Here is a 576,716-nt window from a genome sequence, read left to right on the forward strand (position 1 = left end):
AGAATGCATCTCATGTAATGACATTAATTCCTACCTAATGGGTATCCTTCTGCTGCAGAGGAGTTTTCAGTTAGACTGAGCTAAGTCAGTCAATGCAACTGATAATTGTAATTACCTCATCTATTTACCACTGGTTTGATGTGTTTGTCTTGGCAGCAGAGCAAAAATCACTTCCTGGGATTCCTCACTTCCATCCATACTTAAGAGGACTTAGAAGTGATTCGAAGTAACGATTAGTGTCTCCCATGTCAAAAACTCCAATTAGCATCCTGGAAACCCTGCAGGGATTCTACACTTCTGCGAGGACCTTTGCAGTGTGCATTAAAGTAACCATAGAGCAGTGCGTGCATAGAGTATTCTATAAAACTGTTAGGGGCTACAGAAACAGCAAAGGATCCTTTGCAATTTTTTACCAACGGTCAACAAGAGGCCAGCAGCACTGCTACATTCAGTCAAGTTCAGACCGTCGCTCATTTTCATCTTGTTCTTTTTACCATACTCCAAAGTTAGGAAATTAATTCACTATACCTGTTCCAAACTTGGGATACACGCCTGACACAAAGGCAGGCAATCGAGCCCTCCTCTAGCCAAAGGGAGAGAATATTCACCCGTCTCTGAAAGGGCTGTGTGTACTTCCCAAACACTGTTTGGCCAAAGGAGACAAGAAACTGTAACACCCGTCTTGCTTGCTGGGGCAATGTGTTCTGAGAATCAATACAAACAATGCCAAATACCTGGAAGAAAATTTAAGTAAGTAAAAATTAAGTACAATAAGTGAAAAAGATTTGTTCAGATCATAGTGTGTTTTCCTGCTTGTTCAGGGTTCCTTTCTACAATATGACTGTCAGGGACAATTAAAATTACTAATAGATGCAGTTTACCAGTTTGTAACTAATAACATACTGGATCCATTCCACTTTTCTTCCTGCTTAACATGTCCATCAGCAAAAGAACAATTGCCTTTAGAGGCTTAACGTTGTGGTGAGTGCTAGGTCTGTGCTGTGAAGGATTCTGGACAACCACTCAATACCTGAACGGCATGGGTTCGATGTGATTAACATTGCTTTTGCTGTATGGTAAAATGACTATGTGTAATCAAAACTTGTAACCTTGTAATATAGTTACATTATACATGGTATTTAAAAAATTATTCGTTTTTATAATTATTAATTATGTTGTTGTTATTTGAAGTACTTTTGGTTTTTTTACAAGTAGCCTGTGAAAGAAACGAAATTTCAAGAAACAGATTTTTTTCAAGTTTGTATCCTTGCTGTGCATTAATCAGCAATTTGTCAAGCTGACTACTAGCATATAAAAATATGTTCCCCCTTATGAAAGTCTTTCATCTAGAAAAACATGCAAAAATAATCATGGAGAAAAATAGTTGAAAGAGCTCATCTTACCCCTATCTGCATTAAGAGAGGAACAGCAATGGCTGCAGGTGCAATACCTGAAACACTCTGTAATCCATGGGTAATTGGCTATGTTTTGAGTTGATTAGAGTCCTTTGAACTAACCTAGCAATTTGGCATGGGGAATCCAGTGCGATAAAGCCAGCAATGCCAAGCCTATTGACGGTAAGAGCTTTCTCCCCAGACTTCTCCATTTCTGTGTAATGATGATTCAGAACAGAGAAATCTGGGAAAAGCAGAAGCACTAGGAGAAAGTAGTTCACAGAGCCCGAACATTTTTCTTCTGAGTATCAGCGCTTGAAATAAATACACGCCTGGACACTGAGAGCTGTGCAGGTGAGGTCTTCTACAGTACAAACATATAAAAGTGATGATCCCTGTCCCCACATTGCAGATTAAGAGTCTTTGCTTATTCTGTCCTTGTCATGTATCTCTCTGAATGAGAGCAAAGATGATTTTTAAGGCTGCAAATGCCACCACAGAGGTTTGAAATGTGGAATGACATTTCTTTTTACTATGCTTCAGCTCGTGAAGCAAACTTTGGTTTAGAAAGTAAGAGATTATTCATGCTGGGGAAAATGATGTGCACTAACCTGGCATTTTTTGGTGCAGGATGATTAGCAACAGATTAGTCAAACAATGTCTACAACAGCATAACTTCTCGATAGTATCAGGCAGTGGAGAGCTCATCTGGTGTACGCACTCGGAGTTGAATACCAAGCCAAGTCCTAGTTTATCAGTTGTTGCAGAAGTTGGGATGTGGAAATATAAAGCAGAGGGCTGTGGGAAAAGAAGGGGTAGTCTGCCAGCTGAGGAAAGAAACGGCGGGTGCAAGAGCTAGAAACTCTCCCTGCCTCCGTCATGTTCCTTGGTCATTTCTAGATGAGGTACCTGCATGTCTGCGTTTGGCTGATGGTTTCTTATTTCAGGGCACCTGGTAGGAGACATCTACGTTATAGATTTATAGGAGCATCAGACACTCAGGACAGCAAATGAAGTCTGCTGGAGCAGTTCATTAAAATACAGAGTGTTCTGAACAAATGTCAGGGCTAACATAGTATGCAAAAAGGTGTAGCGAATCATAAGAAGAAGTTCCCAGTTCCCTGGAAATAGTATCTCCTCACCTTTAATGCACACTGTGATGATAATCATGTTTGCAAAACATTCCAAGACTGCAGGAAAGCTACCCCAGAAAACCTCACAAAACGGCTGGCAGCTCTGAATTCAGTGCACTGTCTGGGCTGTATGGTGATAAATGGGGCTCGTAGTCACACACACAGTCCAGGAAATGTAGAGACCGGCTTCATTCCCAGACACTGTCCTGCTTTTACACTAAACGAGACCCTAGTCCCATGGGAAAAATAGTATGCAGTCAAACGATTAAATCATGACACATAATACACATTGGGGGGGGGGGGGGGGAGGGAGGAAGAGGGGGCTGAACTCTGCTTCCGAAGGCAGCGTTAACATCTGGATTTGTCCAGCTTTTGAGAGTTTAACCTTGTAAACCTAATGGTGTCCTTTCAGCTTTTCTTATGATGCAGCTTCGTCTTCCTCATTGTTTTGTTAATTTTTGTTCTCTCTGTCTCTCTCTGACTCACTTGGTGCATTCGGCACGTACCTCGGGTGAGTCAGGAGAGAGGGCTAGCCAGGGGAGGACATCGGGGTGAACAACCCTCTGGATGGAGACATGAGGCAGAAAGAGCAGGATGGGAAAACTGCCCAGCTGAGCAGTGATATGAAAACCACCAGCTGTAGCCCAGCCTAGGGAGAAAGAGGGAAAAATGCTTTTTCATGGGAAGAGGGAGAGTGAGAGCAGGAGCACAGCTGTGGGAGGTGAGCATGGAGGGACAGGGAGGTCAGAAAGCCAGAGTTGCTTCATGAGCATCACCTCCTGCGACCCTTTTCCCTTGGCTCTCCTGCAGCATGGCAGGTAATGTCCTCCTGCTCGCCATACAGAGCAGGGGCACACGGCTGTTGTGTCAGTCTTCATCCCATGGGACACCAGCGCCTGAAGAGCTCTGGTGCAAAACAGCTCCCCCCGTACACGCATTATAGAATCATAGAATCATGAAGGTTGGAAAAGACCTCTAAGATCATGAAGTCCAACCATCAAACCGCCATTTATCACACACATGAAAGAGAAAGATCACTAATAAGGAAGGAGCCCATCCAAGCGTCACAGAAATCTCTGTGCCCAGGCACAATATTCCCTGGAGACAAACGCTTTCCCCTCGGTCACTGTCCTCCCAACCAGCTCTCACAGGCATGGTGGCGTGTCCTACCTCACGGGGAACTGGACCCTTCAGTCCCTTGCCTGGCTGTCACTTACCAAAGCTTTGCCCTCCCAAAGCACCTGAATTTACAGCACGCCCGCCCCAGATCCTTGCCATCAACCCAAAACTCTTCTCACAAACCCACCCTCCCCGAAGGCGGCTCTGGGCTCTTTCCATCACACTCCTCCCCAGGGACATCCTAATCAAGTGGCCCAAAAACCCAGCCAGAGCTTCTCATCCCTGGCCTTGCCGACCCTGCTCCCAACCAGCGGCCGAGCCAGAGCTGCGGCGGTGCTTTGGCATTAACCCGCTTGGGTCTTCCTCCCCTTTGCCTTAACCCAGCAGCAAGGCAGGCAGGCCCACTTCCACAGCGCTGGCTCCCCTCCAGTTCCGCTTCTCCGGCAGGTTTCCCACAGCATCAGAATTTCCACCGGCTCGTGAGGCAGTACGTATTGGCACAGAAACCTTGTAAACACAGGCACGCTTGAACGTGAGTCTGGACTCGCAGGGCGATGTTGGATGTAACGGGATCGCAGGCAGTCAGCTAAGCAGCTTTTTAGGAAAAGGTCGTGGTAGGGATGCAGGGAGGTGACAGGGAGAAGCCTGTTTCGGGACAAGAAAGTTAAGGGAAAGCAGAGAAATGTGGGGACAGCTCGAAAAATAATAGTTTGTGCCCAGGTAGGGGGGAGTGGTGAACAGAAACCCATGGTACGGCACAATACAATATAGTAAAAACATCTAAATGTAGGTATATATAATATACATTTATTAGTATAACATATTGCATACATAATATAGGCTGTGTATATATGTAATATATATGCTAATATATGTTAGTATATGATATATATAAAATATATGCTGCATACATATACACATATGCACACTATATACACAGTACATATATTTTATATATACAGAGATTATATATATATAACGTTATTTGGTACCTTAGTGAACAGGGATGATAAAAATGAAATGACCAAGTAATTTAGCAAGCCAGTGATTGGTGTAAAAGGGAAAGAGGGTGATTTCTCATCCTGGGCCTCCTGCTGAAGTTCCCAGCCAGAACATTCCCTTTCAATTGAAAAAGAAAGGAAAAAAGAAATCTGTTATCAGCTTTGTTCTGACGTTCCTGTGACTCGCTTTGACCGTTTTAAGAAATCCAGTTGGTTTACCTCTTTTTTGTTTCTGAGAAAATGTGCCTCTTTGTTTGACAGAACGTAGGAACTGATCCCACCAGCACATCCATTTGTGCTTCACTTCGCAACCATGAGTAATCCCCCACAATTGCCATATTGGTAAGTATTTGAAGAATGAAGTTCAGTGTGGCTTTATGTCTCCAGATTTCCTCTGAAATCCTAGTGGGAGGCTGCGCGCACATTAACTGTGCAAACCAGCCGAGTGGTTTAAGACTCCTGCTGCTCCCCAGCCACTTGCTTCTGTCCCGCTGCCAGACATACCCTCCGACCAAAGATGACTGACAGGACTACCTCCCTGCCTGTCACTCTTGCAATCTGCAGCCCAGAGAAGCAGTCCAAACCTCCCCACGTGGGTCAGACTCTGAATCGGACCGGCCAAAATGCGGATGGCAGATATTTCAGGACGCTTTCCATAGAATGCAGGAGCTCTCAGTCCCCAGGTGTAAGAAGTCAGGCAAGGAAGGGAAGAGGCCAGCATGGCTGAGTCAACACCTGCTGGTCAAAGTAAAGAGCAAGGGGGAACTGCACAGGCAGGGACAGGTAACCTGGAAAGAGTGCAGGGACGCTGCCCGGTTGTGCAGGGATGGGGTCAGGTGGGCCAAGGTGCAAATGGAGCTGCATTTGGCAAGGGATGCAAACACTAAAAGAAGGGCTTCTACAGGTACGTCAGCCAGAATAGGAAGGTTAAAGAGAGCGTACCCCGCCGATGAACAAGAATGGCAACCTCCTGTCAACAGATGAGGAGAAGGCTGAGGTACTCGACAACATTTTTGCCCCGGTCTTCACTGACAACTTAACTCCTCACCCCTCCCGAGTCAATGGACCACAGGATGGGGACCAGAGGGGTAAAGCCCCTCCCACTGTAAGGGAAGATCAGGTTCAGGACCACCTGAGGAACCTGAACATGCATAAGTCTATGGGACCTGACGAGATGCATCCCAGAGTCCTGAGGGAATTGGCTGATGTAATTGCCAAGCCACTCTCCATGGTATTTGAAAGGTCATGGCAGTCAGGCGAAGCACCTGGTGACTGGAAAAAGGGAAACATTGTGCCCATTTTTAAAAAGGGTAGAAAGGAGGACCCTGGGAACTACCGACCTGTCAGCCTCACCTCTGTGCCTGGGAAGATCATGGAACAGGTCCTCCTAGAAGCTACGCTAAGGCACATGGAGGAGAGGGAGGTGATTTGAGACAGCCAGCATGGCTTTACCAAGGGCGAGTCCTGCCTGACCAACCTTGTGGCTTTCTATGATGGAGTGACTGCATCAGTGGACAAGGGAAAAGCAAGGGATGTGATCTATCTGGACTTCTGTAAAGCCTTTGACACGGTCCCCCACAACATCCTTCTTTCTAAATTGAAGAGATAGGGATTCAATAGGTGGACTGTTCAGTGGATAAGGAATTGGTTGGAAGGTGGCAGCCAGAGTGTAGTGGTCAACGGCTTCATGTCCAAATGGACGCCAGTGACAAGTGGTGTCCCTCAGGGGTCCGTAATGGGACCAGTGCCGTTTAACATTTTCATCAATGACTTAGCAAGATCAAGTGCACCCTCAGAAAGTTTGCAGATGACACCAAGCTGAGTGGTGCAGTTGACACACCAGAAGGATGGGATGCCGTCCAGAGGACAAGCTCGAGAAGTGGGTCCATGTGAAACTCACGAGGTTCAACAAAGCCAAGTGCAAGGCCCTGCATCTGGGTTGGGGCAACCCCTGGTATTAATACAGGCTGGGGGATGAAGTGATTGAGAGCAGCCCTGACGAGAAGGACTTGGGGGTACTGGTGGATGAAAAGCTGGACATGAGCCACCAATGTGTGCTCGCAGCCAGAAGGCCAGCTGTATCCTGGGCTGCATCAAAAGCAGCATGGCCAGCAGGTCGAAGGAGGTGATTTTGCCCCTCTGCTCTGCTCTGGTGAGATCCCACCTGGAGTCCTGTGTCCAGCTCTGGAGCCCTCAGCACAAAAGGAACATGGAGCTGTTGGAGCAGGTCCAGAGGAGGGGCACAAAGACGATCCGAGGGCTGGAGCACCTCTCCTATGAGGAAAGGCTGAGAGAGTTGGGGCTGTTCAGCCTGGAGAAGAGAGGGCTCTGGGGAGACCTTATAGCAGCCTTCCAGTACCTGAAGGGGACCTATAGGAAAGATAGGGAAAATATTTTCAGCAGGGCTTGTTACGATAGGACAAGGAGCAATGGCTTTAACCTCAGGGAGGGTAGATTTAGACTAGATATAAGGAAGAAATTTTTACCATGAGGGTGGTGAAACACCAGAACCGGCTGCCCAGAGAGGCAGTGGAGGCCCCATCCCTGGAATATTTAAAGCCAGGTTGGACTGGGCTCTGAGCAACCTGGCCTAGTTGAAGATGTCCCTGCTCCCTGCAGGGGGGTTGTGTTAGATGACCTCTAACGGACCCTTCCAACCCAAAGCATTCTATGATTCTATGATTCTATGTGCCACTCGGCTCACTTTGCTACAAACTGTTGTAGAGCCGAGGCTGCATTTCATGAACAAAAATGTTTTGAAATGTATTTTAAAATACAGCTTATTTTCAGCTAAGCTGCATATGAAAAGTGCTTGTGATGTTTATTATTTCCTGCATGACATAGGACAACATGAGGAGGAACTGAGATTTTTTTGCTAGTTACGGCAGTGTGAGCTCTGGGTTTGGAAAGTCGATCTGCACACCTGTCAAGTAAAGAGTAGTCACAAAACTATTAATGCAAACCTGCATAGACCTGCTAAATGTAACTTGCACACTCTGCAAGGAAAATGTTCATTTTAAAAAAAAATGTTGTTGTTAAAAGCAAAGGCCTTGATTAATCTTTCTCCATTTACATCTATAGAATAGCATGTGCTGCTTTATAAGAAAAAAATGCTATTGCTTTTTCTCGCTGAGAAACTTCTGGCATCCCATAGAATTATTCTGTCAGAATACACCTGGGGCAAGAATTGTGTTATCTTCCCTATAGTAAAGGTTAGGGGAGAGCTTCCCAATAGCTTTCTTGAATTCAACATAGAAAATGCGGAAAGCAAGACCAAGCACTGGGAGCAGCAGAACCCTCAGTGATGACAGGGACATGTTGCCCTACAGGAGCAGGTCACCAGCTATAGGTGAATATCTGAGGCAGATTTCAGAGAAGCATGGACAGACAACCCACCTTGGTTTCTCAATGTGGGGTGGAAGCTGCTGAACCCTAGGGCTGCCGTAGAAGCAAAGAGAAGCTCAGCTGTTTACAAGAGGAGCAGACCCTTGGGCAGGAGCTGGGTGGGTTGTCTCTGACATTGGTCACCCACTGACCCCAAGATAAAGCAGCAGACATGAGGACCTCCGTGCCTCCACAGGGGTTGCTCCTCCTCATCCCTTCCCTCCAGCCTGGGCATCCAGTGCGCATGTGGGTGCGGGCACCCAGGGCTACACCAGCAGCTCTGCAACCGGTCAGAGGAGAGGAGCGTGGGCTGCGTACTGGAAATGGAGGGCAGAGGAAGAGGACAGTTGGGGAAATGCCTGCAGTGAGGAACTTCCAACTAGTGATTCAGCAATATAGGATGTCCAGATCCAGATCAAGGTCTTCTGCTGACTGTGAGGTAAATTCTGCAGTCCCTAATACCAGACTAAACTCTGCCATGGGTTTCAGTGTATATTGATTTCCTTCACATCAACAAAAGTCATACATGAACAACAGGGCAAAATTTGACCATACAGTCTCATGCTCTTTGTTACGGTCTTTCTTTGCTGTAGTCTCCTGCTGGCACTGTAATTAGTTTTAATCTCAAACTCATGCTTGCAGCAGACTACAGCGCGTGTCCTCACTCGGCATAACCAGACTCCCTCTGCTGGAAAATGTCTGTATAGGTTATCTAGCCATTTAAAGGCAGTAAGTGAAATAACTTGTAAACAATGTCTTTTGTAGCAAATGTGTGTTCATTTACACTGTCCATTAGAACTGCAAAAATATTTTGACCTCTTCCCTAAACACTGGTATGTTTCTATGACACACACAGGCAGAAGGAGTTAGGAGCTAGTTTTTATCTTCAAAGTTGGACTCTGAACTGCATAAAAAGCTAAAACACTTATGGTAACCTTGTAATGCATTAATCCACCTAGTAAAGTTTCTTTCTTTCTTCTTCTGTAACTGGAATCAAGTGTTGAATATTTTCCCTCTGTGGTCCTAACGGACCATCTCTTCTTGCCTTCTTTATCATGGATGACAGGACTCTGAGACTGACTTTACAGAAGCACCTGGACACGAAGTGTTGGGCACGTTGGTTTCTTTAGCAGCCACTTTTGAATACACTGTTAGAAACAAATGGAAAAGAGCACTAGCAAACAGAATTTTAACGCAGGAATTGCTGTTATTTCCCAGGAATTTCAAGGGGTGTAGCTAATACTTTCCCATAAGAAATTAAGATCCCTGGTCCAAAACATTTACTGAATCAATGATATAAAGCAAATGGGGATACTATTATTAGAAGAAGTCCTGTTATAATCAGAATAACTTCAGCAGGATCCAAACCAGACACAACTTTATTTTTTTTCCAGTAGAATGCAATATCCAGTGCTTTCTCTTTTTTCTTGATACTAGACCAAAAAGTCTTGAGACAAGGTTCCGAGTTTGAAAGTACAGCTAGTGTAGCAGTTATGCCTGCTTCTCTCACTCCACTCCACCAATGCATCTCAGATGCCACCTCCTGAAACCACCTCCAAAGAGAGGAGTACCCAGTCCTCTGTCTCTTTCCTGGGGTTATCAATATAGGCACCAACTATACCGCGTAATTTATCTCTATGGAGAGGAGCAAGCTGGACTGACTCAAACATCGATTAGCTGGGAATTAGGAGAACTGTTTGCTCCTTCTCTGCAGTGCCAGCTCTGAACTGCAGACATTGAAACACCCAGCTGCTTGCAGCTCCTTCAGAGCACTGGTGTTCCCCTTTTCCAGTAATACAATGCTTTAAAAAATGACACACACTGGCTCCAGCAGCTCCAGTGTCACCTAGCATCTTCACCTTTGGTCTTTCCAGGAGTGCAAAATCTTACTAAAAACCATTAAAGATGATACTGGGGATTCTCCAACCTTCTAGGTAGTATCTGGTAAAGTAGGATTTCTGCAGCAGCTTCAACACACAGATGTAGCCCTTTCAGTCACCAGCATTCAAGGTTTAGTCAAGGTCTGGAGAATGGGATCTATAACCCCCTTCCTCTACTCCCTACATTGCAAGTGGCAGAACATAAGGCCCTGGGAGTTTGTCACAATATCTCTGTGAAATCTGTGCATGCAGTCAAGTTCTAGGCTGCTGCCAGTCCCCGGGTCATCATGACAAATAACACATGGATCCAAATGTTTCTCCTTCGAGTGAAAGGAAATTTTTATCAGTCTTAAACAACCTCAACTCAGAATTTCTTTTGACTGGGTAATGAAATTGGAATGAGTGCCCTGAATGAATGATGAACATTATGGTTGATGTTTGTTGACCTTATAATTGAGACCTGAATTAGGCTACTATGGGACTATATTTGTCCCATGCAAAAGGGGTCAAAGGAAAGGAAATCTGTTGTTTGAAGTAGCCTCATCTCCACTGTGAGTAGGTGGAACTTGGCACAAATGAGGAGTAAATGAAATTTTTTTTGCATCCCAAATTCTGGGCTAACCTGTGAGTGCCACTCCTGCACAGGTGAGAGCAGCCCAAAGTTGCTTTGTTCTCCCTGAGGACCTTTTACTGCTGCTGAGACCATCAGCACAAAGGAATGCCCTAACTATTCCTCTCTCCCAGGCATAATCCTGTGCTAGCTCTGGGAAGGTTAACCTAAAATCACTCTAGCTGCTTTGTGACAGCCAAAATTCTCTGTAGAGGAGTCCTCAGGGATTAGACCCACTAGATTTAAAATGCTTATGAGAGACATGTAAGATGTGTTTTGTGCATACAGGAAGAGGAGAATATCAACTGAGATCCATTGCATAAAGGTCCAGGAAGGGCTGCTTTCCAAAGGGCCAAAATCTTAGCATCCACCTCATATAATGGGATATGGTTGCAGGGAAGGCCAGGGGAATGGTGTCCATCCTCAAGCTTTGGAGCAAAAAGACAGCTCCTTTTTGATACTTCAGGATTAGGAATAGCACTAATTCACCAGGCTGAGGACTCTCTGTAAGGACTCCATTGGCTTTTTGATGAAAATTCATATACAACCGCCACAAGTTTTGGTGGGTCTTCTCAATACAGCAAAACTCTGTCAATCGGTTTAGAAATTGTATGGACTGAAGCATTTTGACAAACATACAAGAAGGACAATAATGCATCAAATATGACAGAATATTAATATTTGATGTTCCTTGTGTCACTTCTTTCTCCTATTTTCTGTCTGGCCTCAGAGACAAGACATAGCTGAGAGAAGGTACCTTTTCCCACAGTGCAGTAGAGACTGCGTTACGATTCAGAGGGGTCTTCTTAATAGGAAGAATATCATCTGCCAATCCCATCTAAAACAACAGAGTAAGTGGAAATCAACAGCCTACAAGCAAAATTTTCTATGATGGGTGGGTTTCTTTCAGCATTTGTTCATACACATTTACCGAAAGCTCTGTCACAACAGCTGCAGGCAGGGCATTATCTATGAAGCTTGCTGGATTTCAAGATTCACTTCTCTCATTGAATGACTACATTTTGGCTGCAATATCCTTCTGGACCTATTTCAAAACCTGTTTGTTTTCAATGGTTTTGGCAGATGGCTGTATAAACTGAAGGTCCCATGATTATGATTCATTTCTGTGCAAATAATTTTTGCTATCAGGTTTGAGTATATCTTTATGTGATTTTATACTATTCATATGTACACTGAATATGTTCAGAGCCAGGACTGTGCTTACCCAAATACCATCTTTTGTGCTGAAGAACAAAAAACTATAGGTGAACATTTTAATTTTTTCATATTTAATATTAAGTTTCTTTTTTGATGGGTATTATATTCCTGTTCAGTTATGCATCGCGGTTGTTTCATTTTATTTATGCATTTAAATATTTCTCACATTTTCCTAGGAAGAGTTGTTGCGATCATGTACAGAAATTATAGCTATTGCTTCATTTTGTGTTTGTGGGGTCTGGCACTTTATATGTGATATGTTAACAAGTACACAAAGTTTAATCCAACCTCAAAACCATGCTGCAATTAATCAATACCTCTGAAGCACTCAAGCATAAATATTTTACTTTGGGAATGCCCACCTAAAAGATGAGGTAACCACACTGGACGTTCTCTTCTTAGTTCTCTCATAAAACACAGGGGTATAACTGGATCTTGCTCTTTAAATGCTTGTATGTACCCATGACCTAACTTCGCACAGGAGCATTTTCTAGTTAGCCTGAAGCGATAGGAAGGATCCACAGAGAAGAGCGTTTTACCAGAGCATTGTCTCCCACCTGTGAGACACAGCAAGTTTAAAATGTCCTTCACGGGCCTCTGAGTCACGTCAGCTTTTGGTAGCCAGCTCACACTGGGAGCACTAGCCTACTGCTGCTGCCCAGTGGTTCCCCTCTCTTGTGAAGTTGTTCCAGGTTTTCAATATTACCTGTTAATGAGCATTTTGGAAAAGATATTTTTTGGTCCCTTTGTCTTTGCGTACCACTAACTGACTTCTTTGGTGTCCAAGGTTTGAACTCTGATGTAACTTGTAGCCATCCCACTCTTGGAAAGAGCAGAAAAAGCAAACAGTGTTTGCCTAGGAATGGGTATGTGTGCAGAAAACACCCACAGCGAGCTCCTCTGCTCTGGGAATTGGGGATGGTAATCAAGGCAGTGACTATTTTTTGTCAGTCACAACTGAACTAGTGACCTGCTGTGAAAATGAAAACCCTCTGGAGTCTTGCTGACTACTTGTATATCCCAGTTCCACTTCCTGTGGAAACAGAAATATCAGCCATGCCATTGCAATCCGATTCCTCTTCAGATGATTACCTTCCTTCCCAAATGCCTGATTCATAGAATCATAGAATCATTAAGGTTGGAAAAGACCTCTAAGGTCATCAAGTCCAACCATCAACCCAACACCACCATGTCTGCTAAACCATGTCCTGAAGTGCCACATCTACACAATTTTTGAAACCTCCAGGGATGGTGACTCAACCACCTCCCTGGGCAGCCTATTCCAGAGCCTGACCACTTTTTCAGCAAAGAAATTTTTCGTAATATCCAGTCTAAACCTCCCCTGATGCAACTTGAGGCCATTCCCTCTTGTCCTATTGCTAGTTACTTGGGAGAAGAGATCAACACCCACCTTGCTACAACCGCCTTTCAGATAGTGGTAGAGACAAATAAGGTCCCCCGTCAGCCTCCTCTTCTCCAGACTGAACAACCCCAATTCCCTCAGCTGCTCCTCAAAAGACTTGTGCTCTAGACACTTCACCAGCTTTGCTGCCCTTCTCTGGACTTGCTCCATCATCTCAATGTCCTTCTTGTAGTGATGGGCCCAAAACTGAACATTCAAGGTGTGGCCTCACTAGCGCTGAAACTCATTATGAAATATTTGTTAATTTCTGTGGAGAATGATTTCATTCTATCATGCAAGTTTCAGTCTTTCAAAGTAATGCTATTGTATCAGACTACATGGGACTAAACTGGGAAGGGTTGTTGGTCCAGCCTGGCATGATATGAAGCAAGAGGAAACACTTCTGAGTAAATATTTTTCAGTGATTTAAGGAGGACAGTGTTGGGGACATTATTTGAAAGCTTCTGTTTCTGGAGTCACACCACGGGGCTGATGGGCCAGCCCAGAAAGGACGTGAGCGCTTACAGACTCTCCCATTTGAGAGCTGGGGTTCAGTGACAACCCTGGGGCCTGTTTGCAGGCAGATCTGTGTGGCCACCTCGGTGGCCGTGCGGCTCACCTGTGCTTCGGAGGAGGTACCAAACAGTGAGTTGGAGCCAGGCATGCATAGGTTTCTGTTTTAGCTCTTTTTGGTGTTTTCTTTTCACCAAGTGTGGGGTACAACCAGAACGTTAGTTTTGCATCTCTTGATCATCAGAGTCTCACGAATGCAAGCTTTGTGCAAATTCTGCTGGGATACAGCTGGGGTTGTTGAGTTCACCTGGCTGAAAAACAGGAGGAAGAGCAAAATCCCGGCAAAGCTGGTGCAGCCCCGGCACATAGCTCTCATGAGATGTGAGGGCCGGTTGCTGCATGAAAAGATGTATGTGAGAGGTTTTATCTGAGGAACTCAGGCATAGCTGGCCGTGTCCCTTTCTATCCAGGTCTATTGTAAGGTGGTCTTCAGATTAAGGCTATGAAAGGAGTCATCTGCATGGAAGTTTTGGCTGACAGAAGAACTTCATTAAAATCCAGTCTGGATTGAGGAGGACAGGAACTATGCATAGTAACAACATTTTTCAGTCAGATTTATTAGTTTATAGTATATGCTACCAGGCAAGAAGCAATTTACAGGCATTGGCAAGGGCACAATTGCTTTCTTATCTATCCCCCAAAGCCCCACTTAAAAAGAAAAACAATCCTTTAATGGAGATAAGTGTTACAAAGTTTAAGGATGCCTTAAGCTTTGAAAAGGTTGAACATTCAAAATTAAGGCTCTAAAGTAAAATAATAAGATCTTTATTAATTACAGAAAATCACAGGAAGGATACCCAGCAGACTTTGACTTTTGCTCATGACTTCATTAGTCTTCACTCCTCTCTAACTGTACTATCCAAAGAAGGCTTTCGCTATACTAGGCCTGGGAAAATTATTCCCAAAGAGGGCAGGGTTCTTATCTGCAGGGAAGACTTAGATGTTGAAGAAGTGGGGCATGGGGGGTTGGGGGTGTGTATGTTTTTACTAGCATGTGGAGGTGGATTTCCTCTGCATAGAGGGAGATCTTACTCATACTTAGTGAGATTTACACCTGAGTTCAGGAGATCTTCAGCCAGAGGAAACAGAGATTTCCCTAAGCCCTGCTTACCATAGATAGAGCCAGTTCCCATTCCCTTGGTTTGGCCCTAGCTCTAGAAAACGGAAAAAGTGGAAAGGGTTGCAATCCATCACCTGTGGCAAACACCTTGAAGAGATTATATAGAAGTGTGAGAAGCAGAACATCTCTGTTTTTACGGGAGAACTTTCAGCAAGGCTCAAATTCTGATGGGGCAAAACTGGAGATGCAGCAAAAGAGGCTGGTAGCTGTGAGTCAGGGCTATAAAGCAGTAAATGGAGAGGGGGATTCCACAAAAGAGACAAGGTGATGAGGTTAATGTCGGGAGAAAGAACTAGTTGTGCAACTGGGGAAACAGAACTGGGGACATGGGAGAGAACTGAGGGACGCCAGAGAAATGAGAGTCATATTGTCAGTGACTGAGGGAAAGCAGAGAGAAATGAGACATCAGGAAGGTGTAGAAAAGAACTCAGGGCTTCTCTTTTACTATTCCTGTAAATGTGGTGTTGAGACAATGTAAAAGAAAAAAGATACCTGTTTCCAAGCCAAATCTAAGCAAATGTCAGGGCCAGAAAGCAGGTGGCAGTTTATGTGTATTTTTTCCTTCCCAAACCTACCAATAAGCCCGTTTTCAATTAAAGAAGAAGCATAAGGCTTTGTATGACTTTGCTCATCTCTGTAACACATGCACACTCTGCTTTTAAATGTACACATCAACCACTGTCCTGCTGCAATGCTAAATCTGCCTGAAACCCTCTTACGGCAGTCCATTTCTAACTTGGATCTTGCTCCAGATACACTCCTCCTATGACAAGGGTCATATTCCTAATGGAAAAAGTACGGACAGGAAGGTAGTAACATGGTGTCAATGATGCAGTTGAATTTTACATTTATTTTACAGGTCAGGGTTTATTCTAGCTAACAGGCCTCTTCTAGTCAAAACAAAACAAGAATGCTCCCTCTGCTCTTTAGAGCGAGTGTTAAAATTCATTATCCCAATGCATTCTAGCTGCCTGTGCATAAATATCCTTTCTCAATGCTTGCTTGTGATGGAAACTGTTCATTGCGGTTTGCAGGTACAACTGCTGAATCTTCATCTTCTTGCTTCTCTCTCCTTGGCTCTGATTTCTCTCCATTTCTCTTGTGAGACTTGGTTTTTCTCAAATGCAATCTCTCTCTTTCTCTTCTCTCCTTCATGCCTTCAGGTTGCTAAAAGGCAGGAGAAAAACAGCAGGGAATTAAAAGCAACTCCCACGTGAACAATGAAATCTCATTATTTTGTTTCACTAGTATAATAAAATATTCCAGTTACCTACCTCAGCCAGATCAGCTTTAACATCGTGGGCTCAAATTGAAGGCCCTAGCCAGTCACTCTAAAACTCAGCAAGAGGCAACATGCTTCTGATTATACTCTATGTATGATAGGAAGGTCACCTGTCCGCAGGGCTTGAGGGGGGAAAGGAGAAAGCAGGGGAGAAGGGAAGGACTCTCAGATTTCAGCCCAGACTCCATGCTTCTGTCCTTTCATGTGATCCATCTCTACGTGCCTGAAGGCTGTTCAGTACTAGCTGCAAAGACCTCACTGAAAACAAGTGCTGAAGGTCATGAAGTGTCCTCCAAGCCACTTTTATAAGAGAAAAGCAATATGCAGGGAAGGAGATGAAATGGAATTAACTTTTTCTCACTTTTCTTTTAACCCGTGTAGTCATGTAAAAGGTGGTTTGAATTGCACCCAGAGAGGTCCGAATGCAAAAAAATGCTCCTACTCCCAAATTTCCTTTCAGATCTCTAACACCTATCACTCAGTTCTTTGAGATTCTCAAGCCCTTCATGTCTCCCAAATTTCAATGGTGACTGAGGGAATGACAACAATCTAGTCTTCTTGAAAGGTAAATTAAAATGCAGCCCAGCACGAGGTTTGTAATCTGTGGATTACAGAAGGGTATCAGAATCCATGTTTTTAACTGGAACTGAAGCTGTATTTAGTGCATTGTGCTCACTTTACCTATCGTACAACTGTTACCCACTTACAGACTTCCTAGCCATAGGGACTTTTGAGAAATGATAAATGATAAACCAGATAACCACTGGTGAGGGTTGGCAAATGAGACAATGTGAAGTTCCAAATGAAATAAATTCAGTAGTTCTTAAAGGGGAAACAGAAGATTAGAAAATGCACTTAAAACCTTAACAATTGCATAAGAGTTGTCATCACCATAATTCTGCATATTCTTAGAGGACTGGGCATGCAAAAACGATAACTGTGGGGCTGATCATGTAATGACGAAGCTTATTGAAAAGAGATTTCTTTTTCCTCTGTTGTTGCAGCATAGAAGGTCTGCAAAGGGAGCTGAAAATTACTTGCCCTTACAAAACTGTCAGTGTCAACAAACTGAAAAAAAAGATACTTCCCTTTGTTGTTATTTGACGCTAATGTCAAGTGTTACTCAAGCACAGCTTCTTTCCATAGGGTGACTTAAGTTGACAGTGTTCTTTTGATACTTAGAAACGAGTTAGGGTTTATCACCCTTCCTTCCATTGTATGATACACCAGCTATAATAAAATCATAATAAAAACCAATGTGTTAAATTGTTACAGACAAAAGGTTGTTATTGGCTTCTTCATCAACATGAACCATACAGAAAATGCTCATGCTTCAGGAAGGAGTGATGGGGAGAAGGTTGAAATGGGGGGAGAATTCCTGTCTGGCTGCATGCCCTTACAGAGAAAATATGTTCAGCCACTTATAGCGATGGCTGCTGCTGCAGCTGTGTGGTGACATTGAAGGAAGCAGATGGACGGAGTCCCAAGGGGTAAATGAGAAGCCTCTCAAGCGCCATGATGTCTGGCAGTCTCACAGATAACACTGTACATGGTTAAACCAGGTCATCAGCAGCACGAGGCCTGGGTCTTACGGCAAAAGTAAAGCAAACCTAGTTTTATATTGCCATTTTTTGTTGGCACAGATGTAGAAACCTCTGAAAACATTGCCACAGCCAGTGCGGTGTCTCATTTTGAAGATACACATTTTTTAATATGCCTAGATGGTAACAGTACATCAAGAATTCTCCTACTAAAGATTACTAACACTTTAGCGCTATTTGCACTACTGTAAGGACCACATCATTTGAGAAATTTTATTTCAAGTTTATTTCTGCTCTTCCCCGGCAAAGCCAAAGAAATTACACCAGGGATAAAGCTGCCCTGCTTGTTGGTTGATTGGTTGGTTGTTTTTTTTCTTCTGAAGTGATCTTAAGATGGGTGTTACCTACCAAAGAAACTGAGCGTTTGCTTTTGAGATGCAACTGCTTTTCAAAGGACTCTGCAAACTCCTGGATGGAGTTTGATCTTGTCTCTGGGCATGAGCTGTCTGCTGAAGGTGTTCTGCTTCCCTTCCTGTGGCAGTGGCATTTGACATCTTGGTCTTCTTGAAATTCCTTGGAGCCCTTGAGATGGCCTGAAGATGAGCCTTTGGTAGAAGCATGAAGTCGTGTTGTATGGAGGGAGGAAAGCCTGGCCTGAAAAACAAGAGGTCTTTGTTGAGTATTGAATATTAAAGAAGAGCACCCAGCATAAATACTGTCTGCCACAGAGTGCTCTCTGAACAATGGTGCAGAATGAAGGACCTTGCCCAGACTCTTGTATCTTTCCTTCTATGTGCAGGAGAATCACACTGCCAAGAGCTTCCTTTCCAGAGGCAGCAGCAGAATTTGCTTTTATTCCTGGTTTTGCTATCTAAGTTTTGGCCCTCAAATGAGCGTTTAAAATGTAAAGTATCCTGGGTCCTCTTAGTGCCCACTGACACTAAAAGGAACTTCATAACCTCAAAAATTCAAGCCTCGCATCTGGTGGCAGGTTCTAGGCAAGACTCTCAAAAGGCAAAGACCAAGCCTTTTGTGGCCAGATGAGCCACATACTGGGTTTGACCTGCAGCTGCTCCAGGTCTTATCAGATGTTTGAGTTCATTTGAGAGTGACAGGGACCATTTCTAGCCCAGTTGTGTCAAATTTGCAGCATGGCCTACATCCAAACAAGATGCTCTATTTTCCAGGTCTGAATTTTCTGCTGGTTTCTTGGGCACGTTTGTCCTGAAGGGAGCACTTTGAGGGCACTGAGGGACACATCCCTACTACCAAAATGGTAGGAAACCGGCTTCCTACAACTATATTCGTAGGCTGTAGTGGACAGGGAGTAGATAGCTGTTTAGTTTCCATGTGGTTCAATTTTCCCAGGCCTGACATGCAGATAAAAGCTATCAATCTGCATCAGCTGTGTTTCACTGAAGGTCTGTAAAGTAGGATAAATTGATGCAGAGCTGCTGTGTCCTGTGGAGTCATGTACTGGTGGTTTTAGAAACAGACAGAACTGTAGAAGAGATGGGTGAGAAGGCCACCCCACAGAGCCAGGCACGCCCCAAACCCTGCCAGCTTTTGACGATTTTCCAGGGCGAGTAGCTGAACACTGGTAAGATGCAGATAGTGAAAATGGTGGGAGAGAGATGGGAGGTACTGAAACTGAGACCACCACAGGTGTCACGTTAGGGCACTCCAGGCACCCAGCTGCTGCATAAGTGTATGAGCCTGGTGCTGAGCCTTCAGCTGCTGAGTAAACCTGAGAAGCTCTGCTGGCTTCAAGGGAGCTGTGATTGTTTATAACAACTGGAGGTCTATCCCACAGATCCTGAAATGCTTTCTGAGAAAATTCAGGAGAAAATCCTACACTCAGAGAGGGTTTGGTGGTGTGTGTGTGTGCATGTGTTCTCCTTCCCCTCTACACTGCCCTGGTGAGGCCTCATCTGGAGTACTCTGTCCAGTTCTGGGCTCCGCAGTTCAAGAAAGATGAAGAGCTACTGGAGAGAGTCCAGCGGAGGGCTACAAGGATGGTGAGGGGACTGGAACATCTCCCCTATGAGGAGAGGCTGAGGGAGCTGGGCTTGTTCAGCCTGAAGAAGAGAAGGCTGCAAGGGGACCTAATAAATGCTTATAAATACCTGAAGGGTGGGTGTCAGGAGGATGGGGCCAAGCTCTTTTCAGTGGTGCCCAGTGACAGGACAAGGGGCGATGGGCACAAACTGAAGCACAGGAAGTTCCGTCTGAATATGAGGAAGAACTTCTTCCCTCTGAGGGTGACGGAGCACTGGAACAGGCTGCCCAGGGAGGTTGTGGAGTCTCCTTCTCTGGAGATATTCAAGACCCTCCTGGACAAGGTCCTCTGCAGCCTGCTGTAGGTGACCCTGCTTCGGCAGAAGGGCTGGACTAGATGACCCACAGAGGTCCCTTCCAACCCCTACTATTCTGTGATTCTGTGTGATTCTGTGATTCTGTAACAGTGGAAAGCTAAACTAACTTGGTACTGTGGCCACATGAATCTACAAACCTTGGACTGCAAGAGACCTGAAACCTCTCCTGTGTGTATTTGCATTTACACTGGCCCAGATGCTATTATAAATGCATCAGCACAACAGGGACCTGTGTAGCCTTTCTCTGAACAGTGAGGCTGTGTATCCATGTGGTTGTGACTACATCACATTAGACAGGCTTGATGAGAGGTGCTAAAAATAAAAAAATCTTACACCAGACAGCAGCACCTAATACCAAAGGGTTTTCAGATCACATGGTACTGGTTCAATTTCTTTTCCAGACATAAGCTTACTTTGGTAACTAGTAGTATGGACTGCCTCTGAGAGTAGTGGTAATGATTTCTGCCATACTCTTTTTACTTTGGTTTCAAACCAATCAATACAGCTGTAATTTCTGTAAGGTCAAATTGTATTGTTACTTTAAAAAGCATCAAAGCAATCACATTGTGCTTGAGGGACAGTACTACACATGCTATGTCAAGTTCAAAAAGCTGAATGTCTTCTGTGTCATTTTAATGGCATCAACATATATTGTTTCCTGGAAATAAAAATTGTCTCACACTAAAAATCACTGATATTTGTTCTTAGAGGGTTTGGGAAAAAAAACAGGATGACAACTGAATTTGGGCATGGTATTCTATCGATCCTGTTTTGCAATGTTTGTAAATGTTTTATTTTACTAAGACATTGCTTTTTAATTTCCCTTCGCAGATAGAATTATAGTTTGGCCCTTAACAAAAAGACTGCAGTTCACATACTGACATGGCAGCAATGGCCCAGAAAAGGGACAGGCCTTCCACTGAAATGCCAGTCTGCCTCAGTGGACTAAGGGTAAAGCTACACATACGTATCTGTGCAATCACATTACTGTGACTGTGCCTCCTTTCACAGTGCCTTTGCATAATACATACCACCGTGGCTAGGAGGACAGCATGCTCGTGCATGTTAGCATGTCGCTGTCTCATGGGCACAGCCCTACAGAGGACAGGAGCCTTAACACTACTGCGCAAGCATGAACATTTCACGGCTTATAAGTAGCACAGTACATCCATCTTATTTAAGATTGACTCTGTGGAGAACTGAGAGAGTCATAAAACGAAGCTCAGCGATGAAGCAGATCCGGCACTAACTTCATATAAAATCCACGTGGCTTTCTCCCTGTTTCGTAAATTCAACACATGCATTTAATACACGTGTTTGGTGCCAAACTGATTGCTTGGTAACATTGTAAATAAGAATGACTGAAGACTGCTTTAATTTATGCTTCCCCTCCTGAAGTCTCAGCAGCTGCTTGCAACAGAGATCACCTCTGTATCTGCACAATCTGTTGTCCACCCACCGCTGCTTTCTTCCCTTGCCAAAGGTCTCTGAGCACAGCCCCAGTACCTGCTCCTGTCCTTGCCCCAGCAGCTGCCTCGTGACTGCATCTGGTGCCTCTTTAGCAAACTCCCCTTGGTCTCTGGCTGCTAGGGTCTGCCCTCACGTACTTCTTAAACCAGAGAAAGCAGGAGGAGGTGAAACAAGGGAAAAGGCATGGGAAGGAGGAAACATCAATGCTCCCCTGTATCAAAATGGGGAATTCTTGCTAATACTGGGAAAGCCAGAAGCACCAAGCATGTTCTCAGGGGTTTAGTACTCCTTTTTTCTGCTTGAGCCCTTATGTAAAGGCCAGTCATGCTCAGGGTATCTATTTATACAACAGCTAATCTTTTGCTAATTGCCCAGCTAAAACACACAAAAAAAGTATACAAACAAAATACCTCAAGAAATAGATGTCAATATAATATGCCTATTCTCTTTCTCAGTTTCTCATGGAGACAAGATAATTGCTTCCATCTTTTGGGCTTGATCTCAGGGCTTGCACAGCTGTTGGTAAGAAAATGAATCTTCAGGGTGTCAGCACAAGCATTCATTGTTTGCTGAAGTTCAGACAATGACCCCAGTACTTTAGGGATATTTCGGAACATCTGACATACAGATGCTGTCCCAGAGCTTGCTTTCCTTCTGAGCAGCTTATAGTCAAGCGTATATTCCTTAAAAATGTTTTGGCCTAGGCTCCAGCTGATCTGTAGTAACAATGTTGTGGTAGATGTTTGGTCTGACTTTAGTTTAGATTAAATGTAAGTAACTTCAACAGCAGTCAGTTGCTCTGCTCCCACTCTCAGCTGCTTCTTATTAGATTTTTTGCTGTGAGCAGCAATGTATACTGGAAGGTGGATACATTTATAGGGTTTCAAAACTCTTCTCAGTGCTCCTTTGCCTCCTGTCTTTTCCCCATAACAAAATGTCTGGGAGGTAAGAAACTGTCCTGAACCAAAATGATGGAGGATAACCAGAATGTGCCAAGGAAAGTTGCAGCTGAAGGCTTCAAAAAGGGTATTGCCGCTAATGTGTCTAAAGTTTGCCAGGGGAACAAGTTAACTAAAGGAGATGAAGAGAGATGACTTGGTTCTGCCCAGGCAGTTTTCACATTCAGTGTTGGCCCACAGCAGTGTACACAACTCAGACACTTTTCAGGGGAGTGGAGCTGCAAGTTTTAGCTTGTCTTGCCAATGACCCAGTGAAGGATGAATATCGTTTTGTGTTCCCCTTGGCAAAATGGGAATGAAAATAGCAAAAGCATTTTGCAAAGCTCATCTCAGTAATGTTTGTGAGGTATGCTAAGATATTGGGGGGGGGGAGGGGGGAAACGAAAATTATTGTTAATTTGGGAGTTGTCCTACAAAGTTTTATCCATATTTGGGGGGGCTCTACCATGGTAGGACGCCGCATGAGTTTACCATTGTGTTTGAGGTGAGAGCAGTTGCTTGAACATCTGTCTACAGCACAGGAAAGACTACAAAGGCCAGCATACCAATTTGGAGCTGAAAGTGATCTCCAGTGTTATGCAAAACCACCTTTTGAGCTATACTGCGAGCATTTTGCTATGTAATGGCAAAACGGTCCTGGTGCAGATGCAGTTCACGTGGGCAGGACTGCACGATTGCTGATGCATTGTACACCAGCCCTGGGTACGAGACAAAGCGCGCTGGCAGTGCTGTTTTGGCAGTATCACTGTATCTGCACAAGGAACTTCTGCCAACAGCTGTGTCAGAACCTGCTGACTTGATTTTCACCAAGACAGCAGTGTTATCTCCGTTTATGATGTTGACACAGAAGGAGCACACTGTGGTCTGCTGTGGAGGTATTAACTTACATAAGAGATGCAATCTGATCTCAGTTATTAATCCTCCTGATTAATAGCACTGTTCTGATAAGATGAAGACCATATTTAACTAACACTAATAAGTGTTTCGAATCTTACAGTAGTTATAATTTGTAAAAATGAATTTTACAGTAGTTATAATTTATAATATCTGTGTGAAAAGCACACATCCAGTTGCTGCTCTCAAGATGTTCTTCTTGGAGGTCCTTCTAAGAAATTACTAGTGCCCATTTGTTTAACTTCTAGATTGCTTGAAGACAACATGTTTTAGTGCTCTTCACCACCAACTCATCAGAGATTTCCAAATAAAAAATATCATGTCAAAATTTATCCCTGAATCATAAAATCCCCAAACAAATCTTCCCTTCTCATTCCTCCAGTCAAACTCTGGCACTGAGAAGTAAAGCAGTTGAAACTTATGTCTCTTGTATAATACTACTGGAGCAAGACAAATTTGTGTGGAGCATTAATGTAAAGGCCAGGCATAATTAAGAGTACAGGACAACTTGGGCTCATTGAACAGTAATGGCAGAAGTCACAGTCTTCTCTTTCTGCCAGCTAACTTAATCCAAGTCCCAGGTGTTGATTCAGGGATGCAACTATAGCAAAGTATTTGAATAGCCATTAGCTAAGTATTTAAACAGCTTTTGAACAAATAGAGTATAAGAACATGCTTCAAATGAAATATATGTGTACACACAAATATATATGAATATGTATTTAGCAGCTTGCTGAATAGACAGTGATTTAAAGTACATTCTTACACTTCAGTCTGTATTGGGGCCTGAAGAAGTCACATATGCGTAGAAATCACATATGTCTCTGAAGGACAAAATTAAAATACAGTAAAATTAGTGTTTTTTTAAAAATTAAGAAACATTCTGTTTTCAGGCATTCTGATAGAATCCATTGGCACAGCTCTAGCTCAGAGTCTGTCTTGCACTCTGTGACCAGGGTAAAATATAACAGTAAATAACAAATGTGGGTGATCAACTCAAAACTAATGAATGAAGGTTATCTCTCCAACCTGTCCAGGAATTCAAAGAGGGGGGAGGTGGTTTTGGTCTGTTTTGTTTTTCTTAGCCAAATTTTTTTGAAAACGAAAAATCCCACAGCTTAGAACATTGTAGGTCCGGTGGAGAAGAACTTGCAAGATGAAAATATAGCATGGCAGAAGAAAAAAAGTCTGGACAATATTAGCTGTTTCTCCCCAGTAGAATAGCACTTGCTTTGTTGCAGCCGTAATGATCCAAGGATGTAAGTGAAAAATGGTTTGTAAGGAAACATAATGTCTTTGGTAAGCCCGTTGATGTAGTTGGAAAAAAAGAGACAGTTCTGGACCACCTAAACATGTTTTTAACGCTGAAATAAAAGCAACAGCCTTCAAGTAGAGAGCAGACTGGGAACAGCTGCTTTCAGTTTAACTTCATTTTGATAATTGGTTAGACAGTTGTGAGCTGCCTTAAAAAAGTGCCTCAGCTTGTGAACCCTGACCCTTTGCCAACTATTTTGTTGGTTTAAGAATAAAAAACATTCTTCTCCCTTAAAATCTTACTTCACAGTATAATGTTGTCGCATCCTTACTTGCTGAGTCATATATTTTAAACTAGGAGGGACTGCATCCTCTGGCTTAAATTAGAACTTGCACCTGCAAACAGCTAAAGCCTGGGGAGTAAAGCATACAACTTACTGGAGATGGTATCATTGCAGAATTAGGTCCAAATCCTGTGAATATATACAGGCTTACATAGTTTTGCACATGAGAACAGATCCATTGAACCCAGCTGAGCCAATCTGTTTGTATGCCAGTTTCCAAAATGTTTTGATCTCTGCCCAGTCATGCTTAGCAGACAGAACAACATTGTAATACACAGTTAGGCAGCTACTACACCCTTCTCCTAACATTTCTGGTCATATCGTTGCTTGTCTTGAAGTCTGCCAGTATTCTTGTATGCCAAAGGCACTGGAGGCCTGACTCTGGCAGGCAGCTGAGTTCAAGCAGCAAGTAGATTCTGGCAGTAGGAGCTGAACTTACTCGGCAAGGTGTACCATACTCATCCTCACAGATGTCTAGGGATACGCCCCTGGGGATGGCACTTACGCTTACACATACACACACACGGAGAAAACTGCACGCAGCTCTTACCGGCAGGGAGGCTCTCCTTTCACTAAAGGGTAGTGTCTGACGTCTCTTGTGGCCTCTACCCTCATTCTCGTTCTCATCAATCAAATTGTGGCCCCAGAAGCTGCTCATCCATTTTGCAAAGGAAATATCATCATCCTCTTCATATTCCATGTACAGGCACTCCAAACTTGGTGGGGTCTCCCAACCAGACAAGAAAAAGCAAGGTCGAATGCCACCGCCAAGCCAACAGCCTCACCCTGTTCTGCCAACAAGGGGAAGAGGAGACGCAGTTTCAACCACTCCTGCTGCTCTCCATCCCCCCAAACCCAACCCCCTGCAGCCCCAGGCGCTGTCTAAACATGAAGTCAATCCTTTCTCATCTCTTTTCAGCAATGTTTCTTTTAACCTTTCCATTACGGCAATGTCCAATATGACACCGCTGCAGGGAGCTGGTGGGAAGGGAAATGGGTTGGCTGCTGCCCGTGTGTCGCTGCTGAGTGCACCAGCTGTCAATACCAATGGAGAATCGCCCTAGGTTACGTGCCTGGGAGGTGTGTACACAAATCCAACGTAGGCTTGTGATTTTGGGAAGCAGAATTGACGTATTGACAGTGGTCAGAAACTGGCACAGCTGCTTGCAGAGGCCTAACTGGCTCTGTGGGAGGGAGGACAAGTGGCCCGCTCTTCCCATGCCGCCCTCCCTCCCCACTTCTGTTGTTTTCGCTCGTCCTTCGGTATTTAGGAAATGTGGTCTGTCCAGGTAGAAGAACACCCCCTGAAGAAACTGCTTGTTTGTTTTTGGGGTATGGCATCTAGCGTGAACTTGCATGAGCTGCTTTTCACCAGAGTCATTTCATCTGTCACATCTGGGTTAGGGGACGCCCTGCCTCACTCAAAGGCACACAGAGCAAGAATGGGTCCAGTTCCTCCCCACCAGCCCTGTCTGTATCGCAAAATACAACAGGGCTGGGAACTATTTTCTGGCCCTGAGACCAAGCGGCTACACTAGCCACATCCACCCTACACGGTGCTTGTGCTGTGGGTCTCCTCGAGGCTGTAACACTTTGTTGTAATTTTTGTGTCTTTTTTATGTCAAAATATCTGATATGACAGGAAAACTCTGTTATGGTCCATAAAGCTGCCGTTTGTACAGTATGAAACTGGAAGATGTGTTACATGCCTTGGGACATGGCAGAAGGACATGGAGGAGTGCTTTGAGGCAGTACAGCCTGTTGGGATACATGGGAGGAAGAGATCCAAATCTAACTTCTTATTGGAAGCAGTCCTTGGTGTCTTCAAGGTAGCTAGGTCTTCTCCTGGGGCCTAGGCATTGCTGTGGAGCTGCTAGTTGGCCTTGGCCAGAAGTATGCCAAAAAGCTTGCTGACAATTTAGCATTACAGAGAATCAGCGGTCCAGCATTAAACCTTGTTCCTTGTCCCCAAACTATTTAGCGATGCAGATGTAGTAACAAAACTCCAGTTTCATCCATGTGGGTATGGGTATGAGGTTTAAGTACAATACTCTGATGTAGGACTCTTCATTCTGAATAACAGGAGTGAAGGGATCAATTGGATATGGCTCCCTATGTGCCAGAGTTTTACCCTGGCCAGGGCAGGCAAGACTGTGATTAGCACAAGGACCTGGAGTCCATGGGTGTGCAGAGAACATAGCCTCAGATGCTGAGTATCAGAGATTGGAGACACATCCAAACCTGCTGCTTTCTTGGCAGATGAACAGGAGCGAGAGGAATACCTGCGAAACAGTGCAGTAAAAAGACACCCGAAGCAACAAAAAGGATGTGTAGGCTGATTCTGCAGGTGAGAAAGAACACTCCTGGCCGTATTCTGACAGCGTAAATTTGATGGGTGTCCTTGAGGCTAACAAGCTGTACAGGCAAGGTACATCTGAAGACCTGTGCTAGCTCATAGGAAGCATCACGTGGGTGGAATTCAGGCTGTCCCAGTTGGAAGCTGTCAGCCTGTTGATACGTATTTTCTGTTGTATGGTTCAAGTTTCTTCTTTTCTGACAAGAGAGGGAACTACAGCCTGTCACGTGGAGTAGGGAACACTTCTGCCATGCTGAGACAGGTGACAGGGAAATGTAGGAGAGAGGCTGTCCCACAGCTTTGGCAGAATATGCTTACGTGAACAGCAATAATCCATAAATTCAGGGAGACACAGCTGAAGCTGTTTACTACCAGGCACCAAGATGCAGTGACTCAGAATCCAGCAGGGCAAAACCACATGAAGAGGCAAGACAGCAGGTTAGATTGGTCAAATTGTCAGGTCTCCGTAAGAAACGGAGAGCGGGAAGCAGAAGCAGTGGCTGTTGCAGTTTAGCAAAACCTGTAGAGGTTAGGAGGTCACGCACCTTGTTACACCAAGGTGCAAGCATCATCAGCACTCAGGGCAAACCTAAATTCACCTTGGCAAATTTTAGTTGGGCTTCCAAGGTGCTTGCTCCACTGTCTTACTGTTGTTTTTATTTTCAGCTCTTTTTTTCTTGAGTGCAATACGTGTCTTCGCACATACTCTTTCCTTTTCCCTCCTGCCCACAAGGACACTTCTAGGCATGAGATGACTCGTGCTAAAGAAAGATGACTCCTCTTCATCCTCAGCTGAGGGGTCCGGGGCAGTAAGGGGAGACAGAAACACAAAACTTCCTCTTCCTACAGGTAAGGATGCTAAGGAGGCATAGACACACATACATGTAATGCATATGTCTATACAACATAATTCCAGTATTTCATATTAAATTATTTTTATGACAGATTCAATTAATAGCTAAAAAAAAAGTGGAAATTGGCATTTATCACAAGGATAATTCTGCTTCAAAATGTTCTGGAACAAAGTCCTAGAAACTTCTCATCGGTCCTGCGTGTCAGCAGCCCAGAAACTCTTCCGCACAGAATTAATCCAGGCCTAAAGATACACTCGGTCTTATTTAGGCCTGGGCTGACAACTCACCTGCACCCAGCGCGACCCCGTGCCTTGTCGCGCCCCTCCCGCCCCCCCCCGAGGGCGTCGCTGGGGGGTAGGGGGCTGCAGGTACACCGCCGCTCCAGCAGGGGGCGCTGCGCGCCGGCAGGTGGAGGGCCGGGCCGGGCCGGGCGGGGCCGTGCGGCGGGCGGAAGTGCTTGCGCGACCCGTGCCCTCCCGGCGTGCTGCGGGTGTCTGCTGACCCCTTCCCTCCCGTCCCGTCCCGCGGGCGGCGGTGTGAGCGCGTCATGGCCGCCTCGAAGCCCGTGGAGGCGGTGGCGGGCGGCGGCGGCGGCGGCGGCAGCGGAGGCGGCGGCGGCGCGGGGCTGTCCCGCTGGCAGCTGGCGCTGGTGTTGGGGGCGCCGATTCTGCTGGGCGCCGGCGCGCTCTACCTGTGGGGGAGGCGGGCGGCCCGCCGCGGCGGCAAGGGCGCGAGCGAGCGGAAGACCCCCGAGGGGCGCGCGAGCCCCGGGCCCTGCGGCGGCGGGCAGCCCGATGGGCCCGGCCACGAGGAGACGGTGAGCGCGCGCGCCCCCGCCCCTCCGCGCGCGGCGGCCGTCGGTCCCCCGCCGCTGTGGGAGGGCCGAGGGGAGAAGCGCCGCTTTGGACGGCGGGGGGGGGCGGGGAGCGGAGTGTTCCGCTGCCTGGAGCCGGGCCGCCGGGAGCGGGGCGGGAGGACCCCCGGTCTGCGGCAGGCAGGGCCCGACAGGCCGCTGGCCCGGGCCGAAACGCGGTTGTCAAAGTCCCGGCCCCGGCGGACGGCCGTGAGGGCCTGGCTGCGGCAGGTGGGCTCGGCTGGGGGCCTGGCCGTGCTGAGCCCAGCGCAGCTGGGAGCTCGGCCCGTGTCAGCGCGGAGAGCTCGTAAGCGGGCAGCAGCGCTCACGGCTTTCTCCTCGTCTCGCCGCGGTTGGTAGGACTTTGTTCGGAGCGTGGGTGTGTTTGTTCCGGTCGTGGTACTTGGAAAAGCGAGTTAGTGAGCGCGTCTTGTGGTGAAGTAGGCATTAACCAGGTGAGTACGCATCTGACAGCGTGCTGCTGCTGTCTGAATGTATTTCTGCTTCTGAGGTGTAGAATAGCTACGAGTAAGTTGCTTCCAGGAATAGTATTTTGAGAAGGAGATCTGTGATCTGCTATGTGTTAGTCTGAGATGCTGGATACAGCAGGGTGGAAAGAAAACACGGTCAAAATATTTTTAAAATAAAATATTTTCCGTGAAAATTCAAAGGCCGTGCAGTTCAAGCGATAGAGACTGCAACGTAGAGTTTGCCTAATAGCTATGCTTTCAAAACTTACATTTATCCTGGTGTAAATTACTGGTGTGAGAATTTTCAGGTTAAACAGTCTGTACAAAAATTGAAGGACAGCATGGAAGTTCAGAGTCCAGATCAGATTTGTGATCAGACCCATGATATGTGCATGTAGAAAAACGGCTCTAAGATGCACTTTCTGCACACTTGCAGTCACAGATGTACCATGATGGTCATGTCATATTTCTAAGGTCAGGTTACAATTGACAAGCATGGTTGAAGTGGTGGATTTGGCAAATTGATTTGCTTTGATAAGAAAATCCCATTACAATATTCCTGCACTTTCATCTCCCATTCTTGTGTACCACCTGAAATGCTCTGAACTGTCAGACCACGGTTTAACCTTCCTGTCTGAAATGATCAGGAGAGAAAAAAATCATCTTCGGGAGACTGGAAAAGGTCCGTTTTAACCTTGATCATTTCAGTGATGAGGATTAGTGTGGGCAGGCAGTGGCAGGAACTCTCGGGAGTGGTGAGGGCGGCAGCTTCCGTAGCTAGTGAATCATAGGTACCCTCAGCCATTCCTGGAACCATAGTGGGCTGCAAAAGCTATGCTGGACCTGGAGGCAGTTACTTGAATGCAGTGATTTGTTCCTTCATGGGCAGCAGTACTGAACGAGTAGTGCACAGAGGGCAAATTCAGACTTTGTGGTAACTTTGGCTTGCGGCTGCAAACAGCGTCTGGCATATTTATGGCAGCGTGCTTGCTACGTGTGAGCTCTGATTTGCAGGCTACTCGTGACCTTTGTGTAGCTGCAGTGACTTTGGTGTTAGTATGTGAACTCTGGGTTTGTTGATAGTAGTTCTGAATTGCAGTATATACTATCAAGTGGTTTCTAGTCATTCTGTAGTTGTACTTGAAGCAAGCACTTAAAACATTTAAAATGCTTACGTAGCACTTGATTTCAAATAGTGTGTGTCTAGCTCTTTCAGATTGCTCCACAAATTAAATTACTGGAAGACTCTGCATCTAAGGATAAGCATATGGTTGAGTGGTATGATCCAGAGTTCCTGGAAGAGTGTCATTGCTTATACTTTTAAGAAATGAGAGATATTACTTAGGGAAGCTGTAGAATGTATCGGATTTGCCTGATTACATGAGATGGTTGCCTAGCTGGTCAAAATATGCCTGCAGCAGGAAAATTAATGTGGCTGCAGGTTTCCGTGACTTTTTTATGTGTATGGGGAGGATTGCCTTCCTGTTCCTCATATCCAAAGCAGTGATGCCATGTAGATTTCATGTTTCCACACATTTTATTAATTATTGATATTATTGGTAAGACCCTCAATTGAAAATACAACCATTGCAGGTGCTTTACTTGTTAACTACCTGCAGTGTTTTGGTCTGCCTTTCTAGTGTGGTGGGATATTTTGTTGAACTCAGTTGGATTGCAGATATAAATCTGTACAGTGGATAAGAGCTGGTAATTCATTTCACAGTCTGAACACAAGAGGGAAGTCTTTTAGAAAACACGTAGGTCAGTAATGCATGCGTAACCAGTAGCTCTGTGTGTGTATCAGTTAACTATTCTTTTACTCATCAGTGTAATTTAGGGCTTGGACCTTTTTGTGCATTTAATTAAGTCAGCTTTTGTATCCATTTGATGCTCTGATCACTGTTTCTGAAGACATGGCCTTGAATTTTTTTGTTTGTTCTTTGAAAATATGTAGGGTATAGAATATTCATTGTTCTTTACTCGGACTTCTTACTGTTTTGCATGAAGTTCAAGCTTTTACCTGCTGCAGAGGCCTCTCGTTTTTTCCCCAGGCTGTGTCTGCACTAGAGAATTCTCTTGGCATGGATATACTGGCCAAGTGTGTGAGCTGTGACTGACGTGTTGGCAGAAGCCCTTAGCATAGGTGCTATATCGGGAAAAGCTGAACTAGTTTTGAGATTCCTGCTCCTGTAAGCACAGCTCCTCAACAATACAGTAAACTGGTATTACTGGACCAGTTAAGTGCCAATGATAAAACTGCATCTATGGATGACTCAAAGGTCAGGAAGTCAAATTGCAACTGTTAATTACAGAAATTGTCCTTGTTTCTTATAATTTAGATGGAATGTGTTTTAGTTACTCAGTAACAGCAGTTGCTTGTTACGTGGTCTCAGTTTGTAGCGAATGTTGCATAACTTAAACATGTTGCAGAAGTAAACTGCTGTGCATTTACTGCATTAATTGGTATCCAGTTGATCCATGTTTTTTTTACTTATTCCATGATAACTTCTTAGCAAGTTTATACCCTCCTTGTCTGACAGGGGCAAGCACTGGTTACTCACTGAGGTAACTTGTTCCTTCTTTCAGTGTTTTTTTTCTCCTTAAGTTGAAGTCACTTCCTTTTGCAAGTCTGTGATAGTCCAAATCTCACCCCTTAACTCTTCCAGCAAGTTCATAGGCTAACCTGGTGGTTTTGGTATGCGAGGAAGCGTAGAGCAGAGATTCTTGAATTGTTTAGTCAGCCATGTGGCATTGTGTACTGCTGACAAAGCTGTTTGGGTCCACAGCAGTTCGTCTTCGCACATTTTCCTCCTAGCTGGATATAGTCCTTGAGTGCAGTGGTGGGTGAACATGGCCAAACTCCTTGGCTTGTGTGGTGCCTCGTATCAGGATCAACAGCCAGCTAGTATGGCTTCTTTTCAGTACCTATTTTAATAGCAATTGCTGAGTGTTGCCTGTCTCACTGCTGTGGCATTAGATCAGTATATGAACAAATTAAACCCCTTTGTTTAGATATACTTATGTTGATACTTATTCTGAATTGATCTAAGCAAAGTATGTAAAAAGTAATTTCTGTTGTGCTGTGCACCTGTTGCCTAATAAATCTTACTATCGACATACTGTAAGTCTTCTATGTTTCATGCCAGCTGCAGTGGACAGGTGTAGAAAGCTCTTAAATGTGTAGAAAAGCACTAGAACAATTGCTAGACTCTTGGCAGCTCATCTGCAGCTCGCTTACTCATGGTAAGCATGAATGGCAAATTCGTTTAAAAGGAAAGTGACTGATGGAGAACATTGACAAAGTGTACTGTAAACTTGAGCTTAATTATTTCTAACTATAGTGTGTCCTTGCTTGTGCTCTGAATTTACATGTTAAGCTCATGTGGACCTACTTTTTCTCATAGTGGTTTTAGTGATAAGGAGAATCTTAAAACCATTTATACTCAGTTAATGCCTTTCAGTATAGGTCTGAGATAAGACTCAAGATGAACATTAGTCAAAAAAAGGGGAGGAAAGATAGGTATTCAGTAGCAGCCGGTGTCCAGAAAATAACACTTTGGTTTTTTTGGTACCTGATCTCATCAAGAGGGTCCTCTCTCTTGGAGAGCAAAAAAGAGGTCTAGACCAGGGCTTTTTATTTTCCTCCCCCCCCCCCCCCCCCCCATGCCGATGAATTAAGGTGGCTGAAACAGTAGTCCCACTCCATGTCAACTGTCAGACAAGGGCTCATGCAAATCCTTTTCAACCAAAAGAAAATGCTTAAACTAGCTGCTTGTGCTTCTGCTGTGAATTGCTGTCATCATTGGCTGGCAGCAAATTTCTTGTTCTGCTTTACAAAACAATCTCCCTCAAATATATAAAGGTATGAACCGCTACTGTAACCATATTGGCATTGCTGGGGGTTACTAAGCTTTATTCTCACAACTGGCAGTCTGTTGCTGTTAAGTTGCTGTTGTTTGCATGCAATTTCTGAGCATTTTATGAGAAAAGCACATTTGCTGAGGTTAAAGTAACAGTTAAGAAATTTTTGTCAGTGCTGTCTAGTCTGAGGTGGTTAGCAATCTGCTTATTTAGTTACCTAGATAACTGAGAGCTTCTCAAATACATGAGTGTCCTTTGGCTTAAACTCTTAACGCTTTTTAGTGAACAGTTGCTGAAAGCAGTTCTGACTACTGAGATTTTATTTTTTATGTAACTGCAGATAACTTCTGAGTATTTATACTGCCTTGGCAGATAATTGATTATGAACTTGCATTCATTTTATCGAGCTGGTTTGCTTGTTGCACAGATTCTGTGACCAGAAGATGACAAACTGTGAGAGTTTTTCATGTTCTATATGGGCCTTCACTTCAGGGACAAAAAATGTCCAGTGCACCACATAGAATGGCAATAGGTCAGGTGAGGAGAAGCAGTGAAATTGGAAAAAAAAATGTCTAGAATTACTACATTTGCAAGAAAATGGAAGAAGAAGGTGTGAGGTTTTTTGGTTACTTGTGCATGAGGTACATGAAGTTTGCCTGCATAATCAGCTCGTTATTTGTGTACGTCTTCAATGTAGCCATTGAGAAGGACTGGAGGGCTGAGAAGCAGCAGCTTAAAAATTTTGTCAGGGTTGAGTCTAAAGCTTGACAAACTCTTTCAAAAACTAATCTTACGTTAAGAATTCATTTTTGTATTCTTATTTGTGCTTTATGAAAAAGTATTGCAGCATATAATGTGACATGAGTTCTTTAATATCTTTTAAAAAAACCCACAAAAAAAAAAAACACAGGAAAAAAATCCCCAACAATAAACAATAAAAACATAGCCAAAGCGAAGAGACTTGTGAGATTTAGCTTTTTAGTGTTTTTGGCTTCATCAGGTTGTACTGCAGTTAAGTTGAATATGTAACTTAGAAATTATTAAGCTTCTTTGGAAAAAAAAAGTTATGCATATTCTTAGAAATGTTACAGAAATAAAATAAAAGCTGTATTTTTTGTTTATTTTGTTCCATAAGTTGATCAGTTCTATACCAAAGCTGTAAATTAATCCACTATTTTCTGCTATCTTTCCTGTGGTTTCATGATTGCTAAGAAAATAAATCTCATCAGGATCATTATTTGAAAAAAGAGTTGAGTTTAAAACTTGGCATTGTGTTTTATCACCATTTGGTCTTCAACAGGTAAATACAACACTTTGTTATTTTTAATGCATAATTTCTATACAGTCTATATGAGGTCCATTTTTCATGGGTATGAGATGCTAAATGACTCTGGTTTTTCATCGAAGCCCTTATCAGATGGGCTTATTGATGATGATATAGGGCTGTACCAGCCTTTGCGTTAAAATGTTGGCCACTTCAATTCCGCAGTGTATTGCATGCATACTGAGGACTGTAGCAGAGCAGTGTGATGAAGGTTGCAGAGATAAACTGTCTAAGAGCTAGGAGTCTAGTTTAAAGCAGTATAAACAAACAAAAAAAGTTGATTTCTTTCTTGCCATGAGCATTACTGCTGACTTTATTACATGATAGTGTGTTGTGCTCTAACTTCTGACTCCCTGCCCGCAAATTTCTTCCTTCATGCAATGCGTGGGGCAGAGAGTAACCATGGAGTTAGCACCTATTTGGTGATTCATTTCTGTATAGTTGGTTGTGTGGTCTGTGGTCCTATGACTGTTATTCAAAGCTTACTCTGACAACAGAGTTACTATTTTTAATGGGTTTTCCTGTGGCATCATGCCCATACTCTTTAAAGTTTTTGATCCCTGTTGCATGCGGTTAGGCTTGTCTGAAGACTTCATGCTTCCCAAGAACCAGCAGAGCACCACTGACAGCCCCAGAATGATAGATTTCTTGCTTCCAGTTACAATTCCTATCCCGCACCTGACACTGGAGCAGCCATTGCATTTTGATATTATCCAGTAGTCCTCAGCTGTAGTGTGTGTCTTTATGCAGGGACTATGGTGTAGGGCTGTCAAAGTGCGTAGCATGGAGCAGAGGGACTGGTCAGTTTGAGGCATGTATTGGGTAAGAGATCCCTGGGCTAACAGAATTAGCAGTGATCATAAAGTAGTAATCTAACTGTAGCGTAGGCTTAATCTCTGCAGTATTAAATAATTTTCATACTGGGAACACGTGTACGAATGTTACAATGTGGCCCACATCTTGTGGTTTTCTTTTTGGTATCAACTAAATTGGAACAGCAGTGGAGATCTTTGTGGAGATCACAGACATTTCTAGTGTGGTTTGCTGTAGAAATCAGAAGGAGAAATTCAAGCTGACTTTCGTGCTGTTAAGTTTGTCTGCTGCATGTGCATAACTCTTCCCTTAGTTAAATGGGAAGCATTGTTGTATTGGGAGCTAAATTTAGGACATACTTGAAGTAAATGTAACCTTTTCAGACTTGGGTTAAGTTTTAAAGAAACGACTTGCCAAATACACAGTTACTTGGCTCTCAGTAAAAATAGTTGCACTCTGATTCTGGTTTGTGTATCCATAGAGTTACACACAGTGTATGAAAAGGGATTAAGTTAATAATCTTTTATCAATTTGAATTTAAATCATTAAAAACCAAAAATCTAAAAGCCATGCATCTTATCTTGTTCTGTGAACAATGGAGATGGTGCAAATAGGTAAGCCCAGTGACTGGTGACCCAAGAGAGAAGAGCTTTTCTGGTATTAGGGATATTTAAGAAATTCCCTGCCTTATATGGTTTCACTTGTAAGTGTCTCCTCAGAAGAGTGTCTGTTCTATTTTGGTGCCTATTTTTATGTAGGAACTAAGACTGGTACCCATTATCTGATTCTCTCATGCCGTTATTGGAAACGAGGCCTTAAAAGAGGGGTTGTACAGCAAGTCCTGAGTTCCCTTCAGGTTTTCAGTTTTAAAAATCATTTAGATGCTAGAAGTGATCAGACTGGCGTGAAACGAGCAGACATTAAGGGAAACAGGCTGATGAAACACAAAGATGCTTTCAAGTTTATCTTACAGCAATCTGAGTGTAGTTTGGCGGTGGATGAGGGGGGAAGAGGAGGAAGAAGTATGGTCAGAGGCAGCATTGATGGTTGCTGGCAAATCCTAGATCTTTTCAGTGCATGTGATTCAGCAGATGAGATGTAGTGAATCCTGCAGCTATTGTTTAAGGCATTACTGCCCCCAGTTTGTACTTTTTCCCTCCTCAGAGGGGTTGGTAGGATGGCATGTGTGCTCATACCTTGTTCATTTTGGTCTGGCAGGTTAGCCTGAACTGTCCCAAAACGTTGATCCTTGAAGCTAGGCTGTGAAAGAGGAGCAGAAATCCAGAAGATGAATATTAGGATCTTTTGCAGCTCTGTATTTCTTGAATGTGGGTCGTACCTCTTTGACAGAGAGAAGCTTTTTATGTCTGCTTCGTTATCAACCACAACATTTGATAACTGATCTGTAAATCTAGGGGTTCTGGGTAGCAATGTTGGCTTCTGCAGAAGTGCAGATGGTCAACAGGTGGTGCAGAATGTAAAGATTTGTTCAGCAGGGTCACTGGCCAGTTAGCAAAGTTTTCCATCCTCTGCTAAGAATGACAGCCTGTGATGGTCCAGCACTTTGTATTAGCAGTTGGATGAAGCAGGTTGTGTGAAGCTGGAGAGGACTTAGCTGTAAAGTTGGTTAATTTGTCCAGAGTAGGGAAGACAAAGCTGTTTTGCTTTCCATACAGGTTTTATTCATCTTGCTCAGTAGGTCTTTCCACAAAGTGTTTTCCATATTTAATTCATAGTCTGCCGAGTCAGCTCTGCTCTTACAGGCTGTCTGTATTTCAGTAGGAAACTTTTCCCATTTGAATTGCTTTGAGGGCTTTCTTGTCTTCGCATATTTAGTCTCTGGAGAAATAACTCATCTCATTGGTTCTTCTAGTCACCAGTCATGTAAGAGTAAAACTTATTTAGCTTTCCAAAGAGAAATCACTGCATTGTTTAATACTATTGTAGTGAACCTTTTGAAAAGTTTGCCTCCTATCTGATATACTTGCAAAAGAAAATCTGTCGTGCTTTTCCAGGAAATGGAAGGAGTGAGATTTTCAGAAGTCTAGGCTAAAGTTTACCACAAAGATCCATTTTATGTCTTTGGAGATCAGCTCTTGAGTGCATAACTTGCGTGCAGTGATGCTTTTCTTATTTGAACTGACTATCGCTTTCTTTTTCAGAGCCCTCTTGACAGAGCCCAAGCAGCCAAGAACAAAGGAAACAAATTTTTTAAAGCAGGGAAATATGAGCAAGCTATTCAGTGTTATACTGAGGCTATCAGCCTGTGCCCTCCTGAGAAAAACCTTGATCTTTCTACCTTCTATCAAAATAGAGCTGCTGCCTATGAACAACTGGTAAGAAATTAAAGATAATTATGTGTTTATTCTAAAAAATTGCATTATAAATTGTGTATTTTATCACTTTTGTCCACTGAAAAATCCCAGGTGGTGAAATCTGCTGCCTTCACAAAAAGATGCGGTTGCTTGCGGCTGTTTTTTCACTAGCTCATTGTACTTCTTCACATATAAATGAAATATATTTCCTGTTAACTGTTCTCAGTCTATATTATGTAATTAAGTGTCCCTTTCTTGTAAGACAAGGTTTTAATTTCCTATTTTCTGGATCAGTTTTATTGTATATAAGTTAGTGTCGCTTGTCTCTCCTACAGTGTTTCTTTAACTGTTAGGTGAAAAGCCAAATATTTTGGAAGGATGCTACTTCAAATATTAAACAAAAAACCTCACACTTGATAGCTGAGTATACTTGGTATTAGTTTTAAAAGTCAATCAGTGTTGTTAATTATAGTATCAATAGATTTTCATATGAGGTCAAGTTGGTGAGCTGTATAAAGGAGTGGAAAAATTGGCATACAGTCTGAAGTATCAAGTGAGACTGTGATTAGAGAAATCTAGTCTTGGAAGGTAGAGGAGAGATAAAACAGTTCTTGTCTAATCAAATACTACTTACAAGAGTAACTCATGCCATAATCCCAAATGTATGTGGTTCCTCTTTTTCAGTTATTTGAAAAGCCTGTTTTGATAATCAATTTTGCACATAAATGGATTTTTAGTCCTTAATACCCTTGACCAGCTGTACTCTTATATATTAATTTATCATCCCTTGTAGTAACATAGTGTAGTGAAATGAAATAACAAATTTTAAAAAAAAAAGTGGTTTAGCACTTTGTTAAACTTGTTTGTTGGTTTTCATTATGTTTTCATCTTTTTTTCTTCCATTTGTTTTGTACCAGTCATTGAGTCCCAATGTTACCTCCTGCAAGCATCTTCGCACCAACTCATTATCTTCTCCCGTATACTTTGTACAACTGTCTGGTTTCGTTTTTCTGTAGGAATTCCTTTTCTGTTTTGTGGCTCTTCTGGTGCAGGTGGCTTCCAGTGGTGCCTGGCAGTTTCTTACTGAGAAACTTGCAGAAATAGAAGCAAGCAGGTAGAACCAGAGCCCTGGGAACTGCAGCTGCTGTTAGGTGGGCATGACCCTGGAGTTGGTAGTGGAAAGCTAATATAATGCAGCTGAGTAGGGCCTCTCTCATTGGGTTGTTTTTCTTCCCACAGCAAAAATGGACAGAAGTGGCACAAGACTGCACAAAGGCTGTTGAGCTTAATCCTAAATATGTAAAAGCTCTCTTCAGACGCGCAAAGGCTCATGAGAAGCTAGACAATAAGAAGGAATGTTTAGAAGGTGAGTGTCTCTTGATGTGTATACTTAAAAGTGGAATTAGCTCATCTGCTTTGGGGATGATAACTTCTGGGATTGTTTTGTTTTTACTTCTTGGAACTACAGGAATACATAATTATGTATTTAAAACCATTCATAGCTACTACACATACATTTTCTTCTCTTGTGAGAAGAAACGTTTTCCCATATTTCAAGCTGTTGTCCGCTTACATCTGAAATAGCTGCTGAGAAATTGATGTTACTGTAGCCACTCAAGGTTTTTTTTTTTTCCAGAAAATGCCCTAAATTTTAAAATTGAATTCATCTAACGTGCTGAGTGGATAACCCAGACAACAGTTGTTCTACTTCCATACAGCAGACAGACTTTCTTCTTAATTTGTTTTAGAGACATGGTACTACTACGGAAATCAAGGTGGTTGTGCAGGTGGAGATACATGGTCAGAAACAAGAGTCATTTAACTGCATTTGGTGGGCATTAAAGGGAGAACAGCTTCAACAGCATTTCATTCTGATGTATAAATTATAAAAATTGGAACAGATTTAACTTTTTTTAATATTAACACTGTATATTTGGCAGAAACTACTGTGTCAGATCCTTCCAAATGCTATTCCTAACAGAATATATTTTGAATAGGAAGATGTGACTGAGAAGCCCTGAAAATTAAGGAGGTGTGTTGTCTGAGGGCACTTTTGAACTAAGGGACACTGATTGAAAGGATGTATTTAAATTTCATCAAGTGAAATCATTCCTGCTGATGTAAGGTTAAAAGGCAAATTTTCAGCTGTGCTCATTATCAAAGAGGGACAGAAAATAAGGCAGTGCTCTGACTGGCAAATCTAGCTGTTAAATTAATTTTATTATGTGTAATAGCTAAGAATTAGGTCTGATAAATTAGAAGGTAAATAAGATGTGGAAATTTTGTTTATCTATTTATTTATATACTGGCAGAGTGGCTTTCTGCCCTGTAAGACCATAGCGACTAGAAAAGGACTACTTAGGTCATTTAGTGTAGTCTTTTGCAATCACTAATTGACTAACAGCTGTGCTTCCAGAGTGCTATAATAAAATCTAAACCTTATGTAGCAGCAATAAACTGACATGATAAAAGCCCCAAGAAAGATCAGGTGTCGCTGCCATAGTAGCATAGCTTTTAAATGTAACTCATTTTAATGTTAGTGGTGCTTATAGCAATTATTTTCAGCCTTGATTTGTGTTTGATTTTTAGCTTGCAGTTTTTTCAGATCTGAAAATTACTTGCTTTTTCTGCACTACACTGATTTTCTAACACAATACTGCTTTTACCTGCTAACCACATATGGCCAGTAAAATCCCAGGAAGCAGGGTATGTCCATGTAGTGGAGGAAAGCAAAACCAAACCAACCCATCCCCCAGCAAAACCCCCCTCCAGTGATACCTGGCAGTATAATTTGGGAAGACATTGCTGCTTCACCCAAGTCCAGGCATTAGTTTACAGTTACCTGCTTTGGGCAGAGCGTGTCTGCTAAGGTCATACAGCATGGTACTACTGCACACCATCTTTCACGCTCTTTCTGGGTGTAGCATGTTTTCCCAGGGACTACGATGTGCTTCTTGACCGTGCCAGGGTCGTGGGGAGTTTCTGTATACATGATGGCATAATAGTACCTATAGCAGTGTAGAATTACAGAAACTATACTAAAACTCCAGGGTAAGACACTTGCTTTTCAAGTGTATTCAAACAATACACTGCTTGAATTTCAAGTGCAAACTCTGTTCACTGATGTTTAAGTGAAAATTAAGTAAGAGAAATCAGTGGTAGTATTACATTAATTAGAGGATCCAGAGAAATAATGTACCGTAAGATCGCATTTCTCACTGCAAAGCATGGTTCAGGCAGCAATGAGTTAACATTTGCAGAAGCTTCTGTGGGTGAAACAAAGTGATGTGATATGGCCTAGCACTATAAATAGGCCAACAAAGTATTTCTCTTAAACTAGCTCTATTCCAAAGTCATGGAGGTGAGCAGAAAAATATAAGGTATCACGTGGGAATATTTCTTAAACTGAGGAAGAATCGAGATGTGATGGGACTGAATGTGAATTTTAAAAGTACAAAATTAGGACCAGTCCCAGAAGAAAAGCTGTGTCAGCACTTTTAATGCAAACATAATATGAACATAATTAATGTCCTCAAAGTTTCAAAATGGTGAAAGCCCCTGCTGGAGGTATACATTTTCATTGTTCATCTAAGCGTGTTCGTCTCTAGTTAAAAACATGACAATAAAAATAAATGTAATTTCTTTCATTTACTGTCATGAAGTCCTTTTATCACAAGGAGATCATTTTGGATACAAATTTGTATCTTGGAAAACACGGTAAATACAGCAAACTGGAAACAGAGGCTTTTACCGTGGAACAGGATGTGTATTAGTTTGGCAGCGACTCATTGTAACAGTGGCACATTTTAGTGTCCTCCAGTGACTATCAGAATTTGTCTTTAATCTGACTCTTGTATGTTGTTTCCTAGATGTCACTGCAGTCTGCATTTTAGAAGCCTTCCAAAACCAGCAAAGTATGTTATTAGCTGATAAAGTTCTTAAACTCCTTGGAAAAGAGAAGGCCAAGGAGAAGTACAAGGTAGGAGTTGCGATATTGCTGATAAATTCTGATTTCACCTGACTGGTTGTTGAAATGTTGATTGTTGTCATTCTGTCAATTGTTGTGAGTCACTGTCCTCATCTGCTGAAGTGTAAGAATCAACACGAATGGTTTTGTACAAAGCTACTGTTGTGACAATGTTGTTTTCCTTTGGAGCTGTCGAAAGTTTTTGAAACCTCAGTAGGGAAGAGAGGTCTGGTTCTAACAATTGTTTCCCTTTAATGATCAAATTTATTATGATATTCAGAAGACACCCAAAGTTGGTGTGCTGCCCTACATGGGGCTTTTCTGGACTTGCAACCTAATGGAAACAGGATATGTTGGAACAACAGTAGCCAAATGTTCAGTTGTACATCAGCTGGTTGAGATAAGGTTTGTAAATAATAATTGAGAATGCATAAACATGTTGGTTCCATATGTAATGAATAGCTTAAAATGAGAAGAATTATGATTGAGGGCTCTTTCCCCCAGGTTATTCTTGGTTTTATAAACAGAAATTTCATGTAGGAAAGACTAAGTTGACAGCAGAATTCTTACATTTTAGAAAGTGGAAAAATAATACTGTTTTAAGGTTTGTGGGTGGTTTTGTTTTTGTTTGTTTTTCAATAAGAAGAAAAGCCAAAGAGCATTGCTTAAGAAAAAATGATGCAGTGCAAAGTCACATCTTTTTATTAGTGGTCAGACTTCCCGAACCTGTCTTGAAAAATACACCTTCATCTCCTAAGTACCACAGATTACTTGTGACGTTCAGTTGCAGGCTGTTTCTATTCCGTTTCTGTAAACGGGTGCTCAGACTTGTGCTTTTCTGTATTGGCAGTCAGACACCTTTGCATTAAAGTTTGGAAACTGCAGAAGACAGAACAGTGGAAGTTTAGGGGTGGCCAGGAGCAGTCATTTTAAGTGGCTGTAGGTTTACAAAAAAGTTGAGAGAGGTATTAAAACCTTTTTGCTTGTTATTAAAACGTTCTTGCTTACCTTTTGTGACGGTGGTTGAAGTAGTGAAATCCGTGTTGGTTTTGAGATGTTGAGTTTCTTTCTGATAGAAACTCACATAAATGTGTGGTGTTGAGGTAGCAAAAAATGAATTGTGCTATTAGTGTGGTTGTAGTAGCATCATAAAATAGGTGTGCTTCAATAGGCAGTATTGTGATAGAACTTAAGAGAGATTCAGAAGAGTGCATTCAGACTTTCCTTGCAGGAGAGATTGAATTGTAGTTCTTGTGTGCGGTTTTCATTTTGAGCAAGAAGTATTTTTCAGCTGTACAAAGAATTTTGTATCTGAGAAGTGTTACTTCTGGGATTTCAAGTAAGATGTGTGGGATCTGGGCCAAACTCCACTTAGAATTAGGATATTGCGTCATTAGTCTTCATTGTAATGACAGACAGCAGCTTCTCTTGGACAAGCTGGAGAAAAGGGCAAATTGCCATTCAGAATCTGCTCGAATTTAAGCTTATGCTTAAACTGCCAGCTAGCATTTTTCACCTAATTTATGTGCACGCATACTGCTTTAGTACATCTACCCAATGTCCTAAGATACCCTGAGTCCTCATTTCTAGCCACACATGCAGAAAGATACTATCTCCCTCCTCTCTTGATTATCTTCGCTTTATTTCTCCTGGTGATGGGTATTACGTTGTGATCTGAAGCTTAAATAAGCTCTAAATGTCAAACTGTCGAATCAAAAATATCAGACTATCAAATGAGAGAGTGGAAAGTCATACACTGGTTCTTTCATTATGAATTTTTTTATAATTGCATCAGTTTTTCCATTTCCATATTTACCATCTGATCTTACTGTCTAATGACTTGCAATTACATTTCTCTGTTTCAGAATCGTGAGCCTCTGATGCCCTCACCACAGTTCATTAAATCCTACTTCAGTTCTTTCACAGATGATATAATCTCCCAACCTTTGCTTAAGGGTGAGAAATCAGATGAAGATAAGGATAAGGAGGGAGAGGCTTCTGAAGTAAAAGAAAAGTGAGTGTACAGTACAGTTGGGAATTGTTTAGTATTGAAATTAAGTTTTCAGTGCTTTTGACATTCTGCTCAGTGTAACTTGCTGTTGTTTTTATAGTATTTGGTATGGGAAATCCTGTGGTAATAAAGTGTGCCTATGAAATGAGATCAGTATTAAAACTAAAACTTTTATGCAAGCTGACTGGCTAGTTGCAAACTGTAGGTGGCTTCGACCCACTAAACAGGGGAAGGACAATGAGATTGGGAAGATATGTTGAATATTTACTACAGTATCATAGTAAATCTTAGCAGATGGGAGGACTGGAGCATGCTGAATGATGCTTCTGGAGAAAGGAATGTTTTACACTGAAGGAGAGTTTCCAAGGATGAGAGCAAGTTCGTCTTTAGATAGGAGGGGAGAAGATGAGCTAGGAAAAGGGTCTTTGTTAATTAAAACTATGAATTTACAGCAACGGAGGCTGAAAGGGTGTTTTATCTTTCTGGAATCAAGTTGCACATAAACGAGAGGTTTGTTCTGAGGAAGAAAAGCTTGAGGTTTTTTTGAGTGGAGATTGAGCACCACGTGAATGGTGCTTTAACTTACTATGCTGCTTTCCAGTTTATTTTTGGAAGATATCACTGCTGTCAGTACAGAAACCATTGCAAACAGTTTTATGCTTTTTTCTTTTTTTTCCTCCAAAAAGTAAGATAGAATGTCCTGATCTACAGACAGATTCACTGAATACAGGACACTTAACTGCAGACAAGTCAGTGCTTACTGTAATTTTTGCTGTGAAATCCTTTCTTCCACATATAAACTGCACATTGCTAGGTTTAATATTTCACTTTTCCAACCTGGAGTTCCATCCCAGCCCTCTTGTTTTAAGGCAGAGATTATTGCTTTCCTAAGTGTGAAAAAAAATTTCAAGGGACAAATGAAGCTCAAGTTCAAGAGCTTTAAAACATTTTTTTTATATATTTTCAATGTAATTTGACCATTCTTGGTCTGAATTATTTTCGGTCTGTGATGGCTCCAACCAGGAATATTTGTAACTTCACTTACTATGCTGCTGTTGTAACTGAGTAGAACAAAAGTTAGTATTTGTTATGATTTAATGGAAAATCTGAATTGAAAGGTCAATGTTCAGTGAATACGTGTGTGTATATATACAACTATTCTTGCATCATTTACAGCTCTGGCTATTTGCGAGCAAAACAATATATGGAAGAAGAGAACTATGACAAAATTATCAGTGAAAGCACGAAAGAAATTGAAGGAAAGGGAAAATACATGGCAGAGGCTTTGCTTCTGCGAGCTACTTTCTACTTACTTATTGGCAATGCGAATGCTGCCAAACCAGACCTAGATCAGGTCATCAGCATGGAAGATGCAAATGTGAAGGTAAGAATCTGTCACAGCTGGATTGTAGTTTGGCTTGAGACAATGTAGAAGTTAGATGGTAAACTTGCAGTACAGTTCAAGAAGTTGTTTTTCTGTGTTTTCAGATACTTAAATGGAAGTGTGCAGTTTATTTACTGTTTTGTCTTTTTATTCGTGACAAATTGTTTTTTCAAGGGCTTGTTGATTTTTGAGACAGCTGTGCTTGATACAAACTAAAGAACAGAGCAATTGAATGAATTGGAGGTTTATCCAGTCTGAAAAATCAGTTCATAGATAAGAGAAAAACATTAATTGTACTTGCATATTGCTTCAAAAAATGTTGATGTATGTGTAAGCACAGGGAACGTGGCTTATAAAGGATTGTTGAGGGGTTGAAAATCCACTGAGATGGAAGCAAGGGAGTTGATTCACTTAGAGTCCATATGAAATTTATTCCTTATTAGAATGAATGAAATCCGTCAGTGGCAGAATCTAGTCAAATGAAAAATCTACTGCATTTTTAACAAAGCCTTAAATCTGGAGGAATGTTGGAGTGGCTAATGCTTCTTTGAACTTTTTTTACAGCTTCGAGCTAATGCTCTGATCAAACGAGGAAGTATGTATATGCAGCAGCAGCAACCTGTGCTGTCCACTCAAGACTTTAACATGGCTGCTGATATTGATCCTCAGAATGCAGATGTTTACCACCATCGAGGACAAGTAAGAAACATCAGAGATTTTGTCCCAGGACTTGAATATTTCAATATATACTAAAAGAAAAATAACACTTTATACTGTTCATGGCAAAAAAACCCATGAACTCCTATTTAGAATAAACACACAATCTCATTTGCATGTTCAGGTCGGGCAGAAGCAGTTGATTTCTGTAGCTATAGGAAGGAGCGCAGAGCAGCAGAGGCTCAGCCCTCCATCGATACGAACTCTGATTTGAAAGTACTGGGGCTTACACACATTTACAGCAGATACGAGCTGCTCTCTGAAGGGACCTGATACAGCAGAGCAGCATCTGCAGAGAAGGAAGCTGTGTTACAGCGGATGTAGCCTGTGTTCCTGATAACTCAGCATCTGCAGCACTGCAGCCCAGGATTGCATCTGCTCAGCTCATCCCTCTCCGGCTTGTCATGCTGCTGTGTCCTTGACCAATTTCTAGACCTAGAGAGGCCTGCTTCCACAGAGTAATGTAAAAGGTGCTGGAAGAAAAAAGGAAACACTACCATTGCAGTGATGCTAATCGTATTCATAAGGAAGACTTCCATGGATCAAGTACCTCTGTCCATGAATTCATTAGATCTCTCTAGTGCTCAGAAATAAGAATGGTGTTACGTGGTGATTGAAGGTAATGAAAGTTTTCTGCAGACTGAAAATTAGTGTTTTACAGTAACTTCACAGTAAAGTAAGAGAATGATGAAGTGAGCAGCACTCTTGTGGAGGAATGAGAATATAAAAAAAAAAAAAAGTTGAAATGCAAGCTGGGAAAGCCAAAATGTTTTGACATCCAAATAGTCCACCGGCATTAACTACAGGGAGGCAAAGCCCGTTGAGAAAATACAGCATAGTTTTGGAGACTGGACATAACACTAGAGCAGTAATGGCAACAGTCTAAAATGCAAGTGTTCTCAATCCCTACACATGGACATTGCCTTTTTGTGCATGAAGCCAAAGTTTCACTAGTGGCTTTGTTGTTTTATGTTTTATTTTTTAGTCGTGAGGTTTGTAGGTTTCTACGCACTTCTAAAACTGAACTGGAGACAATATGAGTAGCTGATGCTAACTGAATTATCACTTTAGTGTCTGAAGCACAGATTAAATACAGAAATAGGATTTTCTTTCATTCTGGCTAGCTGAAAATCCTGCTTGACCAAATTGAAGAGGCTGTGGAAGACTTTGATGAATGTATCCGATTGCGACCCGATTCTGCCTTGGCTCAAGCACAGAAATGTTTTGCTCTGGTAGGTGACATGCTGGTGTTTAGCTGGGTGCTTTTTCTTTTTAAAGAATTCTGGAAAACATATTGTGTTTCTTTGTTTTATTCCAATTTAACGGAAAAGCAGGGCAACAAACATCTCAATATCTTCTGATAATAAGATAGAGAAACAATGTAACACTTCTTCAGTTGGAGTAAGGGTTTGCTGCTTTCTTTCTGAAATGTTCCTCGTTTAAACAGTAGATCATCTTTTCTGTTTTGTGGTAGAGGAACACAAATCTTCACTCTCATATCACATAAAATTGATTTAAATAAAGATCCGATGTTGTGGAAAACGGTCATCTTCAAGAAATTGGAAACAAACTATTTCAAGCTAGTACAATGCCTCTGCATGCAGGAATCTTCTGAGGACAGCTTTGTGTGATGTGAACAAGGAGGAATTCTAGGCTTGGAATTTCTAGGCTTTTGAAATAGAGGGAGGCTACTGGCAACTATTAGGCCTTATGGCTTCCTTCTTTCACCCTTTCTCCTCTCCCAGTCCACCCTATCAGAGAGCTGGACGCATGGTAGTCCCTAAAAACAGATTTCGTAGGATGTACTGGCGCATCACCTTCTGTAACTCGTAATTGTTACGATGCATGCATCTCTTAGGAAAGTAGGTAGAGGTCTGATGAGTCTGTTTTGGTTTTTTTGGTGGTGTTTGATTTTTTCCTTTTTTCCTTTCCCCCCTCCTTTTTTTTTTCCTTTCTTGAATAGTATCGCCAAGCTTATACAGGAAATAATCCTTTGCCTGTGCAAGTAGCCATGAAAGGCTTTGAAGATGTCATTAAAAAATTTCCAAAGTGTGCTGAAGGCTATGCGCTCTATGCTCAGGTACATTTTTCTCTTTCTTAAAGAAAATGCTGTGTTCTCTTGCACCTGTTCTCTTGGATAACATACATTTCTTCAAATAATATATGAAGGTCTTTGAGAATAAGTTCTGAGGTAACACGTGCCGTCTTTAATAAGCTACCTGAATTTATGGGTATGGGTGGAGCAGAATATAAGTGATAAGAATCAGGGGTGGTTATTAGGAGACAGAGGTCTGGCATACACTTCCCCTTGAATTCCTGCACATGTGTGGCATCTCACGTGAGGGACATCAGGGATTCTGTAAGGAAATTGGGATTTCAGTGTGTAGAACCAGGGTAACAGTTTTGTTTTGCTACAAATTACATGTGCTGGTCAAGCAGTGTTTAGTACAGATGTTCAGCGTACACTTGTAACAGAGACTGTCCTTTCTTCTCTCGGAAAATGTGCTGCTGGTTGTAGAACGGAGCATGAGATGTTCTGATTTTAAGTAGTTAGGCAGCATATGGATGCGTTTCTCTTTGAAAGAAGTGTATTATAAAAATGAAGAAGTTGAGACTTGGGGGAAACAGACTTCTGGAATGGTTTTTACTTGCCATACACTTAGCATGTTGCCTTTGGATCTCCTGTTACAGATGGTACTGTGATCAGTAAGTTTGCACTTAAAGCCTAGCAGCTTTAGTCTAAAAAGCCTCAGTTCTGAAACTTAACTCTGGTAACTGGTGTGTCTGGCCTGTTCTATGATAAGAGAGCTATATCCAATCTCACATCATCAATATGGTTTTAATTAGAATTAGCCTAGTACTAATTAGCCTGTGTGTTTTGGTTGCATATTGACGTATAGGTTTCTCTTTTGATGCAGGCACTAACTGATCAACAGCAGTTTGGCAAGGCTGATGAAATGTATGATAAATGCATTGACCTTGAGCCGGACAATGCCACTACATATGTTCATAAAGGGTATGTTTTGGTTTGCGATCTTTTTGGTCAAGAGCAGTTGGCATGTTTAGATGAATAAACCCTAATTGAATGTTTGTGTTTAGAAGCTTAGCCATGAGAAATAACTATGTGAAAACAGCTTAGTGCTGTTAAATGTATTTCTGTAGTTTCTCTTGACTAAACTGTAAATAAGTTTCAGTGTGTTCATTCCTAATTAAGTATCTACTTGAAGTATGTGACTCTTACTTTAGCCCCATTTAATTTAAGCTTGATGGTGTTGTTTCCTCTTTCATAAAACAACGTGTAACAAGTTGTCTTGAGAGAAGTATAGAGTCATTAAACTGGTAACATGGCTTACTGAAAGTGAATTTTACATACCCGTATTTAAAAGTGGTGAAGTTACTATCTGCCTTGCATTAGCAATTACAGACATTTGGGATCTCTTTTTGGCTGCATGACCTTGGTTATGGGAGGAGTATATGCAGTTTGTTCCAAATTTTCTCCTTCTCTTCCAGTTTACTTCAGCTCCAGTGGAAGCAAGATTTAGACAAAGGGTTAGAACTCATAAGCAAGGCCATTGAAATTGATAACAAATGTGATTTTGCATATGAAACCATGGGAACGATTGAAGTGCAAAGGTAATGTTGAATTGCAGTGTTAAGAGTTCTTGGTTACTTTTGAAATTATAGCAGTCCTTTACATTTCCCCATGGATCTTAAGCTTTTCTTAGGCTTATGCCCCAGCACTGTGTGAGGTCAGCTCTTGCCCGAGGTCCTGATTTCTGTTCTGTGACTCTTAGGGAAGGCCTTCCTTTATGGCATAATTTTGCTTTATGATCTGATAAGTTCCCATGTTCACCAGTCTCATACTTACTGGACAACATGCAGATGAGTCTGTGTGTGTTTAAATCCATCCCTTCTGCATTTAAAGTGACTTCCTTAATCATTATGAGGCTTCCTGTGTATCTAATGTAAATCCTTAAACATATCGTACTGGACCTTTTGTACTGAGGATCCTGAGCTGTACTCTCAAGCCTGACCATTTGGGTTGAATTCCAACAGGACTGCAGTTTGCAAGGGCGAAGAGGAAAGACTATAATGCACTGTGCTGTAACAGCATGTTGTATTACAATTGTGCAAAAGTTTGGGGTGTAGCTGAGAGCAGAGTATGTCCAGCCATCAAAAGGGCAGATGATTAAGCTGTTGCCAGGAGAAATTTTGCAAACATTTCCTATTTAAATAACGTGAGCTCTTGTCTTTGCTAGTTTTCCTCTTTAAGAATGCAAACTCTTTTCAAGGGAAATGAGAGTTCATTTAGTTGTCCCAGCATTATCTTTGTAGTAAACTTGGTGTCCTGTGGAGAACACTTTGTTCCCCACTACCACCCATGGTGGCTCTCAAGAGGAAGGCTGTTTAACAGCTGCCCTAGTTGCTTAGGCTTGGTAACAGCTGCTCAGTGTGCTCGTAGTCATCTCAAGTACTTGTGGTGGTTCCTCCAAAGTCCTTTTAAGCTGTTAGCAGTGGAGACTAAGTCCTGAAGGACAGAAGATGCTGTAGAGATGAGGAGATTGCTTTGCCAGTCTTAACTGGACTAAATTTTGGTTTCTTTCAGAGGCAATCTGGATAAAGCCATTGAAATGTTCAACAAAGCTATCAACCTGGCCAAATCTGAAATGGAGATGGCCCACCTCTACTCACTCTGTGATGCTGCCTATGCCCAGACAGAAGTTGCAAAGAAGTATGGATTGAAACCACCAACACTGTAAAGAAACGAGGAAGAAATGACCTTCTAAAGTGAAGTTGCCCACTTCAGCTGGCCCTAAAGACGTTGTTGCAGACCATGTTGAATGGTGGAACTTAGTTTTTTTCCGTTCGTGGTGTTGTCATTTGCTACATCTGTTAAATGTTTAGGTGTTGTGGGAGTGGTTGTTCAAGGAAGTATACAGTGTTGCATCTTGTTCCTTCTGCAGCAAAACCCTTGAAGCCTATTAAGGGAAATAAAGTTGCAGGGGAACAACAGGAAGGTATTTTGGCCATGCAAATAAAAACTTCACATTAGTTCATGTTGGGTGATTGTTGTGGGCGATTTTTGCTTTATCAAACAATATTACAGCATGTGGGTTTTTTCCTGTTGATTTTAAAGGTAATGCTAGTCAGTGCTGTAAAATAGGTTTCTTTTTTATATGGAATTAATCCTTGAGGGTTAATTTTAATTTTGCAAAAAGGAAAAAAATTAATTTTCAAACTGTTTAATAATAGAGGGTTTTTTTAAGTCAGCAGATGTGGAGAGAATCCCTGTAAATATATGCAAGCATGCACAATCTTCCCTTAAAGCCCCTCCCACCCTCTGCATAACTTACTTAGAAATAGTCCTGTGGCAGCTATTAGGGAATTAATTTAATAGTCCTTACCCTCACCCCAGAAAGCCCTAGCGTACTGTGTAGGAGAGCTAGTGCCAAGGTTGGCTGGGGAAAGAGGCCAGGTAACACTGCTTCAGCGTAGGCTTTACTGGAAGGAAGGTCCTGTTCCTGTGCAGCAGTCCTTACCTGGATGTCACAGGAAAATGTTCTGGAGGGTTCAGAGGGACTTTCAAGATCAGAAAGCACTGCTGGGAGTAGAGCTGCCAAGGTAGGGTCATGCTTGCATATAATCTTTGTGATCTCTGACACTCTTGATTAAAAGTAACTGCTAGTAGACTGTCTGAATTCTCTTCAGTCTCTAGAGACTGCTGTGTTCTGATCTGCTCCTTGTAATAGCCCCTTTGCAGGATTAAGTGAGATAAGGAGCAAAGCGTAGGCTAAAACTTCAAATAATGGATTTAGAATCTGTACTGGTTTCCTTGTTGTTTAGGCCCTGTCTTGTTGAGGATTACAAGTACTGTAGGAAGGAAGCAACTGTTCTGCAGACAGCAGATTGGCAAGTTACTAGATACCAATACAAACAGTCTTCCTCTAGCTAGGAGCTTCACAGAGGGCTCTCTTGCTTTAGTCAGTCCATCTTGCCTCTCCCTGGATTGATGTGGCTGGATAAACCTCATGCAAATACTTAATTGATGTAGCTTAATTTACCACACACTAATTTGGGCTTCTTTCCATCCTGAAATCCTAGATTTGCTTGTGCTGAATTGTCTAGTGTATTTCATCTCTGAAAGAAATGAACCATGCTGTTGTCAAACTGTCTTGTTCTCTAGCTGTGCCACCCTGGAGCAGCAGCTTGTATTTTCAACATGACCTTCCTTTCTCCCAGCAACTGCAGTTGGAAATTCAGATGGTGGAGAGTAGATATAAAGACTTAATCATTCTATTTTAGCTAGCTCTTTAGGTGATCTGAAATCATAGCGTTGGTGTAGAATTGAAGGGATTGGAAGGTACTGGCAGCTTCTAAGGGCACTGCACGTAACAAGTGTCAAATGTCTTCTGGAACTTCCAATCTCTGCATCAGTTACCTGAGAACAAACACATGCCAGACTGACCGATGTGTCCTGTCCTCCCGAGGAGTTCTTATTCGCATGGCCTTACTTACATTGGCATTTTCTCCTCTTCACCCTACCTGTACCCCATTCCTTACCCCACCCAATCAACTAAGGGAAAAAAGCATGTGCTGTCGAATACTGCATTCCAAATCATCACAGACTTTTGCCTGTTCTTGAACTAGTTTGAAACTGCACTGAAAGGATGCATTGTCTGTAATTTTCTTTTGTAAATGACGTATCACCTGTAAACTGAAAAAATAAATATTACCTTCAAGTATCTCTCCCTGACATGTATAAGAACAGGTTTTGATGAAAGTGTTCTCTGCAGTGGTGCACGCTCTGCTGCTTTGATGTTGCTCTGAGTCTAGGAAGAACTAATAATGACTGACTCCCTGTCATCTTCTCTGACTTCAACCTGTAAGCAAAAATGAGGACAAGATATGGAATTAACAAGTCTTATCTCTGATTGCTCCCATCACCCACAGAGGTATGATCTTCAGAGCTGAAGATTACAGGGGAAAGGAAATCCAGCCAGGAAAGCTGGGACTCTGAGTAGCTGACACCCTGTTAACGTGTGTGTGCAGGTGGATCCCTTTAGTGAAAGGGATTTTTTTTTTTTTTTTTTTTTAATGGCTGATACAGTTGAGGTTTCGTTTTAAGCTAGGTGTGCATGTGAAAAGTTTTCTTTAGCAGGGATGGAGAGCTGAAGTGAAACAAGTACTACTGCTATTTTAAAAACCCCGAATCTGTTGAAATAATGTAGGAAGCTAGTAGTACTGAAGACTTGGCTAAACCTGGTGTAGCCTAGAGACTCTGGGAGGTTCCTTCTACGCCATTGTCTTGCATCTTAATTCTGATCATTGTAAAATCCCTGTTGTTCATGTTAGAGACAAGTTTGCCAAAATGGAGGTTAGAAGTTGTGACTTGAACTGCAAGGATCTAACTGCAGATCGAAAGCAGAGGGAACTCGCCTGTGCTAAGGAGCTGTACTGCAACTTCTTCTGCAGCTGTTAAGGGCAGCTTAGATCCAACTTTAACCAGGCTTCCCAGCTGCAGTGGTGATAACACTACCTGATGCAACAGCCATTGTGGTGTTCGCTGCCATTTCTTTACAAATAATTTAAACTCTCGCAGGCTGAAATTCTGGAGCTATTTCAGGGCTGTTACTGGCTGTTTTTCTATACCTGCAGAATATTGGTGTATATGTGTAATACGGATACTTAAAGTGCCTGTTTTCTACTAATGCAGAGATTGAGTATTGACTGATTTAAGCATTTAGGTGAGAACTGACTGTGTACTTTTTTCATTGAAATACCCCCAAATTCAGTCCCATTTGTATCAATTCTGAGTGGATTGCACTGGAGACCCCTAAAGTACTCTAGAACAAGCTGCTTAGAAGTTGTCCTGACAGGCAGAAGAGGACTGAGCTCATCGCGTCTTCAGCCGAGTTCACCCAAGGAGCTCGCTACGGATTGTCATCCGTTCTCTCTATGTGGGATTCCAGGGGAGGAGCGTCCGGGCCACGGATTCTGTTGTCTGTTTCAGACTGCACTTTGCGTTTTAAAACTAAGCGGTCAGCCCCTGAGAATCCTGCGCTACTTTAATCCTCCAGAGGTAGCAGTTAGTTCCTGCGCTGCTGCATGCTGAGCTAGTGTAGAGAGGGGAGGGAAAGACAGACGGAGTAGTTTAGAAAAATGGATGTATAGTAGTTGCTATGATTTACAAGTTGGAGCCCGGTGATGGCCATCATGGATGCTGATTCTTGAGTATGTGGGAGGCGCTAATTAATGCAGGAGATCTGACTCAAACAGTAAATTGTTAAATTTTTTTTATATTTATTTTTCAACAAATAAATCTTCATTTCACCTTATGCTCTGTGGCCTGTTTCTTAACAGTTCCAGTACAGTATGTACACCAAAATGCAGTGAAAAGTACAGACCAGAAATGCCTGCTGGAATAGATAGTGCCACTGCGTGGAATGGTGCCACCTGTCTTTTGAGCAGAAAGATGCCTCAGGGTTTGGTTTAATTTAACCATTAATTTTCCTCTATAAAACACACACCTAGCTCGTTCCAGAGAAGCCAAGAGAACACTAAAAAAAAAAGAAAAGCAGCTTTGGGAAGAAGAGGCTGGCCAAACATGAATAAAAAGGTAAGGTCGTTTTGGGGGAAACTAGCAGTTAGCTACAGCAAGACAAAATCTTCTCTCCCTCTTCCCATTTTTGTATTTCGAAATCTCCCTGAGCCTCATTATTACTTTTTGCTGCTGGAAGACTAAAATTCTAGTGGTAAAGGCTGGATATTTATAGTTGCTTCTTTTTTTCATCCCAAGGAGGAAAAAAAAAAAGTGCCATTGGCACATTCTTATCTTTTTACATTAGAAGGACCAGGGTGTCTTCCTTCTAAGAAAAAAACCCCAAACACAACAGAACTACAAAATGCTAAGCTAGTTTTAAGTGTTTTAAAGCCATCTTTAATAATCAGTTTGTTAGGCTCTTCAGCAAGAGCAACAAAGTAAGGAGTGTCTCCTTGCAGCTGAGGAGGGTTGGCCTGTGGTAGCAATAATGCATTTAAACATTGAGCATTTCTAGTACCTGTCTCCGGGGGGATGGTGGGCAGAAAGACCTGATCAGTGCAGTAAGTTTTCCAGCCCTTTGGGACTGACTCCCCTGAGCCTTTTCAGGTGCAGACAGCCAGGCAGCAGAACTAAAGCCCGTTCAGACATTGTATGAAGGAAGCAGTGTGTAGCAAAGGTGTGGTGGCATGTGAATGGCTTTAACAAGACGGTAACTTGCACCACTTCAGCAGTAACAGGAACTGCAAGCAGGAGAATTTAATGCATCTGTTCCATGAACTGAAACGTGTTACAGCTGCTTCTATAGTAGCAGTTCTGTCTGGCAGTTTCCTGCAATGTCCCTGATAGTACAGGACAGAATTTGGCTTGTTTTGCTTAGTGTGTTAAAATTTTAAGCTTTCCAAGTTAGAAGTTGGGCATTCAAAGAACTTTGTTAAGGCACACAGAACTAAGATGGACAAAGGTGGAAGAATCGTGCTTCTAGATTATCTGATAATTCACTGAAAAATTCCTAATACCAAAGTTGACTTCAGAGGATTTCCAGAGAGAACAAGGTTCCCATTTCTATGTTCTACAAAAAAGTCCCCAAAAGGTAACTAAAACATTGTGATGCATAAAAGGCAATGTTAACTGTTACTGTGTTGAACTCATTTCACTTCCATCTTTATCGTAGCTGTGAAATACTGAAGTATGAGAAGAGATATAAAAAGTTGTATTTGAATCAATTTTACAATTACACCGCCAAGTTGGGGTTTTTTTTAATTAACTGGCACGTTTAGCAGTAGATTGTGGAACAACTAGTAAGGGAATCCTTCTGAAGACGAAAGCAGCAGCTGTTGTGCCCACTGAACCTTCCCTATTCACCCAGCTTCACTTTTTCATCTCCACGCTATAGAGATCACAACGCTTCTGGCTCAAAATAGGAATTTGTTGACGTATTTCTGCAAGTTTCTTCAGATCTGCAGTGGGGGAAGGAAGAGCTATTAGAACAGCAGTCAAAAACGAAAGCTCCCACCTTGTTCTGAGGTAAGGAAGGGACAAGAGCAGCTTTCGTGGAGAACGGGTCTGTGGGGCACCGCAACTTGGTAGCCAGGGCTGAAGAAAGCCTCAGCTTTGCTCCTTCCTAAGGTGGCGGCTTCCTCACACGTGTGGAAACTGGGAGAGTGTAGTCAAGGGCTGCGTGTTCTTGCTTTAATCCAGCAAAGGTGGAGAAGGGATGGGAATGCTACATAATCTGCAATGGCATGTGCAAGGCCACAGTCTTTTAAGACTGTCTCTCCTTAGTCTCATGACCTGTACTGGAAAAAAACCAACTTTACCCTTACCTATATCTGTGTATACAACTGTTTCCTCAGCCCCGGCTTTGGCTATGACTTCACCCCTGCAAAATTAAGCACATTTGTTCACAGCATTAACACAGAGGTCTCAAGGCATCAGTCCAGTTGCTGCTGTTTGTACAAAAGGAAGTTCCTACCCTTGATCTCTATAGCTGCAAAGGCAGGGCTGTCCTAAAAATAGCATCATCGTTCATACCTCTGGCATGATAGAAATCACTTCCAGGCTCTGTATGTGGCACATTTTATCTGTGACATATACATATGTAATGTAAATTGTTTCTGAAGATCAAGAATCATGGTAAGAGGAACTCTGAGAGCTGATGCATGTGAGCATGCAACATACCTCAAGGGGAGAGAAACAACTTCACCAGGGACAGCCACCATACATGGCAGACTGACACTTCCTCCTTTCAGAGCCTACTGGCTTTTAATAGGAGCACAATTCTACTCTGCATGAGCTACTGAACTTTATCATGTCTCCCATTAGGTGTTCTGCCACTGCTTTCATCATATAAAGTTAAAATCTCAAGACTTAAGTAAAGCTTTTCTCACTTTGCAATCATCTGGAAGAGAACTATCAGTGGATTTACCTGGAAGAAAAACAACTGCCTGAAGATCTGGTCACTTCTACCTCCCATGTACCTGTGTGACTTCTGCGTAAGTCAGAATGTGTCTCTTACAGCTGAAGATACTGTTCTGGTTCTGTCTTGTGTCAAAGCAGTGTTGTTCTTTGAGGAAATGAGAGAGTTTTGTGTCAGCTGTTTGAGAGGGTTCAGTTCTGCACAGAGAATTGCCATAATGCAGAGTATGCAGTGGACTGAATCTCAGGGACAAGTGGAAAAGGTCAACAGCTTAACTAGTGCTAAATACTAGTACTAAGTGGCTTCTTTGCTACCAAAAAGAATACACACTGTTAAACTAGTTTTAGTTTCTTTCTTGTTTTTCAGTCAGACAGTTATAGAGGATGATTCTGAGAATGTAGATTTGTCTCAGGTGCTTTTTATCAAGAACTTACGAAATTTTTAAGAGTAAATGCAAATCTGAAACTGAAATGTGACATCAAGTAAAACATTTTTTACCAAGAAAAGGGGGTGGGGTGGGGTTTTCTTCTGAACTCACCATGGATTTACTACAGTGCTGTGTCCCCAGGCAACGTAGGATGCTTTTTCATCTCTAGCAGGAGATACGGTAGCTACGTAGACTTGATTATCAACAGCTCTGTGTGTACAGAAAGACGAGGGAAGGGGGGAAAAGTGAGTAGAATTTTTTTTATACCACCAATTAACTAAGCAGCAGTGAAAGAATTCACTCTGAAGGGCAAGCTATACATCTTCCTAACAACTAGCCAAAATGGTAAATGATACAAAGGTCAGAGAAAGCAGAGCCTGGAAAGAGTTAGCGGGCAGAATGAATTACATGTTCGTTCAGTATGTAGCAAAGTTGATTGAAGCTGACCAAATGAATAAATAATACTGCATTCAGGAATCTCAGGGTCTACCTCTGTCTGTAATTCGAGCAGTTCTAGAAGTTTGTGTGAAGGGTGCTTACAGAGCCATGAGGAAAAGGTCCTTAAAAGCACCTAACTGTGGAGGGGCTGGCAGCAGTGAAGGGTTAAGCGTTTCCCACTTCCCTCCTTGACAGAAAAATCATTTTGGTGTCCCATGCAAGGCTTGAGGAATGGTACAGCTCCAGTAGAGGAGTGGTCTTGCAGCACCACCTCTGATGCACAGTGTCACTGGGAACACAAGGGCAGTTCCCTGTGCTAAAACTCCCTCTGGAGCAGGACATAAGCTGTTTGTTCTTACCGTCCCCTTTGCAGCAGTTCCCAATGAGCTGGTCCTGTTGTCAGGTTAAAAGCCCCTGGATATATCAGCAGCTGGCAACCTTTGTTAGAAGAAAAGTAGAACCCAACCATCATTAAGGAGAAGATGGTTTACCCTAGAGCAGCCCTTCACACTGAGACTCAAGGCAAGGTTTCTCTCAGTACTTCCCAACCTCTGCACAAAATGGAACCAAATAGAGACTGTCCATGCATGACACAGGTGATGACTTCTGTCAGCAAAGCCCCGTGATACCTTACCAAGTGTGGGGATACACCCATCTCCACGACTCCAGCAGCAAATGTGTATCAGGAAGCCATTGTTACTTTACTCCAGGAGAACAGACACTCATTTGAATAACAAAATCAACAAGATGCATTTTGTGTTACTGGGCGAGGATGAGAGTGCCTGATCACACAGCTCGCCCAGTACGAAACATCCTGAAACAGCTCTGCACGGTTCAGGCCTTAGGGCTAACCAGGCTCCATTAGGTGACCCAGCCTCACCTTTCTGTCCGTAGATTTGAGCCATCTCCGCAAATCTGATATCGTAGCAGATGCCCAGGCCCACTTTACAGTATGCTGTTCTCAAAACACAAGAGACAACCGTCATATTGCTGTCACAAGTACACAAAAGCAGTCACAAGAGCCCCTTTAGCCATTCTGCCAGCTGTTCTTTTACATCTCTCAGAGTAACAAGAGGAGCTATATTTGTAACAAGCTTTGGCTATTTGTGGGGGAGAATTCACGCTTCAGGACGAGAGGAAGGCTGTGACAAGCAGTCTCACCTACCCTTTAAAAATAGCCATTTTGACAACATCATGTTATATCAGGTCTCTGTCTATATTCCTCTCTGATTTAGCTGCAGGGTTTTCAATCTAGTTGAAGATGTCCCTGCTCACTGCAGGGGGCTTGGGCTAGATGACCTCTAAAGCTCCCTTCCAACCCACAGCATTCTACAATTCTATGCATTATTTTCTTTCCAAGAGAAGAAAGCACTCACTGCTCTTCATGGACTAAAGAAACTACAGTCATGTACTTCTTTACAGCATGCACATTGCAAGGAGGAAAAGTGACCATGGGAGATGAGACTCGTGGGAGAGCTCAGTAAACAGGACGTGTTAATTTCTGAACGCTGTCGGGGTGGGAGAGTAGGCATCCTGCTTTTTTATCTGCTGTGGTTGATTCAAGAATGGCATTTACAGTTAATTGTCTCCATTATTATACTATCCTGGCATGAAACAATGTGCCAGTGTAGTTGTTTGCCACATATATTCTTTTCCAAGCCATGCTGTCTAAGAACCATTTTGAAGATGTAACTGCTATTAAAAAAAATACAGTAACTTCTCTTTAACAAATCAGTAGGACCACTATTCATTAAGGGAAGTGCCATGATGTATACTTCAGCCCTTTCTCCTCTTCTACCCTTTTGCAATCACATTGCCCTTTTTAAAAGTTCCAGAACTGACCCACGCACTTGGAGCAAACTTAAAACTATCTTGCCTAACATAAAGCCGACAGTCTGAAAATCCATTGCTGGGGAGGGGGAGGGGGAAGAGAACTCCAGAATGACTGCAGCGTTATGGAGGTAGAGCTCCTTAAACAGAGGGCTTGTCTTCTACTCACGAGTATCAAACATGGAGAAACTGTGCCCTGGACTCAGTGTTTCAGACTCTTTGAACTGTATCTTCCCAGGAACATTAATGTCAAACAAATGAACCTGTAATTATAGTATGAATAATAACAATTAATAACAATTTCTCTGCTCGGTATTTGAGGCTCTTTCTATTAGGCACATGTTTTCTAGTTACCATTGATCTAGACTGCTCTTCTGTCAGGATCCCAACTGAGCATTGCTAAGATTACGAGATCTCTTAAAGATGATTTAAAGCAGTATTGTTTTTTTACAGAAATACACGTCTTCGGTTATTTGGGGGAAGAAAAACAAATAAAGACTGGCCATTGTAAACAACACATATAATCCCTGTGACCCAAGTGATGCACACATCAAATGTTTTTATTGCTTACTAAATAGAATGCCCTGTCCTTCTCCCATGCGGTAATAGAGAGTAGTTGAAAATAGCTAAAAATATAACAATTAATTTGTAGTATGGCTCTGTATCTTCTTCATGGAAAGAATCTCTGCAAAATAGCTAGATATTTTGATCTAACGAGTAATTTTGCAAAAGGATACATATAAAACACCTCGAATTTTTCAGGATGATTTATTTTAAATATGTTAAAGTAGGTGATATTTTCCTCTCCAAGACCTGAGTCCCATTCCTGCAAAACTTCTCCAGAAAATACCTTCACCAAGTCAAAGTTCCCATGACTTCACCTATGCAGATGCCTCTCAGCACCTGTAGACCGTCTTTATCCCTCCCTTGCAATGGAAGATTTTGTTCCTGGCTGGAGCTTCTTAATAATACAGCTGTTTTTGTACTATTATTGATTCACATTTACACAGTACAAGCCTGCACTCATTCTGCAAACAACTACCAGGCTTGCAGACTGGTGTGGTATGATAGACGGAAAGCAACACAATACTTCAGAAAGTAATCTAATAGTGTAGCTAAGTGCAGAATCAGTTAACAGAATAAATTTATACCTGCACCCCAGAGGTATTTTGCACCACCTCATTTGTTCCAAGTAACCTTGCATTCTCTTTTTGTTTTTCCTTGAAAGAAATAAGCTGCTGTTCACCTAAGGAACGATACCTGTATGCACAGTGAGAATAACAGCAACTGCACTCTACAGGTATGAACAGGAGGCAGTTTCTCAGAAGGCACAAAGCAATGTCCAGGTGGAAGATGACAGTACGCAAGCATCTATCACAAACAGCAGACACAGCTTAACTATGGAACTTGGACTTGGGTTGTTTTCACTAATCATACATATAGCACACAAAATATGTAAAGAACAGTATTTATGATAACGGACTAAATCCATTGGGAACCTGAGGGAAAATCCTGATCCAACTTAAGAGACACTATAGTTTTAGACCTAGACCAAGGAAGCCAGATGAGTTGGATCAGAATTTACTCTTTACCACAGTTTTCCCAGCACCTGGGAAAAACCAATTATGCCTTCTGCATTCTGTCATCCTTATCTAGAGCAAATTTACAACCACCTTTGGATGGGATGTTTACACATCCCAAATAAAAATTACATGCAATTTCATTGACAGTACATAGCTTATTATTAATTTAAGATTCTTCAAATTCGCATCACCTTTAGATACAGATTAAATCATTTGTGCAATGCTGCTGAAAAACTTTTTAATAGGTTTGTAGATGAGAAACTACTGGAGAGAGTCCAGTGGAAGACTACAACGATGATGAGCGGATTGGAGCATCTCTCCTATGAGGAGAGGCTGAGGGAGCTGGGCTTGTTCAGCCTGGAGAAGAGAAGGCTGCGAGGGGACCTTATAAATGCCTACAAATATCTTAAGGGTGCATGTCAAGAGGACAGGGCCAAACTCTTTTCAGTGGTGCCCAGCGACAGGACAAGCGGCAATGGGCACAAACTGAAGCACAGGAAGTTCCGTCTGAACATGAGGAAGAACTTCTTCCCTCTGAGGGTGATGGAGCACTGGAACAGGCTGCCCAGGGAGGTTGTGGAGTCTCCTTCTCTGGAGATATTCAAGACCCGCCTGGACAAGGTCCTGTGCAGCCTGCTGTAGGTGACCCTGCTTCAGCAGGGGGGCTGGACTAGATGATCCACAGCGCTCCCTTCCAACCCCCACCATTCTGTGATTCCATGTAATAACAATATTCTGCCATCTTACCTTCCTATGCTTTGCCAGCATAGCACCATCCGGCCCAAAGACAGTACACGTATTATACAGCTTTCCACCATCCTCTTCTGGAATGGATCCTTTGTAAAGGTGAGAACAAAGATTTCCCCCACTGTATTATATGGAATTTTGACCTAATAGCACTAATAGACATTGCCCATTTTTCCCTCAATGAGATGGTCACTAGGAGTAAACTACCTCCGATGAGATATATGCTGCACTCCTTTGCAACTTCTGAGAGCTTTTGTGTTGATTCCCCAGGGATCTTCTCTGCATACTCCTTAAAGTATTGGGTTCCATATGGAGAATTAAAGCACTCCTAGAATTAGGGAAAAAAAAAAAAAAAAAAAAGTTAAAATCCAGTAATATTCCTGCAAGGAGATGTACTTGACCTTTCAAACTCCTCTCTTCTCAATGTTCGCATACAATCTTTAGTTACAGGAGCTCAATAAGCAAATCAGCAAATATCAGGAGGCCAGAGAGATCTTAACAATTAGAGAAAATACAATGGGTGTGTTGGTGTGAACGTGTGCCAAACAGAACATGAGCTAGGAGTATCATGCAAGCTGCAAGTAGCAAGGCTAGCACAGCTATCAGTCTTGACTTAGCAAGATCACAAGGGATGTTCTCATCAGAACAAAGAACCAAGCTCCACCCAGCTCATTTGACAAGTTACAAGCTAAACAGATCCTCTCAAAACTGTAAAATGCTTGTGCTCATCCACAGCCTGTGATTTCTTGATTTTTAAACGGACCTTTGCAAAAGCAAGCATTTCTCAAAATTACTTATTCTTTTGCTAAAACAATCCTTTAAACACCATTTCCTCACAACTGAACAGCGTCTTCTGTCCTAGGCTCTAGTTAAAGATTTGCTATCCCTCGGAACCAGGCATGTAATCTTTAGACAGTGAGACTAACAGAGCAGTTTGGATGCCTAAGCCAGGTGGCTAGTGGTATTTGAGATGCTCAAGATATCCAGAACTTCTACTCTGCATTATATTTGCCAGGTCTGTGAGCACGTGAGACACAATCCCCTTCCAACACTTCTTTGCTCCCTGAAGGAGTACAGCTGAAGGCCACAAATGCTATCAAACAATACCAGCACCTACTCTTCGGCAAGCGATTCCCAGCCCAAGCATCTGCCTCGATTGTTATCTTTGCTCACTGCAAGTTGTAACAGGACCCCACCCCAAAAAAAGAAAAAAAAAAAAATCAAGCTGTGAATTGGACAATAAACATTTCTGCCTTAACCACTCAAGCAAACTTCTCAACAACTGCAGTAGATTCTGCTGAATATGGAAAACTGAACCAAAACTGGATGGATGTTTTTGCACCATATACAGACACTGGGCCAGCAGGTGCCAGCTAACCCACAGCAGAATTTGTGGATGGAAGAGGCAGGAAGGGAAGTCTCCGCAGGCTGTCAGATGAGCTCCCCAGGCTTCTGAAAGTTGGACTGAACTTCAAGGAAATTAAAGCAATGCCAGCTGTCTCTGCCTCCATCTTGCCACTTGCAGCGTCAAAGCGGGTGGTACTGAAACCATGGGCTCAAGAGAACAGGCAGAGCTCTGTGCAAGCTTGCGGCAGCAGTGCATGAGGCTGTTCATAAGCTGACACTGGAACAAAACTGCAGACTGTCTGCACAGATCACCTAGTCCTGTGCTCTCCAAAGCGGTAAGCCTACAGGGACAGATCTTTGAATTGCTTTCTATCAGTTTCTAGATTAAAATGGATTCGTTTTTACTTCTTTATCCATAAACATTACAAATTGTTTTTCTCTCATAAATTTTTCCTGGTTCAGAATTGAAAAAAAATTAACACACCAAGGCTAACATGTCAAAGGAAAATTGCCATATTCCTCTGCAGACGTGCAGATTACACAGTCAGCGCAAGTTACTTCTGTTTGTTATGTAGCATGACTTAAAAAGTGGAGGGAAGAGAATATTTCATGCCCATGTCCTAATACCAGTACAAAATTTACCTCCCAAAAGTCTATGAAAAACTTTGCCCTTGTTTGACAAGTTTTACTCTAAAAGCATAAGTTATCACTGGCAAAGCGAGTATCTCAACTGAAGAGAGGTCTGCTAAACTCAGTGTTTGTACCCATGATGAAACTAACAAATAACTGATAATCTCAATGCAGGGGGCCCAGCCAGAATAACCAAAGGTCACATTTGCAACAGAAGAGCTGTGTTTGCACAGAGGAGCTGGGAAGGTTACTTAATACTTCGCCTGGGACAGCAGGAGGGAAAACATTCTGTGTGTAAAACACTCAGACCAAAAGTTCACCCAGAGAAGAACTTTGCACTCCTGAGTCAGATGCTGCAAGGCACAGGGGTAACACACGTTCCCTCAGCGAGAGAGGAAAAAAGCACAGAGCTGCACTGGAAAGATCACCTTGTTGCCAGCACACTCATCCATGTGAAAATTCAGGAACATAATCATGGCTGAAGTCCAAAAAGTAAATCAGAAATCATCAGTAATTGTAAGTGGCTATTTATGTTCCCACACAAGGAAGTCACAAGAGAAGTGTGTTTTAATTGTAATTCAGCCACAAATGACCTGCTAGAAATGTCCTATTTTGTTTCTCACGTACTGACTAATCTGGAATGATTATGGTAAAGAGAATCACTGTACACCTGTTTCCTTTCATCCTCATATCAACATTCTTTAGCCAAAAATCACCTTTTCCTACACTTTCAGCATGGGAGGCTTCTGCAAAGATTCAAACTACAGTGTCACTTTCGTGAATTCAGAACATGCCAGGGATGGTATTGCCTGGGATTTAAACCAGCAAAAATCAAACCAGACAAAGATAACCTATTTGTTTTTTTTTTCAACTTCTTGTTTCCCCCCCTCTTAAGTGTGCTGCTAGACAGGACCCTGTTTTTTTTCCTATTTTGGAGCCTCACACAGCATCTAAGCTATCCAGAGAGAAACAGGAATATACAATGCATTAGTAACACCAGAAAGAGGTTTCCAAGGATGTGAGGTACAGCTGCTAAGCAGACCGTGATCTTTACTCACAGGTAGAACCACAACTTTTGCTCCTTTAGCTGATGCTTCTCTCACCAGTCCACAGGCTCGTTGAAGGTTTTCTGATTTAACAGCAGATACATGAAGCTGAATAAGAGCCAGGCGGAAGTCTAACGGCAGAAAAGAAAAAAAATAGTCAGCAGAATTCCCCCCAGAAAAACTCTTCAAAGTTTGAATTCAAGCATTTCTTAAAATAAATTTGCTTACATATTAACATCTACACCAACCACTTCCAACCCATTTTGTGGTCTGTCTATGACTCTGGAAACAGTCTCTTAACACAGGGAGAACATTCAAACGTAGGCTTGTTAATGGGAACCATACACCACCATCACTCTGCTCAGGTCGAAGATCACAGAGTTCACACGCCAGTAACACTTCCCCTAGGCAGTGCCCAGCCCAAGTTCTAATGTAAGATACTATGTGACAGAAAGGAAGACCGCCAGTCACCTGGACCTGCTTCTTCTTTCCCAGTTGGCTACACGCTTCGTGAGCCTGTCTTTCTGTTGCCCCCGCTGCCTGATGAGCACTGGATGTCCTAAAATGCCACCAGCAAACTAAAGGATTGGACAATCCCAAAAGCACCAAATACGGGAACAGTTTGCTTTTGTCCCTCAAATCATATCTAGACTGGGAAATAGCTATAAAAGAAATTAAAGATAACATCTTTCCTGATTCTTTCTTTGCAGTTTGGTTTCCAGCCAAGAGACGGTTGCAAGTGTTATCAACACTGTCTCTACTGCAGCTAAGCAAGATTTGTAAGTGCAGGCTCTTGAAGTACACAAGTGGAAAAGATCAAATGAAGTTTTGAGCACTCTCCTTGGACTTCCTTCCATGAATCTCCTGATACTTCAGGCTGTACGAAAACACGTAAACACATCCTAATCAGGTAGAGCTGTCTCCTTAAAAATGCTCTGGTTTCATAAAACAAAAGTTACCCAGTTTCAAAGCACCTCTCTTCTCTTCAACACTCCCCTATCATATAGCCGGTATCACTACAGGATAAAGCAAAAGCTGCAAACAACACAGCCTCAGTGGTCAGGGAAACAGGAAAAACTGATTCAAGCGAAGGTGAGACTGGGTCAGGAACAGTCAGGCAGAATATGTTTCCTCCTAGTTTAGTTAGTAGATAAGCAGCTAATTTCTAGAGGTTGAACAAATTACTTGCTGCTCACTTTGGCACTCTTCACATGAGAGACTCTTAATATTTGGCTATTGAGCAAGCAAAGCTTCACTGAGATTTTCAACAGAAGTATCCATAGCTAGCTTCCAGACCCACCTAGATAACCATACCAGGAGTCTGCCTAAAGCTTTCCCGTATTTGTGGAATACGTTCTACCTCAGAGAAATTGGACACTTTAAGATTTACCTTTCAGCATAAATCCACTTTTGCAGAAAAACTAGAAGAGCAGCACTAGGAAAAATTTCAAACTAACTTCCTTCCCGTAATATGTAAAACACTAGGAAACCACTAGTCTTATTTTCCCTATGCCTCAGGCTTGGAGTTTGTCAACGGACAAAATCAAAGCTCAGTCACAACAGAATACATGTACTTGTGCCCACAGTTTTGTTTAAAAACGTTGAGAGGCAGAAGTAAGATAAATACAGGGAAATGTGCAACAGTGCTGTAGAGGCCCAAGATCCCTTCCTCCCACCTTGCAAAGCTGCCTTAAAAACTTCTTTAAAACCAATTCTTAGTAGTCTATAGCGATGTGCACCACAGCCAGGTAAAAGTGTATCAGAGTGGGATGTGGTTTGTATCACCATGTAGCACGGTTTTTTTGGAAAACATTGGAAGCTGAGCACGCCTGGTCGGCTCAGACCACATTTCTGGAGCTGACCATGGCGGCGGGGGCAGCAGCGGCTCCCGGCTCCCACCGGCCCGCAGCAAAGCGGTGCCCAGGGCTGCTCCCTCCGGCACCGCCGTTATCCCGCACCCCTTCCAAGGCTCAGAGCCAGCACCCGGGGCCGAGGCCTTCCCAGCCCCGACGACGGACGGGGACCGCGGAGGACGCCGGCCGGGGGCAGCGGGCAGCCTCCACGCCGGGCAGGAGGGCGAGCACCCAGCGGGGACGGGGAGGGGCCGGTGGCGCCTCAGGGCAACCCCTGCGGAGGGGGAGACTCCGCCGAGAGCCCCCCGCAGCCGGCACTACGCGGCGGTCCCTCTCACGGCGGAGGCCGGAGCTCGACCCCACGCCCCCGGCCGGAGGAGGGGAGGGAGGCAGGGGGAGGGGGGGGAGGAGGAGGGGCAGTAACCGTCCCCCCGCGCGCGCCGCCACTCACTGGCCATGGCTCCGCGCGCCGCCTGCATCCCCGCGCGGCCCCGGCTCTCCCTCACACAGCGCATGCGCGCGGGCGCCGCCCCGAGGGCTGCCGGGAAGCGTAGTCCGGCCCCGGCCCCGGCCCCGGCCCCGGGCGGGCGGGCGGCTTCCCCGCCAAAGCGGCGGCTGCAGCGGGGCCTGTCACCGAAAACCGGGATAAAACCTCGTCACGCCAAGGCAGTGTTAGAAGGCAGGCGCTCTTCATTGCAGCGCCGGATGCACGGGGGATAATTCCACCGAACGTGCATACCTCATACTTTTCCACACGGTTTATACAGATCAAAAATATACTTGTTTATTTTATTTATGCATAGTCAGTATTATTCGCTCCGGCAATTGGTGCAAACTTTCTCGCTTCTCATGTAGGTTACTGCGCAGACTCAGTCACCCTCTTCCATCGTTCCCTTCCGAGCAGGCGGTATCGCCTGGGTGGGGGTCGGTCAGTCGGGGGTCGCCCAGTCGGGGGTCGCCATCTCCCCGTGCCGGAGGCACCTTCTGGCCGCTCGGCTCGCCATCCTGGCAGTCCTGCTCAGTTTCCTCAGGCCGCTCCACAAACCCACACTCCTCATTCTCTCCTGACAGAAACGCATTACCTGCTCTTTGTTAACGTTAATGATTGCCTGGAGACCAGACTCTCTGTCCCCAGACCCAGGTGGGTAGGGCTGCACAAGGGACACAGCAGCCTCGTTCACCATCACGGTTAGCCGATTCCATCACCCTGGTTACAGGCCTGCCCGCGCCCCGGCGGGAGCGGGCGACGACTCCCCGGCAGGGCCTGCGGCGGGGTTCCTTTAAAAAAAAACAAAAAAACAAAAAAACAAAACAAAACAAAAAAAACAACTCAGATACTGCTGCTTAAAAACCCTGCCCCGTCCCGCGACCCGGCTTCGCAGCGCTACCCCGCGCCGTTTTGCCGACGCAGCCTGAGGGGACGGCGCGCCCGGAGGCCCCAGCCCTGCTGCGCCTTCCCTGCGCACTGCCCGCGGAGGGCAGGCAGCCGGCAGCACCGCTCCGGCGCCGGCTCAGCGCCGGGCCGCAGCCCCACCGCCGCCGGCCGGCACCTCTCGGTGTGCCGCAGCGTCCCGGCCCCCGCCCCGGGCCATCCCTGACAGCCTGGTACCTGCTCGGGGCCCCTCCCAAGGGATCCCAGGCAACTTGGGCACCTGGGACGTTGCCATCTTCCTTTACAAGAGCACCTCCATGCTGGTTTTAGTACTAGCTTTGAACACCGAGTACTCCTCTTAACACAGAACACTGCTGCCTCACGTACGTGTTGTACAAGCTGGGGATTTTAAACGCATCTTTGTAGAACTGTAGCTCCACGTTGTGCAGAGACAACTGTTTCCATGCAAGAGTTATCTCCACAAGCTGAAAGCACCTGACACCAGCAGGGGCAAAGATAAGCCGAAACGGGTAAGCCAGAGTCATGAAGCTCTCGCATGTTCACTTTCAGGAAATGTGTGCAGAGAGATGAAGGATGGGAAACGCACAACCACCACTGCCTGCAGCAGTTATAAACCTTCCTTCGACAGAGAACCTGTTCTGTCTGCCCAGTACAGGGAACACCTCATCCCACACTGACCAAGCCAAAGGATGGCAGAATTACCAACAGTGGACAACTGTGGATGAGGAGCAGATGCAGGCGCTCCTTGGCAGGCCTCCCACCCTTTTACACATGCCCAGGGTAGTAGAAGCAGCACATATGAAGTTTTTGGGTTTGTGGTAGGTTTTTTTTTTTTTTTTTTTAATTGAACAGTGCACCTTGCAGGGCTCCTGGTACAAACAGCTGCTGTCTCCCAAGTTCACACGAGCTTTGGGGCAGAGCACAAAAAAGAACGAGAATAAGTAGTAAGGCAGTATCACCCCTTCAGGTGAAAAGCATGGGCTAAAAATCCAGTGTTTCCCATGGTTCAGAAAGACACAGTGTATTTTTCAAGTTTCAAACCAAAAATATCTGAAGGCACTAAATACAGCCAAAAGAACAAGTTACACGCTTCCACCCCCTCCTTCCCCAAAAGGGGAAACTTCTCAGCCATGCAGTAGGCTACACCTATATTGAGAACAGTTAACCGACAGTACCAAAAGTTCTGAAGATACAACCAAAATGCAGTTAGAAGGAACAGCTACAAACCGTGCTAAGCCCCATGTGCAAGGCCCAATAGCAACTGAAAGAATGGCAAGTAATCTTTACGTACATCTGGAGACGGCAACGTAAATAAAATTGCATCTCCACGGCCGGAGTATTTTTGGTGGCTAATACGTATAAAGTTCTGTACAAATTCTCATACAGATCAGAATCTAAACGAATTTGTGAGACAGCTGGAGAGCCATCAATGAGTACAGAAGCACTGACCCTGGCTATAAAACACAAAAGGTAAGAGCTTCCATTTGGCAGGAAAGCTTACTCCAAGAAGAATGTTTCTTTCCTGCTACAGACCTCATTTCTATCACCAAAATAAATACAAACAAAAATTAAAACCCCAGCAACATAGCAGCTGTCATCTTATATTCAACAATATAGACAGCAGTGCATGCAAAATAAAACAGCAGCCTGCAAATCTCTGGCCAGTAATTTAAAGAAAATTCCTTGAAGATGAAAGGGATGGGATACTGACTATTTTGATGTTTCTTTTCAAAAACTGTCACTCCAGTACTATAACTGGAATTTCTGATTAGCAATACAAGTTTTGTAACAAACATACTAACTACAGATACCTACACTATGAGGCCATAGTAGCCTTTAAATTGTGGATAGAGATGCACAGAACACCACTGAAATTATTCATAGTTTGGACTGAGCTTTGTAAGATAAGGAGTCTGTTGACAACTTGCACATTGCCTTCAAAATTACAAATAACTAGCCTCTTAATGGCTTGGATCATACATTTCTACACAGAAGGGATTTAAGACCTAACTTCCTGTAGCTCTACTTACTGTAGATCTAAAAGGTCTGTATTTGTTGTCCTCAGAGAAGTGTCCACGCTACCCACTTGCCATATTTAATACCCAAATACACCTGTTTAACAACTGAGTGTATTTTTCACAATCCCCCCACCCCCAATGACGAAGAGAAATGTGTTGTACCATTTTGTCAACATTTTCATAATATAAAACTATGATGCTGACAAGTCTGGAATTTATGCAGAGACCCCTTCTATAATTTGACCATTTGTTAACTCATTTTGGCCTTTCTATGAATGCTTACTATGGCTCACCTGAAAGTATTTAATCACATTAGTCTAACTCTAAATTCCAAAATACTTACACTAAGATGTCACGGAAAGTAGGTCCCTATGATCCATAATCAGCTTCTTCCACTCCAAAGATTAAATTCACTTACATTTACAAAATACCTTTAGGAAAAACTGTTAATTGATTCAGAGAATGTACACAGTATGCAACTAAATGCTTTCTGACAGAACAAGTTATGTTCAAATTGTACTGATTTATTTACAACTGTAGTTTATAAACAGTAACACAAACATCTTTACATGAAAAAATCTCATTGCTGAAGTAGGCACAGAGTCAAAGACTCTTCAGGATATTTTCAGAAGGGAGTAGGAAGAGAAAAATGTAATACAACAGCTGCTGGGCAAAAATATAAATACATGAGCATTGGCCCAGGTGCAATTTCATGCAAATATCTTTAACAGTTCAAGTTCTATTGGTGTTTACTCAGATATTAAGAAGAAAAAAAAAAAAAAAAAGGGAATTAGTTCCAGAATTAAGGTGCCCTAGCTTGATTCCTAGTAAAATAACTTAGAATAAGTGTTTTTTATAAAGGTCAGTTTAATTTCTTTTACCTCCTGATGATGTACCAGCTGACAGGTTTTGATTCAAATACTCAGAAGACTTCACATAGCAAAGCTAATCCCTATTATCTTTATTTCACAGTTTTTGGTAATTTCCACATCAGTCTACAAAGATGCTATACCTCAGCCAGAAGGACATTCCTGTTCTGAGCTTTTTAACAAGAGAACCTTTCTTGGAATAGGTGGCAAAGCTGCTGATAAACAATCACATAGTTGCCATCTCTCAAACCTGAACTAATTTAGATGTTAGTTAAAAGAATCTAAACAAATGCTTGAATCAATGAAGGCAACAGGTAATGAATACATTTATCACAGGTATATAGCATGTGAATCTCTTGATTTGTGTGCACTATTTTGCTTGCCGAACACACCTTTGATCAGCACAGACTCACGTCTGTGCTGATCTGAAGGTTTTTAAAGGTCTAATCATTATCTCAGATATTTTGTTTCTGAGGAGCAAGGTAACTTGTTTTCAACTGTCATATTCTGTCATAAGCATTATTTCAATGTACACACTCATCTTTACAAGAGAAACAGTGTCAACCTATGAAATGTAAAATTCTACGTAATTAAAAATATCACAGCCCAGTAGTAGAAGCTTAATGTGCACAGTTCATTTTGGTATTTAAAAATAACCTTACCACCAATTCCAATTATTTAACCTAGTAGTGGATAAAACTTTTAAAAAAGTTAATTTAACAAATTGCTTGCATTTTTTCCATTTATCTGCAGCCCAAGATAGACTAACCATTTTTCATGAGAAGGAACCGGTATTTCTAAGATTTTTATCTGCTCTGCTCATAAACCTAAGTTTTTAATCAGTCCTTGATACTACCCAGCAGGCAAAATCACATTTATAGATGGCAGGCAATGGAGACACTTTACTTTCAAGGGACAGTAATTTAAAAACCATTCTATTTTCATCTGCTTCTCCATACTTGGCAGTGCTTCATTCCTTTAATACACTTAATGCAAACCCAGCTGCATCTTCTCTCGCAAAGATGTAGATCACTCACATTAAGGCTGCATCAAAAATCAAACAAACTGACCTTTATAATAAACATTTCTTCAAAACAAAAAACCCCCATAATTAAAAAAAATTTAAAAACCTGCTCAGAAATCGATAATAATTTACCCTATCACAAGCCTGCTAGTCAGGCACTCCCATCAGCAAACAGAAAAATTCTCTTAAGTTAGTATTCAGTTGGGAAACAGTCAGCTTTGTGTCCATATACAGTATCTTGGTTGCTTCTTCTTTATAAATTGTTCTCTACAAAGTCTTTAGTTATTAACTCTCCAAGGCATCCAATACTTTCATGATCTGTTGTTTTATGGCTTTGGTAGCATCACCTGCATTTGGAATCAAATACCTTAAAAAAAGATTAGAAAAAGCCATCATTAATTCACTATAAAATTTTTGGGTATCAGTTCCATAATTCTTGTTTTGATTTTTCCTCTCGTACAAACTAGGAGGAAGGAGGAATGGAATACATTAAAATGAAAAACTACTGAGAAAGTAACAGTTTTTTCCTGTTTATACTATGAAACACTTTCCCTTTGTGAACTCAGAACTGTTGAGGAGTACTTCACAGGCCATCCTGTAAAGTTTTTCATTAATTGACAATGGTATAGATCATGCAATTCCAGATTTCTACAGATAGCATTGTTCGACTGAAGCATGGCAGTCCTTGTTTTCTGATTCTCCCCCCAACTCCTATAGATAGCTCTAGTCCATTTATCTACAATTCTTCCTCTTCTGGATTTCTTCCAGTCCACAAGGTGGTGATGAAGTAATTCAACAAGCAACAAACTTCTCTGCAACATTTTAATTTATCTTTGTCTGACCTACTACCAACCTAATTTCATTCTAAGCAGCCAATAGGCACAGAACAAGTTCCCTAGTTAGCTAGGAAACTCATTTCCCACTTCTTGTGGAAACAGAGCACCCATTGCACACAGTTCTCCTCAACAAAGAGGATCAAAAAATGTCCAACTGATGTCAGAAACAGTGCCAAGAAACAGCAAGCTACACCAGTAGAAAAAAGCCCAACACACCCATCCCTCTGACTTCCCCCCAGTCTTAAGTATGCAAATGTTGAGCTTGGCAAAACCTAACTTTCAGGAACCAGGTTTCAGGAGTTCAGAGTTTTCAGGTTAGGCTTCTGGACTCCTTGTACAATGCATAGGAAGATCTAGATATCTCAAAAACATACCACAAAAGAACGATCACTTTCTTAAATCCCGCTCTTCACAAATCTGTACTTTAGTCTGCAGATTGTTGCTCACTTCACTCTCATTTAAGATGTATTACAAAAATAAAACACTTGCACACATCCCATCCCAAACAACTGTTGTTACAGACCACAGAGTTCCTCTCTTCTGGGTCTTGCAGATACGCCTTATCCTGATGGCACGTTTTTTTGTAGTTCACATTTGAATTATTTATTCCTAGAAAAGTAACCACTGTTACTTTCGAACTCTATGCTGGGAATTAGGGCATGCCCTTGATTTCCAGTTGACAGCATTCTGTATATCATTACTACGTATGTCTCTGCTACTGAGATGGCTTACCTTTCAACTGCCAAAACTTCTATGCCTGAAGTATTGCTATTTCCATACTTAAAGGTGATCAGTTCCGGGTGTTTCTTCTTGGATGTGATTTTGACTACTGAGTTGAGTGCTTGTCGAGACTGTATGTAAGCCAGTCCCTTTCGTGATGGAATCTCTCTCAAACAGTACATATGAGTTGCTGTTACTAGGAGATGACTTGAAGGAAAAGAAAAACACAAATTAAATTTGCTAATGAACTAAATATCATCAATATCAAAAGCTAAATTCTACAAATCAGCTACAAGGAGAGATCTAAGTAAAGCAGTTCCCAAATCTAAGAAACAGTATTAATACTTTTAAAATCTGTGATTTAGAAAGGTCTATAAAATACCTCAGATTTTCCTTGAGTACTGTATCGTAGCCATTTTTGAAAACAAGCGCGGCATCCTCAACAGCATACAAAATCAGAGTGAGCAGTTAACACCATCACCTCAACACAACAGCCATGAGTGCTACCAACAAAGATCCTAATCACCAGTAATGCATCAGGCCATGCTCAGAGTAAGGAAAATGCCTCCAGCCTCTCTCATCCTTCAGTCATATCCCAACCCCACCCCTCCATCTACAGAGCGACAACTCTACACGTGGAGTATCAGACCCAAGTTAAAAGGACGAGCTGGCACTCCATGATTGTTAATCACTGTACAAGCACTAGTGTGGAGACTGACGAACAGAGGGACTGGTTGAGGATGTGAAGGCTGGGGGCAGCCTCGGCTGCAGTGACCATGAAATGGTGAACTTCAGGATCCTACGTGGAGGAAGCAGGGCAATAAGTAGGATCAAAACCTTGGACTTAAGGAGAGCTAACTTTGGCTTCTTCAAGGACCTACTTGGAGGAATCCTATGGGTCAGGGCTCTAGAAGGTAGGGGGGTCCAAGAGAGCCAGTCGCTGTTTAAACATCACTTCCTCCATGCTCAGAATCAGTGCATCCCCCCTGAGCAAGAAATCTAGCAAAGGAGGCAGGAGACCCACATGGATGAGCAAGGAGCTTCTAGCGGAACTCAGATGGAAAAGAAAGGTCTATGGAATGTGGAAAGAGGGACAGGCCACTTGAGTATAGGAATGCTGTCAGAGCATGCAGGGATGCAATGAGGAAGGCTAAGGCCCACTTGGAATTGAATCTGCAACGGATGTCAAGGACACAAGAAAAGCTTCTTCAAGTACTTCAGCAGCAAATGGAAGACTAGGGAAAACACGGGCCACTGATGAACGAGGTCGGTGTTCTGGTGGTGGAGGATATAGAGAAGGCAGAGTTACCGAATGCCTTCTTTGCTTCGGTCTTTAGTGCTAAGGCCGGCCCTCAGGCATCCCAGTTCCTGGAGGTAAGAGTAAGCCTGTAGAAAGGATCACCTTCCCTTGGTCGAGGAGGATTGTGTGAGGGATCATTTAAACAGTCTGCAAGCCCACAAATCCATGGGCCCCGATGGAATGCACCCACGAGTACTGAGGGAGCTGGCAGATGTCATTGCTGAGCCACTCTCCATCATCTCTGAAAGGTCCTGGAGGACAGGAGAGGTGCCCATGAGTACTGGAGAAAAGCCAGTGTCACTCCAGTCTTCAAAAAGGGCAGGAAGGAGGACCCAGAGAACTACAGGATGGTCAGCCTTACCACCTCCATCCCTGGAAAGATAACGGAGCAGCTCATTCTGGAGGTCATCAACAAGCAAGTGGAGGAAAAGAAAGTTATCAGGAGTAGTCAACATGGATTCACCAAGGGGAAAATCATGCTTGACCAATCTGATAGGTTTCTATGATGGCATGACTGGCTGGGTAGATCAAGGGAGAGCAGTAGATGTTGTCTACCTCGACTTCAGCAAGGCTTTCGACACTGTCTCCCGTAACATCCTCATAGGGAAGCTCAGGAAGTATGGGCTGGAGGAGTGGCCAGTGAGGTGGATTGGGAACTGGCTGAATGGCAGAACTCAGAGGGTTGTCATCAGCAGCGCTGAGTCTAGCTGGAGGCCTGTAACTAGTGGTGTCCCCCAGTGGTCAGTACTGGGCTCAGTCTTATTCAACTTCTTCATCAATGACCTGGATGAAGAGATAGAGTGTACCCTCAGCAAGTTTGCTAATGACACAAAACTGGGAGGAGTGGCGGATACACCAGAGGGCTGTGCTGCCATTCAGTGAGACCTGGACAGGCTGGAAAGTTGGGCAGAGAGGAATCTGATGACATTCAACAAGGGCAAGTGCAGGGTCCTGCACCTGGGGAGGAACAACCCCATGCACCAGTAAAGGCTTGGGGTGGACCTGCTGGAGAGCAGCTCTGTGGAGAGGTACCTGGGTGTCCTGGTGGATGACAAGTTGCCCATGAGCAAGCAGTGTGCCCTGGGGGCCAAGAAGGCCAATGGCATCCTGGGGTGTATTAAGAAGAGTGTGGCCAGCAGGTCGAGGGAGGTTCTCCTCCTCCTCTACTCTGCCCTGGTGAGGCCACGTCTGGAGTTCTGTGTCCAGTTCTGGGCTCGCCAGTTCAAGAAAGATGAGGAGCTACTGGAGAGAGTTCAGCGGAGGGCTACGAGGATGATGAGGGGACAGGAGCATCTGTCCTATGAGGAAAGGCTGAGGGAGCTGGGCTTGTTCGGCCTGAAGAGGGGGGTGCTGTGAGGGGACCTTATAAATGCCTACAAATATCTTAAGGGTGCGTGTCAACAGGATGGGGCCGGACTCTTTTCAGTGGTGCCCACAGCAACAGTACAAGGGGCAATGGGCACAAACTGAAGCACAGGAAGTTCCGTCTGAACATGAGAAAGAACTTCTTCACTCTCAGGGTGACGGAGCACTGGAACAGGTTGCCCAGAGAGGCTGTGGATTCTCCTTCTCTGGAGATATTCAAAACCCGTGTGGACGAGGTCCTGTGTGGACCTGCTGTAGGTGACCCTGCTTTGGCAGGGGGGCTGGACTAGCTGATCCACAGAGGTCCCTTCCAACCCCTAACATTCTGTGAGACGTTGACCTGCCAGCTCAGTTCAAGACCCACTTTTGCCATCTTCGTAGGAGGAATGCATGTTCAACTAGTGGTGGGAACACACTAGTGGAGCTCCAACTATGACATATGAAATCATACTATGACAGATTAATATTAATATACCATATAAATCTAATGGGAAAATAGAATTAATAATAAAAGGTAAGACAGACAATGATGCAAGAGAAAGACCATCATAAGTTGCTGTTATCCACACTCAACAGGATTTGTACTTTTTGGAGAAGCCAAAATACAACAAACATCATGCTCTGCTCTTGCAGGATTAACAAGGTCACTGAATCTTAGGTGCAAGATGGGTGCATAGTACAAGGCATGGAGGCAAGCAGACAATAAAAACTGGAGACACAGGTACTTGGGTCTACCTGGTCTTGAAAAACAAGCCTATGTATACTGAGAATACTTTTCTTCCTAACTTGTTTTGCAAAACAAAACTTCATACTAGGTTTTGTACATAATTACCATTCTAGCACACTGCAAATATAAGAATGTAAATATAGTGGTAACATTTTGGTCTAGGCTGTTTTGCGCCTTCATTTCCTAGTTTAATATAAAAAATAACTTAATTGCCCAATATTTTTTTTAAATGTGTATCAAGACAGACATTTTCATTAAGCTTAGGACTAATTCTAGTACCTGGGAAACATATGTCCACTTTCTTTCATTTCATTACAGGGGAAGTTATACTTCACATCAGGTTTATTTATCCATGTTTGGATGTTGACAACCTCTTTTCGATCATCATCTGACATTGAGGAGCTATCAATTTCATCTATTTTGAAAGGAGAGTGCAAAAAATAAATAAAAAAATATTTTCACACATCTGACAACTTTTCAACTCACTTAAACCCATAGTAGCTACACTGGTTCAAATCAAAGTCCACCTAGCCATAAACAATTGTTTAGAGGGAAGAAACAAAAAGGCATGCATATCTGATATTTATGTTTTAATTCTCTCTCAGCAGACAACTATTTTCAGCTCAGAGGATTTATTAGGCTGGTCTGATTTGTTCACTCCGTAAAGTTTAATAGAGCTCTTTTACATGGACTTGTCCAGACTTTCCTTGAAGCCATGTAAACTTCTTGCATCTACAACACCAATATCTTTTGGCAAGGAGTACCAAAAACATGTCAGCTACATTCCAGGAAAGCCTCTCATGGCTTCTAGCTTCTTGCACAAGAAGAAATAAACATCTCCTGATCCCTTTCCAGGCTAAGCATTCTTTTTGTGGGCCACTTTTCCTCCCTTCAATTGCCTATTTCACATGAAAAAAGTTTTAATATTCAGTTAAGCCTATGATGAAAACCACTTCACATCTTTCCTCACTCTTCTTATCCTTCTCTGAACCCTTCTCCTGTTCAAACATACTGTTTCTGATGTAAAGAATCGACACACAGTATTCCATGTGTGGGTGAACCACAGGTTTATACAGTCACATAATGACCTCAGTTTTATTCTCTCTTCCCTTCCTTATAACTCCTAGCATTTGATTTGCTTTTCTGACTGCTAATGAGCACTTACTTACTATACACCTACTGCTCCTGGACACAGTCAAATCACTCTACCATTCTGAATCTGAAACCAGAACTGTCTTTCTCACCTCACGCTTCTTCATACTTAATTTCATGTGCCATTTTATTGCTCAGTCACTCAGACTAGCAAAAGACTCTCTCAATTCCTCAGTCTGTCCTTAGTACCTTGAATAATCTTGGATCATTAGCAAAAATTTTTGTCTTTGGGTTCACCTCCTTTTCTTAGGACATTTAAGAAATACTCAAACCCAGAATTTTCAGCACAGACCTCCGTGAAACACCCGAAACTCCTGCAACGCTATCATTTAGTTGCAAAATAACTGGTTTTATGTCTAAATACAGTGATTATGTCTACATATTAATTTTGGTGCTACATTAGAAGAATTTAAGCCATGTTGTTATCTAAAATAATGAACTACATTAAATCCATAAAAATTACTCCCAGATTTACTAACTTCAAAGGACATCTCTAAAGTGTCTTCATCAAAGTCAGTTTTCTACACTTTGTTGAACTACTTATTTCAAAGCAATTCAGAATTATATGGTTGAGGATGGAACGGACCTCTGGAGGTCATCTGATCCACCTCTCCTACTCAAGCAGGGCCACCTAGAGGAGGCTGCAATTACTATAGCTGATTGCAATTACTTACTACAGAAAACCCACTAAAATTAAAAAAAAAAAAATTATACAGAAACAGGTTCACTTTTTGCATTCTTCTGTACTGAAATAACATATAATTCACTTCATATGTGTTGGCTTTGCTTATTCAAATCATTGCAGCGATTCTGCTTACTTACTAAGTCTAATAGTGCTTTTAAAAGCAAATGTAAATAGAAATTAACGAACAACCATTACTGAAAACATGTTCTAGATAATTTGTCTTTGAGGACCTGATTTTCTGAAACCACACAGACTTTGCCAAGCACTATTATGGATGCTCAAAGAACTGTGCAAACTTAATTTCATGGCATTTGGAGAAATATCTTGTTAGTGTTAAAGCTTCCGACTGATAGTTTAATTTTGCTCCTTCCTAATTTTTATAGCACAGAAACAATGAGCCTATGAATCTCTTTTATTAAGCTTCCCAAATTATTTCTTTTGCAGGTGAAAGATTCTTAGTCTAGTTATTTGTTTCTCACATGGAAGCTGATTATGCCTTTTGGTCACAGAACAGTTGCTTGTGAGATGATGATGACTGGGAGTGAGCTAACACGACCAGAACAAAACCAGTCTGCACCATTCTAACATTAGCACTGGTCTCAAAAAGACCCCCAAACTTATTGAAAACTGTGGTGTTCCAGTTTTGCCCGTAATTTTTCAACTAGATAAAAAAATTAAATAAAAATTGTACTTTTTTTCTACAGCATTCTGCATGCCTATCAAGAGATAAATCTGTTAATAGATTCAATGCTAAAAAGCAAAGTCCAAAACACTGGAGAGGTGTGCACACATTAGCCATCTTAAGTCTACTTCGAACTGTATTTTCAGAAGTTCAGATTTTTACACTGCCAATACCAGAGATTCAACCTGAGATCCATCAGCGAAACTAGGTCCTTTTAATTTTGCTTAGTGTCTTGAGTAATAGAGGTACAATTGCAGGTTTGCATGTACAAGACCAGTGTAGAAAAACAGATCTTTACTACAGAAATTACAAGTGAACATGACCAATCCACTAAACCCATCTATTTCCATTTCCTCCTGCTGGCTGTTTGGTGCCTACTACAAATTTTTTTTTTATTTAGTCTGCTACTGTGTATTTGAAGAGGGTGTTTTGCTCTTGGTTGCTCCTAGGCACCACCATAACATACATGATCAATGATAATAGTTGGGAAAATGTCGTGTTGTAAGACAAAGATATAAAACAGACTCTTATGATTTAGTTAAACTTAGTGTTTTTGTCTAAATAATCTCTAATCTTGGTAAGAGGAAAATCTTCTACTGTACCAGTATCGTATTCTTCTTCATCTCCGATGCTGAACACTGGTTTCACACCACGGTAGGGTTTTCCTACTCTGTCACTGCTGCTGACATGTCTGTTGACAATGAAAGGGGCAGGAGAGGACATGTGATAGAAGAAAAGTAACTTTCAAACTGATTGTATGACTTCTACAATAACATATTAGCAAAATGTAAACACAACTGTGCAACTGAGAAGGACAAGAGAATTTCATGAAGCTGCCTGCAAGGTAGCTGTGACTGACCCATCAAGCAATTTGGTTAGTGAGAGCATGTATTTCAGTTACTTGGCAAGGCTATCTGTTGTTAACATATAAAGTCAATAGAACTACTTCTTCGTTTTAAAAAGTACTTCTGGTCACCTTCTCAAATGACAAAATACATTAGAGAACTGAAAACTGACACCATGCTATGAAGCTTCTAGCATTAAACTGAAATGTTTCTGGACAGTCAGGGCAGCTTTACAAGGATGCCAAATTGGGATGGAGGAAAAAATTCAGACTATTAACCAACATGTCTGGAAGCTGATTTTTCCAGTTATTTCTTGAAAAGATAACAAAATACCTTAAGCACTTCAATGTGGGATTATTATAAACCATCCACTATAGTGCGAACTCTGACTTCTCGTCCATTGCTTTCTCCAGCGTGAGCCAAATCCTGAAAATCTCTGGCCAAGCAATTCCTACTGCTAAAATCCCAGCATCACTGGGATTTCTGCATAGATATTGACCTCAAAAATCAGATTTAAATCTATTTCCACAGATCAGTAAATGACACAAACACAACTGAGTCTTCATGTTTGACAGTAACACTTGGAAATCCTGAGATATTTTCAAGCTCCAGCTCAGAGTGCTGTGATTACATAGTCACTGCTGTCATGTTAAAAGGTCTGGCCCTCAACTGCTGAGAATACATGAAAAATATGAAAAAACCTAAAGGTTCAGAAAGCCACAAAATAGGTAAGTGCTGAAAAAAATAAACAGTTCATTATTTCAACCTTTAGAACTGGCAACATGTAGTAGTTTATAAAAAGAAAAGAAAACCAAAACACGCCTGTCCCTTTCCCCCGTTTCAGTTTCTATAGCCTTCCTCCCTGTCATACGTATTCATGTTTCCTATAAACTATAAGCCCTGGTTCCTCTTTTAAGGACATTCACAAACTCCAGTTTACACGCTACTGCAGAACTGTAGAACCAAGCTGGAGAGGTAACCTCTTCATAATATAAAAATGAATTCTAGCGCTTATGTGTACCTGAAAGCATATTTGCAAGTTATAAAAGAAACCTACATTTTCTATGGCTAAAATTTAATAGTGTAGCCAAAATAATGAAATGTTTAATAGGAAAAATAACAGAAATACATTCTACAATGAAACAAAAACCAAACATACAAAAACATGCTCATTAGTGTTTAACACAATAAGCATCAATGACACTGACAATTCAAGAGGGTGGTGCTTCTATATAGAGGCTTTTGTAAATATGCTTTAGTAATACATCACCAATCAAGTAGGAAGCACATTTAAATAGCGTCAAATTGAAATACACAGAGAGGACTTAAGCGAAGATCTCATTGGTGTTTATAGAGCAAAAGTTAGTCAAGACAACATAAAGTAAAAAGCTACTGTATAAAAACTTGGTAACAACTTAAACTACAAATGGATTTCCTTTAATCTGTTTGCCCTGAAGGACAACATTACATTGTTTCAAATTGAATGCAATTCCCTTTAGTACCAAACCTGTGAGATGTAATATACTGGTGATAAACACAAAGTGGATCTAATTGAACGGATGGGAAAAGAATGCCGTTCCAGGTTTTTAAGCACTGCAGTTTTAAGAGAATAGTCTAGTGATACACAGTGTGAGCAAATTCATTATTGCATCTTCTCAATGAAAGAAGATAAGCAATCTGAATAAAAGACGCGAGTAAAATAGCCGAAATACAATACAGATTCAAGCGTCTTTCAGTTCTTGAACACAAGTCACCAAGCGTTTTAAGTTGGAATTCTTAACGCTTTCTTACCATATTCCAGAACCTGCTCAGCAAAATGTGGGGAGAAATCTCCATAATCTTTAGGATTTATAAATTAACAAAATATATGATGTGCTATTGGGATATTCCCACTTTTTTTTTTTTTTTTTAAAGAAAGAATACTGGTTAACATTACTATTGGTTTTGCTCACACAACACCATTCTGTAATGCTTATGGGTAAATCCTATCTCAAATTATGTGCAAATTAGTTGAGAGAAGAATTGGTCCAAAATCCTTGAAACCCCCAACAGCATTTTAAATCTTCATTAATTCTTCCAGAACCAATCTTCATGCTTTTCAGTCTGTGCGGGTCAAAAGCTACAACACACAGTTCCTAAAGTATAACCAACGTTCCAAAGCGATTAAGCATGAGCTGTCCTTCATTTATCACAAGTAATTTTATATAACCTCAATTCACAATTTTTATTTCTGAAATAATTATAAGGCAATAAATCTGAGACAAATGTGAAGCGACTCCACATCTGTGTGAAATGTAGTTGTTATGTGAACAAGATGAGGGAGAGTTGCAAGGCCTGTCTACTTACTAACTCAGTATTTTTCTTTTCCCACTAATGGATGAGAAGTATAAAAATTCCAGATTTCCAAACAGAATTTCTGTGTGGGTTCTGTGTTATATCTAAGCTCTGATGATGCTTTTATAACAAGTCTTTTTCTAGTTGTAGTCGCTCTTGTTAAAACCTTAAGCCATAACCTGTTCAAGTAATTGCTCCTGGTGTCTTCACTAGTACAAGTCACTAATAAAATGTATATAGGAAACGTAAAAAGAAAAAAAAAAAAAAAAAAAAAAAAATCCATAAGTAAGGAAGAGAACAGAAATAACAAAAGGAAGGGAACAGAAATAACAAAGCAGAAACTAAGAGAAGAAAGCACTGCCAACACATTGTGTTTCTTCCTCTAGTCCCCCTGACTAGTACTTGTAAAAACCAATAGCTTTAATATAGTCAAATCCCCCAAATTAATATAAAAACATGTGAGCAATTTTGTCAGTGTAACCAATGCTTACAAAAAGTTGAGATGCCATGCTAAATACAACAAAGGTGGTTTTAGTCAGACTGCTTTATTATCAAGCTTACCGCTCCAGGCTTGCTCTGTCTGGCCAAGGAATATTGAAAGGTATTCTATAGTACAGTGGGGCAGAGGACAGAACAAAAGAATTAAAAAAAAAAAGTTTAAAAGAAAAAGCTAGATAAATAATTGAAATGCTCTATAATGGCAATGTGTCTTCTTCAAGGAGAATGCTTATAAATAAAAGGAATGCTTCAAGACAGGTAGCTATGAGGTAGAGAAATATTTGTAAAAATTCTACTAAAAGATGCATTTTTAATGCTATGTATGGCTTACATATAAGCCTTACTTGACTTCTTCACACAACAAAAGCTACTATACCAAGTACTATTTAAGAATTTTTTGCCTCTGATTGTGAAATAATAATTAAAAATAATCCTTTTCCAGCATAAAAAGAAGCAACAATATGTACCTTTTAATTAGGTGCAAGACTACTGAAAACTACTGCTCATTTGGCACATACTTTAAACCCTGCTATCAAACAAACACTGGCTCTGTAAGATTCTTGAATACCAATGTCTTAGCAACATACAACTCCAAAGGCTGCATTTTCAAGAACTCTAAAACAGGCTATTCAATTAAAGCTGTGACAGCTGAAAGCTGTTATTCTTTCATCTGTCTAAGATAAGTATTTGGAATACGACTTCCGACATGTTTGCACATTCTCATTCCCAGCTCTACTTGAAGATACAAAAAAGGAACAAGACTGGATTCTGGGTTTGAAAAGCAGCTTTACATCAGGACTTGGAAAAAACCAAAATCTTCAAAAAAAGTCAACCTCAACTTGGCAAGATGGGGCAGTAAAAGAACCAAACCAGAACAAAACCAACCAGAAAAAAACAAAACAAAAACAAAACAAAAAAAATCCAGAATCCTCTGTCATTCACCCATTCTATTAGACTCAGAATAGAGAGGAAGTGAAATACAAGTGAAATAATTCTTGACTTCTAGACTGCATACAGAACTGACACATTACAAGAAGTCAAACTAACCATGCAGTGACAAATTCTAGATAAACATTCGAGAGAAAAGGCTGCTCACATTGGCCTTGCAACACTAAAGCAGCACAGTAGGCTTACTGTGTCATTATAAAATTGTGAAGAGAGTAGGGGTAGGAAATCTAAAAGCTGAAACTGGAAGACAATGTTTTTACCCAATCAGTACACCCTTCACACATAAAAAATAACCACCTGAAATGGGAAGTCATTCCTTACCGCTAATTCACAGTGAGATATAAATGACACACCTGTCCACTGGAGTAGATGTATTTTCAATGAAACTAATCACTTTTTCTTTCACATTCACAGATTTAGTCTTCAAAGCAACCGTCATTTTATTCACCAGGGACTTTACTCCTTTTCCATCACTCGAACCATTCGGAGAATCACCCTGTAAAAGTAACTCCTCTCAGGATTAATCACATAAAAATAATATCTGGTTTGTTAAGAAAGGAAACAGACTACAAAACAGCAAGCTACTTTTTGGTACTCAGTAGAACATCAATTACAGCATTAACTATTCTTTTAGAGTTCTATCACATGACAGCAACGATGTGTGTAAAGATGATCCAATAAAGCAAGTTTAACAGACCTTGGTACTGACCACTCTGCTACGAAAATCTGGAGAGGAAGTTCTATTAATGATAAACTGCATCCAAATTAAAACCAAATTCTACATACAACATATCAGCAGTAGAAAAGAGACAATTTTGAGCCTTCCCATGAAACTGTATGCTAGTTTTATAGTAATTTATTCCCAGAGTGAAGAAGAGCCAGAAAAAGAATTGTCCATTACATATATTCTGCTGGAGAATGACTACAAGTTCTCCTCTACAAGCTCTTCCTCTCAAGAGGATAAAAATGTTTCAGTTTCCTCTACCAACACAGTGAATATAGTTTAAAATTCAACACATAACTGAAAAAAATCGTGACTTGGAGTAACACATTGTACAGAACAGAATGAGAAATATGAAGAAAAAATTCAGTACACCTGGGGCTCCCGTCCCATTATACCACTTGAGCTTAAAATTCACTTACATCAACAGAGGAGTTTATGCTACTTCTTGAGCCTGAGGTACTAGCAATCCAGTGGCCATATCCATTTTCTGGTCCTTCCACATTGATATCTGCTAAGTGCTGCTGGAGGGCTATTAAAAAGGCCATTACAAAATGTTCAGAACTACACTGGAATTAGTCTGTTGATGAAAATACTGTACATCGAAGACTAATCAGTAACAATTTTTGCTCCACATGATTTAACAAAACAGATAAATTCAGATACCACTATAATCATCCCAGGCTTTTCTTTCAGTAGTACAAAGGCATTAGGATAATCTTTATGGCAGCAAAGGAAACAGTTAAAATACAGCAGCAACTAAAAGTCAGTCACTGCTTTGATCCTAAAGATAGCCGTTATGACACTGCACATATCGACTAGTGCCTCTATATTCAGATTGTAGCACAGACGTCTCCACTGTTGTAAAGCCTGATTGATTCCAGCAACATCAACTGCAGAATTATGAGCTGATGATTTAAGAAAACACAACGATTAACAGTAATTATGAAATAGCATCTTCATACGGATCTGCAATCTATAGAGGCTAAATATCAAGAATGATAAGCTAGAAGAGGGAATTTCCCCACTTCCTGTATTAATTTTCCACCATTCAGGAATGTAGGTAAGCCATAACAGTTCACAACAAATGTGCAAGTGCACAGTGCTGACTTACACAAAACAAAAACCTGACCAATGAGAACTACCTGCTATTCATTTAGCTGATTTCTAGCCAAAGCCTAATAACATCTTAACTCTGTTGATATTTTTAAGTTTTCTCAAGCAAAGCTCATTATTAAGAAGCTTACCCATAAATCCTCCTTTGGCAATGCTCACATACTCCTTATTTTTCTGCAACAGAAAAGACATTTTTGGTTGAAGCAAAAATCTGTGGCATGAGTTTTGCAAGCATGGTGATGAAGCATGGGTTAATTTAATAAAAACTGTAAACTTGACCAATGCGAAAAACGGTTAATATTTTAAGGGGAAAATATTTTGCTATTTAGTATCAACGACATGTGCAGACACACTTTATTTCCGCTATTAAAATCAACAGCAATTTAGTTGTACCTGTAAGAAGTGTGCTAGTACCATATTCATATACATATCTTCTTCTTCCCTGCCACTTCCCATGAAGCAGAGATGTTCCCCACCAGCTATGGAGCCAGACTCAATAGACTGTTTTTGTGCTTCTAATAGGGATTTTACAGACTGTGCAAATTCTGATGGGTTTTGAAGCATCTGTGGAATGAACAAATAAAAACTGCTGTTTGACACCAACATACTGTAAGACAACTTCTGAAAAGATAACAAACTTTGAAAATAATTTGCTGAGCACAAAGAAGGTAACATCAGCACTGTACAAGACATGCACACACACAAAAGACAGCCTGGCACAGACCTCACGTTATGTAAGGAACATTGAGAATGGTCCTTTTCTTCCTCACTCCATCTTGCTCTCTCCAGGAAAGAAATGCAACTAACATTTGTTAGCTTATTTTTGCAGACACCAAATCACAGTGGAAAAAGTCTTTGCAACTCCCACGTTGCATTAAGTTGGCAATATGGCAGAGGAATTGATTTCCATATTTACATATGCCCGAGCACAACACATTCAAACTTCGCAGTTTTGAAACCCTTTAAAATACCCAGAAGTGCCAGTAAGGTCCTCCTCTTGTAGTCTCCCTGCTAAGCTTTCTCTCATTTACTTACGGAGATTTGGAAAAAAACATTATAATCAGGAGTACAAGGAGATACCTGGGATTCTTAATACTCTAAGAAAGTTAAGGCTGTGGTCTCCTGAAGGTCTATTATGCACACAAAAGCAATGAGCTGCTATATGAAAGAAATGGAGAAACAAAGACTTTCTAAATACAGCTGAAATTTTAACCTGCTGTTGTGGGGAATAAGGAAATATTGACCTGTAACTGGGTTTGGGATTGGGGGGCCTTTATACTGGATTAAATGATGAAGTACGAAGTAACAAGTACACAACCTAGCCATCAGTATGGCAACTTGAATTTTAACTGAGTTTTTCCTAGAGCAAAATGCTGCTGCTTTATTACATAGGTCCTAAATCTCACTACTTCCTCTATTTAAGACTACCTATAAATAAGATGGATTCCAAAGTGCTTTCCCCATTGCCTCCTCTTAGAAGTAAATTGTGTGTACTTTGCACATACAAGTGTATAAAAGGCCCTGAAGTTCCATTAACGGCTTTTTGCTTCAAAGATTATTCCCTACAATGTTTTCCTGACATTAAACTTCTAAAACCAGAGATGAAACTGGTGACATTTATCCAGCATGGTTCATGAAGGATCCTAATCACACCAACTGACACACCCTGCAGAATTCCCATATGTAATTTAAATACATGTGAACTAATCACATTCAATTTAAGAATTGTCTTCCTGAACCTTTTTCATATATTACTAGGTTTTAAAAATATCTAATAATTTATAATGCTTATTTCTACTTTATCGAATATGATGTTCATTTAAGACTAGCAGAAGGACACCCACATACCATGGGGAAAGTTTTTTCCTAAATAATTTTCAATCTGGGTTAAAACCCAGAACACTGTATCAGAATCACTCAGGCTGGAAAAGACCCTTAAGATCATCAAGTCCAACTGTAAACCTAACACTGACAATTCTCCACCACTAAGCTATGTCCCTAAGCACCACATCTACACATCTTTTAAATACCTCCAGGGATGGTGACTCCACCACTTCCCTGGGCAGACTGTTCCAGTGCTTGACAACTCTTTCAGTGAAGAAATGTTTCCTAATATCCAATCTAAACCCCCTCTGGCGCAACTTGAGGCTGTTTTCTCTCATCCTAGCACTTGCTACTCAGAAGAAGGGACCGACATCCATCTTGCTCCAACCTCCTTTCAGGTAGTTATATAGAGCAACAAGGTCCCCCCTCAGCCTCCTTTTTTCCTCCAATATAATTATACTTGTGCAAATAATACTGAATAAAACTTAATTTTAATTAAAGAGATAACAGATGTAAGACTGAGTTGCTTAACTAAGAAAGGTAAAAAAAGCCTTTTATGGGGTATATACATAGCAATCAATCTATGCAACACCCATAGAACGCTTGAAGTATAATAGTAGAGGGTTAATCTAGAAGTGAAGAACAGACGGTAAGCCAGCTGAAGCATAAGAGATTTGGGGAAAAAAAGACAGAGGAAAATATAACTGAACATTCAGTTAGGAATTCATGACCAGATGGAAACTACAGCAAAATCTTTAATGAAGTAATTAGTCTGTAGCACACCTCAGTCGCAAAATTAGTCCACTTCCTCTCTCATATTGTACAACAAAAATTTTAAAGGAGCAACCAGATCCTTTTCAAGACACATGCTCCTTACAAGCAGGCTGTAGTAAGACTGGCTGGTGAAAAAAAAAAAAAAAAAGAAAAAAGCTACTTGTTAAAATTAATGACACCTTTCATTAGAAAATATGATGCTAAAACAAGATTTCTCCTCCAAGCAATATCTAGTCTTTAGCCTGTATGGGTTTCCAGTTCTAAGCAAAGAACAGGAAGTCTGGAGTCCCAAATTCTAATGTCATTAAGGACTAAACTTCTCAGTAAAATGATGGTTCCACCAATCTCCTTTAGGGAAGCCAACTTTTGAAACCTCAACACATAGCTAGATGCTGCAGTCCACAAACTAGAGTCTAAACAAAGGATAGTTTATTTTTCAAGACAAACATTTCTCTCTCCTTCTATTAAACTTTGGATTCAAAAAAATCAGTAAAGAAACAAGAAGTATACGAACCAGATCAGAGTCTAAATGAAATGCTGTTGATAAATGTCCAGCATTGTATTGCTCCGCAGGACGACAATCCACTACGAAGAACCTTACTCCTTCCTGAAAGAGGAAGATTTTGCCCATTACAAAATTTTAAAATTGTGTAATTATTGATGGGAAAGTACATAATTGAATTATATTTTAATACTAATTCCAATACTACAGTAACCCTTCAAATGGGCTAACAGCTATCAGAAAATGTTATTTCGTTTGATTAATCTGAACCTCTACAGTTACCAGACCACCAGCAGTATTCTAACAGTGATTTTCCATTAATATATCAGTTGGTGCATCAGAAAGGATCACCCAAGTGCAATACACACAGTGCAACTGTTTCCCCTCTGCTGAGAAGAATTATAGTGAGTATGAGGGCACAAATCCACAAGACATCAGCAGGGACAACTCTGAAGTCCCAATCCAACAGTCCATTACTACTCTGCACAGCACATAAGGACAGTTTTATATCCCACCAACTTAAACAGGATATAAAGAAATGCTTAACTTTAATTGGACTAGGAAAAATTTTTTTTTTTACAAAATTATGCATGATGACACTGAGGCCGGGAAACTGCCACAAAAAAACAGTAGTCAATAAGAAACACTGTCATCTAGCTACACCATTACCCTTATATTGGTCTTAAATATGTTAAGTGAAGTCCCTTCATCTAAGTGCATCTGCAATTACTACAGAAATAGCTTGAATCAATTTTTTTTTTTTGTTTAAACCTTTCATTGACAAAGGACAGATATTTCATAATGGCATTCTTCTCAAAAGTACAGACTCATGGTTTTTCATTTTTACTCTACAATAGCTCCATTTTGAAAGGAATTCAACTTAGTGAGATATTACCTTAAACTCCCACTCCTCTGATTCAAATCATCTATATTCAGCTCCCCTGTGCTGTAGCTGTAGTTGCTGCAGCACAAATGCATTGCACTCAGCAGATCATTTACAAGTGAGACTTCAAGACAAGACTACTTTTTCCTGAAATAGCAAATATTCATCTGTGTTGATAACACTTATTATTATCAAACTTATTATCAAAATATTCGTCATACACAAAGTAGTAAGTGATCCTTTCCCTTTTCTACAAAGTTGGGGAAAAAAAATAAAGAGTAACTCAATACACTGACTCCTTGTTGCTGATTTGCTTGAAGAATCTCAGACACAGATACTGCTAGACAGAGAGCCTGGCTCAAGTCTGTGTCATCATCTTTGAGGCCCAGCAAGCTGCTGCCAAAAAGACTGTGGTTGTCCTAATAAGGCAAGAGGAAATAAAAAAGTTAACCAAAGCCACTGTCTTTAGATGTGAAGGCTTCAAGTAAAACTATATCCACCATGTCACAAACATTAAGTCTGATATACACGTATCTTGTCCAAATTTTTGATCAACTGAAATTCTTCCTGGAAATCATGGCAAGGCCTGAACTTCCATTACAAACACGCTTGTTCACCACCATGCCAACATGATGAAATACCTCTGGTTTTTGTTTTCTCGTTGTCTGGGGGCTTTTTCCTCCCACCAAAAAATCTCACACACCTACCTACACACATCAGAGAAAGTACATACAAGCCAGAGTCAATGACTACCAAATACTTTTATTTCATGAATTCAGTGAAGTCATATAGCTTATGTAAGGAAGAACTGCAGGCGAGGACAGCTTTATCTCTAGTAAGTGACTTTTTCCTGTTTGCTGTTGCAAGTACAGCCAGGACTGCTGTGCAGTCCACTACAACACAATTGTGTTAGTATGGCATTTTTGCCTCATCAGTTCTTACAAGAATCTGGTTTTCAAAACAAGGTCATCAGTCAAGAAATGAGAATATTGCAGAGCAACTTCTAACATGTTTAACACTTAGCCTTCTTATTTTTCAAAGATCCTAACAGTAAATACCACCAGAGTAACACAAAAAATTGTTTAAAAAAACATCACAATGAAATATTCGACATTACTGTCAGCACAAACTTAAACAGTCACCAGAAACAAGAGAATTTCAAAATTACTTTGTTGTTACCTTTCTGAAAGAAGCTGGAGTTTTGCTACAGTAATACTGTCCCAAAGAGAAGAGATCCTCTATATCCTCTAAATCGAGATTGGCTGGTGAAGTTTCTAAGAATTCTGAAATATACAAACAACATCAGTGCACCATTATTTCAGACATAGAAAGAAAGCACCATACATCTTTTCACATCATAAAACAGCTTATTTTTAATAAGGCATAACACAAATGAGCTTACTGATTAAACATGAATGTCGATTCACTCTCCAGGTGGAAAGAGAAGATACAGGAAACACTCCTTATCCATAGGACACATTTGCTATTTGCTAGAAGTTCAAACCTTCTATGCAAATTATTTTTTACCATGCTCTTACTTCCGTATAGTTTTAGCTTTCAGTTACAATACTAAGTCAGCGCCCTTTCTGAAGAGGGCTGATCAAGAGAATCCTCTAAAACACAGTACTTCACCAGTACATCCAGCATGGTACAAGGGTGTAACTCTGCAGTATATGGCAAAGACACCAAATTCCAAGAACCCTAATTTTTAACTCCTAGGAGATCATTAATTATACCGTATTATGCCACGAAAAAGCAGGTGAAACAGGTTCACAACAAATTTAGTGTAATTTCTATAAAAACAGAAGAGTGTCAGACAAGAACAACGATTTAGGCTCAAATCAAGTGCATGCAAACATAATAATCTGGGAAATGCAACAAGTGCAGCAGATTTAAAGGAGGATTCGAAAGCTGCTGCTTTGGACTGAGAAACATGGTGATCATTTCAAGTACTTCAAACTGAAGCATAAAACTAGGTGTAGGAGTGCTAAAAGGAAACACAAGAAAAGAATGTTAAGGACAGGACAAACATGATGCAGCAAAAGAATAGTAAGCAGTGAATTAGTGGGTCAGGGGATTCATTAATGAGAAAAATCACAGGGAAATAAGTAATTCAGCTACTTAGTAATTAAAAATAATAATCAGTTGGGATTACACTATATGGTAAATATTTCACTAGTAGTTATATAAGGTAAGTACTTACTTATCATTTCTTCTTTATCTGATTCTTGTGCTAAGATAACGTCTCTGAAAACAGTAAAGTCACAGGCACAGATTAATTCAGTAAAACAAAAATGAAACAAAAGTGAATTAAAACTGTCAGCAAAGAATGACCCAAAGAATTAATTATACACTTACTTTGCATTGACAAGGATGATTAACATTAAGAAATAAATAAAGAATGGATCTGCTTGTTGTAGATATCCATCCCATATTGCCTGAGTGACTTCAGCTGAACAGTAATATGAGAAGAGGCTTCCAAGCTAAAAATTTGGAAAATAATGTGAGAAAAAGCAATAACCAGGATCAATCTTATCAGGATAAGATTTTTAACAGAGATACAAGATATCTAGAAGAAAATAAAAACAAAAAAATTATGTTACAGCATACATTTGCACCGTGTACTGAAGATGGTTCTATCCCCAAAACCAATTTTTATGGAAACAGTACAGAAATGCTACAGATTATCTGTGAATAGATATGCCCAGTATGAAGGCAAACTCAGCCGTACATTGCCAGCCTTGTAAATTCAACCAAAGATAATATAATCAGGCTGAAATACTGTTTAGCTCATAGCCACTGCTAAATACCAATTATACCAACAAGACAACAATAAGAGAATAGATTTACTCAACTACCTTAGCAAATAGGACTTTGAAAGGATCCTGTAAACAACAATCTTATTTTTCACAGCAGAACCATGCTAATTGAACACGGCTGCACATTAGTTTGACTTACTTAGCATCACATTATGGTGGTTTATGGCTGAGTAATTAAACATTTGCAAGCAACAGAAAATTTTCATTACCATTTAACAAATTGTTTGCCTGTTCCCACGCTCCCATTTAAAATCATTTAAAATCTTCTCCAATATGCAAAGTTCAAAGCAGATAAAAGAAAAGGTAGAAACTTCTTTTCATACATGTCAGATAATATTTGCAATCATACCTAACTCCAATGCATACCAGCTGGCTTCACTGGGGTCTTATTGAACTTGCTAATGCATACAAATTCTGTATTAACAGAGCTACAGCTTTCAAAAGCTCAGTATCTATTTCTAAACACTATCATGCAATATTTCAATACTTCCTAGTATACTTTTATAACATAAGGTAAGAAGATCTATCCAATTCTGAGTCAAATGCAACTGAAGACAAAATGTCCTCAAACGAGGCAATGACAGGCCTCTCAATGTTGCTTATGTATGTCTACACATTAGAAATACATCTATACAGTTTTTTGACAGATGAAACAAGGAATTTTAATGTAATCTCATAATATAAAATGAAGTGTAAGATTTTTTCCTAAGATTGTACACCAGAAAGCATGATATTAAGGACTGGCAGCTACACTAGCTCATTTCCTTACCTCCTTTCAAAGGGAAGATTTTTTTTCTAATGAATCATTATACTTTTAATAAAGAACTTCAAAGAAGTTTGTATTTACTAAGGCAAATTGTATAAAAAAACAGTGAGATTCAGTAGTGAAAAGAGACCCCATTCCTCATTTGAAGGCTGATGATTAGCAAAACGCTGATTTTGAGAACATGGCAATTCTTCCTGGACACATGTTAATACTACAGTTTGTAGCAGCCTAAAAAAAAAATCATCTTAAAACCCCAAACAAATACAGACCTCGCAGTTTAATAATTAATTTCAGTCTTATTTAAGTGAAAGTAATGGAGTTACAAAAAGTTTTACAAAGCCAATGGGTATCAAAGAAGAGTCTACAAGAGTTTATGGGTCATAAAGCCTTCTTTATTAATTTACAGACTGCCTCTGCAAGCACTGTATCATGATTTTGTATTGCATATACTAAGTAGCATTGAAACATGAGAATTTTGCTGCTTTATGTGGTAGTCCTGCTACCCAAACTTTATGATGACTGAGATAAGCGCCTTTATAACTACCCTACTCCAAGCAGTTTTGAAGTTAAGGTGAGGAGGAAATGACCAATTTTTGAAGAGATGCAAAATACATGTGCCTAAATTCTAAAAGACATAGCACCATATGAGGCAGTCAAATATATCCATAAGCATGGAGCTGTTTTTTTTAAATGATTAGTAATTTGACTTTAAAAGACCCATTAGGCTGATGTTTATCCATATCTACAATCATACAGCTGCCCACTACAAAAACTAACATCACAGCTTCTTACTTTTCGAGTATGTCAGTTGCTCTCATTTTTACTTATTCCAAGCACTTCCTAACACCAGTGGCTCAATTAACATCCAGTGCAATAAAAATGAGAGGTTAACAAAATCTCATACCTTATGTTAAACAACTGAAGACAAAAAGCCCACACTATATTAAAACATGTAATTTATTTCAAGATATGCAGTTTTAATCTCTTGTGCTACTCTTCCACAAACTAGCAATACGTACTTCAATTTTAACAGAAATTTATTTTTCATTATGTTTCCCTACTTTCACTTTATTACCCAGTTGAGTGCATATGAGTCTGGAGTCATCTTCTTTGTATCAAGAAAGGAGCAGAGTTCAGGCTCATGGTACTGAAGAAGTAGTCTAAACAGATGAAATGGTCTTCCTTTCATAAAACAATCCCTAAAAAGTAGCAGTGAAATACTCATGAACTCTCTTGTAATATTTCAGTTGTCAGACTTACAATAGCAACTCTTTATTAATTGTGATTACATAATTTTCTATATTGTTCTTTTAATTCACAGGGACTGATCATGAACTCAATGTGCCTCAAGAGTTTAAAAAAACCCAAATCAACAAAAACACTCACAAACACTGAAAACCCCACTATATTAATAAAGCAGGAGAAAGAACAAAATACTGCCAATGCGTGATAGAGACTATACAATACAGAAGTATTTAAAATAGGTTTAAATATCAAAGTAAGGCTAGCATGGTATCAGTGTTCTTAACTAAAAAACAGAATCAAAAAAATATAAATCATTCTAATATGGCAGCCAAAGAAAATGTAAATGATGCTTATTTCATACATTAATAACAATTACATGTCAATTCATCAAGCAAGAAATAAAAGAGTATATTTAAAATGAAGACACATTTGTTTAAAGACATTAGGAACAAATCTCAAATGTTCAAAAACTTAAATATAGTAATGTGAAACTTGACACACATCTCCAAACACAATTATCAGCCTAATTTTCTTAAATAAAGGTATGTCTATGGTGGTGAAATGGAAACATTCACAGCCAATTATATGTGGGGATTCTTCTTCAAAATTACCACAAGCCCTCTGACTTTCCATTAAGTTAACAGGACAAAAAGTGCGAGTAGCAGAAAAATATTCTATTAATGAATTTATCATAAGAATCTAGACTTGAAAATTACTTTCTGTTTGAATGGTTAGTATGGTCATTATTCCAGTCAGTCAGACATTCCTTACCACATTTTAACATTAAGAATGGACATATAGCCAAAAATAAAAAGAATCTTTCCACATTTCTACTGACAGTGGAACAACCTTGTTTAGACGAGGGGTAATGGTTTTAAACTAAAACAGGGTAGGTTTAGGCTGGATATAAGGAAGAAATTCTTTACAAGGAGCGTGCTGAAACACTGGAACGGGTTGCCCAGAGAGGTAGTGGAGGCCCCATCCCTGGAAACATTCAAGACCAGGTTGGACAGGGCTCTGAGCAACCTGATATTGTTAGTGGTGTCCCTGGTCGCTGCAGGGGGGTTGGACTAGATGACCTCTAGGGGTCCCTTCCGACCCAAAACTTTCTATGATTCTATGATTTTTCCTAACTGTTTTGCTCAGTAATTTTTTACTTCTGGTACCTATTGTAGTAATAAACCTTTAATAAATACCCAGTTAAAAAGAAAAAAAAAAGAAACAAAACAAAACAAAAAACCACAAAGACACCCCAAAACCCCAAACAAAACCAATCCCCCCAAAACCCAGCTAAAAACCTGCTTCTCAAGAATTGTGAATTCCTGTACCTATCCATTACTTCCGAGGCTGGAAGCCCCATGGAGGCAGTGGGCTCAGCCATTGGAAGGACTGGCAAAAAAAAAAAAGCAAAGCAAAAACAATTAAAAAAAGGTTTAGCTAAATAGAAATAAATTGCTCTTGGAAATAACCTACATTTTACTTTAGGAGAGGGTGGTTTGCTGTTGTTGTGGTTTTTGGTGAGTTTGTGGCTTTTTTTTGTAATAAGAAACCAAAAAAAAAAAAAAAAGAAATTGTCTTCTACCCTCTGTTAGAGGTAACATTGATGTAGTGGAAACAGATGTAATGCATTTTCCTCACATGGTCCCTGGGATGAGACACTTCCATTACACATTTGCAGCTTTTTAACTAGTTTACTACCTTGCAAGCTCTCACACAAATCATTGTCTACTCCACTGCATATCTGAGATGTTTTCTTCTACTTATGGCCCAAACAAAGAATAGTAATGACCTAGGACTTCCGTATCAACCATTTGTTAATTTTGTATAGTTCAGAAAACTCACCATTCTAGAGGAAAGGCAGGAGGAAAAGTAAGATAGGTACCCACAGGATACTTTATACCAAAAGCCTTGAGAGGAAAAGTGTTTCCAAGGAAAAGTAGCAAAACCTCCCTCATCTAAAATAGCCTATTAGGGTTCCCCCCCTCCCTTCTTCCTAGAGATGCTCTTTTAAAAAAAAAAATTTTAAAAAAATCCAGGCTGTAATATGGTCCAGATTATGCCGTATCTTCCCTCAGCTGTTGTCAATATTTTGTTAGAATAAATTCCTAGTAAGTTTCACAGTAGTTACAAAACATGAGAAAATTTGAATAAAAAGTGTATGATTTAAAAACCAAAAATAGCAAAAAGTTAATTTATCAAACCGTAATGATTGTCCAGCAGCCAAACATCAAATCAAGAACAAAGCAATCTAAGCAGAGATTTGCAAGTCTACTACAAATTGCCTTTCTATGCCTTTCATTCTCCCACTTTAAAAAAAAAAAAAAAAGAGAGAGAGAGAGAGAGAGAAAACAGTCTACGTCTCATTGCAACACCACCTCAGTTCTTACAGAGAAACTCAAACACTAGACACTCTGAAAGCCTTATCTGGCTGCAAGTACATGAGTTACATGACCATAATGCCACTATCCCCAAACAGTTCACAGAGTCCAACAGTATTTTAAATCAGAAATGGACACAAGCCGAGTTAAGTGACAGGACTGTTTCCTGCCACAACACCAAACGTGCACTTTGCATACTATGGGCACGCATCCAGTAGCTGGGCCAGAATCTCCCCTCCAGGGAATCAGACTAAGATCTTTAATTACAGACTACTCATATATTGTTTCACAAGGTCTTAATCAGAAGACTCTGTAGCCTCACTGGAGTGTCATGGTGCTACTCTAACATAAATAAAAAATTATTTTAGTGAAAAGCCCTATATGGCAGCATAAAAAGCCCAACTTCATAGTTTTTATTAAAAAAAAAAATCTAACTACTTAAAATAATTTTAGTCCCAACTCAGTAGAGTACAGGGAAAACATGAACTACTACTGCTAAAGAGACTCTGAGACTTTATTTGTACTTATGAAGTACTTTGAAGTGACAGGGATAGAAGCATTTTAGATATCAAAAATTCTAGGAAACGAAAGAAAAAAAAATGCTTTCACATAACATATGTAAATTAGATAGTTCCTAAACATATATTTTTGATACTGCATGAATGACAATTGTTCTTTAAAGGCACACCAAGTCTACATCAGTTATATGCTTACTCTTTACATCTTAAACCAACTCAATCATCTCCTGAAATTCAAACTAACCGGTCGTGAAAGATGGTTCAATTTATATCATATGAAGGAATCTGATAACTTTGCTACAAACAGTGCTACTCTAGCTGAAACCAAGATGTACATCCCTTTGAGAAAATATTTTTAATGCAATAAAAATAGTACACAGGCAAAAAAAAGTTTTACCTTGGAATGAACTTATTCATGATAGCATAAAAGCAGTTGTACAAATCACTGCGTGGCAAACGAAGGTGCACCAGAGGTTTGAGTAGATGTATCCAGCCAAGGCAAGAACTGTATTTAACATTGCGTGACTTACAATAAAAAGTAATAACAGACTCAATATCCAGAAGTAATACTGACTTCTCCTCTTCTGGCACGGACAACTGGTCTGAAATAGGCACAGCAATATAAACTGTATTAATGGCCTTTCAAAGAAATTGAATGACATTATTTCATAGCACAATTGCATCCATAGCGACTGCTTAGGAAAAAAAAAAGTAACAAAACTGACAAACAAAAAACTAGCAGCTTGGATTAAATGCATACAGAAAGACATTCAAAAAGGCATCAAAATACAAGTGATTTTACAACCCCAGTAGGATGAGGCATTTACATATCATTTTAATATCACAATAACAGGATGAAAGAAGTTTGGGTTTTCCAGGATCTGTATGAAACAAAGAGGTAGATTCTTCTAAGGCACAGAACACCCTTCTTTCTGTTCCTATTTGATGTGCTCAGCACATAACTTATGCTCAACTCTACAACAAATTCATCTGAATTTCAACACAGATCAACCCACAATGCATACCTCCAACTCCTCAAAAGCCCACTGACATTTATGAAAATCAGTAGTTTGAGATCAGCTAGGCTTACAGACTTAAATTTATTGACTAATAAATCACATTTTTAATCTCCACTTCAAAGTAATTTTCCTAATAATAGTTTAAATTTGGGGTTGCTAGCGTAACTATAAAAAGACAAATTATTTGTTTACTTGCAACTACACCTGGCTTTTAAATTCAATTTGGTACTGTTGCTAATCAGAAGATACACTAACCATGAACATATAATCTTTTCTATAATGTAGTACATTGTTTCAAATTCTTACAAATGTTGTAAGGTACTAAAAAGTAAAGATGTCCCCTACTTAATGACAGACTAATTCTGAATCCATAATTTATATTGTTGCATGCAGATGAAAACTGGCACAAAAAATTTGGTGCCAAACCACTTCTGTAATTAAGGTAGCAAGCTAAACACTTTTTAAACACTGCCATTACTGAGTTTGATACATACACAAAGCTTAGGTTTTCATTAGCTCCAAAGCATCTTTCTGCATAGACTCTTACTCACAAGGCTGACAACATTTCAGAAAAAGGACTGGCATCCACCTCACCTGAGGCACTGAATCTAAGACATATTGAAATCTGTCAACACCATATCCCAGATTATGACTTCCTCCATGTGATTAAATAACTACTTAGCTTACGTTCAGTATAAAAGTATTTATTATACAGACTGTAGTGAAACCAGACTTTTGTGTAAGTTTACACAATTTTCAGTTTAATATTAAACACATCTTTAGATATTGTAATGAAAAAAATTTAGTATTAAATACACTTGTGAATCACATATTTTAGAAATAAATTTGTTTCATTCCACTTAGATTACATCAATTTTACTACAGCTAAGCTAATTTACAGTTCAAGAAGGAATAACCATGCTATGGCCCGGATGGGGGAAAGAGATGCCTACACACCACATCAATGCAGTGGCATGAAATTTCTAGCGAACATTTTTTCCCCCTCAATTACAAGAAGCCCATGAGTCTCATTACTGTTAATGAAAGTTTTCATTACTGAAGTCTTTAATACTTTCCCATCAAAGCCAGTCAATATTTGGCATTTCCTTTCCTCTACCTCTCAGGAAAATAAAGTAGTACCAAAAACTCAAATGCCGTCTGAAGATTTACTTTAAATTTGGACACTACTTGCTTTGCTAAAACATTGAAATAGAGAGATATAATCCAAACTAAAACTGAAATCTCTATATACCCTTCGTTCTGAACTAGTTTCACATTTATTAGTTTACTCAGTTTAATATTGTTACATATTAAAAAATATTTGCAATAAAGACAAAAGGAGAACTAACAGACATTAAAGTGCTTAATTTTATATGTTATGAATACTAATCGGGATGTTTTGGCATCTTCCAGAAAAGACACTGTGATTAATTGACACAGTGGAATTTTTTCTACCCCTTTCCTTTATAGGATAGAGAGAGAAGGAAAACAAGCCCTACTAGATTCCAACTCTAGAAGACATAGAACTGTATCTTAAAAGCAGCAGGCGTGTGTATATGCGTGCTTGCATGCAGTAACTCCATTCTCTGCCTTAACTTACAAATGTGTAAGAATAAATAAAGCATAACAGGATAGAAGATTCTTTTATTGATTCTTTTACTAGAGAGTGCCACCAGCTCGCACTGGAAATGGATGGCAGCAGAGGAAACAGCTGTGTAAGGTGTGATCAGGTGGACGACCTTGTTGGGCTGGTGGCAGAGGTAAGAAAAGAAGCAGACAGGCAAAGGAGCATCAGGGAGTCTGAGCAAGAGATAGACTGGTGGAGCCATGCTCTGACCTCCCTGAAACCTGGACAGGGACAGCCACCAGAAAACGCCCGGGATCAAAGGGATCCGATATCCTCCCGCCACCAGGATGTAGGCAGGGTCTTAAAGGGAAGCGGCGAGTGGAAACAAGTCCACAATCGGGGCAGCAAGCAAACCCTCTCCTTGCCCACTACGCCTCCCCAGATGCCTCTGCACAATAGGTGTGAGGCTCTAGCGGTGGAGTCGGTGGACGATGCAGGTGTTGATCCATCTACACCACAGGAGTTGCCAAGACCAGAAGGACCCACCCCCCCATATTACTACCACCTCCACAAGGAATAAAAGATGGATCATGGTTGTAGAAGACTCTCTTCTGAAGGGAACAGAGGATCCAGTATGCCCAGCAGACCCTCCTCACAGCGAAGTCTGGTGCCTCCCAGGAGCCTGGGTGACAGATATCACCAGGAAGCTTCCTCGCCTGGCACAGCCCTCGGACTACTACCCGTTACTGCTCTTCCACGTGGGTGGGGACGAAGCAGGTCGAAAGCTTATGGGTAAGAATCAGACACCGAGGCAACAAAGGGAATCTTGTGGTTGGTGTCTACTACAGGCTGCCTGATCAAGGGGAGCCTACTGATGAAGCCTTCTTCCTCCAGTTCCAGGAGGCTTCGTGCTTGCAGGTTCTCATCTTGCTGGGGGACTTCAGCCACCCCGGTATCTGCTGGAAAAGTAACACGGCAAGGGCAATCCAGGAGACTCCTGGAATGCACTGAAGATAAATTCTTCAGCCAGGTAATAGACAGCCCTACCCAAGGGGATGCAACACTGGACCTGATGGTCACCAATGCAAATGAGCTCATCACTGACATCAAGACTGAAGGCAGCCTGGGCTGCAGTGATTATGCATTGGTGGAGTTCACACTCCTGAGGGATATGGGAAAGGCGAGGAGTATGGTCAGGACCCTAAGTTTTAGGAAAGCAAACTTCCAGCTCTTCAAGGAGTTAGTCAGGAGGACCCCCGGGAAATGGTCCTCAGGGACAGGGGAGCAGAATAGAGCTGGCAGGTCTTTAAGGATGCTTTCCATAGAGTGCAGGAGCTCTCAGTCCCCAGGTGTAAGAAGTCAGGCAAGGAAGGGAAGAGGCCAGCATGGCTGAGTCAAGACCTGCTGGTCAAACTAAAGAGCAAGGGGGAACTGTACAGGCAGGGACAGGTAACCTGGAAAGAGTGCAGGGATGCTGCCCGGTTGTGCAGGGATGGGGTCAGGTGGGCCAAGGTGCAAATGGAGCTGCATTTGGCAAGGGATGCAAACACTAAAAGAAGGGATTCTACAGGTACGTCAGCCAGAATAGGAAGGTTAAAGAGAGCGTACCCCGCCGATGAACAAGAATGGCAACCTCCTATCAACAGATGAGGAGAAGGCTGAGGTACTCAACTTTTTTGCCTCAATCTTCACTGACAACCTCTCTCCTCATCCCTCTCAAGTCAACGGACCACAGAATGGGGACCAGAGGGGTAAAGCCCCTCCCACTGTAAGGGAAGATCAGGTTCAGGACCACCTGAGGAACCTGAACATGCATAAGTCTATGGGACCTGACGAGATGCATCCCAGAGTCCTGAGGGAATTGGCTGATGTAATTGCCAAGCCACTCTCCATGATATTTGAAAGGTCATGGCAGTCAGGTGAAGCGCCTGGTGACTGGAAAAAGGGAAACATTGTACCCATTTTTAAAAAGGGTAGGAAGGAGGACCCTGGGAACTACCGACCTGTCAGCCTCACCTCTGTGCCTGGGAAGATCATGGAACAGGTCCTCCTAGAAGCTACGCTAAGGCATATGGAGGAGAGGGAGGTGATTTGAGACAGCCAGCATGGCTTCACCAAGGGCGAGTCCTGCCTGACCAACCTTGTGGCTTTCTATGATGGAGTGACTACATCAGTGGACAAGGGAAAAGCAAGGGATGTGATCTATCTGGACTTCTGTAAAGCCTTTGACACAGTCCCCCACAACATCATTCTTTCTAAATTGAAGAGATATGGATTCAATATGTGGACTGTTCAGTGGATAAGGAATTGGTTGGAAGGTGGCAGCCAGAGTGTAGTGGTCAATGGCTTCATGTCCAAAGGGACGCCACTGACAAGTGGTGTCCCTCAGGGGTCCGTAATGGGACCAGTGCTGTTTGATATTTTCATCAATGACATAGACAGTGAGATCAAGTGCATCCTCAGTAAGTTTGCAGATGACACCAAGCCGAGTGGTGCATCTGACATGCCAGAAGAATGGGATGCCATCCAGAGGGACCTGGACAAGCTTGAAAAGTGGGCCTGTGAACCTCATGAGGTTCAACAAGGCCAAGTGCAAGGTCCTACACATGGGTCGGGGCAACCCCCAGCACCAATACAGGCTGGGGGATGAAGTGATTGAGAGCAGCCCTGCCAAGAAGCACTTGGGGTACTGGTAAATGAAAAGTTGGATATGACCCAGCAAAGTGCACTCGCAGCCCAGAAGGCCAACCATATCCTGGGCTGTATCAAAAGCAGTGTGGCCAGCAGGTCAAGAGCGGTGATTCTGCCCCTCTGCTCTGCTGAGACCCCACCTGGAGTCCTGTGTCCAGCTCTGGAGCACAAGTACATGGAGCTGTTAGAGCCGGTCTAGAGGAGGGGCACAAAGATGATCCAAGGGCTGGAGCGCCTCTCCTATGAGGAAAGGCTGAGGGAGTTGGGGCTGTTCAGCTTGGAGAAGAGAGGGCTCTGAGGAGACCTCATAGCAGCCTTCCAGTACCTGAAGGAGGCCTATAGAAAAGTTGGGACAATCTTTTTAGCAAGGCCTGGTGTGACAGGACAAGGAGTAATGGCTTTAAACTAAGGGAGGGTAGATTTAGACTAGATGTAAGGAAGAATTTTTTTTATAGTGAGGGTGGTGAAGCACTGGAACGGGTTGCCCAGAGAGGCAGTAGATGCCTCATCTCTAGAAACACTCAAGGCCAGGTTGAAGTGGGCTCTGAGCAACCTGGTCTAGTTGAAGATGTCCCTGCTCACTGCAGGGGTGTTGGACTAGACCTCTAAAGGTCCCTTCCAACCCAAAGCATTCTATGATTCTATGCCATAAGAGTTAGTATTCTAATTTATGAGTCATCATTGACTCCACCACCTGATGATTTATACTAACACTGTTGCATTGTGTCAGAGCTTTGCCCATTTTTGCGACGAGTTGCCAACCAGATCTTATGGCAGCTCCTTACAGACATACTGGAATGTTGTTTCCAATGTCCTGGCAGCATCTTGCTTTCACAAACACAGCCTTACATTTTTGCTGAAAACACTATTAAAAAAAAACTTTAAAAAAAACAGTCTTTAAAGTCCAAAGTCTTAAATGTATTTCTTCCCTTAGAGGTTATATGCATTTTAGTGTTGCACCAGCTTTTCAGGTTAAGCACCAGTCATTAGACAATTAAAAACCTTAATGACACTATAAAAAGAGCATCTGATCAAAAAGATGCAGCTTGGAAAAAAAACTGATTTTTTTTAACTCCTGGAGCTTTCTTCCCATCCAGCTCTGACCACGCAAACTATCACTTACAAGCTAATAGTTTAAACTTCCATGACATCACCCATGTCAGGGTGCAGATAAGATACTACCATTCCCTTACAAGTTCTTTCTGATTTTCTCTGCCGTCTCATCTTCCTCCAAAATGTAAACATCATTCGGGTTATTTAATTCAAATAGCAAAGCCCTGAGATAAATGAAACTACAGAAGCTTTCACATACGTGATCTAAACGTAACTGAACTTACCAATTAGCTCTTGGCAATCCTTACGAATTATACTCTGTTCTGGTAGGTCTAGAGAGCCATCCCAGGATGCGAGGCTGTCCCCCTTTCCTACAACATTAAGTGCAATCTGAAAACAAAAACAGAAAACCCTCTAAACATTTTAGTATCCTTTTGTAGTTATCCAATTATTGAATTCAAAGAAGAGGAATATCCTAAAACCTAATCAACATACACGCATATTAAAATTCCAGTACTACATCTCTTCTGTATAGATGCCTGGTAATTAAATAATTTACCTCAAATCAAACACAACTTCAAGTATTTCCTGCTTCTTGATTTAAGCTTGTATTTACCTTCCAGACTTTGGCCCTCAGATCAGCAGGCAATTGCCTTCCTTGAATGATGTTTCTCACAGTTTCAAGATCACAGCCTCCTTCTTCTAGAGCGTCTGCAAGATCTTTTTCCCTATGATAACAATACATAATGTGTTTATTAAAAATTAATTATACAATATTTTTCAATGTTTATCTATTAAATAGGTGCAGACTGGAGGCTACTATCAGGCAAACCCCACACATATGTAAAGATATATTACAAGACAATTGCCAATTACTGAAAATAAATATTTGCAAAATAGTATTTATCCTTTAATTTTCAAAGCTGCTTGTTCAACTTCTAATTCCATTCAATTTACATATGAGAAAAAAATAGGTCCAGAGCATTTTTTGTTTGCATTCCTGAAGTGGCAATGTTGCAAAATGTATCATAAAAATGCAAATTTAGTTGTAGTTTACAACTTAAGAGATACACAGCAAATTTTCACACACACACACAATGCATTCAAAGCAAATGCTACACCTAAATTAGATGGAAGAATTCTCTTAAATAAAATAACACATGACCTAGACAACAGAAAACTTATTTCAAAGGTTTAGAACAGTTAGCTTTTTACCCCGTCGTTCCCCGAAATGCGAAAGGACCTTTCAGTCAAACTCAGGTTTACTTAACTATAAAGTTCTAGTACCGTAAGTGTAGACATGTGCAAGACTGAATTAAAACATACAAAAACGTTAATAATAGTGTAGAAAGTAGCAAAATACACAAATTCACAAGACAGTCAAACAGCAATGGTACTTTAAGTTGCCACAGTAAGGCAACAAAAGTTCATAAGCATTATAGGTAAGAAGGTACACATTCAGAAACTATTACTTTATAATCTCTCTGGTAACTTCTGCAGACTGTTTCAATGGTTCCATGCCGTCAACAATGAGAATCACATGTGATGATTTCAGGAATTTCAATATTGTGTAGCACAGCAGTGGCAAAACCCCAGGTTCACTGGAAAAATAGCAGTGGCAGTGATACATAGGTCCCATAGGCAAAACTGCTCCCTTGCAGTATCCTCTTAACTGTTCTCTACTAGCTCTGATGTACGCCTTAAGAAAAGCTTTGCTTCATATACCTGAGGAGTTAAACACACAGCCAGGAGGCTTATAGCCTGAGCAAAACATAGAATGGGATTGTTCATTCAGGACAGATACTAAAGTATGAAGATGAATTCCTTGTGAACAACACATCTATTTATACATGCGTAATAACAGATGTTAAGGTGTTATCAGCACAATTCTCAATCCATGTTACGTACTATGTAGTCAATTTCAAATACCCATGGAAAAAGAATGTCAGCTGTTGAGCTCTGTCTGCTGCTTTAATTTGCATATATCCATAAATAACTCCTTGATATACAGCTTTCTCAAGTTTGGTCTTCTGAAAAGCTTAACACACAAATATCCGATTTTCTAAATTTCACCCTTTTTGAGAAACAGATTCAAATCTCAATCCTGTAAGAATGCATGCACATATTTAACAATAAGCAACTAGCTAGCCTTACTTAGGGCTTCTCAAAGTATTTACAAGATTGCAGAGTGAGCATTTTCATTGCATTGTATCAGCCAGTTTCTTTGTCAGTAGTTATTGGTAACACTTTAAATCATATTTCAAATATACACTGGGGCACAACTAAGAGTCTGTTCTCTTCAAATAATTTTGCAAATTTGGATGAAATTAAGTAGTTTACAAAGAGATTGACTTGGCTTGCTTTCTTATATATTTAGTATGAAAAAAAAATAAATCACAAAGCCCACTCATTATAGAATTACAGGCTGCATGGGTGAATAACCCTTTCCTGAGATAGAAATGGGGGTGAAAAACAACCTAAGCACACTTGCGTATCCACAACCTATCCTGTTGTCCAACTGTGTACTTAACAATCGATGCTGGAAAAATCAAATCACCAAACCGGTTCACTCTGAATAAAAAAATCAAGTATTTCCAGGACACTTACACAGAGACCTAGCACTTAGCAGAACTGCATGAACTCTGGGATGATCTAACTTCAACAGAAGTCACCATCAAACACCAGCTGAAGAGAGCTAGATGCTTTTAGGTATACTACAGGTTTCTGTGCACACTGTGTATGACAGACCAGAGAGCAACAGCTATGCCTTGCATTATAGCACACAAAATATGATCAGTTGCTACGAATACTATCCAAGTATGAAACAGGTGTGTGGAAATGAATGCAACAGCTGCACGCATGTTGTATTTCAGGTGGAAAGGTCTTAAATCACAATACTTAAATTTGGGTTCTATGTCCTCCAAAGACAATTATTGGGGGGGGAAAAGTAATTTCATATACATGAAAAACACGTAAACATCTACACAAATTACAAAAACATATCTGGCAAAGAATATCTCACAGATCCATAAGTACTAATTCTACCAGTTACTTGTACCTAATATTCGTAGCTTAAAAAGCTATGCGTGGGTTAATGTTAATATCAACTTCAACATGTTATCTGCAAATACCTGCGTCCTCTGTGCGTTTCATAATATATTACTATTTGCAAAACCTTCTTCTTAAGTATTGTCATCCGCACTTTGTACACTGTGAAGATGACAGGCAAATACTATCTTTACTACTTCACTTTCAAAAAAAAGAATCCGATACGCCCATCTCCCACATGAAGAGATGTGATGCATTAACACATTGAGTTAAATGAAATAACAGCAGGGAGGAAAAAAATCCATTCTTCTATTTATGATTTAATTAGCTATTCTTTTCCACCATCAACTCCCAAGACTCTTCCCATGCTAGAAGTGAGGAGTTCTCAAAAATAAGAAAAATATTTTTCTAATAAATACTTTATTCACACTAACTTGCAATGTACCATGAAAATGATTTTGATACTTTAACTTACGTCCACTGGCTGTGTTGTACCTTATTTCAGCCTGTGCTATAAATGTTCCAGCAAACTGCTAGCAATCTGGATCCTTGTCTTCCACAAGTGAAGATCAGCTAGGAAGTTTTCTGTTCATATGGACAACAATTATTACACTTACTTTGGAAAGAATGTAGAACTTCTCTTTATAGGCAAACTCCTCCAGACCTGAACATCCTTCTTTCTGCTCCACTGCCTAATTCTAGATGCTATTCTGAATTTTGGTTAGATGTGTACAATTCCAGCCTATACCCAAGCCATGGCCTGAAAGGTTAATTCCCAAAAGACATACTGTTCTAAATGTGATAATGCACAACATTGCTATTAGTATATCTGTAGCAAATTTCCATACTTACAGAAGGATCTCTGAAATTCATGCCAGACCAGCAACATAATACGATCAATAAGTAACTACCTCCGCAGATACTCAACATGATTTTTCTTTTTTTTAAGCCCAGACAAATAAGATGTGAGAGCAAGTTGGAGGTAATTAAAAAATCGATCAACTGTTGGGACTTCAGCTTCACTTTTTTTTTTTTGAAGTGCTATTTATTTTATTGCTATTGGACTGAGGTAGTTGGTAATAACTGCTTCTAAATACTAATGAAGAGATTACGAAATTGTGCAGATGTGAACAGCAGGGAAAAGACAGCAGGAAGTGTTTTGATAAACTACAAATACATGGGAAAAGATGTATAATATTAAGAAAACTATAACACTTCAGTAGACTACAATGCCTGGAATGTATCTGTTTAAGTCGTTATGTCTGCTCATTTGTTGCTAGGAAAGACAGATCACTTTGAACTGCTTCTTCCAAGTCAAAGTGGACTTTTGGAATAAAAATGTTTCAAAAGTTTAAAGCTTTAATTTGTGATGGGCACATGCCTCATACTAATTTATTACTTTCACAGCCCAACAAATTCATTACCTAAAAAGCAGTTATCAGTCCAAAAAAGGATGATCACTCTTTTCCATACACACTGAATTTACTGCTACACACACCTGCCTGCTAAATATATTCCTCAGTGACCTAAATGAGGGTTAAAACGCTTTAGATTATACTGCCTAGCAAAGCGATTCCCATATTTTGACCACTGACCTGATGTTGGCATAACATTTAAAAAGCTTCTTTGATTGTTTTCTCCCCTACTCCTCAAGTGACACATTCATGGTAGCTGCTCATGATGCACTCTAGCAGGCCATCATCACTTTCAGTGCAGGAAGTAGTATTTCTCAAACATCTCCACACATCATTCTTGTTTTCCCTACATCAGCAGCAAGGCTGCTACCAGTTCAGCCCTCACCAAGAGTATCATCGGTTTTAGTTTCTACAAAGTCACTGTCTCCTAGGTCATCTAACACATTCAGTCTGCAAGTTTTCCTGTATTTCTGATAATTGTAGTACACAAAGAGAAAGACAGGCACATATATCACAACACTGCATCACAATCTTGAGGGGCGCCTGTACATATCCATGTTAGTGCCAGATTGGACTAATTTATTCTAATATATTTTTGTTACTAAGAAGATAAAACTAAACTGCATTTTAAGCAAAGTACTTGAAAGAGCTCGCAACAGCATACAAGTTTATAACACACAGGAATCGCAAACAAGCTTCACTTCAAAGAAAACTGGGCAAGTGAATAGTGCTGATAAATATTTCTGAAGTCAACGGCTAATATCAATTTATTTTTCTCGTCATCATTCTACCTTCCCACAGCAAAGAACACAGCTTCCCACCACAAAAAACTATCTATATAAAAGTTTCTTTTTTTCCACCTCAGAAATACACTTCTGTATAATCTAGTTACTCTGGTTCCTACATTTAATGCAGGATTAACCACAGAATCACAGAATGGTAGGGGTTGGAAGGGACCTCTGTGGGTCATCTAGTCCAACCCTCCTGCCGAAGCAGGGTCACCTACAGAAGGCTGCACAGGACCTTGTCCAGGCGGGGCTTGAATATCTCCAGAGAAGGAGACTCCACAACCTCCTTGGGCAGCCTGTTCCAGTGCTCCGTCACCCTCAGAGGGAAGAAATTCTTCCTCATGTTCAGACGGAACTTCCTGTGCCTCAGTTTGTGCCCATTGCCCCTTGTCCCGTCGCTGGACACCACTGAAAAGAGCTTGGCCCCATCCTCTGGTCACCCACCTTTCAGGTATTTATAAGCATTTATAAGGTCCCCTCTCAGCCTTCTCTTCTTCAGGCTGAACAAGCCCAGCTCCCTCAGCCTTTCCTCATAGGACAGATGTTCCAGTCCCCTCACCAACCTTGTAGCCCTCCGCTGGACTCTCTCCAGTAGCTCTTCATCTTTCTTGAACTGGGGAGCCCAGAATTGGACAGAGTACTCCAGATGGGGCCTCACTTGGGCAGTGTAGAGGGGAAGGAGAACCTCCCTCGTCCTGTTGGCCACACTCCTCCTAATGCACCCCAGAATGCCATTGGCCTTCTTGGCAGCCAGGGCACACTGCTGGCTCATGGTTAACCTGTCGTCCACCAGTACACCCAGGTCGCTCTCTGCACAGCTGCTCTCCAGCAAGTCTGCCCCAAGCCTGTACTGGTGCATGGGGTTGTTCCTCTCCACGTGCAGGACCCTGCTATAAATGTTCCAGCAAACTGCTAGCAATCTGGATCCTAAAGAGATTTAGGACTACCAGAAAAAAGCCTCAACAAAAGCTATATTAAATCAAAAGTAACAAGGAGTATTTGATCTCCACTGAAAACAAATAAACAAAAATCAATCCCTCACATTTACTTCAAAATATCCATTGTACTCAGAACACCATTGAATATCCTTTTTTTTCCCCAATGGAATTTTGGTGAAAAACATTAATTCCCTGACATTTTTACCTCTATTTTTTCCTCAAGTGTGTTAATAATACATTTAACTGCAAAGGATTTTTTTTGTTTGTATGCTTTCAGGAAGAGTATCACGGCTCCAAGCACTAATAAGCCAGATTCTGAGCACAGAAAAAAAAAAAAAAAAAATATATATATATATATATATGCACTAGTTTTGCCACTCCGTTGTCTGAAACGGTTGGAGTGTATTTTGGGACCCAGAAAACGAATGATTCCAATGCAGAGTTAAATGTACAGGAACAATCCATCTGTGGTTAGAGCTATATTTATTTAGTTCAGGTCTTAACTTTCAAAGTATAGATCTTCAAATAAAAATACTACTTGATCAAGTTTTCCGAAGCTTGAGTATTAAACAAACATCTGCAAAAATGTTTCAGAAATTAATTCGTAACTGTTTGTATCTTTATCTGTTTGAGCACCTGAACATGAAAAATGAAGTCACAATCATTTTTGTTGATACATGAGAGAAAAAAAGTAAAACTTCCAACTACAAACTCTTTAACTAAGAATAGTCCATCTTGATTGTGTCTATACACTCTACTGACTAGAAGTATTGTATTGACTGAAATTTTGGTTAAAATAATCACAAATAACTAGACAAAAAAAATTTAATATTTTACAACACAGCTTGAAATCAGCCTGTTTCCTTTGTGCTTCACAGTATTCTTAGCTTCAGACACAGATATGTCTTCTAGCATCAAATATAACACGGCCAGCAATTTCTCAAACTATTTTTTAAGAATATGCCAAATAGCTAAGAAGAAATATTTAATAAAAAAGACAATTTTTTATCATTTTTAAATCAAATCTGTTGATAAACTTGCTGTATTTACTGAAGAAAAAGCTGACAATCTCATCTTTCAATAACTCCATACAATAAGTTTAAGGGGATGGGGGGCAGGGGTTATTTCTTGTTGTTTTTTTTTAAATTGTATTTTACAGTGGCAAATTTCCCTGAGTTTTGTTAAAAAAAAAAAAACCAAAACAAAAACACCGAGCAGTCAGTACAGATATTGAAAGTTTCAACTCATCATTAGTTTGTTCCTCCTCAAATCCCTTACACCAGCAATGCAAGTAAAGTTGACACAGGAAAAATAAAAAGGGCATTTTATTTTAACAAGCTTGTCCAGATTCTACATACCCCAGGTGCTGTCACAGTCTCTGAACACAAAATTAAACCTACCTTTGAATTTCCCTATGGAACTGAATAGAGGACAAAGAATCAGCACTGCTGATTTTGTTCCCAACACATTTCAGGTGTACATATGAACCATTTCATGTTTCCACTGAGTATTTTTAGAACACGAAATGTTACTGCACAATCCTCTATACTTGAAAACTATGATAATGTAGTCATTTACACCAAAATACCCACTCAAACGATACGCGTTATACTTAGAAAAACAACTGTTCAACAGCATTCAGAGAAGTAGACAACAGTTTAAATCAATAAATGAAAAAGAAAATATTTCACTGAAATTTGCTTTAAAAAAAAAAACCTAAACACAACAACAAAACCAAAAAGCCACGTGAAATTTCTGAACAACCTATAAGGAATGTCACTTTATGTTATCCACACGGTACAGCTTTAGTAACATGATGTATTCTGGCATATTAATACAGCATTAAAGCATAAACCTCTTGAACTGTTCCCATAAAGACTTACAAAATGTCTCCTAAAGAATGCCTTCAAGTTTGCCTTTTCTAGTAGTACCAGCATATCAAATTTACCAGTGTTACATTCTGAAGCTGTCAGTCAGAATGGCAACAATGCAGGCTGTGCCTTGAAATATGTCTGAAGATTGTACTTGTGCCTCGTTCTTAATCAGGAATTTTAGCAGTTTGTTGTGATCTGGGAGACTGTAATACTATTTCAACGTTAGCAATGAAAGAGGCTTTAAGTATTTTTTCAGAGGTATTTCACCATGGGTCTTATTCAATGTCCAGGGTTATATTTCAAAGTTTCAAGACTGTGCCGCCAACGAGTCTGTCCTTAACTTCTTAATTATACGTCCCAAAAGTCAGGTCTGTATTTACAAATAATGCTTGTACAACACTGTACCTATAGAAAATGCTTCAGAGGTTCTGAAGCTGTAACTAAAAGCAAAAAAAAAAAGGCTAAAAAACTACACCGATTTATCTTCATTTGCTAGTAAATAATACTTGGTTGTGTTATCCAAGAGCTGTATTTGTAGAACCAACCTAGACAGAGAGCAGACACCAGCTACACCTACACGTGTGTCAATTCTGGCTTCTTTACAGTGAGATAACTAAGCACAAAGAAGTTTGAGCATAGTTAGCAGAAAACTTTGAATCCGCCACATGAAATAAAGCCTAGCAGCAAAAATATCAGATTGGAAGTGATCATAAAAAGCAAGTCTGTAAAGTAATTGCTTGAAAAGCGTGTACGTGGAAAGGACAAAGAGCAACACCGTGGCACAGAACCACAGAAAGAAATCACACGCAGTGCAGAAGCGCAAGAGGAAAAACAAAGTGCAGAGGCATAGGAATGGAGATGAGGGGTGCAGTGAGAACAGCTTCAGTGTTTAAACACAATGTTTATTTAAGCCCCAGCAATCTTAAGTGAATATGCAGGCAACAAATACTAAAACCACATCACTGTTACCGTCAAAATGATCCTACATGCGCTCCAGAAATACGTCTCTATTCGCGTCCCAGAGCTTCAACGTAAAACCCATTATAAGCAATAGCTGCACTAGAGGAGGGCGGCCAGCAGAGCCACTCCGAAGCCCAGCCAGGACCGACCCGCTGCCCTCCGTTGCTGCGTAGGCACCGGCCGGCGGGGGAAGTCGAACCGAAGGCAGCGGCCCCGCTCCAGGCAGCCCGGGCGCACGCACCGAGCCGCCCCCACAGCACGCTGAAGCTGACACCGGAGCAACCGCCTCGCCAAGGCAGGGCACGGCCGGGGGCCGCCCCGTCTCGCCCACGGTTTGGCGGCGACGGCGCTTCCTCTTTCGGGACCGGCGTCTGCTCCGGGGGCTCCCACCGCGCCGGGGCCTTGCCGGGGCCTGAGGGGGGGCCGCCCCCGGCCCGGGGAGCTCCCCCGGCCACCCCGAGCCCTCCCGAGGCGCGAGGGGCAGCCTCAGCCCCGCACCCGACCGCGGCGGGGGTTCAGCCCCCCTCGCCCACCGACCCTCCCCTCTAGCCCCTCCTCCCCCTCGGCCCCGTTGCGGCGGGGAGGGAAGGGAGCGGGAGAAAGGGCTCCGACCGCTCTCGGCTACTCACCAGCTGCTGGACGGCGGCAGCGCCTCTTCCCCTTCCGCCATAGCTGTTGACGTGACTCCTCGCTCGGCCGTAAAGCGCGGTCGGGTGGTGCTTTTTTTTTTTTTCTCTCCCCGACACCCCTCCTCACCACGCGCAGCCTCCCGTCCCCGTCAACCCCGCGCTGTCGTGAAGCGAGGGCGCCCGCCGCAAAGCGCGGAAGCCTGGCAAGGGAGAAGGGCGGTGCCTGTGTGAGGGGAAGAGGCGGGAGCCGGTGTGGCTCTTCGTATGGATGAACGGCTCTGCTGGCGTGGAGGTTTGCTTGTTAAATGCCGTCCTCTCCAGTCAGCGTTTTGCCAGGCTGTACCCCACAAGTCGCGGATAAAATTCGCGGTTTATTACACAGAGCCCTGTTTCCAAGGGCCTAAAAGTCACCTGGCAGCGTTCACGAACAGCCGCGGGCAGAGCGACGGCACAGCTCTCCATCGTGCGCGGTCCTTACCCGTCCGCACCCCCAAAGGGAAAAAAAAAATAAACAGTACTGTGGAAGTTAAGAAAAAAAATCCGTGCAAGTAGTTCCTACGTGGAGTAGCAGTGCCACCCCGTGACGAAGGCGTGCCCGTACAGCTCCGTTTGGCGCCCGCCGTGTGCCGGCGCCCGGGCCCCGGTGCGCGGAGCCGCAGCCGCAGGGGCCGCGCGCGCCTGCGGGGGTAACCTTAATCAAGAAAGTTAAGATTCAGGCAATTAAAAAAAATAATATCCTGAAGGACAGGGTAATTTTTAAATTCCTTTCCTCTTTTTCCCTCTTCGTCTATGTTTTTCACTAAAAAAGCGAAAAAAACAACCAACAACAAAACAGTCCCATGCGTTTTGAAAGCCTGCTTTTCTCACTTAGGAAAAAAATTTTGTGGAAGGTTCACCCGGCATCGTTTTCCCGCCGGGCGCCTGGAAGCGGCAACTGCGGGCTGCGGCCGGCGCACGGACCCGCGCAGCGTCCCCGCCTCCCGGGCGGGCGGCGCCAGTGCGCAGGCGCGGCCCCGGGGACGGAGCCAGGCGCGCACCGCCCTTCCCGCGTGGCGGCGGCGGTAGCAGCAGCGGGGTCAACATCACTATCACCAGTACCATCATGGGGGACACGCTGGAGGAGCCGTGGTGGGAGTCTCCGTCCGGGGCAGGCAGCAGTCCAGGTACTCGTCTCCTGGAGCTCGCTCCTCACTCTGCGCTGGTAGCGGTCGTCCTGAGGGCCAGCCCCACCCCGCCCCGGCCCTCCTGCTTCTTTCCCCCCTCCCGCCACCCCCCGCTTTGCCCTTCTCCGCTTTTAATTTACTTCTCCTGTTTTTCCGTTCTCACTCGTTTTGTCTTCCTGTGCCTGATTTTCCCTGCTTGCTGCCGATGGCGGGTTTTGCTTGTAAACAAAATCTCCGCAGCCGGGTGAGGTCTAGTCTCTGACTCTTCAGACCCGGGATAGTTAGAGGATGAAGCGGCGGGCGAAAAGATCAGTACTGAGGTAATAACAGGAGCTCGCTCAACAGAAACACATTTAAGCGATTTTTAAAAAGCGGGACGGGAAGAGGAAGAAAACCGCTTGCTTTGAGCTGTCTCCAGCATTCGTTAAAGGTTCTAAATTGTGTGTTCTTCCAAACCGAGTTTCTTTGATGGTAGGATGTTGCAGAATATGTGTTGGTTGCCGTTACCGACGTGAAGTTACTTACAGTGCTGAAAGGCCTTGGAAACAATAAATCCATAGCAGAGCCTTTGGAAGGAAAAAGATCTGTGGTACTTGAAAAGCATCGCCCATGTGCTCACCGGGGTGTCTCGCATCACCCTTGCCATGTGTTACTGTAAAAGCGCAGGGTTTGAGCAGCTTTTCTCCAGCCATTGCTCTGTGGAGAGTGGTACTAGGGCTGTTTTGTCTCTTTTCCCTGGTGATTATAATATCTGGCTCCTATACATAGATTTTTTCAAGGTGTCTGAAAGTACTTTACAGCCTGTAGTTGTATCTGTAATGTGGAGGTTTAATATGGAAATTTAGGTAGATCTGGGCAACTGAAATGACTTTATAGTGCCCTATTTTATTGATTTTTTTTTTAATTGATTTTTTAAAATTGATTTTTTTTTTAATACAGTATTGGTAAGAGTTGGGAGTTATTTGGAGTTATCTACACCTCTGCGAAGACTCCAGATCTTTCAGTGTCTTGACACTGGTTGTTTATTTCTTGTGAAAAGGTACTTGGAGGATAGTTTGAGAGGGAGCAATATAAAAATTGTGTGTAATAAAGAGGGGTCACAAGCCCTAATAAGGCTCCTGAGCATTCAATTTTTATTTTTAGTCTCACGTATGTTCCTTAAGCAGTTCCAGCTCCCATAGTAATGCTCTTCATTAGGAATTTTTCATTCAGGACTCTTAAATATCTCAAGAGCCTACCTGCACATTCTACCAACCAGAGGTTTCATTTGGGGTGGGTGCTAAGCTGATTTTTATAATGTTGGCAGTTTTCCTTTAGAAACTGGATACAAAGCAGGACTTGGATGATAAACTTTTGACATGATGGATAAACCATCTGCCTTTGAGGTGAGCCTGTGAATCACGACTCTTCCAGTTATGTAAAACTCCTTGGGATTTCTGCAGTTGCATTGTTGAGCTACTAAAATAATTCAAGTGGGAAGGAATCTCTGGAGGTGTCTAATCCAGCCCTGTGCTAAAAGCACTGTATGCACTTTACTCCAAGAGCATTCTTTGAGTGTATTACGAGTAACGATTACAGGTGAGTATTGTGCAAACCGTGTACTCTGCTGTCCATATCCCACCTTTGTAAACTTGTTGACAGGTTCTTTAGATGGAGCCTGTTGTTGTATTAAGTTGACACAAGCCGTCAGTGGAGTAAGAACATCATCTGTTACCTTTATTTTGTGTAGCTGTTTTTCACGTACGACAGTTGTAAAATCAAAGATTACTTTGTACTGCATCTTACGGATACTGTAAAATGGTTTAAAATCAGTTGGCAAGAAGTAAGAAATCAGGGTCTACAATGTAAGCAGCAATACAAGAAAATAATTGCCCATCAATGAGCACTTTTGACAGACTTGTTCATGTTTATTTCTGTGAAGCATCAAATTTCATTAAAAAAATGTCTACTATCCAACTTCATTTGCTGTCCTATTTTAAAAGAGCATCTCTGCCACAACTGTAGGTACTTTTAAAATACTGATCTTTTGCCAAGTCCTTTAAGACTAGCCCTAGAATAAGTCCTGACGACTGGAATATTCTTCCTTAATAACTCAGTCCTCAAAAGTGTCTTAGATTTTAGCAGCTTGTAGTTAGAAGAGGCTACTTTTAAGGTGAGGTTGATGAAAAACGTCCAGACTCACTTAAAGGGCATGAAAATACAAAATATATATCCTAGCATATGGATATGTAAGTAATTCTGAATTTGCTTTTGGCCACATCATTGGAAATCATTGTTTTAGAATACATGCTAAAGATTAAAGGTAGTTACTCTCACTTTGAGACATGAATGTTTACCCTACTGCAGGTGGTTCACAGATGGTAAAGAAAACCAAGCAAAACACAACAAAAAAACCCCTGAAGGGATTAGCCAACTATTTACCTTGTCACATGATACCAGCGAAAGAATCTTGCCCAATAACTTCTTCAGCACACCTTTAACTTGGAGAGGTGATTTGTGGAGAGAGTGGTTAGGGATTGTTGGCTATTTATCAGTGTTGTTTAGTGTTATACAAGTCCCAAGTCTTTTGACTGCTGGGCTTCCTTCCTTCCCTTTTTCCAGTTCATATCACAACTACATCCAGTCTTGAATATGATTTTTTATATTGCGTTCAGAACTATAAGGGAAAGGATAAGGAATACCAAGGAGTTCGTTTAGAACTGGTGAAAGACACCAACTTTTTCCTCTTCTCTCCATGAACAGAAAGAACACTTCTCACAGCATTATAAATGTCCGTATCTTGCCTGTGTCCAGCATGCCACATCTCCCGAGTAGTTTGAGGGAGAGGGATAGACTTCTATTTTTCAGAAATTCTTCCAGTTTCCTCCTTTTATGTTACCACTCCTTGTCTTTCATTCTCCATGCTTTCTTCATCTCCCTTAATCCCGTAAGAGTGTAGTATTCCCGTTTGTCAGTTTGTTTAGATTCTTAGGTAAGAGCCTATGTGGGCCATGTCCCTTATAGGTAGAAATAAATTGTGTCATCCCAAGGTGCGAGGAAAAGACAGGGAAACTCTTCTATGTCAGCAGTAGAAATAGATGAGAAGTGTAATATGGTATAGGGAGGGTGATTTGACTGTACTTGTGGGGTCCTCTGTGGGCTCTAAAGCCAAGGGTGCTATTGCAGGAATTAATTTCTTTTGCCAGAGGTTTTCGTTCTGTAGATTGGCAATAAAGGGTGCCAGATAGTCTCAATTTGTAATATGTGATTTGCAACTACCGAGAAGGACACTGTTTGTTCATTCTAGCACATTCAGTGGGACCTTTGTTGCTTGATTGGAGCTGAGATCTGCTGGCAGACCTGAGCGTGCAGAGGTTTGTATCTTTTTGATTTTTGGCTCATCCATGAGCTGCTGTCATTTCTGGTGAAGCTTGTTCTTGTACTGAAGATCTCTCTGGTAAGCGTGCCAAGTTGACAGCTGCTTTTTGAAGTTTGTGTTTCTTTGCATTTACATAGACTCATTCTGCAAGTTGCAGAACATATAATGGTGTGCTTCTGTGAACTTTAGTTGGATCTGAGCGTACATGACATGCAGTCTCAGAACTTTATAGTTACAAGCAGATTTAGTGAATAAGGTTTGAAACCTTATATTTTTAATGTAGAAGGGTCGTTCTTTGTTTTTGGCGTTTTGACACAAGTGTGTCTTGTAGGACACAAGCTGAAATAATTTTTCAGTAGACCAATCTTTGTAAACTTTTGCTTTTTTTAAGTACTTCTAGAAAATTTCTTGTGGAACTGTTGAGGGAGCATAGGTTTCTGTTGTGAGTTTGCAAAAATCGTCACGCAGCAGTGCTAATGTGTTGTACTGTCTCAGTGGTTAAGTTAAACTTTTAGCTGTGAAATAAAAGGGAAAAGATCAGGTAACTGAGTGCATCAAAATCTCTCCTTGCTTCAGCAAAAGGATCATGATTCTCGCTATGGCACTGTGATCACAACCAGCTTTTGCTTTATTTAGGAATTAGGATTTGGCAGTTCTTAAAGGCCTATGTGAAAGGATTTTTCCCATAAATTATCAGTTGAGCCATTTTAACTGTTCGAATGCACTCTGTTAGGGGAAGAAGAATGAGGGAGACATTAATACCAGGGAAATAAATGAATTTTTGTATTCTAAAACAGTAATTCATGTTAGTTGGTATTACAGGATTCCCGTGGGGCGTCCCTTGCAGGAATAGTATCTTATTAGTTTTAACTTTCTAAAGTGGAACAGTGAGAATATTTTTTGCCACAGCAAATTTTTCAGAAAATTGAAAAAAATGGAAGTGGAGTATCTTCTAATGTTTCGATTTTTCTGTGTGTGTGTGTGCGCGTGGGCTGAAAGGAAACTGAGTGAATTTTAAAATTAAAAAGCAAAAAGGCAAATTCTCTCATGGATGAACTAGAACGACTTGTGCAAAGAGTTTGGTTAAAAACCTTCACTGAGAGTTATGAATGCAGTTACTTATTTTACTTGAATGTGAGCAGTGGAAAGGAAGGGCAAAATTGTGGAGGAATGCAAGAACAAAATTGCACTTCTGTGTAAGTCAAAACTTACTGTTAAGATTGACACAAATTTGATCAGTTCCAAAATACTGTTTAAGTGAACTGAAATCCAAGTACTATAGTCCAAATAAAATGGTAAAAGTTTAGACAGCTAATACAAACAATATCCATCTCAATTCTTGCATCTAATTTCCTGAGATAACATCTGCACGAATGCGAGTGGGGATAATGACACTAGTTAACTCATTGAGGAGAGAATCGTTCCTCTTCAAATCATGCTTTTAAAGTGATGCTTGGCACAACAAGGAGCTCTGTGTTTCTTGAAGTTCTATGCATTATTAAAGAGTGGATTTCTCTATACCTCTCTTCATTTTGTCTTTACTACTGAACAGAAGATTTCCATACGGAAACACTGCTTGCCTAGACCAACTTTGAAAACAAAACGTCACCTCCTTCAACCCCTCTTCATTTGATTGATCGTATGTTTTTATAAATCTACTCAGACAACATTAGTATTGTTATTTGTGGAACATGTCAAAACAGAATTTGTAGCAGAAACTTATTTGCATCTTACGTGCTTCTCTAGTGTGAGGGCCAGATTCTGGAATTACAGCAGAAAAATGGGAGCAGAGCGTGGTCCCTGCAGACTTGCAGTTACCTTTGGCTTCTAGGAATTTGTCTGTCTCTTGATGTCCTGTGGTTGATGACAGTTGATGTACTGACCACGTGGAAGGTTTCAGACTTTTCCCAAATGTAAACAACTACTGTTGAGATTCAGATTGTGTAAATCCATTTTAATGTCATAGATCATAGAAAATTACTTACCTTCTCCCTCCACTTTGAAGGCAGGTGTTAGACACAGTCCTTACGATGCGTAGCTTTCCAGAACTGCTGTCTTGAAGTGGTTTGTTGAGATGTCCAGCAGGAGTTTTGACAGGTAGTTTGGTTGTGCTTGTAAGCTTTGGTTTGGGGATCCGAGTTGGAATTGGACGACGGAACGCATCAGTGATCTCGAAATAAACCAAGAAAATAAGTCAGAGAAGGTAAGTCTCATAAAAGATTGTATATTTAGCTCGTTGGTATCTTTTCCACTTTGTAAAACTAAATGCATTGCTCTTGGGACTGTTTGCCTGAACTTCCTTTCTCTCCCTGGTAATGACAGCGTAGCGTACTATTTAACTTCTCTACTTGATTGGTGAATATCAAAGAATCTGAATGGATTGAAATCCAGAGTATAAATAAGAGGGATTTTCTGTCAGCCCTCTGACTAGGGCAGCAGCCCTAGGGCCTGAGTGAGTGATGCAGTGCAAAAGCTGTGAGCTGTGTGGCTTCTGTGGGTAAATAATTGGAGAACTTCCACATGCAGAAGCAAGTCTTGATTCAGTCCTGAGTAGCAGGCAGTACTTAGCTCATACTTTACTGTGAGGGATCATTCTTTGAAAGTGACCACAGTATACGCAAAATGAATGTATCTGTAAGAGAACTCTCCCTCCAGAATCCATTGTAGTCATATTTAATTGCAAAGAAATAACTAGACAAAAAAAAAAAAAGTTAGAATGAGCACTGAAAAGGGGTGAAGACCTGTAAAGGCAAGGAGATTGTTTGAAAGGTACCATGTCTGAAACTAGGGTTAAACTCATCAGAAAAGCTTTTTACATCACAATCCTTTTCATATACCTTTTAGAGTTGAAAAACACAGTAAAAGAAGTTTACTGAGGTGTTTTTTTTTTTGAAAAGCATAAAATGGAAATGGTGTTCAAATGAGGACAATAGAAAACAGCATAGAAACTCTGGTGAATTAAGTATGAATAAGAATGAGCTAGCTCCCAAGAAGTTTTGAGAAACGACTTCCTAGTGGCCATAAAAGCCTGCCTGGAATAAGTATTTATTTAAAAAAAAGGAAAAAGTATCACAGTTCAAAAGCCTGCCATTTGGCTGTAGATTATTGTATATGGCAGGAGTTCTCAAAAGGATAAAGCTGAGTCAACTTCAGATTGCTGCATGTGCTCAGTATGGAGGAATTTTGGGAAAGTTTGCACATCACAAACGTGCTTAAGGGATTGTGAGTAAGGGAAAAAAAAGCTACCTGGGCTAACTGAAGTTTGAGAACAAAGAGATAGAAAGAATAGTAATGATCTCCCAGAACAATGTGGCATTTTTCCAAGAGTTCTGAAGGAGATAAGTTTTTAAATTGCTGAATCCTTATTAGTGGTCTGCAGTCTGCCACTGAAATTGCTGGTGATGCTAGAGGGATGTGGTGCCACTTTGAGTAAAGCTTCACAGAAGATTTGTAACTGCTGAACTGATCAAACTGTACAAGTGACAATAATAAATAGCATGCTCACCCACGAGGTTACTACTTTTGTGATGGGAAAACATCCACAGTCCTTGTCGAGGATAATACTTAAGTACGTGTTAGATATTGTCATATAAGTATATGGTATCAGATTGTCTAATAATGAGCTAGGCAGTGTCTGTGAATGTTCCCTGGCACTGAAACTGAAATTGTTGACAGTGTTGAATTGTTTGAATGGTTGATGACCTGGATCTAACTCTGGAACAATTCTGAGGCATAGCTGGGGAGTTAGCCCGCAGGAGGATTCATTTTAAGTAGGTAATTTGTATCTGGCTGGGCAGCATGAAGTTTCTTGTAGTTTGGGTTGACCTGTGTCTCAGTGTCTGAGGGACAGGCGTAGGTGCCTTTAACACAGTGACATCTACATTAGTAAGTTATACTATGATTTTTCAAAAAACATGACAGTGTTCTCTAACAAAAGAATTTGTAAGAGCAAATTTTCTGTAGAAAAAGAAGGAGAATTCTCACTGTTGAAAGGTGGCAAGTGAATAGGAAGCAGAGCATGTAGCCAGTTTACACAGTATAGTGGAGATACCATCTGAGCCTCACAGGCACCTGTGATATTCAACATATTCATAAACTGCAGGGGAAGAGAGTTTGTACTGAAATGACGACGTTTGCATATGGCATAAAAGGGAGGGTATTAGAAGCAAGAGCTGACACTGATTCCTGGTATTGAGTAACAAGGTGATAAAAATGTGTCAGTTCAGTGTTAACAAATGAAAAATAATATATGTAGGGATAACTAGTTGACATACAGTAGTAAATATGACATCTATTGTCACTCAGAACACAGATCCTGGAAATGGATCCTGTAAATGGTCCTTATTGCTGAGCAACTGGTAATTGTCAAACTTGTAACAGGCAGGTTGGGAATTACTAGTAAAAGAACAGAGGAAAACAAACCCCATCGTTTTTAGTGTGTAAATCCAAACCATACTTACATTGTGAATGTTTTGCAGAGTTTTGCCGAAACAGCTCAGAAAAGGGTATGGCAAAATGCAGAAAAAGGTGTCAAAGATGATCAGTTATGAAATGGCTTCTGCATGAAGATGAACAATGCACACTAAACTTTCTTGAGTTTGGAAAATAGATTGCGGAGAGAAAAAACAATAGAAGAAATCTGGCATTATAGTTAATAGGGGATTTTTCTCTAATAACATGCTTGAGAGGGCATCTGTTGAAGGTGGATTAAAGATAAGTAAGAAGTATTTTCCCTTGCCAGTGAGCTACGAAACTTATCGGGACAGGCAGTTTTTGAGGTGATGATATAAATTGGTTTGGAGAGAATTTAGACTGATTCATGGCATCCATCAAGGACTGCTAAACACAAAGGTGTGATGTAGATTTCAACTGTGGGTAGCCGTAAGTTATAGACTGCTAGAGGCTGGGTTTATTACTGTTTGCCTGGTACTTAAGATCATAAGCGTTTACCGCTGCTCACTACCAAAGATGAGATACGTAGGTCCTGGATCTGAATGTGTATAACTCGTTTCACGTTGTTATTTTCAAAATCAGAAAGTTTCAATTTGTAGATTTTTTTTTTTTTTTTCTTTTTAGTACATGAGAAAGGAAAGAGTTTGGCTTTGAAAGTGGGAAGGAAAAAGGAGATAGACGCGTTTTTCTTCGCTGTGTGTTCCTGGAAGATTTTGCCTATAGGTGGCAGCAAAGTTTTTCTTTTGTACTGTATCCCACTATTTTCACTGAAACCAGACTGAAACTTGTCGTTAAACGCTGAATAATAATAATAATAAATTAATATGCATTTTCATGTTAGTCTTGAATTTTAACACTCATATTAGTATGCGGGGGGGAGAGAACAACCAAAACCCAAACCAAAAACCATTTTACTTCAATTACAAAAGGTGCCATGTTAAGAAAAAATAGGTTGATGGTAGAGGGAATAATTGTGTAACTGCTCTATGGCTTTCCTTGAGTACTGAGTTGGAACAGTTTGCTTTCTGACTATGTGGTGTGACGTGATAGATGAGGCACAGTATTGAGAATAAAACATTTGGGTGAGCTATTCCTAGCAGTGCTGCTGTCTGATGTAAATTTAGAGATGGTATAAAACATGCCTCAGTTTCTTAACTAGAAGAAGAATTAAATTAGCCATCATTTGCTAAGCATATTGAGATGAACAGATAAAAATATGTGAAGTCTTGCTTGCTGAAGTGCAATTATATCTCTAAGAAAGAGTTGTGAGGTTACTTTTTTTGAGAAGCGTTCCCGTTCAGAGGTTCCATAGGGTACGAAGTGGTTGGAGGATTCTGTTTGTAGTGGATTGAACAGCAGTGTTAGTACTTCGAGCAGGTATTTGTAGGCCCAGTTTTTGAGAAGTTTTGTGCATCTAACTAGTATTCAGGCTCTTAAGTGGGAAGTTAGGTGTGAAAATACCTCTATGCTCTGGCCTATAGCTTGCGCCAGCTTCCAGCTCATTGAAACCACCATTTACAATGTTGCCTCCTGAGCTGTCAGATTTTGTTTCAAGCAAAAGTTTTTTGGAGATTCAAAATTATATTGTACTTTGCAGTTCTGAATGGCAGTGTTGAATACATCTAAATTATTATCACTTATTGGTGAGAGCTGCATTATATATAAACTGATGACTTTGTCAAGGTTTGTTCTGCTTACAGGGTTTGTATTCCTCTCTTTTGTGTGTTACATTTACTTATAGCCACAGTAACTGAATGGATGCAACTCTTGGCATAGGCTCAAACTTGAGGATAGCAGCTGTATTACAGGGTTTTTCCCCTGTACAAATAAACTATACCAGTATTAAGGTTCAGAGCCAGGACAACTAAATTTGCTCTTTAGTGATTGTGCCAATCTAACTGTATAGCTGTAACTTCTGTTGTAGGCAGGGATTTAAAAAACTGTCTGTCTTGTTCTCATCCTCCTCATTCAGCACTTAAAAATTGGTTTCTTTTTCATCATCCCTGATACAAATTCTAGAGAGGAAAGGCTGAATAACTTAAATTTAAGTAAAACGCTTGTTGACGCTTAAGTTTTTGAGTTTAGTTAGATGCGTAGCTAGATCAAGGACTAAACTTTGTTTATGTTTTAAAACTTGGTTCTTGACAAAATATGAATCTCAGATGTGAGTTATAAAAAGAACATTTAGGGTCAGTTGACTAGATCAGTGCTTAAGGTGCTGTAAGATGTGCCTGCAAAGAGGGAATGGTATTATGTGGGAATTGTCTGGAAAGCACTTGGAAGTAATTGTATATCCAGTCTGCATTCGTTTAGTTGTATGTGTACTGAAAATTCTTGGGCAATTCTCTTAGTTCCTTCCCTACTGCTTAGTGCAGAGGCATGTAGGCAGATTCATAGGTTATGGCACGCTTGTGTGTTGGGATGTCCATTTTGATTTTGGGCAGACCTGAATGACTAAAAAGCCCTCCTATATATAGATTTTTGGTGGGCCTTTTCAATTTGATTTTTAACTCGTATCGATGTATGGGAAGTGTGTGTTCACATCAAAAATCTCTTTGAATGTATGCATCCTTTCACCCTTTCTACCAATTTTTCTTCTTCAGGATGAATAGTTTTCAGCCTCACCCGTTCTTTTTTTTGACACTCGCTTGTATTCTGAGTTTGCTGGATCTGTATTAACCATTGCTGTTTAGTTATGCTTCCTTCAGTTCCCACCTGTAGGCTACTTTTTGTATTTACTATCTTTCCAAGTGATAGAAGAGGAAATAAGATACATTTATCCTTCAAAAACCAAGCTGTGCTGCCTTTCATGTTCTGGAGAGCCCTTGTGAGTTCCCATCAGTGCTCTCAAAACACCCCTAGAAATGAAATGTTACACAGGAGCTGCCTATCTGAGTAGTTGTGTGGTTTTTCTTAATGTGTCTAAACACAGTTAAGTAAATGTCAGCAAATAATTACTGCAACAACAAAGACAACCAACCCCAAATATGTGAAACTAGCCACATTTTTAAAATAAGTTTAGGTGGTATGTCTGTAAGTACAGCAGCATCATATTAGTTTAAGGTGTTGGACTCAGAAAACACCAAAGTTTTTGTCAGTAGTGCTTGTGGAGGTAGAAATAAGCAGTTAAAGCTCATTTTCAAGGCAAGCAATGATCAAGAAAACTGCAGTTTCATAAGGATCTTTTAACTTCTTTAGTTTTAAATTGACTTCTGAAGTAGATGTCAATCACTTGTAATAGGAATTGGCAGGAGAAAGGGTGTTAGAGTGAGAACTTGTACACAGTGGCTGTGTTTGCTATTTCAAATTAGTGAATGACAGCAGATACTTCAGGGATGAGAACAATCACTCCACAGGTGACAGTTGTGGAATTTTCACATGTGACTGTGAAAATGGCCCTTCTTAATTTCAGGAAGTCAGCTGTGAAAGCATGCTCAGAAGTATAAGGTTATATATTCCATGCACACTTTGGTGTTTTTTCTTTTTTTCCCCCATGGACAGAGAGATGTTTTTTCTGTTATTTATATGGGCCCTCAGGTACTTTACCACCATACAATGCTTGCTTCCTGGGGAGCAGGCTAAGGCAAGTGGGGGGGGATGTGTGTCAAGGAGACAATATATGTCTGTTTCTGTGCTGTTAAAGTAAGTTCTCATACCTTTGGTCCTAATCTTTTTTTTTTTTTTTTTTTCCCTCTGGAAGTATGGTGTATGCTTTGCTTCCTGTTTGAACTGTATTTATTTAAATAGGGGGGAGCATGCAATACTTCTGCTGTAAGTTCTCTTATTTACCTTTCTACAGTCATTGTAGAACCTGATCTAGGAGAAATAACTTTAGACAAGGTTCTTTCTCACTGCTTAAATTTTTAGTTTAAGAAATTTGAGCAACAGAGTTATGATTTTCAACTTCAGTGAGAGTGGCCAGAGGATGGTGCTGAAGATCCTTTACACACAAGTCCGTGTATCTGTATGTGCATGAGTGTGTCTCTTGCCAGACTGAAGTTTGTGCCTGGGTGATTGAATGCAGTCAGAACGTAAGCCAGGTCTGCAAGTGTGAATGAGTTAAGATTAAGCGGTAAAACTGAACATTCCCTTTGGCCTCTAAACAAAACAGCTTTGGCTGAAATTTCTGGTTAGGCCTTCTCAGCTGTGCAGGGCATTCAGATATTTCCTTTTTTTTCACTAGGTCCTGCACCTGTCTTCTAGGAATCCAGAGGAAAAATTCTCAGTTGCTCTACATTTCCTTTTATGCAGCCCACTTGTGTGCATGACTATACTGAGTTGTGTAAGCAGGAACAATATAAATAATCCTTACACTTACTAATGTTGATAAGACCTTAGCCCAGAGTATTGTCTGGATCAGGGCACTGAATTCTCACACCATTATGAACAGCTCTGAAGAGGGAAAATTACTAGTAATCTGTACAGTAGTACTACCTGAGCTATTAAATGAGGGAGCAATTGGGTTTGTTTAATCTGGAGAAAACAAATGTGAGGAAAGACATGATAATTGTCTTCTAGCATGTGAAAGTCTCTTGCAGAGAAAATAGTCCAGTGAAGGGATAGGAAGGTGAATACGAGATTACAATTTCAGCAAAAGAAATTTAGCATGGAAACTGGCAAGATTGTTAATGGCAAGAATATTTCAGCCTTGTTACAGATTCCTGGGTTAACTGTGCAGTGGTTGTTGCAGAAGTTTTTTAAAACAGGGTGAATGAAGCATTTGTTTGGAACGGGTTAAATCAAGTTGTAGTAAGGGTATAGGCTGGAAAATGTCCTGAGGTCCCTTCTAAGCTCTGTTTTCTGCAGTTTCTACTCTTCTGCTGATATTTGGCTTTTTACAGGAATCTTGATTTCAATAACATGATCTATTTGACAGAAAAATCTATATTAACCTTAGAAATATTTTCCATAGATGTGATGTGATTTGCACTTAGGTACCCAAATGTGTCACTGTGGTCTTATTTCCGGAACACCAAGTTTAAATCCGCTTTCTGGTGGTGGAGAAAAGAAGCACAGCTGGACAGAGTTGGAGGCAGAAGTTGTATTCCTAATTACTAAAATTCTAGTTTGTGGCTTGCTGTTCTTGGGACATGTCCACTCTGGGAAATGTGATCATCTTTTAAACATAAGATAATTTAAAGATTCATTTTTAGTGGATAATTGACAAGATGCAGGGAAAGGTAAGGTTATGCTGTGGCTCGAGTCCCCTAAGACAAGATTTACCTGTGAATGATTGATCAAAATCGCCATGCAGCTGTCTGTTCTCTGAAATGAATAGTTGCTTGTTGTTAGCTCTCTTCCCTTTGCCCCTTGAAACAAGGAGGAATCTTAGGCACCTAGGGTCCTGAAGAAGAGGACTAGTGCAGCCTTGTTTAAGGAATACTAAGCACACTGCGATATTAATTGTGTCCAGGAGAGGGTAGTGCTGGCACTTAAATGTTTCTGCTGATGCCTAACTTAGTGGTTTTATATAATAAGTTATTTTACAAATCTGGGTGGCATCATCAGTTCACTTGGTTTAAAGATGTGCTGCCATTTGTTGAGTGAGGTGCTTGGCAGTGGGTCTTATTCTGTACAGACTGTGGGCAGGCAGGGATGTACGTGGGTATTTTTAAGTATGCGGTTTTTAAAGATGCGTTGAACTGCGCTCATACCTACACACACCTTTCAACATGAAAACGCCTACAGTATCAATATTATCTGTTCAAGAGTTTTGGATATATTTTTCCCATATTAGTTAATATGTGTTGAAGAAACATACAGGATAATCAGGTTGGGCCTAAATGTGTTCTGCATGGAGAAGGGAAAAGAACCCTCTGGTTTTACTTTTACCATCATGGCTTTTTTTCTGTCTAGGAGCAGGCAGTTTTTCTCTGTGAAGGCCATATTTGAAGGTGTGTTAATCAGAGTGCTATTTTAAATATATATGTATAATTTATATATATATATATATATATAAGTTTATATTTTAAAAAACCCTCTGCCTTTTGTCCAGCCAAGATTGGTGTTTCTCTGGGATAAAACATGACCTATAATGGATGAGACAATCGAGGATAAGAAATTCTAGATTTTAATCATGATTGAAGCTTCCTTGTTGTGATTTTGCACAAGACAATTAACTTCTTTCCTAAAGGAGGAGTAATTTCTTCTTACTACTCCAGAAGGATGTTAATGGGACTGATTAATGTTTTTGTGCACTTGGACTGCCTTGTGGCATATTTGAATGCTAGATTGTATCTCTTCAGACAATAATGGTAGCATCTAAAGTGATGGGACCAGGACTTTGGCAGTGATTCCAGTGTAAAGCGCTCATCCGTTTTTTTGCTTGCCCCTTCAGTTATGCTGGTATAGCTCTTTTTGGAGAGCTATGCTCTGAAATGGATCCTGTTGGGTTTTTTTAATAAAGATTTCTGGGCTGTGTTGTTTTTGTTTTTGTTTTTTTTAAATCCAGGTTAGTTTCTTGACGTGGTTCACAGTGCTGCCTTCCTGAACAGTGACAACAGCATGAATGAAAGGGCAGTGTTTTGTGATATGGGATGTGGCAAGGGTAAGAGATGGGAGGGAGCTTATTTTGCCCATCCCTATATATGAAGACCCTGTGATGTCAGGGTAGTCCTTGGCAAGCGGAGAGTCATTGATTAAAACAAGTCTTTCCTCTTGTACTCAAAATCTGTTTCCCAAGAGTACTTTGCTTACTGGTCAGGGAAGAATCATGTTCAGTTTGCAGCTCTGATATTTGAGGCTTGCTGGGTGCCCACAGTATGGTGGGTCATTGGTTAATGTGCTAATAGAGAAAATTCAGCTACATCTTGGGGCCACTGACTGCAGGTTTGGGAAAACACTTCATACTTCTTAAAATTTTAAGGTTAGTCTTTGGGGTGGTTTTTTTTTTTTATCAATTTCCCACTTACAGTACTTGGTGTTAATTTTAAAGTGTCTTTATATACCTACTCGTGCTGTACTTGAACTTTAAGATCTTTTTCTCTTCTGTGCCTTGGTAACGTAATGTTTTGGTAGTCTTTGCTTAAGCCTGGAATTAGGCAGTTGTCAGTTTTTGTTTTGCCTGTCTCAATATCTGTTTCCTAGGGACAAAGTCATCTTGCAGATGATTGCTCCATTTCCATCACCTAACCCTGCATCATCCATTCAGTCTTAACCAGAAAGCAGTGCTGTACAATTCTGTTTCTGATTATTCTTTCCCCAGTGTGGGGAGCACGCCTGCTTAAGCCTTGCATGAGAAGTTTACGTACAGATATTTGTTCTCATTACAGCCTTATATTCTGTCCCCAGACACCATACTGTGCTTTGGATCAGGAAGATTAGATGGCTACTGCTGTAATTTTTGTCAATTCTATTTCTTGATTAGCTACTTGAGGGAGGTTCTTAAATAACTTGAAATACTACCTCAGATGATGGATGGGCGCTTTGCTCTCAGAATACTATTATTGCTTCTTATTATAATTTTTTTTTTCCTTCTTTTCCCTCCCTCCCCTTATCCATCCTACCTGTAAGGACAAAAATTATAAATATTTTTTTGGAAATATTTAATCTCATAAAAAGAATGACTTTAAAATGCCGAGCACCAAACTGTTTGTTTTCCTTTGCTCACTCACTGACATAAAACTGAAAACGTGAATGAAAGTGGGCTGATAACTCCTGCCATTTTTTCTATCAGTTATTTCTCCCTTTCTGGTCCTGGGGACTTAACATCCAGGGGAAAGGGTAGATTTTTACACTTCAGAGGAAATGCTTTCTAAGAGTTTTGGAAAAGAGAAAGGTTGATGATATGATCTGCTGAAAACTGCTTTTATGCTCTCTTTCACAGTTTAATCCCTCTGATGTATGCTACTTATTTTGTGACCATATTTCCCTTTAACATTTAATTGAATCATTACATACCTGTCAGATTTCAGGCTTTTAGGCAAATGCTGAAAACACAAGTGTCTCAGCCTCCAAATTGACAGCAATACTTACCGTTTATGGAATACTTAAAATTCCTAGAAAAGCTGCCTTACCTGGTTGAATTTCAATATGATTATGCATGTTGTTTTTGTTCAGAGTGTTTAAATCAATTTGCAGAGATCTCATTTAATTTTCTTTCTCTGCTATTTTCTCTTTGTCTGCCAAGGAAGTAGGTGAATATTTCCACTCAGCAAAATGAAAATATTCTGAAGTATGGAGTGGTGATCTGAACAACTTGAGGTTAACTTGTAAATAGGTAATTTGCTTATTATTATTAAGCTATGCTTCCTATTTCCTATTGTATCATAAAATTACAGCTAACTTATTTCTGTTCAAACACTTAAGTAAGTTTTAGATCTCATCTAGGTGTTTATTTTCTCTGCTGTGTGCTTTAAAATAGATCTTGGGAATTTGAACAGGATGAACAGGTTTTATTCTGCAAACCTTATCTTTAGTTAAATAATTACTTAATTTTTCATCTGCTAGAAATGAATGATAAAAATTCCACTGTGAAATGAGTTAAGATCTACACATAGATTGTTTCATCAGCAGGGGAGCGTAAGCATCCCTTAATCAAGGTATGTTTTTAGGAAACAGCAAGTTCACTTACAGGCAATGGTAATGCTTCTTATTTAGGAGTTATTGGTCATGAGTGGCTGCTCCCTTCGTCTTTTGTTAATTGGACAGTTATTGGTAAACCATCACCAATGTAAGAATTAAAACAGGAACAGAAGTACTGTCCTGTTAATTACTAAACTTATAAGTGGTGTGAACTCTCACCTAGGTTTTGTATTTATGATAGCTTGGGAATTGTCCAAAGGACTGTGTTATTGCTATATCCTGATTTGTGCTTTTCTTTTGCAAGACATTGTAATAGATGGCCAGGTGGTTAATGAGCAACACATTTCTGTGTATTTTGGAATGCGGTTATGAAATGAAATGTTTTTTTCTACAAGATTAAGTCCAACTGAAGAAAATTTTAGTAATTCTGGAGGACAACTGTTAATCCTTTATTTTTCGGAGACTCTGGTGTCTGTTAGTACACTGGCAAGTGTGTACTTCAGACACAGTTATTCAGTACCATGTTTCTAATGTGTCCCTGCGGAGATCTTGGATAGGGATCAGCAGGATATGCAGTAGAAGTGCAGAGAACATGTTTCGAATGGACTGCTTTTTAATTTTGAATGAGCCCTGCGGTTAAGAATGTGTAACTTGAATGTAGTTAAGTAACTTCTATAATTAGCACACTCTAAAATTATTATAATCTTGACTTGCCTGGGTACTGGCTGTTGTCTTGATCAGCAACTTTTGATGAAGTTGGTGGGAGCCAAAGTTTGCTTTGCAGGGTAAGACTGTGTGCTTGTTCTGACCCAGATCTTGGTCAGATCTCACTTTTGCAGTCAGTGGAGATAGACTGAGACAAAACAAGTGGGAAGGACCTTGTATGAAGCCCGGTAACTTCAGGACATGTTGTATCAGCATGACATTAAGCTAGACTTGTGCAGTCTATTGATCCACATTTTGTCTTTTTGAAATTGCCACTGCTCAGCTGTAATACATTTGTTGTGTCCGTTTCTATCACATATCTTATAAGTTAATATTTTTTCTTCCCATTGTTAATTTTACTGAGAAAAGTGTGTGCGGGTGGTGGGCTTTGCTTTTCAATAGAAACTGTTCCTTCTAAAATCAGTTATTACCTACAGTTGTAATGATTTAGATTCCTGTCCGTCAAAAGGACTTAAAATGATAAAAGTCCCCTTGTTATGTGAAAGCATGTGCCAAAGTCCTTTGATGAATCAGTTGTGAAGTAATACTGCAGAAGTCTTTTTTTTTTTCCTCTAGATAATGTAAACAGAATAAAGATAAGGGTTTAGTGAATAGGGACTTTCTGCTTACTTGCAAACTTCCTTGTTTATAAGGAGGTTGGATTTTTTAAAAAATAATTCCCCCCCGCCTGTGCATAAGATACATATGCATGCCATTTTTTAGAATAAGAAGCAGCTGCTCCAATTTACATTTGCGGTTTAGAGCCTCTGAAAATTAAACATTTGAAAGCGTGTTTTGGGGCTTTTGGGCTGATTTATGTTCTGCATGAAGTTGGTCCACTACTAGCAACATTTTCTGGGAGGTCAGGATTGACTGCTTGGCACACATGTAAAGGGCAAAATTGTTTATGTTTCTGTTGTTTTCTTAGGCACTGATACTGTACCCATCATTGAAATATCTTAATATGTGTTGTTCATTCTGTGTGGTACTCCTATTTACCATAATTCTAGAGGTGTACATGTCTGGAGAGTTGGTCTAGTACTACTTCTTAATCCTTCTGTCAAGCTTTCTCTGCCTGTTATATGAAAAACATGAAGATATGCCATGGTTTGCTAATCCTGTTTATTCTTCAGTGTACCTGTGTGATGTATGTTGAACTGATGGCTAGGAACTTAGATGAAATTTGGGTACTATGCATGAATCCATTCTTCTGAGTTATCCTTTACGAATGTAGGTGTTGCTTTTTGTTGTTTTACAGTGTACTGAAATGGTAGCAGTTTTTCTGTTGTATTGGAAAAAAACACTTGCCTTGATTGGGGACGACAATTTTGTGATAAAAGTTTCTGAACTCAGCTCGCTTACAAGCAAGTTTTACAGGAAGGTTTCAAAAGAGTGTTAACCAAACAGTGGAGGAGAAAAAAAAAATGGGGAGGAAAAGTGGTGGTTGTGTTCTGGAACATATCATGTATGCATCATAAATTTGTAGTGAGATACAATAAATAATATTCTGAGTGTTTGTGTGTGATGTACTGGTAATTATTTGAAATGAGAGGGCTAGGAGGAGTTGGGAAATAGCAGGGAAGATAATCAAGTCTTATCTGAAGTTAGCAGGCAATATTACAGCTTAATTCAAGTTCTACCATACATGCAAAAAAATCCAAAACACACACAACGAACAAAAATATTCTGCAAGCAATGATAAAAATAATCAATTATTTACTGTTTTTGTAATGTTAAAATATTTTACCAAGGCAAGTTGCAGTCAAAAGTAATGTGTGTTATTTTGAAAATGGAAATACATAAAGATGCATTTATACAAGTGCAAGACTAAATATTTTACATAACTGTATTTCAATGAGAAGATATACAGTAAGTGCACACTTGATAACACTAAGCAGGCAAAACTTAACGTTAGTTCCATATACGGTTGTATAGTTCATGCACAGGTCTCTCCCAAAGTAAAGGGGCTGTTCCAAATAATTCTTGCTGGGATGAAAAACAGGATGGGTTGCTGGTAAGGGTGTCAGCATGGATGAGGGTCAGTTATAGACATTACTTACTGTAATTTGTGATTGCCGTGGGAGAGGAGTGGCTGTTGGTGTGATAGTAATACTGCTGGTGATTTTATTGGTGGGCTTACTGGGTAGGCCATTAGCTAGTGTTGGAGTTCTGTTGTCTTGTACCGGATTACAAGGGCTGATAGGCTTGGAATTCGTGAGAGCTTGGATGTACGGACTTCCTAGATGAATGTGGATTTTGTTATCCTCAGTAGTTATTACACTTGATCCTGTACTGTTGGATCTCTGAAACTGCCATGACGACTGCCTGTCTGGGGATACTCTAAAAATGGTGTGCTTGGCTCCCATTTCCAAAGGCTCCGAGGAAAGTATTTGTTCCTGAGAACCTGAGCCTGGTAAAGCCAAAGGGGACATTGTTCTTTCAGGAGTTAAAGAACCACAGGATTCAGGAGTCTGAGATCTTGCAAAAGTAGCCATAGTAATAGGAGAAATTACTTGCTCTGGGCTCATGTAACCTTCTGCTGCTTTTGATTTTACGGGTGTTAAGGAGGCGTTTTGAATAATGGTTATTCTTTGCTTTGGAGTGCCACAGTTGGGTATAACTGCTGTGCTTGTGTAGGAGTGAGGACTTTCAGTGGTAGGACTTGTTATTTCAAGTGTTGCTGTGTTCTGTCCGTGGTCTGGAGTTACTTTTATGTGAAGAGGTTGGCCGGGTGTATGGCTTAGCACTAGGTCTCCAGTCTGTGCACAGTTTCCGTTTTGCTTTGTATGAATCTTTCCGTTTTGAGGATGGCTTTCTTTGGACTTCATCCAAGGGATCCATAGTTTTTTATTCACAGCATTTGCAATGGGTGAGTTGCTTTTGAAAGACACTATTTGTTCCTCCTCGTTGTTGTCTTTGTCCTCATTATCGCTGTCTTCATACAGCTGCCCATTTATGACTGTTCGCTCTAAAGGCATGAGAGTTTTGTAATCGGGTGGTTCATTGTCTGCTGGATCTGTCTGGACTTCTTTAGAAAAAACTTGCAAATCAGAAATTCTCCTTCCATTGAGACCGGGCCTGAAGTTCTTGCTGAAGCGTCTGTACCTTTCCAGTTCTTTCATGAGACTTTCCATTTCTCTTGCTAACTCCCTGTTCTTGTTCTCTTGCTGGAGGAGTTTCTTCTGTAAGACTGTATGATCACCTCGGAGGTGGCAGATTAGGTCTTCTGTTGCCATGTATTCGTGAATTTTCTCTTTCAGTGCATCTACTTCTCTGGAAAGATGACTTGATTTAGCTTCCTCTTCTTTGAGCTTCTTAAAAAGACGCTGCTCTTGATTAGACTCTGCCTTTTCTGTTAATTTATACCTAGCCACTTCCATTTTCACAGCCTCCAGCTCCTCTGATAGGAGCTTGGCTCTGTCCCGTTCATTGACATATCTTCGTTCTAGAGACTCAAATTCGTCTTCAGTTTTCATGAGATCATCTTCGATAGCCTTCATTTCTTTCAGCTTCTGCTTAAGCCTCTCAACTTCTTGAGAAAGCTCTTTGATTTTGTTGTTCTCCTGCTGCAGGGAGGTGCTGGATTTAGTACTCTCCTTAAGTTTATTTTTAAGAAACTCTTTTTCAACAGCTTCCAGTGACTGGAGTCTTTTTCTTAGAATATTCACTTTGGAAACAAGATCACTTCCTTTCTCCTCTTCTGCTTTGAGTTTGTTTTTCAGTTCATCTCTTTCTTTTGTAACACTGGACACTTTTTCCTCTGCATCAGATTTTGATTTCAGTGCCTTTTTACTTTCCTCAATTAATTTTTCTGTAACAGACATCACTTTATTTTGTTCCACCTGAAGCTGAGAAGTTGCAGCTTGCAGCTTTTCTTCTGTTTGCTTTATTTTTTCACCCATAGTTTTTCTTTCATCCACAAGCATCACTGTTAGACTCTTCAGCTTTGTCAAATCTTCTTTAAGTGTAAACTCAGTTTTTTCTAACTTACTTTCAATTGCTTCAAGCTCACCAATTCTAGCTTTTAAACCATCCAGCTCATGGGACAACTGCTTTGTTAACATTTTTTCTCTTTCTAGGTTGCATTTCAGCGAGTAGCATTCCTGTTTGCTCTTGTTGAAAGCATCTTCTAGTTTCTCCAGCTCCATGATTCTTTTGTTGAGTTTGTCAACTTCCCCTTTAAGGTTCCTGCTCTGTGATGCTTCTTTTTCTAGCTTTCTATTGAGTTCTCTGCACTGATCTTCCATTTTTATGAGCTCTTCATCTTTTCCTTCCATCTCCAGCAGTCGTTTCCGTAGTTCTTCAACTTCGGTCATGAGCGTGGAGTTCCCACACTCTCCCTTGTTTATCTTATCCCTTAGGTCTTGCAGTTCTTCTTCAGCTTTTCGTAAAGATTTATTTGTCTCTTCCAGCTCATCAATTTGTCGGCTGAGAGCAGTCAGTTTTAACCGGAGCTGACGATTCTGACTGTCTTCATTGGTTAGTTTGGCCATCATTGCTTCTTGGTCTTGGGAAATCTTACTGCTTTGGGCTTGAAGTTCAGCCTCCAATCTGCTGGCTCTCTGCTCCTCTTCTTGAACTTTTGCTTCAGCAAAAGCCAGCTTCTCATGTGCTTGTTCTGCAGAAGTGGTTAATTCTTGAATTTTTTGACTTTGTTGATTCAACTGCTCAGTGAGTCTTTGCTGTTCATCCACCACCATTAAAGCAAAGGATTTCAGTTTAGTCAATTCTTCTTTCAATTTAGCTATTTTCTTGTTGCTTTCCTTCTCTTTTTTTGCCTGATATGCTGTTTCTTGTTCAAGAAGCTTTTTCAATCTGTGGGAGGAAATAATATTGTATTTCGTAGCCATTTTAATGGGCATTTAAAAACACACCTGAAATATCCTGACATCTGTGCCAGATCTGCATGAACATCCGCTTGTACGTGTAACTACAAGCAGACCTCTCCCTGTAGTGTCACCGGGCTCACAGGCCCGATTCCCTGCTCAGAAGTTCTTTTCTAATGGACACTTCAATGTGATCATTTAGACTTAACTTCAGTAATTATGCATCTTAGATTACATTTTCAGCTTTTGGCAGGTATCAGTGCAACACAACCATTTGATATTCTGCACTGGAACAACACTGTTCTTGGCTGTTTGCTGAGGCTAGCTATGTGCAGGCAGGTTTTTTTTTAAGAAATGTGATTATCGTAGTGGTTGAGAAATTCAATCGATGAAGCCCTCAAGGGCAGGTATAATTTACGGCATCATAAACCTCCTAATACCTTCAAGTTACTTATAAACCATCCTGATGTTTTATGATTAAACCTTACGGATGTTAAAGTATGTGAAGGAAATGTGGCCACGCTAGGCAGTTAGTCAGGGTGCCTAACGCCAAAGTCTAAGCAGCACATCAGGGCAAACTAAACGTTGTAGGCAATTCAATCCTCAGTGAAAATGCAGGCCTTTTGACCTTGTATCATACGGACACAAAACAAAGCAGTCAGCAGATAAACAGGTATTCAGGTTGTGCCTTTTGAACTTAAGCAAGTCCAAACGTCTTGCTCTCTGTTAGGCTTGGATTCGGTCTTATATCCAAAACTTGGAGATACACTTAAGTGCAGCCCTGCGTTTACATGATTCTTGAAGATTTTCATAGGGGTTTTCCAAAACCAGTTTTACAAGTTTATGTCAGTACTCGGTCTTTACCAAGATGCAACATACTTAATTTGTTAGAGACTTGGGATAAGATTGTGCATTTGTTTTGTGTAAGATCCTAAGAAACCTCCAAATACCTCAAATAATTAGGTTCTTTTGCAGACTTTTCTTTGTCGGGGAGATGTCTGTGGAGTTGGTCTGAGGTATGATTAGGTTTGGCTAGCACATCTGCCTACGTTCAATTAGATTTTTCCCACAGCCAACCTATAATTGTATTCTAGTATTAAAGATAAGTCTGAAAAGCCTACATTGAATTAATGAAGTACTAGAATGTGTATGTTTCACTGTTGTTCATATATATGGTACGTATCCAGCTTATGCAAGGGAAATGAATTGTGTATCAGGACGGTACTTGCAGAAAATGACCGCTTCAGCACTCATTGGCTGAGGCCCTTTGCTTTTTTAATTTTTTCCCCCCCTCTGAAATACAATGGTGACTCTCTAGAAGTTGCTGCTGAAACATAAGATTCCTGTTCCACGTTTGTCTCTGGTCAGTATTGTGATGCCCTTGTCCAAGTGGTGAGTCTTTACAGCTTCCCACTGACAAGCTCCTGTTGCAGCCATCCTTTCAGTTCAGGAAGAGCTTAGATAACGGCCTCCTTTGCACAGCTCTTTATTAGCTGTTGACTGACTGGAGGCATATATTTCTGGGTGTTTAATAGGCTGTCTCAGCAACGTCCCCTTTGGTAGCATTGCAGTTTTCCTGCACAGAGGGAGGAAGTCCCTGCCATTCTACAACTGTCCTCAGACTTGTCAGATTTAATGGTGATATTGTGTAGAAGTCTGTGACTATGAAATTTCTTATACCACCTTCCCCATCCCCACTGTTTTTATTTTAGTGCACAAGTTGCACTATATTGAATGTAATGAAATGCGTTACATGAAAAATTGATGAAATGGGAAGTGGCAATAGAGAGAGTTGATATCAAAGACTTAAAGTAGCCCCACATTCTTTACAACTGTTAATTAACATAATGGGGAAAACAGACATGAAAAGGTATAAGTGGAGAGGGAGAGGTTTGAAATGAGCTTGAAGGAATGCTGCTGGCTGACAGAACAAGTAAATGGGGAGGAGACTGCCGTCTTCAAAGGCAGCTTTTTACTCTGTTGTTGGTGTATAAACTTTTGTCCACTTTTCAGTGCTACTTTCAGTTTGAGTTCTTTTTAGTGTAAAAATCTCTTTTCCCTCTCCACCCTTGTCTCTGAATGCTTTTGTAGTGAAGTTCAATTGATGATTGACCGTTGCCATAGATATAAAACCATAACAGAAGCATAACTAACAATTTCATTTGGAATGAACTCAGTTTTTGTGTGTGCATGAAGTTAAGACATCTTATATTAATACTGTTACAATAGACTTGGGCTTACTAGCATTTCATTTATTTTACCTTGCTTCACTGTCATTTATTTTTGTAAGGCAAATTCAGCTGAAGTGATTAATACCTAAATTAATCAGTGTTTTACCTGACACTTCTGTATTAACAAGATGATATCTCGCTGGCCAAATGAAACTAGTGCTTTAGGGACTGAAGTCCCTTAAATTGCTTTAGAAAGAAAACTCTTAGACCAAATAGTAACCAACAATCGTAATTTTCATAGGGATGCTATCTAATTTTTTATGATGCAAATAAGATAATTGTGCATAAATAATAAATAAAATGAGTTGACAAACATTTGAGTGAATAATCCCAGCAGTCCTTCCAGTAAGTATCAGTCTATGTACGATTTGTATTTTGTTTTCTGTTGTCTTCTCCTCTTTTTTTTGTAACTTATTTTCTAAAGCTATCTGGAATGCTTAAGACTTGTTTCAGTAAAGCACCTGAGGTTCCAGCCCAAACTGAGTACTTGAGTGAGGTAGTCTATCCCAATCTCTGATCAAGTCTGTGTTGCAAGGGTTGTTTGAACAAAAGTGCCTAAATTATTGGTACCTGACTTGGATCACTGTATAAACTGAGAAGGATTGTCAAGAGATTCTGTTTCTCTGGTCATGCCAAAAGACTTTAGGGTATTTTAAAGTGTTTCCTCCATTCGAAAGATGAAGTGTAGTTTTAAAATTCAAACAGAAATACAAGCAAATATTTCTAACCCCTGAGATCTATTTCTTTTTGAAAAAAATACTTCTATAAAATTACTCCACTGAAGTTAAGTTACGGAGTGTAGTGCAGAAGCTGTGAGTTAAAAGATTTTGATGTGTTTCTAGAAAGAAAAAAGGGACGTATTAAGCATGTTATTTTTTTGTGTAGTTAAGATTTTGCACTTGTGTTTGGTAACTGTATGCTTATTCATGTATTTCTATACAGAAAATACCCTCCACAGTGCTGAATAGATAATGATTTCTTGGACAGAGTTGAGATGATATTCTAAGAAGTCAACTGGGAGTCCCTTAATATTTGCAGAAGAATTCTTCCTTGGCTGCTGAATTCCCATTTCATGGTTCAGTAGGTCAAAGCAACTGTGTCTGCACACATGCACTTAGGAATGGAAGAGGACCCTAAAATGTTTGGGGCTTTTGTTTTTAGTGTTTTTTTTGTTTTGTTTTTGTGGTTTTTTTTGTTTTGTTTAGTTTTTTTTTTAATTCATCGCTTGTTTTTGATCAGATTTTTGGGGAACTTGACTTCTGCAGGTCAGGGCTTGATATTATATATCGTTTGAATTAAGGCAAATTGAAGAAGTGCTGTAACTGATGATAGCACTTTGTGATATTTTGCATATTTTTGTGACAGAATAAAAATACTTTGTTAACTTCATCCAAAATACTATCTTCCTGAATAGGTGTATGCAGAGTATTTGAGAGAACAATTTTACCAAAAATATGCAAAGGTTAAAAAAAGTTGGCTTAAAAACCCCAATAATTAAAACAAAAACAGGCGCTCCCCTACCCAATCAAATATTTTTCTTTGTTTTCATTTCCATTTTCAGTTGAATTTCATGATCATGTAATTTCATATTAGGCAAAGGTAGGTATATCATATAGGCAAAGCTTTCACAGGTAATTCCAAGCAGTTGACTTCATAGGACTACAAGAACCCTTTCTGAGTCCAGGCCAGCAAAAACAGGCATTAGAAATTGTTTTTATGAACATGAATGTTACATAGCTAAACAGCGCAGTGTCTTACTACTTTTTCTTCAGAGCTTCTGTTATAAATGACTACTTTATTGTGGCTTACTATCATACTTGTTTTCAGTACCAGTTGCCTGCTTTTATATTTCCTTAAAGAAATTGTAGTTGTTAGCTGTCCTCTGTTCATTGTAATCGCTTTCCTCAGTATACATACTATAGCATTTTGATGTTAATACCATCCCATGAACCGTGTTGTCTTGTTTTCTATTTTTTGTTTCAAGTGCATATAGCTTTGGTTACACTAACATTATATTTAGCAACATAATGACTGTGTTCTCTACAAGATGTGGGGACTCCCAAAAGAGTTCATTGTCTTCTTGATGTCATGTGATATCATTTTTGTTTTTAAGTGGGGTTTTCCGTTGTCATGGGGGAACCACACAGACATTCTTTATGTTTTTACAGGATTCTAATGGGTTGCTTTTCCTTTGAGTTTCAGGGAAACTAAAGAAAGCACGGGAGACTGAGATTGCAAGACCCTTATTTTTTATTTTTTGAGTTTGTTCTAGAATGAATCATTATTCTTGGAATAATAAGAATAAAAATATAGAATTTTTTTTTTCTTTAAGCAATCTTGTAATGATAACTTCAGAAAAGGCTGCATTCTTAAAGATGCCGGTGAAATAGGTGTTGGTTTGTAAAGCTGTACTTCTGTCATTCCTTCCACCGAATTATTGAGGAGATTTTAATATACACCTTATCAAATCTTGATTTTTCTCAGATTATTCTGCAGAAATGACTGAGATTTTGAATATCTGTGGCTTTTTTTTTTTTTTAAATCATTGAGATAGATATTTTTGTCTAGTTCATGTGCTCTTCACTCTTCCCCGGGTAAAACACGTGGCTTACTAGAGGTTCTGCAGGTTATAACATGAGGGAGACTAGCTTCTAAAGTTTTTGGACATGTGCTTGAATTTCCCCTAGTACAGTGCAAATAAAAACAATAAGCTGAAAGCTTTTTAAACGTAGATGAAATCATGCTTTGTCATCTGAGGCATTCTTCCCAGTTACCAATAAGTAATGGTCTGGCCTTTAATAAAAGAAGAAACATGCTTCATCATTTCTGGTAAATCTTACAAGTTGTTGTAATTTTTGACACCAGTGCATTTAAATATTTATATTTGGAAAAAAGCCAGTCTGTATGTGCCTTCCACAGTTTATGGGAACAAAATTTGGGTTTGTTAAAATGAGCCTCTGGTCTTGGGGTGGTTCTGCTTGCCTCCCCACCGTTGCCTACAGTTCTACTTTTTGATGTGTAGTTTTTATGAAGACGTATGTTATAGCTACTTTTATGGCGCTCTCTATTATCTTCATTAATGCTTCTTTTTTCCCCCTGTCATAAAGAAAGTCAAAATCCTTTGAAATTACAGCAGCAACAACATACCATAGCTGTTGCATAATCTTTTGGCTTCATCTGAATCAGTCAGGACTTCCCAATGAAATGCGAACACTTATTTTAAAATATTATTTATATATGTATATTTAAAATAATTATTTTATACTAGGATGCAAAGCTCTGCCAAGGGTGTCTCAACTGCAAGAGACTGTGTGTAAGACAGATTTTCTGATAAGGAAATTTATTTTATAAAATTAGAACTTTTAATGAGGGGGGTGTGAGTTCTGCTTATTACTCCACAAACTACTACAGAGTAATCGTTGTTTTATCTGATGCCTAAAATGCTGACTTGCTTTACAAGTCTTAATAAAAGTCATATATGATGAATGGTGTTGCCAGTTCTGGGTTAACTTGGGCAAAATTTCAGATGGGTAACCAGATGTATTTAGCTGTGATGCTGAACAAACATACACAGATAATATATTCTTTTATGAATTAATTAATCTGGAACGGTAACATTGTTTGTGCCATGATTTTACAACTACAAAGCTGTTGAAAATTCTTCCTAGTGATATAGGGATATTTGCGCTCATAAATGTTATGAAATACTGTGTAAATTTGGTGGCAGTAAATGGCATGAGAAATTTTTAACAAATTTATGTTGGTTAATTTATGATTTAAGACTGGATTAGCATTCACTTCTAGTTGGAGTAATTTTAATTCAACACTAAAATTAAGTTTTCTTTTATGAAACCTCAGTTTAAGAAAATAATTTTCTGTCTTGAATTATATTCTTTCCATATCTAGATGTTCTTGGAAATCGCCTATGAAAACATGAGTCATGTAAAAAGTATTAGTGCTTTCTGTGGCAGTAACTGTTCGAACGTGAAAGGTGATAGTTATTAATTCTGTCCATTCATTTCTAATCTTGTAATGGTAGCCGTCTGCAGTGCCCGAGATTGTGACAGGAGGGCGCAGAACTTGCAGGTGGGAGTGAAGAAGTTGCTATCCTGTTAAATTGTTGGCAGGTTTTTGGGTTGTTTTTTTTCCTTCCCCTTGGCTGGATATCGTGAAAACAATTGTAAATGAGAGCTGACCTGACAAGACCACGATATTAATGAGCTTTATTTCAAAGCAGCCTTAAAAACTCTTGAGTCCCAGAGTTCAGCTGCTAGAAAACATAGCAAAATGAATTGTGACCTGGACTCTGATGTGTCACTGTTTTTCAGATGCACTCTTCTTTCTTCTTCTCTCTTTCTAGTTAACAGCTATTTGAGTTATTCTTTGAAGTCAGTATCTATTACCATTGGCATTTCAATGGCGGATAATTGTGCATGTAGAGTGACTGTTAATCCTCTTCTGTTCTGAATCTAAATGCATCAATAACTTAACCAGCTCATGGGGATATGACTTGGGTTTTGTTGGTTAGTAGTTTGGGATTTTTTTCATATTACCATAGTGCATATTTATTCCCTTTCTCCACACCCCCCTGTCTCTCTCACCCTCTTTCCACACTGCCTGTAAAGTCGGAAATAAAGCAAGTAATTTCAAATGCAACACCAGAATTTGGAACTCTTCAAATTTACGTCAGCCAGGAAATTATAGTTTTGCAGATGGAAAGCTTTCAGAAGGAAATGGAAAGATGAACCACAAGAGATGTGGTATAGGGGTCAAAACAACACCACTGAGGCAGAACTTCTCAGTTACTAATCCAGGTCCTGCTTTTGTCTTTTCTTCATCTTTAACAAGTAAAATTTTGGCAGATTTATTAAAATGGAAAAGCAATGTTGACTTAATGTAATGGATTATTTGGAGAATTAATATTAAGCCAGAGAGGGTTTGAATAGTATGGTAACTACACAAAATAAAACAACTACTGCTTTTTATAATTAGTGATTTTTTAAATGACAGTGTTATTGAAATGATTGCATTTGATGATTTGATATTTGATACTGCATGATAACAAGTTAAATTGATGGGAGAGATCCTGTGTCTTTAGGAACCTGAGTTTTGTTTTAAATGTATACTAGAAGCATTACTGCTAGAATATTATTGCTTGACCACAGTTATTGAGCTGTTTTTAAAATGTTGTAAAACACTTAGTACTACAGAGATAAACAGGACAACGTTAAACAGGACAGTGTTCCCTGCCTCCCGCCCCCCCCCCCCCCCCCCCCTTTCATCTCCATGGGCATTTGGATGTGTTTGCATTGTCTGTTCGGGGTGGCAGTAGCAGTAATCATTACCATTACAGCCTACTACTAGGATTTAGCAAGTGAAAAATTGTAGCAGGAGTTAACGGAACTCCTGAAAACTGTCTTTTAGAGCCCTGCCTACCTTCCCTCCCTTGCCCGTGGGAAGATCAGGGACAAACAAGGGAGTGCAGCTTGCACAAGTTCCGGAGATTTCTGGTGAGGCTGCTACTAGCACTGATTAGCCCAGCCACCTGTGTTTAGTTTGTACAAGGCAAATGCTGCTTGGTCATCACTGCCATGCTGTGTTTACTGTTAATGCAAGTGCAGTAGTTGGAGGGCTGAGTTTTTGTCTTGGCTATTTAATCTGCGTCCTTCAAGTGAGTGAGGAGTTTGCAGAAGTTCTGCTTCCCTGAATGAGTCAGTTGCTTCAGCTTTGTATAAGTCTGTAACCCTTAAGTCGTCTGTTTACACTTTTTGTTTTAATGAATCATACTTGTTTTAGATAAAGAGAACAACCTGAGTTTTATTTAAGTGATTTCAATAAATAAATCCTGTCTGTAATTTGGTGGTGGGTTTTTTTATTCTGTATATAACGTCATTGTGTGTAAGTTCAAGGTGGACCTCTGTTTTATAGATGATTTTTCTGGGGGGCAGTTGGGGAAATAGGTGCTTTTCTGGTATACGATTCACCTGGGGCAGTGCTAGTGCTGCTGTCTTGACCAGAACTGGGCATAACTGTGCAAGGATCCAATTCATACAAACTTTTTTTAACTTCAATTAGTTAATATTTTTGGTATGACAGAAAATGGCACTCAGCCAACAATAACACTTCAAGTTGCTCAGAGGAGACTGGTTAGTTGAAAATGTCATTTTCCCATAACACTTACAGGAACTGGATGTTCTCTAAAACAATTTTAACACACATTTTATACAGAAATAAACATCTGGGGCCACATTTTCATCCATGGGCAGAACAGGCACTGTGCCTATCTCTTATGCTAACCGTGGCCTTATTTGTATATTATCAGTCATCGGCAGTGGTAAAACTTAGAACTTTCCATACTCCACACGCACTTCCTCTGTTGAACTGATGGCATCCTCCTCATCGCTGCCAGTCCTGGGTAAGCTGCTCAGTCATACTGTGGCCACTTGCTTTTAGACAGGTGGAAGCTGGCTGCAAACCTTAGTGTGTTCCTCACATGCTCAATGCATCTGACAAGAATTTATGTGCTGAAACTGTGATTAGAACCACTTAGATTAAATATTGTAAGTTAAATAAAGGTATGTCAGTACTGAATGGAACTGTCTGGGAAGACTGTGAGTTTGCCATTTTTTGGAGAAATGAGGCTAGTTAAAATCAATTAATAAACATTCCTCAGGAATGATGTAGGTGGTGTCATTCCTGTGCAGGAGGATAAAATTCTATGACTTCTTGAGGGTCTTGTTCGTACCCATAAAATATAACATACATACATCTTAAGATACAAGTAAGCCCTTTCTGGTGTGCTTACTTCCTGAAGTAGCTCTGCATGTGTATAATAAATTCTGAGCATTTGAAGACTGGGCTTGGGTGGCACCCCATTGCTTTTTTTGGAAGAAAACATGAACCTTGATTGTTACTGTAAATTAGCTTGAGATATTTAAATACTCCTTGATGCAGGGTTGCATGAAGCAGTGTAGTTGAGGATTTCCAAACAGGCAAGACATTAATCGGATTTGCTGATACAATTGCAACTTTCTCTAGTAGCCAAGACTGGAAGTAATAAGAGCAGTGATAACACTGATGTCAAACAGAGGTTTCACTTTGAAGCTAAATATACATCTTTGTCCCATAGACCTGATAATGTCAGGGTGCTCATTTTCTCTAAGACAGACTTGCCCAGCACTTCATCTTGGAGGATGCAGGTGAAAGAGGGGTTGTAGCAATGCATTACAGCATGGTTAACTACCTAAAGATGGCTTTGAAGCAATGACTGATGAAGAATGATGCTAGTTTCCTGTTTTGCAGTATGTGAACTTCAGAAATTGTATTAAAACTATTTCGGATGGATTACAAATTACTTCTGGGTACAGTTCTAGGTCGTGAAGCCCTGTAGTTCTGGGGACTTCGCTACCTGGGAGACAACTCACTTTCATACTATCTGTCCTAATCCTGCTAAATGTCTTGGGGTATGTCTCCTATATCTGAATGTGCTGGGACTTAGCGTGGGATGTTTGGAAGTTACATTTTGTCTTGTCTCAGTAGAACCTTGGGCCGCATTGGCCTGGGACCACTTGGTAAATCATCTAAAGGTGCAAATTCAATGCGTGTTTGTTTAAAGCCTGTTAATCCTTAGTATACGTGCTCGTGTGGGATTTAAGTTTAGATGGTTTCTGCAAACTGATCCTCTTCAAAGAGGACTAACACATTGTTTTTGACTACAGCATAGGAATCTACAATGGAGAGCTAAAGATGATAATCTGAGAATTTTTTTAGTGGTTATAGTTCTAATCAAGGTTTACGTCATAGATTTAATTGACATATTTAATAACAAATAATAATTTAAGTAGTCTCGATGTGCAATGAATTGTTTAACCAAAGAACATCTTTTACTCTCAGAACTGTTGATTATGATGTGTTGAAGTAAGATTTTCCATTCTTCTGCAGCCTTGGTAGTTCACTGTGTCAAAGATCAAATACCCTGCTTAAGCATAAAAGAAAATCAGCTCCTTTAGTCATATGTCCACTCAAAGTGCCAATAACAGTTTTTACCTAGAAGCAGCTTTTTTTTTCTTTTTTTCTTTTGGGTAGCTACTTGCATGTGTGTTCAGCAGCTGGAGTAATTGTTACTTGCTTTGGAAATTCTCTATTTCTTGGGGAAAAAAAATCCCTAAGTTGTAGGACGAAAAAGTGGATTTAACTAGTTCTAGCTATTCTATTATCAATGGTTTCTTAAGCTCTTTTAAAATTGGTCTGAACAGTCTTCGTAAAGCCAACTTTCTCCATCTTTAGTTGTTTTCCAGTTCTCTGCCTTTCAAAAACTGTCAAAGAAAAAAGGCTTTTTCAGGAAAGAGGAGGGTCATGTGCAGGTATGCTTTCCTTGCCCCTTCATGTGAAGACTTTTAGAGTCCAAGTGTTCCCTGTTCTTCAAACAACTGTTAATTCAGTTGAACATTCTCTGCCTTGTTATTGTACCCCAAATTGATTTATAACTCAGTATCATTATGTGACTGAAGGGCATCTGGCTACATGCCCTATTTGATCTCTTTTCTTGCCCCTTGGCTGATGGTCTGTGATGTGTAGGTTATATTTTCCTATTTTCAGGTGTCACTCTGAAAATGAGGGAGCTGTAGCATGCTTTCATGTACAGTATGTTTCTGATGTCATACATTTTAGCTTTTGTCATAAATTTTTAACGTGGTTTCAAATGCTGAAAATAAAAAAAACCCACCATTATCTATAGGCAGAACTTGCTAGTTGTTTGGTTAACTGCATTAGCCTTAGCCTAGCTATATGAGAGGGTCATTTACAGGTCATAAAATGTTACCTTGTCAGATTCTGATTCCCCCCACCAGGTTACTCCTGATAGAATTAGGGGAATTTTGCTATTTGGAAAGATGGCAGTAATCATCTGGAGTTTTGAGCAGAGGATGGGAACAATACAGGGGCAAGCAGACACTTTCCAAAGTGGGTGCTCCTTTGTATACCATGTTACATTTTCTTCCCTCTTCCTTTGTAGGGGTTAGCAAAATATGTAAGCTTGAAGATTCATGTCAGCTGTTGTCTGCTGCTTTCCCAAAAGGGAACTAATGTGTGCACCTCCTAGCACAAGCCTAAACATTCTCCACTGGTTGGTGTCATGCCTGCACCGCCTTTATAGGCAGTCTATTATATCTATCTTGAACTGACCTGGATTGAAGCTGCACTTGCTGGCTTTGCTTCAGAGGCTTTTTATCTCCCTGCTCTGCTTATGCATATGCAAGCAAATGCACATACCCATTTATATATTAGATATGTTTGTAGAAACATGTGTTTTAGGAGAAATTTTAAGCCTGCCAAGGTTTGTGGTGGCCTTTTTGTTGGAGCCAGATCAGTATTTAAATTGGGAATGATACAAGCGGCTAGCGAAAAGACTTTTCTCTTTACATGAAAGAGTATATGGTGCTATTTTGCAAATTGACAAAATGTTTCAGTTTTGAGTGTTAACAAATTGCATTTTTTATTTCCACCTTCCTACATCTAAGTTAGTATGTTCAGCGTTGGATTTCAGATATTTAGGTCAGGGGTTGGCTGCCCCAAATGCGGAGCTGTTGTACCCCCAGATTCAAGTGAACAAAACTTAAAAATTAAATTAGGCTCATATAATTCACTTTCCTTGTTTCTAGGTAGGGATCTGAAACAGAATGGCTCTATTGAGGTTGAGAAAATGCTTGACCGGGGGGAGCATTCTGAAGTTGAAAACAAAAAACAGCTGTGGCATTTATTAGGCATCTTCTGAGAAACCTCTGCGTAGCTAAGTAGAATGGAATCGTGTTTGGGAGTGTGGTGGGTGACATTAGTTTTAGCTAAACCAAGCTTAGCGGTGATAAAATCTACTAATTTTCTTCATAATTTGACTTAATGACTGAATGTTATGTACATTTTGCTAGAATATTGATTAAATCCATAAAAAGTTGATGGAATTCAGTAATCTTACACTTTTTCTATGATGGTTTTGTCCATGTGCTGAAATCCAATATGTAATAAAAATGTGAGTTTTATGAGAGCATTACTTTCCATTTTTAAATAGCCCATTTTGTGTGTTTTTTCTCATGGTAGTAGCAACATGCTGCTCATTTCAGTTTTTAAAATTTTTACTCTTCCTCTTATGCTTTCATTGCAGTAGTAGCTATGCAAACACTAGATAAGCTTTGTGTCTCCAATAAAAAGGGACAAAATTTTAAATCCATTCTCTGCAATGAATTTGAAAGAAATTGCTTTGAATATTAGGTTTAATGCAGATCTTTAAGAACTCTAACGTGTTATTTCTTTCAAGTGTAATTGTTGTGTTCCTTCCCAGGTGTTTGGAAGCCTATGAAGGACAACGAAATCTGGTTGATGTGTTGTTTCAGATCCCTGAAATGTATGCAAGATTAATGTTTTTCTTGTCAGGACTATTTCATTTTTTCCATGTACATTGTCAGTCATGTTCACTGGAGCTTTGTGTACCCTACCTGAAATATGTAGAGGTTTGTTGAAGCTTGAGCACAAGCAGTTAGGTGGTTGTGGGGTCTGGTTGCTAGGCTTTAATGACCATGCAGTATGAAGCAAAATGGCTCAAGTTCTGCTTATTTACCTTAGCAGCCACTGTCTGGTGGTCATCCATAGGTCCCCTGCCCAGCTCAAGGCTGAAATCAAGCAGTTGTGTTACATCACAGTGATATGCACGATGAGCTGTAGCAGAAAGGGCGACTTCTGCAACAGGCAAGAAGTATATGCGTTTATCAACATGAATGACCAAGGTTATAGGACTTTGAGTTGTGTTGAAATGTTGTTTAGCAAGGTTGGTTTGAACTTTCACACCCCCCCAGCTTTTCATTTTGTTATTAAAGGAGGGGTTATACAACGATGTTGCTGGGTGTTTGCTCAGCTAGCATTAATTTATTGCATGAACATTCGCATCTTCACTGTCACCTCAGTTCTGTTGTTCTGGTGAGGAGGCAGTGCTTTGGGAGGTGTTGTTTTTGAGCTGTTTTTAATTGGAGGCTACAGACTGCCACAGAAGATCTTCAGATGTATTTTCCTGGAAATTTAGAACGCTTTCCTCAAGTAAGCTGTGAATGCCTGAGTATGCTCCGTTGGTCCCTCAGCATGAGCGCTGTTACTGACCTTCCAGAAACAACATGGTGCCCTGGACGTGCAATCAAAGTGATTTTTGTCTTGCTGACAGAAAACACAGCAAACCTCAAAATCAGCATAACATACTGAGAGGTGTTAAGACTCAAAATGTCTGTTACTTCACTTAAATCACAAGACTGGGCACTATATTTAGAACTTTTCAGCAATGCCTCTTACCCTCTTGGAACAGCGTTAATAGAGTTTAGTGAATGGCTGAACTAACCAAGCTTTCAACCACTTCAAAAAAGGTCAGCATAAACCTCAAGGATGCCATGGCAGAATCCATTCAATATGAGAAAAACAAACCTAAGCAATTAAAAATAATTTATTGGTAAGGCGTAGTTTTTAAGCTCCAATTAACTTGATGACAGGCTAAAGTATTAGGGGGAACTATTAATGAGTCAGAACTAAAATTTTATAGTATGGTTTTTAAAGATCTGTCTTCCTACATTGTAAACTCCTTAAGATTCTCTGACTTAGATATTTTAATTGCTTCTCTGACTTAGGTATCTTAATTGCTTCTTTAATGAACAGTATTCAGGTAATACCACACCCAGGATTTGAAAAAAACTCTTTGTAGGAGAGGTCCAGAGGAGCAGTGGCTAGCAAACTACACCTGGTAGATAATTTTTCCTGAAGAGAAGTGCCAGCCTTTTAAGAGCTGCCACCGAGGGGAAACTAGCTGGGAGTAAAACCAGGCTGGTTTTTTATCCAATGACAATGGCAAATGTGATAATTCATCACAGTGTTAGGTAAATAATATGAAAGCGCTGTTACTCAGCAAAAAAATCAAGCAATAACTTGCTTTTACTAGTCCTGATGGGGAAAATAAGTGTAAGTTATATCCCTTGGTTTTCTGGGTCAAATCTCTAAAAATTCTCCTGTCAGCAGTTATGCAGCGTTTGTCAGTGGAGGAAAGGGAGGTGACGGGGAAGGAACAGTGGGTCAATGCAGTTTGATAGGAAGTTGACTTTCATTTCTGGAGGATATACTTGTTCTTAAAATGCTTTTTCTTTACATTGGATGTTGTAAAAAGTTACTATAAAAAGAAATTTAAGTGAAGAAATACAATTGTTGAAGGCTGAATTATGTGACAATTATTTTCCTTTACTGTCTCCTTTTATTGTTCAGTGATGCAAGCTAACATTTTAATTGCTTAAAATTAGGTAGTTTCAATACATATTAAGAAATCTGATAAAACAAAGGAGTGTAATGCTGGGGGGGGAGCAACAATGAGACATTTAAATCATTATACCTCAGTCTAATTATTTTGGACTTTTACCAATATAAATGAGAGCAAACTTGGTCCTGTAAGTGTTAAGTGAAGAAGTTTTCCCTTTCAATCTAAGGAAGACAAACTGTGGGAAATAGAGTTCTTCTGGCTTTTGATAGATGTTGAGATTTGTGTCAGGCTAGCAGCATTCACAGTACAGATGGTACTTTGCGTATTGCTAAAGCAGTAATTGATGATAAATGTTACCCTCCTCTGTTGGATTTGGAGGAGCTGAAATAGTCTTTTATGTATGGGTAGGCTTTTTTTCTTTTTCTAGTTACTGCCTTTATCAAATATATAACTTTATTCCATGTGTAGCATTTCTATGAATATTTTTTCTTCATCATATTGTAGTCCTTTGACTTCAGCTTATCCTTTCTACTCAGACACATTTTTGAGGTCTGTACTTAACTTTGGTTTGTAACATATCTTTTCATAATGTAGCTAACTTTTCCACTGTATAACTTGGGAATGTATTTATTATTACATCCACTGGATATAGGATATATAGGAAACCAAATAATCATTTATCAGGAAAGAGAACTAAAAGTGCCAGGACATAGGTTTTAAGTCTGCAGATACGACAGAATAGCGAACAGAAGACATTGTAAGAGACTTAGGATACTGATCCGGGGTATTGGTTTTCTACTATAAACTTACATTTGTTCTGGTTGCTAGGATTCTTTTCATTCTATATATACTGTACAGTACCCTCTTCCTTGATTCTGTAGCCAAGCAGAATCAAGGCATCAACAGGGGTGTAAACTTTGCTCGTTATAAGAAAGATTATCTTGGAAACATGATGTGACCTTTATCTAAATGTCAAGGTTAATAATACATGAATACCTGAATTATATTTGAAATGAAAGGTCTCTCTCTATATTTATGTTTTTAGAAGCATGTGGAAAATAACTGCTTAATATTTTCTTGTTGTACAAAGCAAAAAAAAAAGTCACGAAAATGTTCACACATGATATTTTGACTCAGTCTCTTGATAATACAGCAATATGTATAATTGTATCAGCTTTGATTTTTTTAAAATATATACTTAAATAAGGATTTTGCAGGATTTAAAACATCGAATGGAGGGGAGGAGAACCCCTTTCTGCTGTCCTAACATTTAATGCAGATTTTATTTTTTAAGGAAAATGAAAACATACAACAAAAGCTTGTTTTACTTTTAAGAAGAGTTTGAGTTTAAAGATCTTAAGGAGTCTAACTTTTCTAACATTTTAAATTACATGTAAGACTCTGGAGAGGAATGCTTACTAGTCTGAATTTGCAAGTAGGACAGTACAATTGACTTAATTGCAGTTGCTCCTATAAGCTAGGACTTGACAGTGTTTGGCCCTCAATCAAGGGAGAGGACAGTGTAGTTTTGTATACTATGCAGATGTGAATTATAAACACTCTAAGGTCTAATCTTGCAAGGTGCTTAGTGCCTCCTCAGAACTGCTTTGCGTTCTCTGGTTTTTGGAGTTAATAACTGCAGTGCTGTTCAGCATCTTGCAGAATAAGCCTCGATGAGACAGTGGGTTTTCCGATTTTGAAAGCCTCATCATTTGTTTGCTGACCAGGATATAAAGTTTTTTCATCAAAATCTGACAGTTCTGTCCTCTTGTGATTTGACACTTGCACACAAGACACAGAAGAGGGAAGCAGTGTGTAGGAGTTGAAAAGTTTGTTAGTAATTAAACTAGTTACAATTGTTTCTTTCAGACATAGCACAATCTTACTGCAAAGTAATGTTTGCAGCATTTCATACATCTCTCTGTCAACTACAGTAAAAGTTGTTTGAAAGTATAGCAAATGCTTAGAGACATGTGTGCATACATGTCTACTAATATATAGCATATGCGTATAAATGCAGCATAAAGAGAGGCAGTAGCTCTACCTAATATATTACAATACAGTTGGACTCTTTCCACAGCTTTAAATGCAGTCGTGATTTTATCTGACCATTTGGAAAGTGTGTGTAATTCATAACTACATCCTCCTTTAACATTAAATTAATTCCTCATCTGTTGGCTCTGTAGGAATTATTTAAAACACAGTTTTTAACGCTTGAAATAGTTATCCTACTTCCGAGTAACCAGACATCTTCTAGATCTCCTGGTGCTGTTTTGGGGTATTTCATTGTTTCTCAGTCCTCACCCCTTTTTTTGGAAGCGGCTTTTTTTTAGAAAGTATCTCAATAGGAAAAAGCAAGAAGCACCAGTGCTTGCCAGAAGAAGTTTGCTTCCCACCCTCTCCCTTACCTTGCGCTCCCGGACTATAGAAATCCTGGGTCAGCTATTGCTCCATGGTGTGAGGCGTTCAGCTGTAGCATCAGAGCCGTGCGCATTCCAGCAGTCCCACTAAACAATGAGAGATAGGCTCTTTGCATGCCCCAAGCCTATGGAGCATTACGTCATTGCCTTGCCATATAAGGCACTCGGTGTTGTGCAGACTCGTCGTGTCTGACTGGTGTGCTTCAGTGATAGCCAGAACTTAGAAAGCTTATTAATGTGTTCTGGCTCTAGCTGACGCTCAGGACTGTGTGAAATGTTTCGTTTGTCTACTAGTTCATGGCCAAGAAGAATGTGCGGAAGGTTTGGGTTAGGGCAGTTCCCTTCTCCTATTGATAATGAAGTCGTTAGAAGTTGTTAGCTGATTAGTTGCAATGTTTTCCACTTAGTCTCACAGCCTAGAATTTGAGAAGGGAAAGATTAAATTCAAGGTCGTCATCTTTTAATTAGTTGTTCTAAGAGAGTTTGGTGGTTTTTTTCTTTCTTTTTTTTTTTAATAAGAAAAAAAATATGAATTTAGCTGAAGTCCTCAGAGGGTGATATGAACTTCGAGCCCTCTTTTTTTTTTTTTTTCCTCCTGTAAAGAGTCGGGGTCCTCAGAGGACAGTATTTTATTTCCTGATGATGTAACTACAAAACAATTCTCTAAGTGATGATGGGAAGGCCAGATGAAATCTGATTTTTTTTTTCTCTCCTCAATGTTTTTCCTACAAAACTCTTGCCTTTTTGTATGTTTGTGTTTCAGCTAACACAATTAAGCAGTCCAACCAACTATTTTTAGTAAGGAGGTCTTAAAGAAATGAGTCGTTTGTTTTAATATTTAGGAAAGAGGCGGGAAGCCAAAAAGTAGGATTTAGATTGAAGAGCTTAAAATATATCTCTTGTATTCCCTGTCCTTCAGTGTACACCCTGAATAAACATTGAGAACACAAGGAAAAAATACTTGAAATAGGAACAAAACTTGTTGTTGAAATTCCACTAAGGGTTAACAGGAGTTTATTTCATTAACTCCTTTTGTGTTGATGGGTGTAAATTAGACCATTGAAAGGCGTTCCACACTATTTTGTGTGGCTCTGTTAAGCTGGTGCATTCACAATTCATTTACTTGCAGCATTTGAATTTTAGTCTTCAGATAAACTTCGATATAGCTTAAGCTGTCCTACTGCCTGCTTTTTGTCTGTTTGATCATACTTGAACCTAATGGCAATGTAAGCTAATTCACTTATTTGGGGGTGTTGTCTGTAGGTATGAAGACAAATGGTGATTAAAATGTTCGCATTTCATTAAAAAGACAGACATCTCTTAGCTACCTTGCGCATATTTGCCCTGAGTGTAGCGTGAAAAAGACTTTAGTTGGAAAATTTCAGCCAGCCCTTTGCACTGTGGCTGGGTAAAGACTTCCTCAGAAGCATGGTACCTGTGTGTATGGATGATCCTGCTGTGTCCCACCTGTGAGTTCTGAGGAAGTTCAGATTTGGGTGCTTGATCAGAAAACTTCCAAATCTTTCTAATAATGCAATACCTGTATACTGACCCTTCCAAAATGGCTTCAGAGATAATGAAATGTCTATTCATCTAAATGATAATTTATTTGAATAATTTACGGGCACAAATTGAAGCATAGGAAGTTCCAGCTGAACATGAGGAAGAACTTCACTCTGAGGGTGACGGAGAACTGGAACAGGTTGCCCAGAGGGGCTGTGGAGTCTCCTTCTCTGGAGATACTCAGACCCGCCTGGATGAGGTCCTGTGCAACCTGCTCTGGGTGACCCTGCTTCGGCAGGGGGGTTGGACTAGATGATCCCCAGAGATCCCTGCACCACGGCAGGTGCAAGGTACTGTCTCAGAGCAGACTGTGGAGAATGCTGTATCCAGTTAAGGTTTGCTGGTAGAGTCAGGTAAGTCGATCTGTGAAAAGTAGCTAGGAGTTAAATGTGCATGCTTTCTTTTTTACATATATGTATGTGTGTGCAAGCGTACAAATGCTTAGAGTGAAAGCTACTGTTTCTATATTTTACTTTGTTAATTTTTTCCCTTTCCTTCCCTTTGCAAATGTAGGTTTTTTTCCCCTGCATCTTTGCCTTCACCCCCCATTTCTCTCTAGTCTATCTCTATATGAAAATTGCTTGTATTTTTTTCCTGCCACATGAAACAGTTGTTGTAGACCATACACAGCTTTGACTAAGAGGACTTCTCAAAGGCTGGTAATCAAAAATCCGTCCTTACAGTCCACTTTTCTGGAGTTGCTAGGAACATAGCTCAGATAGTGCTGGTGATAAGTTTACTGGCAGTCTGGGGGCAGGCTAGAGCAGGGAATAGGGAATGCAAATCCTGTTTATAAGTCTGTGTTTACATGTGGGGATGGCCAAAGTATGAACTTTTAGTTTCTTAATTAATTCTCCTTTGTGATACAAAAGTACACATCTGTGACCTTCTGCAAAACAGCTTTATCAAAGAGCATCAACTGAGTGTGTAATGACCTGACTTCCTTCTCATGTATTGTTACAGCTTAATAAAGGACAGAATACAGTACTGTTCCAAGCCCTGTTAAGGAACTATATAGTTAAAAATTCCAAGGTTTGGATTACTGTAGCATGAAAGCTTATTTATATCTGAGGCAATGAATAGGGTTGCTGAGAATCCTTTCTTTCCTGCTTTTTTGCAGTGTCTTCCAGTATCTGTAGGTGGAATCCTGGTGCTGGTGAACTTCACCAAAGGGAAAAAAAGCCTTTGGGCAGGCAGATATGCCTGTCTGATTCTCCATTGCTCCCTGAAAATTAATTAGGTGACCTTAGTTACTGGACGTAGCTGTTCAGAATTGGTGCATTTGCAAGTATTATGACAGCAAAAGAAATAGTGGATTTGCAGAAATTAGAGACCAAATGCAAACCTGATTAGGTCATTTTGTGCATTCCTTGACAATGTGGGGCTGCTCCCTGCAGCCTGCTTGCAGTGACTTTCATCTAGTCTCTGCTTATTGTTTTGTATCGTTATTTGTGCCCCCATTCTCTCAGGATTTTGCTTGAAAAAAGTACATGCTGGAAAGATGGAAGATAGTAGCAGGCAGAGAAAAGACAGGACAAATAAGCTGAAAGACTTTGAGGCTGTTGTTTAGACTTTATCTTAAACTATCTGAATTCCTCCCATTACTTCCATCCTTAAACTACTTCTCTTTCCTTTTTCTTCCCATGGCAATTCATAGCAGGAGCTCCAGTGTCCTAAAACCCATAACCTATCTATTGCAGCATTTGACCCTTTCCTTTAGCCATTCTGTATCTAAGATAAATAAAGGAAATTAGAACTTGGGCCTCAGTTCAACAAAGCACTTAAAACATAGTCCTGTGTATTTTTGTTGAAAAAGGAAAGGACTTCAGCATAAGCCTGATTTTAATGATATATTGAAATGCTTGGCTAAATCAGGCTCTTGGTCACATTTACTTCATGTAGATATTGTTGAAGCTCAGGCTTTTGAAATTCTCTGTGGGGTCTTAATCTTTAGATTACTTTCACATTCAAAAAATAGACATCTACAGAAGTACAAATAATGTCAAAGCTTTTATTAGCATTTTACATTGCTTAAAACCGTTTGCTTTTTTAGAGGTGGCCTGCTTAAGCTTTGCAAATGATACTGGAGAACTGAAACACATGCAAGATTGACAAGTTGAATTTTAATGACTTGCATAAATGGGATCTGATGTTTAATGTTTTAATAAGTCATGTGACCTCAAGGATTTTTCTCCAATGTATGCTCAGCCTTGTCTCTGAAGTCTGTGGGAGTTTTGACATTAACTTGGTTGAGGAAGGCTCATTCTGTAATTATTTCATGGATTGATAGCATCCTTCAAAAATTTTCTATCCAATTTGTCTTTATTACTTCTATCATTGTGATTGATGCACTCTTATGTTTCATCAGTAAAGAGGGCTTTGGTGTTTTACATCATAATGCATAGGTTAATTTCTGAACACTATGAAGGGAAATATAGAGGCTGTTATGGGTAAATGACAGTCTGAACTACACTAACAACTGATAAATTGCATGTGGAAGGCAAGGAGGAGAAGCAGGGGAAAGTTCTAAAGATAACATTCTTCAGATTCGTGTGTCTCTTACTATGGACCATGGACGGAAAGAGATTCATATCTTCATTACCGTGTGTTTTTAATTTTTTTGGCAGCAGGAAGAAATATTTTCCCAAACTCTCCTATTGTTTGCAGATTCCATTATTCTCACTTTTTTGGCAGACGTAAATAAAATTCCTAGCCAAATATCAGGGATAATTAGATCCCTTTTTGTTGGGCGCCGCCTTGAGAAGTTGATGACTGCATCTCTTAACTACTAATGACTTCTCTCCTACGGAGAACTGGCAAGTGCTCCATATCTGCTTGCGAGATGGTTTCCTCACTTATATGGGACCAAGGTAATTTTTTATCAGAAAGACATTTTTTGCCCAGCAGAGCTGACCATGATCAAAGTTTAATAGAATTTAATTTGTATGCCTTCCCCTAGTCTGTATAAGCCATATATAGCCAAGTAATCTTTTCTTCATAGTGAAATGAGATAACATTCTTGAGTCTATGAAAACTCTGCACAATAGTGTATTTTAAGAAGCAGTTTGGGCTTAGGGGTTTGTTTTGTTTGTGGTGTTCTGCAGTGAGATTTTTTTATCCCCATCCTGGCAAGTATGCCTGTCTATTTGGGCTATTTCTGGAAGCATGACAGCCATTTCAGTATTAATGCAATAGCACAAGTGAGTTTTAATCATCTGAAGACTGCTGTGGTGAGGTACCGTGGAAGGTACTAAGTTCCACGTCTGTGAACATGTTTGGAGGTAGAACATATTTTAAATGTCTGTCTTTAGTCACTAGACCTCAGAAAAAATGTGACGCTGTGTAATTAGTTGCTGACTTTTCCTCATCCATCTCCTTTGAAATTCAGTCAAAGCAAGATTCTTCTTGTAGAACTTCAGGGAAATTGTGTGACTGAAACATTTTGAGCTTCAAATCTGACTCCACATGAATCCCTGTCTCAGATCTTTTGTACGTGTTAACCTAAGCTGTGAATTCAGTCATTCTGTTCAAAGTGATCAAACCTCTTTCTGAGCAGCATAATTTGTTTGAATAATAAACACACAGGTTTGAGTGAAGTTGACTCAACTTTTTGCATAGACATGAATTGAACGTTGTGTCTGTGGAGGATGCTCCTTTCAAAGCTTTGATGCAGATGAGGTGAAGAAGTACATCAAGTTGTTGCAGGTTCCTTCAGTTCCTCCGTATCACTGACCATCTATTCCCTTCTGCTTTTCCTCTCACATCTGTTGTTTCTTCACTTGTTGCTGGGTGATGCTGTTCCACCAGTGCCTTGGAGTGCAAAGCCCAGCACACAGATAGAAGGGATTTGGCATTCAATGCGTTTCTTAGCAAGCTTTACCAGAGTCGCTTGAGGCCGTGGTGTGCTTTGAGAGCAGAAGCTTGTGAGACCCACACTTAGGTGAACGTGGACTTGAATGCAGCTTAGGAACTGTAAGAAGGCTTGTTGGAGTCATTGATATTATATGTATAGGAGTACAAAGTTGTCATACTTTTTTAGTGGTTAAGTAGAGGGAATACAGGATCAAATGCACTGTGAGTCTTCCTGGAGTAAGCTTGGCTTGCCTTTTACAGATTAACCCAGTGAAAATGTAACTGTTAAAGAGAGCTTATCTGAAAGGTAGTAAGGTTGTAAAAGAATGACTATGGATGCTAAGGAAGGCAAACTTTGCAAGGAGAGAAAATACTTTTTGTTGAGCTAGCTGCAATAGCCGAATAAAATGCAAACATGCTCTTGGGCCTGCAGGCCCTTCTTTCTAGATACTGGCATTTATGTTATGAAACCTACATAATGAGACATTTTCTCTGCCTCAGTGATTCCCCCCCTTTGGGTTCCTGCTAAAAAATTCATTTTAAAAGGCTTTCTCTACAATTCAGTAGCCATGCACTAGTCCCTGTTTAAAGCACAGTAAGTTATTGGGGATTTCGATGCCTGTTCAAGGAATCTGTATTGAAACAATGCAGAGGCAAATGTATGCCATACAGGCCATTTTAGATTGTGGATTCCTAGGGATTTAATGTAACTTGTAAAACTTTGTTCCCTTTGGGATTCAGAATTGCTGAGCTATCTGATAAATTAATAGTTCAGAAATGTGACTTAGTTGTGTGGTTCAATTCTCTAGTCTGGAAAAGCATTTACAGAATTTCTTGATCTCCTAGTGTGTAGTCCCATGTAGTTCTTTGTGTTAGTATTGCCCACAGCAGGTACTGTTCAAGGAGTCTCTTGGGCTTGGGGAAATGTATTTAGCAGACTCAGACTCTCTGTAGCTGCAGACTCTGCAACAAAAATTTCACAAAACCCTTGAGTGAGGAAGGGGAATAAATACAAAAGGGTATTAATTTGGCTTTTTTATGGCAGCCTGCATGAGACATGTCAGCATTAAGAACTGTTACCTTAAACTCGGCAATATTAGGGTTGTGTCATTATCTGGGAACACCTTTATTGATCTCATGTCTCTCGATGTTATGTCAACAGGATGGCCTATTACTAAGAAAGTCTTTCAGGAGATTAACTAAATGCTTGAATAACCTGCAGACTGCTTCATGCTTGAAAATTGTACTCAAGCACAAAAAAAGGATTTAAGGAAATTCTCTTCCAGCACCTAAAGGAAAGACAAAAATTCCTTTTTAGTCCCTAAAATCCTATGCCCATTAAACAGTCTTCCCTGCAACCCTCCCCAATGCTCTATGGTCTGCTTTATTTTGGGGGCAGTTTTTAGTTGTTGAGTACTTTATTTTTAATCTGTTTTGTTCAGTTACCTATTTTTAGTTGCATGGATGAAGTTTCTGTTTCTTTTAACGTTGTTTGCCCTTGATAACTTAGTTAAAAGCATTCTGGCAGAGCATCATTTCTGGCTTCTATTTGATCTGGCCAGTGAACTCAGAAGCTCATACTAGGAAGATTAATATTAATTAGATGAAAGCTAGTTACAGTCCGTAAAAAGTTGTGTGTATATTTAGTGTCTGATCATGCTGAACTGTGTAGAATTGATTAAATGTAGAGATGTATTGGATTCTTTTGTGTAATGATACAATTTCATATAAGAGAAATGTGAAGTGAAATGGCTTCTTTTGCTACAAAATCTCATGGTACATTTGATGATTGTTAATAATTTGTCTTATAAACAGACTGTGTTATTGCTGAAGAAAAAATTAAACAAGCTGGTTTATTAAAATGGACATAAAATTTGAAGTTATTCTTTTGCATATCTTTTTAACATACCTGTGTTTTCCTAGCAAGGACAGTACAATAAAATAGGATAGACCTTAGTACTCTTAGCTGACTCTATAGAACAGAGATTCAAGCATGGTAAATTTGTTAATCTCTGTGTTGTTGCACATGTGTATTGCCCCACCATCTGTGTCATGTGGTGTGTGTGTTTTCCCCCCACCTCCCAGTAAATGCATAAGTGCATCTGTAAGTAAATATTTGTGTATAAATGTAGCCAGTAGCAAAGGCAGAGGGAGAAAAGCAATTCTAGGGATTGTAATATGGTACTTAGGATACTGCTTGCAGCCTTTTTGTGGAAAATGGCAATGCTTATTATTTACTTTAACTTTTAAAGTGATACCTAAGGAAGTGTCTGGATTGCATGTATGATGAACAGAGGCCTAGAATTGGAAGTTGCGAAAGAGTAAGTATTTTGTGAATTCCTAAGGTGTGTTGTGTTGGTTAAATGACCCTGGTTGTATGTGACCTCTTAGAATTTGATTGAAGTTGATGTTTCCTACTCTAAGATGCCTGTGTTTTGGGACACATGAAGTTTATTTGTTCTTTGATGCATTTTTGTTTTACCCTATTTTTCTGGTTTTATTTGTTTTTATTTCAGAATCCCCCTAGTAGATGAGCAAAGGCTAATCACATATAAAACAAATCAGTCCTCCTTGATATTGCTGCTGAGTCAAGAGGGGCATACATAGATCCAACTCTACCAAAATAGGAGGAGTTATTTTGCTAGGAGCCTAAAGTGTGTCCAGAGTGACGTAAGGTTGTGCGGAGCTTGACAAGAATAAACACTTTATTTGAGAGTTATAAAATGCCTTTGACCTTGGGGCTTGGGAATGTAAGTAGAGCCTTAACTTGTAGCTATCCGTGTATATCTAAATCAATGCAAGTCATGCCAGAAAGATGTTGCTATGTATAGTTTGCTCAGTGGTCAGTGTGGTGGGTGGTTAGAGTTCTTGGAGCCGTTCTGGTGGGGATAGGTATCCATAGAGCAGAAACACTCATACCTCAGAGGCTGGTGGAAACCTGTATTGATGGCTTTGCTTGGGGAGAGCAGGGTCTGAGCAAAGGTGAATTCTGAAATGCCTCCAGACCTTTTGGGAATTCCTCTGAAAAGTTTGCATATGCAAATGTACACAAAGGAGTTGTGGATACTTCTGAGCTTTTATGGACGATGGTGCCAAAGGATGTTGATTTCATCCAGCTAGTTATTCTTTACAAGAAGTGACTGAGGGCTGTTTGTGATCCCTTAGCTTTAAATGCCATACCAGTATGTGTACCACATGTACTGATGTCACAGAATTTGGGTTGTTTAACCAAACTTGGCCTCATTACTTTTGCTTCAGTATTGTGGAAAATGCTTTTTTTGGAAGCATCTTCTCTATTTTAGGTATCTCTCAAAAGCAGGGAAGCTGCCCATTTTTGATAGTGAATTCCTACAGGCTTTATGGAATAGCATTAGTATCTTAAGTAATACAAAATGAAGATGGGAAATTATGTTATGGAGCCTTCTGCAAGTATAATAATTTATTTCTTTTCAGAACTGCAGGGAAACAGGTAGACCCAATCACCCTGTGAACTGTTTTTTGGGGTTTTTTTTCTCTTCTTGTGCTATTCTGTGCTCATCTTTGATATTTACGTGCATCCAGGAGCCAAAAGCGATAAAAGAGGCTAACGTTTTTCAGGTGAGGTTCCAGTTTGCCTTTGTCATCTTGAAAGAAGATGATCTATGAGTGGATTATTGGAAGGTGGAGGGAGGACCATGTGAAGATGCCAGTGTCCGATGGAGTGACTGGGAAGAAATGATTAAGAGGCATTTGTAGCATTTGTACTGGAACGCAGGGAGGCTTATGATTGCACTTTCATTCCCTAAGGGAGGTAAATGGGAAGGGGAAGAGGTCCAGAATCAGAAAGTAGTCCGCACAGAGTCTCAAATGCATACTTTTCAATTGCATGGCATTGAGGATAGTGAAAATGGTCACCTCTTTTGCAATGAAGAAAAGTGTTCACTTTCTTTTCCAGTAGAGCTTTGGGCTTGATTTGTTTGCCTGTCTTCATTCTTCTGACAGTGACGTTGTTCTCTCTCTTACTGTTCATAGTAACCTCTTCAGTGAGAGTGATTTTAGTGAGCTGATAATAAATTCTATTGTTTTGTTGTGTGATTCTTCTAGTGAATACTTGAATGTTTTACTTTTGGTAAGCTTTTTTTTCTGTTTTAGAAAGCACTGCTTCATTGACCTGAAATAAGAAAGCTGCTATGTATAAAGCCCCATGAGGTGACAGTCCTTTTAAAGCTCTGTGTGTGTGTGCATGTGTGGTCCTATGATATTCATAGGCTATTACTCTTTCTACTTTGACGAGCAATGAATGTACTAGGTATGTGTTCACTTGCTACATTTGAATGTAAATCCCATGTTAAACTCCTTCATTACTCTTAAAAATTGCACAAATCCTGCATGAGTTGTTTTGACTGCTGCCTTTTGGGCCTATGCATTGCTTAAAGTTACCTAGAAAACATTTTTCACATTCTTACTCATAGATACAAGTTGGGAGATGAAGTTAACATTTCTCATTTTTTGAGAACCTGTTAACTTCAAACGAAGGTGGGTGGTTGTGGGTGTTTTTTGTGTGACTATTTTTGAAGAAAATAGTGATTCTGTCTTTTTGGTATCAAAGTTTGTAAGAGCTGCAGAGCAAACGAACCAGAAAGGGAGACACATCTCTCCAGCAACTGAATGGCTCAGACTTGAAATGTGCTTGGGCTTTTGGACTGTGTTGTTCACAGTGGGCATGCTCAGATGCTTTGTTACTTCCTAAGTAACATTACATCATCTTATTCGCAAAGTCACTATGCTATAGTTGTATTTACATCCAAAAGAGCTCTCAAGTGGGATATCAAATATAAGCATTACATAATCAGAACAAAGTCTTTATTGGTTGATTGTACCCTTAGGGTGAGATGCTGAATAGTAGTTGCATATGGAAGATGTAATCTTGCAAAATTAACCATTTCCTATCCATCCTATCAATAACTATGTAGTGGAAATAATAGACGGGGGATAAGATTCACTTGGGAAGGGTGTAGCTAAGGAAAGTAAGATTTTTAAAATGATTAAGAGTTCACCTTCTTTCTGTAATTGTACTTAAATGTATTGAAGCAAACAAAAAGAATCAGAAGGGTTTTACATATATGTTTATAGACTGACTTGCTGAAGTTTCATGTGGTCTAATTCGTGTTGTTAATGAATTCTGAGGAGGCAGACCAATTTCCACTCAGTCTGAGGTTTTAATTTATTGGAAAATGATTCATTTAAAAATACTGGAAATAGACTTTTTTTGGTTATAGAATGTTTAATTTGTCTTTCTCAGCTAATTTAAGCACTTCTAGAGTTTTTCACTTGTTAAGGGGCATATGTGAAAAATTATTGTTATGTGTCTGGCAACTTTAATCGGCCCAGTTCAGAACTAATCTGGTTTTCAGTAAGACCTTTTTTTGTGAAAGGTATGATATGGAGTTTATAGTTCTCAAGCTATATGAAACTGATACCAAAGTTTGGTCTTTTATTGATTGTCGTGGTATTTTGTGTGATCTCAGTCTAGTTTTAATGAACCTGGATTTCATGAACCTCATCTTAAATAAAATAAGTAAGTCAGTCCCTACTCTGTGGGAAATGAGACCACATTAAAAAAACCCACAACCCTAAACATTTAAAAGTATGAGCTTTATGTTATGGTGATCTACAGGTGATTTCCTGCGTTGTCTTAACGTAGTTTTTATGCATGGCTTCAGGGTAAAATTGCACCAAATTTTCAAATTAAAACTGCTAGTCAGACTTTGGGTGTGTGTACCTTTTAGACTGGAACGTGTGTTTCAGTGAAAAAACTGACTGAACCCATAGCCATGGATTTTGCTCCTCTCTTCCCTTTTGCCCTGCTCCCAGACTAAATTAGGCATCAGTATGAGCCATCCATCAATATTGACTTTGCTTTTGAGATGTATTTGCTGAAGAGTGGGAACTTGTTGGCAACTTTTTTGTTAATGTGCCTGTCCCAATGTATCCTCAGAAACAATAAATTTTGTCGTTTCACAGAATCCCCCAGTTCTTCTCCTGACCAATTCCAGATGGTCAGTGCTCCCATAAAATCTTGAAACAAGATACAGATTTTTGAAAGTGTTGGCCTCAAATATTCGTCTTGCTGCTTTTTGGGCTCCCCGACCTGAGTGTGGATATTCCTGCAAAAGGACCAAAGAATTTTTGCATCCTCTCACCAACAGTGTGTCATTTGAAACTTTCTGGGACCCAGTATTTGCTGCTTTACCCTGCTGACTGTTTCTTTTCTTTATATGCTTTTTGAAGAAATTTAGAATTGAAAACAACTTGAAGTGTGTTGTGGAGCCCTTTTTGTTCATTTTAGTAATGGAAATAGTAGAGGATTTCTTAAGTTTTCACTGCTGAATCAGCATAAATACGAGGGTTTGAGGTGTGTTCTACTGCATTTTTGTTTGTCAAAAAATACGATAACTGCTTGTTAACTTCCAGAAAAGATGAGGTTGATATCAGAAATTTGTGGCGCTGAAGAGGAATATGAACAACATAACATCATTTCACTTTGGGGCCACTGCTCTGAGAATTAAGGAAAAGCATTATTCTGCATGAATTGCAGTTGGTTTCATAGGATACCTTGGAAATAACAAACATAAAACCGCGAGATGACATTTATGTTTAAAAAACAGGTAAAAATAACCAAGGATATCCAGGAAGAGCCACTCAATAACAAAACACAGTGTAAAAGTAGGATGTGTTGGATAGTTTCCATGCTTAACATGAACCCTTGTCTTTAAGTAATTAACAGTCTCCTTACAAAATGAAAGAAATACCAGGTTTCAGGCTGTGCATCTTTATTGGTTTCATTATGCTCTTGAGAGTTTAAATGGAAGCAAAAGGTTATTCTTTGACCTGTGATTATACAATTCAATTTAAGTAATTTTCTGGCGTTGAATATATTGTTTCTTTTTTTTTTCGCCTTTGAAAACTTTTCTATATCTCCTCACATTAAAAAAAAAACCCAAACCAACCAAAAAAACTTCAAAAAACCCCAAACAAAAAAAAAGGGAGAAAAAAACCCCCTAGTGTTACCATGTGGCAATTTTGATCCTGATAATCAACACAAGAGCATCAGAAGATAAAATAGTGAAGGTATTATTTTTATTTAATTGATTTTAGTTTAGTAACACTGTTTATTTCATTAAAGGGTTTTTTTTTTGTAACTTCTATGCAACACATCTACTTTTGCACTGTGTTTGTCTTTGAGTGACTCTTCTGGAAATGCTTGGTTATTTTTAACCTGTTTAAAAAAATATTTCTTGATGGACTAACTTCCTTGCCCCTGTTTAATGTTAGCAAGTTTGAACAGTAGCTGCTGGCGTCTGTGTCAGTGGATAGCTTTTTTTCTACTGAGCTATTAGAGTGCTGATGATATTGATGATGGGCTGTCACTCAGCTGGATTTTTCGGGTGCTGGAAGAACCACCCTCAGGAGCATGGATGCCTTGGCATTGTGGGCATTTAAGTCACAAAATGACTTGCTTTTTAGTTGTTTGTACATCCTGTTTTATCCCTCCATTCATCTTTTACTGATTTCCCCCACCTCCCCCTCTGAAGAATTATGTGCATGACTTTATCTTTTCGTAGTCTTCTCTTGAGGAGAAAAAGAAGCGCATGGGTAGAGCTATAGATGTTTTTTGAGATCCACTCCTCTGGGACTGTGAAGTGTGCACCCGGGCTGACCCTGGGAATCGGGAGTTGCAGGGAGAGAGGCTGCAAACCACTGGTAAACTGAGCAGTGAGTTTACAAGAAAAGAATGTTGGATCACTAGTGTTGATGCTTGGGTAAGCGATTCACAAAAGAATCCTCCATCTGGAAACTGAAAGGAGAAAAAGTTTATTTAAGGTGGCCTTTAAAGAAAAAAAATTAAATATTGCTTCTCTGGTACATGGCTGCAGCTGTATATTTCGCAGCATGAGTCATGGATGGCTTTATAGTTCTACATCCCCTTGCATAAGAGGAATAAACTTCGGAGAAGAGGAAGTTAAGAGAAAACAGAAGTGTGAATAACTGCTAATGGTGCTCTCTCTGGCTCCATTCAGTCTGCCATTTCATCATACATGAAGGGGGTAATTCAGAGATTCCTTTCTTGGCATATAAATGGCAACATATGTTTGAAACAGTGAGTGGAAACTCGGAAAAAAATGACAGGCATATGGCAATAGGAAGGCAAGGGAAAATTTGTTGCCCTGAAGTTAGCCACATAATTGGTACACTTAACTTCTGAGGGTCTGATTTATTTAAAGACAAAAATGTGTGCTCCATTTATTCAGGTTTTCTGTATGTAGCCCATATCTTGTAGTTCCTTCATAACGTCTGGTCAAAGAGCTCTCTGAGGGAGTGGAAGGTGATGTGCAAGGTTTAGAGCCTCTCTGCCAAGGAATAGAGGGGAAAAAACACAAACCTGCCTTCGTTCATATTCTTATTTTAAAAGAGGAAAAATTGAAAACCTCCTATATTTTAATACTGAGTTTTGTGGATTTTTTTTTTTTACCATGTTAAGTTAGCAATAATGTTTATGTCTTAATGCAAGTTAAGATTTACTGCTTAGTGAAAAGAGGAGCTGTCCTGGAAACAGGCATCATCCAAATGATATTTCCAGTGTGAAGTACACGCTGAGGTAACCTGCTAACTTTAGTCAAAGAAACATTTCTACCCCGCGCGCACATTTGTGCACAACTGTAAGCAAAATGCAGTCTTTTGAACTGTGTGTATTGTGGAGAAAGCATGGGTAGCTCTTTCTGTTTCTTCAGTTAATTTTGTGCCTTGAGTTAAATAATCAATTTCAAGTGATAGCATTGTTGGGAAGGTCAGAATCAAACCTGGTCCTCTAGGACTTCTGTTGACATGCAAAATGTGCGTTCAGGAACTTTACTTTGGCCTGCATCAGAAAACTCTTCAGTTTGGGGAATATGTTCTCAAAAATGCTTAGGATGACAGCAGTCTGTTTTCTTTATATTGAAAAATGATTGATCAAAACCTGGGAGAATGTCTCCCACCATATTTGCCTTCAGAAGTATGGCCTCTTCTGAAGAGTAGTGGGGCCCTTGGAGAACTGTAAGTCAGCAATTAGTTGGTCATGTTGTAGCCCATAGTGCAAGAAGATCTTAATCGTTGCATGGAAAAGGAAAATTGACTAAATGATGTTTTAATTTTGTTCACTCTTCTGACTCTGGGATTTTATGGTCTAGCGATTTAATTTTGAGATGGTAAGTCCTATGTGAGATTATAAAGAAATGCTCATTTATAAATTGGTTGCGTTATGCCAGCAAATGTAGCTTTTGGGGAGAAGGACAGATGCTTTACCAATCTTACTTAAATTTGGAAAGTGTGCAGTGTTAAACTTCTAAAAATAGAGAAAAAGTCAGCTTTAGCTTTTTTTCTTTAAAAAAAAACTAACTCCATAATTAGTACTCTGTGTTAACAACTAACGTCCTGAATACTTGAGAAACCTGAGCTAGTTTCTTTACCAGCGTAACTGTCATCACAAATACTGTCAGCAAAAGGAATGAAAACAAATGTTGTTAAAGGAAACCGATTGATGTTATTTTGGTTGTCACCCATGTTAGCAAAAAGCCAGGAAAATGCATCTGGAATTTACTGAAAGGTGTGGAACTGGTTAGGGTTCCCCCCCCCTCCCCCCCGCTTCCTTCTTATAAACAGGGGGGATGGATGGACCTGTTTTTTTCCCTTTTTGTTTTTAAACAACAAAAATCAATAATGTTGGAGGAAAGATGAGACATTTTTAAAGAAGTTTCAGGAAAATTATTAAATATACTCTGTTTATTAGTTTCTGTATGTCTTATTTTACTTAAGTATAAATGCATTTAGTTGTCCCATAGTGGTTTTTTTTTTTTAGTAAGTTGACTTTGGTGGAATCACTTCCATGCACACAGAATCCTGTAACTAATTAGTGTGGACTAGAGTGAGCAGGTTAGAAGGAACAAGGACTTGCATCCTTGTTGTGGGACCCTGCCTCCTAATGAAATGCACTCTAAAAAAATTCATAAAGAAATTTGGTCCTTCTGCTGTTCTGTTCCAGTTTCAGTTTCTGAGCAAGTAACCGCTAAGGCGATGACTACATTTTTTGTATTAGAAACCCTTCAGCCAATTTGAGTTGTTTTCATGAATTGGCCGTGACACCAGCATAAAAAACTGTGAGGACTTGTCCCGTTTGAGGTAGAGCTTTTCGCTTCAGTATGTTGGTTAAAACATATCAACTAATATCCACTGTCAGGTGGCAGAAGAGAGTCAATGCATGGCTCTTACGTCATTCTGTTCCACCACCATGAAACTGTAGTCCCAAGATGTGACATTTTTATGGTGTGAGAAACTCCAAATGTTTCGTACAACCTTTTTAAGCAGCAGGGTTGCAGCATGTGTGTGTGTGCCATGACTGGCAACCGTCCCGCAGAAGAGCAAATTTCAGACAGACGTGCGGGCTGCCAGCTGGGCATGGAGTGCACGTGCAGGGGTAGTTACTTCATAAGTAATGCTAGCAATGTTTTCAGCATGAGTGAACTCATCTTTTTTTCCCCTGCCTTTTCTCGTGTCCAACAGTAACTCTACTGCTCCATGTTACTTCGATCCCCATATAGCAAAGGCTGGAGGAGAGCCAGCTGCTGTTGCCATCCTTCCCTGATTGAAGGATGAAATCTGTGCTTTTATGCTACTAGGAGTCTTGCTTTTTCCTCGTAAAGTGACATATCCTTTTTTAGATCAGCTGAGCTTTAGGAACTTCTTCTTACCATGAGATCTGGCAATTAGTTGCCCTATAAACAGTTCCTCTTCTTTATGAGCTATTGGCCGCTTAAAATGTGTCTTCAGAGTTTTGAAAAAAGCTGCATGAAGATGTGTAGCTCTGGTTTCTGAAAACATACCCAATTTCTGCCTACTTTATAGAGAATTCAGATAGATAATTGTTCAAGTGTCAGTGGGATGATGCTGATCTTTAAGTTTGTGGATATGTTGGTTTTGAGAAAATCTTGGCTTAATATGCCCCTTAGAACTAATTCAGGAGCTGGTTTGGGTACTTGTTGCAGGATTTGGGTTGGGGGGGAAGGCACTTGTTACTTTCCATGCTCTGAATTGAGATCCATCTGATTGTCAGTTTTCAGCAGACTGCTTTAGTTGTAGACTCAGCTAGTGGTACTGACAAAATTAGTATCTTCTTCATGTATTTGTTTGGTTTGCTGTCAGGACATTGGGAGAAACCCTTTTCTGTCTTGGTCTACCTTTGACTTCTCAGCACAAGAATTGTGGAGTGTTGATCAGAAGTGTAGCTCTTTGCTTCACTTACAGATCTGCTGATCTGAAACCCCTTTAAATTTACCACCCTGAATTTGAAATGGAGCATGCATCTCATCATGCACATCTCCATACCTTCTTTAACAAATCCTTGCTCTTAGTTCACTTGATGCGTCTTTCTACAGGATATAGGAAGATGTCTAAAGATCTAACATATCGTAAGGATGACTGCCAACTGTTTAGCTGATTCTAAGAAACAGTGTCATGATTAATCAGTGCTGACTTGCCTGGTGTGTGTCATACCTGTCGGTATGAGTTATTTTGGGGAGAGTCATAAATTGACTTTGCTTTGGAAATCAGAGTCATGCTTGGGTTCAGCCTGCCTTTTCTAATGCTGAGGAGATGAGATGTTCTCTCAGCTGAGACTTCTAAAAGGAGTAGATTTTGAGCTTCTTCAAAATGTAGAATTCTTGAAATCCTTTTGTATAGTGTCATTGGAGTTGTTTTTTCAGGATTTAATATAGGCTGTTTTGGTTTGCTCTACTGACATGGGTTTCTTCTCTGGGTCTTGGGGTTCAGTTTTATTGTTTACGATCCCATCCTGCCTGGATTGCTGCTGCTGTTGTAGATTGTTTTCAATGTTGAAATTTTGCCTAGGGATGATTAACAATTGCATACTCTGAAGAGCTCTCTGGATAAACTAAAGAGACAACAAATCTAATGCTTTTGGGGCTTTATTGCAAATGATAATTTGAACTTTGTAAATATTATGAGGAGGATGCAACATGATTGGAGTAGAGACCCTATGTATATGTTTGTTTTTTGTAGTCTCCAATGTCCTGTGATGCCATTTTATACCATTTCCTTTTAAGCAGACTGTGTATTTTTAAAATAAGTAAACTCCTGGGATGCTAGCTAATGAATGTGGAGGAATTAAAGTGTATTAAAATACATGTAGACTAATGAATTAAATATTTCAACAATATAAATAGAAGACAGTAGTTGAAACCTAATCTCACCTTTTGAGATTATGGTCACCAATTCAGGATTTTGGCGTTTATGGCTGATTTCCTTGCGCCCCCAGAACAGGCAGACTCCTTTCCCTTTCTTCCCTTGCCCTTCCAGAAATCCAAAACATCCTAATTTCATTTTTTCATATTTGTTATGTGTATTTACGACACCAACAGCAGCCATGGCCATTCCGGAGTGTCTTGGTAGCACAGAATAAAAAGATTGCCTACATTAATTTTAGTAAAATTCACTTTAATATTTCCTACTGGTTTTTTTTGCTAATTACAGCTAGAGATTTTGTGGCCTTTTCAGAATGTTACTAAGGAAAATTAAAAAGGAGGTGTGAAATATACTTTTGTTTTTAAGAGACAAATGCAACATGTTGCTGTGTGCAACTCATTCTATAGAGGCTGCAGCTTTTCTTATTTGATGGATATCCTTGGAGATTCATTTTTATTTTTAGCTGTTGCGCTTGCAGTAAGAACTCCTTCTTATCAAACAGTCAAAGTGTAAAGGTTTCAAGCTGTGCCATTTTTGACTCACTTCAATAACCTGCAGTGGTTCAAAGTGTTGTAGCACAAAAAAGACAGCGGTGGGGAGTGTAGCATAACCTTTTTTGCATGTGATCCTGTGTGAGTTTTGTTGACACTGCCAAATAGAAGACAATCTATAAGCATAAAGCTTAGCCAAATCTAATCTTGTTTGATTGGAAAAGAAGAAAAATGGCAAAATCAAATTACAGGTTCCTAAATGGTATTTTTGACAAGAAACAACAGGTCAAACTTTCTTGTGTTCTTTATGAGAGGGATAAGCAGCATATGGTGCAGGTACCAAAGCAGGCGTCGGAACGTGTTCTGGAACAGCGTGCGGCAGCACCAGGGAATCCTCCTTGCCTCGTGACTCTCACAGCTTCAGTCGTTTCTTCCTCCCAGGCAAGGTATTGCCAGTACAGATTATAAGAACAACAGATAAACTACGAGCTTGCAGGTGTGTGTTTTGTACGGCACAGTCTATAAGCAGTTCTGTGCCAGACCTCATCCCAAGTTTGTGCATTTAAGGATGACTTGAGGCTTTTGGTTGATAAATATCTCTTCCCAATTTCTTTCTCCAAAACCTCATTTCAGATCAGGAGAGCCAGTCTGTGACCATCGGGGTTGGGCATGGCCTGCCAGAACACTTCACCGGGCTTTTTTACTATCATTCCTTAAGGCAAGTAGTGCTGTGTGAGCTTTGCGAACTGTCCTTCTGGCCTGTAGCCCCTTCCCTGCTGTCCTCCTCCGTGAAATGGGCACATCTCTCAGGCTGGAGGGCATATGTGCATTATAGGGAACAGAAGCATTTTGGTCATGTGATGGACTCGCACAACCTTTCATGTGATGTTACAGAGACACTGGGGTTTGGACCCTAAGCAGCCTCTTAGTACACTTTGTTGGTGTACTCTGAGAGAAAGGTTAGGCACTTCTGCTCCAATTTAGTCGAATGGTTTCTTCTGTTGTTCTGGTTTTAATTTGTTTCTTTGCTCTGTCATTAAGCCTTCCTGATTCCTTTTCACAACTTGCTTTCTCCTAGATGTGGTTCAAAGGCATTTACAGTTATTTAGAAGAAGTTACTGGATACCTAGGAAGTGCCTTTCATCATGTATTAGCAAATATTCTAACTGGGTTCAGTACTCTTTACAGCTTGCTGATATGATGCTATCAGTAACACATAAGTTGGCTGCATGAAAGTGTGTGTCAACACGTGTGTATACAGATACAGTCCCCCTTTAGTCCTGATGCTGACTTCTTGGTAAGATCGCAACTTCAGTCAGGCACGAAGTAAAACTTGCCTTCCCAGGAGAGGTGTGGTATTGATACCGTCTGTGAAGAGGCTGACTAGAGGCTACAGGGTGGCTCTGACTCGAATTCCAGACCATGAAGAGAAGCTGTAGTTGGAGGCCATGAGTCCTGTCATGCCCTCTGTTGCGCTGGCGGCTGAGATAGGGGTAGAGCTGCAGCTGAGCAGGTGCCGTTTCAAAGAATCGCATGTTGCCTGTGTGACATATGTATGTCCACCTTTGGAGTGGGACAAGCCTGAATGGCACATCTCCAAGGGAGACGACAGCTGTGCAGTAAGAAATCATGCCTTATGGCAAACCCTTCAGGCTGTGCATCTTTCCTCTGCACAACTGATGAAATACTGTATTTTGAGAAGCGTCAGTATTGTCCGCTCCTTAGAGCTTGTGTGGTGTCTGGAATTTCTCAAGGTGCACAATTAAAGAAACCACATTCAGTGAACGGCCACAGTATATTCTGAAGGGCATTTATATGAAATAGCTCAACCTCCTTTTTGGTCCTAAATCAAACTTAAAAGTAATGATACATGTTGAAATCAGAGCCTGCATACTGCTATGTTAGGACACATTTCAGCATAATATCAGGACCCTTGACGATGACTGATGCAGGATGCCTAACAAAAGCATAGGAGCCAAAATGTAGGGTAAGCAGAATAATTAGTTCTATGATGATGCCAAATCATTTTGATTTCTAAGAGGAGATCTCAAGATAATAATTTCCCTGCTTTTTCCTGCTTGCCACTGAATACTCAGAAACAAATGCTAACAATTTCAATGTCTTTGTTTTGCATCTAAAGGCTCAGCAGAATTTCCTAAATTCTTGGGCTCATAAAGTTCTGGTGAGTGTCATAACCTGGTTATCGATGAAACAAACACAAACTTTTTGATGTACTTTTAGTTTTGGAGTTACCATGTTTTTAGGTTAATAGAGGCTCTCTTTCTCCGTAATGTGACATAAACTAAAGAACAGTTCATGAACAACCTTCATGCTCCATTCATGGTGCATTCTGTATGATGCATTTGATTACGTCCTTTCTTAATATATAAAACAAAAATCCTGCAGAGAGAGTAGATGTACAAGTGAGTGTATAAATGTGTATAGAAATTTTACTGAATTGTGGACATTTCAGTTCAAAGATGGAATGCAGTAAAGAATATCAGATGTGCAAAACTGTCAAATAAAATGTATCTCAATACATATATGTGCAAAAATATGAGCATGTACATATGGATGTGTATGTGTATATATGGACCTATGTTCGTCTAATGCATTAATGTCAAATTCCCAAAAATGTGGTGACAAGAGAGGACCATTTTAGTTCATGTCAAGACAATGTGCTTTAGAAATTTCTCCATCCCTGGAGAGCTTATTAAATACTAAACAAAATGTCTTGGAATGTAATTGAGTTTTAAATTACTCACTTTCATTTGGCTCTTGGCCAGCTTCTCATTGCAGAGGACTATGGCAAACAAAACCTATCATTTACACTGGCAATGATAATATACAGTTTATTCTGCTAGCTTCTCAACTCAGAGTTTTTATAAAGTAAACATTCAAACAAAGCTCAGGTTCTTAATGTAAACACATTTTGTAACTCTAAACTTAGCCAAACAGTTAGAAATCAGATAGTGATTGTAATTTTTTTCCGCTTCCCACGAAAATGTCATTATATATATTTTTCCTTTCCTTTGCTGATAAAGAGGGATATCCCAACCTGGATAATGAGAAAAGACAGCAGTAATCTATGAACTTTTTTCTTCTTTCTCACACTTCTTTTTTTTTAACCATGTCGGTTTAGCACCAATTTCCTAACCATTTTATCTTTTACTGCCAAGTGTATCCCTGTGAGAATTGACACAACTTCCACCATACATTGCATATCTGCTCGTCACGTTCCACTTGCTCTGAACTGAGAGAGCAGAATGGAAGTTAGTGGGCTTCTATAAAATCTGTAATTTCCAGACATTTCTGGGATTTTGCTTTTTGGGGTTTTTTTCGGTGGTGTGTTTTGGTGTTTGTTTTTTTTTTGTCCCCATTTGCTTAATTCATTTTCTTTCAAAAGGGTGTTCCTCCTTAAGATGTGAAACGTGAAATCTGATTGTGTAAACAGAAGTAGAATGGTAAGAAATCTGAATGGGCAGATGCAGTAAATGTGAAATGGTTCAGCTGAGTCGGAGTCAGTGGGCAATCCTGGCATGTGAGGGAGAGGTACAAGAAACCATGCTGTAAATGGTTGTGTTGTAGATGTCATAAACAGCCCATTAAAGATTTATCTTTCAAATTATGTATTCAAAGAGAGGTTACAGAAAGAAGTAGTGACCCTAGCTGAGTTATCTACAAGTTACCGCTTCTGGAGTGGGATTTTTCGTCCATGTGAAGACGCCTATCTTCAGTCAGTTGATTAGCGCTGTCATGAGTATGTTTTCATGGACAGCTCTGGGAGCTTAGGTGCCTGCCTCACATCAGAGGCATCTTCTATGACACAAGCACCGAAGTGACAAAGTCACTTCAGATGTTTTCCTCTGTAAGCTGAATCACTCCTTTAATGTCAAACATGGAACAAAGCTTATATTTTGTTTCTGAACATTATTTACACCTACAGTTGAAAGCAGAGAGGGGAACATGAGCGCTGGGAGGGCAAAATTTGCTCTGTGTTAAGTAAGCTTACTAAAAGGTAAGGTAATATACCTATTATAAGATAATCTGGAGAACTTGTATAAAAATGGAAGAACAGAAACATTACTGAAGAGGAAGTGAAGGTTAGGATTCTTTCTGGGCTGCAACCAAAAATACATGTTTTGCCATAGTGACTGCAAGAATAAGTACTCTTTATAGAGCTGACAGTAAGAACTGAAAAGGAAATTAAATTGAATGGTTTTAGTACTAAGGACTGGAGTATCTGAGGATAGATCAAATAGAATAAACTTATTTACAAAAAACCAAACAGTGCACAGTGCAGTAACGATAGGCAGCTATTTCCATAAGGTTTGTAAAAACAGCGTTATTTGCTGTAGGAAAAAAAGCTGTTTGTATAGTGAAACAAAATTAGTTATGGAAGTTTGTTTCATGGCTGGATTGTTTCAGTGACCAATAATGTGCAAGCTACTAGGCTTTTCCCTCCTTTTGGGATGAACAAAAAGTTTTTCAGCAATGTACTTTTACTGGGGTCAGACTGGGCTCTTGCTTAATATCCTGGACACTGAAAGATACCCGTTTTTAAGAACCCTGTAGGCATTTCATAGTTTAGAGGTCTTTGCTTCTTTCTTGCATTTGATTTGAAATTAGCTGAGGGATGAGAAAATGGGATGATGATGGATAGGCACACAGCCATAGAAACTCAATTAAAAAATTGCCTTTGTAAAACATCTGTTTCAAACAATTGTAAGTAACTAGTCAGACCCTTGAGTTTTGTTTTCATGCATGTCAAAGTGCATGAAAAACATACTTATGCCGGGAAAGGGGTAAATGAACTGCTGGGACCTCATTTAGTCTTGCTTCAGTGCAAATACCAGGATTAACAGGAGGCTAGAAGGGCAAAGCATTACTCAATTTAAGGGCAGATGGGGAAGAAGAGCAGTCTTGGCACATTATTCTGCTGTCCTCTCAACTGGCTGGCGTGTTTTGTGCTTGCCTGATATCTGTCAGTTTTTTACTATAGTTTCTTCTAATTAGTTGGTAAATCAGATGATTTAGTCTTGAATTCTGCTTGAGTTATTCCTAGAAACTGTTGTTAAAAACTAGTGCTGCCTCCCAATTATCTGGCTTTTTCTAAGGGAGGAATTGCCCACTGGCTGGTAGTTCCATCCGTTTCTCATCCATGTTCTTTTAGAACACTTAAATACCATTTAATCTTGGTAAGGCGCTAATAAGCTTGTTGCTTTGTGTTGAACAAATTTGATCTAAAGCTTTTTCTGTTATCAGTTCAGCTTCAAATGACTTCACAGACTCTTTCTCCATAAAGAGAGTCTAATGTCAAAACCTCCTTGACTTCCCACACTGTGGAATCCAATGCTGTCAGGGAAAAATACAAATGAAAACCAACTAAGGTTGTCGCAAATGAACCAAACTAATTTTATGCCTCAGTGTTCAGAGGAGAAGGATGTCCAGAGTAATTCAGTGTTCTTCCCCTTGATATTGATGCAGATTTCCCGCTTTCGATGGATGGATTTTAACATGCCAGCATTTCTATTTCTTGTATGTTATCTTTGTTTGCACTTATTTTCCCTTTTACGATGCCTGTATACTTAATTTATTTTAGTCTGTTGTTAAGTTACTTAGTTGGCTTTGGGGAGAATATTTTAGTTGCTTTTGATTTGCTGATAGACACTTACATGGAATCTTCTTTGTCAATGTTGTTAAATAGTTTCTGTGGTGCTTACTCTTTCGGATGCTCTATTTATAATTAGTTTCCATTAGTGTTACATGTTTATCCCACTTAAAGCTAGATGTGATAGTTGTTTTTTGTTTTCTTCCCTCTTACCTCAAATGATTTGAATTTGAGAATTTATTAATCTCTGACTTTTCAGTATTTGCCATGTGGACTAGTCCATGCCTCTAGTAGGAACAAAAACCGTAACTTGCTCCTACTATTGAAATTTATGGTGAGATGCTTTACAAAAAGTTCGAGAATTTAAATAGCTGTTCTCTGTTATATTCTAGTGTGACGTTTATGCAGCATGTAAAAATAACTTCAGATTCCCCTTATTTCTGCCCTTCCTACCTCTCATTACTATGTGGTAAGTGTCATTATTTTGAATTGATGGTCAGTAGTCTGGTATTTATATGATGATCTCTTTATATAAGAGCTTCGGCTAACAGAAGGTCTGGATAAGCTTTTACAGAGTTAAATACATTTCTCTTGTTTCACTCTCTCCACTTTCCTGCTTTCCTTTTTTGCTGCAATTGTACAGCTCCTACATCAGCATAATGTATTCTCTCATCCTGATTTAAATACTTTATTAATAGTACAATCATATTCCTCTGAATGTTTTCTTCTCGCACGCTTTGAGAAGCACATTCTATCCTAGTCCACATTTACAACTAGATAGTCTAGTTTTTATGTTGGATTCTTGGACTTGCATTTGTACAGGAGCCCCTGCACCCTTGTTCTTTGGCTGTCTTTTTTTTTTTAAACTCTGCTTGGTTGAAATGTTGTTTGGTTAGACAGAGCTTTGCTATTTCCTGTCAAACTTCGTTGACTACTTTAATGCTTTATTTCCAAGAATACAGAGTTTTAATGATTGCATCCCTAATTGATGTGTCATCCTGAACTGTGCATGCCTTTGCACCTGCCAACTTTCTGCTAAGTTTAAACAGTCTTCATCTTAATTTTAAACTTAAATACCAGCAGCCTATTTTTGTTTTATTTTGGGTAGTTTGTGCATCCTATTCCAAAAGTTATTCTACAGTATAATAAAACCGAACCCTTTCTTCCTGCATCATTTTCTCAACTACTTACTGAAATGCTACTTTACTGCCTAAATCTGCACTTTGATACTAGGACCATTTCAAAGATGTAGCCGTGGAGACAGTCTTGTAGTCAGGTGGCTAAAAAGCTATTTTTGTCTCCATGCACTTTGCAAATTCCTTTATATGTTGTTATTTTTATCGTGAACGGCTCCTTCTCAGTTTTCTCCAAGAAATGCTCTGGATGCCTCCTGAATAACATAGATTTATGCATGTGGTGCTGTATTACAATGGTGAAGCTTTGGTGAGCATGTTTACAAGGTCCTTTGAGTTTAAATACAGAGGTTTTCATTAAGTTTATTGATAATCTATAGTTTTTACTGCCTATACTTAAATCTAGTTTATAAGGATATTGAAGGTTTATAGAAAACTTAAAGTTACTTAACTTTTTAGATCTCTGTCCAGTGAGTATGTTTATCCAAATATGTCATCAAACTTCTCAATTTCCTTTTTAGAAGGCCAGTTAGGGACAGACTGACTCATTCTCCTGTCTGACAGAATGCAAAGACATCCAGAGTTTAGCTGGCAAGACTAGTGAAGTAAAGGGGGAACTTGAGGATTTCAGGGAGTGTGTCTGTCTTCTCGGTTCCCCAGTTGGATGTAAGATAAAATTTTCAAATGAGAAACATCTGAAATCTTGTCTAAACATCTGAATAAATGATGTCCCAGTTTCTTGATGACTTATATGCAAATTGTAGGATCTGAACGTTCCTAAAAGTCATCTTAGTAGTCATAAATTTATGTGTCAGAAGAATGTTTACAGTACTAAGATTTTTCTGATAACCCTAAAATTCTTTGCATACAAATCAAATTGAAGGGAGAGGAGGGTGCACGATCTCCATTTCTGCTAGGTTTTATTTCCTTTACCACAGGATTGTCTGGTTTTGTTCAGCTTTTGTCCCAGGTTATGAGGAGGAAGGAGGCTACCATATCGTGTAAGGAAGTACAAGTGAGATGGTTACAATTATGATTGACTGAAATTGAAGGATAGTTCAAGAAAACCACTGTTTTGTTACCTATACCCTGATAATGTCTGTGTCATGTCTTTCCCCAGTGACTTAAAGATACTGTGAACCAAAGTGCTGAGGCGAAGGAATTTGCTGGTTGTGTAGAAGAGGCAAGACTGACTGATCTTAAAAGTGAAGAGCTGTTTAAGTTGCAGGTTTTTAATCAGCTCTCATGATTTCAAGCAAAATCTGTAACTTCAAAGGTATTGGCAAAGCAGTAAATAAGGCATTGTTCCAAAGAGCAGTTTTGGTGGTTTTCTTTTGCAGTGCCAGAACCTGATGCTGTCTCTGCTGAAGCTGCTAGGAGTATCTTGGGCAGAGAATGATAGTACACCTGTGCAAGGTGTATCTCATCAAGCTCATATGCACATTTGAAAACAACCATGTTTATGGATTCAGTAAGTTTCTCTTCTTCAACACTTTTGGCAAAAGTAGAGTTTGGGAGAAGATGGATGATGCTAGGCGAAATTTGGCAGACATAAATCGGTTAGCTGTCTGGGTGTGTTCAGTGTTATTGGCACTTTTAATTTCCTATTTTTGGGGGGAATAAAACTTTTCTATGGCAAAATACTTCCCCTCTCCCCTGTCAGCAGCCTAATCACAATGACCCCATCACAACTGTTGGTTTTGGGTTTTTTTTCTGCTTGGAAGTTAATGTTATCAATGATCAAATGATTGATTGAGAGAGCCTTCAGTGCTGGAGCCTTCTACTGTCAGTTTGTTGGTACAAGCTGTAGCTTTACCGGTCATGTTCCCCAGCACAAACTTTTCTGTGGGAGAGTGGAGGGACTGGTTAAGTCTCTCTGCCTGCTCAGTCTTTGGGGAGTTCCTTCACATCGTGCCTCGCAAGGGCTGTTGTATCACATTTTTATCCCAAGGGGTATGCAGTTGAGAACTACTGCAGAAGGGGAGTGGACAGTTTTCCCTTCAGAATCGTCCTTAAGCAGCAGACCTTGGCTGCAGCCCACTCAAACTCTCATCTTAGGGTTTTATCTGGTATGGATCTCGGCTGCGTATGTGTCCGTGACCCAAAATGGTCACGGGTTCTTTTTGAGTCTTGGCCAAGTATCTAGAGAGCTTTCAATAGAGTAACAATCCTGTCAGAAAGGAGTGTATTGAGTTGTTAAAGAGAATGAATTATTGAATGAATAGAAAAGCATAATTTTATTTCTGGCAATGCAACTTTTATAGAACAGTTCTACAGGGATTGAGACCTTTCTGTATTTTGGACATTTGAGATGAGAAGCAAAATTGTCGACAGTGTGTTTGGAGAAAAACCCTCTGTTGCCAGGGGTGAGACTAGATGATCTAATGGTTTTTCTGGTATCTACTTCCTATTACTCCCATTTCCTCCTCCGAGCCATCCACCCGTCCTGTCCCCCTCATACAGAAGTCTGAAACAGAAATTTTAAAAATGAAAGTTCATATGTCCCTCCTGACCTTTTAGTTTATTAATGAATTTATATATTCTGTGGCTTTTTGCTAATCTTCTTAGCAGAAACGTTCAAATATTGAAGACACTTTTTCAATGTGTTAACATTTCAGATCTTCAGACACTAAATAGGTTATGTGTTACCTTGTCCAAGTGTGTGGTGTTTTCCTGAAAGGTTATGCAGTGTGTGTTTCAGGCTCAAGAAACAAAAAAATAATGTACTTATGTGAAAATAAAAATTACCATGTAATAAGATTTTTGTGTGTATTTTTAACAGTTTTTTCCCAGTAATCTCTGTTCTCAGCAGATTTAGCACTACAAATTTTCTTGTTTCTTCTCTGTTTAAAATTAGTCTTTTGGTACAGGGACTGAGGCTGTGACATTTTTCTTAAACTGCTTCAGTCTCCCATGCATGTTTCTTTCACACATGTATATAATGCTCAGAGATTTTGTAGCTGGGCATAAATGCGTTGAAGTTCCTAGTATGCCATGGGAAACTTGGTTATGAGTTTAGACTGCAAGTCTTGGTAACTGATGTGTGACCTGCAATCCAAGCTCTCATGGCCATTTTTCTCTTGCCTGTTCTTAAGAGATGAAACTGATTATAGCACATATAAGTCACTTAAATTTTTCTGCCACGAGAAAGATCTTAACTTCGTTGAGACTTCTCCCCCTCCACACTGGAACAGGAGTAAAAATTTTCCCATAGCAATGATTTGTTCTGGAAACTTACAATAGTGTCAAACTTCCTGTCTCAGAGAATGATTTATAGATTATTTTTTTTTCTCACTCTCTGTCTGGTGTTGTGTGTTTTCTTTTCAAACTCCAGTTACAAAATCCTGTGCTAATTCCTCCCTCTCTCACAGCCCCACCCTACAATGAATCAGAAGCGCACCGTGTCTTTTTTTGGTCACAGGTCTTGGTGCAGTCATCCACTTCTATTGTTGCTTATGATTCGACTAGTTATGCTGTGCTGCACATGAAGCTTATTTGGAAATGTAAATTGGTGACTAGAGTGAGTGCCCCATTACTGAGGGCAGTGCCTCACCATGAGCATATTTGGCCAGGGCTTCAGCGTCTGTGCTAGTCACTGGTTAGGTTCCAAGCAGAATATATGGAGTTGGTGTAGATTTACAAGAGCCGTAAATATTCTGAGACTTGCCAGCTTAGGAAGATCATCTTTCCCTTTGAGCTCTGACACTACGGTTAGAAGTGCTGACCAGAGCTACCACCAGGATGGTTTTCCATGATCATCCCTTTCAGGAGAATTTAGGCCCTTTTTTTTGCAGGGGGGGCATATGGCAATGACCATCACTTTCCCCACTCATGAGGGGAGAGAGGGTAGCAGTGTAGGAGAGCGTTACTTGACTAAGGTTTTTCGTTGTGTCCTCCCCGGCCTCAAAGTACGGAATGATATTATCAGTTGGTAGTCACGACAGTGTGCCTGAAGCGGTGAACAGACGTCTTATGTGCTCAGAATTCAGAGAAATTAAATATGAGCCTCACTTCTCGCTGTCATTCCACCAGTGTCAGTGGAGTTGCATGAGAAGTGGTTATCACCTAGATCTTTCATCTGTTTGCTGATTACAGTAGGTGGAATAATTTAGAATTGCACCATGTATCTGGAGAATTTCTCAGTGGTGTTAACATTAAGTTGAAAGCCCTATTTCTATTTGCATTTATTCTTAATCTTTGCTTTGAATAAACATAATGCGACCTTATTTAACAGTTTGGGGTTTTTTAATACCTTTGTTGACCTGGACTTTATTAATTTATTTGCTTTAAGATAAAGTATTTTAACCTTCCATCATGCACAGAAACTGTTGTGGAAATCTTTGCATCCTTGAATTTTGACAAGGGTTTGATTTTGCAACATCTGTTGAAAGTTACGCAGTGCAATGGTGCATAGCTTTTCACGTAGGAGCATGAGGTAATGGATCTGTGTACATCACTTCCTTGAGCCTGTCTTTGTGCCCCGGTGGAATTATTAGTGCGGCTGTCCCACTGGGGCGTAATGCAGAGTAGGACGCTGATGTTTTGCTTGTAGTGGGTCTCTGTTACTCACCTACAGAACGCTAGATACCTATGAAAAAGGTCAAATGTACAGAGATCTGGCATCCATTTCACAACTTGCAAGACATAGTCTCAGGCATATGTAATATATATAACTCATTGCCAGAAAGCTAAAAGGAAATGATTGCATTTGAGTACAATGCAATCCACAACAATAGTTCAATGTGCATGAAATTAAAAACTGCTGGTAACACATGTAGAATAAATAAGTCGACAGAGTTTATTTTTACTGTAGCTTTCTATAGTGATAAGATCCTGCTTCTTATAATGTGTAATTGGCTTCATTAAGAAAAACAGCAAATATTAATTATGCCCACTGTTGTAGAACATTGAATTTTCCAGAGCTGGGCGCACAATATATTGTTATTCCGATGTGTGAAAGTGTCAGAATTAAAGTACAGCAATGTTACACTGACAACACACTAACACACTTCACCTTTTAGCTGAGATGGTTTCTCCTCTTCCTGATGCCCTGTCCTGGTTTTCAAGCATTACTAACTTGACCTACTCTGTGTAGCAATTACTTTCATCTGACACGTAAAAAAAAAACATAAACCACTTAACTTAGAGTGCTCAGTTTTAGGAAATCACATTTATCACCTACTCAGTACCTGAGCAGTATTACAACATAATACAGTTTTATTTTGGTACGTTTTTAGTGTGATGTTTAGTCCATGTATTAACATTGCACAAGAAGGTAAGAGTGTACAGTAAAGGTACACAAGAGGAAACATCTAGTCTTAATGCAGTAACGAGAGTACATCCAGTGAAGAGACATAGAGGGGTGAAATAGCTAATGTGGAAATGATGAAAAAATATTTTTCAAGTGAGGGCCTGGAAAAGGATTTAGTTATTTTGATAGACAGAAATACATGTTTGATTTATTTTTGGGGGGGTTTCTTTCAGGTTTTGTGTTGGGTTTTTAAATTGTTTTAATTTTATTTTTTGTTTTCTTGGAGGTGCTATGAAGAAGGATTTGAGACTTAAATGTAGAAAGGCTTAGGTAGAAAATGTGCCTAGGTATGACAGGCTGAGTGACAAGCGCTATGACTTTGTTACCCCAGTTTTAAGAACTGAGGTATTAGAGAATCTTAAGGATGAAGCCAAGGGCAGGGGGATAAAAGACTGAGTTCCCTTCTGGTCTCATGGAGTTGGGGATGATGGCAGGTTGCTCACAAATGGTGAGTTTTGTTGTGGTGGTTGGAGTAGACTTGAGTCATCAGCATAGAGATGATGGCTGGCTTTGTGTTTTCGTGAGGAGAAGCACAGAGAGCGAACGGATAAAGAGAAGATCTAAAGAATAAGACCTGTGGGGTCCTATGGACAGAGTAGAGGTGGACAATGAGAAGTTTCCAACTCAGAGTACACTGTGGAAATGCAGAAAGGAGTCCAGCTGGAGTCGCATAAACTCTGTGTGGTTAAGGTGGCAAGGAAATGCTGAAAGCTCATTTGTGTTCAAGGCAGCTGAAAGATCAGGGACAGTGAAGATGGATTAGGTTCAGGGGTTTGCCCAGAAGGCAAGTTACTGAGCCTTTAATGAGAACAGTTGCAGTGGAACATGGGGCAGAAGCCAGACCAGACTGATGCCTACAATGAAATTGAGGGAAAGGGTCTGCTGGTGAGGATGGCATCCTCCTGATGAAGACTGCATCAGGAGCCCAGGCAGCTAGCAGAATCACTGTCCCTTGGAGATCTTCAGAAGTCATCTGGACAGGGGTCTGCGCAACCTGATCTGACTACTGTGAAGTTAGCCCTGCACTCAGCAGGTTGTGCTGGAGATCTGCAGAGATCCCTTCTAGCCTGTGTTGCTCAACAGGACATCACATTAACTGGCTGACCTTGAGAGGGGCAGCAGTTGGAGCACCAAGCACAGTGTTTTATGGTGTTTTGTTAGATGAGAAAGACTACAGTTGTGAGACGTTCGCAGATTGGGTTCCATTTTTTATGCTTGGTGAATGCTGACTCCTCAGATGGGCATAATAGCTTTTATCTTAAAACTGAAAATGCCCTTTATTTGATGTGGTAAGAAGAAATGTCTGATACAGTGGAATAGAGTTTGGTTGGCTGGCTTAGGTTTTTTCACTTGCTTAGAGCATAAGGAGTAAGTTTCCTTTTAGGAAATGTTAGGATTATTTTATATGTAAACGATTGTGTTTTCTTCTGTGGAATAGGTTCTGTATATGACCTTTATGAGTGTGAATTCAGAGCTAAAACAAAAACTTAGGATGGCTTTCCTCCCTGTAGGAAAAAACCCTCATCTTAGTAGATGATCCTTAAACATAAGATCTTACTCATTGCTGCTATATCAGTGTGCAGAGTTTTGTGCTAGTATTTGAATTCCTGTGAGCAACATTTATCTTAACTGCCTCTAAAAAATCTATTCACATTGCTTATTAGCAAACTGCTATTTTTTCCTGTCCTGTTGAACCGTATTCACTTATTTAACCAGTGTAGTTGAGAGTCTATACAGTATATAGTAAATCTGAAGAAGGGACACACCTATACATTGGGAGATTTATTGCTTTCCTCCAGTTTAACCCTTGCACCCAAAGGTACCTGTGACTGGTATCTTCCAGTCATACCTTCATTTGCTTTCAGTATTCAGAACATGGGGAATAACTGTGCTTATGTAGTGATTAAAACTCCTTGAGATTTGCAGCAGAAAAGGGCTGTGTAAGTGCTAATCATTTTACTATTTTACTCTTTTGTTTCTTTTTTTTTTTGTGTAGGGTGGAGAGTAATATGTAAATGCATAAATACTTCCATGCATATGTCATGTGCTTTCAAACTGGGAACATGCATATCTGGAAAACCTTCCAGTTTCATATTTCAGCTTTGTAAAATGTTTTCTAAAATAGCAGCTTTTATTGTTTAATTATACTGCAAAAAATATGGAATGTGGATAAATGTATTTGGAGAGATAGGGACATCCTCAGGGAAGACAGTGGCATCTGAATTTGAATCTAAAGTAAGTATTCTTCCTAGTCCTTAATCCTGCCCTCCATCCCCCAACCGCATGAAATGCAAAAGCTTCTGAACAAGCTCAATGGCTTTTATGCTTCGGTTCTTCAGGTGCACCTAGTAGTCTCTGTATCTAGCTTCTGGAGTTTTTTTACGTTCCTGTGAGTTTGGGTGCAGCTATTTCTGTAGGCTCCAGCAATATGACAAATTTTTCCCTGCTGGACTCTAGTAGACTTAGTCTAGTACACTACCATGCGCGTGTAGTTTGTCCTTGTGTTCCTGTCTGATCTCCACGCATACAGAGTAAAATTTGTTGAAGTGCGGGAAAGACCTATCCAGTCATTGACCTCCTTTTCTCCACAGAAGTTTCCTTATCTGATAGGGGTTTGTCAGTGGCTCCATGCTTTAAAGGTACTTACGGCTGAAGATGGATAAATACAATGATAGTATCATGATTTTATCATTCTTTTGCTGGTAAATATCTGTTGCTAAGTGTTGAGACTCTTCAGTTTGGAAGACCAATCTTTGTCTCTTAGCTACAGCAAGACTATGGAGGATTAGTTTTGGCTGGCAACAAGAAAAATTCCTAGAGGGTGAACATTATATGCTAATCCTGTTCTCATATCTAGAAAGCTGTCACTAGTCCTGTCATAAGCTTAAACTGCCAAATCTGGCAATGTACAGTTGCTGAGGCCAAACTTAGTCTTGTTGCCTTGCTGTGAAGTCAAAGGGGTTCTCGAATGACTAAGGTGAAGGATTTTTACTGACTCAGTGAAGACTGCTAATATTTTGCATGATCCAAACATGTTTTTTGATTCTTTTAATGAGAAATGTCATGTATGGAGGAAGTAAGGTGGCAGAACGGCCTTAGAGATGGAGGCTTGCCTAGTTATTGTAAAACCTGATCATCTGATATATTAGTTCATCATTAAAATTTTCGTATAAGAATTCTCCAGTTCTGTACTTCTTGAGCGTGTGCGTAAGAAAGAGCAAATGCTTTCCCGCCTCCTTATTTGAAAATATATTCACTCATATGTAAAGAGTTGGATCTGACTGATAGTTTCTTTATTCTTGCTGTCAAGAGTAGTTTTCAGTGCTTCAGCATCACTGTCCCATAACTTCGAAGTTTTTTTTCGTTTTGATCACATAATCACGTACTATTCATGTACCTTGTTTGCCTTGCATGCATTCTGTACTCTTCAGGGGTATCTTTAGCTAATGGAATGGAAGTTCAGGATTTTGCTTTGAAATGGAAATACTGTTGAAAGTGTTATATACCCTTTCACACTGAGAAGAGAATGCGGGTTCTGGCTGAAAAAAGAAGAAAGTTCATCAATGAATACTTAATGCTTTTCTGATTTTTTTTTTTTTAATTGAATGGGGGGAAACACAAAAATTCGTTTGTCATTGCTGTATTCGTGAATTTTTTTGTAGAGTTCTATTTGTTCTTGATCCAAGTGCAAAATTCACATCCTGAGAAGACTGAAATTGGACTACGGTATTTTGAAATGGAACCGAAGGTCACTTTGCTCTGTATGGGTGTGTGTTCTGAGTGTCAAGTCAGGCAGGCTAATGTAGAAGGAGCTGTGCCTTAACTTGCTGAGCGTTTTTTGGTTGTAGGGGTTTAGGTTGGTTTTGAGGTTTTGGTGTTTGTTTTTTTTTTTGTTATGGCAGGCAATTGCGTGGAGATCTTGATGGCGACATTACTTGGCAAACGTTTTGGAATCAGCTCAACATGTGACATCACACCCCCTTAAGGTTTTCCACATAAAATACGTCCTCCAAAGAAAATACAAAAATTGAGACTTAATCTGAAATCTATTATTACATACTCTAAGGCCTCATTAGACACCTCAGTATTCCCCTTCCCCCCGCCTTCCCAGGCAGATAGACTAAATGTTGCGGATAATAGTGGTAAATGTTTTATAGTCTTCTTGGGGGGAGTATGGAGGAGGGGCAGGGAAGAGAGTTTTAATCGCATGTCTACCCTGTTTTCACACACAAAAAAAATACAAGGACTCTGATGCTTGGTCTTTCCTTCTGTGCAGCTTTTCCCACTGTGTGAGCACGTGTCTGATGTAACGTTTTGCCACTTCTAGCAACTGTAATTGTTTAGCTCTGTCTCTGAGATGAGTGTCTCATAGTTTTTGAGAAGAAGACAGCAGAGATGAAAACTTCTTTTCATCTCAGGTTTTTGTTCCCGATATAGTGATGTTTCACAAAAACAGTTCTTAAAGAAAAAAGTCAGTTCTGTGCCTTGTGAAGGGACTTTGTATGTGCTTTTCGGTGTGTGTCTGTGCTTGCCTGCATCTGTATACATTTGTCTGAGAAGTAAAGGGTTTTTTCCCCAGGTGCTTTAATTGCAATGCGTAAATATGATTGTGTACTCAATAGGAAGCATTTGTACTATCTTTGATAGACCTGCAGGAGAGAGGTGTAATGTGAAGGGTAAACACTGCCAAAATACGTGGAACATGATGTTACACAGGTGAAGCAGAGGAAGAATTATCTATGCATAATATGAGTTTATAGTAGGCTTGACGTTCTCACACCCAAACATTTCCATCTGGAAGCTGTTCCTAAGAGAAAGGAAACGGAGACAATATTCTCCTATCTTCTGGAGTAGCTATCCAGGGAATAGGAAATGTTCTTCGATTCCGCCGCCGCCCCCCTCCCCTCCCCCTTAGGGTGTGTTCAGTTTTACTGCAGATTCAGAGAAGGCACAGTTTCAAGTGGCTTTTTTAAAGACAATAAATGACATAAAACTCTTCTTAATTGTTCTTTTGAGAATTGGTATTGAAACCCTCACACTGTGCTTAAGCTGTGGCGCTTTTAAGTTACATTTAAAAATAAAGCTGAATTTATGTTTTTTTATGCCAATCCTGATATGAGAACTTTGTCATTCTTATTTTCAAAGCCTTATGTAAATTATCCTCTGCCTTTTCTTCCTCTCTCTGCATTTCTGTGGTCTGCCCAAACACCTGCTACTTCTCCTCATGTCTTTTTTGTTCCACCATCAAAAGCTGCATGCCTGATTTAATATTCTGTTACATACTGTAGCGTACACTGAGCACCTTAAACATGCTGAAAATCAGTTCACCGGCTTCATGTTGGTTGTAACTTTACACATTTGCGTATCTCCCTGTGTTCTCTGTAGTGTAACAGACCTGTCATCCTGCCACAGTGCTGAAGAATCTGCTAATCGTTTGACCTACCTCACCTGCTGATGGAGATGTAGGCACTACTGTTGTTTAGGAGTAATTAGGCATATTTTCACAGTTGAATTCTGAAAATACAACTCTGCAAATATTTCTTATTTTTAGTGGATGCAGAATAAGAAGGCGGACAGATCCTTAGATGTAATGTTAAATTTTAGGTATTTCTTAGCACTATGACAAGAGTTAACCTTACCTTTCACGTTCTTGTTCCAGTAAGTTTGTGAACTCATCACTTTTTTCCATGTATTTGCTGTGCTTCCTCTTCTCTTCTTCTAGTTCGTACAGTGTCTGTCTGTGTGATTTTTCTACCATTAGAAGTTGCTCCAGCATTCGTCTGTGAGTTTCTTTCTGTTTCTCTACAACTTTATCAAGCTACAAAAAAAGCAAAAATTCCTGAAGTCTTTTGAAACTCGTACTTGCTCAGGCTTTCATTAATGAAAGATTTTAAGAGAGGCTTGATAATGTAAAATGCATTGAATAGCCTAATGCCAGGTCCTTTGATATCTGTTTGGACAGGATTATTTAGTTCTGTCAGTTTAATTCTGACAAATTAGAAAAATAAGGTACTGTTTTGCAGGACTCTGTCACCTTCTGTTCCTCCTCCTGCCATGACTGATCCTCAACAGCTACTAATTAACGGTTACTGTTCCCAGGGCTGTGCTTTTCTCATTGATCTTTGTGGTAGAGAAACAGATGTCTTGGCAGAAGGCGGCATTGCTTCACACAGAAGTAGGCTGACTTTTGGTTGAATAGAAATAGCTGCCTCACTAGTAGCTGCACGGAAAATGAGAGCATTGAATTGTCTTTGTAGGGTAGATGGGTACATCAAAAAGCAGGTTTTCGCTGGTTTCACAGTAAATATGTGATAGAACCAAGAGCGGAAAACAGTCCTGTCCCCTGTGCAGTATGTCTCTGGGTTTCTGGTATACGTAAATGCTAAATTTTTTTAATGGAAGTACTTTTATTTAATGGTGGCAATTCCTGTTTTGTTCCTCAAATTTTACACATTGTAAAGGGCTTTGCCTTGCAGATGGCACCTTTATAGCACACTTTGAACATCAAATTCCCACCTCTTCCCCAAGGGTTTGTGCTGAGCTTCTAAATTTTATTATATAGTGATATGTGAATTTAAATAATCTATTTTAGGTTTTGGTAATAATTTTTAGTTTTTCTAAACCACAGAGGTATTGGCATAACTGTTCACTGGAGTTATGCTGTTAAACAAAATGATTTCCACAAACTGAGAGAAAATTATTATTATGAGGATTCTCTTGTAATTTTGAATTCAGTATGTGAACGAGTTATGCATGTGTGTGTGCATGAAACCAGAAGGGGTTTTCCTCCTTAGGCATTAGTGATCTAGCTGAAGTTTGGGGAGTGCTCACTGGAGGCCATCTAAAGACCTGGGAAGAGTCTGTATTGATGAGAATCTTTGTTCCATGCTCGTTCTCCTTCCCCTGTGGAGACTGCCTCCCTCATCAGGTCAACACAGGAATTCTTGTACCCTTTTTGTAAAAGAGAAATTTGGAGCTCAAAGCCCAGTGCCTCCTTTTAACCATGGTCTATTCTAGTAGATCAAGCTGCTTTGCAGTGCTTCACTCTATTAATAGGAAACATTTCACAAATGCGTAGTATGGGAAGCAAGGCTGCTTCTGGTTCTCCAACATTTCCCTCATAAGGAGTTTCATGTGCCACAAGAAACACTGGTGCTTAAGATTCTTAGGGCCCTTGCTTATTTTGGACAATTTAATTCTGAGGAGTATGATGAATTATCTTTTCTTCATGTTTGTTCACAGTTTGGCCAATAGAAGCAATGACAGGAAGAGCTGGAATGCCTAAACATGAGTTTCTTGAAAGACTGAGAATATCCTCAGTTTCTACATGGGCTTCTGAGTCTCCCCTTGCTTACCACGGCTTCTTTTTAAGCTTTATATATTCTCCTATGTTTTTCCTAAATCATTGTTAACTTTTTATGGTGACACTGTTATGAAAAAGGAAAAAGGAACTACTAACAAGACTTTGAAGATGGTTTGAGTCCAAAATTGTCCAACAGAAATGTGGACCATTTTGAAAATCACCCATTCTTTCTGCTTGTGACATCAGAGTGTGTCTTTTCTGATGCGACATAGCTGAGCTCGTTTCATGCACGATCAAAAAATGCAAAGAAACCTATGACTGTCCTTTTTGGCTGCTTGATGGTGCTCTTTCAGCAGGTTGTTTTTTCATCTTGTTCATTCATAATTTGCACACTTTTACACCAGCATGGACAGTGCTTTCTAGAATCATGATCCTGAAGTATGGCCTCTCTTGGGAAAACATTTCTTACCTAAACCCTTGCTTGTGCAAGCTTTCTCAGTAAGCAAGTGCCACCTTATACAATAATCTCTTGGCTGTGTTTTCTATCTCTTTGACAGAGGTTGAAAACTGAAGTGTCTTTAAAGTCGGGTTGAAGAAAACTGGCCATTATTAATTTCTCCACACTCTACTTCTTCCACTAGAAGTGGGAAAATTTCAAATCTTTTGTCCGGGTACCAGCTTACAAGAATGAGAGTGTGTTTTATCAACCTTCCTCCCCCTCCAAGATTTTGGAGGGTTTTTTGGAACAGGTATTGCACAGATGCATGAAGCATCATCACCTGAGCCTCTGATCCTTGCCTTTTTAAAGGTCATGCTGTCAGATGATTGTATGCTGTTCTCAGAAAGCAACCTGCCTCCTGTTTTTTTATAAAGTTCTGACGCGGTACTGTTTGCGGCCCTGTCTTAAACTGATATGAACTGGGTGCTTGCTGGTCTCCACCCTCAGTGCAAGGTCAGGGGAAGAAAGCAAAGGTGTGAACTTCTGATTTCTTTCGACAGGCAGTCTACTTTCTTAACCCCGTCGTGTAAAGTGATGCATATATGGATTGGACCACTGCTTCGAAAGTAGATGTAAGAACCTGAGGGGATGTGTAAATTGCTATCATAAGAAAACACGGAAATTTCTGGCTACAAGCTGATCATAAATCAAATGACTCCTGTTTCCAAACATATAAATACCTGATGGAGAAGAGGGTTAGTCATCAACACAATATTAACCAAACGGAAAATAGTCCTGCTTCTGCACTGCTGGGTGTGAAGGGCATGGGACCTGTCAGCAGTGGTTTATGGGTTCAGTATATTTTGTTTGCTCTAGAATATTTTTTGAATGGCTAGGAGAGATTAATTCAAGCGGTAATCCAAGCAGCAAGTATGCAAGAAGAAAGGTGGGAAGGTTTTGGTTTGCAGTTCTCAGTGAGCAATACCAGTGCCTTTCACTTCGCCGTTGTGCTTCTGTCAGTGTTGAGATTAGCAGTTTGGATTACAGACTGGTATTTGGAATGGGAGAGGTTTGTATTCAAGGCAGGGAGGGGGAACGAGGAATTTGAAAGTGAGTAAAAGAACAGTAGTGTCCTGGGGGACTTGTTTACATGAAAGGGTAAGAGAGACAAGTAAATAAGCTGCTGCATAATGGCTGTTTTCATGTCACAGTTTTCTCCTGTTGCTGAGACTAGAAGATGCAGTTAGGTTTTCTTTTCAAGAATGCTGTCAAATCAGTTCTACCATGAGCATTTGCAGCTGGCACGTGGTGGTTGTGGCTGGGGAACAGGGTGGAGGACAAGAGCTTGGGATTTCACTCGGGAGAGAAGGGAAGATGTGCTGGGCCTGTCTCCTGGTGCAGATGGGTGATAAGAGAAGTGAATTGGGGAGGCAGCAGGTCCTACATCACAATCAGTGCACACGCTTGAGATCTGCATGTAAGCTGCATAATGGGTATGGGCACACTTGTGTGTGTTACTGTGCAGCATGTCTCTCCCTCCCTGCAGGACCAAGCAGAGCAGAGTCTGGTACTGGGTTGCTGCACTTCTGTGTGTTTGGTTTGGAAGCTCTGCTCTGTCCCTCTGCAAGATAAGGCCACTTCCCTGGGGAGCAAATTTGACTCTCTCATTTTCGCTCTGAGATCTTGTGACTGACTCCCACATATCCAACAGAGAAGAGAGAGAAGTTGTGTGAACCCCTCCTAGTGTGAGGTCCTCTCACATGAGTGGTCTCCAGCAGCCTAAATTACTCTGTCCAAATGCTAAATCTGCACATGCAGAAGTGCCCATTTATATGTACACACACACGTTTACTCAGCATATACAGTTCTCGGCTAAAAACCACAGAGGGCTAATAAGCAGCAGTATAAATGTCTTCTGTTGAAAATTAAAGTGATAAAATCTTAATTAAGTGATTTGTTGTTTTGTTCTTGCTAACCATATGGGCATTTGCTAGAATTAATACTAGAACATACTGTACAATACAGTGGAAAATAAGAGGCATGGTCTTACGTAACTGTGAATAGTTCAGCAAGCTAAAAATTCACAAGACTTTAATTGTTTAAATACATTTTGCCACCAACTCTTGTCCAAAGTCAAACTAGGATGGTGTGTCTCACATCCATTACATTGGAACTGAATTTTTCATCTTTCTCTTTTTAGACGTTGTTTTTTTTTTTTGGTGGTGTGCCAGAATGAAATCCAGGTTAGTTACATTTCTTTATCCAAAGTTCAGTGAAATATTATTCCTGCTAATAATATCCTCATGGGTCATTGTTTATAAGTGTATAATCTTGAGTTTAGGATTACTGGAGATTATGGGAGCAGTTCCTCCCTTGTCTTTTTCAACCCTAGCTGAGCCAAATTTCAATGTGGATAGGTTTATTTGCTTGTCCTGCATGCACGTTGTCAACGTGATTGTTTCAGTCTCTTCCTATGTCGGTAACTTAGTGGTGCCCTACAGCTGTCGTCACTTGAGAGTTGTGACCAACACTTGTAAGATGTTGTGAGGATGCAATCAGATATACTTTGTTAAAAGGCTGATGAGGTTGCATCTTTCCCTGGGTTGACTGGCACTAGGATTTTAAAAAATGATTCAATTTTTGATTTATCCTTGATGGATATAGGTTTTCCTCTAGCTTTGCTGCTTTCAGAGGAGTTCTCAAAGTGGTAGGAGGTATTGTTCATGAAATTTCAAACAGTGAGGCATCACATTTTTTTATCTTTGACTGTGTTATTGGAAGCTGGGGAGATTTAGAAACCAGAATTGGCTTCCTAATTCCATGAAGGTTTGAAACATAAGAAAAAGACACGAAAAATTGTGCAGTATCTTCCTCCTTACCTCTCTTTTCCTAATCACCTTCTCTGATGTTTTTTTGATCCTTTTAAAAAAGCCTATTTATTTTTGAATCTGTGAAAGTGGTTCTTATGCTATTATTCTGTATTTACTAGAATGTTGAATACTGTTCATTTCCTATTCAAGAGAAGAGCAATTGATCTGAAGCCAGATTTTTTTATGAATAACTGACTCGATCTAAATTTATAAACCGTGCAAAGATGGAAAACCTTTTCAGGCCTTTGTGTCAGACAGAAGTAAAACCAAAATAAAAGTCTATTTTCTTTTCTTTTAAGCTACTTTAAACATAAAACAACTTATTGTATTCTCTAGTGTGAGGAATAAGAGTAAATTTTTCTGGCATTTGTTAGGTTGAAGAAAGAAGTAGCTGTGGAGCAAATTTTGCTGAAAAAACGCTCTGCTTTCAAAAAAATAGAAAAATCTCCTCATAGACAAGGAAGACATGATTTTGGTTTGTCACACTCCTCATAGGTTTTGCAAAGGAAGATGTATTACTACTGTTTTCTATTTTGCTACATTTCTTCACCTATTAATTCTGTTCCTACTGAGTAAAGCTGTCCAGTCACCAAATGTTCCCTCTACATTCTCAATCAAATTTGCCAAGAAACTTCATATATTTTTTAGGATAGATAAGTGAGTTGTGAGAGAACGTTAAAGGACCAGTAATCTTACAGATGCCTTCTGAAATTCATGGTATTTTCAAATGAGTTTTGGGAAGATCTTCTGTGTTCAGGGCTACAAGGCTAAATTGTCAAGGGTGACACACACATGCTCTAGAGGAACTGGATCAGCAGAGATTTGGTAGGCAGATACAAAGGTACGTTGTCATAGTGGCAAAGGGGAAATTTAAATGGTTGGTCCCCATACTTTGTGGCTGCTTCCACCTCTCACTTGCTTTTTATAAACATTTAAATCATCCAAACAAAACCTAAATGGATGTCTGACTTAATTTGGGGGGATTTTGAAACTGAAATTATGGAATGCCTGCCGATTACAGCATCCTTTGGATTACCAAGATAGACAAAGTGCCAGTGGTCCTCCTAGAGCCTTTCATTTGCTCTGAGGGTGTTTACCTCTGCCTTTTGGAATTGCCAAATCCAGTGGTGTTAGAAATCCTTTCTCTGCCATTAAGTGTAAGAAGGAAAAAGTGTGTATAAACTTATGTAAAGTAACAGACTGAACTTATGTTTTCAAACTTTTTTGGACTTCAAATCATTTCCATTTGTGCTCAAAGTTTCTGTGACGTAATGCCACAATGTTCTAAAATAAATTAACCTCCCCAGTTGAACTTTATCTGTTTCAGATTATAACCAGAGATTTTAACCTTTGAGCCTTTGAAATGACTGTTGACCTTTTGCCTGACATAATTTTCTCTGAAATGAACTCTGTATTCTTAGGTGCATTTCTGTTCAGAAAGCATGGAAAACACTTGGTAGAATAATTTTATTCATAATTTCTGCTTTTTTGATTATTATCTATACTGAGCAGCATATTAAAAATGTTATCTGAATTCAAGAGGGTACACTTGGGGAAAAACCCCACATATTCTGATATGAAGTGATTTTAATATCCAGAGATTTGCATTGCATGGCAGAAGTGAAACTCAGATAACATTGTTCAGAAAGTATGGCTGCTGCTGCACTGTAATTAAAATAAAGTTACTTAGGTACAATGCGAGAATGTTAGATTCTGCCTTGATGAAGTTTCTGATGACAGCTCATTACAGTAACTACTCAGATCAAGCAGTATACCTGTGACTCCCCCAGAATTAGTGGGAGCTGATATATATGTAGGTGGACAGCTGTGCCATTACTGCTGAGTGGGCCCTTACCAGCCATTGGTAAGATGGCCTCAATGAGACAAATGTGGAGGCATCTGTTTGTATGGGTTGTGAATTTGCATAATAGAAAGGAAAAAAACATGGTGTTGAAAATAGAAGGCTGATTATCAGAGTTTGGGTTAGACAAAATCATGGCTGTCTATGTTTAAAGCCCCCAATGCGCTGTATAAATGAGGATCATTAGATACCTGTTTTTATTACCAACTCTGCTGGACCACGGAGCTTGTTCTACTGTCACTTATACTTGGGTTACATTCTAGATTTGGAGCTCATTTGCTTTCTTTCCCTGAAGTCAGTGAGATATTTTCTGTTGAATTTGGTGGGAACTATGGTAAAATATCAATTATAGATTTATACCTCTCCCATAGGCTTTTCGTAAATATCTTCTTGCCATTGCTCAGCTTTTGTTTGAATAGCATCTCGCTGGAGGGCCTCTAACACCTTCTTGGGAGTAACAAAGCCGTATTGTGCTTCAAGCAAAGCCAAGTCAATTTTTTCAGCCTTAAGTACGCCTATAACTTCATCTTGAGCCTGCAGAAACACAAAGTAAGGTTTTATTTTGATAAACTGTGTGTTTACAGGTTAGCTTCCTACCTTTGATTTTAAGAAAACTAAAAAACTCTGCTGAAGAATGCTGTGTATGTGAAGTGCCCCAAAATAGCCAGTAACATGAAGACAGTTAAAAAACATGAGGGAACTGTCAGTCTTTGTATTTTATTAGTTCTGCATGAACTCCAACATCTTCAGAACTCTCATCAATGCTTAAGTACTTTGTTAGTGATTAGATCGTGTTGCTGTTTCTGGATCAGTGTGTAGACTTCATAACACAGAATTCAGGGCAAAGTGTGATATGTGGTATTAGAAGCTGATTTTGAATTGTTAATGAAAATGTTAGGATGGTTCTTGAAGCCTGGAAGTATGCATTCTGCATATTCTGGGTGCAGAGGTGGTTTCTGTAGTTTAAACTGGCCTGGGGGTCATCTGCTGCTGCTGTTACACTGAGCCCATTTGAGTGGTGAATGTAGCAAGGTGTGCAGTGCGGGGGATGTGACCCTTTGCAACATGCATTCCAAAGCCATGCAATAATGGCAATTCTTTAAAACGAGATTAATTGCCTTCGAAGCTGGCAGTGGGGTCCTGTGTTCATGTATATGTGCATGTGCATGCATGTGTAAGACCATGCCTAAGCTATTTACAGACACGTAGATGTGCACACACTCGTGTACATGCCCTCAGGTAATAAGCAGCCTCGCAGCATCAAGGTTTTTGGAAGTAACTGTTGTAAGGGTATTCTCAATTTGTGAGGGCATGTTTAAAAAAAACCTAAAAGATAATGATTAAGAGAAGGTAATGTTATCTGGTTTCCCAAAATTGTGTACTTTCAAAAAGTATAGCCTGAAAATATTCATTATACTCTTCCTTTTTTTCATGTCACTGCGTTTGTTTCCTTAATCTTGTAAAATATCTGATGACATCCTTTTACCAAAGAGTAGATACAATGTGTTCTCAGGTATATTACCAAGATGTTCTTCTATGTATGTATTTCAGAAATTCTTGCGCAAGCTGGCAGGTGCGCACGTCTTCTTCCTATCGTACAGCATTGCTCTCTAAGCCCATGGTCCATGCTGGAGAAACATGCTGTATGTATCTGCAGTATTTGAAGTGATCTGTATATTCTCTTTGCTCTGTAAAAAAAAATAAACCCAAAACCAAAATCCCCCAAAAAACCAAGAACACTACTTTGCTATAAAGTCACTTCTTTGCTATAAAGTTACTAGCTCTTAGACGTTAAGTTGGAGGGGACAGAGTAGCTGCTGCGAGTATTGTGCTAATTGTCTCGAAGTCCCACTTCTAATGGTAATGCTCTTTCATGAGAATATCTGATTATGGGAATGTTTCCACTGTGAGGGAAACGTTTAGGTCACCACCTCCCATGGGCTGTGTCCATCTCCCCCCCCCCCCCCCCAATTACGGTGACTTAACTGCATGAACTGTCTCAAACATCCATTGTCTGCAATGGTCTCAGTTAAAACCAAAACGGAGTACGTGCTCAGCCTGGAAGGGTGGAATAGTAAGGGAGGAAATCAGAAAGAAGGATGTTATCGGGAGAGGGTAACGCTTTCAGTCTGACTGCTCTTGGCTGGAGCACTTCTGTATCCCTATTTGTAACTGTGTTTAAAAAAAAATGTAAAAGGATGTATTTCTAATACTTATCATTGGGGAAAAAAACATGGAAGAGTGATCCTTGTGCATCTTGAATGTTTTGGAATTGTAGAGTAATGGCATGTAACTTTGAAACTTAATTGTGGTTGGATTGACAGCTGATCTTCAGAGATTTTACTTGGCATTACAGGAGGTGGAAAATTAGGAATAAAAAATGACTTCTCACTTTTTTCAGTATAATGCTTCCTTTGGAATGTCAGATATGATTGAAAATGTTCATGTCAGGCTCATTGTTTTCCAGTTTCTCATTTCAGTCTGTTCTAGTTTTAAATCTTAAGAAATGAAGTGTGTATGTTTATGTGTAAGTATATATATTTATATTAAACAAGTGTAATGAACTGTGTGTGTAATATAAACATATAAAATATATACACACGCATCTCTTGAGAGGAAAAGAGGACTGTTTTGGAGGAGTGTGTGACATCTGAATTTTAATCTAAATTAAGAACGGGCAAGTGAGCAGGGAAGAAATGTTTCGCAAACGTGGAAACCATTCTGTTTGAATAGTGAAATGTTCTGTAGGAGTTTGCCTTGGATCTGCCCTCAGAGATTGGTACATCTATCAAATATTCATATTGCATGTGTGTTCTGTTAAGCATGTATGTATTGTTATGTAACTATATATGCATATATTAAGGATGGAACTACCCAGGTACTGTCTAGGTAATAAACTCTGAAAGCATGTGATACACCCATTTATGGCACTTTGGCCAGTTTGCTCTGCCCTCTGCCTGTAAGCAGTTTCAAGCGGCTGTCACTACTGTGCAGTCAGCCTGCCACAGCAGTGTTCTCCCTGCTCACTGGAAATCTGGTTCCCATTCACTGAAGTTACTTTCAACCAGGGTAGGCATCATTTGCCGCATGGCAGCTGGTTCCTTTTCTAGATAGAAAAATGCTCACTCCTCAAAATCCAGTATCTTGCGGGCTAAGTGGCATGCAGCACTTATGCTCCATATTATGAGAAATAAAATGGCTATTCTGATTTTTATAGCAAACAATGTTAGAGTACTGTTGAGTGAGTTACTTCTTGTGATCTGGCGCATAGGGATTCGTAGGGAGTAAAGCTCATGACTTCATAGGAGAGGGGGAGATAAAAAATAATTAAGTAACAGAGCTTAAAGGTCTATAGTGTGCTCTCCATATAGGTTTTACAGTGACAAATACTTTGTATTCAGAGTACTTAGAATGGGACAGCACAGTAGGAAAGTTTTATGAGTTCTCTGTTTTGAGAGTTCAATGAGTGTTTTTAGTGTGATGCACGCACATTGTTTGTAAATGTTATTTGTATTTTGGGGTGGTGTAAAAATCACCTCTTCTGGCTGGTAGCTGTACTAAGAGCTATAATTTGCTGTTTTATGTACTTTGCAGTTTATGTTTGTCCTTCTGTGTCAAATCAGGGTTTTTCCTTAAGAGGACAGCAGCATGTGTTTGTGGTGAGTGTAGGGGGGGAGTGTGTTTTAATCTGGGATGTAAAATAAAACAATAAATCACCTGTAATTCACCCTCGAGGATACTAAGAAGAAATAGCAAGTCATCACGAGAGAGATCCTCTCTTTTCTTGAAAGAACTTCTTTGTTTTTTCTCTGCCTTAGGGCTTCTTAGGATGGTACTGGTTTGGGCTACATCGTCCTTCTCCTTCTGCCGTCTTTGCATGCTTCCTCTCCCACTGTAACCAACCTCTTCTTTATGGTGGTCTTTTGGCCTTTGCTGGCTCAGCGTTGGTCTGGTTGGGTTTTCTGTGCTGTTACTTCTGGAACGCATGGTTTATATCTCAGAAGCTGAAGGAAGGTGGGGAAAAAAGTAATTGTTGTAACTAGCAGAGACTAAAACTATTACCATAATTTGTGGTAGGTATTATTCCCTCCAGACTGGTAGTTTTCCCTCCCACACCAGGCTATTTATCAGTTGACAAAAGCTGACAACCTCACGTAAGGCAGCAGGACTGGGCTGTGATCCTTGCTGGATGTCTGTAGTGAAGTGAGTCTAACTGGTCTTACGCAGTTGTAACGACTCCCTGCGCCGTGTCTGCAAAGGCAGCAGCTTTAGCAGCAGTACTGTGTGCACCACTGCAGACCACTTTTCCCATTTGAGAGACAGCACCTACCTCACCTTTCAGGTAGATACTTACTGTGACGAGGTAAATTTAGGTTTAGAAGGCTTTCCCTTGGAAGAGCTTTCTCTTCCAATTTCATAACGTCCCAGCCCTCATTACTCTGTGGCCAGGTTTTTGTTTTCCTTTGTCTCTTCAAAGGAGAGCACAAAAGTACTTGCATTCCCCATGTTTGGCAAAATGTAGGGGTTAGCACTTCCAGACTGCAAGGGGTAAGCCTGATCATAAACACCCACTCCCCAGCACAACCACCATCACCCCTAAAACCAAAGCACCTTGCTGATCCTGGTGTGTCTTCTCCCACTCACTGAACCATGTAATATGAAACCTTACTACTTCTCTAGCGCTAGACTCCAGAGGTGTTAGCACCTGGCCAAAGGGAAACCTGTCCTAACTAGGCCCCTTTGAAGTGCCACTGTTGAGTAAACATACTTTAATGCTTTTGCAGATAAATGACTAACACTGTATAAATATTGATTAACCTCAGGAACTCTGTTTTGCTTATCGCCTCTCAGATTAAGGTATGAATGGATTATAGTCCACCTCTACAGGAAAACTGTGGTCATGGATACCATCTAGCAGACAAAAGCCTGGTCATGTGATTCAAAGGTGAAATTAAACACGTGCAAAATACAAATAAGGCACAATTTTTCTTATTAAACAGCAAAGCTAATTGCTGAAAGGTCCAGAAAAATTGTTACAGCCTGTGTTAGGCAGGACATGATTGAGCTACTGCTTTTTGGCCTCACAAATCTGTAGCTGATTTCAGAGCTCCTCCTTCCCCCAGGTTCTGACTCTAAATCCTAAACTCTGTGACTGCACTCCTTAACTATGGTAATTTTCCACTGAACACTGCAAATACTTCCTTTTGTTGTTTTTCTGCAAGAACAGAGGAGGTGGAAGAAGTGTTTGGTTTGTAATGGATGATGGCTGAGAGTGGGGACATTTTATCAAAAACATTACAGGAAAAGCGAGTGAGATTTTCTATCATGCTGAAGTCTCTTCTAGTCTAATTTAAAGCACTCGTAGTAGCTTGTATTTTGTAAGAAAAACTTGTTTCTCTAGGTCTCCAAAAACCAAGGTGTGTCAGATTTGCTTGGCAGTGTGCACTGGAACCTGTTTTGTGAAGTTGTGCATCAACAGTGCCAGGTTAGGATGGGAGCTTGTTACAGTGCAGGCAGGAAACCGAGAGTTGTTGGTAGCAGGCCGGCAGTGATGTTAGCTGATGGTGATTATTTTAAGTTGGTACTCATCCTGTCCTTTCAGTTGAATGTAGTTTCTGTTTGTTCACTATGGTCTGGTTATTAGGCTTACTCATCTTTTGCATCTTGCTTACAGAGTACTGCTACTTTGGAAGAAGACCGTTGGTTTCCTTGGAGTGTAAAATGCTGAGAAGCCTGCTTGGCTTTTGCCTACCGTTAATGGCTAATGTTTATAAAATCAAATGCAGGAATTGAGTTAAATCAGGTAACCTGAACGCACTCTGAGCTTGTCCATGTGCTTTGATGTCGCAAGCACAGGGTGCTATGAAATGCATAAATAGTCCACAAAGTCCTGGCACTTTACCCCTCATGTATGCCAGGTACAGCAGCAGTCTCAGCTGGACATCAGGCTACTGTCAAACTTGTTGACAGCAAGTGTCAATATGGCCTTCCTTGTAGAAGGGAAGAGGAACAGTGCATAGGGAAGAGATTCGTGCCTGTTCAAGCTTTTTAAGTTGGCTGCACCTGGAAACAGAACCCTGAACTTGAAAGGACAGTAGTCTCAGCGATCCTACCAAGAAGGATGCCCTCCCACATGTTTTCTCCTACACTGTGCAGATGCTGTTGGCGTCCAGGCTGCGTGCCACACGCAGTTTTCACAGCTGCAGAGGGCTAGCTGTGACTCCCTTTTAATCTTGTCATGCCCACTTCTTAATCAGGTAGATCAGTCCTTATTGCACTAGCAAAAGGTACTTGGTCCCTGAGGCCAGCTGACCTGCCAAAGAGGTCACCCTCCTATGGAGATGGCACCTTTGCAGGGTCCCAGACTGGAATTTGCTTTTTTGCTTGTTGAGCAGAGTTGTTATATATGTTTTACCTGCATTCTGTTCTGGCATTGCTGAATACCAGTGCCTGCTATTGAATCTGCTAATGCAAATATTTATCAGATTTAGCAATTAGCATGAATGATTAGAGATTGAAGTGGCATACTAAATGTATGCTTTAAGCACTTTTTTTATTGGTACTTGAATGTAGCTGAAGAGAGGCACAAACACTCCGGTATTAGTAGGCTGCTTTATTAATGTGTTCTTTCTCTCTTGATTTATTTAACCCTTCTTATTACCTATGCATTGACTGACATTATTTGTAGTGTTTTCTATTCGCATACAGGTGCTAGTGCTAATGTGGTCATCAAAGGATGCAGGTATGAGTAACAAAAGGGCCTTTCAAAGCTTCAAATGACTGCAGACAGTGTAGCTGGTGGTGCAGCAAGCAAATCAGGACCTCAGAAATGCACAAAAATAAACTTCCCCTCCACCTATCTTGAAACTCCTCACCACCTTCAAATTGTCAGACCCACTAGATGTGGCAGCTTTTAAGGGACTAACCCTGGAAGTGCACCTGACGTTTTGGACAGAAGATCAGCTGCCGTGTCATGCACTTGCACCATGACAGAAAGATGATCTGTTCCAGTCCAGAGGATGGGGCTTTTCTGCGATGTTATTAAGCCCTTGAATGGCCCTAGCCTAACATTCAAGATAGAAGCTGTGTTGGCTGAAATTTTGCAGCTGTGTGTTTCGGTGCGTTAGGTTATTTTTTACTTTGAACAACTCTTTCCATGTTCTTGACACTTAATGAAGAGCAACTTTTTTTTTTCTCCTTCAAGGTAAAAATGTTAATAGTCTCGTAAAATTTGTGGATATCAGTTGTCCGATGGCACTCAAAAAGGTGTCTCATCCCTCCTGAGCCCAGGGTCTCGGGATTAGACTAGGGAGTAGAAAATTTGCCTTTTTGCCTATCCATGTCTTAGCCAGTTTTCACTTTGAATTACATATTGATGGGGTCTGGGTACAAGAAAACTGTCTTGCAAAAAAGAGGTAGGCAAGAAGTGTCCCTTCATGTAACAGGGATCGTGGTTTCTATGGTTTCTCCTGGAGGACTGACTCTTGCATCTTGTGGCAAACTTCTGTGTAGAAGCTAATTTAAGCCCTGTTTCTCTGTACCACCAAGAAGGATGACAATATAACATACCTTAGAAAACAGTAAACAACAACTGCTAAGAAAGAAGAAACGAGGTGAGAAGATTTGGTTGGGTGAGTGTGCCTTGCGCTTGTGATCTTTCTTCTGTTTCCGATCTATTACTGTACCGCAGGAACTGTAGCTACATGAACAGAAGAAACAAGGATACTTGTCAGCATTCTCATATGATACAATCTATGCAATATCTGCTTGCATCAAAAATAAAAGAAGATTGAAAGGGATCATCCAGATCATGAAGTCACATTTCCTTAAATCACAGCCCACCATACAGTGGGTACTTAATAAAGATTAGTTTACTGTGAGTCTGCTAATTGAAGAACACAAGGCCTGTGTTCTGCACTGTTGTGCTTTCCTTCACATGATGCAGTGTCTGTTTTACTGAAGATTTTGCAGTGGTGTCTTGTTTGAAGTCACAATTTGATGGTTCGCAAGCTCATCAGATTCAGTGCTGCTTGGTAGACTAGTTCCAGGTTTGAAATTGAGTAAGGGTAGGTTACATTGAAACATTCTAGTAAATCAAATTATTGCAAATAACATACTCAGCAAAGTTTGAATCTGCTCTCAGTGTTCGTGTTCTTGTTCTTTTTATAGTTAGTTTTCTGTTCTGCTTTTTAAAGAGCTTGCTTATTGCTGAACCTGTATGCTGTCCTTCTGCATATAAAGGAGAAATTTTCCTCTCCTTGGTGATGAGCAAGTAATCTGAGGGATCAAAAGATACTTCCCTGAAGAGCCAGATGAATAACTGACCAAATGTTTCTATGATGTTAACTTGGTCTCCACCCTCTCAATCATATTCTGAAAGAGATGAAACTGCATTTGTCTCTTTGGCAGCAGTGAACAAGCAGGTGGTTCAGAAATCCCTGCACTTTTGTGGGAAAGACTGAAATATCCTTCAGAGATGACTTCACCACAGACACCGTAGGGTTTTAAGAGACATCAATTTTTTTTTCCCGTCTATTTTTCCCTTTAGTGTTTTCTCTTTAGTCAGTGGCTGACTTATGAGCTAACAAAATCCCTCGCAGGACCAAATCTTCCGTTAATCTCAGGGTAAGGATCCCGAATAGTTGAGAACTTGCCGTTTCTTCCAAAAATCCGTGACTAAGCAAGGAATTACGTCTTTCTGTTTTTTAACATTCCCTTAAAGGGATATGGCAATGCTTTTGATTTGCTGAAATTGATAGGACTTCTACCAACAGACAGACTTTTAAAAGGAGTTGAGATGTGATTGCTCAGCATGCCAGTGTAATGGGATAGCGCAAAGCACATCATGTCTTTTGGAAAGAGATCTGCAACCCTCTGCCCAGCACGATGAATGTAGTTTGGGGCAAGAAAAAAGGTGGTCTCACCTGAATTGCTATGGGGCTACAGGACATTTCTTCCTTTCTTGTGCAGCAAAAGCTTATCTAAAGCATCACGTTCAGCTTAGTGCCACACATACATGCCTAAGGAGAAATTAATCTGCTGTCCCTGTTCTTCTGCTTTCTTGTGTGGATGCATGCCAGGTAGTTTCTCGGCATGGGAAGGGGCTTTTGGCTAGGCCGCATCATGTCCTCCACTAGAGAAAGCAGCAGGTTTGTCTTGTTCTCCTTCTGTAGTCCTGGTGTGGCCTGTGGGCCAGCAATTGAGCAGTGCTGAAGCACGGGAGAAGATGAATAGTCCTCTTATTAACGGAAATCCTAGGATCTGGCCATTTCACAGCATCAATGAGCCTTTTCTGGAACTGGTGCCTTCTGACAGAATGTGTTGAGGACTTGCATCCTTCTCTTGAGTGGGAATACATTGCTTTGTGGTAGATTTGGACCACTTCCAAAGATACAGCCCTTCCTTTTGGGTAGACTGCTTTAGTGTTTTCCTGGAAACTGTTTGCAGTGGCTTCTATCCAGAGTGATGGTCTGTTGTACCATGGCCAACTATCTCATTCAGGCTGTGCTTTTATTCACAGTAGACTCTTGTGCTGTTTGGTGCATAGGCTGGGCGATAAGTGAAAAGAGGCTTCTTTCCTTTAGTGGGTTCTTCACCCAGGGACTCTGGGATAAGTAAGTGTTTCTATCCTGGCAAGGAAACTGCAAGATTAAGCTGTTTATCTGGGAAAGCTGATGCAGTAGTGCTTACCTGTGTAGCCTGATGCATCTGTTGGCATGCTGAGTTGCAGGGAGTCAAGCAGGGGAAAGACAGTAGATTAGATGTTTGTTTCCCCTCTCGTGGGATCTTGTCAAATTTTGGTCTTTGAAGCCCTTGGGGATCCTGCAAGAACAGCAGTGACTCAAATGGGAAGAAAATCTGGATTCAACAGAGGCTGTAAATGCTCCCAGACAGGAAAAGTACATGGTTGAGAATCGGATGTCATTTTTCTGCTGGTCATGGTTTATGATCACCTCACCAGAACTCAGTTTTCTCATCTGCTGGAGACAGGGAACCTCTTCTGAGACAGTAAGATGCCTTTTGGACTGTGGTAAGAGAGTTGTCATGTTACTCTGCTGACAGTAAAGGTACTGTGAAATTTCCACGATCTGTTGTGTCCTCCTCCGCCTTCCAGTCCTGTAGTGTTTTCTACATATGCAGTGACTGTAGTTAGGCAAGATCTTCCCAAGTCCGTTTTGCATATGAGGTCTGTACAGGCTTACAGTCATCTTAAGAAGGCTGTGTCTGTGGGAGGTTTCCACTAGGTCCTTTTGAAGAATGTATCTGTGTCAGTTGTCTGTTGTTTCAGTGTTGGTGTGTGAATTTGTGATCCGGTCTTCACTCTTGTAACGTCTCTAACTACACATATATATGTATGTATGTGTGTGAATATATGCACACACCCCACACAATTTAGTGCCTGGAAGTAGAGAAAAGACCCTGTACTGTGTGGCCAGTTGCCGGTTTTGTGGCTCTGAGCTCAAGGGCCCTTCCTGTAGATTAACCGATCTCAGCTCATCTCCTGCTGAGGCTCAGGTGGTGGTTGCCCATCTATTTGAGTTCATACTGTGGTGGTTGAAAGCACGCCTATTCACAGTGCTCTGCGTGAAAGCATAAGCTGCTTGCTTGGAACATACTTGAAATTTTCATATTGGGAAAATATGGTTAGGAATGTATCCTCCGGTTAGGAGATGTCAAACCTTGTTCTAAGCAGGGTTTTTCAGATGTTGCATAAAACCAAGTGGTCTGGGCACTAGACCATATCATGAGGATCCATGAGAAAATCAAGAGTTTGGGCTCCCTGCTGTATCATGTAACAGTTCTCTGGCAAAACTGGGTAGCTGTTCTGAAATCTGAAATGAAGACCTGGATTCCACAGAGGTTCCAACTTCGAAATCAGTACTTTGAGTGTTTTCTGACATGGGCTGATTTTCCCTTGACTCTGGGCATATCCTGGAACAGCTTCTGACTGTAGTTAACACTCAAAGGCACTCGCATCACTTTTTCCTCCTGCTAAACCCTTCTTCTCTCTCCTCCGCAGGAATTCAGCTCTCTTCCTTTGTGGTCCAGCATTTTGCTAAGTTGATGGTAGTCTTAGAAAATTACAGTATATTTACTACATTGTATGTATATAGTTTATGTAGCAGATAGGTTAGCATAGATTAGTTTGAGGTGAGGTACTTCGCATGCCACAAGGCCCCAGTGTGCAGCTGAGGTTTTATTTTTAGCGGGAGAATGACTCTGAAGTCGTGTGTGCCCCATAGCTTCAATGTGCTGCTGCAGGGCAACAACACTAGTATAATCCCGTGTTTTAATAGGTTCAAAAGGTTAAAGAGGAATCAAAATAGCTAGAACTTCTTTAACTTTCGACTTCTGGGAATTGAGGGCTCTGGGGAATGTTAGGCAATTATGCTGAATCGCCTCGGAGAGATTAGTACAGGGAACTCTCTGTCTATCTGCTTCCTTGGGTTTAGGGTTTCTTTTTCTTTTTAAAGTAAAATGTTTCACACTCATTTAGTAATTAGACACAAGAAGTGGATTATTTAGAAGGATTAGTGCAAGAGATATTTTTGATGCATGTGAAAAAATGTGACTGTACCGTCAGACAGATCTAAGTGTTTGAAAAGGTAAACTCTGCAATAACGTATCATCTGTTTCTCTTTCTAAATAAAAAAGTGAATCTTGCAGTTGTCTGTATGACAGATTTTTATTGCTGAAGTATACCGAAATAAAACTCAGCTGCTCCAATATAAATTACATGAATTTGCTTTCCAAGTATAGATTTTTCTCTTTTTTATGAGCATAAGAAACAGTTAACGTTATTTAATACAGTGCTTGTGGTTTAATACTTATTATTCAGCTGCTGTAATTTTGGCTCCAATATATAATTACTCTATAATAACAGCATTATGCAAAGTGAAAATTGGAAATAGTGCTACATGAAAAGAAAATGTTCTGCTTAGGAATTGTGCATCTAAACTCATCCTTTTTCCTGAGTATCTTGAAATTAACTGGACTGTAGACATTTACATAGCAGGATAATTCAGCACCAATTTAAGCTAAGTACTGTAGTATGTACAACCAAGTATATATTTAAAAATAAAAAAAAAAAGGCATGAAGAAGGTGTATAGAAAGAAGTACTAATGGAGCCTGGTTTTCTGTAGATCTATGCCTGTAGAAAGGCAAAGGCAGCAGGTACTATGGCTGAGTTTGAATCCCACATTTCAGTTTTTCCCCATGGTGACTATCTCTCAGCTGTTTCTGCAGGTACCAGTTTCCCTGAAATCTGTAGAAATGTCAGTATCTTGACCTCTCACTCTGGCTTCTTTGAAACTGGCAGTGGTTCAGGACGGGACCCCTGGGTAGGCAAAGCGCACAGCCTCGGGGCCACAGGGAAACAAGCTCAGGCTGTCTTTGGGAAGAATACACTGGAAAATTTGGTTGGCCTTTTCGCAGAATAATCTGTTATGGGGGTACTCATGAAGCTGAAGCGTGGTGTATTCAGACTTGTGAAACAAATAGGTTTTTGCATGCTGTGTAACATGTTTCTGTAAATCCCACAGGTGATAGCTGAAGTAGGGTATGTGAGGACTTGAGAAGGGGCTAGCTGTGTGTTTGTAATGTAACAATATGCAAGACTGAAAACAGGAAGAAAAAAACCCAAACCAGAAGCTTTTAGGTTTTGGGTTTCAGGGTAGGCTAAAGTTTTCTGTATAAGTCACACATCTTCTGTCTACTGAAGGATAGGTTTGTTGTTGGGTTTTTTTTTTCATGGGAACTTTACTGAAGATTTTTACTGTCTTTTACGTTTTGCAGGTTATTGATCTGATCTAGTTCGTACATTCATAATCTCATTTCTGATTCCTTCACATGAGAGCCATGCACCTCTCGAGTCAATACCTACGTTTCTGGCTTTTGCTTTCCCCCATCCTTCTAGAGACTTACTAAATGAAATCTTACAGAGGCCCTGGTCAAGATTGGTATCTCCTTCTGCCAAACATGGTACAAGCATACCTGAAGGTGTTGTCCCAGCAGTGGAATTAATGCTGGGCAAGTAAATGACAGTTTTGGCAGGGTTTAAAATCCAGGGGAAGTTTCTCAGTGCTCAAGACTCTCTAAATGCTCTGTGTGTTTGCTTGTCTCCCAGCTGGCAGGTACACGCCCTTTTTTTTTTTCCCCAGGTTGAACATGCTTTTTGGTAAATGGGGAACCCGCAAAAAGCAGCTGTTTGTGACTTCCTGACAATATACATTATTGCCCATGCTTCTTTTGCTGTCCTCAGCAGATCTGATGTAGCCAAAATGCCGTCATTGTGTGGTAATCTTATAAATATTTCAAGGTCGAGTTTTGTGATATGAGGTTTTTAAAAAAATCCCATTGTTATAGCGTTCCCTCTCACTTCCCAAAACTTCCTGTCACCCCCAAAATGGGAACATTTAATGGTCTATTTTAATAATCTAAATAGAATTAAAATACTGTCAATTTTTCTTCTGATGTTTTTAGTAGCATGACAGATCTCTTAATTTTAAAACTCTTTTTCAAAGTAATAAGAAGTAAAAGACAAATAGAATGAAGAGAAGTCTAAGAATAAAAGACAAAAGATGTTCACACAGTCCAGTGCAGTTTTTGCATCTCTGATTTCAGTGATTAACTTTTCCTACACATATGCCCAGGAGTGTGCAAACATGACTTCTCTGGCCAGTGTGTCTTCTGGAACATGGTCCTTCCTTTCTGATGGAAGGTAAACTGACCCTGAAAAAGAAGTGCTTGTGACAAACTGTCTTGTTGTGTGCCCTTAAACTCTCTGGTAATGTGTTATAAGGCCATTTTGAAACACAGCCTATAATCACAACTCTGCAAAAAGAATCTAATTGAAGAAAGAAAATATTATTGTATTATTAGCTGTAATAGCTGTGGGCAGAAGAGAAGCAAGAAACCAGTGGTATTTCTTGTATTTCAGTGTGTGCCTGTGTGTGTTTCTAGATACGCACACAGAACATTTTAAAGAATATGTTTGTGTACCAAGCCTGTGTCTGTGTAATTCTTTTGTGCTTGGCGCCGGTGGCAAATACAAAATATTTGTCTTTTATAAGCTTTCAGCAGAAGAGCAGTAGTATACAGAGTTGAAGTACCTTGCTTTTGTTTTCAATGAAAAATGTGTGGTTAGTAAGCAAGAATTATCTAGTGTATGTTATCTAGCGTAAGTTGTTACCCCACGGTAGTTGGTCTGGGTATCCAAGACCTAAACTTCTTAACCAACTTCTTAACCCTTGCCGTCATCCCCATTTCCATTTTATTAATTTTTTTTTTATCTGCTTGGTATTTGCATAGAGTACCATACATCCATGAGTCGTGAAATAGACAGCAGAGACCACAGTGAGGACTACAGAATAAAAATGTACACCTTCAAAGTGAATATATATTAATTTTCTTCAAGGGTATTTTTGACAAGCATAGCTTTGTTGAGACATTTCTTTGTGTGGGAGTGTTCGCCTCAGCATTGCTTTTCCCCACACATGAAAATAAACCACAGACTGTTAAATATCCTGAGAAAAGTCTTCAAAGGAAGATCAAAAGTCTTTACTAATGTCTGAGGAAGCTGCATGGCTGCCTCTCTTGTGAACTCACGTCTACGGAGAGCTGGCTAAGACAATCAACATCATTATTCCACTGATTTGATCATTTGCAACCTACTCTGAAAGGAGATGCCTTCCTTGGAGAGGGAGGAGGTGGGGGAATCCACAGATGCCCCCTATTTTTACCAAGACAGACAGGAATAAAACAACTTTTCAAAAACAACTCTGTTGTTTTTCCCACTATATCGTGTGGGATGCTCTAGTTGAAACAATTGTCTTTGGCAGTACATGTTCAGGAGTTCTGTGAGTTGACTGACATTTTTAAATACAGAATTTTATCTGCTTTTGTGGCTATTGAAGTTACATGAAATGTTCAGATATGGCTTTGAGGACTTCGCAAAATATTGTATGTCTGATTTTTTTGTTTGTTTGCTTGATTGGTTGGTTTTGGTTTGATTTGTCCAAAAATCTCTCTTCATCTGGTTTTGTGTCTAAGCAACACAGAACACATACTACCCAAGCTTTGAGAGTTTGTGATCTTTTGCCTAATCTGGAATTCTTCACCTGTAGACAGCTTTCAGGAAAACGGATTAATTTTTGTTCTTCCTAAGCACTGCGTTTCCTTTCTTACGTTTTTCTTAATGTCTGCTTGCCTTCATGAACTTCATCTTCTATGCTTCAGACCAAATCCTTACATGCTGTCTGATAGCAGAAAGTACTTAACTCATAGAAGCTGTTGAGAATAGCATTTCTCTTTTAAAGCAGTTTACTGGTTTTGTCACGCTGGCACTAAGCATCTGTGAACAACAGGTAGGTCTTAAGGCTTATGTCTGAACCTAGGATTTCAGAGTTGTTGGTATGGCATTTTTGTGTTTGCTTGTTTGGATTTTTGTTTGGTGTTGTTTTAAACCAAATTTCTTCATACCATCCCCATCTATGACTATATTCTGCTGCTGTCTAGGAATTGGACAGTAATCTTTCATTGGTTTATCTGATCAGAAATTGAATCACTCAGGTTGCTTTTTTCCTTGGATTTCAGGGTTTCCTTTTAGCTGTGGACTGGATTTTCTATATAGTTCAGATCTTCATTGCATTCCATGTGTGGTACTTTGTGTTCCTATAGCTGGGGAAATACTGAGTTTTGCTTTGTGTTCTGTAATACAAAACCAGTGTGAGCATGTTGTTATTCTCTTTGCTTTTTTTCCCTCATTAATGGCAATACCAAAGTATGTAACAGCAGGCTAACATATTTTTTTTCTGACTGAAACAATCTTTAGTTGTGCAAGAAATCTGCTCTGGCATTTTCCTCTTCCAACGGCAGCTACAAAACAGCAACATGCAGTCGACAGTGGAAGATTCCTCGCCCCACTGCCCATGCCCATGTTCTCCATTCTCCATCTTCTATATCCAAGAGAAGAATTTGGATAAATTAGTTAAATACTCTAAATCATTTGTTCCAAGGAGTTCAGTGTAAACAAAATCCCTCTCAGATCTCCAGGCCTTTCACTGTAACCTTTCTATGCAGATTAGACCTTATTTCCTATGGAACAGAGGTTTTGGATTTGGGGTTTTAGTGAAGGGAAGGGATACCACCGTTGGGGCGAATGGCGCGAGTTCCCTCCTCGCCTCTGAGCCAGGAGTACTGACTGGCAGTGCCCTGTATCCCCCTCATCCAACCCCTCAAATGCTGCCTGTGGCCTCTCACACAATGACAAGTTGCATGGGTTTCACAAGACTGCCCTAGGGTCACAAGATGCTCCGAAGAAATTTTGAAAACTGGAGTTTCTAGACTTGGGTGGAAGTGGAAGTCAGTATTGCGTTCATGTTTTGAATCAAAATCTCTTTTTTGCAACAGGAATGTGGATTTCTGCTTTTTGTTGTTTTGGAGGCTTTCTCATTTGTTTTCTTTGGCTTTTATTATTCTTTTGTTTTGTTCTTATTTATATTGGTTCTATCTGTTAATTTTGTGGCAGCAGGATTTTTTTAGTTATCTGATGCATGTACACCTCTGCACAAATGAACACAAAGGAAACATGGGCTTCCAGGAGGATTCTCAAGTCAGGGTTGTAGTTCGTTTTTAGTTTTTGAAGAATTTTTTTTTGTAAAGATTGATTGTTGCCTTAAATAAGCCAAAGTAAAATTACAACTTTGAGTGGTGGCTTATATTTTTTATATTGTTCATATTAATTGGTGATTGTGGCTATATGCGTCTGCCAGGAAAATATGAAAAGCACGATATTTGAAAAGTTACTGTACGCAGTGAAATTAATTTTTGTATGTGTTCAGATTACAGGTTTTACTAGCCATGACATTCGTTATTATTTATTATAATGGCTTACAGTTTTGGACCTTCAGCTCCCGTAGGAGTATGCCCTGCTCTGATGATGCAACTTTGGAAAATGCAATAAAAATGCAGTGGAAACCGCAGATTTCTAATGGGAGGTTTTAAAGCAGTGAAGTTAAATTGCCACTTTGCAGGAAAAAGGAAGGGGAGTGGATGTCAGTGAGTCAGGTAGATGTACCTCCTCTGTGCCCCTGGCTATGCTTTCCTTTTTCCCCCCTTGTTTGAAATTTGGTCTTGAGGCCATCATCTGTGCTTTGGCATAGGGCAAGCGGAGAAAACTTGTATTTTCCTTGCATTGCTACATAAGGACCCTGCAGTTTTGCTACATGAGGTTCATGCGTAAAGGCAAATGTCGATTTGTGGCTGCAGCTGTGACTTCACCCTGGGTTTGATTATACTGTAGCTGAGTCCCTGGGGGAGAGGGCAGGGCACGCTGGAGAGGTGGCTTGGGGCACAGACTGCTGTTTGTTCCTCTCTTTTCAAGTTTTTCACATGTTCAAATACAATATGGCTGTTGCCAGCTGCTAGCCCAGTGGCTAGTGGGTGCTAAGGAAAGGGATTTTGCAGATGTAAATGGATGCATCTGTACGAATATTTTACAAAATTCTCATGTTCAGATTGGTCTTAAGGGAACAGGAAAATCTGAATGTCTTCTTCCCCATCCCCACCCCTCCCCTCTAAAGGTCTCTCTGAAAAGCTTGTTTAAAACACCTCTTTATCCTTTTGGAAGAATGGTAATTAAAACCAAAGCAAAATCTTCGTGTTACCCTGCTTAGCTGCTTGGCACCAGTTGTCCTGTGTTTTGCTGGAGCTCTGTTAGGTGTGTGTTGGTGCTGGAGAGCCTTGCAGAAAGCCTGTCCTCCTGCTTCTGTGGTGGGCAGTGTCAAACAGCATGGAATGAGGCAGAGGCAAGGTGGGACCTGAGGGATGCAGTAGGTACCCTTCTGCTGCTGGTGTCCAATGCTGCAGTTACCAGTGGAAGATCTGGGAAGGAACCGCTCCCTGAGCAGCAGGAGTCATAAATGGGTTGATCTGCCAGGAGAGTCCTGTTGGAGTTGCTTTTTTCGGTCTCAGTGGCAATTATATGGTGTTCCTACTGGTGTTTTCCTGGCAGCTGAGGACAGGTCTGCAGTTTTTTTGGTGTGTTAAGGAGGGCATGGACAGGTGACTATGAATGTTTGCATTTAACATGCAAGTCCTTCCTAGCGAAGCATGGAGTTGTATCCTGCAGCCACAGAGGGCCTCCTTAGAGCTGCTGCTTAGTAAGACTTCACTGAAATTATTTCATTTGAAGCTAATATTTAGCTCCTGAGAGCACCATACCTCTTCTGCACATAAATAGTGCTCATTTGTAGTACATTAAGTCAGCGGATTAATGCTGCTTCTCAAAGTCCCTGTGCACCTCATCGTCTGAGCGTATCCTCCTAATTCTGTGTTATATAGGTACAGACATCTCTCCTAGACATACATGAAAAAGACACTTCCTGGACAAATTTCTGACAAGTAAGTTTGTTTGTGAACAATTGCTTAGCATTAAAACACAAAAAAATTCCAAAGGAGCCCCGCATTTGATTTTGGAGTAGTTGTAAAGGAGTGATTTTAACACAGGGCAGGTGTGTGTGTAGTGATCGTATGTTCCCACGCATTAGTAGTGTTTACCTTCTTTCTCCAAAAGGAGAATTTTTCTTAATGCTCTGTTCCGATCAATGCTGTTTTGAGTGAGTGAATAAATATTTTATAAATGTTAACAGTAGAGTGGATTTACCTTGATTAAGATGATACACAGCCCTGGACAGCTAGTTGTTCCTGTATGTGCAAGCAATTCTATCTGAGGAGCAATCACATATCCTAACACTCCCCTGACACCAAAATGTTAATTTTGCAGCTCAAATAAATTTCAGGAGATAAAGGAAGGGAAAGGCTTCTAAATGAAAGGCTAGAGAATCTGTCCTGCCTCATTTAATACCAAAAATCCAGTAAACAGCAGAGTGCATGTGGTGGGGTTCTGTGAGCTTTCCTTGTGCAGGCAGGCCCATTAAAGTCTGCGGAGCTGCTTGTGTGAGATTGGATTGCAGGGCTGGGCACTGTATTTTGTGATTGCTATTGGTAGTACAACTCTGAGTCCATGCATTTTCTTCTAAGTTCAGTCTGCCCAGTCTCAAAATGTAGCATTTTTAAAAGTCTGTTGTTATCACAAACTTATTCATTAATAAAGGAAATAAATCTAGAGACAGTAACATGTTTTCTTCTTACTTTAAAGTTTAGTAATTTTCTTGCCGTATAGCCCTAAAAAAGAAAAAAAAGGGGGGAAAAAAACCCCCACAAAACAAAACTTAAAATTCACTTGGATAGGAGAGGGAAAGGTATATTGATGATACGTGAAAAGTAAAACTGACTGTCCAGTTTGGCTTTTACGGTTAGAACTGAAGGATAAATAAGGACGAAATGCCTGTGTATGGTAACAAGGAGGTAGGTTGTGGCTCATAACACTGATATTAATAATGACACCAATGCTATTTTATAGTGCACGTTCATCACTATTTTCTTACCTTGCATAAGCCTAAGACATACTGTGTAGATTTATCCTCAGAGTATTCGCATAGTGAGATTGGTTTTATCAGAATTTCAGCTTCATGCAAATTAGAGCTGCAGAGCTGAAACTTACCCGTCTCTGAGGTTAGTTGGTGATTTCTTTAGAATGCAAATGGTTATGGGCAACTGCTTCAGTGGTAAATAGTGCTTAAGCATCAGGATATGTTTCAGGAAAGTGAATCAAACTGGAATCGTTTTGACTTGTCTTTCTACGATTTCTAAAATTTCTAAGAAATTTTTTTTGCTGCCCATCAAGAGAGTTAAGTAAAGTCTGGTTTTGAAAGCAACCTTTTGCAAATAATATGTTCTAGTTTAGTGTTACTTTGTTTGAAAGATGATACTTACAACTTCTTAATGTCCTATTTAGGTCCTAGACAAGGTTCTTAAATGCCACTGAAAAAAATACCCAAGAGTGGTCATTCAGAAACCTGGTCATCTTTACTGTACTGCATCTGCATCGTGCATTTCAAAATGAAGTTGTTGCAAAGAAGGTGTTACAATGCCCTGCATTTTTTCATGGTCTGAACTATGAGAAAAACCTTGTGGCAAATTCTTGTTCTTGTGGTGTTCTTCATATATCTCTTAAACCAACATTATCCCAGTTGATATCCTTTATGTTCTGTGATCAACAGCATTTGTCAGAGATGTATGATTTCGAAAGATTTGGATGAGATATAATTCAGTTTAGCAGGCTGAACTTGATCATAAATGATTACTATTGTTCAGGGCCCGTAAAAATAGTTTGGAGGCTTAGTCAGAACTACAGTAATAAATGTAGTGAGCAAGCTTTGAAAAAAAATATTAAGAACAGGATCCTGTGAAGTTATACAGGCCACCTGTGCAAGACGTAACCCTGTGGAGATTTAAGGCCGCCTTCCCAAAGGGCTTGTACAATGCTTGTGAGAAATAGCTTTGTCAAATTTGCAGCTGCCTTGTTAAGCCTGGACCCTGGTCATCTGCTCCCCGGCTCGGCAGGTACCGCAAAGGCAGCGTTTCAGCCATCATCTAACCCCTGAGCAGTGGTACTTGCCAGCGCTGCTTCGGGGGGTACGACGGGCCCTTGCCGTGCCCCCAGCCCCGGGGCAGGCAGCCCTGCCTGGCTGCAAGCAGAGCTCAGAGCACCTTCCTCCGCACCTGCCACACCACTGCCCTGGGATGGAGGGACCGGAGTATCTGTCCGGAGATGCCCTTGGCAAAATGTGTGTACAACAGTTTCGGGGAAGTGGCCGCCAGTGTTGGCGTTTCATCTTTGTTTTACGGAAGCTACATGTGCAGGTTGAACTGGACAGAGCATCTGGAAGCCTGTGAATAACACTTTGCCTTACTGTGGGACATGAATAAGGCTCCTGTGTATTTACATATACATTTTAAAACATATATGTATTTTATGTAAGTACTACATACATATGCAGACTTACTCAAATGTGAGGGAAATTGTAAGGGATGAGACCGTGATACCTTGTAGAAAAATGATGATGGGATTTTTGTCCAGAATCGGGTATCTTAAGATAGGTGATTGCTTTCAGATACACAGGGGTAGGTTTTCACACTAGCTGTCCGTACGTCCTTAGCCTAGCTGGCTTTAGGCAGTGCAGAGGGAGGGCACTCCCACAAATCCAGGGCTGGATTCCTGCTCAGGAGAAGCCCTACTTTCTCTGTGAGGTGTAGCAGGAGGCTGAAGAGACTGGTTGGTTAAGTACCTAGGCACTGAGGTCTGACCACTCCTTGCTTCCCTGTTTTGCGCTGTTCCTTCCGAAAGCAATCGGTGTTGATTCTCAAAGATGTTGAACTGCTGGTTCATTGCAACATACCAGAATTTGTTTTGCTGAAGCCCTGCAGAAGTGGTGTCAGAGTTGTAGCAGGAAATTTATTAAAACAGATGGCTTATCAGCCTATTTAATTAGGTGCTTCTTATGATATCTTTAAGAAAAAGTCTTGAGGTAGTTATTAGCAACTGTTACCCAGCAAAGAGGCTTGTAGGAGATCCTTCTTCATTGTTCTAGGAATACTTCAGCTCAGTCTCTAGCACTGGTCAGAAACCAGAAAGCTTTAACAAAGTAAGCAAGCTAAACCAGAAAATGTCATTATGCCTGTGTGCAAATATATTTTAGTATTAGGTACAGTTGATTCCCTATCTCCATAAAATGTAAGGTAGCACCAGATTACCTGTGCTTTATCTCCTAGGATTACTAGGCCATTACTGTTCAAATGGGAAAGAAAATGCGTAAAAGGCATCTGATTTAGGACTCGGATATCCTGAGCAGCGTGGATGAAGTAAATGGAAATAATTATTTTCTTGTAGCATGATAATCAGGGGACACTCAGTGAATCGGTTTGCCACAAAATTGAAACTAAGGAAGGTACCTCCTTGCACAGCACATAGCCAGACCGTAGAGGTCAGTGCCACAGGAGACCACTGAGGCCAGAGGTGTTAGTGCACTCAGCAAGGAGATTCACAGAGGATCAGTTTGGTTGTGGTAGTTTAGCAGGATGTTCTGGAGGCAGCTTAAATCCTTCAGTGTCGTTTGAGGGCATGCTAGGAGAAGGATCGCTCTGTTGATGCTGCCATTGGTCTCTTTGTCCAAGCATCTGCTTTTGACCCCTGTCAGAAAGGTTGTGGAACTAGTTCAGCCTCTGGCTTTTCCCGTGCATTTATCCTGTAGCACAGGTGAGACTCTAGACTAGTAATTCTCTAGTACCATTTAAAGCTAGGTAGTGCAGTACTTTTTGTTGCAATCCACTAATTATTTACAGCAGGGAGTCAGGCTGACTTTGCGCATGTGGTACCTTATATATCAGCAGTTACAGCTGTCACAAGTCATTATTTCCATTGAGAACAGTGATTCATCTTTCCATGAGTCGTCAAGAGATCTCACAGTGGGAATGAAATTTTAGCGCATGTCACCATTCTGTGAGAGGAAATCCATATGTAGACAGGACATTATGTTTGGATACATGTGTTTTCAGTTGAACTGGCTTGCCTTTAAGAACTTTTGTCTCTGAAGTGTTTTGAGTGAATTTAGTATTTATTTGTCCATAGCTAGCCTCAGCATGGTAGTTGTGGAGGAAGAAGGCTTGCTCTTATGGAAAAGGTATACTTCAGCTTAGCCTCTCAAATGTGGCTCTCTCCTGATCATGAAAACCAGCTTTCAGTTTGATAGAAGAGTCTCCAGCAGATTTCAGTCTTTTTCTCCATGCTGTAACTACTGCTGGTGATGCTAGTCCAATCAGTGTTTTAACTGATGACGCTTTTCTGCTGTATTCTTTTTGTCTGTCTAGTAGAAATTTGCCTTGCTTTTCTCTAATCGCTTGTCAGAGTGGTATATTAGAGATGCTACTTACGTTGGAAGGCCTCTTGGGCAAGAGCTAACCACACCAGCTCTGCCTTCTGTGTTACTATAACAACATGTGAAATTCTGGAAAGAACAATCAGTTGGAGGAGACAATTTCAGGATCTATAAATCCAATGTATCACAAGTTACTTTGCACTGGGGTTGTGTCCTTGTGTTGAATTTCTTGTTTTTATTTTTCACTTTGGTTGTCTTTTTAATGCTCAGTATACAAACTCAGTAGGGGAGTTGGAATGGGATTTGGAAAAATCTGAAGTCCAAATGTCACAGTTTTATAAAGAGAATAAATATGCTAATGAACAGCATCTGTATAAACTTGGGGTAGCATTGTGCATATTTTCAAGTATTGTATTTCTCGTGAAGAGTTGTCTTTTATAAGAATGACACTATGAAAGTTGAATCAAAGGACAACATTTTGAGAGGGCTTTGAAGCTGTGTACCGTGACAGGATGCAAGACTTTGACCTTTCCTTTAAGAACTTAATTTTGGTGCAGTATTTGTCCCAAATTCTAGTCTTCAGGAGTCAGGACGTTGGCATCCTTAAAATGATTCTCACAACATCAGCCCGGTTGCTGGAGAATCACTTTTCCAAGTGAAGAGTCCTTGGCTTTGTGCAACCGCGGAAGCGATGACAGTCAGAGGAGCGCCGTGAGAAATATTTTCAATTCCCTTTATCTTTCGGTGCTTCCTGCAGCACGCTACAGCTTAGGCAATGGTTGTGGTAAGAGACAATTAAATTGATGTAAAGACCAAGTTGATTTGACGTGTTTTTTAACCAAGTGTTTATTAGTTGAAATAATCTTGGGTGTTTTTTGGCAGAAGTTATCTTTGAGTGGGAACTTGACTCATTGTCAGAAGTCTGTGTGTATTTGAGCATGTTAAGCTGGCGTTACCAAATGGAACCGTGGGAGGCTTTTGGCTTGTGTTTATGGAGTATAAACCAAAGTTCCTACCTTGCTGCCTCGAGAGCCACAAAAATGTTAATAGAAGTCAGAGATGCAAGAAAAAATGTATTCCATATAGCCTGTCGACTTGCCAGTACTAGCTTTTTCCCTGGGCTACTTTCCACTATTTTGTTCCATCTAGTTTTAGGTATCGCGAAGGATGAGACTTCCTCCTCTGCATTCCTTTGGGAATTATTTTGCAGTCCTCCTAAGACTCTGTGAAGTTTCTCCCTCGTTTATATTTCCTGGTCCTTAGATGTCCACAGCAGAACCTGCACCCAAACTGTCAGGGGCTGCCTTCCTGTTAGCTTTGGCAAGACAGTTCAGGCTTCCTTCTTGCTGCTGTCTGCTTTTGTTCAACTGAATGAGCCAGTGAAGATTTGAACACCTCAGACTACAAGTGTTTTAGGATAGGTATTGTGATACTCCCTGCTGAAGGGTGCTGTGAACATTTTAAATGTTTAATTTAACATTTTTACTACACCTTCATCTATCAGGTGAAGTAGCTGTAGCTGTGAAGAGTTTCTTTTATTGTATTTTATTCTGTTTCTCTTAGACTGGATTTTCTGCACAACATTTGGTGTCTCTTAGGTCTTCCTAACCAGTTTCCCTTGTTCTCCTCTCGCTGGCCCCTTCCCCTTTAACAACTAAGGTACTTCTGAACAAGCCTTACAACTGGCACATGAAAAGGCCAATTATGTGTACTTAAATGTAGATTAAGATGAGGTCAATGATTCATCAGTAAGTAAAAGCTAAAATTAATCATTTAAACTGCTTGTGAGATCGGATAATTTGTTGCCACTTCATCAAAGATAATCTGCCCCTAAAGAACATGTTGCTTGTATCTCAGCAGCTAGGTGCCAGTGTGTACAGAATGCAAGACAAACTAATCCGAGTTGTTTGAGCGTGCAGGAACACAGTAGCTTTTGCAATTGTTTCAAAACCCAAAATGTTTCTGGTCTGTCATAATTAGTTCCCTCTATTTTTTATATATATATATATAAACAATAAATATATATTTACTCTAATCATTATAGCTATGGAAAAAGAAGGAAATTAAGGGCAACTGAAAACCAAATGTAAACAATAGTATACATATTTTAATTTTTGGCTTTGGGAACTATTTGGTTGATACCTAAGATTTAGTAAGTTTTGTTTGCCCTATAAAATGGAGTATGTAAGCTAACAGAAACTGCAAGGCATTAACTTCGTGGATGCAACCTTATGTTAAAACAACAAAGACAGAATTATTTGTAAATATATAATTCTCAGAAGTTCATTCTCTTAGATTTCTGGAGCTGGAAAGGCAGGAAGTTTACCCTTGCACAAGGTTTCTGGAACAATTTCTTGCTAAATGAATTTTTAATACCTGTTCAGAAACTCAGGCTAGAGGAAGGCATCTATCACTTACAAATGCTGGGTAGAAGCTCTGGAAGGCTTGTGCTGTACATTCCGTGTTACCTGTGTGCTCTGCCAGCCTACCTGTAGATCTTGATCCTTCATCATCTCATTTGCAGAAATATATTCTCTTCAGCTTAGAAGAGAAGGGAGGGGAAAAGTCCATGAAAATGGGCAATTTTGCCCGCTTAGCTAGAGATAATATTTTTGCCTAGTTCTTAGCTGAGCTTCGTCCACTCACGTACCTTCTTGTGGTAGCGATACTGGTTGTGGTCAGATGCCAGTAATAGCTGTATACAGCATGACTCCTTACTTTCTCTTTTGCTTTCCACAAAACTTAATTGATTTTTGACACAAAATTGTTCTATCCATTAAAATGTTGACTTAAAATATATGTAATGATGAATTAATTTGAAAATTCTTTGTTTGGAACAGCAGTTTTTCCTTACTCATTTCCATCTGTCTCTTCCCTGTACTAAATGACATATTTTAAAATCTAGCCAAAAATAAACAAAATAAAAACCCAGTCCTATTAATGTGGTGCTGCATAATGATATCAGCTGAAAGGAAGCCTGCCCTAACTACCTTGCTAATTGTCTATGACCTGTTAGGCCTTTAAATATACTATCCTAACATGCTGCATGCATCCAATGTTTTTGTTTATGGCTTGGGGGGGAAAACCCCAGCTTGTTTCATCTCACCTATGTTACACCAAGTTCAGATTTTCAGACCTTTTCCATTGGTTGTCCATCACTACAGAATTATGGGATTTTATAAAGGAGCTACTTGTTTGGTATCGCTGGTTATCAGGCTTCAACTCCTCTGAAAAGCCAGACTGTCCTTTGCCAGGTGCAAACAGAACTTCGAGGCAAGCTGTAGTTCGGCACCAAGACCCGGCTAGTTTCAAAGAAAGGGGCAGAAAGAGGTGTTCTACTGACAATGATGATGACAGGTTGTCGTTAACAATTTCTTTACTTTCAAGCAGTATAATACTTATTGCGGCACATCTGGGTGCAGTGTTATGAGGCTAGAATTTGTTTCTTGAGCCGAGTGAAGTGGTTGGAAATTGCTTACTTTCGCATTTGTGTTTCGCTTGGTTTTTACTGTAGGCAAAATACAGCTGATTTCTTGTGTGTTGACTCACTGTCTCAGCCTTTAGCTTGAGTTATTGTACACAATAAGGTACACAGTGGCAACTGCTTTTGGAAAAGTTGGAAGGAAGCGCAGAGGGTTGCCCCTCAGACCTGCAGGCACACGCATCATATGCTACACATGGATATGCCCCATCTCAGGTGGGGAGAAAAGCAGCCAAAGGCATACAGAGATTTTTTTGCAAGACAGAATCAGTTTCGTGGAACATTGTATCCCCCCGCGTTGAGTTTGTGAATGCTTTGTTAGGTCTGGTATGCACTCTGAAGTGTTGCAGTATGATGGCAGATGAGCTAAGTTGCTTGCTGCCAAAACCCTGCAAAGTGTTACCGATACGCAGCCTAAGGAGGAATGCCGTTCTTTGAAAACTATGCCATCCTTAATATTGTAACTAAATCATGGTTTGAATTACGAAATCATCACAGTATCCTTGAAACAAGATGTAAACTAAGTTCACTGTACAAAAAGGGGGAGGATGTGTGCAATGCCTGCAAACACATAGTGAAAAAGAAAAGTAGGAAGCCGTGGAAATCACGTCGTATCAGGACATTTGTACCGCATGATCCCAGTCTCTTTGTCTGTCATCAGTCTCATAACTGAGCCTTTTGAAAACATGCTCTGCACTCCCAGTTGCTGTTCTCTCACGGCCTCTTCTGATGCCTGAGTTGGAGAAACTGTGGTGTAGCGCAGAGCTGTTCTCATGCCCTCGACAGTGTGTAAAAAAGCAAGGAAGAAACTTTGGTGTAGTGATGCAGTAAGTCTGTATCATCTTAAAGCTTCTCAAATGGAAACAGTGGCCGTGCAGTTCAGTGAAATGATCCAGAGTAAATTTACACCATGAGTGGAATTCTATTTAAAAAAGGTTTAATATATTAAACTTTTATAGAAGTAAAGCTGGTATGCCAGATATCATCAGTCTGCATCATTATGGCTATGTCTGTCCTCCCACAGCCAATACAACATGGGTGCAAATTTTGGCTTGTTTAATGGAAATATGGGCATAATTGATACAGATCAAATTTTTGCTACTGAAAGATTCATTCATACACAGAGCTCATGTTAGTGATTGTGCGAATACATCTTCATAAATAAATTCAAAAGGTTTCTGACGGTCAACCTGACTTGAGACAGCTAGTTTTGAAACGTTAGGAAGTTTTGTGAGGGTGTTGGGGATGGAAGTTTGTTGTGTCGCATTAGAAGTAAGTTCTGTTCAAATTCAGAGTACTGTCTGCCGCTTATACAGGTTCAGTTAGCTTATTGGTGCTGCTGAGCAACTGGACAGTTTTATTTGCTGAGAGTCAGCGAAGTATGTCTGTGGGAGAATGCTGATAAACCTTACTATTTTAAACCTGCCTGTCTGTCTCTGCTGTTTTTCAAGCAAAATGTCTCTCTCTCTTCTTCATAAATGATGTTGTCTTGCCTCCCCAGCTCTTTTTGGGCCTGGCTGCTGCAAAGGTGGTAACATTTCTCAGTCACATGGCACATCATTTTCTTTCTCATTTTTGCTCATTTGAAAAGCTTAGTCTTTTATTTCCCTCAGTTAAGCACTTTGAGACTGCTCAGTGGACGGCATCCTGCGCACCCTGAAAAGTCATTATTCTTCCAGTGTTCCTGCATGACTACAGTTTCTGTTTTGGTGAGGCAGTTAAGGAGTTAAAGGCTTGTGGAGTTTCAAAGAAATATCCAACAGCTGCTGTAAAGTATCCCTACAATCCTAGCTGACCTCATTCTTGTCAGACAACAGTGATAATATCCAAAAACGGGTGCAAGACAGGAAGTGTTTCAGGAAGGTATGTATTGCATGCAAAGACATCAGAAATGCGCTCTCTCCCAAGGCCACTTACCGCAAGATCCATATTAATTTAAATGGAATGGTGACATGTTTACAGAAACATTATTTCCGTCTGAAAAAAACCCCCTTGTTTGTTGTTCTAGTGTGCAAATGGCAAAAGCAGATGAGTTAAGCAGTGTATGTATTTAATATAGTGAAATTGCTGGCTATATGAACCTACTTTTTAAACATCTGGAGGATTCACATACTTTTTTGATAATTTTGTTAACTATTTTTTAATGGGGGCTTTGACTTGAAAGTGGTACAGGAGAAATATAAATCTACTTAAAATATGTTTTCACACTTACTTTACATTCAAAGACTGATTTGATATCTAACAAGCTTTTAATCAATTAAGAGACTTCTGTAGTACAAAGTCCCTTTTCTTTCCCCACTTCATTCTGTGACTTAGAATTTAAAAGAATTGGATAAATAGACCAATACCCACTATGTGTAGGAGGTGTGAGAAAGTCTTCCAAATTTTTGCCAGGAAAGTAGGAATAGTTTGTTTTTTAAAACACTTAACATTTTTTACTAGTCATTCTGACAAATTATCTGCGAAAAGTGACCTATATGTACAGGTTCCTATTATTTTAATCTTATTGAAAAACTCATACATGAGAAATGAGCTTATATTTTATTTGTATTTTTCAATAGCACCCACCTAAAAACATGCAAATGAAAATAATTCCTACCAGTTCAGAGCTCTTCTGGTGGTAGTTAGGGATATTTTCCCTGAATTTCCTCTTAGTTGTGTCCAGAATTGTCTCTCTTGTAGCATGAATCTGCAATAAAGTTCAAAAGCCCGTTATGATTTTTTTGACAAGCATAAGTAAATATTGCTTGAGAGATTTCTTTTGAATTCAGAAGCTCTTATTTCAGCATTAACTTGATGACAAATTTGTATAGAATAATTTATTAAGGGTTAGACTAGATCCAGTAAAGATTCTGCCATTCAAAAAGTTGCACATGAATAATATGCTCTTCTGATTAACTGTTATGAAGTCTAGCAGATGCCTGTAAGAATATTAAAAGAAAGCACTGCTGTTTAATCTCTGATTTTTGTTTCATTTAAAGACTTGTTTCTTCTTCACTTTTTTCTGTATTCTCCTTTAGTTTCAAAAATACTCATTTGCATTGGTAGGGAGTGATCAAATTCTGGCTGCGAGAACTTGCATACAGAATTTCATCTTTGGGAATTCACTGGTTCGTAAAGGTAGGTCACTGATCTGGAAGGACCCTTTGAAAAGTGTAGCCCACAGCCAGGCAGCTGCGTGAGGGGGAAGAATGCCATGGTATTGATGCTGAATGGCATACTAGTAACGGTTTGTCTTTTTTACGGAGATGTGACCAAGGAGCTCAGGTGAGGTGCAAGAGCAGATGAAGGCAGGCTGCTGGGAGGAAGACCTGAGTGCAACTGAACTCAGCCCTGCCACATGCTGGGGAACGAAATGAGTATGATCTGTGTTTTTAGAAGATATTCCAAGCATGTAACAGAAGAGAAAGAGAAGAAAAATGGGATTATTTGGACACAGGAAGGCATTTTTTTGTTACTGGCTGGTAGTAACTCATTTAATGTACATACAGAGTTGTTTCAAACTGAATTGTATTTTATATTTGCCTGCTGTTCCTGGAAGTTATTGCCAAGAGTGAAAACCACATAATATATTTCTAGTATTAAACCATCTATTGCTGATAGATAATGACAGAGTAGAGGGAGAAGGCACCAGTTAGTCTGGGTTAGCTCATGTGTTCTGGATAACTCTTTCTTGAACTCTTAGAAATCTAAACTTCTACCAGGCTATGTTGATTTCCCACTGCTTTTTGGATGTGATACATTGTCTCCTTTCCCATGTCAATGTCAGGTAATCTCAAGTACTCCCATGATTGTCTTCCTCATATTTTTTGAGGTAATGTGCCATTTGATCGCTTTTCTCTTAGGTATTATAATAAGAGAAAAAAATACCATTATGGCTGTAATAACGCCTCTTAAAAAAAGAAACAGTTTGGAGTTTTTGAAACTACAGATGCCTTATGCTCTCACTGACATTTTATGTCTTTTTGCTTTTTAACGTTACAGGTGCTAGTTCTTGGATCTGTAGTGGCTTTCTGGTTTACGCACCAAATTTGTTACAGTGAAGCATGGAATTTAGGCGCTGAAGTCAAAAAGGGCTAACCTCTTGAGAAATTTCCTGTACTTACTGGACAGTTACTGATGAAGTCACCTGAGAGAGATAAAAGCAGAATCCTGTTTTACTAATTGTTGGTTAAAACAATTTGACTCTATTAGGAAAGTTTCTGTGAAGTGCTGTGTAAATATGCACCTTACAAAATCATCTGACGTTGTAAGATGTGGGAAAGGATGTTGATCCATCACTCTGTCTCTTTGACTTCTCAAGGTGATTTATCACAAAACATTTAATTAACTTGTTTTTTTGTGACAATTAAGTTAAATGTGTTATTTAAGGATTTTTGTTTGTTTTTCTTCAAAGTAATTTGGGTTAGTTTTAACTAATAATAAGATGTATATAAAGAAATTCTGGTTTGCTGCATCAAAGATGAGAAAAAAAATCTTGTCCTTGTTTTCAGTATGGAACAGCTAGATGCTTTAAGGTCCTTTTGGTCTTTAAACAGAGTGGGGGTTATTAAGACAATAGTAGATGTCAGTTGGTGTGCTTGCTGAGACCAGTGACTTGTCCAATATGCTAAATCCCCAAGGAAATGATTGCAGGATCTCAGGGATTTCTTGCTAGAATGCAGCCCTCCAAGCAGGGAGAAAGGAAACTTTTACATAGCTTTCACAATACTTAAGTCATACTATGATAATGTAATGCTTCTTGACACATTGTCGTAGTATTTTATTTAAGCACCAAATAGCTCTTTACTATTTTGAGTCACTCTTTGAGTAATCGTTTGCAGCAAGTTTAATATTTGACTTTCTGTTGCTTTTCTAGCAACTGTAGAGAGGTCTGTTCCATGTCTCACCCCTGTCCAAAATGTGGTGGGTTTCTTTCCTGTTCAGCTCAGAATTTCTGCCAGGTCTGTGACTGTCTGTTTTTTGATCTCAGTGTATTCTGATCTTTCTCCTTCATATTTAGGCATCCACCTGAAGCGCTTGTGTAGGCATTTACTTCCCCATCAAATACAGAGAAGAATTTGGCACCTGAATTGGTAATCTGAAAGAAGCTAAAACCTAACTGTTGCGACTGTCCCCTTCAAAGGCTGTTCCATGGTGCACATGGGACATCAAGGAAGACAATGTCTTGCTGCTTAGAAAGCTCTGTGTGGAAAGAATGGGACTTCTTCATTGATTTTTTTTTTTTTTTAAACCATTGTAACTAAGGAATTGAGATTTTTGTTGAATTCAGGTTCTAACCTGTGTGTTACTGAGCTGTTTGAGGTGGATAATTGAGAGAAGGCCTGGCACAGATGGGTTGAAGGCATCAGTTTTGTGAGTAGTTACATGTGAGTGCAAAATGCTCAAAATCACAACACACTGCTGTCTCTTGCGTACTTGGAATGACAGCTACATATGCATTAATAAACAAACTGAAATACTGAAGTATATAGGGTGCATGAAAGTACTGCTTCCTAATAGTAGCAAAGTTAGGTCATGTTTTGAAGGAGCGAGGCTGTATTTTAGATGGTTAGACATGCCTTCCCTTGAATGAATGGGATAAAATGCCGAAGTTGTCACCTCTCTCCACACCTATAATCTGTTTATGTGCTCTTTTAGTAGTAGTACAAACTTCTATCAGCCAGCATTTTCTTATCATAGTTTTACAATCAATTTAAGAAAACTATTTGCATTGCACCAGTGGCGGTTCAGTAGGAATTGTCTGTGCTCTGCGCTGACCCACTGCCTTGCGTTAAGAGGGTGCAGCTTGATGCGTCTGAGCCTGTTTCGGCTCTTCCAGAAGGGGATAGCAATGCTGCCCTGCTTTGGTAGGGCGCCCTTCTGATCGAGAGGCGAAAGAGCAGCTAGAGCCTTCTTTTTAATGGTCCCTTCCAAGACAACTTGAATACAAACTGCACGAAGGCCTGCAAGCTCTGAAGGAGATTTAAGGCAATCCTGCTGGAAGTTGATTCTGTGGCTGAGTCATTTCAGCCTGTTTTTTGACCCATTAATAAACCCTGGTAGCACTACTGCTATTGCCTTTTGTTATAATCATTACATTCCTCTGGAGTCTCCATAGCCATTGTCTGTTTTGTTTCTTTGTTTTTGTTTTTCCTCACTAGGGATAGATTTTTAAGTTGGCAGCAGTATCAAATTCGGTTCCCACCACCAGAAAACTCTTGGGCGTTTGCACAGGGCACAGAACAGCCGTGCAGGCTCCGCTGCCTGCTCCTTTGGGGCAGAGGTTGACGCTGCGTGCTCCCAGCCCAGCAGCCTCGCTGCAGGAGGTGTGCAGCCTGGCAGGGCTGTGCATGTTCCTCCTCCTTGCCTTCCTGTAGCCTGTGCAGGCAAAGTGAACGTGCATGTTAACTTCCAAGTTGTAAGTAAATGTTTGAGACCCTTTTTAGACGTGGACATGGAAGGAAGCAGTGCCACAGAGCAAGGAATAGGGACAGGCTTCTAAGGCCCAGGTGTGTGTTGTGGTGTATTCAAGACAGTGGAAAACTCTTTTCGCGCTCTTGTGCTTGTAGAGGTGCACACAGTCTCACCCCATGGGACAGATGCATTACATATTTTAAGGAGTTTCCGGGAGCTTTGGCTTTCTGCAGAGTGTGTGTGGGTTATTTGGAACAAACTGATGGCTTTCTCGGAGAGGACAAAGGTCAGTTTAAAGTTCTTAGGTGTACTATGTAATGCAAGCTATTGGCAGATTTGGAGGATGTCCTTGAAGTCTTCATCGGGGAAGAAGGCCTTTTTTTCAAGAGAAAGCTTTGGATGCAGACTGGGAAGAGGAGTATTTGGTAGATATGTCTGAAATGTATTTGTTTTGAAAGCCACCATTAGATTAGGTGTAAACTGTGAGCCTGGATTATACTACTCAGGGCAGGGGGAGACGGAATCTGTTGTTTATCAGAGTGCTGGTTTCCCCCAGGAGTGGTCATATACCCAGCAGAATATACATTAAGCTGTCTTCATTGTATCTCCAAATCTTTTCTTTTGTGTCAGATGGTCTTAAATTAGAAAAGAACAAACCTGACATCCCCACTCCTCCCAAAATAAACCAAAGTTGTGAAACTGTCCTGAACACTTTTGCTGAATGAAGCACAAACAGATCTCTCTTACCAACCAACCATTTTCTGGCAAACCCTGTTTATCTGTACAGAGACTCTTCTGAGAGGTTTTTCTCTGTTGCCCACATAGTCTTTAGCTGACCTTCAAAAAATTGATGAGAAAGGGAATAGTTGTAAGGCAAATTACTGCCTGTCTCAGATTTGGGATTACTAGTGTTTTTCTGCATATGACGTAGAACAACTACCAGGGAGAAAACAGTTTTTCACTTCTCTCAAGTCAATGTTGGCCTTAAAGCAAGAAGCCCGGAAAGGGATATGCCCGTTTACATAAGTTGAGAAAACCTTCAAAACATCTTGATTTAGATTTCATTGAGAGATTTAGGCCTACTGTCATGGCACAACAGAGAAGCTTTCCAAATCAGTGTTGAAAGATAAATGTTACTTTTTATTTATTTATTTATTTTGCATTCCACTAGTATTTGGATGTATTGTCTAACATTTTAGCTATAAAATTAGTAATATTTTGTATGCTGCTTTTAATATTGAGAAAGCGATGCTATGAATAATCAGTAAGAACGAAACAATTTGCTGTTTTTAACTGAGGTGACACATTTAGGTATCAGTAGCTCATGTGCAGCCATTGCAGTGGGTGAAAGACCAAGGAGAAAAGGAAGAGATAAAATAGTTTTTTCTGACTTTGTTTTTCAATTTCTAGAGCTTTGCTTTATGATGGAAAGTAGAGCTGCAGCCCTGTGGTTTGAAATCACGAAGCTAAGAAATCAGTTTGGCAGTTCATAGGATTGATGCTAAGATAAAATGAGAGGAAAGTGAGGGAAAAGGGAGTGTTCTGTGGGAAGGAAACATGAAGAAAATAGGCATCCTAGTTAGGAAGACTTAGAAGCAGATGGAATCATGAGAACCAGAATAAAACCTCGTAGGCAGTGGGGTTTCCATATGCTTAGAGAGACTTCAGCACATGTTTGCTGTGGATGCTCTTCTGAGGGTTTCTACTGTGAAATGGCTCTTTTGGAGTTTTTTAATGCAGCTGCTACCTGCAGCCATTGCATATTTTGGGTGACAATTTTCTTTGCTTCAGGAAACTTAAGGATCATTTCATTCTACTTTTGAAGTTTTTTTATTTGCTTCCAAGTGAACGGAAGTGATCTGCCCTTCCTTTAAATGACCATTACTTTTTTGAGATGTTTAAGGTGAAATAGCCATACACAATATTTTGAACTGTAGCCACATTTATTAAAGTGACTGCTATCAATCCAGAGTGAGTAGTAATTTTAAAAAGAAATTCTGAAATTTTACATTTTTCTCTTGCCCCAGTAGTTCCCCTTGTCCTTCTTAATTTGGTGGAGTAACCAAGATACCTGGCTGGGACACAAATGTTTCCTAACAGTACACTTTGTACTCACTGTACAATTGATTCACAACTGTATGCTATAAAGGACATTTAAAAACATCTAGACTAATGTGGAAATTACGTAACTGTGATGAAAACTTCAAAAGAAAGCTTGGGGGTTTTTTCCCTCTTTGCTTTGTTTAGGTACGTGTTCGGGCTGGTTCTTTATCCGTGTGCTCTTGCATATCCTGCGTATTTGTACTCTCAGTAACTGGTTCATCAGGAACTTTTAACAAAGTACGCAATTGCATGGTGGGAAGATACCTTTTTTGGTTTTGTTCTTTCTTTTTCCTAGTTTTCTTGTTCTTCTAGGATTTGGTTTGAACTAAAATGAAATTTAGGTTGGTCTTTCCTTTTTCGACCTGCCAAAGTGTTTGTTCTGTTAGCATTGCTCTGCTCCCTGTAAATCAGACATTCTTCTTGGGCTGCGTCAGGTTACTAATGACATGATTAATGCAGGAAGGGTAGAGAAGGATGACGTAGTGGCTCATGCAAAGTTTACCTGAGAATTATCTCTAGCTCTCTACTGTTTAGTGTCTGTGTGAGTCATGGCCTGAAGCCCTGCCATTCCCTGTTCTTCAGCTGGGCAAGATCACACTTACCTCATTCTATGTATGCATTTCTCCTTTTCCTGCCAGATCTGATTAGAAGCACTTTTGTTTTAAACTCTGTGTTTATGAAACATTAAATATGCTTTTTACAGATAGCTGACCATAATGCTAAATGAAAAGCACCATTAGATATCTGTGGTCCACGCAGCTTTAGAAACTTTCGCTGTCCTTATGTGAATTCTGATTTTTATCAACTGCAGTCTTTTTCGCATTCATGGATTTAGCAATGATATGGTTGTGACATTCTAAGCTTTGCAACAGGACCATGAGTCAGTTGCTGTCTGTCAGTAAAGCCTTCTGTTTCTTCTTGTGTATTTGCACAGATATAAGCTTACAAAATACAAATGGCAAGTTGGTGATGATGTCTCCAGCTTTTTAAACTTCCGTGGGCTGCAGGTACAACTGTTGGTTCCTTAATGGAGTAGCTGGTAAATTGATCTTACTGACCAAGAAAACATGTGAGCATGTTCTCTCATATACTTTGAAGTCTTGGTCGTGCCCTTATTATGGGCGGACAGGCTGAACCTCTTTTGTACACAAGGGTTTGTTCTGCTGTTTGTGTATGTGTTTTCTTTAACTACAGGTTCCTTGTAGAGTGTCTGTATTGACGTTCCGCTAAACTTGCTAGAAGGTATGCTGTCAAATGCGTTCAAGACAGACCAGAATGAAGACAATGTAGAATTTGCAAGAAACACAAATTATTTTTTAAATATTCCTTTGTTTTTTCTGTAAAACACTCACAATGTCTTTGGCATCTTTCAGGACTTCAGCTTTCCTCAAGTAAAGGGTCTACTTTTCCGTGTCTGTGCTGCTCAGCCTGAATTATCTTGTGCAAGAAGGGCTTCGTTTTTAACAGTAGAAGGTTATGCTGAAAACAAGCTATCATTTTCCAGCCAGCTCATATCTCACAACCTGCCAAAGCCTGTATCGGGAACATGATGTGTGGGGAAAAAGTTCTAAAATGATAGACAGAGAAGTGTCTTGTGGGGAATCTAAAATGCCATGAGACTCATTCTGTAAATAAAGAATGTTTTTACAAGTGCAGCATCATCCAGCTTACTTTTTGACATTTTCAAAAATGAAAGCTTGAGAGCGTAACATTTGTGTAGAATGTAAACAACCTTAATACTTAGATAAGTGACATTTCTTGGAAATTACATTCCCTTAAGAGAAAAGAATGGTCAAAGTGAATAATTATCCAGAAAAAAAGCCCAACTTATTTCTGTAAGGCATACCTCTCAACTACTTCTTATAAAGGCTATACTGATGCCTGAGATAAAATGTTATATGCGCTTTCTGATTACATTTTGCAAACATATCTTAAAGGAAAACAAACTCTTCCTATGATGCTAGTCTCAAAAGGTGCACCAGATGAGTAAATTATTAATGAAACACATCACTAAAATAATCTTAAAAAAAGAAAGTTCTCTAATGCAACATGCAGCACATTGTGTATACTTTGCAGTGTATTCTACTGGAGTTAATGATTGTAATTACACAGATGCCTGAATGGGGATGGCAAAAGTTCATGTCCAGCTTAATGTAGTCTGTATTTCATTTTGCTGCTTTTAAAGGAACTGTTTACATAAAAGGATAACATAGCTTTTATTCAGTGAGTCAGTGTTTATGCACAAATCGAGCATATTGTTTGACACGTGCCTTTATGTAAGCTGCATATCTAGAATATGTCTTTCACCTTGAGCAGTGAAATGGTATTTCTGGCTTTTGTTTTATTCTGGCTAAATAGCCAGTGCCTCAGCTGTAGAACTGATTTTTTGCGTTTCGTCTAAACCCCTCTTCTTTTGTGCTTTCAACTAGAAGATGAATCAAAGCTTTAAAGTTTCTTTTTCAAAACCGAAAGGCACTGAAAGAAGAAGCAGAAGTGAAAAAAAGAAACTGTCTTTAAACTACTTATGTAAAGCCTGTACCTTCACTTCTCCTGCAGGTTTATGAGGCGGGACGTTGCTCACCCTCCAGTTCATGTCAGATTGTAGTTCCCTCTTGCTGCTCAAAGCAGCAAGCAGTCTGCGGAGAGTGAGCGAGCGAGCTCCGTCCGGCTCCTTGGCTCGATCAGACTCCCGAGTCCAGTGGAAGCTCTGATTGAGGAAGGGCCCAAGAGGCAGGAAACAGATGTTACCAGCAGTGTCCTGGCTCAGGTGGCCTGAGAACAAGTGTACCGAGCCAAAACAGCAAGCTGGGTTAAATGCCCAGATCTATAGTTCATAGGCTTATTTACTGGACGACTTAAATCTAGATTTACCTGAGGATGAATGTGACTTTTGCACATGCTTTTCTTTGGTTGGCGTTTGTGGTGCGTTGTCAAGCTTCAGACGGCTTGTCTGGTAACACTGCAGGTCACCGTTTGTTTCTGCGCGCAGCTAGGTAGCTTTCTCTGAATGCTTTGTGTGGTCTTTTGGTACTGCAGTAGCTTTTATCTTGTATTTGGCCAAAGATGAACATGCATAGCGGGATGCAAAAGGCCGACATTAGAGTCCTGCATATTCAGAAAAAGCCCTGTGAAGTCTCCAAAACAGTGAAGATTCAGCATTTTATTTTTGCTGTATATGCCTTTCTTCGTGTCACCTTTTCTGGTGTAAAAGATGCCTGGGTACATCAGTCATACCAGGACCACAGGAAGCCCACAGCAAACTCTTTAAATTGGGTGTTGGGACCTTATCTTCCAGGGAGAGTGCACAGAAATGCTTCTTCGAATCCGCTTTCAGATTTTGCATGTTCTTGTTATGCATTCGTCAGTTGAGCAATCTCTCATTACAAGATACCAGAACAATATGGGGAATCTCAGGCGTTTGGTTTGGTTGTTAAAAAAAAGGGGGAGAATAGAATAAGTGTAATTGAAGAAAATGACAATTTCAGGGGTAGGCTTGATGCTCAAAGGTTGTGCTGTGAAGGCATCGCGTGTTGAGGAGGGATGTGTCATGCAGGTGACACAGTGGAACAGCAGCTCTGTGCCCGGGGCCTTTCTTCTGGCTCCCTCTGGCTTTTCAGAAGGGCCCAGACACCGCCTCTGCCCTGGGATTTCTTGCGGTTCTCTAGAGACTCCACCGCTGTCAGGTCTTTTGCAGAAGCGAAGCCTCTGTTCCTGGTTTGTTGGTGGTCTGCCTGCATCTGAAAACACCCCCTTGCAGGGCTGCCGCTGACGGTCTGAGCTTTCTGGCTTGCTGCTTCGCTGCCTGGGAGCCCTTGGGGAGCTCAAGCAGGTAGATAGCTACAGGGTCACGCAGAGGGTTTCTGAATGAACTGTTGCTCTTTGGCTTAACAGCGTGAGAGAAGTGCATAATTTAACCATCAGCTATCTGTCTTGATTCTTGCTCCGAGTTTCCTCCTGGGAACTGTTGGGGTCGTCTTGTTTTTATGTAGGCCTGACTTTCCCTCAGCTCTCATGATTGCTCCTGCCACCATTTTTCCATTTGAGAAGGTGTTTCCAGAGATAATCTCTTAAACTTCCTGAGTGCAACTCTGTGATTCTTAATTTGTACATGTTATTTTCTGCCATTTCTCTAGCTTTGGAAATTTCCATTTCCCAAATCCCTTTAGGAGACATAGGAAAAAACTCACTTTGTGAGGGTGATGAGGCACAGGTGGTGTATTTGTGTTTCAGATCCCCATAACAAATATTTTCCATTTCTGACTTTAGTAAAATCTCCTTGTTAGGTAAGTATTGGAATTTGCTGACCATGAATCTATTTTAGCACCATATAGAGGTTTTTCTCTTGTAGTAAGCCTCTTAAACTTGTGTAAAAGACAACAAGAAGTCACAAAACTGAATGCTGTTACAATGTTAAGAAGCTGATTTGGAGAGCAAGAAAGTCCCTTTTCCTTGTTAAATGCCACTTTGTAAAAATTGGCTGACTCTGTGTTAAAGTACTGGATCTGGTGCTTCTCTCATTGGCTTGTTCTTCTAGGAAAGAAGGACTTTAATCTGTCTGCCAGTCATTCCCAGTGATGAGGACTGACCAGATGGGGAAACAGAGATTTTGATGATAATGAGTTTCAATAAATTTCATGAGAAGGGCTTCCAGGGTGGAAGAGGGAGATCTTAGCTTGAGCTTGTGGACCTACTGAAGGTTTTGCAGATCACCATAGTATACAAATTCATAGGAGGCCAAATCACGTTGGTTCCACTGCTCGTAGAGCTGCTTGCTCTATTCAGTGTTGTTTTTTTAAATCAAATTATGGTTGCCTTTGCTAAACTTTTGTTGTGTTGCTAGCTTTACTGTGTATGTTCAGTTGCCAAAATACTGCTAACCACAAAGGGCACCAGTGTAATAAACAAGAACAAATAGGGACAGTCTGAAATGCTGTTAGTTGTAGATAGTTGACTTAACATCTGAAATCAAAATTGTTTCTGTTTTTAGTGTTTATTTTAGTTACAGCTTTCTTACACCCCTATGAACTTCTTTTTTCCCACTGGAATATCAGTAAATACAAGGGGACTGCTGTTCACTTGCAACTATTGAAGAGTTGCAAGCAGTAAAAGGAAGCAAAAATTAACACTTCAGATTTGAATATGAGTTTTTATGTAAAAACTAATGATTTTAAATTCTAAAAATTAGACCTGTTTTTGATTTTGTATGCATGTTTCTCATGAAAAATTTTGAAACTGTCATCTTCTGATGAAAAAGGTTCAAGTTTCTCATTTTTCATCTTTTCCCATTTCTGACTCACATTTGAGATAATAAAATAATCACCAAGATACCTACTGTAACTGTAGTTATTTATAAATGACGAGGATTTGGCATGAAAAGCTATGATTATAAAATCAATTTAGCCTGCTAGATATCCTTCAGACTTCTCCTGATTATGTGTAAGAGCTAGGAGGATAAGATTACATAAAGTTTAAAAGTTACAAGATTTCTGGTGGTCCAGCCTCCTCTTTGAAACCTTGTGAGTGACCTATTGGAAGCCTGAGTGTGCACGATCCTTACTACAGAATTGCTCCAATTTTCTTTAGAGACCCATCACTTCTGGCAAACTCTTTTTATATTCCCTTGTTCCGCTGCTTTAACACAGGTTTCCCTGTGGCAAAACTGTTTCCTTTATTGCTTGTTTGTTTATATTAGTAGTGGTTTCCTTCTTAAGGTTAATTATTGTTTCAAAGAAATTGCAATTTCCTGTTCTGGTGCAGCTTGTTTTCTTTAGATTTGTTCCACGCTGTCAAGATGTCTGTAAAATACTGTTTGGGAATTCTTTGTGTTTTGAAGGTGCAATGCTCTGAGGGATGGTTCTTAATCTGATTTACTTAACCCTCTCTCTTTTCTTTCAATTTTAGGTAAGAACAACTTTTGCAGTGAGGGGTTTTTTTTTGCTTTTGAGGAATTTCTTCTTTGGTAAAGTATTAATCTTTTTTTCTGTATTCCTTAAATAATGGTGGTCTTTTGTCTGTATTTAAGATGGGAGGAGGAATCCTCTGCCAAGGCTAGTGGTGTGCCCTTTTAAATACTCTGATATGGTAGCTGGAAGACAATTTGAGGTGTTTTGTTTTTTTCTCAATACTTTTGTATATGCAGGGTGACAGTACAAATGCACAAGCAAGTTATTAACTGTCACCTGCAGTAGTCTGAAGACGTTTGAAATAGGTTTTCCTTTAATGAAGCAGAGTGCACTGCTTCAGATTTCCTGTGGAAGATCTGCATGCTCAAAGGCCCTGCCCAAGTATATACCGAAGCTTATGTGGTAGTAAGTTCTTAATCTGTCTGTACCCAAGAAGAATTTAAAGCTAGATAGTAAGAAGTAGGCAAGTTAAACACATATTGTAAATTAAGTGAGGACTCAACAGGGCAATTAACACAAGTTGCAGTACCAGGATTACAGAGTTGTTTTTTATTAATAAAAACAATGTCTGATATGTCTTTGCTGTCTAATAATGATGTGGGGCTGTACTGTGCTGTGTTTTCCTCTCCACAGCCATTACTAACTGTAGATTTAGAAGCTTCCTGTTAAAAGGCTGCAATCCCAAGGAAAAAAAGGTCTTTCATTTAGCAGGCCTAGAGACAACTTCTGATTACAAGAGAATTGGCATATTGTGGAGAGTAATGCGACTATAAATATGACTTCCTGTGCATTAGACGTGTTTGCCAGTTGCTGGAAGCTTGAAAAAGGAGATCTTGTCTGGTTACAATTCACAATCAACCTATGGAAAGGAGCTGGGAACAGCAGTCCGTTTCTTTTATCGGGAACTCTCTTGGTGTTGCAGTTCTGTTTCTTTGTTCTGTTTCCTATACGTATACAGTTTTAATTAATCAGTGAGAGGCCTGGGCATGAGGTAATGCTGGAAATCAATGATTTGAATCCTGTGATTCTTAATGAAGAATTAATGGAAACAGAGGTATTGCTATCTCCCCAGTCAAAGCAGTGTCATTTGGACAGTAACTAAAGGCAGGCTCTGGGCTGCTGTGTGCAGAATATTCTTTTGGGTTTTGTCTGTTTTTGGAAGACCAAAGCTAAAACAAGAAATAGTGTAATTCATACTGGGAAATAATCCTGATCTTTAAACTTCTCTGGCATCTGTATTGTCACAACTTAGTCAGAAGGACCCTCTGTAGCCATCTAGTCTGATCCTTTGGGTTATGTAAGGCAAAAATGCCTCGTTTATTATTCAAACAGATTTTACGTGGGTTTCAGCCTCTAATAAAGTCAGTGCAAGTTGTGTGAATTATAATTTTTTCAAGTCTTAAATATGCTTCTTCCTTGCCCTTCCATCTGAAAAGTAGTTAGTGATGTTCTTAAATGAACTCTGGAGTTTGAGATGCTTCATTCTAAGAGACAAAGTTCGTAGTTGCCCAGAAGTGGGTGCATGGTGTTTGTCCTCATCTTGACCGCCCCACCACCCACCTACACTGGTTCCCAGGTGGCAGTGAAGGAGAGATGGGAGGCAGTGTGACAAGGAAGGGAGGGTGGAGAGGCAGTGACACTGGTGGCATGAAAAGGAGTAAGGAAAAGGTACAAAAAAGCTGGCATTAGTGAGTCCCTGGTTCAGAGAATTAAGAAAACATTGACCTAGGATTTAAAGGGTAGGATTCCTCCAGTTGTTGTCTACATACTGGCCTTGGCCATGTTGTTATTTTTAGGGTAGCCAGCTTTTGAAGAGATTCGAGCCCTTAGGTAGTGGCTCTCAGTTGAGAGGAGAAACCTGAGAGGAGGAGAAGGGGAAGCACACGTCTTCCATCTCCTGTGCCTGCTCTTGCTCGTGCGCTCTTTCTCTCACTCACTGTTGTCCTTTCCTGGCTGTCTCTCTTGTGGGTTAAAGACTGATCGCATTTGAGAGTTTGAGGCTGAGTAAAGCTTTAATTACCAGTCAAGAACATTGCATTAGTTTCCCTCTGTCAGCTACCCTCCTCCGCAGGCTCTTCCTCCTCCTGTCCAAACTGCCATCCAGTGTCAAGTGTAATCCACAAAGGATCAGACATATGGACATTGTGGCATCTGCTTTGGGCCTCAACAGCAGTAGAGGGAACGTTGCATCCACACTGCACACACAGCATAAGCCTATGCCGTATGGATGGCCTTGCTACATTGCAATTTCTTTTCTTTTTTTTTTTTTCCTTAATAGACATTAGCTTGGGGGCAGGGAGGAAAGAAGAATCCACTGTAAAAAAGAATTGTAGATTTCACTTCCTTGAGATCAGTTTTTGTCCTGATTTTACAGAGTCACTTTGTGTCATTCAGTTAAGAAAACAGCTTATAGTTTTACATCTTGAACACAGGTAGAAACACTACAATCTTTCATCTGAGTTCTGTCCTGTGACTTAAAAGACCCATGTTCCTACAAATAATCTATCTCTTCTGAAGGTTTTCATTATCACAAGGCTCATATCTGGGAAAAAAATTGATGTATGGAGTCCAGATTATTTATTTTTTAAATATATATGTAACTACAAATGTTCTGGGCTGTTTTTTTTACCTGTCTTCAATTTTCATATCCTTTCCTGAGTTTTCCTTTTTTTAAAAAAAAAAAAGTTAAATATAGATGTAGATTACATCACTTGGTCTGTAGTACTTATATTTTCTACAAGGATACCAGTTTACTGCCAAAATGTGACTCAAAAGATCAATAGCAAACAATCTGCACAAGTTTACACAAGAGAACTGAAGTATTTCATTTCGTAAGCATCGTGCTTTAAAAGCACATATTGCAAAAATAGATACTTCTTTGGGAAGGCTGCTTTCTTAATTTTCACTGTTGCTTTCAGAAGTATGTCCAAATAGTTACAGGGTTTTTTTTCCTGAGAAATCTGTTGCTGCACATTGAGAATGTAAGGGAATTGGAATGGCTATGGCTCCAAATGCTTGCACTTAACAGAGGTCAGTTGTAATACTTCTGTCCACAAAGACAGTCTTAAAAAAAAAAAAAATTCTTAGTTTACAAGTCTGATGCAATTTTATTGTAACAAAGAATTCAAGTGGAGGTCTGAAAGGTGCATTCCTGTTTAAGGGTATGCTGGTCATGGTGGCTGGGGTTGAGGGAGGTGCATTTACCATGTCTATATAAACACTGTTGTGCAATGCATATAATATTTAGTATGCTTTGATTCCTTTAAAACCCTCTGGATGATTTTATCTGAAATCTGTGTATTAAGAAGTGAATGATACTTTCTCCATGTCTGTGCTTGGTTAACATTCTTTAGAATAAAATTATTTGGACAACATCATACTCTACTAATAGACATAACTCTCTTTTTTGTATAGTCCTTTTTGTTGACAGTGTCAAACATTTCGCTCCTCAGTCATTGTCTGTACAGTTCTTCTAATCCTCTGTATGTTGGTCCATTTAGCAAGTCAAATGTCAAAAGGGAGGAGGAAGGAGAGCTGCCCACTGTCCCCTCTTTTTTAATTTGAGATTAAAAAATTACATACAAATTTCTCAAGCTCTAGGAGGAAAAATGTGCAGTTTAGGAATGAGTCCTGTCCCTTTTGTTCAGCTCATGCTTTTTATTAAACTCTCTGGCTCTTGATTTAACATTATCTACACAGTAACTGATAGTTGAAGTCTCCACTTTAGTGTTAAAGTCTCCAGTCTGCATTTCCAGCGATTCCAGAGGCGTCCTAGCCATCCAAAGATAGTAATGTTTGATAGCACTGGGGTTGTTTTAGGCTTTAAATGTTTGAGCGTGTCATAGCTTTTAGACTTGAGAAAAAGCATCAACTGAAAAAAGAAAAGGAGAAATTGGAAAATTAAAAATTGGGGTAGGTAGGAAAGAAGGGCAACTTGCATAGTTGAGGTTTTCAGCTCTGGGTTTATTGCTGAGTGTTCCTTAAATCTGGCACTTGTCTGTTGAAGTTGTGAGAACAACCTTCGTGAGTCTTAGCAGTTTACCCACCACAAAGCTTTTTCTCCATTTTCAGAGGATTTGTCAAAATACTATGACAACTAGGCTGGTTTTAGACAAACAGACCCTGGATCTAAAAAGGCAGTAAGTCTGCAAGTCAAACATGGAGGGCAGCCATTGGCACTGGAAGAAGGAAGAAACCACAGATTGTTTTCTCGTTGCATGAAGAGCTTAAAGCAATGTAAAGTTAATTGAAGAATTCCTTGAAAGTGAAGTCAGCCTAAAATAAAAGCTTAGGGGTCTATAATTTACTAAATGTGAAAGCTTTGTAAGGAGTAGTGAACCTAGAAGTTTGAAAAGAACATATTTTAGTAAACATATCTGGCTTGCGTTACAGACTGTCCTGTTTTAATTATTTGTCCAAATAATGTAGATTTGCAGTAGGATCTCTAATTAGGCACAGTTTGATTTATTGAGCTGGCCCCATATAAACCATGATGTCATGCTGTACTGCTCGAAATTACAGCTCTGCTCTTGCAGTTTAAAGACGATTATTTTTAACTTTGGAATGTTTCAGTTTTGTGCATCTTGGCTTTTGGCTCTGTGAACTTAAGATGTTCTCTGCTCACCTCCTCCTCCCTCCCCCAGATCAAAGCAATCTGCCGTAATCTAACCAGAACAAAAACCATGGAAATGGATTTCTGAATGCTCTTGGCTTTAAATGTTGTTGGTAAAGAAGAAGAAAGGCTTGCTGTCAGGGGGGGTTGAGAAATAGGTACGGTAGGTATTGGACTATGTTTTGCCAGTTGTCCAGATGCTGATGCCATTCCAGAGCAGGAATGCTTCATTTATGTCTCTAAAAGGTCTTAGTTTTCTTTTGATGCTGTAAATGGAAAAAAAAAAGAAAAAAGGGGAAAACAACAAGGGAAAAAAAAGAGGAGGAGGAGGGGAGAGAGAGAGAGGATCTGCACTGCCTGTCACTGCAGGTAATGGTTATTTACTAGGAACAGGAACCCTCACGCACAGGAGTTTTTACTCATGTGTATTGCATTTTCTGCTCGTTTCCCATTTGAGTAGGAAAATTTGCCTTTAGTTAAAACCAGGTCTGTTCCAAATGCGAAGGGGAGGCTTTTCACAGGAGGGTTTCTGCATTTCCATACAGAGGAGGTCTCACTGCTGCAGAAGTGAGCAGCATCCCTTCCTGCCAGCATCATCGATCTGGACTTGCGGGCAAAGGGACAACACATAGCAGGGTGCGGAGGAAGGGAGGACTGAAAGTTAGGTCAGAGTATAGTGTCTCTTGCCAACGTCTTCTCTCATGTTAAGAAGAGACCAAACATTTCAGGGCAGGGGGAGTCTTTCTGTGGAGGTGTCGACACTACTTTAGACTAGGACGGAGCCTGACAGCAAGCTGGGAGGGGAACAAAAATAAAGGCATGGAGGTGTCACGCTTACACTGGAAGCACTTAATTACACCATAGATGTCAAAAGATGGGAGTTGTGTTTGGGAGGCAGTAGCTGTGGCAGAGAAAGGCAGACTCCATTTTCTAACAGAGCAATAATGATAATTTCTGAGTGGGAGGGAAAGGAGAAAATGTCTTCCTGTGGATTTTAGAGGGAAGATTCTGTGAGCTGCCCTTGGTAATGATTGCAGTGTTTCAGGCTCGCGTAGGTTGAGAACAATGTGTGTTGAGTCATTGCAAAGCTATACTTCTCATGAGGAGCCTTGATCACATAGCAGCTGACTCGGTTTCTATGCTATAAATTGTGTATATAAACTAGATTACAGTTTAAAACTCATAAAAAGCCATGGGATTTCATGGGGTTTTTCATGAGATATTCTCAAAAGAGTATCACATTTTTAATGTAATCAGTTGTTGACTAACGTATTGTTTTTGGATGTGTAGCTGCTTTTAGTCGTCTTATAACTAGTTTTGGTTTAGCTAATGAAGGTTGGAGAGAATGCTGCTTGTGGGGGAAAGGGGTTCATACTCTCTCTGTGCCAGTGGATGTAAATGGATGGAAAGTATGTGCAAGTTTGCTAATAGTATCTATAGTGGAAAGATTTGATGTCAGAGTTCAGTTTAAAGAAATGCATATTAATTTGCTTGTTTTGACTTGGCAAAGTTGCCAACTGAAAACAAATTTAACCATTTAGAAAACGAGGAAAGCCTTAATCCTTTGAGTATTCAGGTCTCCAGTTTGCAGTCAGTAACAGGGGGCCTGTAATGTGTTGATTGTAACATAATATCAATAGAAATTTAATAAAGTCGAACATTCAGTGAGTTTCCATCTCTTGTTGACTGTAACCCTCTGAGAAGCTTTTCACAGTGGCTGAAATCTCTGAGAACAGCCAGCTTTTGGTGATGAGCAGACCACCTGTCTTGTTTTGATGAAATGAAAATGGCAGATTTCAGATAATTCTGTGATGAGATGCTCATATTTTATCTTGCATTAATGACACATATGTCTTTTTTTTTATATCAGCCACAAAATCTGAATATTATCTCTTTTCTAGGATGGTAGTTAGCAGATAGTTGAAATGGATCTTGCCATGAGATTTGAGTGGAGTGACTGTCATCCACTGTGTGTGTTTCTGAGTATGTGCATGCACACGCATTGGTTTTGTCCTCGTTTTCTTTAATGGATCTGGCAATATACTGTGTACTGAAACAGAATCAGACCCTCAGGAACTTATGACTGACAGCAGTTTAATTCTTTTCTGTAATAAATAACTGATGTAGGTTTGATTTTTTTTTTTTTTTGGGGGGGGGGGGGGGCGGCAGCTCTTTTCCTGACATTTACTTACTGAAACTAGTCTTGGAACGTAGAGGAACAGCTTGCCTCTGAGAAGCATCACAGCTTCTACATCACTTTATGTCTTGTCATTAAAACTGGACGTTTACTCACAAGCTGTCTCAGAACTCTGAAGTTACAGATTTTAAATTGCTCAGTGAGGATATTTAGCCTGCAGCATATGACAAAGAGATCCTAATGGCCAGACAAGATAAGAGGGTGGTGATGATGACTGTCGTGAGAAACTAAACAACGAGGTGGGACAGGAACGTGCCTGCTGTGATACCTCTGGAATTGCCAGGAGGTCAGGAGGTCACCAGATAGAAAGTAACGGCCCTTTCCAGTTACAGTACTACCAGCTTCCTTTTCCTTTTGCTCTACAATGTAAAGCTGTTTAGTGTCACATGAAAAAACAGTCTCTTCAATAACACGTGCCTGATATTATTTTCTTGATACTGATGCCAAAAACCAACTGGGATCACAGCTTATGAAAGTACTTGAACAGAGAGACAGAGGTGATCGAATCTGGTGCACAGGGTGTCCCATGAATGTGAAGTCACATGATTGACATGAAGGCCCAGGGAGGAACACATCTGGCAGCCGTGTGATTGAACAAGTCCCTTGGCATTGATTAATGGTGTGATGGTCACATACAAGAACTTACCACAAGTCTCTTGCGATATTCCTCTACCCCCTCATTCCCACTTTCTCAGCTCCAGTTGTTCTCTGGCCTTTTTCTGTCGGAACGAGCAGGCTCAACCAAAAATGCTGAAGGAGCCCATCTGTACTAACCTGTCTTGGGTGGAAACAATTAGGGAGTGATCATGCAGGCAGCTCAGCTACCTTTAGGAGCGTTGACCTGTTCTGTGCTGATGGGTGGGAAAGGGGAGACACATCCTCTGAGGAGAGGTGACTCCTGGTAGAGTGAGCATGCTCACAATCAGTGATGGTGTCTGCTCTGCATCTGGGGGTTGAGTAGGCAGGTACACACAGATTATCATCTGACTCCTGCACCTTAACCTTGCTAACTTGAGCGTAGTTAGCAGAGAGGCTAATCCACGGGTCAGAGTACTGGCTGTGTGAAAGCTTCACAGCGTAAGTGGCTGCACACTTAAAGGCAGGCTACTGCACTTGCTGGCAGAGATTAAAAATAGCAGAGCTTTGGTTTTGGTGTTTTGTAAGACATTTCTGACTGGCATAGTGGAAGGTGTGCTTTTTCTCAAATGCAGCTACAGTTTTGCCTAAGTGAAACTTTGGCTCATTGTTGGTTATATCTGGAATTCAGGAGGCAGTGGTAAGATGGTTCACGTTCGTTAGTTAAACCTCTAGCACCATCCTGGGAGGCAAGTTTAGAGAGGAGGAAATGGAGATGAGTAGCTTAAAGGTACAGAGGGAATCTGCTTCAGAGCTGAAATTAAACTTTGGCTTCAGGCATCGTGCCTCTGGAAATTCCTAAACTGCTTGAGTTCCATGTCAGCACTGTCCAATTACAGCACCGTAATTTAAAGTAATTTATAAATCTGTATCTGTAGTGTAGTGGATAAGATTTGCATAAACCACATCTATTAACAATAAAAGAACTTCTATTAAATAATTAAGTAATAAAAAGGTCACGCCATCAGTAACATGATTAAACTGTCTAAGAAAGGCTATCGGGTCTCCTATTTTTTTTTGTGCCACATCTTGCTGTTTTCGGCAATTGTGCTCAAATTCTATTCTGAAATCTATTTTCAGCTTTGAATTGTGGAAATTATGCATCATTGTGGCAGCATACCCATAGTAATCTGTCTTTTCTTGTGAACAGTATGACTAAGGACACCCAAGCTGCCCTCATACACATTTTATAATCACCATCTGCTAGTGGTGTGCTGTAGGTACTTGCATTTAAGAAGTTTCTTTTACAGCAGTGTCCACCATAGCCTAGAAAACTCCAGAAATGTGGTGAGTCCAGTTACTATGTTTGTTCTTTTATGCATTTTATAGAACAATTAGTGGTTATGGAAACCACCGAAAGACCCCTTCCTGTAGGAATTTGAAGGGAGATAAGGAAGGCCCTTATTAAATGTGGAAGAAGTCACTGTCCTTTGTGTTTTCTTCCTGGAGCTCTGTAGCTATCTCCTTGCCACAGGTAGACCTGTCATTTATGTTAGCATCATGACATGCTTGCGGTGAATGGCTTTTGCATTGATCAGAGGCCATCTGATCTGCTTAGTCATCTTTGAGAAAAGCCTTTTATGGCTTTGTCTGAAGTTCTTCTGTGAGCATTGTTCTTTAAGAACATCATAAAATGGCTTTATTAAAAATAACAGAAGTGGGTAATTAATTTAAAAAAAATGGATTTGCAAGATTCTAACAGAAGTTGGGTTTTTTTAGTAGTTACGCTTTAGTATGTATGGCTGCTTTTAAATGTTGATGGAACAAGGGAAATCAGAAAAACAAATTTCCCCTGGTTTTCATTGTGGGGCACAGGGGTCAAACAGGCAGCATGTTGTTCTCGGAAGAAACAGTTTCATTTTTCCTAATGTGGACATGCAGTACTAAAGCTTTCAGTTTTATGACAGAGTAGTACTAAAATGCTGTTTATTGTCACCCTTTTTACATCTGAATCATGTTATTTAATCCAGATTTTCTTTGAAACCACTGCCAGACTTTCAGTATGGGTGAATGCTTAGAGAAGCCAATGGGTGTTAGGCACTCTAATGCTTTTAATTGTTTAGACTAATCAGAAGTTTCACACATGGAGAGAAAATGCTTATTTCCATTCTGTGACTATTTAGGTTTACAGGTTGAGTGAAAGGTACAGCTTATATATATATTTTTTTGTTAAAGAAAATGATAGTTATTGGATATACAGCAGGCTTTTGCTTTGCTTAAGCTATGCATTTGGAAACAATGTGTGTTGACTTCATTTTATGCAGTGCCTTTGTAATCAAGGAATATATTTCTCTCTTTGTTCAGTGTGATTCTTTCCTGCAGAGGCAGGTGAGAAGAAGGGAATAAACAAGGACAACAAAGTGCCTATACCCTTCTTTTACACTTCATAATCCCATTTTCTTAGTTTTTATTGGTTTATTTGCTTGGTTTAAAGGATAAAAATCAAAATACAAAGTGACCCTGTAAAAGTATAAATATTCTGAGGTAGTTCTGTTCCTTTAGTAGACTCTAAAAAAACTCAGTACCTCTACTTTATGCCGATGTTAAAGACAAAATTGTGACTTCCATGTTTGCCTTTATTTCCTACAGAGTGACAACCATATTGCTGCTTTTTTCCACCATGTGCTTGTCTTAGCTAGCATGGTTCATAGCCATAATTAATTGCTGGCAGTTAACAGTGGCCAGTATATACTGTAAAACAGGATTTGCTTTTATCAGTGAATTGTCATATGCTTACAGCTTGAGCCTCCATCTGCATTAAAGTTCTTGTTGTTGCTACTTCTGAATCTTCACACTCGGAGTTGGTATGTTACAGCAAACTCTGTTGCTGCCTTCTCCATGGGGAACAGCCATTTGGATAGAACAAGCATTTTGCTGGGACACAGAGTGGCATTTGGTTTCTTTATGCCTTCAGTTAAATCTTACCAACCAGCCCAAGCAGGAGAAGGAAAATATTTGTTGGGTTCTGTTCACATGGAGACACCCCTTCTTCCTGCAAATACACACCAACATATCTGGAGTTCTTGTATGCAAAAGGCAAGGGCTTCTCATTCCCATCTGTCAGGGTTTGCATGTGCTTCGTAGCATCCTGACCTGACACAGGTTGGTTTTTCCCTTCTGCATCTCTCCCTTATATGAAAAGTGCTTCTTTTCCTTATATCATTGACTTTACAAAGGTGGCTGAAACCTGAAGAAGGGCTTCGGTACCTGGAAATTTGTCTTTTAGCTATAGGTTTTAAATCTGGTAATAGATATTGCCTCTTTCAGAGAACCTTGTTGTGCCTGCAGTTTGTGAAGTATTTCGACAGCTTTCGTATGATCCCGTATGTATAAACTTCTGTTTTATTTTTCTTGTTTCTAGATCTAGTCTTTATCAAGTATGAGTAATGAAAAATCCAAGAGTGATACTCAAGAAACAAGAGCTTAATTTCTGTTTGGAACATATGTGCCTAGTCATGATTGCAAAGGTTCTCTTTTCTGTTGTTTTCTTTTTTAAAAAACTCATAGCTAGAACACAGCATATGCTCTAATACTTTCCATTTGCAGAGCCCTCTGTTTGATGATTGCAAGCTGCTCTGTAAACATTTTTGGTCTGACAGTCATTTTTCAGAGTCTGGAGCCTTCTCCATTTTTGGTGGGAATGTAGCTAAGTGATTTGCTCAGGATGACCCAGTGTATCAGCTGGAACATAGTGGTAACTTGGACCTGTACATTTTTTGCTTTTTTGATGTCTTGATTCTGTTTTTCTCTGCATTACCCAGAATAGTTTAGTCCAACATACATAGAAAACAACTAGAAAAATTCCTTGGGCTGAAAGTAAAAAGTCTGGAGAATAACTTAAGAGAGTTTGGAATAATGAATTATTACTTCCCTATACATTTTTAAAATACCAATCATTGAGAGTAATAGATGAACTGGACTGCACTAGCGGTCTTACAAAGATACATCCTTTTGGACTTTTTTAGATCATACACAGATACTATATATTGCTTATGTGTAAACTAAAGCTTAGGATCATTTCTAAAATTCCGGAATAGAAAACATTAGGATAAGAAGTTTTGATTTGTGTGGGTTTTGTTTGTTTTTTTTTCTAATGGATACAAGTGTAATACTTTCACTTACTAAGTGTAATCAAATCCTGCATACAATGGTGATAGGCAGAGGGGATTTTCAGTAGCTGAACAACGGAAGATCATTTCAGTGCTAGGTATGTAAGGAAGGCCGTGTGGAAGGATGTTAGTCTCCCTAATAAAAAGGTGCATTTAATAATGATAGGTTTTCTTCCCTTTTCCCTCTTTAATTCTGGTAATATGGTAATATATATGGACCATTATTTCTGTTGCTACTTCAGTCTTTGTGTTTTTGAAAAATGCCTTCACTTCCAATAATACTTTTGGATATATGATTGTGCTCCCTATATATTAAATGACTTGAGAATTTCAGGTTATTCAATCATGTAATTACAGGGTTTTTTCACATTACTTTCTGTGGGTATCAGCTCCTTGAAAAGGAGTGCTTCTAGGGTGTTGAGAATGTTTTACGAAGATGAGTTAAATCAAACATTAGTTCAGAAGCAGTTTCTTGCGTGAGAGGAAGGAACAGTTTTCAGACAGCAACTGTTAAGAAATTTAGTGTTTGGGTTTTTTAAACTATAGGCATTTGAGGCTGATCTCTCAAAAAAGACACAATTGGTGTGCTTCACTGAGCAGTGACCATCGACCATGGTCTCTCTTTAGTGTTCTGTGCAAGTTGAAAACTGAGGTTGAAATGAAAACATTTGAGGTTAAGATACAGTTTGACAACTCAGGCCTTCCCTGTTTATTTATCTTTCTTGATAATACCAGTAGTGTCTTAGTAGAAACATGCTCCTCTTCCTTCTGTTGCCCAAACCCTTCTCCGTGCCAGTGTCAGGCCATCCTCTGGCCCAGCTACTCTTCTCTTCCAGCTGGGTCCCACTCAGGGTCCGGGGCTGTCTGTTCCCCTTGCCTCCCCAGGGAGAGAAATACCCTTCCTCTCCCACTCATCCATGAACTTCTACTGTTAGTGGCTTTGCTATGGAGGAGGGTTGATGAGGATGAAAAAGAAGTCTACATAAATTTGTTTTACAGACATTAGTGTGCTTTCTGACGTGTTTCTGCTACCATGTTTCTTCTGTGGGTTTCTGATAGTTTCAGCTATCATGTTTTCGTGGATTGTTACCCAAGTTAAACCAGGTACACTTACATGTAACATAATCATATCACTGGGAAGAGGAACGCATTTCTCTCTCTCCTCTTCCTGTGCCCAAACCCTTCTCATTGTCAGTGTCAGGATCCTCTAGCCCAGCTTCTTTTCTGCTTTTCTGTGTAATTGCGGACATCGGGTATTTTAGCGATTGTGTTCATAGTAGGGTATTCCCCTAGACATGCAACATTGTTTGTGAGGTAGGTGGAAGTATTTAAAACTTTACTTCACACAATCAATTGGAGAGTGCTACTAGTGTGTTAAAAATGAGGCTGTTCTTATATTTGCTGAATTTTCACCTGACCAAGAGGAGGTTGAGAAGAGCATTTATTTCCTGTTCCATTGGCATAACCTGTTACTGAGTTTAGCACGTTACATTTATTTGTGGGTGTCAGGAGGATGGGGCCAAACTCTTTTCAGTGGTGCCCAGCGACAGGACAAGGGGCAATGGGCACAAACTGAGGCACAGGAAGTTCCGTCTGAACATGAGGAAGAACTTCTTCCCTCTGAGGGTGACAGAGCACTGAAACAGGCTGCCCAGGGAGGTTGTGGAGTCTCCTTCTCTGGAGATATTCAAGACCCGCCTGGACAAGGTCCTCTGCAGCCTACTGTAGGTGACCCTGCTTCGGCAGGAGGGTTGGACTAGATGACCCACAGAGGTCCCTTCCCACCCCTACCATTCTGTGATTCTGTGATTAAGCTTTTCAGTTTTGAATACGAGATGTGGCACTTGGCAGGCTTATAAATGATATATTAAGGTTTCTACCAGGAGTAAACTATGCATGGTTCCAGTTAATAACACTGGTATTCACTAAGGAAGAGAGCAGACGTGATAGTGGTTTGGGAGGCAGCTGAGGTAACATCTAGCAACATTTGGTGGAAGTTTCTCTAGCAGCTCAAGTGACTACAGAGATGCTAAGTGTTTTTTTCCCCATGTTCTGCCTAGTTTTGCTTACGATATTTGTATGTTTATCACTAGAATGGACACCCTCTCACCCCATCTATGGCCTATGTTTGAATCAGTGGAAGTTTGTCTATGCAGCTGAAGAGAATGATTTGGAAGAATTTGTAAATGCTTTACTTAAAAATGCATCTGTCAGAGTTAGTAAGAAAGCTTTTGGTCATTTCTCTCCTGTGTCCACTAATGGCTGTATGTAAGGGAGTCTGTACTACCTTGTGTTAAAATCCTTTGTATTTTACCCTAGATGACGGGCATTATTTTACTGATCTACAGCCATCTCTAAGCTATTTAAGTATGTCAAAACAGATTCAGCTTGGCTGTTACCTCTTCTCATAAGTTTGAGCTGGTTTTTTTCATAGACCTTCTCTGCCTGAAACTTTGAAGATTTTTTGCACGTAAGAATTGGTTTTGCCAGCTGTTAGTTTGATTGCTGAGACTGGAAAGGTAAAAAACAAATTCATTCATGTGTCTTCCTTCCCCTCCCCCCAGTCAAAATACTGTCTTTTTTACTTTGGTACTCAACTTCATTAACGATATGACAAAAGCTGGGAATGTGATTACACATAGATTTTTTTTTTTATTTTTTTTTTTTCAGTAGCATCTTATGCCAAATATTTTTGGACATCTTATCAGTCAGTCGCCACACCTGTACAAGTCACAGTAGCTCATTTCATCAGCGCAGCAGACCAAGGGGAGACACTCCTATGAGTTTCAGAGCAGCTGCAAGGCTGCCTGGGGTCCCAACCTGTGTGGTGAGAGCTACTTTACTGCTGAGTGCACAGTGCCCATTCAGAGCGCTACACTGATGAGGAAGGGCAGTGGCTCTCAAAGTTTCAAACTTGCCATGTTCTTCATGCCTTAAATGGGCGGTTTAAGTTGGTCAGTGTATAATGAAGTCTATGAAGAGACTGCTGTGGGCTGCATTGTGGTTAGAGCAGCAGTAGAGCTTGTTGCCAAATATTCCATCTCCTTTGATTGGCCTGAGTGAGAGCTCGTTGGTGGTACAAGCTAAACATGGGTGGGATAGAGTGGGATGCCCTCTGGCATGACCGTGAAGAATTACCAGAAACCATAATGGTGTTCTTATTTGAGAAATCTTGTTTAGAGTTGTTCCAAGAATGCATGATTTGACGCTCATGTTGTCATGTCCCTTGACTATCCCACTTAATATTTGGAAGATGGGCATGAACACTGATTCGTTTTAAATAGGCTTAGCCTTCGTGAGTCATGAATGTTGCACTTCTTAGATTTAGCCTACCGTGATGATTGTAGTTGGCTGATTGTAATTACTGGTTAGAGGCTCCAGCAGGTGTCTGGGGCATCCGTCTGTTTCTGAGCACTACGGGGTTTTCCTGCCAGCTGAATGCAGACTGGGTGGATTGAGGAGTTTCTCTTCTATTTATTAAGTGATGTCTTAGATCAATCGGAGTAGTTCACAAATGTGTTCAGTTTTCATTCTTGCTGTAGAGATCTGTCTAAGTTTTCTCGTGGGACTAAGGCAGTGCGAAATTCCAAGCTCTTTGTCATCTGTTTTCAACTTAGCATATCTGAGAAATTTGGACTACCATATACTTTCCACATTGCCCCCAAATAGAGGAAGGATAGGGAGCTAGGAAGTCCCTCATCTTGCTGATTACAATCTGAAAAGTGTTATTCTACCCTATGCAGTAGTTCTATCTCATGGATGAATGATTTGGTGCTTTTGGTTTCTTTCTACTCTCTTCTGGTTTACATTTTTCTACTTTTTGTTTTCTGGCTACTAATTATTTTCAAAACAGTAATACGGGGGGTTGCTAATTGAAAAAACTGAACCTTGATATATGCGAAGTTTCACTTGCCAACAACTTTGGCCACATGACCAACTGTGGGAGGGGAAAGAGGAAGGCACCCCCCCGTGAAATCCTAATTATGATAAATGAGTTGCTGGATTATTAGTAACATAACCTAGTGGCCATACAGCTAAATATTTTCTTGAGAGTTTATTTAGTACAGCTTGCTTGCTTTTCAAGCTACAGATTTCTTCATTGCAACCTTTCTTCAACTGTTTGGTCTTCCTAAACTCATAATCTCAGTATCTGTGATGTTAAAGAAACCAGAGTGTGAGGTCAAAATTTCCATTACATAGACCAAGAACAATTTCAAGGAACAATGCCAAAATCACTTAAAAAAAAAAAATTACAGGAAAGATGACTCATCAGTCAACAATTGCAGTTCTAGAAAATAGAGTGAGTTGTATATGTTCTGGGTACAGAGAGAGACAAAATGCACCCGGCCTGACAGGGGAGTAAATCAGGGTGATTGTTTATTTGCAGAGATTTTTACCTTGACCTCCGCTGCTTTTTCACCCTAAAAGGAGGACCCTAAGTAGCACACAGCTTCGTTTTGCAGGAAACATTGCCTTCTCAGAGCTACAACTATCTAGCAAAAAGACAAATATTTTCTGGCTTGTTGTGGCTTGCACTAATTAGCCAAGCAACTGAAGAACAAGGGGACTGGTCTCCTCCTATGCTTAACTACTCTTGTAACTGTAAGAAATTTAACACGATGCCACCTGAGAGACTAAAATACATAATTTTATACGTAGAGGTGACAGACTTCTGCTTTAGTATGCAGTAATGTGAGTGTGAAAAAAACTTGATAAAGGGCAGTTTCCTTCCTTCTAAAATCCTGAACAAACAGTATGCAGGAGAGAAGGTGCTTCTGAGAGGGACATCTGTTGGGCTATGGCAGCGTCTCTGGGGGAGTGGGGCAGGCCTGCTGCTTCTGGTATTTAGTGTCGTGCCAGCCCTTCAGTGGGGAAGGCACTTCTGGTGCTTCTTGTCTTCTCTGCGGCTTGAGCTGCAAAAAGTTTTTGCTGCGTCAACCTTACATGTGAAGAAAGTAAGGAGTGCCGGGACCTTAAGGAGATGGCACTGGAGATGAATCTGCCACGTACCATGTTTGTTTTGTAACCCTGTTTGCTTAGTTGTCTTAACAGGGGGAAGGGAAGGAAATAGTGTAACCGCTCACTGTACCTCTCACAGATGGTAGATTGGATAGTTTGGACATCTGGATGTCTCTCCCTGGCACTAGACATAATGGTTCTGTAAAGCTTTCCTTCTCATGAGGTGCTTCAGCAGAATAGCATACCAACTAAAGGTGTGACTTCTGACTGCATTTGTCTTTGGCGTCAGAATGAATTTAGTCAATATTGTAATAATGTGTAAGTAGGAAGCACGCTCTTGTACCCTCCAGTCTATATGTTGTTTTTACAGATTTCCCTTTGCTGTCCCATTCGTTGTTGGAATAATAGTGTGGAAGCAGTTGGACATGAGCAACCTTGCAGTATGTGCTTTTTGAAAGGGCATGTGGACTGCAAACAAACTCTGTCTGCCATATGTCTTTAACTACATTTAAGCTTGATGCTTCTCCGTGTTATAATTCTGAAGATGCTATAGCATATTTTGAGCTCACTTCACTGATTGAAGCAGATAATGTTTACAAGTGTGTGCAGGCTGCCTGTTCTTTCTAGAGCCTAAACCTGGCAGAGGCATGAGGACATTCTCTCTCTCAGTATTGATGGGGAGAGAGCTACAGATAAAGGGTTGCCCCTCTCAAACTCAGTAATTTTAAAAATACTTGTGGGAAACAGCTGAGACTCTTCGGCGTAGAGGACCTGTTGTTGAACTGTTCCCTGGTTCCCACCATTGATGTCAGATGCATTTACAGAATGATGCTGTGGGGCTCAGTGAGGGCAAGTCTGTGCCACGTGCTGTTCCTGGAGCCCCTTCTGCAGAACAGAGTTCAGTGCATGTCAGCAAACAGCTCATTTTAGGCTAATATGAATGGGGGCAACAGTGATGTGGTTGAAGAGCCCTTCAGAGGGTTAAATGGGAGGGCTGAAGAAAGCAATGCATTGCTTCATCTGCCTCCTTTTTGCTTAAGCTTTGTCCCTTCACAGCTTGGATATCTGTTTTTTTTATGTAAGTGCTGGTGCAAAGAATTGGGTCATGGATGACAGATTTGAGTGATGGCCACAATACTTGCAGCTTTCAGAACACAACAGGAGGCCCATCTCTTGGCTTAGCCTCGCCCTCAAGGGTGATAAGGAAACAAGACCAAAAGAGTTTCTCCCACTCTTCCTCAAGAAGCATTCCCTTTTATCCTTAGAGGTTGGAGAGCCTAGCAACTATCTGTCTGTTTTATTTTCCTTAAGATGCTGTGATACCATGGTGATGAGTTATTAATAAAACTCCAGGCAGATGGTGAGAGCTTTTAACTGAGTAACTTCTTGGTTTGGGGGTTGTTTTTTTTTCTTTCCATGCATCCAAGAATAACCATATATGAACAAATGTCATGGTTTGGTCTGTGAGGCAGAGTAGCTGAGCATTTAGCACAAAAATACAACTTAATCCGCAAATAAATCAGAGCAGACTTTTTGCTTAAACGTCAAAATACCACCATGTTTATGGAAGAGCAAATAATTGTGAAGCACTGCATGCATTATTTTAAATATGAATATAATTAATTAGATCTGAGATTTTTCTCTGATTTGTTGCATTTCTGAACATATGAGCTGTTATAAGTGCAGTAACACTTTCCCGTGCAGCACAGTGCTCTGCTTCAACGGTACTGACTCAAAATTCTCTAAGTCTTTATGCTAATATGCAGTAATCTCAACAGTGACGCTAATTTCCTCTTCTAATATGGAACTTGAATTTAAGAATCTGTGAAAGGTAGCTTTAAAGCAGCTTTTGGGAACTATTAATTTGTAAACCCTCCATCAGTCATCTGTACCAGAGCAAAGGGGTAGTCATGTTTAGGTAAAGTGGTGAACCCTTGAGGTTTTTGCGTTTTTTTCTTAGGTAAAGTCTGAGTGGCATTAATTACATAACAGAAGCAGCAAGAGATTGGTTACAAATGGTGTTAAATTGTTATGTTGTCCAAATGATGCATACTGATTCTCTTGTCCAATTTTAGTGTACTGCATTCAGTTTACAGTGTGCTTAAGCTACTGTTAAAGGTTTGTGGTGATAACATCTTACATGGCAACATTACAAGTTTCCTGAAGTTCTCGTTTATCAGTTCCTCAGATGGTGATGGAAAAGAAGCAGATATCTCCACAAATGTTGAAAGCTGGGCAGAAAATTTCGTTTTAATATTTCACTTATTAATTTCAGATGATTGTAGTTATTGAAATAATAGGCCCTTAAAAGTCTCCAAATGACTTCCAAAACAGTTTGTTTCCCGTTTTGTGGCTTTGAGCAGGAATTGAGCCGTGGTCATGAAAAACCCTGAGTAAACAGATAACACAAACGCTGACATGCATTTATGTCGTCTGTAATACCCAGTGATGTAGATAATGCTGCATCCCATTGTGCTTTACATGCGCTGTGGGAGGGGTTGTCTGTGGCCGATGTTTTCGTTGAATGTACAGCCCTGGTTGGAAGTCTGTAACTAACGTATTGGGAGGGCAGTTCTAGGCACTTACCTCCTTAGCATGGGGACAGCATCTAGGTCATATTGGGTTTCTCAATCCCATTGAAATTTTGTGGGATTAAATGTGTGACTCATGTTGGAAATTCTGAATATGTTGTCCATTATACTAACCTTATTTCTCTCCTTTCCTCTTTACTCTCCAGTATAATCCATGTCCTTTAAGTGGAATCCATTTTCTCTATAATCTGAAAATTGCCTTAAAAATACTGTAGAAAGATCAAAGCACACAGAAGAACTGAGAGTAAAATTTACATGACCTCTTAGCTGAAGTATTTGTGAAATATAGGTGAAGTGTCAAGAACTGCTGTGACATTTTGTTCCATATGGGGATGTAAGTAATTTTGTAAAGCATTCCAGCAGAGTGAAGCAACCAACAATCTTTCTGCTGTGTGCGTGAGGCGCTTGATTTTTTTTTTTTTTCTTTTTTTTTTCCCTGCGAAGAATGCTTCTTCCAAGTGGAAATTTTTGTTGTTGCTTTGGGATGGTTGTTGGGTTTTGTTTGGTTTCTTTTTTTAGCAAACAAACAAGCAAAAGAAGATTTTCCATCTGGAAAACGCACTATTATTCTCCAAAGTAGCCTTTTTAGCAGAAAGATGTAGGAAAAGGGATATTCTTGATGAAGCAACGGTCAGGGAAGCTGGAGGAAGAAGAGTGTTGCATGCAAATGTTTTGCTTTCCGTTGGAACAATGATGCTCTTATGCTTTGAGGTTTCACCAATTTGCAGGATAAAATGTTTCTGACTTAATAAACCGTCTCCCTTTGAAGAAACTTTGCCTATCAGAAGACTTTTGTCTAGGTTTAACTTCAGCTGTGGCCTTGCTGCTTTTGGATCTGGCTGCACTGTGGTAAAAGAAATGGGAATGAGCTATCAAAACATGTTTGCTTGTCTCTGTTTCAGGTTGGAATTCTTGTAGGTGTTGGGCTGGGCTCAGTCCTCCATGCATGGCCTCCTGCAGAACTGTGTTGTGTTGCGACTGTTCTGTCAGTGTTTTATTATAGAGAACCACACTGGCATGTTGTTTTATCATAGAAAAAGGCAAAAGATTTATCTCAGCAGCCAACTAAATGTACTTGTGGTTTTTAGGAACATATAAGAGGGCTCTGTTGCTACTGTTTATTATTGTGCAGTACCTAGGGGCTTCACTTCTGAGTCTTGATGTTAAACAAGGTGCTTTATGCAAACAACAGAAAGACTATTTCTTGTTTAGAGAGCCTGATTCCATAGTATGGTGTGCAAAGTTGTGCAGAAATACCTCACCTAGTTTTGAGCGAGCTTACCCACCTGGACACTGGAAACAGAAGTGTGCTATTGCTGTATGTTATACTTGTGTGTTGTATTTGTGTAGATGTGCTACAAACTGACTTGGATTCAGGGATTTACAGTGCTGTATTGGGCTGTGCAAATACCCGCATAGAGGGGACAACAGAGCACAAGAGGTAACAGGAAGACGCGGACGCACACAGTGGAATTTAAAGGAGCAGCAAGAGGTGAAGTCAGCTTGGGTTACGGTTATGGCAGTGCTGTTTCCTATGGATTTAGGTATAGGATTTTTCTTCCCTTGAAGTAAATGCCTTTAGGAGGAGCCACAAACCTGGCAACCCAGGAAGTAAAGAATGATTTGAGGAGGTTGGGCGTCATACCCAAGAATCAAAGGACTGAGCTGAACAGCATGTGTCTGAGGAGTTCTTCCCATGATATCTTAACAATGTCAATATGGTGTACAGGTAGAGGCAGACACCCTTTGGAAATACAGTTTGTGATAAGAGTTGGAATATTTTTGCTTATAACTCATTGTTTCTCCAGTTTATTAGTTGCTTCACCATGTTTGGGGTCCTGGACGCATATTGCCTGATAAGGAGAAGTTGTTGCTATTTATAATTTGGGGTTTTAGGCATCACAGCAGCCTGAGTAATAAGTGCTTCTCTAAGAAAGAAAGTAGTGTGGAAGATAATATAAACGGTAAAACTAATGAAGGAATTGCAATACAGATGGTATTGTGGGTCTGCTTTGGTGACTGTATTTTGCACTGTTCATTTTAAATTTCTGTTCAAGGAACCAGAAAACCATCAACTGTGTGATAGAAAGGGGCTTACTAGAGGTATCCTCTAAAACAGGCCATAATGCTAATGAAGTTTCAGTGCTAGTGCAAATGCACAAATGAACTTTCACCATAATCAAGGAAGCAGTGCATGCATTAGTTTGATAGAAACTGTAGGCAGCTTTCTTAAAGGTGTGTTTTGAACTGTACTAGACTGGTGTTAACTGCATGTAGGATGGGGTAAGTATATTTTTGTCTCCTAGCCATCTCTTCCATCACTTACTGTGAAGTTTGTAAAAGCTGCGTGATTCCTTCTAGGGCTGTTGATTTCTTTTACAAAGAGCAGAAACTGTATTACCTTCGTCTCTTACATTGTACTGGCAGCCAGCGAATTCCAGATTCAAACCTTTCTTTAATTTTTGCCAATATGACATAAACGGACATAGCACATAAAAGAGCAAGCCATTGCATATGGCTCCTGGTACAAAGAGTATTACAGTAACAGAAATGCCCTGGTTGTAAATTTATGTGAATGGTAACCATGTGTCTCTGAATGCCTTCTGTTTCTCATTCGAGTTGAATGTTACTCTATCGATACTTGCCAGATATCTTGCACTCTCATGTCTCCGCAATATTTCTAAGCCTTTTGATGCCTTGCAGTTTTTGAAGTAGTCATATTATTTTTAACATCCTTAAATTAGGTCATAACAAAAATATTTCTATTTATCTAATCCATTTCCCTGTGTTCAGACTGCTTGGTGTACTGGAGCATGTAATAAAGTAGAGAGAAAAGTAGAAAGATTTAAATGGCTTGCTTCAGTATGAGAAGAAAATGTTAGGAAAATCACAAGTTTTCTTCAAAAACTGAAACCTTTTCAACTGACTGCAATGTGATGGGAGTGGCTGCGAATGATTAAACTTCCTTGCGGGGGGTAGGACTTGTATGATGCAGAGCTGGTGAGTCACTATTTCCAATTTTTGACCAAAAAAAAAGAAAGGAAAAAGGGACAATCTGTGATTTCTATAGCCGGTGACTGCTGTGTGTCTCCAGTGAAGTAAATGTTGTGGTCTCATACCAGTTTTGCAGATGCTTTTGTTCGATTTAGGTTGGAATACTGGAGCCATCCAGTCATCACCACTCACAGAGGGAATGCAGGGGTTGTGCAGTTTTTTTAATCACATAGATTGTCATCTCTTGTTCATCTAATTTCCTCTTGGCCAAAAACATGAGCATGCCCCATGTAGTGCTTGTGACTCTCCTTTTGTACATAGTAAGCATCCTGCTCAGGTAAGTGAGAGCAAGCAGCAGTTCCCTCGTCACTTCTGCTTGAGACTCCGGTCACACTGAGGGCAGACAATACTCACAGCTCAGAATCTAGGTGCAAGGTTTTGAGACACTGCTTTGTCCTGGAATGACTCTCCATTTAACATCACCCATGCCCTGCCAATTTAGCTAACAACTTTTGCTCCCAGTTAGGTTCTTCTGACATCTCTTTCAAGTTGGATTTACTGAAAACAATGGGTAGATGAGAACCTAGAGCTCCTAAGTGAAGATCTTGTTAGGAGGCAGTGAACTGATGAAGCATTTTGTCTGGATCCTTCTTATTTCAGACTAAGCAGTGCTTTCTCAAACAAAGCCTGACTGTACTCACCATCTAGTAAAAGCACCCAATAGTTGTTTTTGTGGTTTTTTTTTTTTAAAAAAAAAATCTCTGCTGGAATCACATAATCCTCTGAAATGTCTCAAAACTATTCAAATGCTGGCAGCCAGAATAAAGCCTTTGCCTGAGCCTAATCTCCAGAATGCAACAGGCATGATTTCCTAGATATTTTCAGTCAATTCTGCATACTGCACATGTAAAACTAGAGTAAAACTATCACAACTCTGCTTTGCTTTCCAGCCCCAAATGCTGCAACAGCCCTGTCATCCTATGTTTTTTGCTCCCATTGGATACCTAGAAGAAAATCAGACACTTCAACCTTAGGGTTTTTTTTTTAAGGTTGCAATATTCTTCCTGCTGGAGAAGCCTGCCATTTTTGTTGGCAGGCATTTGACTGCTGTCTCTCCTGATCTTGTACTTAAGTAAGCAGCTGCTTCAATAACATATTTATTCATATTCATAATTCCCATATGCCTGTCAAGTTTGCAGAACAGGCCTGAATGTGTTCTGGAAGCTTTTGTGGGATTTAATCCCAGAGTTGGTGATCTCCCATGGGCTGTACTGCTCAATGTTGCCATGTGTCTCTGTCTCCCTTCAGTTGTGATCCTCTGTCCTAAATTTTTTTTTTCCTTCTTTGCTTTTCTGACTCTTCCAAATTCCAGACTTTTCCAGCCTACTCTTATTTGTACTTTTGTTGCTTGGTCATGGGTTGTCACTGGTGGTAGTTTTTTGACCTGTGGTTCTTCCTCACCCTCTAAGAGTGAGCTGACTTCCCTGACACTGCTGGTGAGCTATAGATTTCTTTCTCTCTCAAAAAAAGGGGGGGAGGGGGCTGTGAAGTATGAGCTGAGGCCTCTACAGCTTCCGTCTAGAGAACAAAGGTTACAATAGTTCAGCTGTCACCTGTGTCAGAAGCAGAATACTGAGTCCTTTAATTTTATGTCATCTGCTCCTACATGTAAGAGGTGAAGGTACCTCTTTAGTGTGTGGGTAGAAAGAGAAGAGGAGGAAAGTCTATTGTAATTTTTTTTATTTTTAAGGAAAAATAGGAAACAGTGCATGAACACAAAGGAGAAATAAAAGAGTCTGTGAGCATGAGAAAAATGAAATTTCTAGCTTATATTACACAGCTCAGTGGAACTGGGCACAGAGGCACAGAAAGCGTGAGGGAACATACATTGAGAGGTTTTGAGACAAGCAGGGGAAACGTGATGATATCATGCATACTAATAATGCATATGAGATATATGTATATGATAATACGAGATACATTAAATAAAGTTTAAAAACTTTAAGTCTACTACACAGTAGTAGAAACCAGAATAGGATATGGTTGGAAGCTCCCTTCTCTAGGATCTTTCTCATCTCTCCCTGTCCTGCCCTCACACCATCAGCATTTGGCAAAAAGGAGGAGGCAGGAAGAGAGCTCTGTCTTTGGTGGACAGTTCCCAAAAGCTGAATTTGGAGCAGTACATTGAGACAAAGTTGGTCGGCCTGTCCTCACTGTCTTCTGCACTACCATGAATTCTGCCCGTGTGTTTCTCTAAAAAAATTCTTTTGTTGAATTTAGGTGAAGATTTGGTCTCATCTCTTTTTTTAATCCCTCTGCCAACTTTTAATATAAACTCACAGAGTGAAGACATTCTGGGACTGATGTTCTCTCCACCTGGTTCAGATTAGACTTCCTGCATGACTTAAATATGTTATTGTGGCTTTCCTACTATAACTACATTTGAGTGCTTTTAAATTACTTTTTTTTAATTGGACATGATAATACTTGATGCAATATATTGACTGTTTAAATGTGCATTTAGACAATTGTTAAAATGAACGCTGTTTGTGTTATGCAGTATTATAAACCACACATGCACTGTGGTCTCTACTCTAATTAAGAAACAGTTAAAATTACAAAATGTCCACTTCTTGACATCAAATTTTAATGACTTTGTGCTTGAGTTGCATCGTAGCAGCTCAGGAGCAAGCTATCAGGACATTTTCATCCCTTTTAAAACTACTACAAATGCCTGCATAGGAGTTGAAAACATATGTTCTTTCAGTCTAATGCGTTATGGAGTTAAACTGCAAGGACTGCTCCTAAATTCGGTTGGTACATTTCTAATATGACTGCAATGTGTCGTCCTCACAAGGTAGAACAGCACAGAAGTTTACTGGCACTTTTTCAACCCCCATAACAGAGAAGTATAGAATGTCTGTCTTCTGTAATTGAATAGCTCCCTAAAATACTTGGGCTTGGATTCTGCATTCCTATGCAGACCAAGCTTTTACATTGGAAAATAAGACTCACCGATATGCTTCATATTTGACCGTGCACCACATCATCCACAGTATAAAGTAGCTGCTTTTTAATTCACTTCAGTTCAACATTTTAACTGTATGTTAAAACACGAACATCTACAGGTCCAAATAATTCTCTTTGTGGAGGATGATGGAAACTGCCTAAAATGTTGAGACAGTGGAAAGATGCAAGGCTTCATGAACAAAAGTCAACGAAGAAAAACTGGCGTGTACCCTCAGGCTGATTGTTGCATTCCCTCTCTCACTTGCAGAACAGATGTATTTCAGACCATGATGTGGTTTAATACAGCATCTGTTGAAGTAGTGCTTACATTCTGGTGCAGGTTTTTACTTTTTTGTTAAGATGCATAGGTTGGACAGGAGCTGTATTACGCTGTCCAGTTAGGAGCGAAATTGAAATCATGGTTCAGCTTTCTGCCAGCTCTGTGACACTGCACCTTTGGGGTCATGATTCATTTTTCTGTCAGTTTTGTCTTCCAGTAGTTCTGAGGATGCCTGTGTAATTGCTTAGGGCACGGGCACAGTGTTTATTAAAATGTTGTTCATGCACAAAAGCCTGTGCAGAGAGCCACAGGCAGCCTGACCCATAAATTCTCTCTGGGCTTCCATGGCACAAATTGCACAAATTACATCTGTGTCATGTGGGGGTCTCTAGCTCTCCTGTCTACATCTGATACTCTTTTGTCTTAAAATCTTCAGCTAGATTTGATCTCTTCTCAGCCATGAAGTAGGTAAATAGAGATTGGATTTACCTAAACTTCAAGCACAGCAAAAATCAGTACTGGCTGATGACATTGTTTGTAGCACGTATGGGATGCAATCTGCATTTTATACACAGGCATCATTTACCCAGATGCCAAGTTCCATGTACTCAGTTCCTGCCTTTATTAAAAGTACTTGGACATGGTAAGACGTTAATCAGGGGCTTCATATAAATGCGGGAATTTCATGCCCTGGTTGGACTTGACCACTATCCTGAATTTATTGAAGTAGTTACTGTTGTGTAAAGATCTGGTCTTGTACTTGAGCTGAAGCTGGTTGGTTTGAGACAAGCTCCTACTGTGTGGCTTTCCATGCTACCAAACCCGCTGTGTTAGGCATCGTGTAGTTGCTTGGAGAAGGACTGAGTGAACAGAAAGAACAAATGACTTCCTGACTGAAGCACATTGATCCGGAATTAGTTTTGGTACTAATTTGACTTTAAAATGCAATCCTGTTTTAATGCCTGGGTGGATAGAATTCTTACCCTAGAAAAAAAGAGACGCAGAAACTAAGACAAGGGTTTTAGTTTGCAGGCCTGAGGTCTAGTTTGTTCCTGAGTGACAGATGTGAAAAATCAGTGAATGATTTTGTAGCTCAGGGTTGCTGTATCCCTTGTTTTCAGCAACTCCAGAATCATTTCCAGCCAAAATTTTTTTTTTGTTCTTGTATATGTAGAGTTCAGATATGTAAACCCCTGTTTAAAGCTTATGCTTGATATCTGTTGTCAAACTTCACGGACTGAATTGAAGAGATGCAGTTTTCTGATTCTGCCTAACTGGGAGCTGTTTCTGTTCTCAAAAAAATTGTCACGGGGATGGAGGGATCTTGTTCATCCTCCACGGCAGTAAGTTACCCATACTCTTACACTATATTTTTGCTACTGTGAGAGAGTCACTGTTGCCAGATGAGGATTGCTAGCAAGCTTGATAGGTTATGAGCTAATAAACTGCACTGTGTTCTTGTAGTCACAGCTGGGCTGTTCCCATACCTGACCATCACAGAGCTATTGCAGTGTCTCCAGTTTAGACATGTCTTTGGACCCATCTTAGTTGCCTACATGCAACGGGAGCTCTGTATTCTCCTCACGCTTGCAACATCTTCAGGTTTATCCTTGTTTCCAACTTCTCTTATTACATTCATACGGGGACAGAATTCTACAGTCATTTTACCCTGCATGCTCGCTCAGTATTGGCTGCCAGATAAATACTACGTGTTTCCTGTTCATTTCTTGTCTTGGGCACCGATTTTGTCTGTTTTAAGGGACTGTAGAGTTTGGCAAGGCTAATATTATAATGACAGTTATTTTCTTTCACTAAGTTCTTCCTCTCTAGCTTGACTGCTTTTCTGCTCCAGGGGAGAGCAAGAGCGAATCTTCCTTTTTTGCTTTCACTGCTCAGCTTGATGCTAATCTGCCAGCATTTCTTTCTCTGATCTCCTACTGTCTGCCCAGCCTCAGTCTTGCTTCCTTTATTCAGCTTTATTACAGCTGCTCCAGACTCATCTTCTTTTATGTCCTTCTCTCATATTTGTTTGTGTGTCATCTTTGTTGCTGCCTTTGATGTTTGGGATGACCTTACCGAGATCTCTGCTTGAAGGAACTTGCCTTCTAGTGGCCCAGAAGGCGCTGAGGAGGCAAACCAAGGAGAGGAGTCACCTGGAACCGATGAGTGTATGGGCCTACTATGACCACACAGTTTTGCTTCTAGGTCTTATCCTTTTTCCACCGTATGGGACAATGTGCAGCTTCTTATGTCTTCAGCCTATACCTTGCACACTGTGTATGCTTGACTGTCAAAAGTGACCAGGTGCCAAAATGGACTGGGTCTTGTAGTTGGTTGTTTCATTTGGTATAGGCAGCTGGTGGATTTTTTTTTTTCTTCCTATTATGTGACAAACTTGTTTTTTAGGACAAACAGACTTGAACTGCTTGTCTCTCCCTTTGCAAGATGCAAATATTTTATTCCCCAAAATATGAGCTATTAAATTTTAAAATACTACATTTTTGGACCAATTGTGATGATTTCACCATGGAATTATAGGGGTTCCAAAATTATATTTTGCCCAGTGAGGTTAGAATAAGCATCTCTTCATTGTGGTATTTTAAAGAAGTGATAGGCAGACTTGTGCAGGCAATTCTGCAGTTTGTGACAATATTGTATTGAATTTAGAATATTTGGCCAGGAAATAGGTTTATTAATACACTGAAGGAGTAACTGTATAGCCAGCTGCTTTGAAGTAGTGCTCAGTCGTTTAATTTCACATTAATTTTTAATAATAAATCAGACCTGTTTAGGGTATTAAAATTCCACTTGGTGTGGATTCTTAGACCTCTGCAGTCTTTCAGTGGCAGAAGGGATTTTGAGACATTAAGCTGTTTACTTTCTGAACTTTCATTTGCATTGCACTCTACTGCTTTTAATAATTAAATGATCATTTAATACAATTATAGTATCTGAAGTTGGGATTGGAAGAAGTTGTTTTTCATCTGTTTTGCATCGTCAGCGCAGTTGAAATGTCTCAAAAGAAAAAAGATCTGAATAACCTAAACTATCCAAATTTTCTTGGTGACAAATAGCCCCCTGGAAGGTGTCGGTTAATTCAGTCTCAAATCTTTAAGAAGTAACTGTGACAGAGTTCTGTAAATGTAGAAAGTTAAACAGAGTAACCAGAGAAGGGTTCCTAATGAAGTCTTGGCTTTGGTGGTGAAAAAGTCTGACTAGTTTTAATAAGAGCTTGATTACACTGCATTCGTGAGGATTTCTGCAAGTCTGCCCTGATGACATATAAACTTTAAATTAGGCATAGTCAATAAAAGGCCATCTAATATCACTTTGTATTTTGTGAGGTTTCCCCTTAATTACCCCATCTAGTTAGTCTGTTTTCTAACCATTTTGGAATCTGCACGTGCTGAAAGAAGTCATCCTGCGAAAGATGGTGCTTGTACAGCATGTAATGATGTGAAGCGACCTGGCAGAGATCTCCTCTCCCCCACCTCCTTATTTAGTGACCTTCCACACGTGATGTGACTGCAGCCCTTTTCCCAGCAGCTGGTTTCTAAATTTGATCTGAGAAATGGTATCATAAAGGTGGCAGGTGAGGTTAGGAGATCTGATCAGAAAGTACGGATTTAACAGCCACCAAAAGGTACAAAAGGGTATAAGGAAAAACAATCAAGTTCTGTCTCTTTATCATTGTATCGGCTTTCGCTGTGCCGTCCCTTGTGAAAGCCTTTACTGATGGCTTTCAGCTATGTATCATTATAATACCTACAATAAGCATTACATAATAGGAAAAATATGCCACATTAAGCAATGAAACTGGTGTTAGTCAGTCCTGTGGCCCATATCAAAATGCTCTCGCTAGCATTCCCTGTAACAACACTTCCTCAGATGTAATGGACTACGGCATATCATCAGCTTAAAGTTCATACATCTGCCTTAATGTTTTTTGCATATCCCTGTTACAAGTAACGGCTGTGACTACCCAAGGGAAAAAGAATCCATTTTTTTCCTCTTTAAATGGTGATTCAGGCATTCTTCAAGCATATCCTCTGCCACTGCTGTGTCTGCATGGCTAGATAGGCAAATTCTGTGTGTTTGTGCCTCTCCGGCAGTAAAGAAAGGGGAGAAAACCAGTTAAAGGAAGAAGGAAAACACAGTAATGATAAAACCACAAGAATTAACTAGACCAACCGCAGTAGCACTGAATTGATTTTTGTTGTTGAGTCTCTTTATCACAGTTCAATAGATTGCAAGTTGTCTCCTATTAATGGTGCTGTTTTATAAGAAGGAATTTGCAGAATAAATTCATCTGCTTCCGCTAGGATGGCAAATGCTAATTTCAGAAGGACTTCAGATTTTAGGACCTTTAAAACAGATCTGCTCCCGTACTGTAGAGTGATACATCAGTATACGGTTGGGCTGCAAATACAAAGGCCGTATTGGAAACCAGATCTGCTGCCTGGATGTGTCAGACCTTCAGTCTTGGACAAGGCGTGGACTTGGGTGCTTACCTGAAACAGGGCTCTTATGCTCAACATCAGTCATAAAATTATTCTTAAAAATTGAATTCCCCTAAAGTTAGAACATTGTATTCTTTAAGGTGCTAACTGAAATAAGCATCCCTCAGCCGGCATCTTTATTTGGATGGTTCTTTCCTGTGTTTGCTTGCCAAAGTTAAAGCACAGAAGTTACTTTCTGCGTGGGATGGAAATATTGCAAGCTTTCTGCAGGTTACGGATTTTCACTTATCATTTTGAAGAGTTTTGAAGGATATTCCAGATACAGGTAGGTGGGATATACATAGGCTTAGAGACCTTTAGTCATATATTTTCAGTTTAAAAAGTAAATTAAAAAAACCCTAATATATTCCTAAGATGTGGAGTTATTAAAAGCACATGCCTTTAAATACGAAGGTCAGTTTTGGTCACCAAACCTGGCTTTAACTGGTTATTTTTGGTCATGATTGTTTTATTTATGTTTTAGATAATGGTCTGAGAGAGTAAATTGTCTCCATAAAATCAGTTATGAAGGATGGTGAAAGGCATTATGCTGTAGCCATAATCAGGGTCCATCTGGCTTTCAGGACATGAAGAAAAGTTGAAAGTTCTACCTGTAGCTGTGCATAGTGTTTGCATACAGTGTGAGAATCATAGAATCGTCAAGGTTGGAAAAGACCTCTAAGATCACCAAGTCCAACCGTCACCCCAGCACCACCATGCCTGCTAAACCATGTTCTGAAGTGCCGTATCTACATGTTTTTTGAACACCTCCAGGAATGGTGACTCCAACACCTCCCTGGGCAGCCTGTTCCAATGTCTGACCACTCTTTCAGTAAAGAAATTTTTCCTAATATCCAATGTAGACCTCCCCTGATGCAACTTGAGGCCATTGCCTCTCATCCTATTGCTAGTTACTTGGGAGAAGAATGAATGATTTGCTTCAGCTGGCTGAGCAGCTCAGCATTTGCTGAGTGCACTTGGATCGTCACTTTCTTCTAAGGATGAGCAGGCACCTGTCATCCTGTCCAGCACTTTCTCTTCTCCTGCCAGGCACAGCGGTGGGAAGGACAGCCCACAGGGCATGCATGTATGCATACACAACAGTGACTGCTGTAAACATTTATGTCTGCTTCAGCCTGCGCATTGGTAAGCAGGACATAACAGAGACCCAGCTACAATCTTGTTTACCCAGTCAACATGTTTTAAGATATAAATATTTTTATTCTTTTTTTGGATATTTGTCAACCACAGCTTAGATTCAGTGGGAAATTTATACTGTAATGTTTGGCAGCAGTGATGGTGCCGTGAGAAACAGGATGCCCAGGTCCTAGCTTGTGTAAACAATCTGTCTAGGCTTTACTGCCATGCTCAACACCATGGTATGCAAGTGCTTATGGAGCCTTCTCAGCTGCAGAGGCAAGGGCTGGGTAAGCTCTCAGCCTTATTTTTGTAAGGACAGAATTTGGAGGCCTTTCTCTCTGTACCTTGGAAGAGTTTTCCTGATACAGAAGTGTTGCCTCTTGCCTGCGGTCTGAGATGGAATTCCTCAACCATCTTGAAAGTTGCTGTCAAAGTGACCTTGGTGAAAATTGCATCAGGTGTTGTGCTGGGGGATGATGTTGACCTAAAACTTCAAATCCTAAGATGGAATAGGGTGGTGGCTGTATCAGAAGCAAGTTAACCAACTCGTGTTTTTAAGTGCCTCAGGGGCCAGACAAGATCATCTGGGTGCTGTTTTGCTAAGCACAGTTCAAATTTGAACAGGCCTTGTCACAGAGGGCTTGTGGACAGTGTCAATGCAAGGAAAAGTGGGGAGAGCACAGCTGATTTTACTTTTGCAACACCTGTGAAATCAAATTAGTGTTACGATTTTTGTTGTGTTAGTGGGGAAACAACACGCAAGAAGGAAGGGCTGTTTTAGAAGAAAACTAGAGAGAGCAAAGGCAAAGCAGAAAAGGGCAGAGCATATGGTTAATGGAGCTAAGATTAAGATACTGAAAGAAGGCGCAGAGGTTAGAGGAGGCAGAGAAATACAGTCTTTAAGGAATAAGGGTGAACCTAACTCTTGTACTACGTTTGCACATTTTGGAGAGTGCATCCCGAATGCTGTACACTTGCACTCCTACAATAGCTTTCTCTGAAATGAGATGTTGGGAAGGAGGAATGCTAAACTGCCCAAAGGACAAGCAGAACCTACTGAAAGTAGTTGTGCTCATTTGATGAAAGCTTGAGCTTTGGCATCTCTTTAGTCTCTGCATGGGTCTGGAAGCAGCTTTCCTTTTCCTTCCCAATCTCAAATGCTTCGCAACCAGAATTTCTAATACTGTGATCACACCATTATAAGACAGCTGCAGATCACACCTGTTGTTCCTGTGTTGGCTGCAAGAGGGATAGGACCTTTGTGTAGACACCAGTCTCACTGAGGCTAGGAGCCAGCTACTGTCTTACAGTCTGTCCCAGGTCTACCCCCCTCTGGCTTTGGAGTCTAGCCCTTCACAGGTTTCTGACTCTTCTGGGTTAACTTGATCTTGCCATAGGATGAGACCCAAAGTCTCCAGGTCCCTAGGTGCCTCCAAACAAGCCCTAATTCAGGCCTGCATCCCTTGCCACCATGTCCTGAGATATGTCCTGAGAAAGGACTCTAGATGTTTTTGTGTTTGCTGGATGAAGGATTCACATCAGTGGGCAAAGAGTAAAAACCTGAGGGACAGAGAAGCGGGACAGAGCAGCAGCACTTGATGTGGACTTCTTCTGATTCAGAACCAGTTGACTGTTTTTCTGTGTGTTCCTGGTGCTTGCCTCCTAACAGGATGCTCAGCAAGCCTCCACTGTACTTGGGCAGCTTTGAAGGTGTGCCCACAAATTTACAAGGAATATAGAAGGTAGGTGGTAATAATCTGATGGCCAGCAATATTTACGATGGCGAGTGATGTTCAGGAAGAAATTTAAGACTATTTCTATCTTCTTTTTTTATCCTGGTTGCCCCTCCCCTCCCATTTTGGCACCCAGGATTTAGAAAACTAACCAAATAGAGTGTCTTGGCTTCTGTTTTTTGTGCAAGTTGTGCTGCTTCTGTTGATACACTGGAGAGAGCGTTTCCATAGCCTATGTCCCACTCTCCCATAGCTATATGCCATTTGGATAATACGACCATAACAGGCCATTTCAGCCTCCCAATGGCTGCCCTTGCCATTCTGTTACATAAAATGGTGTCTTTCACCCTTCATCAGAGATGGAGACACATATGCTGCAGTACTACAGTAAATAGACCATAGTTTGTTTTCATAACCTTTGTGTAGCCGTGTTTCAAAGCTTACAGTTTATCTAGTAACTTCATCAGGAGGCTGGGATGTTTCTAGGCAGCACAAGCATAGATACTACATTGCAGAGTTGGTTGGGAGAGCGTGACTAATGGGAATGGGAAGACCCACCATGAGTGTGGCTTTAACTCCCAGGTTTCCAGTGTGAACCTTGTGAACTTCTCCTGGAAGCTGCCGTCACCTTCCAAGCTCTGTCATTCCTGTTGGTGTGCTGGGACCCCTCTGTCTCAGGGCTCAGCACCCAACCTGCTGTGTCCTGTCCCACCTCTACTCCTGGTTTTCCTCCCTCAGCCCTCGTGTCTGCTTCAGCTCAGTTGCTTCTGCCCCACCATGACAGACACAGCAGAGCTGTGGTGCAGGTCTGTAACTGACAATAGCAAAGGAGCAAAGCATGCACATTTAACATATAAAAGTGGACATTCCAGTGGGTGCTATACCAGAATCCATTTTTCCTTATGCCTTTATTAGCCCCCCACAATGCATTTAATAATGTTTTATTTCTTTTTTTTTTCCCTAGCCTGTCTATTTCAGATTTCTACATTCTATGAATATTTAAAATAGGAATATTCAGCCTGCAAAGCTAAACAGGTACACAAATTAGCAGTGGGAGAGCTGTTTTTTTTGAGTTGGGGGTGTGTGTTGGTTTTACAGTATCCAGGCTTTTGGTGTTGTAGACTTTGGGAGGGGATTGATTCTTCCTCCATGCATATTCTGTCCAGCAAGTTGACAGTCTTATTTTGGTTAGGACTTTTAAATGCAACAGGAATACAGCTAAGAAGAAAAGAAGGAGTTGATGTGTATTTGTGTGCCATGCGATCCCTTAATGAATTATCTGCCAAATATGTTAAGAGGTTGACAACTCAGAGGTATTCTCCTGGAGGGGTAGCAACAGAGCTGGGGGTTTAGAGCCAGCTGTGCCAGCATATGAAGTTTATCTCTCTATTGTGCCCATTATCATGAGATAGTTATGCTAAGGTGATACTCAGCAAGAGGCAGCTAGCAGTGAGACCAGCAGGGTCTCCAGATGGTTAATGACAGGGTAAAGAGGAAGAAGGGCAATTTCGTAGTTTGTGCTGCCTGTTCCGCTTACCCTTTCTGCGCAGTGGATAGTCCCATAGTCATAGTTAACTGTCAGTAACTTACCATATTTGGATTCCTGAAACAAAATGCAGTGTTTAGTTCAGCTTTGAATGGCAAGCAGTTCCTCATGGAACTTAATTGTTTTGTTTACATGTAGCTAGTTACTTACCACGTGGTAAGAACAATAGGCTGACAGGCTTGTTTAACTCATGATCAGAATGAGATAAAACACGGAAAACAGTGAGGACTGTATTTCTTAAACAGAGCACACGTCAGATGCAGCCTCCTTGGCTGGATGCAGTGTAGCAGACCTGCTGCACGGCATACGCGTTGTTGCAGCTGCGTGACTGTGTGGTACGTCCTCACGGTCTGATCTGCAGCTAGAAGCGAGTGGTATTTCTTGGGCTTTTCTGTTTCGTGTGACTGGACACCTTTCTGAGAGTTGTCTGACTCGGTGACTAGACCTGGCAGAGTACGTGCGGTGAATGCGAGACCATCACGTGAGGCTTTGGCCTCACTTTCCCCCCCAGCTTAACCTGGATCGCACCCGTTTTGCAACAGAAGGCAGCTGCTTTCCTTCTCCTCAGTGAGGAGGCAGGGCAGGTATTAGGGCAGCATGAGCCTTCATTTCTTGACCAGCTATACCTGTCATATGATGGAGAGCAAAGAGGAGGTTGCTCCACTTAAGCTGGATCTCTGCCAGTCAGTCGTGCCTGCTACTGACAGGAGACCTTTTAACAAGGGTGCTCCAACCATAGCAGAGCACCGTTCTTGTTGTCACGCAGTCCTCCAGCCGCAGGCACCACCCTGTGATCCAGCATGACAGGAGTGCATGACCCAACACATGCTTTCCTGCCCAGAACTTGAGATGTTTGTTGGCAGGGCTGCCAGACTAGCAGAAACAAAAGAAACATTTTGCTCAGGACTGGAGCTCACACCCTGATGGAGTCCCCGGCGTCTCGGGGGAGTGTGGGGAGGACACCAGGTCTCCCTGCTTAGAGCTCTTCTGAGCTCTGAGCAGAGAGGATGCTCCAGAGATTTTTATCTGTTCACTTCTTCATTTCACTGGTGGCTTTTCCCCTCAGAACATCTGAACTAGAAGTCAGAAAGTTTTCTGAGAAAGGCTGATAGTTTGTTCCTCAGGTAGTTTCTGTTGGTGGAACGGAATTCTCTCTTACACCTGCCTGTGCCTCAAGATGTTCTCTGTTAATTGGCCTGAAGTTAAGTAAGCTGCAGATGCAGGCGTGCTGGCTGAGTGAGCCTTCCTGCCAACCCTGCAAACTGGAGAGCAAGTTGCTAGCATCTCTTATTTTGTGAATCTGTGTGCAACTGGGAATGAGAGGCCATTGAAAATATGCACAGGAAGTGTAAGCACAGGAGAACGCCTGTAAGCTTCAAATCTTCTTTATCTTACTTTTCCGTGATTGAATTGTCATCTGACTGGCATAGTTGTGTGGTCAAATCTTAGGTGCAGTTTACAGTTGTCACCTTCACTTGAAATGTGAATGGAGGCTGATACCCTTCAGGGCAGTAGGTCTCCACAGCTGTTACTCTTCGCTGTGTAGGCTCTCTCTGTCTTGCAGAGATAATGCAAAGCAGAAGTATTTCCTCTTTGTGTATGTTTGTGGCACAGAGAAACCACGTAATGCAAATAACTCAACAAGACCATAATAAGAGTCGTATTCTAGAGAATACTAAAAGTCATCATTACCTTTCCAAGCCTTCAGACTATGAAAATACACTGTAAAAGTCAGCTGAAGATTTAAGCAGTAAGAGCCCCTTCCCTTCCGCTACCACCTGAGTATAGCGTGAGCTGCTTCTAGAGCTGGAGGCCTTGTCAATAAATATTGACTATCATTTGTTTTGAGTTTACAAGCGTTTACAAGTACATTATAAATTGAAAGGTTAGCATGTCTGTTCTTGCCTTGTCAGTCTTCTGCTTGCATAACACAGAGCCCAGTATTCATCACAAGAAAGAAAACCTTCAGAAATGTGTATTTGAGGAGGAAAAAAACCCGCAAGGATCAATTATATTCCTCAACAGAATTCAGCATCTGAGTGAGGGGTTCCCAGAGGCTGACCTGGAAAGCTGCTAAGTATAACCCTCAGAAGGATTTTCAAATTGTGGCTGTTCTGGACTGTCATGCAGATTGATTTTTTTTTTTTTTTTTTTTTTTTTTTTTTTGTTATGCAGCCCCTAGCCTGATGTCCTACATTAAGTTGCCCTCCATGGACAAAACTCTGGGAACCCCCAAGTTCATCATCCAAGAAAATCTTTATTTTGGAAGACAGACTGAAAGAGAGAATCTATTTTGTCGAGTATTACGACACCTCTGCAAACATATAGTCTCCTCATCTGGATGATCTCATGCATATATTTGTCAAAGTTCTCGCTTTGCTTTGAGACAGCAATTGCAGCAAAACAGTGATATATGCAATATATTAAAAGGTTTTGGGCGACATCCAGTACAAGTATCTCATGGTGAAATCATTCTTGATACTGTTTAACAGCTACCTGGTGTCTGGTCCAGAGAAACTGGTCACAACTACATCTTCCTTTAGACACTTAAGCAAGTGGAACATGTGAACTTGGATGTTGTGTGAATGTAGGGCAAGGAGGACACAGATCACAGAATCACAGAATGTTCGGGTTTGGAAGGGACCTCTGTGGATCATCTAGTCCAACCCTCCTGCCGAAGCAGGGTCACCCTGCACAGGACCTTGTCCAGGCGGGCCTTGAGTATAATATGTCTCTCACTAAGAGTTGTCAGACACACTCCTCCATTTATTGGCAGTGGACTGTTGATACAGTCATAGCTGCTAAACAGGTATGAGCTCTTCAGCACTCCTTACCAATGTAACCTTGACCGGAAACTCTCACCTTGCTCACTGGGAGGAGAAGGAAGGAAAACTGGATATCTCTGGCTCAAGGAAAAGCATTTGGTACTATAGAAGTTAAGTGAAGATCAACTAACCTGCTGGAGCATCACAGGCTGGAAACCTGAATGTTCTGGCAGACGATGTCATTTTGGGAACGGAACAGGTAGCAGTCCTGCAAAGTCATCATGGAGTTTCTCACGTAGTAGGAAGTGGCATTGCTGCCCTGGATACAAACATCCTAAGAAAAAAAGTGAGTGAGATAGTTAGTGACTCCACAGAAGAAAAGGCTTGGGTACAGTTGATACCTTACAGGGCAAGGTAGCAATAGAAGTCCTTTAGAAAGAGTATCAGTGTTTCCAGTGAAAGAGGTAATACCTACCTATGAGTAAGTCTTAAGGAACAAACAAAAAACCCACCAAACTCAACAGTCTTACACAGTCATTGTTTTCCAGCTTTCAAAACTCTTGTTCTGGAGAGTTTTTGCTAACGGGTGGTCCAACACCCAGGCTGAATAAATATCTGATCGGCTTTCTGTCGCCTTGGAAACAGGGAATGCCTACTGTGAAAACGATCTGACCCTGGAGGATCCGGGATGGAAGTTCACATGTAAAACAGACTTCCCCCCCCTTTTTTTGTTGCTCAGAGCAATCATACCAGAGTCCACATAAGGTCTGCATTTCCAGCCATGTGCGTAGTGTGACAAGTATATTGATGTGGCTTATGGCACGCAGCGCTTCGTGGTAAATGCTGCGCTGGGACTAGAATTGCCCATGTCTCTGCTGCAGAAACTAGGGAAAAAACCTACCTTCACACTCCACAACGTGGAGCATGCACCCATGCAGTTTTAGCTCCGTATTTACGCCAGCCAGTTTATTGTGGGCCATGGCAACTATCTACATTACGTGTAGTCTGTTCTTGTTTGCATCCCCAGGACGTAATAAGATTATGCACTGGATATACTGACAGCAGATTTGTTTTTTTTTCAAAATTCTTTTGCGTTTGTTCTGTTCTCCATGCAACCCACTGAAATAATCTCTTTCTAAACTGTTGAGTCTTACCAATTCTTCAAGACTTTTTTTTTTTTCTGGGCACATCCATAAATCTAAGGAGTTCTACCTTGTAGTCCCGGGGCAGGTTTTTTTTCCCTCAAAACATCAGTCTGCATACAATCATATGAATCATCTTACTTTTGTCCCTAAACTGGTTTAGTATCTCCAGGCAACCAAGAGACTGGCCTTTCACCTGTCTTGAACTCTTGAGGGTTACTCAACAGTTGCACAAAGCTTTTTTTCTTCCTCCTGCAGTGAAGATAGCACCAGGTTAAGAGTGTGTAGTGGGCCAGGCTTTTCACTTTTGCCAGGGGGTGTGATGTGGTGGTCTGAAGATGGAGAGAGATGTTCTTTGCTGGGTTTGGCATGGAGGCCTGTGAGTCCTTTGTCCCTTCAGGCCTTTAAAGTTTCTCGTCCCACAGGGACTTTCTTCCCCAGCTTTCCTGTCCTTCTGCTGTGTGGCCAGGCAGATATTGTGGAGATATACAGAGCCAATGTGGACAGTAGCCCTAGAAGATAGTGGAATGAAAGTGAGCGAACACATTACATCTGATTTTCTTGCTCCTTTGGCAGGGACCGTTATGGATTTAACAGTCTGTGATAACTAAAGAGTTACCCTTCTAATGCTAGGGATTTTTTTCCCTGAATGTTTCAAGAGACGTGCCAGATTTACCACCTCTGGTTTGGGGATTGTAATCTCAAGATTTCTGATTACAATAAGGTAGGATCCTCAAATTTATTCCATAGCTTGATGTCCTCTTATCCTGGAAATGAAGCTGTTGTGAATGAAATATTTGCGTCAGTGTTTTCTTTCCAAGATGTGCAGCTTGGTTTTAAAGATAAATGCCTGCTATTGGGGCAGACAATGTGCTAGGTTTAAGTTCACTGAGCAAAACTTTTGTATTGGAGTGGCTTGTGTAATTTGTTAGCATGCAAGAAATTATTAAGCTTTCACTTCCTCCACTCCCATTTCCTGTTTGGATGTTGAAAGGAAGCCCTGACTGCTAATTTGCGATTAGCCAGCAACCCAGAGTGAACCTGATGCTGTGGGTCTGCATGGCGCTCGCCTGCGCACAGACGGCCTCTCCCGAGAGCGGGCTGCTGGCTCTCACGCTTCGTGGTGGGAGCTGCAAACCAGTCTGCTCCTCATTCCGCCAACTCCCGGCCTGCCTTCGGAGACCAGCGGTAACGCCTGGCCTGCGGGGAGGCCACCCCGAAACCTCGTCTGGTGCGGCGAGAGAGAAGGGAGGCATGAGGAGAGTTTCCAGTCTGGCTTGCCCAGGAGATGGCACTGTGCAATAGTGGGATTTTCACCTGCAGCGTTTGTGGTGTGACGGGATGGGGATCGTCTAAGGTGTGACAGATGGGCGAGGTTCTGGAGTCAGGAAGAGCAGAGAGACTCGTGCTGCTTTTAGGATGCCTCAGCACTCTCTGCTGTGTCAAATGTATCGTACTGTGTGTGCTGTAGGCAGGTCAGGTTTAAACGTGCTTTGCACCCCTGTGTTAGGGAGCTGACCTCTGTGCGTGCTCTAGTGCAGTCAGGATCAGAACTGGGCTTGTGGGTGAAATTAATCCGGCCATGAAAGAAGCGGGCGGTGCCTTTGGAGCACCCTTACTTCCAGGGCTTTTGTGCAAGTCCTTTGCGTCTCCCCTGATAATTCCCAGACCTACTGACAAAGGAGCGAAAACAGAGGTGTGTACAGGTATTATGCACTAGAAAATAAGGTTTTGTGGAGCCTCCGTAGGATCCCTCTTTCTGTCATCTTGGGTGCAGTGTGCTGTGCTCCTGTTAGAGTACCCGTTGAGTTTGGTTTAGTGCTTGTATATAAAACACACGGAGCCTTTTTTATGGAATCTCTGACCCCACCTGCAAATGCCTAACCTGACTTTTGCTGTGAAATGCAGGCCAACACAGCTGAGATAAATCTAGAAAATCTTAGAGGTCTTCCTTTTTTTAAAGTTGATAAGTTGAGACTGTTTCCGTTTCTCTCTCCAGTAACAGCCTGAGATTGGGAGCACGTACAGATCTGCAGGGAATTCTGATCTTGGAATGGATATACTCCTTTACAAAATCCTGGGCAAGCTGATTAACCTTCTTCATTTTAATTCACAGAAAGGCGAAGAGGTGTTACAAATGCATTCATAACATACCTTAAAGCTAGAAATATTATGTGAGTGCTGAATACTTTTGTTATTATTAATCGAATCTTAAGTGGCCTATACATCTACAACAAAGGCTTCTTAGCAAACATGCCCTTGGAAATAGCCTGACCCTTTCCACTTTTTCAGAGACATTAATAGTTTCCTGGCTCAGTGCTTTAGGAAATGTCGTCATAGTCTGGAGGAACCAATAAAAACATAAGTCACCTATTTTGTCTGATCATTTTATGCCAGGATATTTGAGGCTGGAAGTTGTGGAGGGGTAGGATGGGACTGCTCCATTTGTGTGGGTGGAAGATGTAAATGTTTTAATACCGTTTTAGTATAACTGTGCTCTAGAGCCATGTGAGAAATAGTATTTTTTGAATTCACAGGCAGGGGCTCTAGATAGTTTTAGCAACTAGCTAACTAGTTTTTCCCCTTCCTAAGCCATTTATTGCTTCAGTGCCTGATGAAAGGGATGTTGTCTTTGGAGAAGAGTATTTTGTTGGTTTCAGGCTCACATTGTCCTTTAATAGAGGCAAGAACTCTTAAGAAATAGCAGTAGAAATGCTGGTAGAATATTATGAAAAAATGATTGGTGGGACAATAGCTTATTGGGTATGGTCAACTAGTAGGAAATGCAATTACTTAATTTAAGGAACTACTGCATGAAATCTCAGTACAAAGCATCATTACATGACATGAAAAGCAAACCATGAGTGTCTGTAACAGACATCCAGTGACACTCTGTTCTCCATTATAAATGCCATCATTTATGATGGGCCAAACCCTGCCATTCTTACATGGGTTTTTATTCTCTCCTATCTGAAGCAAAGCCTCCAGCAAGCATGTTAGAGAATCCTGCCTGTGGTCTCTTGCATCTGTAGAGAGCAGACGTGCATGGCAGATTTTCCCCTACTGTTCTGTCTCTTCCTGCAAGCATCAAACAGCCCCTCAGAGGTGGGGAGTTCTGTGTGGTTGCTAATTTATGCTTGGTTGCATGGAGCTGGATAAGACTACCAGACCCAATTTATCCTCCACGTCTTTCCAGAGCATCCTCCAGAGACAACCAAAGTTTTTGCCCATTTTTGGGAGATCATTCACTGTGTTTTTCTCTTCTGTATTCTGTCAGCATTGGAGACCAGTCTAATGTTTGTCAGCAGTCTAGAGAAACCAAAGGGTAACACTTACTTCATCCTGCACAGCTATCTTTTTGGAAATGAACCACAGCACCAAAAGAGACAACCACTACTACTGCAAGCTGCACCATAATGTATTATGCAGACTCTTCCCCTCCTCACCTGCCCCCCAAACTAGAAAAATTAAACATGGTTTCAGCTTCTGCTGTAGCCTCAAAAAGAGCTGTCGTTCTGAGTTGCTTTGATCAGAGTCCAGTCTGAAGGGGAAGCTGCTACTGATCTACCACTTTTACGTTTCATTAATCCAGTAAGGTGTTACCACAAGAGTTATACAGGAGGCCAACACCCCACAAATGAACCTTGATTTTAACTCTCGCCAGACATCTGTCCCGTGTGTTTTTTGGAGGCTTTTCTCTCCACCTCTCAATTTAACATGCCAAATACTGGTTCTTACTCTTTCTCCCACCCAAGCTGAGTGTGTATGCATTGGCCTGGTGATGGAGATGCTGTGTTCTGCTGCTTTCTACTCATGATCACCACTTGGAGATGTTGCATTTAGATTAGTAAGTGGCTTCCCCTTCGTACTTGTCAGGATCTCTTGTCCTTTTCTTCTTTGTGTGTACGTTTTGTCAGGTCAGGAGTAGATTTGTCACTGTGTACTGTGCCATGAGATACCTCTTTCAAATTCCCTCTTAAACTGAAGCTGGATCTGTGTGGAGGAGGCCCTGGGTGACACCAGGGTTGTTAATCTCTCCCAGAGCACAGTGTGCAGTCTCCAAAGCCTTCAAGTGTCTTGAGAATGGCCAAGTTGAGGCACATTGATTTCCCAAAGTAAAACCATAGGAGTCCTGAAGAAACGCGTGCATTGAGCAGGATGCATAGGTGAAGGGATGACTACAACATTACTATTGCTCGCCTCCACAAGAAATTCAAAAAAGTGCCTGTGTCAGGTGCTCCTACCAACTACTCTGGGGCTTCTGAGTAGGCAAGGATCTCCTTCCAGCTGCTGTCTGCCATGCTTTGATTTCATCTTGGTCAAGGGGTTGTAGGCCTCAGGGAATGAGAAGTCTGGCTTTTTCTCTTCTTGGATTGTCAGTTTGGGGAAGGAAGAGCTCTGCTGAGTTACGTACTTAGTTCAGTCATTTGAGAATGGGAGCTTTCTGATTTTTATTGATTAAACTGTCATGAGCTGTGCGTGTACCTGTACTCCTAAAATAAATATCCCACTCTCTCATGCAGCACAAGAAATGTGACCTCAAAAAGAACCAGATTTAAAAACAACACTAATTTTTAGTCCTCAGCTTGCCCGCTGCTCCCCTCAGGGTTTTGATGATGGTAGGAATTTCTTCATTGACTGTAGGTTTTTTTTAAAAAACCATGAAACTCTCCCGAACCAGAAACTGTCCAATCACATCCAAAGAGATTTAGTGAAAGTGAAACTGTAGAGAAGATGAAGGCAAGCTATTCCTGACACTGTATTCAGATTCCTGTGTCCTAACATATGACTTGGCTGTAGCAGTCGTGTGAGAATGCATCTGACCTGTTCTGTTAGGCTCAATACCCCGCAGTCTCAGTGTTTACAGCAGATAAAAGGAAAAGGCCTTGTCTTCAGACATGTCTGTGCAGGGCCTAGAACACTTTTGGCTCTACGTAGGAAATAATAATAATAATAATAATCATAATAAGGCCAAAACCTCTCTGCCAGCTAGTGAAATGAAAATGCTGTACTTCACAGCTATGTCATTGGAGAATTATATTTCATTAGAGCTGATATTAAAAACCCTGATGTCAGTTGTGAAATGTGGCTGACTTCAAATTTGCAAAACACATAGGAAACTTTTTCGTAATGTGTTGTCACTTTAGAAGTCTGGCAGTCCTTTAGGTTCACTCATAAAAATTTAAGCTCTCAGATGGGGAAATCCCCAAGGCTGTTTCCCCCAAACTTTAAAAGCTTTGCTTCTACTAGCAAATGCCGTTTTTATAAAGTATGTGCAAGGAAAGTTCTGGATGCTTCAAACAGCAGCAGTTGTTAGGACTTTCAGATTGGAGAACTGGATCAAGTAGTCATGAGAAATAAGATATTCTAGACATTTAAATGACACCTATTTAAAAGTTAGTGAACAGAGTAGAGAATAGCAGTCCCAACTATTACTAGTTATTAAATTCAATAAACCCTGATGTTTTGTCTTATTTTCCTTCCTGTTTGGTGGCTTACAGGCTTGCATTACTGGGAAGGAATATACGCGCAGCAGTTGCATTGAGTTGGTTCCAGCAGGTCACTGAGCTGCAGAACAGTTTTCCATGTTAATCTTGTTTTCACAAAATCCTGAAGTATTTGTAAATCGGACTGGTGTCTGTCTTAGTCACAGTAAAGGCATGAGGGATATATGCATGTGTCAGCTTTTCAAAGTTTCACACTTGTATGACTTTTTTAAAAGGGAAGAAAAAAACATGGTTATGTCTTATTTTTGCTTGCCTGACAATATTTAAATGTCCGGTGCAGTACGTGAGTAAGCTTACTTCTGTTGCAGTTAGATTTATTGTAGGAGATAGTAAATAATACTTTATTCTAGGCAGGCTTTTCTGGTTTGGGTTTTTGCTCAGACATGGAGAACTTGTGAACATACATACATACATACATACATTGTCATTTGCCAGTAGAAAAACATGTTATGGTTAAACAAGCAAATCCAAAGTGTTTGTGGCCTGAAGAGGTACTAATGGCTAGACGTGTGTCCTTTTCTGCTTGGGTACCTCCAACTCTGTGGTAACCTCAGCTTCGCACTGTGCTCCCCGTTAAAACCTGCACAAGGAAATAGGCAGTGTCTGCTACATCCAGTCAGAAGCAACGTTGGTGCTGTACTGCCAGGTAAGACTTATAATGGCAGAGATCACCTGTTGGGGTTTTTTTTCAACACATGCATCGATTATAATCTCCTTTCTTTGCATTGATTTCTCACCAGATTTTTAGGAGCTTACTATCTTTAGGAATTCTCGCTCTCTTTTGAAATTGGCCAGCAGTGACAAGGAACAATGGCTGACAGACAGTTGTAAAACAAATCGTGCAAGACTTTCTTGAGGAAGGAGTCTTGAATCAACCTTGTAAAACCATTCTTACAGGAGGTCTGTACAATTGTGCATAGCATTTCTTACAAATTCACTGCGGTTAATGGCATGAGATTGGTGAATCTGAGTAGCGTGAAGGCTGTTCAGTGGACAGACGGGGCTGAAATGCCAATTAATCCCTGACTGGGCAGATTCATCTGTTTCATTTTGAATTTGTCAGCTGATTTATGTGAGGAAGTTGTTGCCTCTTAGGTGAGGGAAAGGAGTAGGGGATGCTTGTGTAAGAGTTAGATCAGCCTGTGGGATCAAGGTCTGGTTAGGGGAGTTTGTGTTTATCAGCAGGTTCCAAGGCAGATGGAAATGTGACATTTTGGATTAGAAGTCACTGAAGTATGCATCTGTTGAGCTTGTTAACTTCGTGCGCTCAGGGACTGTAAAAGCAGGGATAAATCCACTTTTTTTTTTTTTTTTTTTTTTTTTTTTGTAAAAATAGTAAAGGCATTAAAACACTGTCTGGAAACAGAAAACATTCCCAGCTACGTGGTCAGCCGGCTCTTGCTTGGCTCTTGCTTGTTCCCTTATAAGCAATGTTCTTAATCGGACAAAGTTGCTACTATTTCAGGTCAGTGTGTGTGTTTTCTCTTACAGTTGCCATGGCACTGGTAAGGCAGATATGTTCTGTAGTTGTGTTTGTCCTCTTATAATATTTGAGTTTTTATTTTCGGCACTGTAATTGCAGCCTAATAGTGCTTGCAGTATTTTTCCATACCTCACTGAAGTTGCCTCTGTTGGAGTTGCTGCGCTCGATTATTTCTCGTTTGTTGTACAGCAGTCTGTTTTAGTACATGCCCACCTTTGTGTCTGTTAGAGTTAGTACCTCCTAGGGCCTTTGTATTTTATAGCTTAGTGGATACTTAAGGTTAGAGACATTATGTCATGGTTGCAATATTACATAAACATAAACCATAGAGCCTAATCTAACAGGCTTTTATACAGGTCAGTAAACTTGGATGAGCTACAGCTTATCTTCCAAGCATATGCCCAATACTGATTTAAAGGCTTCAGGTGATGGAGACGCTAACAAAGATGAACCATACAAGTTATTAGCTAATAAGTTGTTACTGAGCTCTGTCACTGTTAAAAAAGACAGCTTTATTTAAAGTACAGCAACACAACAGCATCAGCAACCATAGCCAAAATCAACCATTCCTCTTTCTTTTTTTCCTCTTCTCTCCCTGTAGTGAGATTTTCATCACGCTGGTTGAAATCAAATATCTCAGTATTTCAGCTTTTACTTTTTGCTATGACAGAAATAACTTTAGGGAAGTCTGAAAGGTTTCCCAAGTAAATTGCATGATTTGGAGCGTGTTGGAGTATCTAGAAATGAGTCAAGTGCAGAGCAGCCCAAGACACACTGACAACAGTGTAGAGCCTCAGCTTTCCCCTGCTATGAGTTCCAGTTGCGTTAAGGACACTTATGGTTGGTTCATTGATTACTGGCTGGCTACTGCTTGCCACAAAAGAAATTGTAGTGAGGTTTCTGGAAGTGTCTTAAGGCTGTCTTACTGTTTCCCCTACATGCAGGATTCAAGTGGAATGTAGTATTTAAAGAAGCAAGAATTTTATAGCAATTTTTTTAAAGTAGGATTTTGATGTTGCTGTTTTATGCTTAGCCAGACCAAGTAAAGCAAACCTCTTTTGCCTTTGTGTCTCTTTGTTTTGCTTTTTTGGATTCATCAAGTTTATTAGCAGTGGATGTAAGACAAATGCAGAAGCATTATCTGCTGCCACAGAATGCTGGTTTTGAGAATAACAGAAACTCAACTGCCCCTTTCAGTTTCAGCAGTGACAGACTCAGAGGTTGGATTGGTGGTGACACCAATCAATTGTCCTTTTCACGGGGTCTCTAAAATTTAATCAGGGGAGAGATGAGCACAAAAACCCCACTCCTCTGTTTACTTTAAATTTGCTCCTTAATGGACAGTATTTAGGGGCTTCTGAATTAAAAATAGTTAAAAATGGAGCTGCTGCTTTCACCTGTTTCCTTAACCTTTCTAACCGGAAGTCATCCCTCAATAGTCATATGGGCAGAGAAGTCTGCAATAACTCCTTTATGCTTTGCCGAGCAAAGCTATTTAAAGAAGAGGGAGCTAGTGTTTTCTGTCACACCTGTTCTCATTAGTATGCCCTCATGCGTTGTTTTCTTTTAAGGTGTCATGAGATGAACAGAAAAGACTGTTTTTCCCTAGATATATATGCAACAGTTTCTAAATTTGTATTTTTTCTGAACAGTAGTATCATCAACTGTCATTCAAGTCAGTAGAAACTTGACTTGGCTGAAAGAGTCAACCCAACCTCGTCACAGCAGCAGCAGGCGGGTTGGTGTCCTTCTCTTGGATGAGCCATTTCTCACCGCAGGTATAATCTGAAGACTATTGCCGTTGTTTTGTTCCTAATTTACATGCAGTTTATAAACTAGTTCTTGTACTTGGTAAGAACATGTGGTTTTGGACCATTTTAAGTCTTTCAGGATTTGGGGTTTATTGCTGCTGTAAAATACTTTCATAACAGCCTTCCTTCAATTGGTTTTCTGCACTTATGTAACACTTATTATTTTGAAATTAATATGCATCACTGCAATTCCTGACAAGTTATGAAACGGGCTTTCAAGTGATCAGTATGTTGTTTTTGTTAAGAGAGGGATCCTTCTGTTTTCTTTGCTTTTTGAGTGATACATAATTATATTAAGTGGTATAGAAAACGAAGAACTCATTAACTTCAAGGGATATGCTGTGAACAGACTTTGTGTATAAAACAGTACAATTATGTGCTGTCAATTAAGAGGTTAAATACATTTCCAGTTTAAGAAAGAGGGTGGAAATGTTGTGAATTGTCTGAAGACACTTGGGGCTGCCTCTTTCCAGGAGCTGCAGGTCAGCAAGGTTGCCCACCATCATCCGGGTAAAATGGCTGTCACACAGTCCCTGGGACCTGTGGGGCTCACCCGGGAGAATGCTGCTGCTGCTGCTCGTTTGCTTATGTACAACTCTCCGTGTCTCTGTATTCCCAGATCTTGCCTTCTGAATGGCATCTTAAACAAAGCGCCTTGCTTGATCTTAATAGATGGCATTTAGGACTGTGATGTAACTTTTTAGCAGAATCCATAGTCAATGGTGGAAGCCAGAAGCGCATCAGACTGAAAGATGTTTTGGCTCTTCAAAGAAACACTAATGTCAGCTCAGCTGAGCTCCCAGATTCACGTTTGGCAAACGACAGATTACATAAGCAGCAGTAATTTTCCCCACGCTTGGAAAGAATTGGTCGAAACACTTTACTACTCCTCACAAGCGCACCAGGCTGCTGCATGCAGCACTCGGTCAGAAAGCGAAAATAACTTTCAGCAGGAGCGCTGTCGGCCAGCCCAGCTCGGCGTGCCCGCGCTGGCCAGGGTGGCCTGGCTGCTGCCCCAGCTGCCGCTGCTCCTCGCCTCCCGAGGTGGTGTGCTGGGCCAACTGAAGGGATCCCGTGTGTCAAAGCCAGCTCCGGAGCGCCGGCTCGGGCCAGGCTGAAATGTACCCACGGTAAGGGTGAGCGTTAGTGAGAGTTCTGGAGTTCTTGGTCTGATAAGAAGCTAAAAGTTTAAAAAGACTGCAGGCAAATGCTTAATGCATCGCCTTCTAAAAAGAGGGGTACTGGAATTCGGAAAATTCACCTTTGCTTTTAGCTGGAATTGATTTTCATGCTTTCTGTGAGGATTGTTTGGTCTGATCTCAGTGCCTCTGTTTGTGTTTCTGATAGAGATGCCTTTCATTCTTCTTCTAAATTATACCAAATGCTCAAGAGGAAGAGCAGATGTTCACCAATTACAAAAAAAAAAAAGAAATTGAAAAGGAAAAGGGAGGGGGGAGAGGGAGGGCAGGGCAGGGCATTTTAGTTGCTAGGTCACTCTTGTACTGACTAGTTCCAACTAGTACCCTGCCCTGGGCAACTCCCAGGCCACCACAGTGGCCATCAGCCCACCAAAGGCCCCCCTCCACAAGCCCAGAGGAGCACAGGGGCACAGTGCCAGGCACGAACCCAAATTAAGGGCCCCCCATCTGGGCCCTTCCCAGGGTTGTCCCAGGAGAGCCTCAGCCCCAGGGTCCAGACCTGAAGCCCACCAAGACGAGCCAACACCAGAGCACCTTTTGGACTGAGGGGGGTTGCTGCTGAGGTGTATGGCACACATGATGGGATGCAGCAGAATAGCATTTGGGGATTGCACGGGACTTATTATGGGATGTTTAAGGGAAGAATCAAAGGCAGGCAAAGCGAGGAGTTGAGGTGATCTGGGGAGGAACAAGTGGGCGAAAACAGAGGGCTAAGGGCAGAAAAAGGACCAGTCGCATCTAAATCCTTTACTGGTCATTACACTTGTCTGGCCGTGTCCCATGCACTGATCAGCGCTGTCTGTCCTGTCGTCGTCTTAAATTCCTTTCTTCCTTGGGGGCTTGTATGTACGGGTGTCAGCAACTGGGGGACTGGGATCCAGAGGCAGCTACTGGCCAGACCGAGTGTCTGAGCCCAGTTGCTGGAGGGATCCGTATTGTCCGTGTGTGGACATGGGGGGGGTAGGGGGGTGCATATACACACACATAGTAAGTACATATATAAAATATATACTTTCTCACTAGTGGACCTCTTCCTGCTCAGCGAGAGAGGGGCTGTGTTACCTGTGTGGCTGGTTGTATGTATCTGTATGATGCGGTGTGCGCATGTGCTCTGAGTGTGTACCTACTGAGAACACATTTTCATCATGGCTGCTGGTTGCATCTGGGAGCATGGACCTGTGGCAGCCTCACCTCTTCTGGGCTGTCAGATTGGGCTTGTTCTCCTAATTCTTCTCTGAAAATTTGCTTTCACACTTCAGCTGTTCCACATAATGCCGTGATCAGTGTCTGCGGTACTTTGAGGAGAGGATTAGTAATGTTAGAACACAACTTCCATCTCTTGATGGACATGACTGTAAAAATTCATGCAGAAAATGCAAATAAAATCTGTCTACGAATTCTAAAGATTGTTAAAAAAAAAGTTTTTAAAAAAATACTGCTTATTTTGCAGTTGGATACAACCACCTCTTTCCTTGAAAGTTAGCCAGTTTGGTGTATTAGAATTTGCCTGGTGGCTAGTGTCTACTCACCACTCGTCTTGTAAAAGCATCTGTTAATCACAGTTACTTTCCTTTGAAATTTAAAATCTTGCTAGTTTGAATGACACATGTACCATGCATTTTTAAAAGTTAAAACTGAAAGCAGTTCCCTTGCCCCTCTCCTCGCTTCTCCCTCCTACCTCACCCTCCCTAAAAGGAGAAGCTCTCAAAAGAAGTTTCTAGCTTGACTATTCCTCCATTTGAAAACTTCCTGGCAGTTCAATTAGGGGAAAAAACAAAATAAAAACAAAACAAAACACAACAAAAAAACACAGAAGAAAGAATTGTGTGGAGAGAATACAGTTGTCATGAAAGGGGACATCTGGAGAGGCAGAAATAATTTAAGCTGAAATTTGAACAAGCTGGCAATGGGGGAAGATGGATGAGTTCATATCTTTTAGTGACAATAAGCGGCGAAGAGTTAAGTTTTACGTCTTTAGCAGAAGAAGACATCATGAAGAACTCTATGGAGAAGGGAATATGGAAGAAGGAGGGCTTTCATCATTACTTTAGGAGAAAGAAGCATTGTCTTTGAAGCATGGAATTGATACTAATGCCAGATGTGATGAATTCATGATGCTTGCTTGCTGAGGTCAGATGAGGTGACTAAGTGTATTTTATGATAACATGCATTTATGGGGGGCTTTGTGTAAGCTCCTATGTGAGAATGCTTTAGTGCAGGTCTGTCTGTTTAATAATATCTCATCAGGTGCTGATGTTAAATTCGGCTGCTACTTTTGAAGGGTTTTGATGATGGATTGCCTGGAATCTGTGAGCCGTGATCTTTGGAATGGTGTCAGTTTGAAGCTTGTCTTTACGGGCATACTAAAACTATTAAATTTGGTAACTGAAGCAGCATGTGGGATCCCATCTTTCGACTCAGTGACTGTCAGAAGATCTCCATCTTGTCATACCCCTTGTAGCATTTGTTTCCATTCTAGCAATGGAAGTTGGATTTAGAACGTTGTTTTCACTGCAATTGAGAAATCCCTCAGGAGGGAGCCCTACAATAGCTTATTTAAGGGGTTAACTCCTTGTTATATTAGTCAGCTCTCATTTAACTCGGATGGCTGTATGGGTTTTGGATTAGCAAGTCCGAGGCTTCGCCCAACACCTTCTGGTGCATTAAATTGTTGTGAAAAGCACGAGTGCAGGGCAAGGGCTAATCTAATTACAGTGCCTACTGCTCCTTAAACTGCTATCTGCTTCTTAGAGAAATCTAGCCACTATAAATAGAATATGACATGTGTGTGCTTTAGCCTGATTTTACATATGGTTAGTCTGATTTATGTTTTAGTCCTTTCTGGTCATCTTTTCCCAATTTGCGTGCATAATTAGGAGTTGACTTAAGAGAGTTCTGGGCTTTTGTGAACTCTGATTAGTGCCAAAATTAAACCTCGCGGTATGTCTGATTGGGGTAAGTCCTGAACTTTTGTTTTCTTTGTATTCTACCTGAACTCTTCTGCCTTCACTGTCTTAAAACCTGAGAAACTACAAGCCCACTAGCGATCAGTTTGGGTTTAGTGTACGTTTGAAGTTAGTTGTATCTCCAAAAGAGAGACAGCTTGACTCTGAAATAGAAGAACCCAGTTTTCAGGGCCAATAGTCACGTGTTCTGTTTTTTTCTGGAAAAGCCATAGAAAGAAGCATCAAATTAAGTATTTTCCTCTTTCAGAAGCAAATAACTATTCAAAATTTGCAGTAATAACATATTTATAAATTCTGTAACTATGGTTATAGGATTATTTAAATTTTGTTTATATGTCTGTGAGGCCCTTTGAGGCAATTAAAGCCACATGCAGGAATTTAGGATATTATTTAATTTCATGTTTGAGCTTTGCGTCTTTCAATACAAGAAAGTTACCTGCTCTGCAAGACGGCCCCCAGTTAGTTGCTGCAAACAGAATTTACAGTCCATAGGCTTTGTTATCAAATGCACTTCAACTTCGTCAGAATCAGGAGAACTAACTACTCGTTTTGACTGTCAGAGTGCTGTGTGGAAAGTAGTGAGGTTAGATTTCCTCTAAAGAAGAATGCTTAGCCCTTGAAAGATAAAACTAAAAAAAATAAAGTCTGGTTGTAGCCTGCAAAGAAACTGCAAACATAGCAGCATTTTACTCAATATTGCTACAGTTTATTAATTTCCTCAATTTGTTGACCACTTCCTCTTCATTCCCGCCAACCCTTCAGTGTTTGGGTGAAAAGAGCTTGGTAAGCTGATCGGTGCAGCAGGAGAGGTGTTAGTTAACAAGGGTCACATTTGGACATGAGAGGTGTTAGTTAACAGGGGTCAGATTTGGATGTCAGGGACATCTTACATTTCTGTGGTCGTTTGAAGACTATAGGATTGTGGAGGTGATGAGGAAAAACAGCCATCAAATTTATCTGTTTTCAGTTCTTCGAGTTTGTACCTGATGTACAGACTGAGCAGATTTCACAAATAGTCGCAGAAACATGAGAAACCTCCTAACTGACATGGCACTTCCACTAGCTTGTGAAAGGCCTACTCCCTCTCCTATCAGCTGGTTTTTTAGCTGTAATTTGACAGTATCTGGTTTATTCCCTTCCATGCCTTACACCTTTCACCTTCCCCGTTCACCTTTGACAAACTGAAAAATAGCAGAGGCAGCTGGGTGTAGCAGAAGGCAAGTGAGCATCACTTGACCATCTTCTAGCCTACTCTGAGCCACGTTTGCAGTAACCAGCCTGGAGAGACAAGCATTGTGTGTCACTGTTCAGATCAGCAGGACTTCAGGATGAAGTGTGGTTTGGTGTAAAAATTGTGTCCAGCAATTACAGGCAGGCGTGTTACATAGAGTTTTACTGAGGCTGATGATTTCAGCAGAGACTTCCATTGCTGATTTTATTTGGGTCTAGGCTGAAGAAGAAGAAAGTATGCTGTAGGCTTCCCTTGGTTTACCAAAGTTACGTAGAAGTCAAACTGAGTCTTTCTGGGGAGGTTCGGATACCACTTGCTTTCCTGATCACTGTTTTTTTGGGAGTTTGTTGAGCACAGTACCTTGGTAAGGACATGAAGATTCACCAGCTGGGCACACCTGCACTGTGGGTGGATGTAGGCTGGACTGGGGCTTGTGGCTGGCTCTTGACTCAGAGCTGCTGCAGGCATCTACAGTGGTTGCGGGGTGGGAGCTTCAGAAAGATGTTGCTCTCCGGTCTGCGTGCTCAAACCGCATCATGGTTCCCCCCAGCAATTTCCTCTCGCATTTCTCAGGATCCACTGTTTCCCTGGACATTAAAAAAAGACTCGCAACACGCCCGTCTTTATTCAGTCCCACTCTATTTAGTGCTTGTCTCAAAAAATCTGGGGAGTGAAACTGATGGAGTGAAGCTCACACAGCGAGCGGGAAGCAGCTACTGTCAGAGGGACTCTTCCCTCTTTTTGATATCATCTACTTTTCACTCGGGACAGCTTTTCCCTATTCTCTCGTCTGACTAGCCGGCTTCTTTTCTCTTTTTTTGTGGCTGGAACAAGGTTCTTGCTGGTTAGCATTTATTAGCTGGGAGGTTATAATGTGGGTCCTTCCGTACCTGAAGGATGAGGAGCAGCAGTAGCAAGTACTGGGCTGTGCTGAGTGAACGTTTTCTGGGTTTGAAAGGGAAACCAGAAGCCTTTCTAAGAAATGAGGATTTCTGTTTTGTTGTCACTATCCTTGGTGAATGCAGATTACAGTTTATGCCCATGTGCAGTGCTGCTGCTTCTCTTACAGTGTTATCTGGAAACCTGTCCTACACTCACGATGTGGAGTGTGTTTACCATCAGTCTTCAAATAGGATGCTTTTCAGCTGCTGTCTCCCTGGTGGAAAGCACACGGAGTGTTTATGTGGTTTGCTTTTTCCTTAAAGAGAACATTTGATTAAATATGTTATTTAGGAACGAAGAGGTCCTTGGGTAATGTCTAGGCCAGTCAAACATTTTCGTAGTTAATAAATTACTGTCTGTGCTTGAAAATCAGTCTTTTGTGAGATAAAACTCAGATCTTTCCATGTGTATCAGAGACTTCATTTGAGCCTTTTTTTTTTTTGGTTCATGGTCCTACTTTTTTGATTCATTTTAAACTGTCCTCAGAGACTTTTAAAACATCTCTGACTGTTCCTGATGGGGGCAGAGAGGCGCATTCATGGAGCCATGTCAGATAAGCTGGAGACTGTATAGTTCAGTGAGTAAGAGGCTCATAATTCCAGCAGATGTATAAGCACTTAGGTTTTTCCTTCAACTGTAATTTTTTTAGAGAATATTTTTTCCTCTTTTTTCCATGCAAAAGCAAATGCAGTTCTTGTTTTGGGGTTGTTTTTCTGGTATTTAATAAAGCTTGTTAGGCATCAGTATTTTCTCTGAGGAGTTAAGAAATAATACTCAAATTATATGTGTTGATCTAAAGTTCTGCTTTACATTTTGGGGAGGGGGGGAAGACTGACTTAGCTGTTTAGAGGAAAAACTACTCAACTGCCCACAGAACTTGCAATTTCACCTTTTTTGAGAAGCCTGTGATGTGTGATGACTTTTAAATGTGGTGTATTGTTTTATGATGTTAAAACCTGCTTGTAATGTACCAGGAGAGTGGGAGTGTGGAATACTTTGTAAGAAATACTAAAGGTTGTGATGTTTTAATATTGGAAGGATATTTTCAACATTAGGTGCCTGTGAAAATGTAGCAAAATGCTTTACCTTAGTGTAGATATCGAGAAAGTCTAATGTCAGATAGCTTTTGTGTTTTTTAATGGATAAGTTTCTGTAATAAAAACTAAACTTTGGATTCTACAGTATCAGTAGGAAGTTTGCCATTTAATTTCGTGTGACTAAGATTTGGCTTATGATATTTGTGGCACTTGGACTGGATTCTTCTCTGTCATGCTGGTGAAGCCTCAAAACCATTTGCTGGCCGCTGGCCGTAATCCACAGTGATGGGTTACTGTATGTAAAAGCCCTCCAAAGAGATGTAGCATTTGATAAGGAAAGCTTTGGAATAGTTGTCTCTAGTGATGGCAAGTCTTAGGCCATTCCATCAGAAGAAGAAAGGCAAGGCATTGTTTATATAGTTAGGACAGAGCTACAGAGAACTTCATAGAACAACACCAGCTTATTAAACTTTACCCAAGAATTGCTTAAGAGTGAATACGAAATACGCTTTAAATTTGTCTGCTTTCCCTTTGCGTGGATCAGCAGTGAAATATTAGTTCAGATACTTCTAGGAAGGACACATTTTTATCTCAGATGTTTCTTGTGGATCTTCATTGCCCATTCGGACAGGTCTTTGTGGGCGAAATTAGAGGAAGATTCTGTCTCCTGGCATTGCTGAAATGCGAGAAGTAGGTCAGGCATTCTGTCAGTGCAATAGCCAAAGCAAGTAAGTGGTTAATAATTCAGCCCTTCCACTTTTGGCATTAATCAAGAGCGCAGGATTGATAGACATGTTAATTACTCTGTTACATTTTTTCCAAAAGTAAAATTCCCAAATTACAGTAATTTCGTGGAAGTATTGCAGCAATGCTCTTTAATCAGAGATCTTAATAGCAAGAGTATGAAAATGACTATCTGTAGTGGGAATGCATGACAGACCACCAAGCGTCAAGAAATATCCATAATAGGAATTCTGTTTTATAGTCTTTTTAGTTTGAAGCCAACAGATCTAACAATCCCGTTACACAACATACTTATGCACTTTGCTAAGTTTTGATCACTAGACTCCCTGAGGAGTTTAAAAGAAAGAAAATAAAAAGCCCCTGACGCTAGTTTTGTTGACCTCCTTCCAACCTGCTAGCAGCTCTTGTGATATTTTTATTGTTTAGGGAACAAAATGCAAAAACTGTCTGCAAGCGCATGAGATTCCAGCTATTCTGCAAAAGATAAAATTTTCTTATTATTTTATAGGATATGAATGGCCAGGGCTAGAGGCTGTGAAATTTGCACTTCAGTTTTTGGAACGCAGTTTTGGATGGTTGCCAGCAAAATGCTTTAAGAAATGTACTTTACCTAGTATTAGAAGTGAATCTCACAAGGCTTTAAATAACCTGTATTGTAGAGTCACTGTGGTTACACGTGAGAATACTTCATAATGCCGTGTTCAATCTACTATATGACTGGCAGAGCTTCAGAAATGCTGTGCTTTGGAAAATCACATTAAGTAATTTCCCATGCTTCAGTTGGCTGTAGGTCTTTACTTTTAAAACACAAAAGAAATTTTTCATCACTGTAAGAAAATGTAATTGATCTAACTGCTGTATTGGTTCAATTTTCAGATGTATTTAGCTATAAGCATGTCTATTTGCCTTATTTGAAGACTTCTTTTAGGTTTTCTTTTTGCTGACAGAAAAATTCCTGTGTAAGTCACGGCAAAGACCCCCAGCAGACTAGCTGAGCTAATAGGGCTGAGGTGTGAGTGAGATGTGAATAATCAGGATCAGCGAAAGAATGAGAAAAGTTGGCAAATTCAGGGTGAGAGACTCAGGAGAAAACAAGAACCTGGTCGGTTTTAAGATAGATTACGCGGTGATGCAGAGCGGTGCAATTACAGGCTTACAAAGCTAGGCCTTCCTTTACTGCTCTCGTGGGTGTTCCTCCCATGTCTTCAGCATCCTTCCTAACAGGGTGGCAGTTTAGTTCCTTCACAATATCACTGGTTCATCCTGGAGCCATGTGAATGGATGAACCAACTAAAATGTCACACCAGGAAGAAGTTTGTGAAGTATCATATAATTTGAGCTTTTGAAGAGTAAAGAAGATGTTTGCTTACCTGACTCTGTTACCCGTTTGCCTGTGTTTGTGACTCCTGGCATGGTGGTGCAAAGTGTTGCCAACCTGCTAGTTCATTTCTTTAGGTAGCTGCTGCTTCCTTAGGAATTTAATCTATTGCTTTTGTGCTTACTTTTCTGCAGCCATGACAATAAAATGTAACATGAACTACAGCTGCAATGAAGCAGGTCAGAGCTCTGTACTGTCTTTTGCATAATGAGCTATGTCTCTTTGTCATCTCTGGATGCGAGATAGAAATAAAAACAGCCCATAGGCTTTTTTTCCCCTGGTTCTTGTTTCTTCGTGGCTAGCCGCAGTGCTGGATCTCTACAGCTGTCGCCAAGGAGTGATTGGAGGATGTTACTATGAGCCAGCTGTGAAGACCTCCTGTTTATATGTGAAGTGGAAGTCAACTCAAGTCAATCTGTAAACTTTACCATCTTTTTTTATTGCAAAGGCATTTTAAGGAACTGGAGTTCAAAAGCAAGTTAAAAGTAGAGTGAAACAGCCTTGTTATAAATAAAAGTTAGCTATAGCCGAGACTGTTGTAGCCTGAATATATTTTTACTCATTTGTAGTTTGAATGAAATGAATGTGCAAACAAGACTTGGCCTCCTAATGAAGCAATTAAGCAAAAAACATCAAACTATACATCTTTGATTCACATAACACAAACATCCATTTTTCTAGGGTTTTTTTAGACTGTCTTTTAAACTGTTTGCTACATTTACTTGCTTTGGATTTTGATTTGGATTTGATTAAATTTTATAGATAGAGAGACTGCCTTACTTCTCTACATTAAACATAGCATAACAAAACCAAGTTCCTTATGCACAGAGTAGTAGCTGTATTTATGCTTGATTTCTGCATAGCCATGCTCACTTCCTTTGTCAGTGGCTATAGAAAAGTTTAGTTCATCTATTTTCATTTTGCCTTTGAGATGTCTCGCATTCCGAATGACTGCATGATTTGTAACTCTCCTCATTCCTCACACCCATGCCAATATAAAAAAATATTGATTTCTTGCCTGGGATGGAACTATTGCTTCCTAATGGTTTTACATACATCCTCCCATATCAAAATGGCTGAAGGAATTCTTTAGACAGTCAAGGGTAGGACCTCATGAATTTCCTTTTAATTAAAAATGTGTGCCTGCTTTACAGCAGGTTATTTTACTGGACTGTACAAACATAGCCCAAAACTGAGGGGACTATTGAATTGCTCACTAGCTATGCTGAAGTTACAAAAAACAAAATCCAAACCTGTGAATTCTTTGGAGAAAAAATGAACCACAGAACAGAGTATAATCTGCCAGATTATTATACATATGTACTCAGGAGTGCTGCAACTGTAAACACGTTATGTTGGCTTAATGTTAAGCATCACCCCAGAAGGAAAGCTGCAGACGTTTTATCCCTTAGTGCCCCTGTGTGTGGAGAATCCTGCTGGTTGTCTTGACCCTTGACAACGCAACATTAACTTGTCACAAGGATTTGTCCTAATAGGCTGGCTGGTCTTTTAAAGTTGGTAAGAATTAAACAGCCACAACTCTAAACTAGGTCTGGTGGGGAAAAGTGTGGCTGTCTGTGTGCATGTTCTCCCTCGGTGTGTGTGCATGCTGCCGTTGGGAGCTGGAGAAGCTTTAGAGTTAGTGGTGCCTACAGAGGGTATCCCGTGCACCTCCGTCCTCCCTGCTCTGTTCTGCACAGAGGCAGCTGGAGAGGAAGGTGCTCGCCCTCGCGCGCTCAGCTGCTCCTCTTGTCTTGGCAAGCCAGAGCTCCTCTGGGATTTGTTGCTCTTTGCTTGAGGTTACTCGAGCCTTTCTAATTTGCATCACTTCTTTTGTGAATTTTAACTTTTCTTGCATCGTTGTCTTTGTAGTTTTTAATTTCTGTTGCTGTGGGACAGCCCAGCTTCCAGCCTCATGTTTGAGAGTTGTAGGCAGATCTAAGGTATGAGAGCTCCATTCCTTGCTGAGGAGATGCACCTCCTTGTTTGCTGGGTGAAGAGCATAACCCGCTTACGTGTGATGTGTCAGAGTTTAGAGCCCAGGGCCAGAGTGCGTTGCCAAGAAATGATCCAAAGCTTCCTTCTCAGCAGGCCTTTTCCGTCTGTTTGACACACAAGCGGTCAGACTGAGCATCTTCACTCACAAAAGAAAATGCAGGATAATGACACCAGCTGATAGTATCTATGTTGTGGCAGGGGATTGCTTCACATAAAGAAATCTCCTTCATCACTGTGGTTTGGCCATTCACAGAAAGTACCTCTGGTTCATAGTGAACCATGATGACTAATGAGGGGATCCCTGCTGAGGCCAGTCAGAGCCTTGCAATGGCTCCCTCCTCAGAAGGAGCAGAGCAAGAGCTGTATTTTCCACCTTAGTGACTCACTTGAAGTGAGTAGGGTGGTTTTTTGAAGCTGACTTTATGTTCCCTATAGACCATCCCGCATATCTGCATCTGCCTGCATTCCTGATCCTTCATACCTTAAGGTTTTTAAGGTCCGTCTTATGCTCGGTTGGCACAAGTCAGGGAGGGCTTGTGTTCACTTGTGACCATCCTGAAGTCTTTCAAGAGGGCTGCGTCGGAGCTTGGAGCCTTGTCTTGCTGCAGGTGGGAGCTAGTCCAGCTCTGCTCCTTTCCCTGGGACCCCACTGGCCAGAGTGCCTGTGCCCTGTCTGTAGATTGGGCTGTTCGCAGTCCCGAAGACACCCTGTCCTTGGGAAACCGCTGTCCTGCAGTCTGTTTTAAATTCCTGTTCTTGGCCAGTGTCATTCAATGTCCTCAGGGGGATGTCAGAGAGCTTGTGGGGACGGAATAGACTTGTTCCTGGAGCCCCTGCAAGGCATGGTTGTAGAGACAAGCTTACTGGTTTTCCATGCATCTCAGAAGTAGATCCCTGTCACCCAGGGGTCCTAGATTCATATCTGAAACTTCAGAAGGGTGCCTTTTTAATCTGGAAGAGGTTTGTTTTGAAGTAACTGCAGCCCCACATATAAAAGGGTATTTGTTTTTCTGAATCTGTGTTATACTGTGTGTTATACATGCAGAAATGCATCATAAACTGAACTTGTTGCATCTGTAACTATGGCTTATAGTTAAGTTTTTGAATTACCTGGTGCACTTTCTGAGAGGAATGGGATAATTCTCTGTCACTTTTACTGGGTCTTTAAAATTATCACAAAAAGGAGGACAAGGCTCCCTGCTCCCTACTGGTTTGCAGAGGATTAGATTTTTGACAAGCTGTCATTTTGACTGAAAAGCAAATCTGAAGAGGCTGAGACAGTAATTACTGACCAGCTCTCTTGGTGCCATGTCGCTGATACACAGACATCTTCCCAGATGCAGCGTTTCTCCTGCAAAAACTTCTTTTAAGTGTGTGTTAAGTTCCATGTCAGGTCAGAAAATGAAGCTGCAGTCTTTTGCTCCCTTATCCTCTTCTCAGGTCTTTCCAAGAATTTCCACACTACTTGTAGAAGGTTTTTTCTCCACTTACCTCCAAGAGATTTAAGCTGTAGGAGAATGTGTTACTCTGCATTAAAAAGGACCTTATATACCACTGGCTTGGTTCAGAGGTGGTCACATCAGGTGGCAGATTGCCATTCATACATTGTTATTAGTGTGCTAGGATAGAGCTGCTGGTGGGGACTGGGATTCGTTCTTCCATGAATGCGGGTAACCTCCAGTAGAATCTCTAAATGAGGATTCCTGGTCCCAGGGTCTGCAGAGCAGCTAATGAGATCCACATATCTGCTAAGCACTGTTGAAAAGCATGCCAGGTGGGATTTGGTTCTTGCTACAGAATGCCTTTGCAGTCACTGTGCTGCTGGAGAATTGGATACCCTGTTTTGGGTGAGCTGGGCAAAGGAAGGACATACTGAAGAGGTCCCTCATAGCATTATCATGCAAGTGAACCGTCATCTAAAGAAGCAAGGAACATTGGAATAATTGGGATTTGTTTTCTTTAGGCGTGAGTACATCTAACTTTCCTGTTTTTTTGCCCCTAGGATCATGCTAGGAAAATTATAGTGGTGTACATTTTATCGAAACAGGTGCAATCCACTGATTCTTTTAATCATATGCCCATAGTGCAGAAGGCGGCCTGCAGATGCTGCTGCCAGTCCTGACAGGAACTGGGCCTGAGTGACCATTCCCATACATAGCTAGGGCATGAGAAGCATTGAGGTGACATGTCACAAGGAGTCCTTAGTTATTGGAAAGTAACCTTTTTTGTTTTTAATTAAAAAAAACAAACCCTGAACTATCTCTTCTTCGATTCCTAATACAGACAAATCAAATTGTAGTTTGGATTACCTGGCTGAGGTAAACAGTTGGCTTGACCTGTAGTGATGATGCTGGTTAAGATATGTCAGCTCCCTGTTTTTCCTCTGGTGAAACAAGCTTTAAGTAGCTTTTTCATATAGCCACATTCAAGTTACCTTTTCTGTGCTCCTCCTAAGTATGTGTAGTCTCTTTCCTTCCTTTTTCCTTTTTTTTTTTTTTTTTTTTTTTTTTTTTGTTAAACCTCATCTTAAGAAAAGCGGGGAGGGGAGGAGCTCACAGCCCTGATGACAATGCTATTTTCTTTCCTCTAATTAGTTTAGGACAAAACACAGGAGACCAGCGCTGAGAAAGGTCAGTGGTGTCATTGTGCAGTTGTGCTAAACCTTGCATAGCAATGCTGTAAAGTCTATTGTAGAAAACACAGAAGAGACCAATTCGTCGATTTTCTGTCCAAAAGTGAGGATAACAGTGTTTCCTTAGTCTCTAGGATTGGCCGTGTTCACTAATGCTTGGTGATTAACTTCTGTGGGGAATAGACAGTAGAGGGGCCTTTGGATCCTTCTCTGAAAATGCATAGTTTTGAGCTGTTTTGCATCTGGAAGGAAGAAGGTTCCAAATTTTGAGGTCAACCATATTAACAAACCTCTGCAGATATATTTTTAGTTCACGGAATGAAAGTCAGATTTGGCTGGTGAAGAACACGTTTCCTTCTGCTAAGTATGTTAGCCGATACTTTATTACAAAATGAAGTGTTTTGTTTCCCATTTTTCTTGCAAGTGGCAAAGTGTAAAACTTCCAGTATGCACTTGGCCTCAGAGAAGACTTCCCCCTGCTTTCCCCTCAAATTCCTGTATGTAGCTTGTCAGTAGCTTTATGGTAGGTGTTGTGGAAAAGTCACTGTTCTTGTGAAGAAAATGGAAAAACTGCTAATTCTTGTACAGATTCAAAGTGGCACATGTTTGCTATTGTCTTCCCAAGAGTGAAATTTAATTGTTATATGCTACTAAGACTTTAAGATTGTCAAGGGAACATTATCTCACTATAAAAATAATTGAAACCTCCTTTCAGGATAATGCATATGTGGCCAATATAGACATTGGCCACAGACATTGCATCTGGGGATTTTAAAGTTTAAGGTATTTTTTGAGTGCCGTGTTCTGATCTCATGTCAGTGGGTATAATTCCATGACCTCAGTTGAAATTGTTCTGTTCTCATCTGTGAGATTACAGTCACTAACATCTAATTGCTAATATTTTTATCATGTTTTATGCCTGTGTTTTAGGACATGGGAATATATGAATGGAACAACTTTTTAGTACATTGAGTTTTCAGAATGCTGCTTTGAGCTGGGTTTGTTTCAGTTCTATGTAGAATTGTAAAGCCAGGGGGACAGAGCAGCAAGTTGGCTTTGGAGTGCCCTAGGGTATGTGTCCTCTTGCAGAACGTAATGTAGATGCTTACGTTTTGTAATGTGTGGACTCAGAACTGAGAGGTTCTCAGGCCCTGGTGGTGTACCTGTCACTTGAGATTTTTGTGTCCCGTCAGCTTTTTGATAGAATTCCAGATTTTTATGGATCAAGTGCTCCCGGCACCAGGATAATACCCAGATCTCAGGGTAGTGCAGCGTGGCTGCTTCAAGAGAATTTTTTCTTTTAGTTTAGATTCTCTTACCTGCATGAGACTTGATCAAAAGCTGTTTATCTTCCCATGGTCCTAAAAACTATGGCTCTTCAGTACTGAAAAAACGTAAATTTTTTTTGCCAAAAGCTGGTCTCTTTTGTGATAGACTGAGTTGCAAGTCCAGTTTTCTGGATTTGTGGTTGACAAGTGCATTAAAAAGTATATGCAGCTCTTTCAGTTCTGCTGATAAGAGACACTATATAAGCACAGAGTATTGTACTTTTAAAATTCTTTCTTTCTTTGTAGTTAATTTACCTCTAAGGGAAGAAAACATGAAAGTGTTGAGCTCAGAGTGTCGAGTAAGTATTCAGTCTTCCTCAGCTGCTCAGAATGACTTGCAACTTAGTGGAAAAAAAATAAAAGGTTGGGGTGATCATTCTAAACCTGTTTACCCCAAGCAAAATTTAAAAAAACCACTGAAGTATTTTCCATGAAATAATCATTCTGTGATATTCTCCTAGTTCAGAACCATTGTTCTGGTTTTACTTGATCTTCAGACCAAGTAGGTGGCAGGGTGCCAATACAGCATTCGTATTGTTTCTGTTACGAATTGTCAGTGTCCGCATGAGCTTGTCATGGAGTATACGAAACAAGACCAATGCCACATGCCTCCAACTATGGGTCCTAATGCTGCAGCTTAGGCAGCTGAAGTGCATGTGTTTTAAGGCGTAGAGATACTTGTCGTTGAGGTCATCGCAGCAGGAAAAAGTGAAGAAATTTGAATATAGGACTGTGGCTCGCTGCAGTGATAGGCTTCAAATTCTAGGCCCATCGTTTATGTCTTCTGCTTTATTTCTGTATTGTTGATGTTTCTCAAACTTCTTGTTTCCAGTTAATTTCTCCTGAAAGTCTCTGGCATGTTAGAACAGAAGGACAATCTTCAGTATTAGAGACTGTTTAAAGCACATACTTTAGAGTCTGTTTCTTCCATGTGTAAAGGGAGAAACTCAGGGGTGAGGCTAGTCTATGAGGGACAGACCTCGAAGTGGACAAAAGCTGAAATGCTTGACAGCTCAAGCAGCTTGCTCTCAGCAGAGAGTGTTAGTAGGATGCGGAGGATTTTCAGAAGTACTCATCAGTAGCTTGGTTTTCCTCCCACTGAAGTGGGTTGTTTGTTTTGGAGCTTCTAGTTGTTTTTTTCTACTGACTTCTCTGGGAGTGGCTCTGAACCAAACTAAGTGCTTCTGTAATTCTTACTTTTCTAATGTAGTGGCCATGTTTCTTGAAGAGCATTACAGAGCTGCATCTGTAGTTCTCCCTATACCTTCACAAGTATGCACATGTGCATACTCTACAAGTGTGGATTTTGCTATGACCTGCTCCTGCTGTGTTCCCGTATTGGATCTAAGTACCACTTTAACCCCAGCATGATTTGTACATGGGTTTTGTGTTTTAAATTTCTTTGAGTAATAAGTGTGTTTAATTCCTGCTAAACGTTGTTTACTTCCTGCCTCTGAATGGTAAAACCTCAATGTCTGTTTTTCGTATACTGTTTCCAGGAACCTCTTACGATCCCAATGGTATGCCCAAGGGAACAGCTTATGAGGTCAGCCCTGCCGCTTACTTATCTCGGGATTCAGCCTTCCGCCCTTGTTCTTCAATAGTGACATTCTTGGTTCAAAGCCACTATTGAAAGGTGGAGATAGCATGGAGAAGCCATATGGTTCACCTGGAGCTGATGGTGTTGCAGTGGGGGGAAAGGCGTTATTTCAGAGGGGCAGCCATCCTGCTTGGGGGCATTTAGTAACTTTTTACACTCTATAATAAGGGTGAAGAATTTCTTCCTTTGATGAGGATCAGATGGAATTTCAGACACCTGTGGCAGGTTATGTATTAACGTGTATCTTGGTCCTTGATCAACAGCTTCTTAACACAGCTGAAGGGTAGGACACGCAGTACTTTGAGGAGCATCATGGCTGAGCAAGCTCCGAGTGAAGAGGGCACTCGGCCACCCTTGAAAGTGTTTGCTCATGTTTATATGCAAGATCTGCCTTTGTTTTTCTGATAGGTAACCTTTAAAAATCTTTCTCATGTGCTGGCTTCATTGTTCTCTATTTATTGCACTTCTTAAGTATATTTTAAAAGAACTTGAGCTAATGCCAGCAACAACATGTCTGAGCAACTTTGATGCAACTTAGGTAGCTTTAGGCTTGAGGTCATTTGAGAAATGTTGCTTTGGGGACTAAAGTCTTAAATATTATCCCAGCAGGAGTTTCCTTAGAGATTGCAAGAGTACTGTGCTAGTAATTCACTAGAGCTGAGTGCAATAGCATTTATGTTATCTGCTTCATAAACTTGAGGATTAAATATAATGTTTTTTTGGAATGAGTATATTGGGGACGGGATAGGGGGGTAAAGCTGGGATGGAGGTTAACGTTTTGCAGAATGTTGACTTGACGTAATACTGAATAATAGACTGCTTAAATTACATTGTCACTAGGAGAATGTGTTCTGACTCCATTTGAAATTAAAAATAGTAACAGTAATAAAAAAACGTGTCTAATTTTCCAGCTAATCCCCATGTTTGTGCACCCTTATTTTTCCTCTTGAATACTTTTCTTATTACTGTTGGCAACTTTCAGATACCAGTTGGAAGGAAATAACTGACTTTGTTTTAGAAGTGACACTGTGTAATGTCTTGTCTTCAGATAACTGACTCCTTCAGTGCTGGCAGAGCTCTGAGTTTGTTGGCATACCCATCAAGAACAGTCATCCCTCCAAAAGCTTAGCTCTTAAATAGGGTGGTTAAAAGACTTGCTCCTGATCTAGATGAGTGAGTAGGAACCTTGCTTTGAACAGCCGTCATCCACAGCTCCCTCCGACCAGCCAGCCACAGGTACCTCTCGAAGGTGAATGCCTCTCAAAGGTAGATGCCATGGGTACCTCTCAAAGTGCCTGGCCTTGCTGGTTGGGGAAGGCAAATGAATTGTTTTCCTGTGCCATGTTGGCTGCACACGTTTCTGTGCCACACTGACTCAGGGTGTCACCTCACTCTGGACCTGAGGCCTTTGAACTTCTTTCGTTCCCCTCACCCACTGGAGATCTGAGAAATTTGATGCTGTTGGGTTTTGATCATGCAAGATCACAGCAATTCTGAGCAGACCTAGTGTTATCAACCAGCAATATCAACGCCTAATGCAGTAAGTGCTTGGTGGTGTGTTACTGAAGTTCTGATCTGTTGGACTATCTATTTTTGCTGTCATATTTTTAAAGCAAAGGAAGTGCAGAGGGAATCAGAAGGTATAAGGAAAAAATACATTCTTTCTGGAGGAAAAATATTAGAAGGGTTGTTGGCTTTTTTTTTTTTACCTTATTTGAACTGATTTTTATACTTGTGAAGTTCTACCTTGCTGCAAAAAAGAGGCCCTAGGAAGCTTGAGCACAGCTGTTAATTAAAAAAAGAGATCATAAAGTCTAATGTGCCATGAAAAAAACACCTAAGTGTACCGAAAATATCTAACTTGATGTTTCCACACAGTGTTCAGCATAGTGCAGTCTACTGGTGGAATGTTTTCATCATCCACGTGTTGCTATTGCGTTAGCTTGCGAACGTCTGTTGCAGAGTGGGATAAGGTGGAGGCAGCGATGCTGTGTTTCAGTTGACCGTGGTAATGAAAAACATGTCCTGAACGTTTCTTTTAAAGTGTCACTGTTGTGTTGTGGTTGGCTGCCAGCAAGTTTGCCCATCAGAGTCAGGTAATGTGTAAATGACATCAGCCCCGTCAGTGTTTGCCCCTGAAGGGAGCGGCTGAGCCTTTCAGGCAGTCCTAGCTGTGAAAGCCCTGGCTGCCCATTAGCTCCGGTAAGGCACCATTCAGAGGAGGCTGGTGGACTGCAGTCAGGATCATGGTGTAATTTAGGTAGGAATAATAATCTTCCTCACTGCAAAAAGTGCAAGTGCAGTTGAGTCGGTTTGTTAAGCCAAAATCCATTGCTGTCTGCTGATTCACAGCGGGAGCTGACATGAAATATCAAAGAGGGATTAGTGTGTGCAGCGTGCCGTTGTTAAAGGCTGCGGTTAAGTGCTTGTGCCACTTGGTCAGACCGCGACGTGAAACTGCGGTGAGTGTTGAGTTGCTAATGTCTCCTCAGGTTACTCGACTTGGGTTTGCGTGCAGGCAGAGCAAGGTGGCTGACTGGCAGGCTTGCTTCATAGCCAGGGATTTTGGGGTGTCGCTGAAAAATAGGCCTGAAATGTCACCCCTTCCAGTGCCTCACTAACAGGAGCAGCTACACGGGGCCTTACTGAGGAGGGAGAAACAGTGATCTGGATTTAAGCTGATGTTTTAAAAATACTTTGCTGCTTTCTTTCTTCCACATAGATTGCCGTGTTCTGGTGAGCTAGCCAGGCCCTCCTAGGCAAAGAGAAGTTTTAAGTGTTTTATTGAGCTTCCTGCTCAGGAGTCTCGTGTTTGTACGCAGGAGTTAATGAGTGGAAGAGGGTTTTTTTTAGAAAAAAAATGTGCATTTTTCTATGCCAAACTCCAGCCTTTTCAAGTTCTCAGTATTACTGGGGAGAAGCATTCTCCCATCCTCTTCCCTCACATGAGTGTCTTTCTGGCCAACTTCTCACATCAGGGATCTGGCTTGCTTGGGAGTCCCCTGTAGCCCATGCTCACTGCCCGTATGGTGACCCAGCCCTGGCAGAACTTAGCTGGAATGGTTTGCCTGTTGTGTGCTGCAGAAGAAGCGCGCAGTGCCCATTTTGGTGGTGGCAGGCATGCCTGAAGCCCGACACAGCAAGAAATGCATGTTAATCCTAAACTCCTAAAATGAGAAATGGCTATTGACTTGGGGAGTGAGAAAGCAAGAGGAAACCAGGGCAGAAAGCTTAAACAGAGGTCCTTGCCTCATTGTCTATTACAAGTTTCACAGAGGTGTAGGAACTGTTGTGTTTTGGTCCTTTCTCTAGACTTCAGACACCAGATCTTTGTCCCTGTTGCAGGTTAGCTGCAGGTGAAGGCAAGCAAATCAAACTGTGCCTAAGGATTGAGATCAAAACAGTGTAGGAGATGATGGTGTGAAGGATCTGCTCCTAAAGCTTTTGCTTATGCTGGAGTCTTTGAGGAGGGAAGCGTGCGTTTGTGCTAGTGCATTATCATTGAGTGTCTGAACTCCCTCTCCCTGTTGCTGGCTCTCAAATACTTTGTTATTGCCAATTCACTGACCTCTCCTATGCTGATTGCGCAAGACCAGGTTAAAGGTCTGTCATGTCATCACCTGGGAAACTAGAAAATAAATGGAGTAAGTCCCATTAAAGTATTTATTGATAGAGATTGAGTCATGGAGGGTTGGAGTAGATAGAGATATATTTAGTGCAAGCAGAACGATTTTTTAAAATAAAAAAAGTGATGTAAAAAATCTATCAGTGTTGGTAATTCCTACTTGTGAAAAACAGCATTCAGTGTTTCACAGGGGAAAAGAAAGGAAGCTGTGTGTGGGATGGAGAGAAGGTGGTGGTATTAGGTAGCAAGGCTTGATGCGGTTGAAGAAGTTGGATAGAGTTGTATGGAGCCCACAGCTCTCCTGTCTGTTTGGTTTCTGGGAGGGTGAAGGTGTGGCAAAGCTCATTTCTCACTAACCGGTGAGATCCTCCGGGCCATGCAGCCATGTTTCCGAGTCTCCTGTCCTCTGTAGCATGCTGCCTGTGTCCCAAGGGCTGTCTGCGTTGTTACATAGCTGCTTCTCGAAGGAGTACTGTGGTGGTGGGCAATGTGCTATGTGCCTGGCCAGGTCTGAACTCCTCGGGAGATGGAAGAGTGTGCATGCTGCGGTCTGTCACAACCATTTCAGCCTGGAAGTTCAGGCTTCCTTTTGTACTGAGGCTACATCCTCATATAGTAAACTGTCGGCGGGAAATAGTCTCCCCTTGCATTATTATGCCAGCGGGGAAGTTCTCTATCGCGTGATAAGGTTTGTTCAAGCACTGTCTTCCTGCTGTAGTTTTTGCTGGCTGAAAAGGTCACTGCCTGCTTCCCACAAGCGCCCGCAGATCTGCCAGGTGAGTGGCTTGTGTTTGCTCTTGACTGCCTTGGGTCACCGTGAGCAAGGTGAGTGGTAAATAGCATGAGAAATGGGCCACTGCCCGGCTGGTTTGTTGTGGCTGAACTGGATGTGGGCAACTAGGGGGCAGGACTTGAACAGGGGTGATAATGGGCGTCGATCTTCCCCTTTCCCCTCTTAAGCAGCCACAGCCTATGCTGGTTGGGGATGTGTGATCAAAATATTCACAATAGGTATCTCTGCTCTGATATATAGACCTTGAGAAAATAAAATCATCTACTCCAAAACACGTGTGTTGCCTCTACCCTGGTGCTTATTTCAGAATGGATGCTTTTTTGTGTTTGAAAGCATATGCGTTCAAAGTGTTTGAAAAGAGAGGCTTAGAAACAAAAAGAATCCCTTGCCACACCCCGTCACTGGCTTTTTTGCTGCTTAATTTGGAAAATACAGTATCTGCTTTTATAAAGATCGTTCCTGTGCTAGCAAATGAGTGTGTCACCCACCAGTCTGCTTCCTTCTGTTCCAGTGCTGGGAAAGATTTCTTAGAAGAAAGAATGGAATAAATCATTCAAATGACTATGTTTTACAGTGCCTGCCTAGCCACAGGAGTAGTTTTCTGAGCACAAGGGTTGAATGTGCCTACTTTCCTATAAATTTGTGTCCAGTGGTTGACTGTGAGCCTCAGCTGAAACTTTTCCCATGGTTGAGGAATTTGCTGCGTTTCTCCCCTCGCTCTGGGATTGCACATGCCAGCCTCGCCTTCTGCGAGGATAATTATAGAATTGCCTCCCTGCCCATTCTCACAAAACTTGTAAGAACTTGCAAGAATTTGCTTTCTCCGGTTCTTTGTCAAACCTTGGTGTAATGGCTATGGGCCAAGACAAAAACTGGGATCAGCACACAGACACATACGCATAGATACAGTGGTCATATGCAAATCCTGTTTCCCTAAGCAGCAAAACAAAGGGGGTGGGCAGTGGGAGCCACGCTGTGGGCTCTGTGTGGGACAAGTTGTCGCTGACAGTGACCTGAGAAACGGGGATCTTGCACTTGCAAGGCAGGGAGGGGGAGGAATACAGCAGCTTCTCTTTCCCTGCCTGTTTCGGCTTCCCCGCGTGTGTGCCACTAGCACTATAGGGAATGCTCGATGGCTTTCTTTTCTTTTTTTCTGAGTCTAACTTGTCAATCAAACTTCACCTTGTGGCGTTCCACACAGTGGACCCTTGGAGAGGCTACCTTACTAGTAGGAAGGGGAGGGAGGGATTTGTCCTATTTAACCACAAGACGTTTTCAGAAGTAAGAGAAATATGGTAGTATTTCTAGTAACCATAAGAGAAATATGGTAACTGTGAGCATAAAGGCTTGGGATTTTAGTTAAACTAAGACTATCCAAACGTATGATTCTCACTCTGGTGGTAATTCACTCAGCGATAATCATGAGCAGTTACCTGTAACACTTCCCAGGTGTGGGAAAAGCATAGTTCAGTCTTGCATAATCAGCATGTGGAAAGTAAGTAGATGCAGACACACACAATAAATAAGAAGGAGAGCCACAAATGGGCTTACTGATGCTTTGCCATGTCAGTGAGGTTTATGTGCTGTTTCTGGCTTTGCCATTAACTCGGGTCTGTGATTTGAGGAAAATTATCTTACTGTTTGGAGTCAGGAGTGGAAGTGCAGTGGCATTTCCCAGAAACAGACTGTCTTCCAGCACAATGGCCTGCTTCACGCTGTTAAGACACTGCGTGTCAGGGTCTGAAACAGAACTGGAGCTTACAGGAGGACCTTGGATGGCATTGACCTTGAGCATGGAGTCTGCCTTCATGGGTGATACTCAGGTGTATGGCAGTTCTAGGAAGAGAGGTTTATGAGTATGGTCATAAATTACTCTGCTATTTACTGAGGGATTCACCGCCTTCGGTGGAAATGGACTTTAAAGGGGGCCTATATAATCACGTTAGCAACTGCTCTGGCTGAGAGCAAGTAATAGTGTTCCTTCCCACATCTTCAGCTGATTAAAAGTTCTTGGGAGAAACTCCACTTCTGAGGCTAAAGTTTCCCTACATATACCAGCATTTATTTATTTTTGGCTGTTCTGAGAATAGAAGGTTTCAGCCACACTTCAATAATGAGAGAAGAATGAAATGAGATTTTCTTTGTCCCCAGAAATGTTGGCTTTGAACATCCTTTCAGATGAGTGGATGGAATTGGAAAATTGGGATGTGACAGTGGTGCTTCAGAATTCTCAGGGGGACGCTGGGCTTGACTTCATGGTTTCGTGCAGTTTTTTGTGGCCGATACAGAGCGTATGAAGCAGACTTTTCCAGTTCATATTTTCTGAAGCACACGACTAAGGAAAGATTTATTACAGAAGCATCTGCAACTAATTTATCAGAGTAGCCCAATGAAGCATATTGCTGCAAATTGGTACAGAGACCTGGCACGGTTGGTGGCAAGGCCAGGGAAGAAGGTCTTTCGCATGACTGCCAAAACAAGGAGGTACCTTGTCCTGTGGTCAGATGGGAGATCATTTCTCAACAGCAAGGTGTTGTTTCTCCTTCCCCTTTTGCTTGACCCCCAGGATGGTCTTTGATCAAGGAAAGATAATCATAGTGGAGCAACCACACTTAATGCTGGGGTGACAGTTGAGCCCTCAGTGCTTTCCTCAAGCACCTCAGGGTCCAAGTGGGCGATTAAAAAAGGTTGTATAGTAAAAATCTTATCCAAACTGGTGAGAAGAGAGTGCAGAGAGTAGCTGATGTCTGAGAAGTGTGAGGGTTATTTTTTGTTTCAATTCCGTTCTTAAGCTCTTTCAAATAAAAGACCTGGCCACTGTTGCTGCCCTGGTCTTTCTTCTTTTCTCATTCCTTCCTTTCTGCTGGCTCATGTTTGAGTGGTGGGATATGACCCCTCTTGCACTACCCCTGTCTCATTTCACAGTTCAGTTCCTCATATGTCTCTTTCTTTCCTTAATTTTTGTGATGTTGTTTAAAAAAAGAAAAAAATTCTTTGGCGGCACCACATGGGCAGAAGAATGTCTGGAGGATCACATCATTCAGTCTACACAATGCCTGGATCTAAGCCATTCTTTGAGTTCATTGCTTACATGACCTCTAAATATTTATTTTTGAAATGGGTTTACAAATTGCTATGATTGATTAAAAGACTCCTGAAAGATGTGTATTCTTCTAAACACATGCTGAATGGTGGTTGGTTTTAATAAAACAAAACAACAAAAAAGGAAACAACTTGTTTAATTTTACATGAAGTAACAGATCTATACAAAACTAAATGTTGTTTTATTCTATAAATCTTGTGACTGGTGTCTGAACAGCCAATACATATTTAGGATGACAATAACCTTGGCAGCAGCTCTGAACTCTTTTATCAACATTTCTAACATGAGAGATGTGACCATAATTTTCTTTCAACAGCCAAGTTTTGGGGGGTTCATTTTGCTTTGGCTTTTAATGTACTCCCCTTGTGCTTTTGCTTGGACAAATACTGTGTCTAATGTAATTAAAATCAAACTCTCTCTGTTAGTGTATATTTAAATTGCTTTCTGTCCTATGTAACCAGACAGATCTTGGGTCCAGCTCGCTACATTAGTATGTGAGACATCGGACTCTTAAGACCATTGGTTAACTGGAAATCAAGTAAAGGAGGAAACTAATTGTCATTGCCTTGTGATGAAGGCTTAGTGAATGTATCTTAATAGAAATACACAGATGACTCTAAGGATTAAACCCAGACATGAGTGTGGGGAAGCCTACAGGCTGTAGTGAATTTGATGAGATATACATGCTTATCTAGTGTTCCTTTGCTACGATGATAAACAGGATTACTTCAGATCTAGTCAAACACCCTCGTGCATACTTGCCAGGTAAATGTATATGAATCGGTTTGCCTTGTGGATGACTAAGTTTGCCTTGTGGAATTTGAGTATGAATGTGCAATATGTTTCAGCCTTCTACTTGGAAATCTTTGTTTTCTCAAGGACTTTATACTCAGGATTAAGCTTGGGACTTCATATTACAAAACTATCAGCCTACTCCAAGAGGCATGAAAAGCCCTGTCAAACAGCTCTGAGGTAATCACAGATTTAAGACAGTTTTTATTTGCCATGCTTGAAGCTACGTGGTAAATATGGCGATGTAAAAAGCATAATACTGGCAGAGGTAAATAGCTTGATCTACTAATCTTGCTTTCTAAACAGTACCCGAGAGAACAGATGACTTGCTTTGCCAAAAACAAGCTTTAGAAAATAGAAGTAATGATGTCATCTTGTTTTGATGATGTAAGTGGGGGAGGGTAATACTATTCAGCCATAGTGTTTCATTCTAATTACCAATTAAAAAAAAAAAATCTGGGGGCATGTTATTACACTACTGTGCTCCAAGTTCAGCTTTCATCAGCAAGCCCAACTGTGTAAAATGAGCTGGATCTTTGCAGCTAGTATTCACTTACCACACGGTGCCTCCCCACACAAAGGCAATAACATCTGTATAATGGGGCATTTCTATTGCTTTAATCACCACCTGCTGCACTCTTATTGGTAGTCAGTCATTAATTCTAGAGATTAATGACACAAATCTGGATTTATTAGTGCTGTGAACCTGTGGGAAGTAGTGAGTAGAATTAGTATATTTTCCATAATAAAGAATAATGTGTTTTTATTAGACCTGAACATGCTGTATCACAGTAAAAATGACTGTGTTAGCCATTGAGGTTGCTTGAATTATCTTTCATCAGGTTGGCTGTAACATTTCAAATTGTAGAAGACTTCACTTGCTAGCAAGTATTGGTCCCTGTTTTAGGGAATCAAAAACTGTTTGGAAATTGTTTTACCCCAGAGTGAAAGGCTTTCATTTACAAATAGCTCTTCTTTACATGTGATGTTCCTACAGTAGAGACCCATATTTTTCTTGAGAGGATATGATATGCAAGATATATGTGTACCTTGATGTGACGGTTCATAAACCAGCTCAGTGCTGGACTGCATCCTGAAATGCAAAACTGGTCCCAGAAACAAGTTTCTAGATATGACTGTTCATAAACCAGCTGAGTGCTGGACTGCATCCTGAAATGCAAAACTGGTCCCAGAAACAAGTTTCTAGTGCAAAATTAGCTACAGTGCTTAGTGTTCTTTAGTTTCCAAGGGGTTCGTCAGTCTGTTGAGCCATCTATTTGTATTGCACCAGTCTATGTCACACAACCATTAAAACATCTTTGAGATTGTTACAGGCTCTGAAAGATCTGTAAGTCAGTAAAGATCCATTTCTTCCTTGCTTTTTTTGTAATTTCACATCCAGTTGATTGTGACCACTTTTAAGAAGAGCTGATGAATCTGAGCCTTATCCGGTACCCCTTACGGACCAGTTCTTAAGTTCAAGATAAGTTCTTCCTCAACTTGGTTGCCTTTCAGTAGAAATAAACTTTTTTATTCACAACATTAGCAATTATGTGGTATCTACTGGTTGTAATGCTCGAAGGCTGATGAAGAAAAAGGACCACAGAAATTGTTGAGCCTTAAAACCAAACCCATGAAGGACTTCTAAGAGCTAAAAGCTAAGGAATTGTGGAGTACAGTAATTTTCTTTACAGTGTCCGTTTCTGTGCTTTGGGAGGTGTGCTGCCATAGCTTCCACTGGCTGCATAATCTGGGCATCTACTTCTGTTGGTCTGATAAAGACAGTCTTGCAGTATCTCATCCCAAAAAATTAACCAAATGGATGGACTGTTGGGGCCAGGTCCTTGTCTGAGAGGAATTGGCATGGTTATCTTGTAAGCAGAAGATACAAAAAGGAGTCTGTTGCACCTGGGCACACAGAGAGATGGAGCAGGGTATGAATCCCAGGCAGTTGCTGTGATAGTGCATAGGGAAAAGAAAAGGGAAAGGATTCCAAATCCTGCAAAATTTTAAGAACTGTTTCCTCGATACATGCACACATTCTCTCCATTTACTCGGCCTGAGCTGGAGACAGCTGGTATTCTTCCAGACACTGAGGAAGCTGGGCGTCAGCACTGTCTGCTTCAGATAAGATTCATAATGTATAGCTTCATGGGGGATGGAGCCTAATCTGTTGGGATGCCATGGCAAGCACTCCTAGTGAGGAGGAGCAGCTGCCTGTTTTGGGCCTCCTGAGAGGAGTGAGATGAAGCATCTGAGACCGATTCAGATCGACTCCTGTTTGGTTCTGCAGGCAAGTTGCTCGCACCTTGTAGTCGACTGTGGTGAAAGCAGGAGACAGATCTATGGACTTCTGATCATGTCCATGTTCTAGCCCTGTACACTTCAAAACTGTTTTTGAAAAATGACCCCATAATTCAACACAGGAATACAGCAGAAAGAGCTTTGTTTCCTACTTGTATAGCAGAAGACAAGGGTACTGTGAGCTTCCCAAAGTACGTGCTAACAGAAGCCTTGACTGATGAACTAGAACAGTGGCTGTTGTTTGAAAGAAAATACTCTGCAGTCACTTCTGCTTCCCATTTTGAATTTGGAGGTTAAAGAGAGAATTGTTTGATCTCTTGAATGCTTTCTGTGTTGAACACAGGTTGGAGACTTTTGACCTACCCCTCTCGCACCCGGCATATTACTGTCCTACTGAGGCTGGTCTGTGCAATGAAGCCGTGATCTTAATCTTCCTGAAATGGTGGAGACAGAAATGATTGTCCTCCACAGAATTTCTGCCAATCTGAAGTGGTGTTAAAATAGGCCAGAAAACTGTCTGAGTCTATCCAAAAATGCCTTGCTTTGTCTCAGATGGGTCGTCGTCCCCTTCCCTGTGCCCTGTATTTTTGTTTATATTTTTACTCGCTCATAAAAGCTATCAGAATGGCTGAATGGATTTTTCCAGAGACCCCCCAGGAGGCAGCTGCTGAGTCTGTAGGCAGCTTGAACACTCCTGTGCATGTAGTTCTCCCTCATCCCTGCAAGATTTACTTGGTAGGCATGCTTGTGATTCAGTTGTTTCAAAAACACCGTCTCCACTCCCAACACATGTGAGCAATTTAAGGAGGAGGAGATATACAGATTCTCTAGGTTTAAAAAAGACAAACCAAAGCCAGCAAAACCAATGCTTGCACTAAGGCAGCATTTTCTTAGTCACTTTCTTTTTTGGGACAGGAGTTATCATGATAGATATAGTTTGGATTCATGAGCATCTTTGTTACTAATTACATGTGTTCATAAAGCACTGGTGCTGTGTACTGGTACTGTACTGGTGCACTGGTACTCTTACTGGCGCAAGAGTAAAGACAGAGTCATTCTCTGCCTAGAAGAAGCTCTTGTTCCCCTTTTTCAGAAATAACTCTGCCTCCCTCCCTGTGTTCAGTGACTCTAAGGCTAGTAGCTAGAGGTGGGTGACTTTTACCACAGCCATAGGTTTGCCTGCACCACATTTTTTTTAGGGCAAACATCCTGCCAAGGCACATTTCCTGGGGCTCTAAGCTTAAGGGGAGCTGAGAAAACGTGACTTCTGTCAAGATCACCTAGGCCAGAGGGCAGCATGCTTCAGCTTCCAACCCTCCTTTTAATTTATCTTCACTCTCTCAATGACTGCCATGTAGAAAAATCTTGGGACATTAGTGGCTCTTGATATTGCCGAGGAGCTTGGTTAGCAGCCAGAGTATTGTTCAGAGCCGTGGAGGGATAAGGCTTTGTAGGCTCAAGCTCTTTTGGGCTCCCTTCAGAGATCCTCGCTAGGATCTGCCCAAGCTTGCAGTTTTGAAGAGGCTTTTAGGGTCAGCCCCAGGTAAAGTGCACCACGTTACCTTTGCTCATCCTTGGATGCAGTTAAAAGGCAAGGCTTGAGTGAAGAACAGAAGATTAGGAGGGGAATTCTAGAGCGCTGGAGGCTGCAGCGCGTGAGTGCCGGTGCTTTCACGCACTCCTGGTGGGGAGTTCCCAGTCCTGGTGCTTAGCCTGAGGCAGGGAGAGCAATAGCAGCTGTTCCCTTACTTCTGGTTTAAACACGATGTAAGCGGTGGTGTACCCGGCAGGTGTTAAATACATCACTCCAACTCTTCTGAAACCTGAACTAAGTACTCGGTTGGTTGCTCAGTGTGAAAAAAAAAAAATTAATTAAAAAAAATGCTTCAGGCTTGCAAATCTGTGCAGAAACGGCCTCTCCAAATCAAAAAGTCAGGTTTTGTGCCTTGGTCTGCGGCAATAGTTTGATCCTTGTCCCTCTTTGAGGTTTTCGGTCCAAACTCTCCAAGCATTGGTTTCACAAACAATTACCACTAGGCATGAGCAACTGGCTTCCAGCCTGGAATAATTCTACATGCTCCTGAGAATGCTATTGCTGTTACCCAATTCTGTGATTATTTACTGTAGCAAGTTATTCCTGTAATATTTGTGGTGATGACAACTGTAAAATACAAAATCTGTAGTACTGTTAGCTTAGCAGAAACTAAAGGAAAGCAGTGACTTCTGAACTAGATGCCTTGCCAGAGATGTGAGTTTAGGTCTGTACCTTTCCCATTGCCAAAGGAAATCCATAATCATTCTCTTAAATCACATGTTTGCCCCATTGCTTCTACACAGAAGTGAGCTACTCATCTTTTTTTATCCTACACTTAAAAGTTTCACCCTGTAAAACTAATCTAATTGGTGTTTTATTTTATTTTGGGATGGGTTTTGGCAGCTTTATGGATACACTGGGGTAAGGGACCATGTGAAGTTACTTACTCTTTCTTGCCCCCAGCCTTTTCTTATGTAGGGGACATGTCATAATTATGGTCCTATCCTTGCAAAAGATTTAGGTAAGGACAGTGGACAGCTGGCAGAGGTGGGCTGCATTTGGCCTAGCAGTGTAGCAATGAGGGGCTCGGTACCGCTTAGCGCAGGGGTATGTGCTGCTAGGAGCATGGCACGAGTGTTTCTACACCTTGAGACAGCAGGAGTCACCCCCTCTAGCATGCGCCCACGCAGGGACCAAGGAGCAGCTCCATGGCCCCCTGCACACCACATGGGTGCTGCAGCGGCTCGCCCCATTGGGAAGGGGAGAGGGTTGTTTTTTGTAGAAAACAAAGCATTTTTGACGTGATGGACATGGAGAAGCTTGCTGGCTTAGAGCTAGAGCTCCACATCTGTTGTCCTCATAACCTTTCGTGCCACTAGTGCCACTAACTTCAGCGCTGTGCTCTGCCCTTCACTTGGGTTTAGCCCTCTCTACTTGATGGCTGTCTCCAGGTTTTTCCCCTGGTCCTTTCGTAATGTCTGGACCTTTTTCTGGTTTTTACATCCTTCTTGGAGGAAGGTTCAGTATCTGCTGCTGCTGCTGGACAGGGGCAGTGTACAGCCACCTCTGCAGGTCACATTTAACTGATCTTGGGGACTGCAGCGTCACAGTAGAAACCAGGAGAGTCCTGGGCTGTTTAACATTGTTGTTTTCATACAGTAGCACAACACTGGTGGATTCAAGATGCGGAGAAAAATGCAAGGAAAATGTGTGTGCTCTGTGAATTTAAAGATACAAATTACACCATCTCTGCTGGGTCTTATGAAGTATTAGCTCAAAACTTGCTTGTTTGGGGATCTGGTTCTTCATTTGCCACGTATTTCTCAGACTACGCATGTTTTGTCAGTCCTTAAGCATGGCTCACTTAAGCCTTGATTGTAGAGATAATGTAGACATTGCACCGTGTGTTGAACCCTGAACATGCTGCTTTTCCTTTGTCATTGACCACTTGTCATTGACCACTTACATGTTTGTCCTGTAGCGAATGATATCGAGTAGTGTTATGCTGGCTCACTGCTGAAGTTTTTAACTAAATGCTACTGTGGCTTGTCTTTATTATAATAGAGACCTATTTTAAATTAAAAAGCTTCATCAATATGAAAAAACCTTCTTTTGTAATTAGAAAATTTGCTGTGCTTTTAATTAGTACAAGTATTGAAGAGGTATTTGGTTTCTGACTCTGTTTTTGGCATTCTACAGCCCCATCATTTTAGTGATTTGTAGTTGAAATGCCTATTGAAAGCCTCTATAATAAAAATCAAAAAGAAATTAGATTACCTCTGAGACTTAAAGGAACTGGTGAAGAATTTATTACAACAATGTTGAAATATGCCCTAAACCAAGTCATGTTAGTCTGCAGGTTGAAATGGGATACCTGGGAATTCAGAGTGCTGTACTACACTGATTAATTAAAACGTAGTCAGCTGAAACCTTCACTATAATCAAAATTGTCCCCCAGGGTTTTACCTTCATTATGGTCCTGGTGCAGCTTTCCAGTTCTGACCATTGCTGAGCTAAGTAATTAGTTCAGTTTAGAAAAATAAACAAAAGGATAAAATTACCATGACAGTATGGAGGTTTTATTCTTTTTTTATTGCTATGCCGGACTCTGTTTGATAGTAGTAGTTGTATGTGGCCATTCTTTCTGCTGCCAAAGACAAACAGTAGGAGACAAAGTATCTCTGATTTGAGAGCTGTGCTGTTTTCCATGGTGTAAGACTTGGGTTATTTTACCATTGCTGTTTTCTGTAACTTTGGCTAAGACGCCGATCTCCCCTCCGCAGATGTGCTGCCTATCTCGTCCCTGTTGTGCTGCGGGTAGTGTTCTGCTGCAGCGGGGTTTCCTTATCAGCAATTCTGCAGCAAATCAAGCGGGAGGAGACCACGTTTCCCAGCAGGGTCTCGAATGAAGAATTCACAGTGTGTGAATTCGTACGGGATACCAGAGGACATCTGCCTTACGAGGCTGTCTCCAGAGCTGAGACTTCAGGGCCTAGATAAGGCACTGCTTCTGTCTCTCCCATACCGTATATATTCTGACCCCAGCTTTACACAGCCTGTCATCAGTCAGTCCTTGAGCTGGAAGCGGTAGTGAAACTCTTTGGATAGGGCTAACCCTTATCACTCTCTTGTTTCATGTCAGGACACTCTCCCAGAAGCTGCTGAATAGCAAAGACATGACAAAAAAGCCTTTGATTGTGGCTGTCGATACTGAGACTGGAGAATTGTAACTCCACATTAAAAGGGATCCCACTGAGCTATGTCTCTCTGGCAGAGTGAGCCGCAAGTTTGTTTTTCTTAATGATCTGAATGCAACTGTTTTGGATTCTCAACAATACTTTTAAAAACACTGATGCTTTTTCAAGGGTTAAAGAAGGAGACTTCATGTCCTTTCTGTCTGAATATAATCAGCAACTATTATTTTATCCTACTGTAGCTCTTTCTTCAAGAATCCCATAGCACTTTACATGTGTTGTTTAGGCTCCAGAACACCCCATTAAGGGATATTTCTGTATCTTTTTTCTTGCAGTAAGACAGACTGAGATGGAAGAAGTGCTAGTGATTTGCTAAAGGCTAAGCAGTCCCTATCGGATGTACAAATGTGTACTCCCAAGCTCTTTAATACAACAAAGCACATACATGCACCTGACTTCCATCCAAGTAAATCCTCTAGGATTCCCTCCTCTGACCAAGTGTGGTGGGTATGTGCACAAAGTGCAAAGGAAACACAGCATATCAGCTGTGGAGAAGAACCTAGCTGTGCATTTTCCAGTGGTCACTCCATACCCTCCATTGCTTGGTGAAACCTGGACTTTCATTCCTTTGTTTCACTGACAAGGAGCAAACTTGATGGGGGACGCACCTTGCACATTTATGATTAGGGCAGAAGAAGAGTCTAAAATGGAGTACGATCTGTGCTCTGGAAGAGATTCGTGAGATTCTTGGGCTATGTAAGGGGACAATCTCTAGGAAGACTCAGGAAACCTATAATTAGACTACGTGTTGTCCACCTCAGACAGCTGGAGGTCGGATGAATGTTGGTGTGAGGGGGAGTGAATGTGCTGTTTTTCCCCCTTCAGGAGTCTCAAGTTTCCTGTTGCAAAAGAGTTCAGAGGTCATATAGTTTTAATCTCTCAGTGTCTACTTGCCTATATCGAGAAATTCCATCGCAGCCTGAGCTGTCTTGCCTTCTAAGTGGGCCGGTGCTGGTCAGTGGGTGAGCGTACAGTGGGGACTGTGCAGCCCATCGGCTTGCCTGCAGGAGACAAGCTGCACAGCAACAGTGTGTGCTCGAGCGCGCGAGTCCTGATGCATCATCTCAGCCCTTCGTTTTTCTCCTATACTGACAGGCTCGTCCTGCACCACCCCACTTTCTTCCCAGGTGGGATTTCCTTGTCTTCCCACTGTTTAGGCAGGTATGGTGTGAGCGGACATACAGTGGTACACATCAAGTTGTACTGGATGATATCTCTAACCATTACGTTAGCAGAATAACACATAGTAACAGGGAGAATGGCTGCCGCTCATTTTCAATTTAAATTGAGTGTTCTTAAAGACAGACAAGACGACGTAAATTGCCTTTTTCTCACGGTATTTTGCACGTGATTTTTAAATTGTCTCTTTAGAAAGAGCATCTAAAACATTTGCCTTTCATTTGGAGATTATTTTACGTTCTTTTTATCCTTTGTACTTGTATTCTTCTGCAATATTAATAGTGATTACGAAAATTGCCAAAATACTGCGCTAAATACAATTGTGTTGTAAATACTGATTTTTTAATTGTTATTTGCGTGCTAGAGACTGGATACTGTTCTCCTGTTAAAGTGAATGGCTGAGGAACAGATTGGTGTACTAAAAAGCTGGTTATGGGTGAAAAATGGAAAAGTTCACCTCCACGGATTTATTTTAACAGGACTATGTTTAGTCCGAGTTTCATTTTACATAAGATTGTAATTTACAGTTTTGCAGCTGTGCATATACACTTTTCACTCTCTGATGTTTCAGAGGAAAGAATTTAGTGTTGTTGGCTTACTTTCTGTGGTGTTCTAGCCCTGGTAGTAATCACTGTGAATTTGCTGCGATTGAAAGAATTTAGGCTTATGTAATGGAAGATAAGAAATTTGTGTTAGGAGTTTTGTGTAATCCCAGTTTTAACTATTTCTCCCTGCATGACTGTGCCACATTGTATTGGTGGGATTTTAATTGGGAATTGTTTTAAAATTAACCACCTTCATCTTCAAATGAAATGTACTGATACAATCTAGCCTTGGATATAATTATAATTCATGACTTTGTCGTGTCTTTGCTATTCAGCAGCTTCTGGGAGAGTGTCCTGACATGAAACAAGAGAGTGATAAGGGTTAGCCCTATCCAAAGAGTTTCACTACCGCTTCCAGCTCAAGGACTGACTGATGACAGGCTGTGTAAAGCTGGGGTCAGAATATATACGGTATGGGAGAGACAGAAGCAGTGCCTTATCTAGGCCCTGAAGTCTCAGCTCTGGAGACAGCCTCGTAAGGCAGATGTCCTCTGGTATCCCGTACGAATTCACACACTGTGAATTCTTCATTCGAGACCCTGCTGGGAAACGTGGTCTCCTCCCGCTTGATTTGCTGCAGAATTGCTGATAAGGAAACCCCGCTGCAGCAGAACACTACCCGCAGCACAACAGGGACGAGATAGGCAGCACATCTGCGGAGGGGAGATCGGCGTCTTAGCCAAAGTTACAGAAAACAGCAATATAATTCTTTTCCTTGGCAGATGTCACAGAGCAGCAGAAAGCCGTGCATACACCATTCATAGAGAAACTGCTTCAGCGAAGCACAGCCACTGCCATGCTGGTCTTTTGCAGGCTCCCAGCTCCTGCTGAGCTCGCCTGAGAGAGCAGAGTTCTTTCTGTGAGCATGCTGACTACCTCCGGGACTGCCGTAAGAAACGTGTGCCCCGCTGGAGCACTCTGTTTTCAGGTGACTTCTGTAGCTGTCACTAAACTTGGAGTTGGGAACAGCTCTATGAAAATAAGAAAACAATCTGTGCAGGTGGCTAGTTGCGCGTCCTTAATTTTTAAATACTTTTGAAAGCATATTTTCAAGTATAGATAACCACCACTACTCTGGTGGTTATATATACATACATATACATACATGCTGTCTCATACCCCTACACACTGTTTTACAACATGCCAGGTAAATGACTTGTGGTTGTTTCATTTCATTCTCATCGTCATTTTCAGGCAAAGCTGTCATAGTTGTTCTCCATTTCATAGAATCATAGAATCATAGAAAGTTTTGGGTCGGAAGGGACTCCTAGAGGTCATCTAGTCCAACCCCCCTGCAGCGAGCAGGGACACCGCTAACTAGATCAGGTTGCTCAGAGCCCTGTCCAACCTGGTCTTGAATGTTTCCAGAGATGGGGCCTCCACTACCTCTCTGGGCAACCTGTTCCAGTGTTTCAGCACGCTCCTTGTAAAGAATTTCTTCCTTTTATCCAGCCTAAACCTACCCTGTTTTAGTTTAAAACCATTACCCCTCGTCCTGTCACTGCTGTCTCTACTAAAAAGATTGTCCCCATCTTTCCTATAGGCTCCCTTTAAGTACTGAAAGGCTGCAATCAGGTCTCCCTGCAGCCTATTATATTTCACCTAGCCAAACTGAAAATCTGTATAAAATAAATGCATTTTTTCAAAGGAGATGCTTCATCTTAGCCTAAACCAGTGTGTTTTGCTGTTAATGGATAGAGAGTGGGTCTCCACCCCCCTGCAACTTCGTCATTTGCCTGTACACAACTGTGTACGTATGTACGTGCATTTGTGTGACTGCGAGAGAGATGCAGATGTCACCGGGGAGAAGCAGCCTGCTTTCCTCATGTCCTCAGTTGCACTGGTGGTCAGTGTCTGAGGCCAGGTGGGTCTGCTCCTTCTGCCTCCCCTGGCCTTGTACTGGGAAGACCCCAGGTTGCTCTTTTTGTGTGGAGGCTGTGCGCAGCAGACCTTGTCTCACAGGAATGGGTTGTGCACTGATCCTGAATAATCACTGAAGTAAGGGCTGAGACCCGTAAAACTGCTCTGAGCGGGACCACAAAGGTGTCTGGGCGAGAAGTAAGGCACCAAGCCTAGGAGACAGTGGTCTGCCTGCAGTTTTCACCAGTTTGGAGCTGGAAATTGCAGCTGCAAAGCAGTGTGGTACTGCAGGCCTGCAGAGTACCTGGATCTTCAAGCGGAGGGTTTTTTTGTGCCTTATTCTGCTTTGATGTGAGCATGAATCTTTTTTGTGCTTTGGTTAGACAAGTGAATTTGCCACAGTTAAAAGTAATATTTTCTAATGCAAAATGTGAAGACCACTGTTGGAGAGCTTTCCATTAGTCCCAACACTGTATCAGACTGAAAGAAAATGCGGGCTGCTCAGGCCGTTCCTCACCTCAGAGCACACTGTTTTCTGCAGCAAGGTATCACTATACCTCTGGTGCACAGAGTGCAAAATGCAGCAGGGGAACCTATGGAAAACTTCTGTTGCTGTTTTTTTTCCTTCTGTTTTTGGAGGTGGATTTGTGAAAGCAGGTCAGACAAAGCCTGGGGCTATGTGGCTTGCTGCGAGTATGAACTTTGATTTCTTTCCCCTTCCCTTTTACCTGGGAGCCTCAGGGGAAAATGCTCTTCAGCAGAATGACTACAATTATTTAATTGTTCGCTTAACTATAGCTTTGTGATTTTTCTGTGCCTGTAAGTATCTCTCTTTCCTATATAGCATGTATTGGCACATCATCCTCTGTCCATTCCTGGAAAGTATATTCAGGAGTTGTGGCAATAGTCACAAAAGGTTTTGAGAGAGAATTTCTGTGCAGATGTTGAGGTAGAGCTGCTTCTGCGGCTGTGGCAACTTGTTTTCATACCAAATATGAAAACTTCCTCATGCAGGCGTACACACAGAGAACTGTACCCAAATACTCTCAGATGGACTCTCTACATCAGCCCACCTTTACGCTTCTCATGCCCTTCCATCCCGTTTTGGGTGTCCCTGCCCAGACATTGGCTGCAGCGCCAGCCGTGCAGTGATGGTGGTGGGTGAAGGGGAGTACTGGGTCCTGCTGGCTGGCTACAGAGGCACGTGCCAGTGATGCCATAGCGTCTGACAGAGCCCCTTGCTAAAGGTACTTGTTTCAGGAGGATTTAAGGTGTGCTTTGACTCCTCTCAAAACCCCGCCTTGTTTCTGTCAGTTCAGTTTGGTAGGGAGGGAGGAAAATCCCAACATCATTTGGTTGCGCCAGGAGGAAGTCCCCAAGCAGGAACATAAATACAGCGAGCAGTAGTAGGGATCTGACTGCTGGTGGGAGTTGCTCATCCTCCTGGCGCTGTTTGGATTTAGCCATCTGGCTCTGGCCCTGCTTACGCCTGTCAGCTGAGGGTGACAGTGTCAGAGCCAGGAGTTTGTGAATGTCCCCTTGGAGCTTTGCCTGGCCAACTGGCAGCATGTATCATCAGCCAGGTCTCCTCTTCCTACCACTCCACAACCTTGGACATGCCAGTCAACAACACATGTAGCCATGCCCTCCCACCCCCAGTGAGGAAAGTGGATTTCAGCCCCGTCTAAGCCCCCCTAATAGAAACAAAGGATTTCAGTCTTTTTTTCCTGCATTAGAGGAGGAAAAAGAAGATATTTTTCTCCCTTTAATTTTCTTTTTTATTTTCTGTTTTTAAATTTTTTCCCTTCCATAGTGGTCTCCACTAGGATGGGCACATTGTGCCCGTTGGAGGTCGCACCTTAGCAACATGAAGCCAGCTCGTTCTGGTGCTGGAGTTTTATAACAGAGAGAATAGGAAGAGGAGGATCCTACCAAGCAGAATTGTCCCCAACCGGAAGGAGGTTAGAAGCGGACTGAGGTTTGTCTACATTAGGGCATGAGGCCTGTTCACTCATATGTGCTTCTCTCTAACTTCTTCCAGTTATGCCGTGCTCATATTTATCATCCAAGCGATACTGCCATTTTCCATTGCTGTCATCTTCTCATCTGTATGCTAACAGACCTCCCACCGGTTTAGGTGACAGAGACCTTCTAGGCTCAGTTCCTGTGTGGAAGGTGTGATGACCCTCCCATCAAAACCAGCTGGTCCCTGGCTGCCACTGGGATACAGCAGCGCTCCCGCCCCTCTGCCAGGGGGGTCTTTGTGAATGCTGTGTTTGTGAGCTAGTCATAGCCGTACTGCTTTTTTTGAAGCCACCCCCTACACCCCTGATGTCTTTAATGCTGATGGGGAAATAACATTTTCCCACCCGCAAACAGAGAATAGATGCCACAAAGTGTCGCAAAAACTAGGTCTATTCATGAAGCAATAACTTTAGGCAAAACCTGAACATTTGAAAATTTATAAAGATGTATTTGTCCTCCTTTCTGTCAGCGTGTAAGAACAGTTTATAAAAGGTTGTTGCCAATCTTAGGCTGCACTAGTTGCTTTTATACTGTGAAGCCTGTTACTTGCTGATGAATTTGATGAATGCGTTTGCAGTAGTTCAGTAACCCTCCTAACTGCCAGCTGAACGTGAGGAAACTTCTTCACTTTTAGGGTGACAGAGCACTGGCACAGGCTGCCCAGGGAGGTTGTGGAGTCTCCTTCTCTGGAGATATTCAAGACCCACCTGGACAAGGTCCTGTGCAGCCTGCTGTAGGTGACCCTGCTTCAGCAGGAGGGCTGGACTAGATGACCCATAGAGGTCCCTTCCAACCCCCACCATTCTGCGATTCTGTGATTTTGTGTGAAATGCATGGTGTTTATTATGTCCCCCAAATAAACTTAACAAGCAAAACTCCAAGCATAAATTACTAAGCAAAAATCAGAAGCAAAGGATGATGATCTCATACAGAGTTGAGAGTAACCAAAATCAGAAGTTTCTTTAACAGGTAAGACTTTTGCCACCTTGTAATCTTCTACTTTTTCAGCCTGATGTATGGCATTGTTTAACCAGCAGGTATATGAAGAAAAGATGATGTGAAACAAGTGCAAGATTTCTCCCAGTTGTTGTGGCTTAAATGAACTCCCAGTGACTTAGTGACCTCTCTGGCCCTTTACTTACTATTAATCCAGAACCCACCTGCCCTTCAGATCTTTCTGCTATGACTTCTAACTAGTATTTCTGTTATGAAGAACTTTTTGGTGCTGTCACATCAGTGTTTGAACCTTTGGGTCAAGTGGACTTTTGTACCCTATTTCTTCAGGTTATCATTCTGTGTGTTTGCTGTGGTCATGTTGCATTAGAGAGTGTGTGTGTGTGTGCACCAATGCTAAATCCGTGGCTCCAGAGTGTCTTTACAATCCCCTCATGTTGGAGTCCACACCATGATGTCCATGTGACCTGAAGTGTGTTAAGATCTCCTTACAGACAGGCATGCAATGCTGTATTCTGTCCAGGTTTTTTTTTCCCTTGAGAATCAGAACAGTCTAAAATGGTGCTGAGGAGAAGTGTTCAGCCATATGTGTTTTTAGACGAGAAGCAATGCAGGACCATTGTAAAACATACAGTGGGAAGGAGACTAGATTCTCAATATGATGTTTAATCCTGCCTGTACTCTGGTTGAAGCCAAGCAACTTCTTTGGAATGTAAAGGTATTTGAGCATGTGTTCATCTATTAATTTATTATTTTTTTAATATCTGTGCTATGTGCAGCAAGCTCTGTATTGCAAAGCTGAAGCCATACTTTCTCATATTGTACAAAATAATGTGGATAAAACAGTCAGCACATCTAAATGCATACCTATATCATCATGCATATATTCACACATGTGTTTTACTTTCAGAATGGTACAGTCTATTGGCATGGCTGTGTGCATTTTACATTAATCTAAACAGGTAAAATCAGATAATGTATATTCTATTGCACATACTGATATCCTTTTACTTTCCCATTTCCTTTAGACAGTGATAATGAAAACTGATGTTTTGAAATCAGGAATTTCATTATCCAAAAAAATCGTAATGCTGACATGCAGAACTGGTCTAGCAGAAAAAGCGTATCTGATCCAAGTCACATCAATTGCTTTCTAATTACGATGACAATACAAAAATGGAGAAAGCTTACCTTAGCTCAGAAGACTATTTTTTGCTGTATCCCAGGCAGTTTCCTATCCTTATTCTCTTGAAAAGGGAAAATCCACTTGAATAAAGAAATATAAATACTAGAAGAGTGAGGGATTTAAGGAGTCCTCCTCATCTGAGCTCCTGATCCACTTGCTTTTAGTGAATTGCAAAAACCTCGATCCAGTGGTAGCTCAGAGCGACTTTCCTCTCCTCGTGTGTTCTGTGGGCTGAGAATCTGCAAGAATAGACCTGAAACGGTGCTGCAAGAGAGAGACAGCGGGGGGACCTTGGCACGGAGTTGGACCAAACTCTAAATATAGCCCAACCCACTTTCAGTGCAGTTCTCTCCATACTCTGCAGGCAGTTGACCTTGTCAGAAAACTGACCTCCCAGCATGTCACTCTCTACAAAGAGAGGATCTAAGCGAATGGGACTGCAACATAAAAGGACAAAAAAGCAATCAACCATCTGCTTGCAGCAAGTGAATGTAGGTATGAGCTCTATTTTTATGGCAGTCGCAACTAATTGAGTCATAATGTGCTTTTGTTTGATCATTTAGACAAATGAGCTGCATGCCAGTTCACAGAAGACCTGTACAGATGAGAGATTGCGTTGTAATTGCTACTCTTAAATAGAGAACACCGACATAGATGAAAAGCCTGTCACTTTTCCTCCTCTCAAAAACCTGAACGCAGCAGTGTGTAGCAGTTCCCTGAAAGCTTCTGTCTATAAGAAATTACCCTTCTGTTTGCTTGCTCTTATAGTAAGACTTTTTGGAAAAGTGAGTTAAATCAAAACATGTATATTCCTGTGCTGTATAAATTTGAGATGCTAGGGTAGCTTGAAAGGGCAGTACAACCTACAATATCAGAGACCAAACTGCACAGAAATATGTGGTATAGGCAGAGGAGGAAGCAAGAGAAAAAGAGGTATAGAAAGATAACCTTTGCGCCTTGGACAGGGAACTACTTTTCAATAGATGTTTTATAATCCAGAGAATTTGCCACTCTTAACTCTATGTGGCAACATGTCAGGGTATTTTTTTCTTAACCTGAAGGAGAGTTTAACTTGATACGAGATAACCTGACACTGTCAAACAGGAACCTGATACTGCTATGTCATATGAAGTCTTCTGAATTAAAAAAGCTGCAGAAATCTGAGCAACTCAAAATGTCTTCTCTCACGTTCTCTGTTAAGACATGTAGGAGAGTTGGGCGGGCTGAAAGCTTGTTTGCAGTATTGTTCTTCAGTGGGATATACTTGTTGTTGGTGACATGCATCTAAGTGTGTGCTACATTATATGCATGCATGCAATTTTCAATATTCAGAGAAAACCTGAGAAAACATCAGGACTGTGATAACCTTATACTGTAGATGTGTATGTCTGCAAAATATGCGTGAATTATATCAGTGGTCAGTAAAGTAGCAATGAGTATCTATACAATAAAATAATATCTATACATTACAACAATAATTCGGGCTGCTAAATTTTTGCAAAGTGTGCAATATATTTTTTTATTTGAAGCCTACTATTTTTGGCAAGTTCTAATGTGTATTTTTATCATGATCTATCGGCTTGAAGTCCACAGGGTCAGCCAGACTCTGTGCGTTACCTTCACAGGAAGAACTACAGCTGCTTCGCCAGATAGTGAGACAACGGTAGGACCTAAGAAACCTCCTGCAGTATTAAGGGAGACATCACGTGTGGGACCACACTACATTCCTGGGCAAAACTTGCTCATAGTCAGACCTAGGCTAGAGCCCACCCATTAAGTAGCTTTATGGATTTATCCAAGTTCCTCTTTCCTCCCAGTTTACCTATTTCTTCTCCATTAACAAGAATAAATGTTTGTTAGGAGTCAATATTATAATAAATGAAAGATGCTGGTGTTTGAAGACAGGACTTGAAAAAGGAATAAGTCTGCTTCCAGATAGACGTATGTTGAGTGATGTACTAGCACTGTGAAATTCAAAATATACGGGATACCAACATCATTAAACACCGATAGCATCGTGCTGTCTGTGCTCCAGGGTGGTACCCTGATGCAATCCAGACCAACCCTACCGATTCCAGCTCCGCAGTGCCACTGTCACTTCTGCCCCTCTCTCCAGTGTTGGGATGCTGAAATCGCTGCACATCACCTCATTCAGAGCGTGAAGGAGATGAGCAGAAGGGAGGGAATATGTACTCCTCCCTAGCATGAGTTAGTACCCTTCACCCTCTGCAGTGATCCGCTGGAGCAGCTCCCGTACATGGTAGATCCATAGTTCTTAAAAAAAGGAATCACAGTGCTCAGTGAGTCCTAAAGCACAGGAATAGTCATACTTTGCTAGGAACTGAGATATGCACTTCTTTTCTATGAATATTGTGGAGAAGGGATGATTTCTTGCTTATACAGATAATGCGCTGGTGGGCTTAGGGGAGCGTTAATCTTTGAGGACGCTTTTACAGAGCGGTTCTGTTTGTGTGTACAGGGCTGTAAATGTTGCCTGACCAACCCCAGTAGTGCGAACTTCCTGAAAGGAGGGGAAAAGGCTTTAGAGTGGTTATATGAGCTCTTCAAGATAAATGGAACAGTATTTTGCTTGACTGCTTTATACACTCAAGTCTTCTTTAGGATGGCTTTTGCATGAGCTTCCTGTCCACACCACCAAGAGGGAAATGTAGCGGGGAGTCGGGCCCTAGTTTGTACCTAGCTTTTCCTGGGCTCGTAAGTTGTGATGCTGGACAGTCTTTCCGCTTCTTTGTAGACAGTTTTTATTTTTGACGACCCAACCTTCTTTGCCAGCATGTCCTCTGGAATGATCTGGGTCTGGCTTTTCCAGACCCCAGGCTATTCCCTCTCTCAGATGCCTCTGTTGGGACTGGTGCTTGTATCAAGCCAGCCTTGTGGGGTTCCCCCTCATATAGTCACACATTCTGTAACTAGTATTTGCGAACTGATTTTTCTTTTGATTAACCCCAAATTCCTAGGCACTTGTACTTGTTTAAAGATCCCATGTAGCATTTCACAAGGTGAGATACATGAACCATAATGTCTTGACCAGTTTCCAACGTGGTTGACTGTATCCTGGCTTGCCCTATTCCTCTGCTTTTCAGAGCTGAATGGAGTGTCCTTTTACTATTATAAACTGTTGCACAGTATTACTGGCATTCTTTTGAGTGGTTTCTAAAGTGACTGTAGGGTATATAATGCCTGGGATCTGTCCAAAGAGGAAAAGCCCTTTGTAAAAAGGTGAAGTATTTAATTTTGTCATGTTCATCCAGCAGATTTGTAAACAGCTAAAATTGATGCTACTTACAAACAGTCTCCCACTTCCCCATCTCTCTAGGAATACGCTTTTAAACTGAATTTGGAGAGTTAAGGAGATTGTTGGAAATTTCAGCATAAAGGGTAGTTTTTGAGAGAACAAAAGAAAGAGTTATGAGGAGACTGCAGCAACTTGTGGATGTTGTCTGAGCCTTCACTCATGGTGTCACTGGCAGAGGGTACTAGAGCAAACAGCAGAACTCATTTGCACACTGTGCTCATGTATGATTGTATCTTCAGGCTCTGGTTGCTTTTGTTTGGCAGGCCCGTCAAGAAGAAATTAAGTTGGATGGCAAACAGTAAAAGGGCCTGTCATATTCCTAACGTATCAAATCTTTGTGTTTGCACTTTGCTTACCATGGGTTTTAAAACTACAGTGACTAAATGAATATGGAGTTCTCCTTTCTTACCTTGTTGATGCTGTTATTCCTTGTGCGAGGCACCGACAGGCTGTCAAATTCAACCCTTGTCTTACAGGAGAAAAAGTTATTTTTATGAGAAGGAGGACGGCCTACTTCTTTTACTTCTGATCAGTCACTTTCTTTGATTTTTCTAACATGTTTCTGTCTTAAAAGGCAATATATAAAAATGGAAAAGTCAAGATTATGAATAGGCCTGGGTTGTATCTGTATTACAAGCTAGAACTAACCTTGATTATGTAAAGATTGTTCTTCTGTGCTTGCATCTGTACAGCAGAGGATTTCCTCTGGTCTTATTCTCCAATATGCGCTTTATTTTGTCTTTTGGTTCGCTCCCAGTTAGCAAGTCAAGATGTGTCAAAAATGAGTTTGGATGTACCCGTTTTGAATATTAAGGAGAAAGTGTTAAAAAAAAGGGAGAAAGGAGAGGTAGTTGTTAGAAATGTTCCGTGGGAGATCCTTTGCATGGCAGATAGTTACGTCTGTGTGCTAAAAATTTTCTATTGTATCAAAGCATAGTGAAAATAAATTTGGTATTATCCCATTAAGACCTGTTCTTTTTTTCCTGAGTTGGCAGTGATTTTATTTTTAATTGCCATTCAGTGTAAGAAAGAGAAATCTGGTGACAGAATACTCAGTTTAGGTTCACTGAGCAAAAAAAATTGTTTGTGGTAGATGTGCCTTCTGCACTGCCCAGGGAAGGGGTTTACATTTTTGTAAGAATGTTGTCTTTGCCTTTGTGGCACAAGCTATTGCCAATATTTAGAAACTATTACATGCAAGTCCTACAGACTGTTTGCAAGCAGCTCTGGCTTGGCACGGGCTTAGGCTGGATGGAGTGGGAAGGTGCTTACACCGTCTGGGTGTTACCTAATCGGACAGAGTTGCAGCGCTTTTGATTCTTTGATGGGACTGTGTCTGTTTCTGCTCAGTCGCACATTCTATTACAGGTATGCCTCACAAGTACACTTTAAAATACTTTTTTTAAAGTACCTTGTCAGGTAAATCTGTCGTTCAAGGCATCCTCACAGATTTGAAAACTTACTGTTATGCTGGCATAGGCCTGTTTTGGAAAAGGAGTCCTTGGTTTATAGAGATGGGAGGGGAAAACAGTGCCCAGACCCTGGGGGACCATGGCTGGTTTGGGATGATGGAGCCTCAGCACCACATGTCATTACCATGGCGATTAGCTCAGCCCAGGCAGGGAGGCAGCTCTGTTCCCTGTTGCAGTAGGCTGACAGGGGAGGTCGACAAAGGGACGGTGACTAACTGGTGGTCACCTGCAACAGAGCTTTACATGCACCGTCTTACCTCCTAGTAAGAACAACAGATACCAGTTCATTCACAGTTTTTTTCTCTTTAGTTCCAAGTGGTCAAAATACTGGAGTATTTTAGGGCCTTATGAGTGATGGCACTTCTTTGATTCATGACCCTGGTGAGAAAAGTATGGAAACTTCACTTGCAAAAACTAAAACGCAAAAAAGAAAAAGAAAGATCTTCATTAATTTTTGAAGCTGCACTCTGCTTAGCCATGTTGTTGTTCTTCCTTGCATCAAAGATTTCCACTGAGCTGTAATATTATGTCTTTTGATTCAATTAAATATTAATTTTTCATTTCCTGTCAGTGTATGTGTTCTCTTACTGATTTCTAAGACTACATCTTGTTTTACGAAGCTGTTTAAAATTATTTAGCTAACCCTTATTCAAGGAGGTAAGGGTATGATTTTTTTTTTTTCTGTGATCTGGATTTGTCAGTCATGCCACTGCAGCTGATGTGTGCCCACGATGGGGAGAATTATTTATCTTTCTGGGGGTGCCAGCAGACCCTTTCTGATTTAGTCAGAGCAAGTTAAGAAATGAAGAGGGTACTGACACTGTTGTAGCTATTTTTGATGCAATGGTTATGTGGTGATCTTCCCCACGGACAGATTACTTTTGTAACTAGCATTTTATCTCATTTACTAGCAATTTCTAAGGTATTGTCATGGTAAATAGCCAGCAACTGGTCTCAATAAATTCTGAATTAAATTTGCATTCTTAGCCATTCCGTGTGGCTGGTCTGGAGAGCCCCGAAAGAGCTTCATAGCTATTGCTATTGGCTTTACACCATGGGCTCCAGGGAATCTGAGCTATTATTAGGCTTCTTCACAGGAAAATTCAAAGCTGTCCATTGCCTACAGAGAGTGAACTCAGAAAGGATTGTTCTGGTAGACATGAAAGAGATCCTCCTGTCGGGATTAGCCGTGCCACTGACGCACAGCTGAGTAATTTGGGATCTGTCCGGGAGGCGGTTCAAGCTGCTGCTTGCCTGTTGCCGCTGTGCACCCCTGGCTTCACTGCCTGCTTCGCCCACTGCTATGCGGCACCTTTCCCTTTTGTCAGGGAAGTAGTTGAGCTTAGAATGCTTTAAAATATTTAAAATGTTAATCATTTTTCCTAGTTGATCAGTCCCCCCGTCAGGCCTGTTTGGTTTGAAAGACTGTCGTTTGGATACTGGTGGGCAGCATGGCGGGACCCGCCTGACCTTCGTGTTCCCTGCTGCCTTGAGCAGTGATACCGCAGTGGTATGTTAAAATCCTGTCATCACCGCTTTTAGCCCAGTTACAGTGATCAGCACAGCTGTGGTGGCAAGAGGAAGCTTCTCAACTGAACAAGGATGAAAAGGGATCTGGGAGCCAATTTTGCTGGTGGCTGTTACATTTTGCAGAAAATTAATTGACCTTACCCTGTGGTTACCTCATGGGACATGCAGGGGAGGTGCACTAAGAAAAATTCAAAGTAGTGCATTGACATTAAGATTACTTAATCCGAGAGTAACTGAACATTTGGGCCAGTGGCAAAGCTATGAGAATAATAAGGAAGTTTCAGACTTCGATTTTATTCTTTGCCCTGACCTCCTGTCTGCCCCTCTCCTCCCCTCCTCCCAAAGAAAAGGAATCTAAAATGACAGTTAAGAAAAAACTCAAGATGTGCCCAACGCACTTGGCATTTTACTCGGCATAAAATATTTTTCAATCTGCTGAATTTAAAGCTGGGAGCCCTGAGAAATTTTTTTCCCCAGATTAATGAACACAGATCAGTACTGTTTAATCAACCAATAAATAAAAACGGCATGCAAAGCGTACTGAAATTAATCCATTATAGCATGCCCAAACCCAATGAACTGTGCCCACCTACAGAGTAGTGACAAGCACATACTTTCCTGTAACATATCAGAAACTAGAAAGGGGGTGTAGCAAATATAAAACCTATTTCCACAGTGTACAGGGCTTTTTGTTAAAAATCAGAAGACATAGGCCATATTTAAAGTCTGGTTTCAGATATGAGACATTTTTAGAACAGTCAGGGATGAGGGGGGGAAAGCCAATAATAAATTATGTACAAACTTTGTTTTCATGTAAGTAATTCTAGTTCAGCACTGATATGCAGCCCTGATGGGAGCATAAGAGAGAAAGCGGGGATTTCTGTTCAGACCCAGAGACTCTTTGGCCTGGAGTGTGTCTCTGACTGTGGGCAGTGCCAGATAACATCAAATAGAAGTGGAGCCACATAAGGCAGGTTCCCTCCAAATTTCTACAGGCTTAAGAAGTAGGCCTGTGTGAACCTCATGAGGCTCAACAAGGCCAAGTGCAGGGTCCTGCACATGAGTTGGGGCAATCCTTGGTATCAATACAGGCTGGGGGATGAAGGGATTGAGAGCCGAGAAGGACTTGGGGGTACTGATAGACGAAAGGCTGGACATGAGCCAGCAGTATGCGCTCGCAGCCCAGAAAGCCAAACGTGTTCTGGGCTGCATCAAGAGAAGCGAGGCCAGCAGGTCGAGGTAGGTGATTCTGCCTCTCTGCTCTGCTCTGGTGAGATCCCACCTGGAGTCCTGCATCCAGCTCTGGACCCCCCAGCACCAGAAGGACATGGAGCTGTTAGAGTGGGTCCAGAGGAGGAGCACAAAAATGATCTGAGGGCTGGAGTGACACTCCTATGAGGACAGGCTGAGAGAGCTGGGGCTGTTCAGCCTGGAGAAGAGAGAGCTCTGAGGAGACCTTATAGCAGCCTTCCAGTACTTAGAGGAGGCCTATAGGAAGGATGGGAACAGGCTTTGTAGCAGGGCCTGTTGCAATAGAAGGGGTAATGGTTTTAAACTAAAAGAGGTAGATTTAGACTGGATACAAGGAAGAATTTTTTCGCAATGAGGGTGGTGAGGCCCTGGCACAGGTTGCCCAGAGAGGTGATTGATGCCCTATCCCTGGGGACATTCAAGGTCAGATTGGACGGGGCTCTGAGCAACCTGATCGAGTTGAAGATGGCCCTGCTTACTGCAGGGCGATTGGGCTAGATGATCTTTAAAGTTCCTTTCCAAGTCAAACTGCTCTATGATTCTATGAAATTCCGTCACAGAGATTAGTTTAACAGTAAGAGATTAACTTCTCCTGTACTGTCCTGCGTCACCGGGGGTCTTCTGGATACTGAACGTATGTTTGATCTCACTTTGCTTCCAGATTAAAAAAAATAGTGGAAATTATTTCCTCAGTTATCTTTGGGTATGTACACAAAAGAATATTCTTCTGTTCCAAGCTTTCTTTTTAATTGCATGTTCTTTGTTCCTATATTATGAAGAGTAGTAAGCACCGTGCCTTCTTTCTCTTAAAAAAAGGGCCTCTCTGTTCTCTTCATCTTCCCATAGCTGCTGTCATTTTTGTGAGCTTCCTTTATCTTTATTTCAGTCGTTGGCTGGCTCAAAGCACAAGCTGCATTTTCCAAACAGCTTAAAGATTATTTCCTGTTCCTTTTCAGTTCTAACTTTTTCTTCTCAGTGGCATTTGGAGGTGTGGTGCCTAGAAGAATTTCACTTTTTTCAGTCAGTAAAAGGATTAATTATGTGTGTTGTGGTCACCATAACTCCTTTGTTTGTGGTCACTGTAACTCCTTTATTAATCACTCAGAGTAGAAAAGTGGTATGTAAGGTCAGAAGTCTCAGTAACAGTGAATCAGCCTAGCAAACACAAAATTGTATGTACTAGTTATTTTGTATGAACAAAATGGCATTCAAATCAAAGCACGTGTCATTGCCTCCTATATCATTAAGGTCTCGTCTGCCTTTGAAAATACTAGAATAAATAACCAACCAAATGTGCATTCTTTGTGAATATATTAGTTAATAAAGGTGATGATTAAAGGGAATCTATTAAATTATCTAAATATCTGTGTTCTTATTTATTTACATGCATGTGCATAAAAATGCAGACATGTGTATGTGTTAATATATGTATATATCTAATGTACGTACTGATGTACTTAGATGTGTATGTGTCAGTATTAAATCTGAAAGAAGTTAGAAACCATTGCAATGAATTATTTTAAATAATTACCAGTATCATAAATGAGAAAGTCTATTCATACATATGTGTATGTTAAGCAGAAATGGCTTTTTCCATTTCAGCATGGTTCAAAATAAAATCAAGCATAAATACCTAATGACTGGGAAGCCTGTTAGTGTGTGCCATGCTGCTGAAGTAATAGCAAAGGAAAAAAGTGAAGAGCTGTGGAATTCACATTTATTTATCTATATCAAGTGCATTACGTGAGCGTTCAGGCGTCTTTGATGACCTTGTGGTTGCGTAAGGTCCATATGTCACAGGAAAGCAGACGCAGAGGATTGCTGCACCGAGCAACGTCACCCTTTCAGCAGCGTTTTCCATCAGCGCCTGCCTGCCCGCTTATTTGCACCGCAAGGGAGATGAAAGTCAACGTTGTATTAATGAATTAGGTTCTGCGTTTGCGGCAACTTATTGTGGAAGGATTTGTGGTCTCTCCTGTTCTGGCAGAGAGGAGTCTCCTGGGCAGCTTAACACTGCAAAGCCAGGCAGGCAGTGCTGCTGTGATACAGACATGTTTGAGATCTGTGAGCTGTGTGCTTCTGCATTTATTCGCATTGAGTTATGATTTGTTTTGTGAAAAACCCCGCTGACTTCAAGGTAACTATTTGCAGATGAAGGTACACTGTTTAATGTGAGCAAGGGTGGCAGAGTCTGGCCTGTGGTACTTCGATGCCCCCAACAAAGCGCTTCTGTCATCACAGGAGCTGACGTGGTGTCACAAACAATCACCGCTCGAAACTAGCTGCTGTCTCGAATGGGACGTGAGTGGCTGTTTCTGGAACAGATAGAAAGTCCTACTGTTGTATGAAATAGAGATACTAGAGTACTGCAGAAAGATGCTCAAATATGAACTGTTTTCACAGGTGTTTGTTGAGTCTGGGGCTGGACATTGGTTCCCTTTTCTGTTGCTACTTGCTGAAAGCGGAGAAGACGTTGCATCACAAAGTGCAGTCCAAAACTCAGATGGGCAGTGAACAGGTGATACATTGTTTGTCAGGCTATTTCAGATCATGGAAACCATTTGTCCTGTTTTAGATTGCTATTGCTAGCAGTGTATCTTTTACTTATAAGAAAGAGAAGAGGTTATTTAAAACTTAGACGACTCCTGTTTGCCTTTCAGAACACGCCAAGTGGGATTTAAGAAGGAATGCTTAAAGATCACAGGCAGCTTCCCCTGAATCTATTCTATGCAACTGTCATTTATTTCCAATGTGAAATAAATATGCTGAGAAAGAGCTGGCTCAGCAGTTCAGTTCAGTGAGACATGCACAAGTATGCTCTGGAATCGGTGTTTGGGGCTCAAACACACTGAACAAGAGAGACAAAGAGGCGATTAGTTCTGATTTCATTTGTATCATCGCTCCACAGCTGGCGTGGGGGTAGTGCATCCAGGACCCCGAGTCTGTGGAGCTGGTGTATGCAAAAGCTGGTCACTCCTCCAGCATCTCTGGAGTCAGGGCAGAAGAGAGAAAAGTCAGTGACAGGTTCTGAAACACAGAAGCTGCCCTACTGAAATGCAGCACAAGAAATTTGCCAGAGGAAGGGTGATACAGAGGTAAACAAACCTGTGGTAACATACAGTGATAAGATTGTGTTACCAAGACATCTTTTAAACTTTCAGGAGTATGCTGGATTATGTAATTTTTCAGCTGCTTCTAATGAAGTCTCATATCTGAGATTCCAGAGTGGCCAGAGGACATAAGTGATCAGTGACTTTTGGAGAGGAATAGGGCAGGGAGGGAACTGTTGGTGTACAGGGGCAGGCATATGGTGCAGGAGCACTTAGACATCCTCAGGAGTATGGAAAGAAAGAAGCCAGTAGATTGACACAGACATTTCAGCTCTAATGTAAGGAAGAAGTTTGTTAGTCTCCCAAACCTTCAGCTTTCTCTCTTCCCCTGGTCACCTGCTGCCATGTATTAGGCTGTACAAGAACAGATATACTTTTCTTGTGTGCATTAATAATAAATTTATAATAAAGGAAACCCATAACACCATTGATAATGTTTGGGGGAAAAAAGTGCACTTTGGAATACTCTCTGCTTATTGCTTCTAATGGCCAATAAACTTTCCCAGGAAACCTTACACCTTCAGCCAATGTCTGATGAACACTCTTGGGACAGTAGCAGTGATGTTCTATCAAAAGTGGCAGTCATACTGGGGATGGCTGCTCATTCTGCTTGTTCATGATCCAAATGGCAGCTCAGAAGAAGAGTCCATCTGACTCTGTCCCTCAGAAGAGAGGGAAAATAAATGAAGAGGGAAGCTCATGGAGATCAGTGCCATATATTTCCTAGTGTACAAGTAAGCCTGAGCTATAGACTTGCCACCTCCCTTGCTTATGTCCTTTGAGAAGAGATCCCAGAATGGCCAACTAGTGTCCTCTGAGGTTGACTTAGCACCAGCTGAATAAACAGCTTAATGTTATAGCTAACCTGTGGTAAAGGGCTGCTAGGAATGACATCCCTGCTCTTTCTCTGCCATCAGCCCCTTGCCCCACACAGGATCTAGCACGTGTGTGGCTGCCACCCGTTCAGCTGCTGATTTGATGGCTATGCCTGTGAAGAGCAGGAAGCAAATAGGCCAGCTGAACTGCCATGGCCACTTGGGGCACATGTTTGTACATTTGCTTTGGATCTGGAAAGCAGGAGCTTTTCTTGGTGGATTCCCATTTAGTATATCAGAATATGTCTTCATCCTGCATTGAGATGCAAACAAGTGCTGCCATTTCTTCCATGGTGTTCACTTTGGTCTGAATTAAGTTCCTTAACATGTTTATTGAACCCCTTCACGTAGGAGTCTCTTAGTTGTACTGGGCAGAAAACAAACTCTCTTCTCAATTGCTGCTCTGTTTCTAAAACTCTTGTGGTTTGCCAAGAATCTAATCTACATCAAGTAGATTTCATGACAACATGCTAAAACATTCACTGATTTTCTTCACTTGCTAGCTTTCAACTTCCCCAACTTTTTTTTTTACTCTTAACAGTTGTTACAACCCAGCGAAGATGCTGACTGTTACTCGAGCTTTTTAAAGTGGGAAAAGGAGTGGAAGTTACAAGATGGTATATTTCCACGCCTAAATATGTACCTGTTTTGTTACCCATTCTGTTGCATTATGATTTTGAAAGTCAATGCCTTATTGTCATATAATAACATAAAATGTTGCATCTGTGGATGGATAAAGATTACTTTTTCCCCTTTGTATCCTTTTACTTACCTTTCACTTAAATTCTTTGACAAATCTTTCACATATCGTTTCACTTACCTTTTTTCAACAGGTACCTATTTCAACATGGAATTAGTAAATACCAGCTGTAGTTGATTTTTCTCTCTTTCTCTCATGTCTCTGGCCATCAATTTAGCCTTCTCACAGCTAGTGATTGCATAGATGTAGTTATGTCATCCATACTTGGGTTGGTGCTTAAGATATCATGCTGCTCCTCTTTATACAAAAAAAATGATTTAATCTTGAAACTGTCACTTTGCCGCTTCAGAATAGAAGAGATGGCCACAATGACTAGGTACCTGTTGGGTGGAAATAGTCCAGATACAGAAACTGAATTATTCAGTTCGATGGATGGTAATGCTTCTGACAATGATCAGGGAAGTAATTCAGTCCCCAGCAGAAACTTCTGTGTTGGAATACAACATCTTAAGCACTAATATAGCACTATTAGAGGGAACTGTTGCTGTAGATATCCTTTTTTCCCCCAGAGTATCTCTGTAGATAAAAAAGTTGAAGAAGAGAATGTGTAGAAACATCTTAACTTAGTTTTCTTTCAAAAAAATAAGCCTTTTTATAGTCTTGTGGACATTATGCTTAAACTTTGGGAATTGTGCGTCTGCCTAATTATTAGTGAAGTAAGAGATGCACAATTAAAATGTATTTGCAGAAAATGTCTGTGTGTATTTTTATACAACAGGATATTGTACCAGTCTTCTAATTTTTCCTCTTGTGAGTAGTTGGTGTCAGTAAGGCATTTGTGGCTTTTAAATGGAGGCTGGAGTGGTTTTTCTGTTTATTTTTGTCTGTGTTTAGTTCCATTTATTTTTTTTCCTTCATCTGCAAGACTTGTTTTAATGGGAGGAGATGACTTATTCTGAAAGAAATGTCAGCAAACTTGGCAAGAAAGATGTATTTTTACAGTGTTCCTATGGACCATAGTGCCATTAGTCATCAGTAGCAGTGCTGTTGCTTGTTTTGGGGTCTAATGAGATAGGTCTGTAATTATATACGGTGAATGCAGTGCTACAGATCCAAGATTATGTTTTACTTGTTCTGAAATAATGCGGAGAGATGTCATAGAACTTGAGATGTCCTTTATCAAAAACATCTTCTTTCATTGTTTGCTGCTTAGCTTAATTCAAGGGAGGTTTTGGAAAGGTTAGCTATTTCTACCTGTGTTGCTGCAGCTGGTTCCCACTGTCCAACATTCCAGAAAGATAAAGAAATATATTTCCTGCTAGATGTAATACTGTGAAGAGGAGGGGAAACCTGGGACTTTTCTTAGAATAAATTTTAGATGCCAGTGTTCTAAAATGATAATAAATTCTATTACAGCTGTACTTATTGCCAATCTTGAGAGTGTATTATTGTGAAAAGCTTTCAGCTGAAGATTTTATCCCTATTTCTGAATGCAAAGATCAGAGATGGATTTGAAAAACAGTAACAAAACCCCTTCTTTTTTCTCATTAGATCCTTCAGATGATGAAGCTATTGAGAAAGCAAATGATAACAGGACAGCAACACTTCAAGACTCAGATTCCAAACCTGGTGTGACAAAGAAAAGAAAGCAGGTTTGTACATTTAGCAATTGTGTAGAGCACAGAGATAATAATGCATAAGGAAACATAGTCCCCTTTCATGCAGTAAAGGGACAGTTTTCTTCACTCTGTCTGATCAGTTCATGTAGTCAGATTGTTTGATTAAATTATTTTGCCTTGTTTGAAAGTGATCACATTCCAGTACCTCTCAATAACAACTTCATTCTTGTTTTGTGTGAGTTGAGATTGCCAGGCCTGTTTCGTACAAAGTGACTGTCCAGTGATAAAAGCCTGGATGGTACTACCAAGTGTCCTCCCCTCTCATCTTTTCCCTTTCCCTGCACTCACAAAGTCTTGAAAGCTATGTTTGAATGTTGTGCAGCCTGTCTACCCAAGCATGTCACAAGTGCAATGTCCAAGTGAAAAAGAACTTAGGTCTGCATGGGTTGATGTTTTCATAGCTTTGCACTGCTAGAACCTTCCTTTAAAACAGTAGGAACTGTGTTGTTCAGCATTACATGGAGTATGCCTAAGGCAGGCAGGAAGTTCTTTGACAGACAGCATCACACCAACTTGAGGAAAAAGAGTCATCTAGAGGTCAGCTGATTTTAAGAAGTCTCTTGGTTGAAGGTATCTGCCTTGCTGATACCATACTGGAGAATCAACTGAATGGCTGTCAAAGAGCTAAAATGACGCTGGAAGCTATCCTTGAGGTTATGGATATTAATTTTGACCCCTAGGTCAACAGTAAATTCACTGTGTGACGCCTAGGCAGTTGCCCAAGTGAAAACTATTTGCAGGGCTGTTCTTTTTTTGTAACAGAGAAGTGTAAACAATGCGGTAGCAATTACTGTGCTTTTGGGTATCTTTCCAAGGAGACCAAAGGTGAAGAGAGCCAAATATATGAACTGGTTCCACATTTTGATTAGGAGAGAGAGAACCAAGCAGTAGAGGAGAAAACTATATTGCCTTTATGCATGCTCTACTGAGGGGTCAGATGCTGAGGACTTCAACTCAGTGAGGATGCCTATGGAGCCACTTTTAATCACCATTATCTTCACTTTATGATTTGGAACTAGGTTAAGACAGTTTTTCTGGAGGAGTTGCTTTGCTCTTTCTAAGAGAACATTAGAAAGGATAACCAACTGAGGTGGACTGGGGCTGCTCAGCGGTAGCAGAACACCTGCCACAGCTCTTCCTGTCATAAAGAATATCAGTCTGCATTTTTGGAGTAGGATAGTTTGATGTTTAGCCACAAAATTCCAGGAGGCAATGCTTTACGGGAGCTCAAAGTCATGGATGTGTTAATGCATGTCTTATAGAGCAAAAGACTTGCAAAATCATATGTATATATGAAAAGTGAGTAGTTTTTTAGTTCTGGTGCATAGAACATAACCCATTTTATTCATCCCTGCCTTATTCACAGACTGGAAGCTATTCTGCAGAGGCCTTGACACCTTAAAGCCAGTCAGGAGACAACCAAATAGAATGATGAACATTTATGTTTCTAGTCTGCAGGCTGTCCTCAGGCTTACAATGAAATGAATAATTTGCCTCCAATCTGAATGGCGCATTGATGTGTTTACTTTTTCACAAACTCAAGAAGTGTCAGAGTATATGGCTGACCTAGAATGTAAACTTTCACACACAGACAAGGATGTTTTCACTGTACAGTTGAATTTCCAGTAACTTGGCAACATGTAAAGAAAAAAAAAAATTGTTAGAAATATAATACAGGAAATACTTTTATGTTCTGTGTATGATTAACAAACAAGGAATTTATGACATTTTAGTTCATAAATCAATGGTCTCAGCACAAATTTCCTGTTTTCTGCATTTTAAGAACTTCCATGTAAAAATAGCATAAAAACACAGAGCACAAGGGAGCCATGGCAAAAACCAGTAGGTCGTGTGCTCTGTGTCTTGCATAAGAAAAACATGCAAATGAGCTTTTCTTAAGGGTGGCATGCAAAGAGCTATTGCATGCATAGGTAGGCAGCTAACATTCGGCTACGGGTCAGAAGTTCAGTCTAGATAAGATGCCTAAATATTTTGGACTGCAGATCATCAAAAGCGTGTAGGTTTACAGCCAGCCACCACCATGAAGCTTCTCTTTTTCTTATGGCGTTATTTTTAATGTCTGAATAAAGTGGACTTATTATTCTGGGCTAATAGTATAGTATGCGTAAATATTTATATATGCTGTTATAAAGGAGATAATTTTGAGTCTTAACATGCTTCTCTGAGGAAACAAGGCTTTGACTACAAACCTGCTGCATGCTTCTGCTGTCGTTGAAAGAAAGGGTTGCATACTGCCTTCAAAAAAGAAGCCATGGCATTTGGTGATACTTTTAAACATCCCAATGAAGAGTTATCAGTGAGAGAGTTTTTTTTCTCTTAGAGAAATTTTTTTAACTCCATGGCACGGTTTTATTCTTTCCTCATGCGAATACCAGTTAGGAGTGTTTTGCAGATGTATGTGAAACAGCTCACAGTATATGTGAAGGCAGAAATGGGCCTGAAGTGAAGGAGTGGCATTTTTCGATATGCTGAAAGAGTGGTGACACTTTCTAGGATAGGGAACTGTCATATTCTGCCAGAGGAAAGAGATTCAGGTTGGCCCCTTTCTGGCCTTTTGATTGTTTGGTAGTGTCCCTTGACGAAATCAATCCAAAGGTTTGTTTCCTGCATAAAATATGATGCTGAACATGGAATTTATGATTAAAACACCTGGCAAGTCGTCTTCTAGTATCTACGGGCAGCTGGGATGCGTAAGAGCAGAGCAGGAACTGAAGGCAGACGGTAGCTCTGTTTCAGTCGTGATGCCTGGGAATGCTAATGGTAAGGACAGGAGTGAAGAAATGTATGGTGTTTTAAAAGCACTTTGAATCAGAGTCAGGACAGAGGTTTTTAAAAAAGAAACAAACCAAAAATAAAACCAAAAAGCTTATGTTAACCCTGGAACAATGTTATTAGCTGCAGTGAGTTTCTACTTGCAGTCATTCCCTTGATTTCTAGTGAAGATAGTATCTGTTTATACCTGAGAGAATCACAGGGACAGAGATCTCTGTTGCGGAGGCAATATACAGACCCCATCACGACTTCTCATGGATGGGTGTTTAATCCAGGCTGCGTTATATTCCAGTTCTAGTTCGTAGAGTGCTTTGCTGCAGGTAGCCAGTCCCTGGCCAGATCTTCTCTGGTAGATCCTAAGTGTCATTTCAGACCCCAACCATATTCGGGGCCACTTCTGTACAGTACTACTGCCTTTGCAAGTTCAATGGCTGTGGTTGCATCACAGCACAGAAACAGGAGCAAGCAACAGGTCATTTTTTTGTGTTGAACATTGTTGTATCCTGTTTTTTATAGCTGAATTAGCTAGGGGAGGGGGGAGAAAACAGGAAATGTAGGCATAACATGAGCAATTAAAATCCACAAAATGCTTCTGATAAGGATACTAGTGGACTTGGAAAGGCACAGATGTGCTGGGCAGGGTACCAGTTGTCATGGACTGTTCTCCTGTTAAGGGAGTGGGCAGTGCAAGGAGGGCCCCGAAAGGTGCAGATACTCTGAACTTGTGTTAGCTTTCCTTTGGCCCTCTTGACCCTGTTGAAGCTGCCTTCACAAGGGAACAAAGGAGCAGCTTCTCTGCCTTTCAGCTGGGTTCCCTTCCCTTCTGATACTCTTCCCGGCTTTCTCCAGGGAGCAGCACTGGATTTGCTCTTCCTGAGCTTTCAGTGTTCCATGTGATGAGACTTCTCCATGGTTTCTCACAGGAGCAGATTTTTCTAGCCAAATGCATCCTAGTATCAAGGAGTTTTTTTCCTGCAGCTCAGCCTGTGTTTTCCCATCGCTCTTCATCAAGTGACTTATTAAGCTCTAAAGCCTGTCTATGTAGATTAATTTGCCTTTCCATGAGGTGGAAATCCCTAAGAAGGCAAAAGAAAAGAGAATTGCTATGCTCAAAACAAGGAAAACCTGTACCTCGCTTCCTCTGTTTTGGGCAATTTTAAGTGGCTAAGGACAAATCCTAACCCTGGCGTATGTGAACGTGGACTCTGTTTACAAATGGACCAATTCAGCCTGCTCACTGGGGCACAAAATCAGTTTAATAATAGCAACATGTGTTAGATGAAGATTATTCTGAAATGCACCATGTATTTTTCTTGTGTGTGTTCGACCCTGCCTGCTATGAGGAGACAAAGCAAGAATGGGGCAGAACAAATTCGAAACATGTTTTCCTAAATTTTGCATTACAAATGCCAAAGGAAATACAGAGCATGATTGTTTCCAGTTACTCTCGCCCAGTTCCTTGGTATCTTTCACCGTCTGGATGCTCACCTTAGACCTAGTTATTCTAGAGCACCATTGGCAAAGTTTGGAAAAACAATCACACAGAATAATGGAGATTAAAAATATAAAGGTTTTGAAAGGTTTTGTTCCTGCTTTCCCTGATATTTTTTTAATTTATGAAAACCTACTTTTCACTGTTTCATGGGAGTGCGACTACAACATGTGTGTTTCAACTTTCTTTTCTTCTGTTCCTCTCTTGGTTACAACAAAATAGATCTCAATTCCAAAATTACTCCAGATATACATAACTGTAAGAATTTGATCCCTTCTACATGTGAGGAAGCGTGGTTTGATTTTTTTTTTCCCCCCTAACCCAGCATTATAATTTCTGTATCCCATCTTACCTCCCTTTGGTGACTTTTTCTCTCCCCAAGTGATCAGATATCTGAAGTTGAAACTTTTTTCTTAACTTTTTTTTTTTTTTTAATATGTGCTTTGCAGCCTACAGAATGTTTTCTAAGTCAGCCTGGAGAAAAACAAGAGAGCACTGTAAAAGCAAAGAGAAGAAAGAAGGTATGAATGTCCTAGAGCGTGTTTGGGGACTGGGCAGTGGGTGTATGGGCTATTACAAGGTTCAGAACTGGGACGACTCTGTGATGATGAGAAGCAATGTGGTCATAATGTTGCAGCCTCTTTTAGAGAAGAACAGAAATTCCTACTTTTTTGATTGCACTCAAAATACCGGTTCCCAGCCTGAACTGTGATATTGTGCCTATACTGCACTCAAGGGTTTTATATGTCTACACCCCACTTGCAACTGTTGCACACTGGGAAAATGTAACTGCATCAAAGAAAGGTGGAATTTCAGTTGCTGCAGAATCTGCCTCATTTCAGCAATGTGGTCAGGCTCCAGCTGCTGTTAGGTCTTTTCAGCCAAAAGCTGTCCTTATTCACTCTTCTGATAGAGTAAGTATATAAATAAATACTCTGTATTGTCCCTCTGGCTATGCTCCATCCTCACCCTCAACAACAAACACACTCTGCAGTCTAGATGGAAATTATGTGGCACCAGACAAGTTAATTGTCTTTCAGAACAGACTGTAAATAGTTGGCTCCCTCACAAGGCTGAGAGGTGGCCTTTTTGTATTATGTCAGGCCTCTTAATCATCCAGGGAATGGGAAGAGGGAAGAGTGGGATTTAGATTTAAATGCAGCTCTGGCAGAAGTGACCCCGGTACTTGTTCCACTGCTGCCAGAGTGAAAGCATCCCACGACAGAGACTGGTGAAGCAGACCTAACAAAAAGACCTCGGTTCTCAGGGAAACAGTAGGTGCTTAGTTACACCACTGGTTTCAGTGGGGCTAGGCCACTAGGTTGACATACACAGCCTGTCAAAAAATCCATCAGGAAATATTTATCAAGTTGATCTATGGGTTCCAAACAAAGCATTCTGTCCAAAAATAAGGAAAAGGGGGGAAAACCCCTTTGTTTTTAAGCATCTGGAATGAATTGGAAGAAAAATAATAAAACTTCCTGCATGAGGAATGTTTCCCCACAGCTCTCCTTGAAGGAAGAGAATTTGCTCAGGTGTCCTTACTCTTGTTCTTATGGAATTTCTTGTTAGTATCAGGCTTTCCTCCTCCAGAGTGCCATAATCTTCCTGGAGAAACCAAGTGGCCCGACGAATGACATAATGCTCCTGTGGAACGGCGCCTTAACGCCGAGTTACCAAGTAAAATGAGCCTGATCTGTCTTGCTGTCTGCTAAATCAGAGGATTCCAAACACTGGGTCACTTAAAAGGTGGGCTGTGGGGCTGGGGCTGGAGAAGAGCATTTGTAGTTGGTAGGAACAATGAAGAGGTTTGGCTGTGGGCCTCAAGCAGGGGCTGTGTGTGCTGCAGATGGCCTCTGGTCAGTCTTTGGGAAGACGGTTGTTGCATGGCAGAAAAATACAATGCTGCTGAATGAGGGTGAAACTTGGGAAAGACTGCTGCAGATTCAGGCAAGAACCTGCTCAGTAGCCAGACATCCACTGGAAAGTCTTCTGGGGACGGCAGAGGGCTTTGCACCAGGCCAAAGGCAGACCGAGAGGAAGGCATAAGCACTTCATCTCCGTGTGTCCCACTGTCAAATGTTCATCCAGGGTCTAACAAACACACAGCGGGCTTTTAGCAGAGGTAGAGCAGGCAGCGGCCAAAGTGACAGACGTCTGGGAGAGGCAGCTGCCTACTTTGCCATTGCTGTAGGGTAGAGTGGCTTCAGCAGCCCCCAAATGGCTCCTACTTGTTCAGCCTTCTGCACCTTATGCTGCCATTGTGGGCGTATCTGGGGTGTACTTGGCAAGAGGGCGAGATGGGAGGGGTGGGGAATGGAAGAGAAGGAGGGAGTGGGTGCGGGGTTGGAGTGGGTGAAAGAGGGGTGGAAGAAGATCTGTCCCCTACGTTGTAATTCCTGCTGTAGCTCCCTTCAAATTTTCCATTGATCTTTACCACCCCAGACCTTAGCCTGCTGAACTTGCGCTGAAGGTGCCCACCACCACACCAAAGCTGCTAAAAATGCTTCCAGGCCCACCTCACCTCTCTGTGAAATCTCACATTGTCTAGCAGACACGTACCCCATTGCTCCATCCTGACCACACTCTCCTGCTCCTTTTCGCTTCTAGGCTTATGCTGCCCTGCGTCCTCATGACAGCAAGTGCAGTTTAGCTTACGGAGCTGAGAAACCTTAAGCTGGCCTTTCACAAATGAATCGCTTCTCAGTGAGAACAAGCAAGGCTTCATATTCTTGCCGCTCTCTCCAGGCTGCCTCTAGCCTTGAAACTCTGGTGTTTTCTTAGATGCTGTCAGATCACTCAGATAATGGGAACCCTGGGCTTTTCTACCCCTATGATCCATTTAACTATGGGAAAAAAATACAGCAACACTTCAGTGAAAATTCAGACCTGTTATTTGCTAACATTCCTAAGGTGTAAAACACAGTCATTATGAACTCATGTCCAGGCTCTAAAAATTATTAGTTTGGTTTAAAAAATTATACATTTTGGAAGAGCAAAGCAGCTGCTGAACTCCTTCTGCTTGACTTCTGGTTCTGTGAGCTTTTAATTCATTTTCATCAGACTTGCATGGTATTCTCTGAGTACAGCTAACCATCTTTTCTTCCAAAATAGACAGATAGTTACCCTGTTTTAATCAAAATATAACCAAGAGTTATATAACCACTAGATTCCTGTTGTTATGGTTTAAGAATAATAAATTGAAACAGATAATGAAAAACCTCATAATTTTGAAAGTGATGGTCAAGTGTAACAATAGCAAACCTCACAAAACCAGCTTTCAGTTCTGTTTTTGTTATGGCAGCATTTCAGGTGAGTGCACAGGATCTTTTTTGTCTTTGGGCTCACAGACCATCTCATCAAAGTATCTGAACTTGCCTCTGAAGTCTGCATTCCTGCTAAAGACGAAGGGAATCTTGTCACATTGTAAGGTGTTTTTCTAATTAAGCTGTAATTAAGCCAATATGACTGTATAAAGTTATGGAGGAACATTTATTTACAGTGTTGTTAGCTAGCCAAAGAGCAAAAATTATAGAAATGCCATACTTACCCATTTTACTAATTTTTTTTAGAAGAAAATTTCTGATATGCTGGAAAAATCTGCTCCGAAACCTGGTGTCCCTGCAGATCTACAAAATCTCCTTAGTCAACATTTTGGTGAAAACCGTTCAGTGATTGAAATAGAGGAATTAAAGCTGTCAGGTAACTTATCCTATATTTAATAGATAAATAATGGGTTTTTTCATGACACTGTTGAGTTCTTTTTCTGCAGAAGAAAAGATTTTTGGGACAGGCCTTGAGTTGTACTTTTTAATGGAAATATTTTCTTGTAGTGTGTATTAAATTCCTTTGGAATAAATGTGAGGTTTCTTGGAGTTACAGGAATGAAAATAAGCATTGTTTACATGCGTCCTTTTATTGTAAAGTATTAATTTCAGGAGCTCGCTTATCAAATAGAAATTGTATGATTCCTGATAATAGCTTCCAAGATGCTGACAGAGAAAGCGAAAATATATTTTGTTTCTGGGGTTATCTAAGTTGATGCAGATGCATAGTAGGAGGGCTGACAGGAGTAGACAAAGAAATAATGAGACGTCATTCTGACATGGTTATGAGATGTTGAATGCAATGGTTTTTCAGGGAGTGGCATGACAGGAGATGGTAGTTTTGGTCCAAGTGTAGAGCAACCAAGTTTTAACCATAACGAGGACCCTCTTGGTTTCCCATACTCTGTCTCCACTTAAAAGTCAGTGATAGAAAAGGCAAATCAGGACAGAGCCAGGTTAGCTTGTGGCAATTGCGAGGTTGCATTAGAGATGAAGGCAACATTGAACTTCTGTGCCTCTTACTCTGCAGATAAAGAGGCCCTGCCATTTTATAGGCACCATCCCTTATTTGCTGGTAGTGCTCATGAAGAGCAAACTGCCTGGTAACTAGCCTGCATACACCTTTGATACATCTTGAACTCTTAGTGACCTGTGGCCAACTTAGGAGCCTTCTAGCCCAGCAATGGTTTCTTGTAATGTCTAAGCCTGTCTTTCTAGATAAATCTGCTCCTCCTTAACACCCATGATTTCAGGTTGACCCTTCTTTATTTCTGTGGGGCAGATTCAGCTTTCTTGCTGAATCAAGAAAACCTGGAGAAGTCCTATATAGATCGCTTTGAAAAGCTTGCGTTCAATATTTTTAGACCTTTAGGGTTTTTAGCAAATAATAAAATGCTTTCATTTCTTTCTTATTAAAAGAGCCCTTTGGGCCAGTGAAGTGGCCTATTTCCATATGGATTGGCTCTTGGGTTGGATGGAGATATTTTTTCTTTTTTTTTTTGCTGGGAGTTGAGGGCTTAGAGTGCCAAGGAGTTTACGAACTTCTACAGCTGTCAAGTCATTCGTGTCAAAGCACTGAGCAAATAACAAGCAACTACTTGGAGTAGTGTGTTCTTGTTAACTGACACGGTGCAGAAGGTCAGGTTTGTAGCCAGCATGGTCTCTTGCTGCAGTCTGGAGCTATGTGTTCCCCTTTCTGGAACTTTCATTTAAAATTCTTCTTAATACTCCAGTGTTGCTGGACTGTTGGTAAAAAGTCAGTGACTGAAGCTCCTGTCCTTTAGAAACCATCTTTTGGATTGTTCAGTCATTAGTGAGACTGAATGTATTCAGAAGAGCTAGACAACAAGAAAGATATTTTGCCACTGGGAGGAAAGGACCATGGTGGGTGTGAAGAGCTCTCCTATTAGCACCAAATGCTTCTGGAAGGGCAGCCCCTACCTTTCCCCACTAGCATCAAGTGCGTGTTTTACATGTGATTTTAAAAGTAAATCAGCTGCTGATCCTTCACTTGTACACAGTCATTGCCTTTGGAGCTGAAGTCCCAGTAAATGTCAATCTCTGGATTTAATAGAAGAGATCAGTGCAAAATAAAAGTTTTTAGCAAGACAGCACCCATGAAATGGAAGATAGTGATGGAGACTGGCTATGCTCAAGAAACTGCACAGGCAGGACTTCAGCGAGGCGTCAGCTACAAACCAAGTTTGTCACACTGTCTGTTCCAATGGAAATCATGGATTGACGCTGCCAGCATTAGCACAATGTGCCATCCGTGTGAACATGTATAACGTCTGTCAGGAAAACTCCTTAAGTTAGTTAAAAAATCAGCAAACATCCATAGACAGGCACCCTGAGGTGCTGTGCTTCACGCAGAATGACGACAAATATGTGGGTCCCTGAAGACAGAGTTGTTACTGCCCTGCGAGAGTGTACTGTTCCGTAACGCAAAGGACCCTTAACAACGATGGCAACTTTTCAGACCATCTAATTTTGACCACCTTTTTAAGAACTTAGACTTTCTCTGTAGACACTGGAGAAAGGACCTTCCAACGAGCCTTTTAGGACCTTGTTTTTCTTCAGTGCCTCTATGTGAAGCTTAAATGACATGTCTGCCACAGAGTGCTTTTAAGACTTACTAGTTAACATAGTGACCAGGTAACATGTAGACAGTCATCGGGAAATGAAGGAAGAGGAAGGCATGGAAATGCAGTGTAGGTGTTACCATTAGAGTTCATATGGTTAGGTAGATTACCACAATATGAAAGGCTGGAAAGAGGAACAAACTTGTTGACAGTAGATTATTGGTAGGTCCTTGCATTTGCACGGTATGAATTGTTTGGGTGATCTAGAAATGTATTCCGTTGTAGGCAGATTGAAGGAACAGTCTAGCAGGTTGACTGTAAGGCTTTTGGAGAAGACTTTTGATTGATTGTGGCAAAGGTGTATGAAAACTTTTTTTAAAGTATGTGATCACACCTGTGCAGCCCTTAATTCAGGATTTCATGATGGGAGAAAAGAAAGGAATTGCAATTGAGTTGTTACCTTAATTGATTTATTCAATACAAAGCTTCTTGTACATGAGGTGTACATTAATCTTTGTTTCACAAGTGGTAATTTATTGGTGATGGAATTTAACACAGTTGTGTTTTCATCAATATAACTAGTGGTTATGCTGGAAACATATGTGCTGCTTTTGCTGTTAAAAATACATCAATAAAAGTATTTTTTCCTTTTTGTTTTCAGATTCCTGCTTTTTGCCAGCCAATGATCTCACCCACAGTCTTTCTTCATACCTGAAAGAAAGTGAGTCAAAATGTTGGATGAGATTAAAGTTATATGAAAAACATTGTTAATGCAACATTATGGCAGTTTTTATCTGCACCTCTAAACACTTAATTACAAAATATTAATAACTTTAAGGGGTTTGTTTTTTTTCTTTTTTTCATGACAGGTCTTTTTTACCTCTTTTTTACTCTATTACTTTTTTATATCAAAATGTTCTAGGGTGTCTTTTAATTGCTAGAGATTATTTGTCAGTAATTCACTGTGGCTGCAGGAGTAGGTATATGTATTATCTTACAGTAAAAATCCTGCAGCTGTCTGCTGACATGAAAAAAGAGAATTTTTATTCTTGTATATATTTATATAGAACTTCTGGTCTGGTAAATGTTTCTTTTCAGTTGGTTTTCTCTGATACATTTTGCTGTGTATGGCAAATGAAGACAAGGGGCTGAGCACCTTACAAACTTTTGATTTTTAATGGTTATCTAATTTGTTCAGTTATGTGATATTTCTGTATTTTATTTATTTTGGGTATTTTATTTTCCAATTTCTCAGCCATGACTAAATGTAGAAGTGTTGCCAGAGATCCAGACCTCATAGGAGTCAGCATGTGTATTCTTGCTGCTGGCTACCATTCATCGTGTACTTTTGTAATTTAAAATTGTGGCATGTAGTACTTTCTCTGTGTCTGTGCACGGGCTTTTTCATTGCAGTCTGCCCTAAGTGGGCAAAACTCCGTAAAAACCACAAGGAGAAGAGGTCGGTGGTGATGCTGGTTATCTGCAGTTCTGCCCTTCGTTCCTTGGAACTCATCAAGTATGTCAATAGCAAATGTTATGTTGAGGTTGGCAGTCAGTCAGAGGTTTTGTCTTGGAATCACAGACATAAAGGCAAAACTGGGACACTGTCCTCTGCTAGCCAACAAATTCACTGGCTCAAACTGATGCAATATCCCTTGCTTCTTCAGACTGTGGGAGTGTGGTGTTTGGTTTTAGACTGAAGTAACACTTGGTACTTCAGTTGTATGGAAGTGTTATTTTTGTTTAAAACCAAAAATAAAGTGTAACCAATTCTGGGGAAACGTGCAACATGTTGTACTTGGGAACAGAGTAAACCCATAAAGCATCATGGTCCACCACTAGAAATTGTGACTTTGCACCAAAGGCGATGAAGACATAACATTTGGGGGCCTCAAGTGCCAACGTGTGCGTCTGGCCGGAGCGCTTCTAGGTCTCTATCTGTGTTCTCAGCTGGCTCAGGCTGGCAAAACTGCTGTGCAGAGATGACAATTTTCAGTGTTCCTTGTCTTCTTTTTTTCCCTTCTCTATCTTCCTTCTCATTCCAGAAGTTTCAATGACTTTAATGAATTAATGTATATCTCACAAATTTCATGGTTGTGTTTTGTGTATTGACCCCATTTCCTGGGATCATCTGTCAGTACAACATGAGATAGAGAGTTAGGAAGTTTGACTCCATGCCACAGATAGAAGCGTAGATATGGCAGAGATGCGAGTAGTGCTTATCCCCTGCATGCAGGTGTTACAATCTGAAACTTAGGTGGTTTATATGTATACTTGTATATAAACCTTTAGCTTTGTGCAAGGGCAAACTGAAAATTCGGTGCACTGCAAAAAACATGCAGAGAAAGCTGTCTTAAATGACATTCAGTAAATACTGAATATATTGTCTCCTGCTTGATTAATACAGAACATAGGGTTGTTGTTACTGTGTGCCAAAATGGAGTGTTGGAAAAACAAGTCGGGTTTTCTGACAAATGAGTTTTGGTTAACTGAATTTGGGCAATGTATGCAGTAAAGACTGTGGCAGCCTAGGTTTTCCCAGCAGGCACACTGCAGGAAGACTGTAAAATGTATATTGGTCCATACACAGATCTTCCCCTTGTTGCATGCACACACATGTTCATTTGTGCCTGTATCTCAGTGACTGAGATATTTTTTAATTGGGATTTGGTGATTAGTCAGTTTTGAATTGTTAGCTGTGAAAGCACAGGCCATAATTACTAAATATTATCTGAAAAGCTATCTAAACAATATTGCCCCCTACTGATATCTTCTATTGTGTTTGTCCAGTTGATCCACTTGATCAAGTAGCAAACAAGAATGTACTTAGTGTTCAGAGTACAAGCAGGGGTCACTGGGGGACTGTGTGTCTCAAGCATGCTGAGAAATGCCAGTTAGTTTTGCTTTCCTCCTGTGTGGTCTTAATCCCAGCCCTGATGCTTGCATTTCCTTTTTCATTTTTTTTATTGGTAGGTCAATGACAGCATTTAAAGGAGACTGCAGAGTTCTAAAGTTGTTTGCAAAGCACATAAAGGTATGAGAGCTGCAAAGGAATTTTGATAGAACAGCAAAACAACTAACCAGTGGCGTACCATTTTCGTTTTAAAGCATTTAGTAATAGTACATTTCATATAGTGTTCATATAATGTTCCGTTCTTTAGGTAATGCTTCCTTTAGTAACCTATTGTTGCCATCTGGGGAATCTAGCCAAACACTATCTCCAATAGCTCTGGTGCAGTCCTATGCAGAATGTAGATGCTTATGCATGTGCTATATTTTAAAGATGTTCCACCTCCCTGTGAGTTGCTCATTCAGATGACTTTTGCCTATTTAAGTAGAAGGCTCACACACACAGGTTTGTGGTAGCAAACTGTACCAGCACCCACATTTGCATTCTGCCAGTTGGATGCCTGGATACCAAATATCCATATACCTGTTGGAGAGCACAAATTATGGGCATGTTGGAAGTAATCAGTGGACATTTGGCCTTCAATATAAATATTGTCAAACACACGTGACTTGCTTTATTTCACACTTTTCCAGTGTCTTCATCTAGATGGAGTTTAAAGTTCATTCAACTTTGTCGGTTTTCCAGATATTTCCAGAGAATTTGTTTAAATGCTGAAGGAAGCATACTGTTCTCACCTCCAAAAATAGTTGGTGCAATAGCAGATTTTCAAAGTTGAAGATGACTGAACTTCTAGAGAAGTGTGATGCCCAGCTGGCTGTTACATTTCTTAAACTTTTTCCCTTGCATATCAGTTTGACAGTTTGAAAGATGAATAGCATTTGTTACTTGATTGTGTTCTAGAAAGAGATACTATGAGAACTTGAATGTATTTCCAGTGCTTTGAGAAGAAATTTTAAACCAGTTGTGGTTTTACTGTGGTTTGTCTTTCTCTCTTCAAATTAGATAAAAGAACAGGTGAATATGTTGGAGAAAGGTGTGTTCCACATCGGGGTTGGAACTCCTGGGAGAGTAAAAGCGCTAGTGGAGCAAGGTAGGAGAACAAGGAGAGTTTTCTCCATAGGTATCTTATACTTGCTGTCATGAGAAGCAAGACTTCAGTTGCTTCTGAAGCGTTGAGGCTGACATGAGTCTGTGGATTTGGGTACTAAACTGTACAGTTCTGTTTTTCTACTTCTACTCTGTCCGTCAAAAGGAGGTCAAGATTCCAGTAGTTGATTTTATGTTCTCTTTAAGCTGGCATATATCAGTATTACCAGAGAAAGGCAGAGTAATACTTCCCCTCTGCCCCACTCGAGACAGTGCCTGCTTATTCACCCTTCCTGCTTCTTGTGCTAGCCCAAGTCTGTTTGACAGCTCAGTGAACTGATACCAATTAGAACTGATCCCAGTTAAAATAAAACCAGTGTGCACACAAAATCACGTAATGAGCAGGCAGAGGTGGAGGACTTCCTCTTTTGGCAGGAATACTGATTTATGCTGACTTTAAAGTGACTGCAAAACCACAGCGTAAGATTTAAAGCTCCAGGAAACCAAATGCTGTGAGTAAATCAAAAGGAAATAATGGCAGAAGTCATTGTGTCGTATGTCACTCTGAGCTCAGTGTGAACGTTTGTGAGGAGTATACAAAAGATCTGCTTGCTGATTTGATTTTATTTCTGATTTGCCTGTAATGAAGTTAATTATTCTATATAAATACCCTTTTCTCTTCCCATTACCACTCCTTCCAAAAGGATACAGGAGTAGCATAATTTTGTTGCTTGTGTGCCTTCCACCAACATTAAATCGTTACTGCTGAGCACATCAGCACATTGCCACGTTAGGTGGAGGCAGCTTATGGCAGGGGCACAAGAGTATCATCGTAAGGTCTGGTCCTTTTTTGACACCTTAGTGTTGCAGTGCCAGGTCACTAGACAATGGAGAGGAGTCAAAACAGATACGAAAAACTGTGGGCATCATGTAGAAGGCCAAGGAAAAACAGGGGAACAGCTGGAGGGCCAGTTCAGAAAGCACGTTTTTCTTCTTTCACTGCCATTTATTTGGAGGATAAAGGAATTCTTCAGCAGCACCACTGACCTGACTCACATTCACATAGCACCCAGTCCTGTAAATTGCTAAACACTGTCAGTTCCCATTAACAGGAGTTTTCAGGCTAGGGTCTTTGTAACTTAGCAGCTCCTCATCAGCTGTAGAAATTCAGCTCCTGTGGTTTCATCAAGAGGAAGCTTGAGGAATTATTTTCTGGCAGGATGTTAGCTCTTGACAAACCTGGCAACAGTAGTTGTTCTGCTTTGTGTTTTTCTTCCAAAAAGGCATGGGATTATGTGGTTAAGGGAGTTTGCAGTGTCAGTGCATTAGTTTTCCAACCAGTAAATGTAATACTTAGGTGTTCAAAGATTAGTTTCCTTGGAAACAGACAGCAAAAGATGTAAAAGCCAAAAATCATCTTGATAAGCACGTCATATTATCTGGTAGTAAAATATGTGTTGCCTTTTTAGATGGCCTGTGCTTGAACTCCACAAAATACATGATTCTGGATTGGAACTGGAGAGATCAGAAACTAAGGAGAATGATGGATATCCCTGAGGTATTGTCTAAGCACCTGTATATATTATATTCTGTGTATTCATTATTTTTGATTCTAGTGACCAGATATTGGTCAGTAAGGTTTTCTTTCTGTAAAGCTGACTTCAGTGATCTAGAAACAAATATGTCAACATTTGGCTGGGAAGTCTGTACTCTCAGGTCTCAAAATTACCTCCCAAGGAAGATTTTTTCCTTTTTTGTTGCAAGTCACACCTGTGAGTTCTATGGCTGTGCTGTGTATTTCACCTGTTTATGCTAGATGGTTGTTCTGCCTGTTCACAGAAAGTTCTCTCTATAAGAAGACTTTGTGCAAAAGTTTCCTCAAAAACTAAATAAAACTTTGTAGAAGCATTGATTTGTCTCCATCTGAGAGTAAGGTGACTTCTTGTGAGTAAATCTACAGACGGTTTGGGGTTTTTTTTTTGGCAAGAGGTAGGGTAAAAAATACATAGAGCCATCCATCATTTGTAGACTCCTTTCTAGATAATTCCCCATTCTTTTCAATTCAGTAATCTGGCTTTCATATTTATTGCTGTCACAATACAGGTTTACCGTATGCTGTGGGGCATCAGCTGGTATTTAGCCAGCAGAGAGTGAAAGAGGCAGATTCTTCCACCAGTCATTGTTACAAAGCTCCCAATTTCCTGCATGGTATTTCCATTTTTTGGCACGTTTAGAGCAGGCTGATATGCAGAAACTCCAGGGGAAAAAGGCCTTTTTTTGCATATAGACATCAAGCTGTTTCACAAGTGAAACAAATTATCAGTCATTAATCCTTCTCTGCACTCCTCTATGTAATTGAATGTATTTCACAGTCCCACATACACAAGATGCATGATCCTAATAATCTTGGATATAGTGCACCACAAAAAATACATTGCAGAAATGAAGTAGCAAAGAAACCAGCTCTGCTTTTTGAGGCAAGGAGGCTCCCTCTTGTGGTAAATACATAAGGCTTTTTTGTATGGTGCTTGCACTTACCTGTAAGTTTTTTAAAGAACGGAGAACATGAATTCACCACTATATTAGCACAAGATAGTACTACAAAAGGTGCTGGTTGCAGTGGGATGGATTTTTTAAGTCAGCTGAAGTAAACATACATACAGTAGACTATAGGTGATCTGTCTCAAAAAACTGAAAATTCTGTGGCTAATATTTGATTTTGGGCTATTGCAAACCTGAACTACCCCTTACATCTCACTGTACTTAGCATAACATCATTTCTGCACATCTGTCTAGGAATACAGGCCAAAACTTGTGACTCCAGCTATATTTTGTTAAGGGAAAATCTTAAGACTGTCTTAACATCAAAATGTTAAGGCTTAGTTCAAGTTAAAACCAAGTAAGCATGTTACACCTTCATATATAGTCTTAGCCTAAGGAGCAGATATTTATGTATGATTACAGAATAGTGAATATGTGATTACAGAAGAGTCTTCAAATGTGCACTTGACTCGGGTAACACAACATGCAGAAAGGTTTTTGACATCTTGAGCTATATAAGTAGAGCATCTTGCAGCTATTTGTCCTGCTGCACACATCAGGCAGATTCCTGAATGTTATAAGAATGTCAGTAATAAAAAAAAAACCCAATAATGGTTTTGAGAAAAGGCATATTATCAGAGTAGAAATCAGTAGGATTTTCTGGCGACTTGCAGACTTGAAATACGGAATACAGTCTTAGAGAGCAGAGGATCTTATTCCCCTGCTTGTATAAAAATTTTCAGATATATACCAAGATTAGTAATAAGTTTGCTCAAAGAAGAGAGAAATTATAGTGCCAGCAACACAATTTAGAGAACTGGCAGTTAGATGTACTAGTTTTTTTCATTCCCTGTTAGTTGTGGAGGCAAAATTGCACCCTTAAAATTGTAAATAAGGCATACTGACCCTTTCCAAACATCACTTTGTCAATAATTTCTTTGCATATTTAAAGTGCTTCTTTGCTACATTTCATTGTAATTACACCAGAAAGCAAGAACAGCTGGAAGCATAGGTACTGTTTGTCCATTCATGGAAAATCTGTAGCTTCATTTTAAAGGTACAAACTACTTGATGGTTTTGTGCTCACCTCATACTCAGTGGTGAATTTTGTACACAGTGGTATATTCTGATAAATACATGAATTTAAAAACATATGAATCCTCCCATATGACAGTCCTGTATCCCATCACATCCACATAACGAATGGCGCCCAGATCCAGTGGTCTTTCAGATGCCTCAACATCTCATTAGTTAATGCTGGTGGATTTTTTTCCTCTGTTTCTATGTGTCTCACTGCATTCATCCCAAGCAGTGGAGACAAGGAAATAAAAAGAAAGCTCACAAAGAAACCAGCGGTGGGGTAAATGAGTTTATCAAACTCTGTCTTGGCATGCTTGATTTATACTGAAGCATAAAGGTTGAAATAAAAATTGATTGTATACTTTTTGATCTGACCAAAAGATAAGCTTCCTGCTTTGAAATCCTTGTCTATAGAGGTTGATGGCAATATACAGCTGTCTCAACTCCTCAGATTACTTGCTGGCAAGATTCAAATGGAGTTTTTTCAGCAAAGGCAAATATTTTATTGTTTGCAAAGAGTACAAACACAGCCTTGAGTAAGTTTGAAAATACAGAAAGTTTAAGTTTCAGGTTTCATGGAAGTAGAAAAGTTTGTAAGAAATGGACTTGCAATAGAAAGACAACTGTTTTCACCCTCACGTAGCACATCCAGCGTGGAATAGAGACTGGTCAGACTTTCTAACATCATTTATTCCCATGCAAAGTGGAGGCACAGAAGGTTATAATCATGAGAGAAAACTGGCAAATAAGTTATTTGTAAGCGGGAAGAGGAAGCTATAAGGAGACTCTGGACTAACCGTCATGATAGAGGATCTTGTGTTCTTGCTGAAGTATGCAGTCAATATTTACTCTCAAGTTCATTTGTCTTTTATCTTTAGATAAGCAATAACCTGCAGCCATATCCGTGTTATAAACCAAAGTACTTTGCATGCAACAGATGTAGACCTGACCTTCATGCTCACTGTCATTCAGGTGTCTCAGACACAGACGACATGGTGGCTGTCGCCGTGCGGTACCGCCCTTGGACTGCTTGATTACCCATTGATACTCTGGAAAGTCCCCCATGGATTTTGCAGCCCAGGGTGGATCTCTGGCTGTGACATGCTTTATCAACTCCGTATTGATGACAGCTTAGCTCTAGCCATCTTAGATGGGACTGCATGAGCTGTAGTTGGACTTTAGGATTGCTGAGCGAATGTTGGATATTTTACGAAGTGGAAACATTGTAGAGCTCAGGACCTTGTATGGGAACCTCTTCTTTAATTTCTAGTTCTATAGTAAGGTGCCCGAGTAATTAAATAACGCTATTTAGCCGAAGCATTATCAGTAATTTTTGATGCTTTCTTTGATTTTTGTTTTCTTCAGATAAAGAAAGAAACAATTGACCTACTGGAGATGTGCATTATAAAGCTGTGCAGAAAGGGATCTGTGAAGCTTGGACTCTTCTAATAGTTTTACCAACGAGGAAGTCGTTTGCAGCTGCATTTTACTATTATCCTGTCTGCAAGTGGAAAGTGATTAATGAGTGATGGAATGAAGAATTTTGACTTTTCGGAGGTCTATCAATACAGAAAGAATGCACATTGCAACTTTTTCTGAATTTCCTTTTCGTAATAAAACAGAAAGTTTTATTTGTAGTTTTTGTATGATTTTTGTTGGAGGAGCAATGTGATATTGAAATTAGAAGTATGTTGCACTCACCTGCTAGATTTACTACAACGTCACTTTTAAGACTTTGAAGATGAGCAAACTTGGGTGTGAAAGTCTTTGTACAATTCAGTTCTCTCTTATCTTCCTCTGCTGTCCCAAAGGAGACCTTTACTTCTGTCATGAGAGTGATAATCTAGTTCTTGCCGTAGAGGATCTTTGAAAATTTCGTATGGATTTCAGCAATTTGTCATAAAGGTGTTTTTTCACCCATCTGTTCTAGAGCTGGCCAGCTGCCATTTTTTTGCTATTGCGCAATAAATTATCTGTATATTCAGACTTTATTTTGGTTAAACTGTTGAAGTGTGCAAAAAATATTCTTCTGTTTGTCCATTTAAGTTAAAAGGCAATGATCTCTGGGTAATTCTTCTGTCATTGTGGATAGTAAGGAATTGAGAGATTTTTTTTGAGAGGGTAAGATGGAATAGAGGTTAGCAAATCGTCAGCATCTTGGAAAGCCATTGGTCCAAATCAGATGTTTTGGGAATGAGTTGCCCTTTTGTGATAAAGAACATGTAAACTTTTTACCACTTAAAATTGCATCTGAATCAATAGCAATGAATGTAGTAGGTTAAGAAAATTGATTTCGTCTTCCAAAGCAATGTTTTCTGTTCAGTGCTGTCTCAGCAGCTGCAGTCCTACCCAGTGGCATCCAGTGCAGTTGGAGTGGAGCTCCTTTCATTGCATGCCATGCCTGTTAGCTGGGCAGCTATGGAAGTGAAGGGACAAGAAATAATGCATCTGAGATTATACAGAAATTCCAGTATAGCTGCCAATATCCCTGCAAATGAATAAGATGTAACAAATCCTACTGAATTATGAGCCAGGAAAAAGCGTATGTTTAAGCTTTTCCAGGAGGCATGAGCTGGGCACCCTGACCAAAGTACACAGTTGTTTGATTGGTAAACGCTGATCGTGGAGATCCAGGCACAAATGTAGAAAATGAGGAAGAGAGACATCTAGTTAATAAGTAGTTCCAGGCCATAATCCGGCTTTGAACAAACAATACAGTCTCCCAACAGTAAGGACAGTATCTCAGCTTAAACACTCTCCAGCACAAGTATATTATTCCTTCCTCTCACCTTCTTCTCAAGAAGAAAATGAAAAACAAGACGAGTTCTATTCCGCAAGAAGGAGAGGCGCGTCCTTCCAGATGTCCGGATAACAGTGCATTCAAACAGCAGAAGCTACCAGCTTGGAAGCCCCAGCTTAACATCGCGACTGTGCTCTCCAGCTTCTTTCTCACAGGTGCCTTCTGCCTTTCTGTGGGAATCTGCCTCATACTGTCTGCAAACGGCGTCCAAGAAATCCAGGTTTGTTTGGGGTGTCATTCTTAGGTATTTTATGAAGAAGAAGCTGGGCTACATTTGGAGTGAAAAGGCTTTGCATTTTTGCTTCTGGATAAAGATGATAGCAATGGCTTCATGCCTTGGACATGTGTCCAGCAGCCAGTATTCCTGTGAGAATCTTCAAGAGATAGTTGGTCACCAATGAAAGACGAGCACTGAGTGGTTAGCTGCCTGGTAATATCTGACATGTGGCTGGAAATTACTGCCAATGGCTGGTAGTACTGGAAATGTCATTATTTCCTGGGGTTTTGAGGTGAAATACAGTAATCCCTTTTGTAGTGTTTGCTACTAGAAGAACATACATGTTTGCTGGGGCAAAATCGTAAAATGCAGGGAGCCCTGATGTTTAAATGCTTTCTGGAGGCAGGTTGGTTAGACCTGTGGTGGTGTTAATAGACTTGTGGTTGGAGCCAACACTCAGCACTACATCGAGGCTGTTCAAGACAGGTGGGCCATAATGCATGTGGGGGTTTGTTAAGCGTTGCTTGGTCAGCCAGTCCAAGCTGCGGAACAGCACTTCTTTGCCGAGGAGCAGATGTGGAGATTCTGCAACAGTCATCAGAAGGCTCTAAACCAGCTTTAAACTAGGGGTGGAATTTGTGACTATTCGTTGAGGCCAAGTCCTCATTCTCTGTCTCTGTCGAATTTTAACAATGTTTTTGGCAGTCCAGAGTCACTTAAAAAAGAACTGCTCTGAGAAGTCTTGGAGCTAAACCACTAACCTTTTCCTGTGTGCTTGTCCTTTGTTACAATATCTCTGCTTGTTCACTTCTCTGACAGATTGATTATTCAGATAAATGCTCAGATTGTTCAAAACTCCGTGAAAATTCCTCCAATTGGAATAAGGAATGTGACTGTTCTGTTGATTTCACGCTGAAGGAAGATATATTGGTAAGGGGATGCGAGAAACCAACTCAAGTTGCTTAGTACCTCCAGTTACTTATATCTCTATATGATAAAATACACTAATTGTGCTCTGTAGAGCTCCTCACTAAATTTTCTTTTTACTTTTAAAAAACGTGAAATACTCAAAATTTTACACTTTTGCCTTTGCTGTTCATTTTGGTACATGTTAAAAATAATCACGATCATGCTACCTCTGTCCTTGGTTGGGAGATGTCCAAGGAGAAGATGGGGATTGAGGAAATGGTGTTTGATTGTGGAGTTGACTTCTCTCTGTGTCTCTCTCTTCGAGTCAGTAGCAAACCTTTGTCCTTGGCCTGGGGTTGGTTGTTACTGCACTGCTAAGCTCTCAGATGAGAAGGAAACCGGAAGCTCTGACCACTTGTCCTAAGTATACCCCTTTGTATTTTTTACCAGGGTTATGCTGTTAATCCCAAAGGTCCTTGAAATAATTCAAGTCTAGCAATGTCATTCTGCAGTTTCATTTGGGAAAAGTATCCTTCATTTCCTGTCCTAAACTACTGGGTCACGTTAAAATGCTTCATGTTCCGCCAAAGAGAGCTTATGCTTAGCACTGCATAAATGATCCCTTAATATTACAGTGCAATTTACATTATAAAGTCACTTTAGGGTTATTCAGTATTGAAGAGGCTGTTAAAATACTCTGTAATTCTTCAGATTACAGTGATGTTTGAGAAGTCAATTTAAATGAACAATGGTTTTTTTATAGTTTAATAATCCTCTTTTTTGCTTGTATTTGCCTGCCTAGCATTCTCTCTTTAATTACAGGATTAAACTTTCCAAAGGGTTCAAATAAATGATGAGAGGCAGCCTTATTTTTCAAAAAATCTGAAGGAATTAAGAGCTAATGGTACTTTCTAAAGTTTTTTGTGCACCTTCTTTTATGGAAAATGAGTGTCTGTCTCCACAAAATTATTCATAGTCATTGCAGGTTCACGTCCAGCCATGCTATCTTGAGTAAAATAACAATCAGGCATTTTTGTTTTAGGTTTCATTTGGTGATTTAAAGTATGTTTAATTTTGTGCCAAAATACTAAAACTTTCAGTTGGGCTAAAGACTAGATTCTAGCCCGTGTCCTCTGAAGTAATTGCTTAGAGTGTAGTTACCAACACTTAAATATGAATGGAGTACTCTCTTTGCCTCTCTTTTTTTAGCAAGTAATAGGATTTCTTTTTGTCTAGATGAACTCACCTTATTGAAGGGATTTATCCTTTAATTCTAGGGTGATGTTTTTATGTACTATGGCCTGCAAAACTTCTATCAAAACCACCGTCGATATGTGATATCAAGAAGTGACGCACAATTGTTGGGTCGAAATGTAAATGTAAGTTTTTTTTCTTTATGTTGTGACATGGTCAATATTTCCATCAGGTGCATCTTTGACCATACAGAGAGCTAAGTAGACATAACTATATGTGTTAAGCTGCCTCTAGGGAAGTAATAAGAAGGTACAGATTTTCAGTGTTTAGTCTCTGGTTTGGTTATGATTGTTAGGGCCATTGTGTCTTGTTAATAAGAGAGGAAGATTGAAGGGATAAATAGAAGAGGTCAGTCCAGCGTTGCTGTACTCAAACCTGCACCTTTAGGAACGCTGATTAAAATTACATTGTCTTTTTCAAATAAATTTACAAAAGCTTTTCCTTCTAGTGTTTTCAGCCATCTTAGCCAGAAATGTTTTAAGCTGTGCTTCTATTATAGGATTAGGGAATCAAGTTATTCTAAGTTGTTCGTTTTGCCATGTGGCTTTGGAAGCAGACAATGAGCAGGAAGAGGTTTAGGGTGAAACAGGTGATCATGTAGCATTCTGAAGTATGCAACTTAGAGGTTCAAAGAGGAGGCTAGACAGCATCATCTGCAGGAGGCGTGCAGGAGGAAATTGGGGAATGCAATCATTGCATTCAGTGTTTTTTACTTACAAATCTAAAACATGTTTTCTTTGGCTTAAAAGTATCAATTTTTAACATACACACAGTCCACAAGCTGTCCTTTTAGTACATATGATGATTGTGCCATAGTAATCTGTTGTTTTTATAAAATACTTCTTGTAACTCTCAGGAAACGTTCCCCATACATCTGCTTCTCCAGGTGTCCAGTCAGCTTGTTTGTTTGCAACCAGGTGCAACGGCTTTAGGCCTTTGTGCCAATCAAATACACAGCTTATTAAGTGTTACTTGGAAATGTTTCTGTTTTTAAACCTGAAGATTTATAGTTTTTTATGAACTGGAGTAGAAGAGATGTGATAAATTTGAGACTACAAACCCATTAATTTGGATGTATGTCTAATGTGACCAAAGGATACTGGAGACTTAATTATTCAGTGGCTTTTCAGAAGAAGGAATGGGAGGAGAACATTAACACCAGCAAACCAAAACAAAACCCCCTGGTTCTGTGCCTGATTGTTCTGTGACCTTGAATGCAGATTGAGAGCAGCTACTGCACGCCCTTCACCACCTACCAAAACGGGACGCCCATGGCTCCATGCGGTGCTGTTGCCAACAGCATGTTCAATGGTAAGCAGATGCCTTCCCCATCTGCCTTACTAATTTTCACTTGAAACTATTCCATTACCCCAATCCAGCTGTGTCCTGACATTGCAAGATCTCTTGTCTTTCTCCCACAAAAGGCTTTGTTCGGTGATTCTATTATGGTGAATATGGGGCTCTGCTTCCTACTGTTTAGTAACTTGTGCCTCATTTTGAAACTGAGGAAGATTTTTCGTTTACTAAGACCCTTTTCAATGTGAATATACAACAGGACTGAGGAATTGAGTGCCTGGTGAAATAAGGAGCGATGATACAACAGAGTTAGGGTACTTCCTTGCTGAAAAATACATTCTTGTACAGTGATGAGATCTGCCTTCCCACAATGGTGTGCTTAGAAGGAGGTGACGTGTTCTTCACATTGGTTTGAACCTTTGGATCTGTGTAGTTGCGTTTTGTTCTTTGAATGCTGGAAGCATACATAGTCTTAATTTGATTGCAGGTTTGATCTTGTTTGTAGTAACCTAGTGGGCATAGTCTGCCTATGAGTACCTTTAGGCTGAAACCTAGAGGGCTCCTGGCCATGAACACTGGCAAATTTCAGAACGGATTTCTTTGGGAGGAAAGGAGACAAAAAAACATCTACAGACCTTTCTCCCCTACCCCATCCTTTTTTGTGTCCCCTCCCTCCCACTTTTTCTTTTACCTGTTCCACACAGCAGTTCTTGGCAATGCAGCAGCTGTTTTCAAGCAGCTGAGCCACACACACCAGAGGACTTGTGAAGCACAGCTGCATTCCGTCAGGTCTAGATCTGTTTGATTTTCATCTGCCTGTGCACCCACCTGCTCCCTGGAAGTCTGTTTTATTGGACTGGGCTCAGACCTAGGCCAGCAGAGCTGCCTGCATGCAGCCCACACTGTTCTGGAGCCCTGGCTGCAGGACAGAATGCTCCTGCAGAGAACTAGGGATAGTAAGATTCTAAAATGCTGAGGGTAAACCTCCCAGTGTCTGCCCTTGCATCAGTCCTTAGTGCACAGTGTGATGAAATGTTCCAGCTGCTGGTGATGTCTGAATCCCCCCTCTGGTAACTCATTTCTGTCCCTTTGCTGTGAAAGAGGGTGCTTCCCATTCACTGTTGACGGTTTAGCTGGTTGTCTAATTGCTCTCTAATCCTCTTTTGTAAAATGAGGAAGATGGCCAGGTTCCTGCCACGGGAAAGGTTTTTAACCCAAGGTAGCAGGTCAGAGAGCAGTCAGACAAGCAGTTAAGCAGGCAGAGCTCAGAGAATAGCAACTCCGGTTAATAAACCAGTGACAAACATCTGGGGATGTCATGGGGCACAGGGTGAATGCTTACTCAGAGGAGTGTGAGCCTTAAGGAGCTGTGTGAACACAGGTTTTGTAGCAGGATAAAAAAAAGTATGTTTTCATGGATGCTCATGCAGTTGAGTTGTGTTTTTCATGTTTCCTAAAAAGCAGCCCCTCCCCATCGGTATCTTCTAACTGTCCCTGTCCATCATCTCATTGGCTGCCTAGGTGTTTACACAGATGTTAATGAGACCTGTAATGTTTTTGCCTTATGTTAAACTAATCTAAGTAGGAAAATATAATGGATAAAAACAAGTGCTTTTTGCCTACTGAAACAGAATGGCATGGTTAAGCATAATTTTAACTAAATGGTTTTTGATTGAAGGAAGTGTTCGTGTCCAAATTGGTAGACAAGGTCTAATTAGCATAAAACTAAAGCAAAATTTTCTCCAAGGGATCATGGATTCCCTTGATTGTGCTTTCACCTCTCCCCTGTTCCCTGAAAACACATGTTATATATAGCAAAGCAATTAGTTTAGGACAACTGTCAAAGAAATGCCAGGGAAAGCTAACTAGGAGATTAACTTCTGTAACTAGCTAGAAAGCTGCAAAAGTGATTTGCAAAGAACTCACAGAGGAGTTGATCGACATGAGATACTTGTACATATTTCTGCACGGGGATTCAACAGGTTTATTGGTAGGAGTATGTTCAGTTTTTAAAACTTAAGAAGTTCTAAGGCTCTGGAACCTTAATTATTCTTGTGGAGTGTACAGTGCTCTGTACACAGTCAAGATGAAACCTTTCCCAGGATTTTTTTTGTTTTCTATTCACTTGGAAGATGCTTCAGTGTGACGGTTTTTGTTAGTCACACTGGCAGTTAGAATGACTGTCTTCTACTCATACATGTTGCTTCTTATATTCCCTGCAGATACTATTGATCTTTTTTACAGTCTTAACTCATCTGTTATTCAAGTACCACTGCTGAAGACTGGAAACAGTTGGTGGACAGATAAAAATGTGAAATTTCGCAATCCAAAATCAGCCAATCTCTCTTCTGCATTTGCAGGTAAGAATGGTTCCACTTGTGTTCGTTATGTTTCAATGGCTTCCTTACCTCCCCCCGGTGTGTGAGGGTCTCCCATTCTGAGGCAAATTGCCTTTGGGAGAAATACCTCCAAAAGCTGGTTGGAGAAGCAGCTTTGGAGGGTGGCTGAGAGCAGAAGCCAGATTTAGCCAAAATATCACTGACCACAGAAACTGGGAGAAAGTGGTTTTGGAAGACTAGCCTTGGCCCACTTCAACACCCTTCTGCATAGTTTCTTGTAACACTTAATCTGTCCAGAGAAAGCAAGGATACAGTCACTTTATTTTTACCTATTGAAAACATCTGTGAAGGAGAATTGCACGTCACATCTTTCCTACGTCATGCCATTGCAGATTCTTAGGCAGTTGCGAGACAAGTGAGGCTGCCGTCATCACTAGTTCTTACAAACAGCTGTTTCCTAGGGCTGTTTCCTTGTTATGGTTGATCTGTACTGAAGTGGGACTAAAAGCTCTCTGTTCTGGATCAGGGCAGTGCTGTGCTGGATACGGTATGCAAGAGTTGATTATCTAAGTACTTTTCATATGACAGATCCCAAGTATCATAGGCTGTGCCGTTAGACTGCAAAAAGGTACCTTTCTGGTTGTACAGGAGTAAATCAATGTATAAAAATGAAGGCAAGCTCCTCATTATGGAGAGCATATTGCTTGCTGAAGATGCAATAATCTAAATAAACACTATTTTCATTTGTGCTAGTCACTTTGTTTTTCCTGTGCTTGAAGCTTCTAGTGTGTAGCAACCCCTGGGTACCGTTAAACTCTGTTCATTCGTGTTTGAGGTGAGTGGAGATGCTTGGGTGGAAAGTATTATCTAGCATGTATAATTTTTCAATACTGGACAGAGTCTGGTATCTCATATTGTGTGTCCATTGTGAGTAAGCCCAGAAGTTAGTCACCAACCACTGGTTTTACTGACAGCATGTCCGGGTTTCTTTCTTTTTCATCAGGGACAGAAAGACCTCCTTACTGGCAGAAACCAGTATATTTATTAGACGAAGAAGATGAAAGGAACAACGGTTATGTAAATGATGACTTCATTATCTGGATGCGAGTGTCAGCCTTTGCTACATTCAGAAATCTTTACCGTCGTGTCAGACGGATAAGGCAGTTTGCAGATGGCCTCCCAGCAGGGAATTACACTTTTCATATTTCCTACAGTATCCTTTCATATTATCCAAGACTGTTTGATAGTTACAACAAGATGGAAGTGGATGGGATTTGTATAGTAAAATGGCAAAAAAACCAAGCGAAACACCCCAAACTAAATCACCATGAAAGGACCTAGTTTTAAGGGTGATGAGACACTACAAGTGGATTTTCTTTAGCCTGTGCAGATGGAGTTAATACATGTTACTCAAATGGCAGCACACAACTTTGGATTTGAGTTCTGAGGGGGCTGCTTTTGGCTGGAAACAGCAGATGGAAGCTTTAGACAAAGGGTAAAACTGAAGAGTGGGAACCTGAAGAGATGGTTGAAGATGTTGTTTTGGCTGAAATATTTAATAGTGGCCTAATGAGATGTGTAGACACCCATACTGGCATGCGGGAAGTGCCAGAGGTATCCGTGCCCTCAGAGCTGCGTAGGATGCCTGTATCAGCAGAGCTCTCTGGCGGATTTGGGCCACGTGCTGACAGGAGCTCTTGTGCTGGTGAAAATGCACTCTCATGCTGAGCAGCGTGAACTTTGCTGACTAAAGCACTTGTTTTGTCAGCAGGAGCTATGTCAAGATGGCTATAAATTTCTCTCTCAGCTGTCAGAGCTCTAATTTTAAATTTTGTAGCACGGTTCTGTTCTGAAGGCTTCCACATGGAGAGATGAGAGGTAAAATCATATAACATTCTGGGTAGACAACACTAGGTAGAGGTGAGCACTTCCCTTCAGTGAGAATATGTGGAGTATCATCATGATAAGCTGCCCAAAAGGCTCATTTTCAACTGAGTTTTCATAGCAAATTAATGTAGTAGCAGTTACATAAATTATGAATCTGAAATTTAAAATGTAAAAAAAGAAAAGTCTTTCCATGTTCACACAGAGACTGTATCTAAAATAACTGGATTTCTTACTACCAGCTGCTACTGGGTTTGTGGACCAGAATAGCAGAGACATCACAGATCAGTTAAAGGAATTTTTGCAGCAAATGCAGGTCTCCAGACTCTTTATGCCTTGGAAAGGATTTTGAGCATTTGCTACTACTTTTTCTCCTCCTGGAAATTCTGTAAACTGAAACCTTAACACCCTTCTATCAGATTTCCCTGTTACCAAATTCAAGGGGAGGAAGCATGTGATTCTTTCAACTGTAGCATGGAGCGGAGGAAGTAACCCATTCCTGGGAATTGCCTACATGGTTACTGGCACAGCAGCAACCCTGACAGCTTTTGTCATAACTGCCATCCACTTAAAGCTCAGAAAAAAGAAAACATACTTTCAGAAGCAGTAAGGTTTCCTGGCTTTGTGAACAAAGGCAGAGGTGTGCTGTGAACAAAGAACAGGTAGCACAGACCTTTCCTTCCCTCCCCTGAGCTCTGGATCTGTTTCAAGTAACAGGTTTGGTGAAGGTAAGCAAACTGAGGAGCAGTGCTATTCCATCATCTGAAACCAAACTTACCTGAGGCTGCATTCTTATTAATGTACACGTGCTCCTAAATTTGTTTCCTAGGAAATTTGTAGCGGGATGAGCTTCAAACAACAGATAGCATAGTGGGTTAGAATTGTAATGGCAAAGAAATTGTATGGTGCTAAAGTCAGGCCAGAAGTAAAGGTCCATACTCATTTCTTACTCAGGCCTTAATTGAGACAATATTTCTCTTGTCTTAAATGGAGCTTTGCATGGGTAAAAACTGAGGTCTTGATCCAACAAAAACCTTGAGCAGGTAGAACTCGGTGCTAGAATCTGTTTGTGGGCCACATACGTGGGCTGAATGGCTTGGCTTAGATTTGATATACCTTCTTCAGCTGTCCTGAAAAAGTAACCAATTTAGCACAGCAAATTCGTCACAGTTTGACACTTGATTTATGATTGAATACAGGGCACTTTTTAGGAGTTTGGAGTTTGTTTAAACTCAATTTATTGGTTTTGTCTAGGTACTGAGACTAACTTGCAAAGCTAGAGGGCATCAAAACACTGATTTGCGTTTTTTAAATTATGATTTAATAGAAAGCTTAAATTAGAAACTCCTTTAATGCTAAACATTGTAGCATTAACTATTAGGCCACAGTTGCACTCCTGCCTACCCCACCCTTCCACGCAAGAGCTCACAGACACTTAGGTGACATGAAATGTCTCTTCCCTTTTCAAGCCTCCGTTTCTGTGGTGTGGTGACTTGCTGTCAATAGAAAACAAAGCATCGGAAAATGTCAACTAAATTTTCAGAAAGTAAACACTGCGGCTCATGAATAACCTTATCAATTTTCATGTTTCCTGTCTAAAATTTTACACATTTAGGAGTTATTTCCAGTCTCATAAAATGTAGGAGCAGCGCTGAAGAATTTAGGTCAAGTATACCATGGTACATCCAAATTTTTAAAAATAATTTTTCTGTTGGAAAAGTGCAAATGGAATAAAACATTTTAAATTCATTCCTTTGGTAGGTATTCTGTGTGCCTTACCTCCCCCTCCTCTAAATAAACCTCCACACTAAAAAAGAAATCACAGACTAGAGCAAGAGAAGGAATGTGGCACAGGGAGGCTGCGTGCCACTGTCAGGGACACCCACGTCTGCTTTTAAAAGTGTCTCAGGCACGTAGGAGTTTGTGACCTTTGACAGAAGGCCTCTGGTGCGTCTGATTGCAGCCACAGAAGGTACCGTTTCATTTAATCTCTGCTTCGTAATTGTGCCATGAGCAGCAGAAGGGGTGCTGCTCAAGTTCACAGCCCGGCCTGTTAGTGCAATTTTGCTCCGTCGACGATTTATGCTGACCTGCTGGGCTAAGGTGCGCGTCCCCACCTGCTTTTCCTGGTCGGGGTCAGTCACCTCCACCAGAAGGCTGTAGAAACGGGGTTCCAGCGTTTCAGCAGGGTTCCAGTATTTCAAACCTTTGCATCTAAATCTGTCAGGAGCTGTGGGAGAACCATACCTCTCATTGGACTGGACAAGACAGGGCATGAAGCAGTACCTTTAGCAATGCTTAAGCTGATAAGTCTAAATCACTTTTAACAATGAGACGTGCTTCTAAACCTTTTAAGTCCTTTTGAAAATGTAATCCCATGCAGCCCTCTGGAAAGCCTCGATGGGAGTTGCTACCAAAGCTGAACTTGGGATTTCTGGCTCCAAACAGACTGAAGCCACCGAGGCGAAGGGCTCAGGAGCGGAGGATCATGCCGGGAGTCCCTTCCTAAAGCAGCAAAGCCATGGCAGTAAAAGCACAGGGAGAGAGAGGGTCTTCTGTAAAGCCTTTGGCACAGTCCCCCACAACATCATTCTCTCTAAATTGGAGAAATATGGATTCGATAGATGGACTGTTCAGTGGATAAGGAATTGGTTGGAAGGTCGCATCCAGAGTGTAGTGGTCAACGGGTCGATGTCCAAATGGACACCAGTGACAAGTGGTGTCCCTCAGGGGTCCGTACTGGGACCAGTGCCATTTAATATTTTCATCAATGACACAGACAGTGAGATCAAGTGCACCCTCAGTAAGTTTGCAGATGACACCAAGCTGAGTGGTGCAGTTGATGTGCCAGAAGGACAGGATGAGAGCTGGACAAGCTGGAGAGGTGGACCTGTGGAAACCTCATGATGTTCAAGAAGCCCAAGTGCCAGGTCCTACGCCTGGGTCAGGGCAATCCTTGCTATAAATACAGGCTGGGGGATGAAGGGATTGAGAGCAGCCCTGCCGAGAAGGACTTGGGGGTACTGGCAGATGAAAAGTTGGATATGACCCAGCAGTGTGCACTCACAGCCCAGAAGGCCAGCCATACCCTGAGCTGCATCAAGAGAAGCATGGCCAGCAGGTCGAGGGAGGTGATTCTGCCCCTCTGCTCCGCTCTGGTGAGATCCCACCTGGAGTCCTATGTCCGGCTCTGGAGCCCTCAGCACAAGAAGGACATGGAGCTGTTGGAGTGGGCCCAGAGGAGGGGCACAAAAATGATCCAAGGGGTGGAGCACCTCTCCTATGAGGAAAGGCCGAGAGAGTTGGGGCTTTTCAGCTTGGAGAAGAGAGCTCTGAGGAGACCTTATAGCAGCCTTCCAGTACCTGAAGGAGGCCTATAGCAAAGATGGGGACAATCTTTTTAGCAAGGCCTGTTGTGACAGGACAAGGAGTAATGGCTTTAAACTAAGAGAGGGTAGATTTAGACTAGATATAAGGAAGAAATTTTTTACCATGAGGGTGATGAAACACTGGCAAATGTTGCCCAGAGAGGTTGTGGGGGCCCCATCCCTGGAAATATTCAAGGCCATGTTAGATGGGGCTCTGATCAACCTGATCAAGTGAAAAATGTTCCTGCTCGCTGCAGGGGGGTTGGACTAGATGACCTCTAAAGGTCCCTTCCAACCCAAAGCATTCTGTGATTCACAGGAGCCTCTTTCTCTTTTATTTCCCCTCCCCGCCTTTTTTTTTTAGTTCTCCGAGAAACTGACTTTCAGGAAATGATACATCATCTGGGTGGTTAAGTCACAATGCAGTTGTCAATGATTTTATTTCTTCATGAAGTATCTGGTAAAAATGTTAGTAAAAGGAGACTGAATAATGAGCTATGTATTTCAGAGAGTCAGTGTCCACCAGAAAAAAAACTTAGGAAACACAGTCTAGCAAGTAGTGCTTACAGTTTGCCTGTTATCTCCCAGAGGTTTGTGCAAGAACCTCTTCTCTTGAAGTGTACATTGTCTTTAAACTCCCTCACAGGGAAAACCCGTCTTCAAACAAATCCTCCTTTTTCTGTTCTTCCGGAAGTTGTCAAGTCTTTGTTTATAAACCCAAAACCTCTTTTTCATCTTACCACAGCTTTAAACACGTCTTGCATCTCTGTTGTACCCTCTGAACAGTGTCCTTGGCAGCTGCTGCTTGAGCTCCGGCAGTTACTGTTGTTAACTCTGAGCAGCTCTGCAGTGTCTGTCTTGTCATTCGGGGTTGTGCTGCCCGGACCAGAGCAAGGGCAACGGCGGTTTTGATGAACTGCTCCCAGCAGGTGCAGTCTGCCTTACTCAAAAGGGTGGAAAGTTTTAGCGACTTCCTTGCACTGCCTGTTGTGCCAGTGCTACAGCTGTGCTGTTAGTCTGCCCCTAGCGTCAGAGCTTGCACGAATGTGCCTTTGCAAGAAAATTTTGTAGATGTTTTCCTCAGTGCCCACCCTGGGGAATACTCCTCTATCTATATGCAGTGTTTATCGGAATTGTTTTATGCTGCTGCTGCCGTATTCCCTCTTGTGCAGGGGCTGAAACAGAAGTGAGAGCACTGGCTGAAGGACTGGCCTAACATAACGGAAAGATAGTAAAAGCCATCATTAACTAACTGCTCCTCGCTGTGGCACATCTCGGGGGGTTGTCCCCTTTTCATAGAATCATGGAATCATAGGTTGGAAAAGACCTCTAAGATCACCAAGTCCAACCATCCACCCAACACCACCATGCCTGCTAAACCATGTCCCGAAGTGCCATATCTACACGTTTTTTAAACACCTCCAGGGATGGTGACTCCAGCACCTCCCTGGGCAGCCTGTTCCAATGCCTGACCACTCTTCCAGTAAAGAAACTTTTCCTAATATCCAATCTAAACCTCCCCTGACACAACTTGAGGCCATTCCCTCTTGTCCTATCACTAGTTACCTGGGAGAAGAGACCAACACCTGCCTCACTATAACCTCCTTTCAGGTAGTTGTAGAGAGCAATAAGGTCCCCCCTCAGCCTCCTCTTTTCCAAACTTTTGTCAGCTACTGATACCAGCAGGAAGCATGATTCCAGACCAAAATCCAGTGCGATTCTGAATTAATTTATTCTGGCTATTAGGAGATCATTACGTCACATTCATCTGGGAAAGCACACTCAGATTTGGAGAGCAGAGGTGTGAAGGAACCAGAGATGTTGCACTTTTACTGAGGTACAGATTGCTTTTATAACACCTGGAGCGTCATGACCAATACTGTGTCTTTGACACAGCGCTGCTTTTGCCTTGCACGCTTGATTTTATGAATTAAGATTATGTCTCTTGAGTAAAGGAAAAAAAAAAGCCTTGGTAAAACTTTTCAAAATTGAATTTGAATTAGCGTATCTGTCAAGCATACTTCCACTAATAGTAAGTGGGCCTTTTTCTATGAGACATTAACTTATGTAGACTTGTCAGTTCAGTACAAAGATGTTTGGTTTAAGATTGCTGAATGAAATTACAACAGCACCACCGGGTGTTACATCGTTAAGCCATGAAAGACTTATTGACATTATTTGTCATATCTTGGCGTATCAAAATTATTAAATTGTTTGAATCCCTTTCCTACAGCTGCTAGCACTTCAGAAAATAGCACAATACTAAGAAAAAATATTTTTTTGTTTTCAAAGGAAAATGCTGGTTCCTTTGTTACTGCTACTTAAAACCTTATCCTGCATCACTGCTGTATATTCAGTCCCTTTCAGCTGATGGAACTTTGCCTATTTCCTTCACTCTCAGAAGAAGAAAGATGCATGTCAGAAACGGGGTTTAAGCTTGGCAGACTGAAATTAATGATACCATAGATGCTTAAAGTACTAGAAGGTGTTTTTTTCTTTTGCTCATTTTTTTCTAGAACCAATAAATAAAGGAGGACATTATTTATGCATTTTTTTTTCTTTTGGGGAGTGGATATTTAATAAATGGAACACTGGACAAAGCATTCCTGTTAGAATGATCTAAATTTATATGGTAAACATGGACTAAAACAGGTGAACTCAATGGGATGTAAGTTTCTCGTTAGTAATGTTTTCATTTGTAATTTTGAAGATGACAGTTACATGGGAGCATTTTGTCTTTGGAGTTCTGCAGTTCAGTTTTAACAGTGGCAAAAATATCTGGAGGTGAAAAGATCCCATTACTATGAAAAAATTGTATGCAATTTAAATCTGATTTCTAAATTACAGGGAAGTATAAGAGTGAGCTGTATTTTAATGTCAAAAACTGTTGAACTACTTTTGGTTGCCAGCTCCCTTTAGGATTGAATTTCATCAATGGGATATATATCTATATATAGAGGCATAAAAGTGAAGCAGGACTTACAGGATATTTCAGTAGTGCTTCAGTTACAGAATTTTTCCAAGTCTTTTTCAGACTTTACAGTTTCATGCACATATGTGCAGTATCTGTCTGCCTTGGCTGTTTTTTCTCTGTTCTAAACATAGACATTTGCTTAACTCATCTCATCTAAAAATAAAGGGATGAGTCCTTCATGTGAAACAGATTAGCATGATCACAGACCTACAGAATCTGGAAAAATTAGTTACATGCTGCATGTATTTTATATAAACAGCTGTGTTGCATGGAGATTATTAATAATAGTATTTGGATGGGCTGCCATGTATTTTAATAAGACATTACGGTGTAAAAGCTCTCTCCTTCCTCTGAGAAATCGAACTAATACCAGAGTAAAGTCAAAGAGAGCAATTCAGGGAGGGAGGTCTTGGAAATTTTTGATAATGTAAAGAGAAGATTGCATACGAATTTGGATTTAAGTTTAGATCTAAAATAGGAAAGGCGGTTGCTTGTCATGTGACAAGAAAGTGCCATCTTCCTCAGCTGAGAGCAGTATGGCGTGAGAGACAGAGCTGATATGAGAAAAAGCTGTAATCACACAAAGAGGGAGAACAGTGGAAGAGGCAAAGTACTACTTCTGCTCTTGGATATGGAGGCAAAGAAATTCGGCTGAGCTGCTTAAGATGATAGTGTATGCTGACATGTGATCTGGAAAGCCCATATGATTTTGGGGAGCAGCCAAGTTAAGTAAAAAAATGTCTCGGTTTTCAATGGAAAGTACACACGCTAAACTACAGTGCATAGTTTTTGAGCTAAGGTGTTTCGACGCAGTTCTCTTTAATTGCATTATTCTCTACAATTCCAAGAACAATTTTGTTATGAGCTGGGAGTGCCTTGGCCATCTGCCTTTGCTTTAGAATCATAGAATCATAGAATGTTAGGGGTTGGAAGGGACCTCTGTGGGTCATCTAGTCCAAACCCCCTGCCGAAGCAGGGTCACCCAGAGCAGGCCACACAGGACCACATCTAGGCGGGTCTTGAATATCATCAGAGGAGGAGACTCCACAACCTCCCTAGGCAATTTGTTCCAGGGCTCCGTCACCCTCAGAGGGAAGAAGTTCTTCCTCATGTTCAGATGGAACTTCCTATGCTTCAGTTTGTGCCAGTTTCCCTTTGTCCTGTCGCTGGGCACCACTGAAAAGAGTTTGGCCCCATCCTCCTGACACCCACCCTTCAGATATTTATAGACATTTGTAAGGTCCCCTCGCAGCCTTCTCTTCTTCAGGCTGAACAAGCCCAGCTCCCTCAGCCTTTCCTCATAGGAGAGATGCTCCAATCCCCTCATCATCCTCGTAGCCCTCCGCTGGACTCTCTCCAGTAGCTCTTCATCTTTCTTGAACTGCGGAGCCCAGAACTGGACACAGTACTCCAGATGGGGCCTCACTAGGGCAGAGTAGAGGGGAAGCAGAACCTCCCTCGACCTGCTGGCCACACTCTTCTTGATGCACCCCAGGATCCCATTGACCTTCTTGGCCTCCAGGACACACTGCTGGCTCACGGTCAACTTGTCATCCACCAGGACACCCAGGTACCTCTCCACAGAGCTGCTCTCCAGCAGGTCCGCCCCAAGCCTGTACTGGTGCATGGGGTTGTTCCTCCCCAGGTGCAGGACCCTGCACTTGCTCTTGTTGAACGTCATCAGATTCCTCTCTGCCCAACTTTCCAGCCTGTCCAGGTCTCACTGAATGGCAGCACAGCCTTCTGGTGTATCTGCCACTCCTCCCAGTTTTGTGTCATCAGCAAACTTGCTGAGGATACACTCTATCTCTTCATCCAGGTCATTGATGAAGAAGTTGAGTAAGACTGGGCCCAGTACTGACCCCTGGGGGACACCACTAGTTACAGACCTCCAGCTAGACTCTGTGCCGCTGATGACAACCCTCTGAGTTCTGCCATTCAGCCAGTTCTCAATCCACCTCACTGACCACTCCTCCAGCCCACACTTCCTGAGCTTCCCTAGGAGGATGTTATGGGAGACAGTGTCTTTGGTGGCCTCTTGTTTGCAAGAGAGGGATTGTTGAGCAGTTTGTGTTTGCTCTGTGTCCTGCTTTCTCCCCAGGCTATGGGAAGCCAGGCAGAGGAAGACTGAGGCTTGTTTGGCTTTTGCTTACATTCCTGAGTGCATGAAAAAAGTTTTCTCCCTTTCCCTATATAGCCATCTAGGAGAGGAAAAGGACAATAGGGCTGATTCTGGTCCAGTGCAAGTAGAGGCAATATTTAAATGATATCAAATGGTAATTGCCATAGGTAAATAAATCAAAATAGCTCATACCCTGGAAAGCTTATATTTTAGACAGCTTTAAGCAAAATATCTATGTATCTACTGAGTATGTACTTCATACTCTGTTGACAAACTCACAGCATGAAGTAAGATTTTAAAAGGCCATTTAGTGTACTCCCGCTCAATTGCAGCCGATGTCTCTTTGCATTAAAGCACCTAAAATGATCCCTTTCAAACTGAAACCATTAAAAAAACTAGTGAAAAAATGAGGTTTTCTACTGTGTTGGACCCAAGTACCCAAAGTTATTTGCCTCTTTCACCATGATGACTCTTCTGTGTAGTGAGAAGCTGTTCCATTAACAGCTTTGTTAACCCAGTTATAATACTGGGGGTTTTACAATTAGGTTAAAAGTTCTTGAGGTTTCTCAAATAACTTTTGTGAGTCCCTGGGCTTTCTATGGACTGTATTGTTAGTAATGATGAACGTGAAAACACTGTCAAAAAATCCAGAATGGTTTACAGAAAAAAGGAAGGAAGTCGTATAACCCTGGCTGTCATGAGTTAACATTTGGGGGACGTGTACTGAGGCACTGTCACTGGCTCTGAGGTCAAATATGGCAGTTACTTGACAGTGCAGAGAGAGGCTTCACAACAGCTCAGAACAGTAACAACATCTGCAGTTAATAACACCCCTCCCTGATGTGGATGTGCTGAGAAATCTGTTGTGGTGGCAGAGGACAACAGGACAGTGTCCCCCAGCGCTGGGCGGAAGCGGTGATTTAAGGCTGGACGCCAAGGAAGCGTGCCAGCGGTGCTGCGTCCGGCTGCGTGGCAGGGTGTCTTCCAAAGCCCTGTAACTGGGTGACGGTCCCCGCATGGGCTGGCTTTTGCTGACCTGCATTGTGCCATCCAAATGTGAGACATCTGGGAGTGTCCTCCTAGGTGTTTGCTGAAGGCAGAGTGTGCTGCCAGGACACCTCTGTGGCTTGCTGTGCTTCTGACCTCCTCAGTGGTCTGCGTTGCCTGCAGAGTTAAAGTAGACAAATGTAGAAAAGGTGAGGGAGCGGGAAGAGCACCCAGGTAGCCGTGTCCAGTTTGTCTATTTTGGAGGCTGACGAAATGAGATACAGTCGTGAGAAAAGCAGCCCCTGGACAAACCAAACGATTACAAGAATCAGAAGGCCTATAAAGCAGATAGGTTTCTGCATCTAGGGTCTTTCATAATTTTGTCTTCTGATGACTAATAAGCCATGGCTGGAGCTCAGCTGTCAGAATCCGGGACTGACAGACATCAGTGATGTTCACATGCAATTTTGGTGTCAGCCACTCCTGTTTTGACTGAGCAAAACAAAGCACAGGTTTTTATGTGCAGAATTGGTAAAGAGAAAAATCCAGTGCTTATAGCTTATAGTCAAATTTCCATGGTTTAAGCTTGCTGTTGCCGGGTCTCGTGAGATCCAGCAATGACCACAGAAAGTCTTTGAACAAGCTTTCTACATGCACTGCCATTTCTGGCTTTGCAGTTAATTATTAAAAAAAAAAGGCATTGATCCTGAACAGAGTTGATGAGCTAAGAAGTAAAGCTATGGATAAGATTTTATCTCTGCATATTTTTGTTACTGGTAAAATGAATTAAATACAAGCTGTTCCAATGCCTGACCACTCTTTCTGTAAAGAAATTTTTCCTAATATCCAGTCTAAACCTACCCTGACACAACTTGAGGCCATTGCCTCTCGTATCGGAGCGAACAGCGGGGAATAAACTGGGATCATAGAATCATAGAAAGTTTTGGTCGGAAGGGACCCCCAGAGGTCATCTAGTCCAACCCCCCTGCAGCGAGCAGGGACACTGCTAACTAGATCAGGTTGCTCAGAGCCCTGTCCAACCTGGTCTTGAATGTTTCCAGGGATGGGGCCTCCACCACCTCTCTGGGCAACCCGTTCCACTGTTTCACCACCCTCATTGTAAAGAGTTTCTTCCTTATATCTAGCCTAAACCTACCCTGTTTTAGTTTAAAACCATTACCCCTCGTCCTGTCACTGCTGTCTCTACTAAAAAGATTGTCCCCATCTTTCCTATAGGCTCCCTTTATGTACTGAAAGGCTGCAATCAGGTCTCCCCGCAGCCTTCTCTTCTCCAGGCTGAACAAGCCCAACTCTCTCAGCCTGTCCTCATAGGAGAGGTGCTCCAGCCCTCGGATCATTTTTGTAGCCCTCCTTTGGACCCGCTCCAACAGTTCCATGTCCTTCTTGTGCTGAGGGCTCCAGAGCTGAACGCAGGACTCCAGGTGAGGTCTCACCAGAGCAGAGCAGAAGGGCAGAATCACCTCTCTCGACCTGCTGGCCACGCTTCTCTTGATGCAGCCCAGGACACGGTTGGCCCTCTGGGCTGCCAGCGCACATTGCTGGCTCATGTCCAGCCTTTCATCTATCAGTACCCCCAAGTCCCTCTCAGCAGGGCTGCTCTCGATCCTTTCATCCCCCAGCCTGTATTCATATCGGGGATTACCCTGAGCCAGGTGTAGGACCTTGCACTTGGCCATGTTGAGCCTCATGAGGTTCACACAGGCCCACCTCTCCAGCTTGTCCAGGTCCCTCTGGATGGCATCCCGTCCTTCTGGTGTCTCAACCGTACCACTCAGCTTGGTGTCAGCTGCAAACTTGCTGAGGGTACACTCGATGTCACTGTCCATGTCATTGATAAATATATTGAACAGCACCGGTCCCAGTACGGACCCCTGAGGGACTGCACTCGTCACTGGATCTTCTCAGCCCCTCCCTGCAAGGTCAGTTTTGCCAGACGAAAGGCTTGGGAAATCCCGGAGCTGTTGGCAAGCAGCGTTTGTTTCTGTGTGAGGCTGCGTGGGCGCCCTGCGCGTCGGCTCGGGCAGAGGCGAGCGGGCGCTGCCGCCCACCTGCCATCACCAGGGCGGGCTGCGGTTGCAGCAGGGCCAGGGCTGGGGCAGGCTGGGCGCCTGCAGGTGCGGGGCTGGCGGGCTGTGTCGGGGACGGGCGTTTGTCAGAGCACTGCCTCGTCGCGCCGGGTGCGGAAGGCCCTCCCCGGAGCTGGTGCTGTTGGTGGGGCTGTGGCCGTGTCAGCCTTGCCAGCGCGGTGGTGAGCTGACGTGGGTGTCATGTGCCAGGGCTGGCGGGTTCCCCGCGTGGCACGCTGTGGTACTTGGAAGCCCGAGCAGAGACCCGTACGGGTGGAGTACGGTTTCTTTCTCCTTGGCTTCGCTGTGCATTGCTCGGTGTGGTCAGACGGCAGCCTGGCAGGGCTGCTGCGCATGAACAGCCCCTGTGAAAGCAGGCACAGGGACCCCCAAATCCCCAGGAGCACTGGGCAACATGAGTGACGTCCGAACAAGTTGGACTGGGTCCGAGCCCGGTACCGGCTTCCAACGCCAGCTGTTGTAACAGACTAGAAGATGATTCGTGTCGAGTAGACATATTGTGCAACTGTGGAAACTAGCATAATGTGAAATAACAAAACCACATAAGGCATGGAACGATGGACAGGATATCTGTGGGTTTGAGATTGGGCTAATGTATATTGCTTATGCAAGATAGAAGTCCAGTGCGGTTTGAGACTGGGCTAACGTATATGGCTTATGCAAGACAAAAACCAAGTGCACACGCGCTTATAGGAAAAGGACATTTAGAGGACACTGAGGAAGAAGAGACTTTTCATCCCGAAGACCACCAGAGGAACTATAAAGACCACCAACATCATAAGATGCATGCGTCAATAAATGATGCCACGTAAGCACAGAGAATCAAAAGAAGGAGGAGACTTCGCAGAAACGAACAGCTCGGAGAGGATATAGAGACCGTCGGTGCCATTAGAAGGTGTGCGTGTTGCTGGAGCAGCGACTCCTCGGGCACCCAGCGCTGTTTGCTTGCTTCTTACTGCCTTAAATATTAATAAAGAAAAAGATAATGCAAATGGCGTATTGTCATTTATAACACCGTGACCTAGGAAAGAGTAAAAACAAGTCAAAGATGAGAACCAAGGCAAATAGGAGATGATACAGTGCGACAGCTGCATCCCAACCAATGGACCATGTCTAATCTGGTGTCTTCTGGGTGGAGGTTTACATCGCTAAATGAACCTGTCTGCATCTATTTCAGCTGTTCCAGGCGCCTTTATGTGAAAGAGGCACATTTGGATACAATTTGTTCTTTACTAGAACAGAATCACGGAAATTCGTTTACTCGATAAGCCTAAAAAACTGTGTGCTTCCATCAAACTCAGTTCACGCATACCATGTGTGATCCTCACAGGTCGATGAAGTGCCCGAGAGGAAAATGCTGGATTGATCCTGGCATTTGCCAGGCCTTAGCACCTTCCTCTCTAGTAGGAAAAAGAGGACGTCTGTGGTTCACTTATTTTTGAGGCCTTCTGAATACAGTTTTCACCTGAAAATAGTTGTAATTAATAAAAAGATGTAATAATACTTAGTGTAAGATTATTTTCTGTGTAAATAATGATGTTCTGAGCTGAATAATACCTCACTTACTTGACATGAAAACAGAAATTTTACTTATTTAAAGCTGAAATAACCCACATTCAGAATTAAGGCAATTTTAAATTTGTGGGGTTTTTTTAATAGGTATTTACTATTGCCTACTTAGATTATACAATCCAGATCTTACTTCAGCTTGTCAACTTCAAAGTAGCTGGTAATAGAATCCACTTGGTTTGTTTGCATGGAGTTGTTAATGCTATGAAGAAATAAACTTCAGTTCATGGCAAAGCTGGCTTGCAAGTGTACCGGAGAAAACCTGGATTAAGGTAGTGGTGTTTTTATATATTTGGTTTGTACAGAAAATAAGTGGTTTCACATGCAGTTTTTCCCCAAATTACATGAGAGTAAGAGCTTGGTTTTATTTTGCAAAATTTTGTAATGCTATCTTGAAATAGAACTGCATACAGCATATAACTACATATAACTATATAAACAAGTACGGTAAAGACATCATTCGTGCATGTGTTTATAAATGAATGGTCACTTAAAGAAAATCAACTATTATTTTAATGTTAAATTTCTGTTTGGTTCCATATGAAGCTTCATGTTTAGAAGACATGCAAACCATCTGAGGTTATACTCAAGCAAAGCCTGAAGACACGCAAAAAGGAATGCCAGGTAAGCATTTTTTTAACTACATGAATGGAGGTCTGAAAATGTTTGTGTTTGAACTGCAGAACTTGAAAGTAGAGATTTTGTCAAGTATATCTTACAGTGCAAACTGAAAGGGTAAAAAACCCCGCTGAAATAATGTGAAATTGTATATACAGGTCCTTGTAACTCTTACGCGTTGGTCTGCTGGCTCCGAGAAGTCCTGCATCCAAGATCCTGCAGAAGTCTGACATTTCGTAACTAGTTAATTTTTCCTAAAAAAACATTACTAAATTAAAGTATAATATTGTTGTTCCCACAGGAAGATAGCTTCCTCGTACCCCTCTCTGTACCAACAAAATAATTCAACACTAAGGAGAGTTTTTAAATTGTCATTTATGAAGGAGGATTCAACTGTACATAGTTGGATGTAGTCATACAAATTGTTAGGCACCTATCCTGCAGACTGATAAATCAGAGAAGTCATTGGTGGTGGAGACTGACAGAAAAATCAGTGTCTCAAATGCACAGATATATGTAAAGGGAAAAGATTAGCTGTACTAACAAAAGATTTGCTATACCAATATATGTTAGAGTCTTTTGGTGTCCAAATTCTGCTGGCATTATAGAAAACAAAAAGGTGATAGCATCATCTATAGCTGAGAGTATGGGAGGATATCTTTTTTTAAATTTATTAGAGAGCTGGTATCATGACTTATGAAAAAATACTCTTGGAATTATTTAATGCTAACTCAGACATACATGTGCCTTGTAAGAAGTCAAATTTGGAAATTTGCACAAGTTTTGAAACAGTACAGTTGTATTTCAGGTTTTCTTTGAGGTCAGCTGAGTTGGAATTCATTTTTGGAGGCAGCTTTATTAGTACTGGATATCATATGGCTGTTTGTTTCAGTATTGTAGGCGTTTGAAATCTGATACAGATGCAAAAAACGTTAAAACTTTTGGAATAATGAATAATGGTTTCAGTCTCTTGCTACTGACAAATTTAATATCTTCCACTGTTTGGAGTGGGAATTCTGCCAGTGGAGGTCAAGTTTTATGAGAGAAGTTTGGTTTAATAATCAGCGGTTTTTTGTTTGCTTTACGTAGGAGACCGGTTCTTTGTGTATATGGCTTCATCTTCTGCTACTGTGTTGAAAAAATGCTATAAAATATGCAAAGAAGCATAAATTATTTTTATTTTGCTGTGAAAATATAATTGAAACATCATTGGTTATAAGCTGCTGTTAGGGACTGGAATTTTGTTAACATGTTGGTGTTTTTCCCTTTACATCAAAGTACTGGATTTTCATCCCATTTAATTTTGGGAAATGAAGATAGCTGTCAAAATAGCACTGTATTGTGGTTTGCCGCGATTACCAAAAAGCTGGGCTGGAAGACAACTCTGAAAATTCTGGAAGTCCATGATGCTGGAGGAGGGGTTAAAGTGTTTGGTGTTAACCAAGTGCCCCATGGTTTATTACAACTATGTACTACATACTTATAAATACCTTCAGGAATGTAAAATAATAAGCTAGGCAGCTGGCCGTCTAGGCTACTAACGGAAGGATTGATATTAGGTAGGTATAAAAGAAAGAGTGATAATAAAAAACAACCAGGATTAGCAAGCACACGAAAAAAAAAGCCAAAAAAACTTTGGGAAGTTTCAACAGAGCTTCATTGGAGCGTGTTGCATGTTCAACCCCTGCCATGCATTGATTGCCTGGGCATATTCTGAGACCTGATTATTCCAGTGGTGTGCTGGACCTTGCCCCACCAAAATCAATATGGAAGCTGTCCTACATTAACCTAGTTGCAAAATTGGGACCTAACAGTATGTCGGGGATCTAGCAGCTGCTGGGAGAGAGAATGTCCTCATCAGAAGTGCCACTTCTTTGAAGCCTTAGAAACTCTCTGGATGCAAGAGCCAGGGCGGGGGGATGCTTTTTGCGTGTGTTTTTCCTGAAGAGTTAGTCAGTATGTGGAAAGCTGCTCTTTGCTAGTGATTAGCATTTGAATCTCTGAAATAATTTTGTGTGTGGAATAATTTAAGGTAGTGAGATTTATCTAGTAGGATCAACACTGTATATTGTATGTGGTGCATGCTTATTTATTTGGTGTGTATTGTGCCAGGTATGACTTAAGACAGGATGCTGAGTAACTGAGGACAGTAGCATGAGGTCTTTTTGCCCACTTGTCTGAAGGAGGACGACTTTCTAGGATTGTAGCTAAAATGCTCTTACGTGGGCTGAGAGCTACGAGACCTATTTCTGGCTACCTTTCTACATTAATGAGTTTTTGGACCAGTGCGATGCCTTCTTGTTGGATGAAACTGCAGTTGGGAAATATCTTAAAGTTATGAAACATTTATTTGAGCTTTACTGGAAAATGCAAGTTTTTGCTCGCAATGAATCACTCTTCTTGGGCAGAAGGAGACAGTGGAGTAAGTTACCTTTTAATATAGATGGCTTAGGGACTTCCTTTGGGACTTAATTTTTTTCTCCATTTTGTTTTTTGTTAAAATAGTTATCGTAAAACCTAGAGAAAAATGCAGAGGTTTGTTTGCAGTATTTTGTCTTACTGTCTGGAGAACATTTTAATTTTTGTTCTGCAAATGCAATCCTGAATGATTCCCAAATATATTCTGGCATGGCTGGTTTACATACACAAATGAGTTTACATTTTTGTGTGTGTTTTACAATGCTGTTATTTCTGATATAGAATATTACCTTGTGTTCACAGAAGGAGAGAAACCAAATCTGGAATCTCAACAAGATTCCAGTGAATTAGAAATTTTCACTGCTGTGTCATGAGATTGAACAATACATCAAATACCAGTTCAAGACAGGTGCTGTTTTCCCAGCTGTATGCACTCCTGTTTAAGGTACTGTTATCTGCTAGACTGCAGTGAATGTAAACTATAGATTCCTGTTTCAGTTCTCATGTAAATTCTGTAGCTTTGTGATGGGATCCTCTGTGGGGTGGAGCTTTGAGACAGATTTCCCTGGACCTCTGCTTACAGTAAGCTCCCTAAAGAACAGAAAGGCTTTTCAGTTAAAAAAAAAAAAAAAAAAAAAAAGGAGCAACTTATAAAGGAGAGAATCAAAGTTAAGGCAAAGCAAATAAAGACATCATAAATCCCATGTGTTCTGTGGTGTAGGTGTCAGCTTTGGTTGCAGTGCTGCCTGAGTTTCACGCTCCCTAACCTGTAGGATGCATCTCTGCCGTTCATGTGCTGTGGTGGTACCTGTCTGCTCCTCCCCATGGAGTCTGTTGTCTTTGTAACACCAGTTCTTAGCTTGAAGGGTAGAACCGAAGTGGTGCTCAGCGAAGGACAAGGGGCAACAGGCACAAACTGAAGCATAAGCAAGTTCCAGCTGAACATGAAGAAGAACTTCCTCACTCTGAGGGTGACGGAGCACTGGAACAGGCTGCCCAGGGAGGCTGTGGAGTCTCCTTCTCTGGAGATATTCAAGACCCACCTGGACAAGGTCCTGTGCAGCCTGCTGTAGGTGACCCTGCTTTGGCAGGGGGGTTGGACTAGATGACCCACAGAGGTCCCTTCCAACCTGGAACATTCTGTGTTTCTGTAATTTGAAATACAGATAATCATAAAAGACCTTTGCTTTTATTTTTTCTGGTCAGTTTGTTTACTGTATATTTCGTATGACAGCCAGTTTTAAAGTCTTGTACTGAGGAGTTTTCCAGTGGTTTGTCCAATTTTCAACTTTCCTTTAAATTGAGTTTACTACGGTAGAGCAGAGATGACAATGTTAAAAGTAAGATTCTGTTTTCTCTCCCTTTGAAGTGTGAAGGAGCATAAAATATCACTGGCCTTTTTGGTTTATTTGCATCAGGCTCTTAATTACTTTCTTTATTACCTCTTAGAGGTATGTGTGAAACTTTTCTGCCTTTTGATCTTAAACTACAAAAACTACTATGTTAAAGGTCCTCATCATTTAAAATCACCTCTGCTCTGTTTTCTTTGTAGCCATTCCTCATTTGTTCCTAATAATTCCTATGAAAAACTCTTGTTCATGAAATGCAAACCAGATAGCTTTTCATGACTGTGGCAGCTAAGGAGTGCCATTTAACTGCTGAAACAAGGTTTACCTTTTAAACTGTTTCATCTAAGTTGATACTACAAACCTCCACTGAAAACAGGATGCAAAATTTTGCAGTCATTGACAGGTCAGTGCAACCAGCTTTTCAAAATTAGTAATATAGACATATGTGGTGTGAAAGTTGTTCCACTGCATTTTTTTCCTCAGCATGCATTTCTTGTTACAAGGCTTCAGTGAAGTGAGTTTAGAAAGAGTATGAAGAATAAAAGTTTACACATGCACAAGGGAGGATTTACAATTTCTTCAATACATAAGAAATCATTCCCAGGACATATATTTTAGGTAAGCTTATTCATATATTATGCTAAAGGATGAGGAACGCTGTGCAATTTTTTTTCCGCTTGCAAAACACACGATACTGCTCCATACTTCTGCATACCTTCGTATCAGAAATCGGATTTGAATCTTGGATAGCCTTTCAGTGGAGAGGGAATTGCTGACATGAATTGCAGGTGACTTTATTGGATGATTCAGGCCCTTCCTACCCTACGTTCACAGCCTGGTAGTTGTAAACTGTGCGACATCTACCTACAAAATTCAGGTTACAGTGGGGCAGCAACTTAACTTGCCCTGGTGTTGCCATGATTGTTGCTGGTCGCCTCCTGAAGGCTGTACAGGTAGAACTGAGTTCTAAGATGAGATTTTTTTCTTTCTTTTTCTTAAACCAGGTACTATTGTGTTTGCATGCTGACAGAAATAAAGCTAGTAACTTTACATTGGAAGGTGGAGGGGCTTGGCTAGTAAAGGATAGTAAAATAATGTGAAATGAAGCAATTACTGGTGCGAGAACTTCAACTGTTTATTGGTAGTGGTTTTTAATACTGCTGAGGCTTCTTGTGGGAGCAAATGAAACCTTTTCCATGATTCCCCGAGTCAGTGTGTGGCGGTGCTGAGTAGCTGTTTTGGTGCTGGAAGGTGACCAGGCAGTGAGGTGCAGTCCACCCCCCCCCCACACACACACACTTGTGTTCCCTGTGCCTATCGATGCTGCAGCAGGATTCTGGCAGTTTCCAGGTGCAGCAAGTGGGTCACTACTAACTGTGGAAGTGCCAATAAGCCAAAGTAGTAGTAGGCAGTCGTGCTGTTGGACATCCTCCTTTGCAGGTGAGACACTAAAACAAAGTCTGGCCATGTTCTTTACAAGAGCTTTAGCTTAATTTCATTACCAGAACCTACTTTTTGGTAATTCCTCTTAATGACAGTCTTTAAACATGTAAGTGGTGTGGTCTAATTCAGAGGTGGGTAAAGTAACAAAGCATTGTTGTCAGTAACAAGGCTGTGTTTGCATTTTTTTTATGCAGAAAAAATAAAAATCTTCACACCATTACCGAAGGTACAGCAGTACAGACCATATCTTTGACTCTACTTTTGAGAGGTTATAAAGTAAACCTATGGAATGGCTTCAGATAGCCCTATTTCTGTGACTGCTGAAGAAATATTGTAATTAATCATCCATGCCTTTGTATTGGCTGTTGCAGATGTGTATCAGACGTTTGATACTACGTAAAGCATGGATTCTTTTTTTTTTTTAGTAATAAAATTCAGCTTTTCTTGTCTTTGTTTCAGAAAGCCTTATGTACTAGAATGGTCCAATATGAAGGTGCCTTCCGGAGCAGAATGGATTCTGGCACTCAGCCCATTGTCACAAAAGCTGGCTTTGGAGAGCTGAAATTGTGTGAAGCTGCAGCGTGTTCAGGAGCAAGGCAAGTGAACAGCAGGCACTTAGAAAATAATGTAAGACTTTATAAATAGTCTATAAATAATTTTTATGTATTGTGGCATTGTATTAGTGTGACACCTGACCTGTAGACTTTCAGGGTCCCTTTCAGTTGCATCCTGACTGTTTTGGACTTACCTTTCTTAAAGCCACATACAAAGGTAAAAAAGCTGAAATAATCACAATGTTATTTAATTTTGAGGGGTTTTTTTTAGGTAGACTGTGATTCTACTGTAATTTGACCAAAAGTTATTTGTGTAATCACTATAGGCAAGTTCAGCATGCAAACAGTACTCTTAAAAGCTGCTCTAGTCTTCTGCCATTTAAATGTCAATACAGGTGGAAGTCTTTCTTCCAGTTTCATGGCAGTACTGTTATTACATGTGCAAAAAAACCCCCAGTGTTTATTTTCCTTTTGCAAGGCAGCAGAGATGGCTGTTGGTATAAAATTCTGTTTGTGCTAAACCTTGACACCAGTTTCATGTGCCTTTTTTAGATCAGAATTTGGTTACTGATCATGTGGTTTCATAAAAGTGATAGTTGTGCATCTTTTAAAGTTGAACCATGGTATATTTGATTACATTACCAATAACTGTTTTAAGACTTGCCAAAGGAAAAGTTTGAACAGCCAGCTTCCAAGCTTTTACTGGCCCATCATGTACAGTAAAATTCCTTAGTGCTAGACTCCTCCCCAGTCAGCATCACCCATTTTAATTATGTGCATTTCTTTGAAGTTTTAATGCTAAGGCATCTGAAGTATCTAGCAGAGTGATGGGAGGTTCTTCCAGCTTGCAACGAGACAGCTGTGAACTCCCAGTACAGGAGAAGAGAGTTTACTACAAGCGTAAGTATGTTCTCTTTTCAGCAGTATAAAACAAAACCAGTACAAATGTTGAACACATGTTCTTGTGGATGAAGGACAAATTTCATTCATTTACATGAAAAGCTTTACTTTTTCAGGAACTTTTTCTTCTTAGAGATAATGCACTACTTGTGAACAGAGTACTTGCCTTTTAACTTAAGCACTTCTCATGTTATTTCACTGTTTCTGTACAGCATTTGTGGGAAGGTAGTAAAAACACAGTATGTCAGGAGACTTCCATGCACACTAAGGTGTATAAAAGGAGGGTGTTTTCTGCTCCTGAAACATTTTCATAAATCTACATATGTTTTTGCTTCCGGTATTTTTTTTCCCCTCCCTTCCATCATCCAAGATGTGAAAAAGCTTAAACATGACGCTGAGATGCCCAAGCTGATGTAGCAGTATTTCAGGTGAGCCGTGTTTGCTGCAGAATGTGTGTTTAGCAAAATGCAGCACCAGATAAGGGAAGAGCAAGTGTCCTGCCTTACACAGATGGCTGTCCCACTTGGGAACAGTCCCTCTAGAACACTGGTCCGCTAAAGCAGGGGTGCTTGCAGGCATGCTGGCATTCATTTTCCGAAGACAAGTCTGCTTGTAATGTTACAAGGGTGTTTCAGTTTGACAAGCACAGGCCTAAGCCATTTAGGATCCAATTTTAACCTTGTACTTGCAAAATAAGAGTAATTATGATTTTCTTATTTTAGGAACTGCAATGCTAGAATTAAGTTAAAGAAGGGGAAAGCTTTGAAAGTAAAAGCAGCTTTTTATTCCAGTAATTGGAAAATAGCCATGGTCTAGTTGAAGAATAAACTAGCAGTCCCTCTCCCAGCACAGCAGTGGTGTGTGGACTGTGGGGTGGTGAGGGGATTGTCTCTGCATCTAAGCAACGGGTTATACTGGACCAGAGCCTGACTGTCTCATTACACTAACAGAGGGCAGCTGCCTGCGCTGTGCTGTAGCTGCTTGTCACACAGGACTCCAGAGCCAGCATTCTGCCAGCAGCAGGAAACCCCAGGGAGGCTCCCTCCTGTAAATACCACTTGCCCCTGCTGCAGACTGCAGCCACGAGGATTTCTCTGCTAAGTGTCAGTTTACGACTTCTCACACTTGGCGAGATGGGGCAGGGACCAGCCCCTGCTCTGGGGGTGGCTGCTACACACACCTACCGCCAAGGAACGGTGCAACGTCACTGCTGGAGGCAGGGCATAACCCCCGTTGTAGTAGGGTAACCCATAAATAAACCTTGCATTTCCAAACTACAAATGAATTAGATATAAGGTAGGTGTTATATGCAAACATACCGAGTAATACGTATGTACAATTTATTTAAAATACTTTTTAACATACATATAAAAACCCCTCGCTATTTATACAGTCTAAGTTCTAGCAACATATACAAATACTGAGCAACTACAATACATGCTGAGGTAAGAACATACATTCTGGGAGAATTCTCAAGCCAAACAAGACTAAAATACATTTCGTATCCATATGTCTTCACACATTAAGAGAGCTCCATTAACTGTACCTCCGCTTGCATTGTACACAGGAGAATTCTAATCTTAAGTATGTCATGCAACTTACATTTGGGAATCAATGTTTAACAGTTTGTATCATACATTTTAAACCCAACCGTGACAAATTCAAATTTATCTTCTTAGCCCTAGCAGATAACATGTTCAAAGTTGAAAGCAGGGAGGAAAGCTTGGGACAAATTTCTTTCAGAAAAGGGACTTAAATTCTTAAAAACTTTCATTCCAGTCAATAGCTCATGCTGCTCAGATAATGAAACTGCATTACGGTTGCTTAAAAAATAACCCACTGTAGAGAAACTGTTTAATTCTTACACCATCTTAGCCTACAGTATCCACAGCTCCACCATACCTGGCCTACAGTAAAAATTCAGTCTGAGCACGTTAATTTTACTGACTTGAACACGTTCATTTATTTTTACGGTAGATTAATTTTTCTAAGCCTAAACTGGTACAGTTTGAGAATGCAGAGGTTTCTTAACTTGGCTGGAATAAGTATGTCCCATCTTGATGCAAACAAATAAGCTCCCACCCCTTTCAAATAAAATCAGCTCAGACAGTTTCAAAGTCACAGCTGCTGCTGACAGGTAAGAACATTTACTTACCTGTTTAAGCAAAACTATGAAGATTGCAGACTAGCTTTACCAAACACAGAAAGTTGCAAAAACATCAAAAGTACAACTCCAGGCAGGAACTTCCTTTTCATGAATGGGTCTTATATACCACCCTTACTTCCATTCACATTTAGGCTTAGATACCCAATTCTTTAAAAAAAAAAAAAAAAAAAATTCTCAGTGAATGAGAAAGAATAATCAAGAATTGTAGAATTGGGCTTTAAGGTAGCACAGAGTATGTAATAACATATTCTAGGTGTTGAACAGGCCACAAGCAATTGTGGATTACCGAGTTTATATATAGCACCTGTGCAAACAAATCTTCAAGTGGTAACTCAGGATACCGTTCTGGTGTAAAGACATGGTGGCAGCCCTCTTGAACAGTATTTTAGTTTCGATTTGGCTGTTCTCCACCTAGTTTAAGGACCCTGGGCAACAAACAAGGCTGACTTGAATTACATCATAGAAACAAACAGTAACCACTGAAGTCCATAAAACGGGGCTGATGTGTAGGTAGGGGGTTTCACATGCACAAATTAATTCAGCATCCTCCCAACAGTGCTGTTACAACAAAAATAAAGCATTTTTATTGTGGGTTTTTTTACTACTTAGGTTAAAAAGCTGTGCTTTGTTTCTAACAAGATAAAAATGACAAATACAACATCCAAATTGTTTCATTTCATGATTACCTAGCTAAAACTAGTCTACCTCATCCCAAATAGAAGACTGACTGCAATGTTTTCATAGTAGAGAACATTGGAACATTCAAAGGATACAAATTCCATTAAATACTTCTGAAACGGACACTCTTTGGAACAGTACTGGTTCATTTGCAAAGGTTTTGGAATTTTTTTATACTTCTAAAGAACAATCATAAGAAAAGCCATAAGGCTAAAGTTTTTCAGTTGTGCTAAAACGTACCATATGTGCTAAATGCATATAGAACACAAACTGTGCACCATTAGAGTATTTGCGTGCTCCTTAAGCACTCACAAAAGTATATACACATCTTTCTTTGCATATGCTCACATCTTGACACACAACAATAGATACTCAAGGGGGCGGGGGGGGGGTAAAGCAGGGCAGGGGGACATGGAGAACCTGTCTGAATTCTGTCACCTCAAACACCTGGATGCTTCTTGCACATTGACCATCAGGAAAGTCTGAACTCGAGGCAGATGCTATTCAGAGTACACTTCACTTAGTAGGGAAAAATGTAAAAGCAGCTGCCATGTAGTTTGCGTGTATGACTCAGTCTGTGCCTCCTGGATCCCTAGGGAGGAACAAGGCTGAGTGTCTTAGGGAGATGAGGCAGAAAACACATGGTACAAACAGCAGGTTCTAGTTTCTGAAGGCTAACAAAAATGGTGGGAACCTTCTGAGGAACACACAACTGATGATTCCTAATCCTGTGAACAAAAGCTGAAATTATGTAATTTAGAATCAAACTATTTTACGCCATGAAGTCAGTGGGACTTCTGCCATCAGTCCTGATAGTAGTTTTTGAAGTCCAAAGTTGTGCAGGCATTTTATACAATAAAATGAATTTTAAAAGCTATGGTGCTTACATACAGATCTTAGAAAATTAGGTTTGGGTTGTTTTTTTTCCCCCAGAAATAGTACCATTAGTAAGAAATTACTGGCTTTCGTACTTTAAACTGTTTCTCCCAATTTATCATTCACATCTATGAATTACTGAAGCTAATCTGGAAGAGTTCTTCTCTCATGTCTGACAGACAATTGTACAGTAGTAATAAAAAAGTCCACGGTTTTGCAGGAGACAAGCTGTAATTATATACACAGCTTAAGGAAAGGCAGAATTACTGGTTTCCCAGACCTCCCATACCGCATCTTTTGGTTCAACATTGTATTATTTAAGACTAACAATATCAAAACAATGCAATTAAAAAATGAAACTGTCAGCTTTACGGAACTGGCTTTTAAAAACAAGCCGTCATTCTACTTTACTCATGAGCTAACTTAGTTCATCCTTACTCCCAGTGGAATGGGCCACGCTCTGTGGTACCTGGTACACCAGCTCGGCGGCACCCGGCCCCGGCTGCCCCTTTGGTGTATCGTACAGCGCCTGTGCTGATGATGTGCTGTCTGTCCTAGACAAGAGTTTATTGTAAGTTCCAATCGGTGGAGGAGCTTGATTCCCTGCAGCTTTGAAGGTGGAAATGGAAGGAACACCAAGAGGTGTACTGGGGTGGCTGGACATGTCCATGATTATTGGAGTTGCATATTCTGGTCCAGTTATGGGTAGTGGTTCAGCGTAAGCATGGTAAACTTCTTGTATGGGTGAATTGTAAGGGTCCAAATCGGCGTAGCTTGCTTCTTTTCCTTCCTCTGGTTTAAAGGTTGATCGCTGATGAAGCGTGCCAACAATTCCCCCTACCAGTGGCTGAGCATACTCTGCGTCGCAAGCCCCAACAAAACAAAACACCACCATATTTAATGGAAATTTTTTTACAGTGGCATCATATTAAACACAACCTGTCGACAGTGTCAAAGAAATTATTATCCTACATCAAACCAGTCGTCTGTCTCTGTCTGCCAGTGCCAACTGCTTTGAAAAAAAAAGTCATTTCCACCCACTAGTTAAAGCCACTGGGATAGCCACAACATCCCAGTTTCTCAGGTTTCTAATTCTTCCCTTGTGAGCGGCAATTTGCCATGCTGTAAATCTGCCTCAAAACAAAGTTTTTTTTAAATGTTCTTCCCTGCAAAATTAGAATTAAATGAAACTATCCCGCCTGGCTTTGGATAAAAAATGGTCCTTGGGGCAGAGGGTTTGTCCTCTGAGGGGGGGAACCTGCATGTGGTCAGCTGAGATGTTTTAGTTCTTCAGATAATCTGAGTTACAAAAGCTGGAGGTGAGAAACCGGGCTAGCTGGGTAAAAGCAGTCAAGCAGCCAAAAAGAGAAGTTAATTCTGCCTGCTGTGAAGCCGTAACTCCTGCATGTCTGTGTATTGCTGCCATCAGCATGTAAGCACAGAACCAAAGGCACAGTCAGACATCTTCCTCTAATGACTGCCCCACTGAGGGAAAAGGCCGTACACCCTTACCAGTAACTCCTCCTTTGCCAGATCAAAAGAATGATTTAATCCATACACTCAGTGTAGACAACTAAGTGCCACATTTCAGATTTGTGCATAAAGATAATGGGGTGAAATATTTCTAGAGCATGGAAACATAACCAAAAAAATCCTTCAACCCTTTTTGGGGTTTAAGAACAAATACAGGTAAAGAAACTTTCAGTTACTACATTAACTAACTTGGGAAAGTGTCTATCCACAGCACATCAAGTCAGTAAATACATGCTTCTGTGATACTCCGAGAACAGATTTGAAAAAGCCTGCATTTTAAAAAACATATTACGTGGCCCACAAAACCAGTAAAATGTACCTGCAGACTCTGTTTGCAGCATTGTTGGGACTTCTCTTGGTCTCAGGTGACTAATTTCACTGCTGCTGTAGCGTACGGGAGTTTCTTCGTGTTCTGCTGATTTGGTCGGGAGAAACTGCTTCATTCCTTTCCACCATCCTTCACATGGATTTAAAAAAACAAAACCAAACACCCAAGAGTGCATATATGCTTATATTTTGTAGTAGCAGGTAAACTCCTCAATTATCAGTACTTGCATGACCCTAAGGATGCACGATGCTTTAACATTTTCTGGCAGACTGAAGATTCAGAGGTGACAACACCTCTCTCACCCAGTCAGCTTGCCTGAATGCTCCCCCTTCAAGTGCCTGCAGAACTGCTGCAGTTCAGGGAATCTGTCCCTGAGCGTCCATTAGCAGCAGTGCTGGGGCTACTCACCACATTAATAAACTCGTAACGTACAACACAGAAAATACTAAAAAAGTCAGCTATGACTCCAATTTGTAAATCAAATATTTACACAAAATTTTAGACAAGCTCAGTTACAACCTAAGAGTACATTTAGTTACTGTGGTTTCTGGCTGTTAATGTCATGTTTCGAACTCATGTTGTTGAAAAAGGCTGATCAATGAATATTTGCAAAAACCCAAATGAAGAGGATTTTAACTCAAGTAGCAATGACGAGGAGTGACTGTGGTCATGAATGCTCTCTTGAGAGAAGGTAGGGAGGGTTGGTTTTGTTAGGTTGCCCTCATCCCTCCTCCCAGCAGCCAGAGCCATTCTAGTTCTGCTGTCCATTAACATATTTCGTTCCAGCTGTAAGAGACCATCCTATAGGTAAAACTCAAGAACGAGGAGATTCAAAACCACAGAACACTGTTCAGCAAAATCTGAGGTAGCCTGTGGGAGGGGATTTTGTGTCTAATATCCTAAGACAACAATGCTGTGACCTATCAGAAGCAGACACGTAATAAATAAAATGATTAAAAGGTTTCTTGTCTGAAGGATAAGGTGTACTTAGAACTGCCAGCGAGCAAACACACAGATGTGGAAATTCTCAGCAGGAGGACAGAGAAGTGAAGCACGGTCACACGGACAGTACAAACCCAGCCACTGCAGCAACCCGCTACGCACTTTCAGGACACTTGCAAAGTGCTGCTTGGTGGAACTGTCTGATCTAGGACCTGCTTACTAGGGCAATGAAGACAGACAAAACTTGACAGACCTTACACACTAGAGGGAAGATTTTTTCCAGGACAAAAAGGTACCAAATATGTGATTGTCAAATGTATAAAGACATTCCTCATAAATTATTTTTCCCCTCATATTGTATAATTAAGAGGTTCTGTACTTTGTTTACTAAAAAACATCTGAAGTGGTAAGCTATAACAGGAGACAAGGCATTTTCTATTTCTGAAAAAAATTCAGAGAATGGAGCGGTTGTCTGTCCAGAAAAGAAATTCAGCGTTCACTATGCTTACATCAGTTAGCATTAGAGAAGCTTCTGCTAGTGGACACTGTCTGTGCTGCTGCAATCTGCATCAAACCAAAAATGCCCAGTAAAGGATTTTGTTACCTGCACGATCCCAGTAAGGTAGATCATAAGTGCCCTCAGCTTTTTTCTTACTGTGGAAGAAAGAAAAGGGGGGGTATTTTAGCTAGTCTGCGTATCGGAAGATGCATTAATTCATGCTCATGAACTATCACTTTGGCTGTAACTGGTCCTCAAATTTAAAGTATGAGCAGCAGTAACCTGGCTTGCCATCACCAGTCTGCTGCTACTGGAGAAACCAGTTTTCAGTAAAAGCACTTCTAATGAAATTAGTTACAAAAAGCTGTTTTCACTGTTCTCGCTATTCAAGCGAACGTTTTCTCACAGTGAATACAATTCTGAAAAAGAAAAAAATCCTTCCACAAGCGTGGACCATGTAGTTCCCACAGCGATACATGCAGCATTTCATTCCCACACAGCAGGCTAACATTAATTTAAAGCACTTTCATTAATCTATTCATTTACCGGTTTCTCCAATGCCACGCACAAACTAAGATAAGAATCAGAGTAGTGAAGACCATCACCAGCACTGGAACCAGAACTGCTGCCAATGCCACATCTGAAAGCCATTAAATTAAGTGGTGTCAGACAGAAGAGCTTCTCATAAATCAGTTTTTGATTTGAAAATTACTTGGGTAAAGCACACAGTTTTCATGTATAGCATCTATCACACCAGATCCCCCAGCTAAGCTACCCTGCTGGATGCTCTCACAGTATAAATGTCAATTAACATCTAGCTCTTCTACATGGATGCACAGCTGGTATTTTTGCAAGGTTTTTCATCAAAATCAACGCATTTGTTTTAATATAAGTAAGATTTTTCTGTTAGAACAATGTATTTTAGTAGGCAAGGTAGTGTTGGGTGGATGGGTGGTTGGACTTGATGATCTTAGAGGTCTTATCCAACCTATGATTCTATGATTTTAGTATTAACAAGGAAAATCAAGAAAGCCCAGGAATATGCAACGACTTAAGTTTGAACCTCCTCTAAGAAGTCAATACCACAGTACCATAACAGTTGATGACAATCAGCCTGTGCTGGGTCTGCCTGTGACACGAGCCCAGCCTGCCGCCGCCACCCACAGGACACTTCACCAGTGCCTACACCTGCAGGGATCTCACTCCCTTTTCTGACAACAGAATGATGATGCCAGATGATGTTTTTCCAATTTCATGCCAACATAAAGATCAACATAAAAGATCAGCTGTGTCAAAAGTGTTTTGTTCTACGAAATTATCAAAATAAATAACACAGCAGTTACATCTGACTAATTCTGAAGGGAAGTCCAAGTTGCAACTTCTCCTCCTTCTGACAAAATTTGTTCAGTAATTAAAAGCCGAACTCAGTTCGAACAAGTTTTGAAAGATGGAACATATATTAAGTGTGGAGAAAATTTTAATTCAGAAAACACACTTAATGTATGCCAAAGTACTGTAAGGAGTTCCCAAACGCTTCTGCTGCTTAACTGTGGATACCTTTGGTTACACTTGGAGTCACTGTCGTGTTTTTTATCTCAGGTGTGAAAGTTGTTTTATCTGTCTGCAACGAAGTCTTCACTGAATGACTGAAGTCATCACTTTTGTCGTCATTCTTGTTCTGAGGTGGTGGTGGCATGGTGATTTTAGGAGCACGGCCTTTAGAAGAAAAGAATCTATATTAAAAAAAGGTTTTTGATGTGCTAGTTTTCCATGTTTCCTTTTCAGGAGAAGACAGCTCGAACAGTTTGCTCTAAAGCTTTTGTTCACGTTACATAAATAAGGAAAAAAACCCCATGACTCAATAACATGGCAAAAGACTGGAGTCTTTTGAAACACTTATTTTCTAAATTACTTTGTCTATGCCTAAACTAGGTCTTTTGCAGGTTAAGCATAAAAACTTTGGAAGAAATTCAGCAGTATCAGTTACAGAAGGATTATGCAGCTAAGAAGTACTTTTTTCTCATTGAAAATATACCCACAAAGTAATCTTTGCCAAATGATTTCACTGCTTGTCTTGCACAGTTGAAAGGTTTGCAGTTGCCTTACCTATACTAAACTGACATCCTAGCAATTCTACTTTCATTGCAATTTTCTGGTGCCATTTTAAGGGGTTAATCCTAAAAAAGCGTGCAATAATAGGTGGAATGAAGTTATTGCGAACTTCCTGGTACAGTTCAGTGTTCCCTTGAAATATCTAGAAAAGGGAAAAAAAACAAAACAAAAGAGAGAGACAAACATTATGTTACACAAATGCAATCGCAAGTAAGTAACTACAGCCAATTTTGATGTTTTATTTAGGAAAAATAAGCGGTGCGCAATCCTGAAAATTCACCCCAGAACGGCGCTGCTGCCCGCACATCTCCACTCACCGGGCTCCATTAAATATACAACCCACTAAAATAAAGAAGGGGGGGGGGGGTGCTGGCATGCACACAACTACTTACTTCAGAATAAAGGTACCAAGTAATATTCTGCTGATGCTCCCCAGGCAATGGCTGCCACTGAAGACATCTCACATGTTTATGGCACTGAATAATTCTAACTCAGTCTAATTCTTTCAGGTATTTTGCGCTTGCTCTTCAAACATACATAGCAAGCTGTTGTGACAGTGTGAAAGCAGGAATTAAGTAAGTAGTGCCTTCACACAGCCCAATAGTTCAGCATGGTCTGCCCTGTGAATGGGTATGGCGTTTATTCGAAAGCATGAAGAGACACAGGCAAGTCCGTAATCACGCTGTCCTCCAGCGGCTGCTGCCTGCAAGCGCTGAACCACAAGCAACATAAAAGCATTCGGGTTCAGCACAGAGAGCTCGCTCTTCAGAGTCTCTCAGGGAGCCATGGGGTCTGGGAGAGGAGGGTGCAGACCTGGCACAAAGGGCGAGCTAAAGCTGGTCCTTCACCACTGGTCCCCACAGACAAAGCACTCGGCAAAATTTGACAATACAGAATGGGTTTGTCTGGTTGAAATTTAAAACCAGTAAGCAGATAGTCACCAGATGATGCAGCGTAAGCACACTGACAAACTCACAGCCAACTACAGGCTTTGCGCTCACCTGCGTAAAACAAAATAGACACTAAGCCTAGCACTGCAACCCAGCAAGCCATCCCGTCATCTGCTCTGGGAGGACTGGTTTGGTATCATGTCTGTGGGTAGGAAGAGAACCGTCTCTCCACGTTAATGCACAGCAGTCGGCTCTGGCTCTGCAAATGCAGCTCTGGGGTGCTCTTGCAACACATGTCACCACAGAGGTGACAGCAAAATGAGTAACCTGTTTGGTTTTAAAGCACTGCTACAGATTCTGCAAATCATGTGGGACACAATGCAGAAAAGAATTATGACTAAATGAAAAAATCTTCTAGTGAGTTTTCTGCTCACCCACACCACTTGGCAAACAGTATAGCGCTTTGCCACTCTTAAGGACAAGCTCTGCACTGTGTAACAGCTGATGTGTCCACATAAAATGGAGCAGTCAAGAGTTTTTAGCAGACTTCTGATCAATGCAGGTCGCTGGTGTTTCGACCTTGATACACAAGATAGAGATTTTTGTATTGCACTCCTGTGTTTAAGTTTTTGTAACAACATGACTAGAATATCCCTACAGGTTTGAAAGAAAATAATTATTCCAGGAAACTATGCATTCAAAAGCCCAAACGACCCCAGTGACCTTTAAGGGGCTCACAGCTGGGCTCCCTGACATCCATAACGTGTCTCCGCTCCCAACAGACACGCAAGCCCCATTACTGTTACTTACGCGTAAGGAATTTTGGTTTCTCCTTACATAGCCATTAATTGTCTTCATGTTTGAAATCACTGACAGATCAAATAGACACACAAGTCAATTTAGTTAGACACAGAAAAATAAATTGGCTGGTAATTTAAATGCAGTACTTCACCTTCCAGTGTATTGCTTTTTCTGTACCATAAACTAGTAATGAGCATTTTCATTTTCATGTATCCAAGTAACACTACCAAACTGCTATCCCATTCATGATACTAAAAATCTAGGTAGGCAAACACAAGGTATTTGCCCTGAAAGTGTACGCTCTGTTCTTCCCCAGCTCACTGCAGGGCAGATTTACAAGCACATGGCTCTTGGTGATACCGGTCCTGCTTTGAATTTAAGCTTACTGTTCTTAAATGCACTTACTAGCAACGAATGAAGACAGATTAAATGCAGGGGCACATCTATGGTGTGATTTTGGAAATAAATGAATTATATAAATCAGTCACAGTTTGTGTGTCCAAGTATTCACAATCGAAAGACAAAGGGCAAGAACACAGAAGACCGGGTTCCAATTTACAGCCACTTTTCCCCTAAAGTTGGGCGCTTTTTTTTAAAAAAAACCCGACAGGCTTGTAGCTACAGATGTCACCAGAGAATTATTTGTTTTGGTAAAGATGCAAATGAGAGGCAAAACACAGCGGTGACTCTTTGAGCCCACACTGCTGCACTGTGTCCTTGTTTGCGCTGTGCCGTGCCAGCGCCCGCTGCCAGAAGGTGCAAGCGGCAGCTGGCTACCCGAGCAACAGGCACAGAAGTCACCCATTAGGAAAACAGATGCCCAGCGCTGAAAGTCGGTCTCACTGCAGGTTTTGAGCCTGAGCATGCAACAGCAAAGGCAACAAGAATCGTTAATGCGGTCTATTATCTTCAAGAAGGATTAACAGTAAAGTAGTTCTTTACTCTAGGCTTTCATTAGTCAAGCTTTTCATGCAAAGTGTTATGACAGTAACTTAACTTTACCTGCAGCTCAGTATTTTTTGTTCATTCAATATTTTGCACAAAAAAATTTGCTTCTGAGCTCAATACAGTCCAAGTTTTTTGACGAGAAATCACTTTCATATTCCATTTATTACCAAACTCTCTCCATTTCCCTCTGTGCTGTTGAACAAAACTTTTCCAACACTGCACCTTTGATTTGTCATTTTTCCCCAATTCAATTTTATTCGTTTCATATATCAAAATTTTAAGAAAAGATTTTCTTGAGTACTGATAGATCTCTAGAAGCTATTTGCAAGGAGAACTACAGGAAAGCCTTGGAAAAGCCGCGATTATCCTGAACAATATTAGGAATTTCAAACATCTTTCAAAAAAAACAGGGAATAGTACTCCTGGTTGGACTGGTGTGCAATTACGTAGGGCTCAAAGGGAGAAGCCTGCCTGCACGCGTGTGCATCCAAACACAAAGCTGTATCAAGCGAGAGGCCGTCAGACAGAGGGAAAATCTGGTATTTTGAAGCCTATGAGATCAACCATACTGAATCCTTTTTTCTGTCACTTAACTACAGCTGGCACTTCCCGGATATGCACGGTTCTTCATGTGTCGTACCTAATGACACAAAGAGTGCAAAAAGAACATCTGCTGCCTGTAATTTCAAGCTCCACAATCTGTTCCATTTCATGAACTTGCAAGAAAAACAATATGCTCAAATTAAAAGGCAACAGCTGCAAAGGTTTTCTAAGAAAATAATCAAACGAAACATGAAACCGCAATCTAGGCGGCTCGCTGAGATTTTATTTTGTGGCCAGAAGAGGGCACTCGAAAACTAGCAAAAGATGCTGGATTTTTACTTTTTTTTTTTTCCTTGACTGCTTCATACTAACAGCCTGTGAGTTCACGTGTAGATTCAAGGAGATGGACCACCCAAGAGTAAAGTCTCCTCCTTTCGGGAAAGTTTCCTACTGTGATTATGTTCAGTGTTCAAAAACCTCGTAATTTAACAAACAAGATACTTCAACCTTTCACTTCATCAACAGGATGCTCCATCCTACCTTGAAACATTCTTAACCCACAGTAAACAGAAGAAAACCAAGAGTACAGCTGAAGAGTTACCATTCTTAAGACCCGTTTCCAAAAAGTTACTCGGCTACTAGTTACTATGACACGCATGTAATACCACATGCCTATGGAAGTAAAAAAGGTAAACTGCATCCAAGAATTTTAAGAAAAAGAAGGAAATTCTAGTTGCAGTCAGGTTACCAAGAATTCTCTTGTTTGTTCAAGAAAATCTGATCTGAACCATCAGGCAGACCACATAGGACATTAATTTTCTCATTTTTACTGTCTATTACATACTGCAAAACTGTAAAACCAGGGAAAATAAGATTATCTTGCCACTAACAGTAGTAATTTTTCTGTGTGGCAAAGCATTTGCAATCTGAACATACCATTTCATCTTTTAAGAGAACTCCCCTCTGCAAGGGTGTTCTATTATACAAGAAAGAAACTTACCAATATTTTGTCAAAAAGTAAGATTGACAGAAACGTTATAGGAGATGGAAAATTATACAACCCCTAACATTTATTCCATAACCACCAAAGGATAATAAAGTAAACCTTAATTTTGAAACATACAACCTGTTTTGAAAGAAATATGATCGTTCTTAAAGGGACACAGTACCAGACAGCCCACCACTGGCAATGGAAGTTTCCTGTATAGAATATTCCCACCCCTAAACAGTAATAAAAATAATCTCTTGAGTTTCAGAACTGCTCAAATCCTTACATATTTTCATATTTTCTTCTGCACAGATGCTATTTATGATTCAAAATTACACTGAAAAGGAACATTATTTAATGTTTCCTCACCGTACCAAGATTAGTCGTATTTACCATTGTGAAACCTCCGTAGAGCATACGTAGAAAACGTGTGGTATTTTTACCTTATCTTTACCCATGCCAGGTTCCCTGTATGTCGTCCACTTCTGCCCATCATCACTGTACAAAATTCTGTAGGCTGAGACGTAATAGTAGTACTCTGCTAAGGTTGATCCAGTAGTTACAATACCTGTGAAAACAAATGGGTCCGGTTAAGACAAAAAACTGGTACCAGTTTGTAAAAATTAAGAGGTCAGCTTTTGAATCCAGAGTTACATAGTTGGAATCTCCACTGGTCCAGTTACATCTCAAAAAGTTTATCCAAGGTGCCAGGGTCTGAAATGTCTACAGTGACTGAAACTTACTAACCATTTCACTTTTACATTTTAATTCTCGTGCTATAACCTTGCTAAGCACCCCTCCCTGTTTCCTGACGGTAACGGCCTGTTCATGTGGCCACGGCCCACTGCCATGCCCGGCTGCCGAGGAAGCACTGTTCTCCCCTGCGTTGGCGCTGCCAGCCTGGAAGCCCCGCTGAAGGACCAGTGGCTTCCCACAGCGGACACCTCAGCGCTGCAGAACGACTCGCATAGGAAAGCTGGTTTGTAAAAGCTCATTAGCAGAGGAATTAGAGGAGTGATGTAAAATACAAATGGTCCCCAGGGAGGCAACAATGAAGCTGCTGGTGAACCCGAGCTGCTTAATGGCAGGAAGCCAAGTTGCTGAGTGCAGGGTGTGCAGCTGAGTTTACAGAGACCAACTCACGCATCCAAGAGACAAACCCAAACTGATGAAAGGAGGGTGTTTCACGATAGTCTTAAAGTCCGCAACTCTGTGAAGCGCTCAAAGCCACTTTAAGTCAGATCGTCCTAACCCAGACACTGGCTGCATCGGTCCACACTGTCTGGTCCGATTGCTGAGGGAGTGCCGAGGGCCCACCACCCCCAGCTCTCAGCCCAAGCTCCGCTTCAGGCGAGGGGCAGGCTGCCGGCTGGTTTGCTCTGCCTGCTGCTCATCTCACACTGCACTGCAGCTGCCTCTCCGCTGCTGGATGCACTACGGCCACGATGGGCAGCGGGGAAAACCTACAAACATATGGCGCTACAGCCACATCAGAGGCACCAGTGGACCGAGCTAACTGGGTACGGATTTGCACCTCCAAGGAGACAATCAGCAGGAAAAGGGAAGCATCAAGGATTCAGTAAACCCACAAGAAATGCTCCAACAAATTCTGACGGAAGAGGTGTTCTCTACTATGAAACTCCACCTGTTCAACTCCAGGCTCCTCTGTGTGTTTGTTAGGACACGGAACCAACTTTGCTGTAATGGCAACTGAATGTCACCAGGACTTTATCTAAGACCAAGCACTGGAAAAAAGGATGTCAGTAACCAAACTTTTTGTGTGCTGCTTAAAAGCCACATCAGATTCACTTACCTGTTATTCTCTTTTCTTTATTCAAGTCAATCTGCAACCACTGATGTTCATCACTGATAAAAGCAGCCCAAGGAGGACCAACCCTTTTTAGCCTGGCATTTTCAGGTTTCCAAATGTTCACTTGTCCTGTTTGGTTAGACCACTCAAGAATAGATGACGCCGTGATCTGGGAATCAGGGATTACCCCAGATTCCATCCCCAGTGTCCCATAGCAACCTGAGCAACAGAAAAGGTAAGGATTCGAAATGAAAATTCAAGTTACACAACGATTTTACCTGCCTGGAGTTTAAGACTTTACATGCAAATATTAAACTGCCATTAAATTTGTTCCAGAACAACACTACCAAAAAACCACAGCGCCTTCTGCTTTCCAAAAGTGATGCTGGAACCAAACTTGTAGTCTTGAGTATTGCATGATTTCTGCCTGCTCAGGAGTAATGTGGATATTCTCTCAATCAACACCCACACAGAGCACCAGAACAGAAGCTCTGGGGGAGCTGTTGTGGTTTAAAAGTACGTATGGTTGATGCAGGAATGGGACACAGACTACTCGATCATTCATTCTTTTTTTGTGTCTGTATAACTTCTTGTTTTTTAAACCCACCTCAGTATCACAATGTTAATTCAAACAATACACCAAAGAATGTAGGAAGCCATATCATAATCCTGGCCTTGAGCTCAAACACATTATTGAAATTAGTTGTATCTTTTTGTCACCGTTCTTACTAAACATTTCTTCCCATGTCGCATTCTGCTGATGGCTAAAAAACATCTCCTAAATTCCGGGCTAAATTTCCTTGTGGCTAGTTGATATCCGTCTGCTCTTTGCTAAGATCTTGTTCTGTCGTGCCAACAGTTTTCCCCTCTCACACCTGTACTCCCCAGACGTACCAGTCGGGAGCGATCTTTGCCTTCAGCCAGCCAGCCTGAAGCACCCAGCCTGGTCTCCCTCTTGCTGTGAGCTCCCCCTCTCCCTGCGGGTCCCCCGCAGCCCTCCTCTGCGCCAAGGTCGGGCGCTCACCTCTCAAGGGAGGTGCAGGTGACAGAGCCCACAAGCGACTGCATGCCCGAAAAGGCTTTGCCAATGCCCTGTGCGACACCATTAACGCCTCGGTGTCTCTGCTGAACATATGTCACGCTACAGCAGAGGATCACACCCCCACTTCATTAACCAACTCCTTTCCCTCACCCGTCGTTTTCATCTAACAGGCTGCCAGTCTGAAGCAACACTGCCTCAGTGTCTACATACCTGACCTTATAGTTTTTGCTACGTGACTTTTCCATTAATTTTTGTTACGCAAGTCTCAAAACCAGCCAGGTCTTCCTGTACAAATAGTTTCATCTTCCTCTGCACTGATCACACTGCTAGCATTTGTAACATGCTCCTCTGTTCTGTACTAAATCATGAAACCAACCGTTATGGAAGAACCACACTAGTAACTTCACCATAGTCTGATAAACCTCATTTGAGCACACTACAGGGTCCTCTTTTTCCTTCAGCTAACTCCTAGGCCACCCAACCACATACATTTTAATCTAGACCTGCATCTTGTCTCTAGCTTATTCAGTAACTTCTCAAGTGTGTCACTGAAATCCAGATAGTCTACATCAGCATTTTGTCCTATCTCTTCATCTTTCCAGGCCATTTAATTACTTTCATATACACTACCAGATCACATTTTGAAAGACAAAAAACACCCCAAAACCCTGCCTCGATCACTGTGTTTAATATTCTCCATGCATAAGGTCCCCAGACATGCAATTCCTTCTTCCAGCTCTTGCAGAGGTCTGGGAGAGGAATTATTTCAGTATTATGTGGATTACATTTTCTAATTTTTGCTATTTGTATACATTTCCACTTCCAAACATTCCTGCCCATCAGACTCCTGCCTTTATATCCCAATTCAGCATCACTTTTACTTATATATCGGGAAAAGTGTTTACTTTTTTTGAGGAGTATGTGTACAATTTCCCTCTTTTTTGTTCTTGTTTTTAACTTTATGGAAAGAAGGCATAACGCTTTTGTTAGGTTTTTCTTTATATTGTTATTAACAGAGTTAAAGAGAGTAAGGAAAGGCCACTGTCTTCACAATACTTCCAACATCCATTCAAAGAGACTTACAGAAAAGCTAGCTTTGGTTTAGAAAACTACAACTAATGTATTTAAAAACTGGTAATTGATAGAAAGTAACAACACACAAAGCAGTAAAGCTTTAAAAAGGGGGAACACTGGCTATACCAATCAGCAACCTGGTATACATTTACAAAATAAAACACAGCAGCCGAGAAGGAACACAACTTACACACAGCAAGGCCCAAGAGATGCCCTTCCACAGCAACAGAGACACATCATTTATCACACAACATTCAGTTGCAAGAATATCAGAGAAAAAAAGTAAAAGGGGGTAGAGAAAGTTCAGGAATCATTTTGGGATTTCTGCTAGCTTTCTTAGGGGGCAACAAAGAAAGTGTAAGGAGTAAACCTGGAAAAAAACTAGAATGCACAGGGGGTACCAACACAGAGCAACTCTTCAGTGCCCAACTCTGCTTCAGCAGCGCATTTAAAGTATGGGGGTCAAGGCACTTTCAATCAGACTGTAATAGAGGAACACAACCTGAAAGAATCTCTCTCTGCAGCTAAGCGAGGCTTACTTTATACATCAATGCATCTATAAACGTAATGATGATTTATCATCAAAATGAGATAGCAAAACGATTCAGAAACATACATTAGTGAGGAATGCAGTAAAAAAAAATCTCAGTAACTAGAACGGAAATTAAGAAATAAAATACCGGCACACTTCTCTACTCACAAAATTTGTGTGAAAGTATCAACACATAATACACGTGATAAGGCTTACCGCTTGTTTTAAATGTGAAGAGACTTGTAGATAACGGTCCCCTGCAGAGAACAAAAGATGATGTTTTTTGGTGTAGTCAGTGAGGAAAACTGAAATAAACTGTCTTCAATTTATTTTTCTTGTCTGACTGCTTGCCACTGAAACCTAGGCACACATGCATAACCTTCGCGTCACCAAGTTGCGGTGCTTTCAGTACAAACAGCTTTTCAACTGAAATCTCATCCGGAGCTGCTGAGTTAAAGGCTTTCAAACAAAGAGCTGCCCAGTGAAACGTAAGACTTCATTAAAATGCTTCCCGTTTAAATGAAGCTAATCATAATAACAAGAATCAATCTCTTCTGATTGCTTTCATTCCCTGGACTTCTGAGATAAAAGGACAAGTTACACTCTTTTCCCTGCAAGTGAAAAGTTGCCATTAAGGTATTGTTTTTCCACAGAACATTAGGAATTTATGGTCACGCCATGCATCCTTGCAGAATTTGCAAAATTAATCTTTATGGTCTAGAGTTTAAAAATATCTGGTAAAACAATGACACTGTAGCAAAAGAGCATTGCGAGCACCTTACAGAAGGGAACCTGTCCACAGAACACATAGCCCCAACTAGCTGAAATTAATCCTGCAATGAGACACTACCAAGGTATAAGGTGCTAAAGAGAAGCAGAACATCGGAAGTACACTTACACTTTTGAGGTGACATTGTTAGCCAGGGAGCCTTCGTAGTACGGAATTCCCTTGCTGATTACAACATTAATTTGGCCACCAAGAGTATTTGACACAACGCCTGCGTGAACACCAGCCATACAAAGTGATGATGACTTGGAAGAGGGGGGAAAAAGAAAAATTAAATACTACACTGTATATGGTAAATGCTACATTGTTGAGTTATAGTCTTTGTTATTCTTACATGAAGAAACTGTTCTTATTTAACTGTTATTTCTGTTATTCAGAAACCATTACTGTTTGATTTATTACAGAATTTATGAAAACACAAAAAGAAACTCCTACATTTCACTGCATTCTCACCCAGATGTATTTGGAATTTAACTCTTGTAATCAAACAAGCTCAAACAAACAGCAAGGTGAATCAGTCTGGAAAAGCTGGACAGCCAGACTTGCAGCCTACAATAAATCTGTTGTGTTACACAACAGAAGTTGAATACATAAATACATGGAAAACCTTTTAATAGAAAGCACACTGAAAGTATCTTTATTCATTTTCTCACAATTAAGGAGTGAGGCACTGCAAATTTTGTAACTTTTAGCCAATACGTTGTATTTTTTTATTTTAACTCATGGTTAAGCATGGTTTGACCATCCACCAATCTGATCCATACAAACCCACAGCAAGACGTGAATACAGTTTGCTCTACGGAACCGTTTTACCTAGGTTATACAGGTCAATGGAGATCAGCTACACAACAAGTTGTTGCAGGACATCCCACTCTTTCCTCCTCTCCCTCAATGACTGTTAGCCCAGACCTGCTAACAAAGGTCACAGCCACACTTCCAGTTCCCACATGCAGGCTAGCTGTGCCACAGAGAGCAGGACTGGCTCACTGCACTGAGTCCTTCAGGCAAAGCACAGAGCGAACAGAGCAAGATGCTGCTGTCTCCAGGACCAAAACTAGCCCCAGAGATCTTCTCCAGCTGGGAAGCAAACCCTCCCAGTCCAAAGGGGCTTGGCCAAGAAGCATCTTAGTGCTCAGGAGCAGAGAGACAGGCCAGTTCCAAAAAAGGCTCAGCAGCAGTGGCTTTGCACCCGTCCACCACGTGGACCAAGGTTCCTGGAGGATTCCTGGCTACGCACAGTGCAACAGGCACATACAGAGCTGTTCACCAGTGCTCCTCCAATGTGCAGCACTGGGGTATGCACGGACACACTGCAATTCCACAGCCCCTCGCTCACATTCAAGGAGACCAGGATCAACCTGAATTCAAGAAGACAGAGTGGATCCCAGCGGTCTGCGAAGGACCTTCTGGGTATCTCCCAATATACCTTCCAGAAACTATATTTAGCTCATTATTACTAGCGTGGTATCCCAGCGCGGGCTTGCCCAAATCAGCAAACAACACATAATGACTGCAGATTTTTATTTACTGTTAACAGTTGCTCCCCCACACGAAGTCCACTGCTAGCTGCTGCTACCAAACACCTCCGCTGCACTGCTCTGCCAGCCAGTCCCCTGGGTGCTACATAGCCTCCCCACAGGTCTTTAAGAAGGAATCAGCAGGTCCTTTCCAGGGAAGGAAGACTTGATAGAAGATTTTCTTTCTCACATTATTTTAAACACAGAACAGCTTTCTCCACTGTGGCTTCTTTAGAAATACTGCATGTACAGCAGGCCAGGATGCTCCTATATCTCAAGCTCACTGGTGAAAAAACCTGCTCACCAAGACTTTTCCGAACATAATTCTCCTCAGTATATTCCCACACAAAAATTCTAACCCTACTCGCCACCCCAAAAAGATTTCCCAAAACCCTTCTAACTAAGTGTGATTATGTCTTGCTCATGCACGCAGCTCCCCTTTCCTTTCCTACATTCCCTTGAAAGTAAGAGACAGGATTCTGCAGTAGATGCAGCCCTCTCCTCCCTGCTCACCAGAAGATGTCAGCAATGAGCGCCCCAAGTCCTCAGGGCCTGTGGACATTCGGGTCACACACAACAGAATCAGAATTTCGGGTATTTTTTTAGAGCAGCAAGCAGATGCTGATCATTTGAAAGAGACTCATGAGAAATCTCTGCCTGAAACTGTCTAGAAGTGCTAGACAATTTGCTTTCCTTCCACATGACTTCAGGGAAATTCTCTGCCTTTTTAGTCAGCGCAATAAAGTACACAAAAAGGAAGTCAGGGTGTTTACTCCCTGAAGTTCCCCGTTTCATCCACAGAAAACAGGTTTTCCAGATTTCAGAAAAAAAACTCCCAACAAGCGGAACTCCTATAAATGCTGCAAATATGTTAGGCAGAGACTCAACCTCATCTTATTACTAGCTATAAAAACTACTTCACAGCCATTTAGCGAGGACTCACTGTGGACCAGAACATGTAACACAGTTACACTGTGGTGACGTTTTTTATATACGGGTTATTATTTAAGCAGGTAGCCTAGAATTTACAGATATGTGAGAGAACAAAATCAGAGAGGCGCGTTTTACGTTCATAATGAATACTAAAAACTTTGCTTAGTAACGTTTTTAAATTGTCTTTCCTCTGTGCTAGATCTAATGGCTTACTAGAAAGAGTATTTTAATATAAACAAAGAGATTTAATGTAGTTTTTACTAGATTGCTATCAAAATTATAATCACTTAAAAATAAACAAGCACCCTCCAGTCCTATGGGAGGTATGCTAATTCAGTTACAAAAGCATACATCAGAAAAACAGTGTATAGGTTTTTGCAGTGTTCTAAGTAAATAGTACATTACTAGAGATTTTTTCCAGTTTATAGAACTACTAATGTTACCGTATACTCTGGTTTGCAAATTATTTTATAGCTGCTGAGCATAAATAGTATTTCATCTCTCATGTTGTAATAAAAAATTAAGATAACCACTGAGACTCTCTGTTTAGAGATGTATTAGTGTCAAAAACAAGAGGACCATTAAAAGAACTGGTTCTCTCTTTGTAAATCTGAACTTCCCAACCTGAGAAAGCCAACATAACCAAAACGGGAAGTATAAAACAGCATTTTGATTGATTCACCCTTCTCAGCAGGCCTTACAAAAACGTCTGAGTCTCCACTACGCTACTTCGCTTCTTGGAGATGGCAACAACTGAAGCACCAGCCATTTAGCAGCTGTGCAAAAAAATTAGTACCGTGCTGTTCACCTTAGAAGGTACAAATTCCAGAACCCAGGCAGCAGAACTAATGTGTACAACTATAACTGACTTTTCATTATACACTGCGTGTTTTAACAAAATTCACTTGAGTCCACGGTATTTTTACTTACGTCTCTGTATCCATGGGGAATAGTGCCTGAAATATCAGCAAAAGGAATCACACATCCAGCTGGACAATACTTACTGGAAGAGAACAAAGTATCAAGATATGCATTCAACTACAATTCCTATAATGTTATAAAGTAGTCACTATGTTTCTGATTTACAATACACTGTTATAATTCATATCTCACTATTTAAGGACATATCCTAACTGAAAACATATCAAATCAGACAAAAAAGTACTCAAGAAGAGAACAGGAGACCAGACATTTGAAAATGTTTAAAAAAATGTCCCAGCTGAAACTACAATTCCGGTCTCAATATCATAAATTAATAAAGCCAGCATTTTACAATATAAATACTGCATGGCTTCCATAAATTGAAAGTCATATAAGCACCAATACTAATGAATTTTGTTTTAGAAACTAGAGACCTGCATATCTATTTGGTTTGCATCCTTAAATAATACATCTGAAAAGTAATGTTATTTTATAATAGCTCCTGGCAATGCTTTGATCACAAAAACATGGCCAAATTCAGTTAATACCACTAGCTCATGAAAAGCAAGAGGCAAGACATCTGCACCTCTGATGCAAGCCCATGTTCACATTCCAGCACCATTTCATACTGCACGTACAAAAACTATTACATCTTCAAGATTTAACAGTGAACTGGAGTAAACTGTTCACATTTTCACTGCACTTCAACAACAGTTGAAGCAACTTCGCAGGTGCCACAAAAATAGCGCGATTCAGAGACTTCAACACACGTTGAGTAAGGCCAGAACCTACAACTAGAGCCCTATTTTGGAACTTCGGAAAATGAAAGAGAAATGCAAAAGTTGCACTTTGAAAGATTTTATGATACCAGGGCTGAAGTTCCCCACAAAGTAAGTTTAGGTACTTCACAATAGTCTGCAGCTTTAAACACCATCCTTGCTTTAGATGGGAATGGGAGAAGGAGAAAACAGCGAATTGACATGTTTCCCCCATCAGAAAGTGCAGCATTTTACGTCTCCACAGAACCTCATTAATTCACACCAAATTGTGAAATGGGTTTGTAATTTTTAACACGTTTCATAGTTTAGTGCTTCTTAGATAACTGTAATATGAGTTTCAGTATTTAAGGTGTATACCTGCTATAATATGTGTTTATAAAAGCAATATTCTTTCTGTAGGAATGAGAGATCAGTTCCCACGTGTTAGTGCAAATTAACGAGGTTCTACTGTATTCTGCATGTAAAGAACAAAAATGGGAGAGAGAGAGGAAGGAGGAGTGCAAGTGTCAAAATTATTCAGCTCTAACCCTAATTAGTTTGTTTATTAAGTTCTCTGGACAGCCAGTTTTCAAACTGCATCAGGTATAAGTAACAGCAAGGTAGAAACACGAAAATGACGTCATTAATGAGACTGGAGGGAAACAGGTAAAATCGGTCTTACTTGAATTCTGGTTCAGAAAAGTGACTCGCATTGTCTAAACAGGTAATTAGGTCTGGAAAGCAAAAATGTTAAGTCAAGAGGATGATAAAGACAGTAAGTTTGAGTATGCTTTTTAAAGTGCACAAAAATACACATTTGAGCCTCTGTGGCTTAACCAAAAGTCTCAGAATGCAAAAAACATGTTCCTACTAAACTTTCTTGCAACAGATTTTGTATTACAGTAGAACCTTGATAATTTGTCTGAGTAACTGGGAAATCCACTAAGAATGCGACATAGACAAGAAGAGAAACACTGCAAGCATGCATTTTTCTGTGCAGCTGAAATTTAATTTATAGCTATACTTCAGAGGATCTGCCATAATTCAGAGACACAAACATACGCTCTTTTCACAAAATTAAATTAATAAGATGGCTAAACAGGTCTGTGTTTTCAGCATTTAACAGTCCTACAGTACGGAAACCAGGCAGCGTAGGGAATAAACATTGGAGTGCCATGTTACTGGCATCCATGACTGATATCTCAAATTTGATGTTGAGTCTGCTATGCATCAGCACATACAGCGCAAAATACAAAGAGAAAAGCATCAGAAAACCCACAAAACACAAACTAAAAATGAAAACTCTTTATCTGCTCTTTTTAGAATTGCTTCTAGAAAGGGTCTTCTCAAGCCTTTTGCCTTGTGAAGCAGTTGCTGGCAAACCTTCATTTGCTTGTGGACCACGTATGTCACTCACTTTTACAATGAGTGGAAGGAGATGCAAACCAAATACAGCATCCTCCTTTAGAGGCTAGAATAGCCAAAACCATGGAAAAAACAAGAAATGGCAAAACACCTAAAAAGTAGTCAGCCAATTATATATTTAAAGAGTTGAGGGCGTATAGGAAACTGTTACCAAAATAAAATTTTCCATGGGATTGGTCTGTATAAAATACATACAGTTCAATAAGAAAATTGAAAATTTTTTAGTTACCTACCACCTTGATTATTACCTGAAAAAATGCATTTCATCCTTTATCCAAAGCAGCTCTTTCATTCGTAACAGATAACTGTGATTCTTGCCCTGCTGTCCAGGGTAAGTTTTGATCTAATTCTTTAAAACTACAGTAACTGAAATAGTAACTGAGCAGTCCAATTTCCTATGCAGAAGTATCAGAAAGTATACTGTGTTGTATACGTAATGCATTGAAAGCCTTCATTTTTAGAAGTTACTTTGTAAGAACACAGAAATAAACAAATTAGTTCTGTGCTTTTATGAGGCAGCTCTAATTTTACCAGCACAATTACCAAATAATTATAAATACCTGATTTGTCAGTGGTTGAATAAGCTGCAAGAAAGCCACGTCCAGAAGTATGCATTCCACTCATGAACTGTACTGTGACTTCATTACTTTTTGAAGTAATTAAACCATCCATTTGAAAGCCAAACCCACAGTATTTTCCTATGGAGAGAAGGGGGAGAACAGACATAGACCAAAACCAGCACACGTAATAAGCACCTTTTTTTCATTTGCAGTGTAAGCTCACACGACTTCTGGCATATATTCAAAAACAAATACATGTGCGTGATACTAATAATGCAGTCAGTGTCCACTTAGAGCAAATGGCAGAGTATGGGTACCACACTTATTTTGCCACTGTCAACAGGCGAGTGTCTCCCATACCCTTAAGACTTGCAAATAAATGTGACCTTATCCCATTCACCCCCAGCCATGCATAACCCTCACAGTCAGTTCTTCAAAGACCACGAGAAATCTGTCGAGGAAAAGGATCAAGTTAGGACAACAATAATCATTTACAGAAGCAAATGAGAAAAAAGCCCTTCTCTTCCCTCAGCTGTCGGGGCACTTCTTCCTTGTCAACTACCTCACAGCTTCTGCCAACTGCTTTTCTCAGTTTCGAACAACAGCAGGCATGATTCACCGCACTTCAGCATTAACATACGAGCATATGTGCCATTAATACAAACTGCCAGTTGGTTCACTTTCCGGTTTGCTGCACCTATAAAACCTAGCAGAGGTTCTGCATTTGGATACTTCTCTTGCCATCCAAAATGACCAAAAATAATACATTTTAAATTGAGATGCTGGAGTCTGCAGATATTGACAATATTTTCCCTATGAAATCCTAGAATTACTACCAAATTACATTACCTGCATGAATGGCTCCTAAACATATCCAAGTCAATATGAAATTCTCTAGTCCTACTGACTAGAAACTTTAATAAAATACTGATCAGCTTATTAACCTCTCAGGAAAAAAAAAAAAAAAAAATCTTCTGTTCTATAGGCGAGAGGAAAAAAAAAATCTTCTGTTCTATAGGCTCCCTTGATGATTCAATGTTGTAAATCATCTATAACCCTATTTAAGATTCTGCAGTGGATAATCAACATGAATAATCACCAGCAGCAAATGACACTGCATATGTTTCACTTTACTATTCATTTATTTGCTTTCTTGATAATAAGTATGTCACCATCTCGTAAAACAACAAAAAAAGAAGCCAGACTCCCTTTTCGACTAGAGGCAAATTGCAATACTAAAGTAGAGGGACTGGAATAACACTGCCCTGAAGGAATAGTTCTTAACAAATATAATACAAAAAACCCCACAAATATAACGTGTATGTCAAATTCCTTTAACTGCACTCTCAAATGCTAATAAAATTTTAAAAATAGAAATACAAACTCCTGTCATTATCCAGAGCTTTCTAAATGTTGCTTATTCAGATATTTTTTGAACAAAGCAAGGCTATTTGCTAATGAAAAAACAGAAAACAGATTTTACAATACTTTAATGAAATTTATAGTATTATACAAATACAACATTATCTCAGTTCACTACTTAAATTGGTTATCAGCAAGTTACAAAGAAGTAACTTTTTCTGAGGCTCCACATTGACCCTATGTTTTGCTCTAAGTCATGTTTCAATGATTAATTGCATTCATTATGATGAACTGCATCATTTTTCCAACTACCCCTTCTCCTTTTTTTGTTTTGTTTTAATCAGCCACTGGATATTGTTACACGATTGACCAGCATGAGATTCCTCTCAGGGTAGGTCAGACTGTCCTCAAGACACCATTTATCCTCTTCTTTGGGCAAAGACATGGAGCAAGACATTTAAATCTAGCTTGGATAAACCATCCAGCGCTCCTTGCACCATGGAGATACAGCCTTTGACAAACCGTAGACTGATGCACCTTATGATTCACGGCAAGACACACTTTTGAGACTGTAAATCATTTTTCTAACTCTTCCCTGCCTCTCGCCAGATTTTTAGCAATCTTTTCAAAAAGTAGGCACTAGAAATGGGCAGCACGTGACTGCCATGATGTCTCTGTCAATGGTATGTGCAGAAGATGCAATGTCACTATTTTGTCTGTAGTCGGGCATTGCAGGACCCCAAGTGCTTTTGTACAGCAACATGACAGTAGGAGAGCGAATTCCCATGGAAGGTTACCTGCTCTGCTCCTACAGATCTGGGCTGTATGTATTAAGTAAGTGCATCTGACCGTTACAGGTCCAGTGACTGGACTGTGACAAAATCCAACACAGAACACCTCAAGATCTTACTTAAACTAGAGACAAATTTAACACCAAAGATTTAAATCTTCATTTGATTTATTGATTAATACTCAAAAGGCTTGAAACAAGAACCAGCCCTTAAAAGCTTCATTGTAAACCTTCTCTGTTTATCAATGAAGTAGCCCACTAGCAATTCAGTTTTTAATCTAATCAGCCAATTTTTAAGTCATTTTGGGTTAAAGTAGGTATCACCGAATTTCAGACTTTATGTAATACAAGTATTTTAATGTTAGATCATGTCAGTAGTCTTGAATGGAAAAACTTAGGATAAATCTGAACTTCTTCCAAAAAAATTCAGGTCCCTTCAATCTCTTTGGTGTTTGTTGCTTCAAACATGAACATTCAAGAATCTGCATCATCTGTATCTGCCACTGTTAATATCACTGTTTGTTCTGTGATTTAATTTATTAAGAGCAGAATAACACACAGATTTGCTCAACATACTGTGCTACTACACCAGCTGGGAACAGCTGAAAGTCAAGAGAAACAAATGAAGTAGAAAATTTACTCGAACCCATTAAGTCACTTGTAAAAATGAATAATAGACTTATCAGAACTGGACGTTCCTTGCCATTTAAGGACTTCAGCATTGCCTATTTTAGACTAAGTCTGGCTCAACGGCTCCAAGCACATACTTCTTCTCACACACACTTACCTAGGTAATAGTTGAAAAAGAGGATTAACAAAGCTAACATTCCAACAGTCTCCTTAGAAAAAGACTGAATTTAGTGGTATCAGTATTTGAGTTGCACAAAAACAATCTGGGTGAAGTAAATCTCTTTCTCTCTCTCCAGATTAAAGCTTTAGGAAAGAAAATGAAATTAATCTGCACAATAACAGCTAATTTTAGTGAAGGAAAAATGACAATTCGTTTTGAGTTTTATGCACAGTAACACTACATATACCTTGATGTAGATGATGCCACACTGCTATTTGAAAAAAACCCTGCCTTATAGCCAGGAAATTCAATTTGCCCTCTTAAGGAGGACAAAAATTAAACTATTGCCATCATCAGAAAATTACAACTATTGAAGCCTGGCATCATTTAATACCATTGAGATGAACAGCTCAAATCAGAGCTATTCCACGTAAAAAGAAAGGCATTTCAGGTATATATACTACTTCTCTTTTTTTTTTTTTTTTTTTTTATTTTTTAAATGAAGCTCTTCACAGCTTTTTGCAAGTCCCTCTCCACTGCTTATAAGAACTTTGCTAGCTACTGGGAAATGTCTGAGAAAAAAAATGACAGTGGAGTTTCCTTTGAGATTCTGAAGAGTCAAAGATTACTATAGGACCTGTGCTGCATTTAGCATCTAATCTTTGTATGCACGAACAACATGTAGGATGTTCTGCTATCATTATTACCTGTCATTTTTTCAGTACATTTTTAGGATATAGGAATTCTGTCAAGACGACGGACATTTACATACACTTTAATAACAGCAGAATACTCTGGCATTCCAAACAGAGCGCTCATCTGCTGAGCAACAATGGTAAGCATACCTGAAATGAGCATGTCACCAGAGAAAGGGACAACCAGACTACTGTTTTCTTTATTGCTTTTATTTTTATATAGTTACAGTTGCACCTGTACTCCATCCCTGTACTGAAGACCTCTACAGCACACAGAAGAAGCTCTCCTCAGCTGTGCTTTCTAACAGTACTACCAGCAGTAAATATACTAAAACTAGTCCCTGATGGCTGTTTTTCTACTGTGGCGAGCTATACACAGCACTCCTAAAAGTTTTGCAGCGTTTCCTTAATACGGAGCTCAGAAAAAAACACAACTCTGATTACAGAATTACTAAAATTCCTTTTTTTACCTTGAGATTCCTGTAAATAATAAAGACCTTCTTTCCATCACTTCTCATAAGATTCAAAATCCACACCGTTCAAAGCACCGCATGATGTATTCAGGCAAGGTCCTACCCTGCCCAATAGCCAACTGAACTGTAAGTTTTCTACGGCAATAAAAAAGAACTTAACTAATGCCATACACATAGTAGTTACTCATTGCTCAGAGCAGGTAAACAGGGAGAAATCCAAAAAGTAACAAAAGTACTAACAGTATCTTCCAAATTCTATATAAAAAAGCTCCTACCTATCTCTGTCCTGTTGGGGCCAATCCCATTATGAACTCTCAAGTAACTCGAATGACAGGAATCCGAGTCATCAATATCAAAATCACCAAATTTGAGCTGAACGCGCTGCCCAGGCTTTACACGTATTTCCCATTCACAGACTGTGCTATTGGGAGAGGTCTGCGGGTAGTTTATCGAAGCAAGACTTCCACTTTCAGGGCCCAGAACAGTGTGTCCACATCCATCACCTACAAAAGAACAAAAATAAATCAGATTCACACGCTCATCTTCAAAGCTTCACTAGTGTTTTAGTCATCTTGGTTTTCAGCACTTCTATGAGTTCTGGTGGTTTTTTAACCATACTAATCACATTGCAAGAAAACTCCAAGGCAAGCTGCATGCAGATGAAACAGCAATTGTGAGAAAACACCATTCAACTAACGTTGGCCTAACATTTAACTTCTCATCATAGGTGGCCAGAAAGCTGCTGCTTCCTCAACAAAATAAAAATTCATCCATAATGACTTTAACAATTGCACAGACAGTATGGAAAGTGTCCCTGATATTTCATGTTCCCTGAACACCTACATACAGAAGAAAACAGGTTCTGAAAAGGAAGGAGAAACCTGCCAATAAAACATCAGTTGTACTGCTGTTACTGTATTCACAACACGATAAGAAAGAAGTGGAAAGACAACGGACAGCAAATACTCTACTGAAAATAACTACCAGGTTTGACCATCAAACTGCTAATGCATTGTTTTCTACTATATCACAATTTTGATGTTGTATTTAATTCTTCCAGCTCTTTAGAGAACACGCTTAAGTTTTCTGGATTTCTACAACAAATTACATTATAACTCCAGCCTGGGGCCTTGCACCTAACAGATGCAAGCTGCAGCTTCTTCTGTTGCTACAAGTCTTGAATCAAAATGATACATCTTCTTTTGGAAAAGGTAACTGGAATATCTGCTTCAGTAAAATCAAAAGTTCTATTTGTAAAGCTGTTGTTTAGCCATGGTTTTCTTCACCAAATTTTAGCAAGTTGCTTTAGAACACTTTGTTCCACCCCATGACAAGTATCATTTCCATTTGGGTGACAGCTGATAAATTACATTCCTAAATTACTGTTGTTCTAATACACGAGACACAGTTGTCCAAAGTTAAAGAGAAGTAACTTAAACCTCATTTTTGTGTATCATTTTAATCCTTGCTTCTTTCCAACGGCACGTTATAAACCTAAAAGTGAAAGCTTTATCATTCAAAACCTATATGGTCTTGGTTTACTAGTTAGTAAACCTTTAAATGTCAGATTCCGTATTAGTCAATATGCCCAACAGTCAAGAAAAATACTGATTCCTTTGCTAGTCAACTGGTTTTTTGCAAGCAAATATTCACACATATTACAAAATACATGGAACTTATTATATTAACACAATAAAAACAAGTATATACTAGGTCTTTATTCATTGTGATATCTGTGGCTAGTATTTCAAAACTCTTTACAATGCAAACATATAAAAATAATTTTCAACATAAGCAGCAGTCAGTTTTAGGTTATGTCCTAAAAAACACCAAAGAGCCAGTAAACCAGTTCTGTGCTTTTCTTATCCCGTGAAAGGGGTGAGCAACAGTCTTCTCATTTACAGATTGAAAATATTATGCAGATATACTAATATAGTGGCCTTTTGAACATGAAATCACAGTAGCTTTCACCTGCACAGGCACATACATTGTTCTGGGTGGATTTTAAGGAAAATAAAAATGCTTGCACGACCTAGAATATTGGTAGTTAATTATTTCTCATTTAAATGGGCCTGTTATTGCAATGCGGTAACCACACAAATGCTATTTCTTACAACCAGGAATACCAATAATGCACGATTATGTATCTTTGATTCCTCCACATAATTCTGCATCTTAAGCCTATGCTGCTGGAAGTCAAAGACAAAGGAGAGCCTGGGCCTTTTCTTCGACCCAAACCATACTTAAACCATAAACTTCTCCAGTTAAAAGTAGAAAAGATCATGCCTAACATTCATTTAAACCATCCTCTTCACTAATTTGCTGTTCAGCTGTCTCAGGCATGAAACAATACCAGCACTGTGTTTGTATGAATGATCAGGGCACACCTTTCTGATGAGAAAAGGAAAAGAACTCCAAAAACACTCTTACACGCTTAGGTGACAAAATACAAATAAAATATTCTCAGTTTCAAAAGCACATTGAGACTCTTCTTTTAAAGACACGTCACTAAGAAACGTGAAATTTCTCCCGGTAGCTTGGAAAAATCAGTCTTGTTTCCAGTGGTTGGACAGAAAAACTTTCTGATCTGTCTCACACAATTTAATGGAAATACAAATCTCAAATATCCCTTTTGTTGTAGACTTTCTTGAAAACGTGCAAGCAAAAATACTTCTCTAATCTATCCATATTAAAGAACCTGCTGTCAAATCATTCTAGAAAGGAATGGAAAGGAAAAAAAACATGTACTGAACTGCATCTACAGCATCATCTTACTATGAAGCCAGTTTTGAGAAGCAGCTCATTATGACTGGACTTTTTACATCTTTCTGTCGTGTGTTTCACTTAGGTTAGCAATAGCAGAAGTGCCAGACACTTCGTGCCTGAAGGATTTGAAGATTACCGTTGCATCTCTGGCATGTAGTGTACAGCCTGCTAAGGGCAGCAGCATCATTCAGGGGCTGTTTGGAAAGTTCTAAATATCAGACTTCCAGTGAAACTTGCAGAACAATGAAACCTCATTTTATTGGCACTATAAAAGGGTAGTTCTTGAGCCTCTCTATGTAAGTGTGCTTCATCATTTCTACCAAAGTCGTATAAAGACCACCGATCAACCGCAGAGACACATACATACACCCTGTATCAGGGGAGCAATCTGCAATACTCAGCAATTTCTCCAAGAAAAAGAGAAAGTACAATTCTTTGCGCTACAGCCACACATATAAGAGCATTAGCGACTTCATTCATTTGGAAGTCATTAATTAAGCGCCACAGAATCTTTTGCTTCTGTTAATCTGTGTGCATGAGAGTGGAATATCCGAAAACACATAGATGAGACAGATGTCAGGTCCTAAACCAATTATTCTTGAATGGGCTGACAACTTCTGTTGTCAGTAAGCAGCTGAACGGGTCTCTTACTTTCTTTCAGCCCTCTCCATCACACAACAGACCTACGGCACTTGCAGAATAGATCAAGCTCTTCGCAGAAGCACCAGATCACTTGCACGTACACATTACACCTGACATTTGCTGTAAGGTCTGCAGATGAGTGTTGAATTTCATATGTCCTGAGGACCATGTTCACAGCAAGCACGAATAGGCTTGGCTCTTCACCGAAAGGTGTTTTAGAAACATGGGTGCCTCTTAAGAAGCCAGCAGAGGAAAGCAGACTGCTGTCATTAGGAGAACCATTCATCTCTTCTGCAGGCGCCTTCGAATGCAGTCTGGATGAATTATCCTGACAGACTACATATGACCCCCAGGCTACGGCATGCTGACATCTGATGCAATCATGCAGATGATTTAAAACGATTTCTCATACCCAATTTTTTTACGTCAACAAAATACAGAACTTGAACCAATACAAACATACCAAAATGCACTGGATAAGAAGAAAATGTGGAATTTTGAGATTGTGGAAATGAGACTCCTGCACATGCAAGAGTGGGTGCTAAGTACTCTATTAATAACCACCAAAAAGATTAATTATTCTACGGTTGTTGAAGTCCATTAATCAGAACTTTTCCCTCATGAGATTGGTTGCTGTTAGTGACTGCTAATCTTGTTCTCACTACCAAAACATGTTAAAAATTAATCTTTAAGACTAGAGAATGCTTTCCCATTCCTTACTTGGAGAAGAGAGAATGATAAAGACATCAGACAGCTTAAGATTACAGCCTGTAAGGCATTACTGATGCATATCAAAACACTGATCTCAGTTTTAACACGTGGCATTGCCTTTTGAACAGACTCAATTTAACTACTGGGTTTCCTGAGAAGATTTTACATATATAAGCTATGATTTTCTGTAAGTTTATGAATACATACAGGATGTAATTTAATCTTTCTTAACTAAGCAAAGGTAGAACCAAACCTGTTAGAATTATGCCTTCATTATGCTAATACAGTTAGAGCACTCATAGTAACTTCAAATACACAACTCTCTCCAATTCAATGCAGTACTATAATTTCTCCTGTTTAGCTCCTGTGCTCTGCATTTCCCTGCTCTTTATCAGCATGCCACTAAAAGGCACGGCATCTACTTCTTCCTTTTCTCGGTGTGGGCAAGAAAGTTTACACAACAAACAAAACAGTTCCATGGATAAGAAACACTGAGGAATGAAGACCACAGAGACATCAAATTTGAAATAGCTTTTTCAGGTATTTTCAAATGCCCTTATTTGTGTCCTCCAAACTCATTGCTGTTTCCACTAAAATCCAGAGACCATGTTCTTCAGGAAGGAATCTGCTCCTCTATCAGAATTAATTTTCTTAACAAGCCAATAAGCACACAGTCCACCTTCATCTTTATGCCATTTATTTGCCTCAGTAACACACTGCTTTGCGCATTTCACCCCACTACAGATGTTTCACAACATAAAATACGCCACACTTCCACAAGTGAGGCCATAGCTCAATAAACACTTGAAGGCACTTTAAACTGGAGGCACTTTAAATTGGTGCAGCCACAGACAATTGCAAGCCTTGTCTGCCTCTCGCTTTTGGCCACTTGTTCTCACACCCTTCCTGGAACTGTAGGTAAACACTTCTGCAGCCACATGGTAAGCCAGACCAGGGACCTGAAACAAAACTAGCTGGTAGTTTTAACCTAGAGCAATCCCGTAATTTATTTTAGCATGCACGTGCAGCAGTGCCTTCCCGGACAGAGGGACAGGACAGTGTGAGAATAGGGAAACACCAGCAACTGCTTCTTTCACCAGCACTGCCAGCCTGGGTTTGCATTTTAAACCACCTTGGATCCCACCCAGGAACTCACACACCATCCCTCTCCCAGAAGCCCAGTCCCTCAGGAGTGGGACATCGGCTCCAGGAGCCATGCTGGCCGAGGACACCCTGGTGCCCCTACCCATTCCCAGAGCCCAGCAGTGGATTCCAGCCAGCTCACCCCTCCAAGGCAGCTCGATGTGCAAGCACTAGCGGTAAGGCAAGCCAAGGAGGGCAGGCAGGACTAAGGCTGTCTCCGCTTGGACTGATTTACTTACTGTGAGGCACCCTTAGAAGCGTAATAAAATTACAGGTTGAGGTTTAACAAAGATAGGAACGGGACAAAAGGTAAAGCACAATAACCATTTGGCATTTCAAAATGCTGGCAGCTCGGGAGAGGGTGGAGACAGAGGCTGATTCTGGCTCTTACTGCAAAAGTACAAAATTTAAGATGCCATTACAACAAAATTTTACTGTTTTCATTTACAACGCTAGCCACATGCTGGGCTAGTGATAATTAGCGCTTTATTATTTGCATCTGTACACACAGCTTTTCAATCACCATCTCTGGAAATGCAGTCTTGGCTTTCAGCCACTGAGTTTTACACAAAAGACTAACACTTAGCCTTGCTAAATTTAACATCCAAAATACAGTAACATTTTAAAACAAATAAGTCTCAAATTATTAAATCATCAGAGCAGGTAAGACATTTGCTTCCTCTGCTATCATGTACTAACCAAACTGACTACTTCAGAAGAACAGAAAAGAAAGATCAGCTATATAAGACTGTGTTGCAGACCTTTTGCTTACTGATGTCAGGCAAATGATGTGAAGAAGTCCTCAGGGACAGCCATGAAGTGCTTAAATAGTACGCAGGTAAAAGCAGCCTACAAAGACAGGCTAGCCATGGTGAAAAGTGATTTACAAGAGGACTCTGCAAGAGGGCCCTGTGTTCCATGATACATAACACAGCAGCCCTCCTGATCTGCCCCCATGCTGAATCACAGTGACAGCTCATGTTGTATGTTGTCTTTGGTCTGGCACCAGCAGCGTGCCCGCTTCCCAAGACATATCATTTACTTGGCAATCTGCACCAACACTTTCATAAAAATAAACACTGTTGTGCTTCAGTGCTCTAAGCGCTACACAGCAGAAACACAGCTGATGAAGGAAATGAAAAACAACACACAGTCACACAAAACTCCATGAGAATAAGCAGTAGCCATGGTCAGATCAGGCTTCAAATGTCTCGTAAGGTCTTCAAACTCCTCACCACAGCAGGATCAAATGAAATTTCACAAGTCGTACACACATCAACAAAGAAGCAAAAAATTCTCCAATCACACCAGTAATTCACATGCTAAATTAACACTCGTCATCTCTTTCTCTCTTCCGCTATCAGTTCATAAATGAGACTGCACAGCCTACACTGGAGATTCACGGAGGCGTACGCTGATCTAAATACCAGCGGCTGCAATACCAGCTTGCCCTTTACAAACAGCTGCGACTTCCCACCCTGCCCACTGCCAGGGCTCATCGCACCCTTGTCGAGCTGTACGGCAGTTTCACACCAGGTTAGCACCCCATCTGCCTTTTACTGAGTAAGGGTACAGGTCCACAGGAGTCTAACCATCACTGGAGCCTGTACAACGGTGTAAGGTAGGGACAGGGAGGAGAGGGTGAGGCAGCAGCAGCCAGTGGTAAAAATCATATTTGGCTGCTGTGGAATCAACAGAAGCCGGCAGGAGAGAAGCTGCTGGTTTGGGTACCTGAATAAAGAACAGTAGGGCATCTAGATTCTGTCAAAAAGAAAACCTCAAAAAACAGCTGGCATTTTTTGCACCCTGTAGCTGCACCAGGAACAGTGACTTGAAATATCAGTTCCTAACCCTCTTTGAAGTTTGTTGTCCAACCGATGAAACAGTAACACTCCACATCTCTTTCCTTCTGCCTGCATAGGTGACATACAGCATCATCTTAACTTCTAAAACTCATTTTCAACTCTAATTTCAAAATTATGATGGGGACTGGTTGGGGTTTTCCCATTGTGAACAACATGGCTTCATTCTAGTGTCATGAAATATAAAACACACTCTATTCTAGAAGGTAATTCATTCCTAATTTTGCCTTGTAGATTTTCCCTTAAAAGGAAGATAATTTTCACACTTGTCATCCTCCATGAACACCATCAATAAAGCAAACATTATGTACCACTGAATAATAAGATGATTAACGAGGAAGACGACAGTAAATTTACACACTTGAGTAACTGAATTTTAATTTTAAAATTATCACAGAAGTATAGCAAGAGAGCATGTTGGAAGTCACCAGTGTGTGAAGCTCCAGTAAAAACTACCTGTGGACTTTAAACTTGCCCATCAGCTTTGCTGTAACTTCTTCACAACAAGAAGAAAAGGATGCCTTGGGTTATCAAATTGGAGACCTTGAAAGCAGCTCTTTAAAAATGAAGAGATAAAGTAATGAAAATGCTTTATTTGACATTTTCAGATATACTCGGGAAAAAGATAAAAACAGATTGCCACTGGACTTCATATGTAAGTGTTCAACAGCATTACATTTAATGCATCTCTCTTTCCACCCTTATGATACTGAGACATATTTTGACACATGCATACAAAGGCACAAAACCAGAAATTAACAGATAATGTGGTTCACGGCTTCCTGGTTTCACAAAGTTCACAGCTTTGTAAAAGAAGAATGAAGCACCAGTGGCTTCCTTCCACCACACCGAACAAGGTAAGATGGTTTTCCCCACATTCTAATAATTTTGGAGCAAAGTTCACATGACCAGATACGGATTTAACTGGCTACAGTCCTGCTAAAGATCCAACAACTGCCAACTACGCAAACCAATGTGGACTGCTGGCAAACATAAGTGCACATCATACTCCACATACATGCTACATCAAACATAAGTGCACATCATACTCCACATACATGCTACATCACCACAGTCAACTATCCTTTCAGAGTCAAAATCTCCTAACGCTAAGAAGTAACCAAGTAAAACTGCACCACTGTAATCCACCTTCCATTTCCCTTGCTTTCCAAATTCGTCTTTCCACCCAAGGTATTGAGGATCTTTCACCTGCCTCATTCCTGTGGGTTTTCTCTAGACAAAAAACATGTACGTCCAAGCAGCTATACAAGTTGCTTGTCTTGCCAAATCTAATTAACGTGCCACTTTAGTTTCACCTCAATATAAAAGTCCAAAAATAGGATGTATAAAGACAACTGTGACAGAACTGCTACAACAGTTCAGTATCTGAAGCTGCAACCAGGCACTGAAATGACTGCTACTTCTACTCCAAGAAACAGCAATTAAGAGACCTGAAAAGATGTCCTCTTCACAGTTAAGCAACATTTGAGATCTTAGGACTGCCCAATCCAAGTCTAGGAAAACTACAAATGGATCACTGAATATGAGAAGAAAATTCAGGGATGAAAAGTAACTAACCTTTTGAAAATCTGGAATAATTTTACAAAGTATTTATTTACAAACTTTCTTTAAATGCCAGACCAAGATCAACAGTAATAGTGTAATATGACTGACAGCATCGCTCTGAGAAGCTTTTACACCACCATCTTTTTTGAAACTGGGACAGAAATGTTATCTGCTCACAACCAGTTACAGAAGCATACGAAGCTTTTCAAGTTCCCTTTTCCAACACTAACAAAATTTCTCAAGGATGTATCACATGGTTATCTCCTACAGCACTTCAAGTAAAGAACTAAGAAAAGCAGCATATTTTTTAAAGAAATGGTTCTATCAGAAGAACCGCTGTGGGGGAGAACAGTTGAAATGAGAGAATCCATGCAGCCTCATGCACAACACATCAAGTGTCACCAAGGCTGATGATCCAAAGATCAGTAGCTGGCAGGATTGTCGTTCTGATGGATACGATTCCAATCTCGGATGACAAAACCTCTTCCTTGAACTAAAAGTAAATTCGGAAAGATCTTAAAAAATCTGGAAGGTTTAGAGGGGAGATTAACAAAAGAAGTTATAAAGTGTGGAGTGTTTAATAAAGCATATAGGTGATCTGACCATTGATTTTATTTTCAGTGCGTAAATGATGCATAACCTCTGGAATATACTTAATAAGGTAGATTCCTGTGATTTTGCTAGAGCTGAACTGAGTTGTCACACCATAAAGAATGTAAGAATGTTAACACTTAATACATTTATTGAAAATTTTTACTGAACAATGAAAAATGTCAATAAAAATGAAGATATCCACACAGAACAGAAAAAAAAAATCTGGAAATATCTGATTTTCCATTTGCACTTTTCTAAATACTACAGTTAACAAAACTGATGTAATACAGTCTTGCCAATGAAAGACAAACTTTGGCATAAAGAAAGCACTGGAGAAACATTCCAAAAAGAAAATCATCAAACAACTACCCCAAAATGAAACACACACACATGCACATCCAAACAAACAAACAAAAAACCTCCAGATTTTACTTCTCAAAAAGAAAAAAGTGTCAAGTTTGAACCGCTCTGATCCTAATTTATAGGTAATTTACAGAAAAATGGATCCACAGTATTGAAGACCAGAAGGGACTTTTAAGTATGATTTCTTGTATACCGTAACTACTTACAGTTGGCTAGTCATGATTCGAACCAAAGGGAATTTAGGATGTTGCATTAAACCTAACTTCCCGGAAAGTTTTCAGACTTGACTTAAAGGTATCTTGAGAGAGAGAATTTTAAACTATGCTTGAATGCTTTAAACACTTGGAGAGGGGGGGAAACAAAACACCAAACAATCAAACAAAAAAACACCAAATCAACTGTTTCTAACTTGTTCTTAAAAAATACGCCTACTTTATTTATGGCATATGGGTGAATTCCTTATTATTCAATACTACTATTGCCAAGAATGACACAAGTAAGTTCATAAACTTTATTCAGCTTACACAAAAACATTTACTAATGCAACAGCTATGTATGCTATCATAACAATGGTGCAGAACTGGAACTTTCCTAATTGTGTTAGCCTTCAAAAACAAGATGCACGGAATTTCTATTAATAGGACAGAAATTCATTTAGTCGAAAACTTAAAATTTTGTATTTTCAGTAAGATACGAAGAACAGAGGTTAAGATCAGCAGTCAACTAACTGTAAGAAAATAATGACTACTTGAGTCAAAATACAGAACACCTAACATACAGAGAGACCAATGAACAGGCCAAAATATCCTGTTCATGTTAGCAAAAATTAAAAGCGAGAACATCTGACAAGTACATATTCAGCCCCCATTTACACATATGCTGCTTTCAGGAATCCTTTTCTTTCAGAGGATTTACCTTATCAAAATGATTACCAATAGCCGACAAGAATCCTTGTACTTCTACTGGCTCATGCACTTAGTATTCTATGGCACATTGCTACCATAAATGTATTTCAATTGGTTTATATCTAGGCAGGTCAAGTCCAACCACAATCTCACTGCAAACTCACAACAAAATATTTAGAAGTATGAGTTGTCACTTATTGTCAAAGATAAACACTCACATGCTTGATTTTCAGGGTGCAACTTGTCTTACCAAAGTCAAAGGGATAACTAATGACTGAGCTTCAGCACCCCTCAGCTGTTTGCTGGTCTAAGCCTTACAGACTCCTGGTAAATTATTTCTGTTCTAGTATTTGCAGAGAAAAAAATTATCTAACCCAAACAGAACTGACAACTATAAAATAGAGATTTTGTAAGAAATGCCAAGAGGAAGCACCCAAATGCCATACGCCCTATCAAGTGCCTGTGCATCAATTCCAAGATACAGTTGATTGAAATAACTGAGACACCAGTAGCTAAACAGGTATGAACTATCTCAGTTAAATTCATTTTTTAAGAAATCAGCAAGCATAAAGAAATGTAACCCTTTAACAGCTCTTCACCAAGGGAAACTAAGTGGTCATGCAGGGGAAACAGCACAAACGACATGCCCAAAAAGAAACAGCCCAAAAAAAAACAACATAGGTTAAACGTTTCTTACCCATCCAAGGGTTGGGGTTTGTTTTCCTTTTCAAACACTAGACAAAGAAATCTTCAAACAAACGCCATTTTAAAAATCAATGCTACTCTGTGGTCCAAATGTCAAATCACTATCACATTTTCAAATATAATTTTTCATTCAAGTAAAAAAGTGTTCAAATATAAAACAAGCTCAAATAGAATATGAATAGCACAGCTCAAGCTGTTTGCCTCAAATAATGGAAGGCAAAGCTTGAAGCTTAGCAAAATGGTTATTTCACAGTCGTACCACATTAATGAACAGGCTTCACAGACCCACCACGCTGTATAAAAAACAGCACTGAAACTTTTCTAGATCCTATTTTAATGCAAGTTGCTACGCGGCCATTTATACTAACATTACTGCTGCTCCCCCTCCTCACCTCAGTTTAGTAACAAATCCACAGTCTATGCCTGGACAATGGTTTTAACTTTACCACTATTTACAAAAAAAAAAAAGGACCACAGATGTTCTATAATACTTGATTAAAGGAATTGATCTATCAGAAAATGCAGGCAGAGAGGGAAATCTTTTGACTACAAAACACATTCTAGATAATCCTAACTGCTTCCACAAAGCACAGGGTACAGCTACACAGGTGGCAGAGACACACAATAGCTTATTTAAAAACCCTTCAAAATATGGGTAAAATAACCAATACAGAAACATTTGCCAATATGTTGAGCAGCAATTCCAACGAGGATTGCATTTGTACTGATGATTATCTGAGCTATCAAAGCTGATGCATTCAAGGCAGCACTTAACTAGCTGATGACTGAAACTGCACAGAACAGCAGCGATCACATTAAAAACCTAATGCATCATTTCCCAGAGTATAAAGCAGGCGGCAGAACTGCAGAAAAGGAGATGGATTATTTTCTCTTATGTGAATAACATAAGAAAATGTTCCTCAAAATCTTGAAAGCTGAACATCTCCATTCAGTAGCAGGAAAATAATTTTCCTAAAGACTGCACTAATATGCTAGAAGATCACTTGCTTGAGATGCACACAGTAACAGCATACAAGCTTCTGAAAGAACATTTACGTTACCTTTTTAATACTCGCTCAGATACTTGATTTTTATAGCCATGTACACACACACATATATATAAAACCAACATGCACTGTACTACTTAAATCCACAGCAGAATACAGTACATTCTGAGAACTCTAAGCATGTTTACACAAAATGGTGATTCCTGCTTTCTTTAGAACAGTGGACTAGGCTAGCACGACCTCAACAGCCCCCCAAAGATCAGCTGGGCTGAACAGAAGCAGTACTGCGAGGCAACCTCCCAGAAAGGATGGCTCTGCAGAACACATGTATGTACCTTCTGCCTACCAGACCCACTTAACCACTTCAAACAAGACTCCGTAACTAGAGGAGGAAAAATAATTGCCAAGATTCTTCTTTTCAAAAGCAAAGAATTTTCATCATTTTTAGGTCTACACTTCCATTATCAGCTCACTCCCAACTTCCCCCACGAACGGCACTCCTCCACACAATTCTCTAGAGCGCTGTTCTTCCTCCTCCTCCCATCTATCTTCAAGGTGCAGTGCTGGGAAGTGAAGAAGACTATCAAAAAATCTGAATCAGCAGACATGTCAGCTAAGCCTGGCAGAACTTTAAGCCCCGGTCTTGAAAAATTATTCCATACTTCTCAGCACAAGGATGAAGGGGATTTGCCACAACACTCCTGCCTACATGGTAGCAGTCCCTGAACCCTCCAGAGTCTGTATTCTGCATAACTGCATCTTCAAAACACTGTGTTCCGAAGTAAAACTGCCCTACTAGCAAAGCCAAATAGTTCAACAGGCCACCACCCTCTCCATCACAAAAGACTTGTTCCAATGTTAATTTGAGGGATAATAAATCTGTCATCCAATTAGCTGGGGGTCTTTTTAATCAAAATCATTCCTGTGGGTTTGGCTATGACTCTCTTCCTCCCAGATGAGCCCAGCCAAGGACAATGGATACAAAGGGCAACGAGACACCACCCAATCTAATTTAGCAAGAGTAGAAAATGGCACTTTGTATGAAGGGCAACACATAACAATTGCTCGTATGGCAGACAGTTTTGTGGTAGTGCTTTATATTCACATGCCAGGAGCTCTCTGCATCAGGAAAAGACACCTGCGATGGGCTATGCTGGCAGCTGGAACCCTTGTCAGTCCCCTATCCCAGAAGGAAAGCATCTCTTCCAGGACCCCCGGGGAGAAGCTACAGCCTGTCTCCCTCTCTCCCACTCTTGTCCAGCTGACGGTTGTGTAGCTAGAGCCACCTTCTCTTTGTCTGCTTCCTTCTCGCCAAATCAAGCCTACAGTTAGAGGACATTGTTAGATCCTTTCAGGCTTGAAGTGCACAATTGGAAGGTGACCAAAAGGGACCGACAGTTACATCCAAGTCTGAAACAAAGTTCACAAAAATCACACAGCTAGTTCTAGCCTTCCCACCTGTCCTAGGAACTTCTGAACTCAGTATACTGCAAGCAAAATGCAGCAACGTCAGTTGCAAAGGCACTGAGACACCCCTGTACAGTAAGTGGCCAGGAAGTCGCAGTACTCGCTACAGTTTTTTGTTTCAGCCATCAGCATCTGAATCATCACGAGGTATTTTGGATCCTGCAGAAAGGCAGAGGCTAGGCTGACGGACCAGCACATGCCTAATTCTGGACTGACCACAGCCAGAGCCACCGTTGTCTACTGCCTTGCTGGATGGACAAGCACAGCTGAGAGCTGGAGCGCTGCAGAGGGAAGGGGAAGGCACACAGAGGAGCTGAAGGGGAACAGGGAATGCACAAAGGGTCCAAGAATACTGCAGTTCAATCACAAAAACACAAAGGCCACGGAAAAAGGTTTCATTAGGCTCAGTGTACACAGAGCCATTAGTTCCTCCACTTAGCTTTTCAGATCATGGTAACACAGCACCATAGATTCAAAAATTCTTTTTCTCTGCTACAGTGAAGCAAACATTTTTAAGCTACAGTGATGAATCACTTCCTTGTACTTCCCTCAACAAGGTTTGAGTATATAACAACATCCTTATGGGTTGGGATTTGTTCAGAACAAAATATGGGAATCAGATTCAAAAACAAGCATCCAGAGTTAATTTTTTTTTAAAGAAAAAGTTGCAAACAAATCTGCTTCAAATCACTTGGGTATCCACTTCAGCACCTAAAGTTTATTTTTAACTTAAGCCTTTATTCCAGTTTCATATGCAAATCAGCACCCACGAGGAATCCCAACAGATGACTACCAAACTACATGTGTGATAACAAAGTTCTCGCTCCACAGACCCTACAGTCTTCATACCCTCAGAATAACTTAGACATTACTCAGCTTCTATTTTGATGAAAGCTAAGCAACCATTTCCCTCTTAGCTGTTTTATAATGCTTCTCTACATCCCAAAAAAGGTTAAACTTAACTAACAAACAGGTCATAGTAAATTTATGTCAATAGCTGAACATCTGTTACGAGCACTGTTTCTCAAAGTGCAATCCACAAAGAGCAGGAAGCTTAGATGGTGCTGGCTTGCTTTCATTCACACCTGCTTAATTACATGAAAAACAACTAAAACACACTAGGGATTTTTCAAACCTCGATACCCTTGCAGCCAGGAGCCAGAGTCACTAAAAAATTGTTTCAAAATCACTAGAGCTGACTTGCACAGCCATCGCCTGGACAATCCCCGATGCAAGAGACTGTATCAAATGCATCACGGGGTACGTTTCCGTTGAGAGTCTTTTTCAGTGTTTCTGAAGGTATTCAACCTCATTCAAAAAGCTCATATTTTCAATGACAGTGAGATGCTGAAGTTCAAGACCCTGACCAAAGAATGCTGAATGATTTTCAATATGACAGACTGAAAAAATCCCACTAGAATCCTACAAGATCATACAGTGGGCAGTACCTGCACCTTTTCATTCTTCAGTCTGCAGCTATCTGGAAGGCGAGGAGCATTTCACCCAATATTCAAAACAAGTTTCACATTGGCCAAAACCATACTGTTATTTTTACATCAGTTCATACTAGTCAGGTGCTCTACAGAAAAGCATGTGAGAAATGAAAACACTCTATCTTCGGAACAAGATTCAAATACCACGTAGTATGTGAGGCTTAGAGCCGCTGAACAGTGGAAAAGAAAATGAATAGTTGCTCATTAACAGAGGATCGGTCTCCCTGATGTAACGAATCAGGCTAGGTTCCTACATGGTATCATTTACTGTACTTTTATAAAAGAGCTTAAAAGCAACTTTAACTGTGGAATTTCCTGAGCCTTGGGTACTTCCACTGGCAATCAATGTATTCTCTTAGAAGCCTGTGCACATATTTAATACACTAATTTAGTAACAGCTTTGTGTAGACCCTTCATGAGCAAGAGAGCGGGTTCATTTCTGTATGAGACTCCTCACCCAAATTAGAACTATGCCAGCATTTAAAGATACAGGATATGGGCTCCTCAACTTTCTCTGGAATCCGATAAATGAAAATATTTTGGCAAGGAAAGAGTCCCTTGCAAGCAGAACTTTACTTAGAAGCTCCAACAGTTTCTCATACTGAAGAGCATTGTATTCAACAACACCAGAGACTCTAACCTTAAAACAAGCTCTGCTTTTTGTTACTAAATAAAATGAAGCTTCTCAATAAACAGGTTCCCTCCTCTTTAAGCATTAACTAAAGGGACACTGTAAATTGAAATTCTGGGTAGGAGCTCTTCAGCCGTTTCTCAGAGTACAGAAAGATCAAGTGAACCGCATACTTAAAGGCCCGCTGTCCCACATGGTCCCACTTCTCGCTGCATGGTCCCACCCCCTCCAGCACACCTCTGACCACTCACCGAGCCAATTCAACTCAGTAATCTGGCAGAAAATTATGACTCTTCCCCGCTGCCCCCGCCCAGTTATTTCAGTCTTCTCCCAGAATAACAAACCCAGTCCGCTCACCAAAAGGTCAGACAAGCATCAGGCCAGCACAAGTGTTTGGAGCGTGATGCTCCTACAGCACGAACTAACACCTTGCTGCTGCCTGACTCACCCAGCAGCGGCCTTCAAAAGGCTGAATGTTAAAATTGCCCAGTTTCCTCTCAAAAACGAATGGGTCTTCTTCTCCTCCATTATAAATTAAAACAAAACAAAAACAAACCAGGTATGCCAAATGCTTACTAGCATTAGCTTCTTCTCTGTATAGGAACATACTTAAAATTAAATGCAGTTAGCTGGAAATAAGATGAGAAGGTAAGTCAACATGACTAGCCTGCTCTGTGGACACACCTCTCACCTTTTTCCATTCAAATAATTAATTAAAATGTACGCTTCACAGTACAGTGCATGTACTTCCGATTCCCTTTGTGCATTTAGATGCAGAATTTGTGACATTCAAATATCTTTCCATCTCTCTTTGACATGCACGGAAAGTTACGTGAAAACAGAGCTGGGTTTCCAAAACAAAGCAAGACCAGTGTGAGAAGCAAGCGGAACTGAAAACCGTCAAATTTCTCAGCCCCTGTACTCAGAGAAGCGAAAGTTTCAAGAGGCTGCCAAAACACTGGCTCCCACCACTTTCTCCCGAGCATCTGATGGAAGAGACGGTTACTGTGGCACCCTGCGACCTTCTGCCACGAAGCGACCAACCTGTGCCTCGTCATCTTCAGCGCGCTAAAGCCTGACCAGCAATTCCACCCGAGGAGGAGAAATCTCCCCGACTTCTCCAAACAAAATCACCCCAGAGCCCTGCCCGTGGCGGACTGCCCACTCTCGCCCCTCCGCACGCCTCTGCGCGGCCGGTTACCAGCTTACCTCCACAGCAGGCAGCATCCCCCCGCCACCCGCCTCCCTCGGCTTCACACGGAGCCCGCGGAGAAACCACCCGGGGGTCACCCGCGGCTCGGGCAGCCCCGGGACCGCTCTCCAAGGCGACAAACCCCGCCGCACCCTCCGCCTTCGGACCGCCCCTGTGCCCCCAGGCCACCCCCGCAGCCCAGCCGCTCCCCCCCGCCCCACGTCCCCTCGGTCGCGCCACACCCGGGGGCCGGGGTTCGGGGGCGGCCCGGGCCGGCCGAGCCTCCCCGCACCTGAGGGAGCCCGGCGGGCCGCCTGAGGGAGCCCCCCGCGCTCCCCACGGGGCGGGCACCCCGCATCGGGGGAGCGGAGAGGAGGAGAAGGGGGGTTCCGAGAACGGGGCTCTCCTTTGTTGGCCGGGGGGGGGGTGTGCGGCCGCACGCCCCGGGGCAGACCAGCGGCGGGGGCTCCCTCGCCCCGCAGCAGAGCCCCGGAGGGTCGGTCTCCCCCGCCCGCTCGGCCGCCTCCCCGCTCCCCGCCCGCTCTCGCACCCACCTTTCTGCGCCCCGGTGCCCCGCGGCGGCAGCAGCAGCAGGAGGAGGAGGAGGCTGAGGCGGAGCAGCGAGGCCGCCTGCCGGGTCCCCGCGGGGAGCGGCCGCCCCGGGCTCACCATGCCCCGCGGCGTGGCCAGCGCGGCCGGCAGTCCGTGGGCATCGCGGGGGCTGCGCGGCGGCCGGGCCGGGCCGGGCCGCGTCTCTGCCCTCCGCCCCGCCGCCGCCAGCGGGACGCGCCTGCGAGCTGCCCAGCCAGCGCGCGCCGCCAGCCGCCCCCCGCCGCCGGCCCAACCGCTTCCGGGTGCGCGGGGCTGCCCCGCTTCCTGCCGGCCCGGCCCGGCGCCGGGGGAGCGGCGGGGTCCCGGCGGCGGCCCCCAGAGCCTGGGCCCCCGCCCCGTCCCTCACCGCGCCCCGGGCGCTGCGGGGGTGCGCGGCGAGGCAGAGCGGGCGGCCTGCTCGGGGTTAACGGCCCGAAACGGAGCCCCGGGGAGCCAGCCCCTGAATTTCCTCTCTGCTCCGCCTCCGTCCCCCTTTACTAGCTGGCCAAGAATATTTTCCTTTTTTTTTTCTTTTTCTCAAGGTAGAGATAAAGTGAGGCAGAATTGCCTGGAAAACCAGCGCTCCGTGGAAACACGGGGATTGCTGGTTGGAGAGGGTGAACTGGTGTCGCGGATCCCCGCACACAAACGCGAATTCAGCTGTAGCAAAGCCACGAAGTCCCAAAACATCGCAGTTTCAGTTCTCGGCATCTGGCTTTCGAACGTTCGCAGTGTGCGATCGGAGGTGCCTGCTTTAGGAGGCTAAATTCACCCATGGGGAATAAATTCTTACAAAAAAACCCATACTTTCAAGTCTTACAACAAGAAGGCAAAACAGCACATTCGGAGAGCCTTAGAGTAGCTGTTACTGTACCGAATGAGTTCCCCGCAGTTGCCAAGAAGCAGACTTTCTGTGGGGAAAAGCACCCTAAACACAGGCAGGATCAAAGACCCGCCCCTGTGATACTGCCATCGTCACCATGGTTACGCGTCTGTCAGCGGAAGGTGAAATGAACGTATTTTTGAGGAAAAACCTTTGATGAAACGTCGTTATGCGCACACTTCCATCGCCACACTCCCAGCTTTGCGCCCTGGCAAGGTTGGAGGGACGAGGGGAAGGGTGGGAGCAGCACGCACAAGGACATCATTTGAGGTGTCTTTCAGCTTTGCGATCAAAACGATCTCAGCCCTCCACTGACCACGCTCGCTCTCACTGCAAGGCAGAGAGGATTTGGGACTCCATAGCTTTACTCTGCTCTCGTGAGACCCCACCTGGAGTACTGCGTCCAGCTCTGGGGCCCCCAATATAGGAAGGACATGGATGTGTTGGAGCGGGTCCAGAGGAGGGCCACAAAGATGATCAGAGGGCTGGAGTACCTCTCCTGTGAGGACAGGCTGAGGGAGCTGGGGCTGTTCAGCCTGGGGAAGAGAAGGCTCCGGGGTGACTTTATAGCAGCCTTCCAGTACCTGAAGGGGGGCTACAAGAAGGATGGAGAGGGACTTTTCATAAGGGTGTGTAGTGACAGGACAAGGGGGAATGGCTGTAAACTGAAAGAGGGCAGATTTAGATTAGATATTAGGAAGAAATTCTTCACCATGAGGGTGGTGAGGCACTGGAACAGGTTGCCCAGAGAAGCTGTGGCTGCCCCCTCCCTGCAAGTGTTCAAGGCCAGGCTGGATGGAGCTCTGAGCAACCTGGTCTGGTGGAAGATGTCCCTGCTCATGGCAGGGGGGTTGGAACCAGATGATCTTTAAGGTCCCTTCCAACCCTTAACGTTCTATGATTCCACAGATTGGCCTCGCTGCCAGTGTTTCGTCCTTTCTGCTGTGGAAGGGCTTGTTGCAAGCCAACCCCATGTCCTGGTGGTGTCCAGCTCCAGCAGTTCCATGGTAAAGAATGTCTTAAGGAGGAAATTGTTCTCGACCTGCTCTCCCAAACAGCTTTGTGAAACAGACACTGCTTTCCTGGCTGGTGGTGCCCAGCCAGGTTTGACCACACCAAAATGGCAGGAGTTGCATCTCAGGAGTCAGTGTCACCCAATCCCTGGAGCTGCTTGAAGAACTATTTAGGTGATGTTCACTAATTGTTTTGATATTACTGTGCCTTGTTAAGATGCTGAAAACTGAACTACACCCAAGCCTATGCTCAGGGCTTACTAAGGCTTTTTTTCACATAGAAACATGCAGAACATTATTTCTTCTTCCTTGAGCACATCAGCCACATCACTTGTGTCAAATCATGGGAGGATCCAGAACAGATTTGGTTGCTCAGACTGAAGAGTGCACCAATTTGATGGACATTTTTTACTTGTTTGGCCCACAGTTGTGCCAGAGCTGCCAGGAGGTGGATTCTCATATATTTAGGGAATTGTAAACATGAGGATTTTAGTACATTTCATATTTTTCCCCTTTTGAAACCTTTGCAACACATGAAGAGAACCCAGTAAAAGAAAAGTCAATGGAAAGATCTCTCAGATGAGGCTGTTTTCAGTCAGCTTGTAAGGTGTAATAGTCACCAAGACATCGTGCAACGCATAATGGAAAATGTATTGACAGTCATTTATTTGCCTTTGCCTTCCATTCACCAGACACAGAAGCTCATGCCACAGGTCACGTGAAGCAGTTCTATCACTACAGTAACATCCTTTCTGTACTACAGAGAGCACATTCCTGAGATCACTAATCGTTAGTGGTATTTGTTGTGTACTGGAAAAATCACTCCTTGAGTAATTTGTGGCTTAGTAGTGCCATGCATTAACAGGAGGATCTGAACATCCTACACATAAATCAATAACAGTCTGTGGTGGAGCTGACAGAGGTTTCCTCCTGTGTTATTTTCTGTTGTGAAGGCTGTGCGGGGTGTTTTGTTAGCTTGATTTGACTGTTCTAAAGGTTTTTATTTGTTTGTGTAAGAAGGATATCTGGATGTGCAAGAGGGTTGATTTCTAAAAGGAGTATGAAAACTTGCAGAATTCCTAAAAGCAGCCAGAGGCTGAATTTGCTTATTCTGTCTCAGAAGTTTGTCCTGAAGCCACATTCCCTGACCACAAATGGTTTATGTGGAGCCCTAGGTTACATATTTTGCAAAGGGAAGACCATCCTGACGGAAGTGGTGACAAACTATGGAAGGTTATACACCCTAAAAGCCTTAAAGATTTACGGAATGTACAGAGCCAAAGAATAAGGAATATAGTTCCATTAGCAATGCAACCATTTGGATGGCTTGTCTTAATACATGCTTGTTATGCAACAAAAAAATCTGAAGAATTAGATAAATCCAGATGGTCTCTCTGGCTTTCAGAATCTTCCTCCTTCTAACAAGATTTCAGCATAAACCAGGTTTGGATAGACCAGCTGCAGAGTACTGCACATTTCAGGCAGTGAGAGTTCCCAGGCATCTCCTCTGGGGGAAAACAGAACTGTATGTTAAGACTCCATTTTAGCTGGTGACTTAAAACTGTCCCTGTCATCAAATCAAAACAGATGATACAGAATTAAAATGTTGTGGGAAGCAAATACAAATATAATATTATATGATACCAATATCATAAGGCAAGTTGCCAACACATCTTAAGAAATCAGCACAATTATTTTTTTCAAGATGTTAAGACAGAAGATCACACCAGCTTCTTACTGCTGACAGAGGAATGCTTAGCCAGCTAAGCATTTCTGTAATGTTTCCTTTCCCACTGCGAGTAACTTCTAGAGGTAAATGAAGCTATCATCTCCATCTGGTTCTCTCATTTCCCTTGAGAGGCTTTTGATGCACAGGGCTTCTTTCCCATCGTGGCTCTCTAGCTTTTACGTTCTTTTATTGCATTTCGAAAGCTGAATTCAGCTGGAGGGCAGGGCTGCTATTCAGAGGGAGCTCCACAGTCTGCAGAAACAGGCTGATGCAAACTTCCCGGCGTCCAACAAGAGCAATCGCAAGGTCTGGCATCCAGGAAGGAATAGCCCCAATGCAACAGTACGGGCTGGGGGCTGTTTGGAAGCAACTCTGCCAAAAAGGAGCTCGGCATCCTCGTGGACAACGTGAATATGGGCCAGCAGTGTGCCCTCGCAGCAAAGGCAGCCAGCAGCGTCTTGAGCTCTATTAACAAGAGGGCCAGGGAAGTGATCTTTCATAAGAATTCATCTGAGTACTGTGTCCAGTTTTGGTTTCCCTCCAGTACAAGAACAATGTTGACATACGGGTGAGAGTCAGTCAAAAGGCCTCCGAAATGGTCAGGGGCTGGAGAACATGATGCACATGAAGAGGCTGAGAGAGCTGGACATCTTCAGCTTGGAGAAGAATGCTAAGGGGAGACCTTGTTGCTGCCTACAACTACCTGACTGCAGGACAGGACTGGAAGATGGAGCTAGCCTCAGAAGTGCACGGTGACGGCACAAGTTGCAAGGTGGTAAATTCCTTATTCCAGAGAAAAGGGGGAAAAAAGTACCATGAGGGCAGTCAAACACTGGAACAGGTTGCTTGGAGAAGTTGTAAAATCTCCATCTTTGCAGATGTTCAGGACTCCCCTGGCCATGGCCCTGATCAACCTGATCTGATTAGACCTGTGTTAAGCAGGGAGTTGATCTAGATAACCCCTGAAGGTCTCTTTCAACCTGAATTATGATTGTATGATTCTAAGGCACCAGATAACATACTACGGAGGAGAGTCCTGCAGTGACAGGAGGTGTTCGAAGTAAGCAAAAGAGATTTTTCAGCTTTCCAGTTTCTGTAGTTACTTATCCGTGCTCTCTAAATGAAGTAAGAATTTATTCTAAAGAGGATGATTCTTCTGAACTTGGAAAAGAGGAATATTGCATTTGAAGCAGACAAGTTACTTCCTTCCTTCATGACATTAACACATTAGATCTTCACTAGCAACTCCATCTTCTTATCCCTTAAATCTTTAAATGTCACATATGCACTAGATTATTTCTGTGACAGTAAACACAAAGGCCCACCCACCCAGCTAATACAAGTGCTGTATGTGCATCTAAGGGCCATATGTCTCCTTTTTGATGTCAACAGACGCCTGAAGGTTATTACTAGTACTGTTCTGAGATAATCACTTGTGAGGAAGTCCAGATCTGTACTCAGGTTCACAGTTTCTCTCTGCTATCCACTGAATTAGTAGATCACTTTACCTCTTTTTCCAGGAAACCAGTTCCACTGCTTTTGGTGGAATTCCAGCCAAAAGAATTATGCTATCTGCTTAATGAGCATACGCTTAGAGTTGTTTAGATTACAGCTACAGTGGCAGTATAGTCAAATTTGGCTGATGAATTTAGAGGTCTTAACACCAGAAAAACAAAGAGACAAATGCCTCACTATTGCACATAAACATTGTGGAAGTGTCTTCTAAAAAATCTACTATATAGGTTAGATCTTGGAATCTGCTGAGACACTGTACTTAAGTATGCAAATTTTAGGCATGTAACACTCAAAACTAAACTAAACTGCAGAATTTTATTTAGCCAAAATGTTTTCTAGCATTTACAAGAGTTTACCAAGAGTAAAGTTCCCTCCAGGGTGAGGGACCTGAATAAGGTCTTCTGCTCTGTTTCAGTTCCTCCTAGTACTCTTGTGAAGCTGTGTTGGATTAAATACTGGTGGACACCATGAACCATCCAGCAGATCTATTGAAAAAGCAAACTTCTTTACCACAATACAGGGATGTCTTGGTGCTACTCTAAAAAGATCATTTTATCTTAAAGGAAATCTTTAACTTCTGTGTTCATAAGGTAAGGACCCCTTTTACCTAAAAGCCGGTAGATCCAGTGCCCTGCTCATGAATAAGAGGACCCAGCTCAGCAGGCGGGTTTGGCATATGCCATGGAAAAAACAGGCCATCTCAAAAACTGTCTGGGCTTCATAGTATACAAAGGGATTATTCATTGAAACACAGCTTTATAGTTTAACAGCTACCACACTGGAACAAAACCCCACCCTTTTCTTTTTATTTTTAATTGTTTAACTGTTTGAATTAAAACATAAACTGTTATTGAAAAGATTATTGTTCTCCTTTGCCATAATTCTGCTTTTTGGAAAACACATTTTGATAAATGGTTTCATAGTATTTTAAATTCAATGTCCAAAGAAAAAACATGAAAAATTGTGAGTAATTTAAGCTATCATGAGTTCTACAGAATGGAAACATCTCTGGAACTTCAGGATTTTACATGACATTTCAAATGTTATTTTATTAACTGTTGTTACTACTAACCTGCAGCCAAGCTGAATGGTTGGTGCCTGATTTTGCAGCCACTTCCACAATCCTGCAGTATGCTCTGTGGCATTAACTAAATGTGTGGCACTAAAGGACTGAAAGATCTAGGACTTAGGCTCTAGCTTTTGTTGCTCTTGGCTACTCATTGTCATCTCATTTGGATTTCTAGTTTTTATTATAGCTTTCAGTAGCAATCCTCCTACTCCTCTCTTTGTTTTCATTTTTTATTTGTTCCCATTTTTACTGGCAATTATGCTGATTTTTTTAAGAACTACAACAACAAAGTCCCCATTGCAGAATGGATTTTATTTCATCCTTTTAGAAAGGAAAATGGGTATTGATTATATATTATTCACATCAATGGATGTAATTAATCTCATCCTCAGAAACACATTTACAAAACCACCATGATATATTTACCTAAGATTAATTTTTAATTCACTGCAGATAGGAGCTGCACGGTTGTACATAAAGCACATTTATTTGATAGTCTAGAGTTACTTGGTTGCTGATTGTTTTGTGTTTTTAAAAGAGAATGAACACTTAACAATTACCTCTGGGTTATTTTGGTAAGAAACATCTGTTAATTTTACTGTGCCTAAAGTCATTATCAGGGAAAAATGGTAGCATAAATTCCAAGAACAATTTTCTTTTAGATTTTTACTGCATTGTATACATGAAACAATTCAGGGATGCTGGGGGAAAAATTAAGCTATTTTTTTGCATAATTAAACATGGTAACATAGAGAAGGAAAATATTAGGGAAGATCTCATATTGTCTTCTACTCTGGAACGAGTTCATGTTTATTGGATCAATGCCTAGTACTACTAAGACCCTTCAAGTAAAAACAGTTAGAAAAATATTAAAGAATAATTGTGTCTTATAACTATGGGTTTGGTACTCTTAAAAAAGCGCAGTATTTTTAAGTACTGAGCAGTCTACATTCCCTAGATGCAGTGAATCCTATGGCTCAGTGAAAACTGAAGGAGGAGACTATGATTGCTATAGGATTAATTCAGCACATAAGCACAGGCAGGATTTTAATCATGGATTTAGCTTCTGTGGGAATGAAGAGCACACTTAAACTTAAGTCTGTAAGTATTTTGCTGACTCAGGAGCCATGAGTCTGCTGCTTCAGTTATTACTATACATTTGACCTGTATTTTACAGTTAATGTATTGTTCTCCACATTCTTTTCAATATTTTACATTTCTGTCAGGACCTTAGTTTTCTTTTTGAGCTTTGCTTCTTTTATGCAAACCCCAGGCTGACACAATCTTTTGTGACCTGTGCACCTCCAAATTCTGTATCTTGCCTGTATTGTTCTAGTCCTCTTCTCTGCCTGAATTGTTACTCATTCTTGCCTCTGAATTACTTTAGTCACTGTGACAGGTTGAACCATAATTTGATTTTACATGGATTCCTGCTTCCAATCTCATTGACCAGTGGTAACTAGAAAAATTTTAGATATCCAAAAGATGCCGCTCTTTATTGATGTATTTACATGCTTAAGGAGAACAGATCACATATATGAAATTAGGAAAATAATTAAGAGCACCCTTTCTTCGCCCTTATGAAGGTGAAAGAGAGGAGTTAAGTGTCACATGTTTCAGGCCTTTATATCCAACCTAAAGAAAATACTATGTCCATACATCAAGGTCAGAGAACAACACAATGTTTAGTTGTTATGTATTTGTGCCTAATGCTGTCTACAGGGAAGCTTCAGATGTAAACAGAAGCTTGAGGTGAGACTATAATGCTACAGTCTGTGACCTGTGAAGACAATGTCTGGAAGCTAAGATCCAACAGAAAATCTTCAAGCAAAATTTTCTGTTTCAGAAATAAGGGCATTCTTCTGAGTTTTTGCAGAGGAGATTAGGAATCTCTGTAGCAAATAAATTCAGTTTTTTTCAAGAGTTTATACTTTGCCTGCTCTTAAAACTGTGAATCAGAGCATGAACATATTGGTATCAGCTCTGTCTCTTCCAGATAAAGAATCTGGACATCAGACTAATTTTTTTTGTCTGATTGATTGTAGACCCACCAAAGCAAACTGAGCTAAGCTGAGCTGCAACCCCATCAATACTGTGATAAGTAAAATGATTTGTAGTGAAAAGAGGAGAATCAAAATGTGAAATTATATTCTAGAAACACCAGATCAATGATAAATAGCTAATTATATCTTCTGTACAAATTTAAGTAATGTGCTGCTAATGGACAGACCTAACTGGTGCTGATTAAATACAGATCCAAAACTGCAGGCAAAAATTACTCAGCCTCAAGAAAATTGGTGTAGCATTTAACTGAAATAGCAGAGAATTATAATTTTAAATGGGAGGAAGCCTGAAAATATTAAAAGCTTTAAAACAAATGTTGTACTATACTAATAAAGACATACATGAAAATGAGAGCATATGATCAAATTTAAAGAAAAAATAGGGCTGTTTTATATGAAATCCAAGCTTTATGCACAGGTCTAATGCTACTCCCTGGAGAACAGCATTGCCAGTTACTATAAAACCCAGGAAATCTGTGTTGCTTTTTGTTGTTGCCAGCACTTGGATGCAGGCAAGCAATGACTGCACGAGAGTTTCAAGAATCAAAATCCAAATTAAAAAAAAAAAAAGATAGATAAAAGATGCTACAAAAGAGTAAGTTTCTGGCCATTATGACTGTTGAAATAATTTCAAAAGATGGCCCCAATCAACCAGAAAGTTTGATAAAACCAAAAGACAGAAGACTCACACTCGCTGGCCCACATCTTCTTAAAACAGCATCATGGTTTTGGCCCTAGTATTTTTTGAAATATATGACTGGCAATACTCAGTTCCCTAGCCCCTTTCCATTTTTAGATATATGAGGCAAATAACACACTCCTTTTAAAATGCAACACCACAGCTTCTCTGTCGACACATGTCCCAGTGTGCTTCATGCAAGACTTCATGAGAAAGATGTTAGTTGCTGGACAAGATTGCAACCTAGTAGTGTCAGTCTCTCAGTCTGTGAATGTGACTTATACAAACGTTAGTGAAAATTTATTTGGAGAGAGTCATGAAGAACTTGGACAGCCAGTTGCAGCAGATGGGAAGAAAAAGTTTCACTAATCATATTTTATGGGCAAACTTAAAGGAAAAGGGATTGCTGTATTGAACACCAGGAGGTTAGAGCAGTAACTGAAAGGCTGCTTGAAAGGAGGCACAGCAGCATGGATGTGTGCCATTTTCCTGGGAAGTCCTGGACTGAGTTTGCATGTGCAGTAGTTCTGTTAAGCGACAGAGGTGGTGTGGCATCCTAGCCTGCCCTAGCAAAAATGAAAGGTAGGGAATCCTGGTCAAAAAGGTTGAGTAGGAGTGTGGTTGATACTTTTCTGTCTATTTCTAAATGTTAGGAATGAAAGCCTGCAGCTGATTTTGTGTTGAGAAAGAAAATAGTGTCTTACCACAGAAACTGGAAGTATATTCTAAGCAGAATGGCTCAGTAAAATGTTGCAGATCAGGAGGGTCTTTTCATTAGTTTTGGTGCTTAAAATAAGGCCATTAAGTACAACATTAACTCAATGTAAGCGGAAATCTCCTAGCTTGGAGTCCAATTCAGTCCAAGAGAGTGTCAAAAATGGGGGTGGTTTTGGTGGCAAGTTGTATATTAAAACATGAAGTCCAGTCTCTCAAACAACTTTACAGCAAGGGGAGAAGGGAGATGAACTAAAAGAAATACTTCTTTCACCAAGACTGTGAAATCCTCCTGTAGCCTCCAATACAAGTTGTAACAATGAGAGTCAATCAGCAACACCAGTATTTTTTTTTTTTGTCATCTCCAGTATCCCTAGGCAGCACTAGGACCTTCATTTGTATGCCAGTGTGCAGAGAGTTCCTAGGATGTATTTTGTGTTTCAGTAACTGATTTACATTCAATCTACCATAATAAAGACCAGATGATCACCTCTATTATGCAAATGAATGCATGGAGACAGCAAGGAAGTCAGTAACTTGAAGTGGCAGAAGGAACAAGTGCCATTCTGTGCAGGTTGCTGCTTCTCTCTATCCCTTGACCTTTCAATAGCTTTCTTGCTTGCAAATGTGTATTCAAGAGGAAGGGTACAGTCAACTGAAGGCAATTAATACAGTTAGAAACCACTTTATGTCACAAATGAGACTCAGCTTACACAGGGAAAGATACACCAGGAATATAAAAGGTGTTCAATAAGTAAAAGCCTCATTACCTTGAGGATTTTCGTGCATGTAAACTCTCAGCAGTTTAAACAAACAGGCTTAAAAGGCATTGATTGTTAAGCCAGAGAAGGACTTCTTTAATGAAATGCAAGTAACTAGGATATCTGTGCTTAGGGAAAAGAAATACAAACAACTTACATGTAATTATCAGGAAAATATGCTTAATAAAGAAGATGGTCTAGTTATATTTATATGTCTTTGTCATTTTATGTTTGTCTTTTTAGGGAGGTGAATGAAATATTGAATTAAATATTACTCATAGCCTTCAAAAGCGGAGAGTGAACCATGAACCTTCAGAGCTGAATCCATTCTCATCACGTTAAGCTAGATAAGCAAACTCCCAGGAATTTGTGGGACAAGAACAGTTATAAAGGAAAAGGTTTTTCTGACCAGCAAAATTGTGTCAATGTGATTGTGCCATTCTAGCTGAAGCAGCTTACACTCTAAAATTTTAAGCCATAAAAATGATAGTATCATACTTCCGATATTTATATATAAATACTCAAAATTATTTTACAAAATCTCATTTGAAGGGTAAACACTGGGCATTAATAGAGATTCAGTTGGGAGCTAGTCCCTGAGTCTCAGAGATGGCTGCAAGACCTAAGAGCAATGTGAATATTCATATCTTGCATCCATTGAAATCTATTAAGTTTTACGTATGTGGGATTAATGTGTAGATTTTCTATTTTCTTTTGTCTTTCGGCTACAATGGAAAAAGTATTTTTTTGGAAAAAAACCCATCCGATATGGGAATTAACAAATTAATATGTTAATAATTGCACACACATTATATATAAAGCATATAGAGTAAATCCAATTAAATGAATAATTCCATTTGGTTTTCAGAAGGTAGGGAGATAATCATTCTGTTTCTATCTGGGAGAGCAGTATATTCAAAATCTTTGTCCCAGGACAGCAGATAATGTAGGCTTAGAGCCTCCATTTTGTCAATTATGTGAGAAGGGCCCAAGAGCCCTGTTTCTGAAGACTTCCTGAACTTTGGGAAACTTCATACTTGAGTCAAACTTTGTGGCACAGGCCTGTTTCTGAAATCTGTATCAACGCACTTCATTCTCTTCTGCTAGTGTCAAACAGGTGTAGTTCTACTTCAGTGGGTTCATTTCTGAAGTAGAAAGTTCTTGTTATAGGAAAAAGCTTATGTATGGCTTCTCTTCTCTTCTCTTCTTTTGCTAGCATTTCCTTTTATTCTAGGGGTGCTTACCCAGATTTTTTTGAAGAACTGTTCCCTTCTCACTCTGTATTGAACTTGAAGTTTGTGGTTTCCATTTCGGAGCTAAAGAGAGACTTGCATGCCTGAAACATTCTTTTGTTACATCTCATTGGCTTGATGAAAAGACGTTACCTCTCCTTGCAGAACTTGCCTGCATGCCTGCTGAGAGAGAAAATTCAAGGTATAATGAGAGCAACTCACAGCTGGTTCAACCAGGAAGCCCTCACAGAAAAAATTGTCCTTACAGTCAACACATGTTTTGCCTAGTCTGACACATCAGGTTTTGGGCCTTCTAATATAATGCCCCTCCCAGAAGACCTGAATCAAAATATCTAAGATCAATCAATATCATATTTATGTATAAAACAGACTAAAGGACACTATTTGACCTTTTGGTAACTGACCTACTAACAAAAGCAAGGTCTCGCAGGATTTACCTCTTCATGCTCAGTGTGGGGCAACGAGCCAGTATAACATCTGCTCAGTATTCATTGCATAGCAAATGTACAATGCTGACACCATTAATCAGCTTGTCCAAGTGAATAGAATGTCAAAAGCTAATGTAAGAAAGCTTGGCTTTAAAAGCAAACATTTCTTATGGATCTGCATGGGTCCATCTAATGATGGATTAGTTAACCCTGGAAAATGAATAATGACTTCAGCCTAACGTTTGAGGGAGAATGCACGTAAATCTAACAATGTACACAGAAAGATTGTAAAGACATTAGAGGTATGGGAACAAGTTCTACAAAAATCAATCACCTACCATTGGTGCCTTAAACTTCAGTATGTGTTATTAAACAGAATGAATAAAACCATTTTGTTTTGAATCCTACTTACAGGTTGCAAGCTGTGCCTTAAAAGTAAGTTTTTTCATTCACAGAACTGCTAAACGGTAGGTAGCATTTCTTCCTCCTGCCCCTCCTCTGCTCAGCCACAGACAGGAACTGTACCTAAAAGACAGAAATTAGCTGGAATTCATTTCAGTGGAATAGGTGCAAAGCAGTGCAGCAGTACTTGAAATCTGAGGTTAAATTCTGAGTGAAAACTGAGGAACAGTCAGTAAAGGGTGCTGTTACTTCCTTATTTAATGAGGAGTAGAACATCTGTCAGGGAAAAAGGAGGTAAGGAACGCAGACACATGGAAGCTGGAGATGGAAAAAATCTTGGCTAGCCAACTTAAAAATGCAGGACCCATTGTATTGCTTTGTCAAATCTGCTTTTAAAAGTACAAGGCTTTTCTGCTTCCAAGATTCCCTTTGGAAGATGTCTCTGGACTGTAGCGTATTTTGGTCTCAGTGTATTTTTTCCTGATACCCCCCCTTTTTTTTTTTTAACGTGAATTTCTTCCCACAATTACCAGCACACCCCTTTGTAATACAATAAAAATTCACCTCACTCAGTAGCCTTCACTGCCTTTCTTTTACAGTCAGATTCTGTTATGTCTTCTCAGAATATCGTGCCCAAAATTTGCCCCACTGGAAGATATCAGGATTATTCAAGGGGTAGGGCTCTATCCTTAAAGAATAAAGCGGGCATCGCTGGAATAGGTACAATGTGTCTTGAAAAAAATGAGACAAACTTTTTTTCACTGGGAAGAAAAGACTATGTACTGAACGAAGAAGCCTCTTCATCGCTATAAATCAGAGACTCAGTAAAGAAAGTTGCCATCATGTGAACTGAAAAATGTGCTGTTCTAATACAAGAAATATGTGATTTTTCTGTTGTAATGTTGGTTTTTTACCTTGGGGAAGGAAAAAGTTTGAAAATTTACTGTAAAGATCTGTTGAATAAGGACTGTGGTCTTTGCTCCTACTGGCTAAAGGACAACAGTGGTATAAAATTATTTTGAGTCTGATGATCATGAATTAGATTGGATAAATATAAATGAAATTATTTTAAATAAACAAAAAGCAGTGTTGGAAAAAAGAAGAAAATGTATAAAACAAAGAGAAACATTTGTTGAAGTAGACTGGACTGAACAGCTCAAAGTCCTGAATGCTGAGAAAATTTGGGAGCATTTGTAAGTGAGAGATTCAAAAACCCTCTATAATTTGAATCGCAAGGAAACAAAAACACATTTATGGGAGGGGTCTGAATGGATGAGCAGCTACCTGAAAAAAATATGTTAGAAATAAACAAAAGCTTAGAAAAAATGGAAAAGGAAATTAGTCAACTAAAATTTCTCTGCCTTGGAGATCAGAAAAAATAGCAATAAGCTGTGAATTGCCAAAAAGACCAAAATCCTAACAAATCAGAAATTTATGATTATCTACCGAAGACACCGTAAGAAAACGGGGGCTATTTTTTCCATCTCATATTACTTCCATGTTTGACAATACAGAAAGAACATGATGATGCACTCATGAACTTCAATAGTATACAAGGCTTTAGAGCATGTTGTAAAGGAAAATATTGTACAAGACATAAAGGTAATGAAAAATAGGACAAAATGCAGTCTGGGTTTATGAAAGGTAACAGATTCATCTGGCATTGTTTTTGACAACAACGAACTTTTTTTAGGGAAAGAAAATGCAGTAAATCTATCATGACTTCTGTAAAGCATTCTCATACAGTTCATCAATTAAAGTGGAGAAAATATGAAATAGTATAGGAAACACCTGAATATGTGAATACAAATGAGTATGACAGTAACAAGAGGGTTTTGGAAGGAGAGTAAGGGAGAGAGATCAAGGGTTTATCATGAAGGCTTCAAGGAAGATTACAGAGAGATATCCTCCAGGACTGTTTATGGAACTCAGTATTATAAAATATTCTTGTGAATAGCCTTGGCACAATTACTAGGAACACTAGGAAATCTGTTGATGATACAGTTGGAGGCATTTTCATTACAGTGGCAAAATATTGTATAAGGAGAGGGAACAGGTTATCATTGTTCAACTTATTCATCAATGACCTGGATGAAGAGATAGAGTGTACCTGCAGCAAGTTTGCCGATGACACAAAACTGGGAGGAGTGGCAGATACACCAGAAGGCTGTGCTGCCATTCAGTGAGACCTGGACAGGCTGGAGAACTGGGCGCAGGGGAACCTCATGAAGTTCAGCAAGGGCAAGTGCAGGGTCCTGCACCTGGGGAGGAACAACCCAATACACCAGTACAGGCTCGGGGCGGACCTGCTGGAGAGCAGCTCTGTGGAAAGGGACCTGGGAGTGCTGGTGGATGACAAGTTGACCATGAGCCAGCAGTGTTCCCTGGCGGCCAAGAAGGCCAATGGCATCCTGGGGTGCATTAAGAAGAGTGTGGCCACCAGGTCGAGGGAGGTTCTGCTTCCCCTCTACTCTGCCCCAGTGAGGCCCCTTCTGGAGTACTGTGTCCAGTTCTGGGCTCCCCACTTCAAGAAAGATGAGGAGCTACTGGAGAGAGTCCAGCGGAGGGCTACGAGGATGATGAGCGGATTGGAGCATCTGTCCTATGAGGAAAGGCTGAGGGAGCTGGGCTTGTTTAGCCTGAAGTAGAGAAGGCTGAGATGGGACCTTGTAAATGCCCATAAATATCTTAAGGGTGGGTGTCAGGAGGATGGGGCCAGACTTTTGAGTGGTGCCCAGCGACAGGACAAGGGTCAATGGGCACAAATTGAAGCACAGTCAGTTCCAGCTGAACATGAGGTCTAAGTGTGATGGAGCACTGGAACAGGTTGCCCAGAGGGGTTGTGAATTCTCCTTCTCTGGAGATATTCAAAACACACCTGGAGGAGGTCCTGTGCAGACTGCTGTAGGTCACCCAGCTTTGGCAAGGGGGTTGGACTAGATGATCCACAGAGGTCCCTTCCAACCTCCACTGTCCATGATTCTGTGCTCATACAAGAAAGATAAATTTTTAAGTCGGGAGTAATAGAAGTGTGATGAACTACAATAAAATGTGAAGACTAGTAAGAATTTCTCATTTAAGATGGCAGTTTGTCAACTGGAGGTGTCCCAGGACAATAACCCATGTGTTAGGTTGATGGCCCAACTATGAGATGCTAGGCTGGTCAGGAGGCTGGATACCGCATTCATGAAGAGCTTGTCTTGCTAAGGTGCCTCAAAGAGTGATATTTTTCAAAGGAGCAATTAGGTGAGCTCATAGATAAGAGAAATTTGATCTTCATTGCAAAAGATTACACTGGCAAAATGACAGCTCAAAGAAGGTTTCTAGAGAGCAGAGGAGGGAGTTACTAAACCAGCCTTCTGCCATAATCGGAGCAAGAAGACCAATTACATTTTGAAAGGATTGCCAACAGTTTGTGAGGAGATTTTTATTAAATGACTGTTTGCTATAACAGGAGATTGCACTTTGTGGACCTCGAGGCTTTTAAACAGAACCTCAAGTCCTTTTTTTCTCCACTTTCTCCAAAAGGAAAGAAAAAAAGCCAAAAAGGAAAAAAGACATTTAAGTTGCCACTGCTGTTTAGGACTGAGGAATCTAGTTTAATACAGATAGTTTGAAAAACTCTCTATGGCCTCAGAAAGCTCTAAGTAGTGTTCGGATTCCCCTCAGGCGCTAGCAGATTCACTACTTGTTCTTTGACTCTTGGATATCCCTCTGCTTCATTCTGTAGGACTGCTATTCCATGTTATAATGCTCCTCTAGGTTCATCTTTTTCTAGTGAGGCTCAGATAGTTCTTGGACTAGGCTGTGTTTAGGTACAATCTTGAAAGAGTTTGGAATTCCTGTAACAAGACATCTGATCTTGCTCTGCCTGTGTCTGGTCATGGTCTGCCTATGAATTCAGATGCACCCTTGGCTTTTGCCAGTAATCTGCTCCCCTGTCTTAGCTTTCTTAGCTTGACTCTATTCACTTTTGATATCTGTCAGCTGACCCCCAAACACACCCTAGCCCAGTCATAGCAGGACAGACAACTGCTCATCTAGTGGAGTTGTGCCAGAACCTTACCAGTCAAATTTGGGATTCATAAAATCACATTTAGAATAATATGCATAAGGCAGAGACATACCCACAGATTCACTTCCCACACATCACAGACCAACTCTTAGAAAAGCTCCAGCAGAGCTTGGGAAAGTAACCCTAAGACATGCCCTTGTCAACTGCAGTGCCCAACTCGCCAAACTAGAGTGCCAGTGCAGGCGTGTACACTGCTCCATTAACAGGGTTTACTTCCGCTCTGCTTGGCATGCTTGTACCCTGCTTGACTTGCATCCAGGTTGCTGCTGGCTTCATCTTCTCCTTCTTGGGCCGTGGACAGGTTCTGCACGGGGACTACTTGTGTCCTGGTGGGATGCTGTGGCTGCGGTTTCTGTAGCCTGTGTCCGAATTGAGGCTGCACAACGCAAAAGGTAACCAACAAAAAGATGTCAAAATTGAAATAAAATGAGAAAAGAATGGTCTGTTAGCACAACAAGGTGTTTGATTTACATTTTGACAAGTCTGAGTTTCTAAAAAAATATTAACATTAGCTCAAACAGTCCAAAGAAGCTCTTTCGTTTCATACTCATTATAAGTTATTTTTATGCCTTCTCCATACTTTTTCATGTTCATCTACCGGCAGTTACAACATTTGCATGGCAAAAGCTGGAAATTCTGGCAACTAGACAAAGAGCAAGGGGGACTTTTTACACCTGTAATGGTAGGGAAGGCAGCCTGGGCTTGTGGGATGAATATGGCTGGAAGGCAGTTAGAGAATTACTCTGCAGTGATACGGTTAATTATGCTGTTTCTAAAAGAACATTTTTCCTTTCCATGTTCACCTTCCTTCGCTTCAAGATGATGAGAAGCTCCTCCTTCTCACAGGTAACATTAAAAGCATAGATCAGTGCGCTGATAATATTTGGCTGGCATTGTCAAAGGTATTTTAACACTCATACAGACTAGTAACCTGTCCACTTCATGCAGTTGTCATCCCCCCTCCCCCCCCCTTTTTTTTTCTTTTAATCACAGATATTGAAACTACTATTGTGGTTTACACCTTCTGGTGCATTTTCCGATTCTGTAGTCTGTGTTCATTTAGGGATGGGATTGTCATTTACTAGATGTCTTCAAAATACGCGCCACAGAGACTTCCCTGAGGACTTCTAAAATCCTTCTCATTCCCTTTCATATAGTATTTAATAATAAGCAAGAGTCAAGAGCAGTTCTTCAGCAAATTCCATTGCTATGGAATCATGATATACACAAGGCCCTGATAATATCTGTGTATTTTGTACATAATTTTGTTCCTAGACAACTGCACACAGGGTTAAGTGCCTTGGGAATTTAGATAATTTTGTTTCCTATGCATTATCTAAGTGAGGAATTGCATGCAGGCACAAAGTGCCTCCTACGTTATCAGGAAGCATCTGGAAATTTGACCTATATTTCAGAACGAAGTTCTCGGCACTGAGTTTCAGATGTAAAAGTCCTTCTTGTTTACAATATTTGATCTACTTTTTAACATCTTTCAAGATGCTACTTTAGTTTTTCATTTTACACATTTTCACATCACTGTAATCTCCACTCCTGCTTGTTTAAATCTGTTTATCTATCTGGATCATTGTTCTGAAACAAATTCACGAAGCTCTCTTCTTTTTTTACATCACACTTGACAGTGGCCTCAAAGAAGGACTTGATGTATAACACAGGCTCGATTCTCATTTCATGTAAATTAGAAAAACTCTACCGAATTTGTTGATGATTCATAGATTTTCACAAGCTGGTCCTTTATACCCTTTTTGTCTAGGGAGTCCGTAACAGCATTAAAGTGTAGCAGCCTTGCTGTACCTACAATAGCCTGGGGCTGTGAGTGAGGGAAGGATGTAATCTCTTTCTGGACCAGCTGATATAGCTAGCAAAACCCAGACTTGTTTGCATATTGTGAACCTTTTCTGTAATCAATAGTCTAATGAAAGGCATGACTTTCTAAAATCTATGCCTGGTACTTAAGGGTAGCTCCTAAGCAATGGTTCACTCTAGAATCAGCCGACACTGTTCCTTTATTAAGCATTTCTACACTGGTGTGAAGGGATTCTTGTCTCCCACCGAATACGCACTGTGCTTGTTAAGACATTCCCAGCCCCTGGTGCTCCCTCTTTATTACCTTTTCTTCATATTCTGCTTTCCAGAAGCAGGTGCTGTGCTGTATCAGCTAATCATCCTCTTCTCAAAACTCACCACACTAAAAATATTAGTGGTTATTTCCCAGGGGCTAAGGGGAATTCTGAAAAAAGCCTTCAGAGTTTCTTGTCTCTGAAAGTTCTTTGGGGTACCCATGGATGAGATTCTGAGGAACCCCACAACATGTGGTGTGCTTCTGGAGAAAGTATGACCAGATCTGCATATGATTTCCTAGTGTCTCATGCGTTCTTTCAAGACACCTAGCTTATCCTTTCATCAATCCAAATATTCACCTTTAAATTACTAGAAGATGCTTGTTCCCCAGAAAGCAGTGTGCTCTGTGTTTATCAGGCACAGGCTGGCTTGTGGAATGTGTATTCCTGTGAGTAAGAACCCTGGAATGAAAAGCTGAATCCTTCCTCAAAAGCCTGCTTGCTTGCTTTCCTTTTGTTTTTTGGCTCAAGCAGGATATTGACACCATTTGCTCAGTGCTCCACAGAATTGCTGAGCCCTGCAGTACTGTGAAAAAAAATCCTTAATTACAGAAAAATATGTCTCTTTAGTTGGAAGTAGGCAGTAACAGGACCAGCATACAGTTTAAAGAAATATGGCATTATAAAAATATTGTTACAACATTTGAATCTGTAATTTTGACAATATGGTTTCTTGGCCTTCAGTGAAAGATTAAAAGGAAAGAAGAAGAACATGACCAGATAATTAGCATATTTACATTTGGGAAAGTAACAGTACTGTGTACCGGTCTAAAACATTTTCCTCAACTAACACACAACAGAAATTATCAGCCTAAAGGAGATGTCTGCAGCATTTGTTCGAACAATCAGCTCCCTTACAGAAAAGTAAACTTCTTAGAAACTTGTCAGTTCACATCAGCTGATTTTCAGCTAGGACTGATTTTCCTGGTGCTTCATAGTCTGAGGTTGTAATCTTGCTGAAAAATTACCAGGAAGCCACAGAAACGATAAAATCTTTGTAAGAAAACGTGTAGCCCAGAGTGGATGGTAAGTAGAGTTAGTTCCCTTCGACCGCTCCACCTATTTCAGGAGTTGACCCAAATATTTCTCCTGTTTCACAACTTGACTTTCTGCTGGGCTGTTGGCCCGGGGCCAGCATTCCAATTAGGCACAAGCTTGAAGACGGCCTACAGGTCAACGCCTTGCCCTCGACACCAAAGGCTCTGTTAAGGGAAAATCTTAACGGCATTCTGGCCAAGACCAGGCTGCAACCATCATTTACTCACTCTTGGTCTTTCACGCTGTTGCAGCTGGATTTGTGCATCTGAAAGTTGGGAGACAGTAATGTGTGAAGTTAGAAGGAACTTTTTCATATTGGAAACAACAGGGAAGAAGCTCTGTGAGAAGAAGCATCAAAACTCACAGTGAAAGGACTCTCTTATGCAAAAGATACCTTAGTGCACGGGGCTCTTGTGATCAAAATAATTTCCGTTTTTACAACACATTTCTTTGTCTAAGCACTAGGAAGCATTGCAAACAACTTATTTACACAACTACCACTGGAAGTAAGAAAGCGGCATTATTCTCATATTACAGGTGGCAATATTGAGAGAGATACTTTCAAGCCACTGAAAACAGTGATGGAGCTGGGACTGGATACTCAGAATATCAGATAATCAACCCTTCTCCACAGCTTCAAGTCAAATTTTCATTGAACTGGGCCATGCAGGTAGTCACATAGACTCCATGAACTGACCACCTCAGTAAAACAATAAAACCACACAATCCCTGCCTAGCAGATAGGGAATTGAAATGCAAATATATTTGGTCACACAGGAAGTTTATGGAAAAGGCAGGAACTGAACCAGATGTTCAAAGATCTGGCCCAGTGCCTTAAGCACAAAACAATGCTTTTAACTCATAAAAGTGCTCTAGACAAAACTGCTCTTTCTCACCTTTTATGATCTGGTTTAGTAAAGAGAATAGAGAAAGATCAAGAGGTATGCTGTTAACCCAAAGCCCCCTCTGTGATAAGAGAATGTGCTTTGATGACCGTGGAATGTTTTTTTGCTTTTACTTAAATTGGGGGGGGAGGGGAGGGAAGAAAAAAGAGTCTGTTTTGTGGAGACAATATTCAAACTTGGATCTGCTTTACTCCTTTTGCTCTGTAAACTCATTTTTCTTTGATACTTCTTTTCCAAAAATACTGAAGGTCGACCCATATGGATGGTACTGGATAAACTACATAAGCTGCTTTCCAAACACTGCAAATTGTTGTGAAAACTTGGTAGGGCAACTACATGGCTCCATTATCTACACTTCTCAGCCTGCACTAGGAAGAAATCTGTATTAAAAGCATTATTTCTCTAGAACATGTAAATAAATTTGACTAGAGCAGCTGTGCAGAGAAATACTGTTATGCTGTCATCTCCTCACGCCTCTGGATGCAGCCTGGCCCTGATAATTAGCCTTGGCTCCAGTGGGAACAGAAATGTGCTGACTAAATGATTGTTCCTGTTATCTGCGTTTCCTACTGTGCTGGGAGTTCATTGCTTTAATTTCATTAACTGCCTTAAAGCTCAGCCATGTGCAAAATGTCATCTTTTTTTCCAACAAAATCTGTGTTAAGGTAAATGCAATTGTTTAACAGCCAAGTTAGTGGGGTGAAATGGACAAAGAGCTGCACGACAGGTTCTTCATGTGAGTCTGTGCCAATTCAAATCTATTTAACGACTGTAAATTGATTTGAGGGCAGCACCAGATGTGCCACTAGATTTCCATTTATTCCTCACAGAAAGTCAATGAAAGGCATGTCGTCTGGAAATTGTCCCAGGGAACGAGACGTGATGTGTTTATTGAGGTTTGACTGAAGATCAATCCTTGAAGCTTCAGACAGGAGGTAGGGGTGCTCAGCATCTCCCAGGAGACTCCCAGCATAATGGTAGGCAACAGTGTAAGTGGAATCTGCTTTGTGTAATACGACATAGATTCAAAACATCTTTTGAGTAATTCTGTGAATGCAAGACTCAGATCAGGTATTTAAACCATAATAATCCTTTCCTGCTGAACCTAGATGAGACTACTTTGCTTCAATGATCAACATTCTAGTTCTTCAGTTCAATTTTCTTTTCTTTTGAATAGTTCATTTCCTGTGGCCGTTTTCTAAGATCTCAACGTTTACAGGAAACCTAACTCTCTAACAGATCCCAGTTGGAGAGAGTTTCCACTGCTCACAGAAAGGTACTGAAAGGTACAAAAGTTCAAACATACTCAGCTGCAGATGAGCTCACCCTCACCAGTTCTCTGCAGCCGATTATAATAAAAACATCACCTCCCATGTGACCACCTCTCGCCATTGAAAAGCAATAATGTCATCTCCGGTGGGATCCTGGATGACATACAGCTAGTATTAAAACACAGATATTTCTCCAGATTTCCCTGCAGCCTGTAATTTCCTTTAGTGGAAGGACTATGTGATTGAGCATAGTTTAAAGAGGGTAAAGGAATAAAGACTCTATTAATATTAAAGGAAAAAAAACCAAAGATGACCATCTTAGTAACACAGATTGTAGCTTGGCAGTTGGGGTAAACACATGGGAGTGTACTGACAATAAGAGTTGATTTTTATTGTTATTTATTGTATAGGAAAGTATATAGCTTTGAATAAAAAAGCGTTGCTATTAGCCTTTATTCCTTCAAGCTAAAAATGCTATTATCAGGTCTGATCAAATAGTCCATGGTAATATTAGCTTTATTGGGCAGTGGATCAAGCCATCAGAGCATTTAGCTGAGCATCTGTAATACAAGAAATTTGCCTTCCCGTGTGAGAATGGTATTTCTGAGAAATATCACAGACTTCTAAATTCCTCTGTGCCTAGTGGCCTACAGGAAGAGCAGAGGCATTCCTATGACAACAATAAAGGGTAAAATACATGCTGAGTAACTGTCCTTGCTCATTATAGATGGGCGATTACTTGCCTAGCATTTAATTTGTGGCATTCTTTTCTTTCTTTCTAGAAAAAAAGGACCATGATATTTTGCATGTCTGTCATGAAAGCGGAGATGAAATACTGTTACTTACAAACAAAAGAATTCACATATCCTAAGGAACATCAGATAAGGATTACAATATACCCCAGAGTTCGCTTGAGAGAACCAAAGCCATGGGGAGGCTGTGCAGTTTACAGACAATCCTCTCAGCTAGATTCCAGCACTGGGCAGGGAGGTGTGTTGTAATAAAAATGTAATATCAACCCTTGTGGTTTTAAGAACCTATCTCCCATCTCTCTGAATGGGCAGTATTGACATAAAGCTAAGAAAGGTATCTCTTCAGAAATCTCCCACCCAACCTACGGAGTCTGAATGCAATAAACATTGTTGGTAAACATTCATATCCAGTAAGATTCTTTTTGTACACAGACAACAGATCTTCAAAATAAAGGATACTGTTATTTTAACAGAGCAAGCGGAATTACTAATACTGCAGACTAATCAGTGCACTGGAAATTGCTGAGTAGGTATTGCTTTATCTTCACAAAACCCAGACAGACATTATAATGTGTATTAGCTGCTGACAGTTTCAATAACATCCCTGAAGCCATTTATAGCTCTTCCCAGCTCTTTATTATTTCTCTGAAGAGAGATCACTGGACTAAGTGGGCCTGAGAAGATGCATAACTTACAGTGTACCATCTATCATGATTTGTTAGGATTAGTTTTGAGAGGCTACAGAAAGTGCAGAGTGGGCCTACACTTGACACACAGCTCAAAAAGTAAGGAGGAGAGATGGGGCATGTGAAAAGAAGTCTTCAAGGTACATTACTGCTGCCCATATCATCAATGCTGGGGCAACATTTACCATGGTGTTCGAGATACACAGGGCTCTCAGAATTAGCCATCATCAGTAATAGCCTGAAAGACCTACCAGAGAAACTAAGTTTTGCCAGTGCTCAGAAAGGTTGGGCTAAAAACCTCTGTGCTAATTCTGCGTAAGTCCTCAGAGGACCTCAGCAATGTGCAGCCACTAGAAAATTGTATCTATTACACTTCTTCTCCGTAGATAAAATACTCTTATCAACCCTACTCCTTTGTGCACAAATAATACTATATTGTGTTTTAAATTTATACTTACTGGTCATGCCACAAACTGCGACAGTGTCCTGCCAGAACATGGTTGTGTGTGTTAAATATTTGCCTTCAGCTGCTGTAGTCCATGGTGGTTTGACATACACTATTGTATGCATTGAATTGATTTGAATACCAATAACTCACCATATGGCCCTCTTACAAAGTGCATTGGCCTGGGTGAAGTCGGCCTTCTTTCTGTGTTTCATTCTCCAAGAGTGTTCTGATCCGACTAGAACTGAAACCTTATTTGTACTTAAGGTAACTAATTCCCAAAATTGTTCTACAATAAATAATTATGATTTTTGATTCTGTGTAGTTCTTAATTTGCCATCTGGTACTTTTTAAAAGAAAAATAGCTGGCATGTATGTACACAATCAATTTGGTATGGTTTCCAAAAATGTTTAGCTTTGGTCTAACTTAGTGCTAGTAATGTCTGAAAACCCCACCTGTCATGAATTATTTTTGCTCTTTCCTGCTTGTGGAAGAAAAGAGGCACATAGGCTGAGGAGAAGGAAATCTAGCCAAAAATGTCTGGAGACACAATGATGTTGACTGGGACATTAAAAATTAAGATTACATATTTCTAAGCAAACAAATTAGTAGCAGGAATTTTTGATTTGTTGTACTTCTCTCGTGTTTTCTTAAGGTACAGCTGACACCTCCCCAAACCAAAAAATAACCACCCAGAATCCACAAAGAGTCATCAATGGAAGATCAATTTCACTGCAAGATGCCAGACCTAATGCTGAGTGCCCATGAAGAAGACGTTGCATGCAACAAGTTTAAGAGTTCTTCATATACCTCACTAATTGCAAATAGGATGCCAAATCCAACGTGACAGAACGATGTGGCCCAGCATTAGCAAGGAACACAGCAGGCAACTCTAAAGGTGAACCTTTGACAAACTAGCCAGATGCCTTCCCTTACCAGGTAAGAATGCAAAAAGGCTGAGTCTTGAAGGGCCTTGGGACAGGAAATCTGTGTATGTGTCTTAGGAAACTGAAGGCTCTAAGCACAAAACTCAGTTTAAAAAGGTCGTAAGTAAACTCACTTGTGGTTCAGGAGAGAAGTACAACAAAGTAAGAGGAATGTTACATCGAGAGTTAGAGATCTGTCTGGTGGAAGAAATTGATTATAATCTTTATTTACAATCTCCCATTTTGTTGGCCAGATCTGGACTCACTGTAAGGCTTACCAAAGCTCTGCCTAGCTGCTAAAGCAGTGGTACTGCAACTTCTAAGCTAGGAGAGCCATCTTACCTATAACTACATCTTGCCTAGAAGGTGTTGACTACAGTTATGAATTTCTGAGTATAAGAGTGGGAGTAGACTTTTTTCAGGTCACAGAACAGTCCATTTGATAGAATTATTTTTAAAACAATTTTTTTCATTAAAGCAGCCTGACTTGGAAAAACTCTTGTCACTCACTTTAAAAGAACCCCAAACTTAAACAACACAAGCAGGGAGATAGAGTACTGCCCAGGTTATATACAAACAAAAATGTAAATGTTTCTGTCTATCATTTTTCTGCAGATTCTGAGCTGGTGTGAGGTGGGTGAGTGTCAGGACACAGCAAAGGCCAGCTGTTCCCTAAGGGCTGGCGAGCTGGGAGCCAAGTGTGATAACAAGGGCAGTAGGGCAATGGCCTTATCAGCCCCATGCTACCTGAGCGAAAAGAGCAGGACCAGCCTGGGCATGGCAGCCAACGACAGCCCAGAGTCTGGATCATGTGTGGGGATGAGGTAGGTCTGAGGAACACCAGCCACTATTAATGCAAAAGCTGAAATAGTGAGAGGTTTAGAGCAATTTGCTGCCTCTTGGGAATTAGGCGTATGAATTAGTAAGCTCTGCTGGTCAATCCCTTAGGTAGAAAGGAAGAACCAGCCACCTCCTATGATTATCCTCTGCGAACAGCAGTGTAGTATCTGCAGCTTATCTCCTTACCAGGATTCTCTCTACCTGCCTGCATATTTGTTAAAGGTAAAAACAAATATGTTTAGGACAAGGACCCTGTTTTGCTGTGTGCTTTCCAAGGCTGGTACAGTTCTGTGATTCCCGTCTTGGTGAGTTCGTGGAAAAGCAACATTAAACAAAAAGCAAACTGCAGGCAACATAGCATATTTGTCTCCCTCTCAGGCTCACATTTAACTTCTGTGGTGTCTGTGTCTGTGAGAAACGTTGAAGGGTCTCCCAGGTAAAAGGTACCCTGCAAGGAAGATAACAGGCCCAACAGCAGCTTTGGGAGTAGGTTGATCATCAGAGATTACTGCCTGTGATAAAACATCTACGTAAATTCACTGCAAAACATTCAGTAATGAGACCAGGTATTCCACTTGAGAAAGGTGGGGAGGAAACATGCATTGACTTCAGTTGTTGGGTGAAGAAAGGAGAAAAACAGTAAGGCTACCGTTGCATTGAGACAATAGTTAGGCGAGTGCTGCTCTCTACTGGTGAAGAGCACACATTGCTCTAGAAGTGCCTGGGCACTTGTGTAAGGGATGCTTGAATGCTATGGGAGCGATTTTAAAAAACTTTAAATGAAAGCTGTAATAGCTATAAAAATGAAGATATTGTCACTATTAAAATTAAATAGTTATCATTTAACTTTTGTGTGGGTCTAAAAACTTGATTTCGTATTCAGATTTCGGTTGCTTCAAGTAAATCCAAAAGCTTAACGTAAATATTCTGCCATTACTGTATATGTAGGAGAATGTTTCCCATTGGTAATAATTCTCCTTCTTCATTTCTTTCTTTTTTATAGAAAATTCGATTAATTTTCACCTAAATGGGAATCTGAATGGTCTGAATTGTAGCTGCACATTTAGAGGTCATGTTGAAGAACATTTGAAAATAGGCTCCCAGAGGTTTACTTTAGGAACAGCTAAAATCATACCTATTTGCTCTTTAAAACAACAACAAAAAAAGTGCTGCTCTATTTATCATATGACACAGATACTTTCAACTACTTAAAGATGGATAGTCATAGAATCATAGAATAGTTTGGGTTGGAAGGGACTTTTAAAGGTCATCTAGTCCAATCCCCTGCAATAAGCAGGGACATCTTCAACTTGATCATGTTGCTCAGTCCAACCTGGCCTTGAATGTTTCCAAGGAATGGGCATCTACCACCTCTCTGGGCAACCTGTGCCAGTGTTTCACCACCCTCATGGTAAAAAATTTCTTCCTTATACCTAGTCTGAATCTACCCTCTTTATAGTTTCAGATCCTAGAGATTCAGTCTTACTTGAGGTGAGGATAAGAAGACAAATGTAATGCTCAGAATTTAATCTTGGGTAAAATAATAACCAAATTTTTGTCTCACAGAGCCATGGCTGAACCAGGTAACAGGCAAAGAGCATTAGCAGTTACACTATTCATGTAGCAAAATGGCCAATAATTTCTTACTATCTTTTCCTGTAAACCTCAAAACATGTCAAATGTCTGGAAATGCCCATGTTGGTTTCAGCCTACCCCCTGCCACATGTCCCCTTGGTTGGAGGTACACAGGGAAGAAGGGACTGGTAAGAGGGACATGGGCACACTGAGCAAAGCCTTCAGCCTCCCAGGACCACAGCCCAGCAGAAACAGTGCAGGCATACCAGGATGGAGAAACCTTGTGTTATTTTCCTGGAGCCCCTGTCCTACCAGACTGCAGTGTTCCCCCCATGTAGGCACTCGTGGTTCCACCAGGGCTGCATTCAGGCACAAGGTCCTTCCTATGCCTGTTCATACTGGTTGTGTCTCTCTTGCAGTGACAGGCTCTTTGTGCAGGGTTGTTTTGCTTCTGGTGCCCCCAGTGTAAAGACAGGGAGAAAGTCTTGCCAAAAATATCTTCCAGGAGGATCTGAGTCCCCACCATGCTGGTTCTCTTCTGCCCTTCCACTGTGCCCACAAGACATAACAAAAGGACAAGAGTTTGGAGTAAGCACAGGGGCTCTCTCACCAAGCTCTGTCTCCAACAAGAGGGGCTTCTGGGAGGATAGGAGGATGTGGGCTACTACAGAGGGATGCTCCAGGCCCTGGGACCTCAAATTGCAGGAACTGGAGTGCTGGAGGTTATGATATCTGGAGGGATTTGTTCTTCCCAGAATGTGCCCAGCTGGTGGGGGCGAGGCTTCTGCAAAAAGCTGAGGAGGTGGCGCCTGTCCCTTCTTCTCTTGGATAAAAGTACTTTAAACTTTCACTTCTTCCTGTAGTCTGTCACAGCCCCTGCTTGCCACCTGTGAAGCTCCTCTGCTTTGAGTGTCCCAGCTCCCCAGGCTCTGGCCTCCGCCTCCCAGGTGACAGCTTCATATCCCTCACTGCTTTGTCTGCAGCCAACATATATCTGCAAACACCTATCTCACTCACCATCCAGTTCGCGCTGGTCAGACCCTTGCCCTGGGCTCCTGCTCACCTCCCACGGCCCATGTCAAGTTCCTTTTTCTCAAAGTGCCACCGTTCCCCATCTTGCACACTCCTCTGGTCCCCTCTCTTTCTGGAGTTTCCCCATGTACTTCTCCATATGGACAATAATGAGAATTCAGAATGGAGTCTGATTGCCAAGAGAGCACAGCACTTTCTTTTACTGCAGAAAGATCCAGTTTTGGCTGGAGTAGCTCAAGGTTTTATTGTCTGGTTCACCTCATGCATGCTCAGAAGCTTAACGCAGAGCCTCGCTTGCCTCAACACATCCAGATGATATATTCTTATGGTAGATCTCCCAAGCATCTTCAGCATTTCTCTCTACAGTCTTTTCTCACAGTTGTATCTGCTGTAATCTGGATCCCCACATATTACAGAATCACAGAATCACAGAATGGTAGGGGCTGGAAGGGACCTCTGTGGGTCATCTAGTCCAACCCCCCTGCCGAAGCAGGGTCACCTACAGTAGGCTGCAGAGGACCTTGTCCAGGCGGGTCTTGAATATCTCCAGAGAAGGAGACTCCACAGCCTCCCTGGGCAGCCTGTTCCAGAGCTCCGTCACCCTCAGAGGGAAGAAGTTCTTCCTCACGTTCAGACAGAACTTCCTGTGCTTCAATTTGTGCCCATTGCCCCTTGTCCTGCCGCTGGGCACTACTGAAAAGAGCTTGGCCCCATCCTCCTGACACCCACCCTTCAGATATTTGTAAGTATATATTAGGTCCCCTCTCAGCCTTCTCTTCTTCAGGCTGAACAAGCCCAGCTCCCTCAGCCTTTCCTCATAGGAGAGATGCTCCAGTCCCCTCATCATCCTCGTAGCCCTCTGCTGGACTCTCTCCAGTAGCTCCTCATCTTTCTTGAGTTGGGGAGCCCAGAACTGGACAGAGTACTCCAGATGAGGCCTTACTTTAAAAATCCAGCCATGAAGCACAATCGACCTTAAGTAAACCAGAAAAAATGAAGCAGTATAGTGCCTATGCAAGCAAACACCCCTTTCTCTTTCAGCCTCTGTCTCAGCAAGTAACCAGATGCTTGCAAAGGTCTTCTAGGAAAGGCTGACAATGCTTTCTGATAGGCATGGATTGTGTTTGTGTGGTCCTCTCCCACACTCCACTCCGTAACTAAATGAACAGTGGAGCACCCATTCAAATGGTGTTTGCTGAGCCCAGCATGGTCACCCAGCTAAGTGCCTCCATGGAGTGAGGCAACAGTAGTACTATACATTCATGCAGAACAACAAACGAGTCTCAAAAAGACATTAGAAAATGTCATGCAGTGCCTTGTTTAACTGCAAGAGTAAACTGCAGATGAGACAGAAGGGCACGGGACACAGGGAGCATTCATCACAAACAGATTGCGCATTGTTTTACCTGAAACGAAATCTGGACAATTTCAACATCCCCCTCTCTCCTGGAAGGCTTGGGTCACAAAGTCTGTTGTGGGACTCTGCAGAGAGCCAGAGAATTTACAGTTAGAGAATCTCAAGCACAGTGCCTTTGGTGGTCCTATTGCTGAATCAATGTAATGATTTTAATTATTTTTTACTTTTGATGTGTGGCTGGGATACAAGTTTAGTACTTTGTTCTACCTTTCTCTGTGGCAGCCCCGTTTCTTGCCACCCTCAGGAAGGATTCACAGTGATTATGAACAGGCTTGCAGCCTCTTCTGTGGTAATCATGGCAGCACACCAGGGCTGAGGAGAAATGGGCAAGAGTCCAAGAAAGAGTTGCCCGCCACCGTGATGCAGTATAAGACTATCAAACTTTTTTTTCCCTACTTATATGGAGGCTTCTGAGCTATACTGCTGCCCAGAAGCTGCTGTGAGCTACCCCCAGAAAGCGACCATTTAGCCTCAGGGCAATGCATGAGACAACATACAGCACCTTCACATACCCCTGTGTGCTCTGAACAGCATTACACCCCGAGGACAGAAATGGAACTGATGAAAACGTCATCTTTGTTGTGTTGGCTTTCTGAGACAAAAAAATCCACTAGAGGTTATCAGAGGAGCAATTTTATTTTTAGAATACTCTTGTTCCCATGAAACTGAACAGAATTTTTATCTTTAACTGGAATGGGAACAAAACATTGCCCTTGGGGAAAGACTTCTTACATTACCAAAAAAGAAATATGATTAGGAAAACCTGTGGTGTATATTTTCTCCAGTGAACTGCTCTTGAAGAAATGTATCTATAGAGAGATGTGTTTATGTTAATTCTGAGACATTATTTTGTCATGCTGTTAGTTTTATAGGGTATGGGTTTGCAATTTCTTCCAGTGCCTATTAAAATTAATGGGAATCACAAGTTTTTAGTCAGCACTGGATTAGAGTGAGTTCTCTTACCAGAATTTTACAGCTTAAAAGAGAGAATATGATTTTATTAATTTATTCAATGCTTTTGGAATGAATCAAAGTATCTTCCAACACATACAAATGTAAGGAAAGATAAAGATAAAAATCCAATCCACCAAAGCTCTGTACAGCTCAGATCTGGGAAAGCATTTGCACATTTACTGGAGATAATGTGTTTGCCCTTGCATAGCATTCCTTACATTGAAGAAGGCTTCATACTTTTTTCCTTTCTCTAGTAAGCCACAAAACAAAGGTTGCCTGTTAGTCCAGGGTTTGTTAAAACATTGACAAGCTACACTAAAATAAAAACTCTTCGCTCCAAAGAAAAACACAGTTAAAAATGGCAATAGGGACCTTTAAAAACATGTTTTCAAGCAACAATTGAAAAAAAGAAACATATCACTGGAAGATAATTTTCCTGTATTGGCATTTTGCTGCCCTGTAAACCTAATTTCAGAGATTGTCCATCTATCACTGGAGAGATAGTCTCCAGGTGATTAGTTCTGTAGTAGAGATTAGCGACTGGTTACAGTTAAGGTTACAGTTATGGCTGGGATAAGTGTTGATGCTCTGGAGTGGCAGGGGTGAGCTGTGTGGCTACAGTTAGGGTTCGGGTTCAGGAAAGGACAAGCTGGACAAATACATTTACTGTCTTGTCAGTGTGGTAGGTCTAGGATGAGGGCTGGTGATAGCAAGGACTTGTGCCTTCCGGCTAGTTGTGATGGGAACTCATGGCAAGAGCGCTATTATTAAAGACAGTATAAAGGCTGGATACATGGTCCGGATTTAGGAAAGCAGTCTGTGGAATTGTGTTTATCACTGTATCACAGCAGCCCTTATTTCAGATGTTTTTTTGTAGGAGTGGACATCTGATGATGCATCCTAGGGGCAACAGGAGTGACTAACTATAATGAAGGTGCCTGTCTTGGTTGTGGTTAGGATTAGGATTCTGAAGGGCCAAGACGGGAGATCTGCTTTTAATGTGGGGTCCTGGAGAGGTGTAATGATGTCCAAAAGGATGATTTGGCTCTGATTTGGCAGCTGATAAGTCTGTAATGAAGCAAATGGTTGGAGTTAGGGGGCAAGAAAGAAGAGGACAGAGAACTGAGAGTATTAATTAATCCTGTCCATCAGGCGGAGGGCTGAGGTTGTCAAGCAAGAGTGCAGTCTGTATGCTACAGCACTGAAAAGAGGATGGGTAGCATTATTATTATGATAGAATATTGTTAAGACTAGGGTTTAAGAAAGCAGAAGTTGTAAACAAAAATTTATTGCTGAATCCTACCAGTCTACTCTTCATTTAGGGGTGATTTTGCAGCAATGAACTGTCAATGATTAAGGTGTGACAGGGCTACAGATAAAGCATCTGGCAGTTATGCAGACAGAGTTTGGGGTAGCAAGAGTGTAAAGACTTAAATCTACTGGTAGGTCCTACAGAATTTAGAGACACATTTGGGGCTAATGCCAGAAAGCTACTTAACTTGGCATTAATTCGGAGGTTTGTGGCTGTTGTTATTCTGTCCAGAAGCCTGTCCTAAGAGTAGCACTCCCTTTTTCTGAGAAAGCAAGCATAGAGAGCTGAACTGAGTGTTGGATCCCTGATAAGGGATCACTGTGGAGAGAGTTCGTGCTTGGAGAGGTCAGCAACATCTGAACAGTGCTGGCTTAGGACAGGGTGAATAAGGTTACCTTCAGGTGAAGGCCATATTTGGATATCTGGTTTCCATTTGGAAAGCAGAGGTGCCTGTTGCTGGATTCTGCCAAGCTTCAGGTTCCAGTTTCAGCACTAGTTCTCTTAGCAATGAATAATGTATAATTTATCCTGTGACAGAAAACAGCAACTGGGCTAAGGATATTAGAGTGTTAACTGTTAGTGTAGCTTAGGATCATAGGTCTGGTAAAAGATGGTTAAGGTCTTGGGTTTACATTAGTTCCTTAAGAAGCTAAGGAAGAAGAGAAAACTTTGGTATCAGAGAAGTCAGTCATTATGATATGAACTTTGTAGAACAGATCAGTATTGTATTTCGAAAAACATCCTTATCATTATTGCTCATGTTATGGTCCAGGAAAGTGGAGGCTAGAAGAGCAAGTTAATAGGTGGACCTACTAAGTCCTGTGGGAATAGCATGTGGGCTATTATTTTTAGCGAGCTGTCTGTTTCTCTCCAAACTTAATTTTTAGGGTGTACGAGTTGGTGGGTTTTTATTTTGTCTATTGGTTAAAGTTGTGTTTATGTTTAAGGTGAAGAAAGCTGAATTTAGATACACAGTTTCTTGCAGGATCCTAACAGGTCCCAGCTGTTAGTAATGCTGGTCCTACCTGTGAGTAATGGATGATCAATGCCATGGCAGGGAAAGTTGAATAGGTTTTGGATATTGTGACCAACAGGACTGAATTTGGAGCCAGGGATCTGTGCAGCAGAATTCAAGTATTAGTGTGTTTTCTTGTAGGGCATTGAGGCCTAGAACAAGGAGTGGTTCTAACACAGAAGAAGATCTTTTGGGAATTTATGAAGAAATTTAGACTTAATGTTAAAATTGCAGGTCAGGAAAGCACGGGCTGCAGAGGTCAGCTTGTTGTTAGAGCCTTTCAGTTCTGCAGAGAGGGATGAAAGCTGCTGTTAGGAAGGGTGTATCCTTTCTGTGTGGGTGAGTAAGATTTTTACTGAGAGGAAAGCAATGGATGGTGCTAAGTTTTAGGTAAACAAAGTCTGAAAAGCTTGTTCTGTTTCTGGATTCTGTGAGACCAGTAATTCCCATTTCACTGTTGATCTTTTCAATCGTGAAGAACAGATATGTAGTATGTGACAGAAACTGGGGCATGAATAAGACTCTGGACAAAATCTTAAATTAGGATTTGCTTTAGGTCTTTAGTAATTGCTCCATGTTTAACATGGGTCTCTGTAAAACTGAGATGAAGCTTGACATGAAGAAAGGTGAATTACTATTCATTTCAGTATGGCTGGAAAGGAGGATCTGGAGAAATGTGATGCTGCAGTTCTGTTGGGGTAGGATAGGGATTGGATTTGTGGATGAACACTGATCTATGCCTTTTGGTTATTTTTGGAGAGGGGCAGGTGTTAACAGGGGTCTGATGAAGGATAAGATAATACTTTTGTGATCCCTTTATGCATTATTTTTGAGACTGAATAGAATTATTTGCTGTAAAGAAAAGAAAGCAAGCCAGAAATCAGTTTTGAGCTGCTTGTGAGGCTAGTAAATAGCTTTGACATTGTTTCATCCTACTCATGTATGTTTCATTTGAACATTTGAAAAGAAATATTTATATTCTTTCTTTTTTTTAATTTGAAATACTTATATATTTTAAAATGTCAAAACTGGGAACTACAGGCCTGTCAGCCTGACCTAGATGCTGGGCAAGATTATGGAGCGATTCATCCTGAGTCCACTCACTGGGAATGTGAAAGACAACCAGGGGATCAGGCCCAGCCAGCATAGGTTCATGAAAGGCAGGTCCTGCTTGACCAACCTGATCTCCTTCTATGACCAGGTAACCTGCCTAGTGGATGAGGACATCATCTACCTGGACTTTAGTAAGGCCTTTGACATTGTTCCCCACAGCATCCTCCTGGAGAAACTAGCTGCCCATGGTTTGGATGAGTGTACTCTTCGCTGGATAAAGAACTGGCTGGATGGCAGAATGCAGAGAGTGGTGGGGAATGGAGTTAGATCCAGCTGGCGGCCTGTCACGAGTGGTCTTCCCCAGGGCTCAGTACTGGGGCCAGTCTTGTTCAACATCTTTATCAATGATCTGGATGAGGGGATTGAGTGCTCCCTCAGTAAGTTTGCAGATGACACCAAGCTGGGTGGGAGTGTCGATCTGCTTGAGGGTAAGAAGGCTCTGCAGAGGGATCTGGACAGACTGGATCAACAGGCCGAGGCCAACTGTATGAGGTTCAACAAGGCCAAATGCCAGGTCCTGCACTTTGGTCACAACAACCCCATGCAATGCTACAGGCTTGGGGAGGAGTGGCTGGAAAGCTGCCTGGCGGAAAAGGACCTGGGGGTGTTGGTCGACAGCTGGCTGAGCATGATCCAGCAGTGTGCCCAGGTGGCCAACAAGGCCAACAGCATCCTGGCTTGTATCAGGAATAGCGTGGCCAGCAGGAGGAGGGCAGTGACCGTGCCCCTGTACCCGGCACTGGTGAGGCTGCACCTTGAGTACTGTGTTCAGTTTTGGGCTCCTCACTACAAGAAGGACACTGAGGTGCTGGAGCATGTCCAGAGAAGGGCAACAAGGCTGGTGAGGGGTCTAGAGAACAAGTCTTACAAGGAGCGACTGAGGGAGCTGGGGCTGTTTAGTCTGGAGAAGAGGAGGCTGAGGGGAGACCTTAATGCTCTCTACAACTACCTGAAAGGAGGTTGTAGTGAGGCAGGTGTTGGTCTCTTCTCCCAGGTAACTAGCAATAGGACAACATGAAATGGCCTCAAGTTGTATAAGGAGGAGGTTTAGATTGGATATTAGGAAAAATTTCTGTACTGAAAGAGTGGTCAGACATTGGAACAGGCTGCCCAGGGAGGTGGTTGAGTCACCATCCCTGGAGGTGTTTAAAAAATGTGTAGATATGGCACTTCGGGATATGGTTTAGCAGACATGGTGGTGTTGGGTGGATGGTTGGACTTGATGATCTTAGAGGTCTTTTCCAACCTATGTTCTATGATTCTATGATTCATGCACAGAGGCTGATACAGATACAAAAAATGAAGAGAAAAACAGAATCATTCATAGTGTTAGTGAAAAAGTAAACACTCCAGCAGTTTTCTGTATCACCACAGCACAACACATGAAGTGTGTTAATAGGGTACTCTGCAAAAGCTTCCACTGTTCACCTCTGTTGGCTTCCTTGTTTTGCAGATGAATGCAAAGTTTCAACATTCAAGAGTCGTCCTGGCAAATGTAATGAATATTAAATAGTCATGTATGAAATCTGTTTATATCCAACCTTGGAATCATTTTCAGTTTGTTTATGCCCAATTAAAATGCCATATAAATTTCAGATTCTGCCATCTGAGTAGCCTGAATGCAGAGAATGAAGGACAATATCCTGTCCTCCTAATTTAATTTTCCCATCAGTGTTTGTTTGAACTCTGTCTGTGGGTCAGGACAATGGATGTCTGTGCAAATATTTTCTGCTTACGCTGTCCAGGACTGTGTGCATAATTCCAGCTAAAATTTCAGCAAAAGTTTATAGTCAGTTAAGCTGACTTTTCCCCCATAGAAAATAACACTTTCAGATTGAGAACTTTATTAATGAGCTATATGTGTCACTCGCCTGTGGCAGAGCTTTGATTTTATGCAAACTGGATACCCCCTCTGGCTCCAGATCTCAACTGGAGTTTGAGGAATCTTATAACCTTCAGAAAATGAAATTTTATTGAACTTGGAACAGTCCCACGAGCATCAGAGATTTGCTGTGCACACAGAGAAAACAGACAATAAGTAAATGGTAGAAGAATGTAGTGAGTCACTTAACCTGCAGAAAGAAGGCAAAACATGTGGAGGAAGACAGCAGCAGGTAGAGGATGCAGTTCCCCTTTGGATCAGCTGCATGCATTTTTCCATTCGCCTCTAAATTTTATCTCTGAGTCCAATCATCATCAGCCTTGAACTTGTGAGTGACAGGGAGGTGGAAAGAGGTGGAAAGGGTACTTCCATGCTTGTCAGCTTGGAAAAAACAACATGGGAATGTCTGCCAAAGAAATCTGGACACTTTGTATTTTCTTGAAAGACCCAAACATTGTTATTTCCTCTGATTTTGTACACAGTATCTGAAAGAGATTGACTTGTAAGTGTTCCCATGGTTTTTGCATACACAAAGAGGAATGAGACACTTTCAATGACATTTATTTTAGACTGATGGATGGAACAAAGAGCCAGGCAGCTTCCAAGAGGGTGTTTCCTCAGCGTGACCCTGAACATAGTTTGAGAAAAGTTTGGCTGCTCCCTCTGAGCACAGTCACAGCTCCTGGAAACTGAAAAATTGCCTAGTATGAGCAGTAGACAGGCATGGCTGCCTGCCTCTGTGGGCAAGATCATGCAGCAAAATTCAGGTATGATGATGGAAATGTCCTCAAAACAGGGACAGCTGGAGTCAGGATTTTGGTTTGGATCGCTAAGAGAGAGGCCCGTTGGAGAGACAGGCCCATTAGCAAAAGCTGCACGCATAGTCAGATTTCAGGCAACTTGAACACTCCGAAGATGCTCTCAAATGGGCAGTGGTTTAGGTCCTTAGAAATACAGCATCGAGTGTTTTTACGCATTTGCTGCCAGTACTGCGTACAGAATAAATGTGAAATAAATTCAGATCACTCCCATTACAAAAGAGAAAATTAATTCCTTCCCCACACTGTGCGTCTCATACCAAGACCGCTTTGAGCACTGACCACTTCAACCATCCACTTGAGCTGCAATCATTTATAAGTAGTTTCAGACCCAGTTTGCTGAGTCTGTATTTGACATCACTTCAGTTTTTTGCAGGACAGTCAGTACTACTTTAGGTAAATATTCCACCCAATCCCCTTTTAAAATTATGTAACTCTTGATGCCCTCATAAATTAGACAGAAACTAACACAAATTTAATAAACATGTTGTAGATCTCCACTTACTGAAAGAGTAACATCTAGACCAGCTGGCAGACTTACATAATCCTCCAGATGTAGGCTTGGTATGAAGAGCACAGTAGTTTAAATTTTATCCATTACAGAGCAGAACATGAAGAAAATGTATCACATGTAAGAGAAAACCAACAATATTTAAAGTAACTAATCAGTGCCCAGCTTACTTCTCCTTCCATTATAAAGAAGTTTGTTCATGGCTAAGATCCTATTTCCAACTAACCCAGATTCTTCCAGCCCATTTCTACAGTATCAATTTACTGGATCTTTTGTTACAGTTCCACTCGTCCCATGTTGCTCAACTATGGAGTTTTTCATAGTTATGATTCTCCTTTAGGACGGAAATTGGAGAGTAATGGAATGAAGAGGAGAAAGGAAATAATACCACCTCAGAAGGAAAAATAGGAAATCTGGAGTTGGTTTTGGAAGAGAAAGTATGAAAACCCACACAATCTAAATGTTGCATTTTGGCAGTAACAAACCAAAATTATCTTGACTGCATACTTGGAGGTGTTTGGCTCTGCTTGCCTTCCTCAACTTCTACATATATTTGATTCATTTTGAATATTTATATTCTTAAATTCCACATATATTTGAATACTGAGTCCTGGAAGACTGAGTTTTCAGAGAGGGAACCTTGAAGCCGTCTGGATTCTGAGCTCTATTTCAGGAGAAAACTGCTCAAGATCTTACTTGCTGGCACCTTTAACATTCTTGCCCCCAAAGCTATTCAGAGAGTGAATGTGCTCCAGAGCTGTGATTCAGGAAATGAGGGATCCCAGGTGAGTTTTTCTCACTGAGTAAATCCAGCCAAAATCCAGGTTTAGCACAAGAGCAGGCTTGTATTGGAAGCATATTAGTGTAATGATGGATGGCTCTAAGACACACTAGAATGACAGCCATGGTGACATTAGCTCTTCCCAGTCAGTTTTCCTCTGCCTCTGTTCAGTGACCCTCAGATAAACAACATGAAAGCTGACTACCACATTCCATGAACATTACTTAAGATACATTTCCATGACTTCAGCTGCAAAAATTTCCTCCCATTTTTGTCATTGTCGTAATCATTGCATGACTTCAATAACTGCAAATACTCACTATCACAATTGTTTTAACCTATCTGTTTTATACGAGCCAACCTATCTGCTTCTAATTTCTTTTTGTTTTCAAAACAACCTTATGTAACAGGCTAAGATGGATTTTTGTAATTTCTGACAGCTCCAGGCAACCAATCTAGACTTCGATTGATCTCAATCACTTGTAGATACTAATGGGATGATATCTCTAAATGAAACGTGGTCATGACAGCAGTGTGGCAGGCCAAACTGCATAAATGAAGGGGCTGCAGAGCAATATTTGGCAGAAAAAAACAGTATATTGAAGACTTATAACTGTTCAGTTCAATACACCAGGACAGAAATCCCAATGGAAAAGGACTGGCATTAATGCTTTTGGAAATGGAAGGGCATGCCTGACTTCAGCTCATTTAGTTTGTCAGCATTTCTGATTCTCCGGCTGCAAGCTCTGCAGATCTGCAGATCTGGCTTTAAAATGCATTAAAGCCATTAAAATGCAGCTGAATGGCAGCATGTTTGCTGAGGGGAACATTTCTGCCAGGAGGACAAAGAAGAAGCAGCAGCACCTGCCATGTCATTTATAGCAGCTGTCACCTTTCTAAAGCTACCAAATTCTCTTTCCACTTATAAAAGTAACACTATTTTCTTCTCATTGCTCCAGGCGTTTGAAATATTAAGAGCCAGTGCAGTTGTCTTTTTTCCCCTTAGTCTGCTCCTTCTATCTTCTGTCCTTTCCTTATTACTCTATATATCTATCAGCACAGTCTTTTCTGTACCATTTTCCCAGCTACTGAATGCAGGACTTTGTAACAAATTCTTAAAACAATTGCCATGGGTAAACAGAATTCCAGATCCCAAAACGGTATCTCAAGAGTTCTATATCTCTACAATCTTCAGAAGCATTTCAGGACAACGTCCAGAATACGTCATGCAAGTAAGATACTGTGTTCTGGAATTGGCACAGTTCAGACTAATCCTCTTCAATGCTCTAACTCAATGACAAATACTTCTAAAGGCTCTGTTTACTGCAAACTTGGGGCTCCTTGTATCTGGACATGGTTCCTATCAGACAGTTTAAAGCCTTGGATTAACCTTCGAGCAATCAAAGCATTAACTCTTTTTGGTTGTGAAGAACTAACTTACCCAGCAGTGAGCAAGTATACAATTTTTGTCTAATTCTTAGATATATTTTACATTTTACAAATGAGGAAACGGAGACAAAGACATTTGGGTAAGGTTCACAGCCAGTAAGTAGCTGCAGTGATCACAACTCCAGGAGAGCCTTGCTCCCCACCTATGCACTGCCCCTGCACTGGCAGGACTGAATCTGTTTGCTTGTTCTTGTTTTGTTCTGAAACAAAAGGACATGAAGAGACCAACTATGGGGAGCAAGAGCTTGTAGGAAATTGCATGTTTTAATTTACTCCACCAATATTCTGCAAGTAAAATTGCTGATAGTTTATGTGACTACACTTTCAAACATAAATGAAATACATGAATTGTGCCCAGAACTAGCTGAGACAAATACAATGCAGCATTTATTTTCCTTAAATAAACAAAGCTTATCTTTCTCATTTTTTCTTTCATTTTTTCATGTGCTCCTACACCTGTAAAAAATAAAATGATGAATGGAAACCTCTCCAGGGTGTTCAGCTGCAGTGAATGCAGCATCTGCCATTTGGTAATGAAAGAAGAAAAAGCTTTTCCATTCTTTGCAAGCCAGATGCCAAAGTGTTTGATATTGAAACCTCAAACAGAGTAGGGACAAATGGTAGATTTTGTAGAGGTAATATTTTTCCCCTTTGATGCAAGATAATTTTTTATTTATTTTTGAAATTTAAACTGAACATATCCCCTTTGATACAAGATAACTTTTATTTTTGAAATTTAAACTGAACATGAAAGTCTTTGGAGTATGGCCACCAATACCGAGGCTGTCATTAAATGTATCTTGTTGGAGTTAAGGAGAGATTCCCTATAATGCAAGTACTTGGAATAACATCTTACCACTTCTGTCTGAAGCATAGACGTGTTTACATAAGTGAGCTGATCAGAGACAGTTTCTGGCCAAACAAATGTTCAAGAAGATTAATGACGAACACATGTTGTATTTTGTTATCTAAAACAACACCCAAATTCTCAACTGAAATCTAGGTTATGTGATGACATAGAGTGTTGTTTAAGGGTATTTCCTGGTTTTGGAATGTTAACCCACTGTGTCTACTTTTGTTGCTCTTTGGTAAATGCAGTTGTGTTTTTGTAGAAGGATTGCACTCCATTAGCAGGGAAAGGGTGAATTTTCCTTTCTGCTGTAGGCCTAAGAAGTGTAGGCCTGAAAGGTGCCCCAAATGTGTATGCAGCAAACATGTCATTGCTCGGCCCACAAGGACAACAACAGATTACTAGGAAAAGCAGCTCCAGCTCCTCCCTCAATTCAAGCTGTTCTGCAGTTGTTAGGATGTCATTAAAGTTTATGACACAGCAAGAGGTTTAGTATTATCCTGGTTCTACAGAAAACACAGTAACTTGCTGCTGCTTCTGTTTGCTCTAGGCAGTTAAGTATGCATCCAGTCTGATAAACTGGTCAGCAGTCTGGAGGCCTTTTTAGATCTCTCAGTGCTACTGGATAATTAAATAGCATTGATGCAGAAACAGCCCATGCTATTCAACATAACAGACATGTTCATCTATGTATTAGAGAGAAATTCAGGCCATTAAATCTAGGAAGCCGAAGAAAGCTACAGCTGGAACAAGCCATTAATATGGAACTAGACATTGGATTGCAGACCTGGCTGTCCTGGTGGATGACAGGTTGAACACGGGCCAGCAATGTGCTTTTGCAGCAAAGGTGGCCAACAGCATCTGTGGCTGCATAAGGAAGAGGGTGGCCAGTAGGTCAAAGGAGATGATTCTTCCCCTCCACTCAGCCCTGGTGAGGCCACATCTGGAGTGCTGGGTCCAGTGCTGGGCTCCTCAGTACAAGAGAGACATGAACACGCTGGACCCAGTCCAGTGAAGGGCCACAAAAATGACAAACAAATTGGAGCATCTGGCATAGTAGGAGACAGCTACTTTATACCTCACAACTCTTTTTGTGTCGCATCTGTCGGTAAGAGAATCATGAAAACGCAAGTGCAAGAGATAGCAGAGGTTCTGGTGTGCCCATGTAACATAGACTGCAGCAGAGAGTCCTGCCTGGCATGAGAATGATCAAACACATCATTGTTGCTGGGCCTACAGTCCAAAGTCACGTCTTATAATTTGGCACTCCAAAAACTTTGCCTCACAGGCAAGCACAGCCATGCTAAGTAGTGTGAAACTTCCTTTCCCTTATAAACCTTTCAAGCTATTTCTCCAAAAGAGAGGCTAGAAGAAGAAAGATTTACTTCTGTTTGTGACTATTTTGGAACTGCTCACAGACTGCAGCAACAATGGCAAATACAAAATGGAAGCAGTGGCACCCAAGGATTTAGCAGAACCTAACTTTCTGCTCTGCCAGATGTTGCACTTGTTCTGTCCAGGACTGCATTACGTATTTCAGGTTATAGGGCTGCCAGCATTAGTATTCCTTTTCTGGTTTGTATTGTTTCTCTTCAGCAATGGCAGTGGCATCACTGCCAGTGAAGGCTGAAGTAATACCCACACCAGGGACTTCAGACAAGCTTGTCATGCTTCAGCTGGTTGCCATCTCCATTTTACAGGGGGAAAAGCAAAGGCAAAGCATAAGCTAGCATGCCTATGGGCTCCAACTCATGACTGCAAGTGTTTCTAGGAGTGACAGCTGAACAGGGCACTGAACTTCAGCCCCACAGCTTACAGCCCAGTGTAAAAAAGTAAACAGTGTGATCTGGAATGACTGCGGCTAGTTGCTGCCTACACAGCCACAGTTAGGCCTGCCTGTGTCAGAGCAGCATGGGAAATGTATGGTACAGCAGAAAGAGAACCCAGGACTCCCAGTTGCTGGATCTGATCTCCACTTGATGTTTTTTCCAACAATATGCCCATTCCTTGCCAATTCATTCTAAATGATTCATTTTGTTACTGGATAGTCATATTTTGTGGGTAGCCACTAGTCAGTTTGAGTTATTCACTTTTACAAAATACTTCCTCTAGAAGGTACTGTAAACAGAATTAATTTTTAAATAGTTTGAGTTGTTTGAAAGCCATGAGCAATGGTTATTAATATTGGCACAGAACAGGTCACATGCTGATGATTCAAAGGATGGAAACTGGAACATTTTGAACAGAACCAATGTTTTTGTATTCCCTTGCCTTTTATCCAGACACTCTGGTGGTAGAAGTGTTAATGACACCCAAGACAGCAAACTGGGGAAGTTACAGGTACTAATACATGTGGAAGTGTGGCAAAATAAATCTTTAGATGAAGAAAATCGTTTATATTCAAGTCATCTAGTTTCCGTTTCTTGGTTACAACATGCAATATTATCATGCATGTCTTCTGAAAGACAGAGGAGGAGGAAAGAGTTTGTCTCATTGAAAGCAATGGAAAATATGCTTGATACATCATGCACAAATATGGACATGAAACTGGGAGGCTGCACTGCTAACAGCTCTTACAGATGCAAAGAAGCATGCACCCAGATTCCCGAACAACACACAGTGATGTTTTGACTTGAAATTTCTTGTACTGAAGCTCATTCTTGTGATAAAACATGGCAGATCCCCAACAAGCTAGCCCAACAATCCAAGAAAGCTTGCCACTTGGTGACTGCAGCCTAGTTACTGCTAGCACAACTCAACACTGTTCTGCTTCCCTAAAAAAACCAAGCAAAAAACCCCCCAAAAACATCTCCAAGGCTTGCCACTGTTTGGAAAGAACCTATAACTTTTTTTGCACATGTCTAGACTGGTTTACTGCTTTTTCAGTGCAACTTATTGTCATGGTATCACAGCCAGTGCATACTTTTTGACTGCTGCTGACCAAGGCAGACTCTGAGTAGTCTTCAAAAGCAAAAGAATGTGCCAGCAACTGAGTCAGTTTAAACTGCCTGCCAGGAACTTACTGCATGCCATACAATACATTTTTGAGTCGCCTCCTAAAACAGCCTTGATGAATAAGTACTCCACAAGAAAAAAGTCTAAAATTCCCACTTGGTCTTACGCCAGGATTCTGCCATGCTCCCTTTCTCTCTGAAGTCAAAGCACTTAACCTGATCTCAATATAAATGGCTATTCAAAATGTCATGTTCAATAAGGAGCATGCCCAGGGTCTGCACAGTGGGCCTGGATGAATGGGGCCTTCTGTGGAGAGGCACAGGAGCCTGATGCAACAAGACACACACACACACACACACACACAGAGACATATTGCATGGGAGTGTAAAAGAAATGAGGGGTTGCCTGGGTGTCTAGAGGCATGAGGGTAATGCCCACGCCTCTGACATTACAATCCAAGAACAACGTGCCTACGGAAAACAAGCACGGATTCTGCAGGAAATCAAAGTTCTCGGTGTTTAACTCCCCGCTAGGTGTCACGACTTCTTCATTTTTAAGCAGACTGCTGAGTTTTTCTGTGCCTAGCGGGGGAAAAAAGCTCAAGGTGAAGGCAGGGAGGCAGTGTATTAGCCAAATACCCGGGCCGGCTCCAATGTAAATGCTTTTCAGTGAAGTCAGGTTGGTAGATAGCATATTCAGAGAAAAACGAGAAATCATTTCCATCCCTTTTGCGGATTACTGCCATCTTAGACCATATTGAAACACTAAAAATGTCATGAGCGCAGGTAGCTGTTAAGTTCAGCATGCTTAGTGCACCATGGTGTTCTCCTTGTATTTATTTGCTTTACTCTGTCAGAAATCCACCTCAGATGCAGATATATGAAAATGAAAAAAGTTTCCCCACATCTATGAAGTGACTCTTCTTTTCAGTGTGTCTCAGAACAGCTGATTTTGTTAAAAGTCCATCCCTGTTGTTACTGACAAATGCTGTACTTTTGGTAGCTTTGGAGACTGACAAATACAGAGACACAAATCAGTGTATATATTTTAATATATATTCACAGGAAAAACATGGTCAGGAAATGTTAACCACCCCTCCATATGCCATGCCTTTTCCCTATGCTGCCATGGAGGTTTCACCACCTCCTGCATTGCTGGCTTTTCTACTGAGACTGAATGCAGTGGGAGCAGGATGGTTTTGTGCTCTCCACTGAACTGAAAATTTTATCTCCGTTCTTGCAGGTAGACAAACTGTCATCAGGGTAAGGCTGGAACATACCTGATTTTTAAGCCTATGGGCTGGATGCAAACCAGCAAAAGAGGGAGGAGCTGTGTCTGCCTCTCAAGGTTTCCACAACACCCTTCAAGCTGGGCTTAAAAACTTAAGAGGTGCAGCCTTGTCAGGAGAAAGACAGACAAATGCTTTGTGAGTGCTCTTCCCCTTCTTTCTGCATATTCCATTCACATTTAATGCACAAGGGTCTGGGGTGGACATAAACCCACCAGCCCATGAAGAGGCAGGAGACCTGGTGCATCAGACTAGGTGCTTCTGAGCACTTTTTAGGAACTTGGCAACAAGAGGGGACAGAAGTGACTGCCCAGTATGGGCAGATGTTTTTTCCTCTGACCCCTTGTAGAGTACACATTTGCTGGATGATTTACAGCTTGTTCTCTGAGCCAAAGGAAAAATCCAAACATTGCTGGCCACAGTCCGATTTTGTTTGACCTCTTAAGTAGTTTAACATGGTACTGGCCTTCTTTCCCATTTTAGGTCTTTCCCTTCCAGAACAGCAGAATGGATTCAAGGATGCAGCTTCTCAAGCACCTACGTAATTCCCTGGGCTGAAAGTAGTGGATGTGTGATAATTGCCTTTAAGACAAGAGCTCTTTTGTTCCCTTTTGGGGACATCCCAGAGAAGCATAGGGAAACCCAGAAGCGAACCTTACAACTGACTTTTTCTCTTCTAGATGCAGAGGGTGTTTTTATTGCAATGTGCTATGAGTTTCCATCTTCCTATTCTGTAAGTCAGGAATTTGAGAATCAGCGTTTGCATGAGAATTTAAGACTAGTTTCCTCCATCCTTCAAAGTAAAGCCATGTCACTGGGTGGTCTTGGCACCATGTTTTCATATGGGGCCAATAAAGGTGATTTTTGTAAGTACAGAACCTGAGAGATCTGATTCACATAAAAAATGTGTAATTAATCTACTGCATAAATTAAAATTTATTCATATTCCATATTCTGTGTTGAAACAACGCAGAAAGATTCCACCCATTAGGGCTCAGTGGACATTTTAGATATTCGATTTAGAGAGACACCATTCAACTTTTTACCTTTCTTGTCAGAATCCTTACTTAATTTAATATTGTTCACTTAATATTCCCTTTGCTATTACAGAAAATTATATATAATTTTCTTAATATTTTTCCAGTTTATTTACCTTGGGCATTTGACAATATCTTGTGTCTAGCCTGCTTCACTTCTTTTAAAACTGGAAAATGTAATAGTAAAACCACAGAAAAACAGGGAATTCAACAACAGGTGCTGGGACTACGAGTATTTTCCACTCATTCTTTAAATAAATGGAGTGAATTTCAAGCTGCCAAAGTCTTTAATCTATAGCTGTAGTTTATTGATCACCGTATTTAACAAATATAGGGTAACCTGAATGTGAGATATTGTTAATTTATTGCTCGTTATAGGGAACTGGCATATAATGCCTCCATTTCTTTTCTGATTCCTCATTTCCATCTCCTGAAGCACTGATGCAAAGCCCCATGCCTCCTAGATCTCAAAACCTGCTATTTCTACAACTGTCTGCTCATTCTCTTCCAAATGTATTCTAGTTATGTCTTCTCTGGTGCATATGAGGTGGTTTCTGGTTCCCAGTAAATACTTGTTGCCTTGCATAAGGAAAAATTAATCAGTAGTATTTTTGCCCTATGGGAAGTAATGCCTGTCTGGTGAGAAGATATTGGAAACATCTTCAGGAGATCGAGATGCTTTGCTTTAGCCAAAATGATGTCTGGACATCAACTGTGAGTAGAAGTAGTACATGTTTTTTCAAGAATTTCAGGTAAATTAGATGAATTGCTCAGGAGTAAACCCTGGAGATCTGATAATGCTCCTACAGTAGCATTATTAACACTACAAATTGCCTTGAGCTGCAATACATAAATCCTACCCAAACCAGTTTACAAATGATACCTGAATTAGCCTGTAGCAGAAGGCTGGGCTAGGAATTACCAGAGGCATCAGATTAAATTCTTGAATGGCAGATCTAGGGGTGGATGAACCTTGCCAAATCAGAAGCTGTCCTAAACATACACAGAAACACAGGTTTAGTGCTTGGGAGATCCTTTCTTGCCAATGCTAGAGGATGTGAGTGCATAACAAAGTCAGATTTCACACCTGGACTTGGCACCTAATCTCTATTTAAATCTCACTTCAGAGCTAAAAAAGGGCATTATGCACTTGATCTGTACTCTTTTCTTTGTTTCTTTTGAAAAACAGGGAAACTGGGTTTCAGTGTTCCTCTAGAGCTACTGCCAAAAGGCACCTCATAAGAGGCAGAAAGTGTTACCTGTGAAAGGGGTACTAGCTGTTACCTACAACAGTGAAGTCAGGGTAGCTATGCTAGGTACTATGAAGTTCTTGTACACTGTGACAAAGGGGACAATGACAAGGACCTAAGACTTACATGGACCTGCTCTTGTGTTATTCTCATACAACACAACCTGAAAGGTGAACTTGAAGAGGAATAGACAAATACTTGGAGGGCAAATAGTGAGGTTTCCTTGAAGCCTTGAAGAGAGACAAGTGCTGATTCTGAATTCTACTTCTGACCCTTTAGGAGCAAGTTTGCTTAAAAGTGGGAGATACATAAGCATAGACAGACCAGTTTGTAAACAGGAGTAAAATAATGGTACTTCTTACCATATTACTAGTGTTCCTCCTAGTCCCTGAAAAGTTACACTTGAAAACAACAGACTGTAAGACGAGGGAGCATGTAGTATTCTCATTATACAGAGAGGGATCTGAAGCATTGAGAGATCAAATGACAAAGCAAGAAATATAAGAATATGGCCTTGACAAATTATGAGTTGAACACCAGTCAGTGGAGACTTTGAGTAGGCAGCTGGGCTGCTCTTCTCTTGCAAGCTTTTTAAAGTGCTGAATGGAGACACATGCATCTCCGTGAGAGATGGCTGCAAACTAAGAGATCACTTTGGCTTGTAAAAATTTGACTAACAATATTCATTTGCTGCTGTGTATTGTCTTTTGGCAGGCAGACCAACATGTAACCCATGGATATGATTAATTATAAGTGCCTCTAAAAAAAGAAATGTAGTCAGGACTGCTTTGTTAGAACACTGTCCTCTGCATGCATGCAGAAGTCAGGGAAAGTCTCTTAGGAAGCAAAAGAATGTGGCTGAAGCACAAGGGGTGTCATTCAGGGAGCTAAAATAAAACCACTGAAGTATTTCAGTGACCCCAGCAGCAGGCAGTCAGAGCTATGTCTTGGAGGGCCCGCTTAACCCCACAACATGTCACTCCATCAGCACAAAGCGTCTGTTTCAAAAATGCATGCCATCAAAGAGGCCGCTAAGATGAAATTGCAACTATTAGCCAAACACATGCTTCAGAAAAAATGCACTCAAAGCACAGAACCCAAACTAAAAAAATAAAGTTCTCACTGTTGTTCCATAATGTTCCTTAAACAGCAGATGGGAAAAATAGTTGCATGCAAATCTTAATGAATGAAATCCAAACTGCTACCTCCAAGCTTTTGACTGAATGCCACTGGCGGGTCATTCACCAATGACACCTTTCAGTTTATTGGCCTTTTTTTTCCAGACTTGTGTGCCTATAGCACTCATTTATGACAATGGCCTGATTTTCACGGCAACTGCTCCCATATGCTCCTGCTGGAATTGTAGTTTCAGAGTCTCTAAAAGAAGTCTGCTCTTTTGAGTGGTTAAAGATGGCTGTTAGTTGTGTAACTTTCAGGCATTCCATATCAGAGAGTTTAGGCCAAGTGGAGAAAGTTACAGCAGATCTCAGGCAGTTAGTAAGTCCTGCCAAACCTCAGGGGACAGCTTATTCATCAGATTTTATAAACTGAAAATTATGTCTTTGCTATCTGGGAGTTGCATAGCCAGTCAGAATCTTGTCAGGCGTGAACACTGCAAGCAGCACTGAAAACATCATTGTTTTGTAAATGGCATGTCTCCAGCCAGCTGGACTAAACGTGCTGGGCAGCCCTAATGTGGACTGGCCTCCCTGATGACCACAGAAGCTGCTGATATCAAAGCTGAGCACATTTTGGGCATCACAGAGAAATGATCTCCTGGACGGTACCCTGCCGACCAATGCACGCACTGAGCAATTTGATCTTAACATTTTGCCAGTCAGTGTTAACTGATCAAACTTGAGTTCTGCTTCATTTTGGGTGTGCTTTTCTTGCTTTTATTTGTTCTCTTGGCTTTGCAAAGCCGTCTCAGAATGCTAATGAAATGCTATTCGGGGAATACAGGTGGTATTCACATTATTTGTGCTTTCTATCGTAAGTAGGCATAAATTTGAACCTGCTTGTCTTGTTCTTTTACCAAGGGTCCAGGAATTTTTCTTTGCACTTTATTTTCCTTCTTTTGCCAAGGAGGGCAAGACAGATGCGCTGGTACCTGCTTTTTAAAAATAGTCAGCTGCATCTGATTGCCCTCACTAGGATCAAGCTGTCAAGGTAATGGAGTGCCTGATGGATATCCATTCAGGAGTAAGTAGGGAAGACGGGACTTTTTTGGGAGCATGTGTTTGTCAAGCTGTGACAGTTTGTGCACGCTGAGCTTATTGTGCAGGGAATAGCTTCTCTATAGCGTGAGGGAAATGACATTTTAAAAACAGCATCTCTAATTTATCGGGCCATCTAAGGCATACTCTCAGATATGTCACTTTGGTGCTGGTGTCACAGTTCTGGGGATATGAGCTCCTGTTACTGCCAATTAGCCACTAACCAGATAAACTTGCTGGCCATTTTTGCTTTCAAGCAATTCCATCACACTCAAGACAGGTGAGGACCTACTCAGGGCTGCTTCTGGACTGAGCAATAATAGCTCATATAGGCCACCAAAATCTAGCACACAGTCTCCCAACTTTCTGGAACAAGACCTGAAATGTGGCTAGCTCTGCTTCATGTATTTGACAGAAATCATGTGTTCTGACCCCTAAAATAACACTGTACAATTCAATATATGACTTCGGTTGCTCAGCTTCAGAGCTAGCTGTAGTACAGGCCATATAGGCAGTTGCCTAGGTCAATGAAGTGTTGGGAGCTGATAATGCAGCCATGGATCTACTGCCTAGTGTGCCTGTGTTGGTCAATGAAAGACACGCAGTTGCAGCTTATGCCATGCTTTGAGGCTTATGCATGTCTAAACTTCCATCTCTATCCAATCATTTTCTATGGCAACAGTGGCAGAGCAGGAAACTGTATTCCAGCTCTCTCTTCTCTTGGCCTTCTCCATGACCAGAAGCAGCAAGCCCCAGGCAGGTCACACTCTCTGGTCCTTGGGTGGTGATATTCAGCATTGCTTCTGGACGTAGGGGGCACAATTACCAGGCAGAGAGTGTATCATCTTTGCAGACATCCATTAGAACATAACAGTATCACTTGTGCATCGGCTGGCTATCACGAGAATGATCAGCCTTGTTTGTATTTACAAAAGGTGGGCTAGCATCCTTCCCTGGCCTTTTTCACTTAGAGGAATACTGTTACATATACATGACTCAACCAAAGCAGCAAATAAAACTGCTTTGTTGCTCAGGTACCTGTGGCTCTGGGGAGACAGAAAGAACTCCCCTCAAGAGTCTATGGAATTTAAATCACTTTCAGGAGAGAGCAAAGCAGGAAGAAGGTGTCTCATTTGGAAGTGGGGAAGCCAAAGGGAAATAAAGTTTACTCTTTTCACAGAAATACAAGCACTTTGCAAATTTTGCTCCCTTATGAAAATGAAGTCAAAGAGATAAAGTGTCAGTGAAGAAGAGCAGAAGCTCTCTTGAATCTACTAGGCTAGCATCCACTGCCAGCAGTTATTCAAATCCTAAATATTTCACTATTTTAAGCAGACTGAGGTTCCTTGACAGTACTGTTATGGATAAAAGCCTAGTATTAAAATCCAGAGAACATCAGTATGCAAGAAATGAGATGTACGGGAGCTACTACATGCTTTCCTTATAATTTACCTGTATTATCTTTCTGATGATTAGGCATCCTCGCTCTGAGTACCAGCTGGGTCATATGAGGTAAAACACCTATTGAGCAGATTTTTCTCACCAGACACTGGCAGCAAGAATTGCATCTGACATCTTTTACTAGACATTAGTTTCTGGTTCTCTGGCTCTGGCTCACAAATGTGGTTGCCAAGAAGCTTTGGCATTCTTTTATAACTAGCATTATTCAGAGTTATAACTTATTTGAGCTCCTGTGCTCTTCTTGTCTTGACTGGGATAACATAAAATCCAGAGATGTCACATTTCTGTTTATGGCCAAGAGAAATACTGTCAATGTAAAGAGGTAGAGGGGACAGAATACCTAGAAATAAGAAAAGGAAGTTTTAGGAAATTAAATTGATGTAAATAGCTAACACAGGAGTCTTTTTGAAAAGGTCACTTTGAAATGAGGTATCTCATACTCCTGAAAGGGCAGGACAAATGTGATGTTAATATGACATATCAACCTAATAATAATGAAGCAACTTTACTTTTAAAATCTGTGCTTGAACTTATTTTATGAGCAGTCAGTCCCATTCAGCACACAGATTGAAAGATGAGGGTTTAGTGGAAACATGTTTCTCCAAAAATTTGTTCCACACTGATAGAAAAACCTCAGGACCCTGTCCTTAACCTGGGCTCTCAGTGGAAATACATTTAAGATCTAGAAAACTTGTCTTTTAACTAGTTTGACCATTAGTGTATACTATTCTCATTTTCCTTCTGGTGGTGTGTTATTCAAAAAAAATTGACATATCTTACATAATCAATATCCCTAGTTGTAGGACTACTGTTGATCTCCCTATTAGAGATTAACAGAGATTTTAAGCAGTTTTCAATACCAGTTTTGCACATTGCTGTCCATGTGATCCTGATTTGTCTATCCTCAAAAAAAACTCCTTCTAGTAAATATAGAGTTGGTGACTTCTCAAGATCATGCAGAAGGCTGACTAAAAGCATGGCACAGATAAATGCTCTACTTATATTTGTTCCAGGTCTTTTCAAGTATCTTTGGACACGGTCACCAAAAGGCAGTTCTTTGAATCCAGGTTGCTCTGCATTTCAGTCAAAATGCCTTGATTATCACAATCTTTTTGTCTGTCTATTCAAAAATGTTTTGAAGGCACAATCTCCGGAAAGCAAGAGGTTGATGCAAAGAGGAGATGTATATGCTGTTCACCATGGTGCACTGTGGCAGGAAAAAAGATCAAGATTCAGAGAAGACACAGGAAAACCTTTCAAAGCATCAAGTTATTTCAGCCTAGTATACACAGCATGGGAAAGCAAGAGAGTTTTCATGGAACATTTTTAGTTATCAGGCTGGATTTTTTTCCATCAGGAATACCTAGAAGTATAGTATAGTATAGTATAGTATAGTATAGTATAGTACGGTATGGTGCAGTGTAGTTCATCCTGCCTTTGGTAAAGGGTAGAGCAAGCAACCTTCTACTGTCCCACTCTTTTTCTATGAGTGTAGAATTGCAAGGACAAAGAATATATACATATTGCATTCAGTCTTTTTTTTTAAGTACCAGGTTTGACATTGTCATATACCACTAGGGAGTGGTCATCACTCAGTTTCATAGACATTTCTATCTATACTCAATGACTCCTTAACCAAGTACTACATGCTGAAAAGAATTCTGTTACCTTGGACAAAATAAGACAGGTATTGACCAGACACTGTTGTTCTTCCAAGGATTTAGGGTCAGACTACTGATGAATACTCAGAAGCAAATGTTATCCATGTGACATTTTAATTACTGAAGAATTTCATACACTAACAACATGCTCAGCATGCTATTAAAGACTAGTTTTTGATAGGCCTTATCATGGAAAATTAGAGGAACATCAGTGAATTCACGTATCAAGATGAGAATTATGCTCAATAAAGATTGAAGAGTGAGGTCTATAAATCTTTACCTAACATACTTTATGCTTACAAATATGAGGGAAACAAAGGAACATACAGCTCTTCACCAATGCTACTGATAAAATTATTAGCGGGTACCACAGTTCATACTTGCCCTATTTGTTCTACAGCTTCCATGGGAGAAATTAACAAGAAGTAAGTTTGTGTCATGCCTCAATACAAATCTAGAGAAACCCTGCTGAAGTTAACTGTGTGTAACAGGATTAAATTTGGTGCAAAACCAAACTTTGGCCCTGTATCTGTGCTAAAAATATAGCTGCAGAGGGAAAAATAGGAATGTTTTTAACAACTTCACATTTATTGGACAAGGAGAGGTCTGAAGAGCGCAGAATGGAAACTGGCAAACATCTTCCACAAAAATAAGAATTGTCCCTCCTTCAGAGGCCTGGATAGTTTGCATGTGTGGTACAAAAATGTGTAATGGAAACCTGGGAAACAAAGAAGGCTTTTCAGGCTGAAGATTCCAGCTGTTCGCAGACTGTGGAAGAGAAAACAGACTTTATTCAATGTCTGCAGATGTTTTCAAACTTTCATAGTTCTAAAATTCAAATTCAGTTACCCAATCAATATTAAATATCTAAGGGAAAATGTGTTGCCCATTGGATGCAGTTTAGGTGGTGAGGAAAACAAAGGATTCAAACATTCTCAGGCAGAAAGAGCTGGGGGCTCAGAGGCAGCAGCAGATGAAAACAATGACTGGAGACAGCCCGTGCTGGAATGATTAATGAACACTCATTTCTCAGCTACACTGATGCAACTCAACTGGCTTTACCGGAGTACAGTGCAACTCAAGTGTAGTTTACCTACTAGGCTTAATCACCTGTAAATAAGGACAAATTCTGTTCATGCTTACATAGTTATACTCTTCTAAAACAATGCAAAGTCAAATGAGAATGGGTTTCAGAGCCCTTTGGCTACCACCCTTAAAGCACATAAAAATTCCTGCAAGAGGAAGCGCAGGAAGATGTACGAGTAGGGATCATATAAGGTTGCACCACAGCAGAGGCTGAATAAGGAGCACGGGTGGGACAAAACTGTATTTCTTTTGTGAGCACTACTTCTGTGCTATCTCAAAACCCCATGCAAGTCATGATTCTCTGGTGCTATGGCTCAGGCTTTAAGTAAATGACCAAAATTCCAAAATTCCAACTTCAGTGGGGCCAGGATGTAATCCTGTATCTACAGGATTCACAACTGACAAAACACTATCAGCAGTATGTTTTACAAATTTGGCAACAAATTTATATGCAGCCTGAGACTGAAACATATGGATTTTCCGGTGTCCTGTCAAGCAGGCATTAACTTTGACATTTTACAGGCAGTAACTTCACATATAGCATCGACAATATCAACTATTCTTTTACTGACAAAGCACACAAAGACTGAGGCCTCTTTTTGTCTGACAAGCATAAGCATTTTCAGCTGGTGTGCACAACAACATCCGTTTGCCACATATCTGACTTCTGCATGCCATCTGCTGCAATTTCTATGCTCAAGATTGGTATCACTTTTCCCCAAAAAAGAATTTGATCCTTAGAGCACTCCATTACACCAAAACAGATCAAGCAAATCCCTTTACTAAATTATTCCCAAGGGCAGATGAAGCTCCAGCGTTAAAAAGGACCTAAATACATCTCACCTCAATCCTACCATGCCAGGCTGCATTACAGGATAGAGAAAATCCTTTCCTCGCTACCATCTTACATGATGACATCAGCCCAGACATGCTGAAAAAAACACAGGAACAGTTGCAGATCCTCTCTGCATTTGGTAAAGATGTAGAAAAGCTGATACGCTTTGCAATTTGTGCATTTTTTGGTTGTTGTTATTATGGAACCTACGGAAACTTCAGATTCACGTGCTTCTAAATGACTTGTGAAAAGGACCATGCACTGTGTGAGTTAAAGCCTCTGGATAAGAGCAATTCAGGTAAATAGGTGCTCTTTGGAAAACCAAATTCATATGAGAATGAATCCAGAAGTTCTAGAATGATCTACATGATGTGGTTCAGTAAAACAATATACGCTTACTTGCTCTATTGTTATAAATAGTTTAATTTAAAGGTTTCTAATTTTTTTCATATGTATAAGAAAAATCAGTTCAATTCACCCGTATTTGCATTCAGAATTCAAATCAATACTGTACTCCTGAAGACCAGCCTTTGGTAAATATATTTCTTAGAGAATAACAGAGAAAAAAATGACAATGCTTAAGCGTGCTGCTGGGGATTCAGGGGAGATTAGATGAGGAGAGAAATCAGAGCATATTGTTCTGTGTACATGGACAGGCAGATAGTTTTATGTACCTAGTTCTTAATGATGATGAGAAGCATCTTTCTACCACATCACTGTATAAGGGGGAAGTGAAGCAGGGTAAAATATACATTAACACTCTGTCCAAGGTCCCTTTAGAAAACTCAAGGTTCTAAGACTGTAAGAAATAGGCTTTAGCTTGTCTAACTTCAAATGTGTTCAAAAAACTTCTGTATTATAACTGAATAGAAAACAAAGCTTTAATGCCTTTTGGAAAAGGAACTATTTCTTTGATCTGTGTTTGTACCAAACCTAGTGTGCCCATAAGTGGGGCATCTATTACCAATTCTACTTCTCCTAATAGTGAACATGGAAACACGTAACCAACCTTGCTTGCCAAATCCTGAGTTATACCACATCAGCCCAAGACCTCTTCACACAGTCCTGCCTGTGTGCATATGTGTGTTACTCCATAAACGAAAGTTCTGCTCTATTTTGTAATTTTTTTTGAGAGCAATCAGTAAGAAAACCACCACAACAAAATCCCCATTCTGTTGATGTCATAAATGTCTTTGTACTGCATGTCCTGCATGAGAGCATGTCCTGCTCTCAAAAAAAATCTGATGTCTTTTTTTTTTTTCATTTTAATGGGATATTTATTGATGAAAGTAACCAGTGGCTGAAAATCTTGCTATGGTTGAGAAAGGAACATACTTTGCTTACAGATCTTAGTAACACGTTGATTTGTTTCTCACCTCAAATGGCCTTTCTTACATCTCATCTTCTGACATGATCTCCAATTCCTATGCATTTTTTGGTCATTGTTTAATGTCTTATTATAGTGTGACTAGCTCAAAACCCTCCTGTCCTCACAAATTTAGATTTTCTTATTGCTTCACTGTCCAGGGTTGGCACAATTATTTCAAATGATCTACTTTTCAGATGATTCCCAGATCATTCCCAGACTGTGAGACAGCCTGTTTATGTGATGGAAAGTACCAGAGGTAACTTTACACCGATACGTTAATTGTTTGCATGAGTGAAAAAAACATCAGTAATTTGACTTTCATACTCTGCATGTACCCATGCTTCTGTCTGATTGTATCATCCTTGGTTTCCTGTACTCTTTGCAGAGCGTCATCAGCATCACTCTGTCAAGTTCACTTCTTCCCTTTCACCTCTTCACTGTGGAGTATACTCCCTGTACAGGCCACCTTACTTTCTTGAAGATCTTTGGCTTTCTAGGCAAGGAGCTAAGCAGATGCCATACTTACTGTCTCAATATTCTCATTGACAAGAGAGGGAAACTGTAAGGAAGTAGCAGGGTGATGATGCTGAATGGAGAGTGAACTGATGCAGGCAAAAAAGAAGGAACTGAATCATGGTAGGAAGCTAAAAGTTAGGACATTTATACATCTAGAATCAAAAAGTCATTATTAGCCACCCAGCCAAACATCTTGTACCTGCCTGTGCCCTAGTCCCTTTATTCAATATTACATCTTGATCTCCCTCCCTCTTTGTTTTCAAAATTATTAAGATCTGTGAGGGAGGAACAATTCCACTGCTTGCGAAAAGCATATTTTTATTCTGTTGTGATATTTTGTCCAGAAAGGTAGGCCCCGACACTATTGTCATTTAAGTGAACTGGGAATCTTCCACTTCTGTTGACTGAAGCTTTTGTTACTGGGTGTCTGGAGAAAAAATTTCCCAGTATTCCTTTGTGGTCTTGACGTGCACATTTCACTCTTCACTTGGAACTGTTCCTCTCTTATTTGTCTGTTTCTACTATTCTCAGAGCTAAATTTCATTTCTTCTGCTATTTCTTTTGTGAGACTAGAGCAGCTGCTAATTCTTTCCCCTTAATCTGTCACTCATTCTTTATGAAGTTGGTAAGGAGCATCTAGGAAGTGAGGTACTGCAGAAAAGGATAAGAAAGATAGAGCTAGTCAACAGAAAAAATAGCAGAGAACCCCATCCTGCAGTGGAGAAAAATGAGTATCAATGGAATTTCTATATTAAATGTATGTTTCTGGGAATTTTTGAAAGTACGTCAATTCTTTCATAAAGTAAATTAAGACACTTCTAGAACCTTGCCCATGAAACACTGTTGACATTCACTTAGATGTTTTTCTGTGTGGACTCAGCCATTGGAAATTATTCTTTGGTTTGCATTTTAGGTCCTATTTTGTCAGTACTCAGGTAATTTTAGGCCATGCTTTATAAATTATGTGTGGAAAAGACAGAGGAAAAAAAGATGTCTTGAGGCAGGAGAAAGAACCATTTCAGATCTGATAAAAAGTTCTAGTCCAGCTGGCTTCAGCCCTGTGGTGCCCTCTGCATTGAACAGCTTCTCTGTGGTAAGGGCAGAGAGAAAAGAAAAGAAGAAAACAAATGTACTTCAGCTGAATTGGCCATGACAGCTGAATTTGCACTTTATTCAGTGAAACTTAATGTGTATGATTCTGTTCCATTAACTAGTACCAATCTAGACTAACACCATCCCAAATAAGATTTGTACTCTGTAAAGATTCAAAAGGGCTTAATCTACCCTACATTTATAACCTTCACAGTAAGAAAGAAGCAAAGAGATAGTTATGCTTGTCCAGGTTGACTTTGTATCTTTCAACTGACCTTTCTATCAGATTTTATTAAAATACTCTTCCTGTCTTTTCCAGCTCAGAGGCAATTGTTTTAGAAATGCCTTTCTAAAAAATAATGTTAGGAATCAAAACAATTTTAGGTTTTACACTGTTGAGTGCTCTTACCTCCCACTGAGTTGTTTTGTTTTACTCCAGCCTTGCTGCTGCTACTCTATTGCAAAAAAACTACAGTGTAAAAGATGGTCTAAGGGTTCCTGAGAGAGTAAACTAAACTGTAAAATATATTTCTAAATCAAAACACACAAATTTATTTGTGCATGTATGTTTTCTGGACCACCTTCAACTACGAACTCCGCTAGTTTTTGAGAACACACAGATCCTTCAACTATGGGAAAAGAAGAAATTGAATTTGTTCTGCAGTGGGCAGGATTAGGGGACAAAGTCAGGTCTTCAGTAAAGGAAATGCTTCACACCAACGCTTGGTGAACAGAATTAGCAGCTGATGTGATGTCAGATGAAGGAAAAAGTCTCAAGGTAAGAACCAAGCAAACCAGGACTCCAAGAATTATTTCTTCAGGTCAATTTTGTCAATTTTGTGCTGTAACCGGATGCAAACAGTTGGCTGAATATACTTGAACGGTGTGAGAGATGTGCAGTGATTGAAATATTCTTCCACACTTTCCTGACACAAATTTTATGACACCAGATTTTATGACACAAAAGAAAGTCTGAAAGCAAACCTCTCTGGCACTGCAATACTCTGCCCTCCCAAGGTCTGCATGAACTCGTACTGTAGACAAACACCTGCTCAGGTGCTAATCAACAGAATTGCACCTTGTCAACATCAGCTTTCACAGGAAAATGTTAGTAAAGTGGGTTTCAGGGCTCAATTATAATGTCCCTGGGGGAAGGTCGCATTTTGTCCCAAGCCTGGAGTAGAAAGCAGTGTGTAATTACAGTGCTGCAGTGGCACAGCAAGGGGTATCCGGGGATCCCCTTGCTCTTTATAAGCAATAATCACAAGCTGCGCCACTACTAACAGCAGGGCTACAGTAGTTAGGTTCCAGTTACTGCAAAGGAAGGATAATATCCTTTCCCTCCTAGAATCAAAATAATAATAAATCTTGGGTTTAATTGATGGAAATAATTCTCCAAAGCAATTTTCTTTTCATCCAGCCTAATTTTAAGAAGTGTGGCTCTGGAATGGGACTTAAAAATTAGTCAGTCTGTAGTGTGTAGAACACACAGAGCTGGGACAATATACTAGTATCTGTGAGAGCCTACAACTAGACTTGGGTGTGTCTAAAGTTAGGCTCCTGAGTCCATATTTAGACAGTTAAAGAAGTGGCCTAATTTTCAAAAATGCTTATGATCCAGCTTTTCCAGATGACTTCAGTAAAATGTGTGTGTGTGTCTGTGTGCATGTGTGCGTTGTTCAGTACTTCAAAAATCCAGCCACATATTTAGATGCTTAAATCTGGGTATCTAAGGCTTGAAAATGTTGCCAATAATAATTCTCCTGGCTTCATCACGGGGATAACAGAGTGGATTTTAAATACAGGTGCTTCCACAGGAGAATAAGCAATGTGAGCAGAGGGACCTGATGTAACTCTTGGTTTTTTTTGGTTCTTTCTGAAACATTTAGGGAATTGTGTTTTTGAAACATCAGTACTGCCTTTCCTACAGCTGAGCAAACAGCCCATAGGAAAGCTATCACAGAGAATTCACTGGCTCCCTGTCTCATCCTTCTGATCAATGTTTAATAAAACCAATCATAACACATTGCTTTGCATGAAAATATTTAACAACAGAGAATGTTTTCTTGAACTATTTTTCTGATAATCATGTTTGAAGGAAACTATCCTTAAAAAAAAATCACCTAGAGATATTAATACTTTCTTCTTTAGTTTTAAGTAGCCATAGAAGGTTACCATTTTTTAAAAGGTTACACGATTTAATAAAACTTCACAGACTGCAATGTATACTTCTGGGGATGGCTGACTGGTCCTTTAGGAAAATATTTCAGCTGTAAACCTGATCTTAGAACCATCCTTGTGCTGAGAAGACTTAAATTCACTCAGTGACATTTAGTTAGCAGCTACACAGATCTGAGTGCTGTGGAACACTTTACAAGCAAAAGGAAGAATACACTTTTTAAAATTGAAGATACAAAAGAAAGTGGCTTACTCTGTAATCTTTGCATACTAATTCTCTATGAGTAAAATGACCTGCTCATTTCTGTGAGTCACTTTAGCTTTGGGAATATACACAATGGAAAACGTTGTGCTTCAGGTTAAAAACCTCCCATGTTCAAGCAGAAGACACTTGCTTGGCAGAACTTGCCAAACGCTGACCAGCTCCCCACCACACTCTTCACATCTGAAGGCAACTTTGGTGAAAAAAATTCAGCAGGACTGTATTGGCTTCTGGTTATGTTGCAGTTAGAAAACATTTTAGTTTTATTATGAAAAAAAAGTCTTCCAAGAAAAATAACAAACATTTCTAATTTTATACTTACAGAATTATTCCACTGGAAAAAATTATGTGAAGCCTAAGCACAGGTATCCAACAACAGCTGTAATCAAGCTTACCACAGAAGGCATTTAAACTAAGAGGCTAGTGCCTGCAAAACTCATGTTTCTTTGATTTCCTCTAGGGAGAATGATGCTGGTGAGAACTGGGCCAGCATTCTCCTTACCCCTACTTACTCTTCTTTCTTCTTACACCGTCTTTTCCATGCTACATTTTCAGATTAAATCCATTGACAACACAGAGGTGGATGTGTCTGCTGGAGTGTGCAAACACAACCGCCACGGTAAGGCAGTGATGTTGTGGGAGGTCAGGGTCCCACTTGCTGTTATTGCCACCGTCAAAAGCACTTCGCTCCTGCAAAGCACTGGGCATTGTCTACTCACTGCGATCTTTAAGGCACAGTCAGAATCTTACCGTAGGGTAGATCTTATTGTTTCTATTCCTTTTACAAATGCATAGGGGACCTGATATGCAGTGCTACTAGACAATTTGCCCAAGGCCACATATAATATCAGTGGCAAACTGGATGCTGGATGTGGTAACTCCTGCCATCTGGCCTTGTTCTCAAACCATTGGCCACACAACTTCTCCCAGTGTAAGCAATATATCTTAAGTGAAAAGGAAAAATATGTGCAAAGCAGCCAGGAAGGTAATGAGTAATATTAAAAAGGCAGCTATGAAAATAATATTTTTGAAATCAACGCACCCAAATGAGAAATGAAAGAATAATTGTATTTGTGTTTTTAACATTTTCAGTTTCAGCTGTAACAGCAGTAAGCCTCCAAGTCCTTCTTACGGAGTCAAACAGCCAGGCAGCCTGGGAGGATCCCTGTGGCAGGGAAAATAACATCCTCTAAAGCAGACAAATGAATGAACCTTAGAGAAGACCCTGACTGTCCTGAGAAGTGACTTTACTCTTCCTAGGATGGTGGTAAATTCAAGAGGAAAATAGGAGAAATGTGAAGTCATTGTCAACATAAAGGGACCAGAGTGGACCTTGTCTTGGCCTCTCACTGTTGCTTTCAAGCTATTCTACAGCCCAGAGCTGTGTGCCCATACACCGCAGTGCCACCGCATGTCCTGGGCCTCATAATAGGGCAGGGCTTAGGGAAGGTGAGGCAAGGGGCCTGGCTGGGAGGCACAGCTCAAGCTTCACCAGAGCACATCAGCATTTCTCTTTGGGTTCAGAGCTCAGCACCCCACGTGCAGCCAAGGCAGGCGACATGCTGTGTGGCAAAGGAGGGAGCTGCAGAAGCTGAGGCTGGGAAGTGGGAGGCAGGGACAAGCGTCTCATACCAGCAGCATGAGATTTGTCATGTCTGTGCATGGTGGTCCCACTATATTTAGTTTCACCGTGCTGCTAAATACCAACGTCGTTGTATGGAGCACCATACGGTAGAAATACAAAGCCTGTTATTAATACCAGAGAGGTGTTAAGCTATATTAACACAGTTTCACATTTTCACTTCTCACCTCCTGTGCTATGTGTCTCAGGAGGTGCAACAAAGAAGTATTTGAGAACTCAAATTGCACTGTAAACGACTTTCACTGAGTAGACATAGGGGACATTTTCATGTAGTAAAATGATAAGAAAGATACATGTGCATTTTACATATGGACTAAAGCCTGAGATAAGGTCTCTAGTGGCAGGGGAACAGTGGGGTTACCATTGGGTTAGACAGAACCAACTCATCATAAGCTTTAGTCCCTTGGTGACTTTGGTTAACTTAGGACAGCGATAGCACAAATGGGATACAGCCTTTCTGTATATACATTAGAACAGACAGTGTTTCTTCAGCATTAATGAAAACAACATTTTCTTGTTTAGATATGCTGCAACACATGCTCTCAGACCTCTTGCATAATTCCCAGCCATACCTGCTTTCTGAGACTCTGCAAAATGCATACTTTCATGACCTTGAAAATCTACTCCTTCAAAGCTATTCTTTCTTTGTTCATGTTCTAGAGTAACTCCCCACATATTCCTGATGCTAAGTCTTTGGTCCAGTGTCTTCTCACATGTTTGTCTGCCTTAGACTTCGTCATCAAGACTTACAGATGTTGATCACTTTAGCATTAGTGGAATTTTAATTGTTGGTACTGTGTCAGTAACGATGCATACTGATCTACTAGCCTGTTCGAGCATGTGAGAGAAAACTTCACCATAATGTTGTATGAGCTCAATTTATTACCTAAAATCACAATAAATTAACTTGCTGAGAATCAGAATTGTAACTTCTATATCGTAAATATAGTTCCAGTTCCTTCTTGGCATTAAGCTTGTAATACATATCCCTCCTACAGATGTGAGCTGAATGGAGACTTTCCTCCAAGGAATGCCACTAGTCTAATGAGATTGTTTAGACAGGGGGGACACTACCACTAGACTCCGGTTTCGGTCAGTAAGTCAGGAAGTTAATTAACACATTACTAACTTTAACATACTATCCCAATTTTAGTGGATTGGACTGCGACCATCAACCCACAGACCACCAACCGTGATTACACCCCAGAATCAAAAGATGGAGAAACTGATCATGCGTACCAATTTACATACTAGATGAGAAGGTTTTAACCAATCATTAAATAGAATAACGATGCATATGTATTAGGAAGATGAATATGGTAATATTAAGTGTATAAATGACTGTTGATCTGTGAACGAGGTGTGCTGTCTTGGGACAGACACCCATATCTGCGCAAACAGGCAATAAAATACCTCTGTTCTGTAGTGTGGCATATTGCACACTAGGTAAATTAACCCCAGGTTTTGGGACAACATAATTAGCCTCAAAATGCAAAATGTCAGGATAGAGTAATTTCAGAATTACCTCCTTCAAGACTGAAAAGAAGGCTGCAGCTGTTCAAATTACAGTGAATAAAAGGGAGGCAGTTTCTTATTAGTAACAATTATTTTGCATTGAATGCTTTTGTTATCCCTATTTTTAAAGGATGCATTGGGGACTTCTTTTTAGCAGAGAGGAAGGGATATATTGTCAGGAGGAGATAAGATGTTTAAGATCTTCAAAGGTCTTCCTCTCTCTAGCATTTTGAAACCTGCTAGCTGGTACTCCACTGGGGCTCTGGACTTCCCATGTTAGTGAGGGTTCAGGCTACTCTGCAGCCAGGAGAAAAACCCAAGGCACTCTGAAGCTAACCATCTGCCCTTTTGGAAGCAGGACAACAACTGAATAGACCAAACCTTGACTGATTATTTACACATGAAAATTACAGCTCTGTAAGCCGTAAGTTGCTAGTGTGATAGGTTTGGTGTATCATCTCTAAGTGTGCAGACTCTAACAGCCTGCAGAGCAGCTACTTCATCCCCAAGTGGAGTCCAGAAGGGGCTTTTGGCTGCAGAGATGTAATCATGTGGGACTCATTCATGGTGAATAAGGCAAACAGGTACCCTAATAATAGGTGATGCTACACATAAGATGTACCAAAGATGGGGGTTTCTTAAGAAAACTCATGATCGAAAACTCAGGTCCTTCTGACTCCAGTAGCAGAACTATGGCTGACTGGAGGGAAAGCAGAGTGCTCCAAAATCCACCCCAAAGAAATTGCCCCTGTCACTTGGTGCTCTCACATGGTGGTGCCAGAGCCCTTGCAGGGGCAGCGTGGCTTCCTGCTCTGTGCAAAGGGTAGTGCACACAAGTCTCAAATTCTGATCCTGGCTCTACTGCTAGTGTTTGGAGTAATCCTTCGCAGGCAGTTTACAGTCAGTATCTCAATTATTCCATCTGCAAAATGGAGATGAGAGACTTAGTTTGTGAAACACTTAGAGACCAAGTCAGAAAAAATGCCAAATAAGAACTAGATTTTATTACTACAAATAATATTATATCCAGATCTATAGGGATGCTGTATTACTGCAACACAGAGCCTCTTCATTTCCAGAATGATACAACATAATTAGTTCTTTCCCTGTTTTCTTTAAGGATACTTTTGGCAAACCTCTCAGGAGTTAAGCTTTCCAGGGCCCCTGCTATATTGATATTTTGCACAATGCAAAAGCCTGAATAAACAGTTTTCTTTCTGTTCCCCACCCGCCCCCCAAGTTTGCTAAAAAAAATATGGGGTTGGGTGAGAAAAGATGATTACATTTGCTGTTCCAGAAAGAGAGATTTTTCTCCATGTGCTGCAGCCAGGCTGTGTATAACAGGTCATTGCTGGGCAGAAGAGACAATTTTAAACCAATCGTCTGAGTTCACAATGGAAGAGTTTTCAACAGCGAGAAGTGAGAAAACATAATTTGAGAAAGAACAAGCTCATTGCTAAGGACGGAACAGAGGCTGACTGGGACAGCACAGTTGGGTTTCTTTTCTGTTTTCAGGCCTGATCTCTGAGTATTTGAGGCAATTGTAATGGCAGGTGTTCAACACAGCAAAGAGCCAGGTGCTGCAACAAGCATCAAGTTGCTAATGTCACAAATGATCAATATCCTTTCAAGTTCAATATCTGTGTGTGAAATCCCTGTTTCACAGTTATATTGAATGAATAAGGTACGGCTTCTCAGCTTCAAAGAATCCAGCTAAATGTCAGTTTACATCCCTTATAAAAGATGGTAGGAAATCGAATCCCTAATACTGATCTTACTAGTTTTATCCAAGAAAACTCTAATTGGGAATTCAGTGCAGAGACTGAGAGGGGGAAAGAGCCTGCTGTATCCAACGAGTTATAATAACGATAATGATAAACTGCACTAAAGTAGAAACTTAGTGTTTCCTCACAGTCAGTTTTGAACAATCTGTATACTTCTAACCCAACCACATCACTCATCCGATCTCATTCTCTCCCTCTGACCTCTCAGATATCTTTTCTTTAAAAAGATCTATGGAATACGAGGTATTAGCTATCCTTAGAACAGCACAGTCCCTGCATGTTATGTTTCTTGGTACTGCATGGAGAAGCACTGTTGGCAATTGGAAGCCTTTTGTTTGAATTTTGTCACCCCCTGAAAAAAACATCAGGGTAGCTACCTAGCCTTAGATCTTCTATGAATAAAAATAAACAGTCTCCACTAGAAACAGACGACTTTGTGGTTTTTAAAAATACTATTTTCAAATAGCATCCTTTGTCCTGTAGGTTTGGCTGCTGGGGCCCAGGGTTGACGTAGAGGTAACACAACTGAGGGCTGGTCCCTTGCTTTGGTGATTGTGAGGAGGACTCAGTCAGGGGTGACCCTCCTTCCTGTAGGAGCTGCTCCAAGCTTAGGCTCTGCTTGGCCCCAGCCTGGGCTATGGCCCCTACCACATCGCAGCCTGTGCCTGCCCATGGACCTCACTGATCCAGGCCCAGACCCTGACCTATAGGCTGACCTTGTGCCTGCCCATTCATGATGGATATGTCTGGTGATCACTTGGCTGCGTCTGGCCCTGGTTACCCTCACCAGATCTGATCCTGACCCTGACTCACTGGCTTATATTTCCAGCTTGGTCTTGGACCTGCCATATCACCACAGAGGTGCCCGATGCCCAGGGTTGGGGCTGCCCCTGGCTGCACCCCAGCCTGGCCTGCTCTCTGGCTCAGGGTGGTGGGACGGACCACAGCCTGATGAGCCCCGGCCACTCCCAGCATCCCAGCCTTCAGGGAGCAGTCAATCCTTGTTGCTTTCTGACAATGAATTGCAGATATTTCACCTTCCTTCAGCAAAAGGACAAAGATGAGAAAAAAAAAAAACAGAGCATACATCCCATGGCAAAATCCTTCTTTAATAACATTTATATCTCTTGATAATTATATTTTTGCCAAAAGTTTTCTCAAGGAAATAAAAATAACTCCTTAATAAATTCTAATGAGTATTTTCAGATTCTAGTTTCACAAATAAAATATATATCCATTCATATCTACGTCAATAACTAGGCTACCTACTCCTGCATCACAGAGATATTAGATGCAAAGAGGGAAGCTTCTGTTCTTTCTGCTGATGTCTTAACAGGATCTGTAAGATCCTGTTAAGACATCAGCATTTTTTCACTTGATATTTATGTATTATGTGTGGAAATTACACAGCTGAAGAAAAGGATTGTTAGGACAAGCTGGTAATATTGATCAGGTACACAAAAGAGAGACAGAGAAACAATGGCTGGTCAAAAAAGATGTTTGAAGAGATTTTCCTACTTTGATATACTTTTAAAGGGGACCCATTTCAGAATCTGTATCTCCTGAAAATTAGGTTCATTTAGAGTATCTAATGGTGCCCACCCCTCCTCTCAAACCAAGAGATGCAGCATCAGCAGAAGGTTTTCTAAAAATCTTGCTTGGAGTATTTTCTCTTGCAGAGTCCAGTAGCCTGGTATAGGGCTCTGGCACATCTCGATGAAATCTGTTGCGCAATTTTGTGGGCTTTTAATTTGTGGGCAGATGCCAGACAGAGCAAAAAGGCTATAACAATTTTGGCCACTGAGAGGAAGCCATTTTGCTATCACTTAACACAAAGGACAAGCCAAGAAGCCAGTGCAAACCTTGCTGGAAAACCACATGGCATGACAGAGCCCACAGGCAGGCTAAAGTGAAAGTTTGTGTTGTTCCTAAGATGAGCTCAAATAATAAAAAAGAAATCATTATTACTTTAACTTTGGAGATGCAAACTGGAATATATTGGAAACACTGAGCAATTCATAAGCGCTGCTTTTCTAATAACTGTGAGATGAAAAACTAACCAACTCTATGCAAAATTATTAAGGTCATTCTTTGCTGAAATAGTAGATGCCAAAGAAAAACAGTCAGAAAGGTTGACTTCCAGAAACCTTAGCAAAAAGGTATCATATTTAGAAGCTGGTCTCTGTTAAAAAGTTGGAAATAAAAGTACTGTTCTGAACCGAGTACAGCTTTTCCCAAGCTTTTGACAGATGCGACTGGCTTATTACCGTAGCACAGCTATTACTTAGAGGCTTAATAGAGGCTGTTTTACCGAATAGATTCTACAGTCATGTTTCACGATAGACAGAAGCAGGTATAGACAGGTCTCTGAATGATGGACCCTGGGTTCACCGTCTGTGTCCCTCAGGTCAGACTTTGTGTGGTAGCATCTCCTGGGGAGTGGGCTGAATATTCATCTGTCTGCAAGGCTGCCTGTGTGCCTCACCACAGCTGATGTAGGAATGTAGATGCACAGCACTTTTGCCTGTGGGTGGATTGCTGTCAGGGACTGATGAATTGTCAGTTAACACAGGGCCCTTGATTTTTCCTGACATAGTGAAGGGACAGCTTAGCTGGCATGCTGGCTTTCCTCTCTGGTGATTCAGACTCACATCTTCATACCGGTGGGCAAACCTCCCATGCTTCTGTTTTGACTTTAGAGAACCATCAGACTATTTTGAATTGGTGAATGTTTTCTTCTTCCAATTTAAAGAGATTTGTTTGCTTTTCCCTCAAGTGAGCTTCAATGTGAAATAGAACATGTTCTTTCTCTAGCTAAACAGGAAGATATTCCTGGTAGCATTGAATGAAGAACATACCCAAAAGATAAGCAGATACAAGTGGTCCTTTTGTGCACACACACACACAGACACACACTCAGCAGGCCTTTTCAGAGCTGGAGTCAGATGGAGTGGAGATTGGCAGGAGGAAAGGGAATGAGAATTTGGATATCTGTTAGTTTATCTTGCAAACTTTGAGAGCTATCTAGTGTATTTACATTGGGGAATTATAATTTCCTTGACCTGCTCCCTCCTCCCCATTCCCACACTGAGTTGGTTCTCTTCTCCCTTTCTCCACTTGTTGTCTTCACATGCTTGAAGTATTTCTCATTTGGTCCCAAGTCCATCAGATGACCTTATTATAACACATGACATAAGTTAAGAGCTGCTTGAAAATCTCTGCATAGTCTATGCTTTCATACAATTGCATGGCATGTAGATAGCATTTATTAATATTTTAAACATGTTGAAAGGAAGGCTATGCTGGAGCCAGATCCCATGGCTTGGCTGGTTTCAGTGCAATAGAGCATTTCACTACATTTATCCTCCATTTCTGTTTTTCCAATAAGAAATATGAACCCAGTAACTTTAACAACCTGTCTTAAAGGATCATCTCTGACATCCCAGAGCACACCTACACTGTGGGACTATTCCATGGGGAAGCAGCAATGCTGAAGAAGCCCTGATGGGGACAGTGGATGATAAATTTCTACAGCTGCACTGTAATATAAATACAGGAAAGCAAAGTTAAATGCACTTCTATCCTGCTTTTGCAGAGGTACCTCATCACAGAGCAAGGGAAAAATAACAAATACTTCTTGGCTCTGGTACACGTGGGCTTTGAAGGTGCTGCTTAGTTCCACGTGTCCAGTGATCAAACAGATGGCGAGACTTCAGAAAAGAAAAAGAGGGCTGGGAAGAGCAATACCCAGAGGAAAATGAAGGTGATAACACATAAGCTGCTAAAAGAATGAGAAATATTTGAACACAAGGAGTGGGACAGGTATATTAATATAATATGAGGGATAGAACTAAGATTAACAGGAAAAGATAGAGAGGAGAAAACTTAGGTTTGGATTAGGGAAAACTTCATGAGATTGAGCTCTCTCTGCTATTTAATAATTAGACTGGCAAATGCAGTAGTGGAAACCCTGTCGTTTGGGAGACTTAAAATGAGACAAGGAAAAGCACCATCAGCATGCAGCAGGGAAGATTCTTCCACTGCTGGAAGGTGGAATGGACCCTTCATTTGGTGTTCATCTATGCTATTTTAATTGGCAAAATGCCAGCAAAAAATCAGTGGAAGGTGGAGGCCAATGCTTTATTTTCATCAAAAAGAAAAAAGAGTTAGGCCCATTAGCCTGGGAGAGACACTAGGGACCTCCCTGGTACAAATGATGGTGAATTCAGTCGATGGTAACTTGGTGAATTATTTTGTGTCACTGTAAGTAATATTCAGAGAGAAATTTTTACTATTATAATTTTACTGCTATCCTTAAAAATTTCAGATTTTATAAGCCTTTGTACGCTAGCACTTGCTTCACAAACTGTTGACAGAAGAGCAGAATATTCTCAGAATCTGAGAATGATTTAAGTTGGAAGGGACTTCTGGAGGTCATCTAGTCCAAGTCCCCACCAAAAGCAGATCTGTCTTTGAAGTTAGAGCAGGTTGCTCAGGATTACATCCAGCCAAATCTAGAATATTTCCAAGGATGAAGATTTTAATATTTCTTTGGGCATCTTGCTCCAGTGTTCGATCTCCTTCACTGTGAATTTCTTTTTCTGGATTCAGATCAGATTTTCCCTTGCTATCTCTGTTCTTCTGTGCCATTAAACTGTCCCTTGAAATGACAGCATAACTATAGGAATTATAAAGTAATGTGTAAAGTAATTATAAAGCAAAAGTTACAACACAATAAGGAGAGATTAAAGCACATTTTAAGATTAGCAAGTCTTTATGAGAATTTGTCTTCTCCCAAGATCTTTCAGTCATTCTAAGAGTGAAAACTAGACTGAAGGAAACATTTTTCTAGAATGAAAACTACTTTCTGTCTGACTATAGATCTGTAATAATGTGTGATACTTTTCTTATAATAGCTTTCTCTGACACCAAGCACGTTGTACTGAATCAAAACCCCCAAGTAACATACCAGTGAACAGAGTTTGAACAATATTGATCTAGTAATGCATGCCTAAACATTAAGTGAAAACAAACGTAGAAACAATGGTGCACTTAATATTACTGTGAAGGCAGAACAGTGTGGCATAGCGACATTCAGGTAGCAAGCTTCATCAATTTGTAAGTTACATTGACTGATTACAATAAAAAAATGAAATGAGACAGAAAGTGCACTAAAGACTGGTAATGATTATGAAATTTCCTACTGAGACAAGTCCTATTTCTTGGCAAGCTGGCCTCACTTAAATTGGTCTGTGGACAACCTAAACAATGAGAAGCACCCAGACAAATGTCAATATTTGAAATGAGTGAACAACAGGCATTTTGGACAGCAAGCACATTTTCTTTGGATCACCCATCTTTTTAGCTTAATATTGTCCTGGAAGAAATTTCAACAATGTATATTTTAAGTGAATATGTACGTGTCAGATTAGGAGCATAGGTCTGTCAGAAGGATCATCCAGCAGCTTAGAACAAGTCCTGTATCTTTTCTATGCTCTTAAAACAGAAACATCCTAAAAACAGACTCTTCCTTTTTTCTTTTTTTTTTTTTAAACCTGCTTCTGCCAAGTTTGCATTGAAATACTGTGTTGATTCTTTCTAAACTATCCCATGACATTTCTATGTGAGCTGTAATACAAAAGGGCTTCAACACCTGGATGTAGCCTTGCTCTGGTTAAAAATACATCAAATTGTAAATTTAACTACAGCACCCATGTCTGTGCCTCAGAACTTTTCAACTACACAGTTCATACATTATTGCTATCTTTTTCATCACTTTAGTTTGCAGTGAGACAATCACAGGAGCTAGGACAGATAATTGTCTCAGGAGTGCTTACAGGGGTGCTCACATGGAACAGCCTGGGGTAAATACATGCAGATCACACTGGGAAAGTCTTTGCCATTTTAATAATGAATAAAGCACCACTCATACACATTGTTTACCGACTTTCCCCAAATTTAGTGACTGAATTCAGTCTCTGTTATTATCAGTCTGTGGATTTATTAAAACTTTCACTACCTAATGACTCTGCACGTAGTCAAACATGGATATTGTGCTATATAGAATTCCTTGTAAAATTTTCTGTTGGTTATTACTACCACCTTGTCTGTCAGCTTGAATACCTGCTGTTTGGGGAAGCAACTGCCAGTTCTGACATCTGAATGCAATGAGGAAAATTATAACCATGCATCACTCAAAACATCCTTTTCAAAGACACAGTCCAAACATCATAATTTCCTTGGTTGGTCGCCTGTTTGTATCATTTGTACTAAGATCTTTGAGATAACTAGAAAAAGTTTCCAGATGCAAAGCCATATATGCTAACTCTCAGATCATGAGGAAAACCATTACAACTAAGGGGGCAGGGAAGAATTCAAATTTTGGAGCTCCTATATGATTACAGAGGAAGGACTAACAAAATCTTGCTTTGTAGGAAATTTTGTCCATATGTTGAGTAGAAAAAGGCAGAGAACTATCTTGATGCTTATGTATTAAGCATCCAGTTAAAATTTTGAATGAAAATTCACCGAACACATTTTGTAATATTTGCCCATGTTCGTATGGAAAGAAGAGAAAATTCTCAAAGGGTTTTTTAATTTTAAGAAATTTTAGAATATTTTTCAAGTTTTCTTTCTCTCAAAGGCCACATGGAGAACCCACTGGTATTAATAGACCTTTGAGTCAATACCTAAATAATACACTAAAGCAATGTAATCCATCTTGACAGTAGAAGCTAGCAGCATGGATTTACTTAGTGAGGGTAACAAGGCTTTAACACCCTCTTTAAACATGTGGCTCATGCTCCTCCATCATGCGACATGGCAAGAAAGTTAAATAGCTTTCTCTTTCAACCCAACAAAGCAGTACTTTGTCTGTGTATTTTCCTACCCTAGCTGAAAAACATCCCTGTGTTACAAAGCCTCTGTTTTTCTGCTAAGTTAAGCAATGGAGATAGCTTTGTACAATGACAAGAGGAATAAGGTTCAGAGGGTGTTACAAAGCCTCTGTTTTTCTGCTAAGTTGAGCAATGGAGATAGCTTTGTACAATGACAAGAGGAATAAGGTTCAGAGGGTTTGAGTGACAAGAAAGAACCATCTTATTTGTAAACATAAAAGTAAAAAGCTCACGTTCTTAATTCTGCCTGTTCTCATACCAAAGGGAAGTTCTAGTGGACAGAGAAATCACCCACCTCGTTTGAAGCTTTAAAATATTTTCATGCTGGTTTTAAGATTTCATTGTTACAAGTTGTTGCAGTTCTGCCCAACTTGTTAAGTACAGATGTAACAAACAATACTGCTGAAGCATTTGTCAGATATTACCTCAGAGCAAAGTGAACTTGGATGGATGAAGAGCAGGAGAAAGGCTATGAGTGATTCAAATTGCAGGTCTCTAGTTGCAAAGTCATTACTGAATAAATGGCTTGGTGAATGTCACAACAACCTACGGTGCTGCAGATCCTTTCATCTCACTAGCACCTATAGCAGTACAGCAATCTACTAAATGAGGAGTCTGCTCCTCTCCTTCGGACCTCTTGATAATATATACATTCAAATAACTCTAAAAACTTATAAGCTTTGGTACTATTGGTCACGACAACCATAAAATACGAAGATGCACTGTAGATGAAGACGGACAATGAGGTTTGGATCACTGGATCCCTGGTATATAGCTGGGTACTCCAATTATACTGCCATTAAGTCAATTCACCTCGAGTGAATTGAATAACCTAAATAGCAACTCAACATCCTAACTGAGGTCACTAATCTTGAATCTTCTGCTTCTTAGGCAAACTGAACATTGATGTCATTCTCCTGAAATTAATGGCCCCAATTATTTGGGGTGGCTGCTGGCCCAGTGCTTTGGCTGGATTTGACCTGAAATGTCTGTGAAAATGAAGTTCACAACAAGCGTTTATTTTCAGACAGACATGATTATATGACCTAGTAAAACTAAAAAATAGCACCCACGCATCTCTGCAATAAATAATAATGAGATCTGCCTTTCAAGCCATCACATTGTAACAAAAACTTCCAGCCAGGAAAGGCAGGAAATACTTGACCAGAAAGATATATCTTATGCTGAAGTCTGTGAGCCTCTTTCCAAGTGGAATCAATTCCTCCGCTGAAACATGTCGGCTACTCAAGAGTGAATATCTAAGCTAATTCATCAGGAGTGGGCAAAGGCAATTTAACATGTACTGTAATAAGTAATAATCACCAACCACCATGAAAAATACAATTCAGAAGGTTTTATTTTGATCTATAATTTTTCCCAGCTGTCCATTACATTGTCCCATTTCCCAGCTGTCCATTACAGCATTTCATGGAAGAATGTTTTCTCTTGTCCATATTGAATAGAATGCTCAACAATTAAAAAAAAAAAAAATTCTGAAAATATTCTGAGAGATTTTTTTTCTTTTTTTTCACGCAAATCATGGATTTCACAGAAGCATAGTCCATAGCAATAATTTCCTACTCCCTCAACCTAGAGAATGTTTAAATTTTTATTCTTTCACTGAGACTAGGAGGACACAGGTTCAGCAAACTGACTTCACTATATTTTTCAACCACTGCAGAAAAAAACCCCCAGTAAAAATCCAGGACAGGTTAAATGTTGCTTCTCAAATAGAAGAGAAATAAGATAATAAAATACCTCAGACTAAACATTTACACACTGTCTGCTTGGGCTGGAGTGTACGGACATTTGAGTTCTTTGATTTCTGGTGGAATCTTAAGCTATAGCAAAGCGTTTGGCTGAACTGCCAACAGCACCAGTTTACCCAGGAGGCTGCAGGCATCTTTCCATCATTTTGAGATTCACATTGTCTGAACAAACAGAAAAAAATGTGGAAAAGAAGCTGAAGAATGTCAATGCAGCAAAGAGAATGAAGTTGGCCTTTGTGCTAGCTGGACACCAATACAGCATATTTCCCAACACACCTACAACGCAGACTGAGCAACATGCTTTTCCTGTGAAATGTATGTTCATCTGCTAAACAATTTGGTCTGAGACATCTGGGTTTGGAGGTTATACTGGCTATCAGAAGGGTCTAATATGTGTCAAATGGCTACATTGCTTCCTCACATTTTAGCTGGACTAACAGCAAAATAATTTTAACAACATGGAGTATCTATCTAAATTTCAGGCTACACACTAAGTCAGCTTTTTTTCAGGAGAGCTAAGCAACATCAGGGACTTAAAAAGACATAAAGCTCTACCTCCTACTGAAAGGTAGTTCCTAGAAAAATATGCAAAATCAAATGTCGTTGTCCTAATGATAGAGGGGAGGAAAAAAGCCAAAAATTCCTTTTCTGTCCTCAGCCCAGATGTGGCAAAATTCAACCCTGCACGAGCAGTAGAGCAGTTCCCTTCTTCACCTTCTCCCCAGCCAGCTCTGGAGATGTTCCTCCAGCTTCCAGAGACAATGCCAGCCAAGGGGACAGGAGAAGAGATTAACCATAGGAATTGTCTATATGCTCCCTAATAGGGTGCTTACTGGGCTCCCCCCTGACAGCACAGACATGTGGATGAGGAGAGTGGATGTGGGAGGCAGGCAGCTCTGCCCAGCCTTGGTTTCCCTTCCCCTGGGGATGTGCCTTCACATGGGCTTAGTGCCCTGAGCTGTTCAGGGAAGACACTGCTTAGGGTACAGGTCTGCTTCTAGTGCTGAACCAGACCTAGGCTGAGATGGATGTACAACGCTGGGGTGTCTTCTCTCAACCTGAAGTCAAGATTTTGCTGTACATGGCAGCACTTAGCTGCCATTACCAGCTTCCTTCACCAGTGTGGAAAGTTTACTGTGTCCATTGGAACAGACCTACTGATCAACAGCACCTGCGAGCTGGATGTTTGTACAGGGGTGGGCACCATGGGGCTCTGCACCAAGGCCTGCTAAGCATTACCTCAAAAATGTAGTAAGCGGATAAAGAAAAATTGCCACGAAAAGACTAACAACACAGCTGGGTCTACATTGTCCAAACCCCAGTATTACCTTGCTGAAAATAATTAAAATCATTGCACTTCCATGAGGCGGTTGGGCAAATGGGAGTTTTCATAGGCTGAATAGAGAGCTGTTTACGTTGCCCAAGAGGTACAGCAGGGAAGTCACAAGAGTGGATATAAGACAATACAGAGAAGGCAGAGTTTACTGAGAGACACCTTAGCTCTAGGGCCTCTGACAATAATAGTTGCAAATTAAACTGTCTGTGGTTGGCTATCTCATTTTCCTTACGGAATACAGAGGGATAATATAGAAAATCATCAAGACACTGTGTGCCCTAGCGTCAAACAGTGAGCGTCACATCCCTCTCTATGGACGAGGCATGACGGGGAATAAGAGTGCCGACTGACACAGAGTGCTTCTTGGCTTGAATTTGATTGATCCTCCCCATGACTACTTCTCTTCCTGGGTAGCTATTTAATTTGCATAGAATAGCATTTACCGATGAAAATAATTATAATTTCCTAATTCTAGGTGTAATGTGAAACAAAATCCAAATGTTTCACATTTTGGTCAAAGATTTCAGTTGCTTTTATCACAAACTGAATGTGCTTGGCAACAAGCTGAATGTGGGATCAAAAGAGCATTCAGCTACTAACTCTCCCCCTGCAAATTTTGTTTTTAGTATGATCTTTAAATACGATATGTACTGACCAAATTCCAGTTTTGTATTCCTACATTCCCCCCGCATTTTCACTTGCGTATACTATTACTCCTCCTGTCCTCTCCTAACCCATTTTGAAATGTTATTATTTGCCATTTTATAGCTGCTCTGTTTCACCTCAGAACTGGCTGCACTTCAGTTGTGGTTACTCGTTACATCTAGTTTATCAGTCTCTGAAGCCCTATGGGAGGAAAGGTGTTAAAAGGAATAAAAATTACTATTATTACTTTTGGTGAATAGAACTTTCATGACATCTTAATGAGAATCACGCTATAAAAAAGACTGGGAGATTTACAAGTTTAATGAAGCCCGTTCACCATTTCTGTCCACATTTTAAAAGATGGAAACATTCATTTTATGAGAATGTCTGCTGCGTCCGTACATCACGCCCAAGAGATGTACAATTGCAGCTAAGAAAGGTGCTGGCTACTAAAAAATAAGTTGAATTTTGAAAACCTGACATCTCTGATGAATAAGCCATTAGTTTTTTGCTGTGACTGAGTTTTCAGCCACACTAGCAACTCAATTATATGCAATACAAAGTCCCTAAAGAACAGAGTCAAAGAGGTCAAAGCATAAAAAAATGAGTCAAATTCAGCACAGAAAAGCAAGGTTTGGCAAAAGAACCCACACTTTCCACATCTCTCTGCTGCTAAAACGTTCAGCCTGTATTCTGCTTCCTACAGCTTCCTCCAGACTGCAGCAAAGACCATCTTCAAAGAGTTGACAATACAGCCCTAAAAGAAGGTACCTGGAGAAAGTTTAGACGCTAACAGGTTAGCAAATTGGTTGATAAATCCAAAACTACTGCCATTGGACTGCTGACCTCCCAGCACTAGGAATAGTAATCCCCTTTGCTCCACCAACTAGTTTAAACTCCTACCTGCTTTGGATCATATTCACTGTTAAAAGCAATGGTGTTTTCAGAAGAAACCCAGCTGTCCAGCTGATACATCCCTTTTCAGCCTGCGCTGCCAACTGTTCATTGACTACCACTTCTACGGGCAGGGGACAGCTGTATCTCACCTCCTTGGCCAGGGAATTTCCTGCTGCTGTCTTCCAGCAGCGTATTCGCCAGCAGTAGTGAACTTGGCACTAGTCACATAAGTAATTTAGTACTCCAAAATTTGTTAATGAAACTTAGGAAAGGTATGTGAAGTCAGCTGGCCTTGATTTATCACTCATCAAAATCACAGAATCATAGAATGATTAAGTTTGGAAAAGACCTCTAAGATCATCAAGTACAACTGTCAATCCTTACTAATGATTAGGTAAGCCTGTGTTAGCTTGAATCTTGCCTTCCATTATGCATCCAGACCATCAGAAACAACACTAGCAGTGCTCAGATAATCAACTTTATAATGATCACCTCATTGCAAATGTACAGACTGTTTCAGCACATATCAGTGGGTAGTAACAGCAAATGACAGTAACATCAATGGGGAGGGGTGCTCAAAAAGATGCCACTGGCTTCTTAATCTGCAGTTAAACTGTTGCGATTCTGATGCTAACAGCATCTTCTTCGCCATCATCTTTCCAACCAAAACTTCAGAATAAGCTGACAAACTTTGGTTCCTAGGCTAAATTTTCCTTATAGGTGTCTGGTGTCTTTTGGGAAATAGGAAGCAGTAGCTTGGTAAACAGTGGATTTGGGAGAGATGATAAAGTTTTACAAGTCAATAAAGAAGTAACAGCAGTCCTAGTATGTTTTACAGGATGTAGCAGTAGGATTTAAAACAAGCCACATGTAAGCTTACAACTTAAAAATCTTTACTTTTGGAGATCTGATGCCGTTCTGAACCCATCCAAACTTTTTGGGCTGCGGAAAAAGTGGAAGCTGCTTCCAACACACTCGAAGCTCAGCAGTTCTGGATGTAGGCACCCAGACTCAGGGTGTGTGAGGACACTGATTTTTCTAGTCTGCAGCATTGGAATGGATTTTTTTAGAGTCTTTAAAAATTATATTGATGAAAAAGCCTCAAAATTCTTCCTGCCAGAACTGTATTACCTCGCACCAAAACTTTCCTGAACAGGAATTGTAATCTTTTCATTAAGAATTAATTCACTCACACATGCCCCACCTTTTTAGTAAGAAAATCCATAAAGTTTTCACCTCTTCGCTGTCACAATCTTGAGCTGTTACTCCTCTATATTGCTCTAATTTCACAGGCTGGGAAATTTCAGATTAAAAGAGGAACATCATGACAGTGTGAAAGGACATTTATGGGGTCAGCATTATAAGTTTTGAGATCATTGTAAAAGAGACCGCTTTTTATACATATGCTGATGCCAAGTCATGCCTTCAGCTGGACACTTCTAGAACTTAATTCAGTCGTCTTCTTGCAACCCCAGAAACTGACAAAATTTGTGGGTTCTTCTCGGTTTTGTAAGGAGATGGGACTTAGATACAAGTGTCTATATCTCTGCCTGCCCAGCTCAGTCGCTTGAGTTTTGTGATTGATTTCAACCAAGTTTCAAAGAGAGATAGGTAATGAAGTTCCTTCAACTGGTGTCAAATGTTGTTGGGTAGAAGAAAGACTCTGAGAGAATGCAGTAGAACTTAGCCCTTCTAAATACAATTTAGCTGTAGAAACCTTGCCAAAGTACACACATACTTACTGATAATGTATATAGTCCCACACTGGTCACAGCAATGCTGCCTCTTTCCAAGGCAAATATCAGAGATAGCATGGGAAGAGCTGATTTTATTGTGAGAAAATTTACAACATAAAGAATGCAAATGCATAGAAATGCTGTTAATGAAACATTTGTTAATTATGCGGTCCTCATTAAGAGACTAGTTCACAGATCTAAGGTCAGCATCTAAATGTGGCCCAGGTTACTTTTCTGCTACTGATCTCCCCCTTTGCCTGTTGCTCTGGTTCTAAGTTTGGATTATTAAGGAGGACATCATATTGTTTCAGATTAGAAAAACACAGATGGAGTTGTAATGCATGCAGGTCTCTGGCAAAACACGTGCAGAAATTTCTCTAATTTTTATTGCTCCTCTTGCAGGTTTTACTACATCTGCCTGCTTATAAAAGAAGAAAGAACAGTGAGGCTTTGGTGTTATTTAAATATCACTTTTTTTTTGCAAATTTACATGCGTCGTTATGTATAAGACATAAAGCCCCAAACTCTCCCATACTTTTGTACTCACACACCATATAACAAAGACCTGTATCAGGTCTTCACTTACAGTTCCAAAGTTATGTGTGATACTGCACTGCTACATGCTTGGGTGCTGAGTCCTACATGTACTGTCAGTTCTGTCTGGAAAGAAAGGATAGGCACATCCAGGTGGTGACATTGTGTGAGAAAGTCCAGAACCTTGGCATTAATGTAACTTTACCAAGCCTGTGTCTATACTCTGCTCAGTATTTGAAACATTTGCAATCTTTAAAGACCTCAATTCAGAACAAATTTAAATGCAATCTGACGGAAAATTTTGCTTCCCCTTTCTCTTCTTGTGTCTTCATGAGAAAGAAACACACTTGTCCAAGGAGAAAAAGAATACAGGTACTCCTAGATGTCTGAGAAGTTAAAAATCCAATACTTTATGCCCATTCACAGGACTATCTGATGGAGCAGGTGGCATTCTGGCCTGCCACATTAGGAGAGGTTCTTCCTTCTTTTCCTTAAGTGATACCATACTTCAAAATCATCTCCTCAAAATTTATGCAGGCAAGAAAAAGAACAGTTCAAATAAGATGGAGGAAAAAAGCATCAGCTACACTTTCCTCTTGTCTCTCAGACATCCGCAAATCGCATTCATGATCCTAAGGCATCTGGCTTTATGGCTATATTTTAAAAGAATTGACCTTCGTGATTTTAAAGTGCTGCCAAACATTTCAGAGCATTTTTTCCCTCCAGTAAACTATTTGGAAGAAAGTGAACAACAGTGGTTTGGTACAGCAGAGCAGCTTGCATTTGGTATTGGTTACCAGGTAAAACTCTCTTATTTTCTGGAGACCGTTACAGGACCTGCCTCCATGCATGACAAGACCTTCGCAAATTTTTTGTATATAGCAGAGATTTTCCTAGTGATTGTTGTTAGAAGTGGTGCAAACAATGTAGGCTAAGAAAGAAACACTGAGAAACTGGATGACCCTTTTACCAAGCAGCCAACCTGGTTTTTCAACTTTCTAAAATAACGTGTTCTCCAGACTGCACCCATGTAAGAGGTGTATGAAAAACTGTTACAAGTATTGAGGCTGGCACATATTGCTGTTTTTTCTGCTTGAAAGGTATTTGCAGAAAGGATGCCATCTTCCTGAATTTACCCATTACTTACTGAGTCTCAGTTTGTAATTTGTTTGCACTGCTGTCTGTTGCAAGCATACAACATTCTATTTCTTTGGACAGAGTGTTATGGTCATAGGATAAACTTAAAACTCAGGTTCAGGTTTCTGGTAAGACTTCTAAATGCATTTCCTGTGAAAAATTTTTTTTTTTCTTTTCAAAAGAAGTTCATTTACTAAAATATTCCTGGCAAGTAGGCCCCATATGGACTGAACACTTTCAATTTTTGTGAAAAGCAAATTAGAATTTGCTTTAAAAATTCTGAAGACTTTTGGAAAGTTATTTTTTAGAATCATTCTGTCTGACTAGTGGTACTTAAGCTTACAGGTTGTGTCTATTGCCTTATCTGTGTGACTATTTACTAAACACTGGTATACCTGACATATTCCCTTGCTCCGAAGTCTTGTGGAAAAGGAAAATCTAAATTAACTGTACAAGGAGCTGAACTGTGTTTTTCCAGTAATGGATATAAAAGGTTAGATTCACTGTGGAAATACTAAGCTGGGCATGGAGATCCCCATTTAAAATACGGAAGCATATGAAGAAATTGTATTTCATGCTGAAGGAGGTTGTGGGTTCACTGTCTTTGGAGGTATTTAAAACTGGACCAGATGAGGCCATGAGCAACGTGAAATAATTTTAATATCATCCCTGCTCTACAGGTCCCTTCTAACCCCAAATTATTTTATGATCCTTTGATTTTAAGTCTTATTTTCACACACATACCTAAACCCACTATCTTCAAAGGGAAGTGAGAGACACTTCTATCAAACTAATACTTCAGGTTATTGAATTACTGAGTTTGTGAGAGAATACCATATTTATTTCTCTACTATGTTCAGGATAATTCCTGTGGAAAAAAGTAGTGTAGATGCATATATTAACATGCATGCACAAAGAAAGTGTGCACCAGATCACCTTTCTGTCCCTAACCCACAGAGCAGCTGTGCTCCACTGAGACAATACGTGAAAAGAAAGACATATTTTGGCTTTTAGGCAGTGTTCAGGGGGAGTGTTTTGGGGAATAGAATTACTGGCTATGGAATTCTTTATGGGAGAGCAGACCACGTCCTAAGCTCATGTAGGTCAAACGAATGAAAAAGTCACTTCTTCAGCAGAGTTTTCTTCAAAACCAAAACAAAACAAAACAAAAGAAAAATGTCCTCTTGCCTCCCATATATCAATGACGGCCATCTCAGCTATCCACAGAGGGAAAAAAGTACTGCTTACTAGTACTTCACATACTTCAAAACACTTGCTAAAAACATCAGATCTCAACATTAGCACAGTGAATCATAAACTCTGTCTTCACCCTTTTCTATAAACCAGATTTTTTTCTTTGAAGTTATTAGCACTTTTGTCATAATATGCTTACAATACTATCCTATTCTTATTTATTGACACATTAAAAAATAAATACACTAGCCAGAATTAACAAAAAATCCAACAGAAATATAAACAGGAATACAGTTTTCAGAACCTTCTTCTATTATTTATAGAAAATAATTCTGTATGCATCTGGTCAGACGAAGACAGTGTTGGTGGTCCTGGACTCCCCATCGTCTACCTCAAAGTACAAATAATAAGTGTAACTGATAAGCACCTATTCACAAAGAAATGGCTCAAAACCAAGCAGAGTTGTGGCAGATGGCTTGCACATTTCAGGGGAAGCACAATGTGTGATTGCAATTTGGAAAGTCCTGCATGGGACTGGATGTGTGCTGATGTGTGCAAAGCAGTGAGGGGAAGGGATTCAGACAAAATCACTTTATCTCTGACTTCCCTGGTGGTTGGTAGTATGTGTGTGGTATTCAGTAGAATATCAGCAATCAGTCCAGGCTACAAAGCTTTTTGGTGCCCTGAAGCAGTGCTTTGCAAACCGTGGGAAGACGTTTTCCTCATGCATCTGTTCATGGTTGTCACAGGAATCAGTTATTTTTGCCGTACCTATGGACAGCAGTTATTTTCATTCTAGTTTATTTACTAACTGGAATGTGAATCTTTTGTTAGTCATTGCTCGGACCAACTTTCTAACTTTTTCTAGACAAGCCCTCTGCCTGTCTTGATATCTGGAGATTTTAGCTTCTGTTTTAGGTTACAAGCACTTCAGTATGTTGCTTCTAACACCATTATCGTTACCATATGAGTAGTTCTTCATAAGCAGAAAAAAGAGCTGCTGTTCCAAGATGAAGAACTAAAATGCAGACCCCACAACATACACACACAAACACAATGGTCTTTAAATAATTCTATGAAAAGCAGTGTGGCCAGCAGGTCGAGGGAGGTGATTCTGCCCCTCTACTCCACTCTGGCGAGACCCCCCCCCAGGAGTCCTGCGTCCAGCTCTGGAGCCCCCAGCACAGGAAAGACATGGAGCTGTTGGAGGGGGTCCAGAGGAGGGGCACAAAAATGATCAGAGGGCTGGAGCACCTTTCCTATGAGGAAAGGCTGAGAGAGTTGGGGTTGTTCAGCCTGGAGAAGAGCAGGCTGCAGGGAGACCTTCTAGCAGTGTTTCAGTACTTAAAGAGAGCTAATAAGAAAGATGGGGACAAACTTCTTAGCAGGGCCTGTTGTAGTAGGACAAGGGGTAATGGTTGTAAGGGGAAAAAGGGTAGATTTAGACTGGATATAAGGAATAATTTTTTTATGATGAGGGTGTTGAAACCCCAAAACAGGTTTCCCAGAGAGGTGGTCGATGCCCCATACCTGGAAACATTCAAGGCCAGGTTGGACGGGGCTCTGAGCAACCTGATTTAGTTGAAGATGTCCCTGCTCATTGCAGGGGGTTGGATTAGACGACCTTTAAAGGTCCCTTCCAACCCAAACTGTTCTATGATTCTATGATTCTATGAAATAGAAGGCTTAAAATCTTTTTCATGAAGCATTATAAGAATTTGGAACTATAAGCAAACATTTCTGAGAACAGGTCAGCTTTTACAATTCATATTAGATATTCCTCATCAAAAGCTAGGAAAGCTTTTTCTCTTCCCCTTGCCTCTTTTTGTTCTTTGCCTTTAATCTAGTCTCTCCCAGTACGACTCCTCATGAACTGTGGATCAGACCTGTCTAGATGACAGGGTGCATAATACAAGAGAGACAATATAACTGAAACATGCTGGGATTTCTTCTGTTTTGCAGACTCTGTAACATAATCTGGAAATGTTCAGCTATGGTTTCAGACCAACTTTATTTCCTTCTTCCTTCCACCACGTATCTCCCATGGGGCAACATGTTACCTTTCATAATAATGGTATGTTTTCCTCTATGAGCATCTTATAATATGCTGGAAGCTGGATGACAGAATGTGTTGACAATTAGTCTGTGTGAAGGACAACATCACACAGAGAAAGTCAGGCGAGTCAGGGGTTGAGGGGGTAGTCCTGTGAGCAACCACACCGTCGCAAAGATTTTCTTTTTGCTTTTGAAGTGAAACACATCTGATTTTTAAAATCCTGCAGCAGAACTCATTGGTTCCTTTCACAAATTAGACTCAGAATTCCAGGGTGACTTGGGGTGAATTTTCTTTGCCATTTTTAGGATGTGGGAAGCTTTTATATGTCGTAATTAGGCAACTGGCATTCATGTGTATAAGCTAGCTGAAGCAGACATTGTATGCACTCTTCCCGATCATCTAAACCTGTCAACATGCAGGAAAGCTGCAGGCTTTCTTCACCATATTAGAGTTTTACAGTGTCTGTGGTCAGAAGACCCTCTCCTTAGCTGGATTTACAAGGACATTTTACACTATTCCAGTCCTAAAGTGGGATTTTTAAGTGATCTATATGCACTTTAAGAGCAGACGAATGTACTGCCAACTTTAAATGCTAATGAAAATCAAGGCATTCATATTTCTGTGTCCCATTTCCCTAGCAGATGCAAAATATTGTTTCCTTTGTCTCTTATCTTCTTACAGCTGGGACTGTGCTTCATTATATGTTTTACAGCACTGAATGCAAGAAAACCATTAGCTTCGTTTGATGTGTGAGATGGTGAGATAACAAGAAAGAACACAAAACTACAAAAGAAAGACAATTCCTTTTTACAGACCCTATTTGGATTCAGTAATCCTATTGTCCTTCCAGTCTGAGTTAATAATGTATAAAAATGGTTTAAAATCATAAACAGCTCCTAAGCACGTTTTTGTAAATTGTGCTCTGAATCATCCCTGGATGCCAACCAACACTGCTGAATCTCTCCGCTGCTGCAAGATGCCTCCCTTTCCCTGCGTCTCCTCAGGACTGACAGAACATGGGGCGACAGTTCGAGGCTAGATCCTCGCTGCGCTCTTGCCTATTGCTTTAGAGGATGGAAATGAGGAAGCCTTCCATTGGCATCACTGGAGGAGGATGGGGAGGGATTGGCCTTGAATTTGCACCTGCCTGTCCACTGTAAGCTGTTTGATGTAGGAAATAGCACTTCTTAGCTCAAAGGAGGTTGTTGAATGGAGCGTGGTGTTTATCTCAAGGACAAATAGTAGCATCCCTTTGGCATAAGGCACAGAGGAGACTAATAAGCATTTAAGCCAAGTTCAAGGAAAAAGGGCAAGCAGGTAATTCACAAAATCAAGAGTGAAGGGACAGGTGGAATATTAAGCTGTACAACAACAGTCTCAAGCATACTTTGTCAATCATTATCTGAATCAGAAATCAATGAACATCATAGGTCACTTATGCTCTTAAAAAAAGGGCAAAGTTAATTTTTTGTTATGGCTTTGTGCTGAACCAGTGGTGGTTCCACGCATAGTTTCCAAGCGTATCTGGAAAATATATTGCACATTTCTTAGTAACAAAAAAAAAAAAAAAAAAAAAGAAAATTGATACAATAAATTGACCACCAAACCATGTGCACAAAGAACATAAAAAGACTGTTTGAACAGCTGGAATTTAAAATTTATTATATTCCTGAGTTATTTATTTTAATAAATGAACAGCTATAATTAAGGTTAAAATGATCACACAAGCAGGAAGAGAAACAATCCTGTTATTACGGCTTCCAAGAACTTGTACCCTGCGACAGTGCTGGTAGAGGGCCCTCCGTTATTGGTGGTAACTTTAGATAGAAACAAAAGCATTTTTAACCACAACCATTTGAAGCATATGAACTGCTGTCCCAGCTAGTGGGGATCAAGTGAATGGAAGGCTGAAGCTGACACATTTCTGTTTTTATATTTAGTACCTAATATACTTTTGAAGTACAACTTCAATATTGAAACCAGAAAAATGACAGTCTCTATAGTAGCCAGCCTCACAAAAGTGTATGCAGAGATTGTTTTTTTCTGTTTGCCACTGTAGTTTTTTATGGGTAGACAGCACCTTTATTTAAACCTAAGGGAAAAAATGTAGTCTTCAGGCTCTCGTTTTTTCATAAGATAATTGGCTGTGACAAAAAGTACCCAGGTTTTACTCCCACCCTTAAAGGAGAAAAAACAGGTCACAGGGTAGTGTTACACTTTCTAAAACATCATGATGCCTTTCGAACCCGCAGCTGGGAGCCCTGATCTGTGAGGAGCAGGGAGCTGTGTGGATTGCTGTGCCTGCACAGAGCCCCGTGGAAGAGGGCAGAAATTCCTTCAGCAGAATCAAGCATAGGGAAAAAAACCCTCAGCATCTGCAAGATTTTGGTAGGAGGGATGCAGGGATTCACCAGGATTGCTCAAAGTACTTTCATCAGTAAATACATTTAATCCAATGTAAAATTGTCTGAGTTCTGGTTCCACTTTGCCAATGGGGTAGTATGTGGCAAATACAAGGAATCTCCCCATTTTTTGAATAAATGCTCCAGAGGTAGTAAACAGTTTTATGTGGACCTCATCCAAGAACTGCTGAAGTTAGTGAGGGCAGGATTTCAACCTCAAAGTCATTTTTAAAGGTCAGTGAAGTAAAAAGAAAGACTGTCATTAATTTTTATGGGCTTCCAATGCACTTGTTTTTCACCCTTGAGAATTTGAGTCAGATCAGAACTTTGTAAGTCTGATTTGAACAGCAAGAAGTTATCCTTTTGGTAGGTATTTTCCCACACCCAAAACCACTAAAAACTTTCCCACATTTCAGTAAGATTAGCTGTTGCTGTTCAGGATACATCCAGGTCTGTGGAGAAGGTCCAACCAGAAAAAATAAATCCAGGAGACAAAGCTATACATTTTGCAATCATATTTCATCATTTATGCTGCAATATGCATATTCTTCTAAATTACATTTAATTGCTTTCTTCTGAGAAACTCCCTTTAAAGCAATGTTTTGCTAAATAAGTCCAGAAGTTTCTACATCTCAGATGAATGACACATCCTGCGTCTAGTCTGATTCCAAATAATTCCCTTTGAAAACATGTTTTCTCATTTCATTATGCAAGTAAAATGAAGATAATCAGACTTGAGAAAAAGTATTATTGTTTCTCATTTCTTTCAGTCAAACTGCACGTCTGCTTTACTGATTGTCTGGGGGGTTTTTAATGCTTTGTAAATGAAGCATAAACTCCACATCTTAGGGCAAGAGATGAGGGAGATGCACCATCTGCATATGCTTAATAAGGGCTCAAAAAAGTAGTAAGTATTCTAGAAATCTCCATGTTTCCTATCCACTTCCTCCCTTCCACATGCATGCAGCAATCACTTCAAATGGGAAAGCGTGAATACAGCAAGTCTAGCAGGTGCTTCCTATTGCCCACAAAAAGTAGCTGAAAACTTCATGAGATTTTAGGAACTGTACCCATAAGGACAGAACTTAGAAACATTAATGATACAGTATATAGCGATAACAACAGACTGGTTTGTTTCAGCAGTAATAGCTAGTTGTATGGGCTGCGGTCTGTCCTCTCTCAGACAGGCTGTGATCCTAACAAGCTGGTGCCTGTCGCCTTAGAATTTTCCTGTGGAATGGATCTTCCCAGAAGTGCTGCTGTATTCCTCACGCAAAACATTCACCGTTGCCCTCAGCCCAAGTCTGGCTTCTTTTGGAGCACGTTATTGTCTTACTGTGCTTCCCTTCACTACATTTAATTCAAAGTCATTGACTTCAGCGGATAGGTAGGTATTGGATCAGGCTAGCTGATGCTATCAGCCATGATGCAAAGCGCTGGCTAAGCCCCTTTGTGGACCCCGTGTGCAAGGCAGCAGCTGCCTACTCCCGCACAACTGCTTCGATAGTTTAAAAGAAGCTGGTTAGATCTTTTGGGTCACCACATGAAGCAGGTCCCCTGCATGTGCAGAAATGATGCAGATTTGCTCAAAGGTAGCCAGGAGTGTAGACCAAGATAGAGCAATTTAAACAACTGCTGTAATGAATTTACATCATTACAGAACATAGTACCTGCATGAGCAGGTTTTCAGAACACAGTGCTAAGGCAAAAGGGTTTTCCTGGCATGAATTTGGACAGGTTTCTTTTGAATAGAGTTGGGCTTTTTTTTTTTTCCTTCAGTGAGCGGTAGATCCTGGTAGAAGAAACGTTGCTCCAAAATTTGTGCCAAGATCAACTTAAAGAATTTTGAAGACTAAAAAGTTATTTCCCCAGTTCTCTTTGTATGAAATATTTGTCTACAGAGAGCCAGAGTAGTCTGCTTTGATATTTTTACTTCTGGTTTTAAAATGTCCTTTTTCCATTAGAAAGATCTACCTTATAAGCAAGGAAGGACATAAAGCTTGTTAAAAAACAACAATGACGATGACGAATCCAAATGTTTTATCTCAGAGTAAATGAAACACCTGGAGTGATCCAAAACCACCTGTATGTTGTTTCAATTTTCCTCAGCCCTCCGAATTGAATCTAAATATTTCTTCAACTTTTTAAACTCAGGCACAGAATAAAACCCCCATTATTCTCCCAACTGTATTTAGACATTGTCAAACCTTCTGTGAGTTATGTGTATTATCTTAAACAGGTACAGCTAAAATCTACAAGTTATCAGGCCAGCCATCAAGTATTATGTATGTTTGAACAAAGATTACTGTCCTTTTTAAAGGAAAATATACTGGAAGTGTAATGAGGATTTAAAATTTTCTTATTCTCCTACCTATAGCTACTAGGGATCTCAAATGGAGATAGAATCCACAGTCAACACCATTTAGAAACTTCTAAATAAATTCAAGAAAGCGTTTCTTTTTTTCATAAACTCCTTTAAGTTCTTAGAGGTTTCAGAGCGCCATCAAATATCTCATAGAAAGCTGGGAAGCTTCCATGTCTAGCTCTGGTTGAGACTCTGCATCTGAAATATGTTCAGACCTGCTTGTTGCCTGTCTTACACTTCAGGTCAGTGCAGTTTAGAGCAAATGAATACATGGGAAATAACCTGGGTTGGTATGACTGAAAGAAAGGGTCTACAATTAAAACAAAATTTTGAAAGTTCTTCAGGTTTTAGAATTTAGACATGGTCCTCGAGGGAGTCTGAGAGAGCTGAGGACGGTAAAAATACAAAATTACTTTTACCTTCAGTACACTGACATTATTTTTCAGCATCCAAAAGGTTTGTTACCTTTGTGCCCTTTCAAGTGCACTGCTCTTCAGAGTCCACAATCTGAATGAACAGGGTCCCAGAGGTTATAAGAACTTCCTCCTGTTACGTGATCCTCACCAAAATGACAGCTGTTTGCTACGACAGGAGATGCTTGCAACTCAACAGGCAAAGGGCTGCTCACAGAAGCTATGCCACAGCTATACCATTCATGTCTGCAAGATTTTATGATGACGTCAGGTACTGCCACCCTAAAGACAGCAGGTCAGATATTTCCTGAATGCACTATTTGTGTCACAGTTATACTTTAAGAGTAATAAAATGCCACTACAGCTGCCAATGAAAAAGATTACTTCAATTGCATCCCTTCTTTTCATCCTCCAATAAAGGCAGCAGGGAAAACGCAGGAGTCTTGACCTCTGGACCCAACTAGCTAAGAAAAGCAAGGTGTTAACATGTGTGTATATGTGTGTGCGCATGCATGTAGTTAGCTTGCATGCTCACAGCAGTCAACACCTGTATCAAGTATGTTCCGTGGGACTCTTCACAGTCCTAATACCTTGACTGCTCAGCCTGGTGACCTGGCTCTGGTCCCCTCGCACCCACAGTACCCCGCATTTCTAACAAGGAGGAGTGACAGTGTATATCCCTGGGAGTCAGGACACAGCCCGAGTAGGTACCTGGAGCACAGAGCTGAGAAGTTATCCTAGATCTTATTGATGAAAGAGAGTCTACACCAATAGTCCACAATGCTAAACCTTACAGTAAAATACATTATGTCGATCTTCCATCAATACATTTCATTGAGGGTTATGGTTACACTCTTCTTACCCCAATTCTGCAGACAAGAAAGCCAAAGTGAGCACCAGGAGGACAGCAATACTCCTGCTATCCCCTAGCAGGTTAGCAGCAGAGCTGGAAAGGGAATTTGTATCTTTTCAGGTCCAATCCAGTGCCCTTGTCCACTGTCAGCCTTATCATTACATAGATTAAGAGCACCACTACAGGACTCTGAGGTATCTTGTTGAAGTGTGTTGTATATTAATTACACAAAGAGACTGAAGAGCCGTTAAATACGGAAGTACAACATAGATTAAATTAAAATATATCATATTGGAAACACACACACAATTCTAAAGATTTTTAAATCAGTATGAAGACTGAATCTCTCTGGTTTTCAGTCACTTCAATCCCCTGAAAAAGGGGGGAAAAAGCCATCCAGTTCCATGCACCTAAAATAGCAGGCCAAAGGCCTTCCTAGGTTCTGCCCCTGATGAGAGGAGACAGAGCAGCTCTTCCAAGAGCAATTCAGAGCATCGATGCCCTGGATCAATCCTTCCAGGAGCCTTTCTCTGAATACTGACAGCAAGTATTGGTGAAACCAAGGAAGTAGCTAGTTAACCTAGATGATAAAATGTAAGTGGTGAAAATAACATCTTCACACTTCAATGGCTTGTATCCAACACTAGTTACTGACTTCTTTTGTTTTATTTTCTCTTTAATGTTTAGGACATATACCGTCCTCCCAGTGGTCAAATGCTACAACTGCTAAGTGACGATGTGCAAATCAACACATTCCTAGCCTAGTGTAGAAAGCAAATGTAAACTTTTTGTACTGGTTTTGGCTGGGATAGAGTTCATTTTCCTCATAGCAGCTCCTATGGTGCTATGTTTTAGATTTTTGATGAAAACAATGTTGAGAACACAGAGATGTTTTAGCTATTGGTGAACAGTGCATATACAGCATCAAGGCCTTTTCTGCTTCTCACCCTGCCCTGCCAGCGAGGAGGCTGGGGGTGCACAAGAGGTTGGGAAGGGACACAGCCATGACCCCAGCTGACCACAGGGCTATTCCAGACCGTATGGCATCATGCCCAGCAATAAAAGCTGGGGGAAGAAGGAGGAAGGGGCAACATTTGGAGTGATGGTGTTTGTCTTCCCAAGTGGCCGTTATGCATAATGAAGCCCTTCTTTCCTGGATACGGCAGAATACCTGCCTGCCATGGGAAGGAGTGAATGAATTTCTTTTACTTTGCTTGCACACACAACTGTCTGTTTTATTAAACTGCCTTTATCTCAAACCACAAGTTTTCTCACTTTTCCCCTCCCAATTCCCTACCTCACTCCGCGGAGGAGAGTGGGCGTGCGTCTGCGTGGGGCTGAGCTGCCTGCCAGGGCTAACCCACGCCATCTCCTAAGATGCATGTTATGGTACATATTTCCTCTCTGGTACTCATTGTGTATGCACATCTGTCATGTCACAGCTCAGATGCATTTAGAAATCATCAGCTTGGTATTTCTGAACTTTCCCAGCTTCTGTCCTCATGGGTGACATGTAGGTTACTGCTGTTTTTCAGTCTTAGATACACACTGTAAGAGAAAATAAATGAGCCTCTGAAGGGCACATTTTTGCTACTGTTAGCTAGGAATGGAGGCTGTGATGTGAATTTACCCAAAGGAAAGCTCGTACACATTCTGCTAAAGACGTACCTCAACCAATATCTGGTAAACCAAATCAACAACTTACAGAAAGTGGAAGCTAAATGGGACAGGTTTTATGCTTGTACTGTATACCTATGCAGTTAATAGTCATTGTTAGAAAGAGACAAATGCATCAGCACAAATAATTTGTACAGCTTTTTTGCAACATGTGGTCAGCACAACAGCTTGATGGATCCTGGGCAGAAACTAAGTTGGCAGGGCTTTGATCCAATGAGCAAAAATCAAACACTGAATTCTGGATATTGAAATATTTGATCAATGACCAGAGCGCTCTGCCACTGTTTAGCTAACAAATGACTCATCGTATGCCAATCTAAGCTACTCACTTTTCTGATTTTTTGATGAATATGCATAGACCGAATTAGTATTCGTTGCTGTTCAGTTCCCTACCCCAGAACACCCTCCGCAGCAAAACCAGATATTACAAGCCAGCAGATGGCCACTTACAAAGCTAAACTCAACTGCAATTTGCCGCTGTGGAAGTCTGTAAAGATAAACCCATGCTCACCAGCCAAAGAATCCGGTCTCTTAAGTTCTTGAAGAGACTACTCATGTACACATTGATTGGGTTACTTCTGTTCAATAAAAAGAGATTTCTTTAACCTTCTGGAACTGTGGCAATCCCATCCACTCCTTTTGGCTCATCTGTCTTGGTGTGACTCCTTGGGTGAGCTGCAGCTCATTTCCTCCAGGGCAGAGAAGCAAGGACTTGCTGCAATTACTACATGAAGGCATAAACTGTCTTTGGATATTGCCGATACTAAAATTTGACATGGGTTCAAGGGGAAATAGAAATTCATAGAAGAGAAATCCACTGAGGATTGCTAAATTCAACCATATGTAGCTCAGAAAGCCCCTCAGCTGCAAGTGGCTGGCAGCAGGGAGGGTATTTGGGGAAAGTATGCCTGCTTTCTTTGTACACTTCTTGGCTTGTGTTGGAGGCAGGATACAGTGCTAATAAGAACATTGGTCTGACCCACAATGGCTGCTTGTATATGTTGTATTCGTTAAATGCTCACATCTTCCATGCAGACAAACTGTCTGCAATTAAAGTCAATTTGTAGTTTCCTGGCTAGTCTAAAAACTGCAGCAAGTAGTTACAGCCTCCTCTTTCCCAGACCCTGAATGATCTGACACAACATGCTCCCAGCTGGTGGCTATGCTGCTTAAACTGGTGTTCACAGCTTGTGTACTCCTCTCTGCAGAGCTGCTTGTTCTTGCCCTGTGCCGCAGCCTGCAATGAAGCCAACGGGCACCTTTGTATTTTGTGTCTGCATGGTGAACTGGGCTTGGAAACAGATCTGGCTGTGACAGAGCGCATGCTTGCTTGGCAGAGCATTACATCAGCCAGGTCGACCAGTGATCTGGTTCACAGTGGTGTGGCTCCACAGATGCATGCTGGAGCCACCCAGAGGCTGGTGTGCACGAGAGGAGCTGACAGCAGAGAGGAAGGACAGGATGACTGCTCGCACCAGCACCGCAGTCAAAGCAAAACCAGTGGAACCGCAGCTGGGGCTGCTAGTGATTAACACCACTTCTCCTGCAACTTCCAACCCACTCTTTGATCCTTTCCACAGCCCTCAAGGGGACCCTGACCTTCACTTTGAAAAACACTGCTGCAGCACAACCAAGCTGAGAGGGGAAGTCCACTGACAATATGCAGCTGTAAATCTGGGTTAAATAACAAGTTATTCTGGATTAATGGCTGCTTGCTGTTCCTGGTGCACAGAGGAGAATGTGACCCATTAACAGCAGATGTATAGTTCTTTAGACTAGCCTCTAGAGTAAAACCCAAATATATGTGAAACCAAAAGCAAGGCCTCAGGCTTTAAAAGTATGTGAAAGAGAAGGAACACATACACAGAAACTCTACTGCAAGAAACCATTTTTTCCTTAGGCAGAAACAAGCACAAAGATTAATAATGTGACCAACCGATGCTAGAAATCAAGATGATAATTTTTGCTTATACTAAATTTACTGTGGGGCTTTTTTTTTTAAAGTAATGGCCACAGTCCTTTCCCCTAACTTTTCTTCCTTAGGTAAAATAGAGTGTAGTCCTTAGGGATATCAGCTCCTGAAGTGGTAGTGATCACTAATAATGACTGTGTGCAGCCATTACTGTGTAGGCCACCTGATGCTCCTCGTAATTTTTTTCGTTATACAACACAAAACACAATAAACAGGATACTGTCACTTTGCCATTAAAATTAAATCAGGCTGAAAATGACACTAAAATATTTCACAGAAAATGCAGCTTTCCAGTTGAGAGGGGAAAAAACCAACACTGACTGTTATGCAGTACGTACAGTCTTGTGAGAACATGTCCAACTGTAAAAAAGTAATAATTATAGTATGAATAAATCAGCAGATAATTAACATGTCTTGGCTGAAATGTATTGTGTCATGTCTGGCTAGGTCAGTAGCACATCAACCTAGTGAAAACTAACCCATTTTTTGGAAAGTTCTCTCTTTGATAAATACTCCTTAGAGCGTCATTGTCTCCCCCCAACATCTTGGATGCTATACTGATAACTGTAAATGTAACAAATGTAACATGTAGGGGATGTTATCACTTCAGGTGGTCAGAAACAAGTCTTGGTTCTTTGTGAATATTAGGACGGTTGCAAGACAAGGGACTCCTGAATAATCCCTTTAGGCGCCTGGGCCTTGGGAGAACAGGTATGCAAACTACAGAGATAAGGAGGCTGCAGGATAATCTGAAGATCCCTGCCGAGAGACGCCAAACAAACATGTGCGACGGACATTACCATATATTAATGAATTCTTGGAAAAGCCATTACTATGATAAACATTTCTTGGAAATGTAATGAATATGTATGTTAACATAGCATAAATACCTAGTAACTGTGTCTCTTCGGTGCACATGTTTGGAGGAGAGATCCCCCGTGTGCCCGGCGCCGCAATAAAGAATACCTGCTGAATAGTCTGCCGACTATTGAGTCTTCAATTCTGGCTTTTCACGGCATCATTTCTGGCACCCCAGATGGGACCCGCTCTGCTCGGCTGCAGGACCCGCTGAGAACAGGACTCCCTAGGGTACCCCCGGGATTTCCCGGAGGGACTCCTCGCCTCACTCGGATCACTGCGGGAGCAGACAAGGACCATCTAATCAAGTAAAGGTATTCTTTTTTTTCCTTTCTTTCTCTGTTTTGGTATGTGAGACCGGTCATTTGGAGAGTTCTCATAAGTCGTAGGAGACGTCCTACGCTGAGCGCTGTACACCAGGCTACTAGTGCCTGAGGGTGTACGTCTTGGTACGTTGGTGCAGGCACAGGTTAAGGTTTGCACTTCTGTAATAACGTGCTTTTGGTAATTGTGCGTTGGTACAAGCATGGCTTAAGCTTTGTACTTCTGTAATAACGTACTTTTGGGTATTGGTGCGTTGGTGCAGGCACGGGTTGTGCTCTGCACTTCTGTAATAACGTGCTTTTGGTAGTTGTGCGTTGGTACAAGCATGGGTTAAGCTTTGTACTTCTGTAATAACGTACATTCGGTATGGTACGCTTAGGAAACCCGCTTAAGTTGTACTTCTGGCAATACGGATTTGTTGGTATTGAACTCGGATATCGGATATCTCGGATACTGGCTTGTTAACATACCCATCAGGCATCATAAAACAAAACAAAAAAAAAACCAAAAAAAACCACCTTGCACGGTGAACCTCTTTTCTTGTGACCAGAATATTAATTGTCACATTTTTGGAACGTGGTCAGAGCGGGACAGAAGGGGACGACAGATTAAAATTGTTAAGATAAAGACTAACAGAGGTACAGAATCAACAAAGTAAAATGGGGCACAGCAAAGCAGTGGTATTTTAAAGAAAAGCCCCTTAGGATGTATTCTAGCACATTGGAAAGCTTGTGTGACTGTATGAAGCCTCTGTGTGAAAGACAAATAAGTCAAAAAGAAAAAAAAAAAAAAGAAAAAAGAAAAAAAAAGAAAAAAGAAAAAAAAAGAGAGAAAAAAAATGGTGAAGAAAAAAAAAAGAAAAAAACACCACGTACGTTTGGTATGTTCTGCTGATTTCCGGTTTTTGACTTGGGACTGTTGTATTTGAACTCTGAGTCTTCGGGGCCGTGGTTTATGATTTCTTAAGTATCAGTGCAGGGTCTTCCCGTGGGGGGGATTTTGAGAGCCTCTCCCAGGATCTAGACGGCAACATTGGGAAAAGTAGGGGGAGACCCCTCACTCAACAACGTCTTAATAATGTATGGGGTTTGGTTTGCTTAAAGAAAATCGGCATGATTTAGGAATTGAGTTGGGAATTTGGGGACTGGTTTTAAAATACAAGTTGGTATATATTGTGGGGTTACAAGTTCTCTAGTTATTTGGCATTGATCGATCATTTAGGGACTCTGGTTTTGGGGTATGTATTGAATATACTGTATATATTGTTTTGAAAGAGCTCTATGTATATAAACATGTTAACTGAAGTGGTTTGCCTGTATATATTGTTGTACTTAGGTGATACAGTTTGTAAACAGAAGGATTTTAAAAGATCGCTTCTAGGTTGTGTGTGTGTGTGTGTTGTGTTAACCGATTGGTGGAGAAGTTGAGAAGTTATTTTATTGTAACATGAGCTTCGGAGGGAGGTGATCCCCTCACAAGGAAACAATTAATTGAATTATGATATGTTGTTAGAATTGATGCGGTTTTGTGGACAATTAAAAAGTATAGGAGATGAAAAGTTTAACGCGGTATTGAAAAAAGAAAAAACCAAACAAAAACCAAAAGGAAAACCCCTCTGGATTTTCCGAAGTGCTGTGTAAAGTCATTAGAACAGAAAGGTATCAAGTTACAAGCTGCTTTGCTAGCTGCTGCTCTAAATGAAGAAAGAAAAAAAAAAAAAGCAAAGTTCTTAGAAGTTAAGCAACAGAAAAACGAAATTAAAAAGAGGGGAAACAAGGTAACTTTTTACAGTATGGACTACTAGTGGAGTGTGAATCAGAATATAATACTCCTGTGTTACCAGTAAAAAAAAAAAAAAAAAAACAACAAAAACAGGTGGAACTTACTGGGTAGTACAGGATTTAAGAGAAGTGAATAATATTGTTAGGGGCATACACCCTGTGGTAGCAAGTATGGTTTACAGTATTGGATTTAAATGATGCATTCTTCTGTCTGCCTTTAGCCAAAGAAAGTCTGAATTTATTTGCATTTGAGTGGGAAAATCCTACCACGGGTAAAAAAACCCCAGCTTGCCTGGACAGTGTTACCCCAAGGTTTTAAGCATAGCAAAGCGATCTTTGGAAATCAACTAACACGAGAACTTGAAGCATGGAACCCGCCCTCCAGAGATGGAACCCTTTTACAGTATGTAGATGACATTAATAGCAACTGAAACAAAACCTGACTGTATACAGTAGACTATCAGTTTGTTAAAGTTTTTGAGATTAAAAGGGTATCAAGTCTCTCAACAGAAAACTCAGATGGTGCGGCAACGGGTAACCTACCTTGGATGCAAGCTGTCTGGACAAAGAGAACTAGGAACAGAACAGAATGAAGCCATCTGCAGGACTCCCCTCCGTCAGACGGTAAAAGAGCTCAGGACCTTTCTGGGACTGACAGGTTGGTGCTGGTTATGAATTTATAATTACGGAATAATAGTGAGACCTTTATGTGAACTTTTGAAAAACAACCCCACCGGATTGATCTGGTCCAAAGAAGCTCAAAACTCATTTCAGACACTTAAGCAAGATCTAATGAAGGCCCCGGCTCTGGGCCTGCCTGATGTTACTAAATGCTTCTGGCTGTTTTCTTATGAGAGACAAGGCATAGCTCGGGATCCTAGCTCAACGGCTGGGACCCTACAAAAGAGCTGTGGCCTACTTTTCTAAACAACTGGATGAAGTAAGCAAAGGATGGCCAGGATGTCTACGAGCTGTGGCGACGGTGGTCTTGACTATTCAGGAAGCCCGAAAATTCTCCTTGGGCCAAAAGATCACAGTACCGATCTCACACAGAATATCAGCTGTACCGCAACAAAAAGGGAACTACTGGCTTTCCCCATCCCAATTTCCATGACACCAGGGACTACTATTACGAACCCAGCTTCTTTTCTCAGCGGATCAATCTCTGAACCATCGGTACCTGATTGCTTAGAAACCATAGAGACTGTGTACTCCAGCAGACCAGATCTGAAAGAGGAACCCCTGGAAGATGCACAGGACTCCTGGTTCATGGATGGAAGCAGCATTGTCGGACAAGGTATTTGAAAGGCCAGGTATGCGGTGACAACAGCAGCCGAAGTAGTTTGTTCTCAATCACTACCTGCTAGAACATCAGCTCAAAAGGCTGAAACTATTGCCCTAACTAGGGCTCTGGAGTTAACAAAAGGAAAAAGATAAATATATGGACAGATTCCAAATATGCTTTTGGAGTTGTCCACGCTCATGGGACAATTTGGAAGGAGCGAGGACTACTAACTGCTCAAGGGAAGCAGATTAAATATGCTGATGAAATCCTTCGACTATTAGAAGCCATTCAGCTACCAACAAAAGTTGCCATCGTGTACTGCCGAGGACACCTGAAGGGTAACACTGACCAGGAAAGAGGTAACAGGTTGGCTGACTCTGAAGCTAAACAGGCAGCAGAGAGAATGTAAGAGATTTTAGCCTTAATTCCAGATTATAGAAATAGAAACCTGAGTGACCAAGAAAATGTTGAGTATTCCAAAGCTGATGAAGAATTAATAGAGGGATTAGGGGGCCAAGTTCCATCCCAGGGTGGGCCTACTTAAGTGATGGCAGAATTATAATCCCTGCTAAACAGATATGGGGGGTGGTTAAAGAAGAACACAATAGGACACACTGGAGAGCGGACTCCCTGTACAAATTTTTAAATCAGAAATTAATAGGGAAAAATTTGTATACTACAGTCCGACAAGTAACCCAACAGTGTGAAACATGTTTAAAAATAACCCCAATACAGGTAACCGGGTACAATTAGGCGGTATTGGGAAGGGAAGTATACCGGGACAACATTGGCAAATTGATTTCTCTGAACTTCCAAGAAAAGGAGGGTACAAGTACTTATTAGTACTTACGGATACCTTTTCAGGTTGGCCAGAAGCATTCCCTTGTAGAACAAATAAAGCAAGGGAAGTAACTAAGGTATTATTAAATGAAATAATACCTCGATTTGGGGTACCGACAATTATCTCCTCAGATAGGGGGACACATTTTTGTGCAGAAGTAGTGCAACAGGTCAGCAAACTGTTAGGAATCAATTGGCAGTTACATACGCCCTACAGACCACAAGCCAGTGGGCAAGTAGAAAAGATGCAAAAATATGCCAAAAAGCGAATCTATATTGGTACCAAGCATTGCCTATTGCACTACTTCGGATACGTGTAAAACCTAGGGCCAAAGAAAATTTGAGCCCTTTTGAGATACTATATGGGAGACCATATCAGGCTAAATATCAGGGGGAAGATTTGAACCAGTTGGGAAATCAGTATCTACAGAATTATGTTATATCCTTAGGAAAACAATTAGAAAGAATTAGTAAAAATGTTTTAGGTACCAGGGCTAAAGGGTTAGATCACTCGATCCATCCATTTAGCCCTGGAGATTGGGTTTATGTTAAGAATTTTTCAGGTGATCCACTGAGAGAGAAGTGGAATGGACCTTACCAGGTATTGCTGACTACCTTCACTGCAATCAAGATTAAAGAACAACCGGCCTGGATCCATTATTCCCGAGTGAAGAAGGCTCCTAAACCAGGACGGATGGCCGAAAAGGCTGGCGGTTTGAAACTATGATTGCGGCGGTAACTTTGTTAAACCTAGGCTTTTTAGGATACTGCGATCATGACAACTCAAACTACATGACTGGACCAAGATGTGACCTACAGATATTAGATAACAACTCCCAGATATTGGTCAGCAATAATAGCTGCCTATGGAAAGCAAGATCCAACACTTGTTCGTGCTGACCCCCTTCCATATACACAAAAATTGTACTTGCAGAGATGGGTGGAATGATTATTTGATCAACAAAACTACAGTAGAAGTAGGAACTTGGGATTTGAAAGGGACATGCGCGATATATATAGATTTTTCTAACAGAACCCAATTAGAAACCTATAGCCCCTCGAACTGGGATTATTTCAGGAATGTACCAATTGGCTGGGTAAACCGTGGAGCATTTTGCAGAGCTAATCTCACAGCCACTGACGGGGCCCTGTAAATTACACAACACGTATTGGTGGCTATGTGGTGATGGAATTAGCAGAAAGCGACTCCCTGCGGGTTGGAAGGGAATGTGTACCATAGGTCATCTAGTCAGCCAGGACCGAATATATAATCAGTCCCAAATACCTAAAGGCATATTAAGAACATCATGGAAACAAGCCAAACGGGAAGACAACCCACTTGTAAGTAGGGGAACAAAATTTAACCTCTTGGCTCCCCAATTTAGAGTGATTGAAACAATTGTTCATGGGAATGATCACACTGGTCATTTTAGGAATACTTGTTTGCATGTCTCTCAAATGTCTCCTTTGGTGTTGTCGGGATTCAGTTGAGACACACAGTGATTGGAAAAAGGAATAAGATTAGGCACCAAATAGAATTATTTGAAAATAATACGTACAAAATAGAATAGTGAGGATTCATAGCTTTCTAGCTACAAATCCTCAAAAGAAAAGGAGGGATTGATAACTGTAAATGTAACAAATGTAACATGTAGGGGATGTTATCACTTCAGGTGGTCAGAAACAAGTCTTGGTTCTTTGTGAATATTAGGACGGTTGCAAGACAAGGGACTCCTGAATAATCCCTTTAGGCGCCTGGGCCTTGGGAGAACAGGTATGCAAACTACAGAGATAAGGAGGCTGCAGGATAATCTGAAGATCCCTGCCGAGAGACGCCAAACAAACATGTGCGACGGACATTACCATATATTAATGAATTCTTGGAAAAGCCATTACTATGATAAACATTTCTTGGAAATGTAATGAATATGTATGTTAACATAGCATAAATACCTAGTAACTGTGTCTCTTCGGTGCACACGTTTGGAGGAAAGATCCCCCGTGTGCCCGGCGCCGCAATAAAGAATACCTGCTGAATAGTCTGCCGACTATTGAGTCTTCAATTCTGGCTTTTCACGGCATCAATACCATGTAGGATTGAGAGGGTCTGAGCCATTTATCAGGGAGTTTCTGAAGACAAATCTACCATGTCTTCTGCCCAACTAGAAAGCAATCTGGTTTTACCTCATTCAATAAATGTGCACATTTGGAAAAGCAAATCTTGGCAAGTGGGAAAGTATTATGATGCATTCCGCTGTTTCATGTTAAAGAGACAGTATGAAATTAAATTAAGCCTTTTGGGGAAAAGTATATTGAAGGAAAAATTAAGCCCAAACCTAGAGAAATATTCGCAGAGAATTAAATATAATTACATTCCTTTCTTTGGAATATGCTTTTCCACTCTTCTGTCAGAACATTCTGCATTTGGCGTACCACAAAGCTCCAGCTTTCATAAAGACTTTCAGACAGGCAATGTTGCCTAAAGGACTGTACTCTGTGTGGACTGGGACTTACTGCTTTCCATTTCAACAGAAGAAAATACAATTTTTTTTCTATTGTTGTATGTTCTAAATCATTACTGCTGAAAATGCTGAAAGTTGCACCAGTGTCTGTTCTGAGGTCCAGCTGGATTTACAGCTGCTTGCACCGAGTCTTGGGGTTTTGCTTTTTTTTTGTCTATTAAAAGAAATCTCTAGGATCTGAGGGAAAACCCATAGTATAGGATAAGGAAGCAAATCTGGCTGATGGAACAGAATGGTTGGAAGGGACTAGCCTGAGCTAATACTCCCCTAAAGACACAAATAGCTCTTCCAGGAATACATGAGAAAGAAGGTGTAAAGCTGTCCCAGGTTATTTTATTCTACCCAAGAACTGTCTAATCAGAAGGCCAAAGTGTCTCATTCATATAGATGCATATCCATATGAATCATCTGCACTGCAGACAGGTAACAAGAGGGACTAAGAATCTGTGTAAACAGTTACTCCTGCATCCTAGACAAAAGCAGGTCCCAAGAAACAGAGAAATTCAGTGGTTTTGGTAGGTTCTGAACTGACAGCCCCAGGGACTGATGACCTTTCATAAGCCTGTAATTGATGGCCTTGCTGGACTTGTCAAATGCAAGACGAAAGACATACTCAGACTGAGGCATCAAGAGCTGAAGAGTTAACAAATGGGTCAATTCACTGGTGCTTATCTTATCAGACAAAAGTAAGGGGGGATAGCCCATCACTGTAAACCAAGTGATCTGTGGGGCACTGCAGAGGCTGCGCAGCCAGAGATTGCTTCAGATAAAGAGCCCCTGGAAGCACATACCAAGATGCCCCCTCGGAAGGCAAACTGCTGAGTCCCGCTTCTGACGACAGGACATTCCATGCCAAGAGCAAATCAATACACAATAATTGACTTAGTCCCACCTCACAAAAAGATTTTCCAAACATATAAAAATTGGCACTTGAAAACTCTCTTTGGGAGGAGGAGCCAAGCGAGAAATTTACCTGATGGATGGGTCGATGGGCCTGAACCTCTCTTTCCCGCCCAAGAAGTGACACCATTTTGGTAAGAGTTGCGCCTCTGACTTTGTCAAACGTATCCCCGGGAACACATTGTTAACTACAGCGCTAAACCATTACCTTTGAGCTCAACTTTTGTAGACAGTGCATTTATCAACAGCAATCCCGAATCTGTGATACCAGTCCCTTGAATAAATCACCTGTTGTTTCAACTTTGCGAAACTGTTTCAGTGAAATTCTTTGGAGGGGCTCTGACAGGCAAGTTGAATGTGATAAGTGGCTACACACTTAACCCTTCAGACATAACCCGTTGACCAAGTCTGGGACTAGGAGTGGATCCAGCTGCACCTAGACTCTCCTCTGAGAGAGTTTAGAACACAAGGGGGTCTGCTCTGAACCTCGTGACTCAATGGGAGGGCTCTCCTTTTGTCACTTATCAGACTCCCCTTACCCCCCTTTAACATGACAAAGCCACAATGTGGGTATAGTATAGACCATGACAGTAAATGGTTACCTCATCTTTGTTGCTAACACATTTTGCTCCTCAGAAGGAAATACTACCTGTAAGCTTCTAGACAAAGAACTTCAACTGGAGCCTGTTCATCTTTGTGAATTACTACTTAGTTTTTGCTCTGATGCAAAACTCCTTTTGGAACAAAAAGAAAGGGAATCTGTTCTTCATCTTTCAGCAACAGAAAAGAGGATGCATCCACTGTGGGTGAAATACATGGGAAAACCAAGTGCAAGAGAGGGTTTCAGAAAGCTTCATCTGTGCCATGGCCCAGATGTACACTAGTAGTGTGGTCCATGTCTAACAAACTATACATTGCAATGCATGCAGAAAGGTTGATTTACAGGCAGTTTTGTTTTCTGCAATGGAGAGTTTTCTTTGCCATGGATAGGAGGAATGGGATCTTATACCACTGAAATGCAAGTGGCTGCTACAGAGTTAACTGCCATACACTAGCCTGGTTTACAAAAATATCAGACTGGAATGACAAAGTCAATAGAGCACCCAAGAGATTATTCCTTACCCATGAAAAGAGTTGGATGTTTGAAAGCATTCCTCATTTTATCATCACTTTGCAACATTCCAGTGTCTTTTATATTTTTCTTACTGTAGGAAAGATGAGGTTAAAAGTTATTAAACCTTCCACTAACAGTTCTTATGATTAGAAAAGAACACATTAAGAAAAGCAGAATCTGAAGTGCTTTCTAAACTTTTCTAGAACTTCTGCAGCTTGTATGTGCTACTTATTACTACGCAGCATTCATTTATTTCCATTTATTCCTCCTGTGATGTTATTCATTCCCTAATCAACCCTCCATAGAAATACTGGATTTGCTTCACCATTATTCTATTGTTATTAAAAGACTTTATCACATTTCATGTTAAAAGTGCTGTTATAACTTGGTTAAACTTTTACAAGTTCAGTTGAAATTTTCCATGCCTGCTGTTTGCTCCAGGCTGTTGTTACTCATGTGTTTTTAAACTTCAAGAGTCATGGCTCAGTTGTTTCTGAGAAGAAAGTTAGGGAAAAGTAAGCTTTGCCCACTTACAAAAAAATGGACACCATTTCATGTATGTATTTTGTTTAATGCTTTTAAGTATGTACGTAAAATTTGGCAGAGGAAGGGGCACTCCTGCCAAGAGCCCTTTTGCTGTCCTTGTGAAAGCTTTTTAAAAAAATGCCTTTCACACATAGTAAACCCCTTGATTTTCCAGTAGCTATGAACTCTGAGGGCTCTTGCCCCACAGAGTGTGTTCAGACTGCTCCCAGTTCCTAGTGATTACTAGCTGGGCTGTGCTGTCAAGCCAGGCTAGGGTAACTAGGGCCTGGACAGTAATGGCAACTCAAAATTATTCTAGACTATGTATAGGAACTTAAAGCAGGGAACCTCTTTCTCTCTCTGTTAATAACATGACCACCAGTAACCAACAGCATGGAAGAGGAAACCCACTGAAGCAAGCTCAGAAGGGATATGTGCTGGACAGTATGGGATAAAAAGTAATAGTTCAGAGTAATTAATCTAATGACAGAATGAAACCAGTACTGGGTGCCTTCAAGAGACTGGATGAATTGAGAGCCAACTGGCTGAAGGGACAGTCAGTGGGATCAGGCAAGAAACAAAAGGCTTTCAACCTTCTAAGTTGTTTTTTTCATAGTCTTACTGTTAAAACTGAAAAATGTTATGTCTAGAAACTGATGTCTAATTTTTATATTACTCCAGTGTAACAATTTTGCTGATTTCAAGTGGAGTTGCTCTCACTTTTTGGCGGCAGTACGAAGAGCAGGATCAGATTCTTCGGTTGCATTGGAAAACTTTGTGCTTTCCAATTGCACCGGTAAGAGTTATGGCTTTGCATATGACTGTTACAAGCATGCTCAGTTCTGGAATGCATCAAGTTGTTCTACAAACCTACAATAGTTCTCAAATGTCATGCATGTGCAGCAAACTAGGGGTTTTTTAGCAAGAACATTCAAGCAGGGCAGAAATGCGTGACCCTTCAGAAACTTTAAATCATGTTCCAAGTGAATCAGGACATGTTTGGTTTGCTACGTTTTTCTTTCTATTGAAGATGCCCTCATAACAGACGAAGAAAAGAAGCAAACCGGGTGCTTATTGTACAGGTTAAGCCATACAGAAATATTTGAATTAGAAATGTCATGAAAACCCTGACTTAGAAGATTTGTTTCATTATGGATGGCATTAGTCTATTTAATTTACTTTGATGAGTGGAGTGTTTGCATTCAGAGCTACGTGAATAGGGTATGTATACCTAAGTAAAACAAATTAAACTGCCACATCTGGCCACACTCTCAAGAGTATATACAAACCACTTGACGTGGTGCAAAGTTCACTCTGGGGTGGAGTGCTGGAGTAGGAGCTGAGAGGGGCATAAGACCTCCAAGCTCTGTCTCACAGAGACCCCACATTCTGCTACCTAAATCTGGCTGGCTGTCGAGCGGGTCTTGACCACAAAACTGAAAGCTGGATGGATTATGGAGCTCAGAGAGGCTCCATGTGCCATGCTTCTGTTAACGCTGCCTTCGTCGCTTGACCACCCGTAGGGGAAAATATTATGACTTCCCACAAAAGTGAGACTATAAGGCCTGGGACTTGAATGCATTTTTAGAGAAAGAGATTTTAAAAAGAAAAAAGCAAGCCCCTGAACAAAACCATGTTAAGACATGTACAATAAAATTTGCAAACACGTGCTGGGCCAACTACTGATCTCAGTTGAACTGAGAAACTCTGCTAAAACAGAGGGAGCTGGAAGAGAGAGAGGGAGAGAACAGATGGGAGAAGCAGATGAAATGAAGAATAAATGCAGACAAGATGACTAATTTATTTCAGAACGGACAGAACCACTTATACGTAACTGCCTGTAATGGAACACACACGTTTTTCCATGTATACAATGTTCTGAGCTGGTACAGAGACATTATGTGATTGTAAATGGGAGGGCAAGAGGGAATGAGACAGTCCCTCTGGCCCTGGTTCAGAAAAGGATGTGCTTTGTCTTCTGTGGGGCTTAAGAACATGCTGTAACACTTTCCAGAACTGCAGTTTCTATCAAGAGATGCTTCATACTATGCAAATGTTCAGAAATCTCTAGTTAGTTATCAGTGGTACTTTGAACTAACAGAAAAATGATATTTTGAAACTTACTCCGAGTGCTGTTTTGTCACTCACTAACATCAAAACAAAGATTTGTTTATACAGTTTAGGCTTGTTGCTCCAATTTTATGCTGTTATAATTCACTTGAGGGGATTTAAAGAAATTCAGTGCAGCATCTTATGAAGAATAAAATTTGAAAAGATTAATAATTCACTATTTCTAAAACAGGAAGTCAATGAGCAGATTTATTTAGTTTTGGCATGCCTTTCAGCATGACTTTCAGCAGATTTTCTCCGCATGAAAATCTTTGAAGCGCTAGGGCTTACAACTCTGTGTAAAATAACCTTCCTCTTTTCCTTCTCCAACATACATATTTTATTATGGCATAGATAGTTTCATATTTTGGGGGGAGCTCTCATTTACAGGTAGGGTTCCTAAGTAGCCCTTTCAGCAGCACAAACAGTTAACAAAAGTGATTTAATTTGTATCCTCTTCATGGATATTCTTCTTGAAGTCCTCTTATCAGTTACAATGTAAAATTCATATCACTATGAACCATGTATCACATCATGACTGATTCTCTTATTGTTACCTAGATAGATCCAGATTTGTTATTTTTTTCCCGTGGCACATTGTCAACCATCTGTGAGATGTAAAAATGGCTCAAACAGATAGTGTGATCATGCAGAATACAGCTGTGGAAATTATTTCTGAGATGAGTTTCTACTGAATGAGATCAAAAGCATTTTGCCTGATCATGAAGTCATATGGCATGGGTTAAGATTTCACACAGACTGTCATTAAGTTGGGAGTAATACCAACAGCAAACTTGTGTACCATGACAAAGTAAGTGTGACCAGAGTCACTCCACATTCAAGGGGCTCTGACAAAATAAGCCTTTCCGATTTAAACCTAAAAGCATAAAAAAGGAATCCTACCTGCAGAGGGAGAGGAGGGGGGTTCAGACATCTGTTGAATCAACATATCTCTCTTGTCTATTATGCCTTGTCATCAACATGTATCACCCTTTTCTTCAGCTGTCTTTGCTGCCTCCATGTCTGGTGACAGATTCTAGAAAGGGATGGATACAGCACAGTTCAGTATTGCCAGCTGTCACATCCAAAAGTGTTTGTGGATGTGTAAGTTGTGGCTGTTAAAGTACAGCTCCTCAGAGCTGTCATCCTTTCTGTTTCAAGGCTGAAAGAAATACATTGCCAAACTCTGGGCTGTGGAAGATCCTAGAAATTCAGTACAGCATCTTATGGAGAATAAAATTTGCAAAGATCAATAGTTCACTATTTCTAAAACATGAAGTCAATGAGCATTGGGAAGCCTGTACTGGACAGAATGCTGCAAAACCATTAACCTGAAATATTTCTCGAGAACTTTCTGTTCAGCACAATATCTGAACTGATCTATATTTTTTCTTGAAGGAATGAGTGGAATTATTTGCTTTGTCCACCTCTCAAGCCTTTTTTGGCCCACTAGAAAAGAGTGCTTGTTTTTTATATTCTGATAAATAAATGCACAAATTCCCTATTTCCTTAGGTGTCCATTCATGACACATCCTTCATGCACACAAAGGTCATCTCTCAGCACCTGGAAATTAATTATACTGATGGGAAAATACATTCCACTTTGTCACATTTTTATGAAAAGTGTTTTTAAAATGCTGACATTGTTAGTCAACTAAATACTGCATTTTATGAGGAAGGCTTTCGGGAAAATTTCCAGTGCTGGTAAGAGCCATGTTTTCATGCATTTAGTAAGAAAGAAACATCAAAGTACTGGCTATAATGTTTCATTTTTATTGCAGTTTTGTGGAATAGTTAAAGCCACGGTGCTAGACTTAGTGAGGCACCCAATATCCCTGGATACAGATGATGCAGAAAGGGAAGCAGTGAATGGAAGCACATCAAGCTAACAGTTACAGCGTCCAGAAACTAGAGCCACTTCAGTGCTAAGCCCAGCAAGGATTAGTGATCTCTTTCTCGACTGCAAACAGTGTCCAGGAGGTCTTCTACATGTCAGGGGCCATGAAGATGCGGTACTTTTATATCTATGCTCATTTTATCAGCACATTCCCTTACTGCCTGCCTGAGAGAGACCTGAAGTTGATGGGGTGGCATCAGAGCTGGAAGAGCAACTGCAGGAGGTTCAAGTACTGGGGTCCCATCGGGTCCTTTATGAGATGGCTTAGGAGAAATTTAGTGGCTCAATCCATCAGTGACATTTGGCACAGCTAAGACAGACCAGGCATAGAGACCAATAGTAACCTGGAATTGCAACAGAGTTTTAACTAGTTGTCCAATAAGAGAAAAAGCTGATACCAGGAGGCTAGGTGGAGATACCTAGAAAAGTTTCAGTCAGAGACACTATAAGAAGAAAGATGATCAGAAGAGAAGACAATTCCAGGGGCTTACCAAGGGGAAACTGCTCCAAGACACCTAGGAAAATAAGGTAGAACTAATGTACTTTCACCTCCCATGTCTTGCAAGGAAGTTCAACTTAACACCAAAATGCTCTGTTAAGAACATGAGGTGGGCACCTGTTACGTCTGGCATACTACGGTATATGAGGAATTGTGTTAATCATATACTTAATACTTTACAGGATACAATATAATGGTAGGATATCCTGCACGTATAACCTAAATGTAAGATAGTCTGTCACATCCCCTTTATTCACTGCATTTTTGCAAAAGGATTATTAAAGTACAACTACATTTTTTTAAGAGGTGGAAGTATGTAAATACTATATTTATATATTTTCATTATCTGACACCTATTACCCAAACTAGTAAGTTTTTCAAAAGATTTCCATGGCCAATACACTTTTATTATTGCGTGTGGATAATACCCTTCATTTTTCCACATTCATCATGCAAGGCTCATGAATCTGCTGTGGAGAAAAGACCCAACTCAGTGATGCTCCCGCTGCTTGAAGTGTCAGTCATGTCTCAACAGAGCAAGTGGATCCCAAGCCCCACATGCTACAAAATCAGAAGAATGCTATATAACCACTTTATCTTCTGCAGTGGTACAAATAAGCCAAGGTTTAGCAGGCTTGGTGCTGTTGTCAGCAGCGTTTATCACAGAATCACAGAATCACAGAATGGTAGGGGTTGGAAGGGACCTCTGTGGGTCATCTAGTCCAACCCTCCTGCCGAAGCAGGGTCACCTACAGCAGGCTGCACAGGACCTTGTCCAGGCGGGTCTTGAATATCTCCAGAGAGGAGACTCCACAACCTCCCTGGGCAGCCTGTTCCAGTGCTCTGTCACCCTCAGAGGGAAGAAGTTCTTCCTCATGTTCAGATGGAACTTCCTGTGCTTCAGTTTGTGCCCATTGCCCCTTGTCCTGTCACTGGGCACCACAGAAAAGAGCTTGGCCCCATCCTCCTGACACCCATCCTTCAGATATTTATAAGCATTTATTAGGTCCCCTCGCAGCCTTCTCTTCTTCAGGCTGAACAAGCCCAGCTCCCTCTGCCTCTCCTCGTAGGGGAGATGTTCCAGTCCCCTCACCATCCTTGTAGCCCTCCCCTGGACTCTCTCCAGTAGCTCTTCATCTTTCTATGAAGGACTTTCTCTCTTGGTTTCTCTGTGGACAGCTGCCAGCCTAGCTTCCATGCTATTTCTGCTCAGGCAGTGGGCAGCTTCTCAGTGCCTGTGGGAAACCAGACCCAGCACACCTGAGGGCCTCAGCCACGGTCACCATATGGCGCTTGCCCACCCACAGTTCTTAGATCCTAGCCCCATCATTTGCACAATCAGCAGCACTGACTCCCACCTTGAAGTCATATCCTTAACAACAAAAAAATTATTGAGTGGTGGGTTGAATTAGGACACTTTTCACCACATGCCTTCATGCTGTGCTTCTGCGCCTGCTCTGCTGAAATTACGCTTACTGTGGCCAAACTGTCCCCTTGGCAGGAGGCCAGAATAACTCCACCAATTTAACTGTAGTTCCTCCGGATTAACATAGGGGCAGCAGACAGGAAAATGTTGCTCAGCAGTGTAGCTCTGGGCAACTTTTAGTTTAGAAAAATAAAAGAAAGGTGCATTTTCAACATTTTTTCCCCCAGAAAGCAGAATTAAGGTCACTGTGATTTATGCCTTTTCCTGTCTTTGTCTGCCTACCTTGCAGAAATTTAGTTCCAATTTGATTTCTTGAAGTCTTGCAAATGTTATTATTTGTGCATAGCACAAACAGCATTCTTTGTGACCTCTTCTCATCTGCACATATCTTTTGAGTACAACCCATTAGACACAAACACAAAAGGTGAAACATATCAGGAAAGCTGCTAATAGCAATGAATAATGCCCTTCCACCTGACTTGCTTTTCTGTCACATTGATATGCAAACTTGTCCACCTTGATTTTCTCATATCTCCTTACTAGAAGTAAGGGGATTGTACCAGCATTCCTCAGCATCTCTCACTTTGGCTCTGACACAGAGCATGGACAGATAAAGTATGTGTAATGGCTGCCTTTCCAGGTTGCTAATGATTAAAAGGAGAAATGAAACACCATCTATAACACTAAATCAATAAATAACAAATAGAAGCATCATCTGTAATAGGCTGTAAATTAGTTTTGAGAATAAAGTCTTATCGAGATGTTTAAGAATATTACTGATAAGAAAAACCCCCAAAATGTCCAACAGCTCAGTAGTACACAGTCAGGATTGAAGAAGTGACCTAGTTTTCCTCCACAAACGATCACAATTTGTTTAACACAAAAATATCCAAGGGAACATCAGTGATTCCATGGGAGTATCTGCAATAAACTTGATCAATCTAGTTAGCTAAGGAGGTAACATCATATCTCCTCCTAGAAGCGCCCCTTCCCAGGAGTTCTGGTCCTGAAACTACTTTTGAGCTGGGGCAATCTTATCAAGAAAATATCACCTTTTGCTCATTCAAGACTCGGATAGGTAATAAGGAAATAAACATGCATTCCAGCTGAACCAAGACTGCTAATACCAGATATATCAGTCACTAGGGCGAGTACCCATGACTACAAAGGCTATCACAAGACTATCTTTTCCTTTAAATGGTAAGAATAGCCATGTCTCCAAAAGAAAACTTGCAGCAAATATATCTGAAGGGGGGTTTTGCAGGCTTCTCACATTATACAAACCTTTTCATTGATTTTCATGATGAGGAGAGGTGGAAGGAGGGAGAGGAACTCAGACAGAATCACAGAATCACAGATGGGTAGGGGTTGGAAGGGACCTCTGTGGGTCATCTAGTCCAACCCTCCTGCCGAAGCAGGGTCACCTACAGCAGGCTGCACAGGACCTTGTCCAGGTGGGTCTTGAATATCTCCAGAGAAGGAGACTCCACAACCTCCCTGGGCAGACTGTTCCAGAGCTCCGTCACCCTCAGAGGGAAGAAGTTCTTCCTCATGCTCAGACGGAACTTCCTGTGCTTCAGTTTGTGCCCATTGCCCCTTGTCCTGTCGCTGGGCACTACTGAAAAGAGCTTGGCCCCATTCTCCTGACACCCACCCTTCAGATATTTATAAGCATTTATTAGTTCCCCTCACAGCCTTCTCTTCTTCAGGCTGAACAAGCCCAGCTCCCTCTGCCTCTCCTCATAGGGGAGATGTTCCAGTCCCCTCACCATCCTTGTAGCCTCGCTGGACTCTCTCGGGGGAGGAGTTGTAATATATCCAAGCAAGGGCTGTCTTTCCCCAATTGCTTCAGCATAAATGCTGTGAAGAGATATCCTAAATTTTGTGGGACAAAGCGAGTTTTATAAACACATTCCATTTATCTGTGATCTCTTCATACCAATTTGTCCTTCTGTCAATGTTCTAATTTTAACTTAAATAACTCTTCCTCTTCCATAATGTTCTGTATGTGAAAAAAATCATATTCCACTCTCAAAATCAACCTCACTAAGCCAAACTAACCCAACTCTCCTAATCTTCCCTCCTAAACCAGGTTCCTCACCTCCCATTTTATTTACCAACTCTCCTTTAGATGTCTTCCAGTGTGAATTCATCTTCCTGGAGTGAAGATGACTTGAACTCTTCACTACTGCCTTGCACAATGGTGTGCAAGGAAAGATGTGGTGGTGATTGGAAATGCTTGTCCTAGCTCCATCCACACATTGCTTTTTTAATGACTCACTATGACAACTGACAGTCATCTTCAGGTTGGCGGGTCTGCCCTCCTTAGATGTTCTGAACTAATGGGCTTCTTGCTTATAGCGGAAATTCCTGTCAGATCCTGGGGATGGAAATGTAGCATTTGACTTTAAATCACCCAACACTTAGGCATGTAATCCAAGTTAGTGGTCCGGGTTTCCCGTATTGTCCGTTGAGGGAGTGATGAACTGGGGTCAATTTATCCTCTCCAACGGAAGGGTATCTGAGGTAACTGGCCAGAACTGCCCTTAGCAGGGGCTTCTGTCTCTCTCAGCTTACCTCAGAGAGGACCTAGGGAAGCATTTCAGACTATGCATCTGCTTTGAGATGGTGACAACTAGTCAGGACTCCCAGTCGCAGCATCTGTTCTACAGGGCAATGTAGTTGCTGCCATGATTTTTAGGCACCAAGTTTTCAGGACAGAAATTCACAGCCACAAGTGAGTTCTTTACTCAGGGAATGGTGAAAAGTTAAGCGCACAGGAATACAAATGAAAAAAAAAAATGTGCTGAGCAACAGCTGCCTAAACCAGGTGAACAGAAATGATCAAAAGAGCCGAGCAGCTACAGCCCCGCCACTTACACAATTATGTGAGAATAGCAGAAACCTCATGGTTTTAGTTACGTAATTGGTCCCTTTTGGCAACCAGGGTTACTGCTCTTGTTTTCTTTAGAAAAAAAAAGCAGATGGACAATGGTAGGAGCAGTGCTTTGTTTCCTATCGCAGCACAAGGAGTAGAATACAGGCTTAGAAAGGAAAAGCCCCACAAGTCCAGAGTTCAAGCCCACTTCTCTCTTCTCCCAAGGCAGCACTCTCACCTCCAAGGATCTAGCTGTGATGTGGAAACTGCAACGCTGAGGAAAGCCATACAAGCCTGAAAAGGCCAGAAAGTGAGCAAATAGAGAGGACCTGGTTTTTGTCTTAATTTTCTTGCTTGCTTGTTTCTGTCTTGCTCCTGAACATAGACACACGGATTCCTGCTGTGTTTCACATTAGGGGCCTCAGGTTTTTTTCTGGATTTCAGCCCTCAGTTCCTTACTCAGCAAAGTTTTAAGGGACACTCTCAGGCTTCCCTGGATTGCTGGGACTGCAACTTTATTCCTAAAGGTCTAAAGAGGCTGCCAGAGTTTTAGAGGAAATGAAGAAATTTACAGCCTCTGGGGAATTCAGTGGAAAACCCAAGATGTTCCACATCTCTTAAAAATCAGACCCCTGTTTATTTTGATGCCTAAATATGGATTTAAATGTTTAACTTCAGGCTGTGCGCTTGAAAGCTCTGGATTTAAAGAAGACTTTAAAATCACAGAATCACAGAATGGTAGGGGTTGGAAGGGACCTCTGTGGGTCATCTAGTCAAACCCCCCTGCCGAAGCAGGGTCACCTACAGCAGGCTGAACAGGACCTTGTCCAGGTGGGTCTTGAATATTTCCAGAGAAGGAGACTCCACAGCCTCCCTGGGCAGCCTGTTCCAGAGCTCCGTCACCCTCAGAGGGAAGAAGTTCTTCCTCATGTTCAGACGGAATTTCCTGTGCTTCAATTTGTGCCCATTGCCCCTTGTCCTGTCACTGGGCACTACTGAAAAGAACTTGGCCCCATCCTCCTGACACCCACCCTTCAGATATTTGTAAGTGTATATTAGGTCCCCTCGCAGCCTTCTCTTCTTCAGGCTGAACAAGCCCAGCTCCCTCAGCCTTTCCTCGTAGGAGAGATGCTCCAGTCCCCTCATCATCCTCGTAGCCCTCTGCTGGACTCTCTCCAGTAGCTCCTCATCTTTCTTGAATTGGGGAGCCCAGAACTGGACACAGTACTCCAGATGAGGCCTCACTAGGGCAGTGTAGAGGGGAAGGAGAACCTCCCTCGACCTGCTGGCCACACTCCTCCTAATGCACCCCAGAATGCCATTGGCCTTCTTGGCAGCCAGGGCACACTGCTGGCTCATGGTTAACTTGTTGTCCACCAGGACACCCAGGTCCCTCTCCACAGAGCTGCTCTCCAGCAGGTCCGCCCCAAGCCTGTACTGGTGCATGGGGTTGTTCCTCCCCAGGTGCAGGACCCTGCATTTGCCTTTGTTGAACCTCATCAAGTTCCTCTCTGCCCAACTTTCCAGTCTGTCTAGGTCACGCTGAATGGCAGCACAGCCTTCTGGTGTATCTACCACACCTCCCAGTTTTGTGTCACCAGCAAACTTGCTGAGGGTACATTCTAACTCTTCATCCAGGTCGTTGATGAAGAAGTTAAACAAGGCTGGGCCCAGTACTGACCCCTGAGGGACACCACTAGTTACCGGCCTCCAACTAGACTCAGCGTCGCTGACGACAACCCTCTAAGTTCTGCCATTCAGCCAGTTCTCAATCCACTTCACCGACCACTCATCCAGCCCATACTTCCTGAGCTTCCCTAGGAGGATATTATGGGAGACTGTGTCAAAAGTCTTGCTGAAGTCTAGGTAGACAACATCCATGGCTCTCCCCTCTTCAACCCAGCCAGTCATGTCATTGTAGAAAGCTATCAGATTGGTCAGGCATGATTTCCCCTTGGTGAATCCATGCTCACTACTCCTGATAACCTTCTTTTCCTCCACTTGCTTGTTGATGACCTCCAGGATAAACTGCTCCATCACCTTTCCCGGGATGGAGGTGAGGCTGACCGGCCTGTAGTTCCCTGGCTCCTCCTTCTTGCCCTTTTTGAAGATTGGAGTGACATTGGCCTTTCTCCAGTCCTCGGGCACCTCTCCTGTCCTCCAGGACCTCTCAAAGATGATGGAGAGTGGCCAGCAATGACATCCGCCAGCTCTCTCAGCACTCGTGGGTGCATTCCATCGGGGCCCATGGATTTGTGGACGTCCAGATTGCTTAAGCGATCCCTCACACAGTCCTCCTCGACCAAGGGAAAGTCATCCTCTCTGTAGGCTTCCTCTCTTACCTCTGGGGCCTGGGATTCCTGAGGCCCTGCCTTGGCACTGAAGACTGAAGCAAAGAAGGCATTCAGTAGCTCTGCCTTCTCTGCATCCTCCGTCACCAGGGTACCCGCCTCATTCAGCAGCGGCCCCACATTGTCCCTAGCCTTCCTTCTGCTGCTGATGTAGTTGAAGAAGCCCCTCTTGTTGTTTTTGACATCCCTGCCAGCTTCAGTTCCAGGTGGGCTTTGGACTTCCTTGTCGCATCCTTGCATGCCCTGACCACATTCCTGTACTCTTCCCAAGTGGCCTGCCCCTCTTTCCACATTCCATAGACCTTTCTCTTCCACCTGATCTCCACTAGAAGCTCCTTGTTTAACCATGCAGGTCTCCTGCCTCCTTTGCTCGATTTCTTTCTCAGGGGGATGCACCGCTCCTGAGCATGGAGGAAGTCACGTTTAAAGAGCGACCAGCACTCTTGGACCCCCCTGCCTTTGAGAGCCTTGGCCCACGGGATTCCTCCCAGTAGCTCCTTGAAGAGGGCAAAGTTAGCCCTCCTGAGGTCCAAGGTTTTGCTTGGTGGTTTAGGGTCACCGACTCTCATCTGGCCTTCCCATAGAGTGTAATTTTCCCCTGGATGGCTAACAAGCAGCAGAGTACCAGGATGGCCAAAGCACAGGCAGCCCAGGAGGCAGCTGGCAGTGGAGCCCAGGGCTTGCTGCCCTTGCCCATCCCCAGGACTCTGCTGGTGGCTCTGTGGCGACAGAAAAAAAACAGGAGGGAGAAAGGACAATCTGCTTGTTCTGTGACTTGGGGGAGAACTAATCCGATTTGGATTAAGTAATTCCTGTTACTTTTACTTATGAAACACCTTGGTAAAGGCAACACAAGCCTCCTGAGATGCAGTAACGCTTACCAGCAGCTGCAAACCTCCAGCCAGGCACTCTAACGGTCCCCCATATAATTTGTTTTTTTATTGGGTGCCCTGATCCTGCCTGTGTGTGTCAGCCAAGTGAGAAGAAGGAAGCTCATTCCTGGAGGCTGGCCAGGACAGGAGCATGGCAAGACCTTCCACTGCCTCCACTGCTGCACAGGCACAAACAACTGTGCAAAGAGGGGTACAGCCTGTCAGCTCACAGTAGCAGGGTCAAAGAATCAGTCTGAATGAGCACCAGTTCACTGGCTGAAAAAGAGCTAGGCCACCTAGAACCAGATGAAAAATTTGCCCATACTTGACTTCCATAATTTTGCATCCACCCACCTTGCAGAAACTCATGACGGCAGAAAAAAAGGAGAGGGCTGGACACGGGATATTCATCTTGCTTTTTCCCTTAACACAGACCGTGTTACTGTTCTCTAGATCATGTTTTGGCAATAATTTCTTTTATACATTTTAAAGTAATGTTTTGTTTTTTCTCAGTGAAACATACTGAGCTGGTAATCTTTAGGACTGATGGCCTTTATTGAACACAGAGCACTTGCTGAGATGACACAGCCAGAAGCGACACTATCCCCTCCAATTTTATACTGCACAAAATGAAGAGGCTGCTGTACTAATGTAGACTGTATCCAATTATGAATAAAAATACCATGTTCCCAACACTAAAGCTTGTCCTGGAACCCCTGAGGGTTCATTTATTTTTATGACCTTTCTGTGAGCCGTTACTTTAACCCTCTGATGACATTTATAAACTGATATACAGTACTATAAAAGATAGCCTTCTCTTACAATTCTGGATGATTGCCCATGGGCTTGCAGTCCCTCCCTCACTAGCCATCATATTATTCCTCTTCAAGTACAATATTCACTATGTAAAGCTTACTATTCAGAGCATGTTTGGATATCATTCACTGGAAATCGCCCGTACATTCCCTATCAATTCCTGCCTGGGCTTCTTGGTGGGTGTCCTGGGTTTGGCCAGGACAGGGTTAATTTTCACTGGACTCCAGGAAGGGGCACAGCCGGGGGGTGGGGGCTGACCCCACCTGGCCAAACAGAGCCCGGTATTCCATACCATGTGACGTCAGGCTGGGTTCCGGTGGGGGGGGGGGGTGGCGCGGGGGGAACTCTCTCGCGGCTTGGGGGGACGCGGCACCGGTGCTGTCTGTGTTGTGCGGTTCGTTGTTGTGTTTTCTCCTTATTTGTACCGTTGTTGTTCCTGTTTCCCTCTGTTTGCTGTTCTGTTAAACTGCCCTTATCCCGACCCACCAGTTTCTGCCTCTTTCTTTCCATTCTCCTCCGGACGCCGGCGGGGGGAGGGGCGGCCGCGTGGCGCTTTTGTTGCCGGCGGCAGCCGAAACCAAGACATTTATTTGGCGCCCAAGTGTGGGGCAGGGATAACGGCAGGGCTGAGCAGCGGGTGTTAAAACTGCTTTCTTAGATTTTGTTAAATTTGTTATACGCATTTTTCTGTGTTAGTTAAATAGTCGCCGGTAAAAATGTTTCTGTCTGTGATCAGATGGCTGTGGTTTTTGAATCCGTACTTGCACTATGTTTTCCCTGTGGTGCTGTTCATTACCTCGGGGAAAAGGATCAGTGTGATGATTTTGCTATACTGTATGATGTCGACTTATGACATGATAACGTCAATGTTCATGAAATTAGGCTTGTATTTGCATGTGGCACTGCGGTCATTTCCGTACTTCGGATCCTACGTCTTAGAATTTGTGAATAATCAAACCCAGTCTGTGGGGAAAACCGAAGGGGATACCTTCCCCCACTCTTTCGCCCCCCCTCTCTCCTTCAGGCTGGTCCTAACAGCTTTTGAGAACTTCGAGTACCCGTGGGATGCTCAGGCCAGCACTCTCCTTTTGTTATGCCTCCTGAATGGGTTGCAGGTTTTGTTTAGGGCTAAACAAGCCGTTAAGAACATTGTGCAGAGACCTGCCCCGGGGCCGGATAGCTGTGAGTGGCTGGGTGTGTGGGACAGCATGGGCAGGTGTCTAGAGCAGTGGGCACCACCGGTGTTTTTTAAACTCACCCCTGAACAAATACAGAATCCAGACAATCTGGTAAAATATCTGAAAAAAGTGTGCTGCCACCCTGGGAACTCGAGAGAGACACAGATCACCGCAATGTGCTGGGGTCTGGCCCACGCCTACCGAGCCCTGTTCAACCTGATGCAGTGCCCTAAAGGGGAAAGGGGGGGAAACGAAGCAGCAGGCGCTGCGACTGGCGCTGCCCCCCCATCCGGCCCTGCAGCCCCTCCAGCCCAGCAGGCAGTCACAGCCCCCCTGACCGGCACCACGGCTGCTGCAGCCACTGGCGTTGTCCCGGCTCCCCCGGTGGGCACGGCAGCTGCTGCAGCTCCAGCCACAGGCACAGTGACTGAGCCCAGTGACCAACCTGTGCCAGTAGCAGTCGCCCCCGTAAAACTAAAGAAAGATGCAAAGAGAGCAGATCGCTCCGGGAGGGATGACGATGAGCCAGGGTCATCACGGGAGATAGAGACAGAGATCATCACCCGGTCCCTGTCCCTGGGCGAGCTGCGAGACTTGTGGAAAGATTTCAGCCGCCACCCTGGTGAGCACATTGTCACCTGGCTGCTGCGGTGTTGGGATAACGGGGCCAGCAGCTTGGAATTAGAGGGCAAGGAAGCCAAGCAGCTGGGATCCCTGGCCAGGGATGGGGGCATTGACAAGGCCATTGGGAAGAAGGAACAAGTCCTCAGCCTCTGGAGGAGACTTCTCTCAGGGGTGAGGGAGAGATACCCCTTCAGTGACGATTTTGTATGTTATCCTGGCAAATGGACCAATATGGAAAAGGGTATTCAATACTTGAGGGAATTAGCTGTGTGGGAGCTGGTTTATAATGAACCAGACGATGACCAGTCACCCACAGACCCAGATGAAGTCCAGTGCACAGCATCTATGTGGAGGAAGTTTGTGCGGAGCGCACCCTCCTCATATGCCAACTCACTGGCAGTTGTAAACTGGAAGGGTAAGGAGGCACCAACAGTGGATGAGGTGGCTGTCAGACTCCGGCAATATGAGGAAAGTCTCTCTTCCTCCCTTGTCTCAGCTGTAAATAAATTGTCCCAGAAGGTCCAGCGACTCGAACAGAGTATGTCCTACTCCCCACCTGTACGGGCCAGTGTCTCAGCTATTAGGGGCAAGCGTTTCTCTGCTCAGGAGAGGGAATACAGAGGCTATACACCCCGGGGCACCCTGTGGTTTTACCTGCGTGACCACGGAGAGGACATGAGGAAGTGGGATGGAAAACCTACCTCAAGTCTAGAGGCACGAGTCCGTGAGTTGCGAGGTAAAACAATCACCAAAGGGGATTCTGTTAGGAAAAATGCCGCTCCAGTTTCCAGAAGCCAGCTCTCCAGACCAGGTAGACAGTTTGACCTTGATTCCGATCCTCTGGAGGGGACCTCCAAGTCATTTTTACAGCAGGTGAGCAGCAAATTCTCTGACGAGGATTAGAGGGGCCCTGCCTCCAGCCAGGTGGAGGAAAGGGACAACCGTGTCTATTGGACGGTGTGGATTCGGTGGCCTGGCACGTCAGATCCACAAGAGTATAAAGCTCTAGTGGACACTGGTGCACAGTGTACTTTAATGCCATCAGAGTTCAAAGGGTCAGAGTCCATTTGCATTTCGGGAGTGACAGGGGGGTCCCAAGAGCTGAGTGTACTGGAGGCTGAAGTGAGCCTCACTGGGCAGGACTGGCAGAAGCACCCCATTGTAACTGGCCCCGAGGCTCCGTGCATCCTTGGGATAGACTATCTTAGGAGAGGTTATTTCAAGGACCCAAAGGGGTATCGGTGGGCTTTTGGCATAGCTGCTGTGGAGACGGAAGAAATTAAACAGCTGTCCATTTTGCCTGGTCTCTCGGAGGATCCTTCCGTTTTGGGGTTGCTGAGGGTTGAAGAACAACAGGTACCCATCGCAACCACAACGGTGCACCGGCGACAGTATCGTACCAACCGAGACTCCCTTCTCCCCATTCATCAGCTGATCCGCCAGCTGGAGAGTCAAGGAGTGATCAGCAAAACTCGCTCACCCTTTAATAGTCCCATATGGCCAGTAAGAAAATCTACTGGAGAGTGGAGACTGACAATAGACTACCGTGGCCTGAATGAAGTCACACCACCACTGAGTGCTGCCGTGCCAGACATGCTAGAACTTCAATATCAGCTGGAGTCAAAGGCAGCCAAGTGGTACGCTACAATTGACATTGCTAATGCATTCTTCTCCATCCCTTTGGCAGCAGAGTGCAGGCCACAGTTTGCTTTCACCTGGAGGGGCATCCAGTACACCTGGAATCGACTGCCCCAGGGGTGGAAACACAGTCCCACCATTTGCCATGGACTAATCCAGACTGCACTGGAAAAGGGTGAAGCCCCAGAACATCTGCAGTACATCGATGACATCATTATATGGGGCGACACAGCGGAGGAGGTTTTTGAGAAAGGGGAGAAAATAGTTCAGATCCTTCTGAAAGCCGGTTTCGCCATTAAGCGAAGTAAAGTCAAGGGACCTGCGCAAGAGATCCAGTTTTTGGGAATAAAATGGCAGGATGGGCGCCGTCAAATCCCAATGGATGTCATCAACAAAATAGCAGCTATATCTCCGCCAACCAGCAAAAAGGAAGCACAGGCCTTCCTGGGTGTTGTGGGTTTTTGGAGGATGCACATCCCAAATTACAGCCAGATTGTAAGTCCTCTGTACCACGTGACCCGGAAGAAGAATGATTTTGAATGGGGCCCTGAGCAACGACAGGCATTTGAACAAATTAAACAGCAGATAGTTCATGCTGTAGCCCTTGTTCCAGTTCGGTCAGGGCAAGATGTTAAAAACGTGCTCTACACCGCAGCCGGGGAGAATGGCCCAACCTGGAGTCTCTGGCAGAAAGCACCAGGGGAGACTCGAGGTCGACCCCTGGGGTTCTGGAGCCGGGGATACAAAGGATCCGAGGCCCGCTATACTCCCACTGAAAAAGAGATTCTGGCAGCATATGAAGGCGTTCGAGCTGCTTCAGAAGTGGTCGGCACTGAAGCACAGCTCCTCCTAGTTCCACGATTGCCGGTCCTGGGCTGGATGTTCAAAGAGAGGGTCCCCTCTACGCATCATGCCACCGATGCTACGTGGAGTAAGTGGGTCGCGCTGATCACACAGCGCGCCCGAATGGGAAACCCCAGTCGCCCAGGAATTCTGGAGGTAATCATGGACTGGCCAGAAGGCAAAGATTTTGGAGCATCGCCAGAGGAGGAGGTGACACGTGCTGAAGAGGCCCCACTGTATAACCAGCTGCCAGAAGATAAGAAACAGTATGCCCTGTTCACGGATGGGTCCTGTCGCATTGTGGGGAAGCAGCGGAGGTGGAAGGCTGCTGTATGGAGCCCTACACGACAAGTCGCGGAAACTGCCGAGGGAGAAGGTGAGTCCAGCCAGTTTGCAGAGGTGAAAGCCATCCAGCTGGCTTTAGACATTGCCAGTCGAGAGAAGTGGCCAGTGCTCTATCTTTACACTGACTCCTGGATGGTGGCCAATGCCTTGTGGGGGTGGCTGCAGCAATGGAAGAAGAACAACTGGCAGCGCAGAGGCAAACCTATCTGGGCTGCCCCATTGTGGCAAGATATTGCTGCCCGGCTAGAGCAGTTGGCTGTAAAAGTCCGTCACGTGGACGCCCACGTCCCTAAGAGTCGGGCCACTGAAGAACATCAAAACAACCACCAGGTAGATCAGGCTGCTAAGATTGAAGTGGCTCAGGTGGATCTGGACTGGCAACATAAGGGTGAACTCTTTATAGCTCGGTGGGCCCATGACACCTCGGGCCACCAAGGAAGAGACGCGACATACAGATGGGCTCGTGACCGAGGGGTGGACTTGACCATGGACACTATCGCACAGGTTATCCATGGATGTGAGACATGCGCTGCAATCAAGCAAGCCAAGCGGGTAAAGCCTCAGTGGTATGGAGGACGATGGCTAAAATATAAATATGGGGAGGCTTGGCAGATTGACTACATCACACTGCCACAAACCCGCCAAGGCAAGCGCTATGTGCTCACAATGGTGGAGGCCACCACCGGATGGCTGGAAACCTACCCTGTGCCCCATGCCACCGCCCGGAATACCATCCTGAGCCTGGAAAAACAAGTCCTGTGGCGACATGGCACTCCCGAGAGAATTGAGTCGGACAACGGGACTCACTTTCGCAACAGCCTCATAGACACCTGGGCCAAAGAACACGGTATCGAGTGGGTGTATCACATCCCCTACCATGCACCAGCCTCTGGAAAGATCGAACGTTACAATGGGCTGCTAAAAACCACTTTGAGGGCAATGGGGGGTGGGACTTTCAAAAATTGGGATACCCATTTAGCAAAGGCCACCTGGTTGGTTAACACCAGAGGGTCCACCAACCGGGCTGGTCCTGCCCAGTCAAAACCTCAGCGCCCCGTAGAAGGGGATAAAGTCCCTGTAGTGCACATGCAGAACATGTTAGGGAAGACGGTTTGGGTTAGTCCTGCCTCGGGCAAAGGCAAGCCCGTCCACGGGATTGCTTTTGCTCAAGAACCTGGGTGTACCTGGTGGGTAATGCGGAAGGATGGGGAAGTCCGATGTGTACCTCATGGGGATTTAATTTTGGGCAAGAATAGTCCATAAATAAATTGTATAAAGTTAATTGTTAAATAACCCTGTCACTGTCTGTTATCACTGTTATAATTGTTATATTTTGTACCAGTAGTAGCATAGTAAGAATCGTCCAGATTAAAGAAGGATGGACTTTTTCGATGAAAACCTAGCAGAGCACAGCGATGATGGAACTGGACCTGGTTTTTCAACAACTGGCATCCAGCAACTTCATCAAGATCAACATCTCCTGCAGACTGTGGGCACAGGCCGCACCAGATACATCAGCCATGAGCTCCAGATGCAGCAAGTGACCACCCATCACCACACATCACCTCTCCTGCCACGGAAGACCATTACGACAGATGGAGCCTGAAGTCATGGATTAAATGAACTCAAGGGACACTTTAGAGTGATGATCCATAGACTAAGGGACTGATATCTGGAGACAGGAGAAGTGGTGGTGATCAACTGGACAATGGGGGACCTGTGCATGACGTAGATGGTATGGAATAAGGGGTGGATAATGTCCTGGGTTTGGCCAGGACAGGGTTAATTTTCACCGGACTCCAGGAAGGGGCACAGTCGGGGGGTGGGGGCTGACCCCACCTGGCCAAACAGAGCCCGGTATTCCATACCATGTGACGTCACGCTGGGTTCCGGTGGGGGGGGGCGGCGTGGGGGGAACTCTCTCGCGGCTTGGGGGGACGCGGCGCCGGTGCTGTCTGCGTTGTGCGGTTCGTTGTTGTGTTTTCTCCTTATTTGTACCATTGTTGTTCCTGTTTCCCTCTGTTTTGCTGTTCTGTTAAACTGCCCTTATCCCGACCCACCAGTTTCTGCCTCTTTCTTTCCATTCTCCTCCGGACGCCGGCGGGGGGAGGGGCGGCCGCGTGGCGCTTTTGTTGCCGGCGGCAGCCGAAACCAAGACAGTGGGGCAGCTACATTACACTGAGCAAGGATTGAGAAAAAATTTGCAGGCTTCAAGAAAAACTGCATTGGTGCAACAGCTCGGGAAGGTCAGAGGCAGCCGAGCTACCACCATACACAAATCCAGAGTGTGCACTCCTGACCTGGTAAACCTTTCAGCTCTGTGGGTGTTTCATCTTCTTGTATCACTCCCTGCAAATTGTGGCTGGTCTGACTAGCAAGGATTTCCCTAGAAGATCCTGGGTCCTGAAACTCTCACTGAGTACAGTTACACTGGATTTGCAGCACCTTCAAAGTCAAAGCATGAGTTTGGACAAAAAATCTCAGCCAAAGTCTGAACTTAGGGAATTTCTGGGCTTTAGTTATGGTTACACTGTAGTATTCTTCTAAAAAGGTATCGCTTCAACCCCAGTTCTACAAATCTGAAGTAGTTCCTAAAATGGTCCCTCCTTGGGCTTTTGCTCTAAATATTCTGTAATTCTAAGCAATCATACTTGGAATACTAGACATGGCCTAGCTATAATCTTTTTCAGCTTCCTGAAGTGTTTCTAGCAATATCATCTGGATCCTTATCCTCCAGAGTCAGATTACCATAGCATCATATATACCGTGGGATTCACTAACAAGGCCGCAGCTCTCTTCCATTGTCCATATTCCTTCCATCCAGAACATTTTCTGGAGGAACTAGAGGTGGCCTGAACACATAGTCCCAGCTTGGAACTAACAAGGACAAACTCCTTAGGAAGCATGGGCTGGGGTGGTGGATGAGCATTTGTCTTGAATAAATTGCAGGGTAAGGATGACAGGTAAGGACTTCAAGCCTTTTACTTGACCCAGAGCAGAACTTTTCAATATGAGCACCAGATACCTTATCTGGCATCTAGGTAAGATTATCCCTTTCCAGATGACAAGAGATGTTCAAGCCACCGGCTACAGCTTTAGTGAACAATGGACCAACTTGCAGGACCATTACATTGCCAAACTCCTGAATATTCCCTTGCGGGGCCCAGTTCATGTAACAGGGCATTCAGCTGTATTTTAATGAAGTTCTGCCTAGACTTCCTGGCCTAATGAAATAACATTGCTTAAGCTTTCACGGCACTGGTTAGAAGGAAAAAACCCAGACTCAACTATGCTACCACCTGTAATGCTATAACACACATTCTTCTTTTTTGACAGTTTCAAGACCATTTGAAATCTTGCTGTAAAGTCCAAGTAAATCAGAATATGAGACCTTTGTGGAGAACTTTTCTTCTGACATACATGCTTCTCAAAAAAGTGCTGACTTGGAGCTCAGAGAATTGGGAAAAATGAAAATTTTACACGGTGTAAAGACACCAAGAACTGCTCTTTTGCTTTGGACACCTGGGCAGGTTCAAGGAAATGTCAGTGTAATAATGCAATAACTTTGCCAGTGAAGGCCTGCTGGTAACTGTTGATCTGTACTTCATCAATGGTTTAAGAGCACCAATCCCCCCAGGCCTAACTTCTGAGTTGGAAATAACATAACTTTTTATTTTTTTTAAAGCAATTTTGTCTCATAGAGGGTAGGCATAATCTTCTGCATCTTTGTTGCTATTTTGTTCCAGTGAGTTAAGTTGGGATATTGAGCAATCAAACTGCCAGTGCTTATGAGCTGTAATTTTCAGTTTTCTAAGGAAGATACATGAAATGGAAATTGGCAAACTTGTGATTCCTCTTCAGGGCGTCTGGTGAAAATATTTTGGGTCAGTAACGTATCTGAGAGAGGACTGGAGAATTGGCCAGACGTCCTGTATGTAACATGCCAGAAAACCCAGAGCAGCATCTACTCACAATTCAAATTTTTTTTAAGGTTTTAGAAAAGTTTAATTAGAAGAGTATGCACTCTCTATGAAGTATGGCTTATAGAACAGGGTTATATAGGAAAGCTGAAATTATCCATTAATTGACGACTCTATCCTAGGGATTTTTCCCCCCTTCAACATAAACATTTGTCTTGAGCATTTTTTAAAAATTACAGTAGACTATAAGGCTGCCAAATATTTAGTGGTTTTGTGAAGTTGTTTGGTATTCATGTCTACTACAGTTCTACAGAAAACAGTTTTAAGAGCCACTTCTTTCACCATACAGCAATCTAGAGAGGGGTGCAGGATAACAAACTTTAAAGATGTGATAAAGAAAAATGTGATTTGAGCTGCCTTCATAATTACTAAAAAAAATGAGCCTTTGCAGAGGCTGGATTCATGTCCTGCCAATATTTTTGATGGTGTTTATCATTAGGACAGTGATTTTGCACACATTCAGTCAATTCCAAAAGACATTGCTGTAACGTTTTCAGCTCTTGGGCTTCCCCCCTTCCTGAGAGCAGATTGGCAGCTGATGGAAGGTCTCCCCTTCCCCACCCTTGTTTACAACCCCACCGGCCCACAGCAGAACCGGGACAGCAGAATGACAGAGCTCCAGCTTTCTTTGGTTCCCCTTCAGAGACATCCCACACCGAGCAAAGGCTGGGCCACGTCTGGCTTTTGAGGAGCGTGGGCAAGGGGAAAGGGTGTGAAAGAGGCCTGTCCTGCATTTTGCCCTGTGGTGTAATTAGGGGTAAACATAAACACAGGTTCCTCGCTTCTCATTCAGGCAATGCAGAGGTTAGCCACTTTGTAGCACAGTCTGCAACCCAGAGCTGCACTGACTCACCTTCTCTTTTAAGCAAACAGGTGACTTGATCCACCTTATTCACAGACCCCCGACTCACTGCTTTTGCTCTGTAACTTCTGAGCTGGTCAGAGCTGTAGTCTTAGTGCTGGTCACAGCTACTGGCCAGCTACCATTCCATTTAAAACAGCAGCCTAGATCCAATGCCATGTCCACATTCCTCATCAGCTAGCATCTGTTGCTGGCTGGGCAGGACAGGATATGCTGCGCTTCCAGACATGCACACTGTGGAGCTCTGAGAAACAGTTTCCTGCTGTTCTGTGATGGCTCTTTTACTACCTTTTTATTTTTTTAAGTGCCAGAAAGGTGCATGACAACACACTCAGCTGGTAGGCTCTGGTACAATAATTTATACCACTTGAGTGTAAAAGTTAAAATCAGAAGCATCGAGGACAGAATTGAATTTATTTTAAACTGTAGCTGGGCTCTCAACTGTAATCCCAGTTCAGCTTCAGGAATGCTTGCCTGGGAAGCCCTGCAGACCATCTGAGGACAACTTTCAGTAACCACATACTGCATAGAAGAGAGTTTGCCTGGAAAACCTGGAGAAAAGTCCCCAGAGACAGTGATCTCTCAGGAAGAAGTGACAACCCACAGGAAGTGATACAACTCATTACTGTCAGCGCAGTTTTGAATTCCCTGAGGGGCTCAAAGGAAGGTTTCTGTTATGCTACTCCAAATCATGTCACTGGAGACTCTTTAGGAAATGTCTTAGAGACTTAAGGCCACAAATGAGCAAACTTGTTTCTTGCTACCTGCATTTCAAAAACCAGGTGCTAAGTTTTTATGTACATGAGATAAACTGTCATATGGAAAACACCCACAAGACTTTTGTTGCAGGAATGCAGTGAGAACAGGCTTTGTTTATTTTTATCAAGTAGTGATGATACGCAAAAGCAGCTTTTCTGTTTACAAGTCTGGCCTTTTGTTCTCACAGACTGTTTGGAAGGAATATGAAGAGAGGCCAGATTGCAGGACAGACAGCAACATTTTCTCCATTCTCTAGTGTGAGGAGACAAAGTATCAGCTACTTAGCAAAGAATCACTACTAACTAAAGAATCACTAGTTCACTTTCAGGTCTTAAACATTTATCCCCAATTAGTATTTACTTGCACATTCAGGAACATGGGAGTGGCCATAGACAACAACGTTTACATTCACAGACTTTGACATTCGAAGTTCATGCTAGCAGGCAAAAAAAAAATAAAAAAAAATAAAAAAGGAAACCAACACTGACTTCTCTCAGTGCCAGACAGCTGCATGCTCTGCTCCCTCTGTGTCTGACTTCAGCTTTTGATACACCATCATTCCGTTCTGCCATGTCCTCTCCCCCTGCTCTGCCCTCCCACACAATTGCAAGAGCTGACATGATACATGGACTTGCAGCTTGGCTTGCAGGATTTAAGGGGTCAGTCAAGACCATCTCAGACCTCTGTGTCCAGTTCCCATCCTCTGCTAAAGGGCTAGCACACTACCACATCTCTTTGATACATGCAGATTAATAATTTAAACAACATAACTTTCCACTTGTTACGTAGTTAGGTTATGTATTTGTTTCTCTTACTGGCATAAGATTGCTGGGCTTTTGGTCCAGCTAACTCTTTACTACATTGTGGTTTCAACTATATGTAGCTGCCTTTCTGAAAATTCATTTCTGCTTTGGGATCTCAGCAACTTGGTTCCATGGGGCAGATAAAGTATAGAACTATTGGTGATCAACTGCATCCTAGCTAGGCCACAACCAAAGAGTTTTCATTAACACCTAAACATGTTTAATCATTAGCTGACTAGTTGCCAGTGCTTTAAATGTGTTTTGTGCTACTCCCTTCCAGGCTCCTAAAACCTGGCTCAACTTTTTATACCTGGTGCATAATTCATACTTTGTGAGAGGTGATTCTTGAAGACACACAGCTAAACCTAGATTCAGAAATCCTAACACATTCTTGAACTTTACTTCCTTCCACAAACAAAAGAAATATTTGCCGTCTGTCAGAAGCCCTTATTTGAGAGAACTTGTATCAGTATTTATGTTGGTGCAATTCCACAGCCTTTACTAGGAATAGGATCAGATATGCAGCAAGCTTCCCTGCTGGAGATGTTCCAATATCTGGAGCAATACACCACAACTCCTACAAATGTCAGCAGTGATACTAGCTGTATTACACATACAGGTTAAAAAGAGCAGAGAGGGTATAATTCAGTAATTTTAGGTCTCTAGACCCCAATCATTGCACTTCTGCTAACACAGGCTATTCAATTCAAATATCAAAGGGAACTAAAAGGAATAATTGGCACTACCATGAAGACATGTAAGGCCAAGAGAGTAACCTAATATGGATACAAACAGATTATCATAAAATATATTTAATTCAGGGCTTAATGACAGGCACTTTCCTAAGGGTTTTCATGAAGGAACAATGAAGCCTCATTTTGAATTCATAAGGACTTGTAAGACATTGGAATGCAAATCCCTCTGATACCTCTCAAGATTTCTCTTTTTTTGTACAGTAAATCAGGTCTCTTTTACTTGACACCTGGTCCTGAGTATTTTCTTCTCTTACTGAAGACAGTGGAAATTCAGCATATTCTTCAAGTCCAATGGGCTTTCAGCACCTTTCAATGGCAGTATCTCTGTCAACACAAACACAGTTTAGGTTATACTTTGTAAAACACGTATTCTAGGAGATGTTGATCAGAAAACTTCTATGTGTGCCTAAAGTAAGAACCAGATGCAACAGGATTGTCCTGATTTTGGCTGGGATAGAGATAGTTTTCTTCCCAGTAGCTGCTGTGTTTTGGATTTACTATGAGAAGAATGTTGATAATATACTGATGATTTTTGTTGTTCCTAAGAAATCAAGAACTTTTTCAGTTTCCCATGTTCAGCCAATGAGCAGGTGTACAAGAGCTGAGAGGGATTATAGCCAGGCAGCTAGCCCAAGCTGGTCAATGGAAATATTCCATACCATAGACATCACACTCAGTTTATAAATGGGGGTTGGCCGGTGGGGAGCAGGAATCCACGAAATGTGCGAGTTCCACTGTCCTTGCTCGGGCACTGGCTGCACAACTGGTCATCGTGTGGTGAGAAATATTGTATTGTGTGTCTCTTGTTTTGCATATTCATCATCATCATCATTATTATTATTATAATTATTACTCCTTCCTTTGCTGTCTTATTAAACTGTCTTTATCTCAACCCCGAGTTTTAGTTTTTGTCCATTCTCCTCCCCATCCCACTGGGGTTGGGGGAGATGAGTGAGTGAGCGGCTGTCTGGTCCTAGTTGCTGGCCGCCGGGTTGAACTACAACAAGGATTCTTTTAATTACTTATGAATTTTGATACTTTATGTCCATTAACATCTTTATAAAGCATCTCTCTATTCTTGCCACAGAGACTGACAGAAATCGGAAAGCACTGCATTTTTTTCCTTCCCATATACTCTACTCCAGAGTTCACCTTAAAGCTGGGAGTATGTTCATTTCTCCTCAAATTCAACAAGAGAGGAGAATTAACATGAATTAGAGCATTCTGTCCACTGTTGCACTTATTTTAGGATCTGGCACTTTCATATTATAGATGAAGTTTTAAGCAACAACCTTCTTCTGTCAGCATTCTTCAAAATATCTGCAGATGTAGGCTATTTCCCAGAAAAGACACTGACATTTACAAGTGAGTCTTTGTATGTGCATTTGCAGTGGTGCCAATAAAACTCCAATCCTTGCAGCTCTGAAAATGTTTCATGTATTACTGAGGCTGTAGTAATGACCACATGGAGATGCACACCAGATTTTTCATTCTTTCTAAACATAGGCAACATTTTCCCTTTTCATTTACTTTCTCCCTTACACATTTTTAATGCAATTGCCTTCCTCCTCCTTATAAAATTGATGACGATAAATCAGTTTCCTTGGCCATATGGAATGAAGGGGGAATCACTGTCATCCCGAACTCTTCGAACATTATTTCATGTTTTCAGATAACCAGAATTACAAGAAATACAGTTGGATGATTTGTGACAACTGCATAATTTGCTGACACACAAAAGGGAGATATTAATATCTTCAGTCATCATCATCATTACTAGCACTGGGCAACTGTATAAATGTCAGAACCTGAATTCTCAGGGGATTTTTGTTAACCATTCTAAATTACATACACATGATGAGGGGGGTTAGATCGCAAGTTGGCTAGCTGATACTAGATTTATCAGAACTGGATTTTGGCAGCTGTGTTCTGTTCTTAACAAAATCTCAGATGTTATATTTTGCTTTTGATATGACAAAATTAAAAGCAATCACAGTACTTTTATCCTATAAGAAAGAGAAACACTAAGCTCTTTCCAAGTTTTTCCTCGAATAAAACATTATTGTCTTTTAAAAATACTTCTTCCATACTTCTAAGACAATATTAGGCATTAAATATGCATGCTACATGTACCCAACTAATATAAGTGTAGGTGCCCACACCTAAAAATAACACCAAACATCATTATCCTAAATATAGATATGAGCGATTAATAAACCCTCTTATTGCCCAAATACACAGAAAATAAACCACTATTCAGCAAGTCTGCAATTGCAACAGCCTTCTGAAAACTGTGTCTCCTAAGTTTAACTTGGGCTAGACGTTATTCCCGTACTGTATTATTTACTATTCAAACTCCAGAGTTTGTTTCACCTTCTAATCCAGCCTGAATGCTTCCTCATCCCAGATTCTGTATTTTCAGAAGTATAAGGCCTGCTACACAGCAAACCTGAAGTGATACATCTGCCAACATAGCTATATCTGTATAAATATCCTAAAGTTTTTGTTATCAGCATAATTTCACTGTGCTAGGAATTACAAGACAGTTTCTCTTAGACAAACCTACAAGAGCTTTTTCTTATTTGCTTGCACATGCAAACTTTGCTGTTCTGGGGCAGCATCAGGCTCTGGGTAACAGACACTCAAATGCAGCAGATGGCCTTATCATTACAATCTGTTCCCATGGTTATATAGAGCTATCAGTATTTTTTTCAAGTAACAAATTGAAGAAAACATTTACCAGAAAGGGGAAAAATAGCATCATTTCAGATAGCTATAACTGCAACTTCCAAGTCACTTGTGACATGACTCATCCAAACATACAGAGATGCAGAACACCCTGGCTGGCCCAACAGAAGGGCGGACAGACAGACTGGCTGGCTGGCTGCAGTTTCAGCTGGAGTAGCCATGCTGCGGGCTTCTGTGTGCCTTTGTAGCAAAGATGCTGCCGGTGGTGCTGACTCCCAGTCAGGAGGCATGACCAGAAGGGGACCTCACCCGTGAGATGTTGTGCTCAGCAGTCCTAGCTGAGCTCTTCTGAAATACTCCATATTCCTTTTTAAAACAAGTTTGTAAAGGAAGAGATGCGATTTTCTTATGCCCCCCCCACCCCGCAGTGTCACAAGGCATTGCTGTATGTATGTAGACTGGAAGTTATCAGGTAAGTCTTGGCAAGGATGTTGTATAAGGGCTTCATGCACTTTATATTTCATGCTAACTCTACACTGCAACTGTCAGCCTGTGGTTAGTTAGTCCAGCACTGAGGAAAAACAATTGCAACAGTGGCAGTACTGCCAGGCTTGCTGCTGCTGTGTAGTGCAGAGTTCCCTCTCCCACCCACTACGTCAGGGAATGGGAACAGTTGTTTGCTTTCTGACCTTATATTTTTATACAACAAGAGCTGATGGCTGTGCTGTGTTTGTCTACACCCTACAATAAGAGACCTGATGTTTGAAGTCCCTGAGACCAGACATTCTGAGTGTGCTGCTGCATCTGCCTTCTGCACAGTTTTGAAGAGGGAGCCCTTACAGTCTGCACTTCTGTCTACAGGACAGAAGAATTTGTTGCCCATTGGCTAAAAGAAAGGATGCAAAGCTAAGGGTTTCATAATGTTAGTATCGAGCTTTTAGGTTGAATGCTTCAAGTTTGTGTGCTTAAATTTACATGAATAAGGGAAGTTACTGAGTGGGTTCAGGTACGCTTGTTTCAGTATACATGCAGAGATCAGAGATGAAGTTTGCTGAATCAGCAAAATTTAAAACATTTTGGCCCTTCTGAGGGCAAGATTAGGGACACAAAGCTGTCCAATTCAGTAGGCTGAAATAAAAATTCGCTTGCACCACAGCTTCAAAATCTTCACAGTAGCAAAACAGTTTCCATCTAAAACTTAATTAGATTAGAAGGTGAGTGTTAATGTGGACAACAGGGAAATAACAGCTTTTTGGCAACAGCTTTCTTGGCTATTACTCCTCTAGCTCATCCCTTGTTTTCCATTCATTTTCTTTTACCCACCCTAGTCAATTACTAACCAAGTAATTATCTGAGATGACCATCTCTAACTAATTCTTAGATCATCACAAAAAATCATACTTGAGATGAGAATGGTTCCTTCTGCTTCAGGGATTGAAAACTGGGCTTGAAAATTCAGTGTATAATTGACCTCAGCAAGGAACAAGTCAGGTCCTGCACCCCTGTGAACAATCCTGTTCTGCTGGGAAAGGAATATATGAGACAGAAGTGCCGTTTTATCTCATGATTATATTTTCCTCAGAGTAGAAAAATACTAAATGAGAAAGGGAAAGGTTAGGGCATAAATACAGATTCCACAAGGCAAAAACAGAAAACAAAGTTGATAAGAAAAAACATAATGAATGAACAGAAGTGATGAAAAGTGACTACAGACCAGAAAGAATGAGAACAGAAAGAAAGAACAGATGAAGCCAATAACTTGAAAAGGATCTAAATGTTATGGAAAACTAATCAGTGAACTATCAAGACAAAAAACAAGTAAAAACCAAGATGTCCCTGGGAACTGCAGGCTGGGGAAAGGAAATCTGTGAACAGGGAGGTAGTCAGGAGTAAGTAACGAAGATCAGAAAATGAAGCATGTATTTGAATTGGCACTAACAAGAGAAAATTACTACAAATATGGCAAAAATATTTAATGCCCTTTAAAATACCAGCTTTATGTGTATAACAGGCTGGCTGGTATTAAAAATGTTTTTCTAGCTCCAGGCTTTACTTGACATTAAGAATTCTTGGAAAGGTAGGCTAGATCTCTGCTTTCTCTGCTCCAGGCCTTGTCCGAACACAACAGGAAGTACACGCTGCTTTCTCTGAGCAATCTCACGTGGGTGCCTCACTTCAACCAGCCGGTTAAACATGCTTCTTTCTTACCAACCTAGACTATGGAAAAGGTACAGAATCCTAGATGAGTGGTCCAACCAAACACAGAACATACCAGCCCGGTACAATTGCGCCAGTAAATTACAGCATTTGTGAATACATCATGATGAGTTTTCCATATGTATCACAATCAAAGTAAGAACCATGACCTAAGGAATACGCTTCTAGTGGGAACTCTTAGCTATTTCTATGCAGTAAAAAGTAATTTAAGACCACTTCATGATCCAATTTCCTATTAAATATGCAATACTTAGCACACATACTTTATCCTTAAAAAATCCTAAGTGTTAGAGTGACCCCCTTGAAAGTATGCTTCACATTTAACAGATAAGAAATCAGGTGAAGAAACCAGTATGCAACTGAAGTCAGCGAGAGGACTCAGTGTCGGGGCAAGGGCAAATATCAAAGCTCACTTCAGTCTTCACCAAGATATACTGACTGGAGTTTTTATACGTGTTCCAGTTCTCTCTGTTGGAAAATAGTCCTCTTGAAAAGTCTACTTAGAATGCTGTGATAGAAATCAGGAGTTTGGGTTATTTTTAGTTTGGTTGGGTTGGGTTTTTTTGGTTCTGTTATAAGGTTTTCAATACTGTGCCTGCACTCTGACAGTCATTTGCTTGCTACCTTGGTACAGTCAGATTCCAGGGTATGGCATGATGTCTGGTTACATGAGTTCCTCAGTGAACAGAACATACAGCACATAGGAAAGGGGAGCTTTCCAAAACTTCACAGAAGCATTTGATGTTTCATGTTTTCCTGACAGGTAAACCATTATCCAGCTTTGCCCTGAGTTATATAACAGTAAGTTTTCTCAAGGCTGCCCTGGAAGATGAGGGCACTAACCTGCAGATGTGCCCTTGCTCACTGTACTCACGGTGAATCATTCTGAGAAATAGCTTGGGTTTGGAGGGATTTTTTTATAAGCACTGTATAAATCATGGAAAAAAATCCCTGTGATTCACAGAACTGACATGCACGTAGTTAGCCATGATTTCGTAAAGACAGGTTTTTACCTGTAACACTGGAAGTTATCCTAAACTTACAAGAACAGAATTTGCTGATAAAATGCCAGCTAAAATGACCAAAGTACAAAAATTCCTATTGTGTTGTTGTCACCACACATACAGGGGGCTGCAAAGCAAGGGTCCTTTCCCACCTTTGCTACTACACCAAAAACCATGGGATAGGGTTTGCAGAAGTGATCAGAAACTGACAGACAGTTTTTAGGCACCGAAGATCCAACTGGCACAGCAATTAAGCTAGATACTGAAGTCTGATGGTTCAAATACGATTTGAAATAGTGCATACTTGCAGAAAATTAGCTCCCTGGTTTCTAACCCCTTCCTCCTCGTTAGTGTTATCATACTACTCATCATAAGGGTACGCACTCAAAAATCATGAGTATCTGGATAGTCTGAGCCACAGTGTATTCTTTTTTGCCACCTGTAAACACTCCATATAAAATTGATTTTTTTGTTGTTGTTTTGTGGACACCCTATGGTTCAGATAATTTGTCTCAGTGTGGAAACACAAGAAATAAAAACAGCATCTCACTGGCAGCCTTACTGATATATACTGCTGACCAACAAAATGTAAAGCAAGTCTCTGATCATTTGCCAGGGTCACATCTGGGTGCAGAGAAAGCAGCAAGATCACAGAAAGAGATTGTTCCTTGTTCCTATTACCTGAATGGATTATGACATGTGTTTTACATTGGATAGGCAAATTGATTCATATAAAATAAAAGCTTAAACGTAGTCTATTTCTTAAGCCATGCTTTCCTAAGGTTTGTTCAGATTCAGAGAGGTATGTCTTACTCTCCTTTTCAAGCCTTCCTGCTTGCTGCCTAGGCTTATCAAAATATTTTCCAAGGGGGCTGAGTAGAGGAGAGTTTTGCTATTTTTAGCTGTTTCTGCCTCACTGTAAGTATCATGGGACATCATTATGAGCAAAGAAGCCCACAGGTTCTGTGACCTTACAGGCTAGGAGAAGCAACAATGAGGAAAGTCTGTTTAAATATTAAAAATAGATTAAACTCAACTAGGAAAGGCTCATACCTATGAAACACCTTTTTGTTACTTGCTCGGTATTATTTTAGACATATGTAAGGAGACACAGAGTCTTCCTAATGGTAAATATTGCACTTGAACTTGGCAGCGCTACTTCTATTTGTCCATAGGTTACTGGCCCCAAATCTACTGAATTTGCTTGGCATACTACCAGATGGCTCAATGTGGACTGAGTAGCCTCAGACCAATTCCCTGCCACAAAACATTCCCATGGCAAAATCTATTACCATATTGAGAATGCTGACAATTCCTCTGGCAACTTCAGTGGTGGAGCCAGAAAGTCACTTAAGATTCCACACCTCCAATTTCTCTCTTTGCAAGTCAAGCTTTGGGCACATGGAGTGGTTTCTAATGCAGGTTTGCCTGGGCAAACATAAACTGCTGCTATAATACAAGCCACACAAGAAATAAGCAGATCTCCTGTAGTTATTTCTTTGTGACTAACACTTCTGTGTCAAGAAGGGATAGCCTGCACCAATGGAGTGAGGGCTCCATATGCACCCAGGCATCCTTGCATGGGCTCACAACAGGGCTTACAAAACTGTTCTTCGTGCTCATACTAAAGTGTTTTTTTTTCTTTTTGGCACTTAAATCATTTTTACTAAGTTGCTCAATAAAATTTAATGGGATTGGAGTTTCATGCTGTGCTGAAGAGTTTACAATGTACAAAACACTGGCACTGAGAGAAAAATGACAAACTCATTAAAATATTTAGACATTGTACTGATGTAGCCGCTTTCATTCAAGAATTCAAAAAACACGTTCTGATCATTAATCATCGCTCGCAGATGCTAGTATAAAAAGTATTACTGAACCAAATACAGATGAGACATAGCAAAGATGCTAATCGACTTGCCTGAGCTCATTCAGGACCTAATCCAAATGTTCTGTTCAAATACATGGGTATTGCTATTGCTGTTGCCTTAAAATGGATCCAGAGGATTGACTACAGCTCTGGAAAAGAATCGAGGAATCCATACCCCCAGCCAGCCTGCTCTGGTCCCATAGCTGGCCTGATCCCAGAATGAACAAGGGGAATGGGTATTGCAGGCCTATGCTGAAAAATGGCTTAGAAGTTGTCACTGTGTGATTTTGTTTAGGATGGATCTCCCATTTCTATACAGATTTACCATATGCGCATGCACATTCTTCTGTGGTTTCTTTCTTTTTCGTATATCATTCTGGGAGCAATTCCCCAAGCCAGGTACCTTGAACCTGTTTGCAACCTGACGAAGGAAAAAAGAGTTGGCATATGTCTGTGAGGGCACAGTTCAGCCTGGAGCCTAACTGTGCAGACTGAAATTAAAAGAGAGTCCATCTGGCTCTAAGCCTGAGCTAAGTCTGCATCTCCAGTAGTCTGGGACAGCAATCTTTCTGCATGAAATCTGATATAACACCACTGACATCAAGTAAAATCTGCAAGCCATGTTGACTACCATCCTCTAGAGATCTATACTGGAGTGGAACAGTGAGTCAGCTGTGATAGGATGCCATTTGTTCCAGGCAGGGAGAAGGTGGAGGCAGGTTTTTTGGTAGTATGGATGACATTCCACTTTCTGGGTGGTGTGTTGCTGAGGTTCCTGTAGTTGTCATGTGTTGCTCCTTATTGCTGACAGGGATGCAACAAGGTAGTAACTGACAGGTTAGATGCAGGAATATGGCTGCAGTGTTTCAGATGCCTGTGGACGTCCCTGCATGGATCCACAACACACCTTGTTGGGAGACCACCCTTTATGCTCACATTTCCAGGATCTGTTTACCATTCTGTATGCAAAGCATTTTTGTTCAGCTGCTCGGTGGCCCTCAGGCATGGGGCACCTATACATCCAAATGGTTTACTTTATTGTCAGACTTGTTTGTGGTAAAGCTGTTACAGTCCAAGAAGACAGAGTCCAAGGAACACTGCTATGGCAGCTAAATGCCCTCTGGGGAAAGACATGCTACAGAGCAAGGTATCATGTCACACATTGCTGCAGGTTCTTTCTCTGTCAAAGATCCCCAGGACAAACATCATTCTTCACACAGATGCTGTGTATTTTGATTTCCATCATAGATAAATTCCTGATATAAAGTCAAGAAACCATGTACATGCATTACCCAAATTCTTATAGCCCATTTCACTTCTTGGAAAAAAACCAACACAGTCTGAAATGACAAATGTTTCTTTAAGCTTCTCTCCCCTTTCTCAGTAACTTCAGCTGGAATGAGGAAAACAGCTAGTGTTAAGAGGTCAAGATTTTCATACAAGGTGTAAAGCATGTAAATGTTGTTCCACAGGACTCCTTCAGAAGCTGGTAATTCCAACAGTGTCACTGTCTAAGATCTGGTAAAAACTTACTGATTGCTCACAGTGAAAACCCATGGGAAACTCATACCAGAAGAATGGCTGCTAGTACAGCAGTGCTCCTTTGAAAACGTAAGTGGGAGCCAATAGGTTGACGGATCTGTTCTTGATTTAAGACAAGTTTATTATTTTAAACTGCTTTTGAGAATTTCCCTGCGTTTCAGTTGGTAAAAATAGCAAGCTCTGCCAAGACACAACATAAGAATTACAATAAATAACTCCTTTTTAAATCATCGGCCTTATTGTTCCTTCACAAGTCTAAAACGCAAAGAGAAATTTGCTTAGGGCCATGGTATCATTCACACTAATATATAAAGCATTAACAAAATAACTATGTTTGTGTGTTCATAAGTAATTTAGCCTTAGTCTGAGAAAGCAACTCTTAACTGCAAGAGGTTCAAGAAAAGGCGGTTAGGAAGTTACTGCCAAAGACTCACATGTAACAAATGCCCCTCTCTGTTAAAAGTGTATTAAGTAACAGCAAGACCTTTCTGTTTTGGGAACAGCAATTTTCACCTAGCTATCAGTTCCTAAGAGATTACTACAGATGATCTTTGGCCCACTCAATGGGACTCATGGTATGTGCTTGTGCCATCAGAAACAGGCCTCTATACTAAATGCTGTACCTTGAACTGAACCTCACAAGCAAATTGGGATCTCTTCAAACTGCAAGGAAAGTACTGCTGTTGTTCTCACAGTCCCTCACACTGAACTTCACGTAAAAGACCGCTGCATCCAGAAGGATCCTGTAAGACTGAGGTTCACAAATCTCTTTTGTACTGTGTATTAATAATTGCTGGGTATGGTAAAGGTATTAGGTGATGAGGATCCTGCAATGAGATACTCTGTTGTTTGCTTATTTTGCCAATCAGATAATGTCCTCCTAGCTCCACCAGAAAACTTATGCCTTCTCAAGGCTTTTATGCAGCAGGAGGATGAGTCGTCAAAGGTAGAAAAGGAAGTTACAATTTGAAAAAAAAAATATGCTTAGGAGAAAACATGGCTGATGTGCCTCCTTCTCGTGAATCCAGTTGTACAACATCTTCTGAATGCAACTGCCATGCCATTCTGCATGCCAAGAAAGAACTGCAATATGGTGGGCAAAGGAAGGACTAATAGATCTACTGCTGTGCAGGTTACACACGCAAGAGCAAGGGATGTTCTTCTTGTCTTTTAGCAGAAGGAACAAGCGCAGCTCCCACTTCTGCTTCACTGACAGCAGTTAATGGATGTTATTCTCTGTAGATTGTTTTGGTGTCTAGACAAGACACCCATGCAGAGCTCCAAGGAGATTTTTTCGTTCATAGTTCATCACCTTCTTAGATATTGCATAACTTTGTCGTTGATGTAATGGAACAGCTACAGGACAGGCAAACACTGACAGCTCCACCGTGCCTTAAGCCATGAAGAGTCCAGGTCTACAGGTAGAGTCAAATATTGTAGCCCATGACCACGGAAGCCAAGAACAAGGGGATCAGAGAGAAGTGGGGTTTAAACATAAGGCAAACCCCTTATGCTTTGTGCTCCCTGGTGAGGACAAAGACAGTTATCATACTGCAGTGCTGGGATTATCATATGAGGCAGGAAGACCTGGCTCAAGATCACGCTAGCTGAGCAGGACCTATAGCAGAGAGGTAAGAAAGAAGAAAAAGAGGACCAGAGAGAAACTGGCCAGACTCAGGGTTCATGGCTTCACCTTACTGAGTGTCTTCTGTATTTGTAACTACAAAACGGTGCCAACTAGACGCCAGGGTCAGAAGTGGGAGGGATGTGGCTGGCTGCAGCCAGCTGCAGACCTACATCTAAGTGCAAGTCCTCATACTCTGCTACCAAAATCATCCTGGTATATCTTTAGTCTACACAACTTCAGCATCTTTCTCCTTCAGTCAGAGAAAGCAGACAAATTACTTGATTCCTGAGAGCTACAAGGCATGTGAGAATCCAGCCCCAAATCTGATGATGATGGTTACGCAATATGAAGAAGCCTTAAAGTGAATTTAACTTACATTGATTTTCTGTGGCCCTTCACTCTGCCAAAGGAGAATAAAGTCCCCCTAGGCAAACTAGGAATTAGACACATAGTGGCTAAGAATTGCTTCTGGAGTATTGGTTTTTGAAATCTTCTTAGGAGGACAAGGAAGGTCCATGATCACTACTGGCAGGACTACAGGACAAAATAGACCGAACAGCCCAGTGCCCACCAAGATGGTGGATGAAGCTAGCTTTTGCTCCTACATCATACATCCAAGGCAAAAGGCAAACCTCCAAATATATCAGCTGAAAGAAGGATGAGTTTTAGGTCTGTATTATAAACAGTAAAAATATTCACAAAGTATGTAGAGGAAAGTTATGATTACACATGATTGTATGCATCACATACCTTCAGATAAGTATACTTCCTATTCAGAGGTGGAACACAGGTAGCAAGCAACAGGAGGCAGTCAAAACTTGTATCCAGACTTTAAATATGAATTGCCAAACTAATACATGGTGAGCTTTCTTACCTCTTTCCCACCTCTCTAAAAACAGCAATACATTCTCAACCTAATATCAACCTTACTTACATTGAGGAATTTCAATCAGGTAAAAAAAAATTCTTTTTAATGCCAACATCAGTAAAAAATAAGTACTTTTCAGTAAAAAATAGATGCTTTGAACTTTGTAAAGACTTCTTTTGTCAGTTGTTGCCTGGGAGAACTATACTATGATGGAGTTAACTTTATCACAGCTTGAATGAAGCAAGTGTAGGTCTAGTAGTTTAATGGAAGTTGTCAGCTTTCCCAACATATTACAAATGTGATGCACAAATGTTGCCAATGCCATAGCCTTTTGTATCAGTGATTCATGTTAAAAGGACCTGGAAACAAACCTGCCTTTTGCCATTGTATCTCTGACACCATTAAAGCCAGGCAGAGAAAAAGTAAGGGTGAGTTTATTCCCAGGCTAAGTGAGCTGAATTATTAGCTCCTTTGCTGAAATCCCAAACCAAGTCTTTGACTGAAAGGCAACAAATTATTTGGAAGGGATCCTGGCTTGGAATCTGATTTTCCTCCTGGAATTACATGATACTGAAGAGATACTAAAAGTGGTAAAATTCTTTATATTATGTGGGAAGTCAATCCAAATATTTAAAAAATCTAAAACACTTTTCAGTACAAGCTTCAGAAAGATACTGATAGGCAAAACCTTTCACAATTGCCCTGAATACCAGTGGTTGATTAGACACTATTTCATAAGCCTGTCATTTAAAGGAAATGACAAACCTCTCTATAATTTATCAACTGGGAGAGGCCACTTATACTCGGGTAAAAGCAGAGAAGGTACTGTGCCCTTCTATTAAGCAAGAAAACAAAAGAAACCATCAGGATTTGGAGAGGGATTTGGCCCTAAGTGTGTACTGTAAACCGCAAGGTGAAAAACAGACAGGAGGAGACAAACAGCATGACAGAGCACCCGCATTTTAGATTGCAGCTTGCCAGAAGGACAGGCGTGGAGCTATAGGTCAAATAACTGCTTCTGTTCAAACACGGTCAGATGAACATGATTCACATACATCCCTTATGCATAAGCAGGACTGCATCAAGTGTGTACCCCAACATCATCAGGTTCCTTTTTCCAGACAGAAATAACATGTAGGAACTTTTTATTGCCTAATTGCTGGCATTTTAAAATGATATCAACTTTCCTTACAAAAGGAAGTAACTTTGTTAATTCTCATTTTCCCTGCAAGAAACTAATTGTAAGATGATATGGTTAACTATTTGGTTAAATGCCTACATTAAAAAAAAGGGGTATGAATTCAGACAGCTAACAGGATAATATATTACAGTCTGCACTGAACATACAATAAATGACAATCCTCCTCAAAAACCTTCAGATTATAATCAGAGTAAGACTGTTGAGCTCCAACCTCCAAAACAGCTTGCAAATTATAGTGATATCCACAGAGCTAGTAAAAGCTGTTAGCAAACATACTGAACGTCACTTAGTTATCAATGCACCAGGAGGAAATAATGGAAGAACATAATAGTAAAGCAAAATCAGCCAGTAAATTTGACGGGAATACAAGTGAAAAGCATCAAACCACACAACCAACAAATCACAGTAAGGGTAAAGTGTCATCTATGCCACACAAAGCAAGCATTTGGCACTGAGTATGGGGAACACAGAAAAAAACATTCAGTAACCTGTCAGTTAGAGCTTTGACCTGGAAATTAATGAGGCACAATAAAGGACGCTCAGTGTCATTTTTGCTGTCATTTTTTGGAGCAGGAACTAGGAATTGCTTACCAAGAGAAAGCCTGCCCTTTCAAATAACCATTGGGTTGCTCAGACCGCAATTACTTACAGGATAGCTTTCTTAGGTGTTTGCAAAGCTCAGTATAGACCATTAAGAAACAGAATGCTTTAATTGCTATAGTGGTAGCTCTACTATAAAAGGGGCCAACCACTCACCACTAACACAGGGCCAACGGGTAAGGATAAAGGAAAGGGGCTGTGGCCAATTTTTGTGAAACAGAGTTACTGATAATGATGGAAACACCTTTCCCTGCTACTTCTTTTCTTTTTTCACAGTGCCTTGAGATGTTGAGCCTTCTTAGTTTCCTATATTGTGCTGTGGAGATGGTTTTGGTTTTTTTTTGTTTATCCTGTTTCCATGTGCCTCAGGAAGAACAGACAGGTAGGCCTTCTCCCCCAGAATCAACGGATTGCCCTCTACCGTAACATTTCAAACAGGTGTAATTTCTTTCGGATGTTGACTCTTCCCCCTTTTTTCAGTTAACAAAAGACATATCCTGTTATGACTACGTTCTACTTCTTCTATGCATTTCAACTTTCCCTAAACCTTCCTTTCTAGGGAAATTTTTTAAAGTGCATGTGGCAGGTTCCTTAATTCATTTTTAGCTGTAGCACAATATTGTATTTGGCTGCCTGATTAAGACTAACATTTACATGACATTTAGGGCGCCCTATTTTCTAGACTGTCTGTCATAAGTTGATGGACAGCAAAAAAAGCCTGGATGTGAAGTCTTGTATATTCATCTGGAAGAAGGGAGTCGGGACTGCTTGGATTGGAGAGGGGAAGACTCTGGGGCTTAGATAGCCCTATTTTCCTGTGTGCAAAAGTGTGGGGGAGAAACATCTGAACAGAACTCATGTTACTATACTACACCCAGATCCTTTATCAGTGCAGATGAATACATCTTTCTTAAAAACTTTGGAGTATCTTTTAACATTTATAGACTAAACCAACATACTTAAGAACTGTGGCTGGGAATTTCAAATTGAGTTTAAGGTATTCAAATCTCACGAAAACGGGTATTTGGCACCCATTTCCCTTTGCAAATTCCAGTTTTCATTCACTCACTAACAGTACCTGCACATTACAACAAATAAAATAGAAATTAATCCTTATAAACAAACGATTTCAGTCTCAAATTCTTCACATTGTTTGAACAACTTATTGTATTTGATAGATGCTAATGTCAAGACTAAAAGATAAGAATTTATTTAAACACTAAACTCTATGTGGACTGCTGCTCATTTGCAATCTGATTTTCCCATGAGAAGTTGAGAACTGCTTCTGAAATGACCTGCAGCAAGCTATACCCATTTGTCAAAGGATACAGTCTGGTATTCATTTTAGCAAGTTTCAAAGAGAAAAAAAAGGAGACAGAAGGAAAAGGAAGGAGGGAATGTGCTTGCATTTTATCTTGATCCCTCTAACAGACATATAGCATTCTGTGCCAAAAAGATACATTTGATTTAAAAGCCAAAACTGCCCTATGATATTGAACTCTGTGATGATTTAAATTCTAATATCTAGCTAGCTAGTTAAACTAATACAAAAGCAGACAAGAGAACTGATCTGGAGATAGGGAGGAACACTATTTACCTCTCTGCCTTTTCTCAGTTACCCAACCAGAGTGAGAGCAGAGCAGGTTACGCAAGACAGCTTTACAGGATGTGTCTGTGTCTTAATGTTTTGAGACTCAAAATTAACCATGCTCCATGCCAGATGGACAAGACAGAAGTAGCAAACAGGGCGACCCTAATACCTTGTCTTCTCCTCCACTTCCAAAATATCCTCTTGGTGCTTTTTACCCAGGTACTTTCTCCTTCAGGTGGCAAGTTATGCCTAACCATTGTGCTCAGAAACCTTTCCTGCTTGCGACACTAGAAATTTCTTTTTTACATATCTTCATCCTATTTTGTCCTTTTTCAGAACACGAGGAAGAACATGCAGATGTACAGAAAAAGAGACATTCCTGCTGAAATCACATTATCTTCCACTTCTCCAATTCATGTGCATTCAATTCTTCCATTTGAAAATGCATATTACAGACATGACTTGCAGGTACAAGCACGTCAAGCCAACCTTCCACACACTCTATTGAAAGTTTGAGTCTTTCTATACATGTGTATAGTTCCAAAATAAAAAAAAAAAAAAAACACAAACTTTTAAAACACTCAAAAATTGGGAAATGTCAAAGGCAAGGTTAAGTTGGTCTAGTTCTGTGCATGCATGATGACAGCATGCTTAGCTATGTGATCTTATCTTTTTTTCTTGGGACCATTACAGACTCTTTGCCGTATCTCCTCAATCTTCCTGCCTTTTGCCTCATCTTTCCCAATAAGACTTCTTCCCAGCCTTGTCTCTTTCCTTCTTTTGGGCTATTCAGGTTTGTCCTTTTCATTGTATCTAGAAACTCTGTCCTTAGGCTGGGAAACTTTGAGAACGGCTGCTCTGCTGCCGC

The 576,716-nt window shown here is 41.1% G+C and overlaps 8 protein-coding genes across 25 annotated transcripts; 3 read left to right on the forward strand and 5 right to left on the reverse strand.

Moving 5' to 3' along the window:
- Positions 1-15,797: 15,797 nt before the first annotated feature.
- Positions 15,798-25,653, reverse strand: LNP1 (leukemia NUP98 fusion partner 1). The gene is made up of 3 exons (XM_009939442.2): positions 25,504-25,653; positions 18,066-18,311; positions 15,798-16,001 (listed from the first exon to the last, which is right to left on the reverse strand). Exons 1-3 carry the CDS (start codon positions 25,651-25,653, stop codon positions 15,798-15,800), a joined length of 600 nt encoding a protein of 199 aa, XP_009937744.1.
- Positions 25,654-28,685: 3,032 nt separating this feature from the next.
- Positions 28,686-54,214, forward strand: TOMM70 (translocase of outer mitochondrial membrane 70). The gene is made up of 12 exons (XM_075436027.1): positions 28,686-28,980; positions 37,647-37,820; positions 39,039-39,165; positions 41,669-41,778; positions 43,632-43,780; positions 44,954-45,161; positions 45,726-45,860; positions 47,003-47,110; positions 47,842-47,958; positions 48,797-48,894; positions 49,389-49,511; positions 50,485-54,214. The coding sequence occupies exons 1-12, from the start codon at positions 28,711-28,713 to the stop codon at positions 50,636-50,638; spliced, it is 1,773 nt and encodes a 590-aa protein (XP_075292142.1). The 5' UTR covers positions 28,686-28,710; the 3' UTR covers positions 50,639-54,214.
- On the reverse strand, positions 54,155-67,244 carry NIT2 (nitrilase family member 2). Its single transcript, XM_075436040.1, has 10 exons — positions 67,189-67,244; positions 64,897-65,015; positions 62,069-62,189; positions 61,862-61,950; positions 59,701-59,794; positions 58,582-58,656; positions 58,061-58,139; positions 57,375-57,473; positions 56,244-56,299; positions 54,155-55,877 (listed from the first exon to the last, which is right to left on the reverse strand). Exons 1-10 carry the CDS (start codon positions 67,214-67,216, stop codon positions 55,789-55,791), a joined length of 849 nt encoding a protein of 282 aa, XP_075292155.1. The 5' UTR covers positions 67,217-67,244; the 3' UTR covers positions 54,155-55,788.
- A 3,430-nt stretch (positions 67,245-70,674) lies between these two features.
- Positions 70,675-113,759, reverse strand: TBC1D23 (TBC1 domain family member 23). 2 transcript variants are annotated; one of them, XM_075436058.1, is made up of 19 exons: positions 113,662-113,759; positions 104,626-104,737; positions 104,294-104,399; positions 98,077-98,281; positions 94,614-94,737; positions 92,312-92,436; positions 92,157-92,200; positions 91,133-91,236; positions 90,250-90,372; positions 89,083-89,175; positions 86,364-86,534; positions 86,102-86,144; positions 85,277-85,386; positions 84,487-84,629; positions 83,249-83,293; positions 80,111-80,199; positions 77,269-77,404; positions 73,610-73,804; positions 70,675-72,408 (listed from the first exon to the last, which is right to left on the reverse strand). In XM_075436058.1, exons 1-19 carry the CDS (start codon positions 113,700-113,702, stop codon positions 72,327-72,329), a joined length of 2,091 nt encoding a protein of 696 aa, XP_075292173.1. In that variant the 5' UTR covers positions 113,703-113,759; the 3' UTR covers positions 70,675-72,326. The 2 variants fall into 2 exon arrangements, with proteins under 2 accessions (XP_075292173.1, XP_075292167.1); XM_075436052.1 differs by lacking the exon at positions 83,249-83,293 and having other exon boundaries at positions 113,662-113,740.
- Positions 113,760-114,704: 945 nt separating this feature from the next.
- Positions 114,705-358,022, forward strand: CMSS1 (cms1 ribosomal small subunit homolog). 2 transcript variants are annotated; one of them, XM_075436132.1, is made up of 10 exons: positions 114,705-114,824; positions 338,073-338,173; positions 342,935-343,006; positions 346,058-346,187; positions 349,055-349,114; positions 349,807-349,909; positions 351,367-351,427; positions 352,307-352,394; positions 353,860-353,948; positions 357,377-358,022. In XM_075436132.1, exons 1-10 carry the CDS (start codon positions 114,764-114,766, stop codon positions 357,458-357,460), a joined length of 849 nt encoding a protein of 282 aa, XP_075292247.1. In that variant the 5' UTR covers positions 114,705-114,763; the 3' UTR covers positions 357,461-358,022. The 2 variants fall into 2 exon arrangements, with proteins under 2 accessions (XP_075292247.1, XP_009937747.2); XM_009939445.2 differs by lacking the exon at positions 114,705-114,824 and adding an exon at positions 324,549-324,762.
- On the reverse strand, positions 116,521-324,598 carry FILIP1L (filamin A interacting protein 1 like). 6 transcript variants are annotated; one of them, XM_075436077.1, is made up of 8 exons: positions 225,183-225,270; positions 203,893-204,022; positions 200,041-200,327; positions 196,684-196,857; positions 189,490-189,668; positions 133,923-136,677; positions 120,168-120,352; positions 116,521-118,697 (listed from the first exon to the last, which is right to left on the reverse strand). In XM_075436077.1, the coding sequence occupies exons 3-8, from the start codon at positions 200,308-200,310 to the stop codon at positions 118,694-118,696; spliced, it is 3,567 nt and encodes a 1,188-aa protein (XP_075292192.1). In that variant the 5' UTR covers positions 200,311-200,327; positions 203,893-204,022; positions 225,183-225,270; the 3' UTR covers positions 116,521-118,693. The 6 variants fall into 6 exon arrangements, with proteins under 6 accessions (XP_075292192.1, XP_075292184.1, XP_075292198.1 ...); XM_075436069.1 differs by having other exon boundaries at positions 116,521-118,908; XM_075436083.1 differs by lacking the exons at positions 196,684-196,857; positions 200,041-200,327; positions 203,893-204,022 and adding exons at positions 274,247-274,389; positions 324,273-324,598 and having other exon boundaries at positions 116,521-118,908; positions 225,183-225,272.
- A 191-nt stretch (positions 358,023-358,213) lies between the features above and the next one.
- LOC104333879 (cell cycle control protein 50C) lies at positions 358,214-416,693 on the forward strand. 10 transcript variants are annotated; one of them, XR_012765585.1, is made up of 12 exons: positions 358,214-359,031; positions 359,848-359,958; positions 361,215-361,316; positions 362,412-362,502; positions 364,710-364,847; positions 365,830-366,039; positions 367,130-367,438; positions 380,385-380,462; positions 383,178-383,319; positions 384,427-384,626; positions 386,126-387,120; positions 416,622-416,693. XR_012765585.1 is itself a non-coding variant. In XM_009939446.2 (7 exons), the coding sequence occupies exons 1-7, from the start codon at positions 358,819-358,821 to the stop codon at positions 367,318-367,320; spliced, it is 1,056 nt and encodes a 351-aa protein (XP_009937748.2). In that variant the 5' UTR covers positions 358,214-358,818; the 3' UTR covers positions 367,321-369,734. The 10 variants fall into 10 exon arrangements, 1 of the variants encoding a protein (XP_009937748.2); XR_012765584.1 differs by lacking the exon at positions 416,622-416,693 and adding an exon at positions 396,502-398,380; XR_012765581.1 differs by lacking the exon at positions 416,622-416,693 and adding an exon at positions 395,152-395,707.
- On the reverse strand, positions 389,059-433,651 carry DCBLD2 (discoidin, CUB and LCCL domain containing 2). 2 transcript variants are annotated; one of them, XM_075436138.1, is made up of 15 exons: positions 433,496-433,651; positions 416,170-416,397; positions 411,785-411,922; positions 410,482-410,533; positions 409,051-409,123; positions 405,782-405,948; positions 405,100-405,140; positions 402,239-402,454; positions 400,869-400,993; positions 396,250-396,397; positions 395,701-395,859; positions 394,690-394,783; positions 394,249-394,298; positions 392,694-392,831; positions 389,059-391,699 (listed from the first exon to the last, which is right to left on the reverse strand). In XM_075436138.1, the coding sequence occupies exons 1-15, from the start codon at positions 433,611-433,613 to the stop codon at positions 391,260-391,262; spliced, it is 2,187 nt and encodes a 728-aa protein (XP_075292253.1). In that variant the 5' UTR covers positions 433,614-433,651; the 3' UTR covers positions 389,059-391,259. The 2 variants fall into 2 exon arrangements, with proteins under 2 accessions (XP_075292253.1, XP_075292261.1); XM_075436146.1 differs by having other exon boundaries at positions 405,782-405,915; positions 433,496-433,650.
- Positions 433,652-576,716: the final 143,065 nt, after the last annotated feature.

This window comes from Opisthocomus hoazin, chromosome 1 (assembly GCF_030867145.1).
Source record: "Opisthocomus hoazin isolate bOpiHoa1 chromosome 1, bOpiHoa1.hap1, whole genome shotgun sequence".
Taxonomy (NCBI): domain Eukaryota; kingdom Metazoa; phylum Chordata; class Aves; order Opisthocomiformes; family Opisthocomidae; genus Opisthocomus; species Opisthocomus hoazin.

Excerpts from the sequence above, each read along its gene's own strand:
- DCBLD2 (XM_075436138.1), bottom strand. The coding sequence starts at position 433,613 with ATGGTGAGCCCGGGGCGGCCGCTCCCCGCGGGGACCCGGCAGGCGGCC. Across the intron at positions 405,949-409,050 it reads TTCCCCATGGATACAGAGAC|TATTTAATTTTTCTTTTTCC; the intron begins GTAAGTAAAAAT and ends TATACAGTGTAG. Across the intron at positions 392,832-394,248 it reads ACCTTACTGGGATCGTGCAG|GATGGTGGAAAGGAATGAAG; the intron begins GTAACAAAATCC and ends ATCCATGTGAAG.
- LNP1 (XM_009939442.2), bottom strand. The coding sequence starts at position 25,653 with ATGGAATATGAAGAGGATGATGATATTTCCTTTGCAAAATGGATGAGC. Across the intron at positions 18,312-25,503 it reads AAAGGAGAGCCTCCCTGCCG|GCCAGGCTTTCCTCCCTCCA; the intron begins GTAAGAGCTGCG and ends CTTGTTTTTCAG. Across the intron at positions 16,002-18,065 it reads GCAAACGCTCAGTTTCTTTG|CAACCTGAAGGCATGAAGGA; the intron begins GTAGGTAACACC and ends CCTGCCTTTTAG.
- TOMM70 (XM_075436027.1), top strand. The coding sequence starts at position 28,711 with ATGGCCGCCTCGAAGCCCGTGGAGGCGGTGGCGGGCGGCGGCGGCGGC. Across the intron at positions 43,781-44,953 it reads GCTTCTGAAGTAAAAGAAAA|CTCTGGCTATTTGCGAGCAA; the intron begins GTGAGTGTACAG and ends CATCATTTACAG. Across the intron at positions 49,512-50,484 it reads GGAACGATTGAAGTGCAAAG|AGGCAATCTGGATAAAGCCA; the intron begins GTAATGTTGAAT and ends GGTTTCTTTCAG.
- LOC104333879 (XM_009939446.2), top strand. The coding sequence starts at position 358,819 with ATGAAAAACAAGACGAGTTCTATTCCGCAAGAAGGAGAGGCGCGTCCT. Across the intron at positions 359,959-361,214 it reads CGCTGAAGGAAGATATATTG|GGTGATGTTTTTATGTACTA; the intron begins GTAAGGGGATGC and ends CTTTAATTCTAG. Across the intron at positions 362,503-364,709 it reads TGCCAACAGCATGTTCAATG|ATACTATTGATCTTTTTTAC; the intron begins GTAAGCAGATGC and ends TATTCCCTGCAG.
- NIT2 (XM_075436040.1), bottom strand. The coding sequence starts at position 67,216 with ATGCAGGCGGCGCGCGGAGCCATGGCCA. Across the intron at positions 61,951-62,068 it reads CAGCATATATCTCATCGGAG|GATCCATTCCAGAAGAGGAT; the intron begins GTAGTTTACTCC and ends ACCTTTACAAAG. Across the intron at positions 59,795-61,861 it reads TGCTGGCAAAGCATAGGAAG|GTTCATTTGTTTGACATTAA; the intron begins GTAAGATGGCAG and ends CTATAATTACAG.
- CMSS1 (XM_009939445.2), top strand. The coding sequence starts at position 324,666 with ATGTCACTCTCTACAAAGAGAGGATCTAAGCGAATGGGACTGCAACAT. Across the intron at positions 346,188-349,054 it reads AGAGGAATTAAAGCTGTCAG|ATTCCTGCTTTTTGCCAGCC; the intron begins GTAACTTATCCT and ends TTTTGTTTTCAG. Across the intron at positions 352,395-353,859 it reads AAAAGCGCTAGTGGAGCAAG|ATGGCCTGTGCTTGAACTCC; the intron begins GTAGGAGAACAA and ends TTGCCTTTTTAG.
- TBC1D23 (XM_075436058.1), bottom strand. The coding sequence starts at position 113,702 with ATGGCGGAAGGGGAAGAGGCGCTGCCGCCGTCCAGCAGCTG. Across the intron at positions 83,294-84,486 it reads ACATCTACTCCAGTGGACAG|AATACCTTTCAATATTCCTT; the intron begins GTGTGTCATTTA and ends ACTGTACTATAG. Across the intron at positions 72,409-73,609 it reads GAAGTTTTGGCAGTTGAAAG|GTATTTGATTCCAAATGCAG; the intron begins GTAAGCCATCTC and ends TCTTTTTTTAAG.
- FILIP1L (XM_075436069.1), bottom strand. The coding sequence starts at position 200,310 with ATGCGTTCCAGAAGTAACAGCACAGAAAACCCAACCAGACCAACGCTG. Across the intron at positions 196,858-200,040 it reads TCCTCGAGGGTGAATTACAG|GCTCAAGATGAAGTTATAGG; the intron begins GTGATTTATTGT and ends GTGTTTCTGCAG. Across the intron at positions 120,353-133,922 it reads CACGGCAATCACAAATTACA|ATCACTGATGCGTTCCGTCG; the intron begins GTAAGTAATGTC and ends GTTTATTTCGAG.